This window comes from Bos grunniens, chromosome 6 (genome assembly GCF_055505025.1).
Source record: "Bos grunniens cultivar Pamir isolate PY7600 chromosome 6, Bosgru_T2T1.0, whole genome shotgun sequence".
NCBI classification, from domain to species: domain Eukaryota; kingdom Metazoa; phylum Chordata; class Mammalia; order Artiodactyla; family Bovidae; genus Bos; species Bos grunniens.
In genome coordinates, this window is record NC_141170.1 from 5,505,618 (window position 1) to 6,082,333 (window position 576,716).

The following is a 576,716-nucleotide window of genomic DNA, read 5'->3' on the forward strand; positions in this document are numbered from 1 at the left end:
CTTTGACATTTGACCACATGGTCTGGCGTGGGTCAGTAGTAGATTACAGAAGCCTCAACAGCAGCTCTGAGGTCTTTTGGACAATTTAAGATGATGACAGAGAACCTTATGGGGTAGAGGCTTCTGAAAATAGAGTTTCTTCAGTTATCAAATTTGCCCATTTTTGTTTGGCTGGGACCTAGCATAGTAACTGACTTGTAATAAATGCCCACTAGATGCTTTCTGAGTGAGTAAATGAATGAATGAATAATAGCTTTTACACATCCGTCTATAATAGCCTTTTATCTATATATTATGGACAGACTGGCCTAGAATTAAGGGATGTAAATTGCTAGGATAGCTCCTCGAATTCATTCTGATAAGTGTTTACCTATTTATTTTACAAAAATATACTGAGCACCCACACGTGCCAGGCAGCATGCTAAATTCTGAGTGCACATGCGTGGCTAAAACCAACATATCAGCAGCATTCATGGAATTTATGATTTCATGGCAGACACAAGCAAGAGGAAAGGAAATAGCCAATACAGACATGATTACAAATAATGACAGAGACCAGACCAACAGAATTCAGTGATAGAAAGTGATGACCCATGGATAGGACATTTCGATAATTGGTCATGGATGTCATTCCATGGACTTACGGAATGACGAAATGAATACTGGGTGGTCGATGCTGTGGGGCTGGGTTTTACCATTGAGCTGTTCTCAGCAGCTACAGCCTTCTTGCGCTATGTTCTGCTGTGCTTAGCAGCTCAGTCCTGTCCAACTCTTCCTGACCCCATGAACTGTAGCCCACCAGGCTCCTCTGGCTATGGGATTCTCCAGGCAAGAATACTGGAGTGGGTTGCTATTTCCTTCTGCAGGGGATCTTCCCAACCCAGGGATCAAACCCAGGTCTCCTGTATTGCAGGCAGATTCTTTACTGTCTGAGGCACCAGGGAAGCCCAAGCTACCAGGGAAGCCTTCTTGGCCACGACAAATACTTAGTGAATTTAGTTTAGGCAAGAGAACGGTAGAGAATGACTGTAGACATCACTAAAAAAGGAAATTCAAGATGTCTCCAAAGTTTCGAGGTTGAGACAGATTTCCAAGTTCTTTGGAACCATCAGCAAGGCTCTCCTGAGCTGCAGACTGACTCCACTTATAAATTTTAAATGCCTGAATCAGGACAACTGATCCAGATGAGAAGTCAGCCTTTAGGAGTTCTAGAAAGTCATCAATCATCTTATTTTCAGGTGATAGCCAAAAGCAAGGAGAGAAGTTTTCAGCATCCCCTTGGGGTCTTGTTTCCTCTGTTCCAGAGAGAAGTTACTTAGTAACTGTTTTAGGGATTCCTGGGGCTGAAATTAGCCTCCCAGAGCCTCCTTCCAGTCTCTGGTCTGTCTGATTCCCAGCCACCCTCTTCATATCTGTATGTCCTCTCGCTCAAACCAAGGGCTTATCTTGTCATTGACTGGCTCCCCAGGATCCATGCAACAGACTGCAAACTTCTTAAAATGGTACCTAAGGCCTTCTAGAGGCATCAACAATTTTTACTATTTCTACTTTTGCAAAGTTTCTTGACTTTTCTTGATGTCAAATATCTTTATTTCTTTAGTGTCCCCTCTGCCTGTCATGACTTTCTGCAGACTCTCACCTTTGTCTCTCTGATACATCCTTCAAGGATAAACACAGATGCCAACTTCTCTATGAAGCCTTCTTTAACTTTACTAGTTTGAATACATTCCTCCTTCCTTGAAGGCTCTTTGTACATTATTTAGCTTTCCTTTGATAGAGTTTGAAGATACCTACCTTAAGATGCCTTAGATTTATTTCTGCCTTATCTCTAGTGTTAATGCCTACTTCCTATCTGAGCCTGTCCTTCACACTCCACAGTGTCATTTTACATGTATTTCTGAGGTTGAGTAATCCCTGGTACTTTTTCTAATAGTAGCAGTAGCAACTATGAATACTTACCAAGTGCAAGCACTGTTCCAGTCAATTTATTGCATCCTCAATGTCTGTTCAGAGAACTTTTAGGGGTGATTCAATACTCAACCTGCAAAATTATATGCAAACTAGTATGGTTTAATTTTGCACTTTTATTGACTTATTTAATTCTCATAAAAAACATAGGATTGCTATTAGCCCATTTCACAGTTTAGGAAACTGAGGCACAGAGAAGTTAAGTGACTAGGATCACACAGCTAAATGCAAGATTCAAGCCAAGTCACTGAAGTTCCAAAGTGCATCCTCTAAGAGAATATTCATGTCTGTTTATTTTATCTGCCCGTCACATTTCAGCTGTATCTTGCATGTATATGTTAGCTAAATGCTTATGGAATGAAGAGACAGAAAGAAAAAATAAAAGGCACAGATATAGGCAAGGAAAGGCAGAGAGACAACAAAAGAGTGGTAAGAAAGCCAGCTTTCTAAAGCAAACACAGCTTAGCAGAAGGAACTGAAGCCCTTGCAATTGGATGACTCCAATATCTAGACGAGTCAGACAGGCAAATGGAAATTAGGGACACAAGCTGGTGAAGACTGTGGTGATGGAAACCACGGAGGACGGACAGGTACTAACGGGTCCTACTGCATGCTGCCGTGCCGGCAGAGATGGCGCCAAGGGGTGCCAGAGCTTCTTTTCAAGAGAAGAGGAAAATCTGGATTTTACATGAAAGTCTTTGTTTTTGTAAGCTGTTGGCAAGTATTTCAAGTGAAGGGAAAAACAAACTCTCTGTGGGTTAGACCCAGGGTGATTATAGTAAGATGCAGCCGCCAACTCAAAGGTCAGACCAGGTTTTAGGGCATCTTGAATGTCTGTGGAGAGGACTTTGGGGGCATATTCAACACAGCGTGCAAAATTATATGCAAACTAGCATGGTTCAATTTGGGGGGTAATAGAAGTGTTGCACCGGGGTTAGACGTGTTCACTCTTACGGTATACAAACATTGCTTCTTGAATTTCTTTATGGTTTCCCAAAAGAGTTGATTTACAGGCTTCAAATGAGCACATTTCTTTCACTTCTCAGGCTTAACGCTGTGATAGAATAAGATGAGTCATAGCTGGTCCCTTAGTGGTGGGGGAGGGATAAGGAGGTTGGGATTAACATAGACACACAAATATATTCATATATGTATAACAGATACTCAATGAGGACCTACTGGACAACACGTGGAACTCTGCTCAGTACTCTGTAATAACCTATATGGAAAAAGATTCTGAAAAAGAATAGAGATATGCACATGTGGGAACCCCTGGCGGCTCAGTGGTAAAGAACCTGCTTGCCAAGCAGGAGATGAGGGTTCAATCCTTGTGTAGAACCACTTGCAGTATTCTTGCCTGGGAAATCCCATGGACAGAGGAGCCTGGCGGGCTGCAGTCCTTGGGGTTGCAAAAAGAGTTGGACGCAACTTAGTAACTAAACAATGACAACATATGCATATGTATAGCTAAATCCCTCTGCTGTACATCTGAAACTAACACCACATTGTAAATCAAATATACCCCAATATCAAATAAAAATTTTAAGAAAAGAGTAAGAAAAGCCAGAAAAACAAAAGAAGCAGGGAAGTGGTAAAACCAAGTAGGTAACTTGATCATGCAAAGGATTAAATATCTAACGGTGTGACTTTGAGAGTACGTGCTGGAAGATTCGGACGATGAAAAAAGCAGAAGTAGTTTGGCAAGGCTTCAGGGTAGAAGTGGGGACAATGGGTGTCTGACACTGAGCAGGACGAAAACTAAAATCCAGGTGATGAGAGCCATTTCATGCTCTTGCCTTTTTTTCTAATTAATTCTGTACACATGGCTTGGGTACCTACCCAAGGGCTCAGTACCCTGCTGGCTACCGGGGATAAAGAACAGCGAGGCTCTAAAGATGAGCAGGATGGACCTAGGTTCAAAGTAGCAAAATGCTTAAGACTCAGGCAGATGGATATGAATCTTGTCACTGTCCTTATTTGATCTTGAAGGTATTTCTTAGCCTCTCCAAGTCCTAGTCTCCATATCTGTAAAATAGGGACAGTAATTCCATCAATCACAGGTTTGTTGTGAGATTAGTAAAGAATGTTTGCGTAAACCAGTCAGCACAGTGCCTGCCACATAGTAAGGACTTCATAAAAAAATAGCAATTACTACATCTATGTATAAATTCTCCAATAGAAGAATATAGAAAATACCGTTTATGCAAAGGGGGACATTATTGAATATTTCTTATCTCTTTCATTTTTTTTCTTTCATAGCATACACTACAATTTGAAATTATGTTTCCTAGCACCTACCTATGCATATATTAGGTACCTAATAGTAACATTTTTGAGCAGTCATATGTGTGGGCTCTAATCCATTCTGGTGCATCATCTCATCTAATCCATTGCAGCAGTCTTATGGATTGTTACGATTATTTTTCCCAATTTAAAAATAAGGTTCCCAAGGCATACAGAGATGAAGGCACTTGGTCAAGTTCACAAGACAGGTAAGTGGTGGAACCGGGGTTGAGATGTTCTCTGGCCAGTGTTCCAGTTGTGCCGTCTTCCAATGCCAATGAAGTATGTGTGGAATGAACGCATCCGTGAATGGGTAATGAAAAAAGAAACAAGGTTCACAGAGCAGGAGCCACTTTAATTGGAGAGGAGGGTGAGTAGGGGGTTGTAGGTAAGCAAGGGACCAAAGGGCCAATGCTTGCCAGCATGAAATGAGATTGTAACTACAGGCAGATTGAGAATAGCAAACGAACAAACAAATTGTGTGTGTGTGTGTGAGTGTGTGTGTGTGTGTGTGTGACAGAGACACAGAGACAGACAGAAGGAGATGGAGAGGCAGAGAGAGGAAAGTTTTAATGAGCTTGGGCATTACCCTGCTGACAGTGGAGAAAACACTGAAGGGAAAACGTGGGCAAGCTTACTTCCCTTTCTATAATCAACCTTCGGCTTGTAATAAGGATGAACCCCAAGTCAGAAGAGAATTGTGGATGTGTGAACAGTATCAGATATTTCCGAACTTGGAATCTTTAGGTATCAAAAGGAAGAAATATTTGCAATAACCGTTTGGAACGGTCTATAAGAAATAATGACAGCAAAACTCCACCTTATTCAGAAAGGGATTCCCTAAATGGATTGTTGAGCTTTTCCCAGTTTTGATCAGTATGGGACTGCACCGGCCTGCTCGGTGTTACTTTAATTCTCCAACGTAAACACAAACTTGGGCGGCACTGAACTCTTGGGCCGCGTTGAGTTGGGGAATTTAAACACAGGCAACGGCTAGGTTTTGCAGTGGCCATCATTCCAAAACATAAATCAAGCCAAATTTGTTTGAAATCCTGTCTTTAGAAGGTTGTGTGTTTTGACAAACCTTGCAGCAAATTTGGTCCAGCTTTTGGATTTGTAATGAAACCTGAAACCCAGTGTGCTGGCCTGCCCTGGGGTCCTCTGGAAGGAAGCCTTCCAACCAGCCTTAGTGTATGTAAGGCCTTCCCTAATCTCATCCTGGCAAGAGACAGTTACTGTATTGGGTTGCATTGTAAGTTTGAGGTGGACTCTGCAAAAATTTCATGCAGTTATGGAGGACAAATCAAGACCACAATTTGGAGGCATTTTGATGCCTGAGTATTCTTAACAGTGTAAATTGCAGAATTAGCAATACCTTATCCCCTGTTGGCTAGTGACTTGCAGATACCCCAAGCCATGGTTGGGGCAGAAAGTTAATTAACCTGCTTATTAAAAAGAAGAAATGTCTCATTTGCATACATTTACATTCAAGTCTTACATGCATCAAGCTTTTTGGTAGTCTCTGCTTTCTTTCTTTAATACCACTGACCTAGCTAGATACTGGCTCAAAACATTTACACTTTCTGTGCTTTTATACCTGGGCTTTGTTTAAGGGGTAGATGTCTGGTTATCATTGGTTCCAGCAGAATTTGATTGTCATATAGATCATTTCATCACTATAGACATTCTCTCCCCTCTCCTGGGTGGTGCAGGCTTTCTTCCAGCTATCATGTACCATGATTGAGAAAAGATTCATGGACATAACCCATCTTAGAAAATAAAGGCCTTGTCTCCATCAGAGTTGGGCATGTAATTTGGGGATAAACCATTCAATTATTCGCAATTTCCTACTCAACTGAATTTTCCATGGACATGTTTTGCAGGAGTTTTCTCTGTCTTGCTTTTCCCATCTTACTTGGAGGTCTGCTTTGGGAAATTTTATTTCCTTTATTCTGTCTCCTAGGGAAAGAAGACCATTGCACCATGGGTGTTTCTTGGGCATTCCACATTCCAAATAATCATTATTTTTAACCTGGAAATGTTTCAGTGACCTGAATCTAGGCCCCCTTAAAGCAGCCTGAGTGAAGCTTTGGGAGAAGGAGAGGGAGTGGGCTGGGAAGAAAGTGCCAGACAGGGGAGGAAGGGGCTCCAAGGGAGGGACTGAAATGCAAAGACTCCACCAAGCTCTCAAACTGCAAGGAAAACCAAAACTACAGAGGGAGCTTAGTGCAGAGGGAAGCCTGCTTGGGAGTGAACCACCAGCTCAGCTTTGGGGGACCCGGACACCCACTGTTCTGTGTTTTATAGCCCTCACCTCTCTGATCCATGACAATGGCTGTGGTTGTCTGGGGCTGAGGGCTCAGCTGGGAGCGGTTAAACCACCTATATGCTAACAAGCTCTGCCATCAGGTCGTGAAGGGTCCTGGCTGGAGGGGAAAGCAAAAAATAAAACCCCACCAAACCTTAGACCTCTGTCAGACTGCGAGGGGAAGGATATTTTTTGAACTAGTCTACGGTGCGGACAGGAAATGACCTCTCCACAAACTGCTTCTTTAAAAACAAGCAGTGATGCCTAAAGCCATCCAACTCCCCTCTCCCTCCCTCCCTTCCTCTCTCCCAGCCTCCCTCCCTCTCTGAAGCTCCAGCTCTCCGGCTTTCCCTCTCCTCCCTCTTCCCCCCACCCTCCTCCCCCCTCCCTCCTCCCTGCCGCCCGCTCTCCGGTCTCTCTCGCTATAGAGGCTCCCACGGCAGTTCCCAGCCACTGTGTTCAGCCTGCCTGCCTGCCTCTGTGTGTGAGAGAGAGTGTGTGTGTGTGTGCGTGCGTGTGTGTATGCGCGCGCGCGCGTGTGTGCGAGCGTGTGCGTGCGGCTACTTTGTAGTGGGAAGAACACAGCCCATGTGCTCTGCATGGACGTTACTGATACTCTGTTTGGCTTGATTTTCGACAAGCAGGCAAGATGTCCAGCACACCACATGACCCCTTCTATTCTTCTCCTTTCGGACCGTTCTATAGGAGACACACACCCTATATGGTACAACCAGAGTACCGAATCTATGAGATGAACAAGAGGCTGCAGTCCCGCACAGAGGTAAGGACTTCAACCTTGGGTGTGTGTTGCTGTCTTTTTTTTTTTTTTCCTGCCCCCAAACTGTGCCCGAGCTTTTCCTGCGTGGCTGGCTGCATCCTGCGGGAAGTGTCCCACTAGACCCTACCGCGTACGTGGAAATGAGCGCCAGGATGAAGCCACGAGTTTGAACGCTGGGTTTCTTGCACAGCAACTCTTGGAAGGTGGGGACAGTTTCTGGTGGAATCTTGAGATAGACAACCCAGCACTTGATTCGCCTGTCGGGTCTCCAGAAATGCTGCTTTCCCAGAACTCTGGCGTCTTGCAGGCTCCGCGTCGGTCCCCTCTTAGTGTTTCTTGAGATAGAGTTCTAAGAGATTCCATGCTCATTGGCATCCAGCAAAATCATTTTTTTTTTTTAAAAAGCAAATCCCAGAGGAAGTCTGCTTTGACCTGCATTTGCTTTTCAAAGTCATCAGGATCGAGGTGAAAAGGGCAGTAGAGCTACCCGTGGTACTTTTCAGAACTGGCCCTGGAGGGACGTGATCGTCTATTTCCCTGTTAGATTCAGAAACCACTTGCTGGGGGCGAGGGGTTCTTGACTCTCTCCCATGGAGGGTAGGGATGTCTCCTGGGCTCTCCCTTCCACCAGAGCTGGCTCAGAAATCAAATCAGCTTGAGTTTTTGGCAAATTTTGTGATCTGGTGCCTGAGAGAGGAGCTTCACCTTGCAAGCAACTCTGGGAGCCAGGGGAGACAGGACTTTGAGAACTTTGTAAATGCAAAAACTCCAGGCTGCCTCCTGCAATTTAAATATTTAACGCCCGCTGACTTCTCCTCAGTGCTGACTGAGCTGACAGGTCCTACAGCTGGGCCGCCCCTTTGCCTATAAGTTGGGGCTTTGTGTTGAAGTGTTCTGAGAAGGAGTTTGTCACAGAGTCACTTTAGAAAGTAGAAATCACTGGGAATTTTGTCCTTTCTGCAGAGTATGGATACCTGGAGGGTCGCTGGCAAAGAGCTTTTGGGGACTGGCATTGGTAGACTTTTAGGTAGAAGACTGACTCTCAGTTCCAAAGAGGGACTCAGTTAAGGTTGTATGATTAGATGGGAGCCCAAAATACACTTGCTTGAATTGTCAATAGAGCCATGGAGAACTCCTGATGTTTAATGTATTTAATGTAGCTAACAAGATGTGACCCGCTTTCTGACTGGCTAACTGCTGGACTAGGACTGATTTAAGAAAAAAAAAAAAGTAGCTGAGCTGTCTTTATCACTGCTGTTTTCTTTATGTGTTAATACATCATAGGTGTTACATATACTTGATACTATTGCTCTTCCCAAGAGCCAGTAGCTTTGACACAAGTGTAAACTCTTGTGCAAAGGGTGGTGAGCCTTTGGATATAAATGATATATGTGTGTTGTTGAAATTGTATGTTACAGTTTGTATATTTCAATGTCATTCTGATCTTTGCAACTGTGTATTGGAATCTTCGACTCTTACCCAAACTGTTGGTTGTCACAGCCTGCTTTCTAAATTAGGAGGATAGAGAATGTCTTCTAGTTCAGGCACACATAATTGCAACACAGATTTGGGGTAAAAAAATGTCTTGAAATATGATTAGTTTTTTTAAAAAAAGAGACCAGGGGCCTTGATGGATTGATTGTTGAAGAGTAGCAGGATTTAAAAACAAACCGTGTTCACCTTATATCTTAGAAAGTTTTTGTGGAGTTGTAGGAGGAGGTTTTCCTCCCAACAACCTTCTCTGTTAGGGGAGCAGGCAAATTTCTCAGACATGTGTGTTCTCCTGTGTCCCTTAATTATCACCTGGCCAGTTCTGAGCTAGCATACTCATCTGGAAGACTTCTCTACGCTGGTCCTCATAAAAATCTGTAGGATGCAATAAGGTGCCTACATTTGTTTCACATGTGAGAGAAAACCTTTGAAAGCCCCTCATTCATGGCATGTTTCTTAAAAATGGCACATTATCTTTTGTGAGAGATAAAGTCAGGAATTCCTAACTTTTGGATCCTGGGGTATTACTTTTAAGTAGAAAAGCTGCTTCGTAGCTCGAGAAACTAGAAAAGAAAATCTTCCTATGACAGATCTTAAAGATGTTTTAAAACCTCTCTGGCTGACAAAAAAGCATGGAAAACTGTTTCTAGAACTGAATGTTCTAGAGCCTACCTTAAACATTTCTTCCCTTAGTTAGATTTTTAAAGTAATTATCCAAATAATTACTCTGACACTTCCGTTTTGCTTTGCCAAGCAGTAAAGGATGTCATGAACCCGAGGCCATAAGTTTGCTTTCATTTCATAATGAAAAAAAGGAGAGAACCAAATAAGTACTCCTAAGATACATAAATCTTAACATTCAGTATTAGACTGGTCAAAGTTTATAACGGAAAAAAAGGATTTAGAAAAGACTAACTTTTCTTGAAATAGTTGCATTGTGCCTTTAACCAAGGATGATTATTTATGATGAAGTTATTCTGAACCCTAGGGAGAGATGGGCTGGAATAAAGTACAGTAATATCCAGAAAGAGTTATCAGTTTATAATCACACACAAAAATCAAATAGATGGTTGCCAGATCACTTTTAGAATGTAACCTGTGCATCCATCCATTTTGGGCAAGAGAGGCCGACCCTCTTTCTTTCTCTCTTCTGGTTCCTGCTTCTATATTACTTGGTGTTTTTCATCGAGTCCTTACACATGTACACACGCACTTGCACACTCACACACACACCCCTGGAAACACGCTTGACTCTCCATTCCTTTTTGAATGTACACTTGCCTAGAAAGAAATTGTAGCACATCCCATTTGCGATGAAAAAAGTTGTAACCAAGTTTGCAGAAATTTCCTGGAAACATCCTTCTTTATGGAAAGGAAAGAAAGTCGTGAAGAAGAAGCATGGCGCCCACCTACCTTCCTGCTTTTTTCTACCCCCCCAGAACATTCTCTTCTGGGATTGATGCATTTCTTCCAGTTAAATCCAGTCAGAGCCCTTCAGGAGCTGGGTAGTCTTAAAGAACCCAGGATTGGGAGTTAATCCTGTTTCAAACTTGTTTCTTCACTTACTAACTTGTTGGCATGGATCTTGTTTCCTCATCAGCAAATCCCCTGCAAGGCCCCTTTAATTTGAAAATCCAGATTTCTTTCGAAGTCCAGGGTTTGGTTTCCTTCAGTATGAACAAAGTGTCATGAACCAGAGTAATGAGCAAAGACATTATTTCTTGGCTCACGGTATTTAGTTCAGAATTGCAAATGGTAATGTGAAAACAGAGTCATAGTGGAGAAAATATTGCAGAGAGAAACCCTGGCAGTCTTGTTTAAGGCCAGCGCTGGAAGCAAGCAATTGCTGGGACAAAGTAGGTGTACAAGAAACGTCTGTGAACACGCGATCATGAATCTGTAAATGACAGAGCAGAGAGAGTTCAGCTGTGTCATTAATTCTTTACCTTCTGAGCCACCAGGGAAGCCCGGTGTCACTGAAATTGGCGTCATTCCTGAGAAGTACAATTCTGATGCCTTTGGGGGTGCTGGTACCTGCCTTTGGGGGTGCTGGTCTCCTTTAGGGACCAACTTCCCAGTGCCCTAAAACTGCTCATCTCCACCTCTCCACATTTATTTCATCATGAGGCAATTTAGATCCCTAATCTCTGTGGCCAGGGAACGCAAGTGTCTAAGAAATTATGGGATCTCATTTCTTTTTAAAGGAATATGAACGCTTTACAAAGCAAACCAATACAACATAAATATGTTTTCAATGCTGCCAGCTATTCTGGGAAATAAAAATTTCTTTGCAACACCAGAATCTCAGTGGAATTTCATAAAGAAACGCATGGATGTCCCCCCCCCCTTTTTAGTTGAAATTAAGAGAAACTCTTGGAGTTTTTCCTCAGTGTTGATCTGTATCCTAGCCAGTACGAAGAGGGCTACGGCTTTCCATTGTGTATGTTACCATGAATTGACCTGAGGTCTTCGCAAATTCATTTACTATTTGAACGATCTTGCTGTCTCACATGTATTTTGGGAGAACAGAACTGCATAATTTTTTGTTTAACGCTGCACACAGAGTATAATCAGATAGGACATAAAACTATGTCCTAAAGATTTCAGAATTTGTTCTGTAACATGCTTCAATAATAATAGAAGAAGCAGTGTTATTTTCACTTCCTGAGGTCTGTGCTACAAGATAAAAAAAAATATAGGTAAAATATAAGATCATCATAGTGACCTTCATTTTTAGTGAAAGGATTTCAGTAATGTCGGATTTTTATAGAATCTAAGGAACTTTAATCAAGTTATAAAAATTTTGGTGACTGTAGGTAACTTTTCTATACCTTATTTCCTCATTCAAAGACCAAAAATATCTCTGTTGCAATGAAGAGGTTTGTAAGTATATAGTTTTTTTTCATGTTGGCAGTCTGTTGATTTTGATGAAATGCCACAACCATCGGGAAAGTGTGGGTACCATGATGTGTTTCTTTTGTTTTGAGGGCTTTTCCCCTTGTATCAGTATTATACATTCCACTCCCAAAGAGAAGACGGTGATTACAATGGGAAGCCACCGCGGACACAAGGGTTTTCTCAGAATTACGGTGTTTAGTTTTACAGGATTTAATATGAACGTCGAAAATATTTGAAGACCTTGAAATTTAAAACTGCTGCTTTAGCCCCGCCTCAGTTCAACTCTCCAGCTCCCCGGGGAGGGGGTGGAAGGGGGTGGAGGGCTCTCAGGCTTTTCTTTCAGCTGCATTTTTATATACTTTAGTCACAGGGTTTCCCTTGTAACATCATGTTTATTCATGGGCTAGCTGAGTATCATTGATGTTCAGATGGAGCCTAGTTAAAATGAGATTAGGTATTTTGGATAGGTGGGGGAAAAAAAAAAGAAAACTGCTTTGTGATAAACTTGGATTTTTTTCCTTTTTTTCCCCTTAGAAATTTAGAAAGAAAAATGGTGCTGTTACTCTGAGGCATATGAATGATTTTCAGTGTTAAGCACAGAACTTTCCAAGTTTTTCGAAGTGGGGTGGTAAGGAGTGGGGAGCGGAGGGTGGGTTAGTAGTGGTAAGGAAAGCTATTTTGAAAATGTTAAATGAAACCAAAACTGAAGTTTTTTTAAAAAATGAGAACTCCCAACCTCTCTTATTTTTCAAGATCTCTACAAGGCCTCAGAAAACAAATTGCAGGACTCTTGTACTGATTTTATTTTCCTGAAGTCTTTTTTTTTTTTTTTTTCCATTTTCTTACTATGGGAACTGTTTTTAATTAAAAATTGCTGCAAACTAACTGTTCGTAGGAGGCCAAGAAGAAAAAAAGAAACCTCTCAACACCATTCTACACAGATTCTTATCAGCCTAAAATCAATGCATACTTAAATCTCCCCCCTTTTGGTGTGTAAATTATGATATAGGATTTAAACAGTATGCATCCTTTACGCATTTAGCTTTTTGTTTGGGTTTCAGAAAGAAATTAATTTAAATTGTATGGAGATAGGGCTATAAATCTCCTTTTATTACGTTTGTCCACATGAACTCATTTTCGTGTGGGACACAGAACACCCCCTTTCCGAGCGAGCAAACACAGCATAAAACAAACAACGCCAGATATTCTCAAGAACGAGATTCATAAACTTACTTATTTGGATTCAGTTGGTGGGTCGCGGAATATAATTGATCTGGAAAAACAATCTCTTTTTGAAGGTAGCAGAAAACGGGGCTTTAAAAACATTTTCAGCTAAGGTAGGTATTACATATATCTTTGTGATTTCCTAAACAAGCTATTTTCCTCTTTCCTTTTTCTTCTTCCTTCCTCTTTCTTTCTTCTCTTTCCTCCCTCCCTCCCTCTCTTCCTTTCTTTCTTTTTCTTTCCTTTTTTCTTATCAATCTGAGCTTAGGTTTTCTTTTTACATTTAAATTCTGGCCACGTGCATCTGAACACAGGCAACTATTAATACTTGAGACAAACTTCAGCCATTCCTTCAAGAATTTTCCTACTTCAGGCAATGACAGTATCAATGTCTGGACATGCAAAGACTATTAAGACATTTTCTGTGTTTAGAAGCTTACCATTTGGTAACCAAGGGCAGAATACAACACCAACTCTTACAGTGAAGCCCCCTGTGAGATGGTTGGAGGGCACCACCGACACGATGGACATGAGTTTGCGAAAGCTCCAGGAGTTGGTGATGGACAGGGAAGCCTGGCGTGCTGCAGTCCATGGAGTCACAAAGAGTCGGACTGAGCGACTGAACTGCACTGTTGGGTTAATACACTGTGCTTTTGACTATTGAAAGATGCACACCTTTCTGAAAAGTAGTCATGATGATAGTCACTAATATCTATGGAGGGTTCCCAAGGTGCTCAGTACGTTCTGCAGATCAACTCACGTCACGCTCATAATCACCACCTCAAATTGGTACTTCTAACCTGTGCAGCCTTACTGATGAGGGAAAACTAAGGGTTATGTAGATTGTCTAAGGTCGCACGGATGGTAGTTCAGTTTTAGGAGTTATCCTCTTAACTGCAGCACTTCTCTGAGATAAGAAATACTAGAGAGGATTCTAGTTTTGCCTGTGGAAATGTATTGGTTGAATACATTTTTTCCTTGGATAGATTGACTTTGGCAGTGGCTGGAAAGTTGACCCCATCTACCTCACCTGGTTGGACTATTTGCCTCTCAAATGTCTGACTCATTTCAAAAGGGCCCATGTGAAATTCCAAAGGATGGCATCAGAGCTGCAGCATATACCCCGGTTATCAAAAAAGAGACTGCAATTACATCTATCTACTGAAGAATGGATAGTTTCAGTATTCATTGACGTGATCTTATCTGAAGAGCCACTGGAATTGTTGTGGAATACTATGTATAGTTATCTAAGAGTTTAATTTTTTTTCAACTTAAAATATTTACGTTTCCATTCAGCGCTTGACTTGTCTCAGGTCTGCTCTGTGGGAGACGGTGGTTTAATTATTTTAAACATCAGTGGGATGAGTAGAAAAACTAACCCAACTTTGGTGGGATACGAGATTAGGAGAGTAAATTAGAATCTGGCATGATGTTGGCTTCCTTTGCAGGGAATCAATTAAGAATCGTAGGAAAACGAAACACAAAGAGGGAAGAGCCCTTCCAACTTGTATTGGTTTCTCTTTGTTCTAGTTTGATGCTAAGAGACAGTCTGTCCACATCAGTTTTCCTCGTGGTCCTAACCCTGCAGCCTCCTTTAGCCCCCTACAAGGCTACCGTCTTTACAGTAAATGCCTGCCCATGACTAGAGATAAAATGATCTCTTCCTGTGATGCACTCGCCAGCCCCAGATGCCTGTGTTCTGGTTCTTCTTTAACGAATAAGGAAGCTGAGGCTTAGAGAGGTGAAGACCAAGTCTATACGTGGGTGTCTCCAGGGTCTGGATGTTTTGACTACCCAAAGTCTGCTGGCGAAGGCTTCCTACTCCCTGATGGAACCCTGACAGCCACCCCTTGCCCTCACTTCACTGACAGTTTTTGTACTTATTATTGTTTTATCACTCGGTCATGTCTGACTCTTTGTGACCCCATGGACTGCAGCACGCCAGGCCTCCCTGTCCTTCACCATCTCCCGGAGTTTACTCAAACTCATGTCCATTGAGTCAATGATGCCATCCAACCATCTCATCCTCTGTCGTCCCCTTCTCCTCCTGCCCTCAATCTTTCCCAGCATCAGGGTCTCTTCCAGTAAGTCAGCTCTTCACAGAAGGTGGTCATGGTATTGGAGCTTCAGCGTCAGCATCAGTCTTTCCAATGAATATTCCAGGTCCGTTTCCTTTAGGATTGACTGGTTTAGTCTCCTTGCAGTCCAAGGGACTCTCAAACATCTTCTCCAGCACCACTATGAACCAATCTAGTTTGAAGTTTCAGCCTTCCAATTAAAAACAACGCTGAGCATTAATGATGTGGTTGTTGTTCAGCCGCTCAGTCATGTCCGACTTTTTGCCACCCCATGGACTGCAGCACACCAGGCTTCCCAGTCCTTCACTATCTCTCAGAGTCCGTTCAAAATCATGTCCATTGAATCATGATGCTTTCCAACCATCTCATCCACAGTTGTAGATTCCACTGAAGAAGGGGAACCACCCTTGTTCTGGGGACACCATAGGTCCCCACGCTCTTTTTTGAATTTGAATGATCTCCTAACTATCCTCTCTGCTCCCTCTTCCTAATACATGATCTGTTTTCCCATAAGCAGCCAAGGTGATATTTTTGAAGCAGAAATCAGAGCACATCACTCTCCAGCTCCCCTCCCACTGGAATAAGCTCTAAAATCCACACTCTTGGTTGAAGACTGTTGATCTCCTGCTTCCTGATGGATGTTCAGCAAATTCCAGCCAAAAGAGACTTAGTTGGATCCATTAACATGCCAAGCTTGTCTGTACCTCAACACTCTTGCTCTTAGCAGGAGAATGCATATACAGATTCCTTTTTGATAGCACTTATAAGTATTGTTGTCGTTGTTGTTTTGAGTCATTCAGTTGTGTCCAACTCTTCGCAACCCCACGGACTGCAGCATGCCAGGCTTCCTGGTCCGTCACCAATTCCTGGAGCTTCCTCAAACTCATGTCCATCCAGTTGGTGATGCCACCCAATCATCTCATCCTCTGCTGCCCCTTCTCCCCCTGCCTTCAATCTTTCCCAGCATCAGAATCTTTTCCAGTGAGTCAACTCTTCTCATCAGGAGGCCAAAGTACTGGAGCTTCAGCTTCAGCATCAGTCCTTCCAATAAATATTGAGGGTTGATTTCCTTTAGGATGGACTGGTTTGATCCTCTTGCAGTCCAAGGGACTCTCAAGAGTCTTCTCTAGCACCACAATTCAAAAGCATCAATTCTTTGGCACTCAGCCTTCTTTATGGTCCAACTCTCACATCCATACATGACTACTGGAAAAACCATAGCTTTGACTAGATGGAACTTTGTAAGCAAAGTGATGTCTCTGCTTTTTAATACGCTGTCTAGATTTGTCATAGCTTTTTTCCTAAGGAGCAAGCATCTTTTAATTCCATCTGCAGTGATTTTGGAGCCCAAGAAAATAAAGTCTGTCACTGCTTCCATTTTTTCCCATCTATTTGCCATGAAGTGATGGGACCAGATGTCATGATCTAGTTTTTTGAATGTGTGAGTATTGGGAAATCTAAATGAATTGGAATTTGGCATGGTGTTGGCCTGATTTGCAGGTAATTGATTCAATGTCCCAAAGAAAGTAATAACCATGAAAGAGGAGATTCCTAGCACTTAGTAGGGCCTCTTCGGATCAACCCCTGTCACAGAGAGACTCCCTTAATCACCTCAGTTAAAATTGCCTCTTGCCAGACATACATCCTCACTCACTTTCTATCCCATGCCCTGATCACTTTTTATGAAGGAATTATAGCAAGCTGGTATTTTCTTGCTTGTAGTTTATTTAAGTGTCTGCTTATCCTCAATAGAATGTGTACCATGTGAGGACAAAAGGCTCAGCCATCTCCTTTATAATTGTCTGCCCAGTGCCTCATTGCACATAGTTGATATGCAAAATTCATCTGTTGAATAAAGGAAGTTATGTTGTGCTTTTGAATTGTGGTGCTGGAGAAGACTCTTGAGAATCCCCTGGACAGCAAACAGATCAAACCAGTCAATCCTAAAGGAAATCAACCCTGCATAGTCATTGGCTAGACGAATGCTGAAGCTCCAATACTTTGGCCACCTGATGCAAAGAGCTGACTCATTGGAAAAGACCCTGATGCTGGGAAAGATTGAAGGCAGGAGAAGGGGACTACAGAGGACGAGATGGTTGGATGGCACTGACTCATTGGACGTGAATTTGAGCAAGCTCTGGGAGATGGTGAAGGACGGGGAAGCCTGGCAGGCTGCAGTCCATGTGGTCACAAAAAGTTGGACACAACTGAGTGACTGGACACTGACAACAAGGACTTTCTACACTGACACTGGATTTTACCTTGAATCTTCCCAACAATCATCTGTAGCTCCAGTTGGAAAAGAATCTATGAACCTAATAGCTGAGTGAAAATTCACAGAATGTTCTGCTATATCTACCAGGTGGGAAAAAAAAGGAGCCTGAAAAGAATTTCTTCTGTGAAGGCAGGCAGTGTTGAACTGAGAACTTTGCCCTCTGGGTGGTATGAATCTGTTGGGAATCTCCCGACTTCTGATGAAAAACATTTATACTTTTCTCATTTGTTCTTTCTACCACTTCCTCTCCTTGGATCTACCGGAGGGCTCACAGCCATGAATTATGATGTGAATTGTGATAATACCTTACATTTCCTGGAGCACTTTGTGTCTTGAGAAAGTGCTTTCAGGGCCATGAATTAGCTTTTTTCAAGTGTTTAGCGTAACAGAAAATATGGGAACATACTAGTATATGTTGTGCGTGTGTTCAGTAACGTCCAACTCTTTGTGACCCCACGGACTGTAGCCCGCCAGGCCCCTCTGTCCATGGGATTTTCTAGGCAAGAATCCTGGAGCGGGTTGCCGTTTCCTCCTCCAGGAAGCTGACCCAGGGATTGAACCTGTGTCACTTGCGTTTCCTGCTTGGCGGGCAGAGTCTTTACCACTGAGCCTAACTAGGACCTGGTGATATGTTTGGGTGTGTTTGTGTGCAATGCGGGCATGTACATATGACAGAGTCAAAGAGAGAGACCGAGACGAGAAACATCCTGAACCCAGTCAGACTGTGTGTACGTATGAAACTTCTGGTCAGGAAACATACACAACTTTTTTGTTTTTTCCCTTTTGGTGTGAAAAAAGTAGCATGCATGGAATGTAAAGATCTGTACTGAAATGGCTTACAATAAATCAGATTTTGAGCCAAACCCTGGCTCTCCCTCTTGTTTGCTGTGTCATCTTAGGGAGGTCATTTAACTGTTCTGAACCCTTGTTTTCTTAGCCTGAGTTTTAAGTTGGCAGGTGAATGGCTAACATGTAAAAATGCCTGGTATACAGTAAGTGCTCAATAAGTGGGAACTGTGATGATGATGGTAGAAAGGGGGATGGTGATGATGATTATGCTGCCCTGATTCTCTGTCCCATTTGCAAAATAAGTCATATAAGTCATGCAAAATGTTGATTTCCTAATCAGATCAGATCAGTCGCTCAGTCATGTCCGACTCTTTGCGACACCATGAATCGCAGCACGCCAGGCCTCCTTGTCCATCACCAACTCCTGGAATTCACTGAGACTCACATCCATCGACTCAGTGATGCCATCCAGCCATCTCATCCTCTGTTGTCCCCTTCTCCTCCTGCCCCCAATCCCTCCCAGCATCAGAATCTTTTCCAATGAGTCAACTCTTCCCATGAGGTGGCCAAAGTACTGGAGTTTCAGCCTTAGCATCATTCCTTCCAAAGAAATCCCAGGACTGACCTCCTTCAGAATGGACTGGTTGGATCTCCTTGCGATCCAAGGGACTCTCAAGAGTCTTCTCTAACACCACAGTTCAAAAGCATCAATTCTTTGGTGCTCAGCCTTCTTCACAGTCCAACTCTCACATCCATACATGACCACAGGAAAAGCCATAGCCTTGACTAGACGAACCTTTGTTGGCAAAGTAATGTCTCTGCTTTTGAATATGCTATCTAGGTTGGTCATAACTTTCCTTCCAAGGAGTAAGCGTCTTTTAATTTCATGGCTGCAGTCACCATCTGCAGTGATTTTGGAGCCCAGAAAAATAAAGTCTGACACTGTTTCCACTGTTTCCCCATCTATTTCCCATGAAGTGGTGGGACCGGATGCCATGATCTTCGTTTTCTGAATGTTGAGTTTTAAGCCAACTTTTTCACTCTCCACTTTCACTTTCATCAAGAGGCTTTTGAGTTCCTCTTCACTTTCTGCCATAAGGGTGATGTCATCTGCATATCTGAGGTTATTGATATTTCTCCCAGCAATCTTGATTCCAGCTTGTGTTTCTTCCAGTCCAGCGTTTCTCATGATGTACTCTGCATAGAAGTTAAATAAACGGGGTGACAGTATATAGCCTTGACGTACTCCTTTTCGTATTTGGAACCAGTCTGTTGTTCCATGTCCAGTTCTAACTGTTGCTTCCTGACCTGCATACAAATTTCTCAAGAGGCAGATCAGGTGGTCTGGTATTCCCATCTCTTTAAGAATTTTCCACAGTTTATTGTGATCCACACAGTCAAAGGCTTTGGCATAGTCAATAGAGCAGAAATAGATGTTTTTCTGGAACTCTCTTGCTTTTTCCATGATCCAGCGGATGTTGGCAGTTTGATCTCTGGTTCCTCTGCCTTTTCTAAAACCAGCTTGAACATCAGGAAGTTCACGGTTCACATATTGCTGAAGCCTGGCTTGGAGAATTTTGAGCATTACTTTACTAGCGTGTGAGATGAGTGCAATTGTGCGATAGTTTGAGCATTCTTTGGCATTGCCTTTCTTTGGGATTGGAATGAAAACTGACCTTTTCCAGTCCTGTGGCCACTGCTGAGTTTTCCAAATTTGCTGGCATATTGAGTGCAGCACTTCCACAGCATCATATTTCAGGATTTGGAATAGCTCAAATGGAATTCTATCACCTCCACTAGCTTTGTTCGTAGTGATGCTTTCTAAGGCCCACTTGACTTCACATTCCAAGATGTCTGGCTCTAGGTCAGTGATTACACTATTGTGATTATCTGGGTCGTGAAGATCTTTTTTGTACAGTTCTTCTGTGTATTCTTGCCATCTCTTCTTAATATCTTCTGTTTCTGTTAGGTCCATACCATTTCTGTCCTTATTGAGCGCATCTTTGCATGAAATGTTCCTCTGATATCTCTGATTTTCTTGAAGAGATCTCTAGTCTGTCTCATTCTGTTGTTTTCCTCTATTTCTTTGCATTGATTGCTGAGGAAGGCTTTCTTATCTCTTCTTGCTATTCTTTGGAACTCTGCATTCAGATGCTTATATCTTTCCTTTTCTCCTTTGCTTTTCGCTTCTCTTCTTTTCACAGCTATTTGTAAGGCCTCCCCAGACAGTCCTTTTGCTTTTTTGCATTTCTTTTCCATGGGGATGGTCTTAATCCCTGTCTCCTGTACAATGTCATGAACCTGATTCCATAGTTCATCAGGCACTCTATCTATCAGATCTAGGCCCTTAAATCTATTTCTCACTTCCACTGTATAATCATAAGGGATTTGATTTAGGTCATACCTGAATGGTCTAGTGGTTTTCCCTACTGTCTTCAATTTAAGTCTGAATTTGGCAATAAGGAGTTCATGGTCTGAGGCACAGTCAGCTCCTGGTCTTGTTTTTGCTGACTGTATAGAGCTTCTCCATCTTTGGCTGCAAAGAATATAATCAATCTGATTTCGGTGTTGATCATCTGGTTACGTCCATGTGCAAAGTCTTCTCTTGTGTTGTTGGAAGAGGGTGTTTGTTATGACCAGTGCATTTTCTTGGCAAAACTCTATTAGTCTTTGCCCTGCTTCATTCCATATTCCAAGGCCAAATTTGCCTGTTACTCCAAGTGTTTCTTGACTTCCTACTTTTGCATTCCAGTCCCCTATTAGGAAAAATGATTTCCTAATAGTATTTACTTATATTTTATTAATGTATAGTTGATTTACAGACTGTGTTAGTTTCAGGTATACAGCAGAGTGATTCAGTTATATCTGTATATCTATATCTATCTGTGCTCATGCTCAGTCACTAAATCATGTCTGGCTCTTTTGTTACCCCATGGAGTCTAACCACTCCACTCCCCACCACCCCACAAGGCTCCTCCATCCATGGGATTTCCCAGGCAAGAACACGAGTGAGTTGTCATTTCCTTCTCCAGGAGATCTTCCCAACTTAGGGACTGAACCCGGGTCTCCTGTGTTGGCAGGCAGGTTGTTTACCACTGAGCCACCTAGGAAGCATCTATATCTATTATCTATTTATCTATCATTTTTCATATTCTTTTCCTTTATAAGTTATAACAAGATATTGAATGTAGTTCACTGTGAAAGTGAAGGTTGCTCAGTCGTGTCTGACTCTGTGCAACCCCATGGTCTGCACAGTCCATGGAATTCTCCAGGCCAGAATATTGCTATCATTCACTGTGCTATATGGTAAATCTCTGTTGTTAATCTTTTTTATGTATAATGGTATGTATCTGTTAATCCCATACTCCTTGCCCTCCCCTGTCTCCTCTGGTGGCCATAAAGGTATCTTTAAAAATATGTCTTATGTGGTTTACATAAGCATATTTTAATTTGAAAAGTGAAACTTCAGTGATATGTTGTAGGATCTGTGGGCTTGGGGTTCTTACAACATGTAATGGTACCATCAGGACGCTCTATCATCATTGACTAGTGAGAATTATCACACAGTTTCTGGTGGCCATGGATCCCTCAAAGTCTGAGTTATAAGTATTTCTTAGACATACCAAGGGCTTCCCTGGTGGCTCAGAGGGTAAAGCGTCTGCCCGCAATGCGGGAGATACGGGTTCGACATACCAAGTGTCAAGATTAAGAAATGACCATTGTATGGAACACATATGCAGTCCTTTCTGTTGGAAAACAATCTGTGTTCAGGGTTTGCTCTAGCTAGGGACTCGGGGGGTCAACAGGACACTGAAATATTCCCCTTCAGCAGTGCCTCTGCAGGGCCATCTCAGCAGGGGCCCCGAGGAGGGCTGGAGAGTGCACATCTGCTGGCCTTGACTGGTCATTTTGTCTAAAGAGGCACACTTTCTCCAAATGCAGCCTGGCCCAGACTTCTGCGAGGGAGCTATGTCAGGCGCTGGGCGAAGCCTACAGCCCCACCTGTGTGTCTGGACTGGTAACAGCCCAGCCAGCTGATCCACCAGGATACCTTACGGCTTCCTCCTTAACACGGGGTGATATACACAGGTGGAAATGGTGATGCTCTAAACAGTATCTAAAAGATAGCACGTGCGGGTATCTTTCTGGCCAGAGGGGTCATGGTGATGGGAAGTTAAGCTGCCTGCCTCCACTTTCCTTGTGCGTGTGACCACACGTTGTCATGTGTAGATTTGTCTCATCAATTTCAGTGTCCAATCTCTCTGACTTTTCCTAGTGAATTCCTTAATGTACGCATGCATACCTTCCTACTTTTCATTTCACTGACTAGGCCGCCTGTGATTTTTATGTAGAATTCCACATTAGTAATCATTTGTAATTAACTTTCGAGAGAAATAGATTGCGTAGCTCGAACATTAGTGAGTGGAACTGGCTCAGTTGTGTCCAACCCTTTGCTACCCCATGGACTGTTGCCCGCTCCTCTATCCATGGGAATCTCCAGTTAAGAATACTGGAGTGGGTAGCCATTCCCTTCTCCAAGGGATCTTCCTGACCCAGGGATCAAATCCGGGTCTCCCTGCATTGCAGGCAGATTCTTTACCATCTGAGCCACCAGGGATGCCCAGCTTAAACATTACATTGTTTTGTATTCTAGTTTTATATATATGAAATAAAATGTAATTTGAATTTATTTGTTTTATATTTTTTATAGATCTTCAATTTTTTGTTCCGATTTCTGTTGGTTATCTATTGACCTTGTTTATTGTAGGAAGGGCAAATTTTTATTTTATTTATTTTTATTTTATTTTTGGCTGTACCATGCAGCATGCAGGATGATCTTTGTTCCCATACCAGGAATCTAACTCCTGCAATGGAAAAGTGGGTTCTTAACTACTGAACCTCTCTTTAGGGAAGTCCCTATATGTTATTTTTTCTAAGAGAGTAGTGCTTGTTAAATTTTACTTCCAAATATGGTTCATTTCGTAGGACTGATAGGATTTGATATTGAGACTCAAAATCTGTGTAGATAAGCAAAAGTCAGACTAATAAACAAGGCTAACTATTTGGCAGTACACACACACACACCTCTATGCCTTATAACATTGGCCATGATTATCCTACTGAAGTTGGCTGAAACTTCTGCTTGAAATTAAAACTAAGCAGTTGGTGCATATCACCTGCCATTAAAAGGTTCTTAAACAGAACAGTAGATAGAGACTATGACTTCTCCGTTGGCTGAATCCCAGAATTGCAGGGCTGGAATTAGATCCGAGTGATCATCTAGACTAAACGTCTGATTGTGGAGATTGTGGATTTTCTGAAACCAGACACAGGTTGTGCTTAGCTGAACGATGATGTGCTGAGGATTCAGAAGTGCTCTCAGTTTTCTAAAGCATGACACTGGCTACCCAGGTACCACTCCGAAAGTGACCTTATCAAACACCCCGACTGATCACGAAGTTGCACTTCAACTCTATAAACACTTCTGCTTTTCAAATCCCTTTCTTCTTTTCCAGTTTTCCAATTTGTCCAAAAGCATGACGCTATTGATGTTGAAAGATACATGACTAAGCTTTATTGCTTTGAAATTAATGACTGTTTTCCTTGCCAATTTATTTAAAGTTGAATATGTTTTAAGATAAAGATCTACTTTTTCTGATTTTAAGAACTTGGTGTGTGCGGAACAGAATATCTGTAAACTATAACAATGTACAAAGAGGTAGATAAAAATTGTCTTTAGTTATACCACGCAAAAATTGCTGTTAACATTATAGCATATCAGTCTAGTGTAGATACATATATGCATCAGTCTTTATATGCTTAGGGACATACTGAGCACCCTTTTGAATCCAGCTCTTTTAATTAAAATTATGAGTGTTTCACTGTGTTCTTAAATCATAAAATATGATTTTGAGTTGTCTGAATTATTTACACAAATGTTTCTGTTTTTAAACTGAACATGAAGACATATTTTAAAAAATTTTCTGGCTTCTTTGCACCTTGATTTGAACTCAAGGAAATAGTATTCTTAATCAATCTTGACCCTAGTAAGATGGAGGGCTTCTGATGTAAGGAAGTTAGCCATAATGTCTATGGCGATTACCATGGTGATTTAATACTAGTTAGAAAGCTTGCACCCAGGGCTCCCTGTCTCCTATTAAGAAAGCTTTTTCCTCTTAGCTTGAGAGCAGATCCTTTTCCCTGTGTTTTTCTTTCTCTTGTATTGAGTCCAAAGGCAGTCAGCACAACCCTGTGCAATATCTGTAAATCAAAAGACTTTTGCAAAATTCCTACTGGGAAGAGGGAGGTTGAATTCATGTTAAGAGCTAGTGCTGATCTAGAACCAGCAGTTTGGCATACAGCCAGTTAATTTATGATACCGTTTGAAGGACAAATGTTCAATTCAAGGACAAAAGTGATATTTCATAAAGTGGGCTATGTTATGAGATGTATGTAATGTTACCTTATTTTCCTCACTGGATCGAAGAGATCCTTGGGGTCAGGTACAACCTTATTCGTGTTTTATCCATCTTGGCAATTGACAGACTTGGTGACCAGTAGCAGTCATTTTTTAAAGGCAGATTTCACAGTGGTCATCATTTTGTAACTAGGTTCTGAGTTATCACTGTTTTCACGTGGGTGATATGCCTTTTACGGGCTTCCCAGGTGGCTCAGACGATAGAGAATCTGCCTGCAATGCAGATCAAACCTGGGTTTGATCCCTGGTTTGGGAAGATCCCCTGGAGAAGGAAATGCCTACCCACTCCAGTGTTCATGCCTGGAGAATCCCATGGACAGAGGAGCCTGGCGGGCTACACTCCACGGGGTCACAAAGAGTAGGACATGACTGGCAACTAACACACCTGCATTTTACAAATAAGCTTTGCAGGCATATGCTCTAGGACAGAGCAGTCATGGCCTGCCACTAGACTATGTCCCCTACCACAGCATGAACATTGAATGATTCACTTCTGGAGTCCAACAGACTTGTTTCCCTCCTTACTGTTTGTGTGACCTGGAGTGAGTTAATTCACCCCTCTGTGCTCACGGGTAAGGCGGGATGGTGATACAATCTACGTCATAGGGTTTTTATGAGACTCGGGTGAGCTAACTCTTATTAGTGATGCTCATGGTGCCTGTGGTCTCTCGGTGTTTGTCACCACGATCGTGCTGATTTGTCTGCTGGATATTGAAGTCTACCGTATGTGGTATTACTGGTCAGGAGGTGAAGAGGGCAACATGCCTGACTTGAAAGGGCTGAGCGAGGCCACAGTAGGGATTTGTGGGGCAGGAGGGTCTTGGGAGGGATAAATGGGAATTTCGCTAATTTGAGAATAGTGGTGAGAAGGCTGCTTTTGGCTGAAAGAAAGGCACAGGCATAGAAAGCAAGTCTCCAGAGGCGATGGTCTGTTTGAGGAAGGGTGTGGATGTGAGCACAGCTAGGGACTAAGGTCTAGGGTATATGTGCTGTGTTCAGTCCCTAGGTCGTGTCTGACTCTTTGTGACCCCGTGGATTGCAGCACGCCAGGCTCCTCTGTCCATGAAATTTTACAGGCAAGAATACTGGAGTGGGTTGCCATTTCCTTCTGCAGAGGATCTTCCTGACCCAGGGATCAGACCTACGTCTGCTTTATCTCCTGCACTGGCAGGCGGGTTCTTTCCCACCTGGGAAGCCCCAGGGTGTGTGTATGAGTACATACGTATGTGTAGGGTGGGGTTGGACTATGGTAGGAAATAGACCTGGAGAGGAAGTGAGGGCCCATTGTGGAGCTTTGTTATGTCCAGTGAGGCCACTGGTCTCTATGCTTTGGAGACTGTCTGTTGGACTTCAGCATGGTGATATGAGCAGGACCCCGGCATGATCATTTAATTTTTCAGTGCTTTGATTTCCTCATCTGGAAAAGGATGCAAGAGTAGTCCTCCCCTGATAGGTTTTGTTTTAGGGAATTTCACGGGATGTGAGAGCTTTAGGCTATTAAACCTGCTGGTCCATCACATCACTACTGTGTAGGAAGGACTCCACCAATCCTGGCTTCTACCACCGGGCAAAGGGAACTGATCACAGGTACCTTTTGGCCTGGGCAGTGTACCTGTGTGCTGTGCCCTTCAGCAGGATCCCTCTGGCCGCTTTGTGCAGGGTGGACTGGTGGTCTGTCTGGGAACATGTTTGTCCGCTGAGGGGCGTGGATCAGTGGATGGGGAGAAATGACACACACTTACTGGCCGGCTGAGCTATTTTTAGCCTAGCGTGTCTGAAGTAAAGGATAGAGTCTCATGGCATTTTTTAAGACGCAAAATTACTGTAAGCCAAGATTATGTAACTTGCCTGGGGACACTTGATTGTCCACCAGTGAGGCTGTGGTGGGTCTACTAAACTTTCAGCAGCTGGTGGGCCCCCAAGGTCGCCAGCCTTGGCTTTTCTTCCTGCCTTGACAGAATTGGAAAATCGGAAGTGATGAGCTGTGGCCCCTGGGAAAGGCACCCCCCGGCACACACACATAGATCTTACCTGGCAGCCAGCTTGGCACCAGGACGCCAGAGGGAGGCGGCAGGGAGTCCAGTGAAGAGCCTGCCTGGGGAGAGAGAAGGTGCAGAAGGTTGAAATCCTTCCCTCACCCCACCCCCCAGGCCTTGTCACATGAGTCTCTGAGCCTCAGTTTCCTTAGTGTAGGATGCGCAGAGCCAGAGGTCAACATCAAAGGAGCATCTTGGAACCTCGGGGAGACAGAGGAGGGACACGGCCAGGACCAGGTGGTCCCGGGAGGGGGTGTGGCCGCCCTGCCCTTCCCTACCTGGGACTTCATGCCACAGAGGGCCAAAGATTGCTCGTTTCCAGATGCTTTTTTTTTAAGCCTCTTCTCACGTTGTCTTTCCTCCCTAAACTTGAGCCTGTGACCTCAGATGAATCTTCCCCTTTCCGGAGCCTGTTTCCTCTTCTGACAGTTCCGGATTCCAGGAGATATGAACTGCAAGGCATTCTTTCCCCGCTGTTCTTGCTCGGATTCCCATTAGATGGACTCTTTGCTTCTGTGTTTAATCTCCCCCATGAAACATACAAAGGAGGTGAATCGCATGTTGCTGACACTTCCCACTGAGCCTCCCACCCTCTGCTCCCCGCCTCCCTCACTGGGGGGAGCTTGCTGAGTCACTGCAAGACTTTTCTTGCTTTTCTGCACACACAGACTTGAGCTGAGCTCCACTCTGCCCTCCTCACCCCCTGGACACCACTGTCTTAAAACCTGCACACGAAAGAAGGTCCAGGGATTGTTTTTTTCCAGTCATCATAAAAGAACCTCAGAATACAAATGCAGGATGTCTCCAAATTACCGAGTTCACTGGGGCTCTCAGTACCCGTTAGTTTTTTGGTGTCTTTTTTTTTTTTTTTAAAGAAAGGTTAAAATTCATCTGAATCAAGGCTGGAAAATAAAGCTTGAGGTGTTAGGTTATTCTGAAAAGACTGTTAACACCTGTTGGCTAAGTGCATTAAACTGCTTTGAAATGAGTACTTGTGTGTACTATTTTAAAAATCGCTTGCTATGAGGGTGATTTAAACCTATTTTTTTCTGGACTCAAAACTTCACATTTGTCTGTTGAAAAATATACTGTACTTGAAACAAATAAACATTAAAGTATAGTTTATTTTATTTCTAGGCGTTCATCTGAAGGGAAAATATGTCAAGACATTTATAGTCAGACACTGAAAACTTCGCCTTAATTTGCCCCATTGTATTTCCAGGGAGCCCAGCCATATATAATATCATCAGGCCTCCCAAGGCCTCCTTGAAGGGCCACCAGATACTCCTGGCACAACAGGAGATCGGGGGAGGTGGGGAGAGAAGGCTGGGGAATGGTTTCCAGTCCTAATTCTATAGTTCCTGTGATTTTTTTTTTTAACAGTGTCAGGGGAAAAAGAGAGAAGAAAGGACTCTGCTGTTACTTTTAGTTTTGCTTTGATTTTAAAACTATTTGGGCTTCCTTGTTGGCTCAGCTGGTAAAGAAACTGCCTGCAATGCAGGAGACCTGGGTTCTGTCCCTGGGTTGGGAAGATCCCCTGGAGAAGGAAGGAGCTACCCACTCCAGTATTCTGGCCTTGGAGAATTCCATGGACTGTATAGTCCATGGAGTGGCAAAGAGTTGGACGCTGTTTCACTTTTAAAACCATTTAAAAAGGAACATTCATGACACCCTGGGTGTGTAAGATGGGACTGCATTGGCTCATTCCACCCTCTATCAACTATTGAGTTATTATGGGCTCAGTGGCAGAGGTCTACCAGAAAGCCCTGCCCTCAGGAGGCACACAGCCTAGTAGGGAAGCCAGTCAGCTGAACGTCTACTTAGGAGAGGCAAGCCTGGTCTGTTGAGAGCAGCGAGGAGGAAGTTATCCTAGCAGAGACTGAGGTGCTGAGACACACATGGCCATTCACACGCCAAGTTGCTTATGTTATATTGTCAATGGTGACCTAAATATTCATATGTTTCATTGTTGTTTGGAGGTAAGTGTGTATTTGTGAAACCAGCACTATAATCTATTCCAGAAGCACATCTTTTGCTATTGTTATGTTAGTTGCTCAGTCGGGTTCAACTCTTTGCGACCCCATGGCCTATCCATGGAATTCTGCAGGCAAGAATGCTGGAGTGGGTTGCCATAAACATACCTATCGCCTCCAAAAGCTTCCTTTTTATTTTTTTCTTTTTGCGTTAAGAACACTTATGGTCTTCATATTTATGGTTTAATCTAGGGCACTGCTAACTTTAAGACGACACTCTATATCTGATGATCTTTAGAAGAGCTAAGCTGCTTTGCTGTTGTTCAGTTGCTCGGTTGTATCCGTCTTTTGTGACCCCATGGACTGCAGCATGGCAGGCTTCCCTGTCCTTCAGTATCTCCTGGAGTTTGCTCAAACTCACGTCCGTTGAGTTCGTGATGCTGACTAAGCTGCTTAAACATCCCCAGACAGGGAGGTCATTCATGCAGCATTCATGCCCCTGTGATGGCTGCAACCAGGTCCTTTAATCTACTATAACCTAGACCTTGGGTGAGGAGGAAAGAAAAGGGAACTCCTCTGAGACTACTTAGAAGTCAAGATGTGCAAAAATAATCCTTTTTGGGGGCCCTCGGCCATGAGAAATTGTGTATAGGGTAAAAAATTTCATCCTTACCAAGGAGTTCACCGTATTAATGTTTGTAATTTTTTTTCTCATTTAATGAATCTTAGTTAAATAAAAATCCCCCTCCTCCCACTCTGAGCTAGACAATATTAAGAGACATTTAGGAAGAAAACAGGTCACACAAAGCCTCGAGTGATTAGGAATTCATAAAACTGAAGGCAGGGAGCTGGGTGAGAAAAAAGCAGTATCTCAGAAACTCAAGATCAGGAACAGTGATGATCACAACACGTGTTTGCTGAGTGTCTCTGCCTGTCAGCCTCCCAGCTGAGTGCTTTAACCTTACTGCCTCAATTAAGCTGCACAGCAGTGTAGTCAGTAGGGTTATTACCCCCATTTTCCAGATGAGCGAACTGAGGCTGAGAGGGGCTTTGTAATTAGCCCAGGGTTTCACAGCAGGCAAGAGTCACACTATGGCTTGATCACCCAAACCCAGAGGTGATCTTTACCCTCAATTCTAACTCTGCAGGTGGTGCCCCACTTTATAGGTGGGAAAACTGAGGCCTGGGCAAATTCAAGCAAGCCTCAGGTCATAAGATGAGGCACAACCAAAACCTTTTCATTGGTGATGACTTTGTCTGGGTCTTCAGTGGGAACCAGCGTATGTACAAAGAGAATCTACCATGAGTTTACATGATCCTGGCCTTCTTGAGATCAGGGACCATGCATGGCTCATCATTGTATCAGCAACATGGAACACAGGACCCCGTGCAGAAGTGGTGCCGGAGAGCTTTCTTGACTGGATAAAGGCTATGAGAAAAGAAGCGGGCCCAGAAGTTTAAACACAACTGTTAATAACTGGGGGCTTCCCTGGTGGCTCAGATGGTAAAGAATCTGCCTGCAATGTGGGAGACTTGGGTTCGATCCCTGGGTCAGGAAGATCCCCTGGAGAAAGGAAAGGCTACCCACTCCAGTATTCTTCCCTGGAGAGTTACATGGACAGAGGACCCTGATGGGCTACACCCATGGGGTCGCAAAGAGTCGGATATGACTGAGCAACTAACACTTTCACTTTTTATTAATAACTGAGCTCCACACGGATGAGCACAGGGCCTGTCCTCCTAGGCCTCGTGGCCTATACTTTATGTGAATTATTAAAAAGGTCTTCTCCCTGGGTAAGCCTCTGTGCAAAAGGAAAACTTTCTGGTCTTCCTGGCAGACACGTGCCCCTAAGGTCTTGGCAAAGGGTTTGGAATTTCAGACCCTCCTCCTATTTCCCTGGCAAATTGCCTTTTCTGCAGTGTGGAAATTGCCCAGATGTACAAATAAGACTATTTTTTAAAAAAAATTTAGTCACCGAGTGTCTAACATAGGACCTAAAATCTGATAGATACTCACGATACATCAACTGAACACATAAATAATTTTTTTTTAATTTGTAATTGCTTTATTTTTTCTTTCTTTTTTATTTTTTAAATTACGAATGTATGATAACACATTTACAGGGGACTTGGAAAATACAGAGCAAGATTACATATAGTTCCACGATATACTACAATTACTTTTCAAGTAGATAAATTAAGATTTCTAGTTGGAGTTTCAATATCTAAAACAAAAATTCATAGATCAGATCAGTCACTCAGTCATGTCCGACTCTTTGCGACCCCATGAATCGCAGCACGCCAGGCCTCCCTGTCCATCAAAGGGATATACAAAAAAGTAAGATATAGTAGACCTGAAAATCACCATGAACCAATTCAACATAGTTAAGGTTAATACAGTTTTCACACAACAGCAGGTTCTATTCCATTCAAGTTCCCATAGACTATAAACCAGAAGACACCGAAACATAGCCAGTGACTAAAACAAGGTACAAAAACTTCATGGTCTAAAGGTATTGAAATCATACAGAGCCTGTTCTCTTATCACTGTAGAATTAGAATTTTAAAGGTAGTGCTAAAATGGTCTACTGTGATTAGAATATAATGAATACAGTAGAAAGTTTGAGCATGTATCATGGAAAAGGTTGGATTTGAACTGGTCTCATAAGGGATTCGAGGATGTGGATGTGTTGAGGAAGAAAAAGAGCATTCCAGTTGGAGGGAACAGAGGTGTCGGTCTGGGGCAGGGATGGGATGTGATCGGCTGCGCTCCGCTCAGGGAAGTCTCTGCAGGCGTGCAGAGAGTTGCCTGCTTTTATTTTTAGATTTGTTTATTTGTTGCTTTTGGCGGCACTGGGTCTCATTGCTGTGCTCATGGGCCTTCTCTAGTTGCGGCGAGCGGGGGTTACTGTTCACGTGGTACTCGGGCCTCTCAGTGGCAGCTCCTCCGCTGTGAAGCACAGGAGTGTGTGTGGGAGGGGCTTCAGTAGATGCGGCACACGGTGTACTTGTCCCGAGGCAAGTGGGATCTTCCCCGACCAGGGATTGAACCCGGGCCCCCTGCCTTGGCAGGCGGAGTCTTTACCACTGGACTACCAGGGAAGCCTGAGAGTTGCATCCTTAAAAGAGGCACCATTCTAGTCTCACGGTGTTCCATGCTTGCGCCCCATGCCCACAGAATACAGTCATTTTAATGGTATTTTGAAAACATCACTCAGGTTGCTGAATGCAGAATGATTTGGGGGGATTTCATAGCAGCTGCAAGAAAACAAGTTATAGAAGGATATTTACAGGTTTTCAGGTAAATAGTAATAACGAATTGGATCACCTTGGAGCCCATAAAGGGGTCAGATGAATGTGGAGGGACAGTGGTTGGTGATGCATTGCCGATGGAAGGCTTTAGGTAGGGGAGGTCTTGAACCTAACTCTGAGGTCCTGGGAATAAGAGTAGGGACCCTTTCCAGACGTTATCTCTGCTCATTCTTGCCAATAGCACACATCTGTGCCTTCAAGCCCCAAATAAGTGTGCAGTTCAATGATGTTCACTCTCTGCTTTCCAGAATCCACGTGAAATAGCAGTAGCAGCATCTGTCATGTCCATCAATTTTGTTGAATTCCTCCGTAGCCTTCTCTGCCTCCCCTGAGGTGTGCATTTCCCAAACCCCTTCCCTTTGCCTACTTTTGATGAGCGTCTAATTTCATAGCATCTTCATCACTTATCAGTTTGTTCAACATTCTTTTTTTTTTTTTTAAGCAAGGATTGATTAAGGGTTTCTTCTCATCCCCATTTCTGAGTCTCATTACTTCCCTGTTTCTTCTTGGTTATTAGTGGCCCTGTTTTCTCTCAAGTGCCTCTTATCTTTGAAAAGCCCTTGTGATTCTCTTAAGCCCGTTTGCCATTTTGCCGGCCTGTCTTCCTTTTCCCCATCAGCCTTAATTACGGTGTCACAGTTTTCTTTCATTCCCTCTTCCCTTCGCCAGGTACAACTGTAGAAACTTGACTGCCCTGAGTTTGCCAAGCCGTGTTTGACTCAACACGAAAGCTCAATAAATATTAGTTAAATCTGTTCCTTTTCTTGAATGTGCAGACTTTCACAAAACCATTTATAATGCTTCCGATATATGCTCTCTTTTATATTTCTAGAGGGCTTCCCTGTGGCTCAGTGGTAAAGAATCCGCCTGCCAGGCAGGAGACACGGGTTTGATCCCTGGGTCAGGAAAATCCCCTGGAGGAGGAAATGGCAACCCACTCCAGTACTCTTGCCTGGAGAATTCCATGGACAGAGAAGCCTGGTGGGCTACAGTCCATGGGGTTGCAAAAGAGTTGGACACAACTTAGCAACTAAACAACAACACAACCTGATTCCAGACATTCCCTGGGTAAACTCACAAAATATTTATTTCTCTATGAGTCGATAGCAGTGAGGTGGATTTTCACCCATGACTATGGGAATACCTCAAAAGTATTGAATATCCATCTTGAATGTTGTCAGTTCTTATGTACGTATTTAATTTTTAAATTAGTTGCTAGATGACTTTTGACTTTTTTGCATAATGATTATGGATCTCAGTTTCTATACCTGGTAAGTGGCAATAATCAAAGAATCAAAAAAATTTAGGGTCATTTACAGAGTATGCGTTTATTCCACATACGGGAACTATACTAGGTTTCAAAGATGAAAAATGGTTAAGGCTAGGAAGGAGAACGAAAATAGGATGTTTGTTGGAATGATCCCTTGAATGTCCAGGTGGAAGTCAAAGAATTGTTTGCCCTGAATTGAAACTGTCCCCTGAAGCAAGGTCATTTCTTTAAACTATATCTGGCCTGTCTCTTGTTAAAGGTAAAATGAGGTAACATTTGAAAATGTTTTCAATAAACAGAATTACTTTATTCATTCCACACTGGGAAATTATCATTAAAATCAGTGGTTAGAAGATTTATACAACGGATGGGGCATTTGGTGACTGAAAGGAGATTTTCGAGGATCGATGCAAATAGTTATTTCTGGAAATAGCCTGTTGTTTGCTGATTACTGCTAGTTGGCATCCGTTTCATGCTTTTCCCCTTAAAGTAGCTAGAGATTTGTGATGGAATTACCTATGCAAATTGAATACTTCGAAAAAACCCTTTGCAAACCTGTATGTTATATTTATAAACTTTACATTGTACTAAAGTCAGCAAATGTCACAGAATTAAAATCAGTAAATGCAAAAGTGAAGGTTTCCATAGCAACAGTAACTAACCCACATTGCATGTAAAATAGAATGTACATTAGGATTTACATTTAATCGTCTATTAGTAGAGACAAATACTATACAGAGCAGGTGCAATATGGTGACGTTCAGGTGACCCTAGCAGCTCTTTATCTTTTCAACTTCAGGCTTTAGCTAGTGTAGCTCTCTTGTATCTGCCTAATTTTGACTCCTTCAAGGAAAATGAGGTATGGAAAATTAGAGGTGGTGTTAGGGCAGAGGTATGCACCCTAGATTTAAATGTAGCAGAACATCATCCTTGCATAAATTATCAATCAACTCGGTAGGTGTTTCAGAGAAAGAAATAGATCTCGAATACTAAATGTTTATAAAGTTGTTGCAGGAAGCATACTTAAGAATTTCTGTCTCCATAGTCAGTTTACCCAAATGTTCAGTGCCTCTAAAGCACAGTCATGCAAGGTGATTTTGTGGCTTTGAACTGGTTGTGCAAAGGCCCGTTAGGAGGGTGGCAGGACCACAGCAAAGATATTGATCATAGCTCCAGCCCACTGCTTCTGGGCATCTGGCTTCCCTCATTGAACTGCGTAGTCCTCCTATAATGCAACCTTTATCTACCACTAAGGGTTCTCAGTGTTTCAAATTGGAATGAGAGGAGGATGTGAGGTATTTTGGGGACTTGTAGTCATGCATGGATGTGGGAGCAGAACCTTAAAGAAGGCTGAACACCAAAGAATTGATGCTTTTGAAAATTGTGGTGCTGGGGAAGACTCTTGAGAGTCCCTTGGAGAGCAAGGAGCTCAAACAAGTCAATCCTAAAGGAAGTCAACCCTGAATATTCATTGTAAGGATGATGAATCTGAAGCTCCAATACTTTGGCCACCTGATGTGAAGAGCTGACTCATTGGAAGCGACCCTGTAGCTGGGAAAGATGGAAGGCAAAAGGAGAAGAGAGCTGCAGAGGATGAGATGGTTATGTAGCATCACCAACTCACTGGACATGAGTTTGAAACTCAGGGAGATAGTGAAGGACAGGGAAGCCTGGCATGCTGCAATTCATGGGGTCACAAAGAGTTGGACAGGACTTAGTGACGGAACAGAACAAAGAGCTCTTTATGTGGATGAGGGCGTGGCTACAGGTGGCTGCTTTCATAAGGAAGCATCACTCCAAAAGCTAGACTCTGCCTTTGACTGTCTTCCCTGGAGATGGCCTGTGCTGAGCTGTGGGCTTTCACGGCAGGATGTCTCCCCTCTCTAAGGCCTCCCTGATCCTTGTGGTGAGTTCTGAGTCACCACCAAGAACACAGGCCTCCCCCGTCTCAGTCTAGATTAGGAGGTGGCTCTAGATGGAGACACTTATTGAACAAAATTTTCTTTTATAAAATTTGAAGAGATATTAGTACTGACTAAACATCTGATTCTCTCTAAAATGCAGTCAGTTTTCAAAAATAACTTAAAATGAATCATAAGGTTTTCCTCCATATACTTGCACAGTCTTTAGTATTTCTCGGCTTTGGTTTCCAGTTCTTTGATACGGCAGATCTGGAGGAAGGCACGGAGTCTGCTTTTATCAAGTAACCATGGTAATTTCTAAAAATTTCTTTTAAAATCAGTCCATTAATTTTGTAAAGCATAAGGTGTTAAAATGAGATTATTTGGCTAGAAGGTCAGAATTTTGCCACCAGCCTGGAAACCCTGACTTTACTCACAACCCTCTTCCTTGCATAGTGTTAATAGACATTTTTGCTTTCAATGTTCTGGTGTTTTCCCTATCATTTCCAGTGGGTATTTTCAAACGGGTCTGCCTCACTTTCCAGTGAATACCTGTTGGGTATTTTGGGGGCACATTTTCTGGGCCATCAGATGAGTCCTGGCTTTCTTCTGCTTTTCCTTGCCCTGATTTTGAAAACACCAATGTCCTGAGGTTGCCCATGGTCTGTTCTACCTGCTGTGTCTTGGAGTGCATGTCACCTTTTCTTATCACATAAAACTTTTATTATATGCTTATTGAGAAAGCTCTTTCAGACTTTGCCTTGTTAAATCCAACCTCACTCGTGCGTACATAAACGGGAATATAAATGAAATACATCGGTTATATGTTCCTAAGAGTGTTCATATTCAGAGCCTGGCATTTTGTTCTTTGACTCATAGCTGTTCATGGGTTTCCATGTTGTATCGTCTCTGGGCCATCAGGAACGCTGGTGAGACAGCACACTTCAAAATAACCCGTTTAAAAAAGGCCATTGGTGCTGAGCTCCGAGCAGACTTTCAGTACATTGTTGTTATTGTTTAGTCACTAATCTTGTCTGATTCTTTGTGACCCCATGGACTGCAACATACCAGGCTTCCCTGTCCATCACCATCTCCTGGAGCTTGCTTAAATGCATGTCCATTGAGTCGGTGATGCCATCCAACCTTTGCCGTCTCATCCTTGGTCGCCTCCTTTCTCCTCCTGCCCTTCGTCTTTCTCAGCATCAAGTCTTTTCCAGTGAGTCAGGTCTTCCCATCAAGCGGCCCAAGTATTGGAGCTTCAGCTTCAGCATCAGTCCCAGTGACACAGAGCTCACCTAATTTTGAACTCAGTGTTCAGAAACCTAGCTCACCTTACTGGGTGCACAATCTCCCTGATTCTGATCTTGAACCATTTGATTCTGAGAGGTTCAAAATTGATCCTTTTTGGCTTTCATTTTCTCCCAAGTCATTCACACCCAATCTGAAAATCCTGATGTTTCTGTTTTTGATATTGGCACATGCACAATGACAGTGATGGCTTGACAGAAATGATCAAATCTTATTCTAAAACACGCACTGAGACTTCAGAGCCCAGGGCCACTGATACTAGAAAAAAGTGAGCACTCTAGAATTAATGGAATTATATACAGAGATAGAAATATTTGGGATTTTACGGCAAGCATTATTTTGCAATCTGCTTTTTCAGCTTAAAATATGTTCTAAACATTTTTTCATTAAATAGGATATAAAATTGGACTTTGAGACCTTCGTATTCTCCAACCTATGCTTTACCATGATACATAACCAAAGTGCTTTTGGTCTTGTTGTTTAATTTTGTGGTGTTTTCCATGGGTTTTTGGTATTGCCCAACTCTGTCTGGTTTATGTGGGGAGTTGGAGATATTTTAAAATGATGCTATCATTGTTTGTAAGACTCAAAAAACATAAAAAACCCAAATGTCTGTGAACTGGTGAATGGATAAATGAAATGTGATATATTCATACAATGGAATATTTTGAAGCCATAAAAAGGAATGGAATCTAATAAATCTAATATATACTATTGGCAAGGATGAACCTCAAAAATATTATGCTGAATAAGTCTGTCACCAAAGACCATGTATTATATGATTATGTGGGTGGGATGGGGTGGAAACAGGAGTCTCTGCCATGGGCAGAAGGGAAGTAAGCTGGAAACGGTTATGAGGGTGAATGTCCAACTTGGTAAATATACTAAAAATGAAAACATGTGCATTTTTATGGCTTGTCGATTATACCTCAATAAAATCACTTAAAATTACCTTCCTGCCGCCACTGCTGTTTTCCCAGAATATTAAGTTTAAAGACTAAACATAGACTAAAGAATATGATATAAAATAATATTAAACTATCCTTTGATTTGCTTATTTTATTTTTAATTCTTTTTTTAGAAAACTTTTTTAGAACTAAAACAATTTGGTTTCTGTTTATCTTTTTAAGGCATGAGGTGAAGTACTAAAAGCAGAACAAAGACGGGGTTTCGTCACAAGGTCTCCCAGTGAAGAGACTATTGACATCACCAGGGTTAACTGGATGTCAGATTCTCTTTTCAATCAGCCGTACCCCATTCTGGTCCTCTGCTCTTGCACTTCCCATGTGGAGAAGCCCACCTCTTTTTGAGGCAATTCAACCTATTGTCTGAGGTTCCAAGTGTTGAGAGGAATAGAAAAGATTAAACTGAAGTCTTAGGCGCTTTCAATCATAAGTCATTTTCTAAGCTCTTAGAGACCAAGTTCAGTCTTTCCTAAGACAGTCCTCCACTCTCCAAATGTTGGGAGTTGAATTAGCCCACACTTCTAGGTGTTTCTCATTGTTGGGCTAAACATCCTCAGAGGCCTGAAGGCACCCTTTGGGCACATGTGCCAGCCTCCTTCACGACATTTTTACCAACCTACCTCTTGACTCATCTGACTCTCCCTAAACAGCGAGCAAGCGTCTCGCTGGCTGATTGCCCTCCTTGGCCATTTGTTCCACTGTTTGTGGAACACTTAGAATGTGACAAGTTACCCCACAGGTGATCTGGGCTATTTTGGTTCCAGTACGATGGGTCATCTGCTTCCTGTGCTTTGTTTATAGAAGTCATAAACATTTGTGTAGGTCATGTCATCTTTTGCTGAACAATACTGACAGTAAAGTAACAGAGGCTAGTTTCACAACGGTGATCAGAAGCTGTAAAATCTTTTTCTTTCCTTATACTGATTTCCAGTCTACTTGCAAATGTTCCTCTTGATTGTAACACAATGAGAGGGGTCTGGAGTGCTTATCTGCATCTGTGTGGGTGTGCTCAGTCACTCAGTCGTGTCCAACTCTTCTGTGGCTCCATGGTCTGTAGCCTGCCAGGCTGCTCTGTCTATGGAATTCTCCAAGCAAGAATACTGGAGTGGGTTGCCATTTCCTTCTCCAGGAGGTCTTCTCCACTCAGGGATCAAACCTGTGTCTCTTGTGTCTCCTACATTGGCAGGTGGATTCTTTACCATGATGCCATCTGAGGAGCCCTATCTACATTTACTTGTAACCAACGATGCCATGAATTTACTTAAGAATCTGAGAAGACCATTTGAATTCATTCATTTTTTTCAAAAATATTGGTTAAGTGCTTGCTGTATACTAGACATCTCTTCTCAGTGCATGGGGTGGGGGGGTGAAAGAATCTGCCTGCAATGCAGGAGACCTCGGTTTGACTCCTGGGTCAGGAAGATCCCCTGGAGAAGGACATGGCAACCCACTCCAGTATTCTTGCTTGGAGAACTCCATGGACAGAGGAGCCTGGTGGGCTGCAGTCCATAGGGTCACAAGAGTCGGACAAGACTGAGTGACTAAACCACCACCAGTGGGGGAAAGAAGCAATGTCCACAGAACAAAGTGCGTTTTGTTTGCTGTTTTATAACTCACAGTTCGGTGGGGAAACCAGATGGCAAGCAAGTAAGCAGATCCATGCATAATACAGTAGTAAGTAGTGATGAGATACTGTGGAGACAACGTGGAGCCCCTGGGGGTAGCTGTGGTGGGTACAGCTAATGTGATCAGTGAAGACCTCTTCTAGAAGACAGCATTTGAGCAGGACCCAGAGAACGTGTAGGAGTGACAGCCTGGTGTGTGGGTTACTTTTTAATGACTGGTTTTCTTCTTTTTAAAAAAACTCACTGACATATAGATGCTTTACAACGTTGTGTTAGTTTCTGCTTTATATAAATGTGAACCAGCTACAAATCTGCCCTCTGTTTTGGATTTCCTTCCCATTTAGGTCACTCAGAGCACTGAGCTCTGTGCTGTACAGTGGGTTCTCATTAGTTATTTATACACACATAGTGGTGTGTATCGGAGAAGGCGATGGCGCCCCACTCCAGTACTCTCGCCTGGAAGATCCCATGGATGGAGGAGCCTGGTGGGCTACAGTCCTTGGGGTCTCGAAGAGTGGAACAGGACTGAGCGACTTAACTTTCATGCATTGGAGAAGGCAATGGCAACCCACTCCGGTGTTCTTGCCTGGAGAATCCCAGGGACCGGGGAGCCTGGTGGGCTGCCGTCTATGGGGTCACACAGAGTCGGACACGACTGAAGTGACTTAGCAGCAGCAGTAATGTATATATGTCAATCCCCATCTCCCAATTCATCCCCCACTTTTCCCCCTTGGTATCCATATGCTTGTTCTCTATGTCTGTGTCTTTATTTATGCTTTGTAAATAAGGTCGTCTATACCAGTTTTTTCAGATACACTTTAATATATGTTGTTTGTTTTTCTCTTTCTGACTTATTTCACTCTGTATAACGGTCTCTGCTAAGCTGCTTCAGTTGTGTCCACTCTGTGCGACCCCAGAGACAGCAGCCCACTAGGCTGCCCCGTCCCTGGGATTCTCCAGGCAAGAACACTGGAGTGGGTTGCTATTTCCTTCTCCAATGCATGAAAGTGAAAAGTGAAAGTGAAGTCGCTCAGTCGTGTCCGACTCTTTGCGACCCCATGGATAGCACCCCACCAGGCTCCTCCATCCATGGGATTTTCCAGGCAAGAGTACTGGAGTGGGGTGCCATTGCCTTCTCCAATAACAGTCTCTAGTTCTCTACAAATGACCCAACTTCATTTCTTTTTATGGCTGAGTAATAGTCCATCCTAAAGGAGATCAGTTCTGGGTGTTCATTGGAAGGACTGATGCTAAAGCTGAAACTCCAATACTTTGGCCACCTCATGCGAAGAGTTGACTCATTGGAAAAGACCCTGATGCTGGGAGGCATTGGGGGCAGGAGGAGAAGGGGACAACAGAGGATGAGATGGCTGGATGGCATCACCGACTTGATGGACATGAGTTTGAGTGAACTCCAGGAGTTGGTTATGGACAGGGAGGCCTGGCATGCTGCGATTCATGGGGTCAAGAAGAGTCGGACACGACTGAGTGACTGAACTGAACTGAATATTCCATTGTACGTATGTACCACATCTTTGTGCATTACACTGCTGATGGACATTTAGTTTGTTTCCAATGACTAGTTTTCTTTAAAAAAAAAAAGAAGGAAGCATATGTATATATACGTATGTTTATTATAAATTTAACTGAGAGAAATATTTATAGTTCCGAGTTTATGAATAATAATAAAATATACAATACTCTTTGTCATAGATTCCAGAGAACCAATCGGTTCTCCCAAATGCTTTCACTGTTTTGTGCTGGACTCTTGTATTCATAGCCAAACTATAATTTGAATTGACAAGAGTGGTTTTGATATGAAAGTTGACTGATACTTTCTTTCACATTAATGGATAAGAAGAAAGTGAAACAACAGAGATGAATATCTGAATTTCTCTTTCCTCAATGGCATGAGTTACTTCTCTTCTGAATAAGAGTGAGTGAAAGTCAATCAGTCATGCCCGACTCTTTGTGACCCCATGGACTATACAGTTCATGGAATTCTCCAGGCCAGAATACTGGAGTGGGTAGCCTTTCCCTTCTCCAGGGGATCTTCCCAACCCAGGGATCAAACCCAGGTCTCCCACACTGCAGGCAGAATCCTTACCAGCTGAACCACCAGGGAAGAGGGGTTTTTAAATTCTGGAAGGATATTTCCTCAAATGTGCTATTCACAGTGTGATGGCTACCAATAAGAAACGCATGCTTAATCTTCACTGTCAGTGATTTATCGATCACTTTTGTAAGTCTAGACAATCAACAAAGCAAAAAAAAAACCAAGTCCTGATTTATAACACGGACTGATTTCTGTGGTGTAAATACTCCCACTGTGGCCAATTTAAAGTTACCGATGTGCGGTCATTAAATGTGGCATCGGGAAGAGCTGCCCACATGATGGGGGGTATCCATCATATAGGAACAGTAGACATGAATAATCCCAAAAGCTCAGTAACAGCAACATGGAAAGAAATAACTTGGAAGTTGAGAGCATTCAGTACGGTCGTTTTTAATATAACTTATTTAACTGGAAATGAACCACTCTTTCACGAAATTCCTGAAGATGTTACACCAAGATCACTGATCTGTGCTGCCTTCACCCACTTCGTAGTGAAGTGTGTGGATGCTTGAGTGAAGGCTGGGAAAGTGGGGTGTGGGAAGGCCCTCAGTTGGGAAACCCAGGGGGTCAGGGTTGTGGATACAAAGTGGACTCAAGGAGGGAGGTGGGCAGCAGAGGTAGTGTGGCCAGAACAGAAGGCGTCTTTGTGCCTGGTGGAGGAGTCATTTTAAGGGGAGTAGGAGTGACCCATGGATGTGAGAGTTGGACTGTGAAAAAGGTAGAGCACCGAAGACTTGATGCCTTCAAATTGCGCTGTTGGAGAAGGCTCTTGAGAGTCCCTTGGACTGCAAGATCCAACCAGTCCATCCTAAAGGAAATCAACCCTTATACTCACTGGAAGGCCTGATGCTGAAGCTGAAGCTCCAATACTTTGGTCACCTGATGCAAAGAACGGACTCATTGGAAAAGACCCTGATGCTGGGAAGGATTGAAGGTAGGAGATGAGGGCAACAGAGGTTGAAATGGTTCGATGGCATCATGACTCAGTGGACATGAACTTGGGCAAACTCTGGGAGATGGTGAAGGACAGGGAAGCCTGGCGTGCTGCAGTCCACGGGGTCACAGAATGGGACATGGCTTGGCAACTGAACAACCAGAAGAAGAAGTAGTGGCCCACTGGGAACCATGCCCTTATGTGTGCCCACCTTCCACTGGCACACACCATCCTTAACATCCTTAAGATGTCAAGCCCCCAACCAACTATGTGATTTTGCAGGAGCTACTCATCTCCCAGGTCACTTTTCTTACCCAAGATTAGAAAGTTGGACTAATGTGACATGTGGGCTTCCTTCTAATTCTGACTATCTCTGAATCTGGTTGTGAGACTTCCAGTCCTTTTCCTATGGTGAATGCGTGATGCCTGTCTGTGTGGAGCCTGGTCTTTCTCAGCATGTCCTTCATACTGATACGGGCATGGTTCATTTTCTCAACACCTTGAATCCACCTCATCTTCTGCATCTCCTACTTTCCTCTGAATGTAGGGGCCTGCCCCAACAGCTGTCTTGTAAGAAATCCAGTGACTTGCTTTTTTCAGCTAAGCCTCTAGGGATGATGGGGGAGCAGCCACTCATTTCCAGTCTTGTTGCTGGTCAGCATTCCAGCTCACATCAGCTCCTGTCACTGTCTGAATGGACGAGTCCCTAAGACTGAGATGTATGGTTGAGAAAAGGTTGCAGGTAGGGAAACAGACTCAAAGAACTTCCTGAGTGCTGTTCTAGAATCTCCACATTAATCTTCTAGACCCCTTCTAAATTTGGAACCAAAAAGCTGTGTCTTCTTCAGATTGCTAAGATGGAGGGTGATCGAAGGTATCACTGGGGAAGTGAACGCCTGTGTATCAGTTGTGACAAGCTCCACACTCAAGGGACGAAGTGCTTGGACTGTACCCGTGTGACTTACACTTCCGGCCTCAGTAAGAATGATGTTTTATTAATAGAAACACTCACAGTGTAGTGGTTAAGATTCAGCCTTCGACCAGACTGTCTGCATTTGGATTTCAGGTCAACCATCCCATGGTCAGGTTACCCAACAGTCTGTTTCTTCATTTCGAGATGCAAAGTGATAACGATAATGAGCTTCCCAGGTGGTGCTAGTGGTAAAGTGAAAGTGAAGGTGAAGTCCCTCCGTCGTGTCCGACTCTTTGTGACCCTGTAGACTGTAGCCCACCAGGCTCCTCTGTCCATGGGATTCTCCAAGCAGCAATACTGGAGTGGGTTTGCCATTTCCTTCTCCAGGAGATCTTCCCAACCCAGGGATCGAACCCAGGTCTCCCATCTATCACTGCAGGAGACGTAAGAGATGTGGATTCTATCCCTGGGTTGAGAAGATCCCCCTGGAGGAGGGCATGGCAACCCGCTCTAGTATTGTTGCCTGGAGAGTCCCATGGGCAGAGAAGCCTGGTGGGCTATAGTCCCTAAGTCGCAAAAGGTTGGACACAAATGAAGTGACTTAGCACGCATGCACAATGACAATAGCTACCTTATCAGGCCTTTGTTAGAATTAGGAGGATTTTTACTGTTACACAGTGTTCATATAACATGGTAGTTTTATTTTTCTATTTATTTTTCAAAATATTTATTCTTCTGGCCATGTCGGAACTTAGCTGCAGCATGAGGGATCTTTTGTTGTGGCACGCGAGCATGGTTGTCCCAAGGCATGTGGAATCTTAGTTCCCTGTCCAGGGATTGAACCAGAGTCTCCTGCGTTGGAAGGTGGATTCTTAACCACTGGATCACCAGGGAAGTCCCCCATGGTAGTTTTAGAAGCCCCATCATACCTAAGATTTCACTTTCTCTTTATAGTTGGGGCTGCTATGACAAAAATACCACAGAGTGTGTGATTTCAGCAACACATTTATTTTTCCCAGATCTGGAGTCTGGGCGGTCCAGCATCAAGACACTGGCAGGCCTGGGGTCTGATGAGACACTCTTCCCGACTGTGGTTAGCCGCCTTGTTGTGTAGCTTCACTCAACTGGTAGAGCAGGCTCTACTTTGGTCTCTTTCTTCCAGTGAGGTGGCGGTGCTGGTTTAGTTGCTAAGTTGTGTCCGACTCTTGTGACCACATGGACGTAACCTGCCAGGCTCCTCTGTCCATGGAATTCTCCAGGCAAGAATACTGGAGTGAGTTGCCATTTCCTTCTCCACAGGATCTTCCCGACCCAGGAATTGAACCCAGGTCTCCTGCATTTCAGGCAGATTCTTTACCAGCTGAGCTACAAGGGAAGCCAGTGAGGACACTAATCCTATTGTGGGAGCTCCGCCCTCTTGACCTAATCACCTTCCCAAAGTCTCTATCTCCAAATACCACCACATTGTGTGGTGAAGATGTCAACACACGGGTTTTGAGGGGATAAGGCATGAAGCCCCCAGCAGCCCTCCTCTCTGAAGAAGCTTGGTCGATATCAGCACCTCCATTTCAGAGGAGTCAGCAGAGCATGATCCACCTCTTCCCAAACTTCAGTCATTTGTGAATTACTTTTTAGGATTTTTGCCATCTGTGTACTGGAATTCTATCTCTGGAGCTGGCTTGCCTGAGATTAATTTCCAGTTAAGATCATATTAATACTTATGAGTGTCTTTGGGGAAGTTCATTAACCTCTCCAGGCCTCAGCTTCCTCACCTAATGAAAGTATAACAATAACAACAACAACAATAACAATATAATGATGGCTATGCCCACGTCATAGTGTGGTTAAGAATTAAATGAAACAATGAGGCACGGAGCACGGTGCCCGATCAATGGTGGTACCAGTTGTCATTGCCAACATCGGCATCAGCCGTAACATCACCATCCTCTTCTTCATCCTTACTCTTATCACCATCATGACCATCGTCATCCCATGAGAGGAAACAGGGCTTCAGAGAGGTGAAGGGACCAGGCTAAAGACAAGCATGGAGGTGGAAGGTCTTGGGCAGGCAGTGCCCCGTGTGAACAAGAAATGGTTCTGCGTTAGACTCTGCACGCTTATGACATCCGACAAAGGATGTGTTCCTTCTTAAAAGACTCCTTTGAAACTGTGGCTATGAAACATAGTCCAGTGAAGAAGGCATTGGGCCTAGAGTCCAAGTTCTGTGTTGAATTCTGTCTCCTCATTGACTAACCTTGAGTATGACCTTGAGCAATTCACTTCCCTTTGAAGCTCAGTTTCTTCATCTGCAAATCAGAGTATTAGACTAGACAGCCTCTATGGTCTCTCCAAATGTTGCAGTGATCTTTATTTATTAGATTTAATTGATTTATGTATTTATTTATTTTCAAATGTATTCTTAAGCCTGATAAAATAATACGAAGTAGTGCACAGAATTTTGAAAAGTGAAAGAGAGCTATCGCTTATTACTGCATCCCCTAAAAGTTTCGTGCTGGCCTATTATACCCCAATCCTTGTGTCGTAGTAAAGTGTGCTACTTTATCATCTGTGTTTTCATTAACCTTGCTTCAAGTGTATTTTCCATATTGATGCCGTTTTGTGTATTGATTGTTTTTAAATGGCACTTAGGAAAAAAAATAAAAAATTCTGCACAGTCACCTTCCTTTCTCTGCAGCTCTTATCACCCGGTCCCTGGTAGATATCCTGTTTGGCTAGAACAACAATTATCATACTTCCATGTGGTGATAAGGCCTTTGGAGGAAAATAAAATTGGACTAGTGGTTGGAGAGACCGGGGTGGGGCAGCTGACTTGGGAAGGGTGAATAGGGGAAGTCTCTGAGCAGAGGCCACCTGCAGGAAGCAGGGGCCCGGACCCCGGGGAGGTCTGGGGGAAGAATACTCCAGGCGGAGAGCAGCCGGCACAAAGGTGGGGATGAGTCTGGAGTGTTGGGGGGCGGGGGCAGTGAGAAGGCCAGTGTGGCTGGAAGCGTGAGTGGAAGATTCCATCCTTCAGCTCTCTGGGATGCATGCCCCGGCCCTTCCCTTTTCCAAACTCAAACTGGATCACCTCCAGTGTGACTGGAGACTGCCACGTGGTGCAATGCTGACGCACGAGTCCTTAGTCAACTGCTTTTTTGGTGTGAGGCTGACTTGGGCCAAAGGGGCAGAGGGGAGTTGGAGGTATTCTTCCTCCATCTGAAGTCTTAGTTTCATAGTTGTCGTTCAGTTGCTTGTGTCCGACTCTTTGCCACCCCATGGACTGCAACACACAAGGCTTCCCTGTCCTTCACCATCTCCCAGAGTTTGCTCACACTCATGTCCATCAAGTCAGTGATGCCATCCAACCATCTCATCCTCTGTCGTCCCCTTCTCCTCCTGCCTTCAATCTTTCCCAGCATCAGGGTCTTTTCCAATGAGTCAATTCTAAGCGTCAGTCAGCCAAAGTATTGGCGTGTCAGCTTCAGTCCTTCCAATGAATATTCAGGGTTGATTTCCTTTAGAATTGACTGGTTTGATGGGTGAGGAGGACACATTTCCTAGATGGGAACAGCCCTTCTCTTGGAGGCTGCAGTCTCTTCACCACCCTGGGGGCTGGCGGCGGAGACTCCCCGGCCGCATATCTAGCAGGGCGTGTGGAGCTGAGCCCACCTCCAGGCCAGTCCCAGGTCCCTAAACATCAGAATAATCAATGCAGTCGCTGTGCGAAACTCCTGCAACTGGGCTGGCAGCAGCAGTTTCTAAATACTGCTCAGGGTGGCAGGGTGGGAGGCAGTAGGGAAGGCAAAGGGGTCTCAAGATGGCCAAGTGAACTCAAGGTATGGGCCATTTTTATTTTTTTAAGATTTTTTTTTTTGATGTGGACTATTTTGAGTCTTTATTGAATTTGTTACAATACTGTTTCTGTTTTGTTTTTTTGGTGTTGGATCTTAGCTCCCTGATCAGCGATTGAACCCACACCCCCTGCACTGGAAGGCAAAGTCTTAACCACTGGACCACAGGGAAGTCCCGTAGGCATGGGCCATTTTTAAAGAGATGGTTATGGTTCCTCAGTTTCTGTCTTTGCGGCAGATTTCTTTGTATTCCTGTGTGCTTTGTATCTCCTGAGAGGGGCCTTTAATCCTTTCTGCATAATTACCTACCTTAGTCTTTAGTCCATACATTTTGCTTGAGTCTAACATTTGCTGTATTAGTTTGGCTCCAACACGAGTAAAGGTTTAAGGCATAGTCTTGGATGTGCAGTGAAAGTCCAAGAGACCTGTTATATTTGAAGGAGTGTCCATTCTCATATCTGAGGATGGAATTGGATTTTAATGGGATGAATCACTCCTTGACTTTCTTCTGGGTTTACCAGTTTTGCCCTTAAAACCTGTAACTCGGATCTTTAGAATGAAAACCTAATAAAATTGTAGAATAAGGACTTCCCTAGTGTGGCTAAAATTCTACGCTCTCAATACATGGGGCCCGGGTTCAATCCCTAGTCGGGGAACTAGACCCTGCATGCCATAACTAAGCCTTGGTGCCTCCAAATAAATAAAAACAAGTAATTTTTTAAAATGTAGAATAGAAAAGAGTAGCGTAGATTCATAAAGTGAGACTAACTATTCTAAGAAAAACTTCAAAATTCAGCACCTTCATAAAAAAAAAAAAATTTTAACCTCTCTTCCTCTCTCTCACTCCTGTGACAGTCCCCGTGGCTGGTGGGAAGAGGGATGGGAATCTGATCCACTTGATGGTTCCAGGACCCCCTCTTTGAGCAGCTCTACTGCCTTCCCTGCCCAAGGCTTCCCTTGAGTCCTCTGCATCCAACCAGCCAACAACCATGGGGTGTGCAGATGGTGCGAGGGGTGTGAGAGCCAGGGCTGGGGTGGGACACGTCACTTCTGTTACCCCATTGGGCAGAACACGGTCATGTGACCAGATGTGGTGGGTGATCAGGAAGAATGAAGCTTCTCTGGCCCAAACCGAGACCTCAGGAGGCAGAACAGCTGATCAGGGGGCCAGGGGATCTGCATGGTAATAAGCTGCTGAGCCTGCACTTTCAGAATGCCCTGATGTTTCAGATCCACCGGCTAAGAAAGTAGGGGCTGAAGTTACACAGGCGCAAACATGACATGCTCCCTGGGTCCTTCCTTCTCTCCCTTTGGCACCTTTTCAAAGAGGAGTTAAATTAATAACTTGTTGATGTGTAACTCTTGCCCTTTAAGCATGTAAGCTCTCAGCGCGCTGAATGTTGGAATCGTTAGTCCGTACATCAATACTCTGAAGGCATCTGTTCACTTAACGAATGAAGCAAAGCCAAGGTTGTTTTTCTTCCCCCACTGCACTGTCCTTGGCCAGCCAGGGCTGGTGCCCTCTGTGACTGGAAGCATGCATGCTGCCTGGGAAGGGCTGGTGATGAATGGCCCCTCGGCTCAGCTGCCCGTGACCCTGTGTATCCTCTTCCCTTTCCCGGTCCTCTTCCTTTTGCTGGTCACCAATCTCTGCTGGGCTTGGCATCCTTCTGAGTGTTAACACAAAGAACTTCGAGTTTGCTGGACTTGGGGGCGGAGGACTGGGGCATTGTTCCTGTCTCTCCTGTTATCGTTTGCTTTAATAATTCCCATTTCCTTATATTCCCGTGGGAAACGGGAAGCCTTTGGAAAAAAACTCCTGTTGGTGGCAAAGAGTGTGGGCTGCAGATAGCACTGTTTGGAGAGAACTCACCCAGGACCAGAGCTGGAGGCTCTCTGATTCACACAAGATAGGGCTGTTTCTATAGTTACCCTGGAATCCAACTTGTATTCCTAGCTCCAAGTACTTAAAGAAAAAATATAATAATCCAAAGTGGGGAAAATGGAATTTCTCACCAAAAAAAAAAAATGACTTGAAGGTTTGCAGGTCCACTTCTGTATATTAAATGTGTGAAGATTGTATAGTCCAGACAGTGGGTCCCTTCTTGTCAAGCCATTTTCAAAGATTGGTAAGAACAGCCAGATAAAGGAACTTTTCATTGAGGACTTGTTAGGTGGCAGGCACCTGACGTCCTTTACTTCTCATAGCGGACATGAGAGTGAGGCTTCAATGTGCCCAGCCTACAGATGAGGAAACTGAGGTCTCAGGAGGTGGGGGAGCTCGATGGAGTCCGTTGCTGTGGTAATTGAACAGGGAGTCAGTTCAGTTCTTTTGTTTTTTTTTAATTGGAGAATGATTGTGATAGTTTCTGCTGTACAACAACATGAATCGGCCATATGTATACATCCCCCCCACCCCAACCCCATCCCACCCTGGTCAGCACAGAGCAACAGGCTGAGCTCCCTGTGTCCTGTAGCAGCATCCCAGATATAGTTCTCAGGAATGTGTATTCACAACAGGTGTATGGGTTTAGAAGGATGCACTCTGTCCGGGAAGACAAGAACAGCATTGTAGGCAGAGGGAACAGGTATGTTCAAGGGAGGCGAGGCATTGCATGGTGAGCCTGGTAAGTGTCTGCTGCTACCATGTGGCAGAAATATCAGGCTTGGGGCTGAAGTCCCATCTGGAAGCCACGCAAAGCTGTCTGCTACTTTATAACCTATGAGGAAAAGACTTGAGAGTATTAAAACAGAGGTTCAGCGTGATAATACTTGTGATTAGAAGGAGAAAAAGACCCTGATGCTGGGAGGGATTTGGGGCAGGAGGAGAAGGGGACGACAGAGGATGAGATGGCTGGATGGCATCACCGACTTGATAGACATGAGCTTGGGTAAACTCCGGGACTTGGTGATGGACAGGGAGGCCTGGCGTGCTGTGATTCATGGGGTTGCAAAGAGTTGGACACGACTGAGTGACTGAACTGAACTGAACTCAACTGAGTACCCAGAAAGTTAGAAGTGGCGTCATCGGAGCCTGAGCTCGACCTCAGTCCTGAGGGCAGCTGAAGAGTCATCACCCACCCTGAATTCTTTGAACATCTGTGGCTCTGGCTTTCACTGGAGGCCAAGTTTGCCTCACCAAGAACACTTTGAGGTGTCACAGCTAGAGTGGGGAGCTATCAACATCTAATGGGTAGAGACCAGGGAGGCTGCTGAGCATCAGACTATGTCCAAGACAGTGCCCACAACAGAGAATCATCAAGCCCCAAGTATCAGTGGTGCTGAGGATGAGAAACTGCCTCATGTGATTCAGGGTATAGTTGGCGGAGTGTTGACTCACTTCAGTCTCCATGATTCACAGTCTCCACATTTTTTCTCTCTTTTGGTCAACTTAGTGAGTCAGTGCTTGAGTTTCCTTATCTGTAGAAAAAGATAACAGTAAGAATTCAGTTGCAGGACAAGCAATTTTATGAACAGTCCAGCAGTTATTTTTAATATGTATGTTCTTTATAGACTGGTACTCACATAAGGGAGAAACCTCCTTGCCCTAATGAAGGTGATTACATGGGGTGGGTGGTTCTTTTTGGTTAACATGCTTATTACCTTTAAGCTAAAAACTCTTGTTTCAAGACTAATGCCTGCTTTTTTGGGGAAAATTATTTTACACTGATTTTTTTTATAGCTTCAGTTATGCCATATCCTGGGGTATCCAGTTTTCTCCACTGGCAAGATATGGATCCAAGTGGTAAAGAACATCCGTGTTGCCAAGGTCAATATATTGCTGGATATGAAATAAATTCACCAAGAGTGATTTGGTCTACAGATGTGGGATCACTGCCAATATTGCTTCAGCATTATAAAGCCTCTCACTGGATAGGCTATTCATGAAACCAGTGCCCTTTTCAATGAGCTCATTTTAGAATATTCTGTCAAGGAACCATAGAGCATTTGGATGGAAGGGACCAATGATTTTGTTCAGTCCACGTGTGCTTTTCCAGATGAACAAATGGGATCAGAGACATTTAGTGACTTGCTTGAGGTCACATAGCTGATGAATGATGACCTTTAGGTCCTGTTTATGAGGATGTAGGTGTTTAAAAACCACTGCACCACACCAGCCATCTGTATTCAGGGATGAATAGGTGTTGTTTCCTTTAGGGTTGAGCAGAGATAGATCATTTTGATTGAGATTTTGCGGTCTCTATGTAATAGATGGGCTTCCCTGGTGGCTCAGCCGGTAAAGAATCCGCTTGCAATGCAGGAGACCCTGGTTCTATTCTGGGTTGGGAAGATGCCCTGGAGACGGGAAAGGCTACCTACTCCAGTATTCTGGCCTGGAGAATTCCATGGACTGTATAGTCCATGGGGTCACAAAGAGATGGACACGACTGAGCGACTTTCACTTTCATCTAATAGATGGGCTTCCTAGGTGCCTGGTACCTCAGCTAGTAAAGAATCCACCTGCAATGCAGGAGACCCTGGTTTGATTCCTGGGTCAGGAAGATCTGCTGGAGAAGGGATAGGCTACCCATTCCAGTATTCTTGGCCTTCCCTGATGGCTCAGCTGGTAAAGAATCTGCCTACAATGCGGGAGGCCTGGATTTGATTCCTGGGTTGGGAAGATCTCCTGAAGAAGGGAAAGGCTACCCACGCCAGTATTCTGGCCTGGAGAATTCCATGACCCATCTAATAGATATGCTTCCTAGGTGGCGCTAGAGATAAAGAACCTGCCTGCCAATGCAAGAGATATAAGTGACTCAGGTTCCATCCCTGGATTGGGAGGATGCCCTGGAGGAGGGCATGGCAATGTACTCAGTATTCTTGCCTGGAGAATCTCATGGACAGAGGAGCCTGGCAGGCTGCAGTCCATCGTGTTGCACAGAGTCGGACACGACTAAAGAGACTTAGCATGCATGCACATCCAATAGATATCCTCTGAGCTGTGAGAATCACATATCTGCTCATAGGAGAGGGTTTTCTGTGTAACAGTGGGTCTCCTTGTGCTTAAATGATCAAGGCTCCAAACTTAGTTGAAAAGGCTTTCATGGTCCCCCCCCCACTTTTTTTTAAATTAATAAGTCCCATTTGTATTAAAAAAAATTTTTTTTTCACCATGTCACCTGGCATGTGGGATCTTAGTTCCCTGACCAGGAGTTGAACCCATACCCCCTGCATTGGAAACTCTGAGTCTTAACCACTGAGCCATCAAGGAGGTTCCCCCTACCCACCACCATTTCTATTTAAATGTTACAGGAAAGAGCAGGGAAAGGAAAGTCCCTGTGGGGATGGTGAAAAATGTTATTTCTTGGGCTCCCCAAACCCATCTCTCTTTCTCAGTGTTTGTCTCAGAAAAAAATCCATAGTTAAGAAGGTCCTTTGTGGCTCAGTTAGGGTTTGGAGAGTTTCATTCCGTGTGGATTCCCCCATGTTTATAGCCCAGCAAGGACCATGTTGCCAGACAGGCCTGGGCCTTTGAATCTTATCTCCATGACTGAGTGGTCTCTCTCAGAGGTTTTCTCACCTGCCTAGTGGGGATAATTAGAGTACTTGTCTCCAAGGTGGAGAGGACTACATTTTTTTTTTAATTGCATTAAGCATTTTGCATGCTGCTGCTGCTGCTAAGTCGCTTCAGTCGTGTCCTACTCTGTGTGACCCCATAGACGGTGGCCCACCAGGCTCCCCGGTCCCTGGGATTCTCCAGGCAAGAACACTGGAGTGGGTTGCCATTTCCTTCTCCAATGCATGAAAGGGAAAAGTGAAAGTGAAGTCGTTCAGTCGTGTCCGACTCTTCGAGACCCCATGGACTGCAGCCTACCAGGCTCCTCCGTCCATGGGATTTTCCAGGCAAGAGTACTGGAGTGGGGTGCCATCGCCTTCTCCAAAGGATTTTGCATAGTACTTGACAAATGGTAAGAGCTTGATGTACTTGCGTGTGTGCTGTGGCTTCAGTTGTGTCCAACTGTTTGCGACTCCATGGACTGTGACCTGCCAGGCTCCTCTGTCCTTGGGATTGTCCACGAAAGAATTCTAAAGTGGGTGGTCATGCCCTCCTCCAGGAGATCTTCCCTAAGAATCAAACCTGTGTTTCTTACGTCTCCTGCGTTGCCAGGTGGGTTCTTTACCACTAGTGCCACCTGGGAAGCCCAAGAACTGGATACATATTCACTATTGTTATTTTTAATATTGCTATGATTATTGTTATTTTATTATGCAACGTGTCTAACACAAGGCAGGTTTTCAACAAAGGTAACTCGAGTAACTTCTCTGCCACCAAGTCACTATGTGGCCCAGAAACAGGCACCCTCTCCTCTGGACCTCAGTTTCCTATTTTGAATGAAATGAAGACGGCGCCTCCCAGCTCTGCACACTCTCTATACTTAGTCTCTAGAGTCTATGATTCTGCACAGCTCAAGAATCCAAAGGGACAGTCGTAGGGAAAAGGGATGTGAACGTATTGAGGATGCAAAGAACAGTTCTCACGATGCTGATTTGCTTGTGAAGGCTCACTCCGTAATCAAATCAAAATAATCAGGAGGAGAAGAAAGAAATGAAGCATTGTGGCAGCTTCAATGTTGCCATACTGCTCATGGCTTTCAAAACACGGTTTCATTTCTGGTTAATTGGTTCTGGTACCTGGGTGAGTCACCCACACATACAACCAGTGTAGACAGGGAGAATAGGGTCCTTGCTCTGTGTAGCCCTCACTCCTAGAACCCCATTGATCTCAAATTAACGTGGCAAAATATTTCAAGGGCAAGTCACTTCTCTGAAGCATAGAGTCTGTAGTCAGATCTCCAGGGATCACAGGACACATCTGTGACTTAGTGAGGGGGCCAGCCCATCTCTTTTCTTAACTCAGTGTCCTCATCTGTAAAATGGGAAATATTCATGGTTGCGGGGTGTGACAGGACTTTCATAAGATGACACATAGCCTTGTGTCTGACACATTGGAATCTCAAAAAATGCCGTTTTCTTTGTTTAAAAAAATATATAGTAGGTTAGCAAGGCTGTACTGGAGGCCTCTTTAAAAAATGTATGATTTCAAGTTTGAAGGGTTGGTTGATCACAGGGCAATTAGCAAAATCTTTTAATGGATTTTGAAAAAGGAAAAACGTGGGCAATGATACAGAAAGAATTGTCTATTGACGCAGTTTGTAGAATTCAATAAATATTGTATCAGGTCCAGGATGGAAAAAGGATGTTGCCGAAATCACTGTGATGTGATAGTCTAAAAAAATAAACCCAACAATAGGCCAGAGTGCTGGCCAGCAGGAAGTCCCAACAATACCCCCACCTTTTTCCTGTACCTTACCCGGAGTTCCTTCCAGGCCACACAGATAACCGATGGGTGATGAAAAGTCACGGACTGGGTCTGGTGCCAGCAGAGAATGGAAGATTGAGTGTCAAATTGTTATCTGATCAGAGAACGGACTCAGCAAACACCCTTCCTAGGCTGTGCTTAAGAAAGTCCCTGGTGGGGGAAGTCCTTTCTTCACCTGAGCAGTCCCTCTGAGTCACGCTGACCCACTGAGACTCAGCTCCCCCAGAAGAGGACCACCGCCGTCCCCGGGGCCCTTTTAGCATCCTGCCCACTGCCCTCGTTGCCCTCGGTGATGTGAACGGTAATTTCTCGCATTTATAGAGAGCACCGAGCTCTCAGCCTGTTGCCTTCCCACATTCCACTTAGCTCTGGAGGCAGCTCCTTCCTGGCTTTGACTATTCCCTCCGTGGTTCGTGCAGAGCTGGGAACCTGGCACGTGACTCATGCCCTCTGTGCCCCAGTTTCCTCGCCTGCAAAGTGGGCGATAATGACAATATCAGTCTCAGTGACTTGTTGTCAGGATTATGTGAGATAATGCAGGCAGGCTGTTTAGCAGCGTGCCTGGCATCACTTGCCATATTTTCATGATGAAATAAGCAATAATTGCTATTAATAACAGTCCTGTAAGGGACAGTAGTATCTCCATTTTAGAAGTAAGGAAGTTGAGGCTCATTCTGTCAATGTAAGTATTGAGCAGCATGTCCCATGCACTATTTTAGACTGGGCTGAAGAGAGAGCAGTTGTAAACAAGCATAAAAACTAGACGTGTTAGGTTCTGATAGGTGATTTGAAGAAGACAAAACTGAGGACAGGAAGAGAGGATGAAGGAGCTGGTGGAGGCCGTCTGTTTGATTAGGTAGGATGAGCAGGGACCTTTGCAGCAGAGACTCCTGTGAGACAGAAGAATGGGCCTTGCCAACATTGTGGGGAAGAGCATCCAGGCAGAGGGAGCAGCCTGTACAAAGGGTCTACAGAGGAAATTTCTTTGTCAGGGGAATGGCAAGGGGACGACAGAGGATGAGACGGCTGGATGGCATCACTGACTCGATGGACGTGAGTCTGAGTGAACTCTGGGAGTTTGTGATGGACAGGGAGGCCTGGCGTGCTGCGATTCATGGGGTCGCAAAGAATCGGATACAACTGAGCGACTGAACTGAGCTGAACTGGGTGCCCAGAGTTAGCCAGGACCTCAATAGGAGATGAATTCAGGAAGTCAAGCTTTGAAGGCCCTGGTGAGGATTTGCAATTCTATGCAGTGACTAGCTGCTGGAAGCTGCTGAGTGGAGGTTTTGATCTGAATTGAACTTTGTATAAAGCTTACGCTGGACCCTGTGGAGGAAACAAGGCTGCAGGTGGGTAAGATAGGCTCCAGTACTTTGGCCACCTGATGTGAAAAGCCAGCTCATTGGAAAAGACCCTGATGCTGGAAAAGATGGAGGGCAGGAGGAGAATGGGACCACAGAGGATTAGAATGTTAGATAGCATCACTGACTCAATGGACAGAGATTTGAGCAAACTCTGAGATAGTGAAGGACAGAGGAGCCTGGCATGCTGTAGTTCATGAGGTCTGCAGAGTCAGACACGACTTGGTGACTGAAAAGATAGGATCAGGTACATCAACCTGGAGACTTTTCAGCTCAGAAAAGCAATGATGGTGTCTTGGGCAAGACTGGTAACAGTTTCAATGTTATAAATCATCTACACCTCAATAAAATTACAAAAAGAGGAATAGTAACAGTGGAGTTGACAGAGATGGTGACAGATGCTAAGAGGAATGAGAGTGGTTCATTCTTTTAAGATTTGAGGATGTGGACCATTCTTAAAGGCTTTATTCAGTGCGTTACCATATTGTTTCTGATTTCTGATTTGGTCTTTCTGGCCACAAGGCATATGGGATCTTAGCCCCCTGACCAGGGATTGAACCTGTACCCCCTACATTGGGAGGCAAAGCCTCAACTACTAGACCACCAGGGAGGTCCCCAAGAGCCATTCATTCTTAATCCTTAAAGAACTGCTGGTCGACCAGGATATAGAAGCTAGGCTGCTGCTGCTGCTAAGTTGCTTCAGTCATGTCCGACTCTGTGTGACCCCATAGACGGCAGCCCACCAGGCTCCCCTGTCCCAGGGATTTTCCAGGCAAGAGTACTGGAGTGGGTTGCCATTGCCTTCTCCGAGAACCTAGGCTAGGAAAGAGTAAATGCCATAAATTCCAGAGATAATGTTTCCCTCGGATTAAGAAGAACCAGGATTATCATGGCCTGGCAGTCAGTACAATGTTTAAGGAGAACTTGGGACTTCAAATGTACTCAGAAAATTTGAATAAACCAAGAAATGAAATGAGAAATTTCATTCCACTCAATTTTGGAAGGTCTATTAAGGGGAGACACCAACCAGAACAGACATAATTTTTAATGTCTGTAAATATTTAGGTCATTTCGTTTTTTGCTTTGCAAAGTAATGTTGCGGCAAACATCCCTGGATTAGCTGTGCAGTCTTAGGTGTTACATAACCATTCTGGGCCTCATTTTCCTCATCTAGAAAATAAAGAAACCAACAGGATTTACTTTATAGAACTGTTGTGTGAATTAAATGGGCTAAATGTGTAAAGTGATTAGGGCAGTATTTAGCATGTAAGAGATCCAACCAGTCCATTCTAAAGATCAGTCCTGGGTATTCTTTGGAAGGAATGATGCTAAAACTGAAACTCCTGTACTTTGGCCACCTGATGCAAAGAGTTGACTCATTAGAAAAGACTCTGATGCTGGGAGGGGTTGGGGACAGGAGGAGAAGGGGACGACAGAGGATGAGATGGCTGGATGGCATCACTGACTCGATGGACGTGAGTCTGAGTGAACTCCGGGAGTTGGTGATGGACAGGGAGGCCTGGCGTGCTGCGATTCATGGGGTGGAAAAGAGTCGGACACGACTGAGCGACTGAACTGAACTGAACTGAAACGGTACAAAGATGTGAGCATTTCTTTAAAGGTACTGAAGAGCAGAGTAACTGAAGCATGAGTATATACATTTTAAATATAAAAAAATCTTTAATGAGTCTACAAATGGCAAATGCTGGGAAGCGTATGGAGAAAAGGGAACCCGTCTACACTCTTGGTGGAATGTAAACTGGTTCAGCCACTATGAAAAACAGTATGGAGAGTCCTCAAATAACTAAAAAGAGTTGCCATATAATGCTGCAGTCCTACTCCTGGGCCTATATGTGGGGGGGGGGGAACTATAATTTGAAAAGATACATGTGCCTTATCTTCATTGCAGCACTATTTACAATAGCCAGGATATGGAAGCAACCTAAATGTCCTTTGACAGATGAACGGATAAGAACTGTGGTATATGATATATATATATATATATCAAGCCAGTCAGTCCTAAAGGAAATCAACCCTGGATATTCTTTGGAAGGATTGGTGCTGAACCTGATACTTTGGCCACCTGATGTGAAGAGCCAACTCATTGGAAAAGACCCTGATGCTGGGAAAGATTGAAGGCAGGAGGAAAAGGGGACGACAGAGGATGCGATGGTTGGATGGCATCATTGTATCAGTGGACAGGAGTTTGAGTCACAAAGAGTTGGATGTGACTGGGTAACTGAATGACTATGTGTATATATGCTACACACACGGAATATTACTCAGCTGTGGGAGATGGAATAATGCCATTTGCAGCAACATGGATGGACCTAGCGGTTATCACACTAAGTGAAGTCAGAAGGAGACATGCCGTGTGACATCACTTAGATGGGGGATCTAAACTATGACACCAGTGAACTTTGCCAGGAAACAGAAGCAGACTCACAGCCACGGAGAACGGGGCTGTGACTGCCAAGTGCCAAGGCGGGAAGGCGGGGGAGCAGTGCATTAGGAGGGAAACAGTGGAAACAGTATCAGACTTTATTTTTGGGGGCTCCAAAATCACTGCAGATGGTGACTGCAGCCATGAAATTAAGAGACACTCCTTGGAAGGAAAGTTATGACCAACCTAGATAGCATATTCAAAAGCAGAGACATTACTTTGCCAACAAAGGTTCGTCTAGTCAAGGCTATGGTTTTTCCTGTGGTCATGTATGGATGTGAAAGTTGGACTGTGAAGAAAGCTGAGCGCCGAAGAATTGATGCTTTTGAACTGTGGTGTTGGAGAAGACTCTTGAGAGCCCCTTGGACTGCAAGGAGATCCAACCAGTCCATTCTGAAGGAGATCAGCCCTGGGATTTCTTTGGAAGGAATGATGCTAAAGCTGAAACTCCAGTACTTTGGCCACCTCATGCGAAGAGTTGACTCATTGGAAAAGACTCTGACACTGGGAGGGATTGGGGGCAGGAGGAGAAGGGGACGACAGAGGATGAGATGGCTGGATGGCATCACTGACTCGATGGACGTGAGTCTCAGTGAACTCTGGGAGTTGGTGATGGACAGGGAGGCCTGGCGTGCTGTGGTTCATAGGTGACAAAGAGTCGGACATGACTGAGCGACTGATCTGATCTGCTCTGATACCTAGGACAGAAAAACAACCAAATTCTACCATATAGAACATGGAAATATATTCACTCTCCTGTGATAAACCATAATGGAAAAGAAAAAGAAAATGAGTGTGTGCGTATATATATAGAATATGCATCACTGAATTACTTTGCTGTATAGTAGATATTAGCACAACACTGTAAATCAACTATACTTCAATAAAATAAATTTAAAAATAAAAATAAGCTGTTAAATATAAATAAGGCTCCCCCTGCTTTTTGCTCCTCATAGAAAAAGTTTGCCAACCTCTAAAACAGACCTGGCCTAATTGACCTTTAAAGTAACTGCACCAGTTTATAATCCGTTTAGCAATCAGAGTATAAGAATATTCACTTTCTCTACCCTTACTGATGTTTATTATTATTCATTTTGACAATTTTAGCTAAGCTGATGGGTCAAAAACTTGTTTCTAAATTTAACCTTCATCTTCTTGATCAGAAGTTCTCCAAGTTTTTGTTCTCAGGGCTTCCTGACACTCTTCAAAATGTTTGAGGGCCCCTAGGAGATTTTGTATTTGCGGGTGATAGCTATCAAGATTTTACCATGTGATAAATTAAAGCTGAGGAATTAAAAGAATATTTTTTATCTAGAAGTGGCAGTCGTAGACCTATTACATGTTAACATGATGACATTTTTTAAATTAATGTGAGAAATGTTGGTCGCTCAGTCATGTCCAACTTTGTGCAACCCCATGGACTGTAGCCTGCCAGGCTCCTCTGTCCATGGAATTGTCCAGGCAAGAATGTTAGTGTGGGTAGCCATTCCCTCCTCTAGAGGACTTTCCCAACCCAGGGATAGAAACCTGGTCTCCTGCATTGCAGGCAATTTCTTTACAGTCTGAGTCACCAGAAAAGCCCTTTATTATTATTATTATTTTTTCAACCAAGAGGCATATGAAATCTTAGCTCCCTAACCACAGACTGAACTCATGTCCCCCGCACTGAAAGTGCAGAGTCTCAACCACGGGACCACGAGGGAAGTTAACATGGATGACAGCTTTTAAATAGAATTACACTTTCTCGAACAAATTAGAAGTGAGAAGACGGGCATCTCTTTGCATCTTTGCAAATCTTTTGATGTTTGCTTAATGGAAGAGGTGATTTCTTACATCAGCTGCTGTGTTCAGTCTGCTGATAGGTTGTTTTAGTTGAAGGAAATATGGAAAAGATCAGCGTCACATAAATTTGTGGCTGGGAAAGGGGGGATATTCTCATAGCCTTTTGAAATAATTCTTTGTTCCCATACCAAAACTCTACAAGTGGTTTTGGGTTGGCCAAGCAGTTTGTTTGGGTTCGTCCATACTACCCTATGGAAAAACCTGAAAGAACTTTTTGGCCAACCTAATAGTTTTGCAACCTAATAGTTTCTTTAAAGATAGATTTCAATGTAGAATCTGAAACGATATCATTGAACTTTGCATCTTTTAAATATTAAAAGTCATCATTCTGTTTTGCACTATGAATGGTGTACCCAGTCGTGAATTTATGTCATGCACTGGTTATTTGGAAAATATTGGTTCACTGAATTTTGCAAATCTTCCACATTGGTTCACTTCTCATTATGCAATAGCAAAAGAAATCACGTTTGTTAATATCACCATCAGTCTCATCAGAAGAGTCTTTAATAATGGAAAGCTATCAAGCTCACAGTGGCAGATGTTTACTGTAATTTAATTTTTGCTCAAAAGTTCAAAGTTTGTCATTGGCAACAAATATCAATGGTTTTGTTTAAAGTGATCAGTTCGCTTTGTTCATTGAGAAAATGTCTGCCAAATAGGCTTCTAAATAACTAGTTTTCAGTTGTTCTTTCACCTGAAATAGAATTGAATGAAATAAGCCACTAGTTAAGCTTACCACAATCACACAAGTGTTCTTCCTAGAGATAGTATTCATCTGTCTCATTCTGTCACACAGAAAAATAGAGAGGCTGGTGTTCAATGGTAGAGATATAATATAATTTATAATTTTTATTCCTTCTTCAAAAAATATATATTTTTTAACTCCAAAGGCAAGGTGGTAAAGGATACAGTTCCTCCTGTATAGTTTGATGCTGTGCTTTGATTTTGTGCGAAGGTTCCAAGTTTTTTCCAACATTGCTATACAGTATCACTGCAAATATCAGCACAAGGAAAAAGACAAATAAGGTAAAATATGACAAAAAGAGTTTTGATCTCATGTTTCCCCTGAAATGATCTTGGGGACTTTTTCAGGAGTGCTACCCTAGATAATATTGAGAAGGAGCATATTTTTATCTGTATTTTCTTCTGCAAACTGGCTACTCCCTATGCCAATTTGTCTAGTGGGTTTTCTTTTTCTTATTGATTTTAGAAGTGAGATGTATACATATGTGTATATATACACATACATGTATATACACATATACATGCATATACATACATATACATGCATATACATACATATACATGCATATACATACACATACATGCATATACATGCATATACGTGCATATACACATATGTTTACGTTTGGGTTTCTCAGGTGGTGCCAGTGGTAAAGAATATGCCTGCCAGTGCAGAAGATACAAGGGACGTGGGTTCGGTCCCTGGGTTGGGAAGATTCTCTGGAGGAGGAAATGGCAACTCCAGTATTCTTGCCTGGAAAATTCCATGGACACAGGAGCCTGGTGGGCTGCAGTCCCTGGTGTTGCAGAGTTGGACATGACTGAGGCGACTGAGCACACACAGCACATTTATGTTTATACAGCGAATAGTGATTATGCAGTGAAAGGCGCTCAGTGTGTCTGACTCTTTGCGACCCCATGGACTGTGACTCCTCCAGGCCAGAGCACTGGAGTGGGTAGCCTTTCCCTTCTCCAGGGGATCTTCCCAAATGAGGAATCGAACCCAGGTCCCCCACATTGCAGGCGGATTCTTTACCAGCTGAGCCTCCAGAGAAGCCCTATAAACCAATATATATATATTACTATATATATATATATATATGTTGCAAATATTTCTTCAGGAATAGGGAAAAACCTAAAAAATTATGTGCCTCTGTACATAGTAAAATATGACATTTCATGGAATGATATATTAATAGAATGCATTGACAGAAAGTCCTGAAAGATAATAGTTTATTGTAAAAAAAATGGCACATTTCAGAAAACATAGAGTGTATTATGGATAAATTACTGTACCCAATCAAAAACAGTTTTTTAAATATATATATATAATTGTATAACATATATATATATACACTTATATGTAATGCATAACTATTTTGAATATAAATCATATACATAGATGTAAAATATATTTAAAGGTGCAGGAAAATCAACAATATCTGGAAGGATTAACTCCAAAATTATATCACCAAATGATAATAATCATTATTTTAGATGGATGGAAGGACCCACAACAGCAAGTTATATCAATTGTGACTTTTGATTTATTTGACATTACATCTTTTTACAAATAGGATATAGTTATGAATTCATTAACAAAATTTTGACAACTTTTAAAAATTACGGAAATTTGGCTTCTTAAACCTTACAGAATCATTCACAAGAGGAAATCTTCCCATTCCACGTGCCGCAGGAAGAATAACAGTGCATACGTACTTGAAAAAACAACGACTGTGTTTTCTGGAAGCTCCAAGTGCTTGCTTTTGGTTTCCCCCTACTGAGAAATGATGCCTACCTATCCTGTTATGGAACTCTGGGCCCAAGTTTTCACTAAACTTAAAGTGACCTTTCCGTTTTCCATTTTCCAAATTCTGACTAACTAATATAAATAAGCCTAATTCAATATTTATATGAAATCCAGGGTGCAGTAACCACTGTTACTTAAAATATTTGGATCAACTTGTTTGATTTAAATATTAGTGACTGACTTTTACACTTTTGTAACTGCCTAACTTTCTTATATTTACTGTAGGAAAATAAATATGGTTAAGTTTTCAGCCCCCAGGGAACTATTTAAGGGGTTTAAAGCAAATATTACTCTAGTATTGAGTTCGTATAAGAAATGAGATCATAAAAGCTAATGTCAAAGCAGGAAAAGCTGGAGCAAGTTAATTTCCTAGGTATGATCTTCTGAAGTTATACCGACTTCATAACCTCTCGTGATTCATACCAATAGAACATGTACTTGGTAACGACCACAGACGTTCATGTAACATCTTTTGTCCAGATGACCCTCAAGTGTTTTATGAATGGATTTGCCTCCATGCGGCTGTGTCTGGCTCAGCCCACGTGTGTGAATGTCCCCGCCTCACTACACTGTCGTTGTGTGTGAGGGGGGAGGCAAGCCCATCCTGTTTATCCCTTATGCCCTGGAAACTGCATGATTTACCCAGCAGAAGGCACATTTCCTTCCTCCCTGATGAGGAAAGAGCACAGGATATCTTTGTAATATTAGTTTAAATGTCTTACTGCCCGTGGAAAGGGATGAAGTAAACTAAAATGGATCTGGGGTCCACCCTAGTCTGGGTACTTTGATAGGTCCTTTACACGTTCTAGATAATTGCATCTTCATAACAACCCCGTGAGATGAGGTTATTATCATCTGCATTTTAAAGCTGTGGAGGTGAGTCTTGCCTGAGAACTCGTGATAGAGTCAGGGCTTCTCCCAACTGTCTCTGATCTCAGCAGCCAAGCCTGGTCATCCCGATTTCCTTCCTGCTGGAGATGATAACAACAGAGCAGATAGAACATTCCCCGAAGTCTCTTTCTCTCTCTAGCATATGGTGGTGCTCTTTACCACCCTACCTGCTCCTTGGCCAGTCGACATGGGTGGCGATTGTCCTCAACCATTTTCTGACTGCCATACTCTCTCTAGGAGCTCATACCTCTTAGGTTGCACTCAGATAGACCCTGCGCCCGCCGTCAGCATCACTTTATGTCTCCCCTGCCTTTCCTAAGCCAGAATCTTGAAAGGTTTTTCTAGACTTGTCTCCAATCCCTTTCTATTTGTTCCCTGCCAAGCCACTGAAGCTGGGCTTCTTCCCCTTTCCCCCTTTGCTGAATGTACCTCTCAGGGATATGCCTCACCCACATATTGGCAAAAGGATACTTTTGTGTTTATTTCCTGGATCTTTCTGTTGTGATTGCAGTAGTCCCTACTGAGAGACTCAAGACCCTTGACTTTCATGGTACAGTCATCCTAGTTTTTCTTCTACTCCCCTGGGCATTTTCATGTTCAGTCCTTTTTATCCTCCCCCTCCTGCCTTATATGGCTCATACTTGTTTGTGAAAGTCAGTGGTTAATTCTTCAGGAACTTTGTGAGCCCCTCCATGTCATATTGATAGCTCGGAAATGACTATCTAGAGTATTCACACCATGGAGATTGGCAACTGTTAAATATCAGCTCCCCTCCAACTCCAAGAATATTAGACATTCCTCAGTCCCCACTGCTTCCACTCCTGCATAATGAGGGTATTTCTTAGAATAGTCATTCTGAAATTTTCTTCTCACTTGACACATATTTTCTCCAACACACACACACACACACACATACACACAATCTTATGCTTTTAACAGACACCTGTACCATCGCACCTATCTGCAGACGTGAACTCACTCCAGAATTTGAGACCTGCATATCCCCCCAATCACTTCCTGAAAATGTCTGTTTGGATGTTGAACAGACACCCTAAGTTTTCCACATCCCAACCTGAACTCACCATCTGGCGCTTCTCCTATAATGGCTCCATCATCTTACTTCCATCTATTCCAGAAATTTGCTGGGACCTCTCTCTCATCTTTTCATGATGAGACCAAGAAGGCATTGTCAAAAGGAGTTCTCATTCTAGAAATAGTTCTTGGAGTGGGAACATGAAGGAAATGGTCAGTTGGGGTGACAGGGTGGTTTTCGTTTGGATACTTAGACTTTTGAAATTTCTGCAGTGTGGGAAATTTGACATCTGAAATCTATGCAGTGAAAACAGCATCCTCCTCTGCTCAAGGAAGGAGGAAATAAGCTCATGTAAATTAAGCATCCACTGGATGCTTTTAGAAGCTTTTTCTTACATCAGTTGACTTAATCTTCTGGATATTCCTGTGATTTAGGTATTACCATAATATTTTTGCACACAGGAGAAGTTGAACCTCAGCTAAAATAAATAGCTTGTCCATAGAGCCCAGTTAGTAGGTGTACAGCCATGATTCAGACAGGCCAATGGGGCTTCAAAGGCTGTGATCTTTTCATTACTACCCGGTGCCTGTGGCAGGTGGTTTTCTGTGCATGAAACTGGCCACTGGCAACTGAAATGACCTCTTGCGCTTACCCCAGGCAGAGCTCCAAAGGTCTTCATCCTTTCTGGCACTGCCTTCGTGTTTCCCCACCTGTAAAACCTTGCCTGCCGTCCAAGGTCCTAGGTAGTTCAGTCAGTTAAGCTCAGTCACTCCACCATGTCTGACTCTTTGCGACCCCATGGAATGCAGCATGCCAAGCTTCCCTGTCCTGCACCAACTCCCGGAGCTTGCTCAAACTCATGTCCATTGAGTCCGTGGTGCCATCCCAACCATTTCATCCTCTGTCGTCCCCTTCTCCTCCTGTCTTCAATCTTTCCCAGCATCAGGGTCTTTTCAGTGATTTTGGAACCCCCCCCCCCAAATAAAGTCTCTCACTGTTTCCATTGTTTCCCCGTCTGTTTGCCATGGAGTGATGGGACTGGATGCCATGATCTTTGTTTTCCGAATGTTGAGTTTTAAGCCAACTTTTTCACTCTCCTTTTTCACTTTTATCAAGAGGCTCTATAGTTCCTCTTTGCTTTCTGCCATAAGGGTGTTGTCATCTGCATATCTAAAGTTATTGATATTTCTCCCAGCAATCTTGATTCCAGCTTATGCTTCATCCAGCCCAGCATTTTGCAGAATGTACTCTGCATATCAGTTAAATAAGCATGGTGACAGTATACAGCCTTGAAGTACTCCTTTCCCGATTTGGAGCCAGTTTGTTGTTCCATTTCTAGTTCTAACTGTTGCTTCTTGATCTGCACACAGATTTCTCAGTAGGCAGGTAAGATGGTCTGGTATTCCCATCTCTTTCAGAATTTTCCACAGTTTGTTGTGATCCACACAGTCACAGGCTTTGGCATAGTCAATAAAGCAGAAGTAGATGTTTTTCTGGAATTCTGTTGTTAAAGCTTAACATTCAGAAAACTAAGATCATAGCATCTGGTCCAAACACTTCATGGGAAATAGATGGGGAAACAGTGGAAACAGTGTCAGACTTTATTTGGGGGGGGCTCCAAAATCACTGCAGATCATGATTGCAGCCATGAAATTAAAAGAGGCTTACTCCTTGGAAGGAAAGTTATGACCAACCTAGACAGCATATTCAAAAGCAGAGACATTACTTTGCCAACAAAGGTCTGTCTAGTCAAGGCTATGGTTTTTCCAGTGGTCATGTATGGATGTGAGAGTTGGACTGTGAAGAAGGCTGAGTGCCGAAGAATTGATGCTTTTGAACTGTGGTGTTGGAGAAGACTCTTGAGAGTCCCTTGGACTGCAAGGAGATCCAACTAGTTCATTCTAAAGGAGATCAGCCCTGGGTGTTCTTTGGAAGGAATGATGCTAAAGCTGAAACTCCAATACTTTGACCGCCTCATGCGAAGAGTTGACTCATTGGAAAAGTCTCTGACGCTGGGAGGGATTGGGGGCAGGAGGAGAAGGGGACAACGGAGGATGAGATGGCTGGATGGCATCACCGACTAGATGGACATGAGTTTGAGTGAACTCCGGGAGTTGATGATGGACAGGGAGGCCTGGTGTGCTGCAATTCATGGGGTCACAAAGAGTTGGACACAACTGAGTGACTGAACTGAACTGAACGGAATGGATGTTGACAATTTGATCTCTGGTTCCTGTGCCTTTTCGAAATCCAGGTTGAACACTTGGAAGTTCACAGTTCATGTTCTGTTGAAGCCTGGCTTGGAGAATTTTGAGCATTACTTTGCTAGAGTGTGAGGTGAGTGCAACTGTGCAGTTGTTTGAACATTCTTTGGTCCTAGGTAACCTCGTGCCTAATGGAACAGCTGGGTGAGTGGAATCAAAGTTCATTCATATTTCTTGTGTTTTTAGGCTGAAAGGGCCCTATACTCTTGGAGAACATTGTTACAAGGATGGTTTTCACACTTTTTGAAGATCACTCACCCATCTGCACATGCCCACTATGTGACTGGCTTGCTTATTAGGTGGGACCAAATATAACATGCAGCAGTATGGGGCTGAGAGCTAGTGCCTACTTTCAGGATGCTGCCTCTCCAGTAGGAAATAGGATCCATGAAATAGTCAAAGAATGAGAAGAAGGAAATTAGGGACAAGTGTCCTCACATTCTTGATAGCTCTGCTTCAATAGCTACACTTCAAGAATGTGTTATTTTTGACAATCAGGAAATATTTGTGTCATCAAATGTCACTTAAGTCTCCATCAGTCACTCTAATGTTAAATGGCTCCATTTCGTGGAGTTAAAAATGCATCAATACATCATCAGTAGGGCCAGAAGGGCTTGCAGGAGGTCACACAACTCTCTGAGAAGGCTTCACAGTGAGCCACTAGGGTCCTTAGAACCTCTGTGTTGCTTTTCCTGTTGTGGAATTCTTGGTAAAGTGTATCTGCTTCCCTGGTGGCTCAGACATAAAGAATCCACCTGCAATGCAGAATAATCAGGTTTGATCTTTGAGCTGGGGAGAGAGATCCCCTGGAGAAGAAAATGGCAACCCACTCCAATATTCTTGTCTGGGAAATCCCATGGATGGAGGAGCCTGGCGGGCTACAGTCCATGGGATGGCAAGAGTCAGACATGACTTTGTGACTAAATAACAATGACAAAAATGATATCAAACAGTCATTCCATCTGTATTAGCTAGACACTTGCTTTATATGAAGCATTTTGAATAAAACAAAATGAATACAATTGACAAGGTCCCTCTCTTATGGAGCTTGCATTGGGTGAAATCAATAAGAAAATATCAAGTAGTGATCTCAGTAATAAGAAGAAGAAAGAAAAGAGGCTGATGGGAGAAAATATATTAGGGACAACTTAAGATGCGGTGGTCAGGGAAGTCCTTCCTGGCAAGCTGATACTGAAATTTAGGCAAAGATGTATGTGCAAGTGTAAGCCAGCCCTGTGAACGTCTGGCAGGGAGCATTCTAAGTGGTGGTCAAGGGCAAACACAGAAGGAAAGGGAGAGAAAGACAGTGAGCCAGATAAGACAGCTGAAGCACATGGCCCAAGATTAGACTGAAGAGATACTTGGGGGCCAGATTTCATTAGGCCTCGTAGACTGGGGAAGGGAGTTTCGATTTGGGATTTAACTGTGGTGTGGGAAGCCTTCGGAAAGCTACAAGTGGGAGGGGTTTAAACCCACTTACTCGATAGATATATCATTCTGGCAGTTGTACCAAGAGTGAATTTCAGGGAATAGGGAAAGAGTGTAGATAGTTAGGGGGCTCCTGCATTCTCGAAAGTAAGATGCTGGCTTGGACCAGAGTGTGGCAGTGGGGTTGGGAGAAGTGGCTGAATTTGAGATGGATTTTGCTAATGGACTGGATGTGGTTGGCACAGGGAAGAGAAGATCTCAGTATGTATCTTCAGCACCCACGTGTGTATTGGTGCATTTACTGAGCGGGGATTAGTGAGATGGAGGAAGGAGAAGGCTTAGGAAGGAAATGATTTTTCCTACATTCTAGCACATGGCCCTGCAGCCTCTGTTACAAACCTGTTCAAGTTAAGGAGGATTAGGCCACCCGCTCCTTGGTGGGGTGTCTCTAAAGGTGAACAGTTCTTTCCCATGGTAATCTGGACTCTGCCTTCTAGCGACTTCCACCCATGTGTACATTTTTACTTTTCTGGAAACACATGGAATACATCTGCTGTCTGCAGAAAGTCTTGCCAAATATTTGAATACCAAGATTCTTGACATTGTTTTAGCATATTAAAATTTCAAATTAGCTCGGGTAAAAAAGCCATTCATGTGATTGTCTTGTATATACATGGGCTTCTCCAGACTGGGTAATCTCTGTGTGTGGAGCCATGTTCTGGAGCCTTAGTTTTGAGTGAAATGCTAAGCTTTTAGTGGTGACTTGTCACTCAGACCCTTTACATAATTCTTTTCCATCTCTTCTGCTTTCTATAATTTACTTTGTACTTCATTTTAGTGTAGTATCTTCTTGTAGAGTATAAGAAAGGAGAGACAAGTGCCTAGATTTAAAATATAAGTACCATCCAGCATCTCATCACTCAAAGACCTTGACAGCTGAGTATTTGGCTTATTTTTTTCCCAGCATTTTTCTTCTAGTTTTTCTCAAGGGGACGGTGCTTGTGCTATACACTTATGTTTTGCTTTCTTCACTTGCGTTTGTTATAACAAATGTTTTAAAATACGGCGTTTAAAGAATTTCTCAGAGAATGTTTCTCACATTTGCTGAGTAGTTTTTTCAGTCATTAAGATGATTCCATTTATTGCTAATTTTTCTTTTTTTGCAACCAATTGTATTTATTTTATTTAGAGTAATTGTATGTGGGTCTGATTCCAAGTTCCAATTACCTCCAAAAAAAAAAAAAAAAAAAGCCTCTCTTGAAAAATCAGCTGAACCTCCAAAGACTTAAAGTTCATAGCAGCTGGAGTGAAAGGGATAGAGGATATTCTTCCTTGTCAATGTTTTTGTTTTTTTAACTTTTTATTTTATATTGGAGTATAGCCCTTTAACAATGTTGTGATAGCTTCAGGTGGACAGCGAAGGAATGTGTATGGCTGAGTCCCCTTGTTAGAGTTTTAACAATTGCTGTTATTTTAATGGCACTATAGTGAACAGCTTCAGTTAAAAGGGTTTTTTTTTTCCCATAATTTGGATCACATCCTCAAGGGAGTTACAGTCAGTGTGGACATTCCTGAAACTCTTCATAAGGTGTGACAATACCGAGTTCCCCATGAGGTCATGTAATTAGCTCATTACAGATGGGCTTGGCCATTTGACCACACCCAGGCCTCTGTTAAATATCATTAAAAGAAAGCTTTGCTGACTTAATTGACAAAACCCATTTGGCATTAACAGTCTCATCTGCATTATGAGAGTTACTAATGAGGGTAATATTTTTTGTGTATGTCGCTAATCTTCACATTTTCTTGCTTCTGAATTGTGTTTTTGCTTTTGCCCATGTATCAGTTGAATCTGTTATTTTTAAAACACTTCCCTGCCTGTCATATTCCTTCCCTTATCTTATAAAAACATTTGTAAGAGCTTTTTGTAAACTGGGATTCAACAATTAATAGAATGTTAACTATTCAAATTTGGGGTGAGAGGCGAATTGAAACAAGAAAGACGTGACATGGACTACACAAGTAGAAAAATTCAAATAGAGTACAATCTTTCTCCAGCTCTCAGTGTAAAACTCATCAAAGCAAAAACTGTTTTATTTAGACATCTGGGGAAGGTACTTTGACAAACATCCGCTTGATGACTGTCAGCGTCATAAAGACACTTTGATATCAAAAACTCACAGAAACTGCTGAAATAAATTATATATTTTTATGACAAAGCACTGTTCACTGACTCATTTGCATTGTCCATGCAGTGTGGCTTTAGCATCTTAATACAGAGAAGGGCTCCATTGTCATGTAAATAGCACGGTGGAATTAGTAAAGAGCTCTGAGGATCTACCAACTGCAAAAGCAGGATCGCCTTCTACCTGCTCTGAGCAAGGCTTACACGTGGTGGCTCTTCAGTATTTTTAACATAAGTGTTTCCAAAATTTACATATTCAGTGCTTTTATAGCTCTAGAAACACTCTCTCAAACTACTGCAGAAGGTAACAAAACATCCTTCAAAAAGTCTGATTTCTATGCATGTCAGGCCATACAAAACATAGAGAATCTTTAGCCCTACTGCCAATAAGTTAAAATGCAACCAGTTCTGTTAGAGAGTTTGATCTTTTGTATATCCACAGCACAAGGAAGAACATACTTCACCTTCTGTTTATAAAACCTTCAACTACTGGGCTACTAGCTGTTTGAAACTTAAAACTGATGAGCCATCCTGATGGACTTACCTGTTACATGAGGAGATTTCTCATCAAACTAACTTGGCAAACTGTGTGTATTAGACAATAGGCAGAATGTCAGGAGTGGGCCAAAGTCTTAGGGACAGTGCAATGTTGTAGAAAAAGTATGAGTGTTGAGACCAGAAAGACAAGCCTTAAAAGCCAGTCTTGTTGCTTAGTATTGGCTCATCTCTTCTGGGGCAAACGGACTCCTCTGGCTCTCAGTTGCCTTGTCAGTGACCTCATAAACTAGAATTAACAATACCTACCTGGCCTGAAAGTTAAGGACTGAAAGAGACAAGTATATAGAAGTCACCTAGCTGAGCGCTTGGCCCATGGTAAATTTACATAAATTCTTAAGCTAATACTATTGATTTCCTTGTTTCTACCTATAACTATTGCTATAGTTATATATCTATAGCAATATAGAATGTTGCTGGAAGAAGAAACAGTGAATGCAGAATAACAGGTAATCGTGTATTTTGCAAATAGCCTATATGATCTGGAATATTGACAACCACAGCAAATATTCACTGAGCACTTGACATGTCTCAGGCCCTTGTGCTTGTGCTAAAGGAACACAAGGGAGAAAAGTGGCCCCGACTCGCTGCTGTCTGGGCTCCTTAGATAGGGAAAGCTGTTGCTGACAAGGCTTACCCAGCCACCCATGCTCAGAGGAAACACGTGTGGCCGTAGCATCCTCACATGCAGTCAGGGGCCTGAGCTCAGTGTGGCTGTGGTTCACGAAGCTGCTCTTTCTTGTGGAGGCTCGACATGTGAACTCGAAACCAGGGGATCTGCTCATCCCAGGTACCCCACTTTCCTCCCACGAGGCCCTCTAGAGCTTCAAGAACAAATACCACTGGCCTGATACCAACTCAGCTCTCGGACTTTACAGCATGGTTCAGTTGAGACCCCAAATCTTAGGAAAGCACCTCTCAGCTGGGGCTGGCCAGAAACATTCACTGGATGGGTCTATTGTATAGCCTCTATTTTTTTAAATTTATTTTTAATTGGAGGACCATTGCTTTACAATGTTATGTTGGTTTCTGCCATACGACAACGTGAATCAGCCATAAATATACAACTATTTCCTTCCTCTTGAGCCTCCCTCTCCCCGCCGCACCCCATCCCACTCCTCTAGGTTGTCACAGAACACCGGGTTGAGGTCCCTGTATTTATACAGCAAATTCCCACTAGCTATCTGTTTTATACACGGTGATGTCTGTATTTCAGTGTTACTCTCTCAATTGTCCCACCCTGTCCTTTCCCTGCTGTGTTCACAAGTTTCTCTGTATCTGCGTCTCTATTCTTGCCTTGCAAATAAGTTCAACAGTACCATTTTTCTAAATTCCATATATCTGCGCTAAGAGACTGTATTTGTTTCTCTTTCTGACTTACTTCACTCCGTGTAACAGGCTGTAGGTTCATCTACCTCCCTGACTCAAATACAGATGGTCAACAAACACGTGAGAAGATGCTCAACGTCGCTCATTATTAGAGAAATGCAAATCAGACCTACAATGAGGTATCACCTTACACCGGTTAGAATGGCCACCATCCAAAGTCTGCCCTAGAAACTCTTAAAGAGCCAGAGTGAACTGACCCCTGGTGGCCCACGGATTCCCCTGCATCTGCTTATAGGTATTTGCTCTTGACCCACCATTAGCAGACACATGATGTGACATAGTTTTCCCCCTTGTACCTTTAGCCACAGGCCACATTCCATTTGCTTTGAATGTTTAATCCAGTATCAAGTCTGAAATTAAAGGAATGCAGGCGGAGAAGACATTAGGCAGTAGACGTCAGGGAAAAGCAATGTTTTCAGAGGTTCTGGAGGATGAGAAGAGACGCTCGGTAATAAGATTAGGGAAGGAGCATTTTGAATCACTGTCAGGAAGTCCTCGCCATCAAGATTCAAGTGTAGGAAGACCGGAGAAATGCTTTCTTTTCTTTCTTAAATTTTGTTTTCTGAGTGTAATTGCTTTACAATGTTGTGTTAGTGTCTGCTGTACAACAACATGAATCAGCTGTGTGAGTGTGTGTGTGTGTGTGCTTAGCCATGTCCAGTTCTTTGCAACTCCATGGACTGTAGTCAGGTCCTCTGTCCATGGAACTTTTCAGGCACACATACTGGAGTGGGTTGCCATTTCCTCCTCCAGGGCATCTTCCCGACCCAGGATAGAACCTGTATCTCTTGCACCTCCTGCATTGGCAGGCAGATTCTCAACCACTGTGCCACCTGGGAAGGTGGGTGAAAGCACCTACCTCATTGGATAAAGGTAGTTTATAGAGGATCACCTATATGTATACATATATCCCCTCCCTCTTGGACCTCCCCCCACCCTCGACCTCCCCATCCCATCCCTCTAGGTCATCACAGAGCACTGAGCTAAGCTCCCTGTGCCATACAGCAGCTTCCCACTAGCCATCGATTTTACACACTGTAACATGTATGGCAACCCGCTCCAGTGTTCTTGCCTGGAGAATCCCGGGGATGGGGGAGCCTGGTGGGCTGCCGTCTATGGGGTCACACAGAGTCGGACACGCCTGAAGCGACTTAGCAGCAGCAGCAGCAGCAGCAGCAGCATGTATATGTCAGTCCTACTCTGCCAGTTCATCCCACTCTCTCCCTCCCCCCATGCCTTGCTCATGTCTGTTCTCTATGTCTGTGTTCCTATTCCAAGGCAGGAGGAATATTTTCTTGAATGCAAAGAGTCAATCAGTTTGATTTCTTAAAAATTAAAAACTTCTGTGCCTTGAGGACTTATCCCAATTACACAATAAAAAAGCAGAATTAGGAAAAAAAAAATACGAGAAAAGTAAAAGACAAACTCTTAATATCTTTATTGTATAAAGGGCTAGGAGGGAGCCACACGCGTCCTTGTGAAGTCAAGTTTTAAAGTCTCTTTTCCAGATGTGGAACTGCAGAAATGTAAATAAAGCCTGAGCAAAAGGATGTCCTTATAGTGAAAGGATGTCATTGGCCAAGGAATTTGAAATGAGGCAGCCAGGGAAACGGAGAGGAGGAAAGGATTTACTTTATCTCTAGACCTGTTGCTAGCTTACGCACTATTAACTGGTCCTCATAGAAGAGGCCAGCACCTTGGTTTCTGAAGAAATAAAATATTGGGCATTGGGTAGGAGGGTGGGGGGCAGAATTCCCTGGTGGTCTAGTGGTTAGTCCTTGGTGCTTTTTACTTCTGGGGCCTGAGTTCAATCCCTAGTCAGGGAAATAAGATTCCACAAGCTGTACGGTGGGGCCAAAAATTAATAATAAAAAAATTTTAAACAAAATTTTATCGGGCTTCCCTGGTGGCTTAGTGGTAAAGAATCTGCCTGCCAGTGCAAGAGACACAGGTTCCATCCCTGGTCTGGGAAGTTCCCACACGTTGCAGATCAGCGAAGCTTGCTTGCCACAACCACTGGGCCTGTGTTCTAGAGCCTGTGAACTCCAATTGCTAAGTCGCTTCAGTCGTGTCCCACTCTGTGTGACCCCATAGATGGCAGCCCACCAGGCTCCCCCGTCACTGGGATTCTCCAGGCAAGAGCACTGGAGTGGGTTGCCATTTCCTTCTCCAATGCATGAAAGTGAAAGGGAAGTCATTCAGTTGTGTCTGACTCTTCACGACCCCAGGGACTGCAGCCTACCAGGCTCCTCCACCCATGGGATTTTCCAGGCAAGAGTACTGGAGTGGGGTGCCATCGCCTTCTGGAGCACCGCCTCTAGGGTGTTTAGGCGTCAGAACTCCAACTACTGACACCTAAACACCCTAGAGGCCATGCTCCATAGATAGCAAGAGAAGCCAGTCAACCAAGAGCAGCTGCCCACTAGCTGCCACTAGAGAAAGGACCACACGGCAACGAGGACCCAGCAAAGCCCAGAATAAAAAAAAAATGATAAGATTATAAAAAAGTTTTTTCTAAGATTTTGATAAAAAAGTATGCCATTTGATAATGCCTTCAGTAATGTATGGAATGAAAACATTCTACAGTTGTTAATACTTGGCATTTACATTTTCATGGGCGATATTCTACATTTACACCCCATGTTTAATGTATAACGTGTTGAAGTCATTCATTCATTCGTCAACTCGTTCTTGAGCCAGACTCTCTGCTAGTCTCTGGGGACTTAACAATAAAGAGGAAAGACATGATTCGAACTCTGAAGAAGCACACATATGAAACATCCCTTCTTAGGAAATAGCCCAGTGTGTGGAAATGCTAAATTCAGGAAGACATTTATTACACCATTATTTTTAAAGCTAAAATTGGAAACAATCTCGGTGTTTAAAAACTAAGGAAATGATCACTTATAAGTTTACTGGATGTAGATATTGAGCATGGCGTTTGTGAGAAAAGTGTTTATGCTCTATTGAGAAATAGAGTACAGATTTGTATATACTGAATGGTTGCAAATATGCTAACAATGAGGAAAGGGAAAAGTACAGCAAACGAAAAAAAAAAACGATGGTGGTGTGATGTAATTATGGTAGACTTTCTTTTTTTCTTTGCAATGTTTCCTTTTTGTTGAAGTGTAATGATAACTGTTTCCTTTTATAGTAAACTTACTCCGCTAGGTTTCATGAACTTGATATACGTCTGTTCACATACTCCTCACCACAGCTGTACAGCAGGTAAGGAAAACTGGGTGCTGAGAGCTGAGAGCTTAGATTCCAGCCTGGGAGTCTAACTCCATGCCCAGTTGTCCTTCGCAGAGAGAAATTGGTATGGTTTTAAAAATATGAATCCAGGGCCTTCCTTGGTGGCTCGGTGGTAAGGAATTCCCCTGCCAGTGCAGGAGGCACAGGGCAATCCCTGGTCTGGGAAGATCTCACATGCCACAGCGTGACTAAGCCCATGCACCACAATTACTGAACCTGAGCTCTAGAGCCTGGTGTATAGAACTACTGAACCTACGTGCTGCAGCTACTGAAGCCTTCAACCCCTGGAGCCCACACTCCACCGCAGGAGAAGCCACCGCAGTGAGGTTACTGCACACCGCAATTCTAGAGTAGCCCCCAGTGTCCCCACCTGGAGAAAGCACACTTACAGCAGCAAAGACCCAGCACAGCCAAAAATAAAAAACAAAACAAAAAGAATCCAAGCCATGGTCTCCAGAGTTCAAGCTCCGTGTCTTGTTACTAAGATGGGGATTTTTTATTTTTAAGATATTTTGCTGTTGTTGTGGACAATCTTTTAAAAGTCCTTATTGAATTTGTTACAGTATTTCTTTTCTGTTTTTGTGTTTGGGGCTGCAAGGCATGTGGAATCTTAACTCCCTAATCAGGGATTGAACCCACACCTCCTGCATTGAAAGATGAAGTCTCAACCACTGACCACCAGGGAAGTCCCCAGATGGATGTCTTAACAATATTCACTACCCAAGGGCTGCTGTGTGGAGTGTCAAACATGAGGATGTTTGCGAAGGTTTTTTTTTTTTTTGTAAATTTTAAATTTCCACTCAAAAGTCAGTGATGTGCATATTCAGAATATTTTTGAGTATTCTAGTCAATGTGTATATGGGAGGGATTGGGGGCAGGAGGAGAAGGGGACGACAGAGGATGAGATGGCTGGATGGCATCACTGACTCGATGGACGTGAGTCTGAGTGAACTCCGGGAGTTGGTGATGGACAGGGAGGCCTGGCGTGCTGCGATTCATGGGGTCGCAAAGAGTCGGACGTGACTGAGTGACTGATCTGATCTGATCTGATATTACACAACTTTAAATATGCTTTAGTGGAAGTGTACAAATATAGGTCAACTTGTTTATATATTTTAAATAGCTATTTAGAACATAATTTTTTTAATTAATGAAAAGCTGCACTGGATAAGACCTATTTTGTAAGTTAGTTTTTTTTTTTTTTTTTTTGCTGCTGGGTCAGCTCCTTTTTGCTGTTTCTCTCTTTATCTTTCTGACATTCTCTGTCCCACCCATTGTGTGATTTTTTTTTTCTTTTTTCTTTCATTGAACATGCCTCTTCAAGGTCAAGAAACCACTCTAATTTGCGCTTTGGAGGTATCTGGCAGCCAAAGGTTTAAATTCTCAACCAGCAATTGGAATTCTGGGCTTAGATTGCTTTATTATGCTTTATATCTGTTGACCAGGAGTAAAAAATAATATGTGGAGTAGAATTACAAAGGTGACTCTTCAAAAGCACGTGGAAAGATTATAGCCTTAAACGTGCTCACCAAAGCCATGAAAATAGATGAGTTCCCCAAGAGGTACCCAGCGGTCCCCTTTTATAGACTTCCAGGATGCGTATATGAATTCCATGTGGTCCTTGATGGCCTCTTGGAGAAAATGGGGAAGAGCTTTGTGTTCTAAAAGTTTATGATGTTTTGAGTTGCATCGTATGCAGCTGACATTTAATTTGAAAGTGGTCTGTTGAAAATGTCATCTGGTTTTCATTTGTGGGGGCCCACTTGAAAACAGGAGGTTGGATTCTGTGACCTCCTAGTTTCCTCTTAACTCTGAATTTTTTTTTGAGATTGTTTGATTCAAGGATAAATATAGAGTTGATTTTCTAGCCCAACAACTGATATTTGTGCAGGGCTTCAGAACTGACGAAACATTTTTCACATATTCCATCCTGTCTTCAAGAAGGGTAAAGGGAGAGGGAAAAAAAAAAGCCCTTGTTAAATCTAGATTAGAATATGTAATATACAACACAGTGGGTATTTTCAGTGGGTGTTGTTTGTGGTCAGAATGGAAAGGTATTATTCAAAGGTAACCACGTGAGAATTAGAATCTTACTCCCGGGCAACGTGTTCTAAAGGATTATCAGCACCTGTGAGGTGGGTGCACACTGGTGGATAATGCCACTGAAAAAGGAGTTGCAGCAGGTGGGAGAGTTTGAATAAATCATGTCATCATCTAATTTAATATTTGGTTCATCTGCTTTAGATATTGAGGGGGAAATAATGATTTTTTTTTTCCTGGGGTATTAGGACTCTACTCACATTTTCTATGTTCTAAAACAGACTTCAGTATACTGGTTGTGTTAGCTAGGCTTTCCCTGGAAATTCAGGGCTGTTCAGAAATGTCAGGGCTAGAGCTATGGTTATGCCTGCCCTGAATTTTAAAAAATGTAATAACAGAATCTTTTTCTATGAGAGCTAAGAAAAAAAAATGGTATTCTATAATTTTCCTTAGGGACTCGGGTAGATAAGACAGGGCATATGTGGTGTACCCAATCAAAACACAATTTCACAGGTTTATGAGTTTGCATGGGATGCGGTCTGTCTCATGGAGCCTGGGTTTGAGTGTGCGTGCCGAAACCAGGGAACACTGCTGCACCCCAGCATACCTCTGGATCCTCTTCACTGAGGCTGTATTCCTGGTACCAGTTCCTTCCTGGCTGGGTCTTTTAGGGGTTGGTCAGGGAGCTGTGAGCTGAAAAATGAGCTAACATACCACTTCCTCAAGTGGAAGAGAAGGAGATGTCTTTGTCCATTTTTAGACAATAAGAATGGACATATCAAGAGCTTCACATATTTTTTTTTGTGTGTGTGTGTGTGTATGTGTGTGTGTATCATTTATACTCTGCCAAGTGCTATAATCCATTTGGTAGTCTTTGTGAGTTGGGCACCTTTGTCTGAGATGGAGGTCAGGGGTCATGGTCTAACCACTGTTCTATGCTGCTGCTGCTGCTGCTGCTGCTAAGTCACTGTAGTTGTGTCCGACTCTGTGCAACCACATAGATGGCAGCCCACCAGGCTCCCCCGTCCCTGGGATTCTCCAGGCAAGAACACTGGAGTGGGTTGCCATTTCCTCCTCCAATGCATGAAAGTGAAAAGTGAAAGTGAAGTCATTCAGTCGTGTCCGACTCTTTGCAACCCCATGGACTGCAGCCTACCAGGCTACTCCGTCCATGGGATTTTCCAGGCAAGAGTACTGGAGTGGGGTGCCATTGCCTTCTCTGAACCACTGTTCTATCCTATCACTCAAAATCCCAAACTACCTTCCTGCAGGATTAATAGATGTGCGACTCAAGCCACATGGTAGGTGGGGTTCGCTCTTTGACCCTTTTCTCTCCCCAGTGTGGACCTTCTATGAATTTTGCTCTCTTACATGTTATGTGCTTAGTTGGTCTGTTGTGTCTGACTTTTTGTGACCCCATGTACTGTAGCCCGCCAGGCTCCTCTGTCCATGGAGATTTTCCTAGAAACATTCAATGGCTGGGAAAGATGAGAATTGCATTTTTTGCATTAACTTGTACTCAGTCTCATTCATAACAGAATGTGTGGTGTGCGTATATTTACATCACTGCGATCATACACAGTACATGTATAAACTTAGGTTACATTTTGTCACTTAAAGTCATGTCCCTTTCAAGTTTACCACTCAGTGCTGAGGATTCACTGGGTCCAGTGCCTAACTTCTCCATTATCATTGGTTGATGAGTTGCAGCAAGTTGCTTAACTTCTTAAATCCTTAACTCCTCAAATTTGAAGTAATTCTATTCTCTTTCTTTTTTAAAAAAAAAAATTATTGAAGTATAGTTGAGTTACAATGTTGTGTTAATTTCTGCATGTAGCAGAGTGACTCAGTTATGCATATACATATTTTTCATAATCGTTTCCATAACGATTTAACCACAGGATACTGAATATAGTTCCCTGTGCTATGCAGTAGGACCTTGTTGCTTATCCATTCTATATATAGCTTGCATCTGCTAATCCCAGCCTCCTAATCCTTATCTACCCTACCTCCTCCCCCTTGGCAACCACGAGTCTGTTCTCTCTGGTGTGAGTCCGTTTCTGTTTCATAAACAGGTTCACTTGTGTCCTAGTTTAGATTTCACATAAAAGATACGGCATTTGTCTTCCTTTTCACTAAGTATGGTAATCGCAAAATCCATCCATGTTGCTGCAAGTGGCATTATTTTATTATTTTTTATGGCTGAGAAATGGCACCCCACTCCAGTACTCTTGCCTGGAAAATCCCATGGATGGAGGAGCCTGGTGGGCTGCAGTCCATGGGGTCGCTAAGAGTCGGACGCGACTGAGAGACTTCACTTTCACTTTTCACTTTCATGCATTGGAGAAGGAAATGGCAACCCACTCCAGTGTTCTTGCCTGGAGAATCTCAGGGACGGGGGGGCCTGGTGGGCTGCCGTCTGTGGGGTCGCACAGAGTCGGACATGACTGAAGTGACTTAGCAGCAGCAGTAGCAGTAGCAGCATTATTTTTTATGGCTGAGAAATGGAAACCCACTCCAGTACTCTTGCCTGGAAAATTCCATGGACTGAGGAGCCTGATAAACTTACAGTATATGCGGTCAAAAAGAGTTGGACACGACTGAGCGACTTCACTTTCTTTCAATATTCCATTATATATACATACCATATCTTTCTTATCCATTCATCTGTTGACAGACATTTAAGTTGTTTCCATGACTCGGCTTTTGTAAATAGTGCCTCTATGAGCATAAGAGTGTGTGTATCTTTTCCTGTTATAGTTTTGTTGGGATATATGCCCGGTAATAGGATTGTTGGATCTATAATATTTCCTTTATGATAGGATTGCTGGAAAGATAAAAGAGATGATTTTGCAAGTACTTTTTAAATTGAAAAGGTAATAGAAAGTATTAAATATACAAAGATTTAGGGGACCTTTAATATCCCTTTCAATCCAGAGACTTAGTGAGCTCCAAGAAATGTTTGATCGTTGTTTAGTCACTAAGTCATGTCTAACTCTTTGTGACCCCATGGACTGCAGCACGCCAGGCTTCCCTGTCCTTCGTGATCTCCTGGAGTTTGCTCAAAGTAATTTCTATTGAATCAGTGATGCCATCCAACCATCTTGTCCTCTGTTGTTCCTTTCTCCTCCTGCTCTCAATCTTTCCCAGCATCAGGGTCAGACTCATTTCAGAGTCTGAGGTCAGACTCAGCATCAGACTCATTTCTAATGAGTCAGCCCTTCACATCAGGTGGCCAAAGGACTGGACTTCAGCATCAGTCCTTCTGATGAATATTCAGTGTTGATTTCCTTTAGGATTGACTCGTTTTATCTCTTTGCTGTCCAAGGGACTCTCAAGAGTCTTCTTCAGCACCACAATTCAAAAACTCTTTGGCGCTCAGCATTCTTAATGGTCCAACGCTCACGTCCGTACATGACTACTGGAGAAACCATAGCTTTGGCTATACACGCTGTTGTCAGCAAAGCGATGTCTCTGCTTTTTAATAATCTGTCAGGGTTTGTCACAACTGTTCTTCCAAGAAAGCAAGCCTCTTTTAATTTTAATTAAATTAATTAATTAAAAGAAAATGTTGACCACTTTCAAAAAAGTGTGTGTGTCTACTATTAGTGGACCTGTTCATAAGGAGCTAGATTCAGAAAAGAGGTTTCCTTATCTACAAATCAAGTCTAATAACTTCTTCATATTTAAATAAGAAAATGGACATGAGGCTCATTGCACAGAGTCTGGGACATAGATAACTCTCAGAAACAGTCTCTTTTTCAGTTTGTAAATTTCATATAAAGAACAGAGGCTCAATTCATTTTAAATATCTGTTCAACCATTAATTAGCTGCCCACCCCCAACTAATCCTGACAAATTCCTTAACCTGGGCAAATCGTGACATGTCCCTTAACTCAGGAAAATGACTTCATCAACTCAGCCTCAGTTTCCCCTATGTATAGTGAAGGTTATTTCCAGCCCATGGAGGCATGGCCCAGCATCCACATAAGCGTGAGTTGGGTCCGTGTCTGGAACATAAGAAGCTCAAGAAGCTTGTAGTCCTCTCTGCCTTCCATCCGCACTCATGGTCAGCATGGCATTTCTGAGTCCTGCCTGCAGGACACACTTGGGAGTGTTACTTGGCTCCTGTGTGGGACTTTCTCACTCACAGCACAATTCCAACTCTACCGAATATCTTGTTATAACCTGCAATGGAAGTGAATGCAAAAACAGAATACATATTCTGAATCACGTTGCTGTACCCCTGAAACTAACACAACATTGTCAACCAACTGCATTTCAGTAAAAATGAAAGGGACTTCCCTGACAGTCTACTGGGTAAGACTTTACCTTCCAGTGCCAGGGGTGCGGGTTTGATCCCTGATTGGGGAACTAAGATCCTGTGTGCCTTGCAGGCAAAAACTCAAAACATAAAACAGGAGCAATACTGCAAGAGATTTGATAAAGACTTTTAAAAATAAATAAAATTTAAAAAAAATTAAAACAAAAAACGCACCAAGTTAAATGAAGCCTCTTGAGGCCAAGTCACTGATACGGCCATGCCTGTCGCTAAGTTCTTCCAAAGTGCATGAACTATGTTTTTGCTTTTTTTCTTCACTCAGTGCCCGGACAGCTGAACCATTTATTAGCATCATGGAGAACAGATTACAGTCCTCCCCCTGGAAGTTACCTGCTTGGTACAGCAGGGAGATGGTGGAGGCCAGGTGTGACTTGAGTGTGCATTGCGGGCTTTGCAGTGAGTGCCCTTCTGCAAATACTCACCAAGAAGTGCACTCACATTCCAAGCATGCTTCATAAGTCACGGTGCACATCTCAGACTGCAGGCTTCAGTGACATGGGTCTTGTATCTTTAACGGCCAAAGGGAGCCACTGGTGTGCTCGTGAAATCAGGTTACGGCACCAGAGAATCTTAAAATGTTATGTTACATGAAAGAAGCCAGGAAAAAAAAAAGTATGAATTAGAATCCCCTTTATATGAAATTCAAAATTAGAGGAGTCTATCTATGACAGTTGAGAAGAACACGGGCGACCTTTGGAGTGATGGTAAGATTGACTGATGAGAAGTTTCTAGGGTTATATAACGATTCACATTTCGATAGGATGGTGGCTACATACATAGGTAAATGAGTTTTCAAATCTCAAGTTGTAAACTTGCGATCTAGGTGTTTCATGGCTATATACGTGTGGCCTTGATTGTCAAAATCAAGGGTCATATTTTTAAACATGGTGGTGATGGTTTAGTAACTAGACTGTGTCAGACTCTTTGTGACTCCCTGGACTGTAGCCCGCCAGGGTCCTCTGTCCATGGGATTTCCCGGCAAGGATACTGGAGTGGGTGGCCATTTCGTGCTGCCATTGTTAAATGCAGGAGATGCTAGAAAGAAGTGCTTCTTTATTCATTGTCATTGTGATATAGAAGCCAAGCCAATGGGCCCAAGGTTTAAATTGCCTGGAAAATCCCATGGATGGAGGAGCCTGGTAGGCTGCAGTCCATGGGGTCACTACAAGTCGGACACGACTGAGTGACTTCACTTCACTGTGATTTTGGGTGAGTCACTTAGCCTTTCTGAATTTCAACTTCCTCTTCTGAAATTCAGGGAGACTATAAACCTACTCATTGAAAAAGACCCTGATGCTGGGAAAGACTGAAGGCAAAGAAAGAAGAGGGGGCAGAGGATGAGATGGTTAGATAGTGTCACTGACTCAATGGACATGAATTAGAGCAAACTCCAGGAGATAGGGAAGGGCAGGGATGCCTGGTGTGCTGCAGTCCATGGGGTCGCAAAGCGTCGGATACGACTTAGTAACTGAACACACACATATTCATTTATTCATTCAGTCAATAATCCCATTTGCCACTTGCTGTGTAGACCCTGGAAATAGGATGGTGGACAAGACAAACCTTTCTCTTAGGGATCTTACCTTCTAGAGTTGGTGCCTTTAGGGGTTAAGACAACAGTGGGCTGATAGCATTCTGTCCCAAACTGCCTACCACTGCCCTGTGTGAAGGGAACAATCCCTACTCTATTCTAATTAAGCCACATCATGTTGGCCTAATGGCCCAGTGGAGCTAGATCTAATTTTGCAGGAGAGTCTGGAAATCCTGGTGGTGAAAATTTGACATTTTGTTCATTTTTTCCCCCCAAAACACATTACAAGCTAAACATTTAGGTTTGTGACCTCTTGCAAAGTTTATTCATCCAGGCAGCATTTATTAATAAACCGCAGTCTGAGGTTTATCCCATCTGATCTTTCATCACTACTTCTACTTTCTTAGCCGTGAAATAAGAAACATTCAAGTTTGAAGTCGTACAGTAGGTGCTCAGTTAGGTAAGTTTTCCTGAGTCCCTCACCTTACAGGATTTTCCTAAATTCTTCCAATGGCCTTGAAGTTTGGCTTTCTAGGAAGGAGAGGGGTTCTCAACCTCGTTCCCACCCTATGTCACTCATGTTTCCTCTGTCAGCGGTATCCATGACACCGACAGAGACCCTCAGTTCTTATCATCTGCGTCCGGGCAGTAGTCTTTCTCAGAGCTTTGGAGTTAGATAATTAAAATGCTGCTCAAAAATTCAAAATCAGCTCCTTATTTCTATTCTAATCAATTTCAAGCCTTCAGGCATATTATTTTGTTTCACTATGAATTTTGACCTTACACGGTAAAAATGAGTTAGTGTCAGCATGCTTAGCAAAAGCCAAAGTTATAAACATTTTCTTTAAAGAATGGCATAGTTTAAAAACTAGTTTTTAATCTAGCTTAAGGAATATAACCTGAGTTCCTTTACATTTCAGTGTCATTAAAGATGTCAAAATGCAATGCCATCGGATCACATGCATTTTGACATCTTGTGACATCAAGTACTTTCCACATTACCTGGAACCGAGCAAGCATTCAACAAACATATTAAAAGTTGTCATTGGAAACTCCCTTCCCAGTGGTTAAGACTCCTCGCTCCCAATTCAGGAAGTGTAGATTTGATCCTTGGTCAAGGAACTGAGATCCTTACCACATGAAGTGTGGTGCAACCAAAAATAAATATATACATTAAAAAAATAAAATGATGGAGCATTTATGTGAAAAAGGTTCTCCTCTTATCAAAGAATAGCTGTTGTTATTTTAATTATCCTTTGATTCAGTTCGGATTAGGGCAACTGTGAGTGATAGAATAATCTGCCAAATTATAGTGTTTTAAACAAGTTGGAAGTTCAGTTATTGTCCATGTGAATTATTGTGAGTTATTGCCCACAGTCTGGGGCTGGTGTAGACCCACCAGGATAGGTGAGGACCCAGGCTTCTTTCCTGAGAGCTGCCAATTTCAACACGCAGGTCCTACTCCACCCGAGACGGCTGTTCTAGCTCTGGACATCCTTTATCAAGAGGCGGAGAGGAAGGCAAAAGGGGAGGGCATGCCCCCTTCTCTGAGGACCTCTGCCAAGGATGCACGATGGACTTTAACCCATTGGCCACACGGGCACACTTGTTGCGGCGAGACTGGAATATATGGACTGGTTTCCCGCCCCGCCCCTCCACCCCCCAACCCCCCGCCCCAGGCAGTCACTGGCCTCCTCCACCCCCCCGAGGAGGGGGCCAGTTACGGAGGAAGAAGGGGCAGCTAGCACGTTTGCTCTGTCACATCATTTATAGCAGAAGCCACGCTGTCTTGTGACGGTGTCCTCGGATACTAGGATTCCTTGGTTGTTTCTTTCCTTCTGGAACACTCAGGGACACGCTCTCCTGAGTCTGACTTTTCCTGGGTCGGGTACCACTCTCATCACTGCCTTCATCCCTGCCTCCGGCCTCTGGATGAGGATGACTGTAGGCACCAGCAAAGGATGCCACCTCAATCCTTTCCACACAATAGTCCGAGTGAGCTTTTGAAGACATAGGTCAGATCATGTCTTTTCTCTCTGGTACCTTCCAACAGCTTCTCATACTGCTTCGAGGCAGAGGCAGGCGTGTGTGCTCAGTCTGATTCTACATGACCCTGTGGATGTAGCCCACCGGGCTCCTCTCTCCTTGGGGTTCTCCAGGCAAGAATACTGGAGTGGGTGGCCATTTCCTTCTCCAGGGATTCTTCCCGACCCAGGGATCCAACTCGCATCTCTTGTGTCTCCTGCATTGGCAGGCAAATGCTTTACCACTGAGCCATATTAATTACTGTGAAGAAAATCTCCAGTCTTTGCCCTTCCCTCTGAAATCTGTGGGCTTCCCAGATGGTGCCAGTGGTAAAGAATCCGCCTGTCAAAGCAGGTTAGACATAAGACATGCTAGTTCAATCCCTGGGTTGGGAAGATCCCCCGGAGAAGGGAATGGCAATCCACTCCAGTATTCTTGCCTGGAGAATCCCACGGACAGAGGACCCTGGCAGGCCACAGTCCATAGGGTCGCACAGAGTTGGACATGGCTGAAGCAACTTCTCACAGCACAGCACAGCACTGAGATCTATAGGACCGGGCTCCTCTCTTGTTCAGTTGCTAAGTGTTGTCTGACTCTTTGCGACCCCTAGACTGCAGCATGCTGGGCTCCCCTGTCCTTCACTATCTCCCGGAGTTTGCTCAAATTCATGTCCATTGAGTGGGCGATGCCATCCAACCATCTCATCCTCTGTCATCCCCTTTTCCTCTTGCCCTCAATCTTTCCCAGCATCAGGGTCTTTTCCATTGAGTCAGCTCTTCGCATCGGGTGGCCAAAGTATTGGAGCTCTACACTCACTGTGACTTTCTCTCTCTCCCTCTCTGTGTACTCCAGCCATACCAGTCTCCTGGCTGCTTTTTCTCCTCCAGAGGAAGGTACAGTCTTTCCTTAAGGCCTTTAAAGCACTCAAAACAGAAAAACAAGCTCAGAGAGGCTAAGCTGCCCAAGGCCATCCTGCTTAGGACTAATGGAGCCAGGATCTAAAACCAGGTCAGGCAGCCCACACATTCTGTGTCTTTTTATTCAACCCCATTGCATAAATGCTTAATGACTGCTTGATTGCTCAGTAATAGATTCCATGAAGGCCATCAGTCCCTTCTGCGAAAGGACTGCTCAGCATTTCTGGGAGAGCCATGGGTCTTTCTGAGAGAGGAAACGAGGTCTTCTAGAATCTCGCTCTGCTAGAATCATTAGGAACCCCTACCCTAGGCCCTGTCGCTGAAGGAAATAATAAGCCTCGTCAGGTCTGAGGTCAGCAAAGGCTAATTGGATCAGCCATCTTCCTTTCATGGACAGAATGGAAGAATGGTCCTGGGAGTTCCGCTGGTTCTCCTCAGGTCCGTGGACCCTTCTCATGTTCTTTGTGCTGAATCGTTCCTGGTTGACACAGACACAATTAGATTCAGTTCTTACCCCATTCACTGAGTTGCCTCTTTTGCTGAGCATTGAAATTGATTTAAAAGAAATGAAAAGGAACATACATGCCCTTCAAGACTTCATTTAGATCAATTATTTAACCTGGGGAGAGGGTTTTTTTCTTTGAGCCTCAGAGAGTCTGAGAGGCCTCTGAAATTATGTGTAAACTCTTATCTGTACAGATAGATGTATTTGTTTTTCCACTGAGAGGAGGCAGAGCTTTTATCAAGTTCTCCGAGGGGGTTGGCGCTCCAAAAATGGTGAGAACTCGTGGAAATAAAAACTTCTCTCGGTGCCTATCATTTATTTTGCAGAGAGTACACTCTGTGTTTCATCGCTCCTGTTAATCCTCAGAACAACCCATAAGTTGGGATATTACCATAGTAATTTCATAGATACAAGAACTCAGGTCAGAGAGCCTCTATTATTTTTTAATGTCACACATAGATTTTAAACATGGAAATCATATTTTAAACCCATGTCTGTTATCCTCCCAAGAATGCATTCTATTTTCATCTTGACCCATATTTTATTCAAGCAGCCTATAGACACATGGTTTTAAAAATTAAACAGTACTTTTTAAAAAAGTTTTCTTCTGCTTCCTGCTTTGTCTCTTTCCTTTGCATTTCCTCTTCATTTTTTCGGTGTTCATTTCTGCTTCATGTTGGTAGCTTTGCTTAACTCTGTGACTCCTTGGTTAACCTTCGATATTCAAAATGTTCTGCCCCCAAAGCTCATTACAAGCTCTGTGGCGCTAAGTCACTTCAGTTGTGCCCAACTCTGTGACCCATGGACTGTAGCCCACCAGGTGGCTCTGTCCGTGGAGTTTTCCAGGCAAGAATACTGGAGTGCTGTGCCATGCCCTCCTCCAGGGGATCTTCCCTACCTGGTGATCAAACCTGCATCTCTTGTCTCCTGCATTGGTGGCAGATTCTTTACCACTGAGCCGCCTGGGAAGCCCACGAGCTCTGAGGGCAGGTAAATCTTTCTGCCTTGTGATCTCACCACGGAGGGACTGGGTAGCCAGCAGGCATTTTCATTGGTAACACCCACCTGAGTTTCTAGAGCTTGTTTTCCAGATCCTTTAAATTTCTCCAAACAGGAACTTTCCAGCTCCTTGCTTAGGTGTATGAGATCTGCTGTTAGTGGAAGGCAGTTAGCAGTTCTGAGTAGGTAGGAGGGAGGATGGAGGGGGACCTGATCTTGTAAGTGCTCTGTAAGCAGAGCCCTTGTTTCCAGTTCTAGGCTTCACCGCCTTTTTCGGGCACACATCCGACTTCTGAGCCTCTCTGAGGATCTGCACGATAGACAGTCTCAGTTCTCTTTGGTATCTCTCTCTGCAGGCTGCCATATCCCAGGTGTCCCCACTTTTAGTGAAGATCTTACTATGTCTCCATTCAATTTCTAGCTTCCAAAAATCTATTAAATGATCTCACCCGTCTCACCTCTTCTGCTTCCTTTCATCCCTGAAGTTGCACCTCTTTTATTCCTTCTCTGTCTCTTCAGATAGCCTTTTTAAGGGATGCACATGGTCCTGCCACACCCTAAAATGAAGTTTCTAGGTTTGTTTTTTTTTCCCACTGTCAATATATTGGGTTGACCAAAAAGTTTGAGTTTTTCCATAACATTTTATGAAAAAAAAAATTAGAACAAACTTTTTGTCCAACCCAGTATTACTACCTCTTGATACCTATCACGTTCTATCCAGAGTCTGAGATGCAGGAAAAGCCTTCAAGGGATTCTGAAGTGTTGTCTATTCTAACCCCCTGATGAAATCACGCACGTAGACTATGCACCCTTATCCAAGCACATGATTGTACATCAAGAGGCAGGTTACAGAGTAAGGGCTGCAAGTTTGCCTGCCCAGAGCGATCCAGAAAGGTACACCCAGTGAGCCAGAGAGTGGTGTATCTAAGACTAGGGGGAAAATAGGGGCAAAATCCTAAGGCAGGCAAGTGCAGGGGATGAGAAAAAAAAAGTGTGTCCATCAGCTTGGCTCGAGGAAAGGAATTTACAGAAGGAAGTATTAATATGCAGATCCTTGCAAGCCCAGGGTGCAGGCAGGCTGAACTGTTCGATTAGAAGTTTGGGAATGATTTTCTCTTAAGGTGATGTCTTGGGCTTCTGAGGTGGTGCAGGTAGTAAAGAACCCACCTGCCAATGCAGGAGACGTAAGAGATGTGGGTTTGATCCCTGGGTCAGGAAGATCCCCAGAAGGAGGACATGACAATCCACTCCAGTATTTTTGGCTCAGGGATCCCATGGACAGAAGAGCCTGTCAAGCTATATTAGTCCATGGGTCATGAAGAGTCACACAATTGAAGTTACTTAGCACATATAAAGCGGAGAAGGCAATGGCACCCCACTCCAGTATTCTTTCCTGGAGAATCCCATGGATGGAGGAGCCTGGTAGGCTGCAGTCCATGGGGTCGCTAAGAGTCGGACACGACTGAGCGACTTCACTTTCACTTTTCACTTTCATGCATTGGAGAAGGAAATGGCAACCCACTCCAGTGTTCTTGCCTGGAGAATCCCAGGGACGGGGGAGCCTGGTGGGCTGCCGTCTATGGGGTCGCACAGAGTCGGACACGACTGACGCGACTCAGCAGCACATATAAAGGGTGTCTATAAGGGGACTTCCCTGGTGGTCCAGTGGATAGGAATCCACCCTGCAATGCAGGAGACTCAGATTTGGAACCCAGGATTAGGAAGGTCCCTAGAGAAAGAAATGGCAACCCATTCCAATATTCTTGCCTGGAATATCCCATGGACAGAGGAGACCAGCGGGCTACATGGGGTTGCAAGAGTCGGTCATGACTTAGCAACTAAATCACCACCACCACCGCTGGGAATTAAGATCCCACATTCTGTAAAGCAAGTAAGCCTGAGAGTCACAACTGCTGAGCCCGCCGGCCACAACTAGAGAAGCCTGTGCGCTCCTAGAAAAGATCCGGCATGACTCAGTGAAGACCGCACTTGCTGCAACTAAGACCCAAGGCAGCCCAATAAATTGGAAAAAAAAGGAGATGGGTTTAAAAAGAAAAACTGCCTGTAAGAACGAAGGGGTGTGGAGGGATTCCTAGAAGGGAAAGATTGGAGAGCAGACAGAGAGCTGGAACCATCTTTGGAAAGAGGAGAAACTAAAATCTTGGGATGGGAAGGAAAGGAAATGATTTGGCCAAAGTGGGGACTGGGGCAACGGAAAGATTCCAGGAAGAGACTGCAAGTCAAGAGTCAAAGGGAAGAAACCCAGGCATTTCTGCCTGATGGGACAGTGTGTGTAACTTAGGACTTAAGAGACGGGAAAGTCACTGAAGGGTCTTGAGGTCTGGACCAACCATGGTGTGTCACATGGACAGGGTTACACCCCAGATGCTAATAAATCTGGGCTTTTGCCTGAATCTTTGTGATTTCTGTCTCCTCCTCCTCCTGTTATCAAAGGTAAGACATAGGTACACAATTTTAGAATAGGAACAAAATAATCTTGATTTTGCAATTCAGGTAAAATGTGAATATTGAATTGTGTGCAGACAAGGGCATTTTCATGATCTATTCATATTCCAGATTCTTTCTCTTTTTTTACCTTTTTCAAAATGAAGAATCTTCAGCATTAATCCTCTTAGCAAATCTTATGAACTAAATTGAAAGCCTTGCAGACCTGTTGCCAAGCATGTGACAACTGTAGACTTTTTTTAATCTATTATCCTGGTGTTCATTCTATTTTCTTTTTTCTTTTTTTTTTTCCTTCCCAAGTAGGGTAGAAAAATTCTGAATATGTTGAAGAGCAAAGAATTTTTGATTCATCTGTGTAATTATTTCTTGCACTTTTTATAACTCCAAATTCCCTTAGAAAACATCAGCCCCTACCCAGCCTCTCCTCATTGGCCATTTCTATGCTGCCCTCCATCTATTTGAAGGTTCCCTAGCTTGAACCCAGGTGGGATCCCTGGGTTGGGAAGATCCCCGGGAAAAGGGAATGCCTGCCCACTCCAGTATTCACGAGCAGAGGAGCTTGGTGGGTTGCAGTTCATGGGGTCGCAAAGCATCAGACAAGATTGAGGGGCAGACACTCTCATCCGGAGTGGAGCTGCCTTCTGTGTGGACCAGGGACATGGACCATTCCTCTAAGGAGATTCTTTAACCACATCTCCAGATCTGGATTCTGGTTCCTGGTGGTGGGGGTGCTGTTTTTATTTTATGAGCCCTCCTTTAAATATGGCACGATGTAAAAATGAATAGTAAATGAGAATTCTCTAAATGCCTTTTCTGTGGATGGGTTTGTGCTTTCTTGGGTGACCCCCACCCCCGAGAACCTTCCTGTAGGTCCCTTCTCCAGGTCAGGATTATGATTGAACCATTCCACCCATCAAGCCTAGTTCTGTATTTAATCAATCTTGAAACACCAGTCAAGTCCTTGCAGTTCAAATGTCAGGCTTCAAGCCTCCCTAACTTTTGCCATTGGCATTTAACGTAGTACTTTTTCCGTGTGTGTGTGTGTGTGTGTGTGTGTGTGTGTGTTTAACTTTTTCCGTGTGTGTGTGTGTGTGTGTGTGTGTGTGTTTATCCCTTCTCTTTTTCCTCCTATTGTCCTGACTCTTCCCAGAATGTTTATGCTTGTTGAAAAAAGCAGATTTTTCTCAAGCCTTTGCAGTCAAATGAATAAGCTCATGAATCAGAAACAGGCTTAGAGAGAGAATTTTCCTGTTTGAAGGTGTGCATTAGAGTTCAGTTTTGGCAGTTGTAGGAAAGGCTTCTTGAAGAACCCTCTGTGGGAGGAGCCCTGCTCACCAGATGGAGGCAGAAGGAATTGCTGCTCACCAGAAAGGTGATGGCCTTTGCATAAGAATGTAATCCATCCATTTGCTGCTGAATATTCATATTCTAGGGGTGGGGTGTAAGTTTCAAAATTCTCAGATTTGTGGAAGTAGTAATTGTAAATCAGTGTCATCTGTATTGTAATAGGGACTTGTGTGTTTTAAATGGCCAGGATCACCTGAACTGAGTTTAATTTTTATCCTTTTTCTTTTGTTTACGCTGAAATTAAGGCTGGAAGCCTATAGATACTGAACTATTGGTAATAGATGTGCTCTGATGACTTTTATTTCATCATAAATGTGATTTAAAGTCAATTTGCTCATTTCTGATCTGAGTATTGTTTTTCTCTTAATGTTATAGCTAGCTTGCTCTATCTTCTTTCTACATATTCCTTTATTAATTGATAATCCATAAATAGATTAGCTAGAACATTAGAGCTAAACTAACATTACAGATGTCAGTGATTTATATATAAATAATAATCATAATATATAATGAATATATATGTGAGCTTCATACATATACATGTCTAAAATCAGTTTTATGGGTGATTCATAAGTAAACTAAATTTGGAGTGCTTTAATTATATTAAGGCATTCTAGAGAAAATGAAAAGAAAATTGCTATTTATTAATCTCTGTGGGAAATAATTTGGCTATATAATGAAGCTCGTATATCATGTAATTCTCATGACAACTCCATGATGTAGATATGAAAAAAACAAATAACAGAGGGTGAAGGCCCTTGCCAAAAATCGTGGAGCTGGGCTCAGGGCGTTTTCCTATTTTCTTAGAGAAATGTGGTCCCTCCATCTCACTATGAGGACACAACTAGACCTGCCTGTGTATCATCCTCATCTCCTTCAGACATGAATACTTCTTTATCTCAAGGTCTTGCTTTGATGAACATTGCATCACCCTCAAGGTCTTACATTGGTCTTATTTTGGATACTATATGGTCACCCGAAGACCTAGGTGGATCACAGACAGGACACAGCCAATAGATGTTCAAGGTACCGCACTTGCCTTGGAGGTTTAAAGTCTCAGGGAAGATCAAGGTCTTTGAGTGCTCTTCACGCTTGGCATCACTAATCTGGAGAACCTTAGCTCCTATCTCAGAGCTAATTTTTTTTCACTATTATTTTTTCTTTCTGGTGTAAGTCTTCACTCAGTGAATGACCACGTATAGGATTCATACTTAAGAAAAATAACTGGAGTTGCGTACTTCAAGTCCTGACATCTCATTATGCCACAAACTTTTTTTTCTTTCTGTCTGGAGTGTCCTTCCCACACTATCTGCCTAGTGAACTTATCATTCTTCAAGGCTTGCCGGGGTCCAGCCCCGGTGGATCCAGGGAATTCGAAGCGGGGACGGCGTCGGCGAGGATCAGGAAACAATTGCTTAATTAAACATTAATTAAGGATATAAAGAGTGGTTAAATAAGGATAGCTCAGTGAGAAAATTCAGTGGAGAAAAGAGGCTAAATAATTCAGCCAGAAGGTGAGAGAAAGATCGACATGGGGAAACCAAGCTTCGGTGAACAAGGCCCGCACTTTATTTTCCAAAGTAGTTTTTATACCTTAAGTTATGCATAGAGGATAATGGGGGAAGGGGTAGAGTCATGCAGTAAGCCAGGCTTTCTTCCTGCAAACTTATCATATGCAAAAGCTTAGGTGATTTGCACCATCTTCTGGCCTGAAGGCCTGTTAACATTTTAAGACCCTTTCTTCAGAAAACTTATTTTTCTCTAAAGGTGATTAGTCAGGCGCCACCCTCCAAAAGCATTAGATAAAGTTGCATTCCTATAGGGCAAAGGTGTGGTGAGCTATAACAAGAAAAAGAATTAACTCAAGGGTCCAAGGTTACAATCATTAAAGCTACTACTTACACCAATTATATTAATCAATACACTGCCAGGGACACAGCAGGTAAGGGATATGGAAACTTAGCAGCAAACATTGGCCCAACAAGTGAAAAACCCTTCACCAATACAATTTCTAATCAATCTTTTAACTGCTCAAAGGAATCTGTATTCAGACAGTTTAGAACATCTCATGCCTCTCATGGTCGTGTACTAAAACACTCTTGTCACGCCCAGGAACTTTATTAACTGGAGCTGTAATTTAACTCTTTCAGAGAGAGGTGGTGGGGGACAGCCCCCCGTAAAGTCAGAGGTGTAGGTGAGAGCACAAAGCAGTAAAGTAGGCAGACTCTGGTTTTGAGGGTAGATGCTTGAGAATTTCCACAGGGACTCTTGAGGCTCTATCCTGCCTTTGTGTATGCCGAGCCTCCTTCCTCATGAGCTTTGCCATGGGTGGAATTCCTCACGCTGGCTCCCGGCAAAGCCTCTCTCTACAGCCACCTTCTCCAGGAAGCCTGCCCTCTCTGAACTTCCCAGACATAGTATCTCAGCTCCTACTGAGCTGCAAATACTTCTCTGGAGTGTGTGTCTGTGTGTGTTAGTCACTCAGTCATGTCCAACTCTTTGGGACCCAGTGGACCATAGCCTGCCAGGCTCCTCTGTCCATGGGATTCTCCAGGCAAGAATGCTGGAGTGGGTTGCCATTTCCTTCTCCAGGGGATCTTCCTGACCCAGGGATCGATCCAGGGCTCCTGCAGTGCAGGCAGAGTCTTTACCTTCTCAGCCACCAGGGGCGCCCTATCCCCCGTATATTGCAGTGCACCTAGTCTGCCCGGTGCCAGCGAGTTCCCATTGGCATGTGTTGCTCTGCAGTGTAACACTTGCTTTTCTGTCTCCCTCGTGTGGTTATCAGACTGAGATGCCCTCTGTCTGCTGAGGTAAGGAAATCCGCCTTCAGTCATATGAGCATGCTCTGGAATGCTTTAAGCATTGGATGGATTAAAGATGGCCAAACACTGGGCTGTGAGAGTATGGAGACGAAGAAGGGACTTAGATTTTGAGGCTCGGGCAAAGTTGAGATCACACAGGTTTCAGTTCACATTTCACATTGTGTCTTGGACAGAGACTCACTTCAGATTCCTCAAATTAAAAAAAATGATGATGATAATACCACACTTGGTTGTTTTCTGGATGAAATAAAACAATGTTATATGGATTAATTAAGACAGCTTCTGGGACAGGAACTCACCTCAACTTGCCCATGACGTAATGATGTGTGAGTGGCTTGTCAGTATTCTAACTAGTCTTCTATGCCCAGAAGCTGGCAGTGATTAGCTTGTACCCTTCTGCTTTGTAAGAAAGTACATGTGCTCGCGAGATAAGATTAATTCTCATTAGAAGGAAATGTAGTTGCTCAGTTGTGTCTGACTCTTTGTGACCCCGTGGACTGTGGAATTCTCCAGGCTGGAATACCAGAGTGGGTTCTATTTCTTTCTCCAGCTGGATCTTCCCAACCCAGGAATCGAACCCAGGTCTCCTGCGTTGCAGGTGGATTCTTTATCAGCTGAGCCACCAGGGAAGCCCTAATTCTCATTAGGCTTTCATTTGTGTCTAAAAACTGAAAGACAGTGGTCAGTCCTCCTTCAGATGTATGTGGTAAAGCAGTGAGGGATAGATAGCATCCTACTTCTTACATGGCGAGCAGTATGCTCATCTCTAAGTTTGGAACTCGAGTACAGCATCCCTTGACGGTGCCACCCAGTTACTGGTGTTGTGATGTGGTGTTTAAAAATAGATGTAAATAGTTAACACGTCTTTGAAAAGGAATCAAATCCTCACTTATAGCCTTTATCAACCAGCTGGTTCTTATAAGCGTCTTCCCGATCTGTGTGCAAACATTACTTTTAAGTGATCAGCTGGCATAATTAGGTAAGATTGTACACTGGAAGCACAATCCCGTTCTGTCTCCATCTCGGCTGGAAGAAGAAACAAACATCGCAGATGACGATGTGACGGTGCGTTAGGTGTGGGAGATTTTTCAGCAGCTGCAGTACCTTGCTCATCAGCGGAGCTAGTTATTTATTTATTTGTTTTTCTTTTCCAGTTCAAAGATGCATCTTTGCAGAACCTTAGTCAGAGAGATCATTAGGAAGCCAAGTACTGGGGTTAGGGGGTACAGATACCGGCTCAGCTGACCTGGGTTTCTGTATCGTGTCTTCTATCTGGATGCTTTTAGTATTCAGTTAAAAAAATTCTTAAAATTCTCATTGCATTATAGATTTAAATCAGATTCAGAGAAACTGATTTTAGACCTAATGGGGGATGGAGTTTGGGGCTGTGACTTCAGAGACAAGGTGTCAAATGAGTAGGAAGATGATATTAAACAGAGAAACCAGCGTGGCTTGATGAAATGGCTAGAAAGTGGTGGCAGAGAGAGGAGACCGCATTCTAACGTCCGCTGTGCCCATTAGGCAATTCACTAACCCTCTCTTGACCTCATTCTCTGATCCCTGGAAATAAGGGTTTGGAAATAGTCAGTCTCCAAATGGACTGAGTGCCTGTGGCGTATCAAAATCCGAGGTGATTCTCACCCTGTGGGGCTCAGCTGTCCAGGAAGACAGACCAGCTGGGTGCAGATCAGTGTATGAAGGATCCCGATGGAGAGAGTGCAGGGCCCGGGCGCTAGCAAGGCCACGTGGACTCTGGAGCTGGACTAGACAGTGTCACGGTCATCACTGAGGCTACCACCTGTGTGGTGTCCACAAGGACACCAACACCTGTTGAAATGGGCTGTTGTGAAACATGGAGAATATTGCCTGATAGACTGTATGTGCCCAAGAAATCTAGTTGTTCAGAGCACAGAGAACTAAGATTGCGTAGAGGATAAGAGAAGATCAGACCTGAAAAAAAACCCAGTTGGTGATTACAAGGCATCTCCCACTTGCCAAGGTTGGGTGACCTGCTTCTTTCCTTCTGAGAAACATATGGCTGATGCGCATGCTCAGTGCTGGCAGGCCATGCTCTCTCAGCTTCAACCAATGTTCCAATCACTTACCAACTACCAAGCCTTCTTATACCAGATAAAAAAGCATCTATGACCAGGGAAGACAGCCAGTATATTCAGTTCAGTCGCTCAGTCATGTCTGACTCTTTGCGACCCCATGGACCACAGCATGCCAGGCCTCCCTGTCCATCACCAACTCCCGGAGTTCACCCAAACCCATGTCCATTGAGTTGGTGATGCCATCCAGCCATCTCATCCTCTGTCATCCCCTTCTCCTCCTGCCCTCAATCTTTCCCAGCCTCAGGGTCTTTTCAAATGAGTCAGTTCTTCGCATCAGGTGGCCAAAGTATTGGAGTTTCAGCTTTAGCATCAGTCCTTCCAGTGAGTATTCAGGACTGATTTCCTTTAGGGTGGACTGGTTGGATCTCCTTGCAGTCCAAGGGACTCTCAAGAGTATATTATGAAAACTTTAAATGGAGAATAACCTTTAAAAATGGTAAATCAGTATATTGTATACTTGAAACTTATATAATATTGTACATCAACTGTACCTCAATAAAATTTTTTTGACAAGAGCATCTACTGTAAAAATAGTTCTTAATATTCATGGAACAGACTGGGCTTCCCTGGTGGCTCATATGGTAAAGAATCTGCCTGCAATTCAGAAGACCCAGCTTTGAACCTTGGATCAGGAAGATCCTGTGGAGAAGGGAATGGCAACCCACTCCAGTATTCTTGCCTGGAAAGTTCCATGGACAGAGGAGCCTGAAGGGCTGCAGCTCATGGGGTCACAAAGAGTGGGACAGGGCTTAGTGACTAACACTCTCACTTTCAGTAGGTCCTAGGCACAGATAGGGCTCAGGGGCACACGCACAGTACATCCAGGTGGCCTCGTTTAATCTTCGGTTTACAATCTTTTGACAAATGAGCTCTTGAAGTAGGAGAGCAGAGATTTCAGTCCCGGTCCCTTTGGGACTAAAACCACCTTATCTGAAGGCTCTTTACAGACTTATCAGATGGAGAAAGTGACTAGAACTTCCCAGAGAGTGAGAAGAACATGTCTGAAGCCTCAGAATGGACTCGAATTCTAGGATGCTTTCCTTCCAGCAGTTACATTTCATTATTTAATAAGAGCAGCCCTGAGTTTCACTGTAGAGAATGAGGTTTAAAGAGCTTAGGGGATTTGCTCAGTGATTTTTTTTTTTTTTTACATATAATTTCTTTATCATTATTTTTGTTTGTTTGTTTGAAACATTGGAATGGTTTCCATTCTCAGGTACCAAAGATAAAAATTTTTTCAAATAGTCCATGTAAAAGGCTGTGGTCTGTGTTCAGACTGTTTGAAAAGCCAGAACCAAAACAGCAGTCATGACCCTGAAACACTAAAACCCTCAGGATAGCTAGATCAGTGCCTTCTCCAGGAACAGCCCTGCGAGTGCGTCTTTAACTGCCTCCAGTCCTTTGCTGTCCCCCTAGTGCAGGGAGTGGTGAGGAAGGAGGAGGGATGAGGTGCCGAACTGCTAAAATATTCTGGAGAAAATCAGGTCTAGCCTCAGGCATCTTCTGTTAACAAAGGTGGCTCAGATGGTAAAGAATCTGCCTGCAAGGCAGGAGACCCAAGTTCAGTCCCTGGGTCAGGAAGATCCCCTGAATGACAGTGTAAAAACCTGCTTCAGTATTCTTGCCTGGAGAATCCCATGGACAGAGGAGCCTGGCACACTACAGTCCGTGGGGTCACAAAGAGTCAGACACGACTGAGCAACACTAACAACTCTCAGTTCCAGACTTGGGCATCCTCTTTTGACAAAAAGAGTTTTTTTGCTTTCTGTCTTTTTTTTCTTTTGCAGCTGTAAAGCATTTGGTGGTTAGTCAGTCCATTTTTAAATTATCAAATAACGATTAAGAAATTAAAACAAAACCTAAATATTTAGAGCATGACAAGATCATTGCTAATGGAAACTTGGCATCTGGAAAAATCAGGCTCAAGGGAAAGGAAAAAACAATTCCTTATACAAGCACACATAATCAGTCTGATCTTTGTCCTAAAGGGACTTTAAAAATCAGATTTCAGAACTATCAGACTAGCCGCCACACTGCAACTAGGGAGTAGCCCCTCTCCTCCACTCAGCAAAAAACCCAGCACAGCCAAAAAAAAAAAGCCTATCAGCTTATTTTAAGTATGTACTGTGCAGAAAAAATTTTTATTGTGTTTTTTTCTCAATTCTCTCTTCCCCACTCCTCAAAATATGGGACAAATAGGGCTTGAAGTTGGGCTTCCCTGGTGGCTCAGATTCTGGGAAAGAATCTGCCTGCCATGCAGGAGATCTAGGTTTGATCCCTGGGTTGGGAAGATCCCCTGGAGAGGGAACGGCTACCCACTCCAGAATTCTTGCCTGGAAAATTCTATGGACAGAGGAGCCTGGCAGGCTACAGTCCATGGGGTCGCATGAGTTGGACACGGCTGAGTGACTAAGCAAGCACACAGTGGGTGGAGTGGGAGGATTAAGAATGAGGTCTTTAAATGCACTATATCCGTGTGGAAAGGAAGTGCTGGGTATGTGAGAGTCTTTATTCTGTGCCTGTCCATCTCTCCTGGAGAACATGCTAGGCCTGTTTCCTCTTGGAGATCTTAGTCCCAGTAAATTCACTGCCAGGAAAACTCTGCCCTTGTGTTTGCTGGGGGTTCATTCCTTCCTGCCGTTCAGGTCTCGGGTCAAATGTCACTTCCTGAGAGAGTCCCTTGACCTGTGCATCTGAAGTCATCTCTGATCTTCACAACCTGTTCCCCCCACCCTCCCCCTTCATAACACTTATCACAGTCTGCAATGATCTGGTTCCATTCTGTCTTGTCACCCCCATCCACTAAGCTGTAAACTCCAGGGGGCCTTGTCTGGTTCTCTACTGCCCAGGGCAGAGCCTTGCACAAAGCAAGCACCCAATAAATATTTTTGAGGAAGTGAGTGAAAATAAGTGCTTTTATAAAAGTAAAGTGCCCTATAAATATATTATTATGTGAACGTTGAAATCAGAAAATTTTCCTGAAAAGAATCTAAAAAATATTTGTCACGTCATTTCTAGATTTTTTTGAGCCAACAGTGTGATACATTTCCCCTGAAAGCTCATTTTAACTTAACTCTTCATGGACTATTTGCCCAAATGCCAGTTTCTAGATGTTCATTGTTCTTGTTCAGTTGCTCAGTCATGCCCGACTCTTCCCGACCCCAGGGACTGCAGCCCACCAGGCTCTTCCATCCATGGGATTTTCCAGGCAAGAATACTGGAGTGGGGTGCCATAACCTTCTCCTAGATCTGATATGTGTGTCCCTAAATCATTTCTTTAATTCTGCAGGTTGTATCCTCTGCATTAATTAAGAATTGATGTAGGATTGCTCACACTTGTGTTTTAAGATATTCTCTTGAGGTTTAATTTCTAGACATCATTACATTGAATAAAAATTGAATTGTGCATGCTATATCCCAAATTGGAAGGATGGTTCTGATGCTTTTGAGGTAGTAAAATTTCATTTCAAAAATATTGCCTGAAATGAATACAGGATTTATGAGCTGGGGTTTGGGAATACTTGCTGTTGCAGAGATTTTTGTCCTGAGGGCAGGAAGGTTGGGTGCAGGAAAGTTTTGTTTGTTTTTTTTTCTGGACAAAAATTTAACCTAAGGTAGAGAATGTTCTTTGAGTTTGAATAACAATATATAAGATGATAAATATGTCAAGTGTGCTAGAACAAATAGTCATTTTATTCAAAGTCTTGTTCAAAGAAAGTGAGATATAGCCTCTGTTTCATACAAAATCATGGTTGAAATGATGTCTCCTAGAATCCTGTCTTTTTGATCTGGAAGGAATCATGAAGATCAGCTAGCCCAGTGGCTTTCAAACTTTTCTGTCTGCCGCCTACGGGAAGAAATATGTTTGGGGGGCAGCATTGCACACACACATCATGCAGACAGGCAACCGCAACTGAAGCTGAAGATCCAACACTCTGTCTCGTTGCATAAGATGCCCTCTGTTCTCTATTTTTATGCTGCATCATTTAAAAAAGTGTTGGTTGTGCCTTTACAAATCGAGTTCAAGAACATGAGTTTGTAGATTACACATATGTGCATTCAGTCAGTTCAATCACTCAGTCGTGTCCAACTCTTTGCAACCCCATGAACTGCAGCACACCAGGCCTCCCTGTCCATCACCAACTCCCGGAGTCCACCCAAACCCATGTCCATCGAGTCGGAGATGCCCTCCAACCATCTCATCCTTTGTTGTCCCCTTCTCCTCCTGCCCTCAATCTTTCCCAGCCTCAGGGTCTTTTCCAGTGAGTCAGCTCTTCTCATCAGGTGGCCAAAGTACTGGAGTTTCAGCTTCAACATGAGTCCTTCCAATGAATACCCAGGACTGATTTCCTTTAGGATGGACTGGTTGGATCTCCTTGCAGTCCAGGGGACTCAAGAGTCTTCTCCAATACCACAGTTCAAAAGCATCAATTCTTTGGCGCTCAACTTTCTTTATAGTCCAACTCTCATATCCATACATGACCACTGGAAAAACCATAGCCTTGACTAGACGGACCTTTGTTGGCAAAGTAATGTCTCTGCTTTTCAATATGCTATCTAGGTTGGTCATAACTTTCCTTCCAAGGAGTAAGCATCTTTTAATTTCATGGCTGCAGTCACTGTCTGCAGTGATTTTGGAGCCCAGAAAAATAAAGTCTGACACTGTTCCCACTGTTTCCCCATCTATTTGCCATGAAGTGATGGAACTGGATGCCATGATCTTAGTTTTCTGAATGTTGAGCTTTAAGCCAACTTTTTCACTCTCCTCTTTCACTTTCATCAACAGGCTCTTTAGTTCTTCTTCACTTTCTGCCATAAGGGTGGTATCATCTGCATAGCTGAGGTTATTGATATTTGTCCCAGCAATCTTGATTCCAGCTTGTGCTTCCTCCAGCCCAGAATTTCTCATTATGTACTCTGCATATAAGTTAAATAAGCAGGATGACAATATACAGCCTTGACATACTCCTGTTCGTATTTGGAACCAGTCTGTTGTTCCATGTCCAGTTCTAACTGTTGCTTCCTGACTTGCATACATGTTTCTCAAGAGAATACATGATATTTATTTTTCTCTGTCTGACTTACTTCACTGTGTCGGATTGTCTCTAGGTCCATCTGCATCCCTGAAAATGACAGTTGCCTTCCATGTTAGGGTTCAGTAATATTCTAGTGTATACATGTGTCTCATCTATTTTACCATTCCTCTGTTGATGAATGTTTAGGTTGCTTCCCTGTCCTGGCTATTGTAGACAGTGCTGCAATGAACACTGGGGTACATGTATCTTTTGGAATTGCGGTTTCTTCCTGGTTTATGCCCCAGAAGCAGAATTGCTGGGTCGTATGGTAGTTCTGTCTTTAGTTTCTTTAAGGAACCTCCATGCTGTTCTCCACAATGGCTTCACCAGTCTACATTCCTGCCAACAGTGTTAAGAGGGTGAAAAATGGTACAGATGAACCTGTTTGAAAAGCCGGTAGAGGACAAATATATGGACACCAAGGAAGGAGAGGGGAGACTGAGATGAACTGGGAGACTGAGATTGGCATATATACACTGCTATGCATAAAACAGATAACTAACGAGAATCTACCGGATAGCACGGAGAGCTCTACTCAGTACTCTGCTGTGACCTAAATGAGAAGGAAATCCCACCAGAGGGGTATATGTATATGGATGACTGATTCACTTTGCTGAACCACAGAAAGTAATACAACATCGTAAAGCAACTGTACTCCAATAAAAATTTAAAAAGCAAAAAGCGAACAGTTTGGAGAATACTAACCATTCACTTTACTACTGGGAAGACAAAGGCACCAAGGAGGGGGTGCTTCGTCCCCCAGCTCTTAGCAACTTCAAGGAGCCTCTTGCTAAATTGTGTGCGACACTCTGCGTCTTCTCTCTCACTCCCATCAGTGAGCCCATAAAACCAGAAGAAGTTACCGTTTGCTGTGCTATGCTTAGTTGCTCAGTCGTGTCTGACTCTTTGCAACCCCATGGACTGTAGCTCCCCAGGCTCCTCCATCCGTGAGAGTCTCCAGGCAAGAACACTGGAGTGGGTTGCCATTCCCTTCTCCAAGGGATTTTCCCAACCCAGAGATTGAACCCGGGTCTCCTGCATTATTGGCAGATTCTTTACTCTCTGAGCTACCAAGGAAGACCATTTAGTTTAGTTAAATCAAAAGAAAACACACATTTCTGCAGTTTAATCCCAAGTCCTCAGTGTCAAGTTTCCTAACCTCTGAGCACTGTGTACTTGTCCCTTGTAGCGGAACTTGAGCCCTCACCGTAATGAGCCAGCATTGCTCTCTAGGATGGGTATGAGAAAACGTGGAGAGAAAAGCCCGATTAAAGAACTCCTGGCTCTGGGTCTACCCTAATCCCTTTCCCTCCCATGAATAATAACTTTTTGAAAAAGTACAAAAATAAAGACCAAAATATACAATATTGTATTTTGGCTTAACCTTCTAAAAGCCAACCCTTTTGGGGATGCTATGTAAATGAAGGTGGCCACACATTTGCTGATGGTTCTCCTGTCAAGAGGCAAGGTCTGTTTCCCCTCTACTTGAATCCAGACTGGCCTGTGCCTGCCTTGAACAGGCACCCACAGCAGACGTGGTGCCAGCTAGACCTGGTCTGCAGGTGAATGATAGTTTTCACCTTGGTCCCTGTTCTGAGTCTCCCTGGAGACGTGTGACTACCCAGCTAAGGGACCCTGAGAGAGGCCCTGGCACTTCAAGGAGATGGAGAGGACTCAGCAGAGACCACCTTCCAGCCGTCCCCATCTGGGGGCCAGGCAGGTGATGAAGTCTCAAGGACCTTTCAGTACTGGTTCAAACAGGGTGATATTCAGGTGGATGGACCTGACTCCAGCCCAGTACCACCCTCTTTGGATCGTTTTGGTCCTCCATGGAACAGAGAATCACCCAGCTAAGTCACTGACCATAAAATCACGAAATTTCATAAAATGGCTGTTGTTTTAAGCCACCAAAATTTGGGGTAACTTTTGAATGCAGCAATGGAAAACAGAACTCTTGAGTTGCTGCAGATAGTTTAAGTAAGCAGTTTCCTAGAGGCAGTATTCCCAGGTGGCACAGTGATAAAGAATCTACTTGCCAATGTAGGAGATTCAAGAGACGCAGAGTTGATCCCTGGCTTGGGAAAATGGAAGAGGAAAATGGCAACCTGATCCAGTATTCTTGCCTGAAAAATTCCATGGACAGAGGAGCCTGGTCCATAGGGTCACAAAGAGTCAGACGCAGCTGAGCAGAGCACAGCACACAGGCAGTATAGCATGGTACAGATTCTGGAGCAGGAATATTTCCTTTGAATTTCCATGTGCCTCACTTTCCTCATCCATAAAATGGGCATAATAACCACCTCATAGGAGGATTACGTGAGGATTAAAAAAAGTAATACCAGTATATATAAAGTCCTTGGAACAGTGTCTTGTACACAGAAAGTGCTATGTAAATATGTGTTATTATTCTAGAGCAATAAATTACACGTTTGAATGCTGGTTTAGGTAACAACTCGAAGATCAGGCTTGACTGTTTTATTGTGACCAGGCCTTTGTGCTGGGTCTTCAGGTCTCCTAAAATCTGACTTGCAAAAATAATTCAGATTGGGCTTGGAAATGAATATCCCCATGGGACCTAAAAGAGATAAAGAATTGTAAACAAGAAGAGAGACATGACATTTGCTAGAGTGGCATTTAGTGACGGGTCCACTGTTCTTAAACGTTGTTATTAGCCATATGAACAAGAGGTTGAACAGCACATTATTCACACCTGTACCATCAAATCAAGTAGAAGACTTGAGAAAACAGGGATTACATCTCCATGTCAGAAAAGAGTAGGAAGCTGCGCTGGGGAGAAAATGAAACAGCAAGATTCACTTCTGTCAAGTTCAAGATTTTGAATTGAATCTGTCGATGTATCAGTCCTTTCCCCAAAGGACGATTTGCAGCATCTCGGTTGAACAAGTGTTTACAGAAGGTGTGCCAGGCACCATGCCCAAAAATGTAAACTCCAAGGTAGGTAAGGCCTGCCCCTTCTTCTAAGGAGCTCACAGTCTTGTAGACGATGCAGATAGAAACCAGTAAAAATTAGGGTGACAGGTGCCAGAAAAAGAATGTATGAACAGGAGTTTCCCTAAAAGACTAGAGTTATTGTGTGATCTAGCAATCTCGATCCTAAGCATGTCTCCAGAAAAGACTAATCTGAAAAGATACACACATTCTCAGTGTTCATAGTGCGAAAGCCAGGACTTGGAAGCAACCTAAATGCCATTGGCCAAGGAATGGGTGAAAAGATGCTGTGTATGTGCATGATGGAATACTGCTGTTGTTCAGTCAGTAGGTCGTGTCCAGCTCTTTGCCACCCCATGAACTGCAGCACACCAGGCTTCTCTTCACTATCTCCCAGAGTTTGCTCAGACTCATGTCCTTTGAGTCAATGATGTTATCCAACCATCTCATCCTCTGTCGTCCCCTTCTCCTCCTGCCCTCAATCTTTCCCAGCATCAGGGTCTTTTCTAAAGAGTCGGCTCTTCGTATCAGGTGGCCAAAGTATTAAAGCTTCAGCTTCGGCACAAGTCCTTCCAATGACTATTCACAGCTGATTTTCTTTAGGATTGGCTGGTTTGATCTTCTTGCTGTCCAGGGGATTCTTAAGAGTCTTCTCCAGCTCCACAGTTCAAAAGCATCAATTCTTCTGCACTCAACCCATGAACAGTATGAAAAGGCAAAATGATATGATGGAATACTACTCAGGCATAAAAAAGAATGAAATAATGCCATTTGTGGCGCCATGGACAGAACCTAGAGATTATCATACTAAATGAAGTAATTCAGGAGAAAGACAAATGCTATGTGACATCACTTACATGTCCAATCTAAAAAAAATAATAAAAATGAACTTAATTATAAAACAGAAATAGCTTCACAAGCATTGAAAACAAACTTATGCTTACCAAAGGGGGAAGGGGAAGGATAAATTAGGAGTTTGGAATGAATAGATACACACACTATGGGCTTCCCTGGTGGTTCAGTTGGTAAAGAATCTGCCTGCAATGCAGGAGACCTGGGTTCGATTCCTGGGTTGGGAAGATCCCCCAGAGAAGGGAAAGGCTACCCACTCCAGTATTCTGGCCTGGAGAGTTCAGTGGATAGAGGAGCCTGATGGACTACAGTCCATGGGGTCACAAAACAGTCAGACACTGCTTAACTACTAAACAAAGAAGAAGAAAGAACTGTGTTCACTTAGCCATTCATTCACTGAAGCTGACACCATGGAAATAACACTAGTCAGTGCTCTTCCGAAACCTGCAGGGAGAATCATTAATCAAATAATTGTCACACGCAACAGATCAACAGTGTGTAATCATAACTTTTTCACCTTATGAAGGAAAAGCAAAGTGGTCTATGGGAGGACAAGTGGTATCTAGGGCTGGAGGGCAGGGTAAAGCACTTCTTTACAAGAATGATGCCTGGGCTTGCGGCTTGAAGAATGGGCTACACAGTTAAGAAGAGAAGGGGAGGGAACTGGGTGGTTGGGACAGAAACTACAGCCTGTGCAAAGGTCCTGTGGAAGGAGGATCTTACAGTATAGCTTTGAGAAAACAGAAGATTTGCTGGAAGGGATACTAGATATCAGTAAGTACCATATGATCTTCAGTAGAAACATTTTGGATTTATTTAACCTAAATAAAAAAATCAAGGCTACTACAGACTTCAGTGAAATATATTGGATAGTGTAAATCTTTTTAAACTAGGAGAAACATCTAAAAGAGGCTAGTCTATGGCTCTTCACCCCTAATAATGTCACTAGTGTGAGGAATACTATAGACTTGCTTTTTCAATCTGAAGTCGTTATTCTGCTTATGATACTAACCAATATAGTGCTACTCTAGCTTTCAGTTGGAAACCTGGTTCAAAACCCAGGAGGATTTTGCACTCTCATCCTGAAGGCAATGAAAAACACAATACTTTGCTCTTTATTTACAATTAAAAATGTTTGTTAAAGTTCATGTTCTCCTGCTCTGTGGTAATTTTCAGGCTCGATATGAACAAATGTTAAGTAACACATTTGAATGATCTGAATATATAGAATCATATTTCCACAAATGCTCTGCTTTTCCATCAATCACTCATTGCCTCTTAAAAGGAAAATAAATTTGCTTTTGAATGGAGCACCGATGATTTTTTTTTTCTTCCTAATATAAGACTCTAAATATTTGAACGGGTTGCAAAATCTGTTCATTTTTCAGGACCTAGATGAAGCCCCTCCTTCTCCAGGAAGCCTTCTTTATCTCTCTACTTAGCTTGATCTGCATATTTTTCTGATGCCCTTCGCTTTGTATCCCTGACTGCGGTACTTCATTTTATCTTTTTTTTTTTTTAAACTCTCTCTTAGGTGCCTGCTTTTTTTCCCCATCCCAATTGTATTCCAAACCATTCCTAGCATGGCAGCCAGCACCTGATGATTGTCAGGATGTGTCTGTTGGTGGGATGGATGAGAGAAAGGGACAACAGTGTTGCATTAGCTTAGGCTCTTAAGTTGCAGAACATAGAACGTGACTCTTGTGAACCTAAGAAGACAATGTATTACAGGGGGTTCTCTGAGGATGGACAGGAAGTTTGGGGAATTTGGGAGAGTTGAGAACCAGAGGACACCACGGGATACAGCAGCAGAAGCGTCATGATCATAACTGCTTGCCGTCACTGGATTGAGATCATCCTTTCTGCCAACCCTGTGCCCTGCTCTTCAAGACTCAAAGTCATAGGAGAGAATCCAGAACTGAATCTAGGTTTCCCTGTTGACACATGACTGCACCGGGTCGGGACGAGGAAGACCTCAGAGAAGAGCCTACAGGACTCGCTTACTTTCTGTGGGTGGTGTGTTTACTATTCAACCGGGCCTGTGCACGTTGGCAAAAGTTAATCTTCCAGAAGAAAATCGATTAATGCTATTAGATCAGTATGGGTAGGAAGAAAAGCCTGTAGATATATCCATTGCATGTGGAAAGGACTCCACAGTAATGAAATTGGTTTTGCATTTGTCTTGAAAGAAATGGCAACCCACTCCAGTATTCTTACCTGGAGAATCCCATGGACAGAGGAGCCTGGCGGGCTGTAGTCTATATGGTCACAAAGAGTCAGACACGACTGAAGTGACTTAGCATGCACGCACTAACTGGCTGGTGACCTTGGGCATGTCATTTATCCTCTCTGGTTCTTTCCTTTCTCACTTATTACATATAATAACCTTGTCTTCCTGACCTGGTTGGTTGTAAGGGTCATAGAAGACAACGTATCTAAAATTACTTTGTGAATGAGAAGTGCTCTGTAAAATGTAGAGTACTCTCTTTATAGGTGTTTGGTATATTCTGCAGCAGCATTATTCAGTAGGTGCTGGTGAGTGAAATTGAGATGTTTATTTCTCTCTTGGGTGTGATGTGTCCAGAGGAAATGTGAAGGTGACTTTCTCTCACTTGCACTATGCATTCCAATAGCAGTATAAATATCACTCATATTTACTGAATGTTTACTATGTGTTGGGATCTCGTCTAAACCACTTTCTGTGTCCTAACTCACTTAATCTTCACAACCATCTCATATGTTAAATGATGCAAATATTATTATCTTACAAATGAGTAAACTGAGGTACATCTAGCCTCAGAAGTGTCTCATCAACATCCCCTTCTACACTGTAGATCCCACTGGCAGAATCTGAATATCAATTTTTACTTCTTGACCGCCTTGCTAGATTATAAAGAAAATTAATGAGGAAATGTTGGCATAACATTTAGTGTTCGTTGGAAGAAATCTTCTGGTGAAAGCTATTATTGTCGTGCATTTTCCTAATAATGAAATATGAAATATTGTAGTAGTTTTATGCTCTTCTTCTCTTGAATTAATCTTTCTAATCCTAGCTCACCATCAACTAAGTTTTCAAAGACTTCAGAATAGTTACTCTTTCTTAAGGGTTTTCTCTGTGATTTTACACAAATACACACATATATATGCATGTATGTAAATATATATATGTATGTATGTAGGTATCCATGTAAATATATAAATACATATATACCTATATGTAGGGACTTCCCTGGTGGCTCAGTGGTAAAGAATCTGCCTGCCAATGCAGGAGACACAGGTGCAATCCCTGGATAAGGAAGATCCTCTGGAGAAGGAAATGGCAATCTAACTTCAATATTCTTGCCTGGGAAATCTCATGGACAGAGGAGCCTTGCGGGCTATAGTCTATGGGGCTGCAAAAAGCATTGGATATGACTTGGCAACAAAACAACAAAGCTATATATATGTTCGACTCACTGTATTCAATAAAGTATATTCATTGTACATATTCATATACAATTCACTGGTTCCAGTCTCAACTATGTATTGTTTTTTCCTTGAGGGTCAGCACTCTTGAGTTTAAACCCTGCAAGAGTTTAAACCCTGGTTCCAAAAAAGGTTGTAGCCTCTCTGGTGAGCTGATGATCAGGTTTAGACTTGGGGGAACAAAGCAAGGAAGCCTATGTTAAAACTTTAGCTGCGGGTGCGGAATCAATGCCAATGCTTTTTCGAGTATAAAAAGGAGCCCTTCCTGTGTTCAGAGAAAAGGGAAAGGAGAGAGAGAATGAGTGTGATCTGGAAAACTTTCCCCTGATGTCCTGTCACTCATCCAAATGGTTGGTGATAATTGGCACTGGAGATGTTTGTAAGATCAGATGGGGTACCACGTCTGAAAGAGCTACATCTGACAGTGGAGTGTCAGTCACGGGGACTCTATGCCTCGCTAATGTCAATGTGCTAAACCTCCATTGTCAGGAAATATGGTGAGAAATTATAAAAGTTGGGATAGAAGACTTTATCCAAGGGATAGAGTTTAAGACTGGGTGTGATAATCCCAAATTTCCCCATGAGCGAAATAAAGATAGAGGCGTGTTGGGGCAGGATTGTTGGGGCAGGATTGGATGCCTAGAAGAAAAATAATTGGAAAGATTTCTATTAGCCCATGAATGAGTTCTGATAATTTTATTAACTAAAAAATTATAATATTTTTGTGATCATTAGCCAATCTTCCAAATTTAAGAAAAGCTCCTTTACAGATCAAATATGCATGTATATAGATAGCTTCGCTCTTTGTACCTGCTCTTCATAACTGCATTTTTATAGCATTCTTCCCCACTGGAGAACAAAATCTTTTACAGCAGGCCTAGATATACGTTGGTACATGTCTTTGTATTGTAATATAAATGAAATGGTTACTCTATTAAACTTAACTTGTATGTCTAAGGAAGAGAAGTATGCATTTAGGGATGGATTAGCTCTATTTAAAATGCGATGTAATTTTACAAAAATAACAGATTGTATCCAATTATCATTGCAGAAAATACGGTCTGATAAATGCCCTTTCTCTAAAGGACTTTTTCAAGTTTAATTAGTATATGATGAGTGAGTGAAGTTGCTCAGTCGTGTCTGACTCTTTGCGACCCTGTGGACTGTAGCCCCCCAGGCTCCTCCATCCATGGGATTCTCCAGGCAAGAATACTGGAGTGGATTGCCATTTCCTTCTCCAGGGGATCTTCCCAGCCCAGGGATCGAACCCAGGTCTCCCGCATTGCAGGCAGGCTGTCTGAACTGAAGGGTTTAGAGGCCGTCAAATGGACGTGACCTATAAAGGCCATTTTGATGGTTTTACCTAGAAATGACCTCTAATGGAAGAGAACACAAAAGGGAACTATTTGAAGTACATTTCTATGTAAAATGTAGCTTGCACGTAATTCAGCATTTTAAATGAGCACTCTGCAACCGAGACCAAACATCAGTCATCTCTTGAGGTTTTCTACTATGTACCAACATCAAATCTACATAGGAACAAGTGTTACTCCTGCTTTTCTCTTCTATATCAAATGTCCTGAAGCCTTTGTGTCTCTCTGGAGCAAGGCCGAGTTTCTGAAGGCACATTCCAGTATAAACATCATCGATGGGGTAGAGAAGGACCTGGTCATCACATTGTACAGTCTCAGGGCCAGGTGGCCGGGGTAGAGGAATCCGCCTCCTCCTATGACAAAGGCTTGTAATACACCATTGAAAAGTTTAGTCAACAGTACTATGTGAATACTTGAGTAAAATTAATACAGTGGAATAATTTAAAGGTTGTTTTATCCAGTGGTAAAAATCCCCATCAATCTATTAAAAACCATGAACTGAGCAACTGTCATAAATAAGGGGCTTGGCTTGGTATGGATGGATGAGCCCTGGGACATAGTAATGGGTCTATATGTGACTCCTGCTAAGGGCTCCATAGATGTTTGCAACATGAAAGAAGAAATGAACATAGGAAACTTAAATGACACCAATGACTTTTTGGAGTAGATATCCCATGCTCAGCATATTCCATGCATCAGTCCACTCAATCCTTACAACAAACCTCTGCTGTAATTGATTATTCTTGAGTTGAGGTTGGTTAGAATGACAGATTGAGACACTTACTTGAGGCCAGACCTCTGCAGTAGGGGTAGTACAACTGGGATTTGAACCTGAATTCATTTGTTTTGGGAGCTCATGGATTCCTTAGACCTTCAGTGAAACCCCTGGAAACCTTTCTCATTTGACTGTAAATTTTTCCCGAGCAACCATTAATAGCATTCATCACCTCAGTGAGATCTATCATGAGGTCCCATGTATTCTTTCCAAATTTAAAAGGCTCATACAGAATTGGAAAACCAAGATGTAGTCATAATAGAAAAATGTAGCATAGGTAGTAAAATTCACCCTGAATATTCACTGGAAGGACTGATGCTGAAGCTGAAACTCCAATACTTTGGCCACTTGATGAGAACAGCAGACTCACTAGAAAAGACCCTGATGCTGGGAAAAACTGAGGGCAAGAGGAGAAGGGGGTGGCAGAGGATGAGATGTTTGGATGGCATCACTGACTCAATGAACATGAGTTTGAGCGAACTCTGGGAGGTGGTAAAGGACAGGGGAGCCTGGTGTGCTGCAGGCCTTGGCGTCACAGAGTCAAACAGGACTGAGCAACGGAACAACAGCAATAAAGTTCAACACGGAAAATGTGTGATTAATTTCCTGGAACTGTCATGGGGCTGAAGCGGTAGAAACCCCTGTGGGCGGCATGATTTGGGAAGGTTTCCCTCAGGAAGGGGGCTTCCGAGGTGGCTCAGTAGTAAAGGATCTGCCTGCCAGTGCAGGATACATGGGTTTGATCCCTGGGTCAGGAAGATCCCCTGGAGAAGGAAATGGCAACCCTCTCCAATATTCTTGCCTGGGAAATCCTATGGACAGAGGAATCTGGTGGGCTTCAAAAAGTTGGACGTGATTTGGTGTCTTAAACAGCAACTTTTAAGAAGAGACATTTGAGATGAGCCTTGAAGGATAGTGCTGTGCATGCATCAGGGAACTGGGTTCCAGCCTGGTGTGCTGCCACCAGACTCTCCTCCCTCCCCTCTCCCTTGGGGACATTTGACAGCAAGGAAGAATTAATTACCACACATTTCCCTCTGCTTAGAGCCAATTACCTGCAAGGCTGCTCCATGAACGTTAGGCTGAGAATAGCAGGGAAAACGCCATTTGGAAATGTTCTGCTTGGAGCGGGTGTCCAGCTGCTCATTTAGATCATGAACTGTTTGTCAATACTGACAATTAGTGGGCTAAAGATTGCATTGACCACATGACAAGAATCGATACGTGCAATACTTGTTAGTTATTTACCGCCGAGTGTATTAAAGCCTCTAGATTTCTTATAAATCCTTCAAAGCCATCCTGCTATGATCCTCTCAGCAACACGCATTGACACATCAATAAATCCTTTTGACAAGGGTGATCTGTGAAAATCAATACCAGTTTATCAGCGATTCCCATGTAGTTCTTTTTCTTTTTTTTTTTGACAGGCCAATAGAGATTTAAGATCATTTCCCAAAGCTGAGAACCTACACGGTTCAGGTACAAGGCTTGTTGTCACTGTGCCTGCAAGGCACTGACCTTGATCACTGCTCTTTGCCCAGTCTTTGTAAATCCCAGTGGAGAGAGACAGAGACCCATTCCCTAATAATGGTGATGACTGCAGCCTCTTTGAGAAGTGGAGAGTTGAAGGTCTTAGCACATAGCTGTCTGCAGCTGTGCCTAACCCGCCTTCAACTCCTCTCTGTCTCAGAGAACGCTAGAGACCTTTCCAGCAGCTACTCACCCTGATTCTTCATCAGCCTTTAGCACTGGTGCTCAATTGTCTGCTTGTTGAATAGATTTGCCTTACGTTTTTTATTACATGAGCTGAGTTAAACCTTCACGCTAAACAAAAATGCAGTTCAAGTTTATATACACAAATAGTGCATTAGTTAGCGTAAGACGAGCTGCATAACAAAGTGAAAGAAAAGTGAAAGTCTCTTAGTTGTGTCCGACTCTTTGTGACACCGTGGACTGTTACCTACCAAGCTCCTCTGTCCGGGGAATTCTCCAGGCAAGGATACTGGCGTGGATTGCCATTTCCTTCTCCAGGTGATCTTCCTGACCCAGGCATCGAACCCAGGTCTCCTGCATTGCAGGCAGATTCTTTACCCATCTGAGCCACCAGGGAAGCCCAAGCGGCCTCAAAATGCCAATTTCTGGATTACATCTGGTTCAGTGTTGCTGCATTCTGGACATGAGGATTCAGAGACCCCAGGTCCTTCCATCTGTGGCTCTGCTGTCCTTTAGTATCTGAGTGATTTCAGCCTGAACAAGTAGAAACCCAAGAGAGAAAGAGAAACTCATCCATTAAAAAAAAAAAAAAAAAATCCTGACCTGGAAAAGACACGTTTCATGGGCTTATGTTCCATGGAGAAGAACTTGAAACAGGGTGACGTGATGCAAAAAGGGGTCCGTCAGTTTACTCTAAGATGGACAGTTACATCCGAGGGACAATCCCATACTGCAGAAAGAGCACGGATTTTCTGGGGAGAGCTGGCCAGAGATGCAAACTAGGACTGGCTACATCTGTGGCTTCAAGGGCCTGTGTTACAGACACGGAAAATACACCATTCAAATGCTTCACAAAGTATGCTGGCAACTAGGGGAGAGAGTCTGTCTTCCTGAAACTAGCAGATTGTACGCAAATATTCTTCTTTACCTTCTCGCTAATCTCCATGGTCAAAGCCTCCAAATACTGATGGCCTTTATTTTTCTGGGGTTCCATGGACCTTGGCTTCTGGCATAGAAGTTGCTACATCAAAACTGAATCTTAAGTCTCTTCTTTGAAAGTTCTGTTGGCAGCAGCTTTAAAAGACACAAAAAGATGAAGTGTTCATAATCATCTCATGTTCTGTCTCTGAAATATAATCTCAAAAGAGGCAACTGCACTAAAGTTTAGACTCCCAGGTGCCACTGGTTACTCGTAAAATCTGCCCCCAATCAGGACTTTCTTGCTTCTCTCTGCCTCTTTGCTGAACCACCATGTCTCTGTGTTGCTGAAACTAATAAAATTCTATCTATGACTCTTTTGTGGATCTCTAGCCAGAGTCATGTTTGAGATCCAAAGACAAAGAGAAGTTTCTGCTGGTATTTTGCTGTAATTAAAGACACAGGAGTTTTCTAGAGCAGCGTTTCTAAAGAAAGAGATGTCCACTAGCTTGGGGATCTTGAGGGTTTTTTTTTCCCCCTTCTCTTCTCTTTTCTTCCTTCCTTTTACTTCTCTTCCTCTTCTTCCTCTTCCTAAACCTTCTGATCTTTCTTCCTCTTCATTTTTCTTTTTAAATGACTATACCGACTACATTGGATATTTAGAGTTATCTGTTTTCTCACTTTTTTAAGCATAGAAACTCATTTGACATATGGAATTGGGAGAAGAAACATGCTTTGGAGAAAGCCTACCTTCCCTTTATATAGGTTCACTGAAATATCTAAATTCTGGAGGAAAGTTCCCCATTGATAAGGCCTATACTTTCTGAGTAGTCTTTAGTTTTTTGCTGTATATTCAATACTTCAGCAATTTCTTTTGTGCTAGGGTGACAGATAAGTGAATATTTGGATGGAAAGACGTGGGTGAAACAAGACTGGATGTGGGAGAAGAGAAAGCTGATCTTTGTGTCTTATATTTTTAACTGTCCGCATTTCTCTAAATGCAATATTTAAAGACTACAGCAGTGGAGGTTGGGGGCATTCTGTTCCTCTCTAGCTCGGTCCACCATGAGAATCAGAATGAAAGATTGGGTGGTTTTCTACAGTGTAGCAAATGAAATAGCTCATTAGCTGTAAGCAGCCAATAATCTGTCGTGATTCACCAATAGCTAGTATTCCTCAGGGAAATTTATGCGAGGCAAGGCAGGAATAGTGAGAGAGCAAGAAGAAAGAGGATGAAGGAAGCAAGGAAAGTATGAGCGAAAGCGTGCTTCCCATCCTTGCAGAAGGCTGTTTCTGATGCACTGAGAGATGTTTTTGCTGTATTTCATCTTTGTGTGGATACTATTTTTAGCATCCAGCTTTATTCCTGGTTAGAAGGATGACTTTGAGTATTATCCATGATTAATTAAGGCCATATGGCTCTTGAAATATTCTACTTGTGGATATAATAATGAATAAGACCATAACTATTTACCTTCTTTCAAGACATGATCACAATACATTTTAACCCCATGAAGTACACAGGCAGGAATTCACTCCTGGTCTGCAGATGGAATGATGAAATGACACACATATCTTAGGTTGACATTGCAGGGGTGAAAACTTAAAACAGGGCCACAGCCCCATGTTAGAGGGACTCGTCAATGCCATCCCAGGATGGGACAGATTCAGGCCCAAAACTAGTTTTTTGAACTGCCAATCCTTGTCTTGTTGCACTGAGGAAATTTGAAATAGTTATATGCTAGTGATGGTTAACTTGCATGAAGCATTTTGTTAAATGCTTTTCATATATTGACTCGTTTGTTCTTCAAAGAAGTACTGTGGTATAGTTCTGTTATTACCACTCTTTTTTGTCTCTTTTTTTCTTTTTAAAATTGTGATATCATTATTATTATGGTATTTTAATTTTTGAAATATGATAACACATTTACAGGAGACTTGGAAAATACAGAACAAAGTTACATATAGTTTCGCTATGTATTATAATTATTTTTTAAGTAGATATATTAGGCTTTTTAGTTGGAGTTTCAATATCAAACTCTCAAAAATTAATAGAATGAACAGACATAAAAGTGGAGGATATAGTAAACCTGAAAAGCACTATGAACCAATTCAACATAATTAAGATTTATCCAATTCTCATACAACAGCAGGATACAAACTCTATCCAAGTTCCCATAGACTGTAAACTAGGAGACATTGGAACGTATCCAGGGACATACAACAAGGCGCAAAAATTTCATTATCAAAAGGTGTTGAAATCATACAGAGTCTGTTCTCTTTTCGCTGTGGAATTATGTTAGAAATCAATATCAAAAGATATTTGAAAATAACCCACGTGTTTTCAAGATTAGCACTCTTATAGATGAGAACCTGGGGACCGGGAGGGGTGAAGCCGCTTATCCTCAGTGACTCAAGTCAGAGAGGAGGAGGCTGGGAGAACACTCCAGGCAGTTTGTCTGCTGACCCCAAGTTAGGAACCTCCACGCAGGGCTTCCTCTCGACACCAAAGAGCTGCACATTCCAACAGTTGTGCAAGGTTCTCGAAGGCTTCCAATGTCCTTGAGGATCCAGAGTTTGGATACAAGACGTAGCTGTCTTTTCTCCCGAATCCTGATGCACTGCTATAGAAAGAGTTTTCATATAAATTGGTGGGGGGGGGGGGGCATCACCCATAAAGTGGTCCCTCTGCCACAGTCCCTTCCCTTAAAGCAGGGGAAGCTGCACAGACCATCTGTGTCCTGAGATCCCTCTTGGTGTACAGAACTCAGACCAGTCTGATGACCATGTATTCACACCTTCTTCTGTTGCATACTGAGTGTGTGTTGTGAGCTACAGAAGACACAAAGATGGAGAAGCTCTGCTTTTGGTCCTCAAGGAGATCACAGTCTCCAGGGGAGAAAAGGATGTGGAATCAGATGGTTATTATATACAGTGAGTGCTACCAAGGATGTAGAGGCAACGTTCTCCTTGAGCCAGAGATGGGCAGGACATCTTTGGGCCAAAGAAACAGAGGGGGTCAAGGCAGAAGGGATTCACCTGCTGCTCAGGGACTAAAACCAGCCAGCTCTGGGTTCAAGTCATGGCTAGGCCAATGGGAAATATTAGGAAAGTTATTTTTCTTGCCTGTGGCTCAGTTTCTTATCCTGACAAGTCAAAATGGTAGTGTCCCTTGTGGGGTTACAATGAAGATTATGGAGAGGTCTATAGAAACAGGTCCCATAGTGTGTGTCTGGGGAAGGTGACGATAGCAATAGTAATCTTGAGAGCTTCACAGAGGCTGTGAGACCTGGTGACTGCATCATAGGTGATGTAAAGCAGGTTGTCGGGCAGGGAAGTGTCTGAGCAGCAGGAAGGCAGTCCCCATGCTGGAAATCAGCACACGTGAATGAAGCCTCAGAATAATTCCTCCCCATAGCACAGCCCTAAGAATACTGTCTGGCACAATATTCCTCCTGCCTTTTCTCTCTGTAGGCTTTTCTGATTCTAGTTGATCCTACATGTAGTTGAACATTGCCTTAATTGCTGTCACACCATTTTCCCTCTTGAGAATTAGGCAATGGTTCCCAATTGCCTCTTGAATCAGCCTGAATCAAAGTGAATGCGAATTTCCAGCCCACCTCACCCCCATCCCTCATCTCATCTCTCACCATACCTGGGTTTTCCCGCCACTCCAATCAAGGAAACTAGCTGGTCCTGAGTCTCCACATTATTTTCCATCCCTCTCTCTTCAGTAAAGGGTGGATTCCCTGCATATGCATTTGACAAAATTTCCAAAGTGGGTGGTGTATGACTTGTGGTGTGTGTGTGGTGTGTGTGTGTGTGTGTGCACACGCGCACATGTGTAAGTGTTGTTATTCCAGTGATACAACATGGAGAAGCTTGGATGGTGGAATTTTGTTGTTCAGTCACTAAGTCATGTCCAACTCTTCATAACCCCATGGACTGTAGCACACCAGGCTCCTCTGTCCTCAACTATCTCCTGGCGTTTGCTCAAATTCATGTCCATTGAGCCAGTGATGCCATCCAACCATCTCATCCTGTGTCGTCCCCTTCTCCTTCTGCCCTCAATCTTCCCCAGCATCAGGGTCTTTTCAAGTGAGTCAGCTCTTTGTATGCTGCTGCTGCTGCTAAGTAGCTTCAGTCGTGTCTGACTCTGTGCGACCCCAGAGACGGCAGGCCACCAGGCTTCCCCATCCCTGGGATTCTCCAGGCAAGAACACTGGAGTGGGTTGCCATTTCCTTCTCCAATGCATGAAAGTGAAAAGTGAAAGTGAAGGCTCTCAGTCGTATCCGACTCTAGCGACCCCATGGACTGCAGCCCACCAGGCTCCTCTGTCCATGGGATTTTCCAGACAAAAGTACTGGAGTGGGATGCCATTGCCTTCTCTGGCTCTTTGAGGCAGCCAAAATATTGGAGCTTCAGCTTCAGCATCAGTCCTTTTAAATGAATATTCAGGGTTGATTTCCTTTAGGATTGACTGGTTTAATCTCCTTGCAGTCCGAAGGACTCTCAAAAATCCAGTACTACAATTCAAAAGCATCAGTGGCTTTGAGTCAGACAGGCATTTGCTGATGTAGAATGAATTTTGTTGGTCTATCCAGTGTTTAGAAATATTCAAATAACAGTATTATGGACTAAATGTGTCTCCCCCTCTCCTAAATTAATATGTTGAAGTCTTAATGCCAGTGTGATGGTACTCAGAGATGGAACCTTGGGGAGGCAATTAGGCTTAGATGAGGTCGAAAAAGGGGCCCCTCATGATGAGATTAGTGTCCTTCTAGAAGACTCACCAGAGATTTCCCCTTTCATCTTCACCGTGTGAGGACACAGTAGGTGGTCATCGACAAGCCAGGAAAAGAGCCCTCATCTCAGCTGGACCACGCTGGTGCCCTGGCTTTGGAGTTTCAGCCTCCAGAACCATGAGAAAATCAATTTCTATGAAGCCTCCACATCAACCATACTTTGTTATGATAACCAGAGCTGACTGATAACGTCTAGGTTTATAGCTTCTAAACAAAAAGTAGAAAGAACAAAGAAAAACATGAACAACAAACAAAACAAAATAAAACAAAACAGAAAGACTCAACACAGACCTGAGTCTCCTCCCACATGGCAAGAATCTCGTGGAGGCCGCCTTCTTTCCATGGGAAGCTCCAGTTTCCCACAGTCCTCAGCGATTTCTATTGCTTCCCGCTGCTGCCCTGGCACAGGTGTGCTTCTACATTATTCTCAAGGTTAAGGGTCGTCATTGAGCTTTCTCTTCCTGCTTTAGAATCATCCTTTATTACTGGGAGCACGCCTCCTTGAAGACCAATCCCTGCTTTTATTGCGTAAGTGAAAGAATGAAGTAGCATTTGTGTGTTGCAGAATCAACCTCAATGAATCTGAGTCAGCAGTGAGGTGCAAAGGGTAACTTGGGAACTTGGTTCTCCTGTACTTGTTATTTTACATCTTGTCCACTCCTGGGTGGAGCCTTTGCAAAGGTCTGTTTATCTCTGTCTCTTTCCCTTTATTTCACCCTTTCTTTCTCTGTGGGCTTCCCAGGTGGCTCAGTGGGTAAAGAATCCACCTGCAATGCAAGAGATGCAGGAGGCGTGGGTTCCATCCCTGGGTCAGAAAGATCCCCTGGAGGAAGAAATGGCAACCCACTCCAGTAGTCTTGCCTGGACAGAGGAGACTGGAGCTACAGTCCATAGGGTCACAAAGAGCCAGGCACTACTGAAGTGACTGAGCACATGCACAGTCTTTCTCTGCATCTGTGTGTGTGCATGTACATACACGTACATATCTATATGTATGTATCCATGTAGGTATATTCTACATTATGTAAAATACGTAACATCTAATTCTATAAAAATATATATCATCTCAATTTTCACATTTAGATAGATCAATAAAAATTTGCCAACTGTCTCCAAGATGCAACTTATAATTATAGTCCAAGTGTACTCAATCAAGTGATGAAATCAGTTCAGTCTTCAGGAGTCTACTTGCTTCCTCCAGTAACCTCAACAATTCTCAAAGGTAAAACACACTGTCAATTCTGTGTGACTGATTCAAAAACTATTTCAGACCTGTATTACTTAGTAAGAAAAATCAAAATAACAGCAAGCATTGTATTTTAACTAAGTATTCCGTAAGCAACTGCCCTATGCCCAGCACTGTGCTAAAAAGTGAGTGCTCTCTCATTCAGGACACAAACAAACCTAGGTAAGCAGGGTTATTTCCTTTTGACAGATGAGGAAGTTGCAATGCAGCTGGGTCAAGGAACAATAAGACTTAACCATGGAGTCATAATCCCGACTTTCTTACTTCAGCCCAGTTCTTCTTCGTTTTTGCCCTCTTTGTCATGACCCTGGGGTTGAAGCATTATTAGTTATACGTGAGGGCTTCGGAACCATAGCAAGCTGGTAGATTTACACACCTAGCCAAGTGTGTACTGCTTTGATTTAATTTAAAAATAAGAAGGAACTTTGCCCTGAGGTCAAACCCTCTTTCATAATTTTAACTCTGAACTGTTTTTCTTAAATGATACAAATTTACACTTGCTCCAACTCTTCCCCCAAATCCTCCTTTCCTGGAAAGTCAGCTTTCTTCTAGATTATCAAGAGCCATCATATTCTTCTATCTGATTCCCGAGAAATTGATGATTTCAATTATCTGAGTCAATGACTTAATGTAGACTTGGGAACCTTCAAACCAAAAAGGGGATTGGAGATGGGTAATGAGTGAAAGGGTTCAGTGATTTTTGAATCAAGACTAAGTGATATTCCTCAGCACACAGTAGTTCCTGTTATTCTGGTGTGATCCAACAGGCAGGATCCCCAGACTGAGATACAACTGCTTCAAAGCTGATGTTTTGGGGCCGTGCTGCTGCGTGACTAGCAGGATCTTAGTTCCCTGACCAGGGATCAAACCCCAGTAGTGAAATTGCAGAGTCCTGACCACTGAGCTGCCAGGGAAATCCCTGAGATAGAACTGCTTCAAACCATCTCTCTAGGATACCAGTCTTACACAGCCTTTCCTTTAAGCCATGGGACACAAAATGTATTTTTTTTCAAGGCCATTGGTGAAGGGGACCTTTAGGCCAAGTGACTGCCTCCTGACTGTTTCATGACTCAGTTCCAGTTTCAGGAAAGCATGCAAAGATCTTCTTATTTAAGGTTCCTGAAGCTCAGAGGTTTTCCCCTTAAAACCTTGGCCTGAGCTGAATGCTCCTGGACATCAGGAGTTCACAGGAGCCCTGGACCCTCTTCCTTGGAGTCCTCGTCCACTCTTCCCATCCGTGCCCATTGCAGTTCCACCAGCAGCTGGCCACGGGCAAACCTTTATTCAAAGCCACTCCTTCATTTTCTGGCAGCCATGTGGCCTGGGGCAAGTTCCTTACATTCCTTATTCTTTTTGAGAAATTGACTACTTCAGAGTATTATCAGGAGATCAATGAGATGGCAGAAATAAAATCTGTGGCACCAAATTTCCAAACAAATACAACAGCTTAATTGTTAAGAGTTGGAAAGAAAGTGTGTCTGACTCTTTGCGACCCCACGGACTGTAACCCACCAGGCTCCCCTGTCCCTGGAATTCTCCAGGCCAGAATATTGGAGTGGGTAGCTGTTCCCTTCTCCAGAGTCAGGGGTCCCATCATTTGGTTTGATTGAACAGTGTTGCTGCCACCGTCTTGTTATAAGACCGTGGGGAAGTTTCAAAACATCCTCGTGACACTTTCTTCATTTCTCAAATGAGGATGACAGTTGTTCATGCCATATATGCCTGGCCAGGAGGGGATAAGAGGATGCAGAGAGAGCACTTAATAGGGTGCTGGGCATGTGATAAATGCTCAGGATCTTTTAACTCTTGTTCATTGATAGAATTCTTTCTGTACTTGAGTGTGCCTCTTGATACAGACCTGCCTTGTGTTCTGAAAGGTGTTAGAGTCAAGGGAGTGCAAGTCACTGGTGAGAGCCGTCAACGAGATGCACACCCATCCTTCAGTCTCCTGCTCCCCACAGCTGGGTGTCACCCCAAGTTCCCCCTCCAGAAGGACCAAACCCACCTCCTGACTGCAGCTTACCTGTTGCCTGTTTGGGGGAGAGGGTTCTTTGGCCAGCAGGTTTTGTTCATTGATACAAGGAACAGGGGATAGTAGCTGTTGAATGACCACTGATCATTAGGCATGTGTAGTGACTGCTGTCCCCTGGGACCTGCTGTGACTCGTCCAGAGAGAAGTACAGGTCGGAGAGAGCCTCCAACACCTGGTCGCAGCTCGATTTGTCCACAGGAAGGAATCAGCTTGTACCCACAGGGGAAATGGCATGGTTGGTGGTGGGGGTGGTGGGTGGTAGGGAAGGGCCATCCTTAATGCTCTCAGAGACTCAGATCTCTGCAGTAAACACCATCTAGCTAATTCACCGGCATGAGGCTGTCCAGGGAGGGACTCTTACAAATGGAATGCACAACCTCCAGGGAGGGCGCACTTTGGAAAGAGGGCTGGAAACCAGGTTATCTCTGGGGAACAGTTGCAGGAACCTGAGATTCTATGGAAGCTTTTAATTGGTAACTGAAGGCAGAGATGGGACGACACATTACACAGGATTGGGAGTTCGCCTTTTCCCTGGGAGCACCTTTCCTAAATGGATTGGCTTTTTTCCAGATCATGGCCAGTTGAGGTTCAGAAATGTATTTTTTCTTTCATCCTTTCAAATAGGGAACTGTTTTTTTTTTTAAAGAAATACTAGAAAACGCAGAAATTTTAGGTGCACAATTTTATAATTCAGTTTCATAGAAAGAGTAATAAAAATTGCTATGCTATGATATCGAATAATGTAATAATTAGTTCTGTGTAGTCAGATAGAAGGGAATCCTTGGGTAAGAGTGGATCAGTACCTGGGGTGGCAGGGGACAAGGGGATTAGTAATTTTTCTCCTAAAGTGTTTTTCTAGGGAAATAAAGTGGATGTGAATCTGCGTGCATTCGTCCTCTATTTTTCACTCCCTCGGCTTCCTTCTCTTCTGTGTGCCAGTGATTCTATTATGCTCTTGGCGCCGTTTATTCACTTAGCATTTTTTTTTTTTTTTTAGTGTCTCTGTGAGTCAAGCCCCTCTGCTTGGAGTTGGGAATGCACAAGTAAACCAACCAAAGCAGGTTCTGGACCCCACCCTCACCAAGTGCCATAGAATGCAGGCTGCAGACAATTGACTGAGAAAAGTGTGATGGTCGTGGAGCCCAAGGGGCTCTGAGGAGCCCCCAGGATGGGCATCCATCTAAAGTAGACTGACAGGGCTGGGGAGAACTGGAGGGAGCCTCATAATGGGGGTGGGAGAGAGTCCTGCTGCACACAAAGGTGAGGGGTGGGGGGACACGGAGCACTGCCCCCAGGATGGGGAGTTTTGGCTTCATCCTTGGGGCCATGTCTCCAAATCAGGAAAAAGTTTTCCGGGGAATGTTGCCATCAGATTTACCTTTCAAGATGCATTCTCTTCTGTTCCTCTCCATCCAGTCCGCTTGTAGGAATTATCATTTTTTTAAATTTAGTTTTAATTGGGGAAAAATTTCTTGATAATGTTATGTTGGTGTCTGCCATAGAACAATGCAGAGCAGCCATTGTTGTTGTTGTTCCGTCACTAAGTCGTGTCTGACTCTTTGCAACCGCATGGACTGCAGCACGCCAGGATCCCCTGTCCTTCACTATCTTGCCAAGTTTGCCCAAACTCAATGTCCATTGAGTCGGTGATGCCATCCAACCATCTCTTCCTCTGTCACCCCCTTCTCCTCCTGCCTTCAATCTTTCCCAGCATCAGGTCTTTTCCAATGAGTCAGCTCTTCGCATCAGGTGGCCAAAGTATTGGAGCTTCAGCTCCAACATCAGTCTTTCTGATGAATATTAAGAGTTGATCTCCTTTAGGATGGACTGGTTGATCTCCTTGCAGTCCAAGGGACTCTCAAGAGTCTTCTCCAGCACCACATTTTGAAGGACTCAGTTCTTTGGCGCTCAGCCTTTTTTATCATCCAGCTCTCACATCTGTACATGATCACTGGAAAAGCCATAGCTTTGACTAGATGGACCTTTGTAGGCAAAGTAATGTCTCTGCTTTTTAGTATGCTGTCTTGGTTTGTCATAGCTTCTCTTCCAAGGAGCAAGCATCTTTTAATTTCATGGCTGCAGTCACCATCCACAATGATTTTGGAGCCAAGAAAATAAAGTCTCTCACTGTTTTCATTGTTTTCCCATCTATTTTCCATGAAGTGATGGGATCGGATGCCACAATCTTCGTTTTTTGCATGTTGAGTTTTAAGCCAGCTTTTTCACTCTCCTCGTTCACCTTCATCAAGAGCCTCTTTAGCTCCTCTTTAAATCAGCCATAATTTTACATGTATCACCTCCCTCTTGAACCTCCCTCCCTTCGCACATCCCACCCCCTTAGGTCATCACAGAAGCCGGGCTCTGTGCCCCGCGTGTTACACTGCAGCTTCTCACCAGCTCTCTGTGTCACACCTGATGTTGCATATATGTCAGTGCTGCTACTTTCTGTTCTAGTGAGGCACATGAACCTCAAGCCTGTTACACAGAGTGAAGTAAGTCAGAAAGAGAAAAACAAATACCGTACATTAGCACAAGTATATGGAATCTGGAAAATGGTACTGTTGAACCTATATGCGGGGAAGGAATGGAGACACAGATGTGGAGAATGGAGGTGTGGACACAGGGTGGAAAGGAGAGGGTGTGACGCAAGGAATGACCATTTAAGCTTCTTTCCAAACTCACTGTCCAGAGAAGAATGTCACTGCAGAAGAGTACTTTTTTATAACAGGTAAAATAGTGAATCTTATAAATATGAAATATGCATGCCAAATAATAATGTTAAAGATTAATTTAACTCATTAGTAAATGAGGGAACTGGTAAGATGTTATGACCAGTTCGAAGAAGAATTGAAAGAACGACATGCTTAAGTGTCCTGAAGGAACACTGATGTCAGCTTATACATAGATGCTGAGATGGGCCTGTCCATAGCACAGTAATTAACCTCATGCAAGTGAAGCTGAAACTCCAGTGCTTTGGCTACCTGATGTGAAAAGCCAACTCACTGGAAAAGACCCTGATACTGGGGAAGATTGAGGATAGGAGAAGAGAATAGCAGAGGACAAAATGGTTAGGTAACAATCCTGACTCAGTGGACATGAGTCTGAGCAAACTCCTGGACATAGTGAAGGACAGGGGAGCCTGGCATACTGCTGTCCATGGGGTTGCAAAGAGTCTGACGCAACTTAGTTACTAAATAACAACAACAGAGCTAGAATAACTCAGAGATGGAGAGAACCCAGATGGATAGGAAACTCCTGAGTCCTTCTGGTCTGTTTCAAAGTTTTGCACAATTTTTTTTCTGACAGGTTCTGGAAGCCTGAATTCATTTCTGAGGTCTGCCATTCTAATTTGAACCCCAGAAGTCCAGCCACTTCCTCTTCTGGACCTCAATCTTTCTATTTTAATTTATTCATACACAGGGCATTTAATTTACTCATACACTATTGATACACTGTGTGTAATACTATTTAAACAAAGCGAGCCAGTGAAACACAATTTATATTCTTTGTAGGGCTGCCAGATTTCACAAATAAAAAATACCGAATGCCCAGTTAAAACTGAATTTCAGATAAACATCAAGTACTTTTTTAGCATATGCATATCTCAAATGTTGCATGGGATACTTAGACAAAAACAAATCTTAATTTGTCTGAAATTCCAGTTTAACCCAACATCCCATGTTTTATCTGATAACCCTACCTGTATGCCAAGGACTAAGCAAGGGGTGTACACCATAGTACTGAGTTCACAAGAGAACGTGGTCAATTCATACTGCTTATATGTGATACTGCTTATATGCAGAATCTGAAATATGGGACTAATGAATTTATTTACAAAACAGATGTAGAAAACAATCTTATGTTTACCAGGGAGGAAAGGGAGGGGTGGGATGAATTGGGAGACTGGGTTTGACATGTGCACACTACTATATGAAATAGATAAGGAATAAGAACCTGCTGTGTAGACTACAGTGTCCAGCATCCCAGGGCAGAAGCAGAGGAAGAAAAGTGTGCTGGGATCCTTCTATGTTCTAGGGGGAAACTGGACATTCAGGAGCAAATTCTGTCCTTACAGAGAATGCTGGACAGAGAAAGGTCTACTGGGCACTGGTCCCTAGGAGATGTGGGGAGAGAGCGGTATTTATGGTTTTATTAGAAGTGGCCTGTCTACCAAGTTTTCCTGGCAATTATTAATAACAACCAGGAAAGTGTTTATAAAATTGCAGAGTTTCAACCAAGGTCAGTTTTGATGCTATGTCCTCATGTTCTTAGATTCCTTCTCTTAGCCCCTGGACCTTCCTCCCTCACCCAAGATCTCATCACTCAGGGTCCTAGGAGTTGCTTCTTTCCAAGATCCTGAGTCTTGGACCTTCTCCCAGATGGTTCTGACTCTGTTGTCTTCTAACTGTGAGTTCCGGGCCAGTTATTCTATAAAATGATAGCAGTTACTACCACAAATGATCATATTTGCTATGGAGAGAAATAACGGCCGCAAAGCCTTCAAGAAGCCTCAAAGGTACGACGTTGAGCAGTTTACTTTGCACCAACCACAGAGTCATCTCTATACACACATTGAATTCTCATAATAACCCTGTGAGGAAGGAGCATAATTAATCCCACTTTACAACTAAGGAAACTAAGATACAATTAAATCAATTCGCCTAAGATTGGACAGCTTTTAAGTGCTGATGCTAATATGTGAATAGGAAGCCTGGCTCATGGGGCTGCAGTATTAACCAGGATGCTCAGAGGTTCTCTAAAATATTAGTAGTATTATTACTGTTATTATTATTATTCCCAACTATTCAAGAGAACACTAGAGCCCAAGAGAGTCTAACAGCTATTCAGTTTCCTAGTCACACTCACTGGGGAAGGTTCATAGTGTTTCCTAATATATTGAAGTATCTGATAAGTCAGATAGTAAAGGAACCAGTTAATTATTTTAAATAGACTTTAAACATTTGGGGGATACTTTTGTTGCTGTTCAGTTGCTCAGTCATGTCCAACTCTTTGCAACCCCATGGACTGCAGCATGCCAGGCTTCCCTGTTCTTCACCATCTCCCAGAATTTGCTTAAACTCATGTCCATTGAGTCAATGATGCCATCCAACCATCTGATCCTCTGTCAGCCCCTTCTCCTCCTGCCTTCAGTCTTTCCCAGTATCAGGGTCTTTTCCAATGTCTTGCTTGCCATCACATCAGTTGGCCAAAGTATTGTAGCTTCAGCTTCAGCATCAGACCTTCCAATGTATATTCAGGGTTGATTTCCTTTAGGATGGACTGGTTTGATCTAGCTAAGATGGTCGTACATTTAGTATGTGTTTTAAGTTCTTTACATATATTAACTCATTATTGATGCTGTCAAGCCAGTTAGGTAAATGCTCCTATTATTCACATTTGACCAATGAAACAATTGAGGCACAGAGAAGTTAAGTAACAGGCCTAGGGCCACATAGCCCAGTAGGAAACCTAGGACAGCCCAGAGTGTCTACTTTAGAACCCTGAACTCTTAGTCAATATCCTGAAAGCAAGGAGGACAAGGAATGTGGAGGGGCATTACAGAAGGTATGAGAAGATGAGATGTGCATTTTCCATAAAAGAGAGAGTCGGCTGAGCAGATTGGCGTCTATAAGGAGTGGCAGCCAACTTGGGATGGTCGTCCTGAAATTACCAGTTTCTTTTCACTTCTTCCTTTAAATAGGGCATCTCCCCACTCCCTCTTTTGGCCACCCAAGGTACCTTCAGCATGTGCAGACTTCACCTTGATATTTAAAGCCAAACCATGTCAGGTCTGCCCGGGGCATCAACATCACCCTGCCTAATCCACTGGAGGCCACACATTTGTTCTGCTTGCCATGGGCTTTAAGGTCTTTAGTGGGTTATAAAAGGGCTGTTTTCTGCTGCTGCTTTTTGCTAAGACTCTTCTCCCGAAAGTTTTCCAGTGGATTTTGGATATGGTCATATTTATTGAAGAGGCAGCTATGGTGTTTGGCTGTTGCAATGAAGAATTTATTGAGATTGTGAGGAAAGGAGACTCAGGTCCCAGACCAGTGCTTTTAGTGCCCTGATCATCCTGTGGAGCTTTTCAAGGCCTCAGTGAGCTTCCACATCTGTAAAATGCGAGTATGACTCGCCTCCTCCATTGAGTCCCACCCCTCTGCATTTCCAGTCCATGGTGGTCCTCCTCCACAGTGGTTCACACTGATGCTTCACACAGTCTTGCTCCAAAAGCGTGTTGTGTATCCTGTCTGCCCTGGCAGAGTGACCTAATCTGCAAACACAGGTCAAGAAGAGCAGCCGTTACAAATCTCTTCGTAATCATTTGTGAATTATTTACATGAAAGATTGAGATCTATTCAGATGTCTTTACTTCCATGAGTAAGACATGCTACATTTTGCATGCATTTATGAGTACTTACAAGCAAAAATCCCCTTAACCTGAAGAAAATCACATCCTAGGTGAAGACTCAAGTGATGAAAAGTAAGAAACTTGGAATGACAGACTGATGGCTTGGTGGTTTGGGCTTCAAATGGAATTCCACCCACAGAACCTTTACATATAATTAAGCACGGAACACCACCTGAAGGAACTCTGAGGATTTGATGTATGCCTGCAGAACCCAGAAGATTCAAAATTGAAGCTCTAAAGTCACCAGGCTCATCCTGCCCTGCCTGGTTAGAGGGCGCTTTGATACTGCTTTTGCTTTTGGGAGGGGGTGGGGGGCAGGAGTAGGGATGGCAGGGTAAGAGCAGCATTTAATCTCCTAAACCGCAAGGGCCAAGAAAAGGGGAACAAAAGCTCGAATTAAAGGCCAAGTGCATGCCAGTTTTCAGCTGCTTTCCTTTTGTCATCTGAAGGAAACCTAGAGATTCTATCGAGCACACTTAGAAATGAAGTTTCCTGATTTGGAAAATCAAACGCTTGAAATGTGCAGAGAAAATAGCCACCTCCACCCTCTACTCACATAACCCTAAAACCTGTCACAGCGACGCACGTTGGCCAAGGGGCGTTGTTGCTTTGGGGCCCAGCTCCTTCCATTTGGGGTGAGGAAGGCTTGCTTTCCAAGACCCCTCAGAGAGGTGGGTGCATCCCTCCTGCACTTATGGGAAGTATTTTACTCCCTAGCAAATAAATGAGAAGATAAATGTTAGCCCCCCTTGGAGGCAGCAGAATGGGACAGAATGGGTGTCCTGGCTGGGAATCACCCCAGCCTGGTAAACCCATAAAATAGGATCAGAGGACATATTGTGGCTGATTCATGTTGATATATGGCAGAAATCAAACCAATATTGTAAAGCTGATTCATGTTGATATATGGCAGAAATCAAACCAATATTGTAAAGCAATCATCCTTCCATTAAAAATAAATAAATAAAATAGGAACAGAACATCCCTCCTAGGACTTTGGAGAATGTCTTTTAAAAAAACAAAACAGGACACTTAACCCATTAATACATGAAACTTACAGTACCAAATTGTTCTGGAAAGACAAAATAGGTTAATACACATGGAAAGAGGAGGAAGAGAAGGGACACCCAATGTTTATGAAGTGGCCACGATGGATCATTATACTTACATTGTAACCCCATAATTTAATTTTACTTCATTTTGGTAAAAATCTATGGATTATGTTTTCTACAGATGAGGTGACAGCCCAGAGACATTAAGTAACTCACTCACATTCTCACAGCAAGTATGGGGCAGAGCTGAGATTTAAACCCTGAAAACCATGTTTATTTCTACCAGAGCAAGGGGAAAATGCCTTCAAAGTACAGTCATAGAATGTGCTATAGCATTCTTTCTTGCTTTTCTCTCAACAAAGCTTCTTGCAAGAGTTTTCATAAATCCTGCCTGCAGTGCTAAGCAGAGAGAACTTTTTTAAAAGACCGTTCTTCCTCTGCTGTATGTTTTTATATATAATTTTATGTATTTATTTATTTGGCTTCCCAGGTGGGTCAGTGGTAAAAAAAAAAAAAAGTCTGCCTGCCAAGCAGGAGATGGGGTGTTCAATCTCTGGGTGGGAAAAAAATCCCCTGAAGGAGGAAATAGCAACTCACTCCAGTATTCTTGCCTGGAGAATCCCATGGCCAGAGGAGCCTGGCAGGCTACCGTCCATGGGGTCACAAAAAATTGGACTTTTTTGTTGTTCAGTCGCTCAGTTGTTTCTGACTCTTTGCGACCCTGTGGACTGCAGCACAACAGACTTCCCTGTCCTTCACCATCTCCCAGAGCTTGCTCAAACTCATGTCTATTGAGTCGGTGATGCCATCCAACCATCTCATCCTCTGTCATCTCCTTCTCCTCCTGCCTTCAATCTTTCCCTGTGTCAGGGTCTTTGCTAATGAGTCAGCTAAAATAGTCAGACACTATTTGGTGACTGAACAACAACATTTATTTGTTTGTTGTTTTTGACTGTTCACTGGGTCTTCAGTGCCACACATGGGCTCTTCATAGCTGCATGGAGGCTTTCTCTAGCTGTAGTATGAGAACCCCAGAACTTGTAGGCTTTAGAAGTTGCAGTGGGTGGGCTTAGTTGCTCCATGACATGTGGGATCTTAATTTCCAGACCAGGGATCAAACCCATGTCCCCTGCATTGGCTGGTGTATTCTTAGCCACTGGACCACCAGGAAGCCCCCAAGCAGAGAGAGTTTTAAATTGAATTGATGGTCACAGTAAGCAAGAGGGAGCAGGGATATGATGACCAGGAGTAATGCTAGGTTTCCAGATTTCTCTGCCTAGATTGGCAGGGAATGTCTGGGGGCTCTGTCTTTCCCAGAATCACAATGCATCTTTTGAAAGGAAATGAGGTGTTGCTCAGAAAGAGTAATTATAATTGGTTCTGGGGAAAGGGACTTGCTAGACCAGGAGCAGTTTTCAACTCCATGACACTTTCGATCCACTTTAGAATGTGAAATAGTTCTGAGAAATTCATCCTGTGTGATGTTATGAATATTTCTTTCCTACATGTTAGAGTGAAATAGAAGGTCATGGCTGGGACTCAAGTCAGATCAGATTTAAAGGAAAAAAAAATGTAAGGTGCAAATCGGTACCTATGTCATAGGGCTGTTATGAGGATTAAATAGTGATAAAGCAGTTAGAGCCTGGCACACAGTAGGTATTTGCTAAGTAAAAGTCATCGGATCACCTTATTGTCCTTGCTAAGACGTGCGTTCCAAGGGTAGTATATGTTCCTGTTATTCAGTAAATACTCATTAAAGTTTAGTGGATGAAAAGCCCAGGATGACCATAATGGTCTTAAAATACGTGAAATTCTCAAAGCCATGCCTGTTTTGTTTCCTATTTAGCATGTATGTTTCTCATTAGTGTGGGAGTGTAAGAAATTATAGTATCAACACTGTTCAACTGACTTTCCTCCTCCAATACTGGGAATTCATCTACATACGTCTCTTAAGAGTCTTACACCCCAGTGTTCATCCAGCGCTATTTACCATGGCCTAGACATGCAAAGAAACTAAAGATTCATTGGCAGCTGAATGGATAAGGAAGATGTGCTGCTACTGCTAAGTCGCTTCAGTCGTGTCTGACTCTGTGCGACCCCATAGACGGCAGCCCACCAGGCTCCCCCGTCCCTGGGATTCTCCAGGCAAGAACACTGGAGTGGGTTGCCATTTCCTTCTCCAATGCGTGAAAGTGAAAAGTGAAAGTGAAGTCGCTCAGTCGTGTCCGACTCTTAGCGACCCCATGGACTGCAGCCTACCAGGCTCCTCCGTCCATGGGATTTTCCAGGCGAGAGTACTGGAGTGGGGTGCCATCGCCTTCTCCAAAGGAAGATGTGAGATATACATATATGAACAATGGAGTACTACTCAGCCACAAAAAGAATGAAGTAATGCCATTTGCAGCAACATGGGTGGGCCTAGAGACTGTCATACTTAGTGAAGTAAGCCAGACAGAGAAAGACAAACATCACATGGTACCATTTACATGTGGAATCTAAAAAGAAAAAGACACAAAAGAACTTATGTACAAAACGGAAATAGACCCAAGACATAGAAAACAAACATATGGTTACCAAAGGGGGAGAGTGGGGAGGGATAAATGAGAAGTTTGAGATGCACATATACACACTACTATATGTATTTTGTTGCCCAAAAAGTTTATTTGGGTTTTCCCAAAACATCTTACAAAAAACCCAAATGAATTTTTTGTCTAACTCAACAAAATAGATAAACAAGGACCTACTGTATAGCATAGGGAGCTATAATCAGTATTTTGTGATGCTTTTGAACTGTGGTGTTGGAGAAGACTCTTGAGAGTCCCTTGGACTGCAAGGAGATCCAACCAGTCCATTCTGAAGGAGATCAGCCCTGGGATTTCTTTGGAAGGAATGATGCTAAAGCTGAAACTCCAGTACTTTGGCCACCTCATGCAAAGAGTTGACTCATTGCAAAAGACTCTGATGCTGGGAGGGACTGGGGGCAGGAGGAGAAGGGGACGCCAGAGGAAGAGATGGCTGGATGGCATCACTGACTCGATGGATGTGAGTTTGAGTGAACTCCAGGAGTTGATGATGTTCAGGGAGGCCTGGCGTGCTGCGATTCATGGGGTCACAAAGAGTCGGACGGGACTGAGTGACTGAACTGAACTGAACTGATAAGGGGAAAGAATATGAAAAGAATATATATATATGTATTACTGAATCACTTTGCTGTACATCTGAAACTAAAACAATATTGTCAATCAGCTAAACTTCAATAAAAAACAAAAAACATAAATTAAAAACTTTTAAAAATGCCTCTTGTAATAAAAAAAATGAAAAAGACTCAAATGCCTGCAGCCTCAGCTTTTAGCCATGCAAGTGGACACCGCTCCATGTGACTGTCTGGAACGCTCACGTTAGTTGGTGAAATGAATGTACACAAGTTGTTACAGGTGAGCACCTCATGATACCTAAAGGGTCCATTTGTAATCTTCAATGAAGTGTCGGCTTATCCATATGCAACTCCCAACCCCCTCTGCAACAGCAAGAAGGAGGAAAGTGCTACAACAAATTACTTGATTAGCTATTTTTCAAAATTAAATTGGTTCTGATCTGGATGTTGTCAAAAAAAAAAAAAAAAAGAAAGAAAGGAAACCTAGGGCCCGGGGAAGATTACAGTGTTTATAAATCAAAACCAGCTGCTTCTATTTGTCATGGCATTCTGTTTAAAAAAGAATCTTGATTCGACAATCCCCCTCTCAGGTTTGCGTTCACTGCCAGTGTGAGAAACAGGCAAAATGTTAAAGCACAAAGAACAGGTTTTGTCATGAAAAGTCTGCAGTGCCCTTCCCTGTGGTGGTAAGTGGGGTGTCTGCTTGGCCATCCATCAGAGAGAGCTACCCCAGCAGCTGATGATGACAGGTAGCTATGTAAATGGATTTCAGGATCCGGGCAGTGGGGTTTCCACAGAGAAGAGAAATCCACTGAGCAGAAAGGATGCTGAGAAGAGGCTGGTGTGCAGGTGTGCACAGCTCTCATTTACACACAGTGCTAAGTGCTGAGTCGCCTGCCTGTGTCTACTAAGGATGTGCAGTTTAACAAGAGACCCCTTTCGTGATGGCCACATTGCTTTGGGTTCAAGGCATTTTTGTTTCTGGTTCATTCCTGAAAGTAACTTTGTAAGAGTGCTGAGTTTAGGTCTGGATTAGCTGGGACAGAAAGACAGCTCAAAGGGCCATCATCTCATGCGTTCAGTGAGTGAGTCAGTGGATGGGGACTCCAGGATGTTCTAACACCTGAAACTTTCCTCCTGGTTATCAAGGAAAATGCAGATTAGAGCCATCAGACTGCTTTGTGTTATGTTCTGGGGAGGCCAGAAGATTGCAGGGTCACACAGCAGTAAGTGCGAACCCTGCCTTCACTCCTTCCTAGTTATATCAGGCAGCAGGTAAGTTAAGTCAATGAGGCTCTCAGTCTGTAGGACATGGCTGGTAAGCGCTGACAGGAGAGACATGTGGCAAGAATTCTGTGTCTGCTCTTTAGTGGGGGCTTTAATCACTGGCTGTTATTCTTGATTGTAGATCTTTGAAAAGGACATCAGGGGGCAACATTGCATTTGAGGTCACACACTGATGTGTGTCTTCCAGCAGATAAGGTTTAGAACTCTCTGAGCCTCGGTTTCCTCATCTGTAAAACAGGAATAACTACACCCATCTCACTGGGGTTTTGTGAGGATTAAATGAAACTTTTGGTGAATGTCTTAGAGTAGGAAATGGCAACCCACTCCAATATTGTTGCCAGGAAAATTCCATGGACATAGGAGCCTGGCAGGCTACAGTCCATGGGGTCACAAAGACTGTCTAGACTGTAGTAAACATTGAGTAAACAGATTAATAGTAGTTGTTTATTAGTGTTTTATTGCTGGTTGAAACTGCTACTATAAATAAAAACAAAATAGGGCTGTCCTTCCCTATCACTTTACTTGTTATTAATACATTGATTTCCTAGAGTTGAAAAGGTTTGCTTAACTTTTTGCTGGTGTCTTGTCTCACTTCCCTTCTAGAATATAAGCTTAGGAGGTCAGGGAGTCTTGATTTGTCGAGTTCACTGCAGTTTCCTTCATCTCCTAGTTCGACGTCTGTCTGTCGTGGGCTCTTCGTAAATACTGGCAGGGTGAAGGAATGAATGAATGAATGGGGGCTCTAGGTGGAACACCACTTGCTCTGCCCCTTGGGGACCCCTGGGCCCCTGTGCAGTGGGGCTGGCTGCCTGGTGCCTGGTTGGTCGTCCCGTTGCTGTGAGTGAGCATCTTCCTCCAAGAAGATCCTCCCCGCCTCTTGGCATCTTCTCTGGCCACCTCCTTCCCCTGCCTGCTGCCCCTCCCCCCAGCCAGTGTACGCTCAGGAAATGCAAACTAATTTAACCAAAGCCAAGCATAATTAGGAGTGTAAATCTGCTGCTGCTGTGGCTGGAACAGCAGGAAAAAAAAAAAGAAAAAAATCTTACAGTACATTTCAAAATGAAATCCGGTCTGGCTGCTCTTTGGACCCCACCTCCTGTTGGCATAATGGTTCTGCCTCAGTGGGCTTCCCCTATCCCCTCCCCATCCCCGCTAGGCTGGGAGGGAAAGAGTTAATTGCACAGCGGCGCCCCTTTGCAGCCAGCAGTGTCAGGATGATATCCATCCTATGCATGTGCCTGGGCTTCAGGACGGACCGTTCTTGTCGTTTGATGCCAGACAGCGCCAGATCCCAGGTGCTTCTTCCCTTTGCTCGCACACTCATTCCTGTGCCCACTCAGCCATCCATCCACCAGTGCTTAGCCTGCATCTGCCATCGTGCCAGGCAGTGTGCTGAGCGTCTGAATTACAGAAGAGAGCGGAAGCTGACCCAGAGCCAGGGTGTGTGTGTGGGAGGGGGAGAGGCTGGGTTGGGGGGGGGGCTACAGATTTGGGAAGACTAGCCTAGGATCCAAGGTGTCCCTTGGGGTCTCCTGGTTTCTTGGACACTTGAGTAGAGCTCATTCTGTAGACCTCCCAGGGACAGGAAGGCTCAGCGTTTGAAGAATTAGCACAGGGATCTCCGTGGTGGTGCAGTGGCTAAGACTTGACACTCTCAAGACAGGCGACCCCGGTTCCATCCCCAGTCAGGGAGCTAGATCCCACACCCTGCAGCTAAAGATCCCACATGCCACCATGAAGATCCTGCAGGCTGCGGCTGAGACCTGTGTAGCCAAATAAGTAAATAAGTCTTTTAAAAAAATGTAGCATAGCAAGCACTTTCCTCTGACTTTGATTTTGCATCCATGTGGGTTGCTTGAGGTGGAGGAACCTGACTACACAGAGGACCCCTTTTCCATCCCCACGTCTGAAGTCTCTTTAGCCATTCCTTGGATCATGACCCCATGGAAATTATAAGCTCACGTTAACAGGATCGCACACAGCTCCTCAGGCACACTCAGCACAAGTGAAAGGCTGTTGGGGAACCTCTTGGGATGTCTTGAAGCCAGATGGCACACATCTATCTGGGTCTCCATTCCTGATCCCCACCCCAGTGTCCAAACCTCACCACCGAATGTGCATGTGCTCAGTCACTTCGGTCGTGTGCGACTCTTTGCAGCCCCATGAACTGTAGCCCAACAGGCTCCTCTGTTCATGGGATTCTCTGCAAGAATAACTGGAGTGGGTTACCATTTCCTTGTCCAGTAGATCTTCCGGACCCAGGGTTCGAACTACACATCCTGCATTAGCAGACGGGTCCTTTGCCCCTAGTGCCAACTGGGAAGCTCTCACTACAGGGAACTCCAGTCAGGAGCCGAGGAAGGCAGCACCCCAGGGCTAAGAAGGAGGATGAAACATCCGTATCTGAGCTTAGTTACACTCAGTCCCAAATGACCTTGACCTTGTACCTGTGTGCTCAGTCGTGGCCGACTCCTTGACCCCATGGACTGTAGCCCTCCAGGCTCCTCTGACCATAGAGTTTTCAGACAAGATTACTGGAGTCATTTGCCATTTCCTCCTCCAGTGGATCTTCCCAACTCAGGGATCAAACCCACGTCTCTTGCATCTCCTGCATTGGCAGGTGGATTCTTTACTACTTGCGCCATCTGGAAAGCCCTAAAGAGGGGTCACTGTGGCTGTGTGGACTGGCAAACAAACCGAGGCCTCCCGTGGGACAGGCTAGAATTCTACCACTGAGTCACCCACTCACCCAATCCTAAATGGCGGGAAGCAAATCTGAAGGCAGGTCCCGACACCTCCTTGTCTGATATAAATGTTTATGATGTCGTGAGTGCTTGCAGTAGGTCTTGAACTTCGCTGAGCACTTTATACCCAGAAGCACGCTGAACCCTCAAAGCAGTCTTGCACAGCGGTGAAAGGATTCCCCTTTTTGAGTTGTGAGATCACAGCTTGACGGTGGGTGATGGCCTGCCAGTGTCATGGGCCTCCTAAGTGGCGAAAGTAGGTTTGAAGGAAGGCTTGCCCTTGTTTGCTTCTGTGGCATCCTCTGCTTTGCTTATAATAAATTTTGTGGCACCCTAAGATTATTACCTATTTGCTCTTCTGTGTTCTCTGTTGACCAAACATTTTTTTCAAGTGTTTTATGTATACCTGTGGTGGATTCATTTTGATATTTGGCAAAACTAATACAATTATGTAAAGTTTAAAAATTAAATTAAAATTTAAAAAATAAAAAATAAAATTTTTTTTTTATTGCAAAATATTTGCTTTACAGTATTGGACCAGATACTTTCTGAGGCAGGGCTGTGTCTTTAGGTTCCCTCTGTGTCCCCAGCTCTTAGCACAGTCCCTCACATTGCATAGCTGCTCCATATGCATTTTTGGAATAAAAGAGGGAACACGTGAATGAATGCTGCTTCCCCACCTGGCACGTCTTCTGTCCTGAACAGCAGCCTTGAAAACAATCAAGCTGTCTTACACAGAAGATTTTCATTTCTGTCTTGTGACTTACTTGATTTAAATATCAACAATGGGTTCCCTCTCTTTCAGCACCTGTAAGACAAACCACCTCTGAGGCAAGAAAGCCGAGGCGGAGGGGTCCTGGGCATCAGTCCACATCCACCAGGGACAGGTTCATGCAGGACTTGGGGTCCAGTTGGTGTGGGAGGAGAGGCAGGTGCCTCTAGTTTTTCTGGTGTGTGTGTGTGCTTGCTCAGTTGCTAGCTGTGTCTCACTCATTTTGACCCTATGAGCTGTAGCCCAGCAGGCTCCTCTGTCCATGGGATTTCCCAGGCAAGAATACTGGAGTGGATTGCCATTTTCTTCTCCAGGGGATCTTCCCGACTCAGGGGTTGAACCCATGTCTCCTGCATTGGTGGGCAGATTCTTTACCACTGAGCCCCCAGGGAAGCCAAGTGAAGGTTAACAATATGCAAACCAAAAATATTCTCCCAAAGAGGCATGATCTTACACAGACAAACCCTAACAAAAGTACACACAGAATCTTTTACCCAGCCAAGCACATTCCTTCCCCATCTACACTTTATAAGCACTGCTAAGGATTCTTTCTCTGTTTGAGTGTGTGTTTATATGTATACAGTCACTTAGCCAGAGAGGCCAAAAATGTATTCCTGGTGTGACCTGTTTGCATCCCCAGGCTCCAGTTTCTCAGTACATGAGAGGGTCAGCCTGTAGGGGAGGAGAACTATATTTTTCCATTATTTATTTTAGGTTGTCAGGCAAAGGCCTTGTAAATTAGACTGATTCACTAGAGAAAGATTTACAAGGGAAAAGTAGGAGTTTATTCAGTGTGTACCACGCATACAAATAGGACCATTCAGGGATGACTAACTCAAAAAGGTGGTTAGAACTTGGGCTTATGTAGTATCTTAATATAGGAACATACATTTGTAGACAATTGACAAGACTAAGGAAAAGAACTGTGAATTTCTGGGAGCAGAAAACTATGGGAAGGTAAATATATGGAGATGGTGAGGGACAGGAAGGCCTGGCCTGCTGCAGTTCATGGGGTCCCAAAGAGTCAGACGCGAATGAGTGGCTGAACCACAGCAAATACATGGGAACTCGCGGAAGAGAAGAGCCAGATAGCAGTTTGTTACATAGGTTCCTCGAGTACTAATAAGGGTCTAGAGTTGTGTTTGGTGATTAACTTCTGTCCTTTCTGGAAGACAGGAGAGGGGGAAAACCTTCAGAAATGTATGTCCTTCCATGTATGTATTCATTTTTGGCCGTGTCGGGTCTTTGTTGCGGCATCTCTTTGTGGGATCTCTTGTTTCGGCACGTGGTCTCAGTGGTTACAGTGGAAGCTTAGTTGCCCCAAGGCGTGTGGGATCTTAGTTCCCCAAGCAGGGATCGAACCCATATCCCCTGCATTGGAAGGCAGATCTCATAGGAGGAGGGCAGAAAGCTTTCTTATATCCGCTTCTTCTCAGTTGCCTTCAGTTCTAAATAAGCCTTGTGCCGAAGTGTCGTATTTTGGGGTGCCATATTTGGTCCCCTTCAATAGTCAGCAGGTGTGTACTGGAAGCCCACAAGTGCTGGGCAGCTGAGGGGTACAGCATGCCAAATAAAAATGTCTGCTTTGTTGAGCTCGCATTCTAGGTGGGGGTAAGACAGACTGTAAACAAATAAATACATATAGGAGGGCAGATGCTCCAAACTTTCCTGGTGGATAATGATGCCAACGGCAGCATTTGCAGCTCCACTAATGAGTCTCCCTGGAAACCTGAGTGGTTGATAAGAGTATTAAGAACCTAGAAAAGTCCTGCTAGTAGACTGGCCGACTCACGAGTTGTAGAAGCCTGCGGGTCATGATAAAGTAGGCCTCTGTCAGTTGCATTCTGGCTGAGAAGAAATTCAATTAAAATGTATATGTTGAAACTTCCTTCTTAAGATATTTGTTCCAGAAATCAGAGCTCCCTTTTAGTGGTTGTTAATATCAGGAAATGAACATCTGATTACATTTTTCGAAGGCGAGTCCCTTAGCAGCAGGTGGAATCTCATTTTATCATAGCTTCTGCATAATTCATGTTGGGGAAAGTCCCTTGAGTTTTGCTTTCAAAACTTGAGGAGACAAATGAAGCTCCTTTAGGGGTAATTCAGAGTTTTTAACCTTTCAGGATAAGCAAAAAGTTCTAGTGTGGTTCTAGGAACAGACCCTGAAATGTAGACTCTTGAGAAACGACAGAGGAGCTGGGCCATTCTCTCTCTCATCTGGGGTGGGAGTGGAGGGCGAAGGCCAGGGAGTGTTCAAAAAAGCCAACCAGCAAGTGTATTTTCCACGCTGCCTCGTTTATCTATCCTGCATTTTGCAGGAACCGCTTCACGTGCTTGGCTAGTTCATTTTCATCGGAGGAACACTGCTGAAACTGTTGTCTTTGCCTTTTGCCTGGTCCGGGGGCAGCCCTGCCACCGGAACCAACGTAGGTGATGCTTGCACATCGCTTTCCGGCCTGTCTGTGGAGCTGGGGTGGGCCCCTGCTGCTGTGTATTCTGGTGACGTGTCCTCTCACCACACGGCCCTTCTGTGTCTCGGCAGAGCACGAGGGATTCTCCTGGGAGCTGACCCTGCCCCCTTCTGCTCTGTTGTGGCCCGTGGTGGGACTGAGACCCAGAAAGTGGCTGGAGGAAAGTTGCAATTGGTTTGCGCTTTCTTTGGTCCTGACATATTCTGAGCACCGGGGACAACTGTGGCCTGGGGTCCTCGGGAGTCTTGGATGGAGCTGTGTTTTTCATGCCAACAGACATTTTCTTGTGTTACCTTTATTTTAGCCACCCAGAGAATTTCTTCCAGGCTTTTAAAAAATAAATATATTTGTGCAAAATCAACATCATTACATATGTACATGTATAACTTTACATAATGCTTATTTCATTCACTATTGGGTCTTATGATCTTTCTATGATATTAACAACTGGATAATAACTCTTTCCTTCAGTTTTCCACTTGGGCAGCTGTAACAAAATACCGTAAGCCTTGTGGCCTAAAAACAAAAGAAGTTTACTTTTCATGACACTGGAGGCTGGAAGATCAAGATCAGGGTGCTAGCATGGCCAGGTCCTAGGGAGGGCTCTCTCCCAGTTGCAAAGTACGTCTTTTCATTTTGACTCCACATAGGAATCCCTTTTATAAGAGTGCTAAAGCCATTCACGAGGACTCCATCATCATGACCTAAGCAACTCCCAAAGGCCCTGCCTCCATCATATTGGGCATTAGGTTTTAATATATGAGTTTTGGGAGGACATTCAGATCACAGCACCCATTTACTGCAGAAAATTAGACAGCATGGGGGATTGGAGTGTATCTGAGGATGCCAGAGCAAAGGGACGTGGCAGTCTATGCCCAGGGAGCCAGATCTTCAACACTGCTTTAGTGTTAAAGTAAAGAAAGTTGTGGGGGGTGGAAATGGATGTTTCTGTCACTGCTTTGGGGAGAATAAAAACAAGTGCAGAAGTGTGTGAAGCATACAACAGACTGGGGATAGAGGCGTTGGGAGGAATCTGAAGGAAAGATTGATGGGCTTCCCTGGCAGGTTGAGATGAGACCCCAGAGAGCCTTGGAGAGCATACTGAGGAATTTGAACTTTGTTTTCTGAGTAGGGGTTCTGTTCAAGGCTTTGACCAATAGAGAGAAGGATCAGGCGTGGGCTTAAGGAAACACAGTGTTCTTGTTTCGCACAGCCTTTGGCCACCTGTGCCTCTGAAGCAGTTCCTGGGTCCTGAGCCACTCCTCGTCATGGAGGAAAGAAGGAAACATTCTGAGGTTGTTGTTGCTGCCGATTCGAAGGCAGGGATGAGCCTCTGGGACCCGAGAAAGAGAAATGCATCTTGTGTCCCTCTAAGGCTGGCTGAGGTCTGCAAGACTGGAAGGCTGGCATGATACGCTCCTTTGGAAATCACTTCTGCTGGTGCCAAACCCCACAATTCTCCAGGTCCAAAAACTGAGGTCCAGGCAGTGGAGCAAATTAGAGGGACACGGCAGGGGTTATCAGAGCAGGTCTCTATGGATGAGTTGTTGTCTCTCCAAGCCTCGGTGACTTCATCTGTAAAATGGGATGATAGAGGACGAGCCTCACATTGTTGTTGACTGGATTCAATGATACAAAGCATGTGAAGTATTTGGCAGTGGTGCTTGGCACCTGTTACAGTAACAGTAACCATTCAGTAACAGTAACTATATCATTGTCAGCGTCATGTCATCATCCCCGTTCCTGCCACTGTTCCTGAAGTGGAGGCAGTGTGGCATTCTGTTGTTCAGTTGCTAATTTGCGTCCGACTCTGTGACCCCATGAACTGCAGCATGCCAGGCTCTTTTGTCCTCCAGTATCTCCCAGAGTTTGCTCAAATTCATGTCCGTCGAGTCAGTGATGCCACACAACCATCTGCTGCCCCTTCTCCTCCTGCCTTCGGTCTTTCCCAGAATCAGGGTTTTTTCCAGTGAGTCGACTCTTCACATCGGGTGGCCAAATTATTGGAGCTTCTGTTTCAGCAGAAGTCCTTCCAGTGAATATTCAGGGTTGGTGTCCTTTAGGATTGACTCGATTGATCTCCTTGCTCTCCAAGGGACCCTCAAGAGTTTTCTCCAGCACCACAGTATACTTTAGTGACTGATAAACTTTATATTAATATACGATAATTGTTTTTTTCTTTCTGACTTTCTTCACTCTATATGACAGACTCTAGGTCCGTGCACATCTCTACAAATGACAAATTTTGTTCTTTTTTAAATGGCTGAGTACTATTCCTTTGTATATTTGTACCACATCTTCTTTATCCATTCAGCTATTTTTGGACATTTATGTTCTTTCCATGTCCTTGCTATTGTAAATGGAGAAGGCAATGGCACCCCACTCCAGTACTCTTGCCTGGAAAATCCCATGGACGGAGGGGCCTGGTAGGCTGCAGTCCATGGGGTCACCGAGGGTCGGACGTGACTGAGTGACTTCACTTTCACGTTTCACTTTCATGCATTGGAGAAGGAAATGGCAACCCACTCCAGTGTTCTTGCCTGGAGAATCCCAGGGACGGTAGAGCCTGGTGGGCTGCCGTCTCTGGGGTCGCACAGAGTCGGACACGACTGAAGCGACTTAGCAGCAGCAACAGCAGCTATTGTAAATAGTGCTGCAGTGAGCACTGGGGCACATGTGTCCTTGTGAATTATGATATTCTCAGGGTATTTGACCAAGACTGGGATTGCTGGGTAGTTCCACTTTTTAGTTTTTAAGGAACCTCCATAAATGGCACACATGGGTGTATTTCCAGGGCAGGAATAGAGACAAGATGTAGAAAAAGGACTTGCAGACATGAAGTGAAGAGCTTGGGGGGACGGGGAGGGTGGAACAAATCAAGAGAGTAGAACTCACATACGCACACTGCTGCTGCTGCTGCTGCTGCTAAATCGCTTCAGTCGTGTCCGACTCTGCGCGACCCCAGAGACAGCAGCCCACCAGGCTTCCCCGTTCCTGGGATTCTCCAGGCAAGAACACTGGAGTGGGTTGCCATTCTACCGTGTGTGAAATAGACAGCTAGTGGGAGACTGCTGCATGGCCAGGGAGCTCAGCTTGGAGCTCTGAGATAACCTTGAGTGGTGGGGTTTGGGGGTGGGGGTGGAGGTGGGAGGTCCAAGAGGGAGGGGATATATGTATACATAGAGCTGATTCGCTTCATAGTACAGCAGAAACTAGCACAGCATTGTAAAGCGATTGTCCTCCAATTGAAAAAAAAAGCACAACCTAATGTCAAGTGGCTGGCAAAAGGCAGATCTTAAGGCATGTTTGCTGCGAGCACTGGTCCATGCACAAGGCCTGAAAAGTATCTCGCTGTCTGCTGGTGATCTGCCTAGATTCACATTTTTAGTCACAAGGGCCTTGAAGACAAGTTAAAAAAAAAAATCTAGTTTCAGGTCCATGACCGTGAGGGCATGGGCATCCCCTGACTGAGTTCTGATGAAGAAGAGCTCTTGCATACTGTGCCCCCTTTGGTATTGAAGTGGATTTAACCTCTTGGTTTCCTTCAGCCCCACGTAGAAGCACATAGACGCTCTTTGCTGTGACTTTGTTTCAAGCCAAACTGGAATAGGGCTTTGTTTAGAGGCTTCCCATCCAGCTCTGGCTCTGTACCTTCCCCCGTTCTCCCAGCTGCTCCAGCGTGGGCAACAAAGCACGCCCCACGCAGAGCTTACCCGGACACCGGGCCCTGGTGCTTCCAGCAGCCTGGCCTTTCTGGTGAACACTTTCTGAGCCAGTGATTGGCACGCAGGTGCACAGGTGCAAGGCTCTCCCTCAGCTCCTGCCTGAATCACAGGCAGGAGGTGATGGACACTTGTCTGGGGAGGAAGGAAAAATATGAAGATTTAACACTGTCAGAGACGTGCTTTGCTCTTTTACTTTATTCATTCACTCATGTGTTGTGAGGTTGTTAAGTTCAGTTCCTCGCTCAGTCGTGTCCAACTCTTTGTAACCCCATGGACTGCACCACGCTAGGCCTCCCTGTCCATCACCAACTCCTGGAGTCCACCCAAACTCATGTCCATTGAGTTGGTGATGCCATCCAACTATCTCATCCTCCGTCGTCCCCTTCTCCTCCTGCCTTCAATCTTTCCCAGCTTCAGGGTTTTTTCCAATGAGTTAGCTCTTTGCATCAGGTGGCCAAAGTATTGGGGTTTCAGCTTCAACATCATCCTTCCAATGAACACCCAGGACTGATCTCCTTTAGGGTTAGGGTTGAGTGCTTGATAAATGTTTGGGGGCTTAAGTCACATGATAAGTGTTTTGGGGTCTCTACCCGACGTGTGTACGAGACAGCTGCTGCATTATGCAGGTCCCACAGGGGCCGAGTTCCTTCCTCTCTGGGTGGGGCTGCCCGCTTGACCTCTGCTGTGCAAGAGAGGAGAGGAGAGGAGAGGAGATGGTGTGTCTAGCTCACATGTGCCTTCTGGACAAGTGAAAGATGGAAAACCCAGGCCCAGAGGGACACTAGACAAATGTGTGTCCCTTGGAGAAGGCAATGGCACCCCACTCCAGTACTCTTGCCTGGAAAATCCCATGGGTGGAGGAGCCTGGTGGGCTGCAATCCATCGGGTCACTAAGAGTCAGACACGACTGAGCGACTTCACTTTCACTTTTCACTCTCATGCATTGGAGAAGGAAATGGCAACCCACTCCAGTGTTCTTACCTGGAGAATCCCAGGGATGTGGGAGCCTGGTGGGCTGCCATCTATGGGGTCGCACAGAGTCGGACATGACTGAAGTGACTTAGCAGTAGCATATTCTGGTGACTTTGGGATCTGAACCCATATCGAGAAAGTATGAACAAATTTGGCATTCCATGGAGTGTAGAACCCCAAATCTGCATGGAGAGTAGAACCTTCTGGAGCCAGCCAGGCTTGGATCTGAGTCCTGGATGTGCTTTAATGCTCTCGGCCTCAGTTTCCTTATGTGTAAAATGGGACGAGTGTTGCTTTGTCTTGAAATTTTATGAGGATTACATACGAAGTGTGCAGAGTGCTGATAGCATATATCAGCTAGGCAGACTAGCAGCTAGTAATTTTTTACTAATTTGCTTTTGTCATTTCTTCCTTGCCTGCAGAGAGAGGTTAATTTCCATGGGGTAGGTGGTGTTCTTATTTCCATTTTACGGGTGAAGGAGTTGAAACGCAGATGGCAGGTTAACTTGGCAACACTGAACACTAAGTGAGTGCCCAAGTTGGGATTCAAATCCAGGCTTCTGATCCTCAATCCCATATTCTAGATCACTGGGTTACTCTGCTTTTTACGGGAAGGCTGCTGGTTTGAAGGTACTGAGGTGGCCTGGTAGTGTGCCTAAGGCATGGGGCTGGCCTGAGTGGAGTGACTGCAGAAAGGAGTGTGGGGAGGCAGGACAGAGGGTGGCAGGCCGCTGGCTGTTTGGGGATTGTGGGCTATTCTAACGGCTGCCTTTTCCTCTGCATCGATTGAGAAGTTCCTGGGGGCATTTAAGCAGAGATGAGACATGATTTGTGTCTTGAACTCCTATATTTTAACTCCCTCTCTTCTTCTTAAGAATTGCTAGCATTTATGGAAAGCTTACTGCATGCATCCTTATGCTAAGTGCTTTATCTGTACTTTCTTATTTAATTCTCAAGCCAGATTTGCAAGGTGGAAATTACCAGCCCCAGTCTACAGATGAGGAAACTGAGGCTTAGAGAGTTTCACAACTCAATAAAAGGTTCCATGCTTGTCAAGAGTACAGTCCAGTTTGGGTTAAAACAGTATAATCCCTCTTGGTTCTGAAATCAGTATTTCTTTTTTTCTCTCTCATCTCCAAAGAGTTTATCTGCTTTTCCATGCTGGGCCACAGACTTAGTTCCAGATGATCCGTATCTTACTTAAAGGGAGGGCCTGGGAACTGAGACATGGAAGATAGTAATTATTCAATAAATTCCATTTGTTCTTATTTCTTTCTTGTGTACATAGAGAATTTAAGTTCTGTGAGATAGGTAATGTTATTGTCTCCATTCTATAGATGAGGAAGTTAAAACACAGATGTTAAGTTACTTGCCAACATCAGACACTAAGTAAGTGGCCAAGCTGAGTTAGGACTCCATTGCAGACTCATCAACACTTAGGAGAGGGAACTTTTCTTAACGCACCTGCTGTTATATCTCCTGGGCTTCCCAGGTGGCGCTAGTGGTAAAGAACCTGCCTGACAATGCAGGAGATGCAGGAGACCTGAGTTCCATCCCTAGATTGGGAAGATCATCTGGAGGAGGGCATGACAACCCACTCCAGTATTCTTGCCTGGAGAATCCCACGGACAGAGCAACCTGGCTGGCTTCAGTCCATGGGATCACAAGTGTCAGACATGACTGAAGGGACGGCTTAGCCTGCATGCATTATATCTCACAAAGCTTCCCTCGTGGTACAGCTGACAAGGGTGGGATGGTCACAGTGACACTCATGAAAATTAGAAATCTATGGGCTCTTTGACCTAAATTCTAATTTCATGTGAACCAGCAACTAGCTGTGTGATCTTAAGCCCCAGTGCTCATCTAACTATAATCAACAGTGTCTGTGAATTTGTGTTTTAATGTCTGCCTTCCCAGAAGCCTTCAGGAGGATAAAGTCAGGGATTATCTCATTTCTTGCTATATCCTCATTACTTGAAGCAGTGTTTGACACATAGCACAAAGCCAATCACTATTTGAATGAAAAATAATAATAGCTGGCTATTATGGAGTGCTTTCTCCCTATCAAGCACGTTACATACATTTTCCAATGTCACTGAATCATGACAACTATTTGTTTTTGCTGTTGTTCAGTCGCTAAGTCGTGTCTGACTCTTTGCAACCCCATGGTCTGCAGCACGCCAGGCTCCCCTGCCCTCTACTATCTCCTGGAGTTTGTTCAAATTCATATCCATTGAGTCAGTGATGCCCTCCAACCATCTCATCCTCTGTCACCCCCTTCTCCTCCTGCCCTCAGTCTTTTCCAGCATCAGGGTCTTTTCCAGTGAGTCAGCTCTTTGCATCAGGTGGCCGAGTTATTGGAGCTTCAGCTTCAGCATCAGTCCTTCCAGTGAATATTCAGGGTTGATTTCCTTTAGAATTGACTGGTTTGATCTCCTGCTCTCGAAGGAGCTCTCAAGAGTCTTTTCCTCCAGCACCACAACCCAAAAGCATTGATTCTTAAGTGATAATATGATCATCATCTCCACTTTACAGATTAGGAAACTGAGGCCAGCGAGTCTTAGCAACTCATTCAAGATCACATGAATCATTACATAATGAAGGTGGCTTCAGTGTCAATGACCTCAGATGGAAAACGAGAGACTTGAATTAGCTCACGGCTGTGGGTCCTTCCCCTTGTAAAATCAGACCTAAAGAACCTGACTCCCAGGCTAAAGCTTTTTCATCCCCATCTCATTGTGTCCCTGCTCAGAGGAGGGAACATTTAGGACAAATGTATGGCTTTCATAAAGCTCATTTTATATCTTTCTTTGTGTTCCATTTTTTCAGGGAAACACAACGGGATGGATGAGTTAGCCTGGCCATCTAGCTGTGGGGGGTAGTGAGCTGGAGAGGAGTCTCTTTGCAGAACTTGGCTTAGGTGGCCCAGGGATTTGAACCTGGGCCACTGCTGGCAGGACTCCTCACCGCTGCTCAGATGAGCCGCAGTTATGCAATGTGCTTTCCCTCCGCAAGTGCACCACAGGATGCCTGGGCTTCTTGAAATCACTCTCATTTAAGAATCTGTCGTTTTTAAAGCAAATGTGTCATCTGAAACCTTTTATGGCTTTATGGAAATCTAAACGCACTTTCGAAGCACAGATGGCCCGGGTTTACCTGCCTGTTTCTTTCACGCAGACTGTTACCACATAGGAAGGCGGCTGGGTGGCAAGTTAAATATCTCTTTGACTTCAGCCCCACCACCTTGGATGATGAGAGGAAACGAAGCTCTGTCCTTTGAGAAAGAGTTGGAAGTCTCAAGGTGATTAGTTTGGAGACGAGGAAGGGCCGTGGGGGCCATGACTGTGTCCTCAAATGTTTGAAGGCCATTTTTTTTTAAGAGACGTATTTAGGACATTCAGGTGTTGAGTAGCCAAGGAAAAGGGGTAACTGGGGTGAGTTAATTTTGCTGTCACTTCCTTCTCTCCCCCCACTTCAGTTCAATTACTAAACAAACAACCCGAAGTGTCTCAGAATTTCAGGCATCAGTTGAATATTTATTCTAGATTATATACTAATACAAGTTTCCTACTGTTCTTAACCTGCTGCGATAATCCCACAAGTAGAAATTAAATGTGAAATTCTTCTGCCTTCTTTCATTTTCTTCTGCAAATTCACAGTTCTCTCCCATGTCTTTTTAAAACAGTTAAAATGATGAAACTAAGGCAGGATCTCCATTTGCTGTCACAGGATTTAACTTTTTTCCTCGTTCATTCTTTTGACAAATGTCACTGGGCGTGTTGCCCTATGCGAGGCACTGGGATTAGGGAAAAGCTAGAGCCGGAGACAGACAATAGATACAGGAGCAAATAAAACAAACACAGATACCGTTACTTGTATGAAGGGGATGAGAAAGGTGGACTGAGTCTAGAGGAGAGACGTCCTCTTCCAGGTAAACCTGGTTTGCAAGGCCTCTCTGAGAAGGTAGCATTTAAGTTACCTGAAGAATGGGGAGGCACCAGCCGTGGAGGAAAACTGAATCTGTACATCAGTGAAAATACAGGTATTTCTTTCTAGACCTCAATCCAGTATATTTTCTCTCTCTCTTGCAACTTTATTAGCTCTATCAGATCTTTCGATTTTCTTTGTGCAATTCAAAAAACATTTATTGACCACATCCCATGTGTCTTAAAGAAAGTGAAGCTGCTCAGTCGTGTCCACTCTTTGCAACCCCGTGGACTGTAGCCCACCAGGCTCCTCTGTCCATGGGATTCTCTAGGCAAGAATACTGGCGTGGTTTGCCATTTCCTTCTCCAGGGGATCTTCCCGACCCAGGGATCGAACCCAGGTCTCCTGCATTGCAGGCAGACATTTTAACCTCTGAGCCACCAGGGAAGCCCCAGTGTGTCTTGAACTGTGCTGTATGCATCATTGTTTTAAAATGTAATATGTATTTTAACCCCCATTTGGTAGGAATTGGCATCCATGAGGCAATGGCCACTAAGAAGGTTAAGCCATTGCTCTAGAGTGAGACGCTAATGAAGATCAGGGCTCAGCTTTGGACTCTGGGCTGTGGGGTTCCTGTGAGCCAGCTCTCTACTGAGTCTCACTTCGGGGCTGTTCAGGGGCACATCTGGGACGCGGGTTGCCTGGAAGTGGCTGCGATCCTCTCCAATGAGGGAACCTGGAGTTAGCTGTCTCCAGACTGGGGCCTTCTCTTTGGGTTTCAGGGACCTCGGTCTCCATCCCTGAGAAGAGCTAAGGTGATGGCTTGGAAAGGAAATGGAGTAGGAAGACAGAAGCAACAGCTTGGGAGCCAGGCTATGTTTATACCAGAAGGGACAGCAGAGAGGCCAGGCTGGGATCTCAAGGGCCACACACTAATTAGTGGCATTTTCCTCGGCGTCCCCAAGGGCTTCACAATGACTCCTCCTGTCGAATGTCTTCCAAAAACCCCCGCCCCCTTGGCTGAACCCAGACCGAGAGATGAAGCAGAGGCAGAAGCGATGGAGCCCTCAGCTGAGGGAGGCTGCAAGGGGGACGGCATCGCCCAGGCGGCACGCAGCCCCTGACCTACTTCGCCCCTCTTCCCTCCGGTGGGTTGACTCCATCAGAGGCAGAAGAAGAATGTGGGTCACCCCTCACACTTTGGCAGACCCGTGTGCTCAGCGGAGAGTGAAATCCTGTCACACTAAATCCGTCAGACAAATGGTGCTCATGAAAGGCATTCTCTTGTCCAGAATCAAAGGCTAAGGAAGGTGTAGCCAACGGCCCTGGGTTGAAGACTGTGTTCTCCTTGAACCCGTCTTTCCCAAATCCCGGAGTCTCAGAACGTGAGCTTTTGGCAACAGGGTCTCTGAAGATGTATCTAGTTAAGACAAGGTCACACTGGATTCGGGTGGGTTTACATCCCAGTGTCTGGTGTCTTCATGAGACACAGAGACAGACACACAAGGAGATGGCCATGTGAAGGCAGAGGCAGAAATCAGTGACATGCCTGCAAACCAAGGATGCCAAGGGTTGCCGGCCACCTCGGGAATCTAGGAGAGAAACACGGAGCAGATGCTTCCTGATGGTTTGGAAGGAACCAAGTCTGCTGACACCTTGACTCAAGAATTCTGGACTTGAGAACTGTGGAGGAACAAGTTTCTGCGGTCTTAAGCCACCAACGTGTGGCCACGGGCTACAGCAGTCACAAGAAATTAACATGCCCACCTTCTTAATACGACTTAACACTTTTTCATTATTAAAAAGCAGAGACATGACTTTGCCGACATAGGTCCATATAGTCAAAACTATGGTTTTTCCAGTAGTCATGTATGGATGTGAGAGGTGGACCATAAAGTAGGCTGAGTGCCAAAGAATTGATGCTTTTGAACTGTGGTGTTGGAGGAGACTCTTGAGAGGCCCTTGGACTGCAGGGATATCCAACCAGTCACTTCCAAGGGAAATCAGTCCTGGGTGTTCATTGGAAGGACTGATGCTGAAGATGAAGCTCCAGTACTTTGGCCACCTGATGCAAAGAACTAACTCCTTGGAAAAGACCCTGATGCTGGGAGAGATTGAGGGCAGGAGGAGAAGGGGACAACAGAGGATGAAATGGTTGGATAAGTATCACCTATTCAAAGCATGTGAGTTTGAGCAAAGTTTGGGAGATGGTGAAGGACAGGAGAGCCTGAAGTGCTGCAGTCCATGGAGTTGCAAAGAGTTGGACACAACTGAAAAACAACCAACCTACTGAACAGTAAGGACCTCTGCAATTCCACTCCTCAGGCCAGGTGACATTACCACTGGTCAAGTGCCAGCCCCTTCTTGGTACCCTGACACGTTCTCCTCCTCACATCCTGCTGCAGTAGGCTGCCTCCTCTTCTCTTCATCTCCATTCCTAACTCCTTGTGGGCAAGGACCCAGATTTAATTCCTCGCTGTATCCCTAGTTCCTGGAACATACTTGTACTCAACAGATATTGAAAGAATGGATGCATATGAATGAATAAATTAGATGCTTCTTGGCTAAAGCCATGCTTCCCCAAATTCAGAAACTCCAAACAACACACCATTTTATGCATGCATTGTACTGATGTTATTAAGTGCCCGCTGTCTGCCAGGAACTGTGCTGGGAGTGGGGAACGTGGTGGCAAAGAGATAAATGATCAACACTTCTGCTTTCTCATGGTTTATGATGTAGAGGAGAGATTGGTCAAGGGGGGCAGGTTAAATCAGGAAGTACACGAGTTAATAGCAGAGGTTCTGGATGGTGATAAGTGCTCAAAAAAGAAAAAAATCAGACATGATAACATGTAGAGTAAGTGGAGGATTCAAGTCTTTGGAGAGCTGGAAGACCAGCCCCACAGGCAGAGGGAACATCAAGAAACAAGACCTGAAGCAGACATTAGCATAAGATGTTGGGAGCTGAGGGGAAAAGCCACAGAGCAAGGTCCAGGGGCTCCAGGAGAGGGGATGGTGTCAGTGAGATAAACTTGTCTCCTTTTTCATCACCTGAAGCCAAAAGAGTTCCAGTTCACAGGTAAGTGACTTATGTATGCTTCTGTGTGACGGCAATGGCTTAAAATCAAAATTACGTTGGGTGTTTATGGCTGGCAAAGGGGAGCCTCCAGGATGATCACATTCTGCTAAGGAATGGGGCCAGCTGAGCACCAAGGCCAGAGGTGGGGAGCCAGACCGCACAGGCATTTTCTCCTCCTGAGAGCCCTGGCCTCAAAGGCCACGCGCGGAGGAGGCTTGGCGCGGTCATGCTTGGTCTTTGTTTTGCCTAAAGCTCTGTTTCCTTTGCGTTCCAGCAAATGGCAGACTGGACTTTGGGGGACTGTGACGCGGGCTGATCTGAGGCTTGTGTCACTGGTATCGGCTTTTCAGCCATTCTCCGTCCTACAGTTTTGGGGGCAGGGGTTTGAGACATAGCCTCATGTTATGAAGTTGTTTTGTCCTCGGTTTTCGCATTTTCATTAAATCATAGATGTCTTTAATTGCTTCCATGTGGCCAAAATGCCCCTTGATTGGAATTCTATGGAAAGTAGAGTTTGCTTTATTAAATAGTGTTTCTTGAGGGATTTGAGTGCTCTTTGGTTTCCTTCCTCTCCCTCCCCTCTTTTTCTCCGAGTTTTTAATTTGTAGCAATGTGTAATCGCTTGCTTCAGTGCTGGAATTGCTCTCCAAGCTTCCACAACCGTGTATTATAATTCCCTTTATTACTGCAGAATCATTTTTAGCCTTCAGTTAAGATGACTGGACAAGAATCAGATGAAATGGAATTAGTATCTATTTTTCATGGTGCATTGCTCCTGAAGCCGGCAGTCCCCCTTGCTTGCTAACTTTTTTTGTGGTCTGGGGATGAATGAAAGAAATTAGAAATAATCAATTCCTGATCTGTTTTAAGCTTCACATGGGGGGCCTAGGTGTATATCATCCACGTTCTTCCTCCTTAGAGAGGTCATCTGACTTTTCCACAGTCATCCATGCGGGGTGTGTCAGAGCGCCAGTGCCCACCAAGCTCCTAGAAATCCAAAGTCATCTCTCAGATCCCTGCTACAGTGTGATTTTCTAAAATATAGGCGAGCAGGGGGAAAACCTGCTTCTGAGATGTTGGAACAAAGCAAATTACATCTAGTGAAATGTGTTAGTGAGTCCCTTGCTGCAGCCTATTGATAATTAATGCTTCTTTGCCACCTGGAGTAAAAGGAATTCTATTTCTACTTAATACAGAGAATGGAAACAGACCAGGGCTTAGGTGCATACCAACATATTAGTCAGGGGTCTCCAGAGAAACAGAACCAATAGGATATATGTATGCATAGAAAGAGATTTATTACAGGAAGTTGGCTCATGTGGTTACGGAGGCCGACAAGCCCCAAGATATGCATGGTGAATTGACAGGCGGAAGACCAAGGAAAGCTAAACCAGGAAAGCTCTTGTCTGAGTCTAAAGGCCTGAGAATCAGGGTAGCCAACAATTCAAGCTCCAGTCTGAGAGCAGGGGATGACTGATGGCCCAGCACAGGCTGGTGAAGTTCCCTCTTAGCCTTTCTGTTCCATTTACGTCTTCAACTGATTGGATAGGGCCCACCCATCAGGCGAGCAATCTGCTTTACTCAGTCTCATCCAGAATCACCTTTACAGAAACACCCAGAATAGAGTGTAGCCAAATATCTGGGCACCCAGTGCCCATTCAAACTGACACATAAAATTAATATCACAACTGCCTAGGTTTGAATTTTACCTTTATCATGTACTGATGAAGTGGGCTTGGTCAAAAGTCTTACTTTCTTCATCGGTCAGTTGGAAACAGTAATACCTATCTCATAGGAATGTTGTAAGAACTTAATGAGTTAGTTTTGTAGTAGTCATGTACAGATGTGAGAGTTGGACCATAAAGAAGGCTGAGTGCTGAAGAGTTGATTTTTTGAGAGTCCCTGGGACAGCAAGGAGATCAAAACAGTCAATCCTAAAGGAAATCAACCCTGAATATTCATTGGAAGGACTGATGATAAAGCTGAAGCTCTAATACTTTGACAATCTGATGCAAAGAGCTGATTCATTGGAAAACCCCCTGATCCTGGGAAAGATAAGGCTAAATGGAGGAGAGGGAAGCAGAGGATGAGACGGTTAGATGGCATCCCTGACTCAATGGACATATTTTGAGCAAACTCTGGAAGATACTGAAGGACAGAGGAGCCTGATGTGCTACAATCCACAGGGTCGCAAAGAGTCAGACATGACTTAGCGACTGAACAACAGCAGCAGTTTTGTAAAGCGCCCAGCACGCTGTCTGTCCAGATAAAGTGTTCAGCGATTGCTGGCTATTTATTCTTTTTGCTACTATTACCATGGTACTATTGATGACAACAAGCCCAGGAACACACAGGCAGTACTTTTGTGTATATACTTACGCTGCATCTTTTGAGTCCAAACATTTTAAAGTTTTGGCAAATAGCAATTTTATTTAAAATACAAGTCTAGCCACTGGAAGTTAGGAGATTCGTATGTAGCTAATGGTTTTGATATTTGGTTTCTGGGAAACTTGGAGCACATTTTAGCTTGCTCATATACAAAACACCTGTGTTATTAGTATTAATGTCTTGTGTGAGAATCACATGAGATACAGTATGTGACGTCACTGAGTTTGCGTCAGCCCCTCCAAAGGATGCTGACTGGGGTAGAGAGGAGTCACTCTCTGCTCAGTGTTGGGCTCTGTGCGGGTGCTGGTATCCAAGTTAAGAGGGATGGAATTACTGCTGCTGAAGATAGTGGGAGAGCGGAGGGGTTGGGGGCAGGAGGATTGGGAAGGACAACTCTTGCAGTTGTCAACTGGTGGAAATACTCTGGACCATGAACTGGGGAGAAATAATTTATAGGTAGAAGCATCATGTAAACACTATATGGCTGATGAGAAAGCAGGAAAGGGAATTCCCTGGTCATCCAGTGGTTAGTATGCTGTGCTTCCACTGCTGGGGGTGCAGGTTCGATCCCTGGTCAGGGAACAACGATTCTGCAAGTTGTGAAGTGCGGCCAGAAATGGAAAGACAGTAGTATATCGTCATTAGGTGGTGGTGAGGGGGGGGGTTGGATGACCCCCGGAGGTGACAGCTGATTGCTTTAGAACCCGTTCTCAAGGTAGAACTGAGAGTCATACATATAGGAGGCCTTGACGGTATTTACGGAAATAGAAGGTCTCTTTAACATTGTTTTCAAGTGGAAGTATTTGCCCCAATAAAAGCTGTTGATAGAAAATGTGCAGTCCAGGTGTGCAGAGAAGCTGGCAAGCAGGTGGTGCCATAGAAGCAGAACACAGGGTCCTGGGAGCAGAGGCCCGAGGTCAGGGGTGGGGGCCCAGGAAAGGCAGGGATGGGGTGGGTGGATGTGAAAGCTAAATCTGAGAATTCCCTGGTGGTCCAGTTGTTAAGACTGTGCTTCCAATGCAGAGGGCATGGGTTCAATCCCTGCTCTGGGAACTAAGATCCCACATGCCAAGCAGCATGGCCAAAAAAATTTAAAATAAAAGAAAGAAAGCTATACCTACAATAAATTTCACTGGGTCTTGGTAAGCTTCCAAGAGAAAGGGAAGCAAAGAAGAGCCGATATTTGCTTAAGGAGCGTGCTCTTTATCCAGGCTAAGGTTATGATCAAGTGTGCATTGCGTTCTAGACAGGGCTGTAAATGCTTTGCATAGATTCTCTCGCTTAATAATACCTCACAGCAAACCCGTGAAGCAGCTACTCATGTTGCCCCCATCCCCAATTTTACAGATGAGAAAACTGAGGCCCCGTGTAGCAAAGGAATTCACCCAGGGAGTGACAGTCTTTTCATAGGAGGTTCTTGGAATCTAAATTGATCGTGACTCTTTCCTGCTTAAAACTCTCCTAGGAGGTCTTGCTTGCAGGAGGAGAGCCTGGGCCCTCACCAGGCTCGTCTCTGGCCTCCCTTCTGCTCTCAGCACTTGGCTAAGAAGCCCCCCTTTCAGATTCTTGAATGCAGCACCTTCTTCTGACCTCATGGGTGGGGCCCTTCTGTTTCCTCACTTCTGTGGACCAAGACCTCTCTCTCTTTTTTTTTAATTATAATTTTTTATTGAAGTATAGTTGATATACAATATTGCATATTACAGGTGTACAGTATAGTGGTTTATAATTTTTAAAAGTTATACTACATTTGTGTGCGTGCATGCTTTGTTTCTAAATCGTGTCTCTTTTGAGACCCCCGTTACTGTAGCCCAGGCAAGAATACTGGAGAGGGCTGCTCTGCCCTCCTCCAGAGGATCTTCCCAATTCAGGGATGGAACCCATGTCTCCTGTGTCTGCTGCATTGGCAGGCGGGTTCTTTACCACTAGCATCTCCTAAGAAGTCCATACTCTGTTTGTAGTTATAAAATATTGGCTGTATTCCCTGTGTTGCATAATATATCTTTGTAGTTTATTTTAGTTTACTTTATCTTATCTTCTTTTACTTATTTATTTAAAAAAAGAGAGAACTCTCTTAAGAACAAGTATACTTGAGAAGATATTTGTTTGATGTAAGTGGGCTATGATGGGGGGAGAAGGGAGAATCAATCTTTTTCACTCCTCTGTCTCCGGTGCCTGACTCGGGATCCTTCTACACCTCTGCATGGCTCTTTCTTGCTCTTCCTTCAGGTTTTTACTCTAAACCAGTGGTATTGAACCTGGAGGACATCCGGCAACGTCTGGAGACATTGTTGGTTGTCACACTGAGGGGCATGTATGGCATCTCTTGGTAGGGACCAGGGATGCTGTCAAACACCCTCCAATGCTCAGGACAGCCCCCTCCTGCACCTAGGAGCTTCCAGCCCCGTGTCAGTGGCACCGAGGTTAATAAACCTGGCTCTCAAGAGACCTTCCTTAGTGACTGTATCTGTTTACATTCCCACCAACAGAACAAGAGGGTTCCCTTTTCTCCACACCTCTCCAGCATTTATCATTTGCAGATTTTTTGATGATGGCCATTCAGTGGAATATTACTCAGCCATGAAAAGGAATGAAGTTGGGTCATTAGTAGAGATGTGGGTGGACCTAGAGTCTCTCATATAGAGTGAAGTAAGTCAGAAAGAGAAATACAAATATTTGTATCTTAATGCAGAGGATGAGATGGTTGGATGGCATCATTAACTCAATGGACATAAGTTTGAGCAAACTCAGGGAGATAGTGAAGGACAGGGAAGCCTGGCGTGCTGCTGCAGTTCATGGAATCGCAAAGAGCTGGACACGACTTAGCGGCTGAACAACAATAATAAACGCATATATGTGGAATCTAGAAAACTGGTGCAGATGAACCTATCTGTAGGGCAGTAACAGAGATGCAGATGTAGAGAATGAAATGGGGGACACAGGCATGAAGAGGAGCGTGGGAAGAATTGGGAGAATGGCTAGTGGGAACCTGCTGTTTGGCACAGGGACCTCAGCTTGGTGCACTGTGATGACCCAGAGAGGGGGATAGGGGTGGGAAGGAGGTCCAAATGGGAGGGATATACACAGAATTGATTCACTTTGTGGTACCGCAGAAACTAACACAACACTGTAAAGCAACTATAATCCAATTTCATAGAAAGAGAGGGACATCCCAGCAAGGCTATCCATGATCGCCCCATCTAAGGTCTCACAGCCCCTTCTTACCCCCACACTCTGTCCCCATTTCCTGCTCTCTTATTTTCCTTCTGTGCACTAGTCAATCTGAGAAATGGTAAATGTCACTTATTTATCTTGCTTGTTATGTGTCATCCACTACTGGATATACACACACACACACACACATATATATATATACACATATACATATGTATGTACATATACATATACATGAGTTTGAACAAACTCTGGGAGATGGTGGAGGACAGGGGAGCCTGGCGTGCTGCAGCCCATGGGGTCTCAAAGAGTTGGATACGACTAAGCAACGAACAACAGCCACGGTTCATACTCTCCGAGGACAGAGATCTACGTCCTTTTTGTTCACTGCTTTCTCATGAATGCCTCGGACATTGTCTAGCCCATAGTAAGTTCTCAATAAATATCTGTTGCATGTGAGAATGGATTCAGAGTCCTAGTGAGCAATAACCCATTCATCAGAGGCCACTTGGGTTAAAATCCATTTGCCATCCTTATGGTGACTATTCTTGGACCCTGGGAGGCAGTGGAAATCTTCCCTTTATACGCCCTTTGGTGACAATGTTGCCTTTACTATAGCCCTGACCAAGATACCCCAAAAATGTTTTCCCTGAACGCAAGAGTAGGGAAGGTGGGCAGGTTCATTTGGTGAAAAACAAATCCCTGAGGAAGTGAGTGTTCTGGCAGGATGCCTTTGGAAGGATCCTTAGATCTTCATATTTGACAGATGGAAAAAGGGAGGTCCAAGCACATCCTCCAAGGACATTTGGAAGACTTAAACATTCTTTGATTTGTACTTGTGTGAAGTCACCCAATGAAGAATTACTGGCATCAGAATTAGAACCCAGTTTTCTGTCTTCCATGGAGATGGAAGGAAAAGATGAAAGATCCTGCAAGGCCCCAAATCAGGGTGCTGGGAGGCAAGCCAGCGTTCCCTAAAGCTCCCTTTTGCCTTGCAAGTTGTGATATCCAGTTGACAAGGAAGCAAACTGAGTAGCTAAATGCAGAGCCTTCTGAGATGCCGAGATGCAAATTAGCCTGAACCACGTGCAAGTGTGGATTTGAGGCTGGCGTGCAAAGCAGGAGCTGCTCTCCCTTCAATCTGCATTGAAAACTCAGTTTGGTGGGTAGCACACCCTTGCTCTTTCCCAGGCAGGCCCTGTGCAAGGCACAAGGGAGATAGTGAAAAACAAGGCATCGATCCCACCCTTGCGGACGTGGCAGGCTGAGGAGGGACACAGCCAGAGGAGGGCATCCTTGTGTGCATCTGCGGTCAGTGGCGATACTGGGACAGCTAGGCTATTGGATAATACATTTTCTGAGGCTGGAGATCTCTATCTTGGGTGTCTTTAATGCCCCCTAACACTGATGGCCGAAACAATAATGGTAGGTAAAAAATAACAAAACTAAAACACGTCTCGTGTGCCAGCACCTTGCTAAGCTCATCAGTGTGCGTGCCTCGGTCCCTCAGTCGTGTCCAACTCTTTGTGACCCCATGGACTACAGCCCGCCAGGCTCCTCTGTCCATGAGATTTCCCAGGCAAGAGTACTGGAGTCGGTTGTTATTTCCTTCTCCAGGGATCAAACCTGCATCTCCCACATCTCCTGCATTACAGGCAGATTCTTCACCACTGAGCCACTAGGGAAGCCCAAGCACATCAATGTATCAGTGTGTTTAATCTTCACAACAACACTGCTGCTGCTGCTAAGTCACTTCAGTCATGTCTGACTCTGTGTGACCCCATAGACAGCAGCCCACCAGGCTCCCCCGTCCCTGGGATTCTCCAGGCAAGAACACTGGAGTGGGTTGCCATTTCCTTCTCCAATGCATGAAAGTGAAAAGTGAAAGTGAAGTCACTCAGTCGTGTCCGACTCTTAGTGACCTCATGGACTGCAGCCCACCAGGCTCCTCCATCCATGGGTTTTTCCAGGCAAGAGTACTGGAGTGGCATGCCATTGCCTTCTCCTACAAGGTACCAAGACCATCATCATTCTCATCTTCACAGCAAAGGTAACTGAGATTGAATAACCTGCCTAGAATTATAGAGCATAGAAATGCTGGCCTTGGAATCCAGCCCCTGGAGGTCAGGTTGTAGTGTGTGGTCTGTTATGTAAGATGCACTGCTTTTATTTATTATTTAATATCCACCCAACCCTGACCTTGGGACTTTCTCTACCACTTAGTAATACTGCCCATTATTGGGCGTTACTCCAGTCATTGGTCCATGTATTATCTAGTGTAATCTTCACAATGAGAATGATAAATTATTACATCTGTTTTATACTCAATGAAGCAGAAGCACAGAGAGCTTATGTAATTTGCCTGAGATCACACAGCTGGTGAGTAGCAGAGCTGGGATTCTGGATATTTCATCCAAATGGAATCATTCAACATGTGGCATTTTGTGTCTGGCTTCTTTCTCTTTGTATGATGGTTTTGTGGTCCATATTTCAAGCACTTAGCAATATTTGAATCCTTTCATTGCTAAAAGTATTCCATTATATGGCGATACCACTCTGTGTATCCATTCATCAGTTGATGGACATTTGGATGGTTTCCATTTCTGGCTGATTGTGAATGGTGAAGCAATGAACATTCATGCACGAGTCTTACATGTGACTTATCACGGATATTTTCTGTCACATCAGTTGCAAGAAATGAGTTCTGGAACCGCAACATGGCTTTGATCACTGATATCAACATGTACCATTTGTGTGACTGGGAAAACTGAGTAACCTTTCTGAGCATTTTTGTTGTTGTTCATTTGTAAAAGGAGAATAATAGTAGCTACCTGATCGCGCTCTGAAGCCTGAAATAGACAATGCCCAGTGTTTGGGTCATAATTAAACATATAAATGTGCACCAGGTAAGCAACGGAAAGCAAAGAGCAACCCAAAGTATATGATGTCTCTATCCACGGACTTCCCTTGTGGCTCAGTTGGTAAAGAATCCACCTGCAATACAGGAGACCTGGGTTTGATCCCTGGGTTGGGAAGATCCCCTGGAGAAGGGAAAGGCTACCCACTCCAGTATTCTGGCCTGGAGAATTCCATGGAGTGTATAATCCATGGGGCCGCAAAGAATCGGACATGACTTTCACTTCACATCCATGACTTTACAGTCATTGAGACGTGACTGCCATAACTAGACATCATGTAAAATGAAATCAGGCACTGTCAGCATGAGGCTCGCAGTCATTGAACATTTTGTTTCTCAGCCTAGAAAACAGAGACTTTTCTAGAGTTCGGAAATCCTGGTGAGTCTCAGGATGGAGGCCAGCCTTGGTGGAGGTTGAACGAGTCGAGATAGTTGGGAAATGGTGGAGGAGTGTGGCGTGAGAAGCGTGTTGCGTGAAGGGCTGAAGGGCAAGTCTGTCCAGGAGGGCGGCGTGTGCTGAGCGGGCGGGGCTGCAGACGTCTGTCCACGTCGTGCGGCGGGCCTTTCAGACCCTGAGAAGTGATCTCAGCGTATGAGAATTCCCATTTCCACTGCTCTCGAGCGACGTGTGGTATCATTCAGGTTTAACTCTTTTTTTTTTGACAACCTCATGGATTTTCAAGGACTTAGATTTAATTTACCTTTTCTTGGCTATAAGCAAAATAGAACAGCCTTTCATTGCTTTATTTATTTTCTAGGAATGGTACTTCCATAACTTTTTTGCTCTTTTATATTTTATTGATTCTTGATTTCTGACAGTTTGTTGTGTATTCTAGTGGCTGATCTTCATCCAACTCATACTTACATTGTGGCCTGTTTATAACGTCTTCTGTCCCATGAAATGTTTGTCACAGGAAATGTTGATGGATTCACATGGATCCCCTGCTTCTCATATGGTTTGTCCTTGTGTTTGTTTACCGATTTCCCCCCGTGTTGTGAGGTCATACAAAATAATCTCTCTTTGCTTCTAATTGTTTGAAAACTTTGTTTTTCTTCATTATTTATGGTTGATCCATCTGGAATTTATATTTGATTATGTGTTGTTGTTGTTCAGTCACTAAATCATATCCAGCTCTTTGCAACCCCATGGACTGCAGCACACCAGGCTTCCCTGTCCTTCACTGTCTCCCGAAGTTTGCTCAAACTCGTGTCCGTTGATTTGGTGATGCCATCCAACCATCTCATCCTCTGTCACCCCTGTCTCTTCCTGCCCTCAGTCTTTCCCAGCATCAAGATCTTTCCCAGTGAGTCAGCTCTTCACATCAGGTGGCCAAATTATTGATAATGTGAAGTGGAATCAAATTTAATTTTACATATGAAAAATCAAGACTACTTCTCCAATGGTCACCCTTCCCCTTCTCCCCAGCAAGGCCATCTCTTTCACAGACTCAGGCCCCAGGCCTGCTTCTGCATCTTTGTCACCCTCCATTCGACCACACGGCTCTGTGTATCCATCGTCCTGTCTTTATTTTACATTATAACCTAAGCATGCCTTTGCGTTATTATAAACCATGAGCAAACATTAAGTTTAAAGATTCCTATTTTTTTTCTAGTGTCCAAATCATGATTTCTGGTATCATTTCTCCCTCGTAAGGCAGCATATTGTTCATAGTTTTTTGGTTTTCTTTCTATTATGAAGGCTCCTACGGTGAATATTTTTGCATATAAAGCATTTACATATTTTTGGATTATGTTCTTTGGATGGGTTCCCAGAAATAGAATTACCAAGTCAAAGGGCATGAATGCTTTTTAATGCTTTTAATTCATGGCATATATTTATTTTAAAAATTAAAGGGAATAAAGATTCTGGTAAGTTTCTAGGACTCTATTATGTTGTTGAAGCCAACTGGGTTGTGACAAGCCTGGGTCTGGGAATAGTTGCCCTGTGGAAGTTCAAGCAATTGATTTCTTTGATAGATTTTTCTCTTTTCTTGCTTAACACATTTTTTTTTTCGTATATTCATTTATTCAAGCTGTCTTCTATTAAGCACCTACTAGGTACCAGCGTTAGTTGCTCAGTCATGTCCAACTCTTTGCAAATCCATGGACTGTAGCCCACCAGGCTCCTCTGTCCATGGAATTCTGCAGGCAAGAATAGTGGAGTGGGTTGCCATTTCCTTCTCCAGGGAATCTTCCCAACCCAGGGATCAAACCCTGGTCTCCTGCATTGCAGAGAGATTCTTTACCATCTGAGCCCCCAGGCAGAGCACCAGGTATCACGGTCTACAGCAAAGTGGGCAGCAGGATTCCATTCTCCCAAGGAGCTTATATTTTCCAGTAGCTAGGAAGACAACAAACAAATAGACAAAAGCAAATGATAAGGACTTCCCAGAGAAAAAACATTGACAGATTTGGGTTTTTTGTTTTTTTTTTAAGGTTAGCTCCTATGGATTGTTGCTGTTGCTGTTTAGTTGCTCAGTTGTGTCCAACTCTTTTGCGGCCCCGTGGACTGTATCCCACCAGGCTCCTCTGTCCATGGGATTCTCCAGGCAAGAATCCTGGAGTGCCTTGCCATTTTCTTCTCCAGGGGATCTTCCCGACCCAGGAGTCGAACTTCCGTCTCCTGCATTGGCAGGCAGATTCATAAGTGACACAGGACTTGAGATTTGAATGACGAGGAAGAGAAAGACACGTCAAGTAGAGGAAACGTGTCCACTTGTGGATGGAAGAGCGATTGCTGAGGGCTCTGTGTTGGCCAAGAGTGTGGTCCCGGGTCAGAAGGAAGGTTTCTGTGGCAAGAGCAGATCTGTGAGCCGTGTTCAGTGAGGTGAACTGAGCCCAGGGAGGAGACCCAGTCCCAGCCATGAAGGGCAGGGTGCGCTATGGCGATAAGCAGCCACGGGACTCCACGAGAGGCTTTCAGCAGGAAGTGATGTAATCTAGTGGGTGTCTTTCAAATATCACGCTTCTTTGTAGAGCACAGGTCCAGTAAATCCCCTACATACAGACCTTCAAAGTTTGAACTTTCAAAGATACCAACGTGTGTTTGCGTCTCCAACCATGTAAGTTAGTTCTTGTGTCTGGCGTACATTGTCACGTGTGTGCATCCTCTGCAAGTGGGTGTACTTTTGTGCACTTCACTGTGCAGTTCAGTGTAGAGTACAGTAATCAGTGTCCTTATTCCAAGCCCAGGATGTCCGCAAGCAGGCATGACTGCGGCAGTGATGTAGCTGGTGCTCCCGTACTTTTCAGGGTACTGTACTGTAAGATTAACAATGTTTCCTTTATTTGCGTTTGTCTTTTGTGTGTTATTTATGTGAAAAGTACTGTAAACCTATTCCTGGACAGTACTATATAACCCATTGTGTTAGTTGGGTGCCTCGGCTAACTTTGTTGCACTTACAAAGTGGACTTAGGAACGCGCTCTCGGAATGGAACTCATTTGTATGTAGGGGACTTACTGTATAGGGAAACAGGCTTCTGGCAGAAAGGAGGATTAGGAAGCCAGTGCTGCTGTGCAGGCTGGAGGGACTGGAGATCCAGACGAGGAGCAGGGGTGGAGGAGGAGAACGGTGAATGGGCCCTGTTGTAGGCTGGAAATGGATGCGTGGGAACTGCTGATGGATTGGAGGTGTGGGCTTAGGAAAAGAGAGGGATCAAGCACATGTCCTCTTTTGTTTTGTTTGTCATTGACTTGTTAAATAAACTTCAATCAGAGTATCCTGGATGAAAGAGAGAGAGAAAAAAAGAACATGTCCTAAAAGTTTGGGCTAAAAGTAGATTGCTATTGAGAATAGCAATCTGGAGTGACGTTGCTGAGTTGGAAAAGAGTGGGGAGAATAGGTTTGGAGTGTGGAGAAATAGGGGCAGGTCTGGCTTTGGTCGTGTTCGGTCCTTGGTTAACAGATGGGGAAGTCTGTGAGGCAGGTGGACTTAGAGGAGCCCCAGGGAGAAGCTGGGAGCTGTGATCAGACACAGCCTCAGAGGGCTCTAAGACCCCAATAAACAGATGGGTAAACTGAGGACAGCAGGGAGGCCTTCGACCATGGTCCAGAGAAATCCAGTATTCTCCTTCTGAGTTTTGAGATTATGTTTATCTTTGTGAACAAAAATCCTCTTCCCTGTTCCCACGGAAGGAGAGAGGAAACACCAGTTTTCTTTCCTCGCTTCGGTCCCAGCACGAGCTTCCAGTTTTCAGTGGGGACTCCAGGAGTGATCCCTGTCATCTGATTCCGATGCAATTGGGCAGGTCACAAAAACAAGCTTTTGCATCTCACAGGCTTTTCCACAAATGTTCTCTTGCTGTCTGCTGTGTTTATGTTGGGACAGAAAATCTGGGCCTGATTTTATGGTGTGACTTTCTCAAGATACACGAGTCGCTGCCTCATCAGATGGCCCTGCCACTCAGGCCCTCTCACACCTAGAGGGTGTGATGTAACGTGAACTCACCGCCCAGTCTGTCCCCAGCGAGACCCAGGCTTCCAGAGTAATTCTTCATGACGTCATTGGCAAAATGAGCTTGCTCGGGGTCTCTAGTGTATGATTTTTGATATGTCTGAGTGCACGTTTCCAGGTTGGAGTCTAATAGAGGAAATTTAATTATGATGAAAATACTAGTCCTTCACACCAGAATAAGAGATGAGAACAAGGCAATGAAGCCCTGCAGATAGAAACACACATTTAAGAATCACAGTGTTCAGGCATTAAATCCCACGGTTGCCTCTTACTTAGTCTGTGGCCTTGGATGCATATCTTTTAAAATATTTGATTATTAATTTTTATTTACTTGACTGCAGCAGGTCTTAGTCGAGGCAGGCAAGATCTTTCGCTGCAGCAAGCAAACTTTTAGTTGGACCACGCGGACTCTAGTTCCCTGACCAGGGATCGAACCCAGGCCTCCAGCTTTGGGCGTTGGGAGTTCAGAGTCATAGACACGGGGTCATCAGAGAAGTCCATTGGGTATATATTTTAAGCTCCTGGGCCTTCAGTTTCCCCATTTAAATTGAGATAGTAAAAGTAGCAACTTGATAGGGATACTGTGAGGACTAGAATGTAATTCCTTGTGGAACTCTTAAGCCCTCACATTGTCACTCTGTGAAGATTTAAAACACCCCACTTATTAATATTAGACACGTGAACCAAAAAAGAGAATAGATGTGTCCAAGCATCGTGAAGATGCGATTGTGTTTCTTTAGGGTTTTGAGAATATGCTGGCTCTAAATTAAACAAGTATTTGTTTGTTAAAAGAAATAATTTAAATAATCAAGTAATCGAATACTTATCTGTTGCTTGCCTGCCAGATGTTAGCCAATGCACAGATACAGGTAGTGATCCTGCCTTCATAAAGCTGATAGGAATTTCGATGCATGAGATAGGGTGCTCGGGGCTGGTGCACTGGGATGACCCTGAGGGATGGGATGGGGAGGGAGAGGGGAGGGGGGTTAAGGATGGGGAAACACATGTACACCCACGGCTGATTCATGTCAATGTATGGCAAAAACCACTGCAATATTGTAAAGTAATTAGTCTCTAATTAAAATAAATTAATTAATCAAAAAAGACTATTAAAAACAATTCATGAAAAGTGAAGTGAAAATGTTAATTGCTCAGACATGTCCGACTCTTTGTGACCCCATGGACTGTAGCCTACCAAGGTTATCTGTCCATGGAATTTTCCAGGCAAAAATACTGGAGTAGGTAGCCATTCCCTTCTCCAAGGGATCTTCCTGAGTGAGGGACTGAATGAACCCCAGTCTCTGGCATTGCAGGCAGATTCTTTACCATCTGAGCTACCAGGATTTCATAATAATTGCAAGAAGTTCAAAGCTTATTTTTGGTACCTCAACTGTATACATTTTACTCATTATTTTTAGATTATTATAAGTAGCCTTTCTCTTTGGACTCTTTACGATTAATTAATGCTTTTGTAGGTCAAGGATGGAGATTGAAATACATGGATTTTCCAGGTGTTTGGGGCGAGGGGAGGCATTGACGTAGCTATGGCTGTAGAATCATTTCTGCCAGATGCCAAGTTCTGTCTCTCTGCCTGTTTTAATACATATCTTTCCCAAGGCAGCAGCCCAGGGGAGTGAAATGCAGGAGGTACTTTCTAAAAAGGAAGCCTTGAATTCTGAGTGAAACCCTGACATGCGATTTACTCTCTTGGTAACAGGCCGCTGTTTTAGAATTTCTCTGTTAAAATGGTAACTAATGTTTACTGGTAAATAAAATACAATTTAATTGAGAATAAACAAATCCTAGTTTACCATGAGAAAAAAAGCAAATCAAAACTACAACCCCAGGGACGTGAGACTTTTTAAAAATCCATAACATTAAATAAAAAAGAAGGATTTAAAATCCTGTGTGTCCATTACATGCTTGTGCAATTACCAGCTGGTGAGAGCAAGTGATCTTACCACTTTTATCTCTGCTTCAATGTAGAATTCCATCAATGTGGTGGAAAACCTTGCTTTGGGCTGTCTGTTCACAAGATGAAGCCTCAAACATTCAGTGCATTAATTGGATATTGAAACAACTAAGAAGACAGTGGAAATTTTGAAGAACAGTATTCTGGACAAAGGAATATCTGAGTAGCAGAATGGTTATATGAGCCTCAACTCAAGAGCCGGAGTTTGAAATCTCTCTGTTACTTGTCAGCTTTGCAATCTTGGAATGAATAGTAGGACTTATCTGCTAGGCTCCCTGTGAGGTTTCAAGGAATTTATGTTTTTCCGTTGGCTCAGAATGGTGGCCAGCTTGCAATAACTGCGCTGGAACTGTTTCTTATTATTTAAAATTTTTTTTATTGGAGTACAGTTGCTTCACAACGATGTGTTATTTTCTGCTGTACAGTCAAGTGAATCAGCTGTATGTACACATATGTCCCCTGATTTGGATTTCCTTCCCATTTAAGTCACCGCAGAGCACTGTATAGACTTCCCTGTGCTCTACAGAAGGTTCTTATTAGTTATCTACCTTATACATGGTATCAATAGTGTGTAAAGGTCAGTCCCAATCTCCCAGTTCATCCCACCCGCTACTTTCCCTCCTTAGCGTCCATACGTTTGTTCTCTATGGCTGTGTCTTTATTCCTGTCCTGAAAATAGGTTCATCTGTACCATTTTTCTAGATTCCATGTACATGTGTTAATATACAATGTTTGTTTTTGTTTTTTTCTTTCTGACTTACTTCACTCTGTATGACCATATTATTAAATGTAGCTAATTTGACATAAACATGGTTTGATACAAGACTCCTAGGCTTGGAGAAATTGGTGGAAGCAAGACCTTATTGATCGAGAAAATGAAAGACGTGCACCCCTCTTCAGTCTGAGAGGGGCCTCCTCTAAAAAGGGAAAGGCGGGAGATTTGGGATTGTCAAGGTCTTCTGTCTCAAAACATGCCTGTGATGGGCAGAGACATTTAGAGAAAGCAAGTCTGGCCAAGCGTGTGTCCGCTTCGGTCATGGAGTCACATGAGAGAAGCTGGCTGACATGTGTCCGATGGGAGTGACCGCAGTGGTCAGAGACAAGTGAATAGCGTGCTATCTGCATGTGCCTCTGTGCAAGATGGTAGGGCTGTGAGATGAGGTATCATCATTTTCTGAAGTCTCAAGGTACAGAAGAAAGCTGCTGCCCTCCTCATCCTCCTGTTTCCAGACCCCTTCATACCCCTTTCTCCACTCTGACCTGTTTAAGTTTATTTTCATAAAAAATAAAACGCAAAAAAAAAAAAAAAAACGTACAATTTTCAAACAACAGCTTTATGTATAGTTCATTCTTCGGAGGGGGTGTATGTGTGCCACGTGACAAGTGGTTGCCATGGTAATTTCTCATTATTGTAGAATTGAAAAATAATTACTCTGGCAAAAATCCCACATAACCTGTCAGTACTGAAGTTAGAGTTGCCCGGGGGGCAACCCTGGCACCCGGATCCTGTTTTTGGTGGAGAGAGACACGGACGGGAGTGGACGCGGATCCGGGATGGGAGCAAAATGTGTTGTGGATTTTTGAATCTAATTAAGACACTCTTCTGCTATTTGACCCGAGTGCATCTCTCTTCCCGGTATATGATCTGGCTGCCGGGGCTACGCGGGCTCACCTGTGAGATGAGACAGAAGGACCGGGGGCTTTCGTCGCAGAAATGCATATGGGGGATTATTTAGAGTGGAGAAGCGCCACTGGTATTTTTACCTAATTAAAATGTACAGGGATTGTCAGCACCAGGCTCCATGCCTGAGCTCAGGCTGAGTTAATTTCGTCTTTCTTTACCTGGAGGCTGCACTTTGCTATTGTGACTTTCCAGCTTAGGGAAAAGAATCCACTCTTTACTTATTAATATTCACTAACTAGTAAATAAGCGCTGCTCAGATACTAAGCAACAGCAAGGTTTGAAAGGACCTCTCTGTTTGGAAAAGGGAGGTGTGACCTCCATGAGAAGCCGGGTGGCAGGGCGTATGGAATTAGGTGCCCCCCATTCCCCACTTTTGTGCCCACATGTTGGGGCCTTTGGTCCTCACTCATCCTGTCTCATGAGGCACTTTGGAAGACCCTAGCAACCGTGCTTCCTTTCTTGTGTTGTGGCAAGAAACCCTCCTTTTGGCTAATGAAGCCCTGTGATACACTCTGCCTTTAAGAGAATGATAAGCAAAGTTTTATGAGTGCTGGTATTTGATCACTGCGTCTTCTTAGGACATTTGGATGCTCATCCTTTTCCTAGCAGAGCTGGACTCTGCTTTGTAATTATGTTGATACTGTTGTTAGATCCCGCTGAAATACATCACTTAGAAATGCTCTTTGCTTCAACTCTACCTGTGCAAGTTCAGACCACAAGTCTTCGACCTGGAAGTGCAGGGATCTGCTAATGGAAAAGCACACACTTTATGCCTCGGTGTGGCCACTTCACCCCGAGACGTTCTTGCGCGTTGGCACAGCAGGACACGCAAAAATACTGCCTGCAGCATTGTTGTGATGGCAAAATATGAGAAACTGTCTAGAGGTCATTAGTAGCAAAATGCTTAAATAAAATATATTCTGTTCATTCAGTTGCTACCATTAGCTTATATAAGGAAAGAAGAGACTCTAATATATAAAATAGAGAGGTCTCCAAAACACAGTGTTGAAAAAAAGTAAGTTTACAAAAGGAAACATAATGTATGACATCATTTAAATGAAATATTAAAAGCAGGAAACAGGACTGCATGTGAATGGAGTTATGTATGTGTGTGTGTGTGTGTATGCATATATATATACACAAAAGATGGGCTTCCCTGGTGGCTCAGCTGGTAAAGAACCCACCTGCAATGCAAGAGACCTGGGTTCGATCCCTGGGTTGGGAAGATTCTCTGGAGAAGGGAAAGGTTACCCACTCCAGTATTCTGACCTGGAGAATTTCATGGACTATATAGTCCATAGGGTTGCCAAGAGTCGGACATCACTGGGAGACTTTCACTTTCACATAAAAGATGGACTATGAAGGGCTATATGATTTTCATGAGATGGTTGTTTATGGGAGCCTGGGGGAAGGGAAAGAAAAACAGAGCTGGCTGTGGATACCTGGGACATCTTTTTTTATTTATAATTTTTCATTCCTTTTAAAAAGGAAAAAAGATATTATTTTAATAATGATTAATTATTAAACTATTATTTAAATTATCAAACCACCTGGATAATGGGCCCATGAGTCTTCATCATATTCTATGTTTTTTAAAAATTGATAAAATAAAAAGTCTCTTATTTGCGTTACAGTCAATGAAGTGTATTCACTTAACGAACATTCCACTGAAAAGAGCAAGAAAAATACCCACAGGCAGTTCAGTGGAACAGCGTGTAAGTGAGAAGTCCCTCCTGCAACCGTGTGGACTGGTCACGTGCGTGGCTGGTGCGTCCATGGATAACAAGGGAGGCAGCAGTGATGTGACACAGAAAGGCCCTCTTGTATGCTGTCCTGGGCCCCTAGCCACGGAGTTTAGGTTTAAGATTCCCTCCAGTCTTGGAGGAAGAATCTTACTCACTATGTGGGTATGGCCTCTCCATTTCTTCTACTGCTTAGCTGTAGATGGGAGACCTACTGAGGATGGAGAGACACTTAATACCAGGTCCTTTGGCTTCCCTGGTGGCTCAGACGGTAAAGCATCTGCCTGCAGTGCAGGAGACCTGGGTTCCATCCCTGGGTTGGGAAGATCCCCTGGAGAAGGAAATGGCAACCCACTCCAGTACTCTTGCCTGGAAAATTCCATGGACTGTTGAGCCTGGTGGGCTGCAGTCCATGGGGTCGCAAAGAGTCGGACACAGCTGAGCGACTTCACTTTCACGTTTCCTTAGGCACCTAGTATGGCAGGCACAAGGTTAGAGAAACATATTGGGCCCAAGAAGTACATTCTGGTTTTTCTGTACCATCCTAAGGAAAAACTCAAGCGAAATTTTTGGCCAAGCCAGTATATTTCAAGGCAGTGATTCAATTATAATTTGATCCGCACTCTAACTGGGTAGAGGTGTCGAGCTTTTCTAGCACAGAAGACAGGGAAAAAGGAATCCAAGGACTGAGACTTGGTCTTTGTTGGACATGCCCGTCCAAAAGAACAATATATGCAAAAATGAGGGGGCAGGAAATGGTTAATAAGGGACCCTTGGTTTGAAAAGCTAAGCTGCTGGGTCCTTTGACTCCACACAGGCCAACTCCTCACTATGCTGGCCCCCAGAAGGATAATAATGGCTTTTTTCTGGATTGCCTGATGGTTCGGCAATAAAGAATCTGCCTGCAATGCAGGAGATGCAGAAGATGTGGGTTCAATCCCTGGATCAGGAAGATCTCCTGAAGGAGGGGATGGCTACCCACTCCAGTGTTCTTGCCTGGATAATCCCATGGACAGAGAAACCTGGCAGGCTACGACTGAGTCTCAAAGAGTTGGACAGGTCTAAGGAACTGAACACACCTGGATAGGATGTGTTTTACAATATATCCACCAAATATTGTATCTATTGTATCTGGCAGTACCTGGTGTGCATGGCCACCCCCACATACCCCAGAACAAAACCTCCGGCTCTTGGTTTGTTTTTAAGGGTATTTGTCATAACCTTTACCACTGAATCTTGAGAGGTTGATCTTGACCCACTGGTGAGTCTCAAGGCCTTTCCTGGTTAATCTCCATGTTGGTTTGAATTGAGGGGTTGCCTTCATGGAGAGTTGGCAGCATCCTGCCTGCCCTCACCTCTTAGGGGAAACCAGGCTTTGCGAGTGCCTCTGTGGAATCCTTGCTGCTAAAAGGCCTTGGGAATTTTCCACATGCAGCCTCTTACTGGTCAGCTGACTGGACTTGGCCATGCAGCCTGCTCCAAATGGAACTTCCTGGGTCATTCATTTCTCTGCTGATGGAGGCAGCACGTTTGCAATCAGGAGGCGGAAGTGCTAGCCTGTGCATCAGCTCAGTTCAGTTCAGTCGCTCAGTCGTGTCCGACTCTGCGACCCCATGAATCACAGCACGCCAGGCCTCCCTGTCCATCACCAACTCCCGGAGTTCACTCAAACTCATGTCCATCGAGTCGGTAATGCCATCCAGCCATCTCATCCTCTGTCGTCCCCTTCTCCTCCTGCCCCCAATCCCTCCCAGCATCAGAGTCTTTTCCAATGAGTCAACTCTTCGCATGAGGTGGCTGAAGTACTGGAGTTTCAGTTTTAGCATCATTCCTTCCAAAGAACACCCAGGACTGATCTCCTTTAGAATGGACTGGTTGGATCTCCTTGCAGTCCAAGGGACTCTCAAGAGTCTTCTCCAACACCACAGTTCAAAAGCATCAATTCTTTGGCGCTCAGCTGTCTTCACAGTCCAACTCTCACATCCATACATGACCACTGGAAAAACCATAGCCTTGACTAGACAGACCTTTGTTGGCAAAGTAATGTCTCTGGTTTTCAATATGCTATCTAGCTTGGTCATAACTTTCCTTCCAAGAAGTAAGGGTCTTTTAATTTCATGGCTGAAATCACCATCTGCAGTGATTTTGGAGCCCCCCAAAGTAAAGTCTGACACTGTTTCCACTGTTTCCCCATCTATTTCCCATGAACTGATGGGACCAGATGCCATGATCTTCATTTTCTGAACGCTGAGCTTTTAGCCAACTTTTCACTCTTCTCTTTTACCTTCATTAAGAGGCTCTTTAGTTCCTCTTCACTTTCTTCCATAAGGGTGGTGTCATCTGCGTATCTGAGGTTATTGATATTTCTCCCGGCAATCTTGATTCCAGCTTGTGCTTCTTCCAGCCCAGCGTTTCTCATGATGTACTCTGCATATAAGTTAAATAAGCAGGGTGACAATATACAACCTTGATGTACTCCGTTTCCTCTTTGGAACCAGTCTGTTGTTCCATGTCCAGTTCTAAGTGTTGCTTCATGACCTGCATACAGATTTCTCAAGAGGCAGGTCAGGTGGTCTGGTATTCCCATCACTTTCAGAATTTTCCACAGCCTGTGCATAGAAAGGCAGAATCGTGCCCAGGCACTTTCTGTTACCTTTCCTTGGTCTCTTTCACATGTGGTCAAGCAGAGCCCTGTTGCCTTTGTCTGCAAGGGTCATGCCATCTAGATGACTGACATCTAGAAATCGAATATGGAAGCACTGATTTTTTACCATTGCCCACAGCTCATGAGGTTGTTGGCTCAGCTCCGTGGCTGAGAGCTGAGATTCCACCTGTCACATTGCTAGATTTTCTGCTAGAAACTTCACATTGGTTCGGCATGGGTTTTTATAGTATTTCTGCTGCTCCCTGGATTCCTGGCCTAGCTACTATGCAGATTTCTTCCATAAAATTGCCTCACTGATCCCAGGAACTATACTAACCGGTGAATGGCAGGAGGGGGTAAAGAGGAGGTTCATTTTCAGAGAAAAGCACATGAAGGTGAGAGAAGGGGGCAAAATCTGGAAGGACTGGAGGAGATCCACTCGAGCAAAATGTCCTGCAGCCAGTGCCAGCCTCTTCTACTCTTGCTTGTTGTCTTCAATCTAAGGTGAAAATCACTTTTTGAACAGAACTGTTTGGTAAAAAACATGGGCTGGTTTATCAATTATACAAATCCACTGCTATAGTGAGCGAGGCTCTGAATGTATGTGAGCAAGAAGGTGTGGGAGTCTTCTGTACTTTCCTCTTAATTTTGTTGTGAACTAAAACTACTCTAAAAAGATTAAATCCATTAAAAAAAATAGGCTAGAATTAGCAGACTTTCATCAGCTAGAAAGTGGTGAAGCTAAGTTCCCATGTTGTGTGTGTGTGTGTAGACTAAGGAAACCACAGCATGGGAACTTTCACTTCACCACTTTCTAGCTGATGATCTTGACTGAGAAGTTTAAGTTTTTTGAAATTCAGATTCTCTACTTACAGATATCTTAGCATCAAAGAAGACCATAATGAATAATAATAGCTGCCATTTATTGAGCAACAATTATGTGCCGGACAGTTACTCCCTAGGCTCCACAGTGCACTGCAATAACTGCTCCCAGTTTGCAAATGAATAAATACAGGCAAGGAAGTTGAGGTTTTGACTTAGGTCATCAGTGAATAAGAGGCAGAATTTATATGTTGAAGCCAATGTAACATAGAGGTCAAAGGTATAAATTCTCTCTAAAGACCGCTTGTTGTGCCCCTTGGGAACAACTAGGGCAGTTGTGAATATAAGATGGTTCAATTCATGGGGAAAAAAACTTAGAAAATATTGAGTTACGGGTGGTACTACTAACCCAGTGCCCCCGCCCCCCGCTGCTATGTACGTTCTTTCCATGATCTGCTTCCTTCAGAAAAAAAGCCAAGCGGAGCCTGGATTGTACTTGACATTCACTAATTTTTTCTTAAAAATACTACTTTTTAATCCCCTCTTTCCATCAGAATTTTTCTCTCGTAACTAAGGACTAATTTAAAAACTTTATATATGTGTGTTGGGGGGCAGTTGACAACTGGAGCTTAAAAATAGTGTCCCAAAATTTTTTTGTGCCCGTTTAAAAGTATTGACTGACAGATAAAGTAGGATCGACCATCTAGACCTCACAAAAACGTGAGTTTCTTGAGTTGGGTTGTCTTTGATGGCACAAAAGAGAAGTCCCGTTTCTCGTCTATTCCTTCATCCTCTCAGCCCACATGTGTGTGTGTTCTCTTATGTACCTATGATGTGTCTGGTCCTGTGAAACTATGTATTTTTTTTATTTTTGGAATGTTCTCCCAAGATCTGTGACCAAAGCCAATTGGTTTTGTGTGTGTGTGTATAGTCATTTGATGTAGCCTTCTCCTGCCAAACCTGCCCTGACATTTCCCGAGACACTGAGTCATCTCATGTTCCATTACAGTTGGTTTGAATCAAATGTCATCCCCCGCTCTGAGGTCTTTACCCACCCCTTGACTTCTGCCAGCACTCCCTTGTCTGGGTCCTGCGGAAACTGAATGGCTGCTTACGGACAATCCTCCCACCTCCTGACAGCCTGGACCCTTTCTTTTTTCCTAGTGACTTCAGATCAGCCTGTGTGCCCCCGGGGCTTTCACCTTCCACTGGTCCACTTTCTAGCAAAAGGGCTAGAAACCCAGAGTGAGATGACAGGAGGATGGAGCTGGAGGAACTGATTTAGTCCCTGGGTCTTTGAACAATTAGCAAGCAAAAGAGAGTTGGTTAACTTCTCTCTTTCTTTTTTTTTAATTGAAGGATAATTGTTTTGCAATATTGTATTGGCTTCTGCCATACAACGTTGTGAATCAGCCACCAGTACACAAGTGTATGTCCCCTCCCTCCTGAACCTCCCCGCCCCCCACTCCCCTGCATCCCACCCCTCTAGGTTGTCACAGAACACTGGGTTGAGTTCCCTCGGCCCATACAGCAGCTTCCCGCTGACCATCTATTTTAGGGACGGAGGAGCCTGGTTGGCTGCTGTCTATGGGGTCGCACAGAGTCGGACATGACTGAAGCGACTTAGCAGCAGCAGCAGCAGCAGTTATATGGGCTTCCAGGTGGCGCTAGTGATAAAGAACCTGCCTGTCAGTGGAAGAGACAAAAGAGACATGGGTTCGATCCTAAGGCTGGGAATGGGCATGGCAACCCACTCCAGTGCTCTTGCCTGGACAACCCCATGGACAGAGGAGCCTGGTGGGTTACAGCCCGTAGGGTTGCAAAGAGTTAGACACGACTGAAGCAACTTAGCATGCAGAAGTGTATGTATCTCAAGGCTACTCTCTCAATTCGTCCCATTGCGTCCAAAGTCTGTTCTCTATGTCTGTGTCTCTAGTCTTGCCCTGCAAATAGGTTCATCAGTCCCATTTTTCTAGATTCCTTATATTTGTGTTCATATATGAAATTTGTTTTTCTCTTTCTGACTTACTTAACTCTGTATAATAGGCTCTAGGTTCATCCACCTCACTAGAACTGACTCAAGTATGTTCCTTTTCATGGCTGAGTAATATTCCGTCATATCTATATATCTATATCTATCTCACAATGCTTTATCCATTCATAAGTTTCCACTATGTCACAGATAGGTATTGTTGCCAAGAAATGGGTTACAGACAGTCAAAGTGATTTGGAAACATACTCAATTTGGAAACAGTTTTGATGTAGAGTTCTTCAGAACATGAAATGCTTCATCCCTTAGAAGTGACATTAAAGATGGTAGATAAGCGAATGCAGCATTGCATTGATCTTCACTGTGTTCCCAGCACTCTGCTGGGCACATTACAGCCACTGACTTACTGAAATGCCACATCTTCTGTGCAAGATACTTATTAATGTAACTGTTGTTGTATCTTCTGGTTGAGATATGTATTATTGTTGGCATTATCATTATCCTTAATTTCCAAGTAAGGAAATAGGCTCACGGAGGTAAAATAAGCTGTTCAAGTTCACATAGCTGGGAAAAGGTGTCAGGATGTGCCTGCTCCGAGGGCTGTGCACAGGACAGATCCACCAATGAGGTATTAATAATACCACCTGCCCTACTGCATGGTTCGAGCCTCCTCCTGAGCATGAGTCCTGACAATGGAGCAGTAGAGTGAAGGGCTTGAAAAGAAACCAGACTGAGACAAAATATGAACCTTTCCATCACCCTTCCTTCTTCCTGAACCCTAGTCCTTGCCTCCCCAAAGATGTAGAAAAATGAGTTGGGCAGGGGGTGGGGTGGGAGGAATTGGGAGACTGGGATTGACACAGATTATTGTTCAGTTGCTCAGTCGTGTCCAGCTCTTTGCGGCCCCATGGACTGCAGCACGCCAGGCTTCTCTCTCCTCCACTATCGCCACTGAGTCAGTGATGCCATCCAACCGTCTCATCTCCTGTTGCCCCCTTCTCCTTTTGCCTTCGATCTTTTCCAGCATCAGGATCTTTTCCGGTGAGTTGGCTCTTCACACCAGGTGACAAAAGTACACATGCACACGCGTGTGTGTGTACACGTGAATGCACGCCATGTGTACACTCAGTCTTGTCCAACTATTTTCAGCCCCTCGGACCACAGCCCACCAGGCTCCTCTGTCCATGGGATTTTCCAGGCAAGAATACTGAAGGGGGTTGCTCTTTCCTCCTCCAGGGATCTTCCTGATCCAGTCATTGAACCCACATCTCCTGCATTGACAGGCAGATTCTTTACCGCTGAGCCACCTGGGCAGTCTCACGTTGCTGTTGGTGTTCAGGCACTAAATTGTGTCTGACTCTTTGTGAGCCCATGGACTAGAACATGACAGATTTCCCTCTCCTTCATTATCTCCTGAATTTGCTCAGACTCATGTCCATTGAGTCAGTGATGCCATCCAACTCTCTCATCTTCTGTCATCCCCTTCTCCTGCCTTCAATATTTCCCTGCATCAGTGTCTTTTCCAATGAGCCAGCCCTTTGCATCAAGTGACCAAAGTATTAGAGCTTCAGCTTCAGCATCAGTCTTTCCAATAAATATTCAGGGTTGATTTCCTTTAGGATTGACTGGTTTGATCTCCTTGCTGTCCAAGGGACTCTCAAGAGTCTTCTCCAGCAGCACAATTTGGAATTATCAACTATTGAGCACTCATATATGTCTATGTGCACATGTGTATATGTGCACATTATTCATACTGGGTGCAAAATGGATAACGAATGAGAACCTACGATATAGTACAGGGAACTTTACTCCATTCTCTGTGGTGACTCAAATGGGAAGGAAATCCTAAAAAGAGAAGGTATATCTATATGTGTAGCTGATTCACTTTGCTACTCAGCAGAAACTAACACAGTATTGTAAAGCAACTATACTTCAATAAAAATTGATGAACGAAAATTAAAATTAAAAAATAACTTGGGAGTAAATCGAGTACTATGCAGAGAATGAGGCACAGTTAGGACCCCCCCCCACCGTTTAAACACAACAATATGCATAATCCCCCCAAGTCCCTGTTGGGGAAGCCCTTCTCCTGCCCTTGAAGATTTGCAGTGACATTAACGGTCTTCAACTTGGTCAAGTTCAAAGTATTTTCTGGACGAACAAGGGAAACTCTCCACCCAAGACAAACGAGCAGAGCCCCTGTGGATGGCCTGCATTCTGCCGGACTGTTCTGTTGTTAATAACTGATTTAATAACGAGCTAGTGATTGCCTGTCATCTTAAACCAATCCTCGAGAATAGTCCTCATGTATGTGATGTTTGCTTGTGCACAAACTCATCTTTCTACATAAATCCAGGTAGCAACACCTGTGTCTTTCAGAGGGATATTTACATGGAGGAATGCCACAAGCCACACACAATCTTTTCTTTTTCTTTAAATAAATTATCTTTAAAAAATGTAGTCTCCTTAACCTGGTTGTAATATTGTGGTTTCTGTTTGTAAAGTCTGGCTCTTAAAAGAGCAAAGTGAAAGAAAGAGAAAAAAGGCTGAGTACATTTTACGTTAAATGCAAACCCTTTTCTTAAAAACTGTCACAGTATTCCAAACTACGTTTATTAAATCTCCCCAAATATGTCCCCCAGAATTAATTTTCATTCACTTTGCATTAGCTTGTTTATTGGATTGGAATTCCATCCCCATTTGAGGCAATTAATTTGAAGAGTGACCACACACCCGCCCACACTCCTTCCAGAACACCCACACACATATGCTGAGACCCAAGCCACCGGTGACTGGGTTTTTCGGCCTTTTTCCCTTTCTCAGCTCCTCTCTGAGCTATTTTCCGCTCTTGCCTGCTAAATAAATGATCTGTCTCTTTGCAGGACAGCGACAACCTCTGGTGGGACGCGTTTGCCACCGAGTTTTTTGAAGATGATGCCACATTAACCCTTTCATTTTGTTTGGAAGATGGACCAAAGCGATACAGTAAGAAAGCAGTTTATTTTCTCTAATATTTCCTTTTATTTTTTCCTGCGCCTGAAAGAAAACCACAGGGGTCTTCAGAGAATAGAATGCTGCTGACAGGCTGACAGTGTTCCCTGCCCTCCTGCCTCTGATCAAGGCATTGTCACCGGGCAGCAGCCTGACTCAGAGGCGGCGCGCTGTTTCCTTTGCAACTTAGGATGTCTAGGCATTTGCCTGTTTTGAGAGCAAGGCAGATGTGAACTAAGTTCCCCAATGACTGGTGGGAGCTGAATTGTGGACAGTTGTCACCCCTCACTTCCCTGCAAACCTTCTTTATCCTTGACAACTCATACTTCACATGCACCGTTTTGCTACTGAAGTTTCCTTAAAAAAAAAAAAAAAAAAAAGTCTTACAGTCACGGTATCAGCCACCTCCTTCTAATCCCCTCTTATCAATTATCTCAAGTATTTATTTGACAAGTGCTATGTTTTCTTGCGGGCGGGGGAGCCCACAGCTGCTTGGAACACACACTTTGGGATTCCTGTTGACAGAATTTATAGTTCTTTGTCTTTCCAGCGAGTGATAACTCTGTAAAGAACCACAAATTACAGCCCGTGGCACCTTGGGTAACAGCTGATCTGTCCTGATTAGGTTCAGCCAACTTGTCAGAGATGAGATTTGCTAGTTATGCTGGGAGACTGAGAGGCATAGATACATCAGCACAAAAGCAATTAATGTCCAGTTAGATCAGGAGAGATGCGTTTTCAGAAATCAGCGTTGCGCAGTAGGAAAGGATCTGTCTGTCAGAGGGTAAAGCATCCCAAATGTCACAAATACAGAGCTGATAATGGGAGCGGTCACAGTATGTACAAACGGGTCGGTTCAGAGCATTGGGTAATTGATAGGTAATAGCAGTCTTGATAAACACCATGAAAAGATCTGACGGCTTCTAAATGTATTGCAAAGCAATTAGCGTACAATAAGTGTGTTTTTTTTCTTGATGCTACAGGGCTTCAGATAACTTAGTATTTGGATCTATTGCAAGATGAGTTGATTAATTATGCCAATACATGCACGGTGATTTTGCAAAAGTGGCAAACTGGTGGGGAGCAGGACAGCTTGCTCGACGGAAGTTCAGAGCCAGGAGCATCTCTTTAGATTTGTATATTGCAGGCTTTTAGAGGTAGGGGACATGTTCAATACATGTTTTGTATGAGAGGGGCAGCTTCTCTGCCAGACAAGGGGCTGCTCCAGAATGTCTTTACACTCGACATAAGGACGCCTGTTGCAAGCACCAGCAGACCCACCTCACCGGGGTCCTAATGAGTTCCCTGGCTTTTCTGAGCGTGGGTGCTCCCAACCTCCTCACACCCGAGAGTGGGAGAGTCGAAGCTACTATCTCAGAATTCCCTGGGAGATGAATGAACTCAGCAATCTAACAGTTACTCTCTCCCCAAAAGCCTGCCTGATCAATGATGAATAATTGCGAACCAAGCAGTCATCCATCCTCCGAGCCTTATTTTTTTTCTGAGGCATAAGCTCAGATAACTTCAAGTTATCATTGTTTCATGTTCCTGTGCTTGTTTGTGTGTGTGTGAATCCATCAGGGTCTGCTCGGGGAACTAGAATTACTAATAAAACAGATTCTCAATCTTCCATCTGTCCACTCCTGACCCCAACATCATTTGGTGTGGGGAGGGCAGGGGGCGAGGCGGGCAGTGAGGCATGGTCAGGGCTCTTTGAAGATCTTATATTCACGTACAGGAGTGCCTGCCTGACAACGAGCCATTGTTGCCCAGGCTTCTTTGTTCCTCTGAGCCAAAATATTTCCCGAGCGGCAGAGAGAAACAAAGATGATTGACAGTCTGGAGCCGAGTCTCATCAGCTGCTTTGCTGACAGTCGGGTGATGTGCGCACGCTTGCTGATGTGCGGGCTAGTGACAGCTGATTGACAGCCGAGGACCGGGAGATAGGGAAGATGAAGGATGTTTGGAACGTCTGACACGCGCTGTTTATGCAGCGCTCCGAGCATCTTGAGGCTACCTTAACCCGTTGGCGGTCCAGGCACACTGTGCCGGCTGGGCAGGGAAAACGCACGCTGGCCCCGTGCTGGGGGCTGCAGCCTTTTCTTGACACCTTGCAGGGAGCTGAGAGCTGTGTATTTCTGAGGGAGAAAGTAGGACTTGGCTATTACATTTATATATGTAAGACATTTCTGCAAATTACTTTCATTCTAAGTACCAAGAAATATTCCAGGTGAGGTTTACTTAACCCTTACTAGAAAAAAACTTTTCCTTCTCCCTCCCTATCTCTGTGTTTTCAGAGGGTCTCTCAGCTCAAATAGATCGTATCTCAAAGCTACCGTAAATCCTGTAATATGTGCTACTTGTTTATTTGTTGCCTGTCATCCTGTATTAGAATGTTATCTCTCTGTGCACCAGGGCTTTGTTTTATTTATTACTGAATTATCAAGTTAATACAGAAACTGGCACAAGACAGGTGCCCAATAAATACTCATTGAATGACTCTATGAATGGACATTTTGGGGGAAAATTCTTTGCACTTCTTTAAATGGGGAGAACTCAAACCAACGTGCTCTGCTTGGTTTTCAAATAAGTTCTAGGGTGTGGTTGGATCTATTTTAAGTTGCACGGTTGGAACGGGGATGAGACGGTTGGGTGGCATCACCGACTGGATGGATATGAGTTTGAGCAAGCTCTGGGAGTTGGTGATGGACAGCCTGGTGTGTTGCAGTCCATGGGGTCTCAAAGTCGGTCACGACTGAACAACTGAACTGAACTGCATTGGGAGGGGGAAACCTAACCATATAATAATTCAGGAAGTAATTATGTTTGGGAAGACACACTACTCTTCCATTTATTATTTATATTTTGGCTGTGTGGCATCCAGGATCTTAGTTCTCTGACCAGGGATTAAAACCCTGTCTCCTGCATTGGAACTGAGGAGTCCTAACCACTGGCCTGCCGGCCAAATCCATTTGCTCTGCCTTTTAGAAAGCCCCTGTTGCTCCATCCACCCGGGTCCCTACTCTCCTGATGGGAGTGGCCTCCCTCCTCAGATCGGGTATGATCGGAACTGCCGATGGAGACTGCTGCTGTCTTCCTAGAAGGCTGGTGTATAGTTGATGAGGAGAGGACCCAGAGGAACAGAGTTACTGGAAAAGGTCTGCCATCGGGCTGTGCAGCGCCTAAGGTTATGTGCCTGCCGCTGCCTCGGGAGCCATCCTGAAGGTATCTTCCCAGCAGCTGGAGAAACCCACAGTCCAGGGAGGTGGTTTCTCTTTGGGTGTGGTGGACTCTCGAATGGGGAAGAGGGCCAGGCGGAAGAGATTCCTTCCTGGTCAGCAAGTCCAAGTTAAAGATCAGGAGAGCTGAAGAGTGCCTTTTCCGGAAGTGGACCCTTCCTCCGCCCCCAGAGCCCCAGCTGGTGAGTTGCGAGGCCTCAGGCTGACCACCTCCAAAGTCAGAGTCAGGGCACCCTACCCCATCCCATCCTACCCTTTCATCTCCCACTGCCAAGGGGGAAGAAATGTGTGTCAATTCACACATTTCTGAAAACACCAGTCGCAAATAATAATGTGTCTTATTTGACAGAGAAGACAAGTGAGAAGAGGAAGGGGATGGCAGAGCCCTCTGCACGCTCGTTTTGCAATTTTAAGGTGCTGCGTGATTTTCTCCTCCATCTTGTATGGAAGTGACCATTCTTAGGTTGCCTGCTCACTGTCAGCATCAAGCAAGGGTCAGTTTTCCTCTGCACCTTTTCTGGGCACAGAGCAGAACTGTGGGCACAGTCTCCCCAGCTCCTGGTGACCAGCACAGACACTTTTGGTGAAGACACTGGTTAACCCCCTAAAGAGACCTAGGCTAACGTCCAGGGCCACGATGGCTGTATTCTTCATCTATAGGAAATACGTGATTGCCAGTTCATTCAGGAAAGGGTTCTCTGCTGGGAGAGATGCATGGAGAAAGTTCTCCTGTGTTCCATGGAGACAGTGGAGAGGCTGGGAGGCCATTGGATATATTCAACAATAGAAAGCACACAAGGATTCAATGTGAACATTCTTGGGTCTTAACTTATGCCTTGATTATTAAAGAGAACCTCTATTTCCTCAAATGGACTCAATACTACCATCACTGGTTTATGGTAAAAATTAAAGGAGATAAGATGATCAGAGACCCTTGGAGCGTTTGAACAATGTAGCAGTCAGCTCTCGTATTCTTTTTAATATTTATTTATTTATTTAGGGCTTCATCTGTGGCTCAAAGGGTAGAAAATCTGCCTGCATTGCAGGAGACCTGGGTTCCATCCCTGGGTTGGGAAGATCACCTAGAGAAGGAATTGCTTACCCATGCCAGTTTTCTTGCCTACAGTCCTTGGGGTCGCAAAGAGTCAGACATGACTGAGCCACTAACACTTTCACTTTTTATTTCTTTGGGTGCATCAGGTCTTAATTGCGACATGCCGAATCTTTCACTGTGGCGTGCGGGCTTCTCTAGATGTGGCGCCTGAGCTCTGGAGGGGGATGGCTCAGTAGTTGTAGCTGGTGGGCCTAGTTGCCCTGTGACATGTGGGGTCGTAGTTCCCAGACCAGGGATCAAACCCTTGTCCCCTGCATTGGAAGGCGGATTCTTAATCACTGGACTGCTAGGGAAGTCCCCACTATTACTACTGATAACAATACGCAGCTTGGGCGTCAGTGCAGCTTCTGTGCATTGGAGAGGCTTGCCGTGGTCAAGTCCTTGTCAAGTACCTAGAGCTTGCTGGGCAGCAGGGAGCCCACAGACAGCTTTGCTGGGCAATTCCTACTGAAATGCAGCATTGAAGTGACCACCTCCTCCCAGGCTTTCCACTGCAGAAAACCCACAGTCATCACTGCTGAGTGAAGTGGGAGAGGAAGTGAAGAGTGACTGAGTGTGTGTGGGCTCTGGGCTTTGGGGCTGAAGACTCCAAACTCTACACTATGTCCAGGTTGGCCTTGTTCTGGAAATTTGGTGGGGAGGGCTGATACAAATACTAAAATGCCATCTTATCTGGGGGCACTTCTCATTGGCCCCCAGTTTTTTAAAAAAAATTTTATCTCCCTCATTATTTTTAGGGAGAGGTGCGTGGTTCAGGTGGAGAAGGAAATGGCAACCCACTCCAGTGTTCTTGCCTGGAGAATCTGGTGGGCTGCCGTCTATGGGGTCGCACAGAGTCGGACGCGACTGAAGCGACTTAGCAGCAGCAGCAGCAGCGTGGTTCAGGCAGGGGTTCTGGGTCTGATACCTGGATTCAGACCCACCTTTGTCTTTTACTTGATTACTATCAAACTACTTGATCCCAGCTTCAACTCATTTGGACAGAGATCATGCATGTATGCTCTGTCATGTCTGACTCTTTGGGACCCCATGGACTGCAGCCTGCCAGGCTCCCCTGTCCATGGAATTTTCCAGGCGAGAATACTGAAGTGGGTTGTCATTTCCTTTTCCAGGGGAATCTTCCCAATACAGGGATCAAACCCGCGTCCCTAGCGTCTCCTGCGTTGGCAGGCGGATTCTTTACCACTGAGCCACCCTGTCTTTTACTACCTGTGTGATTTGGTCCCAGTCACTTTTGAAGCATCAGCGGCCTCCTTTACAAAGCGAAGGTTTGACGAGATGACGCGTGTAAATTTCTTAGCAGAGTTTCCAGCACACAGAAAACAGCTCCATAAACAGCTGTTGTTTTTCAGTTGAATTCCAATGAGCGTACCTCGGCCTCTAGATTGAGATCGAGGGCAACTCAGATAACACAGTCGTCGCTAATCCTTTAAATATGGTTCGTAATTTGAGGGTGACGGGTCCCAGTAATTTGCCGTCTCACAACTCATATTATGCTGAGTCCCACGTTCCTTCCAGAGTAAAGTTTCTGGCAGGACCGCACACCTTTACAGTCACATGAGCCGAAGACTGTTTTGTTTCCTCTGTGGCTTCTGGGTTTATTTCACCGTCCAAAAGCAGAAAGTTGTTCGGGGACATGCCATCACTCTCCGTGCTCTTTCCTTAGTCGTCAGATCCCACTAGATGTTTGAAGACCTGCACGTCGGCCCCTCTCTGGAGCAGTTTCTACACATCTTACCTCTCTTTTACATTTTTTTTCCTGTTTCCCTTTTATTCTGAAAATTCTGATGGCAATATTGATGCAGTTCTTCAGTTTTGTCTTGTAATATGTGCTTTTATGTGAGGTGCATTTGGATGTGTGCCCTTAAGGTAGAGAAATTCTATAAGGCCCAAGTAGCTTGCCTATCTCTGGTTGCTATATTTTTTTCCCCTGGTTCATATTGGTTCACCTTGTCCAGCTGTGTTTTTATTGTGCTTGCTATATCGGAATTCTGAAAACATTTCCCCCTGCTTTCTTTTTCTCCCTGCAATATCACCTTACATGATTAAAAATATGTTTCTGGGAAAATGATTCCTTGAGTTAGCATTTTGACACAACACTTAATAACTATTAGGATATGAACATGAGTATGTTTTTTTAGTAGTACACCTATATATTTTCTTTCTTGTTTTTATTCTTCAACTAAAGAATATTTTATTTAAAAAAATTTTTTACAACGTTGTGTTGGCTTCTGCCATACAACAGTGTGAATCAGCCATAATCATACACACATCGCCTCCCTCCCTAACCTCCCTCACCTCCCTCCTCTCTCCCCATCCCATCCCTCCAGGTCATCAGAAAGTGCAAGATCGGGCTCCCTGCATTGCACAGCAGTTTCTCACTAGCTTCCGTCTTACCCCTGAGAGCGTACTTTGTCTGTTTGTCCCACGCTCTCCCTCCTGCACTGTATCCGCAAGTCCATTCTCTACATCTGTGTCTCCATTCCTTCCCTGCGAATAGGTTCATCAATACCGTTTTTCTAGATTCTATGTATTCCATCTCATCCTCTGTCACCCCGCTTCTCTTCCTGCCCTCAATCTTTCCCAGCAGCAGGGTCTTTTCCAAGGAGTCAACTCTTTGCATCAGGTGGCCAAACTATTGGAGTTTCAGCTTCAGCATCAGTCCTTCCAGTGAATATTCAGGGTTGATTTCCTTTAGGACTGACTAATTTGATCTCCTGGCTGTCCAAGGAACTCTCAAGAGTCTTCTCCAACACCACAATTTGAAAGCATCAATTCTTCTGTGCTCAGCCTTCTTTATGGTCCAACTCTAACATGCATAAATGACTACCGGAAACACCATAGCTTTGACTATATGGAGATTTGTCAGCAAAGTGACGTCTCTGCTTTTTAACACGCTGTCTAGGTTTGTCACACTTTTCTTCCAAGGAGCAAGCATCTTTTAATTTCGTGGCTGCAGTCACCATCTGCAATGATTTGGGAACCCAAGAAAACAAAATTTGTCATAGGATTGTGTAGCTAGCATTTAGAGACCCGTAGCTTCCTCGAGAGGCATATGCCAATTAGTCCAGGGGTTCTTCCTCTGTGAAGTAATTTTGTTTTTCTGAAAATTCTTCATTCCTTTTCTTTCTTTTTTTTTTTCCATTTAAGGAGGTAGAGTTCAAAATCCCTGATTCTGAGTCCTTTTTAGCCTCTGCTCCACCAGAGCTGTGTGAAATTAGGTGTGTGAGGTAATAAACCTCAGTTTCTTTATACATAACATCAAGGTGATCAGAATGCCAACATCATAAGATACTTGTGAAGGTTTAAAGTGAGGTGAAAGTGAGAATTGCTCAGTCATGGCCAACTCTTTGCAACCCCATAGACTATACAGTCCATGGAATTCTCCAGGCCAGAATACTGGAGTGGGTAGCCTATCCCTTCCCCAGGGGATCTTCCCAACCCGGGGATGGAACTATGTCTCCCACATTGCAGGTGGATTCTTTACCTGCTGAGCTATAAGGGAAGCCCAAGAATACTGGAGTGGGTAGCCTATCCCTTCTCCAGAGGATCTTCCCAACACGGGAATTGAACCAAGGCCTCCTGCACTGCAGGCAGATTGTTTACCAACTGAGCCACCAGGGATTAAATAAGGTTAAATAACACACACCTTAATCTTCAATCACTTCTCCCTGGTGATCTCCCCGGTGATGGACAGGGGGGCCTGGCATGCTGCATTTCATGGGGTCGAAAAGAGTCGGACACGGCTGAATGACTGAACTGAACCGAACTGAACAGATACCTTAGCTTAGTGCTGTCCATGAAAAACGCACAGCAAATGTTTATTGCTTGGATAAATGAATGGATGGATGAATAAGAGAATGAGTTGAACCTATGATATGCCAGTCACTTGGCATTAATACTACTTCCCTGGCAGCTCAGCTGGTAAAGAATCTGCCTGCAATGCAGGAGACCCCAGTTCAATTCCTGGGTTGGGAAGATTCCCTGGAGAAGGGAACGCCTACCCACTTGAGTATCCTGGCCTGGAGAATTCCACAGACTGTATAGTCCACGGGATTGCAAAAAGTTGGACACGACTGGGCAACTTTCACTTTCACTTTGACATACATATAAAGGATAGTTCCCTTTATTCTTTTCGTCGTTTAACACACAGTAGGAAAATCTCTGGCTCTGGGCAAAGCTTGATCAAATTTGTCTGCCATGGGGAAACCTTGAGAATTTAATGACTAACTGGGAGAAAAGTTCATACTAATGGAAGGTGATGACTTAAATAAACAAGTTCCAAACTATTACAATGATGACACTTGTCCAACAGAAGGTGACGTTGCCACCCTTATTTTGCTCCGAGACCAAGGAGTGCCATCCTCTGTTCTAGGCACTTTGGGGTTCTATATCTTGTTTGCTGAGGACCAGACAAAAGGAAGGGAACTGCGATTGCATTCAAAAACTAATCGGAGAGGAAGGAATGCACTTCTTCAGAGTGGTGCCTGATGGTTAGTTACTGGATGCTTGTGGCACTTCCATTACATAATGACATCATTGTCTTTGCCTCAGGTAACTCAGGAAAATGCTATTCTCTGATGGAGCTGCATTACAGGGTTTCTGGAAAGGTCTAGTATTTGAAATTGTAATTCTAGTGAGTTATCCTTTTCAACAGAAGTCTTTATTGGCTGGCAAGATTTGGAGTAAATTAAGTTCATTTACTTAAGCAGGCATTCATTTAAGCTCATTTTTCTCTTCACTCATTCATTGATTCATGCATTCAGAATGCACTGAATTCCTGCTTTCACCAGGTGTTGTCATCGTGGGGTAGATAGTCTTGAGAGGAAGGCAGTTCATCACTATTTTTTTCATTGACTTTTAATTTCATTTAATGAAAAACTCTTGCCTTAGATTAACACAATCTGCTAAGTAGCACAAAGAGAAAATATTCTTGCAATGTTAATGCAAAATCTAGGATTAGTTATATATTTTAAAGAAAGACCTCAGAGAAAGCCTACAACTGATAAAGGAACAAACAGACTTCTGAAGGGAAAGATGAGCCTGAATCTTTTCTCATCTGTGGTTTCAAATTGATGATATCAAGAAATGAAAATTGGTTATAGCAATAGATTCAGCATATCTCCCATTCACTCATCTGCTAATAAATCCCACACTAACAATCAAATGACATAATGGGCAGAAAAATGTGTTACATAAAGTGCTATTTGAGTTGAAAGCATAATTATCCTCATGTTTATAATTGACCTTTTGGGTTTGGTGACTTTATTTTCCTTTTATAAGTCAAGCAGTTAGGAAATCTGGGAGAAGTGTTGGATCTTTTCTCATGGGGCCAAAATCCATTGTCAATATTATACAGCTTAAGCAAGTCAGACTTATAACTATTCTCAAGAGCTTGGTTGAGAGGTCTAAAGGAGGTTCTAGCCAAGAAATGGACAAGGATGTCTCACTTTTGAGACTGTGTGACTGATATCTATGGAGTACTGGTATGTACATTTCTTGACTCTTGGTTTCATGGGTATATTCCCACTCTCATTTGCTTCCCTATGGTTCTCAAACCAATATGGCACTACCTCATGGTGGGTAGCAGGATGAATGTAGCCAACTTTTCACTATCACAGTGATAGGTGATGCTACTGGCATTTATTGTCAGGAGCTGGAGAAGATAAATGTTCTACTCAATAAAAAACTATGAAGAAACATCTTACGTGGCCCTCTCCACATCCAATTTACTCTTCATCTTGAAGGTAGTGTTGCTAGATAAAATCTAAAGTATACAAATGCAATAATGGGACATAATTAATACTACAAAATCGCTTGTTGTTTATCTAATAATCTGAGTTAACTAGATGCCCCTTGTCTTTCTTTCTTAAAGCTGGCAGCCCTACCAAAGGACCCCAGTTCATGCTCAAATATGAAATCTAGACAATTCCAGAGCAGTTCCAAAGGAGTGTGAACACTATACATTATATGGGAAGATCTCTAAGAGTGTTACTTGGCCCTGTTAGGCACAAGAGTCTTGCCTTTGCTTACATTCAGCAACTGTTCTCATGAGTCTTACCTAAAGAATAAAACACCTCAGCAGCAGGGGCATGGTATAGGGCAGTGGGGGTGGGGGGGCAGCAGGCTAAAGCCTGCCTGATTTTGAATCCAAAGTCCATATTGCAGACCTTCCACAGTTGACTACGCTGCACTTGGGCAGGTACTGAGCACACAGGAGTGAGAACTATCACCTGCCTGAAAGGAGCTTACAGTTTAACACGGGAGATGGAGATAAGCAACTAACTCCAGTGCAATAATATCCCCACAGTGAAAGCCTAAGGCTAACAAAGTCCTTGGGGCATAAAGAAGAAGGTAATCAAATCTGCTTCTAGGAGAAAAAGACTCAAATTGGTAAAGGGGTCTTTCCAACCTTCTAAAACCTTTGGTTCTTTGAAGCCATGACAGAAAACACGCTACCAGGATACCTTGCAAAGGTTAAGTTTTCAGTAAGTATTTGTGGATTAGACAGATAATAGAGCAAGGGTGTGTGCCTGCTCAGTTGCTCAGTTGTGTCTGATTCTTTGCAATCCCACGGACTATAGCTTGCCAGGCTCCTCTGTCCCTGGGATTTCCCAGGCAAGAATACTGGAGTGGGTTGCCATTTCCTTCTCTAGGGTACCTACCTAACTCAGGGATCAAACCCATGGGCTCCTGCATTGCAGTTGAATTTTTTACTGCTGAGCCACCAGAAAGTCCATAAATAGTATCAGTATGATCCATGGGAACTGATTACTTAACTCACAGGCACATTAACTGTACATACAGTTTTTCTCATGTTTTAATATATTTCTTTTTTTTTTAATTTTATTTTTAAACTTTACATAATTGTATTAGTTTTGCCAAATATCAAAATGAATCCGCCACAGGTATACATTTCTACAATCAAAATCTCTAGCTGTAGTGACTCATTTTGTATTGTAGAGTAACAGAAAAGTCACAGAGCAATTTGGAAGTTTGTCCATAAACAGATCTGAGACTTAGACTTAACATTTTAAACAACAAATGAAAATTATATCTACCCATAAAAAAGGTGCGGTACATATACCCAGTGGGATATTACGCAGCCACATAAAGGGACCTAACTGTGCCATGTGCAGACATCAGGATGGACCTAGAGACGGTCCTACAGAGTGAAAGAAGTCAGAATGAGAAAAACAAATATCATATAATAACACATGTATGTGGAATCCAGAACAATGGTGTAGATGATCTTATTTGCAAAAGAGAAGTAGAGACACAGATGTAGAGAATAGACATAACGGATACCAGCAGGGGGAAAGGGGGCATGGGATGAATTGGAAGATTGGGATTTCCATATACACACAACTGATACTTTGTATAAAATAAATAACTAATGAGAATACAGCTTAGGGAATCCTGCTCAGTGCTCTAAGGTGACCTATATGGAAAGGAAATCCAGAAAAGAGGGACATATGTATCAGCGTAGCTGATCCACTTTGCTGTAAGCAGAAACTAATGCAACATTATAACTACACTCCAATAAAAATTAATTAAGAAAATATCTAACCAACCTACAATACTAGGTTGTAGGTTGGTTAGATATTAATACAATACTCGCAAAGAGTTGGACACGACTGAGCGACTGATCTGATCTGATCTGACAATACTAGGATCAATTGCTTTTTTTCTTTTGCTTTAATGCTTCGGGCCATAGGTTAGTGGAGTATTTCAGTACACAGTCTGCCAGCCTTCCTGGTAAGTCCGATTGTGTCATCAAATTTCATAGAATATGTAGCCCTCAACAACCGTACCTAAATCTCCTTATTGAATGGATCTTTCTGGACACAGTTGCAGTTGAAATACCTATTTATTTAACTTTTCTCAAGGACTTTCCAGGTGTCATCTACCTGTGCCTTTGTGATAAGAAGATGGATGAGCAAAAGTTCTTGTCTGGGAGGAGCTGAAAGTCTAGTGAGCTGTTGCTTCTAGGATTTGACTATTGGCGGATCTTAGCTGGACTTTTTTCTTATTGCTGCCGTACGCCTCTGTTTATTAACCTGTTCTTTAAAAAGAAATTAATGAATGAATGTATGGCTACTGGGTCTTCACTGTTGCATGAGGGCATTTCTCTGGTTGTGGCACGTGGGCTTGGTTGCTCCATAGCATGTGGGATCTTCCCAGACCAGGGGCCGGACCAGTGTTCTCTGCATTGCAAGGTAGATTCGTAACCACTGCACCAGAGGGAAGCCCTATAAACCTGTTGTTCTTAATGCTCACCATCACGTTTTTAGATTCTACATCTAAACATCGCATTGATATTATTTTCAACATAAAACATTTTGAAAACTCAGTGTTAAGCTGGAATGTACGCGGTATTTCCTTGGTACTATACTGGTTTGTGAAGCTCTAATTTAGTGACATCAGCTGACTTGAAGCACCCTCCCCCACAAACCAGTGTATAGTTTCATCTTCACTATTGTGTTATCTTTGCAGGTTGTGAGGGCACCTTATTTATGCAAATGGGATAAAATAAACATTTGTTGAAATCAGGTTAAATTAGCATTCTCCTACAACTGTATTAAACAATGTTCATGTGTATTTTATTAAGAATATAGAGGTTCCAAGACAAAATCACCCATTGGGGTGTGTTTCATTATTTACTGTTTAATCAAGGTGGTTGTTTTGGAATATTTAAATTCGGGAGCTTACAGAACTTAGTGCCTACTTGTATTTTGCTTTTATTATTCATTCCAAGAGAATTCGCTTTGCATAACCATTATAATGTGCTTATTTATTTTTATTAAGTTGGTCCTTTCCCAGTTGGTGCTGCCTTTAATGTATTCTTTGATGAGAACTTCTCTCATGCAGCATTATCTTTGGGTTTTCAATAAGTCAGGAGGACTTGAAATTGACAGCAATCAACTTTAATAATCATTCTGAAGATCTGTAGAAGGAGGAAGAAGGTCACCTGGGAGCCTGGTCATAAAACCACTCCCTTTTCATGAGACAAAATTCCATATTATATACAGCAATCAGAGCATTATATTACTTTTTTAAAGACTTTTCTAAAAATATATGTGTCTTACTTAATCCTGCCTTTGAATAATCTGATTTGGATTTTGATTGTCTTTTTTTTTTTTTAACTTTGAAAAACACATCATTTGCTATGTGAGAATGGGTTACTTCTACTGAGGACCAATGGAAAGACAGAAGTTCTAAAATCAAATTATGAGGAAGCTTAGTCAGTAATGCTTGAGAGGATATTGCCTTACAGACGTATATGCTATCTCCATGTTGATCTCATATTCCAGATAAAAATCAACCACTTAAGATGTTTCTCAATAAAAGGCTATTTGTGTGTTGTTTCAGAATTAATGAAAACTTTGAATATATTCCAAAGATTAAAGTTAGTTACCTGAGAGATGTATTTGCCCAAGAAACACTTCCCTTGGAAATGTTTGTCACATCATATGTGTGAAGGACAGCTAGCATTTGATAAAGCCAATAGCACTTACTCAGTTTTCAACTGAGGTATTTAGGACACTTCAACTTTCAAGCTTTAAAATAATAATACTTATCAACTTTTTCCAGGTTGCCTGCATGGTAGTGATAATTGCTCAGTTGTGTCGGACTCTTTGCAACCCCACGGTCTGTAACCCACCAGGCTCCTCTGTCCTGGAATTCTCCAGGCAAGAATACTGGAGTGGGTAGCCATTTCCTTCTCCAAGGGAACTTCCCGACCTAACTTAATGCTCCCACGCTTATTTGCTTCTTTTCAATAGGACCATAAGAGAAATGATATAGGGTGTTTGACTGATTATGTAAATAAACTGCTAATTACATCTTTAATATTTCCCCATACTTCTAGACACTGTACCTGAATGTATTTCCTATAAAATGCTTTAGTACATAGTGCTCTATTATTTTTTTAAAAGATGGGCCCAAAATCAGTAATTATGAGCATTATTATTCAGGTTCACAGCAGTGCGGCTGCTATTCTTCACTTGATAATTACCTTGTTAAACTAATGTCAGACCAGCGCCATACCTTAGTTAAGAAAATGGCCCACCAGCTCCATGCCAGCAGGCCCAGCTGTGAAAATATTAAAAGATCTATTAAATCCAGACTCCTCTTCAACATTGCCTCATTGACATTAGTTACCGAAGTTCTGAGAAGTCACACATTTTTCAGTTCAATTCAGTTCAGTTCAGTTGCTCAGTCGTGTCCGACTCTTTTCGACCCCATGAATCACAGCACACCAGGCCTCCCTGTCCATCACCAACTCCCGGAGTTCACTCAAACTCACGTCCATCGAGTCAGTGATGCAGATGTTTGTAATTTGTTTCCTGAGGTCCCATTTCATCTGTTGACAGCTGATACTTCCAACTGTATTTTCTCTAGTCTCAGCTCTGGGCTTTGTTGTCAACCGTGTGTGTGTGTGTGTGTGTGTGCGTGCGTGTGTGTGCACACTCATGCATGCTGTAACATCCAATTCTTTGTGACCCCGTGGATTATAGCCCACTGGGTTCCTCTGTCCATGGGATTTCCCAGGCAAGAATACTGGAGCAGGTTGCCATTTCCTACTCCAAGGGATCTTCCTGACCTAGGGATGCAACCCACATCTCTTGCATCTCCTGCATTGGCAGGAGAATTCGTTACACGCACTGTGCCCCCTGAGAAGTCCGACTGGGCACTGTTTAATTGGCACCATCCCTGCTCAGAACCTCCAGGGAGCAAAGAGAAGACCCATCCCCAGGGAAAGGAGAAATGTGTATGAGACCATTTCTCTTCCTACCTTCCCTGGTTTTGCATTCCAGTTTTATTTATTACTTCTTTCCCTTTGGAAAAGGGAAAAAAATCAAGATCTTCCAATATTAACTGTGGTTTTGCCTAAAAAAGAAGACAGTTACAGATTCCAATTTTTAGGCCAAAGTAATTCTAGCTCTGATCTTTCTAATTTGCTAAAAAAGAAAGAGAGAGAGAGATACTTTGTGGATTCTTGCCTTGATGTTTTTCAAATGTGGCCAACAGTAACCTCCTGGGTTGGTGGATGAGTTCAAATGACAAGTATTCTGATCATGGTTTGCAGTTTATAAATGCTTTTCATAAATCAGGAGCATCTGAAAGCTCATGGAGGGAAAAGACTGGACCATGGTCTCCTCTGCACCCTCAGGGCCTCTGGCTGTAAGAGAGGAAGAGGGGGACCATGGCTCATATTTGCTGAGTGGGATTGGATGGTAGTACCTCATTCCATCCTTGCTATGAGCCCGGAAGAAGGTATTATGCTGATCGTTTGTACTGTAGAGATGAACTGAACTCACTTGCTGTCAGTGTCTATATTGAGGTCCATTTTTCTTCCCATTTCTCAGCATCTTTTTTAAATAGTAGAGAATTTTTAAATGCTGCTGCTGCTGTTGTTGTTGTTCAACTGCTCTGTTTTGTCCGATTCTTTGTGATCCCATGGACTGCAGCGTGCCAGGCTCCCCTGTCCTTCACCATCTCCCAGAGTTTGCTCAAACTTATGTCCATTGAGTTGGTGATACTATCCAACCATCTCATCCTCTGTTGCCCACTTCTCCTGCCCTCAATCTTTCCCAACATCAGGGTCTTTTCCAGTGAGTCAGCTCTTCGCATCAGGTGGTCAAAGTATTGGAGCTTCAGCTTCAGCATCAGCCCTTCACATGTGTATTCAGGGTTGATTTCCTTTAGTATTGGCAGGTTTGGTCTCCTTGCTGTCCAAGGGACTTTTGAGAGTCTTCTTCAACACCACAGTTTGAAAGCATCAATTCTTCAGTGCTCAGGCTTCTTTTTGGTCCAACTATCACATCCGAACATGACTACTGGAAAAACCATAGCTTTGACTGTATGGACCTTTGTCAGCAAAATGATGTCTCTTCTTTTTAATACAATGTCTAGGTTTATCCTAGCTTTTCTTCCAAGGTGAAGTGTCTTTTAATTTCATGGCTGCAGTCACCATCTATAGTGATTTTAGAGGCCAAGAAAATTAAATCTGTTAAATGTTACTTGTTTCGATTTAAAAACAAAAAAACTAACCTCTTGCTCTGAATTCTGGAGTCTTCTCTATCCTCATCGCTCCTCCCAGAAACAGCACAGGTTAAGAAGAATTCTTTCTTCATGGGAACACATACCCCCAGCATAATTTTGCCCATCAGAGTTAAATGCGGAGCACTTCAATCCTTCCAGCGTTGCTGCCTCAAAGCTGACATTTATAAATTTTCTTTTTCAGCACAGTATGGGATCCTCCATATGTCTTCCATAATAACTATCTATGTTTTCAGGGAATCTAAAGATTTATTTCCTTCCAACTCCGTGTTGCTGGCATTTTCTCCAAGCCTCCAAAACTGCCAAGAGATGAACTTCAATTTAGAGGAACTGTTACATTTGTCATTGTGAATTTGCTAAACTTTGGATAAATTTGAAGATTTATGCTTATTCCCAAATGGGCCCTGAGAATATCTTTGAAGCTCAGAAAGTTCATGCTTGACTTCCTTTCCGTTGTTCTCAGTAAACAGGTCCTTAAATCTGTGCAGCCTCCCTGCCTGGGCACTGGGTTTGTGTCATTGTCTAAACCTGGACATGTTTGCACTGCCAGGAACTCAGATGTGACTGATTTATAGGTGTGGGGGAGGAGTCTTCTCGGGGCCTTGTCTGTGGAAATCACGTTATGTCTGTATCTCTAGAATGATCCAAGTGGAGAAGTCGTTCGGTAGCTCAGTCGTGTCCGACTCTTTGTGACCACGTGGACTGTAGCCTACCAGGTCCCTCAATCCATGGGATTTTCCAGGCAAGAGTACTGGAGTGAGCTGCCATTTCCTTCTCCTGGGAATCTTTCCAACCCAGGGATCAAACCTGGGTCTCCCGCATTGCAGGCAGACACTTTACTGTCTGAGCCACAAGGGAAGCCCCTACTGGAGAGGGTAGCCTTTCCTTTCCAACCCAGGGATCGAACCTAAGTCTCCCACATTGCAGATTCTTTATCAGTTGAGCCACAAGGGAAGCCCAAAAATACTGGAGTGGGTAGCCTATCCCTTCTCCAGCGGATGTTCCTGACCCAGGAATTGAACTAGCATCTCCTGCATTGCAGGTGGATTCTTTACCAACTGAGCTATCAGGTAAGCCCCAAATGGAGAAGGTCTTATATTAACTCCTCACTTTAATAGCCCAGACCTGTGAGACAGAGAGCCTCCAAATTATGACCTTATCCTGCAGTAACCCATAACCTTGGTTATTATACCCAATCTCTCCAAACCTCACTATTTTCATCTATAAAATGAGCATAAAGTATATCTGGCTATGGCAGGGTGGTATTTGTAAATAGAATACATGCAGCCCCTGATGCATGAGATTTTACCAACAGTATCAGTTCAGTTCAGTCACCCCGTCATGTCTGACTCTTTGCGACCCCATGGACTGCAGCACGCCAGGCCTCCCTGTCCATCACCAGCTCCTGGAGCTTGCTCAAACTCAATGTCTATTGAGTCAGTGATGCTATCCGCCCATCTCGTCCTCTGTCGTCCCCTTCTCCTCCTGCCTTCAATCTTTCCTAGCATCAGGGTCTTTTCCAATTAAATAAGTCTTCACATCAGGTGGCCAAAGTATTGGAGCTTCAGCTTCAGCACCTCCAATGAATACAAGTAGCTATTTTAATATTGACAGATAACCTACCAAGAAGTTGACTTGGCTTGGACTTATTCAAGGCAATTGGCTATTTGGTGATAGAGCCAGGATCGAATTCACTTCTCTCGACTCTTTATAAAACACAAGATTCCACTTAGTGTCCAGCTAACAGTTCTTCATGGTTTATAAACATGGTTTATGGGGACCAGGTATAATTTAATGTTGTTCTTTGGATCATCTTCAAAATAGTTCAGAGCCAAGTACAATATAAAATGTCCCTAAATTCTTTGAATTCAATGGTGCGCCAAAAAGCAGAGATCATCTATCGAACGGGTGTTTCCGTTTTCTGCCGCGGCATATCACATGACCACAAACTTAGCAGCAGCAGCTTAAAATACACATTTGCTATTTCACGTTTTCTAAGGGTCAGGAGTCCAGGCACTGGCTAACCAGATCCTCTACCCAGGGTCTCATAGGGTTGAAACTGATGTCAGTTGGAACTGTGACCCCTTATGAGACTCAGGACTATTGATTGAACTCAGTTCTTTTGTGGCTGTAGGACTGAAGTTCCCCCGTTCTTGCTGGCTGTTATTAGAGAGTATTTAGAGGTCCTACGGAGAAGGCAATGGCAACCCACTCCAGTGTTCTTGCCTGGAGAATCCCAGGGACAGGGGAGCCTGGTGGGCTGCCGTCTATGGGGTTGTACAGAGTCGGACATGACTGAAGTGACTTAGCAGCAGCAGAGGTCCTAAATGTGTCCCCTGCACAACATGGAGACTTGGTCTTTCAGACCATCAGAAGACTCTCTCCCTTCTGACATGAGGGATTCACTTGAATAGGTCAGGCGCACCAAAAAGAGTCTCTTTCTTGATAACTTAATCTGTTTAAGGACTTTATTAACCTCTGCACAATCCCCCTGTGATCTCATGTATCATAATCATGGAGCAACATCTCATCACTGTCATAAGTGCTACTCACACACAGAGTGGCTGGGGGTGGGGAGGCTAAGATAATGGAGGGTGTGCCCACCAAGGGGGTGAGAATCTTGAGGGTTATCTTAGAAGTCTGCCCACCAGGGAAATGAGACAAGTTCATAGCTATGATACACCACTTTCTGGCCAATATCATCAAGGAAGTATTAAGTGCCAGGTGAAGCCCAAGAAGAGAGGTGATTTCCTGCTATGGAGCTTGAGAGGCATGACAGCAACAGAGGGCAGAGTTCATGTGGACAGAGGTCAAGGCGAGCAAGGACAGTGAGGAAGGAAGGGAGTAGAAGAATCACATCCTGACCCAGGCAAAGTAAGGGGTGGTGGTGTTTAACCACTAAGTCGTGTCCGACCCTTTAGCGACCCCACAGGTAGTAGCCCGCCAGGCTCCCCTTTCCATGGGATTTACAGACAAGAATACTGGAGTGGGTTGCTATTTCCTTCTCTTGGGGATCTTCCTGACCCAGGGATCCAGCCTTTCTCTCCTGCTTGGCAGATGGATTCTTTACCACTAAGGCACTTGGGAAGCCCACATGAACTGGGACTTGGCTCTAAGGAACTGCTCTGTGGTTTTTAAAAGACTATTAGGTTTTTGAGTAAATGAAAGAAAGAAAGAAGTTGCTCAGTCATGTCCGACTCTTTTCGACCCCATGGACTCCAGGCCCACCAGGCTCCTCTGTCCATGGAATTTTCCAGGCAAGAATACTAGAGTGGGTTGCCATTTCCTTCTCCAGGAGATCTTCCTGACCCAGGGATCGAACCTGGGTCTCCTGCATTACAGGCAGAAGCTTTCCTATACAAAATGTGATGAGAACTACCTGATTCCATTATTATCCTTTGCTGATTATTTTTTTTACAGTCTTTATTGAATTTGTTACAATATTACTTCTGTCTTATGTTTTAGCTTGTTGGCCATAATCCTTGTAGGATTTTTGTTCCCCGACTAGGGACTGAACCCGAACCCCCTGCATTGGAAGGCGGAGTCTTAGCCACTGGACCGCCAGGGAAGTCCCTATTCCTTGCTTCTTAATGCACTGGCTCATCGAGAAGGAAAAATTTTGGCCACATGTCCTTTGTCTGTAAGGTTCTGAATCCTCCTTCTGCTGACCCTTTAGGACCTGGGAGAAGTGATTTCTTCTGCAAGTTTAATCCTGTAAGCTATAGGTGACACCAGCTGGAGCCAAAAGAACCCAAGGCTGTGACATGTGACAATCAGTGCACTTACTCATCATGTGCTTGTTGACTAAGAATGTTACCCTGTTCCTTGGTGCCCCTCCTGCTTTGCTCCGGAGATGCAGTAAATGAGACTACCTGGGCTCCTGCCCTCATGAGGTTTATAATCTAGACCCAAGACAATTCTAGATCGTTAGGCTTTAGATTCTCGAGGTATAGAGAGCTAACAAAGAAACACTCATTATGAATTAATTTCAACTGTAATAAGTGCTGCAGGCAAAATATCTGGAATGCTGTGAGAGCAATATCGGAGGCTGAAACCAATCTCTGCAGGAGTGACATCAAATTAAACCTCTCTGAGCAAGTTAGAAAGGATGAATACAATCTCTCGGGAGAAGAGACAAATTAAAGTGAACACAGAGTTGTCATGTGTCTCTCAGGCAAACAGCAGGTACATCATTTTGCCAACAAAGATCTATCTAGTCAAAGTTATGATTTTTCCAGTAGTCATGTACGGATGTGAGAGTTGGACCATCAGGAAGGCTGAGTGCCAAAGAATTGATGGTTTTGAGCTGTAGTGTTGGAGAAGACTCTTGAGAGTCCCTTGGACAGCAAGGAGATCCAACCAGTCCATCCTAAAGGAGATCAGTCCTGAATATTCATTGGAAGGACTGATGTTGAAGCTGAATCTCCATTGGCTACCTGATGGGTAGAGCCAACTCACTGGAAAAGACCCTGATGCTGGGAAAGATTGAAGGCGGGAGGAGAAGGGGATGACAGAGGACGAGATGGTTGGATGGCATCACCAACTCAATGGACATGAGTTTGAACAAGCTCTGGGAGTTGGTGATGGACAGGGAAGTCTGGCGTGCTGCAGTCCATGGGGTGGCAAAGAGCTGGACACGACTGGGCGAGCGACTGGACAACAACAGAATGCACCAGCTTGGATGTGTTTCTTGTCTTCTCTGCCTGAGTACCAGTGCTCTCCCCTCGGAGCCTGCCTCTCTCCCTAGTTCCCTCCAGAGGCTCCATCGCCCCCTTCTGTACATGCTGGTGCCACGTGGCCCTTTCCTCCATCATGTGGCCTTCAGTCATCTGTTACACAAGGTTCGGCTAGAAGCTCACTGCCGACGTCCTCAGACGGTGATTGTGGCTGCTTTATCTTTTCATCACCGTTTCCCACTGCTTCATCTGATGACACAGTTCGTGCAGAATAGTATTTGTTGGGCTTCCCTGGTGGCTAGACAATAATGAATACACCTGCTGTGTGGTAGACCTGGGTTTGATCCCTGGGTTGGGTAGATCCCCTGGAGGAGGGCGTGGCAATCCACTCCAGTATTCTTGCCTGGAGAATCCCCATGGGCAGAGGAGCCTGGCGAGCTAAAGTCCATGGGGTCACAAAGAGCGGAACACGGCTGAATAACTAAGCACAGCACAGCATAGTATTTGTTGGGTGCATAAACCAGAACTAGTTGGATATAAACCAGAACTAGTTAAATGAATACTTTAGAACTAGTGATGAAAGTAACACACTGACAAGCCACCAGACTCTAAAAGGAAGATCTTGAAAAAGAAAAAAACTCAGTGTTCCAAAGTGAAAAGTTCTGTCTCAGAGTAGAGGTGGAACTCGCTTTCCCTGGAGGGGACAGAGATCCCATGACTTTGTGTATATGAATCCGAACTGAAATAGAATTTGAAAAACTTGGTTATGTCTACTATCAATTATCAAAGTATGCTTTTGATCTTGATAATTTGAGAAAGTTGATACTTTTTGCTTTTTACGTATGGGACTCCTTTTATTTTTCTCTCTCTCTTTTTTTGGCCATACCGCCTGGTTTGTGGGGTCCTAGTTCCTCAACCAGGTATTGAACCCAGCTCCACAGCAGCGAGAGTGCAGAGTCCTATCCTCTGGACTGCCAGGGAATTCCCATGATGCGTTTTTTAAAGGACCGAATTGAGGTCCAGCCCTTTCTGATAGGGAGAGTCTTCCATAACCGGGCATTTCTCAGATGTGCTGTGCATTTTAGACTTGTTACAGAATGTTACATTTAGGATTAGAAAGATAAGGTTTTTTTTTTTTTTTAAGTATAAATACAACACAGAGATAACATTAAAGAGATAGTCCAAGTCATCAATAGGACTGAAATGTCCATCAAACTATAAATGAAAATATGCCTCTAGGACAGATGGACAGATGACGACATCTTTCTATAGAGGAAAAAATGCCTGTTTGTATACATCAGTAAATGTCCTGCAGGATATAGTTCTCCAAAGGCAGAGACAAGCCCAAGGAGGGGTGGTGCCTGAGATGTCCCTGAGTGGTTTTAGACAAGCACAGCATTAGCATGAGACAAAAATCAGACTGATGCTGAAGGCTCGGGAGTCTGTCCCTAGCGTGCTGATTTGAGCAGCAGGAAAGGCAAAGGATACGGAAGGACAATCAAAAGAACAACTCACACTACTGGAGCCCTGGTGGGACTGATCCGTGGGCAAGGAGCAAAGGATGCGCGATGTAGCTAAGCGGCTGATAGCAGAGTACGCGTCGCTCGAGACACCTCCAAGCCTCCAGGGCTCACAAGTGACCTGTTTAGGGCAGTGTAAGAGGTAATATAACCAAAGGCAACAGAACAAAAGAGGAATTTAAACAGTTGGGTGTCTGCCAGCAGAAGAAACGCTGAAAACTGCTTTTTTAGAGACTCAAAAACAAAGCTGATTTCTTTCAAATGTTAGCTGTCCCGGTTTAGTGCTCATGAGACCAAACCAAGAAATATTTATTGAGACTGCACCGTGAAATCTTGGCCAGCCCTTTCCTGTCTCCAATTCCAACTTTAACATTTTAAACGTTTTGTTTCCACTAATCACACATGTTGAACCGTGTTATCCCATGAATCTTTAATTTCATGTTCCTCGTTTAATCCAAGTAATGAACACATCAGTTCATTTTAATTTTAATGTTTCAAGGTAGGAAAATTTGTATTCAGATATAAAATGCAATCAACTTAATTGAAAAATAGGTTTTTTTGTTTATTTTTGTTGTTGTTGAAGAATACTTGGCATGCAATAGTATATTCATAAAAAACAGAGCATATATGTTTCAGGTGTATAACATGGCGGATTAATAGCTATATATGTTACAAATAAATCACCATGCTAAGGATAGTAACCATCTGTCACCACACAAAGTTATAGCAATATTATTAATCATACTCCTTAGGCTGTATATGACATCGTCATTACATCACCGTGACTTACTTATTTTATAACTGGACGTTTATACCTTTTCACCACCTTCTCCTATTTCACCCATTCCTGCCCGGATCTAGTGACCACACGTTTGTTCTCTGTATCTGTGAATCTATTTCTGTTTTGTTTTGTTTGCTCGTTTGTTTTGTCTTTTAGATTCTATATATATGAAGTTATACAGTATTTGTCTTTTTCTGACTTTATTGTACTTACCATTAGTTCAGCTCAGTTCAGTCGCCCAGTCGTGTCCGACTCTTTGCGACCCCATGAACCGCAGCACGCCAGGCCTCCCTGTCCATCACCAACTCCCGGAGTCCATCCAAAGCCATGTCCATTGAGTCGGTGATGCCACCCAACCATCTCATCCTCTGTCACCCCCTTCTTCTCCTGCCTTCAATGTTTCCCAGCATCAGGGTCTTTTCCAATGAGTCAGCTCTTCGCATCAGGTGGCCAAAGTATTGGAGTTTCAGCTTCAACATCAGTCCTTCCAATGAACACCCAGGACTGATCTTTAGAATGGACTGGTTGGATCTCCTTGCAGTCCAAGGGACTCTCAAGAGTCTTCTCCAACGCCACAGTTCAAAAGGATCAATTCTTCTTCTCAGCTTTCTTTATAGTCCAACTCTCACATCCATACATGACCACTGGAAAAACCATAGCCTTGACAAGACGGACCTTTGTTGACAAAGTAATGTCTCTGCCTTTTAATATGCTGTCTAGGTTGGTCATAACTTTCCTTTCAAGGAGTAAGCCTCTTTTAATTTCATGGCTGCAATCACCATCTGCTGTGATTTTGGAGCCCAGAAAAATAAAGTCAGCCACTGTTTCCCCATCTATTTCCCATGAAGTGATGGGACCCGATGCCATGATCTTAGTTTTCTGAATGTCATGCTTTAAGCCAACTTTTTCACTCTCCTCTTTCACTTTCATCAAGAAGCTCTTTAGTTCTTCTTCACTTTCTGCCACTTACCATAATGCCCTCTATTTTCCTCCATCGTGTAGCCAATAGTAAGATTTCCTTTTTTTGTGGCTGAGTAGTATTCTTGTGAAAGTGTTAGTTGCTCGGTCATGTCCAGCTTTTTGTAACTCCATGGACTTTAGCCCGCCAGGTTCCTCTGTCCATAGAATTCTCCAGGCAAGAAGGATACTGGAATAGGTAGCCATTTCTTTCTTCAGATCTTGCCAACCCAGGGACTGAGCTCAGATCTCCTGCAGATTCTTCACCATCTGAACCAAGAGGGAAGTCTGTACATATATATGTATATATATACTAGTTTACTTATCCTTTCATCCACTGGTGGATGCTTGGGCGTGTTCCATATTTTCCCTGTTATGAACAGTGCTATGCTTTAGTGTATTTTCAAAAAGTAACAATTTCATTTCTGCTCTGCACTTGTTGAAAAAAAACTTCTTCAAAAAAATTACCTGTGATAGAAAATTTAAAATGTTTATATCCTCAAAGGAGTTTCAGAAACTGATAGAGTGGGCAAAATTCAACATTCTAAAGGATGATTACTTTGGTCGTCCCTTAGATTGGTTTAAGTAAAGAGACCCCACAGGAAAGTTTCATTTGGGAAAACTGGAAGGCAGTCTGAATCTTTCAGTCTATCTCTTTATCTTTCTTTCTCTCTCTCCTTTTAAAAATTAATTTTTAATTTCTTCTATCACAAAATTTTGGCGAGATGCCCCAAGTGATAAGGATTTTCCAGTTTAGAAGAATTGGATCCAGAATATATAATTACTCCCCTTCATCAAAGAACCCCAAATTACTAGAACTGTCCCAGCCTGCATGGAGAAGATTTGCATATCCTATGGGTAAACAATCCATGATAAGAATTTATTCAATATGGGACCACAAATGTTAACTTCATCTCTTCACATATTCATTCATTCTACACTTAACACTCCTAACATTTGTTCATTAATTTGCCAAATGTTCTGTGTCTCCTTGTACTTAATACATACAAGCCAGATTTTCAGTTTTCTCTGAGGACACTGGTAGCCATACAAAGTTTTCGTTGATAGTTTCTGAAAACGAAAGAGCCTTTCCATTTGATACAAGTAAGTGTGGGTTTGTGCAGCAATGTACAAATTAATTTTATGTCCTGCAGGAAAAAAATATCAAAAGTCATAAAGTCTGCCTGAGAGCTTCTAGTCTCGGGCAATGTGTCGTATGAAGGCTGAAGAAAATCATCTCCTGTGTCTGATGCTCCTTGTATGTTTCATCGTTAAGCGCCACCCCCTTGCCTGCCCCTCCACTCTGTGTCTTCTTCCTCTTCTTCATTTTTAACAATATGACAGCATTGTCATTACACTGGTCTGAGGATGATGAAAATTGAACCATTCCCTTTGGTGGTGAGAAGCTAGGTGAGGGGCAGTGGTGTATCCAGCGACACAGCTCATGAAATCCCTAATCTTTGTTTTCCCTGATACACATTCTGAGTGACAGGTCCCATTTGTAGATTCCTTCCAAACAATTTGCCACATCAGACCATTGATACCATGGGTAGGATATTCTAAAGGGAGCCCAAAATCCTCACTCTAGACCTCTGAACTTAATGACTAATCTTTCTTTTTAACTGGCATGTAGCTGATTTACAGTGCTCTGTTTCTGCTGTACAGCAAGGTGAATCAGTTACGTGTGTGTGTGCTGAGTTGCTTCAGTCATGTCTGACTCTTTGCAACCCACTCGACTACAGCCCACCAGGCTCCTCTGTCCATGGGCTTTCCCAGGCAAGAATACTGAAGTGGGTCGCCATTTCCTCCTCCAGGGGATCTTCCCAACCCAAGGGGTTGAAACCGTGTCTCTTATGTCTCCCACGTTAGCAGGTGGGTTCTTTAGCGCCACCTGGCAAGTCCTATATATGTGTGTATGTATATCCTCTAGTTTTTGGATTTCCTTCCCATTTAGGTCACAACAGATATGGAATAGCATTCCCTGTGCTACACAGTTAGTTCTCATTAGTTATTTACTCTATAAACAGTACAGCCTAGTGGGCTGCCGTCTATGGGGTCGCACAGAGTCGGACACGACTGAAGCGACGCGGCAGCAGCAGCAGCAGCGTATGTTTGGGGTTTCCCTGGTGGCTCAGTGGTAAAGAATCTTCCTGTCAATGCAGGAGACGTGCATTTGATCCCTGGTCTGGGAAGGTCCCCTGGAGAAGGGAATGGCAACCACTCCAGTATTCTTGCCTGGAGAACCTCTTGGACAGAGGAGCCTGGCAGGCTACAGTCCATGAGAGTGCAGACTCAACACGATTTGGCTGACTGAACAAAAACAACAAGTGTATATATGTTAACAACTAATCTTAACTATTAAATTAAACTGAATGTGAGCTGGGATAGAAATAAACTCATTTAAATGACTACAGGAACTAGCTGTCTATAAGCATTATCGAATCATGGTAAGAGATAAATCCTTACTCTAAAATCCTTTTCTGGGTAGTATAAATTGTTTAAAAAATAACCACAAGCAATATGTGCTTATTGATGACAATTCTGAAACACAGAAAAAGAAAAAGAAGAAAAAAGAAAGAAAAAATAGAAATTATCATAACTCAGAGGCAAATCACTTAATATTTAGCTTATGTTTCCAATCTTTGTCATCTATGTTCAAATGCTTTCTCTTTACAAAATTGGAATGGTAAGGGCATGGACTTTTTGTAAGTTGTCTTTCCCTTGGCTCAATATAAACAATCAGCATCTTTTTAACATAAAATTTTCTGTTATGATATCCCTTTTAATGCCTGTGTAATATTCTATTTTATATATGAGTTTCATATGATTAACTGATGTTCTGTTATTGACTATTTACCATGTTTTAATTTTTTGTACTGTTTTTTTTTTTTTTTGTATTGTTTTTTGCTGTGTCTTACCAAACATCTTGTCACTAAATCTTTGTGAATAAACCTAGATTTTTTCCCCTTGGAATTTATTCACAAAAGAAAAATTGCTGGATAGACATAATATAGACTTTTAAAAATATTTTTTTATAATTAAAGACTTTTAATAGATGTGGCCAAATTTGATCCTTAAAGTTGATATCAGTTTACACTCCTATCAGCAATAGATCAGGAAGTCCATGTTCTTGCACTTCTAGCTGTGCTAGTTATTACTGCAAAAATTACAGTTTAATTTCTACTTTTACTCTTATTAAAATATCTATATTGCTAATGTTTATATTTAAAATTGACTCCAAGCATAAATTGGTTGGGACTTCCCAGGTGGCACCAGTGGTAAAGAATCTGCCTGCCAATTCAGGAGACATAAGAGACAGAGATGTGGGTTTCATCCCTAGGTCAGGAATATCCCTTGGAGGAGGGTATGTAACCCACTCCAGTATTCTCGGCTGGAGAATCCCATGGACAGAGGACCATGGTCAGTTACAGTCCATGGGGTTGGAAAAAGTTGGGTCAGACAAGACTGAAGCAAATTAGCATCCATGCATGCATAAATTGGTTAGCAAATATTTTTTGTTATTCCAGTTTTAAGGGATTAAATCAAAATTAAGATCTCATGGAAACACCCAACAAATTTTTTTTTTAATTTAAATGTTTGATAGCAAATATTTTTGTGTAGAGGTCTCTGTTGATTTGAGTTTCTGACCTATTTTATATTACTTCCTAAAGACAAAAGGAGGCAAATTCTAGAGGTTTGGGTGCTTGTTAGTTCATTGGCTGGTTTTGTTTTCTTTAAAAAAAATAATAACTGAAGAACGCACTGTCCGTGTTTCAGAATTTAAAGGTAAAGTATAGATTAAGTTCCCAAACTTGCACAGTTGATATCTTGCTTGCTTCAGGAAGATTCTGTTTTCCCAGATCTTCTTATACTCAGTTCTGTGTGTTTCTTCGTATTTTCTACTAAAGGTATTAAATTCCCTCCTGTTCAGTGCCCTATTTATTCAATGCAAAGTGCTCCAGAAATGTTACATAAGATCAAGTATAGATACAAGCATCCAATCAAAGCTGAGGGTGGAGAGAGCCTTTAAAATATATAGGCAGATAGACGATGTCAAAGTCGGACTCTGGCTTTCTGTGTGGACAGACTCGGGAATACTGTGTGGGGAGTATTAACTTTTCCATCTGGAAGGATTTTATTTGATTGCCTTTGATCTGTGAAGTCCTCTGAGAAGGTTGGAATGTTCCAGAACAATGCATGTGAGAGGTGTGCGGGCCTGAGGCCAGAGAGGGCGGGTGGGTAGTGGGGACCCCTCCCGCCCAGAGCTGAGGTTCAGGGTGCCTGGTGGGAGGGAGAAGTTGGAAGTGGGGGCTGGCCTCCTGCTGTGGAGTCTCTGGCCCCTTGCCTGCACCTGCCTAGGTCCAGCTCCCTGGACACCCGCCCATCTCTAAAAGGAGGGAAGGAAGGTAGAGAGGAGGCGTGGCTCCCAGTATCTGGCCCCTGGGGTGGGGGACAGCAGCCGCTTCATCTGGGGATTCAGTTTGAGGCTGTCTTCTCACAGGTCCTCCAGGACCATTTAACTCCACGCCCCACCTTCCACCACATCAGAGCAGAGAAGAATGACCTGGAGCACACAGGACAGGAATGACTGCAAGCCGCATCGTTGTTTGCTCTCCCCCAAGTACATGCTGTTGTGGTCATTCAGTTGCTAAGTTGAGTCTGACTCTTTGCAACCCCATTGACTGTAGCACGCCAGGCTTCCCTGTCCTTCACCATCTCCTGGAGTTTATTCAGACTCATGCCCATTAGTCACTAATGCAGAGTCATTCTCTGCTGTCCCCTTCTCTTTTGCCTTCAGTCTTTACCAGATCAGCATCTTTTGTGATGAATCAGCTCTTTGCAGGTCTTCAGTTCAGTTCAGTTCAGTTGCTCAGCCGTATCCGACTCTTTGCGACCCCATGGACTGCAGCACGCCAGGCCTCCCTGTGCATCTCCAGTCCTTTAAGCTGGGCTTCAGCAGTGCGTGAACTGACAACGTCCAGAGGTACAAGCTGGGTTTAGAAACGGCAGAGGAGGCAGAGATCAAATTGCCAGTGTTTGCTGGATCATAGACAAAGCAAGAGAATTCCAGAAAAACATCTGCTTTTGCTTCATTGACTGCTGCTAAAGCCTTCACGTGGATCAAAACAAACCGGGTACCTGACCAGCCCTTAAGTTGGGGAAATGATGACTCATCTCATTCTTTTGTATCCATATGACAGCAGCTCACTGCACGGCCAAGTCCTTATAAAGAGAGACCAGCTCTTCCTTATCTTTGGTGCAAACTGAGAAGAGGGTGCATCGCAGTGTGGGCAGTACCAGAGGAAAGGCCCCTGATGACACACAGAAGTAGGGTGGGTGGTTAGGCAAGGGCTGCGTGTGGATAAATACTTCCACACACAGTGTGGAAAGTGAAGTCACTTATTCATGTCCAGCTTTTTGTGACCTCTGGACTACAGAGTCCATGGAGTTCTCCAGGCCAGAATACTGGAGTGGGTAGCTGTTCCCTTCTCCAGGGGATCTTCCCAACCCAGGGATCAAACCCAGGTCTCCCGCATTGCAGGCAGATTCTTTACCAGCTGAGCCACCAGGGAAGCCCATGTAGAATGAGGTAAGGGCAAATGGCCAGGAAAGGGTGCTCCGCAGTGTAACAATGTTCATTGGGAAATGGTTTTTGTTTTTATTTTTTTAATATCAATAATTTTATTGTTTTTAATTAATTTTTATTGGAGTATAGTTGCCCATTGTGGAATACTTTTTAATTTCTTTGTTTATAATTGAAGGATAATTGCTTTACAATAGTATATTGGTTTCTGCCATACATTAGCATAAATCAGCCATAGATATACATATGCCCCTCGCTCTTGAACCTCCCTCCCACCTCCCACCTCTAACCCCATCCTATTCCTCTAGTTTGACTCAGAGCCCTGGGTTGACTTCCCAGAGACATACAGCAAATTCCTTTGGGGAATATTTTTCAATGTTTTCTTTAACTCCCTCCAACAAATTCTGAGTGCCAGGCACTGTTTTTCGGGACCAGTGGTTCAAGGCTTGAATTGTTTAGTGATGAGCAATGTTGCTGTATTCCTTAAATCACCGTCTTCCTTGTATTCATTCATCTATTTGCTCACTCACTCCTTAATTGACTTAATCAGCCTGATTGAATATACTGTAGTTGGATGAATTACCCCAGTGTGTGAGTTTTCACACATCCTGCTTCAAAGATCTGACCTAACGAACCGCCTTTATTAGTCATCATCATTATCCTTACAGCCGTTTAAGGAGAGCCTCTGGGCCACAAACTTGGTTACAGTATCACATAAAGCATCTCATCTCTCTAATCCACCCAACAACTCTGTAAAGGTCAGTATCATTAGTCTCATTTATCAGATGAGAAAACAAAGGCCAAGTCAACATTTCAACTCAGGTTGTTTCTCCTGAATCTAATTCTGTTCTCCTCTCCCTGTGCCAGGCTGCCTCTGTAACATAACAAATTGTCTTCTGCAGCTTCATCTTGCCCAGACAGGGAGATTTTATCTGTTACCACTAATAATAATATTTTTTAAAAAATAAGCCAATATGTGATGAGAGTGTGAAGAATAAACATGGTAATTAGGCAACTTCAAAATGAAGTTAATTACTGCCTCGATGACTAGGGTGGTTTGCGTACAATAGATAAGACAGCGTAAGCGTCGTATCAGGACACGTCTGCCGCGTCACAAGCCACGCTTGTCGTAAGAGTGGATCGCTGGAAAACGAGCAGATTCTGGGTTCACTGGTGCCACACAAATAATTTTCGCCCATTGCTGCCGTCTCACATGGCTTTCTCCTCTGTTATTCCATTATATCCCAGAGCTTCCCTTTGAGGCAGATGCAGTAAACCCCGAGGTGTCTATGTTTGGTTTTATAATTCAGTGCCATTGCTTGATCTGTCAACAGCCAGATTCCCCATTCCAAGGCCAATTCCTAGATGGTATTTGTGCATCTCGTGTTTGCCGAGAACTTCCAGAACAGCTCAAGAATCAGACACCAAGTTTTCCTGTACAGTAATTGGAAATTTGTTCAGATTCATCTGAATTATGCTGCTCACATCATCTGCCCCAGGTTTAAAGTTTAAGCCACTCCAGGGCACCCGATGATTGTGAGGGACTAGATCACACCCCTCGTTATCCCTACCTGACTTTATTGTTGTTCTTGTTGTTTAGTCACTAAGTCAGGTCTGACTCTTTTGCAACCCTGTGGACGATAGCCCATCAGGCTCCTCTGTGCAAGGAGTTACCCAGGTAAAAATTGCTGCAGTGGGTTGTCAATTCCTTATCCAGGGGATCTTCACAACCCGGGGATCAACCTGTGTCTCCTGCATCACAGGTGGATTTTTTTTTTAAACCACTCAGCCACCAGGGAAGTCCAGCATTAATATTAGACACAGGAAATATGTACACACGTCCAGGGAAATTCATTTGGTTTGGACCATTTGTTGTTGTTGCCGCGCTGTTACATCGCATCTGAACACTGCACTGAGCGGTGGCCTGAGTCTGATGCTCGTCCTACTTCACAGTTTTACTTTTTTTGTTCCAGTGGTTTTTTAAAAATCTGGTGTATCTGGTTCCAATCAAGGCTGGTTTCCTTGACTGTGATTTTCTGTAACCTCAGCACCTAACCCAGAGGATTACAAACGTCCCCCTGTGCCTTTGTCCCCAGACTGAAAAGTTCGCCAGTGCAGAGAAGCAGGAGCTAGGTAAAAGTGGATGGATTTGCATAATTTGGTTTTCTAAGGGCAGAGTGTTCATTTTTAGCTTACATTGGTTTTGCTTTGTTGACAATCCCCTTTTCAGGGAAAAATGCATCCCTTATTCCTATCCCTTCCCCCCTGCCCCTGCTCCATTCTGGTCCCTAACAGCCGATTCTTCAGATGTGTATATTGGTTCATCCAAATAGATGAGAAAGCATCCTCCCGGTCTTCTTCTATCAAAATACAACTCTTGTGTTAGGCAGTTTCTCACATTTTCCAGTTTGACTTCTGTATAGAACTGTAGCTGCAGATGGTAATGACTTTGCCATAGCAGTTTCAGGCTTCTGAGCTCTACAAATCCTGTTCTGTCCATGCACAATAATTAAGGTTATTAATGAGGGGCCAGATTTAGTAGGAAAACAGTATACTGAGCCACTCCAATTTGCTTGATGTAGGTTAATAATTATATATTAAAAGCATTTGCAACCTCCTTGGGTTTCGGAATAGAAGCTGTGGTGGCAGAGAGCATTGTGATCAAATCCACACTAACGAAGTAACATTCGGAGCTCGGCGGGGCAGGAAAAGGGAGGCACTGTTATGTGAGTGCCGTGGTATTGTCCTTTACCATTTGGGGATGTATGGACATGCGTAAGTAATAATTGTATTTGCATTTATGTAAAAAGGCTCCAGCCAAGTCTCAATCTTTTGAAAAGGCATGACTGGGAGGTGACAATCGTAAATCCGGGTGTCCCGAAACAACATTCTCTGTGGAAGGAGACTTTTCTTCCCTCTGTGCAGCAGGTTCAAATCCATAATGAGAGAGAGAATCTGAGCAACTCAAGGTTGATAGCTTAAATCCGTGTGTGCTTGCTCTATGGTGTCTGACTCTTTGCGACCCCGTGGACTATAGCCCACCAGGCTCCTCTGTCCATGGACTTCTCCAGGCAAGAATTCTAGACTGGGTTGCCATTTCCCCCTCCAGGGGATCTTCCCAACCCAGGGATCAAACCTGTGTCTCCCTTTGGCTCCTGTATTGGCAGGCGGATTCTTTACCATTGTACCACGGGGTAGGCTGAATAGTTCAGACTAAATTGCTTTGAAGAATCGGATCTACCTTTCAAGGCAAGGCCTCTGAATTCCTGAATATTCTGCAAATTCCACCCACAGCTTGAAAGGCCACCTATGTGAGTGTTTGTTTTGTTTTTTTTTTTAATTAGAGGATAATTACTTAAGAGTATTGTGATGGTTTTTGCTATACATTAACATGAGTCGACCATAGGTATACATATGTCCCTCCCTCGGAAGCCCTCCCTCCGCAATTCTTCCTCATTCCACTCTTCTAGGTTTTCACAGAGCACCAGTTTGGGGTTGCCTCTGTCTCTTACATCATGTGAGTTTTAAAAAAGGAGTTTGAATTTGCCTCAGATTGGCAACCCACTCCGGTGTTCTTGCCTGGAGAATCCCAAGGATGGGGGAGCCTGGTGGGCTGACGTCTGTGGGGTCACACAGAGTTGGACACGACTGAAGTGACTTAGCAGCAACTTAGCAGCTTTGGATTTGTATTTTTTTAACTTTATCTTTTAATCGGAGGATAATTGCTTTATGATGTTGCATTCATTTCTGCTGTAAAATAACCTGATTCAGCTATAAATATGCACATATCCCTTCCCTCTTGTATTGGTTTGCTTTCCTGAGACCAACTGCTTTAGAATGGAAGCAAGCAGGCCCAATGGGCAAAAAAAGCCTTCTTGGAGAATGTTACAAGCTGAAGATAGCCTAGGCCAGGATGAGGGATTTGAAAATGGAAGCAGGCTGAGGAGGCTCACAAAGACTTTTAGGAAAATGTGAGTATTTTGGTCAACTTGGGGTACCACAGTGAAATATCGTGTTGGCCAAAATTTTCTTTTGGGTTTTACTGTGCTGTCTTATGGAAAAGTCCAAATGATGTTTTTGGCCAACCCAATACTACAGCCTGGGTGCCTTCAACAATAGAAATGAATGTTCTCACAGTTCTAGAGGCTAGCAAGTTCAAGATCAAAGTTCTAGCCAATCTGATTCCTGACTTCTGATTTCTGAGCTGTCTTCCTGGCTACCATCTTGCCTCATGGTCACATGACCTCTTTGCATGCACACAGCAGGGGGGAAAGGGCATGCAAGTTTTCTAATGCCTCTTCTAATAAGGGCACTAATCCTGTTACGAGGGCCCACCCTCTTGATCTCTTCTAATCCTAATTATCTCCTAAAGGTCTTCAAATATCATCACACCAAGTGTGATGAAGCCCTGGTTAGGGCTTCCACATATGAATTTGGGGGACACAATTCAGTTCACAGCAATGAGTAAACCTATGTGTCAAGGGCTTCCCAGGTGGCTTAGTGGTAAAGAATCTGTCTGCCAATGCAGGGGATGTGGGAAACACAGGTTCAATCCTTGGGTCAGGAAGATCTCTGGAGGAGGAAATGATGGCCCACTCCAGCATTCTTGCCTGGAAAATCCCATGGACAGAGGAGCCTGTTGGGTTACAGCCCACAGGGCTGCAAGAGTCGGACACAGCTGAGCAACTGCACACGCCCACAGACGTGCCAGGGGCAAAGCTGGTCATGTGTTTTAGTCTGTTTCAAACCGGTCTGTTTGGAATCCACCTCATTCTACCTCCACCCATTCTCTTCCAGGCTAACCCACTCTATTCCCTTCCATTCCACTCTGGTTCAACAAATGCCCACCTGAGTCCCGCCTGTGAACCCTGCAGCCTGCCTTATTTGACTCCCTCTACTTCCCTTCTGTCATTTCCCTCCCTGATTCCTTCTGATGACCAAGAGCAGCACCTGTTTTTGTTTTCTCCCTAATTTCCCTCCCTCCCTCCAATTCCAGCCCCGCTGGGGGAGCGTTGGGAAAGCTTTGCCCAACAGACAGGGCTTTAAGCTTGGCTTCTGACATTCCCTACTACCCCAGAGGACTCACTTGAACTCCAGGTTGCTGTGCTCCTGACAATCAGAGGGGATGAGGACAGTGACAATTCTTCATGAACAGGATAGTTGTGTCCCTGAAGGATGTCTCAGAACAAAGAGCTTAGTACCTGGAGCCAAGGTTTCAGTACCATTTACCCTGAAATGGAGACTTGACCCTCTTATGCTGAGGATTTCTTGGCCCAGGGTGGGAGTCTAGGGGGTCAGCCCTGGGGCTCTGAAGGCAACCTGTGTGAATTTAAATGCTGACTCTATCCCATGTGTCTGGGCAAATGACTTAGCCCCTCTAAGCCTCCATCTGAAAAACAAGATGATATTAGTCACTGCTTTATGGAGTTGGAGAGAGGAGTAAGTGGGATTAATGTATGTAAAGTGCTTGGTTTGGAGTGTACATACTCTGTCAAATATTAGCTAACATTATTATGAAAAAATCTATAATGGGGTAAGTGATACAGCTATTGAGTCTTTCTCACACCCAGCTCATGAGGCTGGGCACAGAGTATCAAAGATGAGTAAGAGTCTCTGCTTTCATGGAATTCAGTGTTACGGAGCAAAGATTAGACACTATACGCTTGTAACCGTGGTAATGACCGTGAAGCAGAGATTTCTGACACTATGGCGCTGTGTGAAGCAGGCACTGAGATTTGGGTAGGGGTCCCGGATTTAGAGCAGATCTACAAAAGAGACAGGCACTGAATACCCCCTCCACAATCCCCCAGCCCCTGCTCAATTTGCCAGCAATCAGGGGAAAAGCCAGGACCAAAAAAAAAAAAAGCCAAGAAGGATCTGTTACATTCCAATGTTGCTGTTCAGAAATTGGAATTCATTATAAATAGAAAAAAAAAAAAAAAACAAGCAAAAATAAAACAGCCTAGACCTCAAGTACTTGATGATACCTTGCCAGAGTGGTTTTCAGCCCAAGAGGAATTTGTTTCTCCAGGAAATTACTCGATCAGGAGAGCAAATATTAGAAGATAGTCTTGGTTATGCCCTGGTATTAAACAGTTACACTAACCACTGTTCACTTTCCTCCCAAGGTGTTAAAAATCGATGCTAATGATGAAACACTTTGTGCAGTGGTGATCTGAGAAAATCCCGATTGAAAACAAACGCAGAGGCAAAGTGTGCTCTGTGCCAGAGCTGTGTGTGCTCCTTAGAAAGATGATCTAGTCCCTGCAGAGAAGGGAAAGAATTAGAAATGATAACCACTTTTTAAATACATCAGCTTGCTCGTGTGTCAGTGGTAGTGTATTTTTTTTTATCAGCTTTTCAGCCAAAGCTTCATTTGATTTGTGCAGGGAGGTGTATAATAGGGGAGGCCAGTGAGCTGATTTTTATAGAGTCCGTTTGTAGCTTAAACAAAGATGGGGGATTTGGAGGATAAAGGCAGCCTGAAATATAGCAGATTATGCGGCTTTATTTTTCAGAGATTTGCTAATTCCCCTCCTCCCCCTCCTGCTCCCTGACTGAGCTGGTGGTTTTGTATTTTCTTCTTTCAGTTGCCATTCAAAGAGAAAATGGTAAGTTTTCAACTTGAATTGTGGACTGAATTCCATGTAACCCAGTTCTGTTACCTTGGCCGATCCTCTGTAAACACATACGTGTTACCTTTAAACAATGTAGCCTTATAATAAATGAGGAGATAAATCAAGGCTGGACTTATAAAAAAACCTCTTTTAACATGAGAAACAGAATTCACAGCATGAGCAGAGAGGGCTAGAGGGTTTGTGTTTGTGTTCTTAACGTGAAAGATGAAGTTGCTTTGAAAGCCGAAATCATCTGAAATATAGTACGAAAAGGAAAATGCTTTAATTTTCAGCAAGTTGATGACTTTTGCCTTTTTTGTGTAATTCAGGGAATTTTCTGCATTTTTAGGATCTGGCTACTGATGACATAGACCAGCTTTCACGCATTAACACACCATAGATCTAAATGCAAGTCTTTCCAATGAAAAAAGGATCTCATTTGATTTTTTTTTTTAATGTGGCTTTAATTTCTTGGTGGAGTTTAGTGCTTTATTTGCACGCATGCTGCTGAGGCAAAAAGTCCTGCAGAGCCTTGCTTGTGAATTCTTTCTTCTCTCCTCAACTTGTCCGTGAGATCATCACGGTCTCTCCTTTAGTTATTTAGCAAATATTTATTGTGCTCTCATCTTGCCCAAACCTTTGACTGTACCCATTGAGGGATACAGGGATGCCAGTGATCATGTGACCAGTGGCCCTCCAAAGGAGGCCATTCCAGTGGTTCCCCTCGGAGATTGAGGTACTGGGGTATTTTCATGTTGCGTCAGCTAGAAATTACATCAGTACGAGGGATAGGCATGTTATATTAGTTATCCTGCTGTGTGACAATGACACATTGTAAATACAGCATTGATTACTGATTATGTCATCAATGTATATACAGTCTATGTATACACTTCTAATTTTATATTTATCTATATTTGACTGACTTGAAGGTGTCATAATGTTTTTTTCCCTTCTTACCTTGCTAGGTTTTGAGTACTTAATCCTACTTGGTGTTGATACTCATGCTCTGTCTGACACTATCCTGAACTGTTTAATTCAGGCTCGATCCCTGGGTCAGGAAGATCCCCTGGAGGAGGGCATGACAACCCACTCCAGGATTCTTGCCCATGGACAGAGAAGCCTGGTGGGCTTCAGTCAGTGGAGTTGCAAAGAGCTGAACACGACTCAGCAACACGTACCTCTCTTCTTAACGTGAAACACCCCAATTTCCCCAGTGTGGGTGCACCTTCGTTTTTTACTTCTTTGTTTTGCTTTTCAAAGTGAGAGCAAATCCTATTTAGTAAACTGGATGAACATATAATAAGAGAATGTTAATGTGAGAAGGAGCCCCCACTATTATTATTATTATTATTACCAAGCCCAAATTTTACCGAGAAGTACATGACATGGGAGCTCAGGAAGGTTTATTTCTAAATAATCTCGGCCATAGAAGGGGCCACTGACAGGAAATGCCTGCCTTATGAAATCCCACTGGAGAAAGAGCGAAGATTTCCCCTGGGGGAGTCAAGCCCTCTGTGGACATCTGAAAGTCGTGTTTATTACTTACTTCTGCACATGAGATGAAAGGGGAAAAAAGATGGGATACGGGGGGAGAGAAGGAAAAGAAGCATGGCAAAATATGGGGGTGGGGTGGGTGGGGAGGAATAAACTATCAACTTTGAATGGGAAAGCCAGAGAAAACGCAGCAGTGGAGACAGCATCTTCGTGCAGGAAGACATGAGAAATGACACCTGCATTGCTAGATAGAAACTTAGCCTGCAGGAAATATAAGAAAAGAGACCCTGGCTATTGGAAGGGCAAAACAAAGACTTCATGAGATGGTGCACAGGTGTCTCTTCTTTAGGAGCAGAAAGGTATCTCTTGTGTTTGAAGAAGAATTGAGAATATTGGCAAGGAGTGCCTGGGGCAGAGGGGTCCTGAGCCCCTCCTGCCTGCTTTCCCACATCCTGGTGGTCCACGTTCGTGGAGAGGGACGTGGCGCGCATGCCGACCTGCATGCAGGCTGCATGGACCGAGACAGCCTCTGGCCTGGCTTTCTATCTGTATCACCCCGGGACGCCAGCTTCTTTCTTTGGAAATTGCCAGGGCGGTTTCTTTCTCTCTGTGGAATAGAACTTCTGCTCTTCCTCCCCCGGGGGCACTGTCTAAAGCACCACCCTTTTTTCCCTATTTCTGGTGGCCTGGCAGTCTTCTTTGACTCAATGAATTAGGAATCCGGGGGCACTGTCTATAGCACCACCCTTTTTTCCCTATTTCTGGTGGCCTGGCAGTCTTCTTTGACTCAATGAATTAGGAATCCGTGCCCCCGGGAGCACCTGTCTTCGTAGTTCTGCTTCTATGTTCCCCCAAGAGAAAACTGAGCAGCCGTGGCAGTCGTTTAAATGCATTTCGGTTGATTCATCAATCTGTGTGTTTACTTATGAAATAACGTACCAGCAAACTACCACAGGCTCAGTGGGAGAGAACCTGCCTGCTGATGCACGCGACACAAGAGACGTGGGTTTGATCCCTGGGCCGGGAAGATCCCCTAGAGAAGGGAATGGCTGTCCACTCCAGTATTCTTGCCTGGAGAATTCCATGGAGAGAGGAGCCTAGTGAGCTATAATCCATGGGGTCGCAAAGAGTTGGACAAGACAGAGCAACAGAGCACAGAGAAACTACCATAATTATGCTATTTTTCTAAAGCAAGCTGACCCACATTATCACGAACATTGTTAAAAAATAATTACACGTGTACACCTATAATATATGTATGCAATTTCTGTATTCCAGATTTCTTACTGTTAGCGGCTATCTAAGGCTTTTGAAAGAGATCCAGTCTTTTCTGGAAAATGTCCAAGGATGGATTTAGGACTGTTTTGTCATCTGATGAATATTTTTTCTTTACTTGCTTTAATTCTAAGCGACATTCAAAAACACCTTAAATAGGCATTGAACACATGTTACCAGTAATGACAGTTTGGTTGTAAATGACCCTCAGGCTGGTCCTCCTTCTGCTCAAAGCCTTCCTTGTACATAATATCATGTGATTCATCTGATGTAGTTTAAATAGCTTTTCATTGTCAGCACTTTACTTCATTTAAATGAACATTTCCTGGCTGCTGTGTAGTTGACCAATGGTGGACTCCACATACTAATTTAGCTTTGAACAAACTCAAGGAACCTCATTCTGATGCTGCAGTTTTTTTCATAACTTCCTGTTATTTTGTGTTTGTTAGAACATACATGTATTCATTGAGCATTAGCTTTTGCCTGGCATTTTCATAGGTACCCTAGAATGTCGTCTTCACCATCACCCTACTAGTTTGGAATTGTGGGAATTCAGCAGGTGAGAATCCAAGACTTAGAGAGGTTAGATCACTTGTCCTAGTCCACAGAGCAGGTAAGTGTTAGAACTGAATGCAAACACAAGGCTTTTTACCCCTGAACTCAGTGTTCACTCAGCTAAGCTGCATGCACTAAATAATGGGCAGGATGTGACATGTTTCCAGGCAGTAACTGAATCAAAAGATTTAACTTAACAAACATTTAGTACTGATTAGAAAATTACTAGTTTATCACTGTTTAAGATAGAAGTGTGAAAGTGCACTTTAAAAAGAAATTTAAAGTTTTCTAGAGAATATGTTTAAAGAAAAATATTAGACAAACTATAGTTCATTGGTTGTGTGGGATATATATCCACATATATATATATATATGAATAAAATTATATGTGTATACAGATATATGTGTGTGTTTACATATATGTATATATATATGGGCTTCCCTGGTGACTCAGTTGGTAAAGAATCCACCTGCAATGCAGGACACCCAGGTTCAATCCCTGGGTGGGGAAGACCCCCTGGAGAAAGGAATGGTAACCCACTCCAGTATTCCTGCCCGGAAAAGTCCCAAGGACAAAGGAGCCTGGTGGGCTACAGTCCATGGAGTTGCAAAAAGTTGGACACAACCTAATGACTGAAGCACCAGCGTATATCTCTATATGGTCAGCCCAAAAGTTGATTCAGGTTTTTCCATCCTTTGTTATGGACAAACCCAAATTAGCTTTTCAGCCAACCCAATATATCTATATATCAGCCAAACGAGAAAAGCAAAGGATGTTGATTCAAAGCCTGCTCCAGTAACAGAATCAGTCACCAGCACCTGAGTTCTGGTAGAGGAGTGAGAAAGCTTCCGAGTGGGAAACAGGAAGGTTTCCTGCCGGCCCTGGCTAGAGGTGCGTGCCCTGGGGAAGCTGGAGGCGGTCATCCCAAGTTGGTTGGGGGTGCTGTTTGGCTTTCTCATGCTGGATCCTAAGTTGGAAGTGGGGACAAAATGTAATCAGCAATCAAGTAGTCAGTTTTAATTGAGTCCTGGCTGGTTTAAACCGATTGTTCCAGAAGTTACTGTTTCGCTTTCTTGGATTGTCAAGAGAAAGAGCAATCAGGCTTCCTGCAAGCCTGGCTTGTAGCAGGCTGACTTCCTGGGTTGCTCTTGTAGAGAAGGGTTGGGCTCCCAGGCTGGTTGCTTCAGGGTGTGGGTGAGTTTTATACAGAGTCTGCCCATTGTTCATGTCTATACTGTTTCTCCCTCTCTGCCTCCCTTCCTCCCTCCTCCCTTCTCTATCTGTTAAGTGTTTTATGTAGTAGTTGCTTCCCATCACTAATAACTCAAGTGCATGCCAGTGACTAGGGAGTGGTAACCTTGAATTCTCCAAGAAGCCATTCTGCTTCTCCTACATGTGGACAAGTACTGGCAAAGGATAGAGCAGGACAAGTCCTTATCGAAATCGGAGTCTTTGATTTCTCAGGAGGAGGAAACAGACCTCAGACTTCTGATTCTTCCAAAGATACGCGGTGTTACCATCTGCTGATCATTTTAGATTTCTGGATTTCCCCTCCTGTTCCTCTAGAATAAAACTCCTAATGTCTATCAGCTCATGAAGTGACATGAACATGTATGTGCATTGAGCAGTCTTGATCTGGAAGAGTCAACAACCAAATAGGTAAGAAGGACAAGCTGGTGATAGTGTATGCCGTGTGATGAGAGCCAAAGCTGAGACTGAGAGCAGTGTTCATCTCACAGAGGCTATACTGTGCCATGCGCCTTGGGGCCAGAGGAGATAATATTCCATCTGGGTTTTGAAGGAGACATATTTCTGGAAATGGACATCCCCTCTGAGGATAGCCCTTTAAAATTGTTTATTTAATAGATAGTTTGCTCTGTTGTAGAATCACAGAATATAAGAGCTAAAGGATCCGGAGAGAACACCTAATTTAACTCTCACATTTTCTGACAGAGAGGCAGTGTAGTGTGATGGTTAAGCATGTGGGTTGGATTCTGATCTGACCCCACTCCATGCGCCTGCCTCGGGCACATTACTTTCTATGCCTTTCTTTTGTCATCTGTAAAATGGGGTTGCTCGTCCCACCTAACTTACAAGGTTGTTGAGTTAAATTGCAAAAGTGATTTTTAAAAAGTTACCAAGACATCATAAGATAGCTTTCCACAAGTAGTAGCTGTTGCTATGATACAGAAACTGGGAAACAGAGAAATCAAATGATTTGCCTACTGTCTCAGGTAATTACTGACAGACTCGGATGAGCATCTCTGCCTTCCACGTTCTAGTCCAGGACACAGCATTTCATTCTGTCTTGAACTGTTTTATGTTGTTTTAATTATTTATTGAAACATAAGGAAATGAAGGTAAGCTTTTTCTCTCTTTGCTGAGCCATGGTTTGCGATGCAGGAAATGGATGCAATGAATTCCTACTTTATCTTCAATTCCTCAAAATTCTTTGAAGCTACCTCTAAGATCACTGTGCCTTCACTCTCTAGTCTTCTGGCTTAGACCGTCTAGAAACTGACTGTCCTGCAGCCTAACCCTGTCAAGGGAACAAATGCAGAATTTCAGGGACAAGGTAGGATGAAAAGTCTTCCCCTGTGAATAGGTTTGGTGTGAGCTGTATTTAAGATGTAAGGTGTCTTATCTCTGACAAAGTAAGAAGCTGCACAATTTAGGTTTGCTAATCCATATACTGGGCTTCCCAGGCAGTGCTAATGGATAAAGAAGCTGTGGTATACATATGGAGTGGAATACTATGCAGCCATAAATAGGAATGTGTTTGAGTTGCTTCCAACAAAGTGAACGAACCTAGAGCCTATTACACAGAGTGAAGTAAGTCAGAAAGAGAAAGAAAAATATCGTATACTAATACATATATGTGGAATCTAGAAAGATGATACTGATGAAATTATTTGCAGGGCAGCAATGGAGAAACAGACATAGAGACCAGACCTATGGACACGGGGGGAGGGGCGGGGGAGAGGGTAACGTATACAGAGAGAGTAACGTGAAAATTTGCAATGCCACGTGTGAAATAGATAGCCAATGGGAATTTGCTGTGTGACTCAGGAACTTCAAACAGGGACTCTGTGACCATCTAGAAGGGCAGTATGTGTAGGGAGATGGAGGGCAGTTCGAGAGGGAGGGTGTACCCATGGCTGATTCTTGTTGATATATGACAGAACACCACAAAATACTGTAAAGCAGTGATCCTTCAATTAACAAAAAAGGAACCCGCCCGCCAATGCAGGAGACACAAAAGATGTGGGTTAGATGCCTAGGTCATAGCAATGCTGTTTTAAAATAGCCAAAACATGGCAATGACCTAAATGCTCATCAAGAGATGAATGGGTAGAGAAGATATGGTAGATATATGCAAGGGAATATTACTCAGCCACAGAAGAATGAAATAACGCCACTGGCAGTAACATGGATGCAGCCAGGGATTATCACACTGAGTGAGTCGGAAAGACAAAGAGATGATGTCCTTCACGTGTGGAATCTAAAATAGGGCACAAACGAACCCATCTACAAAATACAAACAGACTCATAGACGTAGTGGAGGAGGAGATGGCAACCCACTCCAGTCTCCCTGCTCAGAGATTCCCAGGGATAGAGGAGCAAGGTGGGAGACTCGGCCTGCGATGCAGGAGACTCAGGCTTGATCCCTGGGTCAGGAAGATCCCCTGGAGGAGGAAATAGCAACCCACTCCAGTATTCTTGCCTGGAGAATCCCGTGGACAGAGGAGCCTAGCGGAATATAGTCCATGGGGTCGCAAAGAGTCGGACTCGACTGAGCGACTGACACTCATTCACTCCACAGGCATAGAGAACAGCTTTGCGGTCTCCAGGGAGATCGAGGTGAGGGAGAGGGCTGGATCGGGGATTTAAAGCTGGTAGATGCAAACTGTTACATTTAGAACGGATAAAAAACAATGTCCTAATGTATAGCACAGGGAACTATATATAAGCCGTAAAGGAAAGGGATATACAAAAAGAATGTCTGTATGTCTATAACTGAATCACTTTGCTGTACAGCAGAGATTGGCACATTGTAAAGTAACAATATTTCAGTTCAAACATTAAAAAAATAAAAATAAGGGAAGCAAAATTCTACCAAGGCAGTGGATTTTTTTTTTCCCAGCAAAAGTCACCTCTTAATCATGGAGCAGTAGAGTGCAGGATTTAAAAATCAAATGTAAAAAAATTTGCCACTGATTGCTGATTTGGATTATCTGTCCATTTGCTCTATCTATCAATGTGGATAATTGAGAACTGACTCTGGTTTAATTTGCATTTTTGTTTAGTGCCTGTTTATGGATCTTTGCAGACACCCTTATTGGGGGAGGCCACAAAAGTAGAGATAAGGTTCACTGATTTAATTTTGCCAGAAATTCAAGTCTGCATGCACTCAGTCTTTGAGGACAGTTTTATCAGCAATTTAAAAATAATGTTATGCAGGCTTAGTATGTAAATGGCCAGAGGACAGAGTTTTTGGAATAAGGGAGCTTATGGTTTGTCATCTTTAGCTACCATTCAATGCCAGATTCCCTCCCTAACTTGCAAAATGCCTTGAATCTGAGTTTCCAGACCTTGACAGATGGAAGGCTTCCCACCTCTCAAATCAGCCCAGGTTGGTTTTATGCTTAGAAAATTCGTCCTTGTATTGAGTAGGATCCCACCTCTCTATCTCCATGAAATAAGATTATGACTTCAAAGATCTTGATCATTTGCTGGAAAGTGGTACTTCCTCAGTAAATGTTAATTTACTATTACTATTTGTGTACTATTACTAGTACAAGAAAGGTAGCGTTTCTACAGGTTAAAGAACAGTTGTATTATTTACTCCTGGTGGGTCTCATTAAAGCTGCTTAATTAAGCCAATAGGGTTCTGATAAAACCAAGACCTCTTTCACCAAAACGAGCTGAGTTTTAACGGTTGGCAGTGGTGTATGCGCTCAGTCATGTCTGACTTTGCAACATTATGGACTGAAGCTCACCAGGCTCCACTGTCCATGGAATTTTCCAGGCAAGAATACTGGAGTGGGTTGCCGTTTTCTTCTGTGGGGGATCTTCCTGGCCCAGGGATCAAACCCATGTCTCCTGCATTGGCAGGTGGATTCTTTACTACTGAGCCACCAGGGAAGCCCTCATAATTAAGTCAATAGGCCAAGACCTCTTTGACCGAGATAAGCTGAGTTTTGATGGTTACTGTGGTGCTAATAGTTCAGAGCTGAACTCTGTCTCTGGACACAGAGATTTGGGTCTTAATCCAAGTGTTTCAACTAGAGAAACTGAACCAGTAGGAGATACACATTAGGAGATTCATTGTAAGGAATTGTCTTATGTGATTGTGGGGGCTGGCTTGGCAATTCCAAAAATTACAGGGTGGGCCCCCTGGGAAGGGCAGGCTGGCACTGCCAGGTGTGAGCTGATGCTGTAGCCCTAAGTAGACTTTCTTCTTCCTTGAGGGCTATGATTTCTGCTCTTTGGGACTTTCAGCTAATACAATTCGGCCCATCCAGACTAGGACAGTCTCCCTTACTTGAAGTCAACTGATGAGGGCCTTTACTCACATCTAGGAAGTGAACTTCCCAAGGACCTTAACTTAGTGTTAGCTTGAATTACAAACCACATTAACACAGAAAACTGGCCATCACACCAGGCTCCACTTTTGACTCCACATGACCTTGAAGGAGCTGCTGAACTCCTCCGCTCTTAATTTTTCTCATTGTAACAGTTGGAGTTTAATGAGTTATAAGAAAATAAGTATTTAAATTGACCTTGGATCATGCATAAAGTAATTCTGAGGATCTGGTTGCTTTTTGCTTCAAGCTGTTTTGTGTCACTAATCTTCAGTTTCCTCATCCATAAAATGGGAAGAACAATACTGTCTACCTGATAATGTTGTGAGGCGTGAAAGAGGAATTGAATTTCAAATTGCTGGCAAATTATAACTACAGCCAACACTCAGGGGATCTTTACATGGGCCAGATGCTGTTACAAATGCATTACTTGTGTTACCATGTAAAACCACAGTAAACGCTACTCATAGTAACAATAACTGTAAACATGAACATCTTTTTAGTGGAGAGAATTTACTAAGTTTACTGAACTATGATAGGTCAGGGGCAGGAAGGGCAGAATTGGGAGACACACTGGCGTTTTCAAACAGATCAATTGTATGAGTAATGGAGAATGCACTTGTGCTCAGCTGCTAAGTTGAATCTGATTCTTTGTGATCTTATGGCCTATAGTCTGTCAGGCTCCTCTATCCATGGTATTTCCCAAGCGAAAATATTGGAGGGGTTGCCATTTCCTTCTCCCGGAGATCTCCCCAACCCAAGGATCAAACCTGCATCTCCTGTGTCTCCTGCATTGGCAGGCAGATTTTTAACCACTGAGCCACCTGGGAAGGCCAATGGCGAATATGTATATCCATAAAATTTACTTATTTTTATGTATAAAGATATGTATTTGGTGCATACCCTATCTTTTCGTGTCAGTCTATTTCCTTTTTTAAGCTGCTTTATTGAGATATGACTGATATCTAAAATGCTGTATGTAATTAATGTGTATGATTTGATGAATTTGGAGGAAAGGCTACACCCATGAAACCATCATTATAATCTATGCTATAAACGTATTTGTCACCTCCAAATGCTTTCTCCTGCCTCTTTATAGTTTATTATTTTTAGTCATTTGGGAGGATAAGAATGCTTCATATAAGATCCATCTTCTTAGCAAATGTTTAAATGTAGGACTCAGTATTGTTAACTGAAGATCCTGTGCTGTACAGGAGAGCTCTAGCACTTACTCATGTTGCAAAGCTGAAACCTAGGACCCTGTGAGAAGGAGATTTATTTTTAAGTGATTTTTCTTGTGCTACAGAAGGCCTTATCGAAGAACAAAAGGCCAAAGTTATACTCACTCTCTGTAGAAGTAACATCGTGGAAATAAAATTATTTTGACTTACTTTATTGATCTTATGAATATATTCTTATCAAGCTAAGGAACTGCCTGTGCTTCTCTGCGGGCACTTGTTTTGTGATTGAAAAGCATGGCTTCCTTTAGCTGACCATGTCTGCTGTTTTCTATGACAGAGTCATCTACAACTTGACGCTAACCAAGCTATCATGAAAGAATTGACTAGAACAATTGAACCATGTGTATGTCGAGAAGAAAAGAATAAGGAAAACCAAGCAGATCATAAAGCCTCTTTAACAACTGATTGGCTGCTGTATATAAAATCTTTTTTTTTTTCCTTGTGCATTTACTCATAACCTTTCATACTGCAGGTTATTCCCTCTTACATACCTACTTACTTTGAGGTTCAATCGTCACAGTTTTCTTCAATATATAAACATTAGTTTCTGCAAATGCACACGGCAGGATATGACGGTTTAATCTCTGGAAGGTGTCACTGGGATCAACAGTACAAGCAGGCTACAGATATTCTTTTAAGAGCAGTAGATACATGTTTGTTATCTATTACTGCAGTATTTCTGAGAGAATGTTCTGGAATGCCAATAAATAGGTGCTACACAAGGAATTCTATCCGTAGGAGGTAAGTTTGGGAAAGTCTGGTTTTCATAAATTATAGTAGGTTCTTTGATGCAATACCTCACCTAGTTTTTCATATGTGGATTTGTTATGAATCTCTAAGATGGAGAGAAAATTTTCAATGATTTCCCAGTTAAGTTGATCATACCTCCCTCCCCATCCTTATTTTTTTCCCCCCTCAAGGGATGATGAGCTATAGAATATACTTGGAGAAATTATAGCGCAGCCATTAGGTCAATGACTACACATATCCAGACTGGCTGCCTTGAATATGCAAATCTCAATGTTTGCCCATGTGTCTTGTGTCTAAAGATAGCAGTGAGAGTAAAAGTTGTCAGAATAGCATTTGGTTTAAAGCCATTTAAAATTCTTAGACTCAATCTTATCTTGAAATTTCTCTTAAACTTTTTTCATTTTTCCTTTTCATTGCACTAGACAGCTTATTAAGTGGACTGAAGAATATACACACATGTACATCTACATAAAATCGTATCTGTTACATATATACAAATAGTTACATAATAAAAAAATTTCCCGCCTCGATTGGCAACCCCTTGAGGACAGGATCCGTGTTCTGTGTTCCTCCATTTCTTCTGTTGCCTGGTAGCTGGGACAGTGCTCAGCACCAAAGCAGGCTGAATAAATAATTCTCCAGTGGGTGGACAGCCTGCACCATTACCACCAACTGCCCCCGCCCCACCCCAGTAAAACTCACATGCTCAGTGCTTTTTTTTTTTTCCTCACAGAAAGAATGATGTTGCTTAATTATTCGCATTTTTAAACTTACCTGGATGTCTTTATTAATCCCCCACTGGGTTCTACATTTCACATGATTTTTGTCTACCAAACTGCATTTATTACATAACAATGAACTTGTTTTCCCATTGTTTGCTGTTGAAAGATAGAGCTTCTGATTGCAGCAGATAAGCACTGTTATCACTGTTTCTAAATCCCTGCTTAAAGCAAAGGAACTTGATATTTTGGTTAATCTTGGCAGTCCTATCTGGGGGTAAAATAGAGCCTGGGATGCTGCAGCCTATGGGGTCGAAAAGAGTCAGGCAGGACTTAGGGACTGAATAACAGCAAAAAGGATCTTCTCAGTGCTTTGAGCCTTGGAGGCCCCCATTACTACTCTCAGGAATATTTAAAGGGGACAAATGTACATGCAGTGTCACTGGCAGAGTAATTTGGGCAAAGTATCAAGCAACACAATCCATTCATCAAAGGGGGAAGTGATTATCAAATAATATATTTGGTATAATAGACACGAGGTGGTAAATGAATGTAAGATGATCATATGTATTCTTTGTTCACTTGCAGGACTGCGGGGTAGCTAAACGCACAGACTTGGAAAAACACAGAAGTCTTTTTGATATGATTATTAAGATTCTTAAAGTATGAGTTTTAATCATACTTTGGAATCATTTTTCTTCCCCTGGGGAAACTTCCCTGCCAATGGAAGCTAGTCAGTGAGTAATGACAATAGGCAGCTATTTGCATCTCCTTACAGAATGCATTTCACGTGCACAGCGGGGTCAGGGTATGCTTGGTATTCAAGGTAGCAATCCAGTGTTCTCCATCAACACCCAGTTAACCAGGCCTGCATTTTCCGACTTGTAGAGTAAGCAGAGCTATTGTTTCTTGTGCTGAGTCATCATCCTTGATCACCTATTTCTAGTCCCAGTAGAAAGGGAAGTGGAAAAGAGAGAGAAATGAAGTTAGTCATCATCTCTATTGTTATCATTATTATTTACCACCAGTTCAGGCAAAAAATGAAGCAACTAAAGTTATTAACTATGATTTTGTCTTACCTTTAGCCTTTCTTTTTTTCAAACTAACCTAACCATCCATGACTTTGAATAGTTAAGAAACATCTAGTATATACTTGTAAGCAAAGAGGGGAAGAAAGAGAAATTTGCTTGGATCTGCTTCTTCTCACTTGCCTTTAGTTCAAATGAATCCGTATATTAGTATTAGCGAGTGTTAGTCACTCAGTTGTGTTTCGCTCTTTGCAATCCCATGGACGGTAGCCCGCCAGGCTCCTCTGTCCATGGGATCCTCCAGGCAAGAATACTGGAGTGGGTTGCCATGTCCTTCTCCCGGAGATCTTCCCAACCCAGGGGTCAAACACATGTCTTTGCGACCCCATGGTCTGCAGCACACCAGGCTTCCCTGTCCATCACCAACTCCTGGAGCTTGCTCAAACTCATGTCCATTGAGTCGGTGATGCCGTCAAACCATCTCATCCTCTGTCATGCCCTTCTCCTCCTGCCTTCAATCTTTCCCAGCATCAGGGTCTTTTCCTGTGAGTCAGTTCTTCACATCAGGTGGCCAAAGTATTGGAGCTTCAGCTTCAGTATCAGTCCTTCCAATGAATATTTAGGACTGATTCCTGAATTCCAGTTCCTTTAGGATTGACTGGTTTGATCTCCTTGCGATCCAGGGAACTCTCAAAGAATTAGGCCTAGCTCGAGTCATTTCTTTTTCCTTTTTTTTTTTTTAATTTATTTTTTATTGAAGTATAGTTGCTGTACAGTGGGCTTCTCTGGTAGCTCAGATGGTAAAGAATCTGCCTGTAATGCAGGAAACCTGGGTTTGATCCCTGGGTTGGGAAGATCCCCTGGGGAAGGAAATGGCAACCGACTCCAGTGTTCTTGCCTAGAATATAAGTTACAGGTGTATAGTATAATGATTCACAGTGTTTAAAGGTTACAGTCTTTATAGTTATTGTAAAATGTTGCTGCATTCCCCATGTTGTACCATATATCTTTTGTCTTATACCTAATAATTTGTATCTCTTAGTTCCCCACCCCTGTACTGCTCCCCACCTTCCTTCTCCCCACTGGTAACCACTAGCTTTTTCTCTGTATCTGTGAGTCTGCTCCTTTTGTGTTAAGGTCACTGGTTGTTGTGTGTTTTTAGATTCCACATGTAAGTGGTAGCATATGGCAATTGTCTTTCTCTCTCTGACTTACTTCACTTAGCATACCGCCCTCCAAGTCCACCCATGTTTCTGCAAATGGCAAAATGTCATTTCTTTTATGCCTGGAAAGACATTTCTGATTTTTCCAGATCCTACTGCAGTCTTGTTAACATCTCTACCCCAGTGTCCAATAAAAAGTCTGTGGCATTGCAGGCATTTATTTAATCAAGAAGTGTATATGAAGCGCCTCCTGTGTTGTTTGATAATAAACGAATGAAATCTGATGTTCCCTATAATCTACATGAACCTGGCACTCGGTCTTGTTGTGCCTCTGTGGGAGGCAGCGTCGAGACCTTGTTTGCAGGGGTGCTCTGGAAGCATTCTACATGCCTTGCTGAATAGTGGATGTAGGAGAGGAAAACTTTTTCCTTCTGTCCCTCTAGGCTCTTTGGCTGGTCTCATAGCTCAGACCAGTTTAATCTGCTATGCACAGAGGCCCCACGAAGACATGCGCTCCTCCTGGCACTCAGGTGACTGAGGCTTGTACACCACCCTGGGCTAAGGAGGAGGGGACAAGGGCCCAGGGTCTCAAAGGCGAGGCATAGATATCTCAGGAAGATGAGTGTTTGGTGAACCAATGTTTTCTATGCCATGTGGAAAAGACTTTCTGATATAAAAAATTATCTTTGGTATTAGCTCTCTTCCTGATGAAAGCCCTCAATCTAAATTTATTTTAGGCAGTTAAGGGAAGGTTAAAAATAAACACTTACCCTGAGTCTGCTAGGCCTTAACTTCCCTCAGGTTAAAACAACCCATATGACAAAGTGGCGGAGAAGGCAGTGGCAACCCACTCCAGTGTTCTTGCCTGGGGAATCCCAGGGACAGGGGAGCCTGGTGGACTGCCGTCTATGGGGTCACACAGAGTCAGACACGACTGAAGTGACTTAGAAGCAGCAGCATGACAAAGTGGCAGATTTTGGGGTGGTGTCTTTTGTCCCCCTCCTCACTGAGTGACAAGGGCCAGTTAGTCAATCTCTTGGTAACCTCATTTATAAGATGGGTGTAAGTTTTTATTGGCTTCCCAGGTAGATCAGTAATAAAGAATCTGCCTGTCAATCCAGGAGACTCTGGTTTGATCCCTGGGTCAGGAAATCCCCTGGAGAAGGAAATGGCAACCCACTCTAGTGCTCTTGCCGGGAGAATCCCATGGACAGAGGAGCCTGTCAGTCTATGGTCCATGGCGTCACAATGAGTCAGACTCAACTGAGCAGGAACCATCACCACCAAGTTTTGTGTCATATGGAATAAATGTGGTTATGCATCTGAAGCCCCTTGAGACACATAGGGTCCATATAAAATCTCACTAAGTGTTAGCTATTTGTTAGCAAAGTGATTCTGTACCCCTAAAAGATATGCTCAAGGCCTAAGCCCCAGTACTCGTGCGTGTGACCTGATTTGGAAATTAGGTCATTGCATGTGTGCATGCTCAGTTGTGTCCAGCTCTTTGCGACCCTGTGAACTGTAGCCCGCCAGGCTCCTCTATGGGAATCTCCAGGGAAGAATTCTGGAGTGGGTTGCCATTTCCTTCTCCAGGGGATCTTCCCCTCCCAGGGATCGACCCTGGGTCTCTTCCATCTCCTGAGTTGCAGGCAGATTCTTTACTGCTTGAGACACCAGGGAGGCCCCTTGAGGTTTTGCAGATGTAGTTAAAGATCTCAAGAGGGACTCCTGGATTTAGCGAGCATCCTAAATCCTATGACAGGTGTTCCCAGGAGCAAAAGGAGCAGGAGGTTTGAGACACAGAGGGGAGGACCACAGGGAAGCCCTGTGAAGACAGAGGCGAAGGTTCCAGTTATGTGCCTCTGAGCCAAGGAGCCCCAGGGTCTGCAGCAGCCCCAGAAGCTGGAGAAAGGCCTGAAACGCATTCTTCCCCAGAGTCCGCAGAAGGAACCAGCCCTGAGGAGGTCATGATTTTGGACTTGTGGCCTCTACGGCTGGGAATGAAAAAGTCTGTTTCCAGCCACCCAGTTGGTGGTAATATGTGACAGCAGCCAGCCACGGGAAACCAACACACTATTCTAACCATAAGGGGAAGAGCCAGGCTTATATTGTTATTTTTTCCTGCACTGGAGTATCGAGGACACCCCCCAGTTAACAGGCTGGTCTGTTTCAGACTCTACATTGGGAATAGAACTTTTGAGCTTGAAGAGATCTTGGCATCCATCTGCCGCAGTCTTCTTATTTTCTGCCCAGAAAGATGATCCTCACCCAAGGACACAGAGAAATATGGGCCAGCAGTGAAAGGGCCCCACGTGGACAAAAGGCCTCTGGGGAGTCAGCTGGTCTCTGAGCACTGCCCACACCACGATGCCCTCCCTGGAAAGATGTGCCTGGACCGAGTTTGAAGTCTGGCTACACGGCCGTCTCACACCTGCCTGGGGTGAGCAAGCAGGCAACGCTCGCTTGTTCATTCCTTGCAAAAGTAAAATTTCTGCTGAAGAAACATGGCAGCCTGGTATTTATTCCTCTCCAGTTCATCTTCTGGCAGCTTAGTACCCAGGTTGGACTAGTGACCAAAGAAAAACCAATTTCTCAAGGTGAAACCTCTTAGCACGTGACAGATAGGAGATGGCTTCCTGCTTCCTGTGCAGAGGAAGCTGTGTTCCACCCTGTGAACTTTTCCATGGCAATTTCTGGCTGCTTGTCAGGAGGAAGCTGTTAATTGCCTTTTAAATATCTTCTCAGTAGTGAATGGGTCCTAACTGCTGTTAATTTCTCTCTGGCTGTTGTCCTGGCCCTACCATTTGGCATTTCTGATGATCTCAGGCAGAGATCATCAATATGTAAATGAACATCCCTACAGAAGGCAATGGCAAAGCTGGGATAGAGTTGCTCCAGCCAGAATCTACAGCCAGAAAAGAAGAGATGTGCATGTTCCCTGCCATGTGGATCAAGATCACAGTGTGGATAACCTGTGGAAATAACGGATGACCTAGCATTATAAGGAATTCCCTGGGTGGCCTGTGAAGTTGATCCTTCTTCTGGTCACAGATAGTGTCACTGGATCACCACTTACTGTGTAACTGCCAGAAAATCTCTTAACCTTTCTGTGCCTCTGCAGGGTTTTTTCATATATAAAGCATGGATCATAATGGGTTCAGTGTTTAGTCATGTCTGTCTCTTTGCAACTCCTTATATTGTAGTTTGGCAGGCTCCACTGTCCTTGAGATTATCCTGTCAAGGTTACTAGAGTGGGTTGCCATTTCGTCCTCTAAGGGATCTTCCCTATCCAGGGATCAAACCCGCATCTTCAGGCAGGCAGATTCTTTACCACTGACCCACCTGGGAATCCCATGGGTAATAATAGTCCCAACCTAATAAGGTTTCTGGAGAAGGCAATGGCACCCTACTCCAGTACTCTTGCCTGGAAAATCCCATGGGTGGAGAAGCCTGGTAAGCTGCAATCCATGGGGTCACCAAGAGTCCGACACGACTGAGTGACTTCACTTTCACTTTTCACTTTCATGCACTGGAGAAGGAAATGGCAACCCACTCCAGTGTTCTTGCCTGGAGAATCCCAGGGACGGGGGAGCCTGGTGGGCTGCCTTCTATGGGGTCACACAGAATCGGACACGACTGAAGCGACTTAGCAGCAGTAGAAGCAGCAATAAGGTTTCTACAAAAACCATGCAGTAATTCATATTAGACACATAACAGTGTCTGGCACATAACAGTTGCTCAATTAAGTTGATCCATCAGTATTATCCTTGTTTTCAATCTTTCAGTGCTACAGTTTTTTTCTTCTGCCACACACTTTTATATCTCTTTTGTTTCCAAGTTCAAATTCTGCTGATGCTTTTTTTTTTTATTGTTGGTTCACATCACGTTCCTCCATTCTTCATCTTTTTTTTTAACGTCTTTACTGTTTATTTTATGCATACCATAAACTTGACCCATATTAAGTATACAACTCAATATTTCTAAAATTTTGCTTACATAGCTGTTTGAGCAGCACCACAATCCAATTTCAGAATATTTCCATCACCCCCAATAATACCACCGTTTAAGAAATGTGTACACTCTGCATTGCTGCCTCTCAGTTCAGTTCAGTTCAGTTCAGTCACTCAGTTGTGTCTGACTCTTTGTGATGCCATGAATCGCAGCACGCCAGGCCTCCCTGTCCATCACCAACTCCCGAAGTTCACTCAGACTCACGTCCATCAAGTCAGTGATGCCATCCAGCCATCTCTTCCTCTGTCGTCCCCTTCTCCTCCTGCCCCCAATCCCTCCCAGCATCAGAGTCTTTTCCAATGAGTCAACTCTTCGCATGAGGTGGCCAAAGGATTGGAGTTTCAGCTTCAGTATCAGTCCTTCCAATGAACACTCAGGACTGATCTCCTTCAGAATGGACTGGTTGGATCTCCTTGCAGTCCAAGGCACTCTCAAGAGTCTTCTCCAACACCACAGTCCAAAACCATCAATTCTTCGGCACTCAGCTTTCTTTACAGTCCAACTCTCACATCCATACATGACCACAGGAAAAACCATAGCCTTGACTAGACGGACCTTTGTTGGCAAAGTAATGTTTCTGCTTTTCAATATGCTATCTAGGTTGGTCATAACTTTCCTTCCAAGGAGTAAACGTCTTTTAATTTTATGGCTGCAATCACCATCTGCGGTGATTTTGGAGCCCAGAAAAATAAAGTCAGCCACTGTTTCCACTGTTTCCCCTCTATTTGCCATGAAGTGATGGGACTGGATGCCATGATCTTAGTTTTCTGAATGATGAGCTTTAAGCCAACTTTTTCACTCTCCACTTTCACTTTCATCAAGAGGCTCTTTAGCTCCTCTTCACTTTCTGCCATAAGGGTGGTGTCATCTGTATATTTGAGGTTATTGATATTTCTTCCAGCAATCTTGATTCCAGCTTATGCTTCTTCCAGCCCAGCGTTTCTCATGATGTACTCTGCATATAAGTTAAATAAGCAGGGTGACAATATACAGCCTTGACGTATTCCTTTCCTTTCTGTCTCTAAAGATATACTTTTTTTCCTGTACATTTTCTATAAATGGCATTGTGCTATATGTGGCCTTTTGTATCTAGCATCTTTCACTTAACAATATTTTTGGGATTCATTCATGTTGTAGAGTGTATTAATATCAGGACTTCATTCATTTCTGTTGCCAAACAGCATTCCATTGTATAAATTCACTGTATGGATACACTGCCATTTGTAAGTTAATTCATCAGTTGTAGACTTCGGGGTCATTTCCACTCTTTGACTATTATAAATAATGATGCTCTGAAGATGAGTGTATAAATCTTTGTGTAGAAATATATATATATATATATGTTTACATAGATGCATAAATGTAGAATTACTGGGTCATATGGTAATTTTATGTTTGACATTATGAGAAACTGCCAGACTGTTTTCGTGTCACTTTATGTTTCCGTTAGCAAAGCTTCAGGGTTCTGAGAGCTCTACGTTCTCTCCAGCATTTGTGATTTTCTTTCTGACTGTACTCATCCTAGTGGGTGTGGTGTGTGTATCCCTAGTGACTACTGATGCTGGACATTGTTTTCATCTGCTTACTGGCTACTGATAGGTTACAGTGAACGGTGTCAGATTCCTGATCTCTGAAGAAGATTTAGCTTTGGGACCAGGGAGCAGGCTTGATCACTCAAGAGATTTTGTGTAGCTGCTGCTTCTGCTGCTAAGTCGCTTCAGTCGTGTCTGACTCTGTGTGACCCCATAGACGGCAGCCCACTAGGCTCCCCTGTCCCTGGGATTCTCCAGGCAAGAACACCGGAGTGGGTTGCCATTTCCTTCTCCATGAAAGTGCATGAAAGTGAAAGTGAAGTCGCTCAGTCGTGTCGGACTCTTTGCACCCCATGGACTGCAGCCCACCAGGCTCCTCCGTCCATGGGATTTTCCAGGCAAGAGTACTAGAGTGCGGTGCCATTGGCTTGTGTAGCAGAGCTTTATTAAAGTATAAAAATGGACAGAGAAAGCTTCTGACACAGACATCAGAAGGGGAATGGAGAGTGCCCCCCTCACTAGTGTTAGCAAGGGAATTATATGCTTTTTAATTGGTTATTACAGTAAATCAAAAGACTATCTCAAGGTTGTAAAGATCTTACTAGACCCACTCAAATAATTTTAAGATAACAGGACTAACCAGAAGGTTTTCAGGAAGGAGAAACTGTCTTCAAGCAGGATACATTGTTGTTATATAATCCTTATTAGAGAGTTTAAACTGAGTTGTTTGTTGTGTAATCATCAGTTCCAGGCTTAAAGGAAAAAACATTTTATGTGACTAAGACTAAGGAACGTAAAGAAAAAAAAGACGTTTGTCCTTTTCTCCTCCTTGAGAATTCCAGACCCTTATCTCCTTTTTGAGAGCCCCAGACCCCCCTCTCCTCCTCGGGGACCCTGGACTTCCTATCAACCTACCTAGGAACTGACTCTTTCACTATTTACATATCTTCTTTGGAGAAGTGTGTACTCAATCTTTTGCCCATTATCAAATATGTTACTAGTCTTTTCTATTGTTGAGCTATAAGAGTTACTTACATATTCAGGGTAAAAGTCCTTTATTGAACATACAATTTAAGATACTTTCTTCATGTTTCTGGGTTGTCTTTTCACTTTTTAAATAATTTCTTTTGAAGTACAAAAATTTGTAATCCAATGAAGTGCACGTTATTGATTTATTATGGGATGTACTTTTGATGTTATATTTAAAGAATCTTTTTAAAAATTTTTCAAAACTTTTTATTGGAATGTAGTTGCTTTACAACTAGTTTCTGCTACACAGCAAAGTGAATCAGCCGTATGTGTGCACCTATCCCCTCTTTTCTGGATTTCCTTCCCATTTAGGTCAGCACAGAACACTGAGTAGAGTTGCCTGTGTATATAGTCCGCTCCCATTAGTGATCTTTTTATGCCTAGTAGTGTATATGTCAACTCCAATCTCCCAGTTCATCGTATCCCTCCTACCTTCTTGGTGTCTATATATCTTTTCTCTACGTCTGTGTCTCTATTTCTGCTTTGCAAATAAGTTCATCTGTACCATGGATTCCACATCTATGCATTCAGTTCAGTTCAGTTCAGTCACTCAGTTGTATCCGACTCTTTGTGACCCCATGAACCGCAGCACGCCAGGCCTCCCTGTCCATCACCAACTCCCGGAGTTCACTCAGAGTCATGTCCATTGAGTCAGTGATGCCATCCAGCCATCTCTTCCTCTGTCGTCCCCTTCTCCTCCTGCCCCCAATCCCTCCCAGCATCAGAGTCTTTTCCAATGAGTCAACTCTTCGCATGAGGTGGCCAAAGTACTGGAGTTTCAGCTTTAGCATCATTCCTTCCAAAGAAACCCCAGGACTGATCTCCTTCAGAATGGACTGGTTGGATCTCCTTGCAGTCCAAGGCACTCTCAAGAGTCTTCTCCAACACCACAGTTCAAAAGCATCAGTTCTTCGGTGCTCAGCCTTCTTCACAGTCCAACTCTCACATCCATACATGACCACAGGAAAAACCATAGCCTTGACTAGATGGACCTTTGTTGGCAAAGTAATGTCTCTGCTTTTGAATATGCTATCTAGGTTGGTCATAACTTTCCTTCCAAGGAGTAAGCGTCTTTTAATTTCATGGCTGCAATCACCATCTGCAGTGATTTTGGAGCCCCCCAAAATAAAGTCTGACACTGTTTCCACAGTTTCCCCATCTATTTGCCATGAAGTGATGGGACCAGATGCCATGATCTTAGTTTTCTGAATGTTGAGCTTTAAGCCAACTTTTTCACTCTCCACTTTCATTTCCATCAAGAGGCTTTTTAGTTCCTCTTCACTTTCTGCCGTAAGGGTGGTGTCATCTGCATATCTGAGGTTATTGATATTTCTCCCGGCAATCTTGATTCCAGCTTGTGCTTCTTCCAGCCCAGCATTTCTCATGATCTATGCATTAGTGTACTATATTTACTTTTCTCTGACTTACTTCATTCTGTATGACAGTCTCTAGGTCTATCCACTTCTCTACAAATGTCACAATTTGTTCCTTTTTTTCTTGACTGAGTAATATGCCATTGTATATATATGTACCACATCTTCTTTATCCATTCCTATGTTGATGTACATTTAGACTGCTTCTATGTCCAGGCTATTGTAAATAGTACTGCAATGAATATAGGGGTGTGTGTATCTTTTTGAATTATAGCTTTCTCAGGGTATATGCCCAATAGTTGCCTTGTTACTATTGGTAGCTCTATTTTTAATTTTTCAAGGAACTTTCCTATTGTTCTGCATAGTGGTTGTATCAATTTACATTTCCACCCACAATGTAAGAGAGTTTCCTTTTCTCTACATTCTCCCTGGCATTTATTGTTTGTAGACATTTTTATGATGGCTCTTCTGACTGGTATGAAGTGATACATCATTGTAGTTTTGATTTACAGTCCTCTAATAATTAGTGATCCTGAGCAACTTTTCATGTGTTTGTAGGCCATCTTTGGAGAAATGTCTATTTAGGTCTTTTGCCCAAGCTACGACAAAACTATTGAAACGCAGAGATATCATTTTGACAGCAAAGGTTCCTACAGTCAAAGCTATGGTTTTCCACTAGTCATGTACAGCTGTGAGAGTTGGACCATAAGGAAGGCTGAGTGCCAAAGAATTGATGCTTTTGAACTGTGGTGTTGGAGAAGACTCTGGAGAGTCCCTTGGACTGAAAGGAAATCCAATCAGTCCATCCTAAAGGAAATCAGTCCTGAATATTCATTGGAAGGACCGATGCTGAAGCTGAAGCTCCAATACTTTGGCCACCCGATGTGAAGAGCCGACTCACTGGAAAAGACCCTGATATGGGGAAAGAAGGCAAAGGAGAAGAGGGCGGCAGAGGATGAGATGGTTGGATTGCATCATTGCCTCAATGGACATGGATTTGAGCGAACTCTGGGAGACAGTGAAGGACAGGGAAGCCTGGCATGCTGCATCCATAGGGTCACACAGAGCCAGACATGACTTAGTGACTGAACAACCCATTTTTTTGACTGGGTTGTTTATTTGATATTGAACTGCATGATCTGTTCGTATATTTTGAACATTAATCCCTTGTCGGTTGCTTTGCTTGCAAATATTTTCTTCTATTCTGAGTTCTTTTAACTTTTAGTCTAGTTTATGGTTTTCTTTGCACAAGCTTTTAAGATTAATTGGGTCTCATTTGCTTATTTTTGTTTTTATTTTCATTACTTTAGGAAGTGGGTCAAAAAGATCTTGCTGCGATTTATATTTGCTTAAACCAAAGTCTTATGTTATCTTCTAAAAGTTTTCTGTTTTGGATCTATGATTCATTTTGAGCTCATTATTATGTTTGATATGATTTAAGGGTTCAAATTCATTCTTTTCTATGTGAATATCCAGTTAACCTAGCATCATTTGTTGGAAATACTTCTTTCCCTACTGAATTGTCTCTACTACTTCATTTAAAGTCTATTGACAGTAAATGTGAAGATTTATTTCTGTACTTTCAATTCTAGTCAGTTGATCTATATGTTTATCCTCATACCAGAACCATATTGTCTTTATTACTGTAGCCTTACAGTGAATTTTGAAATCAAATCCTTATCTGTTCTCACCTGAATGACTGGACCATCTTCCTAATTGGTCTCCTGCCCCTAGTCTGTGCCTTTTGCAGTCCATTCTCTATACAGCATTCAGAGAGATCTTTCTAAAACCCTATCTGGCTTGTCATCTTGTTATTTCTAATAAATAAAGTTATTTATTAAGGGAAGGTGCCCCTGCCTATCCATTCATCTTTGTCTCATCACATCATCCCTCAAGGTTGTCCACCCCAACTTCCCTGGGCTATTCAAACTGCCCAGTGAAGCTGTATGCTTTTAACACCTTCGGGCACCAGAGCCTAGAGCACTGGCAAGCACAGTGCCTGGAAAAAGTAGATATCTATTATGTAAGACGGGCTTCCCTGGTGGCTCAGATGGTAGAGAATGTGCCTGCAGTGAGGGAGACCTGGGTTGGATCCCTGGGTTGGGAAGATCCCCTGGAGGAGAGCATGGCAAACCACTCTAGTATTCATGCCTGGAAAATCCCCATGGACAGAGGAGCCTGGCGGGCTACAGTCTGTGGGGTCTCAAAGAGTCGGGTATGACTGAGCGACTAAGCACAACACATCATATAAGATGGACAAACCAGGAGTACCCATGATCGTTGCTTGGGCACCATTTTTTCTTTCGTTTTTACCTGGTACACTGCTCCTAGAAGTTTTACCCTGACCAAACACTCCCTTGTTGCCATGTACTTTAGGTGCCCTGGAAATAATTCTAGCATACCAGTTATCATGTAGCAATATAGGTATTGGTTTATACGTATATACCTTCTCCTAGATTGTAAGACCTTCAGTATTGACTTTCATGGGACCTGGTACCCAATAACATTGTTGAATGAATGGATAGGTAAATACATATTTTGAAATTTATTTTGTAGGGTTTTTCAGAAAGCACCTACATAGCCAGGGATACTTCACAAGATTGCTGGAGTCTAGATCCCTGGCTATGTGCAGTGAGATTGTTGCCCAGCCTCCGGCACTAAGGGCAGAGTCAGTTGCTTTTTTGGCCCTTTCTTGAGCCCACTGCTCTCTGCCCTCAGTTTTGCGTCTTTCCCTGTTGACTCAACCTATTATTTTGAGATGGTTCTGGGCCAATAAACAGTGGATTAGAAACAAAAAGAGGGAAAAAATTAAACAAGAACAACTCTTGGCATCATGATAAAGCTCAGCTTGAATATTGCTTAAGGATAAGTTGCTGAGACTTTTGTCCTAATTCAAATCCAATAAAATACCCTTGGAGACACGGTTTTGTTTTTTGTTTATTTTTTTTCTTATTTTCTTAAAAAAGCTTTCAAGAAAACCATCCTGTCAACTATTAGGGAATGGCTTTCTGAGCTTGCTTTCTACTTGGGTGTCTGTTTTTTTCCATCTGGATTGCGAGTATTTATCTTTCATGCCACCTTCTAGTGTTCTACCCACACATAAATGACTCCAGATTTCTCAGGAAGCCTGGATTCTCTTCAGACTCGCAATAATTTTCACTTCATTATGTTACTGACAGGTCTAACCCAAAGGAGAAGGATTTGACTGTCGGACGCCAGACTCTGAATGAAACCACTCCACTTTTGGAGGTGTCGGTGGATCTCACTGTCAAACCAGACGTCCTTCTAGCTTTTTCTAGACTGTCTGTAGTCATGGCTGTCCCTTCTCCCCACAGGCCAGCAGGGAGCACGTGGAGAACAAGTTAACGCACCCCACCCTGTTTTCAGCTTACTTGGCTGCTTGGAGAGTATTTTGAGTTTTATTTGTAAAGGCAGAGACTTTTTTAAAGTGGTTTTTCTTCCCATCCCATCACTCTCCATTTTAAACTCTGTTAGAAAATAGACAAAGGATTTCAACTATAAATTATTAAGAATCAAAGAGCACCTTAGGGCGCCTAACCACGAATGATCTCTCTTGCTTCTCCTCTAATATGCTTGTTTAGATCAGAGTCACAGAACCAAAAACCTCCCGGGTGTATGGATGCATGAGGCCAGCCAGGTGTGGACCTCCGTGAGGTGGAGAGTTCATGCCCCTCTCAAAGGAGATGGGCCCCGGAGCTTTCTAAACAAATGGCTCCTGGTTTTATTCCCACTAGCGCTATTTCTAGATTCTCTCTCATATTTTCTCAAAAATATAAAGGTTAAATTTTTTTAAATGTCAGATATTTTCCTATTGTCAAATTCTCCATGTTGGTTAAACAATTCAAATTTTAGAAAAACAAGCTTCAGATCCAACAGAACACGTCTGCAGGCCACTAGCTGATGCATTCCTGCACAGAAACCCTTAACAAACAAATATGTCTTATAAGTCCCAAGTTTATTTTAGCTCCTTCATTTAATATGTTCAACAAGTATTATGAGCACCTTTTGGTGCTAAGTAATAGGGACTCAGCAGTGGATAAGCTAGACCCCATGGAATGCTCATGAAATGAGCATTCTAGTCAGGTGTTTGGGACCCGAGGCCCCTTTATGATGGGCAGTTGGTTCTCAACTGGCAGATTGAGATCCCTTTGGCCTTGAAGCAGACTCATGATAAATTCAGAACTTCTTTCTGTTCTTATGCACTCCAGAATAGTTTCATGTGGTCACAAGTTTCTACTCAAACATCATCTACCACATTGGTAGATATCATAATGTTAAAAACAATTCATTAATTTAACACATTATTTATTCATTTAGTTTGTTCAAGAAATATTTACTGAGCATCTTTATGAAGGAGGCACCGATCAAGTAAATGAGAAATTGGTGATGGATTTAATAAGCTGCTTCTCATAGAATTGGTTTCCCAGGTGGTGCTGGTGATAAAGAACCCACCTGCCAGTACAGGAGACATAAGAGATGTGGGGTTGATCAGGAAGATCCCCCAGAGGAGGGCAGGGCAATCCACTCTAGTATTCTTGCCTGAACTGCATGGACAGAGGAGCCTGGTAGGCTACAGTCCATAGGGTCACACAGGGTCAGACAGGACTGAAGTGACTTAGCATACATATCACAGAATGCCTTCCGTACAAGGGCCTGGACCTGGACCAAGCATGCGTTCCAAGGAAGAGTTGCCATTGAATCCAGACCCGCAGTTTGGGAGCAAAGAAGAAATTGGCCAGCTCTTGCTTGCAAGGTGTTGGAGGTGCTAGGGCAGGAAGAGGTGGCTTGCAGAGTGAGGGTTTGTAGAGCACGTTGCTATTTTCACATGTGCCCTTCCCATGGAGACCAAGGTCATGCCTGTCTCACCCTCCCATTCAGGAGTAAAGCAAGTGTAATGGAGAGACGGAGCTTCCAGAGAGAACAAAGGAGACTTGAGGGGGGAGGAGAGGCCCTCCCCTCTTCTTACAATCTCTACTGTCCCGAGTGGAGTATGTTGATGGCTTTATCATATAGCAAGTCCACTAAATATGAATGAGCTCTGTCCCAAAAGCACATGCCTAAGTCCACTTTGTCTGGAAATCCAACAAAGTGAGCCTAGGTACCCAGCTAACACGATCAGCTATATAGTACGATACTTGCGTAGGTTTATAATACTTTTCACACAAATAATAGATAAAAAAACAAACTAAAAAATAAAGAGATCATTTGTCATCTTATAGCACAGTACCTTGAAAAGTCCAGCACAACAGCTGGCATGTAAGGGGCTGGCATGGAGTGAACAGACAAGAAGAGTTACTGAAAGGGGGAGGAGGGTAGGAGGTTGGAAATAGTGGAGCTGAAGGATTGTCAGCAACAGAAGACCAGGGCAAGTGGCAAGATTACTCCACTGGATGTTGATGGCACAGGTTCTGGTTCCTTGGTGGGTTCAGTCCTATCTACTGTCTTAGAAAAACGATCCAGTGACGCCTGGGTAGTCCTGCAGCAGCTGCATTGCTGCTGCTTTAATGCTTGTTTCTGGGCATCTTGTCTTGAAATAAAGACACAGTGCTCTACACAGCACAGTACAGTAAAGTACACAAAAGCACAGGTACTGGTTGAGGACGCACACACGTGTGACAGTGTGCACCAGACACGTCAGCTAACATCCATGATGGGCCATGTGAACACGTGTTCGGCTCTTTGAAAGTCCACAGCTTCAAGGTTCGTACGCAGGGGACTTACTGTAATTACCGTCTTTCCTGTCGACTTTACTCTTCGTGAAACAGACACCATTTCTATTTTGCCCAATAATGGGTCTCCAGCACAAGGCCCAGAATCTGGTACCTAATAGGCGCACAGTAAATGCTGTTGGCTGAGGAAGGAGATGGTAAGAAGAGGGTGAGAGTTGCAGAGGAGGAAAATGGTAGGTAATAAACAGTAGGTGAATTCCTGCAGGACAGAGGTAGAAAGGGGGAGCAGGAGGGTCCAAGGCAGGAAGGAAGTGTGGGCAGGAAATGTCAGTGGGGCAGAGGCTCAGCAGCCTTGGAGGAGTGTCATCCTGGTTACTGGTCAGGTAGACAATAAGAAGGTTGAGCAGTGGCTGACCATTCTGTAGAACTTTCTAAAGTTGACTGGAAGTCAAGGGGATCTGTGCTGAGGTTCTCAGTGAAAGATGGGTTACCACCAATAGGGCAGAGTTAAAGGAACCAGGTTTCTAAATTAGACAAAACTCACTTTGTTAAGCACAAAAGTTCCCGTAGCCCTCCAAGGTCACCACGTGTCGGTCTCAGCCCTGGAAATCGCTCTTTTGAGGCACACGCTTGAATCATTCTCATTCTACATTATCTAAGTTTGCATGTCGAGTTCCCCACTTTCCAGCCATGAGTCCTGTGGACCTCTGTGAAGGTCAGTGTATAATGATACAACATCTTGCGTGATGACATTTTTCACGATGTATTTTCCTACTCAAGATTTCTAAAAATCAATCATTCAGTTTTTAAGCATTTTTTTTTCTTCTTCATTCAGTTTTTAAGCATTTTTTTTTCTTCTTCTGAGCTGAACCTGAGCAGCTGGATGTTGGAATTTGCCATCAAACCATTCACCCATCCCTAACCTTTAAATGTTTGGAGAGGAAAATAAAAAAAGATGGGTATAAAATAATTTAGTAACCCACAGAATTCATTTAGTTTAATTTATGCTAATTACAGCATATTGGTGTACTGGCAGATAAAAATAAAGCTGGTGGAGAAGATTGCATTGAATAAACTGAGACAATTAACCCTCGAAATTATCACGTGAAATGATTTGAGCTTGCTACTGAAAATAACAGGGCCTACCAATTGTCTTAACTAGTGATGATTAAAAAGCTCATTAAATTCCGGGATTTATTTTACGTTATCCCCGCATCCATTGGTCATTTTGTATAATATTTTAATTATAGGGTTTTTTTTCCTTCCTCTAAATAGTTAGAGAACAAAATTAGAATTTTATTTTATTATCATGCTCAGTTATTTGGCGAAATGTAAATAATAGAAAGATAACGGTGCTCTTATATGTCACAGATGTTAAGTTGAAAATTCTCAGTGACATAAGATGACCCACAGCATTGTCTTTTGAGTTGTGAGATAATTCACAAAATATCAAATTTTTATCTCATCAAATTAGTTCCCAGACTTCCATGTACAGCTTCTGCCCCCTATATTAAGTACAATAGGATTATCATTAATTTTACAATAGAGGGCAAATAAATCAAAATTGTGAATATTTTGTCTAAACCCAAGTTGCTCAGTGGTAATATATCTGCCTGCCAATACAGAAGATGCTGGAGATTCAGTTTCAGTCCCTGGGTTGGGAAGATCCCCTGGAGAAGGAAATGGTACCCTATTCCAGTATTCTTGTGGAGAATCCCAAGGACAGAGAAGCCTGGTGGGCTCCAGTCCACAGGGTCACAAAGAGCAGGACACGACTGGGAAACTGCACACACACGCACACATTGCAGACTTTGCTTTCTCCCAGAGAACTTGCCAAAGTAAAAAGCATAATCATTTTCCCAGAGGGCTGGGGAATATGGAGAAGATAGAATCACAGCCACTGAAGGCAGACAGAACAGACCTTGTGCTCCAACTGCAAACTTTGGAGGAATAAGCTGGTTCCTAACCAAGCCATCCTTGTCACCCTGCCAGCCATGATGTCTCTGAGAAGAGATGCTGTCGATTTTATTTTATCTTTTCCAATTTTATTATTCACTCAGCTGTCTCTTTCTCATCATTTAAAATTCAACCAGCTCAACCTGCTTCAAGAAGTCTCCTGATTTCTCCGAGGTCCTAGTTAGATGCTTCTTCTTTTATACCCCACTGGAGAGAACCCTCTATCTAGCCAAATTCTTGATACACTAAAGTTTAGATGTCCAGGGAACTGTGTCTCCCAGGACAGTATAAAGGACTTCAGGCCAAGAACCACGAGCTTGCTCTTCCTACCTCAAGAAGATAATATGGTGCTTTGTTGCTGTTCAGTCTCTAACTCATGTCCTTTCAGACTCTTTGCGACACCATAAACTGTAGCATGCCGGGCTTCCCTGTCCGTCACCATCTCCCAGAGTTTGCTCAAACTCATATCCATTGAGTCTGTGATGCCATCCAACCATCTCATCCTCTGTTGTTCCCTTCTCCTGTCCTCAATCTTTCCCAGCATCAGGATCTTTGCAGAAAGTCAGGTTTCTGTCAAAAGACTTATTCCATGAACAAAGGAATACACAAATTCAGAATTATTTTGACCGGCCTGTTTGGACCCTCCACCATTCAAAAATGCAGTAAATATTTTCTCCAACAGCTTTGCTTTGTTTTGGTTTTCTGTCCACACCATGTGCCATGTGGCACGGGGAACTTCTCTGCCCAGAGACTGAACCTGCGCTCTCACTGCAGTGACAGTCTTAACTCCTGGACCACCAGGGAATTTCTCAAACAGTGTGTAAAGTGGCAGCAGAGCTTTGGTTCGTAAGATTTGCCTGTTTATTTGATTCACTAAAAACAATTGATTATGCAGTTACTGGGGAAAGTGGAAGATCACCCCATATGTACCGTGTCTACCCCTTTTAATGGGGGATCGCTTATTTCTCTTAAACTCACATCTTATTGGTGACAGAGGACCAGAGTAGTACATGCAATAGACTCACAGACCATTAAATATTATGTGTTACACACTGTCCTAAAGAGTGCAGGGAACAGCAGTGTACCAGACCCTGACATCCACTTTGGAGATGTATAGTCATTCAAGGAATCATGTAATGTGCGCTAAGGGCTAGTGATATATGGTTCAGCTATATCATCCTATTGTTGTGCAACAACAAAATCCAGTGACTTGAAGCACCAGCTGTTTACTTTTTGCTTCCTGGATCTGCAGTAGGGTAGGGCAGCCCTATGTCAGGCTCAGCTCAGCCAGGCTCGGCTGCAGGCCCACCTACTGGGCATTAATATGCCTCACCCTCCTTGGAACAGCAGCTTTGGGTCAGTGGTTCTCATAGCACATTATCAGAGGTCAAGGAGAGAGGGGAACTTGCTCTGTCCCTGAGATTTCACAATCACTATCTATTGGCCAAGGGTGTTACAGGGTCATGCCCAATCTCAAAGGGTGGGAAAATACACCCCACTCAACTCCAATAGGAGACCCAGCAAGTCAGATGCCACATGGATGTGTGATTCTAACACAGGGAGGATGTGAAGGATGTGGACGCTGATTCAGTCTGCTGTGGGGAGGCAGAAAAGTCACAAGACTGGTTCTAGTCTTTTTTTAAAAATTTTGTTTATTTACTTACTTTTGGCTGTGCTGGGTCTTCCTTGCTGCACGGGCTTTTTTCTAGTTGTGGCAAGAGGGGGCTACTCTCTAGGTGCAGAGCGTGGGTTTCTCATTGCAGTGACTTCTTCTGTTATGGAGCATGGGCTTTGGGCTCTCAGGCTTCAATAATTGTGGCAAAGGGACTTGCTTCCTCTGCGGCATGTGGAATTTTTCCAGACCAGGAACTGAACCCATGTCCCCTACGTTGGCAGGCGGATTCTTTACTGCTGAGCCACTGGAAAAGCCCATATATAGTTGCATGAATATGTGAAACCCAAATTCTTAATTAATCTCTCTCCCCCCACTAATATTTGATCAGAGATTTTTCTTTATGTGACTGTCATTGACTTTGAAGATAGACATTAAATCAGAAGCCCAGTATATTATTTGTAATTTTTTTCTTGCTTTGAACCTTATCCAGTCTTTACCTATAAATCATACAAGCTATGTAAACCTGTATATATATATATATATATATATATATATAGAGAGAGAGAGAGAGAGAGAGAGAGAGAGAGAGAGAGAGAGCAGGTGTGGGCATAAATGTGAAAGTGAATAGAGATGTATGAAGCTTGCCTTTGATTTAGTATCTACTGCCAATTTACACAGGAAATTTGTGGTCTGGTTATAGCATCAAAAATAATCATCATAATAATGTTAATTAAACCCTCCTTTCTAATAATCATAATAACAGTAGCAGTCATAATCATAATAACAGTAAATAGCTATATGGATAGGTTATAGTTTGGGGTTGCAAACAAAAGAAAATAACCCTGGTTAATTTAACCAAAAGGGAAATTTTCTTCCCTTTCATGGGAAAACTTTCTCATAAAGGTTCTCCTGTGCAACTGCTCTCTGCCCATCAGGTGACCAGAGAATGTAAACTAGCCATGACGGTCATTTTACTGACACACACACAGACCACTGATATTCTCGTCTAGGAAAATCTCTGTGCTTCCCACACATCACACCATTCTACCCTAGCATGTTTACATCGCACCTACACCTGGGCTTCCCCGAGAGCTCAGTGGTAAAGAATCCATCTGCCATTGCAGGAGACATTGGTTCGATCCCTGGGTTGGGAAGATCCCCTGGAGAAGGGAAAGGCTACTCCATTCTGGCCTGGGTAACAAAGAGTCGAACATGGCTGAGCTTAGCACACAGAAGATGCCCAATGAATGTGGGTTCACTGATACTCAGGATATAAAAATACACAGGAAGGAAAAGGAATCCAGAATGTTTTTGTGATTGAGAATGGCTTTCTAGAAGGTACCATGTTTAAACTTAACCATTCAGGATAAGTGGAGGGAAGGAGTTTTCCATATGGAAGAATTATTTGCATCAGACCATGGAGAAGGCACATTGGACATCCAAGGACTGGGAGAAATTGAGTATGGCACAGTGGGAGGGACAGGGCTTGGAAGGTCATCAAGGGCAGATGCAGCAAGCCTTTTAAGTCACAGGAAGGAAGGAAGCCATAGTCACATTGCTAGTGTTCCTTTGGGGGCGTGTGTGTGTGCAGAAACACCTCTGGGACTGGGTTCACACCTCAGTCCCTGGGCAGACCAAGAAGGCATCTAGACCTCATCAGCCATTCCTTTCATCTCCAGAATGAAGTAGAGAGATGCTAACCCACCTCCCAGGGTCTGCTGGCAGGGAAGCAGACCTTGCTTGGAGAGGAAGATAAAATCCAACAATGCCTAAAACACGATAGGAGCTTCTCTCACCTTCACTTTGTTCTTGCTTACCTCTTGAAAGTACCCTGAAAGAGAGGCCGTGGAGGAAGGGGAACAGGTGGAAGCTTTAGTGCTGTTAGAACCACGCATGCAGGCTTGTTCAGGCAATTCAGGGTGGTGTGTCACGTGGCTACTGCGCGAGTTTCAGCCATCTAATCCACTCTCCCCTCGTCATCCGCTTTGCTTCACGCCTGGGAGCATAATGGGTGGTGAGGCTGGTCCTCAGAGAAACGTGATGCTTGTCAGCTGACAGGCTGTCTACTGAGCAGTGAGGTCTTCACCGTGGAGGCTGAGGCTGCCAGGGGGGATTCTGATATAATCAGAATAAGACCTCTGGAGAGGCCATTAGATTTGCTCCATGTGGCTATTCTGGTTTGTCATTCTGTTTTGTCTTTCCCTTGTCAGATAATCTGAGGAACAAGCCACCTCATAGAAAGCAAGCATCCTATTGTCTGCCTTGCTTTGAATTTCATCTTGGCCACTTGCAGGTGGGCACAATGACCCTGGGGTCATGATTTAACTCTTCTGTGAGTTAGGCTCCTCTGCAGTAAAGTGGAAGTAATAAGAGCTCTTCCCTTACGGGACTGTTCTAAGTAACAAATGAGTTAATATATATAAAACACACTTCAGGCGAAATGAGAGCTATTTATATTAGTATTGTTCGACACTGACTGTGATTTTCTCACTCATTTGTGCCTTTACTTGGTGGAAGCTGATGAGGACATTTATTCATATCTATTCAGCAGGGGGCTTTAACTTTCTTTATGAAGGCATTATCTAGATTGCGTCTGTATTCAAACTGGTCCAGGGGAGGTCAGAAATGATTGCTGTAGTTAACAATTCAATGAGGTTTTGTTTTCACCTCAAGTCTTTCCACCTTGTATGGGCTTCCTAGGTGGCTCAGTGGTAAGGAATCTGCCTGCCAATGCAGGAGATGAAGGATTCTTGGGTTGGATCCCTGCGTCAGAAAGATCCCCTGAAATAGGAAATGGCAACCCACTCCAGTATTCTTGCCTGGGAAATCCTGTGGAACAGAGAAACCTGGAGTGCGACAGTCCATGGCGTTGGACACGATTTAGCGACTACACAACCACCACTTCCCACTTTGTTACTGATAAGAGGTTTCCACGGACTTCTCACTACATAGTCTGGCTTCTCCCCAGCATAGCGTGTTGCTCTCCAACTCATGACCAGCTTTGCATGCATGATGTGATTGAATACAAATTGCCACTAGAAACAGAACAAATACAGTGATCTTTTTTAATCCACTGAAAGTTTCTAGTGGGAAAGCACGTGGTAATTGTTCCTCAGATCAGAATATGTTTATATACAAATGAAATCTGTGGTTAGGTTTTTTCCCCTAAGACGTTTGGAACTTCTCAGGACAAGAATGTCTTCTTACACAGCAACCAAGTGTTTTTAACAGATAATATAAAGACCTTGTAAATTTGGAGTTACCCCAATGACCATCTTTATAGAATGTGGAGTTTACAAAATAAAAATAAGTTTCCCATTCATGAGGGTTGCCAGATCGAATTAGGGCATCTTTGCAATATTTGTGACATTTTTGCTCTAAAAATTAGTCCATTATTTTATCTGAAATTCTAATTTAACTGCATGTTTTGCATTTTTATTTGTTGACTCCTGCATACATACATGTATTATATATATATATATATATATGTACACATATATATGGCATGCTGCATAGCATGTGGTATTTTAGTTCCCTGAACAGGGATCAAACCAGTGCCCCCTGTACTGGAAGCACAGTCCTAACCACTGGACCGCAGGGCAAGTCCCCTTTACCTGCTGAATCTGGCACCCTTGCATCCATGTGTTATCAGGGGATGCAGCATCAGCCACCTTGGGAACAGAGTGCATCATGGGAATTCCAGCCTCTCAGGGATTTCTCCTGATTTTCCTCCCAGAGGAGAGAGAAGCGAGCAATGAAAGATTGAAGTTTTTCTTGGGAATAATGATCCTTTTAGGCTATAAGTCTGTCTTTGGCCTTTTCTTCATTGTTCTCTTCTCCATAGCTTTTATTTCTGAAGGTCGGAGTCATTCCCTTAGCTCTCTCACAGTTCTTAGTGCAGTGTCTATTTCTAGGTGTTCCATAGACTTCTCCATCTCAAACATTCTCCATGAGAATATAGATTCCTTTGCATAATGGATGTTGATACCAGGCCACCATATATCTAATTACATAAAGAAATTCAGTGGAAAGTGGTATTGATATTCAGAACTTAATCTTACAAGCAAACTCATACAAGTACATCCTATTCCCACGAACTGTAAAAAACAAAACAAAACAAAAAAACACCTGTTACTTGATAATATCACTGCAGAGTGAAATCTGTGTCAGGATTTACTACAAAATTAGTTCGTAACGATCCTTATCAGGGAGTGTTGGTTTGATTTTTGCAGCGTGGACCACAAAGATTGGCAGAATCTGTTATTTTGAATGGGTTCACGTTATTACAAAGCCATGATCAATCAGCAGGAGACAGCATTGGACTTCATATTAGGAGGAACTAGCTCACATCGAAGCTGAAGGATGAGCAGCCCCCAAAGATGCTGTTACCTCCTGTGCTTGACCTCTGTGCACCCTGTTCCGCTGCCTGGACCACGGTTCCTCTACCTCTTATTTGAACAAATGGATAAGAAGCTGTTTAACAATATAAAGGGCTGCCTCTTAAAATAGGAAATTTACCCTCTGAGCCACCATGATGGTTGAAGGAGAAACTGACCAATTTTTCATCAGAGACATCAAGAAAGAGATTTCATCATTGACTGGAAAGACTTCCTTAGTTTTCTGTAAGTGCCTTTAATTGCCAACTCTAGGAATTCTGTTTTTATCATAACTACTATAGACTGAAGGTTTGTGGCCTTCCAAATTCATGTGTTAAAAGCTAATCCCCAGTGTGATGGAATTAGGTGGTAGGGATTTCTTAGAGTTGGTTAGGTCACAAGCGTGCAGCCCTCATGGATTGAGTTAGTGCCCTTGTAAGAGGAATAAGAGAGAGTGCTCATGTCCTTCCCACCAAATGAAGACACAGAGAGAAGACTTCTGTCTACGAATTAGAAAGGGAGTTCTCACCAGACATTGAATCTGCTGGTGCCTTGATTTGGACTCCTAGGCTCCAGAACTGGAAGAAATAAGTTTCTGCCATTTAAAGCCACCCAGTCTGTGGCATTTTGTATACTAGGACTAGGACAATGACTTCATTCATGATGAGACACTAAGATCCTCACTAAACGAAAAACAATCATGGCCAAGGAACCATGAAGGAATATAGTGTGTTTGCATTTATACAAATAAAAAACTTTCTCATAGGGCAAATAAAAATACACTAATAAATAAATAAAAAATAAATGTGAAAGGAAAAATGACAAATGTGAAAGAAATATTTGTAATATGAATCATAAAGCAAATTAATTAACAAAGAATCCACAGAAAGGAATAATAAAAAGGTGAACAACTTAAGAATAAAGGGCAAAGGATATATGAAAAGACAGTTCAGAAAGGAGTGCAAATAGCCCATAAACATATGGAAAGATTCTCAGGCTCATTTATAATTCAGTTCAGTTCAGTCACACAGTCGTGTCTGACAATTTGTGACCCAATGGACTGGAGCGCTCCAGGCCTCCCTGTCCATCACCAATTCCCAGAGTTTACTCAAACTCATGTCCATTGAGTCGGTGATGCCATCCAACCATCTCACCCTCTGTCATGGCCTTCTCATCTTGCCTTCAATCTTTCCCAGCATCAGGGTCTTTTCAGATGAGTCAGCTCTTCACATCAGGTGGAGTTTCAGCTTCAGCATCAGTCTTTCCAATGAATACCCAGGACTGATTTCCTTTAAGATGGACTGGTTGGATCTCCTTGCAGTCCAAGGGACTCTCAAGAGTCTTCTCCAACACCACAGTTCAAAAGCATCAATTAATAATTAAAGACATGCAAATCAAATGGAACCAGCAGACATCTATCAGACTGACAAACCAAACGTTTGACAACAGAGGGACGTGTGAAGTACATGGAAGCAGCATTACTGTTGTGCACTGGGAGTGTATGGACATTCAAATGGCAATATTTTTGAGGATAATTTGGCAATATTTATCAAAATTATATGGCTTTTATTTTTTTGACTCAACAATTTTGCCCCCTAGGAATGTTCTTCACTAATGTGGTGCCCACTATATATATATATATATATATATTCATAATGTTCAGTGAAATGATGTTTCGAATTACCAAAAAAAGAGAAAAAAACAAGAAATGATCTATCACCAGGATTCAATTCTCATAAGCGTGAGCTTATGGGAAAAACTGTCTAAGATATATCATCAACAGAAAAAAGCAGAACATCGGACAGTGCATAAATTATAATCCTTTTTGTTTTAGCATTAAAAAAAGAGTACACATGATTATATCTAAAGTAGATAACCAACAACGACATACTGCAGAGCACAGGGAACTCTGCTCAGTGTTCTATAACCACCCACGTGGGAGAAGAATTTGAAAAAGAATAGATACTTGCGTATGTATAACTGAATCACTTTGCTGTACAATATCAACTATACTCCAAAATAAAATAATATTTAAAAAAAATGTGCATACACAAAGAGGAATCCAATTTTAACTAACATTTACGTAATACCTCCAGTGTTCCAAGGACTTTTATAGGCTGGCTCTACGATGGTGAGAGAATTTTGGTCACATCATTTTGTTTTATTTTCTTTACATTACGTGGCACTGCTTAGGTCAGTCTTACTTGTGTATTTCTTGTTTCCTCTCTGTCTGCTCCTATTAGAATGTCAGATGGATGAGAACAGGAGCACTGTCTCTCTCTCCCACCAGCCTATTCCCAGAACTGGGCTGAGGGCACCAGGAAGCCTCTCTGTGGAGGTCCTAGAGCCAGGAGGCAAATAAACCCAGTGCCAGTGCTGTCAGGGTTCAGGCAGAGGGAGGCGAGTGCAGGGCCCTATGGCAGGTGCACAGGTGGTGGGTTTGAGACGAGAGTGGAGGAGGCGAAGCAAAGTGATGCTGATAGCATCAGACGGGTGGGCAGAGGTTGGGTCTCATGAGGCTTCAGAGGCTATGGTGGGGCGTGGGTGTCATCATTTTAAGTTTAATAGAAAGTCATAGGAAGGTTTTAAGCAGAGGAGTAACTTGATTTGATTTATGTTTTTCCAAAGTCCTTCCAGCTGCTCTGAGGAACGCATAGGATGAGGCCGGAGAGAGCATGCAGAACCTCCTGCTCTGGTCCAGGGAGAGATGCTGGTGGGCCCAGGAGGCCTCCCCGAGCATCCAGTCGTCGAGCTGGTTTGGGAAGGTAGATAGAGGTTAGTTATTTGCACATGGAGGAGGCTGGATCAATCCAGGCTGAGGGAACCCCACAGATCTAGCCTTGGGGTGCAGAGCATCCCGGAAATGTAATTAGAAACTTCTGCTCAGTGGCCAAATGTGGGAAAAAGCACCTGTGAAGTCGCAGGTGGAGGCCACAGGTCACTATTAGCCACGCGTATAGTTTGTGCTCAGCAAAGGCTTTCTGGTGGTTGAACTGAAAGTGACATACCTGGGGGGAAAAGATGAATTCATGAATTATTTGGGGAGGGTAGCAATCTGCTGGGGCAAGCACATGGCGTGGTGCAAAGATTTTTGAAAGCTTGCAATTCAGTGTTACTAAAGATGGAGATGGAACACTCGGTAGTCTTTGAAGCTTGTTCTGGGCTTGGTTGCTGTGATGTCCATGGAGGCTGTAACGGCCTTTTCCACACCCCGTCCCCACTTCCTGAAGAAGCTGGCCTGTGGTTCACTGGAGAAGTGAGCTCAAACCTGACTGAGAGTTTGTACGTTTTAGGTGCTTGGGGAAAAAATATCAAAAGAAGAAAAGTATTTCATAACACTTGAAAGTCATATGAAACTCGCGGTTCAATGTCCATCCATGAAGCCTTATTGGCACACAGCCATGCCCAGTCATTCACGTTTGTCTGGGCCTGCTTTCCCCCTGCAAGGGCAGCCGTCTTCACAGAGACCCTATGGCCAGCCTGAAATATTTTCTGTTTGGCCCTTTGTAGAAAACATTTGCCGATCTCTGATCTAATTGTTTCCGATCGTGCATATACTAAAAACTCTCTTTGTTGTTCAGTCACTCAGTCATGTTCGAACTTGCGGCCCCATGGACTGCAGGATGCCAGGCTTCCCTGTCCGTCACCAACTCCAGGAGCTTGCTCACACTCATGTCCATCGAGTTGGTGATGCCATCCACCATCTCATCCTCTGTTGTCCCCTTCGCCTCCTGCCTTCAATCTTTCCCAGCATCAGGGTCTTTTTCAATGAGTCAACGTTCTAGATATACTTTAAAGCACTATGAATTTTTGGTCTGACTTTTCTTTTGGTGAGGCTTTTTTTGTTTTTGGGGTTTCTTTTTTTAAATTTATTTCTTTATTGAAGGATAATTGCTTTACGGAATTTTGTTGTTTTCTGTCAAACCTCAACGTGAGTCAGACGTAGGTATACATGTAACCCCTCCTTTTTAAACCTCCCTCCCATTTGGTGAGGTTTTATAAGACTGTCCACTATTTCAAAGGCTTTGACAACTGTTTTCTTACTAAATCTGTCACCTTTTCTGATGTGTCTCTAGTTCCATGAGGACCCCTGATCACTGTAGAGAGGTCCCTGGTGCCCCACCAGAACATGACTGCATCAGTTCCCATACAAGCATACGTATTTTCTATCTTTCTGCTGAGGTTCATGTTCCCATGCTGACACTAACCAGGGCAAGGTGCAATTTTAGGAGGTGACCTGACACACCAGCCTTTGCTCTCCCTCCCAAGGCAGCAGCCTGAGATGCAAATGGATGGGAATTACCTCAAGCCCCCCGCAATACGTACACAGAATGAATCATTCCAACTTTGAATCGTGTAAATTGCCTCTTAGCTGGTCACAGCACGCCACTGAATCAGCAAAAGCTGAAAAACTACAGCTCCATGGATCACTCCTGGGGCCAACCAGTCTAAGCTGTGATGCATTCTCTTTCATTCTGCCCCAAAGCTGCAGAGCTTAGCGCAGTGCCCACACTGCGAGGAAGCTTCTTTAGCCAGGATTTGGTCTGCACATTTGGGATAACCTACTGGAAGGATTTTAATGGATTTCTGACCCCGATAGTCACTTGTGAAAGCAGCGTTTCACAAACATGTTGCCATACTTACTCTCACGTTGACACTTTTGCTCCGATCTTGAGAAGAAACTCAGGAGAGATGTTCTCTGTATCCACTGCCTCCTTATCTCCAGCCTTTCTCCTCTCTGTTTTAAGAACATGGACCCATAGATGGACATGTACGCATGGCTATATTTGAAGTGGAAAACCAACAAGGACTTACTGTATGGCACAGGGGACTCTGCTATGTGGCAGCCTAGATGGGAAGGGAGTTTGGGGGAGAATGGATACATCAGTATGTATGGCTGAGTCCCTTTGCTGTCCACCTGAAACTAACAACATTGTTAATCAGCTGGCTATACCCCAATACAAAATAAAAAGTAAAAAAAAGAAAAAAAGAACATGGACCCATAACAGCTGGTGCTATAACCTGTGACTGAGAGAAGACTCACTGCATAAAAGAAAAGTATCGTTGTGGTTCATGTTTATTTTAATGAAGGGTGAAAGTGAAAGTGAAGTCACTCAGTCTTGTTGACTCTTTGCAACTGCATGGACTGTAGCGCACCAGGCTCCTCTGTCCATGGAATTCTCCAGGCAAGAGTACTGGAATGGGTTGCCATTTCCTTCTCCAAGGTTTCTTCCCAACCCACGGATCGAACCTGGGTTTCCCACACTGTAGGCAGATACCTTTACCGTCTGAGCCACCAGGGAAGTCCCTAATGAAGGGTGCTTTTTGTGAAAAAAGCAAAACACTAAATTAGACATCTGAGCTGTTCACACCTGGCGATGATCTACTGCAATGGCTTACACGCTACCTCCTGCAAGACATTTCTCCTGTTCGTCCAAAACTTAGGAGGACACACCTGGCTTAAAACTTCTAATGGGATATGTGTTATAAGCTCTGACCTGAAAACAAAACCCAGCACAAACACTAATAGCAGCTTATTTATCCTGGAGGATCTAACATCATACAGCCTAGAGGCATAGCCTTTTTCTGTCTGTTCTATACGGCTCACATGTATGAAGTACCCATACCCTGGGAAGATTTAGAGAACTGGTACAGCTAACACTCAGGACAATGACAGGAACATGATCATTATTTAACAAAGGTTGTTGTTTGTTGTTCAGTTGCTAAGTCGTGTTCGACCCCATGGACTGCAGCATGGCAGGCTCCCCTGCCCTCCACCATCTCCTGGAGCTTGCCCAGAATCACTCCTCTGAGTCAGTGGTACCATCCAACCATCTCATCCTCTGTCACCCGCTTCACTTCCTGCCCTCAATCTTTCCCAGCATCAGAGTCTTTCAATGAGTCAGCTCTTCACATCACTTGGTGGAAGTACTGGAGCTTCAGCTTCATGATTATAACTCTTATTTTTTATCAATGCATGAAATTCATAGCTTTTTGGTACTAATTTGGATGGGGGAACAAAAAACTCCCTGTTTAGGAATTTCTATACTTACTTTTTCCATTTTTTTCCCATAATCTCCTTCCCAACTCATTATTTTATTATTTTACAAGTAGTGCTTAGTAGTTAGCTTTGATTATTTCATAGATTTCTCTAGAATGGATTTATAACTTAAGGTCCAAAACTTATAACTTAGGAACCCATCAGTGGCTTGAACACATAATCAGTTCAGTTGAGTCACTCAGTCGTGTCCAACTCTTTGTGACCCCATGGACTGCAGCATGCCAGGCCTCCCTGTCCATCATTAACTAACAGAGCTTGCTCAAACTCATGTCCATTGAGTGGGTGATGCCATCCAACCATCTCATCCTCTGCTGTCCCCTTCTCGTGCCTTCAGTCTTTCCCAGCATCAGAGTCTTTTCCAATGAGTGAGTTCTTCACATCAGGTGGCCAAAGCATTGGAGTTTCAGCTTCAGCATCCGTCCTTTCAATGAATATTCAGGACCGATTTCCTTTAGGATTGACTGGTTTGATCTCCTTTCAGTCCAAGGGACTCTCAAGAGTCTTCTCCAACACCACAGTTCAAAAGCATCAATTCTTTGGTGCTCAGCTTACTTTATGGTCCATCTCTCACATCCATACATGACTACTGGAAAAACCACAGCTTTGATAGACGGACCTTTGTAGGCGAAGTGATATCTCTGCTTTTTAATGTGAAGTCTAGGTTTGTCACAGTTTTTCTCCCAAGGAGCAAGCGTCTTTTCATGGCTGCAGTCACAATCTGCAATGATTTTGGAGCCCAAGAAAATAAAGTCTCACTGTTTTCATTGTTTCCCATTTATTTGTCATGAAGTGATGAGACTGGATGCCGTGATCTTAGTTTTTTGAATAAGTTTTTAACCAGATTTTTCACTCTCCTCTTTCACTTTCATAAAGAGGCTTTTCAGTTCCTCTTCACTTTCTGCCATATGGGTGGTGTCATCTGCATATCTGAGGTTAATGATATTTCTCCCCGCATCTTGATTCCAGCTTGTGCTTCATCCAGCCTGGCATTTCACATGATGTACTCTGCATATAAGTTAAATAAGCAGGTTGACAATATACAGCCTTGATGTACTCCTTTCCTGATTTGGAACCAGTCTGTTGTTCCATGTCCAGTTCTAACAGGAAACAGGTTTCACTGGAGGCAGGTAAGGTGGTCTGGTATTCCCATCTCTTTAAAAGGTTTCCATAGTTTGTTGGGATACACACAGTCAAAGGCTTTAGTGTAATCAATGAAGCAGAAGTAGATGTTTTTCTGGAATTCACTTCCTTTTTCTATGATCCAACGGATGCTGGCAATTTGATCTCTGGTTTCTCTGACTTTTCTAAATCCAGCTTGAACATCTGGAAGTTCTCGGTTCATGTACTGTTGAAGCCTGGCTTGGAGAATTTTGAGCATTACTTTACTAGCATGTGAGATAAGTGCAATTGTGTGGTAGCTTGAACATTTTTTGGCATTGCCTTTTTTGGGGATTGAAATGAAAACTGACCTTTTCCAGTCCTGTGGCCACTGCTGAGTTTTCCAAATTTACTGGCATATTGAGTTCAGCACTTTCACAGCAGCATCTTTTAGGATTTCAAATAGCTCAGCTAATTCCATCACCTCCCCTAGCTTTGTTTGTAGTGATGCTTCCTAAGCCCCTCTTGACTTTGCACGCCAGGATGTCTGGCTCTAGGTGAGTGATCACACCACTGAGGTTATCTGGGTCATTAAGATCTTTTTTGTATAGTTCTTCTGTGTATTCTTGCCACCTCTTCTTAAAATCTTCTTCTTCTGTTAGGTCCTTACCATTTCTGTCCTTTATTGTACCCATCTTTGCATGAAATGTTCCCTTGGTATCTAATTTTCTTGAAGAAAGCTCTAGTATTTCCCATTCTATTGCTTTTCTCTATTTCTTTGCATTGATCGCTTAGGAAGGCTTTCTTATCTCTCCTTGCTGTTCTCTGGAACTCTGCATTCAGATGGCTACATCTTTCCTTTTCTCCTTTGCCATTTGTTTTTCTTCTTTTCTCAGCTATTTGTAAGGCCTCCTCAGGCAACCATTTTGCCTTTTTGCATTTCTTTTCCTTGGGGATGGTTTTGATCACTGCCTCCTGTACAGTGTCACAAGCCTCCATCCATAGTTCTTCAGGCACCCTGTCAGATCTAATCCCTTGAATCTATTTGTCACTTCCACTGTATAATTATAAGGGATTTGATTTAGTTCATACCTAAATGGTCTAGCATTTTTCCCTACTTCCTTCAATTTAAGTCTGAATTTTGCAATAAGGACTTCATGGTCAGAGCCACAGTCAGCTCCCAGTCTTGTTCTTGTGACTGTATAGAGCTTCTCCTTTTTTGGCTGCAAAGAATATAATCAATCTAATTTCAGTATTGACCATCTGGTGATGTCCATGCATAGATTTGTCTCTTGTGTTGTTGGAAGAGAGTGTTTGCTATGACCAGTGCGTTCTCTTGGCAAAACTGTTAGCCTTTGCCCTGCTTCATTTTATACTCCAAAGCAAAACTTGGCTGTTACTCTAGGTATCTCTTAACTTCCTACTTTTCAATTCCAGTCCCCTGTGATGAAAGGGCTATCTTTTTTTGGTGTTTCGTCTAGAAGGTCTTGTATGTCATCATAGAAGTGTTCAAATTCAGCTTCTTCAGCATTAGTGGTTGGGGCATAGGCTTGAATTACTGTGATATTGAATGGTTTGCCTTGGATGGGAACAGAGATCATTCTGTCATTTTTGAGATTGCATCCAAGTACTGCATTTCAGATTCTTCTGTTGACTCTGAGGGCTACTCCATTTCCTCTAAGGGATTCCTGCCCACAGTAGTAGATATAATGGTCATCTGAATTAAATTCTCCCATTCCGATCCATTTTAGTTTACTGATTCCTAGAATGTTGATGTTCACTCTTGCCATCTCCTGTTTGACCACTTCAAATTTACCTTGATTCATGGACCTGACATTCCAGGTTCCTGTACAGTATTGTCTTTACAGAATCGGACTTTACTTCCATCAACAGTCACATCCACAACTGGGTGTTGTTTCACTTTGGCTTCATCTCTTCATTCTTTCTAGAGTTACTTCTCCACTCTTTTCCAGTAGCATATTGGGCACCTACAAATCTGGGGAGTTCATCTTTCAATGTCATATCTTTTTTCCTTTTCATACTGTTCATGGGGTTCTCAAGGCAAGAATACTAAAGTGGTTTGCCATTCCCTTCTCCAGTGGACCATGTTTTGTCAGAACTCCCCACCATGACCTGTTCATGTTGGGTGGCCCTACATGGCATGGTTCATAGTTTCATTGAGTTAGACAAGGCTGTGGTTCATGTAATCAGTTTGGTCAGTTTTCTATGATTGTGGTTTTCATTCTGTCTGCCCTCTGATGGAGAAGGATGAGAGGCTTGTGGAATCTACCTGGTGGGAGGGACTAGGTGTGCGAGAATCTGGGTCTTATTGTGATGGTGAGGCCATATTCAGTAGATCTTTAATCCTATTTTCTGTTGACGGGCCGTGTTCCCTCCCTACTGTTTGGCCATGGCCAAACTATGGTAGGGGTAATGGCAACCTCCTTCAAAAGGACTTATGCCAGCACTGTTCTGTTCAGTGCCCCTGACCCTGCAGCAGGCCACTGTAAACCCACACCTCTGCCAGAGACTCCTGGACACTCCCAGGCAAGTCTGGCTCAGTCTCTTGTGGGGTCACTGCTACTTTCTCCCAGATTCTGGTGCATACAACGTTTTGTTTGTGCCCTCCAAGAGTCTGTTTCCCCAGTCCTGGGTAAGTTCTGCAATCAAATCACACTGGCCTCCAAAGTCAAATTCCCTGGGGTTTCTCAGTCCCTTTGTTGGATCCCAAGAGTTAGAAATCCATTGTGTGCACCCACAGCCCCTGTCCCCGCCGTGCCCACTACTGACCTGTGCCCACTGCTGACCCATGCCCACTGCTGACCCATGCCCACTGCTGACCTGTGCCCACTGCTGACCCGTGCCTCTGCAGGAGACATGCAAACAGTCACAGGCAGGTCTGACTCAGTCTCTGTGGAATCTCTGGGCCCTGGTGCACACAAGGGTTTTTTTGAGCCCTCTGAGAGGCTCTGGTGGATATGGGGTTTGATTCTAAACATGATTGCATCCCTCCTACCATCTTATTGGGGCTTCTCCTTTTCCCTTGGATGTGGGATGTCTTTTTTGGGGGGTGGGATCCAACAGTCTCCTGTTCAGCAGCAAGTTGCAAATTTGGAGTTCTCACCAAAGCAGATGAGCTCACATCCTTCTACTCCACCGTCTTACACTAACTGCTTTGTAATATGTATTACTAACGAGCTAAGATTTCTGTTATAAAAATATATACAAATGTTTAAATATTTGTATTAGTATGTCTGTGAACTTTTCTAAGTCCAGTGAGTATAGATTTTTGTCAGGGTGTCAAAGGGGTGCAGGCCACAAAAAGTGTAGCATCATTCCTCTAGGGAGTAAGTACCCCCAGTGCTAGGGCACAGGAGTTCTGGAAGATTCCAGGGCTGCAACAGGTCCCTGGTTCTCACTAAAGATTCCGTAGGTCCCCAGATTGATGAGTCTCAAATAAAATCATGTCAGGTCTTTGGTTCATCAACAGTCAGGTCTTTGGTTTCTCTCTGGGACTCATTCCCCGTGTGTCTCATGTTATGGCAGCCTCCCTGACAATGTCCTGCAATAAGCCAAGTCAAGGTCCCTGAAATCTATTTGTCCACTTTCCTTGAGAATTACAGGGGTCTGGCCCAGAGAATTACCTAATTCTCAGTGTAAAAATTAATGGGGCTTGGAGGTGAGGAGGAAATTTGGAGAGTAAATACTTTTATACTAATTCTACCCCAGGGAAGAGAAGAACTAATGCCCGTGCTCACAGTGAGGAACAGTTGTCTTTGATTTCTAGAGCAGACATCAGTCTCAGATTTTCATATGTCTGTGTAAGAACCCAGTGGCTCAGATGGTAAAGAATCTGCCTGAAATGCAGGGTTTGATCCCTGGATTGGGAGGATCCCCTGCAGCAGGGAATGGCTACTCACTCCTGTATTCTTGCCTGGAGAATTCCATGGACAGAAGAGCCTAGTGGGCTACACTCCATGGGGTCCCAAAGAGGCAGACATGACTGAGCAACTAACATGTCAGGACCGCTTTGTGTATCCATAAAGAATGCAAAAGGGACTCAGGCATGATCACCAGCTTAGCACAGGTTCAGCATCAGGCTTAAGAACCCTGAAACGTCTCTGAAATTCACCAACTGACAAATCTTCATCTCTGTGCCTCTTTCTGGCTCCATGTCCTCACTGTGCTCTCTAACTAGACTGATGGGGGCAGTGGAAAATCCCAAATGGCCTAGTACTTTTTTTCCCTTCCTCCTGCTGTGCTGAGCTTTACCGAAACAGAGAGAGAGAAAAAAAAAAAGTAGATTTCTGTCTTTCCACAGCAAAGAAGAAAAAAATTAAAGTTGTATGGCATTATAAATATTACATGCTCAGAGCACCAGTTCCTGCTTATCTCCACGTTCGGAGGCTGGGTTAGAGGTAACCCCTTTCCTTGGTGCTGTTGGATTTAGACTTGATAGATCCCTAAAGACAAGATTGTACCTAACTTTTCATTTACTTGTGTATTAGCGAGAGAATTGATAGGAAGACATCAACTGTGGTAATTCTGAGGGTCTCAGCAATTAACAGAAGATTGTTTTCTCCTTTATATCCCCCAGGCATGAGTCAGTGTATTTACATTCAACTTCTGCTTTATCAAATTAAGATGTGTAACTACAGAAGTTTATAGACACAGAGATGTTTTGATGTTTTGATAACACATAAGGCTTCTTTTCCTATAAGATTTCTCCCTCCAAATACATGTTTCTGGCTCTCATGATGAAGCAAAGGGTGCTTCTTTCACATAATATTTAGAATACTTAGATCCTGGGATTCTCAGAATGTCACCAAGGCCATGGTAAGGTCGCTGGAATATCAAAGAGAAAAGGTCAAGCAGTCAACTCTTCGTAACCACAACAGTGTTGATAACTAGTCGGCAGGGAAAAGAGACGAAGCTCAGGACAGGAAGCAGCTTCTCAAAGGATCATTAACTTAAAGAGAGAGGGGTTCCCTAACAGAAGGAATGGGAACCTGAATTTGTCAGACACCTAAACTCCTTTTGAGAGTTCATCATGAGAAGAAAATGGGTTAACTTCTCCCTTTCAGTTTAGAATGAGAAAATGGGAAGATCAGAGTATAGAAGGTGGTTGTCGTTCAGTCGCTCAGTTGTGTCCAACTCTTTGTGACCCCATGGACTGCAGCATGCCAGGCTTCCCTGTCCTTCACTATCTCCTGGAGTTTGCTCAAACTCATGTCCATCGAGTCAGTGATGCCATCCAGCCATCTCATCCTCTGTTGTCCCCTTCTCCTCCTGCCTTCAGTCTTTCCCAGAATCAGGGTCTTTTCTGATGAGTCCACACTTCGAATCAGGTGGCCATAGTACTGGAGCTTCAGCTTCAGTGTCAGTCCTTCTAATGAACATTCAGGGTTGATTTCCTTTAGGATTGACTGGTTTGATCTCCTAGTTGTCCAAGGGACTCTCAAGAGTCTTCTCTAGCACCACAGTTCAAAGCATCAATTCTTCTGCACTCAGCCTTCTTTATGGTCCAACTCTCACATCCGTGGAGAAGGCAATAGCAACCCACTCTAGTACTCTTTCCTGTAAAATTCCGTGGACAGAGGAGCCTGGTAGGCTGCAGTCCATGGTGTCACTGAGTCGAACACAGCTAAGCGACTGAACAACAAGAGCAAGCACACACAGTCCTTACTTGCAGAAGAGCCTCCTTCCCTTCAGGACAGAGAATTTGCACTTACTGCAGGTGACTTACATTTGCACAGCTGTTCCACCCCATGCTTATTCTTGATGTTTCAGAGCCCTGTACTGTTCCATATACATGGTTAGCCTTCATTAGCTATTTGCTTAATGATGAATGAATGATTGAATAATATTTTCTCACAAAAGAGACATAGCATTGTCCATTGGGAAAAGCATGCATGACCTGAAAGCTGAGAATTGTGTTTTATTCCTCAAAATTTCTGAGGGCATAAGCCCGAAAGAGGGCTTCCCTGGTGGCTCAGACAGTAAAGAATCTGCCTTCGATGCAGATGTGGGTCCGATCCCTGAATCAGGAAGATCCCCTGGAGACGGGGACAGCTACTGACTCCAGTATTCCTGCCTGGAGAATCCCATGGACAGAGGAGCCTGGTGGGCTGCAGTCCATGAGGTAGCAAAGAGTCAAACATGACTGACCCGAATACTAAGCCCAGATGACAGCCTCTTAGATTGCTCTGAGGGACTGCTCCAGAGAAGTAGAGGAGGAACCAGAATATATAGGTTTGCTTTTTTTTTTTTTCCAACAAAATACTAGATGGTTGAAACACCTAAAGCTAACTCTTAATTAAAGAAAATCAGATATCTCAAGTTAATGAATTTAGCCCTTTGCTATGTATGGGAAAATGTAAGAATCTGGGTTCACTGAAATCATCGCTCTGATATGCGCCTTCCGTATCTGGGGTCAGTATCCTGCTTTTCTCCATTCTGAATCCCCTCAGGGTGCGCAGCTGGGGGTGGCTGCAGTGGCTGCTGGCTTGACGGCAGCAATGTCCTTTGTTGCTGACTTGGCAGGTGACATTTTTCTTCTACACTTGGTCCAGCTGAAAGAGGAAGGACCTCAGAGCCTTAGAGATGAACAGCCTGGATTGGATTCACACTTCTGCTACATGGAAGCTGTTTGACCTTGGATGACTCACGTAAGGGAGAAGGCAATGACAACCTACTCCAGTACTCTTTCCTGGAAAATCCCATGGATGGAGGAGCCTGGTAGGCTGCAGTCCATGGGGTCGTGAAGAATTGGACACGACTGAGTGACTTCACTATCACTTTTCACTTTCATGCACTGGAGAAGGAAATGGCAACCCACTCCAGTGTTCTTGCCTGGAGAATCCCAGGGGTGGCGGAGCCTGGTGGGCTGCCATCTATGGGGTCGCACAGAGTTGGACATGACTGAAGTGACTTAGGGAGAAGGCAATGGCACCCCACTCCAGTACTCTTGCCTGGAAAATCCCATGGACGGAGGAGCCTGGTGGGCTGCAGTCCATGGGGTCGCTAAGAGTTGGACACGACTGAGAGACTTCACTTTCACTTTTCACTTTCATGCATTGGAGGAGGAAATGGCAACCCACTCCAGTGTTCTTGCTTGGAGAATCCCAGGGATGGCGGGGCCTGGTGGGCTGCCGTCTATGGGATCGCACAGAGTCGAACACGATTGAAGCGACTTAGCAGCAGTAGCAGAAGTGACTTAGCAGCAGAAACAGCAGCAGACCCACCTAAGTTCTCTCATCTTGGTGTTCTCATCTCTAAGATTTAGATAACAATGCCTATCCTTCAGTTATGCCTCAAGACTTGGAAATCCTTAATGGAAATGATTTGCCTATTGTATAGATTAATAAATAGCAGTGAAGGTGCTTATATTTAAGGGGCATAAGAGGAAATCTAAGATAACTGCTTTTCCACCTGGGGGAAACTGGCCATCTGACTCAAGCTTCTTTCTGGACAAGTAAGAAACTTGTTTTAAACTATAGTTAAAGCATCTCTAGAATCCCATTGTGTAAAACTTTAGGAAGTTTACCCCAATATGATCTCAGTTACTGAAGCAGTAACTGAGATCTCTCAGTGACTTTGTCTCTCTCCCGTAAGTTTCTCAGGCCTCAGTTCTCAGGTTGAAGTTTCTAATCAGCCTTCATTGCTAGCATCTACATTTGTTTGACCTTTTTTCCCCGAGCCTGAAGGCCGTCCTCACTTAGGAGGACCCGTCCCAGCTCCCAAGATGACCACAGCAGGTGCAAAAAACCATAGCTCTTCCAAGTACATTTTGATACTTGACGAGGAAATCTTGGCAGTAGCTGGTGTGGCATTGTTTATAACACCCATCCTGGTGATGAGTTAGAGAGTGAAGACAGCCTGTCCTTGTTTTAAGAGCACTTGGCCACGGAGGTTAGCCCAACCATCTTTGTTTATTTGGGTGGGTAACTGAAGTTGATGAATTGCACAGATGGGTTTCACCCAGTTTGGGCCAGCCCCTTCTGCACCCTCCTTCGGAAGCTGCTTTCTACTGTTAATTTCTCAGGAGGGATGGCTTTAAGGAAGATGAGCTCTGCAAATAGATTTTCATATTTACAACATCAAGGCTTAACTGCTCTTAGAACTTTCCCCCCAGACACAGTCCATTCCATTAGGTTGTACAATATACAGTGAGTGATTTAGGGAGATGAGCAAATAGAAACCATTAGCTCTCCGAATGCATCATAATTTATCTGCAACCCAGAGAAGACTGCACTACAGTAAGAAGCTAGTCATTTCCTGAGTGCAGGGAGGCTTAAGCCACGTTTCAGCGTTTCATCTTTGTGCTGTCCCTGGGTGGATGAGTTTTTTCCTCCCATACTGTAGATGAGAAAACTGAGCCAGACTTAGTAATTTAACAAGAATCAGAAATCTTATAAGTGGGAGAGCCAGGATTTGAACCCAGGTTGATCAAGCTTGCATCTATTACATCTAAGGCCTGGGGCAACCACCAGACTCCTGGCTGGTGCTTGCCTTTGAGGCTCACAGGCTATTCTGCATATGTGACTGTAATGTCTGGCTGATGCAGACATTGTCTCCGGCAGAGGCTGAATCTCTTCTATGAGTTGGTTCTTCTGGAATTTCCCTTTCCTCCATATCACAGATCACGAGTGGTTCCTGCTCCTACCAGGAGACCTTGCATCCAGAACTCCTGTCTTCCTCTGTGGCCTCAGAGCTCAGGTGGGCTGAAACCATCCATGCACCTCAGATGGGACCCAAACCCACATGCCAGGGCTTGAACTCAGCCAGAATCCAAACTGGGACTTGAACCCATGTCTTTTAATTAAGACCACGCACCAGGTCTTAGAATGTAGTGAAGCTTGAGTTCTTGATGTCTTGTCGCAGAAAGAATTTAGAGACAAAGTGATAGGTGAGAAGTGGTTTGATCTAGAGAGACACACACTTCACAGACAGTGTGGGTCATATCAGAAGGTGAGAGGTCTCGACATATGGTATGGTTAGTTCTTATGGGCTAGGTAATTCCAAAGGCTAATGGGTGGTGGGGGGGTGTGTGTATATTTAGTCATGTCTGATTCTTTGTGACCCCATGGACTGTAGTTCACTAGGCTCCTCTGTCCATGGGATTCTCCAGGCAAGGAGGGGATTGCCGTTTCCTTCTCCAGAGGATCTTCCTGATCCAGGGATCAAACCTAAGTCTCTTGGGTGTCCTGCATCAGTAGGCAGGTTCTTTACCACTGTGCCACCTGGCGCTTCCCTTGTGACTAAAGAATCTGCCTGCAATGTGGGAGACCTGGGTTCAATCCCTGGGTTGGGAAGATTCCCTGGAGAAGGGAACGGCTACCCACTCCAGTATTCTGTCCTGGAGAATTCCATGGACTATATAGTTCAAAGAGTTGGGTCACAAAGAGTTGGACACGACTGAGCAACTTTCACTTTCACCTGGGAAGACAGGTGGGAGGATTATTCCAATTTTTCCAGGGAAGGAGTGGTGATTTCCAGGAATTGGGCCACTGTCCAGTTTCTGACCTATTGTGGTTAACCTTGGGACTGTCATTTAGCCAATGTATTTCAGTGAGCCTATAAAGAGGCTCAAGGTCCACTGGAAGTCGAATCTTCCGCCGTCTCGGACCTAACTGGTTCTACCCAGCTTTTGTCATGTCCTATGGCTGTCATGCTTTTAAAGACTGTGCCGTGCCCTCTTCCCTCCTGTTTCACTCCTCCCTTAGAGATCTTACTCTTGTATTTTTACGGGAAGCAGACGGGCTATGGTCCTGCTATGGGTAATTTCTAGATCACTCTGCCCCTGAGTTGTTGTCTCGGCTCCTCTGTCATCTGTGAGAACAATGGCTGTGCTGTACCCCCTCTACTTGGGATTCCTAAAGTGGGTTTTGTTTCTGAGACTCGACCTTGCCTGATGCAGAATCCAAAGCTAGACATCTGATATATTGTTTCTCATTTTTGAAAAGCCACAAAAATAACATATCAAGACTTGAAGATGTGTCTGTTAGGAGGAAAAAAGGATTGCTAGGGGCAAGAAGAGGGGGCAGAGATTCTGAGTTTAGGCTCTGAGACCCTGTTGTTCTAACACTGTGCCTGCAGACTTGGAGCCGAGAACTTTACATAGAGCGCATACCTCATTGAAATGCAGCCCATTCTCTGTTTTGAACACAACCGGATTGAAAAGGCCCCACACTGTCTCCTGGGCAAATCACTCAAGATGCTGAGAGAAGCAAAGCTACGTTATCATTTTTTAAAATTATTATCAGATCTCGTATTCTAATCGAGTGCTGTAACAGTCATTATAGCTACAGAGCAAAATGCCGGTCTGTGCTTTTTTAAGAAAATGGAATAAAAGGAAAAAAAAAACCTACAATTTCCTACCCGTCCAGCGTGGGGGCAGCAGCGGCCCGAGGCCTCTGCCACTCTCTGCGTTTAAGCCGCCTTAACTCTCACGTGGTCCTTCAAGTCTGGTGCGGTTTCCTCCGTGGCGCCAAGGTGATTCGCCTTCCCACCATCCCTGGGGGTAATGGGGAAACCTCTCTCCAGCCTTGCTCAAAAGGGATGCGATTTTCCTTGATTCCCTCTTATAGATCTAAAGCAAGGCTTCTCCTTTCTTCATAATTTCCCCAGGAATTACTCACCCATCATCCTTGCATTGAGTCCCTCCTTGGTCTGCCTCTCCTTCTCTTCCCCAAAGAAATCTGTGAAACAGGGCAATCCAGCCCCCATACATGGAGTCCATAGTGAGCAGCCTGTGCAGTTGGAAAAGGCCCCATGTGGACTCTCAGCAAACAAGTTCATGGGCTGCTCAACTTGCTTCTCCTGGCCTTGGGAAGGTGCCCGCACCTGTTGGCTGGTCTGCCCTCGCCCATGCACCTCTCCTTGTCAATGTCTGAATGGACTCTTCCAACTCAGAACTTCATAGACACAAATATTAGTAAAGAGAAATTGTATCTACAGCCTACTGCAGTGTGTATGTGTGTGTGTGTACACAGACAAAGCCACAGCTGCCATTCAGTTGCCAAGCCATGTCCAACTCTTTGTGACCTTGTAGACTGCAGCACACCAGGCCTCCCTGTCTCTCCCGATCTCCCGGAGTTTGCCCAAGTTCATGTCCATTGAGTCAAGGATGCCATCCAACCATCTCATCCTCCACAAAAGTAGCATATGCATTAACTCCAATCCTTCCCTAAACATTTTTATGAATTCCTTCTGGTCCCATCTGGACCCTCTTTGGCTTCTCCTGTTCTCGGTGGGTTCCATTCTGCTCCCTGTCCCAGGTCACGTCCCACCTGGAATTCTGCTCCCCAAAGCCACAGAGACCATTTGTGAACATCTGGGTTGGTGTGTCAGTTGCATGTAGTTATCAGGTTTAGAGATTAAGGATTAAGAATGCAGGTTTTACTTCTGGACACAGTGGGGGAAGGAGCGGATGGGATGAATTGGAAGAGCAGCACTGAAACATATACAGCCCCATTTGTAAAATAGATAGCCAGTGGGAGTTCGCTGTTTGATGCAGGGAGCTCAAACTGGTGCTCTGTGACAAGCTAGAAGGGTGGCACAGGGTGGGAGGTGGAAGGGAGGTTCACGAGGGAGGGGACACGTGTACGCCTATGACGGACTCATGGGCAAGTATGGCAGGACCCAGCATAGTATTGTAAAGCGCTCATCTTCCAGTTTAAAATAATAATAATAGTAAAAATGAGTGCCGATTTTGGTAGGAGGCAAAGCCAGGCTCGCCTCCGAACTTCACTATCAATCAAATTGTGGACCTTGGAAAGCACACTCCTCAGCAACCCTTTCCTCATTTACTAACAATAAACTCAAAATGAGAATGGTAGTGCCTCCTCCAAGGGTTAAGGGGTGAAACAAAACCCTGTAGGCAGAGAGCTTATGGAAGCTCCGCGTGACTGGCCCATGCTCGACGCTCACTAAAGGCAGGTGCCGTCCTCATACGCAGTGACAGCGAGGGGTGCACTACCCTTCAGCCAGCTGGGCGATTCCTGCAGCCCCAGGATTCCGCGAGCCCCGCAGTGATGCAGGGCTGCCTAGGGCTGTGGGGCCTGAGGCAGCTGCCCTGCAGAGCTGGCGGCTGCATAAACACCTGCCTGAATTTGGTGGGGTGGGGGATCTCTGAGCCAATACCTAGTTGATGGAAAAGACGGTCCTCTCACCAAGTTCCCGTGTCCAGCTCCCGGGGAACCGCTCTTGTTTTTCTGCTGCACAGAGATCACTCCTGGATGCAGAGGGGTTGCGGTAGCAACAAGGGGTTTCGGGGCCCCAAGGACCGGAGTTCAAATCCCCTTTCTTGCCCTTCCACACCTTGTAACTTGGAATAATTCAGTTTAGTCTTGATGACTCATTTTTACGATCTGTCTCATAAAGTCTGAGTCTGCAGCTAAAATTTAATATAAACACATCCAGCCCAGTGCCTGACACTTACTGGATGCTGAACAAGCATGAGACTCTTTCCAGTATTTATATCTGCAATATGAGTTGAATTGAAGAAGGTCTCCCACTCAACTGTTTACTCCTCACGTTTTTGTTTATGATGAACAAGGTTAATTCCACGCTTAACTTGCCTATCCTGAAAACGCCTGAGTCAGTTCCTAGAGTCACATATTCTCACATTTTAACTTTTTCCCCAGTCTCCTTTTCGATCCAGGCTCAGTATAGCTCCCTGAACAAAGGAAATAATGGGGGAAAAAAAGAAACTCCTTGAATGAATGAGTGAGCATTTTTTGGTATGGGTGGATATATTTCCCAATAGGGTCTGCTATTGTTTGATTTCTAAAGAAATCCAGACTTAGTTTATGTATGTCTTAAGTCACCATCTTCCTTATTATTATTATTCCCACAACTGAAAATACGACCCTTAATAAGAAGCACATGGTGTTACATTAATGAACTCATGTTTCTTTTTAAGTTTATAAAGTCATAGGATTTAAATGTATATAAAAACAAAAAGTCCTTCCTCTCACCCAATATTCTACCGGTGGAGGGAAAAAAAGAGAAGAAAATCTGAGGCTTTCTTCCTGAAAGCATTTGGGATGAAGATGAAGGGCAGTGGGGAAGAAAGGTAGGAAGCCAAAGAAAATAGAAGGTCAGGCTTCCAAAGGCTGAAATCTGGATGAATAAGGACAGAAAAATGTGATTTGTGGCAAAGAGCTAGGACATGTGCTAAAAACACAAACAGAAAAGGCAGCACAAGATTTATCTTATCCGTGGACCAGTATGGTCCTGGCAACTCAAATATAAACCAATCCTTCATCGAGTCATTTGTTCATTCAAAAACATGTAGGGTTCAGGTGCAGTGTGCGTGGCTCTGCTCCAAGGTCAAGAACAACCTGATCCTCCTGACTTGCATTCTGACTGTCTTCCTGTCTTATCCATCTTCTAGAAGAGAGTCCCGTGGTTTGGGGAAGCAGATCTGATTTTCAGGTTCACTGGGAAGTTTGATTTCAGACATCCTGCCTCACTTATTCATATCCACCCAAAGATTTTTAACTTCTCTTGAGATTTGAACAGAAGCACAGTCTCTGTGGAATCGAACAATCCTCCCTGCAGGCTTTGTTTTAGGAAAGTTACTTAGGCCCATGCCTCCTCAGCCCCTCAGCATCAGTGAGAATGAGAAGTGTCATGCCAACTGCCGAGAAAGGCTGTAAATGTACAGTGAGAAAAATGCCCTCGGAGGCTAGCACAGTGCCTGGCACGAGGGAGGTAATCAGCTTTCACCCGTGCGCGGCTCAGTGCTCTCTGAGGCTGTGGGATTTGGGCTCGGGCTCTGATGAAGGAACAGCCACAAGGAAGGGAGAAGCTAGACTCTAGGTCTCCAAGCATCTAGCGAAAGGACCGGGGGAATCCCCATTCATGGCTGCTCCTCCGTTAGAACTTTCTGCCCCATGGAAATTCCATCCTTGAGAGCTTGTGTTTAGCCTTGATCAGCCACATTTACATTTTTTAATTACTTGATTTTGATGATCACTTCCAGGAAAAAGCTTCTAGATTCTAAGGGGTTGGGGCAGCTTTAATGGTCACATTAGGATAACTGAAGTGAAGGAAATTTCCTTAAATTAGCCATGGATTTGGATTCGACTCACATTGCAGTCATGAAATTAAAAGACACTTGCTCCTTGGGAGGAAAGCTATGACAAACCTAGAGAGTGGATTAAAAAATTGAGACATCGCTTTGGCTACAAAGGTCCACATTAGTCAAAACTATGGTTTTTCCAGTAGTCACATATAAATGTGAGAGTTGGACCATAAAGAAAGCTGAGCGGTGAAGAATTGATGCTTTCAAACTGTGGTGCTGGAGAAGTCTCTTGAGAGTCTCTTGGACTAAAAGTAGGTCAAACCAGTCCATCCTAAAGGAAATCAGTCCTGAATATTCATTGGAAGGACTGATGCTGAAGCTGAAGCTCCAATACTCTGGCCACCTGATGTGAAGAGCCGAGTCATCGGAAAAGACCCTGATGCTGGGAAAGACTGAAGGCTCTCCTGCCTTCAAAAAGGGCACAACAGAGGACGAGATGGTTAGATAGCTTCACCGACTCAATGGACGTGAACCTGAGCAAACTCAGGGAGATAGTGAAGGACAGGGGAGCCTGGCATGCTTTCCATGGGGTTGCAAAAGGTCAGACACGACTTAGGGACTGAACACCAGCACCACACTGGAACATCAAGATCCGGGGGTGGCCCTGCCACTCATCTTCACATCCTGTATCCCACTTCATCCTGTCAGATAAAGTGTATTAGGCTCATCGAACAGTTGGAGAAGCTAGACTTAGAGAATTTAAGTAACTCATCCCAGATGGCATACCTGGCAAGACGTAGGGCTGTGCCCTCTGGGTCCAAGTCTGACGTTTTCTCCAGCAGTTAGCTTTTCAGTCTGAAAAGAACCTGAGAGATGTAAAGGGTATTCGAGGTAATCTTGCCCGACTCCCTCATTTTAGGGAAGCAGAAACAAAGGCCTATTGAAGTTAAATGAGGCAAGTGAGATCACATCCATACCAGCACAACCAAAATTAGAACTTGGTCTCCTGGGTGTCAAACTTTGTTCATTAGCAGTTGGCAAATATCCTTCCCTTTCATTACCTGTTTACCACAGAAACAGTATCTGTTTTATTTTTTATCTTTTGTCTATTGAAATATAATTGCTGTACAATATTATGTAAGTTATAGGTGTACAATATAGTAACTCCTAATGTTTAAAGATTATACTCCACTTATGCTAAATCACTTCAGTCATGTCTGACTCTGTGCGACCCCATAGACGGCAGCCCACCAGGCTCCCCCGTCCCTGGGATTCTCCAGGCAAGAACACTGGAGTGGGTTGCCATTTCCTTCTCCAGTGCATGAAAGTGAAAAGTGAAAGTGAAGTCACTCAGTCGTGTCCGACTCTTAGCGACCCCATGGACTGCAGCCTACCAGGCTTCTCTGTCCATTGGATTTTACAGGCAAGAGCACTGGAGTGGGGTGTCATTGCCTTCTCCAAGTATAAACTAATAGATCACAAAGATATACTATGGTGAGGTTAAAAAAAAAACAACACTGAATTCTGGGGGCATGAGGACACTGAACACTAAAGTTAGGTCTGCCACTGACGAACAATGGGACCTTGACTGAATTGCTCTATGTCATTTATAAACTTCAGTTAACTAAACTGTAAAGGCAGTTGGTTGGACTGTAATCTCCCAAGTGCCTCCTGGCTCTAATTAACAAAGAACACACGAGTAGAATTAATCAGAAAGGTGGGGAAGGGTCCCCTGGAGAAGAAGGTGACTATCACAGTCACTGGGAATTGTTCACATTAGGGAGGTGGCATGATAGAATAAAGTAGAATTACGGATGAGTGTATTAATTAACGTTAGCCACTGTAACCGAGAAAACCCCAGATTTCAGTGGTTTAGCACAACAGAAATGTTTCTTGCTCACTGAGGACTCCAACTCCTGTCTTGTTGCCCCATCACCCTCAGGCCTCTAGGTCATCAATTCCTTCCAGGGTTGAAGTGAAGTACAGTGAAGAAGGTACATCCCTTCCTACCATTGAGCTTGGAGAGAACACACATCACTTCTCTCACATTCTGCTGGCAGCAATGGGTCATAAGGCCTTGCCTGCTAAGTAGCTTCAGCCCTGTTGCAACCCCATGGACTGTGGCCTGCCAGGCTCCTCTGTCCATAGGATTTCCCAGGCAAGAATACTGGAGAGAGTTGCCACTTCCTTCTCCAGGGGGTCTTCCTGACCCAGAGATGAAAGTCCCATCTCCTGCAGCTCCTGCATTGCAGCCGGGTTCTTTACCACTGAGCCACCAGGAAGGCCTTGCCTAGACATAAAGAAAGGGAGTAAGGAATTCTAGTCCTGGTGGGGTCAGCACTTAGCAGCAGGAACGCTCTTCCACAGAAACTGAGAGTCCGTCTTTGGGAAACAGTGGCCGTGTCTTTCACAGTTAATGTGATGTGCTCGTCACAGATATAAACTTTCTATTCTCTATGGCAGCTTGCCTGTTAGCAACTGATCTCTGCTTTATCTGGTTTTAATTATGTAACACAAATGCGCCAAATAAAACAGCACCGTTCATGATGAAAAGCAAGCTCAGCTCAGCTGAGATGGAGTGTGTGTTTTGCTCTGTGTATCGTTTTCGTTTTCAATGCGTGTGAGCAGAAATCCAAGTCAGATGACTATGAGGAGAGAAAACGTGACTGCTGTTATTTCTGTCCAACTGTAATAAGAACAAACACATGAAGAATGGCTGGATTCAGGTAGAATTCAACTCATCAAGAATATTCTACAAAATATGTATATATTCCTTGATTGCCCATTCATCATAGTTTGGCTTATTGAGCTGCTGACAGAGTTATATTTCTTGTTTGTGTGGGGGAAAAAAACACTTTGAAAAAGTGTCATGTTATTATTTAAGGTAGCTGAACTTTCTTTTAAATTTGCTCTCCAAGGCAAAGAAAAGTGGAAATTGGGTCAATGCTGGTTTGAGTCCAGTAGAGACAACTGAACCCTTGGGTTTGGCGTTTAATAACATCTCCACCATACATTATCACTGATAATTGAGAAAAACTTATTAAAAATATGATTTCAGACGTCTAGGCCAACAACAAATATTAACTGAAGCTGATTGAAATTTTTTTTCTTTCTGTAATGGGCCAAACAGCAAATACTTTGGGTTTCAACGGCCATTTACTTTCTGTCTCAACTCCTGGGACAGGAAAAAGAAAAGAAAAAACAACCTTGCTATTGTAGCAGGGAGGCAGAAAGCAGCCCTTGATGAGATGGAAATAAATAGACATGGCTGTGTTCCAATAAAACTTTATTTACAAAAACAGATGATGAACTGCCTCTGACTCCCCAGGCTATAACTTACTGGCCCCTAAAATAAAGACGTGATGGTAGAAAGTCCAAAGTGGAAAACATCCTCACCCGTGGCTGGGAGACGGCCTGTCTTCCTCTTCTACTTTGGACTTAAATGTTCCTAGTTTGTTTGGAACTTCCTATATAAAATAGATAATGCTTTTCCATCAGCAGATAAACGGGTAAAGAAGATGTGGTGTATATGCACAATGGAATATTACTTAGCCATAAAAAAGAACAAACTCTTGCCTCTTGTGGCAACATGTGAGAACATGGAGAGCATTGTACAAGGTGAAATAAGTCAGAGAGACAAAGAAAGATACTATTTCTTTGATATTTGAAAAGAAAGATGATATTTCTTCTATTAAGAGCCTAAAAAATACAACAAACCAGTAAATATAACAAAAAAGAAGCAGACTCAGATACAGAGGACAAAGTAGTGGTTACCAGTAGGGAGAGGAAGGAGTGTTACAGGTGCGGAGGACTAAGGGGGCTTCTCAGATTGTGCAAAGAACCGACCTGCCAACACAGGAGACATAAGAGACTCGGGTTCAATCCCTGGGTTGAGAAGGTCCCCTGGAGGAGGGAATGGCAACCCACTCCAGTATTTTGCCTGGAGAATCCTGTGGACAGAGGAGCCTGGCGGGCTACAGTCATGGAGTTTCAAAGAGTAAGACAAGACTGAAGCGACTTAGCACACATGCATGCACAGAGGATTAAGAGATACAAATTATTAGACATAAAATAAGCTACAAAGATATATTGTACAACACAGGGAATACAGTCAGTATTTCATAATAACCATAAGTGGAGAAGGCAATGGCACCCCACTCCAGTACTCTTGCCTGGAAAATCCCATGGACAGAGAAGCCTGGTAGGCTGCAGTCCATGGGGTCTCGATGAGTTGGACACGACTGAGCAACTTCACTTTCACTTTTCACTTTCATGCATTGGAGAAGAAAATGGCAACCCACTCCAGTGTTCTTGCCTGGAGAATCCCAGGGATGAGGGAGCCTGGTGGGCTGCTGTCTACGGGGTCGCACAGAGTCAGACACGACTGAAGCGACTTAGCAGCAGCAGCAGCAGCGGTTTATACTTGAAACTACTTACGTTCGCTCTTAGGGCTGGGGAAAGCATAATATTAGTATTGAGGCAGGAAGTAGCCCTATGTGACACTGTCCAGCTGTACAGTTATCTCAAGTGGAATTTTCCAAAAGAGAAATATTTGGAGATAAATGCATTGTTGCTTTTGTAATGGATTATTTAAAGTGACATATTATTATCTTCTGGACCCTGTAAGCATTTATTTAAGTTTACTTCTCATTTATCTTTGGAATGTAGAGCTTCCAGGTTGGGTGAGTTTGTTAGATAGAAAAAACAAAGACAAAAACTTATTAATGTAATTTATTAGAGAGATTTGCAACTAAAGCTGAACACCCACTAAGGCGAATGGTCTAGAAGCATAGTTGCTCAATCACGAACCTCAGAATAAAACAGAGATGAGTTTCAGTTTTTGGGGTTGTGATTGGGAGTTCAGAACAGAAAATCCAATAACAAGCGTCCTATTTCCCATCTTGGTTCTAAACAAGTAAGAAAATAGAGCATTGAAGAATAGGCTGAAATATCACCTTTCTGATTAAGAGGTCAGATCGGAGGGCTTGTCGTGAGGTACACTGTCCAAGTGGGCTCCTTATTCTGAGCCCTAGAACCAGGTGCAGTAAGGCTGGATTTTTGCAAACCTCCTATAGAAGCTGAGTTGGTCCTGGAGGATCAGCTGACTTCCTTTTGCTTGTTTGTTATTTGTTTTTTCATTGAGGCATGGTTGATTTACAAAGTCGTGTTAATTACTGGGGCGCAGCAAAGTGATTCAGTTTTACGTAAATACGCGTTCACTTTTTATGGTCTTTAACACTATGGCTTCTCGTGGGATATTGAACGTAGTTCAGGGTGCCGTACAGTAGGACTTCGTTTATCCATTCTACACATAAAAGCTTACATCCGCCAGTGCCAACTCCCACTCCATCCCGTCCCCAACCCCTCCCCCTCCCCGCCTTTGGCAACCATCTCTTTGCTCTGCATGTCCGTAATTCTGGTTCTGTGTCAGACAGGCTTATCTGTGCCATGTTCCGCGTATAAGTGACATCATATGGTATCTGTCTTTCTCTTTCTGACTGACTTCAGTTAGTACGATGATCTCTAGGTTCATCCATGTTGCTGCAAATGGCATATGCCATTCTTTTTATTGGCCAAGTAATATTCCATTGTGTGTATGTACCACATGTTTTTTATCCATTGATCTGACCATGGACATTTAGATTGTTTCCGTGTCCTGGCTACTGTGAGTAGTGCTGCTATGAACGTAGGAGTACGTGTATCTTTTCATATTAGAGTTTGCCTGGATACATGCTCAGGAATGAGATTGCTGGATCGTACAGTGATTATGGTTTTAGTTTCCCAAGGAACCTCCTTACTGTGTCCCACAGTGGCTGAGCCAACTTACATTCCCACCAACAGTGTAAGAGGGTTTCCTTTTCTCCATACCCTCTCCAGCATTTGCTATTTGTAGACTTTTCAATGATGACTGTTCTGACCAGTGTTGACTTCTTGAAGGAGGAGAAAGCTCAGATGAACTGAGCATGCCCAGAGTCTTGAGCTAATTGAGCTGCTGCCACAGGAAAGAAACATCAGGAGTGGGGAAGCAGCATCTCCAGCTAACCAGGACCCAGGGACGGGGGAGCCTGGTGGGCTGCCCTCTATGGGGTCACACAGAGTCGGACACGACTGAAGTGACTTAGCAGCAGCAGCAGCAGTCCAGAGGGGCAGGAATTGACATTACCTGAGCATCTGCCCACGGCTGTTACTGTTCTAAGTGCTTTATAAAATATTGGTTGTCCTGATAGTCATCTCGTGATGAGGCTCAGTGGTCAGTGAGAAGGTGGAGCTTCAGGTGGTCAATGAGGGAGGAGCCACTGGGTGATCTTGGTCCTCCCCTCCCTCTACATCATTGCACCCATTTCCCCATCTCTGACTCTCATCCTCAGAGGCACGAAATAGCCAGATTTGAAGGCTGACAGAACCTAAACTGGGATCTCATTTCTTGTTACTTTTTAACTTGTTTCTAAGGCCTTTTTTTTTTTTTCCCTGACAGATTAAAAAACATTGTGGTATAGGAACAAACACTTTTTACTTCTTTAAGACTCAAATCCCATCAACTGTCCTACACAACTGTTTCCTTGCTCTCTATATAAAATAAACATGTTGACAAGCAATGTTCAAAATGACATTAAAACTTTTTTGAAAAGATACCGTCTGGGAAATAAATTAGTCTGCATGTTACTGTACGTCTTCATTTACAAACAGGCAGCTGTCTCCTATGTTTCTAGATGGTTAAACTTAATGCGGCTAAAAGTAGAAAAGGTTTCCCCATTTCTCAGGTTTGCAGAAGGTTTGCACACATTTTATTAAAATGAGGAACAGAGTGCATTTCAATAATGAATATTATCACAGTGAAATTCTTATATTCTTTTACTTATTTATATTTTTGCTGTATAACAAATTACAACAAACAATGGTTTAATGTAGAAGTGAAGTCACTCAGTCATGTCCAACTCTTTTCGACCCCATAGGCTGTAGCCTACCAGGCTCCTCCGTCCATGGGATTTTCCAGGCAAGTGTACTGAAGTGGGTTGCTATTTCCTTCACATCTGTTATGCCTTGGTTTTATAAGACACCCATCAGATGGGTTCAGCTTAGGCTGTCACAAGACCCAAGTCAAGGTATCAGCTGGGTTAGGCTCCTAGCTCGTTCAGGTTATTAGAAGAATTTGACTTCTTGTGGCTTTAGGGTTTTGGCTGTTCAGTTGCTCAGTTGTGTCTGACTCTGCAACGCAGTGCACTGCAGCACACCAGGCTTTCCTGTCCTTCACTGTCTCCTGGAGTTTGCTCAACCTCGTATCCATTGAGTCGGTGATGCCATCCAACCATCTCATCCTCTGTTGCCCCCTTCTCCTCCTGCCTTCAATCTTTCCCAGCATCAGGATCGTTTCCAATGAGTTGGCTCTCGCATCAGGTGGCCAAAGTATTGGAGCTTTCACTTCAGCATCAGTCCTTCCAATGAATATTCAGGGTTGATTTCATTTAGGATTGACTGGTATGATCTCCTTGCTGTCCCAGGGACTCTCTCAGCTTTTTCCTCTTCTGTGACCAGCCAGAAAATATTCTGTTTTTAACAGGCTCATGAGATTGGGTCAAGCCCACTTGGATACCCTCCATATCTTAGGCTAATTAACGGGGACTTCAGTTACATCTGCAGAATCTCTTTGCAGCTGCACCTGGATTAGTACTGTATTGATAAGCAAGGACCAGAGTCCTGTGGCGCATCTGAGAATTCTGCCCACCAAAGTTCTATTGTCTTGTGACTTTTCATCTTAATGGTAAGTTCTCAGGTTTACCACATAACTGGACTGTGAGTGGCTGTTTCTGCCCTCTTTGGCTGTATAATAGTCAGGGACTGTTGATTCTAAGGAATAAAATAGGATATGGCCAGTACGTTGGATCGCATGAGGGTCTTTCTCTCTCTCTTTTTCTCCCTTTGCATTTGCCCTCCCCCCACTCTTCTATATCCTCTGCCACCTGTGGAAACAGTGGCGAAAAGCTAAGTGTTCAATAAGGGACAAGAGCATGGCTTTGGAGAAGGAGTGACCAGGATTCCGATCCATGCCTCTCTACCTACTTGCGTGCGGCACTGGGCATGCTCCCTAGCCTTTCTGAGTCTCATCTCCTACCTCTAAACTAGAAACAAACGTTCCCAAGTGCTCTCTGTTGTCAGCAATAAGTCCTCTGTGTAGCCTCCCAGCATGTTGTATGGATCCTGCAAATGGTGACTTAGTTGTCTACACAGTAAAGTGTTTGTTTTTTTTTTTTTAATTTGGCCCAACTATGTGGCATGTAGGACTCAGTTCCCCACCCAGGGATGGAACCTGTGCCCCCTGCATTGGAAGTGCAGAGTCTGAACCATGGACCACCAGGGAAGTCCCCCACAGTAAAGTTCTAAGAAGCTGAATATCGGCCCTCATTCCTAGAGGTGAATTTTGAACACACTTAGCAAAAGAAAGATAAACCAGGAGCAGATATGGTGTTTCCCTGCCTCCACGTCACTGAGTCTAGAAGAAGGTGGAAGTTAAGATCAGCTTTGATTGAAGGAAAGGGACAAGAAAGAGAGCATGCAAGTAGAGAAGGGATGGTCTGTGTCCTTAGAAGATGTTGGGCTGTGCTCAGTGGCTCAGTGGTGTCTGACTCTTTGCCACCCTGTGGACTGTAGCCTGCCAGGCTCAGAGTGGCAGGGGCCGACCTTCCACTCTGGTCAGGCTGGTTGGCAGGTATCCTGGGGAAGGATCTTTGCCTGCCCCACCTCCGGTCCTTTATCCCCATCAGCTATTTCTTCTGGATCACTTTCATGCCCCTCCTCCCTCTCGCACTTCCTTGCCTGACCACCCTGCTCCATGGCCGCAGAGTGTAAAGGTTTAGAAGCACATGGCTGGACTGAAGGCAGCCCAGGGACGCTCATTTCTTGCCCCTTGAAGGTCACGTGGACTGCCAAAAGGTCGCTTAACTTCTGTCTGCCTCATTTGGCTCCTCTTTGAAATTGACATGAAAGATAATAGTATCGACCTTACAGCATTGTTGTGAGGATTAAATGAGTTCATAAAGGTAGAAGATTAGTGCCTGGCCATAGCAAATGCTTGAGAAGTGTTATGCTCAGCATTATTAATTGTCATCATCATTATTCTCTCTCAACCTAGAAAAGTTCCCTTCTCTCTCCCCCGCCTTCATTCCCAACTCTCTCCTTTTTCTCTGTTATTTCCTTTCTTTACTACACAACATCACAGCATCCACAATTAAAAGAAGCATTCAGTCGCAGTCACTCCCCTAAAATCACTTTGTTTTTTGCATTGTTTTGCAGTTCTTGACCATATGAATGAAAAAGGATGAAAGAGGAAAGGTCTAAAAAATTCACCTTAATGCCATTTACATTACCGCAAGGCACTGAAATAATGCAATGTTTTATTTCATATCTTTTCAATTTTCTAAGTTTGTGTGTATGTATGTGTGTGTGTATATGTTTTCCTGCCCCAACCTGGTGATAAGCTCAGAGACCCTGTTTTATATTTCTTATATTTGCCACCACTGAGATTTGGGAAAGCCTAATAAACATCATGTTCATCTCTGTACTTGTTTGACAATAAAGAGAACTCAAGGAGATGGATGATAAAGAATCCACCTGCAAAACAGGAGACCCAGGTTCAACCCCTGGGTCAGAGAGATCCCCTGGAGAATGGAATGGCAACCCACTCCAGTATTCTTGCCTGGAGAATCCCATGGACAGAGGACCTGGCGGGCTACAGTCCAAGGGGATACCAAAGACTCAGACATGACTAAGCGACTTTCATTTTCAAGAAGATGGAAATTAAAAATTGCTAGTATTAATACCTTAAAAGATGAAGTCTAGTTTAGAAAATGGGACTTCAGGCCGATGAATCAACTGGACTTTCTCCTAGGATCCTCAGAGAAGACGCTTACCCATCCCATGTGAGCAGGGCTAACATTTCCTAATTCTTCTATCCATCTCTCTCCCAGGCCCTGCCCTGAAAGCAGACAGCAGAGGAGCAGGGAATGGGTCCTTTCTGCAGGTCTATTCCATAGAAGAGAGGCTGAGGCCAAGCTGGATTTTCTCAAAATCTCCTGCAGAGTTTACCAAATAACTCATTCCACATTTCCTGAGACAGGGTGAGAAGGGGGCCCGAGAGAGACACAGGGCATTACTCTAAAGAGGCTCACTCCACTTGGAAACCTGAAGGCCAGGACAAGGTGCCCCCCTGAACCCCCCTGAAACCCTACCAGTACCCAACATTGCATGTCACACACTATACATTTGAGGCACATCAATTCGACACTTGATGGCCACATGGGGTGAAGAATCCCTCCAAGTCAGTAACGTGTCCAGTTTGTTGTATGTCAGTTACACTTCAGCGCAGCTGTGAAAAAAGTACGGAATTTACCAGCAGGCCTGGCGCAAAATAATTGCTCAACAAATGTTAACTCTTGAGTTGACCTTTGCTGCATTCCCGTGGTGAAGACAAAGGCCACGAAGATGTCATCCTTCACTGTGGCCTGTAGAGCGATAGAATCAATTTTACAGAGATCCACGTTCTGATTCACATGGTCCCCAATATACCCACCAAACACGGTGAAAATATTTCCAGCCATTTCCCAGTGTTTCTATAATAGAATAAAAAATAGAAATGTAATATCATTTATTAAGTTATTTACGTGGGTTGTATGAAATTGGAACACACGCTCTGGTTTTGCTGGATATTTCAGTTTCTCTCCATTTTCCTGGCATCCCAGCTGTTTTCACATTTGCCAGAACAAAGGCCTCTCAGTTTGGATAATAAACTTTGTGGGTGTATGTTTGCCGCTCAGTCATGCCTGACTCTTTGCGCCCCCGTGGACTGTAGCCCGCCAGGCTCTTCTGTCTGTGGGATTCTCCAGGCAAGAATACTGGAGTGGGTTGCCATTAATCATGTAATAAATATAAAAATATAAAAACATAGTTGGAGTTGGCACTCCAATAATAAACTATTGGAGTACGTAATTATAGAAAACGAGATATTTGATCTAAAAACAAGTCATATTCTGGAGCTATATGGAATCAACTAGAAACTCAGATTGCCCAGTTCTCAGATCCTTTCCCAAGGAGGGGTCCTGCCTGACAGGGACCAGCGTCACCAGGCTGCTAGGCTGAAGCTCTGAATGTGGGGCGTGTGGATTGCATTCCCTTTCTCTCCCCAGCGAGTATCTCTCGGCTTCACTCACTTTTCCTGCCGGATCCAGCCTTCCCTCCTGCCATCTATCTTGTGCAATTCTCTCCCACAGACTTCAGTGCTTTTCTCCATTCTGTTCAGTTGGTTGTCAATAATGTTTGTGACCACACTTTATGCACATGTGCTCATTTGTTTCCATGTAACTGGATGAGGACAAACGACCCTTCACAGCCTGGGGAAGAAGTTCAGGTCCACAGCCCCATGTCAGGCCCCCTGAACTCTGTCCGTCCTTCTGACCCTCGTGCATACTCTACCTCCTCTCCCCGCAACCTCACACCTAGTGACGATCTTCCTCCAGAGCTGATTAAACATGCCAAGCGCATCACAGGTATTAACACATGCAGACCTCACCATGACCTTACCCCATGCCCACTACCCTGTCCCCACTTACAGATGAAAACTGAGTCTCCAAGAGGTTAAGGAATTCTCTCGCTGCTAAGAGAGGAGCCAAGAAGCGGAGTTCAGCTTCTCGGATTCAAACCCCAGAGGCAGGTCTCTGTCCTGCTTTCCGTCTCGCTCCCAGCTCTGGGCACCCCATCGCCAAACACGGAGACACCACCACGTGCAAGAACCCTTTCCTGACTTGGCTCTCAAGTTCCTCCTTTCTTTGTGGTTTCCTGAAACTGTCACGGCTTAGACCGCATGCTTCTATAAAACCAGGACTTATATCATTCTTGTACCTGCCTTGAAATGCTTCTCATTTCTGGCTTGTTATTTATTTTTTACTATTAAGATTTTGTTGTTGTTGTTGTATTTCCTTTCATTAGCAGTTGTTTACATATCTTTTTTCATTGCCTTTTTTCCGACTGTCTTCTGTCCTCTAACCAGTATACAACTGTATTGGTTCCTTTAAATCCTATCTAACAGTTGTAATAGATGAGCTTAATCATATTTATTATAATTGTTGATATTTAAACTTTATTCCTGACATTTTATTTTGGGGTTCTTGTTTAACCTATTTCCAAGTTTTAAGTTTTTTTTTTTTTTTATGTAGACCATTTTAAATTATTTATTGAATTTGTTACAATATTGTTTCTGTTTTATGTTTTGTTTTTTTCTGAGGCACGTGGAATCTTAGCTCCCCAACCAAGAGTCGAACACACACCCACTGTACTGGAAGGCAACGTCTTAACTACTAGACCACCAGGGAAGTCGCTGGCTTGCTAGTTAGACTGTGTAGTTTTCGAAGCTACTGATAAATCCTTAGGGCTATTTGCATCTCTGGAACTTAGCAGAGTGCTGCATCTGCCGTGTTTGTGTGTGTGTTTGTGTGTGTGTGTGCACATGTTCAGTCATGTCCAATTCTTTGTGACCCCATGGACTGTGACCCACCATGTTCCTCTGTCCTTGGAAGTTTCCAGGCAAGAATATTGGTTGCCGTTCAGTCCCTCAGTCATATCTGACTCTCTGCGATCTGATGGACTGCAGCACACCAGGCTTCCCTGTCCTTCCCCATCTCCTGGAGTTTTCCCAAACTCATGTCGATTGAGTCAATGATGCCATGCAACCATCTCATCCTCTGTCACCCCCTTCTCCTCCTGTTCTCAATCTTTCCTCATCAGGGTCTTTTCCAATGAGTCAGATCTTCACCAGGTGGCCAAAGTATTAGAGCTTCGACTTCAGCATCAGTCCTTCCAATGAATATTCAGGACTGATTTTCTTTAGGATGGACTGGTTGGATCTCCTTGCTGTCCAAGGGGCACTCAAGTCTTCACCAGCACCACAGTTTGAGAGCATCAGTTCTTTGGTGTTCAGCCTTCTTTATGGTCCAACTCTCACATCTGTACATATCTACTGGGAAAACCATAGCTTAGACTATACGGACCTTTGTAGGCAAAGTGTTATCTCTACTTTTTAATATGCTGTCTAGATTTATCATAGCTTTTCTTCCAAGGAGCAAGCATCTTTTAATTTCATGGCTGCAGTCACTATCCACAGCGATTTTGGAGCCCAAGAAAATAAAGTCTGTCACTGTTTCCATTTTTTCCCCATCTATTTGGCATGAAGTGTTAGGACTGGATGACATATCTTAGTTTTTTGAATGCTGTGTTTTAGGCCAGCTTTTTCACTCTCCTTTTTCACCTTCATCAAGAGACTCTTAGGTTCCTCTTCACTTTCTGCCATTAGGGTGATATTATTTGCATATCTGAGGTTGTTGATATTTCTCCTGGCAATCTTGATTCCAGCTTGTGTTTCATTCAGCCCAACATATTGCATGATGAACTCTGCATAGAAGTTAAATAATATACAGCCTTGACATACTCCTTTCACAATTTGAAACCAATATGTTGTTCCATGTCCAGTTCTAACTGTTGCTTCTTGACCTACGTGCAGGTTTCTCAGGAAGCAGGTAAGATGGTCTGGTATTCCCATCTCTTGAAGAGTTTTCTACAGTTTATTGTGATTCACACAGTCAAAGGCTTTAGCGTAGTCAATGAAACAGAAGTAAATGTTTTTTTTTTTTAATTATCTTGCTTTTTCTATGATCCGATGAATGTTGGCAATATGATCTCTGGTTCCTCTGCCTTTTCTAAATCCAGCTTGTACATCTGGAAGCTCTCAGTTCACGTACTGTTGAAGCCTAGCTTGAAGGATTTAGAGCATTAAGTTGCTAGCGCGAGAGATGAGTGCAGTAGTTTGAGCATTCTTTGGCTTTGCCCTTCTTTGGGATTGGAGTGGAAACTGTCCTTTTCCTGTCTTGTGGCCACTGGTGAGTTTTCCAAATTTGCTGGCATATTGAGTGCAGCAGTTTAACAGCATCATCTTACTGGAGTGGGTTGCCATTTCCTTCTCCAGGGTATCTTCCCGACCCAGGATCAAACTGTGTATCTTGTGTCTCTGGCATTGGCAGGTGGATTCTTTACCACTGCGCCACCTGAGAAACCCATCTATGTCATAGGAGGTGAATGAGGCTCACTAGTTAATAGAAGTTTCCTCTTCTGTGTGGTCCCGACAGCACTTGCCATGGTGTCTAGCCTGTGTCACCAGTGTGTGTGTGATCCACACCTGGGGGTTTGCCTTCTTGTACTTCAGTCCTTCCCAGGTGAAACCATTTCAACTTCCTCTCCACTCTCTAGGGATAGAGGGATGTGATACAGAAAGAGACGAAATACTCTCCAGTCTGACTTTGCAATCCCATGGACTACAGCTCGCCAGGCTCCTCTGTCCATGGGATTCTCCAGGCAAGAACACTGGGTGGGTTGCATGCCCTCCTCCAGGGAATCTTTCCAACTCAGGGATGGAACCACATCTCTTAAGTCTCCTGCGTTGGCAGGCGGGTTCATTACCACTAGCGCTACCTGGGAAGTCCCAGGATGTGATGATACTCAGTTATCAACACTGACTTCTCCCAACAGAGGTGTTCGTGCGGGTATGAAATATACCGTTCATCTTCCTATCATTAATAAAAGCTTAATGAGCATCTGCCAATATGCCAAATAGTCCTTCCTAATCTGACGAACATCTTTGTTTAATTAAGCACAGACAGATACGTGTATTTGATGGGATTCTAAATAATCTTGTACTAAAGAAATGGGGAAATCTCTGTATAAATAAGTCAAGTCTGGCTTTGATTTATTTTTATGTTTTAACATATTGAATTAAATTGTTGCAATGGGAAAAGATACACAGATATCATCTTGATAGATCATTAGAGCTCATATTTTTAAATGTTCAACATATGTTGCATGGGCACTATTAATATATTAAGATGTATATAGTGTTAAGGGTTTAAGTGACTTTGGGCTCAGGGCCAACATTTTAATAATAACTACCAAGATATATAATTTTATTCATCTTGATTATTTTTGCAGCAACAGTTGACCGTGAACAACATGGGGTTGGACTGTATGGGTCCACTTACACGTGGACTTTTCAGCAAATATGCATAGCAGTACTACATGACCCCGGCTGGCTGAATCCGCCAGGGCAGAACTGCATACACAGAAGGCTGACCATAAAGTTCTCTGTGGGTTTTCAACTGCACTGGGAGTCAGTGCACCGATCCCCCGTGTTGTTCAGGGTCAACTGCAGTTGAAAGACTTGTTTTGCACTTGCTGGGTTCTATAATTATCTATATTCCTGCCTTTCCCATGAGACCAGAAGTGCCAGGACAGCAGGAGCTGGGTTTTTCTTTTCTCTTCCTGTCTAATATTTTTTATTTTATGAAAGTGCCTGGCAGAGAACATCTTCAGTGAATCTTTTGAACTACTGTGTCTATTTTAGGAATGTGACTCATCATTGTTTTTGCACTATTTGACTTTTATGGAAGTTGCATAGAGTACTTACCATATTACAAAATTTAAAAAGTATGCATGTGATAAAATTGCATAAGATTAAGGTCACACTCAGTGGTAAAGAATCTGCCTGCCAATGCAGGAGACTCAGGAGATGGAGGCTCAGTCCCTGGGTTGGGAAGGTCTCCTGGAGGAGGGTATGGCAACCCACTCCAGCATTCTTGCCTGGGAAATCCCATGGACAGAGGAGCCTGGTGGGCTACAGTCCATGGGGTTTCGAAGAGTGGGACATGACCGAGTGACTGAACATAAGCATGCACACACACACACATGTGTGTGAATGTTTGTACAAGTGGTGAGCCCTGACTCAGGTGGGGCTGAGGTATCAAAGCCAATGTCAGTTCCCTGGATGCAGTCATTCCTATACTTGGGCTCTGCCAGGGAGACCAGTGGGGAGAAAGGAGGGAAGACTATTCTGGATCTCTCTGTTTCTTACAATGGCAGATGAACCAACAATTATTTCAAAATGAAGAGTTTTAAAAACGAGTACATCCACGGTACAGAGGAAATGCTACGACAATCTCAGAATTGTAGGCACAAGTTAGCAGAAATCCAGCCATCTCATGGTTCACGGAGCTTCCTTACATGTAGACGTGAATGCCAGTGAGGTCTTCATTTTGGGGTTCCTTGTTCATAAATTAGGTATTTTGCGATCATAGTGCTGAATGAAAACAAAAGCCCCCCACCATTCCTTTACTGTTGACAAAGAACAAGATGTGTGTGTGTGTGCTATCAAAAGATGAGACTTGTATTTCTTCTATAATTTTATCCAGAAAAATGACAGCAACAACAAATACTAATTCAATCCCTCCTGTGTACAAGGTACCACACATTTGCAGTTCCCAAGAAATGCAGTTCTTTATTACAGGCGATGAGGGCGTGGGGGGCCGGGGGCAGGCCATGGGGATGGCGTGGCGGGCAGACCAAGGTGCAAAGCCTGCGTCATGGTTGTTACCATTTGTGTGTCTGCATTGTTTACTCGTGTGAGGCAATTGCTCAGCTTCTCGGTTTCCTCATCCATATGTACATGAGTGAGTGGCAATCCCTACCTTGCAAAAAGTACAGCCCAGAAATGAAATTATTGGGTTGGCCAGACACTTTGTTCAGATTTTTCATAAGATGGTATAGAAAAACCTGATTGAACTTTTTGGCCAAAGCAATAATACAGTATGTACGGATAAAATATAAACCAAGTCCCAGTCTAGCCCATTACCTGGGAACACAACAAAAGATAGGTGCTTCTAACTTACTGCTTTGCCGACAAAGGTCTATACAGTCAGAGCTATGGTTTTTCCAGTGGTCAGGTATGGATGTGGGAGTAGGACTATAAACAAAGCTGAGCACTGCAGAATTGGTGCTTTCAAACTGTGGTGCTGGAGAAGACCCTTGAGAGTCCCTTGAACTGCAAGGAGATCATACCAGTCAATCCTAAAGGAAAAAAACCTGCATATTCACTGGAAGGACTAATGCTGAAGCTCCAATACTTTGGCTGTCTGATGTGAAGACCTGACTCATTAGAAAAGACCCTGATGGGGAAAGACTGAAGGCAAGAGAAGGGGATGACAGAGGATGAGATGGTTGGATGACATCACCAACTTGATGGACATGAGTTTGAGCAAACTCCTGGAGATGGTGAAGGACAGGGAAGCCTGGTGTGCTGCAGTTCATGGGGTTGCAAAGAGTCGAACACGACTTAGCGACTGAACAACAACTTACCACTGGGAACACCTCGGTACCCTCCTCCAATCACCTCCCTGCGGTGACTGCTCTCATCTTTGGCATTTCAAAGACCAAATACAACCTCCATGGCTGGGTATCAGCAGAGATGCCAGCAAGAACTGCAACCAGCATGAGATTCGGAAGAAGACGCCTAGGATGGATTATTACAATTTCCTATCATGTAATATCATGTAATTGCTTTCCTGTTTGACCAAAAGTATTTCATTTAAGCTATTTCTAATTTGCTTTAAACTGTTAACTCTGGAAATGCATAAAATGGGAAATCTTCTTAGGGCAACCTTCCCAGCTTCCTCAGCAGTGCAGCTGCAGTTGAGTTAACCTATGGGCACGTGCTCTGTAGACAGTAAAGTGATGTACAAATGTGGGTCTTTACCGTTATTACTGTTACTGATCTTTGCTCTAATTTTCCTGTGTGCTCTTTCTGTGCTCTGGGCAGAGATCCCATGGAATTTAACAGGCCTCTCTGCAAGGAGGGGAGGCATGCAGAAGAGGAAGAGGTGTCCTCATTTTGATATTCAGGGTTCCCTTCCTCTTCAACAAGACCTCTTGTTAGGGTAATTTGGTTTTTCAGCCTCGGCACTGTGGGCTTTCTGGTGTGGATAGTTTTATATTTTGAGGTGAAGGAGGGGATGATAATGCATGCTCAGTGACTTCAGTCATGTTAAACTCTTTGCACTCCCATGGACTGTAGCCCGCCAGGCTCCTCTGTCCATGAGATTCCCCAGGCAAGAAAACTAGAGTGGGTTACCATCCCCTCCTCCAGGAGATCTTCCCAACCCAGAGATCGAACTCATGTCTGCCTGCATCTCCTGCATTGCAGGTGGATTCTTTACGCATTGAAGCACCCGGGAAGCCGGAAGAAAGAGGAGGTCCTATGAAATGTAGGTTGTTTGGCAGCATCCCTGGCTTCTAGACGCCAATTACCCCATCACTTGTGCAACCACAGTGTGTCCAGATATGGTCAGATGTTCCCGTATAACAGTTTACTCATGCCAGGACTTACTCGCCAACAGCAAAGAAAAATAGAACACTCAGCAGCATAAGGAAACCACCTCTGCAAAATTCTGATGACTTCACAAAACCTACTGCAACAAATTTCAGAGCTACCTAAAATGAATTCTTAAACAGAGGGCGTGTGTGAAAAGAAGGTTTTTAGAAGACCTTAGGTTTTGAAATGGCTACCCACTTCAGTATTCTTGCCTGGAAAATCCCATGAACAGAGGAGTCTGGTGGGCTACAGTCCGTGGGTTAGCAAAGAATCAGACAGGACCGAGCATCTGAGCACAGGTTTTGAGAAGACCTGAGTGTTTCTTATTGCTACCCAATCTAAAAGTGACGCACAACAACAGCCCCAAATCCAGCGGGGGTAGTGGGGGAGGTGCTGCAGAAATAACCTTGACTTTGGCCGTCTACTTCTGATATTCATGTATTCATTCACTCACTGATTAGTTGATAAGTATCCACTCACTGATTAGTTTATAAGTAACCACAAGGGTTTTCAACACAGTCTTTGAGCAGATTATACCCATGCTGAAGACGTTGGACTGGTATTGTAGGAAGAGCGTATCACATAAAAAGTTTGTATTTATAGATTGTAAGCAAAGATATTAACTGTGAAACAGATTCATGTCCTTAACCCTGAAAAGGAACATCATGGTAATTACCACCATCCTTCAAAATCACGGCTTCCCTGGTGGCTCAGACGAGTAAAGAATCTGCCTGCAATGCAGAAGACCTGGGTTCGATCCCTGAGTTGGGAAGATCCCCTGGAGAAAGGAATGGCTACCTGCTCTGGTATTCTTGCCTAGAGAATCCCATGGACAGAGGAGCCTGGTAGGCTACAGTCCATGGGGTCTTAAAGAGTCAGACAGGACTGAGTGACTAACATTTTCACTTCAGAATCAAAACCCTGTTAGTCACAAATCAGAATTTTCAGTGATGAGTTGGAAGAAGAAGGAAGGGAAAGAAAGAAGGCAGTGGTTGGTTTTGTTTTTTTTTTTTCCTCCCCTTGAAGGACTCATTCTCTCCTTGTTACTGTAGAGAATGAAATGTGCTATTGTTTCTCCACTGTTTCTTATTTTCCTAACCCTGCCAGAGGCAGGGGGTTTAACTGGAGATCCTCAGCCTGTTGACTGGCTGATGCAAACCCCACCTCCACAGATGCTGGCTGCCTGTAGCCTGGCTCCTTTTTGCTCCTGTGTATCTATCTATCTGTCTTTGTTCTGTAGCTGCTGCCTAAACAGATTTTCTGTTTTTAATAAGGAGCGGGAAAGGCTTACAGTCCTTCCCAGTAGGATAGTTGAAAAAAGAAACTGGAACACAAGTCAACAGGGGCACAGTTGCCCTTCTGTTAACTCTTGCCTGTCTGGCAGTGAGCCTGGAGTGCTGTCCGCCAGCCTTAGCATCTTCTTAGACGACATTGCCAGACTTCAAGCAACTTCCACCAGGCTCCCTTCCCTTCTGCTCTTCTCCTGCTCTGACTTGGCCACTAGAGAATGTTGGTTTTGGGGGGCATGCTTATCCTGGGAATCACTAGAGATAGAGGCTAGGATTGCTGGTTCTGAACTCGAATTGATTTCTAACTGGGTTCTGTCACTTACAGGCTGTGTGATCACAGGCCAGTTGGTTAACATCTCTGAGTTATTTTATTTATTTCTTTTTTTGCTGTAAAACAGGGATGGTAGTGACACCTTCCTCATAAGGGGTAGCTCTGAGTAATGAATGAGGAAGCGTCTTTAAGGCACCGGGTAACTGCCAAACAGTCACTGCTGTCTTTGTCACTGTCACTGAAGTCCTGGTCCTCTCCACGCACCCGGGCAGGGAGCTGGGAGGCAGCTCTGGAAGTGCATCCCAGGCATCATTTTTCCTGCAGAAACTAAGAAAATGGTGAGTCATTAAAACAACAGCAAGCCGGCTGCAGCCCACTTTTGCCCTGTGTGAAAAGCAACTGACTTCTTGAACCTGGCTCTGTGTGCGTGTGTGTGTGTGTGTGTGTGTATGTATGTGAAAGTCACTCAGTCGTGTCCAACTCTTTACCACCCCATGGACTATACAGTCCATGGCATTCTCCAGGCCGGAATACTGAAGTGGGTAACCTTTCCCTTCTCCAGGGGATCTTCCCAACCCAGGGATTGAACCCGGGTCTCCCACACTGCAGGCGGATTCTTTACCAGCTGAGCCATAAGGGAAGCCCAAGAATACGGGAATGGGTAGCCTATCCATTCTCCAGTAGATCTTCCCAACCCAGGAATTGAACTGGGGTCTGCTGCATTGCAGGCAGATTCTTTACCAACGGCGCTACCAGGGAGGCCCCTGGACCTGGCTGGTGTCATCTAACCACGGCTCCAGACACCCGCCTGCTCTCCGAGTCACTCTGTGCTGATGGCCTCTGGCACGCAGGAGGACCTCTGGGCTCCACGGTGTCCCCTGAGCTCTTGGGCGCTTCTCAGTGGTGTGGACCCTGCCTGCCGTGGGACAGGGACTGGGCTCCAGGAGTCACTCACCCGGCCCCTCCGTCTGGGCTGCTGGACACTTGGGCTCCCAGAGTCAGGACAGGATGTTCATCCGTTCGCACATGTTAAGCCCAAGGTTCTGATTGTAGGTTGGTCTCCATCTCTGGGGGCTTGACTGACCTCTGCCCAGAATAGGCTTGGGTTCCGGCTGCTGAGGGAATCCAGACGCCTAGGGACAGCAACAGGGGAGCTGAGGGCTCTCGGGGTGCCAGGAGCCCCCATTTTGGGCAGTGGGTTGTACACGGAGGATCTCATTTCTCTCTCACTACAAACCTGGAGCCTGGCTCTGTGCAGATGAAGAAACTCATGATCGACTGAAAGGGAGTGTGAGTCTAAATTCCCAAGATAGCAATTTGCCAGAATTTTCCTCCCGACATCCATTTGACAGGTGATGTTCTCATGGTTGACGTGCTCTCAGGGGGTAAATCTATGATTTGGATAAGCCCTCCTCCAAATTTTTTAGAGAAAGTTGAGAAAATTGGGTTTAAACTCAAAGTTCTTATTTCTGTGTGTGTGCTACTTAAAAAAAATTTTTTTTGTGTGTATTTGAGTAATGATATCATCCAGTGAAAGATCTATTTCTGAATATCACAGAGATAACACAGGCTGTGGGTTCTGCACCATCCCCCACACACCAGCTGTGACTAACTCCTCCTTCTCGGAAAGGAGCCCACACACTGCAATTCAGGGTCACAGGTTCAAGGTAATCCGTGCACAGCTCTTAGAATACAATTGCATATTCAACACACTCAATAAATAACAATAGCAAATCTGCGTATAGCCTTTCCTACAGGCCAAGCATTCTGGCTTCCCTGGTGGCTCAGATGGTAAAAAAAAAAAAAAAAAAAAAAAACAACCCATGGGCAATGCGGGAGATCTGGGTTCAATCCCTGGTTCGGGAAGATCCCCTGGAGGAGAGCATGGCAACCCACTCCAGTATTCTTGCCTGGAGAATTCACATGGACAGAGGAGCCTGGCGGGCTGCACTCCGTGTGGTCGCACAGAGTCGGACACGACTGAGCATCTTTCATTTTTCAAGCATTCTCTCACTGTTGTCCAGCTTCTAAGTCACCTCTGACTCTGTGACCCCATGGTCTGCAGCACACCAGGCTCCTCTATCCTCCACCATCTCCTGGGGTTTGCTCAAATTCATGTCCATTGAGTCGGTGATACTATCTAACCATCTCATCCTCTGCTGCCCCCTTCTCCTTTTGCCTTCAATTTTTCCCAGCATCAGGGTCTTTTCCGAAGAGTTGCCTCTTCGCATCAAGTGGCCAAAATATTGGAGCTTCAGCAACAGTCCTTCCAATATGTATTCAGGGTTCATTTCCTTTTAGAATTGACTGGTTTGATCTCTTACTGAGTGACATATTTTAACAAATTTAATTGCCACAAAAACCTTTTTAGGTGAGTATTATCATTACCTGCATTTTATAGATAAGACTCCTGTTGCCTAGGGTAGAGTATTTGCCTAAGGTCTGCAGATGGAAAGCAGTGGACCTGGGAGGTCCACTGAGAGGAGCTTCCTTTGATCAGAGTCTGCAGTCTTTAATTGCACTGGGTGATGTTTTACCATGAACTTGAACTGGCTTGTTTTTTATTTAATAGTCAATGAGCCGTGAGAGTCAGGATTTGAACTGTTGTTATTGGCGAGTTACTGTAGCAGTCTCACAGATCCCAGGGAGGCCACTGTCTGTGACTCCACCTTGAGAACCACCCTGGAAGGTGGTCAGCAGAGAGTATATTGGCAAAGACTCACAATTTTTGTGTGTGGAGTCACAGGGCAGTCCACCCCTGAAATTAGAGATTTGCAAAAAAATGCCATTTGAGGTCATGTGGCTTACGTCAGTGGAGAATAGCCTCTTGACTCATGGGGCTGCCATTTTTCTTGCACTGGCATATATTGGAGCTTCCCCATGGCTCAGCCATAAAGAATCTACCTGCATTGCAGGAGACTCAGGTTCAATCCGTGGGTCAGGAAGATATCCTGGAGAAGGGAATGGCTACCCATTCCAATATTGTTGCTGGAAAAATCCCCTAGACAGAGGATGCTGGTGGGTGTATATCACTAAATTGTGTCTTGACTCTGGACAAGCTCTGACTCTAAGGAGTGCTGATCACAAGCCATCTGCAAAGGTTTCCAGTGGTGGGCACAGGGCAGATCTCAGGCTGCTTCTGTTCAGCTTCATCAATGAGTTAGATCAGAAGGTGCAAAACTTTTCATGAAGAGTCAGAGAGGAAATACTTCCGGCTTTACAGACTGTTAGGTCTCTGTCATACCTACTCATGTCTGGTATCATTGCATGTAAGTAGGCTTAGAAGATCCTTTAATAAATGTACACGGCTATATTCCAATAAAACATTATAAACACAGGTGATGAGCCAGTATGTGACATGAACCTTAGGCCCTAGTTTGCTGACCTCTGATCAAGACTCAGAAGGCAGGGACTTCCCTGGAAGTCCAGTGGTAAAGAATCTGCCTTCCAGTGCAGGGAACACAGGTTCCAGCCCTGGTCAGGGAACTAAGATCCCACATACTTCAAGGCAACTAAACCTGTGCCATAATGGAGACCCATCACAGCCAAAAACAAACAAACAAACAAAAAGCTATATCTGAAGACACAGAGACAGATTTATCACACTAGTAATGACAGAAACCTGGGAAAGAGGGCTGCCTGAAATGTGGGTGCTGAAAATGAAGATTCACAAAGCTCTCAGCGGTCCAGGCCAATGGCAGGTAGTAAACATTAGGACTTCTGTGAATAGCTGGGTTGGAATTCTGGTTCTGTCACTCATCAGGTTTGTCTGCCTTTGACAACTGATGCAATGCACTTCATCTTTCTGAATCTCACATGTGTTTTCTGTAAAGGAGAGAACATTATGAACCTTCCTCTGCTCAGTCGTGTCCAATTCTATGTGACCCCATGAACTGTAGCCCACCAGGCTCCTCTGTCCCTGGGATTTCTCCAGGCAAGAATGCTGCAATGGGTAGCCATTGCCTTCTCCAAACCTTCCTCTGTGGATCCATGTAAAGATCAAATATAGAGCTATATTTATCAATAGACATAAAAATGCATTTTTAATTACAAAAGGATAAAGGTAGATACTTTCATTTATCTTTTAGGGCATAATCAGCAGGAGTCTACACTGCAAGAACTTGGTTAAGAATCAGGGTCCAGATTTTAGGTGACTGAAAGCCTAGGATGAGCCAGGCAGGTGGCCTGGCTCCCCCGAAGGCAGCTGCCACCATGCCTGCATATTTGGGGGTGGGCAGCGGATATGAAGGAAACTGGTATCCATAGGCTGGACCAACCTGGGAGGCAGGGTCATTGCTGTCAGAGAAGCATGGCAGAGGGCAAAGGACCAGAGCTGGGAATTCTGGGCTAGCGTCCCAGTGCTGTCACCTCTTGGCCATGAGATCCTAGTCCAGTCACACAGTTAGCCTGACCTTCAGTTCTGTGTCCAAGAACAGCATCTTGCTTCCAGAATTGTGGGGACCGTGATAGATGACTTTCCCTCCAGTTGGTCAACATTCACCCTCTTTTTTCTGAGATGGCCACCTTCTCCCCATGTCCTCACATGGCAGAGGGAAAGGTTCAGTCTTCCTTTCTCGCTCTTTTTGTTTCTTTGTTTTGGTTTTTTATAGCATGTGGGATCTTCGTTCCCTGACCAGGGATCGAACAAGCACCCCCTGCACTGGAAGTTCGGAGTCCTAACCATGGACTGCCGGGGAAGTCCCCAAAGCTTCGGTCTTTTCGTCCCCTTACAAAGCACTCTCTCCATTCATGAGGGTACCATTCTCATCATTTGATTACCTCCCAAAGGCCCCACATCCTCATACCATCAAGCCCAAGGGTAGGATTTCAACATATGAATTTTTTGGTGTGGGGACACCAACATTCAGTGCATAACACCTTTTATAAAGAGGGTTTTTTTTTTTTTAAGGATTAAAGCTCACAATGGGCAACATACTGTATTCTGGTGATGATACAGGATCAGGAGAGAAGAAGGGAAAATAGACGTGGATGCGTGAGCTTGGGGCTCATGGGCCACAGAGAGCCCTGGGGCCGGGAGGAGCGTGCCCAGGGCAAGTCCAGAGGCGTGGATGGGGCTCATGGGCCACAGAGAGCCCTGGGGCCGGGAGGAGTGTGCCCAGGGCAAGTCCAGAGGCGTGGATGGGGCTCATGGGCCACAGAGAGCCCTGGGGCCGGGAGGAGCGTGCCCAGGGCAAGTCCAGAGGCGTGGATGGGGCTCATGGGCCACAGAGAGCCCTGGGGCCGGGAGGAGCGTGCCCAGGGCAAGTCCAGAGGCGCGGAGACGCCTGGGCGGGCCTCAGTCTCAGTCTCCGTGCTGGCGCTCACACTTCTGATTGCGGCGTGACACCGAACCCGTCACCCGCTCTGAATCTCAGCCTGTCCTCCTTTATAAACTGGGTGGGTTGGACAAGTGACATGGTGACTAGCTGGTGCTTCTTGATCTGAACCATACGTCACAGCCAGGGCTGGACAATGTGTCTGGGCGTCTCCTGAAGCAGTTCTTCCAACCTGAGCCTGAGCTTTTCACATTCTTGGCATTTGCTGCTTAGTTACCAATTGCTTTCGTTCGATATTTTACTCATTGAAAGACAGTCATCCCAATGACACCTAACATTTATGGAGCACTTAATATGTGTCTTATCTAAGAGCTTTCCTTGTATTAACTCATTTAGTCTTTATAACAATTCTGTAAAGTAAGTACTATTATTATGCCTACTGTGTAGATAAGGACCCAAAGATTGAATATCTTGGGATGGAGGAGCCCAAATTCAAACTCAGGGTATTTGTCTCCAGAATTTGGTCATGAGTGGTCACAGAACCACAGCGCCAGAGAGTAAAATAATCCCTGAAAAATGTTTAGCCCGGATCCTAGCCTAGAGTGTGGACTTGATGCTTATTATACTTTTCAGCTGCAAAATGGATATTAAAAAATATTACACCTCCCAGGTTACAGGGTATTGTGAGAGTAAATGTAAGAGCAGGTATGCAGTTTTTAAGACAGCATTAGGTTCCCTGTAGAGAATTGCAAAGTGCTGGCTATTAATACCTTTAAATTAGTGTTCATCTTCAGTCATGTCCGAGTCTTTGTGGCCCCATGGACTGTAAACTTCCAGGCTCCTCTGTCTATGGGATTCTCCAGGCAAGGATACTGGAGTGAGCTGCCATGGCCTCCTTCAGAGGATCTCCCTGACCCAGGGATCAAACCCACACCTCTCATGTCTCCTGAACTGGCAGGTGAACTTCTTTACCACTAGCACCACCTGGGAAGTCCTTGTAAATAAATAAATGTACTGAATTAGTGTTTAATCAACAGAAGCACATGTTTCCATTTCTTACTATATTCCAATCGTAAATCTACTAAGAAAAGAGAAGATCAGATGGACAAGAAGACATCTCAAAGCTCTTACTCAACTGTGTCCAGAATTTGCTTTCCACTCAAAACTTGCAGGACAAAGTATCTCATTCGAAGGAGACAAGACAAATCTTGTGATCATCACTGTAGAGATGAGAAAACTGAGGCTTCCTTAGCAAAGTCAATCATCCGGGAGAGAGCCTGAAAAATCAGCCACATTTGTAGCTTTAACTTACCAGCCTTGACTCTGTTCCAGATGCTAAGTGTGATTTCTCCCATGTGATTAGTTCGGGCCTCCCTGACGTGGGTGCTGTCATCCTCATTTTCCAGGTACTGAAATTAAGGTTAAAGAAGATGAGTCTTGCCAGTCTGATCCTTCAGTCTCAGAACCAGAGTCCAGGCCTTGTGTCCTCGCCATCCCAGCATTCGAGGAATCCTCATGGGTTTCATGACCTCAGTTCTTTATTTTTCTTTAATTTTTTAAAATACTGATTTATGTCGCCGTGCTGGGTCTTCATTGTGGCATGGGAGATCTTCGTTACAGCACGTGGGTTCTCTCCAGTTTTGGCTGGAGGGCTTAGTTATCCCTTGGCATGTGGGATCCCACTTCCCCAGCCAGGGATCGAACTCGCGTCTCCTGCATTGGGAGGCGGATTCTCAACCACTGGGCCATCAGGGAAGTCCCTGATCTCATTCCTTTAAATGACTTGAACCTTCTTTGCCCTGAATAGTTTACTCGTCTGCCAATATCCGATGTGAATCTGATACTGTCATGAGTTTCACTGCCAGTATTTTTGTTGTTTTTGCAATTTTCAATGTATAGTGGAATCACCCAGGTGCGTCATGCAGATACATCATTACTGAAGACCATTTCTGAGCACCTAGTCTGTGCTAGGTGAGGCTCTTTGCATCTGAAACTCTGCCCAGTCCTCTGGAGAACCTAACACAGCAGATATCACCACCCCGTTCATAGGGGAGGAGAGCAAGCACCCAGAGGCTATGACACATGCCCCTTGGTTGCAGAGCTCAAAAATTGAACAGGGCAATATTCTTGCCCAGGACTTCCCTGGTGGCGCAGTGATTAATAACCTATCTGCCAATGCAGGGGGCACGGGTTCAGTTCCTGGTTTGAGAAGATTCCCCAAATTTGCAGGGAAGCTGCGGGGAACCTAAGCCGGTGTGTCACAACGACTGAAGTCCTTGCACCCTAGAGACTGTGCTCTGCCAGGAGAGAGGCCACGGCAATGAGATGCCCACACTCCACAATGAAAGAGTGACCCCAGCTCACCACATCTTGAGAAAAACCCGCGTGGCAATGAAAACCCAGTGCAGCCAAAAATAAACAGATAAATAATTTTTAAGAAGATGCATGCCCAAATCTCTCTGAGTACAAAGTTCCTTCTGCCACATCATTTACATAAACCCATATGGAGGGAGCCCGAAATAACCAGAAACACAAGACGTGTCATATGGTTGCATGTGATGGATCGTCAGGCACCGGGACTAGGGCAGAACTTCAGAGGAGAACAACGGTGGGATGGCCTTGAAAGGTTCCACCAAGTACCAAAACCCTTTGAAGCGAAGTGAAGTGAAATTGTTAGTCGCTCAGTCCTGTGCGACTCTTTGCGGCCCTGTAGACTGTAGCCCACCAGGCTCCTCTGTCCATGGGATTCTCCAGGCAAGAACACTGGAGTGCGTTGCCATTTCCCTCTCCGATGCCATCCATGAGTTAGCCTTATAGCTGAGAGACAACAAAGCTCTGGGAGTTGTCTGAGCCCACAGTCCAGCCTGACACCAGCTCTGCCTGATTGCAAAGCCCTCATTAATTCTTCTGCCTCTGACCTGCTCTGTGGGGGGTCGGAGTGGCAAGTGTACCAGAAAGAACACCAAATGGAGCAGCTTCCCTGGTGGTCCAGTGGTTAAGACTCCTCTCTTCCAATGCGGGGGACATGGGTTCCATTCCTGGTAGGGGAACTAAGATCCCACGTGTCACATGAGACAGCCTAAAAATAAAAATAAAGCAACAACAACAAAAAAATAAAGGGGGCAGAAAATGCAAGTAGTTACTTAAGTAAACATTAAAAGAAAAAAATGGAGATCCCAGGTCTGCTGGAAACTAGCCAAATCCTGCCTCCTCTTTCGACTTCGGACTTTCCCAATGGTTCAACGGTTAAAGGATCCTCCTGCAATGCAGGAGACACAGGTTTGATCCCTGGGTGGGGAAGATCCCCTGGAAGAGGAAATGGCAAAGTACTCCAGGATTCTTACCTGGGGAGTCCCATGGACAGAGGAGTCTGGCAGGCTATACAGGCCAAAGGATCGGAAAGAATCAGACCAGACTAAGCCCATGCTCACACTCGACTTCAGCTCCCTGAACCCTAAGATGGAAGTGATACCTGGGGGTTGTCAGGAGGGCAGTAGGGAAAAACCCAGGAAAAGCATGGAGCCCAGGGCTTGCACACTGCAGAGCCCAAGAAATACCCGACCTCCCATCGCTGCTCAGCCACAGTTGGAAGCCCCCATGGTATGATGGAAATGCCTTTGTACTGTCAGATGCTAAACAAGGGTCACCCCCAGATCACGGAGACCAAGCCTAGAGATGGAGGAGTTCTGGGCTGAGATGCAGGTGCCATCTCTTCCTACCTCTGTGTGTCGTTTGACAAATCACTCACCCTCTCTGTGCTTCACTTTCCGAACAAAACTGAGGAGAGATTGAGTGATCTTAGTCCGACAGACAGACAGAGTGTTCAGGATCTAACTAACCGGCCTGTGCCCATGCCCACCCCTCCAGCCGCCGCCCCCGCCGCCCCCAACTCAAAGGGAAAAGCCCCCACCCAACCCTTGTGGATGGAATAAGGTCCCTTTCTTTGCCCCTTTCTCCTATTTAAAAAAAAACACAATGAGGCTCTGTGAGAAAACAACCACCGCCTGTTTTTCAAATCGAGTCAAGGGGGAGAGAGTGCAGCATTGCTTTGGATGGGCGCGTTTCCAGGTTGCTGTTGTGTGAAGACCCACGGGTCTTTCTACTTCGGAGGCTTTGTGAAATATTGTGGATTTTCTCTGTAAGAGCCTGACTCCATAAAAGGGTCGTCTACCAGGAGGGTGCTCGGTAAAGCCACAGTAAAGCCCGAAACCTGAGCTTCAGCAGACATCTCTGCCGTAGAAAGGAAATGCGACCCACCCAGAGGACCAGCGGAGGAGGGACTCCCGCTGCTGGCAGGGAGCTGCCTTGCTTGTGTGGATTCCAGCCTCAGCAGAGCTGCCTGGTTTCCTCCAGGGCTAGAAAGGGAGCCTCAGCGAGGCGGCAAGACCCCCTTGTGAGGTTGCAAACTGGGGGGCAGCTCCAGGCTCCGGGAGGCCTTCTTTCCTTCTCAGCCCTGCCCCTTGGCCAGCTGATTGCCTTGGGCAGCAATCTGCGGCCGTGACTGGTTTTGGAGAGCCTTTTTCTCTTCATTACTGCACTCCCTGAGCCAGAGCTAGGCAGGTAACTATCCCCCCGCCCATAACTCCTGTGTGGCCCAAGCTTGTCACGTGGATTATGATAAAACACGCCCTTCCCGGTGTCTCTTCAAATTTACCCCGGGGCGTCTTTGTTTCCTGTGGCTTCCATACAAAAGCACCCCAAACCTGGCTGCTTGAAAACAATGGAAACTTACTCTCCCAATTTTAGAGGCTTGAAGCCGAAATCAAGGCGTCTGCTGGGTTGAGGCTCTGAGATTCTTCTAGGTGTCCCTTCTCGATCCTGGTGGCTCCTGGCAAGCTTTGGCTTGTAGACGCATCGCTCCTCTGTCTGCCCCTGTCTTCACATGGACCCCTCCCCAGTGTCTCTGAGTCCATTTTCCCTTCTTAACCTTTCATAAGGACTTATCATTGGATTTAGGATACACCCTAATCCAAGATGGCTTCCCTAGTGGCTCAGAGGTTAAAGCATCTGCCTGCAATGCAGGAGACCAGGGTTCAATCCCTGGGTCAGGAAGATCCCCTGGAGAAGGAAGTGGCAACCCACTCCAGTATTCTTGCCTGGAGAATCACATGGTGGGAGGAGCCTGGTAGGCTACAGTCCACGGGGTTGCAGAGTCGGACACGACTGAGCTACTTCACTTTCTTTCACTTTCTAATCCAAGATAATCTTGCGTCTTCAACTAGATTACATCTGCAAACACCACCTTTTTTCCATGTTGCTGTTGCTCAGTCACTAAGTCACGTCTGACTCTTTGCGACCCCATGGACTGCAGCACGCCACGCCTCCCCATCCTTCACTATTCTCCCAAAGTTTACTCAAACTCATGTCTATTGAGTCGGTGATGCCATCCAACCATCTCATCCTCTGTCGCCCCCTTCTCCTCCTGCCCTCAGTCTTTGCCAGCATCAGGGTCTTTTCCGATGAGTCGGCTCTTCACATCAGAGGTCCAAAGTATTGGAGTTTCAGTTTCAGCATTAGTCCTTCCAATGAATATTCGGGGTTGATTTCCTTTAGGATTGACTGGTTTGATCTCCTTATAGTCCAAGGGATTCTCAAGAGGCTTTTCCAGCACCACAGTTTGGAAACATCAGTTCTTTGGTGCTCAGCCTTCTTGACGGTCCAGCTCTCACATCTGTACATGACAGGTTCCAAGTGGACCTAACTTTTGAGTGGGGTGGGGCTGCTATTCAACCCACTGCAGGTTTTTTCCTCCTTCTGTCCCTGGAGAAATCTAGCCTCATCTGGTCTGCTCCCTCTCAGGTATGACTCAGCTACTTTGAGTTTCAGTTCACCTGCGGGAACATCTAGTGTTGAGTAACAGCCAAATCCTGAGCTCCAGTTAGATCTTCTCTGCTGTGCAGCTCAGACTTGGTTCAGACTGAAAGATGCACTGGGCAAGGAAAGCACTGTCCTCTCTTTTCTCCTCACCTCCATCTGTCCCCCACCCACAGCTGCTGCTTTACTCTCCTTCAGAGTCTGTGGATGAGGTGAGGGTGCTGGGAGGGTTCACATTCTGGGCTTGGCAAATATTCCAAGCAGAGATCCTGGGTTGGCCTGGCCAATGTGGACAGAGGTTTGTTCCCTCACGGCCCTGACCCTCCTGCAGTCCCCACGCACGGGGTCCTAAGTCCTGGTGTAGCAGAGAAGTTCTGACTCCGTGTTGGAAACTGTTTCTTTGACTTCCTTTTTGTTGCTTTTGTTATTATCATCATACATAATGGCCTGCCTCAGAGGACACTGCCCCCCTGCCCGACTGTAAACTAAAGTGCCTTATTCAGCTCATAGAGAGATGATCTGACCCTATTCAGCTGGGAAGAGCCAACTCCTTGGAAAAGACCCTGATGCTGGCAAAGACTGAGGGCTGGAGGAGAAGGGGGCGACAGAGGATGAGATGGTTGGATGGCATCACCGACTCAATGGACATGAGTTTGAGTAAACTTTGGGAGAATAGTGAAGGATGGGGAGGCGTGGCGTGCTGCAGTCCATGGGGTCACAAAGAGTCGGACACGACTGAGCGACTGAACAACAACACACCCCTTGCAAAGGCTGGCCCTTCCCTTGGAGATGTTTTGCAAGCCTGGAGACCCTTTCACTTTACTTTCCCACTGCCTCTCCCTCTCTATTCCGCCTTTTGACTTCAGTTCCTCATTGCTTCTTTCTCTCTGACTTCACAAAGGAACCTGGGATCCAGACCCCGACAAATGGTTTTTTTGAGGCTCTAGCCTGCCATCTTCTTGGTCAGCCAGCTCCCCGAATAAAGTCTCTTCCTTGCCTTAACCCCTCATCTCTCGGATTTATCGGTCTGTTGAGTGGCTCAATAACACTGGCATTAAGCCAGCACCTGTAGAGACATTATTTTGCCAACAAAGGTCCGTCTAGTCAAGGCTATGGGTTTCCCAGTGGTTATGTATGGATGTGAGAGGTGGACTATAAAGAAAGCTGAGCGCCAAAGAATTGATGCTTTTGAACTGTGGTGTTGGAGAAGACTCTTGAGAGTCCCTTGGACTGCAAGGAGATCCAACCAGTCCATCCTAAAGGAGATCAGTCCTGGGTGTTCATTGGAAGGACTGATGTTGAAGCTGAAACTCCAATACTTTGGCCACCTGATGTGAAGAGCTGACTCATTTGAAAAGACCCTGATTTGGGGAAAGATTGAGGGCAGCAGGAGAAGCAACTGAACTGAACTGTAGAACTGTTTTACTTGCCTGCCTTCATCCCCGCTTTGATTATCTGGCACACAGGCACAGCATCAGGGTCTTTTCCAAGAAGTTAGCTCTTCACATCAGGTGGCCCGAGTATTGGAGTTTTTCTCCAAGCAGTCCTTTCCTGGCTGGTCACCCAGAAGGAAGGCACTCAGCCTCCCCTGCCCTTTCTTAGGGCTCGAACTCCCACACCTGATCCTCTCTCACTCTTTCAGGTGTGGGTCGGTCTCAAGACTTCTGTTTTTCAACTGTCAGAAATGTCAATAGAAATAGACTTCAAAACTCTCCGCATCCCTGAAGCTTCGCTCTGGAGCGTGTGTGTGTTAGTCACTCACTTGTGTCCCGCTTTTTGTGACCCTGTGACTGTAGCCCGCCAGGTTCCTCTGTCCATGGGATTCTCCAGGCAAGAATACTGGAGTGTGTTGCCATTCCCTTCTCCAGGGGATCTTCCCCATCCAAGGACTGAACCCTGGTCTCCCGCATTGCAGGCAGATTCTTTACCATCTGAGCCACCAGCGTCTAAGGTCGTAAATGCCCCATGCCCTGGGGAAAGGGTGAGACTCCTATGAACAACAGACCCTCCAAGAACTCCCTTCCCCTGGGTTCTGTGCCCACACCCAAGGCTCCTTTATCTCCTTGTTCTGCTGGCTCTGTCTGTCTGCACACACAGGCATCCTGCTGTCTCCCACTTATTTTGCTCTGTGATTATTGCATTAGCTCCTTAGTTGCAATGGAAAAAGCCAGCACCTTTTCTAGTTATGTGGATTATCTTAGGGCGTCCTTTTGATGAGGGCATTCTCACTATTTTAGCTCTCACTGCTGTAAAAAAAGAAAAGAAAAAAAAAAAAAAGGCAGGCGCAGCACAGTAGACTGGGAATCTCTGCAAAGAAGCCAGTCGGAAGTTTCTGGAATCATGCAGAGAGTACAAGTGTGCCTCCACTCTGCATCTATTGTCACGAAGACCCTTGAAAGATGGGGAAAGGTAGAAAAGAATTAAATATGGGCCATTGTTTTACGCCTTGTGGAAAGGACCGTCACCACAGGAATGCACATTTGAATAGCAGACTTTTTTTTTTTTTTTATCTCTTCTGTGAAAGTGGTGAGGTATTGGGTGGTCTTTTTTGATTGAAAAAAAAAAAGAAAAAGAAAACTCATTGGTAACAGATGAAATGGAAACCCGAGAGCACTTAGTTAGTTCAGATCAGCCACGGGGGTCTTTGTTCCCACCTTCACTTCCATGTTCCTGGCCTCATCAAATGACCCACCACCCCTGGCATGCTGCTCTGCCCTAATTTCATGTCCCAAATCTTTTTGAATTCTCATTTCTCTCTCACTTTTATATAAGCCTCATGTCACTTTGTCCTTCCAGCCCCTACCTGTCTGCCAAGAATGTTGTTTTCAGTCTCCAAGTTGTGTCCAACTCTTTGCGCCCCACTCTGGTATTCCTGCCTGGAAATGCCTTGGACAGAGGAACCAGGTGGGCTAGGGCCCATGGGATTGCAAACCAGTGGGCCATGACTTAGTGACTAAATGACAATGAAAATGCTAACACCAAACATCGGGCTTCCGTGTTGTTCTGCATCTGTAACTGTTTCTGTTTCGCATGAAGTGAAAGTGAAAGTTGCTCAGTCGTACCCGACTCTTTGCCAACCCTTGGACTGTATAGTCCATGGAATTCTCCAGGCCAGAACACTGGAGTGGGCAGCCTTTCCCTTCTCCAGGGGATCTTCGCAAGCCAGGGACAGAACCCAGGTCTCCCGCATTGCAGGAGGATTCTTTACCAGCTGAGCCACCAGGGAAGACCAAGAATATTGGAGTGGGTAGCCTATCCCTTCTGCAGGGGATCTTCCCAACCCAGGAATCAAACCAGGCTCTCCTGCATTGCAGGCAGATTCTTTACCAACTGAGCCATGAGGGATTCTGTTTCACAGATAAATTCACATGTAAGCAATATCATAGGATATTCGCCTTTCTCTCTTTTAAGAGAAAGTATGAGAATCAAGGAAGACATACAAAAGGAAGCACTTTGGGCTTCCAAGAAGAAAAGCTTTCTTTTCTTTATTCCTTGGCTCCAAGAGACGAAGGCTTGGGGTAATTCAAGTTCTCTTCTGGGGTCCAGCTAGTTAGTAGCAGATCCTGGTGGGAGAGGCCCTCTTCTCTGTTTGTTATTGTAATGTTTTGAATCATCCTCTTGTTCAACAAAAATAGAAGTCTGTAACATAAAGTCTAAACATCTTCCTCACTGTTTGCTATGTATTCTCACCAGATATTAATTGATGCAAGACATGGTGTGGGGCTTATAACAATCAGGGATAGGGGTTTTAGAAGTTTATGGCCAATGCTTATTTTTTAAAATAATTTTTAAAATTTATTTTGATTTTTGACTGCACTGAGTCTTCATTGCTGGGCAGGCTTTCTCTAGTTAGAGTGAGAAGGGGTTACTCTCTAGTTGCAGTGCACACTTTCCACTACGGTGCTTCCTCTTGTTGCAGAGCGTGGGCTCTTGGGTGCAAGGGCCTCAGTAGTCGCCGCACCTGGGCTCACTAGCTGTGGCTCAGGCTCTAGACCATTGGCTCAGTAGTTGAGGTGCATGGGCTTAGCTGCTCTGTGGCACGTGGAATTTTCCTGACCCAGGATTCGAGCTCACGTCTCCTGTGGCTCTTGCATTGGCAGGGGGATTCTTACCCACTGAGCCCCATGGGAAGTCCCAATACTTATTATGGAGCCAAGATCCATACTCTGTTTTGCTTGGATTGTTTTCATCTTTCAACAGAGATTGCTGAGCATCTTCTGTGCTGTATTTGGGGCAAAGATCAAGAAGAATCTAATCCCCCTGTGGCATGTGCTGAAGGTCCAGAGTCAGTGTGTTTATGGGATGGGCAGACTTAGTGGTTAGGAAAGGCCTGGGTTGGGGTGCCAACCAAACTCTTCCAGAGTGAAGTGGACCCAGAAAGATAGTCACAACAAGAACTTGCACAGAACGAATCTCGAGTTTTCTAGCCATCAGGTACCTTCTCCCCTTCTACCTCTTCCTTAGAAAAAGGAGAAATAAATAATTGAAAGGCTGGAAGGAGACCAAGAGTTCATCAGGGGCTTCCCTTGGCTGAAGGCTAGAATCTATGTGGACAGTTTCCAAGAATGAGCGTCACCTGCCACATTAATTAAAGTTCGAAGGGAAGACGTTTCCTTGAGCCCTTCTGCCAACATCCTGCAGGGTCAGTCTTCCAGCTGCCAAGGGATCTCTCTGGCCCTCACTCTGTCTTGACTCAGTTTCTACTCTGGATCTCTTCCATGGCACTTGGATGTATTTCATTCCATCATTTATTTATTTTTCAATCGCTATGGAAAACCAACTGCATACTAAGTCAGTGATTTTTCAAACGGGTGGAGCTTTTGGAAAAAAATACTGATGCCTGGTCCCTCATTCCTTAAAAGTGATGGAATGCTTTTGGGCTAGAACCCAGGGCCTCTTGTAATGATGATGGTGATGACGACGACGATGATGATAATGTTAAAAATGGTAGCAGCACAGTAAGAGCAGCTATACATAAACACTTACTGGGTGCCAGCACTGTTCTGTTCTGTTCTGTGTAAATTATCTCATTGAATCCTCCCAACAGCCCTATGGATGGGCAATATTATCCCCATAAAAGATGCAGAAACTGCAGCATGGAGAAGCTAAACAACCTGCCCCCAGGTCCATACAAGGTCAGTGGCAGTTGGCGTTTGAGCCCGTTCACTCTGTTTTCTAACCACTGTGCTTTGCCTCCATATTTCCATAAAGTTTCCCCAAAGGTTCTGATGTGTTTTTGAAGTTGAAAACCGTTGCCATGGTGATGGTACTTGGCACAAGTAGGCTGTTTCTCCAGACTGTTTTCTCCTTTCCTTTTGCTCCTTGATTCACTGTCTGGCATGACACAATGGACATGAACTTGAGCAAACTCCAGGAGATAGTGAAGGACAGAGGAGCCTGGCATGCTGCAGTCCATGGGGTCGCAAAGAGTCAGACATGACTTAGCGACTGAGCAGCAACAGCAGTCACTGTCTCGCAGTGGGAACAGACACACTAAATGCACAAATGCACACGCACACGAACACACCTCATGTTCCACGTTGGGAGGTAAAGCTTCCCGGGTGTTGGAGGGAAGGTTGGGAAGGATAGGGTGTCAGTTCAGTTCAGTTCAGTTTCTCAGTCATGTCCAACTCTTTGCAACCCCATGAACTGCAGTATGCCAGGCTTCCCTGTCCATCACCAACTCCCGAAGCTTACTCAAACTCATGTCCACCAAGTTGTTAATGCCATCCAACCATCTCATCCTCTGTCATTCCCTTCTCGTCTTTTCAAATGAGTCAATTCTTCATGTCAGGTGGCCAAAGTATTGGAGTTTCAACTTCAGCATCAGTCCTTCCAATAAATATTCAGGACTGATTTCCTTTAGTATGGACTGGTTGGATAGGGTGTCATTTGGCTTTAAAATCAGAAGTCTATTCTCAGATGTTCAGGAGAATTAAATTTGCATCCACGGGAGCCCTGCTGTCCTGTGGAAGTGTTCTCTATAATCCTTTCTAGGACAATGATTGTCTTCCTGGTTCTTCTGGAAAAGTGAGCCTGTGCCTGAATCTGATTGGGCCAAACTCCAAATAATTGATGCAACCTGTTTCCTAAGCCAGTCCCATACATCTCTCCAGCCATTCCTGAACTCAGTTACATCTTTCTCTGAGGCTCGCCGATTATGAAAGGGACCATGTGATAAGGCATCAGGACTCTTCTACATACATTCCCATATTTATTTCTCTTGTTCTGTCCAGTGATCATAAGATCATGGAGAACAGGAATTGATGCAGCAAGGGAATAAGGTTTGAACGTCTTGCTCATATTTATAATCCCTGAATTTAGCAGGATGCCCAGCATGTAGCAGGTGCTACATAAATAATTCAGTAAATAATTGCTGAATAAATAAATGAAAAAGAAAGAATGAATGAAAAAGGAAGCTGTTACTTTAATATGGACATTTGTGGTCCATCTGGATGTTGAAGATGATAAAGATGGTGTTGATGGTGGTGGTGGTGGTGACATCTGATCATGCCTGATAGGCATCATCTCATTGAATTTTCTCCAGTATCTCGTGAGATCAGATGGGCAGCTCTTATTATCATCTGCAGCCCCATTGATACATAAACAAGCTAAGTTTCAAAGAGCTAAAAGGCTTCGCCTAAGACCACTCGATGGCCTGTGCAAAATATGGGTCTTGTGCTCAGGCTTCTGGAATTCCATGCCTTCTCTGAAACTGCAAGAGGCATTGCCCGTATCAGCTACAAAATAAGATTTCTTCACCAGAGGAACTGGAGAAACAAGTGCTTTATTTTCCCTGTGAGATGAAAGATACCTCCATAATCTCTTTCTCTTCAGGGCAAACTCTCGTATCACACTTTCTCGGTTTTGTGGTATGATCTGCCCACTGGAGGCCAGTGGCAACACCGACAAATCTTGACCACCAAAAATGTCTTCAGACATCACTAATTGTACCCCGGGGAGCAAAACTCTCACTTGTTGAGGTCCATTCGTCTAATGATTCTGTCCGAAAGGTGCGTTTCCAATTAGTTGAGTTCTGGTCATGTGTGTGCTTAGTCACTCAGTCATGTCCGACTCTTTGCAGCCCCATGGACGGTAGCCCACCAGACTCCTCTGTCCTTGGAATTCTCTGGGCAAGAATCCTGGAGTGGGTTGCCATGCCCTCCTCCAGGGGATCTTCCCAACCCAAGGATCACACCCAGGTCTCCCACATTGCAGGCAGATTCTTTATCAACTGAGCCACCAGGGAAGCCTAGTTTTGGTCATACTATTTCCTTTTCTCCTTAAATGAAAACTCTGACCTACATAGTTATTAAAAGTCTGGTTTAAAAAAAGAGGTCAGAAGTCAGAAGACAAAGTTAGTCAAATATAATCACCAGAGTCATGAAATCACATGGCACAGGTGAAGTGAAAGTGAAAGTCGCTCAGTCGTGTCTGCTCCTTGCGACCCCATGGACTATACAGTCCATGGAATTCTCCAGGCCAGAGTACTGGAGTGGGTAGCCTTTCCCTTCTCCAGGGGATCTTCCCAACCCAGGGGTTGAACTCAGGTCTTCCGCATTGCAGGCAGATTCTCTACCAGCCACAAGGGAAGCCTAAGAATATAATCACAGTAAAATGATCCTATTTTATTTTTAAAATTTTTTTAGATTTTTAATTACTTTACAGTATTGTAATGGTTTCTGCCATGCATCAACATGGATCAGCCATAGGTATGCATATGTCCCCTCCCTCTTGAAACCCCCTCCTGCCTCCCACCTCCCAGCCCAGTCTTATTTTTCACATTGAACTTTAAACTTCTGTCCATTTACTCATCTCAGAAGTTTGATTATATTGTCACCTTCTAAATACATGTATGTATGTGTGTATGAATATTATATAATATATATATGATTTTTCTCTTTAGAAGTGTTCATAACTCTCTCCCTCCTGACTACTCCAAATTAACCAAAGAAATTAATTAATAACAAAGCTAGAAAACTTCGGTCTTTGAGTCGCGAGTAGCATTTCTTTTCTAACTAACAGACGAACATTGAAATTCAGGAAAAGTATGGAATTAAAGCCTAATAAAATGTTATATAAACTCTTAAGTCATGTTGACTTAAGTGGTGAGATCATGCCAGGAAAGTTAATGGAGCTGGCTCCAGAGACGCCAATCCAGTGATTTATCCACCTCTGTGCATTTCTAAGCAGAAACACATGTCTGCAAAATGAACTCTGCAAAAACCAAAGAGAGAAAGATCAAACTGCCAAGTGTATCTCAGACCTTTTCTGTACAGTTTAGGTCTTTCTGTTGACCCTTTGGCTGTACTTGAGAAAGGTACAGCAGAACCTTGACATAGTTAAGGACGTGTCTTTCTTTGGAGGGTGTCTGGGTGGTGCTCCTGGTCATGTTTAAAATATGACCCCATCCTAAAATTCAAGCCAACATGGTGGGCCTTTTAGAAAGAGAGTTTTATTTTTCCTCTCTTTGTTTAAGAACCAGTCTGGTATCTATAATTAGAAAGTTAGAAGGAAAATCAGTGTATTAGAAAGATCAATGGCTTTGATTTTCAGCCCCTGCCACACCAACTTACTGGCTGTGTGACCTTGGATGAATTACTGCGTTGGCCAAAAAGATTCGTTTGGGAAATCTGAACAAGTTTTTTCTTTTTTTAATTTTCTTTATCTTGTATTGGGGTGTAGCTAATTCAGAACAGTGCTCCAGGTGCACAGCAAAGGGACTTAGCCAGCCATCCATATGCAGGCATCCATTCTCCCCCAAACTCTCTCCCGATCCAGTCTGCCACAAAGCGTTGAGCAGAGTTCCTTATGCTGTTCAGTAGGTCCTTGTTGGTTATCCATTTTGAATATGGCAGAGTGTACTTGTCCATCCCAAACTCCCTAACCGTCACCCCCGCCACAGCCTTCCCCCTTCCAAGCATAAGCGAATGAACTTTGGGGCCAACACAATGCTTAACACTTCTGTGTCCTACTCTTCTCTGCTGTAAAGAGAGCTAATGAGATGCGCTTTTCAGGCAGCTGGGAGACAGAAGGAGAAAAGGAAAAGAAAGGTCCCAGGGCAGGACTTGCTACATGGATGGATGCTAGGGAGTGTTTATTCCTGTCCCCTTTTTTCATAACACCAGGATCACAATCGGACCACCCAAGGAGCCCAGAGTGGCCTGCCTATGTGTCCACTGGCGAAGTCCTTTCAGACATTCTGAAATAATTGCCAATATTTAGAAATTGGAGGTTTCAAGTAAAAACCTAAATTGCAGGCTTTTGAAAGAAACACAGAATCAGAAGATCTGGTAACACTGGGTCCCTGAAGATGGGGCACCTTGCCCCAGTCTCCTGATTTCCATCACTCTGTGATGTCTCACACCTGGCTTGCTTTTCACACTTTCTGTCACCTGCCTGATAGGTTCAAGACTTGAGGTTTTCACCACAATGCAGATAAACAATTGCAGAGACTCTGGGTACCTAAAAGGAAGGCCTCCAGGATGCAGAGACCGACCACCACAGTTCCTGCCTTCAAGGAATTCACAGTCTTATTAAGGGCTTATTGTAAGTGATGATTTCAATTTAGCAGGAATTTATTGAATTCCTACTGCAGATCTGGCATGGAGGACACAAAACTTAGTAAGACACGGCCCCTGCCCAAGAGGAAACTGCCCTGCTGACATCTTCCATCCGTTGCCCAGATTGCAGTTTCTGTTTTCTGTTTTCATCCTGGGTTGAGACTCATAACATCATTAACTTTTCATATTCTGCTTACGAGCCCTAGTTTTTGTTTTGTCTTTTTTGTTCCATGTACTGATAACATAACATCATTGGAAGAACTTTGCTGTAGATAAATTTAGTCTTCCTAAAATTTAGGAAAACAGAAGACACAAACAGAAGCCATTTCCCCCCTTTTTTTTTTCCCTATAGAGAGACATTTTTCTAAGAAAAACATCTGGTTTCCCAACTCCTAACTAGTGCCTGGCAAAGTGCGGGAATTAAGTAGTTTGTTTGTTGAAATAATGCATGAATGCCTATGACAAGAAATGGATGGAGGAAATTCCGATGTCTAACCCAATTCACTCTTCCCCTGACATCCCTTTTATTTACTTAATCAGCGATGTATATACAGAGCTGAGGAAAGAGGGCTTCAGACAAAGGGACAGTGGGTCCGAAGGCCTTGAAATGGGGACAAGCTGGGATACCTTCCAAGAAGCAGAAGGAAGGCCAGTGTGGTTGGAGGATGCAGGGAGAAAGGCAGTTAGAAGTGACATTGGCCATTTATGCAGGGCCTGTAGGCTTTGTCGTGGGTCTTGTGTGTTTTCTGAGTGTGGTGGGAATGAGAAAACTGATTTCCATTTTTAAAAGATCTCATTGATCACGATGTGGAGAATGGGTTACAAGGAGGCAAGAGAGAAGCCAGAAGGCCAGTGAGGTGGTGTCCAGCTTAGGGCAAGTGAGAGGTGATGCGGGACAGTGCCACCAAGTCTGAGCTCACCCTGCTTGCTGTGTGCACGCCTGCGTGCTCAGTGGCTTCAGTTGTGTCCAACTCTTTGGGACCATATGGACTGAAGCCCACCAGGCTCCTCTGTCCATGGGATTCTCTAGGCAAGAATACTGGAGTGGGTTTCCATGCCATCCTCCAGGGGATCTTCCCCACCCAGGGATGTAACCCAAGTCTCCTGCACTGCAGGGGAATTCTTGGCAGTTTCTTTACCTTTTGGCCAGTTAACTGAGAGACAAGGGGTTGAGGCAAGGAATACGACCTTATTCGGAGAGCCAGGAGACCGAGAAGAGGTCAGACTAATGTCTCAAAATAACCATCTTGTCATCACTCTCTGGATGCCACTTTCTTTTATAGAACAGAGAGGGAGAGAAGGGGAGGGAGTAAAGTAAAAAGGCCATTAGTCTTACAAATATCTCCTGAAATGGCCAACATCAGGGAAGGGGTGTGTTTATCTCTTCCTTCCTGTAGCCACTCACAGGTGGACAGGGTCTTGAACAAAGGCAGTTTGGTTTTAACATTCAGGCAGTTGGTTAAGGCTCCCCAAGGCAGGCCATATGTGTGGACATTATCCTTCTGGTGAACAAAAGATTCCAGAAGCAAAAGTAAAAGAAACAGACCCAACATGGAGTCAGTTCTTCCCTGTAACAACACCTGTAGGATGACAATGGCTATGGAAGCAGATTCAGGACAGACTTTGAAGACTGAGTGTGTGCTGGCCCGTGACACCATCTAACTGATATAGCACACCGATTATATGTGTAATTTAAAATTTTCTAGGAACCATCTTTTCTAGTAGCAACGTTTTTGGTTCACGTTTTGCGGCAGGGGCTCTTTTCAAATCTACTGATATTTGCTGAAAATGTCTTTTTATATTGTCCATTTTATTACATTTAACTTTTATACAACAATCAGCTTTGTTCTTTTCTGCTGCAGTAAATCGCAGTCAACATACCTCTTGAAACTTGTGGTATTCCTTCTTTTAGTCTAAAGGGGGGGATTTTTTTTTTTTTAGTCCATTTTGTCTTAACTTTTCTGGTTGTAGAAGGGGCTTGTAATTTGCCCCTAGATTTTGCATCAGCTTATACACTTTAAAATCTGTCTCTACTTATTTGTTTTAACTGGAAATTAATGTAATGATTTACAACTAGTACCATTATTTTAATTCTCAATTATGATTTATGTAGAAACCCCTGTTATTTATGCTGTCTGCATAAAATATTTAAATAAACATATTATAATGCTGTCTGTTGCAAAGGAAAGCCATTCAAGCTGAATCGATGTGTTGACAGGAACGAACACACAGTGTGTGGTAGTATCATAGAAATGACACATGTTCCCCACTCTCTCAACTACAAAATGACTATATTATCTTGTGTGATACAATAGCTACATGGATGGAAATGGATCATTCCAGCATCATAGCCATGCTTGATGGAAAGGTATTTTGCACTGCTTAAAATTTTAAATTTGACTCTGCATCAGTTAAATTTAAACAAAAATTTTCAGTTCCCTGGTCTCTCCAGCCACATTTCAAGTCCTCAACAGCCACCTGTGACAACTCACTGGTGCCTGCCGTGGTGGACATGCAACCCCAGTGAAATTCTAAGCTCAGAGGCCCTGCCCTTACCTCTCCTGGCCGTTCCCCTCTGACTAGAGAAGGCATTGGCTGATAGGGGCTCTAAATGCCACACTCAAATGCCACGGGGCTCAAAACTGAACTCTTGGGGCTCCATTAACAAATAAGCCAAGGCCATGTGATGCCAAGCACGTAAGCACCAGGTTACATTTAAGAGATGTTTTACACACAGACCGATGAGTGTCTTCTTTACGAGAAGGAAATGGTCCATTTGACATAGAAAAATTGTCTCGTGCACACAAATGTGACTTTCTTTTACCTGTTCCATTTTAAACATACATGTTCATAAGCCTGGCAGCCTTGAGTGGGCCGGGACTGGCTACCAGCCCTGATGGCTGATGTCCACATCACAGCTTTGAGGAGTGGCTGCCGAAAGTTGGCAGAATATGTGCATTTTTGTTAAATGCCAACTAGGGGGCTGTTGGAAGGCTGTCATGCTCCATCGAACAAATCATGCCAGTAAACACCATCAGTATTCAGTAGACCGTCACATTTCTGAAGTCTGTTGAGCAAATTATACTCATTTTAAAATTTGTGTAACTGGGAATTGACACTTATTCTTGTGTTTGCTTGATAGGCAGAGTCATTGGCTGTCGCTCACACACACACACACACACACACACCCATGCAAACTCTCACTCATCTACATCCGTCACATTTTTGTTCTGCAGAAGCACTATCCTGCTTAAACTTTGATCCCACCGTAGCCCTCCTAATGGTTCTCTGGACCTGCCAACACTATGCCTTGTCCTTGGGGAGCACTTTAAAGCAAGAACAAACCCCTTAATGTCTGCGAGACTTGGGTTTCAAGAAGGATCCACTTTGACTTCCTGCTGCTGAGGCAAGACCCTCTTTGCAACCCCGTCCCCCATGGCTAGTGTCACAAATATTAATGCCACATTTCCACATGCTGGGCTCAGAACGGCCCCTTTTAATTAAAATATGGATCTATTTTTTTCAAATGCGTTTTCTGATATCTGCACATGGGGAGAAGCGCTTCTCCTGCCGAGCGCAATTTCAGATTGGGCAAAATAGGTGCAGATTTCATTCGAATCTCTTTGAAGTTTCTGAACGTCCTTAAACCCTAGGATGATTTTTGCTGCTTTTATATTCTCAATGGTTTCCTGGACATTAGGGAACAACTTTCATGTATTCACTTCTTTGGGATTCTGAAACATTATTGGATAAATATTAAAGAGAACCAAATTGAATCGAGGTTAAAGTGAATCAAATAGGCCCTAAATAAAATTTAAAAAGCAACACTTAAAATATGTTGTTATTAATCAAGACTTTGGGAGAAGTTATAGATTAAATGTGGTTCTCATACCAATGAATCGAGGGTTTCTCATGGGGAAAAATACCCTCTATTTTTACATATCCATGTGTCCACATGGAAATAAAGCTCAGAATGCATCTCTTTAGGCAGCAGGGGTGAAATATCAAGAAAGGAACTTTCTCTGAGCTAAATGTCTCTAACTTTCGGAGTGGATCATGGCTTCCTTTGGGTCCCACAATACATTTTTGAGCCTCATTTTTTACACTTATAGCATATTGGGCTACCCAAAAATTTCATATGAATTTTTCCATTACATCTTATGGAAAAACCTGAATGAATTTTTTTTGCCAACCCAGTATCTTACTGGCATTAAAATTATATAATATATATATTTTAAGGAACACATCTGCTTCTCCCGCTAGATTATTAAACTCCCTGAGGACCAGAATGATGCTGAGTGCTATTAATAACAGCTTACATGCCTCTTCATTAGCCCTCTAGATGCTCCATCATTTTGTCGCTGACTTGCTCTCAATTTCTTGCTGTTTCAATGAAGTAAGGCAGCTTACAGTGACCTATTCTGCAACTAAGGAGATAAAGCAGGGATTTAGAGAGCAGGCATCATGTTGACCTTGTTTTCACTAACATACAGTGTTTCAAGAGAGCTTCCTGGATTCCTGTTCCTTCTCTTGTCCATAATGTTCACATATTGGTCAGTATTCTTACATTCAAATGCTTGTCTGCATTAAATTTCCATAAAGTTCTTTGTGCTCATATTTGGACCTTGGGAGTATAACTCAATCACAGAATTTTAGTATTGCTGCGCGTCATTCATTTAGAATCATCAGCCCTTTAGGGATCACCCCAAACAGAGGACGTTCCAAGGCTTATCTGGGGCTTTCCAGAATTAATACTGTGAAGTTCAAGGAAGAGTTCCAAATTCCATCTCCTTTTATCAGTTTAGTTCCCCCAATGAAATCAACCTTAGATACAATCACCAGTGGAGTCACTGATAAGAACGGCCAGATCTGAGAAGGAGCAATCATGACATGCTTCAAAGACCCCTGAATCATGTCAGACCAGCCACGTTAGGAAGCTGCCTTACTCCCACCAGGACTCGGCCCCGGAAATGAGCCCAATCCCCTCCTGTCCTTCGGCACTATTTCCTTGACTTGATCTTATTGTTTGGTGTGTTCGTGTTTCCTACCTTATTTGCACTCCGTTTGCAAAATTTTACAAAATCTGTTTTGTTTAAACCTTCCTTTTTCATTCCTCAGCTGACTGTAGCCCTCTTACTCCCTGGATTTTAAGCCCTTTGAGGAGAGTGGGGTCTGATCTTTGTGAGGGGGGAGGTGTTTCAAAGACAGGTGAAGACTTTACAGGGATGCCCCTTTATTTGGAATATTAACACTTTGCTTTTGCCAGGCCACAGTCTCAGAGCGTGTGTTTACAGGACGTAATTCCGGGTTTGTTTTGCGCTGATGTTTTCATCACCAAGCCCCAGTGGTGGGCAGAACATCACCACGTGGAAGACTCACCGGGGGGCTTGCTGAGTCCCACCTGTGTGTCCCTGCCGGTGGTTTTGTTTTTGTTTTTGATGGTGGGGACGGGGGGCAGTCACCCACAATCAGCAGAAACCTAAGAATGAAAAAGAAGGTGTGAGTCAGGAAAGGTGAGAGGGCACCCGCAGGACTGAGTTTTCACGAGGCAGGGCGACCGAAAGGCAGTTCATTTCCGATCCGCTGCAGGGCCCCGGGCACTAGCAGCTCAAGCTGTGTCTCACAGCCACTCCCAAGCGTTAACTTCAAGCACATTTCCACACGGTTTGGCTCAAGCTCCTGGCAGCGTTCCTAAACACTCTGAGGAAATAATTCCACAAAGTGGCATAAATTAATGTGACTAATTAACATGATGTTAATTATTTGTAAATTGTATGTTTGGATACACATTACTTGAGAGGCATATGTTACATCCAATGTTTACTGAAACAAGTGACTGCTAATGGCGCCTCCTGAGTGTTCCCTGCACGGCAGTCAGCAAACGGAGGCTCCTCTAAAAATAAAAACCGTGTCCTCGGGGGAGCCGTGTGAACGCCTGAATATCAAGTGCCACAGGAGTTGCCCGCTCCCTTGAAAAGTGGGGCTTCCTGAGGCTGTCTGCTCCACACCTGGAGTGTTGGAGTAGGGCTTTCTTAGACCTGTTTCTTCTTTCGCAAAGCCCAGACAGCAGAGCTTTGGGGACACTCCCGAAGTGGTACCCGGGTCTGGCAGCTCAGCATCTCTGCCAGATATGTGCCTGTGAGGTCCGCTCCACCCTCAGCAGCTCCCTGGGGGAAGTGATTGGGGTGTGTGGGGTAAAAATTTTACCAGCCTGGCCATTATACATTGAGTTGTGCACGGCTTCTCACTCAGCAACATAGCAATATCTTTGGGCTCAAACTTGATGTTCTTATTCTTGGTCCTGGGATCAACCAGTCTACGGGGCTTTTAAGTTCCGACCAGGGTGTTTTATTTCTTCAGGGTTCATTAGTTTCAGATGCTTTGGGTATGTATTGTTGTTGTTCAGTCACTAAGTCCTGTTCGACTCTTTGAAATCCCATGGACTGCAGCCTGCCAGGCTCCTCTGTTCTCCATTATCTCCCAGAATTTGCTCAAATTCATGTCCATTGAGTCAGGGATGCTCTCTAACCATCACACCCACTGCCACCCCCTCTCCTCCTGCCTTCAATCTTTCCCAGCATCAGGGTCTTTTCCAATGTCAGCTCTTTGCATCAGGTGGCCAAAGCATTGGAGCTTCAGCTTCAACATCACCTTCCAATGAATATTCAGGGTTGAAAAAAATCAACCTAAGCAATCAGGGTGATTTTCTTCAACCCTGAATATTGTTTTTCTTCAATCAGAGTTGACTGATTTGACCTCCTCACTATCCAAGGGACTCTTAAGAGTCTTCTCCAGCACCACGATTTGAAGACATCAATTCTTCAACAGTCAAGAGAGTTATGGAAACCTTAAAACATTTTGATTTACTCATGAGAGCTATTGACTTAAGTAATAGCAAACAATTGTGCTTAAAATACACAACTGATTAGCACCCATATTGAGGTTGGGACAAAGTCCCAGTGAAGTTGGCACCTGTCTTAGGAGCCGTCACATCTAATGCTAATCTTACCTTTCCCATCACCACCACCATGAGGCAAGTGCCTGGCACAGAGTGGAATCTAAAGTCATGGGAGGGATGAATGTCTGAGGCCTGGTGGGGAATTAAAAAGAAAGTGTGTATCCTAAGAACGTGATAACATGTGGGTACATGTTCGGTCGCTTCAGTCATGTCAAACTCTTTGAGACCCAATGGCCTGTAGCCCACCAGGCTCCTCTGTCCGTGGGACTCTCCAGGCAAGAATACTGGAGTGGGTTGCCATGCCCACCTCCAGGGGATCTTCCCGACCCAGGGATCAAACCCACATCTCCTACATCTCCTGCATTGCAGGTGGATTCTTTACCACTGAGCCATCAGGGAACCCCCCCAGATAACATAGTCATTCTCAAAACTTTGTAACAACACAGGAAGAAAAATTATCCCAAAGTCTCCAGAGAAAATGTGAGCTGATTTCAACTAAGTTGACAGAGTGAATTTATGACACTTGGAAGGTATAAGGGCACAGGAAAATCGTGGGAGGAAAGTTGGCAAAAATGAATTACCCATGAATGTGGTGGCCCATAAATAGGAATGAAGGAATTAGAACTTCCAGGAGGGATTTATATATTGATTTGGGGAGCACAACTTTGAATTGAGTGGAAAGTGTTATGTCTTGTAGGAATAAAGAGAGTGGACATTTACATGACAATGTTGTAGGAACATATGCATTCAGATATTAGGAGGCACCACCTTTGAGATGACTCTGAAAACCTTGGGATCTTTCGGCGTGTCCACTTGCAAAGACATGTCATAACTCAATGCTAAAAGGAAGATAGCAACTGTTGCTATACATCGCAGGTTTAGTATTTTAAGTGAAAGTCTCTTAGTCGTGTCCGACTCTTTGTGACCCCGTGGACTATACAGTCCATGGAATTCTCCAGGACAGATACTGGAGTGGGTAGCCTTTCCCTTCTCCAGGGGATCTTCCCAACCCAGGGATCGAGCCCAGGTCTCCGGCATTGCAGGTGGATTCTTTCCCAGCTGAGCCACCAGGGAAGCCCATTGGTACTTTAGAACATGGTTTTTGTGTTCTTTTTGTTTGTTTGTTTGTATTTTAAAACATAGACAAACATTTACAGCAACTAAATGTTATCAGTAGAGTTCTAGAACATATTACTTTTAAATTGTGCTAATGACTAATTGTATTAGTGAAAGAATTGGGAAATATTTTTCACTTTCCGAACATAATCTTAGAGAAATTGTCCTGAATTTAGATTCTCTGTCACCCTGGCACACAGCATGAACCCCAACATACGGTTAGCCTTCAATGAATGTTTACTGGATGAGTGAAAAAATTCCACCAAGCAGACTGTCAAGATGTGAAGGTTTATGATAATAATAACAGCAAATGTGCTGCTGAGAGTCGACTCTATCGCAGGCCCAGTTCTGACTGCTTAGTGCGTATCATCTCTCTGAAGCTTCCCGTTTCTTCACCGGGATGTTCCGCCATCATCTCTATCGTACAGAAAGGGGAATCTGACACAGAGAGATCAGCAAATTTGCCTAGGGCCACACAGCGTACGAGAGTAGTGGGCCCAGGATTGGAAATTAGGCGTGTTGGTTCCAGAGATTGTGCTTCTATTTTTTTTTTAATTTAAATTTATTTATTTTAATTGGAGGCTAATTACTTTACAATATTGTATTGGTTTTGCCATACATCAACATGGAGATCGTGCTTCTAAACATTCCTTCATTTGATTAAAGAGAAGAAAAACTTTCACTCGGGGGAAGCGTGCTTTTGCCTCTGTTAACAAGTAATTTCAGAAAGAACCAGGACAAGAGTCACACTTGGGAGCAGAAATGGGGACAAAGTGAGACACCCCCACACACACATTCCCAGTCAGGCATCTACAGGATAAAGGGAAAAGATAAGTATTCTTTACCACAGATATTTTCTCTGTTACAGCCACTAGCTTTATAAATCCCTTAAAGTACTGTTCCAAATAACCCTCACCTCCCAGGTACTTTGATGGCACAGCGTTCATTAATTAGTTTAATTTTCTGCGTCTTATGCTACTCTCTAAGTCCTAGTAGCTATGATGAGAAAAAGAAGAGGTGAATTCTGATTCGGTGTTTTCTATATGCAAAGCACCATTCTAAGCCCCTTGCAGCAAGTGCAATTATTAGCATCCCATTTTACAGATGAGGAAACTGAGGCACAGAATTTAAAAGTGTTAGTGAGTGGTAGAGCTGAGACCTGGGCAGTCCGGGTCTGCAGCTGCTCCCGTGATTCCTTCCTAGGTCTTAATGCACATACAATAAAAGCAGAGTGAAGGAGGCACGCTTTAGACTGACTTACTCTGGCAAATGCAGATGCGTTATGCTTTGTCTGCCCTTTGTATAAGGGGAATCTGTTAAACACCTGTTTCTAAAGTTATTTGTTTTTGGCTGTGCTGGGTCTTCACTGCTGCACAAAGGCTTCCTCTAGAAAAGACCACAGGTTTTTCATTGTGGTCAGTTGCTTCTCTCGTTGCAGAGCATGGACTTGGTCTTGCGGTATACCAGCTCAGTTGCCCCAAAATATGTGGGATCTCGGTTTCTGGACCAGGAATTGAACCCATGTCCCTTACATTAGCAAGTGGATTCTTAGCCACTAGACTCCCAGGGAAGTCCCTAAACATTTTCTTTTCTTCTTCTTTTTTTAAAATTTATGCCAACCTGTCTGTGTCATCAGAAACCTAAGGAAAGTAAAAAATTTATAACACATTAACCCAATTAGTCTTTGGTCATATATTTTACCTAAACATGTTCTTCTTTTTTTTTTCTTCTTCTTCTTCTTTTTTTTTAAATTTATGCCAACCTTTCCGTGTCTTCAGAAACCTAAGGAAAGTGAAAAGTTCATAATATGTGAGTGCGATTAGTCTTTGGTCGTATATTTTACAGGGAACATTTTGGTCAAACGCATACTTCATCATGAGGAATGGGAGTCTTTCATTCCCAGTATAAACCTAGCTAGACCTGTAGTTCTCATATCAGTTCACTCTGAAGGCCAAATATTATAGTCATCTGACAGCAGAGGGTTCTGGGTAACATTCCCACTAGGGTAATGCCAAGGGAAGATACAAAGAAAGAAAGTCTGAAGCTGAGACTTGGCTTCTTGCCATCGCCTAGTTAACATAAGATTAATATTTTCCTTTTCTACATAAAAAAGTAGTTTTCTAAGGGATCATAAATTTTTAAACCAGAGACTGTCTGTGATTTCTGAATTTTTTTTTTTATAAATTCAAATTATTGGCTTCAGCTCCCATTTTTAAACTCTGCCCTGCTTTGTACTTACTGAGAACGTTCAAACTTCAGAGCCCTTCATCTGTGAATTAATCATGTGTGGAGTATATGCAGTTGGAACTTAGCTATAAATATAAATGAAATGGCTCCAGCCATGGCTGGGTTCAGAAAAACTAAAGTGATTTGGAGGAGTTCTCAGTTAAAAAAATAGAGAAGTTCTAAGGAAGAAAAAAAAGGAGGAAAATTGAAAGGAGTGATTAAATATGATACAGTCTCTTTGCATTAAAATGTTGGGCTTGTGTGGGTTCTGTACTTTATTCCTAAGAGTCTGCAAATCAGCTTATAAGCTCCAGTGTCAAGGTGAAAGGCATTGCATAGTGTATACCAGACTCTGGAGTATCTTTCTCACTTGCCTGGCAGACACATGAAAGGAAGCCGTGTACATTAATCACTCTGAAAGATGACCACATGAGGGGTTCTACGGTTTTTCTGGGTACCAGTTGGCAAGAAGGCTTGCCAAGCTGGACAACTGAGACAGATGAGACAGGCCAGGAACCGTGCCTGCTAACCTAAGGTTATGCATCGCATGCATCTGAGATGCTCCTTTCCTCCCAGAAAAGTCTGGGGTATAAATAGCTGGGAAGCACTCTCATCTACTCAAGTTTCTCATCAGATCTAGTTGAAATGTCTGCACTGCTGATGAGGGAGGAAAAGGAGCTGGAATCTGAGGCTGGGGCTCTGAACTTCAGTCCTGATTGGCACACTTACTAGCCAGGGGCCTCCAGCAATTACCTAGTCCTCTCGGAGACCGAACTTCACCATTCGTAAAACAAGGGCCTCTGCCTTTTAAGGTCCCCGTGTGTCCACAGTTGAGATCAGCTGCTTGAATTGCGGAGCTATATTGAATGTCTGTTGTGTGCGGTTACGCTATGTGAAGGGCTAAGGATACGAGAAACAGTTACTTCTCTCAAGAAAGTTACCTCTTAGGAAGACAGACTAGTGAAGAATAATGAAGTAACACTGTGATAAATAAAATAGTACAAATAGATTTAGGGTGTAGATCTAGACAGCATATTGAAAACCAGAGACATTACTTTGCCAAAGGTCCATCTAGTCAAAGCTGTGTTTTTCCAGTAATTGTGTATGGATGTGAAAATTGGACCATAAAGAAAGCTAAGGGCTGAAGAATTGATGCTTTTAAACTGTGGTGTCAGAGAAGACTCTTGAGAGTCCCTTGGCCAACAAGGAGATCCAACCAGTCCATCCTAAAGGAAATCTGTCCTGAATATTCATTGGAAGGACTGATGCTGAAGCTGAAACTCCAATACTTTGGCCACCTGATACAAAAGAGCTGACTCAGTTGAAAAGACCCTGATGCTGGCAAAGATCGAAGGCAGGAGGAGAAGGGGACGACAGGATGAGATGGTTGGATGGCATCATTGACTCTATGGACATGAGTTTGAGCAAGCTTTGGGAGTTGGTGATGGACCAAGAGGCCTGGCGTGCTACAGTCCATGGGGTCACAAAGAGTCGGACACGACTGAGGGATTCAGCACAGCACAGCACATATAACTTGCTGTCAGTCACATAGTCACGTCTGACTCTGCGACCCCATGGACTATAGCCTGCCAGGCTCTTCTGTCCATGGGTTTTCTCAGGCAAGGATACTGCAGTGGGTTGCCATTTCCTTCTCCAGTGATTTTCTAGACCCAGGGATCGAACCCAAGACTTGTGCATCTCCTGCATTGGCAGGCGAATTCTTTACCACTGAGCCACCAGGGAAGCCCTAACCATGTCATACAATTTGCCTATTTAAAATACACAATTCAGTGGTTATTACTATATCCATTGAGCTGTGCAACCATAATCACAATCAATTTTAGAACATTTCTTCACACCCCAACACCCTATACCCATTGACTGTCATATTCCTTTCTCCCTTCTCTCAGCCCCTGGCAACCACTAACCTCCTTTCTGTCCCAATGGATTCTGGACATTTCATTCGTGGAGGCACACAGCATGTGGTCCTGGGAACTGACTTCTTTGTTTGCCTGAGCTTGTCTTCAAGGTTTACCCGTGTTAGAGTGCCTATCAGTTATTCATTCTTTTTGATGACCAGATCTTTTTCCACTGGGTGGACAGGCCACATTTTATTTGTCCACTCCTCAGCTGACGGCTATTTGGGTTGTTTTCTTTGGGGCTGTGATGAATAACGCTGCTCTGAGTACCCGTGTTCAAGTTCATGTGTGGACGTCAGGTGCTTTTGTGTCTCTTGAGTAGGTACCTAGTGGTGGTGGTGTTGAATCATGTTTAACCTTTTGAGGAACTGTCATACTCTTCCAAAGCAGCTGCACCATTTCCCCCTTCTTCTCTTAATGCCTGAAGTACTGTCTATTGTACAAACAATACCTCCCCCATGTGTGAACTGGGGAAGAACCCGAACAGGGAGATGCAAGTCGGTTCAGTCTGTTTTCACTTGATAAAAATCCAGGGAAGGGTTAGCTATCATTGTGATAACGGTGCATAGAAAGCCCAGATCTCAGTGGCTTAAAAGAGCAAATATTTATTTCTTGCTCTTGGGTTGGCTGTAACTCTGCCATCCCTGCTAGGAGAGGCAGGGCTTGACTACAGTATGTAGGTCAAGTTCATTCAGGGGCCAGGGGCTACCCAGACCCAGTTCTCCTTACGGCAATGACAGACATGCCTGAGGCCATGTCAAACCAGCAACATTCCTTTGGTCAAAGCAAGTCACACGGCCTGGCCCACAAGTCACGGTGGGGGAAGTTTGCTCTGCCTACTTTTTTGGAAGATTCTGCAGTGTCCCATGGCACAGTATGTGTTTGTATAAATGGGGTAAAGATCTGGGAAGAATGACCTCATACAGAATTTACAGGTCTCTAAATCAAGGTGAGAACCAGGGAAATAGACAAAAAAAGAGAAAGGGTAGAGAGATTTCCAAAGTATAACTTATTGTTTGAAAATTAAGAGGTGAGAAGGTCATAGTAATTTAGAAGCCATTCTTTGAACAGGCACGGTGATGAAAAGGTGAAGGCATTTGGTAATTAACCTATTGATTTTTTAAACATTTATTTATTTATTTGGCTGTTTTCAGTCTCAGTTGTGGCACTCGGGGTCACCAGTTGCCGCAGGCATGTAGGATATTGTTCCCTGACCGGGGATCGAATCCAGGCCCCGTGTGTTGGGAGCTCAGAGTCTTAGCTACTGGATCACCAAGGAAGTCCCTAACCTACTGATTTTACATATTCTGTTTTGATGCTCCTAGAGTCCTCAGATGCTTGCTTACTTCACAGAATAGCAAAATTCAGGGATGGAAAGAGCCTTCAGAGACACCTCCTTCTGTCTGTAGAATCGCTAATAAAGGGTTCAAAGATGTGAGCCCTGGCTCCAGCCTGAATGGGGCCCCCTTCTTAATGCAGCTGGGTTCTCTGGCAGTCGCCCTGTTTGGTTCTCATGGTAATTACTCGGGTACTCGTGCATATGCATAGTCGTTCCGTCATGTCTGACTCTTTGCGACCCCATGGACTCCACCAGGCTCCATGGAATTTTCTAGACAAGAATACCTGAGTAGGTTGACCTTTCCTACTCCAGTGGATCTTCCCAGCCCAGGGACCGCGCCTGCGTCTCCTGTGCCTCCTGCACTGGCAGGCATGTTCTTTACCCCTGTGCAAACTGGGAAGCCCTGCTTATACTTTGGAGCTGCCCAAATGATCCTCTTTTATAACTATTATAAAAGGAAACCTTGACCACCCCTGTGAATTCACTTAGGTTCTGAATTGGTGGGGTCTGAATCACTGGGGTTTAATATGTTGCCTAAAAGATGCTCTACTTTCTACATGGCCTTCAGTTGTCCACCCTTCTCCCTTTGGTCACAGCCTAAATGGAACACAACTGATGCATAGAATGGAAAGTTGCTTTATTTCAACGCTAGTAAGATTTTTTTTTTTCTCAAATTAAGTGTTTGTACTTATGCCTTTATATCAAGCAAGCCACTGGAAGCAAATTAGATTTTTGGAAGGTACTTAGAATGGTAACAGAGTGATGGTGAGAATGAAAAACGGGGAAAAAAAAAAGTGTCAGGAAGGTTAATTGGTCTGAATATCTGATATGGAAGGTGAATGGAAAAGATGTAGTTTATCAAGAGAACGTTATGGGGATCTGAAATGTAGGATTATGAAAGAGAGAAGCTTTATCAGAAAGTATAAAACAAAAACCGGCTCCTGGGAAATGCTGATGATGAGGTTGGTGGTGAGAACGGGTACCTTGCTGGCAGGAGGGGCCAAAGGCATTTGACCAACCTGTCCTTAAGGAAACACCTGGAGCTTGAAATGAAATACTGAAGCACAGGCCCCATCCATTTGTGTCTCTGCACTGGTCGGCATTCTGTATTCAAAGAAATTCTGTCAAAATCTGAATCTGCCAAAAGAGTGGCAATAAATCTCCCATGGAATCTCTCTCTATCATCCTGGACATGAACAGAACTCACTCAAACAGGGCTACCATCCCAAAGGGATGCGCTTCTCCATCAGACCGTAGACAGCTGCGCTGTGTGAAGGCTCGTAAACTGTGCGCAAGCAATTGACAAGTTGACAAAACATTGACAAAAAACAATTACTCAAGAAGCAGCACTTGGAAAGGTTGCTTGTTGTTGAGGAGATATCAGAGAAAGAACAGGGGAAGATGCTGTTTATGCCAAGGCGCTAAAACGTAATTTCTCGGACGGCATCACAGAGCTATCTGTAAGGAAAGAGTCAACAGATGAAATGATATACTCTAATACAGTAAATGGGCTCTGCGGGTGGTGACTGTGGTAAAGAATCCTCCTGCCAATGCAGGAGATGTAAGAGACGCCAATTTGATCCCTGGGTCTGGAAAATCCCCTGGAGGAGGAAATGGCACACCACTCCAGAATTCTTGCCTGGAAAATTCCATGGACAGAGGAACCCAGTGGGCTACAGTCCATGGGGCTGCAAAGAGCTGGACACGACTGAGTGACTGAGCACACAATACAGTAAATAAATTCCTTACATTTTATTTGTGAGATGCGCTTAATCACTGGGCAGCTTTAAAAAAAAAAAAATCACTAATCACTTTCCACCTAAGACCAAAATGCAGAAGTTATTTTAAGATGCCTGTATTCAAATACTTGAAATACACAACACACTTTGAAGTGCTTAAAATACAAAATATATCTTATCAGTTTGAAATAATTGCTGTATTTTTAGGCATGATCTGCATACTCTACTTATTTTGAGACTGATTTACCTTCTTGGGTTGAAAAATACAAAGGAAGCAGGTTTTAAAACAATTTAACGACAGTAATAATAATTTGGTGAGGATGATGTAAAATACCATTTAGGTCTTATTTTGTGCCAGTTAGTCATGCTTAATTTTTTACTTGTATTGTTTAATAACTCCTCGATCCCTCTCTATGAAATAGGAACTTCTATTAAGCCTTTTTACAGATAGGAAGTTTGAACCTTGAAGCAGTTATATTACTTTTCCACGATCATACAGCTAGCAATCAGAGGAGTGAGGTTTTGAACATAGGTATGTTGAGTTCCTGCCCTGGGCACTGCAGGTATACACATGGAGTCTCCATGGGAATCAGGAAGCAGTGTCTCTCCCTCAAGATACTTTTATCTCCATCTGTTTGAAAATTGAAGTAATAAACTGACTGTGTAGACCAAGACAGCTTACTGCCATCTACCGGAAAATTGTTGTAATAAGTATAAAAATCTATGATACCCTTGATCTGAAAGGTATTCCCTTGGAGGTGGCTCTGTCTTCAGTTCGAGCAGGAGAATATCCTTGGTTTCTAGGAAAGCTAAAGAAGATAAAGTTCTCCCACCTTGCCCCCTCCAAGTTTTCCTTTTTATTCAGACTTAAGCCTTAATGAAACACTGTGTTGATCTTGATACCATTTATCTCTTTGTGTGTGTGTGCGTGCTCAGCCCTGTCCGACTGTTTGGGACCCCAAGGTCTGTGGCCCACCAGGCTTCTCTCCAGGCAAGAATACTAGAAAAGGAAAGGGAAGTGAAAGTCGCTCAGTAGTGTCCAACTCTTTGCAACCCCATGGACTATACAGACTATACAGTCCATGGGATTCTCCAGGCCAGAATACTAGAGTGGGGTAGCCTTTCCATTCTCCAGGGGATCTTCCCAACCCAGGGATTGAACCCAGGTCTCCTGCATTGCAGGCGGATTCTTTACCAGCTGAGCCACAAGAATACTAGAATAGGTTGCTATTTCCTTCTCCAGGGGAATCTTGCCAGCCCAGGGATCAACCCCAGGTCTCCTGCTTTGGCAGGTAGATTCTTTACCACTAGCACCACTTGGGAAGAAGCCTGAGCGCCTACTAAGTGTTTGTACTCTTCCAAGGGGATGCAAAGAAGAGTGAGAAAGTCTGCTTCTCAGGAGCCCACAGTCTAGGTGGGGCAATGGTTAAACACATGATTACACTATGGAGTAAAGGCTCCTGGGTTTCCTTGCAGAAACTACTCCAACTGGTTGTTCATGGCCATGTGGGGGGGGATCACTGACCTCGAGGAGGAAATGGACCACATTTATGTAGATACATCCATTCTTTTTCAGATTCTTTCCCCATATCGGCTATTATAGAACACTGAGTAGAGTTCCCTGTGCTATGCAGTAGGTCCTTCCTGTTCATCTATTTTATATATAGTAGTTATTGTATGTTAATCTCAAACTCTTACTTTCTCTCTCCCCTGAACCTTTCCCCTTTGGTAATCATAAACTTGTTTTCCAAGTCTGAGTCTGTTTTCATTTTGAAAATAAGCTCATTTGTATCATTTTTTTTTTAGATTCCACATATAAGTGATATCATATGATACTTGCCTTTGTCTGTCTGACTTATTTCATCTAGTATGATAACCTCCAAGTCCATTCATGTTGCTGCAAATGGCATCATTTCATTCTTTTTTTTGACTGAGTAGTATTCTGTTATGTATGTGTACCAAATCTTCTTTACCCATGCACCTGTTGATGGACATTTAGGTTGGTTCCATGTCTTGGCTACTGTACATAGTGCTGCTATGAAAGTTAAAGTGCACATATCTTGTCAAAGATATATTCCCAGGGGTGTGATTGCACGATCATGTGGTAGTTATATTTTTAGTTTTTCAAGAAACCTCTGATACTACGTTTTTGGGGAGAATCTATCACCCGATCAGTTCAGTTGTTCAGTCGTGTCCCACTCTTTTTTGACCCCATGGACTGTAGCACGCCAGGCTTCCCTGTCTATCACCAACTCCTGGAGCTTGCTCAAATTCACATCCATCAAGTCGGTGATGTCATCCAACCATCTCATCCTCTGTCGTCCCCTTCTCCTCCTGCCTTCAATCTTTCCCAGCATCAGGGTCTTTTCCAATGAGTCAGCTCTTTGCATCAGGTGGCCAAACTATTGGAGTTTCAGTTTCAGCATCAGTCCTTTCAATGAATATTCAGGACTGTTTTCCTTTAGAATTGACTGGTTGGATTTCCTTGCAGTCCAGAGAAATTTCAAGAGTCTTCAACACCAAAATTCAAAACCATCAATTCTTCAGTGCTCAGCTTTCTTTATAGCCCAACTCTCCCATCTATACGTGACTACTGGAAAAACAAAAGCTTTGACTAGATGGCCCTTTGTCAGCAAAGTAATGTCTCTTCTTTTTAATATGCTGTCTAGGTTGGTCATAACTTTTCTTCCAAGGAACAAGCGTCTTTTAATTTCATGACTGCAGTCACCATCTGCAGTGGTTTTGGAGCCCAAGAAAATAAAGTCTGTCACTGTTTCCATTGTTTCCCCATCTATTTGCCATGAAGTGAGGGGACTGGATGTCATGATCTTCATTTTTTGAATGTTGAGTTTTAAGCCAACTTTTTCACTCTCCTCTTTCACTTTCATCAAAAAGCTTTTTAGTTCTTCTTGGCTTTCTGCCATAAGGGTGGTGTCATCTGCATATATGAGGTTATTGATATTTCTACCGGCAATCTTGATTCCAGCTTGTGCTTCCTCCAGCCCAGCGTTTCTCATGATGTACTCTGCATATAAGTTAAATAAGCAGGGTGACAATATACAGCCTTGATATACCCCTTTTCCAAATTGGGACCAGTCTGTTGTTCCATGTCCAGTTCTAACTGTTGCTTCTTGACCTGCATACAGATTTCTCAAGAGGCAGGTCAGGTGGTCTGGTATTCCCATCTCTTGAAGAATTTTCCACAGTTTATTGTGATCCACACAGTCAAAGGCTTTGGCATAGTCAATAAAGCATAGAAATAGATGTTTTTCTGAAACTCTCTTCCTTTTTCAATGATCCAACAGATGTTGGCAATTTGATTTCTTGTTCCTCTGCCTTTTCTAAATCTACCTTAAACATCTGGAAGTTCACTGTTGACATATTGCTGAAGCCTGGCTTGGAGAATTTTGAACATTACTTTGCTAGTGTGTGAGATGACTGCAATTGTGTGGTAGTTTGAGCATTCTTTGGCATTGCCTTTCTTTGGGATGGAATGAAAACTGACCTTTTCCAGTCCTGTGGCCACTGCTGAGTTTTCCAAATTTGCTAACATATTGAGTGCAGCATTTTCACAGAATCATCTTTTATGATTTGCAATATCTCAACTGGAATTCCATCACCTCCACTAGCTTTGTTTGTAGTGATGCTTCCTAAGGCCCACTTGACTTCACATTCCAGGATGTCTGGCTCTCAGTGAATGATCACACCGTTGTGATTATCTGGGTCATGAAGATCTTTTTTGTACAGTTCTTCTGTATATTTTTGCCACCTCTTCTTAATATCTTCTGCATGTGTTAGGTCCATACCATTTCTGTCCTTTATTGTGCCCATCTTTGCATGAAATGTTCCCTTGGTATCTCTAATTTTCTTAAAGAGATCTCTAGTCTTTCCCATTCTATTGTTTTCCTCTATCTCTTTGCACTGATCACTGAGGAAGGCTGTTTAAATCTCTCCTTGCTATTCTTTGGAACTCTCCATTCAGATGGGTATATCTTTCCTTTTCTCCTTTGCCTTTGCTTCTCTTCTTTTCTCAGCTATTTTTAAGGACCCCTCAGACAACCATTTTGCCTTTTTTGCTTTTCTTTTTCTTGGAGATGGTCTTGATCCATGCCTCCTGTACAATGTCATGAACCTCCATCCATAGTTCTTCAGGCACTCTGTCTGTCAGATCTAATCCCTTGAATCTATTTTGTTTTGTTGTGTTTTCTTTTTAATTTTTAATTTATCTCCATCTGACATTTTTTCATCTTGCTTCTGAAATTTTAATTTGCTAAATTCATAATCTTATCAAGCTGTTGTAATTCATGAATTTTTATGGGACATTTTCTCCTTCTTATTTACTTTTTCTTAGAAGTGCATTTTTCTTTCATCTTTTACCTTCTTTGCTCTCTTTTTTTCCTCTTCTTTTTTTTGGGGGGGTGTTTAAGGGCATTTTTTTTTAATTTTATTTTTAAACTTTACATAATTGTATTAGTTTTGCCAAATATCAAAATGAATCCGCCACAGGTATACATGTGTTACAAATATTCTTTTTCTATGGTTTATCTCCAAGGTTACTGTGTAGTTCATGGTCATATCGATCTTGCTGGGCAATGCAGACTTTCCAGGTGTCCTGATGGAGTAGGGACGACCTCTTTGCTCTCCTCTGTACTGAAACTGCTAAGATTTTCCATCTAAGAGACTCTCTTTTCTGAGGCCATTTGATCTCTGGGGCTGAGACCAGCTCTGGCAGTCAGCTTGTGAAGCAAGTCTTCCTTTATACCACTTGAGAATCGCCTGTTCGTAAATTTCATCACATCAGGTCCCTTCCCTCTCTGGTCACTCTTAGTCTTAACCCCAAGAAAGTTCTTAATCTCTAGTTACATTCTATCAGTTTTCTGTGTTCCCTCACCTGCACTACCCATTCACATATCTACATTCACACACATGCTCTGGTATAAGAATTTTTCATTACTTTAATCTATATCTTCTTTTCTCTAGATTTATCATGATCTGCATCATAATTTTGATTTCTTTGTCATGTGGGACTGGTATTCTGTCTGTCCTAAATATGCAGTGCTGGGATAGGAACAACCCGTGTGTACACGTGCATGCACACACACGCACACACACACACAGCACACACATTTCAAGACAATGGTGTAGACTATGCTCTGTGTTAACTTCCTGATATTGAGAACTAGAGCTGGACTCTGCCAGGTGGAACAGTGGTGTAGTGTGGGCTGGCTTCATTGCATAGACCGCTCTGAGCCTCAAGTGGAAAGAGACTCAACTTAAATGAAAGCAATATTATCATCTAGACATCATGGCTGAATTTTAACTAAAATGGCAGTATTTCCTAAGAAGAACCAGTTCCAAATGCGAATCTTGGGTACAAAATATGAGATAAGCCACTCATCAGGAGCCCTTTAAAGTAGAATCTGCATTGTCCGGAGAAACATTGGAAGCAAGACCATTTGGATTTGAGTCCTGTGTCTGTTACTTGCAGCTGTAAGATCTGAGCCAAGTTACTACAGCTCTTCATTGGTTAGTTTCAATATATGTAGCCTGAGATCATGGTAATATCATTTTCATAGACTCTGAGAATTAAATTAATTCACAAATAACAAGTGGTTTTAATAACACCTGACTGGTATAAAATAATCCAAAAATATTACTAATATCTTCCTTTATCCCATGGGATCTGGGAAACAATAGGGAAGAAAAGGGGATGAGTGCACATCCCTAGCTTTGTCCTTGTGGCGTCTTCCTTCTCCTTAAAGAGTCAGGACCATCTCTGAAGCCTTTCTAACAACTCGGCACACTTAGGAGATTTTTATTGTTTCCGTTAACTATTTAAAATCCCTTAGCCATCTAGAGTTTCCATTACTGCATTTACTTGGCCATATTACTGTTCTCTGTGGGTTTTCTTCACTATTCTGTTTCTTCATGTCTTTGTTTATTCTGCATGTTTTTGCAGACCCACAAGGTGAGATGCTAAACTCTCATATTCCTTATAGAAGAAAAGAGTGATAAGATACCAAATGGCTGATTATACTAGTAGTTAGTATATTCCAATTGTGATAAGTACTCATAAAAGAGAAATTTGTTGTTGTTCAGTCACTAAGTTGTGTCCAGCTCTTTGCAACCCCATGGACTGCAGCATGCCAGGCTTCCCTGTCCTTCCCTATCTCCTGGAGTTTGTTCAAACTCATGTCCATTGAGTTGGTGATGCCATCCAACCGTCTCATCCTCTGTCGCTTCCTTCTCCTCCTGCCCTCAGTCTTTCCCAGCATCAGGGTCTTTCCCAGTGAGCTGGCTTTTCACGTTAGGTGGCCGAAGTATAGGGTGCTACAAAGCAAATAAAATAGGCTGGCACATAGTGGCTGTTAACAGATAATTAATGACTATACAGGTAGATACATAGATAAAAATTAGAGGTTTAACTAACTATACAAAGTGAGGCGACTGTAACGTCCTTTGGAGATGGATGGATAATGGATACTTTTAGTCATCTTTGCGTCTACAGTATTTTAACAGACTGTGTGTGCCTTGAAAACACCTTTCTGTGTGCTTTCTGTGCTACTTCCTCTGAGTCTCCAGCTACATATTAATTGAAAGGATGAATTTAATGTAAAATGTAAGCTAAATTCAATATTTGAAAAAAAATTATTTGGTTCAAACTTTCTGTATATTTCTTTTTTTTTTCATCATAATAGCTGTCTTGTTCTCATTAAAAGCTTTGTTTTGCCAGGGTTGTATTTAGAATGTTACACTTCCCCTTGAGTTTTGTCTTATAGTTCTCTCTGAAGCCAAGGCATGCCTACGCCAAATTTCTATTTAGCCCAATTTAGCACAATTAACTTTTTAACCTCTAAACTATTTCACATGGCAACAGAAATTTGGGAGGTGGTTCGTGTTGTTGTTATTTTTCTTTGGTTTGTTTTGCCAGACAATGTTAGAAACCTTTTCCCTAGAACTAATTCTGCGTGGAATTATTCAGGGTGAGAACTGTGAAACTAAGTGAGGATTATAATTCTTCTTTAGTCTCTTTTCCTCCTTCTGCAAACTTTTTCAAGTTTTTCTCAAACTCTTCTCTGAAACATTCCAAAGTTGAAGAATCCAAGCTTGAGCTTACTACTGTCTTTTGCATCACAAGGGAATAAGGCATTTAAATAGTCATCTTACAAATTCCAAATAGGAGATTGTCTCTTTGCTCCCATAAAATCCTGTGCTGGCTTCTATCACAGAGCACACATTCTTGTCTTCTTGAAACAGTCTTCCCTTACGTGTGTGGAGCATCAAATAATGGGCTTGCGTGCAGAAAGTGTAAAATGCCTGCCTCTGTGCTCTGATGCCCAGCGCGGTGCTTGGCCACAGAAGGAGCTCAGCGGATTAATGTTGCCAGATAGATGAAGGAACATGCAAACTTTCAAAGTGCAGTGTGCACGGGCTTCACAAAACACAGAAACAATGAAAGTTAATTTGAAAATCAAGGAAAGACAAATACCATATGATATCACTTATATGAATTTATTTACAAACCAGACTCACAGACATAGAAAACACGCTTATGGTTCCCAAAGAGGAAAGCGGGAGATAAATTAGGAGTCTGGGATTTACACATGTACACTACTATATATAAAGTAGATAACCAACAAGGACCTACTGTATAGCACAGGGAATTCTACTCAATATTCTGTAATAACCTATAATAGAAAAGAATCTTAAAAAGGATATGTGTGTGTGTGTGTGCATACATGTGATGCATGTGTGAGTGTATTAGAACATAAGAAAGTATTAGTTGTGTCCAACTCTTTGTGAGCTCATGGACTGTAGCCCACCAAGCTCCTCTGTTTATGGAATTCTCCAGGCAAGAATACTGGGGTGGGTTGCCATGACTTCCTCCAGAGGATCTTCCTGACCCAGGGATCAAACTTGGGTTTCCTGCATTGTAGGCAGATTCTTTGCCATCTGAGCCTTCAGGGAAGCCCAGAATATAAGAATATATATATATATATATATAGTCAGACACGACTTGACGACTGAGCAAATATATATACACATTCACATATATATACAGCTGAATCTCTTTGTTGTACATCTGAAACTAACACAACATTGTAAATCACCTACATTTCAAACAAAAATATCCAAATGTATCTGGAATTCTTTTAAAGTCACAAAAAAGAAACAAAAGGAAAGGCTGCCCTGTTGGCTATCATTAAAGTTGCACCCACTTCCTTTTCATTCAGGAAGTTCTTTAAGTTTTGTTTAAAACAGGACCCCGTCCTTCTCAGGTACTCCCTGAGCTCTGAGCAAGCCAGAGCTGGCTCTAGCAGAGCTGGGCGAGGTGGCTTCCTCCCCTTCTTGTGTGATCCTCCAACAAAGATCTGTGGAGCGATTCGTCCAGACACCTCGTGCAGCTGCATAGGGAACCTCACTCTGATGACATGCTTCAGCTACAGCCTCCGAAGAGGTCATGACACCCATCACACAGATGAAGAAAACGAAGCCAGAAGATGGTAAACCAAAGAACAGAGCTCTCTTTGCATGCGTGGCATAATGGGTTTCTTTCCTGCAACACTGAGCCTTTTTAGACATGTTTTCTAGCAAAATCCACTGTTCCCTTCTTTGCACTTGGATGATGCTTCACTTATAAAGCCTTTTCCCTCAGTGAATGATTTATGTAATCATCCACATCCCCACATACCTCCCCCACCCTTGTTGTTCAGTCGCTCAGTCGTGTCCAACTCTTTGCGATCCCATGAACTGCAGCACACGAGGATTCCTTGTCCTCCACTATCTTTATGAGCTTGCTCAAACTCATGTCCATCCAGTCAGTGATATCATCCAACCATCTCATCCTCTGTCGCCCCCTTCTGCTCCTGCCTTCAATCTCTCCCAGCATCAGAGTCTTTTCCAAAGAGTCTGCAAACTCCATGTATGTCTGCAGACACAAAACCTTTCATAAACGCCAAGGACTGTTTCCAAGCCTTTTATGTATATTCATTCATTTCATCCTTATAATCCTATGACCCCATGGGGTGAGTGCCGTAACATTCTTTTAAAAAGAGGAAAAGAAGCAGGGATTGGTGAAGTCACTCACCCAAGGTGTCCAGGCTGGCACATAACAGAGTCCTGATTTCAACCCTGGCACCTGGCTGCAGAGTATAAAATGCCCGGCCCCTCTCCTTTGATGGAGGGCAGGTCTTGTTCAACTTTCACCTCAAGCGTCTGCCGTGCTTGCTGCATCTTGGCTGGCTCTCAGTAGGCAAATGGAAGAGGAGGGCTGAACAGCTAAGATGTGGAAGAATAATTCATCCTCATGCTGTTGTTCCTGCCATCTTATTCCCAGACAGGAGGCTTGTCCAGCACCCCCATCTTTTTCTTTTCTTTTTTAACTCGTTGACTGCACTGCAGGGCATGTGGGATCTTAGTCCCCTGACCAGGTGTTGAACCTGAGCCTCCTGCATTGGAAGGTGGAATCTTCACCACCGGACCACAGGGAAGTCCCCCAACACTCCCGTCTTCCTGAAATCTCATCATTATTCTCCCAGTGAGGGTCCAGGCTTCCCCCGGTAATTTTTATAACAATCTGTGACTCTACACTCATGAGTGTCATCACCTGCTCATTGTCCTGTAGATTTCTACTCCATGAGGGTAGATGGGGAACACTGGTTGATCATCTAACCAGCCCTGCATCTGACTCAGAGGGGGCACTCCATACATATTTGTGAGATTAAAGAATAAGGTGTAGTTAACTTTGTAGAGTGATCTACATCTTTGCTTAAAAGCAAGATATGGCAGCCTTTGTCAATCAAAACCCATCCTCTCTGACTTGGTCTTAGAGAATGAACTTACAGTTGCCAGGGGAAAGGATGGAGGAAACTTAGGGAGTTTGGGATGGACATGTACACATCACTATGTTTAAAAAAGATAACCAACAAGGACCTGCTGAATAGCACAGGGGACTCTGCTCAGTGTCATGTGGCAGCCTGGATGGGAGGCGAGTTTGGGGGAGAATGGATACATGTGTACGTGTAGTTCAGTCCCTTTGCTGTTCCCCTGAAATTACCACAACATTGTTTGTTTACCAGCTATGTCCCAGTACAAAATAAAAAGTTAAAAAAAAAATTTAATGGAAACAAACAAACAAACAAACTTCCTCTCTGTAATGGCAGGGGATGCTGAAAAAGGAATTACTCAGGAAAGAATTTCCATGGAGCATTCAGATCTTTCTCACAGAGAACTGGGATTCCTTATGTGAGGTTGAGAAACAACTCAGGTTTTGTGACTGAAACTTCCTTCATTTAAGCTCCACCAATGTAGAGTCTGGGAATATTTTACCTGGCCTCGGCTGGGCTGCGGAAGTGTTTCTAAACCCAGTGATTTACAGCAACAAGCAGAAGGCACTTTCGTTTATCCCAGAGCAAAGTGGTTTTGAGGAATCTCAGCACCCAAACTGCTGGTAATCAGTTGGGGGTTTCTGATTTCAATTAAAGCAGATCCAACCGGACTTCTATCTGGAAATTCTTTGTTATCAGGGAGTGCAAACTGCAGAATAAACTTGACTGCAGCGAGATAGTGCTTCCTAAATTCTTAGTGCAATTACATCGCTTTTCCTTCTAAAAGGCTTCTCCACTCTCCTTTGTGCAAATCCTGTTTAAACCGCTTTGACATATATGAGCTGTAATACTCCAAGCTACTTGAGAGCCTTTTGTTCTTGTTTGAGCTGGCAGATAATTTATAAATTAATTAAAGAAAAATGTCATCTCTCTCTAAAATCACTGTAGGGTCTAGGCTTCTCCCCAATTCAAACTCCCGCTCTTGTCCGCTTCCCCCCACCCCCACTCTGCACTCCCCTTGTCAAAATGTAAGAGGATTTGCTGTAATAAAGTGATTCATCTTATTAATCTCCAAGAATAAAGATGCAGAGTTGAAAACAAAATACACAAATAGAAGTTGTCATACAGCAGGAAGCATCATCAGATGAATTACAGCATCTTATTGTCCAGGGATGGAGAAGGCAGTGGCACCCCACTCCAGTACTCTTGCCTGGAAAATCCCATGGACGGAGGAGGCCTGGTGGGCTGCAGTCCATGGGGTCGTTAAGAGTTGGACACGACTGAGAGACTTCACTTTGACTTGTCACTTTCATGCATTGGAGAAGGAAATGGCAACCCACTCCAGTATTCTTGCCTAGAGAATCCCAGGGACAGCGGAGCCTGGTGGGCTGCCATCTGTGGGGTCGCACAGAGTCAGATACGACTGAAGTGACTTAGCAGCAGCAGCATTGTCCAGGGATCAGCTTATCCCCTAAATAATCAGAGCCCCACCAGAAACGTAACACTGGTGGGCTGGCCACAGTCTCTCCCATGGGCTGGCTACCATGGGCCTCTTGGCTGCTAAGCATGATCTCTGTGTCTCTCCACTTGCAATTTCTCTGATCTGGTAACTTTGGGAGAAAAGAAGCAAATGCAGGATGGCTGGGGCAGCAGGTAATGACAGAGGATTGTCTACATTGCTGTGGACCCAGGCAGACTGGAATCTCAGCTCTGTCTTTGATATGCTAGTATGATCCTAAACACTCCCTGAGACTCAGTATTCTCATCTGTGAAATGGGAATAACATGCTCGTGATGTTCAGGATTTCACCCTCAGTGTAAGTCAATGGGAACTTTAGTAATTCATAATGGCTTTTTATGATACGTCTGCTCCTATATAAAACAACCCTCAACCCTGCAAAAGTTCTGGATGACTAAGCACCTTCATGCTTCTTCCAGTCTTAAGGAGCCACTTCTTAGTAAGAGCATCTGTTTATCTGGAACATATCTGCGAAGTGAAGACATGACAAATGATAATCAGAATCCCATATATGGGAATGATAAATCCCATGCAGCAAGGCTCTTGAATTTCACTCATACCAGAACCCGTAAGCCCAGATTTGAAATCATATTTCCTTTTGGAAAACACATTTCCGAAAGGCTTTCTTGGTTTTCTAATTGATGGGAGAGTAGGAACAACAATTAAAACAGAAGTGTTGCTACAAAGTTGAATGAGCAGAGCAGAGTCAGGCGATAATACAGCAAAGACAAGGCAGAATTTCTTTTTTTCTTTTAATTGTATCCAGCTTTATTACAGTTACTTTTCATAAACAATCATGGTATTTTAAGCAGGACATGAACATTTAATTCTAAAACGGTCCCTGCAAAGAAGGAAGAGAAGTTACCCGAAGGGAAAAGGGGGAAAGCTGATGCTGGCAAGGATGGGTGTAACCTGGCAGAAAATGGAGATGCCCAAACAGTCTCGGCACGGCAAGCTGAAGGGGCTGGGCACGCCAAGTGGAGTGTGTGCCTGTGTGATAACTGTGCTTCTGCTGACTATACAGAAATAGGTTTTTATCATTCAGTCAGTCCATTCAGTCGCTCAGTCGTGTCTGGCTCTTGGCAAACCCATGGACTGCAGCACGCCAGGCTTCCCTGTCCATCACCAACTCCCAGAGCTTGCTAAAACTCATGTCCATCCAGTCAGTGATGCCATCCAACCATCTCATCCTCTGTCATCCCCTTCTTCTCCAGCCTTCAATCTTTCCCATCATCAGAATCTTCTCCAATGAATTGGCTCTTCACATCAGGTGGACAAAGTATTGGAGCTTCAGCTTCAGCATCAGTCCTTCCAATGAATCTTCAGAACTGATTTCCTTTAAGATGGACTGGTTGGATCTCCTTGATCTCCAAGGGACTCTCAAGAGTCTTCTCCAACACCACAGTTCAAAAGCATCAATTCTTTGGTGCTCAGCCTTCTTACGGTCCAACTCTCACATCCATACATGACTACTGGAAAAACCATAGCTTTGACTAGATGGAACTTTGTCAGCAAAGTAATATCTCTGCTTTTTAATATGCTGTGTAGGTTGGTCAGAGCATTTCTTTCAAGAAGCAAGCATCTTTTCATTTCATGACTGCAGTCACCATCTGCAGTGATTTTGGAGTCCAAGAAAAGAAACTCTATCACTGTCTCCATTGTTTCCCCTTCTATTTGTCATGAAGTGATGAGACCAGATGCCATGATCTTAGTTTTTTGAATGTTAAGTTTTAAGCTGACTTTTTCACTCTCCTCTTTCACTTTCATCAGTTCAGTCGCTCAGTCGTGTCCGACTCTTTGCGACCCCATGAATCGCAGCACACCAGGCCTCCCTGTCTATCACTAATTCCCGGAGTTCACTCAAACTCATGTCCATCGAGTCTGTGATGCCGTCCAGCCATCTCATCCTGTCATCTCCTTCTCCTCCTGACCCCAATCCCTCCCAGCATCAGAGTCTTTTCCAATGAGTCAACTCTTCAAGAGGATCTTTAGTTCTTCTTCACTTTCTGCCATAAGGGTGGTGTCATCTGCATATCTGAGATTAATGATATTTCTCCCAGCAATCCTGATTACAGCTTGTGCTTCATCCAGCCTGGCAATTCACAAGATGTACTCTGCATGTAAGTTAAATAAGCAGGGTGACAATATACAGCCTTGACCTATTCCTTTCCCAATTTGGAACCATCTGTTGTTTCATGTCCAGTTCTAACTGTTGCTCCTTGACCTACATACAGATTTCTCAGGAGGCAGGTAAGGTGGTCTGGTATTCCCATCTCTTAAAGAATTTTCCACAGTTTACTGTGATCCATACAGTCAAAGGCTTTAGTGTAATCAGTGAAGCAGAAGTAGATGTTTTCTGAAAGTCTCTTGCTTTTTCTATGATCCAGCGGATGTTGGCAATTTGATCTCTGGCTCCTCTGCCTTTTCTAAATCCAGTTTGACCATCTGGAAGTTCACAGTTCACATACTGCTGAAGCCTGGCTTGGAGAATTTTGAGCATTACTTTGTTAGTGTGTGCTGCTGCTGCTAAGTTGCTTCATTCATGTCTGACTCTCTGTGACCCCATAGACAGTGGCCCACCAGGCTCCGCTGTCCCTGGGATCCTCCAGGCAAGAACAGTGGAGTGGGTTGCCATTTCCTTCTCCAATGCATGAAAGTGAAAAGTGAAAGTGAAGTTGCTCAGTTGTGTCTGACTCTCAGTGACCCCATGGATTGCAGCCTACCAGGCTCTTCCGCCCATGGGATTTTTCAGGCAAGAGTACCGGCGTGGGTGTGCCATTGCGTTCTCCATGCTAGTGTGTGAGATGACTGCAATTGTGCGGTAGTTTGAACATTCTTTAGCATTGCCTTTTTGGGGGGTTGGAATGAAAACTGACCTTTTCCAGTCCTGTGGCCACTGCTGAGTTTTCCAAATTTGCTGGCATATTGAGTGCAGCACTCTCACAGCATCATCTTTTAGGATTTGAAATAGCTCAGCTAGAATTCCATCACGTCCACTAGCTTTGTTCATAGTGATGCTTCCTAAGGCCCACTTGACTTCACATTCCAGGATGTCAGGCTCTAGGTGAGTGATCACACCATCGTGATTATCTGGGTCATGAAGACCTTTTTTGTATAGTTCTCCTGTGTATTTTTGCCACCTCTTCTTAATATCTTCTGCTTCTGTTACATCCATACCTTTTCTGTCCTTTATTTTTTATCAAGCTTTATGCAAATGCAGACTTTGGTTTTACTCTTTTAAAAGCCACATTGTTGGCACACAGAACACGTCGTCGTTGTGTTCTGGGCAAGGGCACGTGTCTCTAAAAGAATGGCTTCTCGTCCCACCTTCCTTCTCCTCCAACACAAGAGCTGGAAAGCGTGGCTGATGCAGATACAAATATTCCCACGTGTTTTCGGTACCATTTCAGGGCATGACTGCGTTGCAGCACTAACCAGTACATTCACGGCAAGCTTCCCATCACTCCATCCACCTGCATCCAGAGCGAACATCACAAGTCAGTCTCATGCTCTCAACTAAAGCTAGCACATGACATCCTACATTAGCTCCAGAACCTTTTCTCAGCCTTACCCAGGCACTGCCTACAAGCCTCTGAATGAAGTCCACGAGCTGACATTTATTCGCGCTCCATGTGATGGCCATTTGAAAGGATGGGAACATGAGCAGCCACATTTGAGAGAGGGTTTTTTTTTTTTTCCCCTGATGTTGGGGGAGAGGGTAAAAAAGGATTGACTCATTGCAGGATGTGTAGAATTTTGTCAAGCGAGAAAGTTGAGAAAGGCCTCCCCTGAAGTTATTTTTCTCTTCCTATGATTATTAGGAAGATGGAGCTTGGCAAATCAATCTGAACCAAATTCGCTGGCTGTTAATTTGAGTCAGAATCAATTACTTTGGGCCAGGGCTCCCATTGTCGCTAAAGCCGTGGCGAACCGCCCCGAGACATTCTAAGTCAGATAACACTCTCCCCTGCTGTAAGGATCCTATTTGGAGTTTTGGGGGCATGAGATAAAGAAATGCTTTTCTTTAAGGTTCTCTGGAATTCACATAATCCTTACAATACAATATTTTGATGACTTGAATCAGAGGAATGCAACCGTCTGTTTCTGATTCTTGTGAAGTTTACGAGGGTTTAGAAGTTGGAGAGGGTGCCAGGCAAGCCGTATCGTCCAATTTCACTAAACCCCAAACACTGTGAACAGAGCCTCCTCTTCCTTTCCTTGTGTTTAACCCAAAGCTCGGGGACTTTTTGGCCAGTTTAGGAACCTTTCTAAGCTACCCTGGGCTTTTATGACCCACCTGGGGACCAAGGTGTGTTTCTTCAGTGATACATGCACAGACCACAGCGAAGGGACATTATCCAAATAGTAAATCACTGGCACGTGTTCATTTCACATCGGTTGCTTGGGCCTCCTGTCTGCAGGGCCTGGGTGACCAGGCCAGTCCTCAGACCCCAGTTCTCTGAACCTTCAGTGGAATGTATAGAGATGTTGAAACTCAGCCTCTGTTCACCAGGTTCCAAATAGAAACATGGAGACAGAGTTTTGGATGAAGTGGAAAAGAGTAGCTTCTATCGCTTTGCCAGGCAAAGGAGACCATAGTGGGCTAATGCCATTAAGACTGTGTGACCCACCCCAAAGGCTGTAGTGAGGAGTGTTATAGTGTTGAGAGAGCAGGGTGGAATCGGCTTGTGGACAGTTCTCTGATTGGTTGACATCAAGGTGGAATTTCAAGCATCACTAACCTTCTAGTTTTAACCAGTCAGTCTGTGTTCCTGTGGTCAACAGTTTTCTTCGGGAGGGGTCTGCATTCTGTAAAACCAACTTAGGGATGTGTGTCCGGCCTTTATCTGTGTCCTTCAGGAAACCGGGAGTCCAGTGATTCTGCTGCGTGGCAGAAGTAGTCTAAATTGTTGCCAGTTCCCCAGCCCAACACTGATTCTTTGTTTCTCCATCTTCATATTTCCTAATTATTAACTCTGGAGGCAGCACATTACTTCAAAAGACAAGGACACGGGGGCTTGTACACGGTTTCAGGAGCAATTCATTAAAAAGTGCAGAGCGCCATGCCTCTACATGCGGGCACATTTCAGGGACAAACCATTTAGACCTTCTTCATGGGGTTGCTCTTCCTCCCATGCTTTCCCGTTACATGTATATATTCATTTAAAGAATATTTTTGACCCCCTGGAGTGTGCATTTGGGATACTGAAATGCCTGCTCTCAGCTATAATTCTCAGTGAATAGGAAAGAGCGATCATAAATACAGATCCTTATAATACAGCACAATGCATGTTGTGTGAGAGGAAATACCTGCTGTTATGGGAGGACACAGTGGCTCTTCTGACAGAGCCTGGGATACTGGGATGAGGGTGGGTCACCAGATGTCAGGAAAAATGTCCTGCAAGAAATGGTCTGTGAATTGGGTTTTGAAGTATGTGTAGGAGTTTGCCAGAACGATAAATAACTGTGAGGAGGATAAAAGGGAGATGGAAGAGGAGCAGTCCTGGTGGGAGGTGCAGCATGGGTATACAACTGAGGCCTGAGGAAACATGGGAGGATGCTTGGCAGTGCTGCTAAGCAGGCGATGTTGCTCAGGTCACAAGGCATCTGTCAATGGTCACCCCCGGGCAGTGAAATGGAGACCCCTCGAGTCCCATGTGTCCGGTGAGGTCCATTATGTGAGAGCCCCTAAAGGCTGAGAGCCAAAGTGGGTCTTGAATATAGATTCAGGATGTAGAGAAAAGAACTTGGACAGAGGATATAGGCGCGCCCAAGTGGCTCAGTAGTAAGGAATCTGCTTGCAACGCAGGAGACATAAGTTCAATCCCCAGGTTGGGAAGATCCCCTGGACAAGAGAATGGCAATCTGCTCCAGCATTCTTGCCTAGAGAGCCCCATGGACAGAGGAGCCTGGTAGGCTACAGCCCATGGGGTCTCAAAGAGTCAGACGCGACTGAGCAACTGAACAGCAGCTGCAGATATCCAACGCTTTTCAGTCTTCCAGTGTCTACCCACTGCCCCCATGTTTTCCTAAGACCCTGCAATGGGCCTGCCTCCTCTGGCTTATGTCCAAATGCACAACCCAACTTGCCCTGCACCCCAAGCCAGTGCACCAGAGGAAGCGCCTCACACATTTCCTGCACCTGGATCCTCTCTGCCCCTGAAGGAAACAAGGCATGACCTTCTTCTTAGAAGGACAGAGTCGTCAGGACTCTGGCCCTGGAGGTGGAGTCTGCAGGTGCTGGAAAGACATACTGTGCAGGGAGCTCTGAAAGCGGTCCCCTTTGTCACTCTCGAGTACTTTCAGTGGGTCTCTCTCGTTGACTCCCACCTATTATCAGGCTCCCCAAAGGAATGCTACCCACTTCCCCCTTTGAAGCTTCAGATCAAGTAAAGCTTCTGAAACACCACCACCAATAACAAAAGTTACCTCTGTCTTGCCTCTGGTTAGATCATTACCATCTTTGACATTGCCTGGGATGTTCACAAAGACTTTAACACAAAGGGAAAATAAACCAGGAGAAGCCCTGTTGAGTGACACCATGCAGCTTCCTGGGGCTATTCCTAGGTTCCACAAGTCCTGTCCTAGTCCACTTGTTATTAATAAGACAAAGTAATGACCACAGCCAATGGAAGCCCGCGTATGAGTTGGAAGGTAATCCCCTTCAGGAGGATATAGCCAATTTCGGTTCACCCTTGCCGACTGTAGTACCTATGGGTTTCCCTGGTGGCTCAGATGCTAAAGAGTCTGCCTGCAATGTGGGAGACCCCGGTTCCATCCCTGGGTCAGGAAGATCCCCTGGAGAAGGGAATGACAGCCTACTCCAGTATTCTTGTCTGGAGAATTCCATGGACAGAGCAGCCTGGCAGGCTACAGTCTATGGGATAAAAAAAAGTTGGACACGACTGGGTGACTAACACATCATTTTCACTTTTTTCCCCCTCTGAGCAGTGCCCATATACTACAACTGTATATGATGCCCTGTCTACAATCTAGCCCCCAAAGTGAAAGAAATGGCAACCCACTCCAGTGTTCTTGCCTGGAGAATCCCAGGGATGGGGGAGCCTGATGGGCTGCCTTCTATGGGGTCGCTCAGAGTCGGACACGACTGAAGTGACTTAGCAGCAGCAGCAGACTCAGCATATCTCAATTCTTGAACTGTGCACATCTGGGCTCCTTCTTAGAGCCCAGCAATGGTGGAGCATAAGAAGGTCAGACTTTGGGATTTCTTAACCAACTTCCCTCTACTCTTTCTTTTCTCCTTCTCAACTCCCAGTCTTTTTGTGTTTTGCCCCATTGCGGGTCATCCTTGGGATGAGGTCCCCAGAGCAATGACTTGCAACATTACAACGCAAAGACAGGTGTCCTAAGGACACAATGACACAGAGGAAGAGCCCAGCGCTTTAGCTTTGAGGTCAACCAAGCTAGCTTCCCTTGTGGCTCAGAGGGTAAAGCATCTGCCTTCAATGTGGGAGACCTGAGTTGGATCCCTGGGTCAGGAAGATCCCCTGGAGAAGGAAATTGCAGCCCACTCCAGTACTCTTGCAGTTGCAAAGAGTCAGACACAACTGAGGGACTTCACTTTCCTTTCCAACCAAACTAAGTTGGTGTAAGAGTTTGATTTTTGCTGCTGCTGCTGCTGCTGCTAAGTCGCTTCAGTCGTGTCCAACTCTGTGCGACCCCATAGACGGCAGCCCACCAGGCTCCCCCGTCCCTGGGATTCTCCAGGCAAGAACACTGGAGTGGGTTGCTATTTCCTTCTCCAATGCATGAAAGTGAAAAGTGAAAGTGAAGTCACTCAGTCGTGTCTGACTCCTAGCGACCCCATGGACTGCAGCCTACCAGGCTCCTCTGTCCATGGGATTTTCCAGGCAAGAGTACTGGAGTAGGGTGCCATTGCTAAGGTGATGCTAATGGTAAAGAACCCACCCATCAATGCAGGAGGCATAAGAGATGTGGGTTCAGTCCCTGGGTTGGAGGAGGGCATGGCAACCCACTCCAGTATTCTTGCCTGGCGAATCCCATGGACAGAGGAGCCTGGCGGGCTATGGTCCATAGGATCATGAAGGGCCAGACAAGATTAAAGTGACTTAGCACGTAGCACACGTGTAGTCCATTAGCACAAAACAGAGCAGTTGAAAGAGCGAACATTTATTATCCCACAGTCTCTGTAGTTTAGGGATCCCCGTGTGTCTTTGCTGGGTGCCTCTGGACCAGTGTTCCTCACAAAGCTTGAATCCAGATGTCAGCTGGGCCTGCATTCATCTCAGCACTCAACTGGGGGGAATTTGCTTCCAGGCTCACTCTCATGACTGCTAGCAGATTTATGTCCTTGGTGTCTGCAAACCAGAAACATCCTCCCATAGTGCAGCTCACACCTGGCAACTGGCTTCCTCGGGGTGAGCAGGCAATACAGGCCAGCCATGATGAAAGTCACAGTCCTTTAGTCACCTAACCTCGGAAGTGATGTCCCGTCCCCTCGGCCACAGTCTGGTGTATTGCCAGAAGCAAGCCACTAAATCCAGCCCACACTAGAGGGAAGAGGATTGCCCACAGGTATGAATACCAGAAGGCAAGGACAGCTGGGTGCCACCTTGGAGGCACCCTGTGCAAAAGTGTGTTAGTTGCTCAGTCATGTACGACTCTTTGGGACCCCACCAGACTCCTCTGTGGGATTCTCCGGCAAGAAAACTGGAGTGGATTGCCATTCTCTTCTCCAGGGGATCTTCCCCACCCAGGGATCAAACCTGGGTCTCCTGTGCTGTGGGCAGATTCTTCACTGTCTGAGCCACCTGGGAAGCAGCCTACTGCACTGGGCATCCTAACTCCTGGGCACTTAGTATCTGTGTGACCTTGAACAGTTCATCTAATCTTTCTCCATCAGAAGTCTGTACTGATTTCTCCATCAATCAAATGGAGATAATTAAGGTAAATGACTTGATGTGTAATAATAAGAAGCAGCTAAAAATAATCATGATAGTGATAACGGTAGTGATGATGATGACGATGAATGTTAGTTTTTGTGTTTTTTTTCCCTTGTTTCCAGAAGGTAGAGGAAGGTCCCAGGGAGCTCCTAGTGGAGCAGTCATTTGTGTGGAAGGATGGGCTGGATGGATGAGCCTAATACTTTCAACATTCACCACCCATATTCTACTAGGCTGGAGGAGAACAGAAGCACATTGCCCTAGTAATAGGAACCGCACCCATGACATCCATATCCATTTCTAGACCTCTCAATGATTATTTATTTTCCAGAAGCTTTAAAAACATGAAGTAGCAAATGGAACACGGAATTATGGTGGTGTGGGCATGACACTGAGGGGAATAATCCTTTAGGCACTGGGCTCTCAACGTGACTCATGGGCTTGTCTCGCTGCCAAGAAGCCCTCATGACTACAGATACGCAGCCATCGGGGAGGGAGACATTGAGGAGAGTGGGTGTTTTTTTTTCTTCAGAGAGCCTCCCAGGAGAGTTTCTTTAAAAAGCGTGTGCTCAGCGGCTCAGTTGTGTCCAACTCTTTGCAAACCCATGGACTGTAGCCTGGAAGGCTCCTCTGTCCATGGGGTTCTCCAGGCAAGAACACTGGAGTGGGTTGCCATGCCCTCCTCCAGGGGATCTTCCCGACCCAGGGATGGAACTCGTGTCTCTTAGTTCTCCTGCATTGGCAGGTGGGTTCTTTACCACTAGCGCCACCCGGGAAGCTCTCTTTAAACAGCAGCAGCAGCCTTTAACAAGGCTAAGACTCAGCTCTCTGTGCCCAGCCTCCTTGCTGTTCTTGGTGAGTCCTGTCTGTAATCCGGTTCTCCCTTTGCGGCCATCCAAGCGGATCTGTTTTCTGCGGTGTTTTCTTCCAGGTATAGGCATCTGTTCAGAGTAGGAGGCAGGAGAGGTCTTGCACTGAAGCTCCTGTGTGTTAAACACGTGGTTAACTGACCTCCACTGATGATCTGTCTTCCAAATACCTCATCGAAAACTCACTACACTCGAGAGGAGGGCTGTTACCACTCCCATTTTATAGATGGGGAAACTGGCCCAGTGAGGGAAAGCAGCCTGTCCAAGGTCACACAGCTCGTACATGAAGAGATGTTTGTGATAATCTGCAACCCAGTGCAGTTTTGCCCCGAGTGCCCTGGAAAAGGGTACGAGTTCTACTTGCTTGATCTTTCCCTGAGAATCTGCCTTGGTTCCAAGTACTGGATTGGGGCACAGAGCAAGCAGGATTTTGAAATCAGGGCTTCTGAAAGCTGTCAACATAAGCTGGTCACTCCTGACCAACTTCATACTTTAGGCTTTACGGTGACATGTCTCCCAAGGCAGTGCACTGAGAGGAAGTTCAGTGACACTGTTATAATGCAAAACAGAGAAAGAATGAGACGGGGCAAATGAAACCCAGGGGCTTAGATTGCTGCTGAGGTTTAAATCTCGCATTCTCTGGGTGGTCCGGTAACTGATGTGTGTTCTGATTGGAAGGCAGTGGTTTGGAGTAGGGGATGGAGACCGGGCACTAGATGTTCTAGCCGGTGTGGAACTTTAGACCAGCCACTTAGCATCTTTAAGCCTTACCGCCTTCATTTGTACAAATGGGTTAATAACAGACACCATCCCATACAGCTGTTCTGTCAATAATTTAAGATAATGCACAAAACCTGGGTACACATATGCAGGGTCCTGCCCACTATCGTGCGATGTTGAGGGATTCCAGCTCCTGGCCTACATCAGCCTACATCAGAATCAGGGTGCTGAGCGAGACGGTCTGCACAGACCCTTCCAACTGGGCCATGCTGTGATCCTGGGACAAAGCAGAAGGGAATGAGGATCCCATGTAGATGTGGGGAGCCCGAGAGATGTGCCTTCCTAAGAAGCTTTCGGACATTCTTTACAATCATTCATTCATGCGTGCATGCTCAGTTGTGTCCAACTTTTGTGACCCCATGGACTGTAACCCACTAGTCTCCTCTGTCCATGGAATTCTCCAGGCAAGAATACTGGAGTAGGTTGCCATTTCCTTCTCCAAGGGATCTTCCCAGCCCAGAGATCGAATCCACATCTCTTGCATTGGCAAGTGGATTCTTTACCACTGAGCCACCTGGGAAGCCCATTCTTTACAACAGAAGATGCTAACACAGGTGAAGCTGCATGCCCACATCAAGACTGGCTTCCTGTGGCTCAGAGAAGCCACAGAACTGAGTCGTCTTGGGACTGTGGTTAAGCCTCCGTGAGTTTTCAGGGCAGCTTAGACTGTGACCCAGGTGGACACCATTCCCAGAAGTCAGAAGACTATACTGCACAAAGACTTAATTGCTTCTACATTTTCCCCACTTGATACGCTGATGTATCCATGGACAAGAACCCAGCAAGCATTGAAATCCTGGCTGTTGGGTCCAACTCATTCATTCACCAAGAGCTCATTCAGCTGGCTCTGTCCCTGGTCCTGCAGCGACAGAGCATCAGAACAGCTGTAGTTCCAGCCTTCAAAGAGGATCAGGTGGGGACCAAGGAAACTGTCCAGTGCAACGCGAGCTGTGGTCTCTTACTGGAGAGCAGAAGAAATGGCAGAAGCACTGCTAAGAGATGCCTTCTCCAAATGTCCTGGAGGTGGTTTTTAGGAAGAAATTAGCCAGAGAAAGGTAATGACATTCCAGGCAGATGGAATCTCATGAGCTAAAAATGCAGAAGCAAGGGAGAGTTGTCAGACTTAGAAGAGCAGGAAAACATTCTGTTAGTGCCAAGACTGTGCATCTTTCTGTGATGGGGGTGTGAATGGTAGGGACAAGGAGGAGGAAGGAGAGGATGAGGAGGAACAGGGGGTGCAGGGAACTTGTAAGAAACAAGATCAAAGAGATAAGCAGGGACCCCGTCATGAAAGACCCTTGGAAATCATATTAAAGAGTCTGCACTTCACCTTAATGTGAAGAGCCGACTCACTGGAAAAGACCCTGACGTGGGGTAAGATTGAAGGCGAAGGGAGAAGGAGGCAGCAGAGGATGAGAGGGTTAGATAGCATCACCCACCCAGTGGACATGAATTTGAGCAAAGTCCAGGAGATAGTGAAGGACAAAACCTGGCATGCTACAGTCCACGGAGTTGCAAAGAGTTGGACATGATCTAGCGACTGAACAACAACAGCATCACCTTGAAAACAATGGGAGAGCCACTGAAAGATTTTAAAGACGATTGAACTTGGCCAGACACTTTTGGCAAATGGTTAGACTAGGTGATCTTTAAGATCCCTGTAGACTTGTGCCATCTCCAAAAGATATTATTGTATTCTCTTTGAGATGCTTTCTGAATAAATAGATTCTTTAATATTTAAAAAATAGTCAACTATACTAAAGGTTCGTCTAGTCAAGGCTATGGTTTTTCCTGTGGTCATGTATGGATGTGAGAGTTGGACTGTGAAGAAGGCTGAGTGCCGAAGAATTGATGCTTTTGAACTGTGGTGTTGGAGAAGACTCTTGAGAATCCCTTGCACTGCAAGGAGATCCAACCAGTCCATTCTGAAGGAGATCAGCCCTGGGATTTCTTTGGAAGGAATGATGCTAAAGCTGAAACTCCAGTACTTTGGCCACCTCATGCGAAGAGTTGACTCATTGGAAAAGACTCTGATGCTGGGAGGGATTGGGGGCAGGAGGAGAAGGGGATGCCAGAGGATGAGATGGCTGGATGGTATCACTGACTCAATGGATGTGAGTCTGAGTGAACTCCGGGAGTTGGTGATAGACAGGGAGGCCTGGCGTGCTGCGGTTCATGGGGTCGCAGAGAGTCGGACACGACTGAGCGACTGATCTGATCTGCTCTGATACTATCATACCGTTTATTCACACAGTGGCATCAATCTAGCAAAACTTTGACTATTCATCCGTTATGTGGCTGACACCATTCTGGGTGTGCTTGGAGGTTTGTTTGTGCATAAAGTTAAATAAAAACTCGAGGGACATATAACCTTCCTACACAATAAAAGAGGCGGCATGAGATGGATTAATATTATTGATTGGTCGATTTGGGGGTCAGACATTCTAGGTACTCATTCCTCTCTGAGCCTGGGCCCCTTTATGTATAACATTCAGATAATAGTAGTAACTACTATGTAATGTCATTGAGACTATTAGAGGAAATAATAGAGTTAAAACAAACAAACTTAATCCAATGACCAGCACCTGAGAAGAACTTAAATTTAGTTAGCTATTAACAGCTTTCTAATAGCAGTAGGACTGATACTTTTGGGAAGCTAAAACTGGCAGAAAGGGTTTGGATAACAACAGTTACGTTACTACCATCACATTACCAGCTGCAATATAATCTATTTAAACACCTCAAATTCAGGATCCTGTTAATTTGATGTAGTGTGAAGTTCTTTTCTCCACGAGACTAAAACCCGTTTGCTTTAAAATAAAGGAAAGTCTGGCAACTGTAGAGAAGACTGTTATCATTCAGTCACTAAATCATGTCTATCTCTTTATGACCCCATGGACTACATCACACCAGGCTCTCTGTCCTCTGCTATCTCCTGGAGTTTGCTCAGATTCATATCCATTGAGTCAATGAAGCTATCTAACCATCTCATCTTCTGCCATCTCCTTCTCCTCTTGCCTTCAATCTTACCCAGCATAAGGGTCTTTTCCAATGAGTCAGCTCTTTGCACCAGGTGGCCAAAGTATTGGAGCTTCAGTATTATTCTTTCTAATAAATATTCAAGTTTGATTTCCTTTAGGATTAACTGGTTTGATCTCCTTGCAGTTCAAGGGACTCTCAAGAGTCTTCTTCAACACATTCAAAAGCATCAGTTCTTCAGCACTCAGCCTTCTTTATGGTCCAACTCTCACATCCACACATGACTACTGGAAAGATCATAGCTTTGACTATATGGACTTTTGTTGGCAAAGTAACGTCTCTGCTTTTTAATATGCTGCCTAGGTTTGTCATAGCTTTCCTTCCAAGGAGCAAGCATCTTTTAATTTCATAGCTGAAGTGACCATCCACTGCAGTGATTTTGGAGCCCAAGAAAATAAACTTTGTCACTATTTCCAATTTTGCCTTTCTGTATGCCATGGTAGAGGAGATTGGGGTGTTTGGTTCAGTTCAGTCGCTCAGTCATGTCCAACTCTTTGCAACCCATGGACTGCAGCATGCCAGGTCTCCCTGTCCATCACCAGCTCCCAGAGCTTGCTCAAACTCATGTCCATCCAGTCAGTGATGCAATCCAATCATCTCATGTTCTGTCATCCCCTTCTCCTTCAGCCTTCAGTCTTTCCCAGCATGAGGGTCTTTTCAAATGAGTCAGTCCTTCACATCAGGTGGCCCAAATATTGGAGTTTCAGCTTCAGCATCAGTCCTTCCAATGAATATTCAGGGCTGATTTCCTTTAGGATGGACTGGTTAGATCTCCTTGCAGTCCAAGGGACTCTCAAGAGTCTTCTCCAACACCACAGTTCAAAAGCATCAATTCTTTGGCACTCAGCCTTCTTTATAGTCCACCTCTCACATCCATAAATGACTACTTGAAAAACCATAGCTTTGACTTGATGGACCTTTGTTGGCAAAGTAATGTCTCTGCTTTTTTAAAATGCTTTCTAGATCGGCCATAGCTTTTCTTCCAAGCAGCAAGTGTCTTTTAATTTCATGGCTGCAGGTACCATCTGCAGTGATTTTGGAGCCACCCCCCAAAAATAAAGTCTGTCACTGTTTCCATTGTTTCCCCATCTATTTGCCATGAAGTGATGAGACTGGATGCCATGATCTTAGTTTTTTGAATGTTGAATTTTAAGCTAACTTTTTCACTTTCTTTCATTTTCATCAAGAGACTCTTTAGATTGGGGTGTTAAACTCTTAAAAAAATATTTCCAGTACTTTAAGCCACTTCTAGATATATATGCCACATGATAATTATAAATGTGGCCTTACTGATCTATGCAAGTATTAATATCTCTAAGTATCACGTAAATTGGTAGCACTTGATAGCCATTGATTTTAAAGAGCATGTTTAGAAGCAATAAAATGGCATTTCTTTGCAGAACATTTTGTCCTTTTTATTATTTGGCATGGCTTTCTCCCCCTTGCTTTCCTCTGGTTACTTTCAGTGAGTGTTGTTTTTGCTAAATTCATAGCTATCATCATTTATTTATTTATTCAACAAATATTTATTGAGTCCCTGCTCTGTGCCAGGAAATAGTCTGGGCCCTAGAGATACAGAAGGAACAAGAGGTAAAAAGTCTTCCCTCTTGGAACTTGCATTCCGGTCATATATTTGGCTTGGAAATGGAGCAGTTACCATCTTTGGGAGGTGGTTAGAACTGTCTAGAGGTAGGCGTAGAAAAATAAACGTGGTAAAATGGGAGATTGGTAGAATGATAGGTTATCAGAATTTAGATCATTATACAGGGTTATAGACTCAGGACAATAGCTTTTATATGACCTTGTTTTTGGAGAGGTTTTCATTAAGTCTCAAAAATTATACAAATGACTCCTTTTGCACACAGAGATGTGTGCATTCTCCCCACTAACTAACACATGCTTTCACCCCGTACCAGATCCATTAAAATTCCTTCTTAGTTCCTCCGTGATTTGATGCATGTATTAACAGAGAAAATTAAGCATTACTGGGCTGTTACCAAAAGCAGTCATGGAAATTTAAAGCTGGGAAATATTTAAATCCAGATCCATTCCAAGGTTCAAAACCCTTCATAACTTCTGTCTGCAGAGCAAAAGCTGAACTCGAAAGCTTTCATTCAAAACTGCCATAGGAAGTTAGCCAACAGCTGTTGTTCTTCTTGCTATTTTGTCTTTAATTCCCAAGGCTTCCTGAAGACGCCGGGACTTTGGGTGTGCAGGAAAAGATACCCCAAAGCTATTGCCTGTAACTTGAACCACTGCCTCATCTCAGTGTTTTGCGATTTCTACTTGTCTGGGCTTTCTTTTTCTAAGCATGTGTCTATTTCACTTATGTCATTCAAGCAAGAGATATCAAAGGCACACTATATGCCAGATAGTCATTGTTTTTGTTTTTTCTCTTTATTTGTTCCCCTTGAGACATACAATTCAATCTGTGGTTTCTCTGAATTTAAATAAGCACTCACTGTTGGCATTCTCCTACTCATACCTGACTCAGTCATTTAGAGAATCAAAAATAATCTTCCCCATCAAAAAGCAAATGTCATGGTTCCACTAATTCTTCCCTAACCATCTGACCAGAAGAAAAGACTCACGGAAGGAAGAAGCAGGAGATCTTTGCATACATTTTTTATCCACCTACCTAGCAGCCTTCATTTTTGTTTCAAAGCATCCTACTGTTGAAACATGATTCTTTATCTAGAAAGAATCTCTACTATTTTTGAAAACATCTAAATGTGCATGATCTATTTAGAGTGCAACTGTTAGAAGAGCTCAAACTCTCTCTCTCTCTCTCTGACTTGTCCCTCTGATCACTTGAGGTGGAGGGGATTTTTACCTTCTTCACAACACAAGTCTTCCCATATCCAGTAGAACGTATCCATCCATCCATCTAGCCAACAACTCCATTATGATGTTCTAGGTTAATCCATGTTCCAGACACTGAGAGCAAGGTGAAGACTAAGGCAGAGTTCTTGATTTCAAGGGCTTCACATTACAAGACACTCTTGGAGCTGCAAGTGCGCCTTGTAATGTGAAACGTAGGTCAACCAAAGCGCTTGCGTATCTAATCATGGGTACTGGGCAGTGGGTTTTGCCATTAAGTCAGCGGTGATGACATCTGCTCCCCGCCTCAAGTCTAGAATGTTGTATGGTACCCTGGCCTGAAATCTTGTCTTGGTTACTGCTGCAAACATTCCAAAAGGCAACATGGAGCTGTACACATAGTGGGCATGTGGAAAGCAATTGTGAAATCAAATTGGGTTGAAATGTTTGCTACCTGCCAACTCTTTGTCCAGTGAATTGAGATTCCAGTAAATGACACATTTTTTTTTAACACTTAAAAGTTCTAAACCAATTGAGAAGTAAGACAAAGGAGATGCCAGATGCAGATGACTTTATAATTCTGGTACAGATATTCTTTGGAGAACATACCGTATATCCCCAGGCAAATGGATTTCATAAAATTAAGTCCAAGAACAAGTAGACTTACTCATGCCATCACCAGCATTGCTTGTCACCCTGGAGGGAAGATTCTGCGCTACAAGAGCTGAGTGGAACACACATTCGCTGTAGAGCTTGTATCCAAGAGAAGGAAGCAGAATGAAGAGGGCTACACATGCCTAACTTTGCCTTCTGAACTTTCAACTCTTTGGTAAGATTTCTTATGCCCCTGCTTCACCCAGGTGGAGTAAGCAAAGAGGCAAAGAGAGGTGAGGCATATCACTTTAATGGAGATTCCTCCACAAAGAAGAACCCTCAAGAGTCTAGAACATTCCCTGGCAATGCCAATTCCCTGTTTATTCAGAAAACCCTCCTTACCTATTCCCTGCCTGTATTTTTGTATTAGTCTTAGGCAGCTATTGGTTTCCTCTTCCACAGCATTCAAGTCTTTTAATTCCAACCCAGACCTTCTTTTTAAAAAATTTTTTATTTTATATCGGAGTATAGCCAATTAGCAATGTTGCAGCAGTTTTGAGTGGAGAGCAGAGGGACTCATCCATACATATTTGTTGTTGTTATTCAGTTGCTATGTCACGTCCAACTCTTTGTGACCCCATAGAGTATAGCACACCAGGCTTCCATGTCCTTCACTATCTCTTGAAGTTTACACAGATTCATGCCTGTTGAGTCAGTGATGCCATCCAGCCATCTCATCCTCTGTCATACCCTTTTCCTCCTGCCCTCAATCTTTCCTAGCATCAGGGTCTTTTCCAATGAGTCAGCTCTTCACACCGGGTGGCCAAAAAGTTGGAGCTTCAGCTTCAGAATCAGTCCTTCCAATGAAGATTCACCATTGATTCCCTTTAGAGTTGACTGGTTGGGTCTCCTTGCAGTCCAAGGGACTCTCAAGAGTCTTCTCCAGGACTACAGTTTGAAAGCATCAATTCTTCAGCACTCAGACTTCCTCATGGTCCAACTCTCACATCCATACATGACTACTGGAAAAGCCATAGCTTTGATGATATGCACCTTTGTCATCAAAGTGATGTCTCTGCTTTTCAATATCCTGTCTAGGTTTGTGTATCCATTCTACCCCAAACTCCCCTCCATCCAGGCTGCCACATGGCATTAAGCAGAGTTCCCTGTGTTGTACAGCAGGACTTTGTTAGTTATTCATTTTAAATATAGCAGTGTGTACATGTCCACCCCCAACTCCCTAGCTATCCTGCCCCCTGATTCTTCCCTCCTGGTAACCATATGGTCATTCTCTAAGTTTTTATTTTATATTTTATTCTCCAAGTCTTTTATATATAAAGCAGAAACAGAAGCACAGACTTAAGAGAACTTCCTTCCTTCTTGCTTCATGTCACTCACCTTCACCTTCCCCAGAGACTCACCCCTTTTCCTGGGTCATATCTGCCTGGGTTGGTTCCTAATCCCAGTCTACCTGATCAGTTCCTGTCTTCCAACTCTTAGAAACCCAAGGTGATGCCGAGGAAACCAAAATTGAAAGAGACACGTGTACCCCAATGTTCATCGCAGCACTGTTTACAATAGCCAGGACATGGAAGCAACCTAGATGTCCATCGGCAGATGAATGGATAAGAAAGCTGTGGTACATATATACAATGGAATATTACTCAGCTATTAAAAATATTGTGTTTGAATCAGTTCTAATGAGGTGGATGAAACTGGAGCCTATTATACAGAGTGAAGTAAGCCAGAAAGAAAAACACCAATACAGTATACTAACACATATATATGGAATTTAGAAAGATGGTAACAATGACTCTATATGCAAGACAGCAAAAGAGACACAGATGTAAAGAACAGTCTTTTGGACTCTGTGGGAGGAGGCGAGGGTGGGATGATTTGAGAGAATAGCATTGAAACATTTATATTATCATATGTGAAACAAATCACCAGTCCAGGTTTGATGCATGAGACAGGGTGCTCAGGGCTGGTGTACTGGGATGACCCTGAGGGATGGGATGGGGAGGGAGGAGGAAATGGGGTTCAGAATGGGGAACACATGTACACCCATGGCTGATTCATGTCAATATATGGCAAAACCACCACAATATTGTAAAGTAATTAGCCTCCAATTAAAATAAATAAATTTAAAAAAAAAAGAAACCCAAGGTGATGAATGAACACAAATTATTTAGCAACTGTGCAGGGTGCTGGTTTGGGCATTCAAGATGTGGAGGTGAACAGACATGGTTCCTTTCTTACAGAACCCTGAGACACCAGGGCTAAAAGATGTCGTGACAATTAAATCTCACCCTCATAATCTTTCAGGCAGGGAAAGCAGTGCCTCTGACGTATGCAGGTTTCTTGTCACATTGACTACAGATACTAAAATACCCATTTGAAATGTTTTCAGTGGTGTTTACAGGGCTGATGAAATGGTTCTTCATAATTTTTTTTCTGTCTTCACTTCTTTTTTCTGCTTACATTTTCTTTACTATTAACCTCTCTGGTCAAAAAAAAAGGGAAAAAAAAAAAAAGAAATCTAACCTTTCCAAAGTCTTATGCAGCTAGGAAAAAAAAAATCGAAGATATCCACCAGCAGCTTGCAAAAACAAGAGGGAGTCCTGGGGGTTATAAAACATATGCTTGACAACTGATATTATCCACTAGCGAGATATTGTTCGTATCTCCACAGCCTGAAATTGCACGAGTGATCACTCTGGTTATCAATTCATACATGCTCGCAATGGCCTGTTGGCTCTGGGAATTGCCTTCTTGGATTACTGCAAGCCCCTCATCTCCAACACATTCATCATGCAAAGTCCCCACTATAATGAACCTGGAGTAAAGCTCAGCACTCAATTGTATTCTAACATGTTAAGTGGAGTGTGGGCAGTCCCAGATTTATAACAGTTTGGGGATGTGACTGATAGAAAAGAGACCTCGTCTTTCAAATCTGTTTCCCAGAATTATCTCAACACGTGGCCCCACCGCAGTCTTGATTGTTTGGAACTGAAGTATTTGTTTTCTCAGCAGAAGTGCCACCAGGGGACACTCCCACCGGGTGGAGCTGAGGTTCCTTAAGTAGGGTCTGCACCCAGGGAGACTCAGCAGGGGGAGCCTAGTGGAGTATCTGGCAGGATAGAGCCGGCCACTTCTTACCTAGTCAGCAGTAAGTGGAAGGTTTTGCTTTCTGAGAATTCGTCCATTCTCTTGGCAATACATGATGGAAGAATCAGTGATGACAACCAGAGGCTATGAGATACTGCTCCTCAGTACTCCATGCCACGATCATTCTCATCTCTGTGAAACACAGGACTGCCAAATACAGCTCCATACCTACCAAACACACGTAGGTATGGTAACCTACCTACCTACCCTACCAAACACAGCTCCATACCTACCAAACACATGTAGGTATGGTAACCTACCTACCTACCCTACCAAACACAGCTCCATACCATATTCACTCTGTGGCTATATGTGTGTGTGTGTGTGTGTGTGGACGTATGCACATACCTATGTATACATGTACATATGCAGATACACAGCCATCTACATGCCTACATACATAGATAGGGAGTATACCTATGGCAAACCTACTTAAAAGCAGAGACATCACTTTGCTGACAAAGGTCCATATAGTCAAAGCTATGGTTTTTCCAATAGTCATGTATAGTTGTGAGAGATGGAACATAAAGAGGGCTGAGAGCCGAAGAACCGATGCTTTCGAACTGTGGTGCTGGAGAAGACTCTTGAGAGTCCCTGGGACTGCAAGGAAATCAAAAAAAGTGAATCCTAAAGGAAATCAACCCTGAATATTCATTGGAAGGACTAGTACTGAAGCTGAAGCTCCAATACTGTAGTCACCTGATGCAAACAGCCGACTTATTGGAAAAGACTCTGATGCGGGGAAGGATTGAAGGCAGGAGGAGAAGGGGACGGCAGAGGATGAGATGGTTGGAGGGCATCACCAACTCGATGGACATGAGTTTCCGCAAGCTCCGGGAGTTGGTGATGAACAGAGAAGCCTGCATGCTGCAGCGCGTGGGGTCGCAAAGAGTCAGACACTACTTAGCTACTGAACAGCAACCAAACAGAGTGGCTGTTACTGAAAGCTGATTGCTCAGATCAACCCTATGGACACAAGTGTGACACTTGGCAGATCTGGTTTCTGTTCTCATGGACCCGACATAGTAAGAGGACTCAGAGAGAAGTCAGATAAACCAGAGTCTCTGAATATGCTCTAGGGATTATCTGTGACCAAAGCATCTGGAATACTTGTTAAAAAATACCAGACCCTGGCCGCATCCCACTCCTGCTGAAACAGATGCTTTTGGAGGTGAAGTTTGGGAATCTTTATCTCAACAAGCTCCCCAAGTTGCAGTCTGTTGGAGAACCACTGTGATATGATAAATCCTATGACAGAGAAGGAGAGGCTGTCAAAAGAATTTGCAAGAAACAGACCTAACCAGCTTGACCTGCGGAAATCAGAGAAGTAGTTCCTCCTTGGAAGAAACAGTTCCCAAGTCAGAAGCTAAAGAAGAGGAAGAGTTACCCAGAAAAATCAATAAATAAAGGAAGGAAGAAGGGTCAGCAAGAATGTCCAGCAAAGGAAAACCAGAGAGACTATGGGGAGATTTTTTTCAAAACATACATGCCTTGATGACTAAGGGACTTCTGGTAATAGGGGTCATTGTGGTGCCTCCTCCATGGTAATGCTTCCAGTTTAACAGGAGACAGAACTTTCCTTGGAGCCTTGGGATGCTGCATCCATTAGCTTCACTTCCCCTTCCTGTGCTCAATTCTTTCCAATGATGACAGCACCATGGAAACCTGAACTGATATTTGATGGCTGGAGCAGACCTCAACTCTGAACCTCCCACGGGCGCTCTCAGGAACACTGAGTCAACCTCACACTGGGCGCTGTGGCCACCACCCCCCACAGAGTGAATGAGTTCATGTTTCTGTACAGAACCAAGAAAGTCCTGAGACAGTGAAACTTCAAGTGTCTACACATGGATGGTCCGTTTCTACCCCTGGGTGCTACTGACTTCTTAATTTTATGTTTGTTTAGGATCCAGGTTACTGAGGTCAATTAAAGTCAGGAAGAGATGTCGGTTTGATTTAGTAAAATTGGATTCTTTCTGCCTTGGGTTTATCTCCTTGGGCTGGGCTGTCATTTGAATTTTATGTTTTTGTCCTTATTTCTTCAGACCTTTTTTTTTCCAGGAAGGGTTTTTTCAGTGTTATGCCTGCTCTGTCTGTTTGCGAGGAAGGTGTTTGTTTCTATAAAGTGCTTGTCCCATCTGATCTCCATCATCTTTATGGTCTTGCATTCTGTCATCGTGGCTCATGTCTGGCTGTGGTTTTCTGTTATGTTTTGACAGGAGTTTGTTATAAAGCTTGGGGAATCACGTCTCTGACTTTGCCTTTCAAACTTTCTTCTTTACAGTAGTCATAAACCCATGCTGCTAAAATGTTCCCTCTGGGGGAGGGGGTGAAGTTCTGAAAACACAAACCTTGGAGGAAAGGAAAGAAAGAGAGAGGAGGAAGAGGGGAAGGAGAGAAGGGGAGATGGAAAGAGGAAGAATTTTGTAGAGATGCTATTAAAGTAGCCAGGTACATTCTGTCATTCCGGCCAGCTGTCATTCCAACGTAAACCATGAAAAGAATACAAAGAGTTGCCAAAGACTGAGACAATAATGGTAGACAGGCAAGAAAAATGTACCCATGTTACTGTGCTCTGCTGTTTTCAATCTTTGGGATCTTGGACAAGTTTGGAAGTGCAGACCAGTGAATACAGTTAGCTCTGCATTTGCTAGAAAAGGAGAGAGCAAGGTGGGAACAGACCCTGAGCCCCTCTGTCCTTAAAAGCAGCCATCTTGCAAGTTCCTTTCATGAAAACACTTAGAATCATCTTTTGTGTGTGTGTAGATGGTTATGGTTCTGGTTGTTGCTGTTGTCTTTCAGTCTCTAAGCCGTGTCTGCCTCTCTGTGACTCCACAGACTGCAGCACACCACACTCCCTGTTCTCCCGGAGTGTGCTCAAATTCATGTGCATTGAATCAGTGATGCTACCTAACCTTCTCATCCTCTGCTGCCCCCTTCTCTTTTTGCCTTCAATCTTTCATAGCATCAGGGTCTTTTCCAATGAGTTGGCTCTTTGCATCCGGTGACCAAAGTATTATGTTGATGGTGAGAGATTTATATGATTTTTGATGAGTTATCTGGATTTCAACCTTTGTTCTCATCTTCAGTAAGTCCTGAGGACTTGCTGAGTGTGAGGTCCCAACTCTGTACCCCTACCTGTCGGAGTCTATTGAGTCCTGGGAGCTCAGCTAGATATTCAGTGCCTTTTTCTACTTCAGTTAATCCTCAAGGTCATCTAGAAAGTAAGTAATAGTATCTCCATGGAACTAGCTTATGACCAGCCACCAAGGTACATAACACATGTGTAGGGACATGGACTGATACTGAAGCTGAAGCTCCAGTACTTTGGCCACATGATGCAAAGAGCCAACTCATTGGAAAAGACCTTGATTATGTGAACAACTGAAGGCAAAAGGAGAAGGGCATGGCAGAGGATGAGATAGTTAGATAGCATCGCGGACTCAATGGACATGAATTTGAGCAAACTCGGGGAAATAGTGGAGGACAATGGAGCCTGGCAGTCTGCATGCAGTCCATGGGGTCGCAAAGAGTCAGACACAACTTAGCAATTGAACAACTACAGTGATGTGGAGGGGCAGGGGTCTACAGAGACGAGGAGCAAGTGGATCCATTCTTGTTAACTGTCTTACGCCGTGGCTGCCTGTAGCCACAGAAGTAGGTTTGGCCCTGTTCTGTCTGGCTTCACAGCTGGGTCTCTCATCTACCCCAAGCTGATTCTTCTCTAACCACCTGCGAGGGAGAGGATGAGGTGAGCGCCAGCTCACTTTATGGGAAGGTCTGGGCACCTTTTACTAAGCAGGCAGTTGCACCCCTGATTCCCTAGCCTGGGAAAGAGCTCAGGAGATGCCTCGAGATCCCAAACGCCGCCAACCTGCTGCCACTCCTGTGCAGCCGGAGTAACTCCCACCCAACACAAGTTCTCCTTGTCTCCCTGGTCCTCAAGCACCGCTCACATGTGGGTGTTTGGCCAAGGATTTCAATGCCATTGGCCCACCCACCCATTCCCCTAATGCTGGCCTCACATTTGCCTCATTGCCTCCCATGCAGAAGTTGTTCGGGAACGTGTCTGCTCTTCTTCCTTGCATTTGTCCACCATCTCCTCCCTATTTTCTTTCTAGCCTTTATTCGCTGTGTGTTGAACACAACCTCAATACTCAGGCACACTCCATGCTATTTAATCTGTATGGCATGCTAATAATAGTACTAATAATAGTAATGTCTTAACGTGTGCGCATGCTAAGTTGCTTCAGTCAAGTCCAACTCCTTGTGACCCCATGCACTATAGCCCTCCAGGCTCCTCTGTCTATGGGTTTCTCCAGGCAAGAATACTGGAGTGGGTTGCCATGCCCTCTTCCAGGGGTTCTTCCCAACTCAGGGATCAAACATGTGTCTCTTATGTCTCCTGCATTAGCAGGCAGGTTTTTTTTTTTTTTTTTACCACTAGCACAACCTAGGAAGCCTGATGTCTTTTTATTCGCCCATGCAAAATTCAGCCATTCTATAAATAGTAAGTACCTACTCTTTATTCCATATTGCTCTGGGTTCTGAGACAATACAGCCAGGAGCAAACAGACACAGCTTCTCCCTTCTTGGAGCTTGTATTCCAGCGAAGGAGCAGATAATACACAAATATAATACGTGATCAATGCTATGAAGAAAAATTAATTAGGATATGATGAATAATTACTTAATAGCCAGAGGGGAGAGCATTCTGTGGTTGCTTTTACTTGCTCTGCACAGCATCCCTGTGGGGCTGGCCCTGTCCGCATCCTTATCTGACAAATAAGGAACCTGAGTTCAGGGTGACTGAGTCACTTGCCCAAGGTCACACAGCAGCGGAGCTGGGATTCAAGTTCAGGCCAGGTGGCTACAAGTGCACACTCTTGACCCCATGGCCCACTCCTCGGAAGAGCTCAGGGCTAGTGAGACCTTGGAGCAACAGCTCCAGGAGCATCCCTGCGCCTTTTTGTCAGTTCTTGATAGTGACAGAGGAGAAAGGGAGGAGTAAGAGAGAGGAGAGACCCATGTGCCTGTCAGGGCTCAGTGGCCCAGCTCCAGACCCTGCGGTCCAAGGACCCTCGTCTCCCTGTGAGGTGGGACCTCTCCTCGCAGGGGCAATGGAGTGCAGACGCCAAAAGTGTCCTTTCAGCCTGGGGAAAGGGGAGGCGAGTCACAGTCTGTTTACTGAGAGGAGCTGAGCAGCCAGGGAGGGGCTATTGGATGATGGTGGGTAGTGAGGGGATTTTTTTTTTTTAATGCTGTTTAACGCACAAGAGATGTTAGCATCATGCTGGTAACTGGGTACCAAGGCTCAGGCAAATCAGACCCATCCCAGAACCCACAGAGCACTCAAAAGCTGACTTCTCTTGCCTAAATCCTCGGGTTTCTCTGAAACCTGCACTCAGCGTGTCAGACTCCAACAGCTGGCGCCCACGCGGTTTCACCAGACGCGGGTGGGTGCAGTGGGGCTGTTAAGCGCTGCTGCCAGAGAGCCTACACAGCATTGAATTCACTGTCGGAATCGCTGTTCCTTTGCTTGTAGACACCGTCTAAGGGTCAGAAGCACAGCCCCCAGTGGACTTCTGTGGAATGCGAAGCTGACCCTCTTTCACTGCTTCTCATTTCCAAGGATTTTTACATCCCTGTAAAATGCCCCTGGAATGCTGACTTGGCCTGCAGATGGTGCCTTTTTTTCTTTCTTTCCTTCTTTCCTTCTTTCTCTCTCTCTCTCTGCCTTCCTGACTTCGTTCCATTCTTTCCTTCCTTTCCTTCTCTTTCTTTCCCTTTGCATGCATGCATGCTAAGTCGCTTCAGTCATGTCCGACTCTTTGCAACCCTATGGACCATAGCCCACCAGACTCGTCTGTCCATGGCATTGTGTCCAGGCAAGAAGACTGGAATGAGTTGTCGTTCCCATTCTCCAGGGTTCTTTCCCTTTAGTTTCCTTTTTAAAGAGGCCTGCTTTTGTTTATGGAGCTTGGATGTTTATAAATCAGTCCCACAGATACGGTAAGGGTGAAGCCCCTTCAGACTGAGGAGTCTCAATTGAGACACTTTTTTACTTATAAAATGCAAAATTAGCTTTAATCCCAAGATGAATCTCTCAAAATGACTAATCTTTGATCCTTAATTATCTGGACCAGAACATTCAGATATGAAAATTCCAGACATGAGACCTTAAAACCTTCCTTTCTTCTCCTTGTGATTTTGGTTCTCCAGCCCTGAACTCTAAAAGTGGCTTTACTTCTGCATTAAAACCCCACGTGTACATGTAACCAGGCTGGGGCTGGCAGCCTCTCTATGCAGACATGCCAAGTCTACCTTCATCCACTTGCCAAACGTCTCTTAAGTAGCTATTCACATCCCGAATGTGCTGCGATTCTAAGATGATGGAGGAATGTTCTCTGCCTTCAGGGAACCTCAGTCACTGATGGAAAGACAATAAAGTGGAGGATTCCAGGGCTGCAGGGTAAGCCTCAAGGTCTGTGCACACGCGGAGCATTGTGGGAACAATGACATGCATTAAACGCTTTCAGAGTCCAACTCTGTGCCAAATACTTTACATGCATGATGCTAGTAATCCCTGTAACTGCTCAATGAATGTGTAGATCTTCTATTCCCATTTCTACAGATAAAGAAACTGGGCTGTGAAGGGCATAAATGGTTTGTTCAAGGTCACCAAGGGAGTCAATGAATTCAGAACTTTGACTACAGCATCCAAGCTTAAATCACTTTAAGGGTGCCAAGGAGAAGGGCTCCCCTGGGGAGCCAGTGGTTGGGACTCTGCCCTTTCACCGCAGGGGGCACAGGTTTGATCCCTGATCTGAGAAATAAGATCTCACTTGCCTCGGGCACAGCAAAATAATAGTAATAATTTTAAAGAAGAGTATTAAGGACAGAAGAGGAAAATTAGAAGGGAAAAAGGGATGCTCCACTATAGGATGTGGTCCTTGAGCTGAGAATTAAGGTTGCTTAGGACTTAGGATGAAGCAGAAGAGGGAAGATTAGGGTGTCGCAGGCAAAGGACGCTGCGTGAATGATGGTTTCAAGGTGTGCTGAGCCTGGAAACACTAAGGGAATGGGTGAGACTGAAATGGAGTTGGGAGAACGGTGGGGACAGCCAGTTTATTATTTTAATTCTACCACCTTTCCCGTGACTTCAAAATCCACTTTAAAGGGTCATGTTTTATTAGCTTCTATTTTAGTGACCACTTAACACCTTACAGGGAACGTCTTGTGTAATATCCAGTCCTGGGGACGGGCCCAGTTTCCCTGTGTCTGCCTGTCTCTACAGAGAGGAAATGGTCTCTTTCGCCACTCTTGGCGTTGCTAAAGGTTGCCGAGTCCTGGTTTCGATTAAGTTTGAAATCACACACATATGTCTGTTTCTCTGGCAGCCTTTCTCTAACTCAGTTGAACTGTGCTGATATTAAAATACAGAACTGAATGACTTATGGTGTCCCCATGGGTTTGAGTTTGAGCAGTTCCAATAAATCATCATATTGAAATAATTTCATAAGAATTCTTGATGTTTGGCACCTTTGAAAAATCAAGGGATGGAATTTTTTTTTTTCTTTTCTAGCCTAGAGGAGTTATTTTTTCTTTTAGTAAAGTGAAGGGGTTTGGGGTAAAAAAAAAAAAATTTCCAGAAAATGGCAAACCATCTGAAAATGTCAGATATGGATAACTCACTTGGAACATTAACCCCGTGAGTTGGAAGTCTGTGGTTAATTACTTAATTTCATCATCTACACATACATAAAACTTTGCATACTTGAGGGTCGTCACATTGTAAGGGAAATGCTTTGTGATCTAAATGGCAGAAAAAATGCAGAAGATGACAATATTCAGTGCTGGTGAAGTTGTGGATAAAGTGTGTACTATCAGGGGTCCATGGAATCCCCTCCTGGGTCTTCAACACCTCGTTGTTAGAGATGGGAAAGAGCTTATCAGTTACACATAGAATGATTTCATCCATTATTTCTGAAAGTTGAATAGTCTTCCTTGATGTCTGCTTGGTGGGAAAAAATGAAAAGAATAGAAACATCCATTGGACATTGGTTACAACACCGTCATAAGGCAGCCTCTCAGCTGTAAGAGAGTTTAGGAAATGAGGTCTACTCTATGCCTAGAAAAAGAAATCAGATCTAGTGAACAGTTAGTGACTCTCTGCAACCACACTGTATTAATTTTTTGCATGTAGATCACTTATGTAACTAAAAAATTAATAAAAGTTAAATTCAGGCATAGAAACAAACAAAGTTTGGTCGATTAAAAAGAATAAGCATTCTACTTTATATTACCCTGGCTCCAAGTAGCTATGCAGTTTTCTTCTCTAGCCATCAGATTTTTCTGCTATAAAGTGGGGGTGTGAAATATAATCATGGATAATCTTATATTTATTAAATAATTGTTAGTATACTGTATCATATTTTTCCCACATATGTTAAGTGTTATTCATAATCATTAATCAGAAGCTAATCAGTATCACCATGAGTTGAGTTCACTTTACTCAAATCAGAGAAACATGCTAAACATATTCTTTTTTAATAGTATTTTTGAAGTATGGAACTAGCTAGGGGGCGCTTCTTAAGATCTTCAGAAACCCACTGGAATTAGAAAATGCTGGAGTCACTGGACTAAAGGTGAGGTCTTCTCTTGCTCCATCATTCTAATTTAGTACCTAGGCGAGTGCCTCATATAAAGCCCTGCTTTCATGGGTCTTTGTTAAAGAAATTAATAAAATCATGAATTTATGCAAAACTTTATTTAAAATATGTGTGTGCACAAGAGAAAGGTTTATATCAAGTACAAAAATTATTTAATAACTGCAAATATATTAATAGGTAATTTTCTAAAGGAACTTAAACAACCAACTCAATAATAAGCAAGGAAGCACTTGATCAAATTAGACATTCATCAGGATTAAAAAGGACAAAATCATAAACACAAGAGTTATAAAAATAATTTGTTTCTCTTTCCATAATAAGTTAAATGATCAGATCTCAAATCAACAAAAAGTACTTCCCTTCTTAGAGGAAATGCTCAAAAAAATTAGGGGAAAAAAAGACAGCCTACTACTTGCCTCATTATTTATCCTTTTGTCCTGGAAGAGCTATTCCAACTATTGTAGTAAAATGAGAAATTAATGATATAAATATATTAGAAAGAAGGAAATACATAGATTTCTTCACCTAGAAAAATCAAAGCAACCTTCCAAAAGACTATTAAAATAGTGAGAGCATTGAAGTAAATGTCTGTGTTCCAGACAGAAAAATAATGAAAAAACATTAACCATTCAGCATAACTAAAATATTCAAGCACTGTTAGATATCTACTTATAGAAAGCTACAGAATTATTGTGAGGTGGAAATAAAGATTTAAACAAATGAACATTTTATCTTCTTATACGGGATGATTGGGTATTCTAAAGAAGTCAGTTCTTTTTTAGCAAATTCAATTTAAACAAACCTCCTTCCAATTTTTCTTGGTAGGGGGGCAGGACTTGCAAAATTATCTTAAAGTTTATCTAGAAAAATAAACAGTATCAGTATCAGTTATGAAAATGTTGAAATAAAATAATAGAGCAGAAATAAATCTGCCAGATGTAAACTACATTATAAAGTTTGGATAACTAAAAGACTATCATACTGTCCTGAGGAAAGAGTGAGAAAATGTCATGGTTATGTAATAGTTCATCCAGACAAACTCTTCTGAAGTATAAACATATAAGATCTGGTTGCCACTTCCTTGATGGCGCAATAGTTAAGACTTCACCTTCCAGTGCAGAAGGTGCCAGTCCAGTTCCTGGTGGGGGAACTAAGACCCCATATGCCTCACAGCCACAAAATGTACAACAGAAGCAAAATCAATGAGTATTTTTAAAACAGTTTACATTAAAAAGAAAACTTTAATTTTTTTTTTTAATTTTTAAAGATTAAAAAAAGGCAGCAGCCCAAATCCTGGGAAATGCACACGCTCCTTACACGCATGCAGTCTCCTCGGCCAGGACTGCTCTCTTCCCTCTGGTTCCCCGTGTCTGATTTGTGTCCATGCTTCCCTGATGGCTCAGTTGGTAAAGAATACACCTGCAATGCAGGAGACCCCGGTTCGATTCCTGGGTCAGGAAGATCTGCTGGAGAAGGAATAAGCTACTTCAGTATTCTTGGGTTTCCTTTGTGGCTCAGCTGATAAAGAATCCACCTGCAATGTGGGAGAGCTGGGTTCGATTCCTGGGTTGGGAAGATCCCCTGGAGAAGGGAAAGGCTACCCACTCCAGTATTCTGGCCTGGAGAATTCCATGGACTGTATAGTCCATGGGGTCGCAAAGAGTCAGATACAGCTGAGTGACTTTCACTTTCACCCTTCAGCTCGGGTGTTTCTCTGACGCCTCACTCTTCCCATCAACACTGGCCTGTGTCCATGAGGCACAGTAACTAGGACATGGATTTAATCTGGAAGTTATTCAAGGGTTTCAATTTCATACCTATAGGGTACTGGTTCGTGGTAAGAGGTGCCGCAGTGGCTGTGGACTTCCCTTGCACAATGTCATTATCAAAACTGTGGGACAAAGAGATAAAGAATTTTGCCCATCATGAAAGGCACATAAGTGAGAAAAAACACTCTGTGGTATAGCTGAAAAAAATCATGAACCAAAGTTATCTGATTACCCTCAATCACTGGTTGAATTAAATGAGGTGAAATGAGGCAAGTGTTACACGTAGATTCTTGGAACTTTTAAACTGTAAGTCCATTCATGGGTTGCACTCACTCATTCAGCAAATATGTATGGGTTCCATTTGCGTGTCTGGAATGAATAAACAACGGAGAACAAGAACGAGCCGTGAGTTGCATCCTATTATATTTGTCCTTAATTAATGAACTCATAGCTCTAAGAATCACTTGACCAAAAGCTCCCTAAGAGCGGGATGAGATTTATCACAGTCTGCACTGTTCCTCCAGCATCTCTGCTAGGTGGTGTCGTATAGAAGTCTTCTGGTAGAAAATGGAAGAAAAATGCCTATTAGATTTCTGGGAGGAACAAAAAATTTTGTGGCACTTTGAAACTGTGTTGACAGGTGGATGACACATTTAAAAGCAGCAACTTCATCAGATCATAATATAATATAATACGTTGAAAAACAGAGTAAGTCCGTCTGATCACATCATTGGCTAAAGCCTGAAACTGCTGTTTCAGTCAGTCAGTCAGTCAGTCAGTTCAGTCGCTCAGTCATGTCCAGCTCTTTGCGACACCATGAATCGCAGCACGCCGGGCCTCCCTGTCCATCACCAACTCCCGGAGTTCACTCAAACTCACGTCCATCTAGTCAGTGATGCCATCCAGCCATCTCATCCTGTCATCCCCTTCTCCTCCTGTCCCCAATCCCTCCCAGCATCAGAGTCTTTTCCAATGAGTCAACTCTTCACATGAAGTGGCCAAAGTACTGAAGTTTCAGCTTTAGCATCATTCCTTCCAAAGAAATCCCAGGGCTGATCTCCTTCAGAATGGACTGCTTGGATCTCCTTGCAGTCCAAGGGACTCTCAAGAGTCTTCTCCAACACCACAGTTCAAAAGCATCAATTCTTCGGCGCTCAGCTTTCTTCACAGTCCAACTCTCACATCCATACATGACCACTGGAAAACCCATAGCCTTGACTAGACGGACCTTTGTTGGCAAAGTAATGTCTCTGCTTTTGAATATGCTATCTAGTTTGGTCATAACTTTCCTTCCAAGGAGTAAGCGTCTTTTAATTTCATGGCTGCAGTCACCATCTGCAGTGATTTTGGAGCCTAAGAAAATAAAGTCTGACAGTGTTTCCCCATCTATTTCCCATGAAGTAATGGGACCAGATGCCATGATCTTAGTTTTCTGAATGTTGAGCTTTAAGCCAACTTTTTCACTCTCCTCTTTCACTTTCATCAAGAGGCTTTTGAGTTCCTCTTCACTTTCTGCCATAAGGGTGGTGTCATCTGGATATCTGAGGTTATTGATATTTCTCCCGGCAATCTTGATTCCAGCTTGTGCTTCTTCCAGCCCAGCGTTTCTCATGATGTACTCTGCATATGAGTTAAATAAGCAGGGTGACAATATACAGCCTTGATGTACTCCTTTTCCTATTTGGAACCAGTCTGTTGTTCCATGTCCAGTTCTAACTGTTGCATCCTGACCTGCATACAGGTTTCTCAAGAGGCAGGTCAGGTGAACTGCACTGAGATTGAGCTGCCAGTCTTTGCAGCAGCCAAGAAGGTTCTGGATAGTCTGGCCCCACCTCCTTTTCTGAGCTCTCCTGTCATCTCACTCTCCGTGACTATGGTCCCACCACACTTCCTTCCTTCTGACCCTGGGACACACCAGGCTCGTTCAGTTCCAGCTCGTTTCTGTCTTAGGGCTTTTGCCTTATAGGACCTTTTCATTCCCAGATGCTCACATGACCTGTCCAGCCTAGACTCAGTCCATCAACACCTCGCCACTGCAGCCTTGCAGACCAGCCAACCTAAACCAGCCTGCCTTCCTTCCCTACCAATTTTATTCTCTGTCTTCCCACTGTCTGCTATTTATCCCCAACACCTAGAACAATGTCAGGCCCATTGCAGGTACTTAATAAACATATATTGAATGAAAGAATCTTTGAAATAGCAAGAAAGAAGAATGTTTAAATCAGATTGCTTTGTTTACAAAAAGTAGTTAAAGGTACATGACAATGAAAATAATTCATGAAAGTCAAGTGATTTGGGCTTGCTTTACCTTCATCAAGACAAAGGAATCTGCCTTAATCCTGTATCACCCCCATCAAAGTTCAAGTATGTTTTAATTCCATTGTTTTGGTTATATAGTTATATTTGGTGGCTCAGTAGTAAAGAATCTTCCTGTCAATGCAGAAGCCGCAGGAGATGCGAGTTCAATCCCAGGGTCAGGAAGATCCCCTGGAGGAGGAACCAGCAACCCACTGCAGCATTCTTGCCTGGAGAATTCCAAGGACAAAGGCTCCAGTGGGCCACAGTTCATGGGGCTGCAGAGTCGGACACAACTGAGCTACTATGTATGAAGTCACAAGTACCATAAATAAAAACATCAGTGTTGTTTACTTCAGAACTAGGAGCACTCCCGTTCTGTTAGCATAATGCATTTACTAATATCTGAATTCAGAGAAGTCTAAAGTTGACCGAATCTTCACGTGTATTATGTAGTAGAATTTTGCACTTATGATGTAGTGGTATCTCTAGTAGAATTTCCTTTTGAATTTTTGAGGTATTGCAGCTTTAGAACAACTCTATAAAAACTACTCAGATTTAGGCCATCAGTTTATCCATTGTCATGTTTATGAAAAAATGTTTAAAAATCATAGTTCTCAATTGCTTAATAATAATTAACTATGCCTAATTAAAAGCACTAATGTGCAGTATGGTAGCATGATTTCCTTTTCCAATGAGGTAGAAAATCACTAGTTAAATAATTGTCAAGGGTGAGGTGGTCCTAATATATTGTTAGTTATATGCATCGCTCTTATTCCCCATTTTCACTGGGATCCTCAACCTTTTACATTTTTTGGAGTGATTTTTCTTTGAAAGGTGAAGTTATAGACATTTAGAATATAAGGGATGGCCCCAAACCAAAAGGTCTTCACATTGGACAATGGTTTTCAGAGCACTTAAGATCTGAACATTAGAACCTCAGTTTAGCCAGGATCTTTACCAAGAGCTTAGCATCACATCTCATAAACTATCTGAGAGTTAGACACTCCCCAGACTAGGAGTAATTGTTACATTGATTTCCCTAGAAGTATCTGAGTATGCTCATTTCACCACAACCTCATCAGGTTGATGTTTTAATCTTTTTAATTTTATTTTAATATGTGTTTTGGTTACTAGTTTGAACGTTTTCTCATGTGATTATTTTTTTCTTACAGTTTCTTTCATGTGAATTCCTTCTAAACATCCTCAAGAGTTTAAGAAAAACATTTCATAATTATTAGTAGAGACAAACTGCTCCAAAAGGCAGATGCTTATATCTTCTCAGTGATTAAGAGCTACCAATGTGTACCATTTGGTTTCTAAATAGGGGGAAATCAGCTAATATCTACGGGTATCAGCTTAATGTCTACAAGTAACCCCTACGAGAAAAAAAGAGAAGCTAGATCCTGCCTCCACAGCTCCATCAGCCCTCCAATTTTCACAGCAAGAATTTCTGGGGAAGAAGGGCCAATGCTTGGGGACAAACAGAACAACAAGGAAAAACTTCCCAAGGAACTGGAATTCAGAGCTCAGCACCCAAATTACCTTAGGATAATGGGCTTCCCTGGTGGCTCAGATGGTAAAGAATCGGCCTGCAGTGCAGGAGACCGGGGTTCAATCCCTGGGTTGGGAAGATTCCCTGAGGAAGGAAATGGCAACCCACTCCAGTATTCTTGCCTGAGAATTCCCATGGACTGAGGAACTGATGGGCTACAGTCCGCGTGATCACAGAGTCAGACACGACTGAGCAAATAGCGCTCGTGCACACACACACACACACACACAAATTGTTAGCTATTCTGAACTAATCATGTTTACCTACAAGGTAGAGCCTTGTTTAAACATTCTTTATACACATTTCAGACTCCTGAATAATTTAATCTGTGATCTTCTTTTCTGTTTCATAGACACATGGATAAATAACATATACAGTATTCCACTCACATGTCACAGAAAATCTTCTCATGCTATCTGACTCTCCATACTTTCTCTTTCCAGTTTTTTGGAGCTTTGACCTAAATGTATTAGAAAAATAGAATCACTTTTATAATTATTAGAATCTTAATCTCTTTTCAAGTATATTTGAAAGATACAATCCCTTTCATGGAGGCACAAATGTAGATTTATCATATCAATATTTAAATTATTTTCTATTCCAAGGATTAATGTATCAATGTAAAGCATAGGTATAGCTTATGAGTGGGACAGTACACAACTTAAATAGATTCCGAATTGGTGCGGCTGATGAATTAGGGGACCACGGGGTCTAAATCTGAAATGTTCACTTTAAAGCCATTTATATTAGGCTGTGCAATGTGGATGCACCATTTATTAAATTAAAAGGACATTTTAATCTTAGTGCCTCAAAAGTAATAAAATTGTACATCAAATTCAGGATTCAGAAGAAAACGGCAAAGTTCAAAATCACAAATCTATTTTTTAACTTTATTTTTACATTATGTTACAGATACTTAGATATTTGTTATTAGAAATGAGGTGTTAAGACAAGGAAAAAAATCTATCTTTGTGTTTCCAGCACCTGCCAAGGAGCTCTGCACCTACTCTGGGTTCAGTAAAGGTTTATAGAGGAGATCAATGAATGTGTTATAGAGCCAGTTCCTCAAACACATGCAATTCTTTCTTCTGGTTTCTTTTCCCATTCATTGTACACTAAATGTTGTATCTAGTGTGCATGCGTGTCTTGTGTTTTTGACTCCACTCCCTGGTAGAACAGAAGCTCTTTGATGGCAGACAGAATAACAGCCTCCCAGAAAAGTTCAGTCCTAACCCCTGGAACCTATGAAGACGTTACCTTTTGGCAAAATGAACTTTGCAGATTCGATTACATGAAGGATCTTGAGGTGGGCAATGATCTTGGATTATTTGGGTGGGCCCAGTGCACTCAGGGGGCTTCCCAGGTGACTCAGTGGGTAAAGAATCTGCCTGCAGTGAAGGAGATGCAGGAGACCTGGGTTCGATCCCTGGCTCAGGAAGATCCCCATGGAGGAGGCCATGGCAACCCACTTCAGTATTTGTGCCTGGAGAATCCCATGGGCAGAGGAGCCTGGAGGGCTGCAGTCTATGGGGTTGCAAAGAGTCAGCGACTGAAGTGACTGAGCACACACACGTGCACACAGCACTCATGAGGGTCCTCAGAAGTGGGAGAGGGAGGCAGAGGAGGAGGCGAGGATGAGACCATGTAGAGGCCGTCCACCGTTGCTGACTCTGAAGATGGAGGAAGTGGCCACAGTCAGGCAGTAAGAGAGAGCTGTGGATGCTGGAAAAGCAGGAAAAGTGAATCTTACCTAGAGCCTCTAGAAAGGAGCACAGCCCTGCTGACACCTTAATTTGGGCCCAGCAAGACCCACGTCAGACTGTCAGAACTATAAGATAAGTAATAGATGATAGATAAATAATAGAGGATAGATAGACAGATGGATTTTAAGGCATTAAGTTTGTTGCTGTTGTTTAGTTGCTAAGTCACGTCCAACTCTGCAGCCCCATGGACTGTAGCCCCCCGGGCTCCTCTGTCCAAGGGATTTCCCAGGCAAGAAAATTAGATTAGCTTGTCATCTCCTTCTCCAGGGGATCTTCCCAACCCAAAGATCGAACCTGTGTCTCCAGCATTGGCTGGTGGATTGTTTACCACCGAGCCATCAGGGAAGCCCAAGTTTGTAACAGCAACAATTAAAATACAGATACAGTCTTTGACAACTTTTCTTATCACTTCCTCTTTATTTTGTGTGTCCCCTCCTTTATTCCATGCTGAAACAGGACAACATTAATCAAGATATCTCTGTTTACTAATCACAGAAATCTAACACAAACTCGAGCAAAAAAGTGGGGGTCCATATTTCACATAAGTGGGACCTCCAAGAGATGGAGCTGGCTTCTGTCTCAGCTAAGATGAGCCCCACATCAGTCCACAGAGTCAGTCTCTCTTATCTGCTTCCTCTGTACAGAATTCAGCATCTCTACAATTCACATGCTTTTAGGGGCAAAACTATCCTCTTCCAGGGAAGAATTCTAATGTGTCCATCTTTGTAGCCTAAGAGATTGAAAGTCTGCTGTGATTATCCATTACTGACTTAGGAATGCCCCAAGACGCTTGTTTTATTCACTCATGATTCTGCAGTTTGGGCAAAGTCTCTGGAAGGCAGCTCGCTTCTGATCCATGTGAGACACACTCAAGGCAGCTCTTTGGGGGCTCAAGTGTCCAGAACATCCTTCCTCGTGCAAGCTACTGCTGGCTGTTGGCTGGATGCTCAACTGGGGATGTTGTCCTTTGTTCTCCCCTTCATGCGACTGTTCCACGCGGCTAGGTTGGGCTTCTTGCAGGATGGCAGTTTTAAAGAGTAGTTGGACTTTGCACATAGCAACCAGTTTTTCCCTTAAGCTCAAAGTGGAAGTGTCTAGGCCTTCTCAAGTTTGGGCCCCAACAGACACAAGGTTACTCGTGCCACCTTCTATATATTTTTTAATTTATTTTTTTTTTAATTGGAAGATAATAGCTTTACAATACTGTGTTGGTTTCTACCATATATCAACATGAATCAGTCACAGATATAGGCATGTCTCCTCCCCCTTGAACCTCCCTCCCTCCCCCGACTCCATGCCACCGCTCTGTTGTTGTTCAGTCACTCACTCGTGTCCGACACTTTGCGACCCCACGGACTGCTGCACGCCAGGCTTCCCTGTCCTTCACCATCTCCCACAGCTTGCTCAAACTCATGTCCGTTGAGACAGTGATTTCCATCCAGCAATCTCAGTCCTCTGTCATTCCCTTCTCCTCCTGCCTTCAATCTTTCCCAGCATCAGGGCCTTTTCTAATGAGTCAGCTCTTTGCATCAGGTGACCAAAGTAGTGGAGCTTCAGCTTCAGCATCAGTCCTTCCAGTGAGTATTCAGGACTGATTTCCTTTAGGATGGATTTGTTGGATCTCCTTGCAGTCCAAGGGACTCTCAAGCGTCTTGTCCAACACCACAGTTCAAAAGCGTCAATTCTTCGGTGCTCAGCTTTCTTTATGGTCCAACTCTCACATCCATACTTGACTACCGGAAAAACCATAGCTTTGACTAGATAGACCTTTGTCAACAAAGTAATGTCTTAGCTTTTTAGTATGCTGTCTAGGTTGGTTATAGCTTTTCCTCCAAGGAGCAAACACCTTTTAATTCCGCCCCCCCGCCCAGGTTGTCACAGAATTCAGGGTTTGAGCTCCCGGCATCATGCAGCAAGTTCTCACTGTCTGTCTTATACATGGTACTGCACATATGTCAGTGCTCCCTCCATCCGTCCCCCCCTCCTTCCCCCACTGTGTCCACAAGTCAGTCCTCTGTGTCTGCCTCTCCAGACAGATAGGTTCAACAATACCCTCTTTCTAGACTCCATATAAATACATTAATATAGGATATTTGTCTTTCTCTTCTGGACTTACTTCACTCTGTGTAATCTTCAAAAACCAGATGCTGTAGAAGGTGCTAAGAAAAGGGATCCCTCTTGCCCTGTTGGTGGGACTACAAATTGATACAACCACTATGGAGAATGGTGCAGAGATTCCTTGAAAAACTAGGAATAAAACTACACTATGACCCAGCATTCCCAATACTGGGCATATATCCTGAGAAAACTGTAGTTGAAAAAGACACATGTACCCCAGTGTTCACTGCAGCATGGTTTACAATAGCTAGGACATGGAAGCAACCTAGGCGTCCATCAACAGATAAATGGATGAAGAAGTTGTGATACATATACACAGTGGGATATCGCATGCGTGCTTACTAAGTTGCTTCAGTCATGTCCCACTGTTTGCAACCCTGTGGACTGAAGTCACCAGGCTCCTCTGTCCATGGGGATTCTCCAGACAAGGATACTGAAGTGGGTTGCCATGCCCTCCTCCAGGAAATTGTCCCGATCCAGGAATTGAACCTGAATCTCTTATGTGTTCTTGCATTGGCAGCCAGATTCTTTACCACTAGCCACCTAGGAAGCCCCAGTGGAATATTACTCAGCCATAAAAAAGTTCTAATGAGGTAGATGAACCTAGAGCTTATACAGAGTGAAGTAAGCCACCTTCTATTTATGAAAGCAGAACACAGGATCCAGGCCTGATCTGAAAAGAGGAGGCTACATACGTAAGGTTGTGAATCCCACTGCTGTGATTCACTGGGGTCATCAGAGTAGCTAGTCTACCACGGAGGATACCAGAGCCTTGTGCGTGACGGTCCAAGTCAGACAGTGGGAAAATGGTAGAGCTAGTCCCACAAAGGACTCCGGACTGAAAACAACCCTCAGGTATCCCTAACAATCATTTCCTTCAGTGACAGAAAGGATTCAGTGAAGCAAAGTCGACACCCTCTATGTCTATTGAGTATAGAGCTTGTGCATTATCTAGAGTCAGAGAGAATATACTAGATGCAGACAAATACTCTATAATTCCACTTATATACGTCACCTAGAGTAGTCAAATTCATAGAGTCAGAAAGTATATTAGATGCCAGGGAACAAGGGGTCAGGAGGCGGGGAGGGGAGCCAGTATTTAAAGGGGACAGAGTTTCAGTTTAGGAAGGTGAAAACTTGAGGAGGTGGGTGATGGTGAGAGCTGCCCAGCAAAGTGAACATACTTTTAAAATAGTATGCTGTGTTTTATGTGACTTTTATCACAAAAAAAAAGATTGAAAAATTTCAATTGAAAGTTAAGGAATTTTGAACTTTTTTCCCATTTGAATTTCCTTAAACTATGAATGAAAATAATGCTTACATATAGCAAACACTACTACAGAGAAATTAAATTGTGCATGATTCATGAATAAATGATAATGTGGCTAATCCAGTGATGTTTATTTGCATAACCTTTTTAATGTGACAATTCCTTGGATATTGTAGTGAAATATTTTCACCCTACATCTATATTTTTATGGTGTGTGTTTACTTTCCACAGTACATATCCCAAAATGTCAAAATTGCTAGAGCTGATTTATGGTAATTAGTTTTAACTTGGAATATTTGAAATGCATTTAATTAATTTTAGCTGTTTAGCAAAGTACAATAAGGTTTTTCATATTAGCAAAGTTTTCTTTATGACATATCAGCTATGCATATGTTTAAGGATATGACGGACTCAAATGACTCTTATTTGAATTTTATATTTAGCAAATAAGCATGCACTATTGGGGATTAGGCAGTATTTAGGAAGTGTATGTATAAGGATTACTTAGGATGAAATTGCCAAAGATCCTGGAATATTCAGCACACACTTGTTGATTGATTTCACTGCAGTAAATATGAAGCAATAACAACTATATAAATTATTCAGAGACTAGGCATTCACATTGGGATTCTTTAGCGATCACTTCAGAAAACATTTGGCAGAGTATTCTTTTCATAGTATTTTTCCAAATCCGTGTACAAAAGAGATATAGATTCATACGAAATGGATTAATACTGATTCTTTTAAAATGAAATTAAACATTTTTAAGCATTCAAGTGATGATTGCATGATCTTTCCTACTAAAGCACTCTTTGGTAATGTATTTATCTTAAATATTATTTTTGTCTTTCAGGAAGCCTTATATAGTGAATGTAAGAGATTTATTAAAACCTTGAATCACTTGAGAGTGCTTTAGTACTTTGCCTCAAAATCTGCACATAGGCAAAATTCCTGATATTATGAGTTGGGATTTTCAGGGTAAGAGGATTTGAAATCTCTGCTAAAGCAAGGGCTTGTTAGCTGTTTCTAAGCATCATATATCAGAGAGACCCAGCTACTTACGAACCGCTCAAACTAAAATGGGACAGGACAGGACATGCAGAATGAAAGAGACCAATCTAGACCAAGTAGAAGGTATCAGGTTTTCTTAAGATGGCCCTTTGATCCTGGAAAGAGATTTTCTTTCAACTCCAGAAGCAGATAGAGCAATGCACATTCACGTAGGTATGGATTTCTTTGTATACAGATAGGGATCACTTGTTAAAGATATCCATTCATTAAAGCAGTTTGAGACGTGGTGATGGAAAGTGTTTCAATGTATGCAGATTTTTTTAAAGTTTTTATTTTATATTGGAATGTATCTGATTAACAATATTGTGATAGTTTCGGGTGAACTGCAAAGGGACTCAACCATACATATACATAATATCCATTCACCCCCAAATTCCCTTCCCATCGAGGCTGCCACACAAAGTTGAGCAGAGTTCCCTGTGCCATACAGTAGGGCCTTGCTGGTCACTCATTTTAAATATCACAGCGTGTACATGTCCATCCCAAACTCCTACGGGCATTTGCAGATTTGACGTTAGACACCCCAGTTATCTACTCATAAGTCACGTGTCTTTCAAACATTCCTAATAACTTTTTCTTTTGTAATAATCTTTGTGTTTCTTATAGTTCCTTATTCTCTTGACTTTGTGCTGAAGATCCAATGAGTGAGTGAAGCCCAAAAATAATTCATAGCCCACAAAGCATTACATTATCAAAACTTATATTACTATGACTACTACTAATAATAATAAAACATGATTGAGTAACCGGTGTGCAATCCATTGAAAAGTCCAAGTGAATTGGATATGTTTTATTTTTTGAAAATATGTTAACTTAAAGAATATCTATGTGGTCAAAAGTCATCAGCATTTCCCCCTTTATGTTTTAAGTACTAACTCTTAAATTATTGATGAATGCCAAATCTGGAAAGATGGTTGCATAAATTTTTTGTGAATACTTAGAGATTTTATTTTATTACCTGTAAGCCATAAAGGATATGGCAGTTGGTAACGAGAAAAAATTTGCCTCTTGGTATGATCTGTATCCAGTTGGAGGTCTGGCCATGGTGTGGGATATATGGGACCATCCGGATATTATTGTTAATGGTTTGTTTCTCTGCATGTCTCTTCCAGCTATCGGCAGGACCCTCATCCCTCGTTATTTTAGCACTGTGTTTGAAGGAGGGGTGACCGACCTGTATTACGTTCTCAAACACTCGAAAGAGTCCTACCACAACTCGTCCATCACCGTGGACTGTGACCAGTGTGCGATGGTCACCCAGCATGGGAAGCCCATGTTTACCAAGGTACGGGCTGGGCTCGGCGACACGGCTTGCTCTTCTCTGGGTGTGCTGCAGGATACTGATTAGGGTTTTCTTCTGGAACTTTAAGCTGACCTCTCACATGTCAGATGCGAACAGCCCTGTGAGGTCATCTCTTTGGTTTGTAACCTGGCAAGACTCTTTGGGGGAGCCCTGTGCATTTGATACAGACCCCAAGAAAGTCAAACAGGATAAACCTTCAAGAAAGAGAAGAGAGTTTTGGCTGCCTATCAAACGTAGTCTACTAAATTACAATTTTGGTGGGTTTTTTCTTTTTTTTTTTTTAATTGAGATATAATTGACATTTAACAGGTTTCTCTGGTAAAGACTCTACCTGTTAGGTGGGAGACACAGGTTTTTCCCTGGGTTGGGAAGATCCCCTGGAGAAGGGAATGGCAACCCACTCCATTATTCTTGCCTGGAGAATTCTGGGGACTGAGGGGTCTGGCGGACTACAGTCCATGGATTCACAGAGTGTCAGACACCACTGAGCAACTAACACTTACACCATTTATACGTAACAGTGTATTAGTCTTACATTTACAGCACGTTGATTTGATATATGTATATATTGTGAGGTGATTACTCATAAGTTTAGTTAACAACCATCACTGTGCTTAGTCACTCAGTCATATCCAACTCTTTGCAACCCCATGGACTGTAGCCCCCCAAGCTCCTCTGTCCATGGGATTTCCCAGGCAAAAATACTGGAGCGGGTTGCAATCCCTCCTCCAGGGGATCTTCCTGACCTGGGGATCGAACCCAGCTCTCCCACATTGCAGGCAAATTCTTTACTGTCTGAGCCACCAGGGAAGACCCCCATCCATCACCCAGTTCAGTTCAGTTCAGTCGCTCAGTCGTGTCTGACTCTGCGGCCCCATGAATCACAGCACGCCAGGCCTCCCTGTCCATCACCAACTCCCGGAGTTCACCTAAACTCATGTGCATTGAGTCAGTGATGCCATCCAGCCACTACTCATGCTTAAAATGTCTTGCTTGTGATGAAGCCCTTTAACATATTATTGACTGGGGGATTTTTTTTTAGAAACTAATGCCTGTGGTGTTAATATGTCTCTGGTCAGTAATGTGTTAAAGACTATTAGTAACTTTCAAATATACAACACTCGAAAGATACTGTGTATTATTCACTATAGCCCATGATGATATACATTACATAGAATTTCGGTTTTGATACTCAGGGATATCCTACAACTAAAAGAACATTCTTCTATTATTGTGCAGTCAGTATTTGTGCTGTGTTACTGAAATTAAAGTTTTTAAGGCTAAATTCAAATATTAAGAAGCAGGGGGAAAATCAACAAACCACAATTCAACTAGTCATAATCTTTAAGGAATACAAAAGTATAAAAATATAAATGGAAAGCTATAGACAATCCCTTTATATCATCTCCCAAGCAGAAAAATTAGTAAGAATAAATATTTAGTCAAAGAAGCTGGAAAACGGAAGTTTATTTTAATGAACACTAGTTCATTGCATTTTGACTAAGACTCAGTGTGAAACCAGTTTGTAACATCAACAAAACCAGTTCTTTCTTTTAGCTGAAAACACAAATGACAACCTTCTCTTTATAGTTAAGAGAAGCTGAATTATCAGGGTTAATTGCGGAAGCCTAAATTATAAAACTGAAGATGTGTCTCCTACTTACACACTATTTTGCTGAAAGAGTAGATATAAAACATTTATTATTTAAAGTATTCTTTGATCTTGGTGCAATTTCACCTTTCTGGTGCCCACAGGGGTGTTAAAAACGACAGGCAAAGAAATGCTTATATAAATGCAAAAACGAATCATCCAGTGCCGTTGAGTCTATGGTATCTTGATTATCATCCACAGACATTTTAAATGTGGAATAGGAGGAGGGTTTTTCCCATTTTCCCTTTTTAACCATTGAGCGGAGAGAAAAGCTGTCAGTCTGGGCTAAGGAAGATTCCCACTGCGTGTGATGGAGCGTGCTGGTCTTGAGAGTTTTGCTGTGTGCAAAGGAATGGTCACCTGGGTGATGGTTTACTCTGTCCATGACTCACTTATTTTTGAAGACACCAAACATTTACATCACCTGTGGATACAGGAGCCATTTCTAGAATTACAAAGCCCGAGCACTGCAGGGAAAGCCTTTTTCTGTTGCTTCCGTATCCATTGTGTAAGCTTAGCATTACTTTCCCTGGAAAAGGGAACGGCAACCCACTCCAGTATTCTGTGACTGAGCAACTCACACACACATACATGGTGTTACAGCTTCCCACGTGGCGCTCGGGGTAGAGAATCCGCCTGCCAAGGCAGGAGACATAGGAGACACGGGTTCAATCCCTGGGTCAGGAGGATCCCCTGGAGAAGGAAATGGCACCTCATTCCAGTATTCTTGCCTGGAAAATCCCATGGACAAAGGAGCCTGGCGGGCTACAGTCAGTGGGGCCACAAAGAGTCGGACACGACTGAGCCACTCAACACACTAACACTAGTGGACTTTTATGTCATTCAAGAAAAACACACCAGTTCCTTATGCCTTCAGAGAAAAAAGAAATCCGTGATAATTAAACTTGGCTGTAATGAAGGAGCTACTTCCAAAGCCTGTAGCCACTGAAAATAAAAATGCATATTGCAATGAGCCTTTCGTATATTTCCTCCATGTCTTTCTCAGACCAAAACTTTTTCAGAAATGAACATAGTTGCTCTGAAGATATCGTGCTGTACATGCCAGATTGGTTTTAAATCAAAAAGAATCCCATTCTTCCTATGACTTGATAAGGTGGTTTTTTTTACCATTCAAATTAAGAAACCAAGGTTCTCCTCTGTTGCTTCCTCCTCCCTGCTGGAGCGCTCCCTCTCGCATGGCACCCCCTCCCACATGGGGACATTCTCCTGAACTCAGCTCTCTGGGTTTCAAGCTTTAATTATTTAGATCACCCATCTGACTCTACTCCGTGGCAATACTTTTGCCAGCCCCAGTAATGAATATTTCTATGCTGTGATGAAAAAGATCACTTTCTGGGAAATGTAGCTTAGCTGTGTGGCCTTCGTCCAGATGCTAATTATGCACATTTATTTTTAGAATATTCCAAAGCGTTTCATTTTTTCTCTTTTTTTTTTTTTTTTTTGCTCCTTGGGTGATTATTATACTACCCAAAGAATCTTTCCAATTTTTCTTTTGTTCTTATATTAATTAAAAATAACTCATCTTTGTGTAATAAAATAATATGGTGATTTAGTAGAAATCAGAAATCTAATGACCTTTCAGTACCACAAAGAAAAATAGTTTGGTAGCTGATGCTTTTTTTTTTTTAAAGGGGAGCCTGCTATTAGTACATGGTATCACTTAGCACATTATGTGCAGGCATTTTCGCATTGTTCTAATTTAGACTATCAATAAACTCTAATTCTCCAAATAGCGTTTGACTCTGCATTTCTGAGTTGCTTTTATGAAAATGTGGTCAACTGCTGAATCAAAAATCAGCCACAGCCCTAATCAACAGTAATATTTAATATTCCTCAGGACCACAAAGCATGTTTTGCAATTTCCTGACCCTAGGAACACTATACATGCTGTAATGAGAGTTTTTACACATATATTCTGAAAGCTTTCTTTTCTGTATTCAACTTTGAATCAAATTGGAAGCAAAGCTTAATAATCAGAAGAGAAATCCCCAAGGCTTTCAGAATTAAAGACCCTTGAATTATATTTGAGGATGTGAATTCTGGCCAATACTGAAGGGACCCTCTCTGGGGTACATGTTGCATCATTTTGGGGTTCACAAACTGGAACCATAATTACAGCCATTATTGGACTCCTTATCATTTCTATAAACATAGGCTACGGTCTTTTCTTATCTCAATTATTTACTGTGAAATGATTTAATACTGTGGAAAAGTACCATGGAAATACCAACCAGTGTGGGCCTCCCTGGCAGCTCAGCTGGTAAAGAATCCGCCTGCAATGCAGGAAACCCCAGTTCAATTCCTGGGTTGGAAAGATCCACTGGAGAAGGAATAGGCTACCCTCTCCAGTATTCCTGGACTCCCCTGGTGGCTCAGATGGCAAAGAATCCACCCAAAATGCAGGAGACCTGGGTTCAGTCCCTGGGTTAGGAGGATCCACTGCAGAAGAGAATGGATACCCACTCCAGTATTCTTACCTGGAGAATCCCATGGACAGAGGAGCCTGGCAGGCTACAGCCCATGGGGTCACAAAGAGTCAAACATGAGTAACTTTCACCTTTTTTCCAGTATGAATCCTCACTGATGTCTTTGACAGTTAGTTCACCATTCTTATTATGTTATACTCTTGTGTACGTGCTCAGTCGTGTCTGACTCTGCGACCCCATGGAATGTAGCTCGCCAGGCTCCTCTGTCCATGGGATTTTCCAGACAGGAATACTGGAGTGGGTTGCCATGCCCTACTCCAGGGGATCTTTCCAACCCAGGGATTGAACCTATGCCTCCTAAATCCAGCTACATTGGTAGCCGAGTTCTTTATCATTAGCGCCACCTGGAAAGCCCTTTATGCTCTCATCCTGACTCTAATGGAATTACTATATCAATGAGTATATCACTCTAATAAATGTATATATATGTATTTACACATGGGCTTCCTTGGTGGCTAAGTAGGTAAAGAATCTTCCTGCAATGCAGGAGACCCGGGTTCAATCCCTGAGTCAGGAAGATCCCCGGGAAAAGTAAATAGTAACCCACTCCAATATTCTTGCCTGGGAAATTCCATGGACAGTGGAGCCTGAGGGGCAAAGGTGTCCATGGGATCACAAAGAGTTGGACACAACTTAGCAATTAAACCACTATGGATTGACATGTGCAGCATTTCCAAGTAAGATACACTGAGCTTTATGCAACTGTTAATCTAAAAGCCTTAGTCCATGCAAACTGTTCTAAGCATAAAGACGAAGAAAAATTAAATGAACACTCCCATCTAACAAGCATATTGTATTTCGTAAAAGCTGCATGAGAATCATTTTGTTATACAACGACATGGTCAGTATTGCCTTACGATTAGGCAAAGAAAGAAAAGGGTTAAAAAGCTACGGGTTAGTTTGAGAAATGTTCTTTTTTAGTTCTCTTGTTCCTGGCCTAGTCTCAAGCCAACACGTGATGCACTGAATGCCTGCCAGCCTCTTTCTTGTTGATCCTCCAGAGACCATCTGTGCTGGGGGCATTGATTAGAGTGTGTCTGCTGGGATTACATCTTTTCTGTTGCCATGCCAACTAATCAGCTGATTTTGGTTACCACAGAAACAAAATGTCAGAGCTCACAGTAACATGAATTCAGCACAACAGAAAATGTTTTCTTAATTGGGGACCCTTTTGAATTTGGATTCCAAGTGAAAGGCAGCTTTTTTTTTTTTAAAGGCCAACTTTAGATAAAAGCTACATTAATTGTATTGATTACGAGGAATGCACAGAGTTTTTCTGAAAAGAGGAAACATTAATTCCTCTTCGTAAGCTATGCTCATTTTTTTAACTATTCCAAACAAGGAATATATATATATATATATGTATATTTTTTTTTCTTAAGCATCTCTATTTCATTTTCTGATTGTTGCATGTAAAATAAAATAAATCACAAAACCTTCAGTTTCCTTTGACCTCCATGAGGAGGACAGGGCGTGGAGAGGATGGGCAGGGCTTGGGAGGAGGCTGTGGGAAGAATTGCTTGGGGAAGGTCAGCATTGATCAAATTGTCTCCCATCCTTTCATTCAAAGAAGTCACCAGGGCTCCTCAGATGCTAAAGAATCCGCCTGCAATGCCAGAGACCTGGGTTCAGTCCCTGGGTCAGGAAGATCCCCTGGAGAAGGGAATGGATACCTACTCCAGTGTTCTTTCCTGGAGAATTCCATGGACAGAGGAGCCTGGCGGGCTACAGTCCATGGGGTCACAAAGAGTCGGACACGACTGAGTGACTTTCACCCACTTCAGTCATTTAGTTTCCCTTAAAGAAAACACTCAACACAGCCACTTAGATTCAGTTCTCAGAATTCCTCTCTTGCACATGCTATGTCCCGGATAAACCTGAGTCCTTGGTTTTAGCTGAGAAAGGAGGAATCCAAGGTTGTTGCAATGTTTCTTTTCGGAGGCCCTTAGCAGTTTGATGGCAAGAAGAGTTCTCAGCTGGTTTGCTGCATCACAATAAACAAAGAACACAGTTGAACATGGCCTTAGAGATTCTCCAGCTGAGTAATTCATCAGAAGAACTGCACCCAGGCCTCCCCTTATGAAATTCTATTCCTGTGGAAGTAAACCAGAACCTGTCTCTGCCTTAGGTTTTTGTCTCATAAACACAAAACAAATAGATTAGATAATAAAAAAAAAAAGCATGACATTTAACTGGGCTAATATTTGCTTAAACATCCAATAACCCCCTCTCTTTAAAAGAAAAGGATTATGGCATCCAAATATCCCTGTCCTGTATTGTCAAGACATTTCTCTGCCCATGTCTGGCCATAGTCACCTCTCTTCTGGGAAAGCCTCCCCTGCTGGTGGCTTCTGTCCTGTTAACACTCAGGGAAGAATTGTGTGGCTTAATCTCCCTGCAACTCTTTGGAAAACCTTGGTAAATTAAGTCTGATGCTGGCGGGCAAGGCTCTGGAGGAGTGGTGTGGGGACACTGAAGTCTTCCCCCATTTCACTGTGCTCTACTCTCATGGCGAAGATCCAGAAATGAGGCTCTGAAGACCACTCAGTCGAGGAGTTTGAGGGCAAGCAGCCCAAACACCTGGAATTACCCACAGCTTGTGCTAATCGGATCTGAGTCAGAGGCCTTCACCCAGATTATCAATAATTATCTGACAGTGCTTCTGAGACCTTTGATGAAATGAAAATGGGAGGTGTTATTAGCATCTTTCTTTTTTTTTTTTCAAAGCATCTTTCTTAAGTCATGCTCTATCAACAGGTTACTACTAATTCTCCTGCACTTGGTGTTCTGCTTGTTTAAAGAAAATAGTTCTTTAAATTAGAGAGACTAGGAAGCACCTAACCCAGTGCCTAGGACATAGTTGCAATTCAGTAATTGATGGTTTTTGGTATAAAATTCCCAAAGAAGGAAGTGATTATTCAGTTCAGTTCAGTTGCTCAGTCCTGTCCGACTCTTTGAGACCCCATGGACTGCAGCACGCCAGGCCTCCCTGTCCATTGCCAACTCCCAGAGTTTACTCAAACTCATGTCCATTGAGTCGTTGATGCCATCCAACCATCTCATCCTCTGTTGTCCCCTTCTCCTCCCACCTTCAATCTTTCCCAGCATCAGGGTCTTTTCAAATGAGTCCCTTGGACTGCAAGGAGATCCAACCAGTCCATCCTAAAAGAAATCAGTCCTGGGTGTTCATTGGAAGGACTGATACTGAAGCTGAAACTGTAATACTTTGGCCACCTGATGCGAAGAACTGACTCATTTGAAAAGAAATTTGAAGTGATTATTAAGATTTCATAAAAGGTTGACGTGCTGTACTATGTCACTTCAGTAATGTCCAACTCTTTTTGACCCTATGGACTGTAGCCCGCCAGGCTCCTCTGTCCATGGGATTATCCAGGCAAGAATACTGAAGAGGGTTGCTGTGCCCTGCTCCAGGGGATCTTCCTGACTCGGGGATTGAACCCATGTCTCTTATGTCTCCTGCATTGGCAGGCGGGTGGTTAACCAATACCGCTGCCTTGGGAAGCCCAAAAGAATGATTTACATTGCTAATTATCTTCATGGACTATAGTTTAGACTATTTCTAAAATGATCATATTCCCTATTCAGTTGATTGTTATTTTTTCTTTAAGTATAAGTGCAATGATTTCCAAAGTTTTGTACTTTTTTTAGCCTAAGAAATCTTTCTCCAGCCAGGCTTGATCAGAGGTCCACTACTTAAAACAGATAAAACTGAAGCTGTTCTGGTTGAATCAAGAAAGTGAGTGGGAATCTCAGTGTTAGGTGGAGGCTTAGCTCTTCCCAGAAGAGCCCCAGATACACTGCTCATAACTGCCCAGGTCTCAGATAGGACATTACAACAACCCCTGGTCTAAGGCTCTGTGTTCTTTGGTTGCATGTCTTTCATCTTTAAACTATCATTTACTGTCAAGTACAATATCAGGCAGGCTTCCATGGTGTCTCAGCTGTAAAGAATCCACCTGCCAATGCAGGAGACATGGGTTCAATCCCAGGGTCAAGAAGATCCCCTGGAGAAGGAAATGGCAACCCACTCCAGGATCCTTGCCTGGAGAATCCCATGGACAGAGGAGCCTGACAGGCTACAGTCCATGGGGTCACAAAGAGTTGGACATGACTTAGCAACTAAACAACACCAACAATACTAGGCAACCTATATACAAAATTTCACTTAATATACTTTCCCAATATCCCTATCTAGCGGTATTCTGATCCTTATTCTGCAGATGAGGAAACTGAAACTTATGGAATCTGTTTGATTTTCTGAAAGTTGCAAAATAAGTGGAAAACAGAGTCAAGATTTGAATCTAGGACTTTCTGGTGCCAAAGCCTCCTATTTTTGTACTGCTTCTCTAGGCAAACGTGGGCTGAATAACGAGCTACAATTATTTAAACTGGACCAATATACTGTCACTGCTTCCCATCTTAGAGGTGAGATAGGATGAGTGGCGTAAGACTTCCCCACATTTTCTTTCATTTCAAAGTCATTAACAGTGAAAAAAAGGCTTCACCAACGGCATAGTAGGTAAAAAATCTGCCTGCAGTACAGGAGACACTGGAGATGCAAGTTCAGTCCCTGGGTCGGAAAGATCCCCTGCAGAAGGAAATGGCAACCCACTTCAGTATTCTTGCCTGAAAAATCCCATGGACAGAGGAGCCTGGCGGGCTACAGTCCAAAGGGTTGCACAAGAGTTGGACATGACTGAGCAACACAGCACACAGCACACCAGTGAGAAGAAATGTGAATAAAATAGGAACTAGGGAATTTTCTGACAGTCCAGTGGTTAGGACTTGGCCATTTCACGGCCATGAGTCCAGGTTCAATCCCTGATCAGGGAACTAAGATACTGTAAGCTGCCAAAAAAAAAAAAAGAAAGAAAAATGAACTGCATGCCAAAAATCATCTGACTTTCAAAAGCAGATAAAAATGCTACCTTGTCTCTGATCACTCTATAAGACTCACTATATTTCATTAATAATATACATTTATCTTAGGTTAATTTGGCTCCCCAAAGCCTGGCCCTTTATACAAGCAGAATTCGTCATGTCTAATAGAATGTGATTCAAGGAATTTACTCTAAAATGTCTTTCTTTCCAAACATCCGTAATTGATAACCCACAGCCTTGGGTTAAGCACCACCCTCTGACATTTCTCTTTGGAAATGAAAACTTCTTCTGCTTCAGTTCAGCTCAGTTCAGTCACTCAGTCCTGTCCGACTCCTTGTGACCCCATGGCCTGCAGCATGCCAGGCTTCCCTGTCCATCACCAACTCCCAGAGCTTGCTCAAACTCATGTCCATCAAGTTGGTGATGCCATCCAACCATCTCATCCTCTGTCGTCCCCTTCTCCTCCTGCCTGGGTGAGCTTGAAGTAACTCATATTTACACGGAATACTTGTATTAGGTACTTTCTCCCAGAGTAGGATAACCAAGATTAGAACAGAGCTCAAACTCTTATTCTAGAAGGATGATGAAAGTGGAGGAGAAAGGAGATGAAAGCATGCTAATGTTATGGGGGACACATGTACCAGGAGTGTTTGACACAGCATCGCTATAAGATGGGTTTTGTCTGCATATTTACAAATGAAGAAATAGGGGCTCATGGAGTTTCTGCCAAAACTAGTTGAGTTACCAGTAGCTCATGGCTGGTGAGCTGCTGTGCTGACCTTTGACCCCATTAATTTCAGAGCTGAGACCTTGCTCCATGGATGCATCACCTGTGCCACGTTTCTGCCAAGATCGAGCACCTGCTAAGAGGAGTCAGGGAGACCGCGTTGAGTGGCTGACATGTGAATTACAAAAACGTCACGATCACCAAGTGCACAACCATTGATCCTCCTGTTTGTCCCTTCCAGGTGTGTACAGAAGGCAGACTGATTTTGGAGTTCACCTTTGACGACCTCATGAGAATAAAAACGTGGCACTTTACCATTAGACAATACAGAGAGTTAGTCCCAAGAAGCATTCTAGCCATGCACGTAAGTACTTAATTTCTATTTCACTTTCTTCCCTTTCATCCCCTCGTCTTACCCAGAAAAGAGAAGCCCTGTTTTCTCACTGTGAAAGGGCTCCCAGAAACTTCACACTTTAGGCAATTAACTCTAAATTTTGAGTTTTCCCATCAACCATTTTCATCCATAGGCCCCTTTTGCCCTCCTTTATTTCTGAGTTTGGTAAATTGTGAGACTATTTCCTTTCCTACTTTATTATTTTAAACTCCAAATGGAGGTTACCTCAATAAACAGTCTGTACTTTTCTTAAATTCCACGCATTTGTTATCAAGTACCACTCAGCCTGGGCTAATAAACCTGTTATGTATAAATGAGAGAAATAAAACAAGGAGTAGGAAAACAGTTTCCAGTTTTTATTGGAACCATCTGACAAGATGTGGGGTTCACACACCGCCGATGTGTGTGCACACATTTCCTAACCACGGCATTGGAAACCCGAGGAAGACCTGGGTTCCTCTTGATTGCATTTGGCTGTAAATCATATCAAATTGCTTGGACATCAAGAAGGTCCAAGGGTGGATTCGATGCCAATCTAGAGAGATGTTTTAATGGTAAGACCTGACAGAAACTCATCAGGTCAGTCCCGTGAGAAGGAATAACCAGGCACTGACTTAATGAATGCTTCTTCCAGAATGCACGATGCAGCAGCTTCTGAGAAAATGCTCTGGAGCAAAATCAGATTTGAGCCTGATTTTTAAGACCCAATGTGGTGAAAAGAGAATACAATCACAGTTGTAATTGCAACCCACTCCAGTACTGAATGACAACCCGCTCCAGTATTCTTGCCTAGAGAATCCCATGGGCAGAGGAGCCTGGTGGGCTACAGTCTGTAGAGCCTCAGAGTCAGACACAACTGAAGTGACTTAGGATGCACGCACGCATGTCTACAGAGGACCCTCTTTTCAGAAATTGAGATGAAAAATGGCAAGCTATTTTCACCTACATTAGTTTTTTTTTTTTTTAATTTATCTACACAAAGCCAATTGGTTGCATTACTCTGAGGGAAATTAAGTACAGAAAACGAATAAATTAAGATGTTGGTATAACCTAGATGGTCTCAGGAATGCAGACCCGGAGGCAAGAAGATGTTTACTTAAGACTTCCTCTGTTTAGCAAGAGTTTATATCTATCAAGAGTTTATATCTATCAAGAAAGAAGGGAAAACAAACAGAAAGAAAGAGCAGTGACTAAGAGACTCACCTTACAACGGAATCCAGAAAGAATCTGTTTTCTTTTCTCGCCAAACAGAACACTGGGGGTGGCCCATGAAACATGACATCTTGATATTTTTAATGTGGCTGATATTTCTGAAAATAGAATGCATACCTTTACGGTCCTTCAGGATTAAAGTTGTTGAGGACATCTATTTGTAGCCTCAGCTTAACGGAGAGGAGAGTTAGACATTTTTAATATATATGTATTAATATATTTCATGGCAGTTCCAAAATTTTCAAATACAGGACTCAACTCCCAGCTGCTACAAACACTGTCATGAGATTTCCTTGGTGGCCCAGTGGTTAAGAATCCACGTTTCCATTGCAGGGGTCTCAGGTTCGATCCCTGGTCTAGGAACAAAGATCCCCCATGCCTCATGATGTGGTCAAAAATAAAACAGAAATGTGTCCTCCCCCCATAAATAACATCAGTAGATAATTAACAGAGATTAGAAAAAAAAATTTGAAGATCTTAAAAAAAAAAAACTATTATCATAACCCACAGCAAAGGCCAGTCCTAAAGCATGTGTGCGTGTGTGCTAAGTCACTTCAGTCATGTCCAACTCTTTGCGACCCCATGGACTGTAGCCTGGCCAGGCTCCTCTATCCATGGTAATTTCCAGGCAAGAATACTGGAGTAGGTTGCCATTTCCTTCTCCAGGGAATCTGCTCCACCCAGGGATCGAACCCAAGTCTCTTACATCTTCTGCATTAGCATTGGCAGGAAGGTTCTTTACCGCTAGCACCATCTGGGAAGCCCTAAAACATGGTTCTGCCAAACCAAGACCCCACCTCCCCTCAGAGTTAAGGGGGCGCCAGGGACCTGGAGATGTCCTGATCGGGCTTAATAACCCTCCTCTGGAAGACACAAGGCCTCTCACAGAGGAAATAAAGTCCTTTCTCCCATCTGACTCAGTTCAGTTCTCCCTGGCAATGAGTCTTGCACCATTGATCCAAAGGTGACCTTGAGCGTTATATGCAAGTATCTTCAAAATGTAAAACAAATTATCTCCAGCAACCTACCCTCTGAGAAAAACTGGCAAGATGCACGTCTTAGCAGCAGTAGCACAGTCGGGACTTTCTTGATACCGTCTTGAGGGGATAAAATATTTGATTTTCTTTTTCCTGTTTAGGCACAAGATCCTCAGGTCTTGGATCAGCTGTCCAAAAACATCACCAGGATGGGGCTGACAAATTTCACCCTCAACTACCTCAGGGTAAGACCAATGGGCTGAGGTATTTCCCGTTGAGTTTGAAAAGTGTTTTAGAGATTTATGCGTATCTTGAACCAAGGAATTAAAATGAGGTAATCTAGCACAATACATATGTCTTTTTAAAATGTATCTTATTCAAGTATAGTTAATTTACAATGTTGTGTTAATTTCTACTGCACAGCAAAGTGATTCAGTTATACATATATATACATTCTCTTTCATTTCGTATTCTTTCCCATTATAGTTATCACAGGATATTGATACAGTTCCCTGTGCTGTACAGTAGGAGTTTGTCATTTATCCATTCTGTGTATGGCGGTTTGCATCTGCAGACCCAGAACTCCCACTTCATGTCTCCCTTGGCAATCCCAAGGCTGTTCTCTATAGCTGTCAGGCTGTTTTGCAAATAAGTTCATTGTGTCTTATTTTAGATGCCACATGGATGTGATTCTCTATTCTAAGAAGTATTTGTCTTTCTTCTAACATACTTCACTTAGTATGATCGTCTCTAGCTCCATCCATGTTGCTGCAAATGACGCTATTTCATTCCCTTCTGTGGCTGAGCAATATTCCACTGTATGCGTGTACCACATCTTACTTATCCATTCATCCACTGATAGGCATTTAGGTTGTACCCAGGCCCTGGCGACTGTGAATAGCAGCACAATGTGTATGTCTTACACCACTCTGTGTGCCTGTGTGTGTGTGTGATCAATGGATGATTGGATTTAACTAACAAAAAGCATTGAGCCTAGACTTTGTCAGGGTGGGGCATCTTCGCTATGTTTGTATGACTCCCAGAATGAATTATTCAAAGGCTGGCAATGTCTCTCTCATCAAATGCTTCGGTGCTGTGTCCCTTCTGATTGTCTCAAGTCGCCAATGTACTGTTGCCAAGTTCATAGTCTCTGTGTCTGTGTCCAGGGACTCCTCACGTGTAAGGAGGCTCAGTGTGCCTTCCAGAGAGTGTCCCCTGAAGAAACTCACCTCGGTGCTGGAACACAGACATTTATTTCTAAGGCTTGTTGGGGACTCTCTGTGTAACGTGCAATTGGTTTTCTGGTTTAGATATAGAGTGAATTTTTATTAAAAAAAAATTAAATGTTAGGCAAAAATTCTCTGCCCACATAATACAGCCTCCAGAGTTGGCCTCTGGAAACAAACATCTTTATATAGTTTTTATATTTATAAAAACTACAGTAAAGTTGGTCAGGGTAACAAACATCATACTGTTTCTTTTTTAAATATTCTATACTCATTTTTATAAATCAGTGTTATTTATATTTTTAAATTTACTTTTGATCAGAGTATAATTGCTTTACAATGTTGCATTGATTTCTGCTGTACAACAAAGTGAATCAGCTGCATGTGTATATATACCCGCTCCTTCTTGAGCTCCCCTCCCACCCACCCCCACCCCTCTAGGTCATTACTGAGCACTGAAGTACTGCACAGTAGATGGCCACTAACTGTCTGTTTTACACGGGGTGGTGTATATATGATCCCCTGGAGGAGGGCACGGCAACCCACTCCAGTATTCTTGCCTGGAGAATCCAATGGACAGAGGAGCCTGGCGGGCTGCAGTCCACAGGGTTGCACAGAGTCAGACACAACTGAAGCAACTTTGCACACACACACGTGCACAGTGTATATATGTCAATGCTGTTTTCAGTGTGGAGTGGCAGTCACCACGTTGCAAGTAGAGGATACGGTTTCCTTCATAAAGCCAGCATTGCCTTCCAGAACGAACAGGAAGGCAGTGGCCATGGTCCACATCCCTTTGCCTCTGAGTTGCTGGCTTCCACATCGCCCTGCTTCTCCAGGGGCCCACCCCATTGGAGTGTCTGTGCCTTGTTTCTTTTCCTTTTTATCTACCTGAAAACTTATATTTACTATTAGATGAAAGCATTGGAACGTGGTCATTTATTTGGCAGTTGATTCTGAGAGGTGGAAAGAATCAGATTCATAGTAAATTCACCTTTAAGCTTTTAAAAATGTCAATTAAACAAGAAGGAAAACCGCAGTGCTGTAGGATTTAGTCAGCTCAAAAATAGTAAAATGGTTGATATTATCAAATTCAAAGGCTAGAAAAAATATACGGATAATTTCTTTATCCTTAAGGGCAGGCTTGTGAATCTTATTTTGAATTCACAGTCCTCTAAGTTCAATCACGTTTGCATACTTCTACATGTTGAAATGCTTTGGCAGGACTTTCTGTTATGTAAATGAAGAATGATTTTCACAAATGTTTCCAAATTGTGCCCTCATTGGAATGTGACGGGCCCTGCACTAGATGCTGAAGATTCAAAGACAAAAGTCATGGCACCCGTTATGAAGAAACTCTCCCCTATGAGGGTTTATAAAGAGAGATCATTGTATATGAAAGGGTGAATATCATGATAGAAGTTTCCAGACTGAGTTAAGGGAGTACAAGATAGATATCTCTGGTGAATCAACCAGAGAAGGTTTCATGGAGGAGGTGATGCCTGAGCAGAGTGTGAAAGAATGAACAAAGAAAAGCCAAAGGAGGAGGAAGGCCTTTTCCATCAGAGGGAGCGGAAGGAGCACAGGTTAGGGAATGGGAAGCCGAGCAGTTGGTGATGCTGAGATGTGAAGGGAGAGGCTGAGGAGAGGAGGGAGAGAGAGTTAGCTGGGAGCCAGGTCTTGGAGCAACTGGCTGGCCGGGGTACCGGGGCCAGGAACCCCCGAAAGGATTAAACATGAGGATAGCAGGGTCTCCGTCCTAAGTAAAGGAAGAAGAGTCTTCTATTCGGTTTAGATGCCCCAGAACCAAACCCAGCTGTTGTGGCAAGACCCAGAGTCAGCCTCACTCCCCGCCACTTCACGCCAACGCGCCCGCCATCTTGGACGCCCTCAGCCAGGGCACTCCCCACTAAACGGCCCCCTGGTTCCTGCTCAGAGGGAAACCAGGGTCTGCCCAGGAGGCGGGGTCTGAGGAGAGAGCTCTCAGCGGGATAGATGAGGCTGTGTTCTCCCCAACCTCCAGGCTCTGCGTTCAGCACTGGCTCCCGTAAGGGCTGCTGGCACAGAGCCGGTAGGACATGGGGGTCTTCGGTGCTGTTCCAGCCACAGGAATTCAGAAGGCGGCCCCACAGCACCTGGCATTGCGTCTTGTCAGGGGCCAGGAGAGATTTCCTTTGAACCATCTAATGATGCCTCTCATTAAGCAGATAGAGAAGTCCCACACTACATGTCCTCAGCTGACACCTCCAAGGAATCTGGGACTTTGGCGTCCATCCTAGACTCGGTCGCTCAGTCTCTGCTGAGATCTTAAACAGACTATTACATATTTCAGCTGCATTTAACACAGTGATAAATGCTGAATTTCCCTCCTCCCTACATGCCCCACCCACCCAGCTCTGTTGTCATCAGTAAAATGGTGACCTTCACCGTGGGATCAGCAGGGTTCACTGGTCCCCACGTCTGCAGTCTTTTGATTGCAGCCTGCAAAGAGTAAGGACATCATACCAGCAGAGAGGGAATGGCATCAGGCCCTCTGCTGATAATGACATGGGGAACCATGTATGGTTTGGGGCAACAGAGAGATGCATTTCCAAGGCTACCACCTAAAGTGAAGTACTGCAGGCTGTCCCGATGTAGCTGGACTCCACAGTGGCCCATGTGAAACAGTGCACACTTTCACTTTCCCGTAAAAGAGCTGGCACAGGGGATAGAAATAAAATCAGTCACCCAGCTTTATGCCCCCAAATGACAGACCGGAACTTGAACTCTAGAACCTATGTGCTCCATGGCAAAATACTGCCTTTCTAGTAAGAATGTACAATGATGATTTAAAAATTATTTTTGTAATGACGATGGCACCCCATTCCAGTACTTTTGCCTAGAGAATCCCATGGATGGAGGAGCCTGGTAGTCCATGGGGTCGCTAGAGTCGGACACGACTGAGCGACTTCACTTTCACTTTTCACTTTCATGCATTGGAGAAGGAAATGGCAACCCACTCCAGTGTTCTTGCCTGGAGAATCCCAGGGACGGGGGAGCCTGGTGGGCTGCCGCCTATGGGGTCGCACAGAGTCGGACACGACTGAAGCGACGCAGCAGCAGCAGCATAGTTGATTTACAATTTGTGTTAGTTTCAAGTGTACAGCTAAGTGATTCATAAATATATGTGATACATGCATATATATATATATATATATATTCTTTTTCAGATTCTTTTCCATTCTAGGTTATTGCAAGATATTGAATACAGTCCTGTGTGCTATGCAATGCATTCTTGTTGTTTATCTATTTTATATACAGTAGTGTGGGTCTGCTCATCTCAAACCTGCCCCCTTTGGCAATTGTAAGTTTGTGTTCTATGTCTGTGAGTCAGTTTCTATTTTGTAAGTAAGTTCATTTGCATCATTTTTTTTTAGATTCCACAAATAAGTGGCAGCCTATGATATTTAGTTTGTCTGTCTGACCTCCTTCACTTAGTATGACACTCTCTAGGTCAATCCCTGTTGCTGCAAACAGTATTCTCATAGAATGATGATATTGATAGGAATTGGATCATGTCTTTCCTGCCTTGACAGAGAAGTCAGTGTTTCTCACTGGATCCTTAATCTCCTTCACCAAAAGTTATGTCAGCTCCTTGTAGGGTTTAGTGTAAGGATTTGTTGTTGTTGTTTAGTTGCTAAGTCATGTCCAGCTCTTTCTGACCTCATGGACTGTAGCCCACCAAGCTCCTCTGTCCATGGGACTTCCCAGGCAAGGATACTGGAGTGGGTTGCCATTTCTTCCTCCAGGGGATCTTCCCAAATCAGGGATCGAACCCGTGTCTCTGGCCTCTCCTGCACTGCAGGTGAATTCTTCACCACTGAGCCACCTGGGAAGCCCAATGTGAGGATTAAGAGAGAGAACCCACACAGAGGCCATAGCCCAAGGTCTCGGCCAGAAAGTGCCCACTTAGTGTTTGTCGCCACAGTTTACCCAGCGCCTGTTATGTGTCGTCTTTGTCCTCCAGCCGGGAACTCCTTGGAGCAACATGGCCTCTGGCTCTCTCCTCTCACTCACAGTCCTCCCAACACCACTTGGCTTCCCAGGCTCATGCATCCTGGTTCAGTGGCCATTTGCTTTTCTTGCCTCCACTCACCCGACCCCTTACTCACCTATTGATTGGTTCAGGACACTTTCTGAGCCCACTCTGTCTTCCTGGCAGTGTGCCAGGGGATGGACCTCCATCATGGAGCTGTGGCCTCCTTCCTAGGGTAGTCGTCACGGGCTGGTGGGCGAAGCTGGCAGGGAGAGGTGTGCTGGCTTGGAAGGCCCATGAGAAGAGCCTGGGGAGGGACCTGTGGGTCTCGCGGGGAAGGTGGTCAGCGTAGAAGCCAACCTCCCATCCACAACCCCTCAGGGCAGCTGAGGACCACTTGGCAGGTCATGGCTGAGCAGAATCTCAAACTCAGAGCCCAAAACCAGTGCACAGGGCTTCCATGACGAGACCTGGCCTGGTCAGTGGTCACCAAGAATGAGAAATAAAGCTTAATTTCTTCATTTTAGAACCAGGATCTAACATTTTCCTAGTACTCTTATCATCTAATATTTGCAAAACAGTTGAGCAGTAAGAAAATACATTTATTGGGATTTCCTTGATGGTCCAGAGTGGTTACGATTTCACACTTTCAGTGCAAACCTTACGGGCTCAATCCCTGGTCAAGGAACTAGATTCCACATGCTGAGCAGCGAAAAAAAAGAGGAAAGAAAATAATTTTATTTATAAAAACTACTTTAAAAGCTCTCCCATCCTTCTGAGGAAATGGGCTTTTGGCTCCAGCCTCAGAAAGTCACCTGAAGAGTTGTTTCAACAGAGTTAGCCAGGAATTTCACTAGCCACACGCAGCATTGGAAGAAGAAGTCAGACATTTTATCTGGGCAAATACTAATCCAGGGCCTTCTGAATCACAGGAAGAATTTTAAACATCAATGCGCCCTGCTTTGGAAAGGTGGGATAGGAGATTTTTAAATACTTCAGACATCTGAAATTTCAATAAGCTTTGTCTTTCAGGAACCAAAATTAAGCAATACAGGAGGTAAGCAGTTATGATCACCCAGCTTTGCCTGAAATTCCCAATCGCTCTCCCGGCAGCCTGTAGGAGGGTTTACAAGGAGGCGGCTCCCCCAGTTAGAGGAAGGAGCTGGGGAAGCACATAGCCCAGCTCCGGAGATGTGAACACGGATGACGTTGCTGGAGCAGCTGGCAGCGAGCTGCTGGGGACTCTGTGGACCTGATGTTTCTGAAGTGGTCACAGTCCGGCTGTTGTCCTTTAATTTGAGTTCTCAGGTTGCCTGCGTTCCCTCGGCCACTCCAGCACATCAAGGCCGGAGGGGCGTGGTGCCCGGGGGTGTGCCGGCCGGCTCGCTGGTCCCGGCAGAGCAGAGCGGAGGCTTGAGGAGGCAGAGCAGGGATGGCGTCCTGACCACGTGCGGCCTCGCTTCCCCTGGATGCCGTCTTATGACCTCCGAGGGGCCAGGGCTTACTGACCTTGTGTCCCTGGGGTAGTTCTCCTGGCTGCGGCCGGGCTGGGAACGGGCATGCAGAGTGAGCAGTTGTTAGGAGTCCCAGAAACTGGGTGGTGTGTTTCACGAACGTGTCCACCGTCTCCTGGAGGTGAAGGAATTTACTATCATGGGGGTGATGGCGCCCCTCAATCAGTGTGTTCTGGGGAGGGAACGCTAGATCTAGAATGGGGAGAAGCAGGTGGGATTTCAGGCGTGTTTTCTGTGCCATGTTTGCTGGGCACAGCAGCAGACAGGCTGTCCCTCCAGTCTTCTGAAGAGCTTGGTCTACGGGAAGGCCAGGTGTCCTTGGAGAAGCATGGGGGGTCCAGGTCAATGAGACCTGCCTGTGGAGTTCATCAGTACCCCGCCCCGCCCCACCCCTCCCAGCCCCCCGCCCCTCACCACGCCACATCCTCCTTCCGCCATTATTCATGGTTCATCCCACAAGCATCTATGAGACACCACTTATCCATCATCCTTAAGGAGATCACTGTCTAGTAGGGGAGAAAGAAAAAAGACTGCTGGGAGAGACATCTGCGTGGTTACAGCAATGCACAAAATGCTAGCTAACATCACTGAGTGTTTCCTGCATGCCAGGCATGCTGCTGTGCTCTGGGCAAAGAGTTATTTTATTTTTTTTAATGCTCACAACTTTATGGGACTCTTGTTGGCCCTTTTTTGCAGGTGAGGAAACTGAGGCTTAGGGAGGTACTTCCCCAAGGTCGCAGGGCCGGTGAATGGCTGAGAAGGGATTAGAACCCACAGTCTGACTCCAGGCACAAAGACCAGAGAGACTGTTGGACGATGGGGGTGGGAGGCCAAGTCTCCAAGGAGGAACTGGCTCTTGAATTGATTCTGAAAGATGAGTATGTGGTCCCATCCAGGAGTAGCATCAGAGAAGGATGGATAAAACTGGGGGTATGGTTGAATTCTAGGCAGTTTCACTTGTTCAGTTGCTAAGTCGTGTCCAACTCTTTGAGACCCCCTGGACTGCAGCACGCCACCAGGTCTCCCTGTCCTCCACTATCTCCCGGAGTTTGCTCAAGTTCATGTCCATTGTCTGGGTGATCCATCCAACCACCTCATCCTCTGCTGCCCCCTTCCCCTCCTGCCCCCAGTCTTTTCCAGCATCAGGGTATTTTCCAATAAGTTGGCTTCATATGACTGGAATGTAAATTTTAAGCTTGTTTAACTTGGGTGTAAGGGTCAGACAGACAAGAGTATATATCTGAGGACTGCCGCTTGCTAGCTGTGTGACCTTGGAGAAGTTACTTGACCTTTCTGAGCCTGTTTCCCTATTTAGGAAATGGGGTGTAACACCCCCTTAACTGATTTCCAGTGAGATACATTCATGTGGAGCTCCCTTCTCTTTGCAAGCACGCTCTTGTAGGGTCTCTGGTCCTTTCTTCTCGGTGGGATCAAGTCATTCATCAGATTCCCCTGTGTTCAGAGCTTATGAAAAGAGTTCCAGTTGGTCAGAACACCCAGAAGTCCTATCCTTCTTTATTTCCATTTCATGAAAGTGAAAACCCTTTCTAACTCAGGGTTTGAAATTGCCACCATCCCAGATTTCTTATATGCAGTTCTTATATGTGAATGTTTACTGTGTGGAGGATTTATTTTCTTTAAATAGCTTCAAAGATAAGACTTTAAAATTGAAACTGAAATAACTGACGTCTGTTTCATTTCCTATCCCATAAAAAGAATGAAGGTTGGTAATGCAGAAACCCTGTCCGTAAGCATTTAAAGGAAACCCCCGCGAATTTCTGCCTTGGCCGTAAGTGGGATGTGCCATTTTCACTCATCTGCTGTCAACAGTAGAAACAGACAATCTCTGCCCACTGGATACCGCAGGATAACAGCACTTTATCCCTTGACAGTGTGGGGTAGTTTGGCTTTGTGTTTAAATTTTAAGTCAATCATCTGGCCAAGAGACATTTTGGGTGGCATCTACTAGGCCCCGGGCACAAAAGGAACAAGGTGTGGTGTTGATAAGGATGGATAAGGCACATTCCCTTTTGTGAGGAGCTGAAGACACTGTGAGAGGTAGGTCTGTTCACGGTTCACACTGCCCAGCCTCAGCTGGGGACCTCAGATCACCCCAGAATGTTCCTCTGCTCCTAATACGCACTCATGTCGGTCTCCGCAGATGACTTAGGCTGCCCCTATGTACTTTCTAGTGTGCCCATCGAGTGCTCTGCTCCCGACTTTGGCTCTCAAAGCCCTCGACGGTGGGGCCTCTGTGCTTCCCAGCCTTGGTCCACTCCCCTTCCCCACTTATGTGTCATCCTGTAGCCACCGGACCACCTGCCCGTCCCCAAACTGGCCATGCTCTTTTGCCTACATGCCTTGGCACAGTGTGGCTCACTGCCTGGACTGCGGTTCCTACCCTTCCCTTCCATCCGATTTCCCCAGTCTAGCTCCTCATCCATCAGGACCCATTGTCCATCCCCTCTTCTGAGCATCTCTCTCTGACTCTCAGTGGGGGCACCTGCCCCTGTGATATGGGCTTACATCTTGGCAGATCCTGCATAGGAATCGTCTCTCCATGCGCCTGTTTGTCTCCATGTTTAGTCTCTCCTTGTTTCCTGTGTGAGACTCAGAGGAACCTGAGGACAAGTTGACTGTCTTATATTTCTAGGGCCTAACAAGGTCTAGATCACGATAAGTGATTCGCTCAGTCATGTCCAACTCTTTGCAACCCCATGGACCATAGCCCACCAGGCTCCTTTATCCATGGGATTCTCCAGGCAAGAATACTGGAGTGGGTATCCATTCCCTTTTCCAGGGGATCTTCCTGACCCAAGGAATCGAACTCAGGTCTCCTGCATTGCAGGGGGATTCTTTACTGTCTGAGCCATCAGGGAAACTGGTAGGCACCCAGTAAATGCCTCTTGAATGGATGATTGGTAGATGGGAGTTTGGTGAATGGAAGGCTGGATTTTGAATGACACGCACACACAAAGTAATAGAACTCAGATGAATTCACTTGCCCTGCAGCATCTAAAAAACAATGTGTGATTCATTTTCAAAGTCACTACCTAGAACTTTACCATGAAATCTAAAAAGAAGCAGAGTTGAATGCATTGAGGAAATGAAAGAAACGTGGCACGGGGCCTTTGGATCACTCCAGTATGCAGAATCTCCACTTAAAGCACTCAGACTTCCCAAAGCTTTTACTCTAAAACTGCTCTGAATCAGTATGTAATTTTTGCCCTAAGTGCCATTATGGCCATCTCATCATTTTGGAAATATCTTCTTTAAATTCTTGAGGACACATTTCTTAGTGGGTGATTATTTTTGCCTATTTTCTTTGGCCAGCTTTTCCTGGTGCCTGAATGCACACACTTCTTTAAGTATTTTGTTTTGTTTAATGCAACTTTAAAACATCTTAGGCTTCTCTGGTGGCTCAAATGGTAAAGAATCCGCCTGCAATGCAGGAGACACAGGTTCAATCCATGGGTCAGGAAAATCCCCTGGAGAAGAGAATGGCTACACACTCCAGAATTCTTGCCTGGAGAATTCCATGGACAGAGGAGCCTGGCAGGCTATAGTCCATGGAGTCACAAAGAGTTGGACATGACTGAGGAACTAAAAATGCTAAAGCATCTTATTGTCCTGTATCCCAGCCAAAAGCTATTTTCTTTGTGGATCTTACTTTTTATCCATCTATATGCATAATTTTTGCATTAATGTAATCAGTACACATACGATTTCTTAATGTTATTTGGTAAACACTTTGGCCTGTTTCTACATAGTCATCATATAAACCATTTATAATAGCTGCAAATACCAGTGTGAGGGTAATTTAATCATTTCTCTAAATGTTGAAACTGAGTCATATGCAAGTTGTTGCTGTCATTAATACCATTCCTCTAAATGCCCTAGCCATGTCTTGCTCTCAGTGGTGTTCTCTGCAGAGGCTGAACTGTTGAGGCCACGTAGTGAGTAAAACAGATGTGCTTCAGAATCAGAGCAATGTGGGTCCAGATCCTAGCCCCCTTATGACCTATATCAGTCTTGAACAAGTTTAAATTCTCTGAACCCCACCCTCGTCATCTGAAAATCAGGAAGAATAATGTCTCACAGGTTGGCACAAATTACAATTTATAAGATTAGATCAGCTACAAACTATAAGATCCTGGCACAGGTGGCTCAGTGGGTAAAGAATCAGCCTACAGTATGGCAGACACAGGAGATGTGGGTTCGATCCTTGGGTTAGGAAGATACCCTGGAGGAAGTAAGAGTGGCAACCCACTCCAGGATCCTTGCCTGGAGCATCCCATGGGCAGAGGAGCCTGGCGGTCTATAGTCCATGGGGTCACAAAGAGTCAGGCATGACTACAGTGACTGAGCACACATGCACACAGCATACAGAAGGAGCATAATAAACCCTAGTCCCCTCCTGTGTTGTCCAGAGCAGTGGGTCAGGACTCCAAGGTCACTACTGATTGACCGCCTTAATTTCTCAGATCTCCAGTTTTTTCACATGTGAGTGATTACGTACACTGTGAATAGCAAGAATCACGCTGCCGGCGAGGGTTAAAACGATAATGCATGTGAAGAGCACATGTTATTCGAAATGACTACACCAGGAAGCCAAATAACTCCCATTCCATTTATCATCTTCTGTACATCGGTCATGGCCTTGAATTCTACACTGACATTCTGAACCCAGATGATAGGGAAAAAAAAAAAGAGAAGGGATTTGCAAATGACAGCTGCCAAGAACGGGGGCAGGAAAGAGTTTGAGGCACGTGCCAAATTTTGAAACTCCCTTTTCAATAGAAATGTTATTACAAACATCTCACCATCATCACTGGGTGTTTTCAATGCTATTTATAACCTTTTGTTGTTGTTAAGTCTGTCCCTTCAAAAATGCAGTATCCTCAACTGGCCTTGAAAGCTTGAGTTTTCACAGTTAATGTTTTCTGACCCTGTACCTTTAATTTCCCAAGTGAATGAAGATATTTTTGTGATTGTTAGGCCCTAAAGAGCACTGGTCCCTGCATGTAGCTTGTACTGATACCAAAGGAGTATCGTCCAGTGCCTGGAAGAACTAGGCAATTTGCTTTGGAAAATGACCCTCAACTGAATGACCCCAAGTGGCCTTTTGCGGGGAGAGTGACCGTGGCAGGAGTCAGCCCTTGGAAATCCTGCCAAAAGTTTCTGTTGTTGCTGCTGTTTTTTGAGGCTTGACTGCCAGCCAGGATGTTTTCCTTGGTTTTATGGCACGAGAAAGGATGGCAATCCAACCCCCTTTCCTGTCTACATGCCAGGCCAAACGTGAGGGTGGAAGAGGATCCTTGCTCAGAGACCGAGATGAACTATGGCAGTCACCATGGTGATGGGCTGGCACCTGGGCAGACCGTTCACTGTTCTTGCAGGCAGACCAGCAGCACAGGCTTCCTAAGCACTGAAGTGTGGGGCTGTGGTGAGGGGACGACCATCCCAGCAGATCTCCTGGGCTTCTCACAGCACCTGCTCCATAGGATCCTCCAATGGCTCACAGCCTAAAGCATGGATCGCCGCAGGCTTGCAGTTCATTATCAGTTTGTGATAAGTTCAGAAAACGAGAATTAAAAGCCTTAAAATGACTACAGCAGTTGGACATCACCAGGACATCCAAGTTCATCCAAGTTCACGCAGTGGACTCAACCCACTGACCAGGCTATGAAGGGGTTCGGGTGTTGTCCGACTCACGGAGCGTGTGGTCACTAGTCAAGGGCATGTGACCCACAGTTGGAGAAGCACTGGCTTAGAGCGTCAGACGTGGAACGGATTCAGAGACCATTTAGCACCATTGGGACCATCATAACACCGTTAGTGAGGCAGGAACTTCTCTGTGCTCTCAGCAAAAGGATGAGACAGCAATTATTATCCACGTTTTACAGATGAAAGTCAGTCCGTGCCTAAGGTTGCTAAGCTGGTCCTGGCGGCAACGCTTCCTGGCTCGGCCCCAAGCCTGCGTCCCACCCCACCCACTGCTGCTGGGGACTGGCTTCTGGCCCCTGCAGGAGAGACGGTGCCTTAAGACTGAGGGGCCTGGCCTCCACCTCATTCTGACTTTCCGCCGCTCCGCCTTCCCCTCCTTGGAGAAAAGCTCCATCCAAGAGGAGGCCGAGAAAGGCCTTCTGAGCCCAGGAACGCTGCACACATAGAATGATTAAAACTTGGAACACCCAAAAGGCACTTTTAATTGCGTTTGGAGATGGAAAAGTAGCTCACGTGACGGCGTGATCAGGGGATTAAAGCAGTTCACTCTTAAAGAGCTAAAATAATCATAACATAGAGATAGCCCAGTGTCCAGAAAACACGGATTCCTAAAGTCAGGCAGAAGCAATGGCTACCAGTACACTAAAGGAAAACACACACACACACACAGTATTCTAACAGGGCAGTCTTAACTGAAAACAATTTTAGAGCCATGCGTGCTTCTAAAATGCTTGGCCTTAAAGGTACAAATAGGGCTGGATTAAAGAAAGTAATTTCCAAGTCTCAGGTACTAGAGAAAGAGAAAGAAATTGTCATTTAACAAGACACTGAAAATCAGGGGAGATGGGAAGGTGGGCAGTGAGATTCTAGGCGGAAATGGATAAGGGATTGCAAAGTGAAATGCAGGACGGAGCCCAGAGTTCCGGGTCCTGAGAAACAACCTTCCTAATTGTTTCAGTCAGTCAGTTCAGTCACTCAGTCGTGTCTGAACACTTTGCGACCCCATGGGCACCAGCACGCCAGGCCTCCCTGTCCATCACCAACTCCCAGAGTTCACTCAAACTCACGTCCATTGAGTCGGTGACGCCATCCAACCATCTCATCCTCTGTCGCCCCCTTCTCCTCCTACTTTCCATCTTTCCCAGCATCAGGGTCTTTTCCAGTGAGTCAGTTCTTCGCATCAGGTGGCCAAAGTATTGGAGTTTCAGCCTCTAATTGTCTAGAATGGGTCACAAACACGTCAGGAAAATGCAGACCAGGAAGCAAGAGGAGAGCTGTTTGAATTTATTTTAAGAGCACAGCCAGGGCCGACTTCCCAGGTGGCTCAGTGGTAAAGAACCCGCTTGCCAGTTCAAGAGATGAAGGAGATGTGGGTTTGATCCCTGGGTCGGGAAGATCCTCTGGAGGAGGGCATGGCACCCACTCCAATGTTCTTTCGAGGAGAATCCCATGGACAGAGGAGCCTGGCGGGCTACAGTCCATGGAGTCGCAAAGAGTCAGACACGACTGAGCAACTGAGAACATGCACACATCCAGGAAAGTAGCCTGAACATGAAGAGGGGCCGGTTTCTCGGCATCGCTCTGAGGCTCGAGACCTTTCTCCGTGCCTGGTCTCCGTTGTTGTCCAACTTTGCATGGGCACCGTGTCACTGCCCACAGGAAACTCCCATTCCTTAGAGGGAGCAGTTGTTAGGCTGCAGGACCTCACTGTCTGTCCCTAGCAGAGTTCAGGGAGCAGAGGAGGCAGGTAATAAACAAGCATGTGGGAAAGGAGGGAAGGCAGGTGAGGTTAAACCCCCCAGTCCTGATCTTCATCAGCAGCTTGGGAATGGATGGAGGGTGTGCACCATAATTAAGGAGAAAGGGAAGGCAGAAAACTAAGATTGTTGAGTGCCTACAGTGGGCACTAGACAGAAACTTGCCCTGGTGGCTCAAATGGTAGAGAATCTGCCTGCAATGCGGGAGACCGCAGTTCAATCCCTGGGTTGGGAAGATCCCCTGGAGAAGGGAATGGCTACTCACTCCAGTATTCTTGCCTGGAGAATTCCATGGACAGAGGAGCCTGGTGGGCTATAGTCCGTAGGGTCTCAATGAACCAGACACGACTGAGTGACTAACACTTTCACCTTTTCGTTCTTCTCTCTCTGCTTTTATTTAATCCTCACAACTGGTTTGGGAGGTGGGTGTGCATGGCCTCATTTTGCAGAAGAAACTGAGACTCATCCCGTTCTGGGGCTCATCTGAGGTCATTCAGTGGGTAAACTGCCAGGCTGGGTGGGATCCTGTGTGGGTCTGGTACCCCACCCACTCTCATGTTGCAGAAGTATCACCTGCTAATATGAGCTGGGTTGAAGATTTGGTCAGCCACTTCTGCTGAGATGTCCAGGCTGTTTTGCCAGACTGTCAACAGATAATTGTCAACAGATGCCTTGGATGGCAAACACTTTCATAGAATAGACACTGGCCTGCAAGGCCCTATGGGATCTGACCTCCTCAAGTTCATCTCAGAGCTGGCTCCAGTGCCCCGGCCTGACTTTTGCTTTTCCAACCTACTAAGTTCCTTCCCACATAGCAGGGGCTCTAACTTGCTCTATCAGATCATTTAGCTATAGAACCACAGGCAACTCTCTGTCCTTTCTGTGCCTAGATTTTCCCATCAAGAAAATGGGAATAATAATAGTCCCTTACCTCAAAGAGTCATGGAGAAGGTTGAATAAAATGGCGCTGGTGCTCAGAATAAAGCCTGGAATGTAGTGAGTCCTCAGTAAATACCGTTGTCGTCAATGTCATCATCGTCAACCCCACTGCCTGGGATACTTCAGCCAGATTTTTGCATGGGCTTCCCTGGTGGCTCAGATGGTAAAGAATCTGCCTGCAATGTAGGAGACCTGGGTTTGATCCCTGAGTCGGGAAGATCCCCTGGAGAAGGGAATGGCTACCCACTCCAGTATTCTTGCCTGGAGAATTCCATGGACAGAGGAAACTGGCAGGCTGCAATCCATGGGGTCTCAAAGATTTGGATATAACTGAGCAACTAACACTTTCACTTCTCCCTATTAGTCAGGTCTCAGGACTTGTCTGCTCCTCCAAAAGGTCTCACCTGGTCAGCCAGTCTAAAGAGGACTCCCCACCCTAGTTATCTTCTGTCGCCTCTTACCTGGCTTCTTTTCCCCGTAGCAGTTTTCATCAGTTGAATTGTCCTGCGTAATCATCAGTTTCCATTTTCTGTTGTTTATCCCCCCTCATACCTGTTACTGAAATGCAGGTGTTTTGAGAGTGGCTATCTTGTCTCTTCGCCCCTGAATAGAGAGCTAGTAATGGTTAGTCTCCTCAACTTGAGGTGTGCTCCTTGATCAGCTGGAAGTTTTAAAGAGGAAACCATTTATAAAATCCCAAATCCAAGTGTTGCCTTGGAATATCAAGGACACTTGTGTGAAGGCTGTTAACCATCCTTACACTACAGACTGAGCACCTGCAGCATTTTTCTCTAAGGATCTGATTTTCTTATTTGCAATTATAAACAATCCTGTCGGGGACGGGAGGGGAGGGATGTCATTAACGTTATCTGATGACTGTGCCTCATCTATAAAACACAGGAGATGTGCGTGACTTCTAAGGACTTCTACTCAAGCCTTCTAAAAAGGAGGAGCACAAAGTAGAAATATTAACACATACAACAAATAAAATACTAAAGAATCTATGCTAGAAATGAGGAAGCTACACTCAAAAGGTTCCAGGTTGGCCGAGGTCTGCCAACTTATTAGTATAGCATGGTTTATGGTTTGCTTTCTGTCTTGATTCCCCATTTTCAGGACTCATTCACATCCATTCAGTTCACAAACATATACGGAGCCCCTACTGTATCCCTGGGTTTACTCTGGTCCTATTCAGTCTACAAATGTTTACTGAGCCCCTATTGTATTGGAGAAGGAAATGGCAACCCACTCCAGTACTCTTGCCTGGAGAATCCCATGGATGGAGGAGCCTGGTGGGCTACAGTCCATGGGGTCGCAAAGAGTCGGACATAAATGAGCAACCTCACTTTCACTTTCTATTGTATACCTGGGTCTACTCTGGTCCTACTCAGTCTACAAGTGTTTACTGAGCACCTACTGTATACCAGGGTCTACTCTGGACTGAGCACCTATTGTATACCAGGGTCTACTGTGGTCTCTAGCCAACAGATTCCCTATTTGATACTGAATTTTTCTGTGCTCGTGAGAATCTCATATATGTTGCTTCTGATTTCCTAGGTCAGTCATAACCTAAGACTGGAAGTCTACCTGAGAAGGCAACTCATTTCCCCCTCCTGTCTTCCTGCGTGTTCCCAAGATTTGGGAGGGATGAACTGACCCCTTTTGGGTTCAGTACAGCCTTAGATCAGTATGGAAACTTGGGCATAAGAGCAGCCTCACCTCCAGAAGCTTCACAATGTGGCTTTTGTAGAATAAATGTCTGTAGCCTTAGAAATTGATCAAAGTGGTTGTCTTCCTTCTTCCCTTTTTGATGTCCCTTTGGGATTCTGCCTGTTTTACCTACAGAAGGAGTTTTCTGTCACCTATCTATTCTTCAATGGTTTTACCATGAGGGGGAAACTTAGGTAGAAAAATTAGAGTTTTCTTGTTGTTGATTAACAGAATTTACAAACATATGCAAAACACCCTGACCAGTGCTGTTACTCTTTCCTGTGGGCTTCCCTGGTGGCTCAGGTGGTACAGAATCTGCCTGCAAGGCAGGAAACCCAGGTTCGATCCCTGGGTCAGGAAGATCCCCTGGAGAAGGGAATGGCACCCCACACCAGTATTTTTGCCTGGAGAATTCCATAGACAGAGGAGCCTGGCAGGCTACAGTCTATAGGGCCACGAAGACTCAGACACAACTGAGCCGTTAGTTCTGTTACTACCATTGACACGTAACTTCTGAGCTTCCGGACTTTTGATATCTCACTAACGGAAGGCAGGAAGGACAAGTGTTTGCGTTAGAAGAGACGTGACCTGTAGTCTTACCACTGAACAGGTGCCCTGTCCTACAGGAGGTCTAGTCTTTTGTCAGGTCCCTCCACACCAGTTGTGTTGCATTGTTAGCACGGGATTGCAATTGAAAGCAGAAACAGTTCCCCTTTTGTTAAATGGGATGGGCATTGGAATAACACCTCCATAGATTAAGAAATATGTGAGGTCACTTATAATAAAATGCTTTGAAAGCTGTAAGGTTCTTCTGCAAAACAGATACCCCTCATTGACTATCCAAACTCTCAGCGTCCAAACTTGTTATCTTAATTCAGGAATCAATGAGTTTTCAGAAAAGACAATGGCACCCCACTCCAGTACTCTTGCCTGGAAACTCCCATGGACAGAGGAGCCTGGTAGGCTGCAGCCCATGGGGTCACTAAGAGTCGGACATGACTGAGCGACTTCACTTTCACTTTTCACTTTCATGCATTGGAGAAGGAAATGGCAACCCACTCCAGTGTTCTTGCCTGGAGAATCCCAGGGATGGGGGAGCCTGGTGGGCTGCTGTCTATGGGGTAGCACAGGGTCGGACACAGCTGAAGCAACTTAGCAGCAGCAACAGCAATGAGTTTTGGGGGAAAAAAAATTTAAATAAATTCTTCCTTATCCAATTCAAGCTACTCACTATCCAAAATGCAGGAACCAAATTAATCCATGTAGTTCAGTATTCCTATTATTCTAACTCTCCAAATTGAAAACTGGGTAAGTTTCAATGATGAGGAATAATTGAACTAATGGTCACCATGATTCTCATGATCACCTACAGTCTAATTTACAAAGAATAAAGCAATTTGGGGTTGAATTATATGAACTTGCTATTTTTGCAGGTCAAATGCTGTTAAATATTGGCTATTTCATATGGCTCATTCTAATACTTAGGGACTGCTGCTGCTGCTAAATTGCTTCAGTCGTGTCCAACTCCATAGATGGCAGCCCACCAGGCTCCCCCATCCCTGGGATTTTCCAGGCAAGAACACTGGAGTGGGTTGCCATTTCCTTCTCCAATGCATGAAAGTGAAAAGCGAAAGTGAAGTCATTCAGTCGTGTCCAACTCTTAGCGACCCCATGGACCGCAGCCTACCAGGCTCCTCCGTCCATGGGATTTTCCAGGCAAGGGTACTGGAGTGGGGTGCCGTTGCTTTCTCCAAATACTTGGGGACAGGGCACCCCATATCCAAGACAGACAATCACTTGACTCCATGATTTTTCCATTTTCCACCGTCATCTTCCAATTGCTATTTAACATAATAATAGCAAATGTAACAGCCATGTATTGCCTGCTGACCCTGTGTCAGGCATTGTAGGTCTTTTAACTAGCCCTCATTACATCATTAAAAACTAATTATTTATATTTTGAATAGATAATGTATTTATATATATTGTAAAATTTTTAAAATGTAAAAATATTTTAAAAATATATACCTTTTACACCTAGTTTCAACCTCTCTGTTCACCTCCCTAGAGGCAACCAACATTGTCAGTTTCTTGCATTTTCTTCCTGGAATATTCTCTGCATATACTTTAAATATATACTGTTTTAAACACACAGAGACACACACATGCATGTATGCACAAATGGTAATATAGTGTTCGTACTGTTTTAAAAGCTGAGCAGTGATCCTGTTTATAAAAGCAACAGAGATATATTCTAAAGAGGTATATCACTCTAGAGATATAATTTATTTTCCAAGTACTTTGTTGATGGACATTTGGGTTATTTCTAATCTTTTTCTATTATTAACAATGATGTGCAAATGTCTTCTCATATTTGATTTTACTCAAGAGCAACTAAAAGACTAAATTCATAGAAGAAATTCCTGGAAGTAAAATTTCCAGGTCAAAAGACACATACATTGCAATTTTGATAGATATTGTCAAGCTGTTCAACATAGAGGTTGTACCAAGATTCCATTTTCCCCAGCAGCACATAAAATGACTATTTTCCACACTTTTCAACAACTAAAGGTTATCAAATTTTTCTATGTTCCAATATTGTAGGTGAAAAATGGTATCTCATTTTCATTGTAATATGCCTTTCTCTTATTACAAGAGAGATTTATTATCTTCTCCTATACTTAAGAGCCATTTGTATTGCCTTTCTTGTGAATTATTTGTTCATATAATTTACCCATTTTTCTTTTGGCTTATTCTTTTCTTATAATTTAAAGAAGTATACCCTTTTTTATGATATAATTGAAATTACAAGTTTTTGAGATTTTTAAAATTTTCTATAAAGTTGTTTTATCCAAATGTTTTTGACGTGTCACATGAAGCAGTATTTCCCGTATGTCTTTTGTTTTGTGTTTCATATTTAGCATTAGTCCTCTGAGCTAGTAATAATTAAAATATATTCTATGCTTTCTAATGCCACTTTTAAAATTTGGGGGACTTTTTCATGTTTAAATAATTGATCCACATGGAATTTGGGGGGTATAAAACGTGAAAGTGAAAATATTAATCATTTAGTCGTGTCTGACTCTTGGCAACTCCATGGACTATAACCCACTAGGCTCCTCTGTCCTTGGAGTTCTCCAGGCAAGAATACTGGAATGGATAGCCATTCCCTTTTCCAAGGGATCTTACTGACCCAGGGATTGAACCTGGGTATCCTGGATTGTAGGCAGATTTCTTTACCATCTGGCCTGAAGATCCTATTTAATTAGTCAGTTGTCTAAACACTCTCTGTTAGTTAATGCATATTTTCTCCACTGATTTGAAATTTCAATTTGGCATTTTCTTCTTTGCCCTACTGGAGAAGGAAATGGCAACCCACTCCAGTACTCTTGCCTGGAAAATCCCATGGACAGAGGAGCCTGGTAGGCTATAGTCTCTGGGGTCGCAAAGAATCGGACACAACTGAGCGACTTCACTCACTCACTCTTTGCCCTAACTATTTGAGCCTACTTATAAACTCTAATTTCTGTTCTGTTAACCTGTCTTTATCTTCTTTATCCCAAACCACATTTATTCATTTATTTAAGCTGTGCCACACAGTATGTGGGGTCTTAATTACCCCCACTAGGGATCGAAAATTCACCCCATGCAGTGAAAGCAGAGTCTTAACCCCTGGATCACCAGGAAGTCCCCAAAAGCAAGCTTTAAAAATTACCTTTCCATTACAATATACTTTAGCATCTAGTAGAATTAAGATTATATCATTATTCTTCTTTATAGAATTCTTAAAGTTGTTTTTTTTTTTTCATCTAAACTTTAAAAGTGTATTTGTTGTTGTTCAGTCGCTCATTCATGTCCAACTCTTTGTGACCCCATGGACTACAGCACACCAGGCTTCCCTGTCCTTCACCATCTCCTGGAGCTTGCTCAAACTCATGTCCATTGTGTTGTTGATGCCATCCAACCATCTCATCCTCTGTCGTCCCCTTCTCCTCCTGCCTTCAATCCTTCCCAGCATCAGGGTCTTTTCCAAGGAGTCGGCTCTTCGAATCACGTGGCCAAAGTATTGGAGCTTCAGTTTCAGGATGAGTCTTCCCATTGAATATTCAGGGTTGATTTCTTTTAGGATTGACTTCTTTTTAATATGCTCTCTAGGTTGGTCATAGCTTTTCTTCCAAGGAGCAAGTAGTGTCTTTAAATTTCATGGCTGCAGTCACCATCTGCAGTGATTTTGGAGCCCAAGAAAATAATCTGTCACTGTTTGCATTGTTTCCCCATCTATTTGCCATGAAGTGATGGGACCAGATGCCATGATCTTAGTTTTCTGAATGTGGAGTTTTAAACCAGCTTTTTCATTCTCCTCTTTCGCCTTCATTAATAGATTCTTTAGTTCCTCTTTGCTTTCGGCCATAAGGAAGGCTGTTGATATTTCTCCCAGCAGTCTTGATTCCAGCTTGTGTTTCACCCAGCCCAGCATTTCACATAATGTACACTGAATATAAGTTAAATAAGCAGGGTGACAATATAGAGCATTGACGTACTGCTTTGCCAATTTTAAACCAGTCCATTGTTCCCTGCCTGTTTCTAACTATTGTTTCTTGACCTACATACAGGCCACGAATTAGCCTATCTAATTAAAACTAAATTTATTGATATTCTATTGGAATGCTATTAAATATACACTGGAGAAGCTAAATTTCGGTTCAGTTCAGTCGCTCAGTCGTGTCTGAATTTTTGCGACCCCATGGACTGTAGCACACCAGGCCTCCCTGTCCATCACCAATTCCCAGAGTTTACTCAAACTCATATCCATTGAGTCGGTGATGCCATCCAGCCATCTCATCCTCTGTCATCCCCTTCTCCTCCTGCCTTCAGTCTTTTCCAGCATCTGGGTCTTTTCCAATGAGTCAGTTCTTCACATCAGGAGGCCAAAATATTGGAGTTTCAGCTTCAACATCAGTCCTTCCAATGAACACCTAGGACTGGACTGGTTGGATCTCCTTGCAGTCCAAGGGCTCTCAAGAGTCTTCTCCAGCACCACAGTTCAAAAGCATCAATTCTTCTGTGCTCAGCTTTCTTTATAATCCAACTCTCACATCCATACATGGCTGCTGGAAAAAACACAGCTTTGACTAGACGGAAACTAAATTTACATTGGAGTTAATTAAATTAACATTGGAGAAATTGTTGTCCTTATGACCTTTGGTCTTTCTACCCATAATTTTGGATAGCCTTTCCAATATTAACGTCCTTTTTGTGTCCCCTGGTAAAGTGTTGAGGGTTTTTTTTTTTTTTTTTTGCATGTATGTGCACCTGTATTTTATTTTGTATATAGATACAGACATGTATTTTATTTTACATCTCTTGATAACTTTGCATCTACATCTGTTTTTGGTTCTGTCTGTTTTGGGTTCATTATCATAAATATGGTCTTTTCATTTATAGTTTAATTGGTTTCACTGTATTTATAAAAGTTATTGAGTTCTGTATATTAATTTTATTCCTAGGCATCATAGAGAATCTTCTTAATAGTTTCAGGAACTTTTTTTTCAGTTTGTCTTCTTGGGTGGGTGTTCCAGCTAAGTTATGTCATTTGCAGATTATGGTGATTTTACAAAGCCTTGTCCAATTTTTATATTTTCTTTTCTTCTTTTTTCTAATTATATTGGCTAGTACCATCAGAAAAGTATTAAATAATAGGATAATTGACACCCTTATCTTGTGTCTGACTTTAATGGGAACACTTCTAGATTTTTTTCATTAAGCAGGATGATGGCTTATGATTTGAGATAGACATATTTCTTATGTTAGAGTAATATCTATCTATTCTTATTTTATTAAGAGCTCTTTAAAGAAACAGAAGGATATTGAATTTTATCTAATGTATTTATAGTGTCCAAGGAGATGATATTATTTTTCTTTTTATTATTGTGATTAGATATATTAATAAAAGTAATTGGTGCTTACTTGGTGCAGTTGTTATCCAAAGTGGTATTCTAAGATCTTTACATGTATCAACTCACTTAATCCTTACCCAGTCTAGAACTCAGTATTATTAGTACTTTCACTCTAAAGTGGAAAAAAAAAAAACACTCACATTTACAGAGGTTAAATAACTTGAATAAGATCAGACAAGCAATAACTGGCAGAGCTGAGAGTGGATTCAGGGCAATTCTTCTGTGTGCAAACCTATTTTACCTTGATAAGTTTTTTGGTAAATTATCATTTCATTCTTGGAACAAATTCTACTTGGGACAAATACTTTTGGTGTGTCATAGGTTCCATTTGTTAATATTTACTTACAATTTCTGCATCAGTCTTAAAAAAATCCAACTAAAGTTCTCCTTTTATGATGTTTGTTCTCAGTGCCAAGGCTTGTTGGTAACCTGGCCTCATAAATGTTTTAGAAATATTTCTCTTTTTTCTTTTTTTTTTTTTCCAGGAATATCTAAGTGGCATTGAAGTTACTTGTCTTTTAAAGCTATTGCAGAAGTTCTGTATGAAATTACCTTGGACAAATTCCCCCGTGAAAAAATCTGGGCTTGGGACTTTTTTTTTTTTGGAGGGGTAGTGTCTTGATAAATTTTTAAATTTGTTCTAGGTAATTGGTCTATTTAGTTGGTCCTGAGGTCAGTACAGTTTAACATATGGGAAAGATACACACTGAATGAATAACACTCATGAATGTAAAATTATAATCACACTAAGGTCTAGGAAAGAAAAGCACATGTCGGAAGAGAGAAAGTAGAAGTCATGGAGGTTGGAGGTAGAAGGGGAATGGAGGGGAAACTCTCCCAAAATGAATAAAGACCCAGTATGGGCAGGGGGCTTTTATAGAGTGATATTTCAGGGACTAAAAAATTTGAATGTGGCTGGAACCCAAACAGCCAAATAGAGAGCATGGTTCAACTTGAGGCTGGAGGCAGGAGCTGGACCCCTATGATGTTCAAAATTTTACCCTAAATCAGTGCAAAGCTGTTGAAGGTGAAGAACACAGAGAAATGAGTGCATCTGAAAGATCTGAGGAAAGAAAAGTTAGTGATTAGATTGGATAAAAGGTGTGAGGGAGAAGGAGGTATCTGCTGTCTCTGGTTGTCAAAACAGGCTGGGTGCTGGACACCTTTACTGAGCAGGGACTGGACGAAGATTTTGTGTAGGGTGGGTGTCAGGGTGGGGGACTGAGTGCAGAGGGTCACTGAGTTGGTTTTTTGTTTTCATGTTTGTTTTTTGATGTGTTGGATTAGAAGGTATTTGAGACAGGTAGATTGGCAAACGGAGAAGGCAATGGTACCCCACTCCAGTACTCTTGCCTGGAAAATCCCATGGACGGAGGAGCCTGGTATGCTGCAGTCCATGGGGTCGCTAGGAGTCGGACACGACTGAGTGACTTCACTTTCACTTTTTACTTTCATGCATTGGAGGAGGAAATGGCAACCCACCCCAGTGTTCTTGCCTGGAGAATCCCAGGGACGGGGGAGCCTGATGGGCTGCCATCTCTGGGGTCGCACAGAGTCGGACATGACTGACGCGACTTAGCAGTAGCAGCAGCAGATTGGCAAAAAGGGATTGAATATAAGTTGGGAGTCTTCTTAACATCTGACTACCTGGCAATTACAACCTTGAAGATCACTGTGAAGGATGAAGCCCAGGAAGAAACAGGGAGCCTGGAGCCAAAGCCGAAACACTCACAGGTGTTAATTCTTGGACCATCTCGTCCATTGAGCATTCAGTCCATTTTGCTACCCACCGAGATTCATTGTCAGGGAGTCTGTGAATTCTAGGAGGAAGAAATCTGGAGAGCTGCCAAAAGAACATCACTGACTCAGGGTCCTCAGGGAATACATAGGTGCCTGTCCTTAAGGAGATCTTTGGTTTCATACTTCACAAGATCAGGTCTAAGGTGCTGTGACTGCCTTCTAGTCTTTCTGTTGTGTTGTTTTAGACTCTCTGAGCAGATGTTTTTAAATGTTTTTAATAACACTGTGGTTTGTAGTTCAGTACATACACGCAAAGAGCCTCTTAAAACATGGCATAGAGGTTTTTAATACAAAAATATTCTAATGTTCAGAGGCACACATAGAAACCAATGTCTGGAATCCTGAGGGAGATTTGTCTACTAATGAAAATTCTGTAAATTCTTTAGGAAAAGGAAGTATTTTCACAGTTTTAATGTGACTCTCTGGAATAATCTAGGATATGATAATATTAGCACATAGAGTTACTTTTTAAAAATTTAATAAAGGTTAACTTTGGTTTTTCTAGATGTAGAATTTTCTAGAAAACTCTAGAGTTTGCCTTCCCCCCAACTTGAGACTAAGGAATATTCTTATGTTATTCCTTCTTTCTTAAAAGTATCAGGCATCTTACTTCATTAGGCATAGCTATAAATTGATAAGGGGATCAATTTAAATCAAAAAAATGACTGCCTCATTTTTTTAAAAGTAGTTATAACCATGCTTTTGATAACTATATTTACATACAGTTGATTCAACTTTTAACTACATGTGCTCACTTAGCTTTTTCTTATTAAAGGTCTTTCACCCCTCTGAAAACTATTATTTCCTTATTAATTTCCCAGTGGCTTTAGGCAATCTCTAGCTGTGGCAATGACTGTGTGTATAAACAGTCTTTATTGTCTATGGTTTTATGATAGAGAAAAATACCTTTGATATACTTAAAATGCTGATTATTGGATGGAGTCAAAAGAATAGTCATTACCTTTGATAATACACAAGATAATCTCTTATTCTCTCTGTATTCCAAAGCCTGGGGATTATAAAAATGAAGGTGTGTTGCTGCTCTCGCCAAGCTTAGCATTAATGACCAGAATATCCTGATCACTTATTATGTGCTGAGCATTCCTCGACTCTGGTAGCAAATGTTTAGGATGCCTGCTAGGTGCCAGGCATGATGTGGGGTGCTGGAATTACAGAGGTGAGCAGGGAAAGTGGTATTCAAGCTTTCATATACTTATGGTGGAGTGGAGAGACATTTATTGTTGTTGTTCAGTCACTAAGCTCTGTCTCTTTGTGACCCCATGGACTCCAGCATGCAAGGCGCCTTTGTCCTCCACTATCTCCCAGAAAGTGAAAGTGAAGTCATTCAGTCATGTCCGACTCTTTGCGACCCCATGGACTGAGAAGCCTGGTAGGTAGATGGTAGCCTACCAGGCTTCTCAGTCCATGGAATATTCCAGGCAAGAGTACTGAAGTGGGTTGCCATTTCCTTCTCCAGGGGATCTTCTCAACCCAGGGATCAAATCTGGGTCTCCTGCATTGCAGGCAGATGCTTTACCATCTGAGCCAACAGGGAAGCCCCGATCTCCTAGAGTTTGCTCAGATTCATGTCTGTTGAATCTCACACAAATGTGTGTGTATTAATATTTCATTTTAAAAAACTGAAGTATAGTTGATTTACAATGTGTTGAGTTCTGCTGTACAACCAAGTGTTTCAGTCATACATACACATACATCCTTTTTCACATTATCTTCCATTACAGTTCATCATGGGATATTGAGCTGTAGAGGAGGGCCTTGCTGTCTAGCCATTCTACATAGAAGAGTTTGCAGTTGCTAACTCCAGGCTCCCAATCCATCCCTCTCCAGCCCCCTGCCCTGTGGCAACCGCAAGTCTGTTCTCTGTGTCTGTGAGTCTGTTGCTGTTTCATAGACAAGTTCATTTGTATCATATTTTAGATCCCACGTATAAGTGATATCATATGGTATTCATCTCTCTCTGACTCACTTAGTATGATAAGCTCTAGGTTCATCCATGTTGCTGAAAATGGCATTGCTTCATTTCCTTTTGATGACCAATATTCCATTGTATATATATACACCACATCTTCTTTATCCATTCATCTGTCGATGGACATAAAAGTTACTTCCATGTGTTAGCTATTATAAATAGTGCTGCGATGCGCATTGGGATGCATGTATCTTTTTGAATTATAGTTTTTTCTAGGTATGTATGCCCAGGAGTGGGATTTCTGGATCATATGCTAGTTCTAGTTTCAGTTTTTTAAGGACTCTCCACACTGTTTTCCATAGTGGCTGCAGTAACTTACATTCCCTTGGTGGACATTATCCAACCCACTCCAGTGGGAAGGTCTTGAGCAAGGAGGCAGGTAGACCTGGAGCAGAAAAGTTGGAGAAGGACCGACACTGGAGGGAGAGAACCCTGAAAGGTGACCCAAGAGAAGTCATCAGAGATGGAGGGAGGCAATCGGGAGAAAGACCTAGAAACCCAAAGGAAGTATATCATGTATAAGAAGGATGGCACGGCAGCAGTGTCAGACAGCCCTGAAGTGTGGCACACATACAGTGGGTTAGCGGTGGGGGTGGGGCTGGTGACCTTGACATGGACCATTTGGGAATTTATTTTTTCAATCAGCAGTGTTGGTGGGAAAGACAGCAGTGTGAAGCTGAGATTCCTGGTAGCCAGCACTATCACACGACTTGGCAAGCTGTTCAATGACATTCTATGCATCAGCAGCCTAGCAGGGTCCAGACGAGGATACTCTCATATTCGAATCCTCCCCCACCCCTTATGTAGACATAAGAGTGTGTTTTACACTAACACTCACTTCTACAATTACACTGAAGTACAGATAAATGAATGACTTCGTCTATATAAGGTAATTATGTTAGCTGACAATATTTTGACTCTCCATTTCCTTTAAATTAGTTTTACATGGTAGGGGGCCAATTCACATTTTCAAGTTGGTTCGGAAGCTGTTTTAATTGCGCCTTCAAACACAGGCACCCGGGCTCCTGAAATGTCAAAATTTGACTGCATTTTTGGTAGCAATAATGATATTTCTTGTATTTTGAATTTCACTGGTACGATCACGCGAGTGTCCATTGTGAAACACCAGGGCATGGAGCTGACCCCAAGTGGAAACTGGACGCTTAAAAGATTACCTTCTTGTATCGGCTAGTCTAAAATAAGAATGTAACTTTTCTTACAGTTACCAGAGTTCATTTCAATTAAATCTTAATGAGGAAAAATGTGACAAATGGGTCCATGAGCATCACCTCGCAGACCTTTTAATTTTTATAAATTCACTTGCCGAGTTAGACTTCCCTGTTGCAATTATTTCATTTGGCACTTGGAAATTTCACCCAAATTGCATATGGTGGGTGCTAGAGCAGTCATTTGCTTCGGGGAGTTTAACTCTTGTGGTCATGCTATCCATCTATATCTGTAATCGGAGAAGGGGCGTGCTAAAAAGGTGAAAAGTACCATTTGTCACAGCACTCTTGCATAAAGATGGCTGGGGATTAGGAAATAAGACGGTAGGGGCAGTTTTTCTTCTCATTAGCTGCTTTATTTGTAACTGCAGGGGCTGTCAGAAGCATGGACTTAATAACCTTCAAGTTCTTCTGCATTAATATAAGAAAGGTTGCATGAATTTTGGAAAATCCTTGTCCCCATGAGCTTATCAGAAATACTTTGGCAGGTGAATACAGAATAACCCTTCTTTGGGGAGTGCTCAGCTGAATTAAATATATAATTGAAGTGGATTCATCTAGAATGAGACGTTTATGCTGATCGTGTATGCCTTCTGATGCTGCTGAACCTTCACGTGGCGTGCCTTTTCAATTCTCCACGGGGAGAAGTTGGGAAGAAAGTACCAGCCATGTTATTATTGTAATAACAGAGTGCAAGGGATGCTTTTTGTACTTGGATATGATTTTATCTATTTTGTACTGAGATATCTTTATCCACTAGGTCTTTGCATGCCTTGGGAGGTATCAGGAAAAAACAAGAGTCCTCAGTTCTATGACGAGGCCCAGAGAATATAAAGCCTGCCCGGATCTCAGACTAACTGGGGAAGGAAGGAAGAGAGGAAAGGAGGGTGGGTTCCTTCTTGTTCTTTTTTTAAATTGAAGGATAATTGCTTTACAGTATTTTGCGGTATTCTGCCATACATTAACACGAGTCAGCCATAGGTATCCGCACATCCTATCCCATCCCACCCCTCTAGATGGTCACAGAGTGCCAGGCTGAGGTCCCTGTGTTGTACAGTAACTTCTCTTTAGCTATCTGTTTTACAAATAGTAATATCTATATTTCAATGCTACTCTCTCAGTTCATCCCACTCTCTCTTCCCCTACTACCACCATTCCATAAGTAAGCCTGTTCTCTATATCTGAGTCTGTACTCCTGCCCTGCAAATAGGTTCATCAGTACCTAAATGACATCATTTTTAAAATCAGCTAGACTGCTTTGGGAGTCTAAACGTGTCCCAAGCAAAGTGGTCCTTTCTCACAGATTCATTTTTCCAAGGCATTCAGTCTCATGCACATTCCTTTTGTACCAAGTTCTTCCTGGGAAGAGTTTCTTTTTCCAAACAATTGCCACAGCTCTGCTTTCAAGGAACTTACAATCCAGTAGGAGAAGGAGGACTATAAATAATTCTTGAAGGACATATGCAGGGACTCTATGTGGTGCACTGAGGCAGGAAATTAAATTGGGGAGGAAATTCTGGTGGGAAATAAAATACAAAGATGAGTAGATCACAAAATATCTTACCTGCCAGGCTCAGGAATTCAGACGTCAGCTGGAGCAGTGGAAAATCTTTGAAGACTTTTGAGCAAGAAAGAGAAGTGAGCTCAGCCAACCCTATTGTGAGATTAGCAATAGCATGCTTTCTCAAATACTTCTATTTGTCTCTGTTCTCTAGAAGATATGTGTCAGCCTGAGATAAAGACTAATAGAAGGTAAGGAATAAATGCCAACATTGGAAAACTGTTGTAGGAAGGACAGGTTAGGCTATGTCAGAGTAAAGATAAGACCCAAAATTGCAGCTGGCTTGACCCAATAAAGACTTATTTCCAGCTTGAGCTGGCCACCCTCTGCCATCTTGAAGCTATCGCATCTAGAAGATAAGATGTCCTTATGTCAGGTGAAAAGCAATTAAAAGAAAGGAAGTAACTACTTTAACCTGAAATGACACCTCACTTCTAGTCCCAGCCCATTGGTCAGAATTAGTCATGTGACTTTGGCTCAACTGGAAGTTGGGGTGGTGGGGGGAGGGGGCAGGGATTAGGAGATTCAAGGGAGCACATGGTTATTTGGTGAACATTAACTCCAAACTTTTAGTGGATCTGATTGATTTTTTTTTTTTTTTCTCTTACTGGATAAGAGAAGTAACAGTAGACTCCTAGACTTCAAATGCAAAGCAAACAAATAAAAAACACTGCCTTTGGGGGTGGCTGAGTACATTTGAGACAAACTCTTGTAAGCAACTGGGGGTTAAACTATTTTTGTGGAACAGGGGGATTAAAACTACTCCCTGTGTTGCCTTCCTCGTGGGATCAAATGCTACACTGTAATGTATGTGGTGGTGTTTCATAAACTGCTAGGTGTCGTGTAAATCTAATCTATTATCATCATCACCACCGTCATCACCATGGTTACCGGCATGGAGGAGGGCGGCAACTGCTCCGGTCTGTGTATGTGACCAGAGAAAATTAAAGCCCCTGCTCATCCTTTTAGCTTCACGTCCCTCCTCTTTCTTGTAAATATCCCGCATTCCAACCCTGCTGAACCCCTGACGGTTTCCCAAACGCGTCTGATCTTTTCTGTGCTTTGTACCCCTTTCTCTCTCTACCTGAAATGCCTTGCCCCTCCTTCCCTCCCTTCCTTCATCGAGAAAGTACACACGTCCTTCAAGATTTCACTTGAAATCCCCTATCTGTTAAGGTTTCCTTGACCTCCACCTCTAAGACGGGTTGAGTTCCCCCCATATGTCATAGCTCTGTCGTGAACCCGTGCCTACATATCACAATCACTTTCACGCCTGTCTCGCTACTAAGCTGTGAGCATCTTCAGATTAGGGACCGAGTGGTGTGCTTTATTCTCCAGGCCCGGCACAGGACGACTGAGTGTGAATTCCCATCCCAGTTCAAGCACTCACTGGTGATGTGACCCTGAATTATTTCAACTGTCTTTGCTCCCATTTCATCATCTGTAACATGAAGATAATGAAAGGAACTGCCACAGGGTTGTCTTGATGGTCAAATGAAAAATAAACCCCGTAGTGTTTAATAATAATAATGCTTGGCATGTAGTAGGTGCCCAGTAAACAGAGTAGGTAGCTCAGTAAATGATTAATGAGCAAAGAAATAACAAATGTCTGGCGCACGGCAGGTATTCAGTACACATGTAGTGAGTGAAGGAATAAATGAATGAGTGAGTGATTAACTGACTCAATCTCACAAGCTGGTATTTCTCAGATGAGGAAACTGAGACTGAGGCTTCAAGAAGGTTTTGTGCTCAAGGTCACACAGCTGGTTTGAGCGGGCTGACTCTAGAAAATCCACTTTTGATGCTGTATGTGTACATGGCTGGTGCTTCACAAATGGGTGGAATAAACATCTGTACTGACCTGGATGAGAATGGTGGGAAGGGAAAAGGAAAAGGCACGTTGAACGAAGCTTCAGGATAAGCATTCCTCCTCTCCCATTGAATCTTTGCTATTATGATAGCTTTTCCTTCTCAGGCTTGCCTGATTTCATTCTAGTGAATAGAAGAGAGAAACAGTCCAGGCAGCAGGATTGGAAGGCTCTGGGTGCAGAGCAGGGATTTTTCATTTCTTAGTCATATGCAGTGCTCAGCAGCCCAGCTCACAAAGTCAGTCTTTTGTCATTTCTTTTTAATTGGAATATAGTTGATTTTCAATGTTGTGTTCATTTCTGCTGTACAGAAAAGTAAGCCAGTTATATAGATACATGTGTTCTTTAGAAGATTCTTTTCTATTCTGGTTTATTAGAGGATATACAGTAGCACTTTGCTGTTTATCTACTTTATGTATAGTTGTTTTTATCTGTTTGGCTTCCCTGGTGGCTCAGCTGGTAAAGAATCTGCCAGCAATGTAGGAGACCTGGGTTCGATCGCTGGGTCAGGAAGATCCCCTGGAAAAAGGAAAGGCTACCCACTCCAGTATTCTGGCCTAGAGAATTCTGGACTGTATAGTCCATGGGGTTGCAAAGAGTCAGTCACGACTGAGCGACGTTCTCTTTCACTTTTGTTTGTATGTGTTAACCCCAAATCCTAATTTATCCCTGTGAATTATATATTCTTTTTCACATTTTACATGACATTATAGCATAACTGATTAAAAATGTGTTTCAGTTATACAATAAAGTGATTCAGTTTTATATATATATGTATCTCTTCTTTTTTCAAATTATTTTTCCAATTAGGTTGTTACATAATATTGAGCAGAGTTCCTTGTGCTATACAGTAGGTCCTTGTCTATTATCTTTTCTTTTTGATTATCCATTTTAAATACAGCAGTGTGCACATGTCCATCCCAAACTCCCTAACTGTCCCTCCCCCGACCCTTCCCCCCAGCAACATAAGTTTATTCTCTAAGTCTGTGAGTGTTTCTGTTTTGTAAGGAAGTTCATTTGTATAATTTCTTTTATTTATTTTGTTTTCTTTTCTTTTCTTTTTTTTTCTTTTCTTTTATAATTTCTTTTAGATTCCACATATAAGTGACATGATGGTTGTCCTTCTCTGATTTGCTTCACCCAGTATGACCATCTCTAGGGTCATCCATGTTGCTTCAAATGGCATTACTTCATTCCTTATAGTGGCTGAGTAATATTCCATTTACACATCTTCTTTATCCACTCACATCTTTATTCTTAATGCCTCCTTGATGCTGGGAGAAAGCAGAACGGAGTTTGTTGCTTAGAAATGCAGTCCAGGCCCATCAGAGAATAACCCCTCTTTCTTCTGCTGCTGTGTTAAGAAAGCAGATGAGACATCCCAGGACTTTAGCCCAGCAAGTGCGAGGTTTGGGGGTGACTCATGGGGAGGTGCTCACCAAGTCACATTCACAACCCGCCTCCTCGGTTACCAAGATGCAGTATCACCCATGCCCGTGTCCCTTGTCCCCAGCCCTGATGTTAAAGGGACCAGGTGACATGATATAAATGAAAGGGGGCTTCCTCCCTCAACAGTCGGGGTGACCCCTGTAATAAGGAACTCCCTGCAGTATGCTGCAGGCAACTCAGTGGAGCAGGGGCTTCAGAAACCAGGGCAGCCAGGGACAGACAGGAAAAGACCCGGACTCGAATCCCACTCCAGTCCTGATCACCGCTGGTCAGGGCAGCACGTAACATCATCGTCTCGCTTTGACTGCATGTAAAAGGAGGAGGGATCTTCATTGCCCCTCCCCTCTGGGTGGTTAGGGGAACATTAGGAACAGTAATCCACCCTCCACGAAAGCTCTTTGCAAACTGCTGTGATCTGTAATCACATAAGGGCTTCCCTGGTGGCTGAGTTAGTAAAGAATCCACCTGCAGTGTGGGAGACCTGGGTTCAATTCCTGGATTGGGAAGATCCCCTGGGGAAGGGAACTGGCTACCCAGTCCAGTATTCTTGCCTGGAGAATCCTCACGGATAGAGGAGCCTGGCGGGCTATAGTCTGTGATTTCGCAAAGAGCTGGACAGGACAGAGCAGCTACGCACAGCACAATAACCACAGAAAACAGTAAGAGGGACTAGAGATTTTTTGTTTTATTCTTAAAAAAAAAAAATTTATTTGGCTGCACTCAGTCTTAATTGTGGCACACGGGATCTTTTTCTTGTTCCAGTCATGGCTTGTGTGGTTCCCCGACCAGTGATGGAACCCAGGCCCCCTGCATTGGGCACATGGAGTATTAGCCACTGGACCACCAGGAAATCCCAAGAATGGCTAGTGTTGGCCTCAGACACTGATATGCCGAATTCCCAACACCCTCTGTGCTGTCAGCCACAGACTCAGTTTTCTCAGTAAAGAAGCGAAGAAGGAAAAACAGACCAGGCTGTCATGGATTTAAGAGAATTTTTCCTTGAAATATATTTTCCCCCTGGAATTATGACTTCTCGGGTTGCAGTGTGTCTATATCGAGGTCTTCACGCAGGAAGAAGAAACTAAGGAAATCCACGCTTTTCCTTCTAAAAGAAGGAAGATCAAGAGAAACTAGTTGTTAGTGAAAAGTAAACTGTTTTGTCCCTGACAAAGTCTCCTGGGGTTTTCTTATATTGTCATTTAGGTGGAAAAAAAATTTTTTTAAACTGATGTTTCTAGGAATCAAAAGGAAGATAGTCTCTCTATCCTTAAAAAAAAAAGAAAAAATAGACCCATAGTCATGCAAACATGATTTTTGATGTCATATAACAATAAAAAAAATCAACTTTTTAAAAATCTCCAAAAAGGCAATGTATAAATATGCCTTCAGAAGAAAAACCAAAACAAACCTGGAGTAACAGGATTGGTGACACAGCACTGGCGACGCGTCAGCTCAGGGCTGGGCCTGGTGCCTTACATGCATCATCTTGTTTAAGCTGCAGAGCATCCCTGAGAAGGAGGCTGCATTTTGAGCACAGAGAGACTGAGTAACTGGCCTAAGGCCACACATCGATAAGGCGGGGCACAGGATTAACGAGCAGACATGTCTGACTCCTGACCTGTGCTCCCCGTCTAGGCCTTCCTCCCACCCCCTCAAGTCCCCGGGAGGGTATTCAGCTGCCTTGCCACCCCGTCCTCTAGCCACGCTCCATCACCCGAGCCATCGGTGGCCTGTGATTCCGGAGGCTGGCAGATAGGAGCCCCTCCACCCTTGGACGGGCTCCTTTTCCATGAGGACACATGTCCTTACCCAGGCCAGTCTGGGGTCACACGGGTGCCTGTGCTTCACATCACTGCTCCGCCTTCTCACCCAGGGGGCAGGGACTTTTGTGTCACTGGAGGCAAAAGCATCTTAAAGAGGTTCTGTCTTCTGGCCAGTGGTGGAGGCCACCTGGGCATTTGAGCAGCAGCCCAGCTCCCCTGAGTGCCCAGCTCGTGTGGTCCAGGTGGATCACACAGTTTCGGAGTCTGTTACTTGGCTCTGGTCTTCAGGATGGGGTGAGGCCTTTCTTGTGGCTGTTCCATCCTGAGTCATGTCTGACTCTTTGTGACCCCATGGACGGTAGCCTGCCAGACTCCTCTGTCCTTCACTATCTCCCAGGGTTTGCTTAAACTCACGTCCATTGAGTCGGTGATACTATCTACTTCTCATCCTCTGTTGCGCTCTTCTCCCTCCTTCAGTCTTTCCCAGCATCAGGGTCTTTTCTAATGAGTCAGCTCTTCGCATCAGGTGGCCAGAGTATTGGAGCTTCCACATCAGCATCAGTTCTTCCAACGAATATTCAGGGGTGAGGCCTGTGATATGGCAAACACTGAGTCCAGTCTGTTGATCTTGGGCTGTCTGTTGATCCGATTCTCCTTTTTGCATATTATGCCCTCAAATACCTAAGGGGTGACTTGGAAACATTTCTGCTATTTGTAGGTAGATCTTGTCCTGGAGAAAAGTCCATCAGACAGCCTGATTTCAAAAGTTTTTATTAAACAGCAATTAGTCTAGAAGTAGGGACAGTATGCAAGGAAAATATGACATATTCCATTTTCACGAGGGGTTCTGCTCTGGATGGGAAAACACTTCTATTCGTATTTTACAAATTGTTCTCCAAAACAGAAGTCCCTGATTAAAGAGCCTGGTGGTAAAATGCTAGGCTGAATCATATAAAATTGCCACTATTTGACTGTTTCTTATCTACAAAAATGGCAAATTTGATTTTTGTTTTAAAGGATTCAACCTAGTAATAAATTTGGGAAAGCCTGTCACTTTCTCTTGGGAATTCAGCTGATGGCTCTGAGAATTCCTGCAGAGAATTTGCTTCAGGAGATCCAACCAGTCCATTCTGAAGGAGATCAGCCCTGGGATTTCTTTGGAAGGAATGATGCTAAAGCTGAAACTCCAGTACTTTGGCCACCTCATGCGAAGAGTTGACTCATTGGAAAAGACTCTGATGCCGGGAAGGATTGGGGGCAGGAGGAGAAGGGGACAACAGAGGATGAGATGGCTGGATGGCATCACTGATTCGATGGACATGAGTCTGAGTGAACTCTGGGAGTTGGTGATGGACAGGGAGGCCTGGCGTGCTGCGATTCATGGGGCCGCAAGGAGTCGGACATGACTGAGCGACTGAACTGAACTGAACTGAACTGAATTCATTCAATATTTTATTCCAAACTACTTCAACCTGGGATATTTTTTATTCTTTTGCCAAATACTTGTTAATATCTGCAAAATATATAATAGGAAATATTGATAATACACATGTTATAGGCCCTGGGCTTCATTTTCTGTCAGTCTTGCTCCCCCCACTCCCCACCACTAAGTCATGTCAGACACTCTTCAAATATGCCATTAATATTATAGCCTGATGTTCTACATGTCTGCATGTGATTTTCCCTCTTTTCTGTCTGGAAAATTCCTTTTCACATTCAAAACCTAGCTCAATGGACCTTCCTCTTTGGGGTCTCCTTTATTTTTGTTAATTGGAGGATAATTGCTTTGCAATGTTGTGTTGGTTTCTGCTATCCAACAACGTGAATTAGCTCTGTGACACGTGTCCCCTCCTTTGTGAGCCTCCCTCCCGCCCCCCACATCCCAACCCTCTAGGCCATCACAGAGCACTGAGCTGAGCTCCCACTAGCCATCTATTTCACATGTGAATGCGTGCAGGTGTGCTCAGTCGTGTCCAACTCTTTGGGACCCCATGGACTGTAGCCCATCAGGCTCCTCCGTCCATGGGATTTTGCAGGCAACCATACTGGACTGGGTTGCCATTTCCTCCTCCAGGGGCTCTTCCCGACCCAGGGATGGAATCTATGTCTTTTGAGTCTCCTGCATTGGCTGGCAGATTCTTTACTACTGAGCCACCTGGAAAGCTCCCAACAATTCTACACCCTAAACCTATTTCTGTTTTATTTCTCACAGTGTAACTTCATTATTGTTCGCTAGTCTGTCTTCCTGAGAGCTAACTTCCTTGAGAGAAGTAACTGTTTCTCGTATCCTTAGCCTTCGCATAGCATCACCGCACACAACAGACCTTCTGGTTTTGAAATCTGAGGTTCTCCCAGGTGAAAAAGTTATATCATCGGTTTATCCCCAAGAGGGGGTTGGAGACAATTAACCAGCTGGTACTCAGTGCTCAGTCATGTCTGACTCTTTCGAGACCCTGTGGACTGTAGCCCTCCAGGCTCCTCTGTCCACGGGATTCTCCAAGCGAGAATACTGGAGTGGTTGCCATGCCCTCCTCCAGGGGATCTTTCCTGACCCAGGGATCGAACCTTGCCTTTTCTGTCTCTTACGTCGGCAGGCAGCTTCTTTGCCCCTGAGGCCCCAGAAGCCCCAATTTACACGTGGCAGTGTACAGACGTCAGTGCTACACTCAGTTCAGTGCAGCCTTTCCTTCCCCTGCCGTGCCCACAAGTCCATTCCGCAGCTCCATTCCTGTGGGCACTCCTTTCTGACCCTCACACAGAAAAGAGAGCAAGGCGTCTCAGCCACGCCCATCCTGAGTGTTAAGGGGACCGAAGTGCTGGGAGTCAGGTCACTGTGGTTTCACCCATTGAGTAAGACCCAGATCCAGACCAGAAGCGCCTCTTCATACTGCGTGGGAACATAAAGTTACAGTGGGAGACACTGCTTTTTCTTAACCTGCTTGTGCATTGTCAGGTGGGAGCGGGTTAGTGAATAAGCCCTTTATGACGTATACAGAGGTCTCATTTATGTTTTTGCTTTTCACAGTGAATTATATTCAGTGGTTTTGTTTTCACTTGTCCATCTTCCTCACTGGGCTTTGAGCTCCTCTGAGTTAGGGAACAGGGCTTATTTATTTCAGCATCCTCAGAAGCTAGCCTAATGTCCATCTAATCTCTGGTAGATCCTTGGAGAAGTCTTTTTAAATAATTACAGCCTTTTTAATGGAACACAAAGAGAAAGAAAACACCAAAGGGCTAGATTCTGGTGGAGAAATGCCTACTCTGGGCATTCTGAGCAGAGAGATCTCACAGTAAAGGGCAGTGTGGGGAAGGTGCTGATGAGGGCGGCCAGGTACCTTGCAGACAGGTGGAGCCAGGGCACCCCTCAGAAGCATCCTCTGATCCTGCCCTAGTTCATTCTGGGTCTAACATCCTCCTCCTTGTTGCCATCTCAGCTGAGCTGTGCTGTTCGTAATCCATGATAGCAAATGAAAATAACAATTTCCTATCATTTTGTATCTATCCAATTGGCAAACATTTTTTCGAGGGTAAGACTTCTGTGAAGATATACAGAAATGGGTGCCCTTATAAGCTGCACAAGGAATATAAGTTAGAGCTGCTCTGTTTCAATGGGCTTCCCTGGTGGCTCAGTGGTAAAGAATCCACCTGCAACACAGGACACCCGGGTTCAATCCCTAAGTCGGAAAGATCCCCTGGAGGAGGAAATGGCAACGCACTCCAGTGCTCTTGCCTGGAGAATCCCAGGGACAGAGGAGCCTGGTGGGCTACAGTCCATGGAATCACAAAAGAGATACGGCGTAGCAACTAAACAACTAAACAACAGTTTCAGCATTGTATTTCCTTTCTCAGGACTAGCACAGGCCTTTAGCAAAACCAGAGATGACAAAATACGCATCTTCCTTACCCGAGTGCTTCTGGTACCAGAGGCAAGAGTCTAACAAAGTCACCCGGAGTGTTGAAGGAGGCACTAGAAATAGTGGGCCAAGCCCACCAGGGTAAGACTTGGTCTCTAAGACCCTCAGGAAGGCCTTCCTGCTCAGCTCATCCATCGACAAGTATCACGATGTCCTGTGGATTTAAAAATGGAGCCTTAGATAGAATAAGCACTGCTTGGATATTCATCATATTTTCCCGTGTACAAAACTTGGGAGTGCAGCCAAATTCACTCAAGCTTGGACTCTGAAACCTATGTCATTCCCCGAGGCACTGTGGACAGGGCATTCGTTATTATTTAGTGGTCACCAGAGAGACGGGAGCTGTGCGCCGGGCACCCTGCTCTGCGGGGCTCCCCCGACCCCCACGTTTAGGTTCGTTTACCTTGAAAGCTAAAATTAGAGCTTGGCTCTCTGTGCGAAGGCTCTGTTGGTGTAATTAATAATGCAGAGTCCTCACGTGCGATATGATAGGAACTGTGTTGCTAATTATATTGTTATGAATGTGGTTTTGAGTATTATTAATGCAGGAAATAGCAATTCTTAAAAGCTCCACTGCTAGGGAGATTTTTGCTTCAGCAGGCATGAGCTGGCCTCTGAGCATTAAATACTCTCTTGGTTAGAGGCATTAATCTGTACTCTCTCTGAATACATTTAATTAAAAATGGTGACTTCCCAGTCATCGTCATTTTTATGTAGCCCCAAAATAGAATTTTTTAGTGGAGGGCAGGGTCTTTTATATAAGCACCATCTGTCCAGCCAGGAGATGGTGAATGAGGCGGACTTGTCGGTTGAAGTCTTGCTTTCCTGGGGAAATCGCCTGGGAGTTAAGAGGAGGGGACCACCATGGACCACATGATTTGACTGTGTCGTTTGCCATCACATTTCTAGAACCCACTTCCGAGAGCCCATCACAAACCACCTAAGAGCGCCCCAACCCCGGCTCTAAAGTTCGTTATTTCTCTCTGTGTGTATGTTAGTTTCAGGTGTTCACTAAAGTGAACTGGCTATACATATACAGATATTCACTCTTTTTTAGATTCTTTTCCCATATAGATCATTGCAGAATACTGAGTAGAGTCCCTTGTGTTAGACAGCAGGTCCTTATTAGCTATCTGTTTTAGATAGATACAGTTCATTATTCCCTATATGTGCAGATTTGACCTTGTCTCATCCAACAGATGAGGTAGCAGTTATTTTTATTTTTGCCGACATGATACTTTTATAACTTCAGAAATGATTGTGGCAGTGGGAATGGGCCAGGGCATGGGGTTCTACAACTTAAATATCTTACGTTACTTAAACCTCACAGCACCCTAAGACTAGGCTTTCACCCCATTTTGATAACACAGCGGCTTGAAGAGGTTAACGGGTCACCCAGGGTCACAGAGCTGACAGGGGCCACTGGAATTTGGAACTGGGTCTGACCCCACACCCCAGCCCCTCCAGGTTTCCTTTACTCAAGCTGGTGACTCTACCATCTGGGGTAACCAACACCCAACTTTGAGTGGGACTGAGCAGTTTCCTGGGATGCGGGACTTGTGGTTTGAAATCTGAGGCAGTCCCAGGTGAAGAAGTTGATCACTGTCATTCCATCCCATAATTTTACATTACATCATTTTACATCATCTTCCCTGATGACTAATATCATCGGTTTATCCCAAAGAGGGGCTTGGGAACCATTAACCAGCTGGTCTCAGTGCTCAGTCGTGTCCGACTCTTTTGCGACCTCGTGGACTGTAGCTCTCCAGGCTCCTCTGTGCATGGGACTCTCCAGGCAAGAATACTGGAGTGGGGTGCCATGCCCTCCTCCAGGGGATCTTCCGACCCAGGGATCGACCCTTGTCCCTTACATCTCCTGCACTGGCACTACCGCCGCCTGGGAAGCCCCCAGAAGTGGCTGACCTCCAAAGACGGTCCAAGTGCCCACAGAGGGGCAGATGCCATGGAGGACAGAGCTTCCCTGAAACAGACGTGACCCAGGAACAGACTGCACTCACTGGCCGGGGGTCAGTTACCAGCAGACGCTAATCCCTCTGTTGGAAAAGATTTCCGCTCGTGTCAAGTTTGGGAAAACGTAAGGGTATTGTTCAATGCCACCTGTCATGGAGTCAGAGAAACACACAAGTTCTGTTAGGGTGACAGAGAAAAAGGAATGTTTATCAAATGTTCACCTCTCCAAATAATTTGCAGCAGATTTAAGAAGCCCTCCATGAACATGCCAAGGCGCATCAGGCTGGGAGATTTTACTAATAAAGTTGAAAACATGCTACTGTGAATATTGCTGGCACTAAAGAATAGGAAATAAATGCCTGGAATTTGTCAGCTTATTAATCATTCCTTTGTAAGCGGTGTTCTTACTTCCATTGCTACAGCATCTAAGCACAGTTCACTGGCTGAAGGCCAGGCTAGCTTTCACGCTGGTGTGTTACGATGCGCTGGGGTTCTGTGCTTCTTGTCCATTTATTACAGCTGCAGACTCCCTACAATTTAGCCTAAAAATAGCACCAGTTCTGTGAAAAACACTGCGTTTGTGCTTTAGCCGTGGCATAGAAACCTAAAAGAATGTGTACGTGTGTATATCACATATATGTGTACACGTGTGTGCACGTGTATATGCATGTACATGTGTCTTGTATGTGTGTATATTCCACACTGCAGTGTGTGCATGTGTGTGCGTGTGTGTAAGTGTGCATTGCGTGTGTGTATGTGTGTGCACCTGGAGAAAATATTGTGATGCCTGAAATCCATAATTTGTTATGCTCCTGAAAACCTTATTTTTGGCATACTGAAAATTAAAAGAAACAAATTAAAAAGGAAAGTTGGGAGGATAAAAAGGAGGGTAGTAAAGGAAGCTGAATTTTTTCCCCCAGAATCCTATCTCTGTATAATCTGTTTATTTTTAGTGCCCAAGAGGATCATGCTAAGCCAGCATGAAACCTTAAAAACAACCTTTTACTAGAGCCTGTCATCCCTAAATGAAAACTGTGCCGGGTTCACCTTTAGGCGCGCTTCTGCTCATCATAGTTTGAGCTGCCAACTGTCCACAGGAAAAACGATCCGTTGGCATGTTTCCTTAAGTGATGTAAAACCGCATCTCTTTGGGGTACTTTGGGACAGAAGGCTCCCAGATAAAAGGTATTCCAATAGTATGGCTTTCCTAAACCACATCCCTGGTTTGCCTACGTCCATCTGTCTACTCAGCTGCACGCCAGCGGGGCACGTGCAAGTCTGGGCGACAGGGCGATGATTTATTTTGGACCCTGAAGAACTTGAACAAGAGGAATAGTGTTTGAGAAGCCACGTGAACCTGAGGAAGCTGCCAAGGACACAGGTGAAGAGTGATGGAGATGCATTTCATAATGGAAACTCGAGGTGCAGGAGGAGCGATAAGATGTCTCCGCTGCACAAACAGAAGAAGCGAGCGGCTTTCCTATCAGATGCATCGGGTGTTAGGATTGGACGCAGGACTCCTCAATAATGTGTTGTTGGCCTTTTGGAGAAATTAAGAGGAAGGAAATGTCATTCTGAAACTTCACGCCAGATAGCGAAGAGAGACGGGAGACCAGGAAATCGTCACTTCCCAGGCTGCTTCCGAAAGATACCACTGGGAGCCACGGGTTCCAGGGAGGTCACAGAGGCACTGGGAGCCCAGTGCTGGCCTCAGGAGAATGGTCTTGGCAGGATTCTTTTTAAATCAATTTTGATTTCAAAACCGGTGTGCTCAAGGAAGGCATAACTTCGCCACAGCAGAGGAAGGTGGTAGAAGGAATTTGGACTTTGGAATAATCCCTATCTTCAATTAGATGTTTATCAAGCGCCTGCTATTGGCTGCGATCTGCGATTGTCAGAGTCTAGGATGAAAAGGAGTGAGAAAGAGAAAAACCAACGTCGTATATTAATGCATATATGTGGAATCGAGAAAAGTGTACAGATGAGCCTATCTGCAGGGCAGGAACAGAGATGCAAATGAAGAGAACGGGTGGCGGGGGTTTAGTCAGTCAGTCGTGTCAGACTCTTTGGGACCCACGGACTGCAGCCCGCCAGGCTCCTCTGTCCATGGGATTCTCCAGGCAAGAACACTGGAGCGGGTTGCCATTTCCTTCTCCAGGAGATCTTCCCAGGGGAGTTGAACCCACATCTCTTATGTCTCCTGCATTGGCAGGTGGGTTCTTTCTCTAGGGCCACCTGGGAAGCCCAAAGCAACTATACTCCAATAAATCAAAAAAAAAATTTTTTTTTAATAAATTGTACCCATCTAGATAATCCAGACTACTCTCTCCATCTCAACGTCAGCTGATTAGTGATTTTAATTCCCTCTGCCATAACCTGATATATTCACACACCCAAGAGTTTAAACCTTGAGACTCTGCAGAGCTATGAATCTTCTAAGCACAGTGACTTTAGCCAAAATGTCCAAATTTTCCACCCTCCTTGATTTTTTTCTCCCTCTTTGGTACTCCTCACTAACATATATCTTTTGCTTTTAAAATATATCCGTCTCCTTCACTAGAATGTAGTTCCTTAAGAGGAGTGGGCTCCAAAATCACTGCAGATGGTGATTGCAGCCATGAAATTAAAAGACGCTTACTCCTTGGAAGGAAAGTTATGACCAACCTAGATAGCATATTTAAAAGCAGAGACATTACTTTGCCAACAAAGGTCTGTCTAGTCAAGGCTATGTTTTTTCCAGTAGTCATGTATGGATGTGAGAGTTGGACTATAAAGAAAGCTGAGTGCTGAAGAACCAATGCTTTTGAACTGTGGTGTTGGAGAAGACTCTTGTCTTGAGAGTCCCTTGGACTGCAAGGAGATCCAAGCAGTCCATCCTAAAGGAGATCAGTCCTGGGTGTTCATTGGAAGGACTGATGTTGAAGCTGAAACTCCAATATTTTGGCCACCTGATGAGAAGAGCTGACTCATTTGAAAAGACCCTGATGCTGGGAAAGATTGAAGCCAGGAGGAGAAGGGGATGACAGAGCATGAGATTGTTGGATGGCATCACTGACTCAATGGACATGAGTTTGAGTAAACCCCGAGAGTTGGTGATGGACAGGGAGGCCTGGCGTGCTACAGTCCTTGGGGTTGCAGAGTCAGACACGACTGAGCGACTGACTTAAGGGGAGTGATTTTCTTTATTTCTGTTTACTGCATTCCCAATGCCTAGTGCAACGTGCGGTACACAGTATGCATTCAACACCTAAGTGCTGAGTGAGTGGACTCCAGCCTCTTCCAGCTCCATTTTCATAGACCACTGCCACTGTCAACATGAATGTTGGTTTCCACCCACCCCTCTTCACCCTTGGGCAGGGAAATGCCTGCTGATTCAAGGTTCCACAGGTGTGATGAAGGCGGTGCCTGAGGAGCAGTCAGGCAGCTAAGAAATCACTCCTCCCCTGTGCGTCAGGGCGGAGCGGCCGGGAGGTTCTGTTGCCCGGCAGAAGGTCCCAGGCAGGCAGGCAGGCACCGCACAGACAGCTGTGCTCTGGGTGCCGAGGACCGAGACAGACAAGTCCACATGCCCAACCCGACCAGAGGGAGCCCAGCCATTCTCCCAGACAGTGGCCGTAGGAGTGCTACCCCAAACCCCATGATGCAACGCTGTCTTTAACAGCCTCTGGGGTATTTGCAGCAGGGCAGGAGGGAAGGGTACACACGCAGTTAATGCTCAAGCGGGGTTTTAACTGCACAAGCAGATGGCCGTGTTCCTTGCAACCTGTGACTGACAACTCCCAAGGACCAAATCTGAATTCCCCCACCCACAGAATTGAGATTATAAGGACTCATTCATAAATGCCAGTGCGTAAACATTGCTTCAGCACAATTACACAGTCTCTCAGTTCCCAGGGGAAAATAACCAACATGTGACAAAAACTACGTCCTTCCAATGAGGGACCGCGTCAGTCAGTTCAGTCTCTCAGTCGTGTCTGACTCTTTGCGACCCCATGGACTGCAGCACGCCAGGCCTCCCTGTCCATCACCAACCCCTGGAGCTTGCTCAAACTCATGTCCATCGAGTTGGTGATGCCATCCAACCATCTCATCCTCTATCGTCCCCTTCTCCTCCTGCCTTCAATCTTTCCCAGCATCAGGGACTTGTGCAGTGAGTCAGTTCTTCGCATCAGGTGGTCAAAGTATTGGAGCTTCAGCTTCAGCATCAGTCCTTCCAATGAGGAACCGCATGGACCGGTGCAAATGCTCCCAGTGCGGCAATCAACACGGATCGGCTTGGTGGGGCGGGGTTGGGGCGGGCAGTCTCCACTGCCTGGAGCCCGAGCAGCTAGTGATCCCCTTTGGGGACATTTGGTGCTTTTGTTTTACCAGCCACATCCCAATGTCGATGAGGCCCTCCTCAGGCTCAGGAAGTGCGGGTGAAAGAACAGCGTGATATTTACCGTATCGTGGTTCAGGGTTCAGCCAGGTGGCATTTGTGGAGGCCACACTGGTTGCCCCTCCCGACTTGTCTGTGGGGTGGAAACTGGGGCCTTGGCGAGCCTGGCCCCTGCCTGCCTGTCCACTGTAGCCCACACGTGTCAGCCCAGACACCCTCATGCTGCAGTTTCTAATTCTGTGTTCCCTCTTGCATACCCATGTGTATTTCCTCAGCCCGAGATGCTCACCTTAACCTTTGTCCTAGCTGCATTCTCTCACCTGGCTGGCTGCTGACTCATCTCAACTTAAATATTAGTGCCTCCTGGCGACCTTTCCTGGTGTCACTTGCCCCTCTCCTCCATAATATGCAGCCTGTTTGGGATTCCTGTTAATCATCTGTCTCCCATCTAGACAGTAAGCTTCAAGGGAGAGAGGCTGTATGTGCTGTTTCACCCCCACATCCCTGGTACCCCGGTTACTATAAATACCAAGTGGATGAAGCAAGATCTGACCCATAGATACACTGCTGACACTATGTATAAAATAGATAACTGATGAGAACCTACTGGATCGCCCAGGGAACTCAGTGCTCTGTGGAGACATAAATGGGAAGGAAATCCAAAAAAGAGGGGATATCGGTTTGCATGTAGCTGATTCGCTTTGCTGTACAGCAGAAACTGACACATTGTGGGGCTTCTGTACTCTGATAAAAAATAAACTAAAAAATTATCTGACTCATTTTCTGATGTCTGATTGCCTTTTTGTTTTTCATTCGATGGTATTCATGGACTCAAGGAATCATTCCACCCACAGATATTACACTCGTTGCTCGGTACTGGGTATTATTTTTAAAAATAAAATGATTTTTATTTTATCTTTTCCCAGGTCTCCGCTTCCTTGCAGTGTAGTGGGGAGGCTGTGATAGTTCTGTGTCTTTCAGGCAGACCTAAGACAGTCATGCTGCCTTAACAAAATACCGCAGACTACGTGGTTTAAACAATAGAAATCTATTTTCTTACAGTTCTAGAAACTGGAAAGCCCAAGATCAAGGTCTGGCAGGGTTCCCTTTCTGCTGAGAGCTCTTTTCCTGGTTTGCAGAGGCCTTCCCTCTTGCTTTGTTGTCCATGGTGGACGTGGAGAGAGAAAGATATCTGTGATGTCTCTTCCTCCTCTTACAAGGCCACCAGTCTGTCAGTTTTGAACCCCACTCTTATGAGCTCATTTAACCTTATTGACCTCCTAAAGCCCTATCTCCAAATATAGTCACAATGGGGGTTAAGACATCAATGTAGGAATTTGAGGGGGTCACATTTCAGCTCAGATTAGCTAAGGTACCAGTTTTTAATCAAAGGCTAATCTAGGGTTTGCTGTAAAGTTATTCGCATCTGGTTGGCATTGGTGATCATCCAGCCCTCAGACTGAAGGCAGGAGGAGAAGGGGGCAACAGAGGATGAGATGGTTGGATGGCATCACTGTCTCAATCGACATGAGTTTGAGCAAACTCCAGGAGATAGTGAAGGACGGGGAAGCCTGGCGTGCTACAGTCCACGGGGTCACAAAGAGTCTAACACGGCTTAGCGACTGAACAACAACAGCCCTCAGTTGACTTTAAGTGAAATAGATTACTGTTGGGTGAGCTTCATCCAATCAGTCGAAGTTCTTAAAAACAAAACTGCGGTTTCCTGGAGAAGAGGGAATTCCATCTCGAGACTGAAGCTTTAACTCCTGCCTAAGACTTCAGCTCTGGAAACTATGGATTTCAGACTTGCTAACCACCACAGTCACGTGAGCCAGTTCCTTAAAATACATGCGTACGCTCACCCTTATCCCCTCTTAGTTCTGTGTATTTTTCTGGAGAACCCTAACACAGTAACAGACAATAAAGAGACTCTTAGAGATTCTGAGCCACTGACCTTTACTTTCAGTGCTTATGTATATGTGTACATGTTCAGTTACTCAGTCGTGTCCAACTCTTTGTGACCCCGTCCGTAGACAGTAGCCCACCAGGCTCCTGTGTCCATGGAATTCTCCTGACAAGAATATTGGAGTGGGTTGCCATTTCCTTCTCCAGGGCATCTTTCTGACGCAGGGATCAAACCCACGTCTCCTGCATTGGCAGGTGATTCTACTGAGCCACCTGGGGGGCCCCCTGGTTCATCTGAGGGCACAATAATTGCACAATAAGAGTTTTTTAAAATGTACCTAGAATTTGCTCAGAGCCCTCTAGGTAACCGACACCACTCATTAGGTATTTATTAATGATGGTGGGGTAGTTCCAGGCAGATGTCATGTTTCTCCTTTGGAAACATTCCAGCTCCTGTGCTCTCAGATTTAGAGCTGCTAGTGGAGCACATGAATATGATATGTGTGGCAAAGCCTCAGTGGTCAAAGCAAGTTACTTATAGGAAAGGCATGTGGACTGAACGTTTTAAACATCCGTTGTATCACCAAGATCTAATAATTAACCGGCGTGTATATATGTGTATACATTGGGCTGGCCAAAAAGTCTGTTCAAGTTTTTCTGTAAGACAGTACAGAGAAACCCAAACAGACTTTCCAGCCAGCCTAATACACTGAGCAGGGAACGCCTATTAAATTTTATTAGGTATGTTCTGACGAGTTTCCAGATGTCTTCCATGAAGCCCCTGCCTCACGGATTGATGATTAGCCCCATCATAATAAACATGTATAGAGAACACTTTCCACATGTTAGAACCTAGGGACACAATTTATGTGGATTTTCTTGTTTCTCCTAACATCCTAATCAGATACCATTAGATACCATTGTTACCCTGACTTGGCCGATGGAGAAGTTCAAACACTCAGAGTTTAAGTAACCCACCCAAGGTCATCCAACTACTAAGTAGCTGCCATTTGAACCAGAGACACAGCTGCATGCTTAACCCCTAACCCAGGATGCTTCCACACACCTTTCTGTGCTCAATCACTCAGCCATGTCCGACTCAGGGGCCCCACGGACTGCAGCCCACCAGGCTCCTCTGTCCATGGAATTTTCCAGGAAAGAACACACCTTTTAGATATGGCCTAATATCTGATAAACCATGAATGCCAATGAGAATCTATCCTAGAAAACAAAACTCACAGCTGGCAATTTAATAGAGATATAATACGGCAAGCTATTGATAGAAGTATTAGAGCTAGAAAAGCCACCAGGGGAAGATGAAGCAGCCATGAGTCTATTTACTGCCCTCCTGGGAAGAAAGGCAAGAGGGCTTCCTGTCAGGCCATGTGGTAGAAGTTGGGACCATCATGGACCTTGGTGACAGCTGTTGGAGAGGCCATCTGAACCTCAGAAAGGACAAGAAACACCCTTACTTACCTTTACCCATGCCGTACCATGAGTGATGTTCCTCCAATATCCATGTTTATCTCCAACCTCAGGATGTGACTGTTTGGAAATCCTACAACTACTGCCTTTGCAAGGAGAGGAAAGAACACAGAGACACGGGGCGGGGGAAGGCGAGGCGAAGACAGAAGCAGAGGTTGCAGTGATGCAACCTGAAGCCGAAGAGCACCAAGGCTAGCCAGGGCCAACGGAAGATGGAAGATGCAAGGAGAACTTCTTCCCTAGAAAATTCAGAGGGAGCACAGCCCTGCTAGCACCTTGATTTCAGACTTCCGCCCTCCACAACTAAGAAGGAATAAGTTTCAGTTGTTTTAAGCCACCCGGTTTGCCTTCCTTGGTTATGGCAGCCCCACTCAAATAGCTCAACCCACGTCCCCCCCAGTCTGCCCTGGTTCCTTCAACGGGCCCAACCTCACCCGAGGCCAGTTGGCAAAAGCAGCTGGGAAATAGTATGCAGGGTTCTGTCCTCTGCAGGAGAGCAGGGAGGAAGGGGTGGATCTAAGGACAAGAAAACAAATGACCAGAGCAGCGTGGAAGGGGTGCCCGTGCCAAATGATGGGGTGGAGGGATTCAGTCCACGGTCCGAAGGAAAGAGAATAAACATTCGAAATCTTGGCCCATCTCATCATGGGCCCGACTGGTACAGCAGAAACCAGCCCTGAGCTTGGCTCTGCAGCTCAGGAAAATAACCGAGCGCTTCTCCCCTGGGGGTGGGTCAGAGAAGCAGCCAGTGGCCTCCGTGGTCACCTTCTTCATGGCCTCAAAATTGAGGTCAAGGCACAGATTCTGAAATGCACATGCGTGAGTCCTTGCTCCGGCAGAGGACCGTCCCTCCCATCCCTCCAAGACTGGAGGGGGTCCTCTGCACCCCCTCCGCTGACTGAGCAGAGCGTGCAGACATGCAGAGAGGTGCCCATATCTGGCAGATGTGATAACTTCCCTGAGTAATCAATTTGCAAAACAATTGAGAAAAGGCAAAGCCTCCCCTGGTTGAATCTTCAGATTAAAAAAAAAAAGAGGATGTTTTGAATTTGACAGTCAATCTACCTTTAATCCTATCAGGAAATAAACCCGAATCATAATCTGATGTTTTGGAATTGCACAGCTTCTCAGGGAAAGCCTTTCCCCCCTCCCCTGGTTTTCATCCTTGAAGGCAGAGTGGGTTTTACTCCTGTGGGTGCCTGTTATTCATTCTTATCTGTTTCTAGGGGAATTATCTGCTTGTTTTGTTTCCTTCTAGATTCTGTAAGTTATATTTTTTTCTATTGTTTTATATGAGATCTCTTTTTGTGCTGTGTTTCTTAATTAGGAGAGGCTCCTTCACCCTTAGATAAGAACTTGTTCTTAACCAGCCCTCCCCTATCCGCTGATATTTTTCTAATTCAGAGTTACCCAGAAGAGTAAGTTACTGGGGGAAACAGAAAAGAAAAAAAGGACTCTGGTCTGTGGATTTGAACATTTTGTATTTATCGCTAAAAATGCGTTATTATCAGAGACCTGGGTCTCCTGCACTGCAGGCAGATTCTTTACCATCTGAGTCACCAGGGAAGCCCTAAGCATCCTGGAGTGGGTAGCCATTCCCTTCTCCAGGGGATCTTCCAGACCCAGGAATCAAACCCAAGTCTCCTGCATTGCAGATGGATTCTTTACTGTCTAAGCCACCAGGGAAGCCCAATTATCAGAGACATTAGCTACTAAATTTCCATGTACCATTGGCCTGATTACCATCCCTTGGAGCATCTGGAGCCCCTAAGTCTCAGGGAAATAAGGTGATTTACTTCCCCAACTAGCTAACCAATCACATCACACATTGATCTATGGGCTCAGTGGGACTGCACCATAAAGGCAGCCAGTATTTATCATAATGTGAATTTCCATCTTTTGAGTACCCACCTCAGTCCAGGCATTGCATTAAGGATTTACATGTATTCTTACAAATCTTCAGAGATAAGCATCAGTGTCCCCATTTTACAGATGAGGAAACTGCAGTTCAGAGAGGCTGAAATTCTTGGCCAAGAACACACAGCTAGTAGTAAATGGCAGACATGTGGGTTTGAATCCATATGGATCTGGCACCAAAGCCTGCACCCCTCTGTCACCCTTGTCTCCGTATAGACACACCTCTCTGTGCATTATTCCTTGCACAATAACAAGGAACAATATAAAAGACAGAGAAAGCCTTGGAACTTGGTATCTTGGCAGAGACTTAGGCCATTCGTAGTCAGAGAGGTAGACAGCAGAGCAGTAATGAGTTAAGAGCGCAGGGCTAGAGTCAGGCAAACTTGACTATGAGCCTCTTCTCTGCTCTTCAGATGGTTATATAAGCTTCGATACATTATAAGAATCACACTCTTTAATATCAACTCTGGGTGACTTAATGGCTTTGAGTCTTTGAGTTTTCTCACCTGTTAAAAGTGAAGCAGGAAGTGGTGAGGGTTAATGATATAATATATGGCAGGTACATACTCCAGAGACAGACATAGGTTAGATACACCACAGTGATTATTAAGGTATGACTCAACAAATATTTGAGTATGCCTCATACCGTGTTAAATAAAAGAGAGAGAAAAGTGGAGTAGGGCTTGCCATAGATAAGGCGATGAAACAAATCCACAAGAAAGGAAAATTCCCAATGCAAATATAAACTCTGGGATGTACATAGATTAGTAATAAGTGCTGCAGATATAAGAGTCCTTTGCAAATGAAGATGGTCAGAGACAGATATTAGCTCTGGGCTGGACCTTGGAGAACCTTAATAGTCAATCTGTGTTAATCAAATATGGTTTGCCGACCAGGGCCAGACTGCAAACTCTTAGTGATCCACACCAGAGGAAGGAGCTCGCTCTAGAATGTGAATCGACCACCTTATTGAATACATTGTTTAGTTCATCTGACTTACTTTTTGACACAAGACTTTCTTAATGAAGGAAGCAATGAACTGAGTTATGCTCTGCCTCGAGCTCCTTATCCCTTCAAGGACACATAGCGAATGGTTTGCACAACACCTCCTTTGAGTAGCACTGATTTAGGACAGAAGTTAGCAACCTTTCTGTGAATGGCCAGATAGTACATATTTTGGGAGTTTATGGGTCACACAGACTCTGTTGTACTTATTCAACTGTGGTGTTGCAACACAGAAGCAGCTCAGGACAATACAAAGGCTTGGTCACAGTAAACCCACTGGCTGTAGCTTGCCAATATCCCATTAAGATGACTGAGAAGGAGGGAAGAAGGTCTTTAAGGCAAGAACAACATGAAAATGGCCTGAGCTGCTGTGATCACCATGACCCTATACGAAGAGTGGGTGGTTCAAGCTCAGAGCATGTCACCCATCATCCAGAAAGACTGAATTAAAATGTTGGTGGTCAGAACCCATCTTTGGGAGTTAGCCAAAGGCCAATCCCAAGGCATCAGCTTTGTAATCCAGCACCAACTCACCAGGGCTTCCCTGGTGGCTCAGACGGTAAAGAATCTCCCTGCAATGCAGGAGACCATGGTTCAGTCCCTGGGTCAGGAAGATCCCCCTGGAGAAGGGAATGGCAACCCACTCCAGTATTCTTGCCTGGAGAATCCCATGGATGGAGGAGCCTGGCGGGCTACAGTATTGGGGTTGCAAAGAGTCCAACATGACTGAGCGACTAATATTTCATTTCATTTTCAACTCTACTAAGCACCACCCATTCCCAGGTTCAGATCAGGAGATAAGCAAAAAGAAAGAGTATGGGTGTATAGTTATGTACGGCTAAAGAGAATCAAATTTCTCTGGGAGAACTGTTATATTTAAATAAAACAAAAGGACATGCTGTCCAGATTTGCTAAGCTCTTTGTTACTATGAAAAGGCAGGAGTCTGGGGCTGAGCTAAGGTCGCTTGGCTCAGCCAGGACATGTAGTGATTGCATATATGTATGTATACATGTGCAAAGCATTCTGCACAGACAGGGCAATCAGTCAGCTATTAAACGGACAAATTCATCACCTCTAAGCCCAGAGGACAATGCCTAATTTGTCTGGCACTAGCAAATGACTCTTCGCTATAAATCTGGCCACGATATCTGTTCAACATGCATTCATCCATCCACCCGTTCATTCATTCCCTCAGCAAGTCATCACTGTGGTTATAGGTTTGGGTTTTGTAACAGAGGGTCAGTGCTGGGCCATAATCCCAGAAAATGAAATTGGAAGCATCAAGGGCACAAGCCCAGCCTAAAACTCTAAGTCTGCCCAAGCATCCTCAGAACTTTGCCAGGCTGGCCAGTGGTTTTCTTTGGGATCTTAACTGGACCAGGCAATGAATACCAGTTTGGGGGCTTCCTGTTCAGAGAGATCTCAGGCCTTGCTGACTCCTGTTCCCTCACACAACGTCCTGGGTTTCCCCTAGTGTCCTCGAGAAACCTTAAAACAACAAAAAAGAGGTCAACTGAGGCAAGCTCAAAAGACCAGAAATTGAGCGTATTCAGGAATAGCGGAGAAACTGCAACTAGGGAACGGTATGCTGTGGCCAGCTCCCGCAAGTTGGTTAAGGGTTTGAGGCGGGCTGTGTTTGTGGACAAGGAGTGCAAAGCAGGCAGGAGTGTAGCCAGCATCCCAGGCACAAGTTCATTGGCTCAAGGATGGAGGCAGATTCTGGGTGGCTGTTCTTTGGTCAGGAAGTCAGTTTATGTCATCTCTGTAGGGGAAACTAGTTTCTCTGTTCTTAAGTTGCCTTCTTCTGAGCGCCAGGGTCGAGTCTCAGTTTCCTAGCCTCTGCTTCTATTTTAGATCCTTTCACCCCTCCAGCAGCCCCGCAGGTGGAGACCAGACTCAGGCAGGCTAATGCAGTGTTGCAAATGTCATGGTCTGAATCTTTTCTTTCCGAGCAGGGGGACCGGGACTGGGAACTTTATAGCAGACACAACTTTGCAGATAACATTGTTCTCTAAAATCAGAGAACTCTTTGCTAGTCTGCTCAGTTCCATTAATATGCATTTGAGGCTGGAGTGGTGTGTGTGTGTGTGTGTGTGTGTGTGTGTGTGGAAGGTGGGGGCAAAGGCACCTCTGAAATCTGTCTCTTCTTGTATAATCTCTTACATAGTCTGTACATGTATGTTACAAACAGGGGACTCTTTACCTACAGTCACTGGATGGGAATGTAAGAGGGTTTATAAACCTCCAAATATTTTGTGCAAAATTCGGAAGACGGGCTGCATAGCCTTCAAGGGGATCTCAGATCCTCTTCAAGGTCTGTGAAGATCCCCCTCCTCAAGGGGATCTGAGACCTCAAGGAGAATAGGAATCCTGGCTCCAAAAGGATTTAGCGAGTGACTGCCGGAACCTACTCAACGAACCATCTTCCCGATCACATTCCATAAGGCCTCAGGCTTCTGCTATTGCCAAGATGCACTGGCTTGCTGCCTGAGAAGGAGGCTTTTGTCTGAGTTAGTTCTGCCACCTACAGCACGCAGCCGGGCAGAGGCGCCCGCTTGGCTCCCAGAGCGGGGAGACTCATTTGCATACATGAATAAGGGGCGGTGCGCGCTGCCTCTCCAGCCTGGTACCCCTCCGCTAGAAGAAAAATGGCTTTGGGGATTCCTCATTAGTATTCAGAGATGCAAATTCCTTTGGGGTGAGTTACAGCGATGGGAAGATATTTTTACATGAAAGGGGAAGGGATAAATCCTGAGGATTAGCATCTGAAAGAAGCGTTGCCCAAAAACCCAGGAGGAAAGGGGGGGAAAGGAAGAGAAAACGAGCTCCTGAGTTCTCACGATAAATACAACTCTTCCAGTTCTTAGCATGCTCAATGCTGACAACCCGTTCTAGGTCCAGATAGGTAACTTGTCATATAATAAAAGTATTTGCCATCTAACTTGCAATCATGAAACTATCTGCTTCAGGAAGATGTGATTTTCTAAGCAGCTGAGTGCAAGCATAGGATAGTGTTCTTAATATACTTAAAATCATTTTTAAGGGACTGAATTTTGGGGACCAAGACTGTATTATTCTCATGCTGCTGCTGTTGCTAAGTCGCTTCAGTCATGTCCGACGCTTAACGACCCCATGGACTGCAGCCTACTCGGCTCCTATGTCCATGGGATTTTCCAGGCAAGAGTACTGGAGTGGGGTGCCATTGCCTTCTCCGATCATTCTCATAGTTCCTAAGCAGAGTGCCTGAAACTTAGGAGGAAACTCAATAAATGCTTGTTGATTTAACGTAATAGAAATGTGCTTTGTTTTGCAATCTGTGCTGTGCTTGTTAATATATGATCGTAATATCTACTGTTTGTTGAACTTACGTGTCAAGGCATATCATCTCAACTTTTTCAAATGTCCAAGATATGTCTGGTTGTACAGATGAAGCCGAGTGCCAGCATTATTAGTGTTTCAGCCAAAGATAAGATTATACCTAGACTTCTCAGTTTAAGTCCATGTTTCTTCCACTCCATCCATGAAATTTTATATCCACTGTAAATCAATTTCTCAAGAATGGGAATTGACCACAAGGAAATGGTTTTAAAACCTTTACAACATTTCCTAATTAAAAGAAAAAGTTTTCCCCATCCTTAGAATTTCTCTGAAAGCTTTTCTTACTGTTCTAACTTAATAATTGATCCAAATATCTTCTGACCCTGTCTGAAGCTAATAGTAGTTCTTTGATGGATAATGCAGTCTTATCTGCATGTGGAGAGAGGATGTGGAACCTTTCACTCTGTTTGCTTAGAGTGACAAGGGAAGACCTGAGAGTGTCTATAATTTGCACACATATTTTGATTTCCAATAAAGAATTCTTAGTGGAGGAAAACACAGCAGAATATGGACTTAAATGTATAGGAACCCTCCCTCTTTCACAGGTTTTTCTTTATTAACATTTTAGGTTTCAAGTTCAGTTCAGTTCAGTCACTCAGTCATGTCTGACTCTTTGTGACCCTATGGACTGCAGCACACCAGGCCTCCCTGTCCATCACCAGCTCTTGGGGCTTGCTCAAATTCATGTCCATCGAGTCGGTGATGCCATCTAAACATCTCATCCTCTGTCGTCCCCTTCTCTTCGTCCCCTTCTCCTCCCTCCAATCTTTCCCAGCATCAGGGTTTTCTCCAATGAGTCAGTTCTTTGCATCAGGTGGTCAAAGTGTTGGAGTTTCAGCCTCAGCATCAGTCCCTCCAATGAATATTCAGAACTGATTTCCTTTAGGATGGACTGGTTTGACCTCCTTGCAGCCCAAGGGACTCTCAAGAGTCTCCAACACCACAGTTCAAAAGTATCAGTTCTTCAGCACTCAGCTTTCTTTATAGTCCAACTCTCAAATCCATACATGACTACTGGACAAACCATACCTTTGACTAGACAGACCTTTGTTGGCAAAGTAATGTCTCTGTTGGTCATAACTTTTCTTCCAAGGAGCAAGCGTCTTTTAATTTCACGGCTGCAGTCACCATCTGCAGTGATTTTGGAGCCCAAGAAAATAAAGTCTCTCACGGTTTCCATTGTTTTCCCATCTATTTGCCATGAAGTGATGGGACCAGATGCCATGATCTCGGTTTTAATGTTGTGTTTTAAGTCAACTTTTTCACTCTCCTGTTTCACTTTCATCAAGAGGCTCTTTAGTTCTTCTTCACTTTCTGCCATAAGTGTGGTGTGATCTACATATCTGAGGTCATTGATATTTCTCCTGGCAATCTTGATTCCAGCTTGTGCTTCATCCAGCCCGGCATTTCTCATGATGCACCCTGCATATAAGTTAAATAAGCAGGGTGACAATATACAGCCTTGATGTACTCCTGTCCCAGTTTGGAACCAGTCTGTTGTTTCTAAAAGGTTTCAGAAAGGACTCTCAAGTCAACAGGAAGACAGGCAAACTGAAGACGGATGGGAACTGACCCAGACCTCACTACTTTGCAGCCTCATGCACTAGTGACTTTGTCTCTGAATCACACTGTACCTGTGTCGCTCAAGCTGTGAAATCTTAGTCTCTTTTCCCGAAGAAACTGCAAATGAAAGGAGATTACAGTTGGCCCTTAAGTGGGGTTAATGGTTTTGGCTTAGATCATTGATAGCTAGGAAGGGCTAAGGTATTTTTCTAGATGACGACAATTTTGATTATCATGCTTAGACTTGAGAAGAGGGAAAGTGGGGTGGGGGCAGTGAAAAGAGAAGGAAATTTGAGCAGAAAACCCTTGGAGATCTGTGCGTGGCTTGCTTCTGTATTTCTCTCTGCTAAAACCCAGCATTTGCAGGGCAGTGGCTCTCAGCTTTGGGTAATACTTATCAGAATTAGATGAGGGAATGCTCTTTTTAAATGCAGATTCAGGGCCCCACCTCCAGATTCAGTAAAACAGAAAGGGCAGAGCCCAGAAGTCTGCATTTTTAACAAATCAACTCATCTGATTTTGATAAAAGTGTGCCTTAGACTTTGAGGAACATTGGCATAGAAAGGTTTTCCAGTCTTCCTGAGAAACACTCTTTCAATGCATCCATTCATTTGAGCCAAGTCTAGGAACACAGAGATAAAAGGCATAGTCTCATTTCAGCATTCAAAGAGTTCAAAGTCAAGTAGAGAAGAGACTTGGAAGCTGATGGTTACAAAATGTAAATAAGTTCATAGAGCAGAAGGAGCTATGTGCTGTGGAGAACTGGAGAGGTATTCGGCTCAGCCCACATGGGAAGAAGTGCACAGTCCTGGGGAGGAAGGGATAACAGAAGAAGGGACTCTGCCTTCAAGGATGAGTGGGCATAAACCAGGAAGAGAGGAGGGAAGAATTCCAGGTTGAGGGAACCCAGTGGACAATAAGAAGTGTGGCCTCTAGGGAAATACTCAGATGAGACAGGGCAGAAGGGAAAGGGTGGTAAAAAAGATGGGCGGATGAAGGCGGAGATTGAAAGTCTGTCTTTCATAATAAAATAATGTCTTTTCACATGGGTAGGTGCATTGCCAGGGCTTTCTGGTTGGCACTAGAAGTAAAGAACCCGCCTGCCAGTGCAGGAGATGTAAGAGCTGCAGGTTCAATCCCTGGGTGGGAAAGATCCCCTGGAGGAGGGCATGGCAACCCACTCCAGTATTCTTGCCTGGAGAATCCCATGGACAGAGGAGCCTGGCGGGCCACAGTCCATGGAGTCACAAAGAGTTGAACACCACCAAAGCGACTTAGCATGCGTGCACAGGTGCGTTGCCAATGTTCGTATTGCTGTTGTTGCAACAGCAACGGATGCGTTGTTCCAAGTTGTAGTCTTTGCCCTCTTAGCAACAGCTCTCTCAACGCAGCAGTGTTCTGATAAGCTTCCAACTGAGAAGGGATTCAGAAAAGTCCAGGGCAGTCCTAACTGGATTTACCTTCTTATTTCATTCATTAATCTTTGTCGTCAGATGTCTTGGACTGCAGTAGAGCTGAAAGGTCTAACTAAAGGAAGCAAGAAGCGTGACTACGTACAGAACCAGGGCAAAAACTCCACACTGAATATATGTGGGAGTATACATTACCATCCATTACCAATTTGCACATCTTGTGTAAAATACAAATGAGCCCATGGATAAAAATGAAGTCGTGTTCATCATGGTTTTTTATAAGGATTAGGATCAAAAAACGTACCTGAAGTTACCACTTTGTTCTCAAAAGCTTGAATGATACCTTCACTGCCACAAAATCTACATAAACTGCCATTGTAACTCACAGTGTGTGGTTATGCAAACAGGAAAAACAACAGAAGCTAGAGTAGAAATCTGAGCATGCTGTGCTAATATGAAAGAGCTTTTTTCTTTAACCAGAGAGAATCACGTCATTTCATAATAGAACTACGTATATCCACCCAACCATCAGTTTAGAATATGTGGGGAAATATGTGTGTGTGTGTGTGTAAATCACACTCAGCTGTAATATGATATTATAAATAATAGTAAAGAGAGTGAGCATTATCAAATGTTGGTAATATTTCTTTTCCTCCACACTTATACAGAAAAAAATAAAAAATGGTGGGGGTGGGCAGGAGGGAAGAAAAGTGTCTTTAAGCTTCGAAATGGATTCCAGCTGTTAATATTATTTATTGCAAATAATATTATCAAGTAGTGAAGCCCCTGTCTTTGAACCCCTTGCAGTTGTGTGTAATACTGGAGCCAATGCAAGAACTGATGTCCAGACATAAAACCTACAATCTCAGTCCACGGGACTGCCTGAAGACCTGCTTGTTTCAGAAGTGGCAGCGGATGGTGGCCCCGCCAGGTACGGCCTCGCTCTTCACTCTCCACCTACATGCTTTTTCCGAGGCTGCTTCTGGACATGAAGGGATAGGAAAAGGGAGTGATTATAAACGTATCAGGCAAAGTAGTTTATAAGGGATGTTCTGACCGTGATGTTGGATCCAAAGACACTGAGTTGGTGAAGGGCAAACATCCTTCTTCGACGTGGTGACCATGCTCCACAGTCTTCTCACTTGCTAGATTTAGGAGGACAGAAACTCACAGAAGGAAATTGATGTCTTTAATGTTACTGAGATGTTGATAAAGCCGAGATGAGAACCAAGGTTCACTGTCTCCCGGGCCAGTGGTCGTTCCACTGGACAAGACTTTGGTGACCGCAGATGGCTGACTTTAGTTTTCTTTGTCCTTTGAAGAATGGTAGAAATTACGAAAAGAAAGGGGGAGAAGGAAGAAGAAAGGAAGAATGGGGGGATGGGCAGAAGAGAAAAAGAAGGAAGGTGGGGGGGAAGGAATAGATGGAAGAGAAAAGGGAAGGAAGGAGGAGAAAGTTTTGCCCTATTTTTAAAGATACATAATATCAAAGGGTATTCTGATCATGAAAAGAATACATAAAAGACCCCATTTCTCCACTTTCCTAGGATGCAGTTTAGATACTGTAGTCTCCTGCTGGGGTTCTGAAATTACTGCTTCGAGTCATCATTAATTGTCTTTCTATCTAATACATTTTCACTCCCAGGCGTGTGCCGAGCCTCATTGATCATAAAAGCAAAATGTATCCATTCGCTAAAAATTGTTTTTATGAAGAGTAATTATTAACATGAGGCACATAGCTTTCTGAATCATGAAATATAATGGTCACCTTCCACTGGTAATTGGCCAGGGGTTTTAAATAAAGAGGATATAGTCAATATAATCAAGCACATGTTTAGAAAGCTGGGAAAATGAGCATTACTTTACATAGAATAGCTGCATCCCCATCTTAGGGGAATTTTCGACATTTAGAACATTATTTTTCAAAGATATTAAATGTGTTTAAATTGGTCTTATTTTCTCTTTCAATATCAATAAGGTTTTATGGGGAAAAAATTTCACTCACTCCAGGTCTTGAAAACTTCTATTTCCTGATGCATGCACATGTAATTCTTATGACGTGTATGTGTGTGTGTGTGTGTGTGTATTAGTCATTCAGTCATCTCTAACTCTTTGTGCCCCTTGGACTGTCACCCACCAGGCTTCTCCATCCATGGAATTCTCCAGGCAAGAACACTGGAGTGGGTTGCCTTTCCCTTCTCCAGGGGATCTTCCTGACCCAGGGATTGAACAGGGGTCTTCTGCATTGCAGGCAGATTCTTTACCATCTGAGCCACCAGGGAAGCCCCATAATTCATATATTATTCATTAATTCAGTCATTAACTCAACAACTATTTATTGAGCCCCTACAAGATGCCAGGCACTGGCCAAGCCACTCTGCTTACAGCACTGCATGAAAACAGTCATAGATCACAGTCTCTCAGACCTTTATTTTTTTATTGAATCTTCACTAGCATTATTGTGAGGTATGAGATATTTCTTGTTATTCCCATTCAATATAATAGGCCTGAGATTTAAAGTAGAGCTTGCCAAAGTTAGCGCAAGACTAATCAATAGAGACCTATGTCACAATAAGTCTTTGTGTCTTCAGTTCATGACTCTAATCCTACAGCTACGTACAGCCAGTAGGAGCAACACAGAGCAAACATTTGAGACATATTTTCCCAAAATTCCATTAAAAAATACAATTTTTTTAAATAAAAGCAGCAGATTTCAAGTCAAAGGAAGAAGACGCTGGTCAGGGAAAACTGGAGTATTCGCTTAACTTTAGACTGTACCACTCAGCTCACCTCCAGCTGCCTAAGTTGGAACAATTCTGTTTCCTGTTTCGATAGCCTTCAGAATAAGCATCCATACTCTCCATGGATAGGGACGGTAGATACCCTCGGTCAATGAGTATCTTCAGACATTAAGACAAAAATATTTATGAAAGAAAAAATAGTGTATAAATAGAAACCTTCTACTTCTTCATCAAGTCAGGAATAACATGATGGACCCAGTAGTCTTTGAAATGAGCCTTAAAACAAACTCACCCCATTGTCCAATAGAAGCAGCAAAGATGTCTCAAGAAAATGCCAAAGGTCCGCTCACTTAATTCCAATATGGCCCTAGCTTACCTTCTTCCCATCAGGGCTGGACCTAGAATAGGGTTAGCTCTTACATACCATTTCCAATTCATTTAGTAAGTGCCTGGAACAGGCTTCTGAAAGTTTCTCATTCTCAAAACAAAGATTATATAGCACCTAACTAATAGAGTTGCTATGAATATAAAATAATGACAGAAAATGTCAGGAATATGAAAACATTGAGTCATGCTCACAATGCATAATAAATAAATGAAATTCTTCTTACTACACATTTCCATAAGTCTGTACGCTTCCAATAAAATCTTGCCTCATCCTTCAGTTTCAAAAATATATATATATTTTTTTCTATTTCTAAACCTTCTGGAAGAGGTCTAGTTTCTTTTCATTAATATATTGATTATAGCATATTAAAACATTTTCCCCCCAGGAATTTTCAAGTTAGTTGCATCCTTTAAACACCAGGGTGCAAACCATGGGCATTTCTCCTGAGCTTGGGAATCCCCAAGTTCTACATCAATGGCTGGTTGGATGGACACTTCTTTTTACTTCATCATTTCAAGGTGTAATAGAGCTTGGCTGCAATATAACACTTGGCCAGTAGGTGCTGCTGTTACTCACTGGGTCCCTAATTTAATAAATTCATATAGGTGGCGCTAGTGGTAAAGAATCCACCTGCCAGTGCAAGAGTTACAAGTTTCATCTCTGGGTCGGGAAGATCCCCAGAGTAGGAAATAGCAACCCACTCCAGTACTCTTGCCTGGAAAATTCCATGGACAGAGGAGCCTGGTGGGCTGCAGTCCATGGGGTCACAAAGACTCAGATACAACTGAATGCACACATGTGCGTGCGTATGCACATACACACACACACACACACACACACACACTTTTCTCAGGCCTTGGAGGCTCCCTAGGAATCTCAGTGTGAATAGCGTGACAGTCTCTCAGTTGTGTCCAACTCTTTGCAACTCCATGGACTGTACATTCCATGGAATTCTCCAGGCCAGAATACTGGAGTGGGTAGCCTGTCCCTTCTCCAGAGGATGTTCCCAACCCAAGGATCGAACCCAGGTCTCCTGCACTGCAGGTGGATTCTCAGAGCCCTCCTTTTATTATAAAAATAAGGTAGGCCATAAAAATTTTTTCTCAAAATTCATAATGGTAATAATATTTTAAGTTCAAATTGTGATAGGGGTATAACTCACCCCTAAGATTTATTCATAGATTCCAGACATATAGATGGGCTTCCAAGGCGGCGCTAGTGGTAAAGAATCCACCTGCCAATGCAGAAGAGGGAGACTTGGGTTCAATCCCTGGGTTAGAAAGATCCCCTGGAGTAGGAAATGGCAACTCACTTTAGTGTTCTTGCCTGAAGAATCCCAGGGACAGAGGAGCCTGGTGAGCTACAGTCTATGGGGTCACAAAGAATCGGACATGACTGAGCACAAGACATATAGATGAAATCAGAAAGAACAATTAAAGGCAAATCATTTTATAGACATGGTAAAGAAAAGAGTTTCCATCATTTTGTACTAAAACTAGATCATCAGATTTCTCCTTTTGGGTTTTGTCAAGTTAAAAAAAACACGGGGAAAAAAATGTCAATAGTCTACTCTTTTCAGTTTACAAAAATGGCGTCACTGGAGGGACCGTGGTGGTCGCTCGGGAACTGATCCCCCTTCCATTTTCCATATTGCAGCAGAACCCACAAGGCAACCGACAACCAAACGGAGGAAAAGGAAAAACTCCACGAGCAGCACCTCCAACAGCAGCGCGGGGAACGCCGCCAACAGCACCGGCAGCAAGAAGAAGACCACGGCCGCCAACCTGAGTCTGTCCAGTCAGGTACCTGTAAGTCTCGCTTTCCTTTTAGGCTGCAATTCCTGCCTTTACCATCTCCCAATTCCAGGGGGCCCGCGGAAAAGACTCTTAGCTGCAAAGACCTTCTGGGCCGGGCGGGCGAGAGGCGGGGTTGGGGAAAGGGAAGGCAGGACAGGAGTTGGGAGGAAGGGGGAGGACTCTGTCCTGAAAACCAGCCCCTGCAAACTGGGAACTAGAAAGCAATACGCAGAGTCTGTGCTGCAGCGGGACAGGAATGAAAATGCCGTCAGAGTCGCAGACAGGAGATATGTCACCTAAGGTTTAATTAAAATATCACTGAGCGATGTGCCTGGTGGCAGATAAGGGGCTCTGGGCACCATTGCTGGGACCCTGTGTTCCACTGGAAAGCTAGCTCCTGGCACTCAGACTCCAGGTTGTCATTTGACTGTCCCCAGCCCTGCCCACCCCACCCCAGACATGGGCATCTCCTCTTATCTTAAGACTCAGGTAATTAACTCAAGGCCAGTGCAGCTCAGTGGATTTCGTTTTCCCTGTTTCATTAGCTTAGAGGGAGGTTCAGCCGCAGGTTTGGTCTGAACTGTCTTGACCTCTTGACCCTTTTCTTTCAGTTCCGGGTCTTGACGAAGGAAATGGGCCGCTCAGAAGGGGGCTTCTTTGAACTCTGAGACTCATAGCCGAGGGTGTCCCCAGAAGGGCAAACCAGGCAGATGGGACCTTTCTTGCTCTCCTCTTGATTTCTTCCCCAGTCCTCTCCCTTCTTCCTGATTCCTTCTAGACTCTGAATTCTTCATCCCAGAATTAGACCACTTACCGCTTTTACTGACAAGTTCTCACGTTCCCTGAAGCCCATCTTGCCTCTTCAGTGACCTGCGGGTGTTCCTTCTCTGTGCCCTTGGTACATTACCTCACCAGGCTTTCAACTGTCCTTTCTTCCAACCCAGGGATTCTCATGGTGCATCAGAAATGCCCTCTGGATCCTGTGTCTTTGAGAGTGTGCCCTTTCTTGTAGCTGCCCTCCACCTCCAATGCAGTTTTTTTTTTTTTAACCTTTCCCCTCTTTCTCACTCGTCTCCCCTCTTGGATTTGGTTGTGGTCCTCTTCCTTCAGGTTCTGATCCTGCTGTGTCTCCTGTCCATGTGAGAGTGGACCATCCTTTCCAGAAGGTTCTCCACTTACTTTTAAGTGTGGCTTTCAAATCTGACCCCCCACCCACTTGCCCCCACGTCCCATTGGTCACTTCTCTTCGGCTAAACCCAACCCCACCAGTGTATCGGAGAATTATCTGGCCTCTCCTCCTGTCCTCCATAGACAGAGGGTACGGTTGCCATTCCCCAGTACATTAAAAAGAAAGGGTCATGAGAGAGTGGCCAGTCTATGAGGTAGGTGTCATTTTAATTTTAAGAGCGTTAGGAATTTCAGTCTTTAGATAAAACCAGAGTCACCTCTGTTTTTAACTGGGCTATCATCCCTGAAGAGTGAGGGGGCTGGAAATCAAAGGAGAAAAGCAGCCTTCTTATTAAGGTGCCAGTAAGTTATACCCACTGCTGGTTAAATGGAAAATGAATAGGAAAAAAAATGGCCAGGTGTAAATAAATCAGCCCCCAAAGCATACACAAGTAGCCTATTCATTCATTTAATCTGAGAGTTTTAGAAACTAAAGGTTGTTAGTTTCCACAAACAATTGAAAGAACATTCCAGGGACTTCTGGAACTCTGACATAGCTACTTAAAGGCACAGGGACTGCAAGAATTCAGAGCGGTTCACCAAGCGTTTTCTGAGCTCCTTTTGTGTGCCCTACACTACAGCAGGTGTTGGTAATCCAACGCCTGGTTGGATTTAAATTTAAAAAAAAAAAAAAGACACCCAAGCTCCATCATTGAAGAGCTGACTATCTAAAGGAGGGACGATGAAGAGGTTTCTTCTCTCCTGCCAACTCAGTCTCCTGGGGTCAACTCACAGGGTAGAGTGTCCAGAAAGGTTCTGAGCCTGAACTGGACGTGGTAGGCCATCCATTAGTGATGTCTGCCATGGGTACAGAATAGCAGCTACCTGTCCATGTATTTTCACATACCTGGCCCAGTCAGAAGCATTGCAATTTTTTTTAAAGAGCACCTAACTTTTTCCACTCCATTACATTCTTGTCCTTCCAACCAACCATTGCATTTTGCTGGAAGATGCCTGTGTTGAGAGGGTCTTTAGTGAGTTAAGACCCTTCGGACAAGAGCAAGGCACCGTGAGAAAGTGCAAGAAGAATGTTAGCAGTATCCTCACCATGCAGTGAAGGGTGTTTTCATTAAGTGAAACTTAGAGATGGCTGAGAGAAACAGGGAAGTCATCCAGGTTAGGCAAACGTGTCCATTTCTGTAGGTCCCCCGGCTGGTTGGATGTCAGATGATAAGCACCGACTGGCTCGTAAGGATAACATCTTTTGTGTGTCCTGAATCACTCACACCCCGTTCCTGTTTAACTAGAAATGCCACTTGCTGGCCTTAGCTGCCCTATCTGAAGACACGGACAGGGGGTCGTGTTACCACGGCCATGGCTGTGGTCCACCCAGTGGCTGGACGGCAGTGTGTGTGTCCGGCAAGGGCTCGGGTTTAATCCTTGGCTTCTGCGTCTCACTCCATCCAAGAGCAGGGGCTAGGAGCGACCCCGAACCGCAGCCTCAACCCTGGGAGGGATGGAGACCCGTGTCAGTCCACAGCAGTGACCCCTGCTGGCCAGTTTAAGCAGAAGCATTGAGGGGCCCTGAAAGGAGTCCCTCCCTGTCCTCAGAGGTTGGTGGTCCTCGCTCAGGGGCTTAGTGAGAAGAGGTACATGGGCACCAGCTGGTGGCATCCCAGGGTCTCCAGCAAGGAGCAGAGGGGTCTGCCTTGTGGGGAGTTGAGACCACATGGGTTACTCTCAGGTGGACCAATATCGCCTCCTGGCGGGGGGGGTCCCACAAGACAGGGCAGGAAGTTCAGCTCTCACTGTGGATGTTGAATGATGTGGGGGGATTTTTAAAGACTGGGGGGGTGTGGGGAAAACGATGCCAACACCCCCAGTTGGAAGGAGCCCCAAATGTGCACTGGGCTTCCAAGGTGGTGCTAGTGGTAAAGAACTTGGCTGACAATGCAGGAGACAAGAGACATGAAGGTTTGATCCCTGGGTTGGGAAGATCCCCTGGAAGTGGGCATGGCAACCCATTCCAGTATTCTTGCCTGGAGAATCCCATGGACAGAGGAGCCTGGTGGGCTGTAGTCCATGGGGTCGCAAAGAATCAGATATAAGTGAAGCGACTGAGCATGCACACAAAATGTGTCTTATGTCTCCACTCATTTTGTGAAGATAGCAAGTCAAGCCCACCTGAGTGGAGAACACACATCCTAGCCTGGAGGTTTAGCAGAGCCAGCTAGAGTCCTGTGCATAACTGTGTAACTGTCCTCAAGCCTCTAGGTGCATACAAAGTCCTTAGCACACGTCTGTTTTATTATAACTTGCCATTTATTCATCACTCACACATGCACACGTGTGCACACACACTCATACGTAGACCCACGATTATGCATCTGGCTAAGGATATGTTTTATAATCAGTAAGGCAAACATGGCATCTCTCTGAAATTTCAGATGCTCCAAAATATCTATGCCTGGGCATCTTTTCCAGTTGTTCCTGGAACAAAGATACACCAAACATACTATGAGCCTGCATGAGCCCCATTTGAAGAGATTCAAGCCACTATTTTCGGAGGACTTTTCTGGAATGGCTGTTGTTTGCTGATACAGTGAAGGCATCTGGAGTGTTGGGAACTTCTTGGCTAATATCACGTTTAAGTCGGCTTCTTCTGTTTCCAAATTATGCTTACTTCCTCCCATTCCCGCAGCCTCTCTCGCTGACCGTGGGCTCACAATACTAGCGCAGACCCCACGCGTCAGTTCTAACATTCTTCTCCTGCCCTGTGACACCTAAGGCTTGTGTTTTCCCAGCCCTTCAAAGGGTGCCGCACACAGGTCACGAGCTGGGGTTCACCCTCGTGTGGCGCTCTGCCGCATCTTAACCTGGTCTTGCCTCCGGCCTTTGCTCCTGACTGTAGGCACAGTGTCCTGAGGGCCTGCAATGAAGGGCGCTTTTTGAATCCCCAACACCCCAAGGGGTCAGGTGAAAGCCCTGTTCCATTTAACGTCCCATCGGCTTTCTTGACACTCGAACTCTGTGTCTGTTTTACATCTCATTTCAGGAGTCCTTGTGAGTCTCTTATAAGTCAGTGTCACGTCTAGCTCCTGGTGGCATCATAAGGATGTTCGTAGGGACTCATAGTTGAACACCCTGCCGGCACGTCGATGGCTGACTCTACTCAGGTCACTTTGAGCCATTTACTTCATCTGGGACATTTCTCTTTAACATCCTTGTTATCAATTCGCAAGAGTGATTAGTCTGAAAACACAGTGTGAAACCTATTGATTATCTTCCCTCTAATTCGAGGGGAATCGATCTACCAGACAAACAAGGTTTTCCATTCCAAAACAAACCAGATGGTCACAAAGGGATTAGTTCGATGGGCACCTTCAAAATTTGAGAAGGGCCCTGGAGGGACAGCTGGACCTTTCTCCTGACCACAGGCAGTGTTCCACTCATAGACTGCCCCAGGCAGCCTCTCTTGCCCCAGTAGAAAGAACGTTTGCCCAGTTGTCAAGGCAAATTCACGCCCGTATCAGCAAATGCTTACTTATATCTCCAAAAGCATCTGGCTGGCCTTGATGTTTCAGCTTCAGCCGAGGCCAAGGGCAGTCGGGCACTCTTAAGTAGATTGTTGCTCAGAGTTGGCAGAGCAGGATCCACCTGACAGATGCCCTGTGCTGTGCCCAGGTCAGCCATTGGGCCCATAGGGCCCCCTTGGAACACGGAGGCCAGAGCAATGCCTTGGGTAGGCTTTCTTCTCCCCTGTCCTCGAGCCTCTGCAGCGGTGGCCTCTGCCAAGCTCCCAGCCCTAGGATGTGCCTTCCTTGTTTGCATGGAAGGACAGTTTGTACTTAAAGGAGTAATTAGATAGATTCTTCTTGCACGCTTCCATCTCTGATGACGACCAGCTTCATCGATATAATTATCATTAGTTCTCTTCATCTTTCTTTAATGGCACCAGCTGGACAGACTGCTTCTCTTTACTGCCCAGATTGGTGGTGGGGTTGCCTTTGTGGGGATAGGTGACAGGCACCATGGAATAACAGATGGTAAATTCAGGGCTTGTTGGCAATCAGCAGGTTTTTGCTAATGACTTAATTAGCTATGCAAATTGTCAAATCAGTGTGAACATTGTTTTTATCGAAAACTTTACCTAAATTAATTACCATAATTAAGTAGCAGAATGTCAAGGATGTTGGCTGCTTAAAAGGGCCTGGCTGAGTAGGAAAAAAGAGAGATCTGTCTTCAATTAAAACATATACCGTCCTTGGGACAGAGAAAATGCCGTTTAGAATGAGTTGCGTGAAGACGGCAGAACCGCCTCCTCCCCGGCGTTGGCTGCTATTCTCAGTAGTTTGCAAAGCCGTCCCGAGACCCTCAGTAAAGGTGGTGGCGTTTCCGAGGTCTCGCACAGCGCCCACTGCCCTCTCAAAAGTCCCCAGTGTCGGCAAGTTGCAAAGCGTGGATTTTTTTAATTTTGAAAAATCCATTTTTTTATTTCTGCAGATTGCTAGCATTGCTCGTTCTCCGGTGTCAGGCTGCACACTAAGGACATAAACTCGCGTGGTTGTTTCCCGTCAGGAGGCGATGTTTATTTCCTGTAGAAATCCAATATGCGTCTTGGCCCCCCCGACACTGAGACTTGGCCCCGGTGTACAGGACACGGTGTGTCTGACCCAGGTCCCCCAGCGCCTCCTCCCGCTAGTGTTTTAAGTGGGCTTCTCTCTCCCAAGGTTCCCTGTAATAATGTCAGCTGCTGTTCACAGGATGTGATGGTGGTAGGAGAGCCAACTCTGATGGGAGGTGAGTTTGGGGACGAGGACGAAAGGCTAATCACTAGATTAGAAAACACGCAGTATGATGCGGCCAACGGCATGGACGACGAGGAAGACTTCACCAATTCACCCGCCCTGGGGAACAGCAGCCCATGGAACAGTAAACCTCCGGCCACTCAGGAGACCAAATCAGAGAACCCCCCGCCCCAGGCTTCCCAGTAAGAGTGACCGGCTCCAGAATCCACTGTCCATAGCCCCGTGGGTCACGCTCACTATTTCAGATCCTTACTTACAGGAGAGGAAGGAGCAAGACGTTAAAACTTTGCCACGCAAATACCGATTTCTAAACCACAATGATCTGAGTTTCTTTCTTCCTTTTTTTTTTTTTTAAATTGAGAGGACCATTCCGAATAAACTTCCATGACCCCTCCCTGGAGGCCTTCGCAGGTAACAGAGATACTGGCACTGATGATAATTAAAACAAGAGCAAATGCTAACGCTTCTCCTGGCTCAGTTTGAACCATGTCTGTTAATTTCCCTTCGCCAACCCCGCATCCAACCATCCAACGAAGGCCATATTGTCAGTAAACCCTCAGTGCTCAGGATCCCATTCTATGCCGAATCCAACTACAGATGACTTTTTAATATTGTAAAATATTTTCTGCTTTTTGACTTGCATCTGAGAGTTTCTTGTTTCAGTAAAAAAAGAAAAGGAAAAAAAATCCGCTTTTGAAAAGTAATTTAAACGTACCTTTATTTTTTTTTCTCTCTCTCTTTCACCTTTTCTTTCTTTGGGTAACAGCGAAGAGGGCCCAGCAGGGTAATTTATGGCCAAGCTAATGTCAATTGGTCCTCGAGCCCGAGTTGGTTCAATCGAGCCTGAGTGCAGAAACAAGAAATGACCTTTTGTCATCAGAGACACCAAGGCAGATTTTTACGTAAAGAAAGGCACCTGGCCCCTTGAGAATGTATTTGTTTGTATAATTGCTGTTGATCCAAATATTTTCAAGCCATGTAATCCATTAATTTTGTGGGCAGTTTAATAAATCTGAAACTTCTGGGTTTCTTTTTTTTTATTGTATCTGAGTTGACTGTTGTTTCTCTTCATAGTATATTTCCTGTATAATATTTTGTAAAGCCCTCACCTGGTTCTTTTATGGGGACTTTCCCTTGGGGGCAATCCCAGTGTATTTATGTGAAACTTTATAAAAGAACTAATTTTTCCATTCGCATATTAATATGTTCCTCTATACATGTAAAGACTCAGTGGCTCGTGTGTTATAAAACAGCTGTATTTTATGTATGCTTTACTGATAAGTGTGCCAATAATAAACTGTGTTAACGACCAAAGCAAAGGAGTCTGCATATCTGTGACCCTGGCAGAGAAATCTGCCCACGATGATGAGAAGTACTTAGCGTGGATTTATGACCCAAATCCCACACGGAGTGGCACTGTGAAAAAGGCTCATCTTTATAAACTACAGTTTCTTCCACACTCACTGCAGTTTACTTGGGCAAACACAGGGGTGTCTTCTCTGTGCTGGGCACTCTGCTGGCCGCAGACACAGGGATTGGAAAGCAAGGATTGACCTCGCTCCCTGTGGCTGGTCAAATACAAGGGCAGCGGCTTCCACTCACTGAGTACTTACTCTGTACCAAGCATCTCAATTTAAGGTCCATAGACATTTCTTCCGGCTTCCCTGAGAGCTCAGACAGTGAAGAATCTGTCTGTAATGCAGGATACCCAGATTCTATCCCTGGGTCGAGAAGATCCCCTGGAGAAGGGAATGGCAACCCACTCCAGTATTCTTGCCTGGAGAATTCCATGGACAGAGGAGCCTTTATTTCAACTAATCCTCACAGCTCCACCAACTAGGCCTTCATCTCCCCATTTTTTATAAATCAGTGCTCCCACTTGCCTATTTTTCTAAAAAGCTTATTATACAAAGATTATGGAAAATTCATTTGAGGACTTTGGGTTTCAAGAACTTTCGCCGCATTTGTCTACTCTGTTCAAATGAGGAAGAGGAGAGAAGAAATCTGTTAGCATTAACTAGGTGTATATAAAATGCCAGGCCATAGTAATAGATCATCTCAGCCAGTTCTGGAAAAGAGGGGCTTGAAAAAGAGAAGAGAAGGGAGAGTGTGTCTCTTAGGTTGAGATTCCCAGAAGCAGAACCTGAGACCAAAATTCGGAGCACAGAGTTACTGAGGGGATCTTTTTCAGTTAAAAAAAAAAAATCTGTAAGGGAGTGGAGGGGGTAAGATGCAGAAGAGGAAAGAGCTAGGAAAGCTGCGAACTCAGGAAGCCTACTTCCTGAGCCTGGTCCATGGTGCAGGGGAAGGCTTGGGGCACAGAGTTATCTAACCCTCGAAACTCAGCTGCCAGATTTCTGTACACCTGTACTGGTTAGTCATTGGCTGGGGCCACTCCCAGGGGGTGTGGGAGGCAGTAACTTCAGAATAAGATCAGCCCCCATCGGCCAAGGGCTGTCCTGCAGAGGAGAGATCAACTGGAAGGCAACAGTCTTAGCATCTCGGCATGGGTAGGTTAGTCCCAGAAAGGGCGTCTGGGCAGGGGACCAACTGTCTGCTTCAGTAAGCTACTTGCTCCATCTCAGACTTCACGGGAGACATCGGTGGAATTTGTTACTGCATCTCCCTTGACTACAAAGCCTAGCTTCTCTCTCAGCATCACATTGTTTCCTTATGACATTAGCATGGGGAGGGAAATGTGTGGTACAATAGCAACAGAGCCAAAGGAAATTGAGGGAAACAGCTACTGTAATTGAAACTCCCCCACTAGAGCAGGAGAACTGCCAGCTTATCCTCTGCCCACCTCATCATTTCAGGGTTCCTTTCATCAGTTCTTTAAAGTCACCAACCTGCAGTCATCACAGATGATTTCTGGGACAATTTGTTTGACGTCTGTTCCACTTATCTATTGCTACACAGCTGATCGACCCCAAACTCAGAGACTCAAGAGGCAATTTATTATTATCAGTTAACATTCTGAGAGCTCAATGGTCAGGCGGTCTGCACTTAGGGGAACAGATGTTGGTTGGGGATGGTGTCATCAGAGGTTTGGCTGGGCTGGACATTCAAGATGGCACAATCATATGGCTGGCGATTAGAATGGAATGTAGGGCTGTTGAATACAGCCTCTCCACCAGGCTTTCACAGAATGATGGTTGGGTTCCCAGGGGAGAAGAAGCAAACTGCCAGTGCCTGGAACTGAAACACCATCACTTATCTGCGCTGCACATCAAAGCAGCCCAGATTCAAGGTGCAGAGACCCAGACTTCCTCTGGGATGGGTAAGTAGCACGTGCCTCCAACAAGGGGATTGACTGCAGGTGGCCGTGTTTGAAAACAAACCTCTACGGCATCCAACACAGTCCACAGGCTGGACCTGGCTTCCCTGACACTGTGTCCTTAGCCCCTTCCCACTGGTGCCTGGCCACCATCTGCCTCCACTCCTTTTCGTTGTCTGAATACACTAAGGGCCACGTTGACACGTCTTTGCATATGTTTCTCCTTCTTAGAATGCCACCCCCACCTTTTTACATAACCTACTCAATCCTTTTTTTTTTTTAATTAATCAATTTAGTTTTGGCTGCACTGGGCCTCTGTCATGCTGCGTGGGCTTTTCACTGTAGTGGTTTCTCTTCTTGCAGAGTGAGGGCTCTAGGCGTGCAGGCTCAGTAGTTGAGGTGCTTGGGCTTAGTTGCTCCCTGGCATGTGAGATCTTCCCAGATCAGGGATCAAACCCATGTTCTCTGCCTTGGCAGGTGGATTCTTAACCACTGGACCACCAGGGAAGTCCCCAAAGCTGTTCACCCTTAAAGGCCTAGTTTGATTCTCCTGGCCCCTGAGATGACTCCCCAGCTCAGGTCAGCATCCGTAGTCCCCTCTGGGATCCAAGAGCCCTTGGTTCTTGCTTCCGCCTTGGCTCTGTCCTGACAACTTCTTGTTTCTGTTGTTAAATTCCTTTCACTGTCCTGCTGGACTTTTCTAGGGCTGAGCGGTTTAATCGTTTCCATCTGAATCCTTAATATCTAAACTCTATCACATGTATCAAAATAGACAGAGTTAAAAACTCCCAAGCAAGAAATCATGACACCACCGCTTACCGTGCATTTCCCCTTCATGTTACAATCTGTCATTCTATGGCACAACAGAAAGTGACGTTTACCCTTGTGGGTACATAAGAGATGAGAGGTAGCAGAGACGGGCGTGTTCAAGGTTCTCAGAGGGCAAGTCGGCACAAAACAAACATTCTACAAAACACTGGCTTAAGCCGAACTTAAATGATTTGTTAGGCCCTGGAGATTTGTCAGGCCCAGAATAATTCCAAGGGCAACCATTTCTCAAGTACACACTACGTGTCAGACGCTTGCTGGGTCCTTTGCCTGAGTGGTTTCACAATGATGGGAACCCAATGGTGGTGCATAGTTGGGTTTTGCTCTGTAATAACCTCCAAATCTCAGCAGCTGATGACCAGAAAGATTTTATCTTTCTCCCTGATGGGACTGTGGATCACCTGGAACAAATGTATCTCAGGTCTGCGCCTCGGGTCTCTACCTAGAACAGGCAATCTTCAGAGCACACACTTTCTTGGCAGATTCTGAAAGAAATGAAAGAAGACAAGCCAAATCACACAGACACACACTTCCTCACACTGCATCCATGGACCAACACAAGTCTCAAGGACAATCCAGCATCAGTGGAGTGGGGAAATAAACTACATCTTGCAGACTCAAGGGTATGAACAAACAACTGGGAATCCAACCTACCCCTGGCAGCCTACACAAAGATGTCTGAACAACTTCTAGTTATTTGTTAACATTTAAAAACTGATGAGTTTTCAAAATATCGTATTGATACATATATATGGAATCTAGAAAGATGGTACTGATGAATCTACCCGCAGGGCAGCTTTGAAGACACAGACGTGGAGGACACATTTGTGGATATGAGGGGTGGATAGGAAGGAGAGGGTGGCAGATGGAAAGAATCGCATGGAAACATATACACTGCCATATGTAAACAGTCAATGGTAAATAGTTAAAAAATATAGTTAACATTTTAAAAAAAGAAAATATAGTCCAAACTAAAATCACACCTTTATGTGACTTATTGATTTTAATGAGACCATGAAGTCCCCTCTGGAGGAAACCTTCAAATTGCAAGTGCTATCAATACGCCACTTCACAGACCCTTGTCCTCAGAGACATCAGATATTCCTTAATTCTCATCCTGAAGTTTGCTTTTAGATAAGGGTATTTTTTGGTTGTTTATTTTTAAATTGGGCACAGATTGATCAATAAAAGCATGATAACACTGAAAAAAAAAATAGTCAATGGGAATTTGCTGTATGACCCAGGGAACTCAAACTGGGGCTCTGTGACAACCTAGATGGGTGGGTTGGGGTGGGAAGTGAGAGGGAGGTTCAAGAGGGAGGGGACGTATGTATGGATACGGCTGATTCATGTTGTGTGGCAGAAACCAACACAATATTGTAATTATCCTTCAGTTAAAAATAAAGGAAAAAAATGGATGAATTTTCAATAAAAATTAAAATGTTTTGGCTTTTAATATTTTTTATTATTTTTTAATATAAATTTATTTATTTTAATTGGAGGCTAATTACTTTACAATATTGTATTGGTTTTGCCATACATCAACATGAATCCGCCACGGGTATACACGTGTTCCCCATCCTGAACCCCCCTCCCACCTACCTCCCCGTACCATCCCTCTGGGTCATTCCAGTGCACCGGCCCCGAGCATCCTGTATCATGCATCTAACCTGGACTGGCGATTTGTTTCACATATGATATTATACATGTTTCAATGCCATTCTCCCAAATCATCCCACCCTCTCCCTCTCCCACAGAGTCCAAAAGACTGTTCTATACATCTGTGTCTCTTTTGCTGTCTCACATACAGGGTTATTGTTACCACCTTTCTAAATTCCATACATATGCGTTAGTATGCTGTATTGGTGTTTTTCTTTCTGGCTTACTTCACTCTGTATAATAAGCTTCAGTTTTATCCACCTCATTAGAACTGATTCAAATGTATTCTTTTTAATGACTGAGTAATACTCCATTGTGTATATGTACCACAGCTTTCTTATCCATTCGTCTGCCGATGGACACCTAGGTTGCTTCCAGGTCCTGGCTATTATAAACAGTGCTGCGATGAACATTGGGGTACATGCGTCTCTTTCAATTCTGGTTTCCTTGGTATGTATGCACAGCAGTGGGATTGCTGGGTCTTATGGCAGTTCTATTTCCAGTTTTTTAAGGATTAATATTTTTTTTAAACTGGAGGATAATTGTTTTATAATATTGTTTCTGCTGTACAACAGTGTGAATTAGCCTGTGTACGTATCTCCCCTGCCTTCTGGACTTCCCACTTCCCACCCTCCTCTCCCCATCCCTCACCGTCATCCCAGAACACCAGGCTGAGCTCCCTGTGCTGTACAGCAGCTTTCCACTAACTGTCTATTTTATATATAGTGTTAGTCCCTCAGTCGTGTCTGACTCTTTGTGATCCCATGGACTGTAGCCTGTCAGGCTCCTCCGTCCATGGGATTTCACAGGCAAGAATACTGGAGTGGGTTGCCATTCCCTTCTCCAGGGGATCTTCCCTACCCAGGGATTGAACTCAGGTCTCCTGCATTGTAGGCAGGTTCTTTTCCTGTCTGAGCCACCAGGGAAACCCCATTTTACATAAGGTAGTGTATATATGGGCTTCCCTGGTGGCTCAGAGGTTAAAGTGTCTGCCTGCACTGCGGGAGACCTGGGTTCGATCCCTGGGTCAGGAAGATCCCCTGGAGAAGGAAATGGCAACCCACTCCAGTATTCTTGCCTGGAGAATCCCGAGAACGGAGGAGCCTGGTGAGGTATAGTCCACAGGGTCGCAAAGAGTCGGACACAACTGAGCAACTTCACTTTCACTTTCGCTTTCAATGTATATATGTGGAGTAGGAAATAGCAACCCACTCCAATATTCTTGCCTGGACAATTCCATGAACAGAGGAGTTGGCTGTGGGATCACAGAAGAGTTGGCATGAGCGAGTGGCTGAGCATGTGCGCATACGCAGTGTGTATCTATCAACGCTAGGCTCTCAATTCATCCCACCCCCTCCCCTTCTTATGTCCCAAAATCCATTCTCTAGGTCTGCATCTCTTTTCCTGCCCTGTACATAGGCTCATCAGTACCATTTTTCTAGATTCCATGTATATGTGCTAATATATAATGATAAAAATTAAAATTTCTTGCTTCTCTTAACCAACAGGATCTAACAACCATAGACTCACACTTCTGAATTCCTGGATGGTGACACTTGGCTGGTGTCCGGTCATGGATGCCATTCTTAGATGCTCCAGCCTGTCACCCTTACACCATTTTTCTGACTCCCTCGACCTGCCCAGCTTTAGTCATTAGCTGCTCTACCTGTTTTCCCCATTCTCTCTACTCCTTAAATCCTCATTTGGAAGTTGGCATTAGGGGCCCATTTTACAGATGTGAAGATTGATGTGCGAGCAGTTTAGTTAATGCTGTTGATTGCACAGCTCATAAATGGTAAGACAGGCTTTGAACCTGGGTCCTCGGTGTCAAAGCCTGGGCTCCACCAAACCAGGCTGGTTTAGAAACCACAGTGGTAGTTTTACCTTCGGTGGATTACGTTAGAAATGAGATAAGCATGATCTCACTGAGTCTTTGCAATATCTCTGGCGGTGAGATGAGGTTATTTCCCCCCTATTTTGCAGATGGAGTGTAGAGCACTTAAACAGTTTGCCCACGGTCACAGAGCTCACGAAGGACACCATCATGTCACCTTGACTCTGACCCACTCTGTTAGACTCATTGTCAAGTGTACAGTCCACAGATGGGGGGTTTGGAGAGAGAAGGGTCTAGCCTGGGAGAGGGGTCCTGGCATCCACCTTCTGACACTGACTTTATTTTTCAGGGGGTGTCAGAGAGTTTGACCAGAAGCCACAAATTGTCACTCACCTGATAATTAAGCAAAGCAGATCCTTTGAGGGCCATGAAATCACAGAGACATCTGACAAGGGATTTATAAATAAGTGGCCCAGTCCCTTTGGAAAATCCTCTCTCTTTCTCCATCTCCCTTTTACCTTGAGATAGACATTTAGTGCAATAGGAAAACACAACTCACACTGATACAACTTGGGGACGGGCACCGTGAGAGCCAGGCCTACAAGGTCAATTTCTCTTAAGCAGGATTGGCAGCCTCCTTGAGAAATTCATTGTATAGTGGGATACCCCCTCCATTTGCCTTAAAAAATTACTAGGCTTTTTTTTCTGATGGTTAAACAACACATGCTCTTGTAGACCATTTGAGAAAACGGGGACAAGAAGAAAATAGAGTCATCCCCCTGTCCTGATATAACCAATGCTAATATTCTGATGCAAATCCATCTGTTTTTTTTTTCTAGGTTCATCTACACTACAGTGTTGGTCATATACAGAATAGATAATTACCTATCCCGCCCTTTTCATATAATATTATATCATGAGCTACCTCATTAATTATTCTTTAAAAACATGATTTTAATTTCCATATATGACCCACTAATGGAATATTACCATAATGCATTAAGCCAATTATTTATGACCGGTCAACTCCCTTTTTCCATCCCATTAGAATTCCATAATCATGAAGAATAAGCTGGTTGAAGGTTGATGAGCGTGTATTGAGTTGAAATTTACTTATTGGCTATTTGCCCAGCATCATGCTGGGCATTATACGGGATTCCTTCACCTGGTCCTGCCTTCAAGGCGCTTACAGTTGGGATAGAAGACAAGTGTGTGAAATGCTACCCAACCACGTGGGTCTGAGTATACACAAAGTGTCCACAAGCATCAGGAATAAAACTCCGAGAGGTTATAAGAAGCACTCATGTTCATTCCCCCCTTCCTACGTTGCGCCCTGCATCTCATAAGCAGGCGTTTTGTACAAGATCAGAGAGGTTGAATCACTTGCCCAAGGTCACACAGGCCAAAAACAACAAGGTCACATTTGAATCAGCGCCTGCCCCCAAGGTCTGTTCTTTCTCTGGTGAGCCACAGGAAATCCCCGGGGAGACACAAGTGCCCTGACTGTGTGTTGGTGGCAATGGCTCCACCCAGAGGGGTGATGCTTTTATGCACGCGTGCACATCTGAGTGTCTGGCGGCTGCTCTGAAACTGCTCTCCGGCTTCGCCTCCTTTGATCCATCACCGCTGTCAGCACAGCGCCTCTGATCATCGGGAATGCCGGGGACTAAACAAAGCCTACCGATCAGCACTGTTGGTGTGTATATAAAGGTGTTTTTTTGCACTTGAAGCCACTGAGCTAGGAAAGTCAGGGAAAGATAATTAAAACTATAAATTAAGGAAACTGGTGAAGCAATGGCTATGGCCTTGCCCATTCCTGTTTTATTTTCAGTTCCTATTCATTCCAGAACGTTACCATCCTTGGAGAAAGAAATATTTTCTTGTTTTCCAATGGCCTTCAATGAAACTCCATAAAATACAGTCACCCCTAGTCATCTGTAGGTGACTGGTTCCAGAACTGCCCCGCCACTTTCCTTTAACCTCCCACCCCAACTCCCTCAACCTTCCCTTACCAAAATCCTGGATGCTCAAGCCCCTTACATTAAACAGCATGGTATTTTCATACAATCTTCGCACATCCTCCTGCATACTTTAAAGCATTTCTAGATTACTTACAATACCTAATACGATGTAAATGCTACGTTAAATTGTTGCCAGTGGGAAAATTCAAATTTTGCTTTTTGGAACTTTCTGGAACTTTTTCTCAAATATTTTTGATCTGCAATTCATTGAATTTGCAGAAAAGGAAATCCTGGCTATTCAGGGCTGACTGTGTTTATTCCTGAGTTAGAGAAACCTGTTTGGGAGGAAGTTCTTGGTAGGAAATCTCTTTCAGAGCTGACTTGCTAAATCTTGAGCCCTTTTCCAAAGATAAGTCATTCTCTCCTTTTTCATTCTTAACTTGTCGGGAGAGTTAAGTTCACTTTGGGGGGGGCTGCAAATTCTTCTGTTATGTTCTAATGAAGGTGTTAATGCTTTAAGTGAAAACTGTAAGAATTCACAAATGAGTGTGAAATTAATAGAACTCCTGAGACCTAGCTGAAGTCGACTGTCACAAAAATGAAATTTTAAAAATAAAAACTTATACTTGGTTACTACTGTTTTTCAGTCGCTAAGTCATATCTGACCAACTCTTTGTGACCCATTGGACTGCAGCACAACAGGCTCTTCTGTCCTCCACTATCTCCCGGAGTTTGCTCAAATTCATGTCCACTGAGTCTGTGATGCAATCCAACCATCTTATCCTCTGCTGCCCCCTTCTTCTCCTGCCTTCAGTCTTTCCCAGCATCAGGGTCTTTTCCAATGAGTCGCCTCTTTGCATCAGGTGGCCAAAGTATTGGAGCTTCACCTTCAGCATCAGTCCTTCCAACGAGTATTCAGGACTGATTTCCTTTAGGACTGACAGGTTTGATCTCCTTGCAGTCCAAGGTAAAGAGGGGGAAATGTTATCATTTTACGGGTAAGAAAGCTGAAGTGAAGAAACATGAAGGAAGATGCCCAAGGTATTCCAGCTAAAAAGCAACAGAGCCAAGATCCAGCCCTCAAGGTGACTGACTTCCAGCTTGTGCTTTCTCCTCTATGTCCTTGGCTTTGAACTTTTTTTTTTGCCCACGCCTGCTTGCAGGATCTCAGTTCTCCGACAGGAATTGAACCAGGGCCATGGCAGTGAAAGCCCAGAATCTCAACCACTGTGCCACCAGGAACTCCCGGAAGTTTTATTCTAAATAAGACCAAGATAAGTGCAATATGTAAGCTGACTAAGAGGAACAATCAAACATCAGAGACTGTGAGATGCAAAAAAATTCCCCAGGAACCAGAGTCCTGGCCGTGCAAGCCAGGAAAACAGCTGCCTCTCACACCATCCCCTCCTCCTTCAGTTACAGAAGAACTCCCTTGGTTCACAAAAAAGTCCATCATGCACTATTATTTTTACTGGAGTACAATTGCTTTGCAGCGTTGTGTTGGTCTCTGCTGTAGAGCAGAGGGAATCTGCTGCATGTTCACATATGCCCTCTTGAGCCTTTGGAGCCTCCCTCCCACCCCTCTGGTTATCACAGAGCACTGAGCTGAGCTCCCTGCAGTATAGAGCAGCCTCCCACTGGCATCTAATTCAACACGATGGCGTATCTACGTCATTGCTCCCCTCTCGGTCCACCCCGCCCTCCTTCCACAAGCCCATTCTCTAGGTCTGTGTCTCTATTCCTGCCCTGAAAAGAGGTTCATCAGTATCATTTTTCTAGATTCCACATGTAGGCATTAATATTCAATATTTGTTTTTCTCTTTCTTACTTCACTCTAGGGCAGACTCTAGGTTGAATCTGGCCAATTAGAAAGCATTCAGACAAATGACATCAAGAACATACAGCAGGCAGGCCAAGAATGATCCCATTTGGCCCACTGAACACCTCCCTTTCTGTGTAAATGAGGCCAACCTAGCCTGTCTTCAGGACTCACCGGTGGTTTTGCTCAAGGCATGAGAACAGCTAGAAACATCTGTAGCTACTTTGCACATCCGTTCAGTTACCTCTGCAGCTGGGTCTGGGGAGTTTGCCTTTGCCAGGGGCACCCTGGGAGATCCTTGGCAAAAATTCAAAGGTGGAAGCTGTTGTCTGGAATGAGGAGAGAAATCTCCCGGGTGGACACTTGTGTAAGTCAGCCATGGAGTATACCCTTCTGCTGCCACCCAGGAGGCTCAGTGTGCTTACCTGTCACTGCTGAACTCAGATAATGAGGGTACAGAGTCCCCAGGTGGTATGTTTTTATATAACTTAATTTTTTTATTTTTGGCTGCGCTGGGTCTTCACTGCTGCTCATGGGCTTTTCCCTAGCTGCAGTGAGCGAAGGCTGCTCTCTAGCGGTGGTGCATGTGACTCTCATTCCGGTGGCTTCTCTTGTTGCAGAGCATAGGCTCTATGGAGCCTGGGCTTCAGCAGCTGTGGCTCCCGGGCTCTAGAGCACAGGCTCAGTAGCTGTGTCACATGGGCTCAGCAGTTGCAGCACACGGGCTTAGTTGCTCCATGGCACGTGGGATCTTCCTGGACCAGGGATCGAACCCCTGTCTCCTGCACTGGCAGCAGGATTCTTTACCACTGAGCCATCAGGGAAGCCCCTCAGTCTGTAATTTTGAATGGAAGGACACAGTACCTTTTAAAAGATAGAAAATTGTCTCTGTTAGCAAATTTAATCTCAATAGTGGCAAAGCCCAAGCATCCTTTATTCTCTCCTTTCTTTCAAATAGGTGCACAAAGTTGACATCACTTTTAAAGATCCAGATGAATTATTTTTTTCTCTCCAGCAAGATTGCTTATTTGTTTATTTTGTTTCAAGGAATGTTTTAAATATATTTCTATTATTTTATTAGCTTGATCCTTGTAGAAAATTTTAGAAAGTACTGATAAGCAGTAATTATAATTATTATTGTAACAATAATAATAAAATAAAGTTGGAACCACCTATATTACCACAACCAAGAGATAGCTATGTCTCACACTTTGGTTTGTTGCTTTGCTTTTGTTTTAATTTTTTTATTGAAGTATAGTCAATTTACAATGTTGTGATAATTTCTGCTGCACAGCACAGTGGCTCAGTTATGCACATGCGTATATTATTTTCCATTGTGGTTCATCCCAGGATCTTGAATAGAGTTCCCTGTGCTTTACACTGCAGAAGGTAATGACACCCCACTCCAGTACTCTTGCCTGGAAAATCCCATGGACGGAGGAGCCTGGTAGGCTGCAGTCCATGGGGTCGCTAAGAGTCAAACACGACTGAGCGACTTCACTTTCACTTTTCACTTTCATGCATTGGAGAAGGAAATGGCAACCCACTCCGGTGTTCTTGCCTGGAGAATCCCAGGGACGGGGGAGCCTGGTGGGCTTCGGTCTATGGGGTCGCACAGTCGGACACGACTGAAGCGACGCAGCAGCAGTGCTTCACATGAGGACCTTGTTGCTTATCCATTCTGAATATAAGAGTCTGCATCTACTAACCCCAAACTTTCATTCCATCCTTCTCACTTCTCCGCCCCGTTGGCAGCCACCAGTCCGTTCCATATGTCTATGAGGCTGTTTCTGTTCTGTAGATAGGTTCATTATTTATATTCCTAGGAAAGAGGTTCGTGGATAACTTCTGATTTAAAATGAGACCCAGTTAAAAATTGCCCCTAGCTGTTGCCCTTAAAACAGAAGACAACTGATGTTACTCTCGTCAAAAACAAATACTGGAAGGTACAGCCTAAAACGTTTTTGAACATGAAGATCAATGAGGGGAACCTGACCCCCAGAGACATCAGAGCAGAGTATAAGATGGTGAAGCATCGGCCCCGAAGCAGGCACACCAGGGCAAGGGTTTAGATACACACCAACGTCTGAATCTCCATTTACGGCATGTTGTATCTATGAGCAAAGGATGAAATAAACTAATATTTAAACTGTTGGCTATACATTTTGAAATCATTATTTTACATCCTTACCTTAGCCTGCAAATAAAATTTTCAGATGGATTAGAGACTCAAGCTAAAACTACAAAGCACTAGAAGAAACCAAGAAATAGTACTGATATTGGGAGCTGAAAAACAATCTCTCCTCTCTAAACACCAAGACTAGATTTTTTTTTAATCCATGTATTTAGAAGGACATGTGTATAAATGTGGTGAAATGTCTGAACTCTGGAGGGTCAGACCTAGGTGCAAACCCTGACTTTGGCATACTCTTGCTAGCTGACCTTACAAATGCCTTAAGCTCCTCTGATTTCTGTTGTCTTATCTATAAAACAAACATGTCAGTAGTTTCCACTCAAAAAGTTGTGTCACAAATTAAATAAAATATCATACGTAAAACATTTGGCACAACTAACATTATAAATTACTTGTATTAGTATTTTACATATAAGAACATATAAAACTTAGAAAATGCAATACGAATAAGGTCAAACCAAGGGCTATGATAATAAGCCTAACTGACTTAAACTCCCCTGTTAAAAGGCAAAACACAAAACAGAGACAGACGCAGAAAGAATCAGTGTTCAGCCATTAAGAAAACACAGAGAAGATGAAAATGACATAGAATGATTACAATTAAGCAGATGGGAAACCATCAACTATACATAAACAAAAGGAAATCAAGATACATGTTAATTTTAGACAAGTTAAAATTTATGGTAAAAAAAAAATTAAATTTTATATTAACTAAAAGTGCCATTATGTTCCAAGCAATAAAGCATCAAAATATAAAGCAAAAGACTATTCGAACTCAAGAATTTCATTAAAGCACAATGGCAACATATCACTTTAGTTTTTCAGAGATTAAACAAGAAAAAAATGGAAACAGAAAATTAATGTAATTAGATTGGAATAATACATACATTTTTATCTTTAGACAGATTAATTACATTTTCTTGGGCTCCAGGAGATCGTAAAGGACAGGGAATCCTGGAGTGTTGCATTCCATGGGGTTGAAAAGAATTGGACAGGACTTAGATTCTAAACAACAACAGCATACACAAAATTGTTCCAAATAACAGATCCAAAAAAAAAAAAATTATTAATGCAGTAATTTGTATGGGATGCTTGCTTTAATTGCAATATAATAATACAAAAAAAGTTTAACAGAAACCTAGACAAATATTCTTAACTACTTAAATTTTTTTTAAGTTTTCTTAAATAAATATTGGGTCAAAGAGAAAATATAGTTAACATGCACACACTATTTTGAACTAAAGAAATTAAACCATTGCTCCTAAAACCAGTTGTGGAATTCTTGGGCTCCAAAACCACTGAGGATGGGGACTGCAGCCATGAAGTTAAAAGACGCTTGCTCCCTGGAAGAAAAGCTATGACAAACCTAGACAGCGTATTAAAAACCAGAGACGTTACTTTGCCTACAAAGGTCCAATAATCATGTACGGATGGAGAGCTGGACAATAAAAAAGGCTAAGCACCGAAGAATTGATGCTTGTGAGCTGTGGTGCTGGAGAAGACTCTTGAGAGTCCCTTGGACAGCAAGGAGATCCAACCAGTCCATCCTAAAGGAAATCAGTCCTGAATATTCATTGGAAGGACTGATGCTGAAGCTGAAACTCCAACACTTTGGCCACCTGATGCGAAGAACTGACTCATTGGAAAAGACCCTGATGCTGGAAAAGACTGAAGGCAGGAGGAGAAGGGAACGACAGAGGATGAGATGGTTGAATGGCATCACTGACTCGATGGACATGAGTTTGAGCAAAGTCTCAGAGACAGTGAAGCGCAGGGAAGCCTGGCGTGCTGCAGTCCATGGGGTCGCAGAGAGTCAGACACGACTGAGCGACTGAACAACAATGGCTGCTCTACAGTGTTGTGTTAGTTTCTGCTGAGCAGCATGTGAATCAGCTATGTGGATACATATATCCCTTCTTTGGAGATCTCTTTCCCATGTAGGGCACCACGGGGACTTTAATTGAGTTCCCTGTGCTCTACAGTAGGTTCTCATTACTTATGTATTTTATACGTAGTAGTGTGTGTATATGTCAATCCCAAGCTCCTAATTTATCCCACCTTCTCTTTCTCCCTCTTGGTTTCCATACATTTTTTTCTCTACTTCTGTGTCTGTATTTCTGCTTTGCAAATAATATCATCTCTGCAACTTTTTCTAGATTCCACATACATGCATTAATGTATGACATTTGTTCTTCTCTTTCTGATTCACTTCACTCTGTATGGACCTTTAATTCTTCTTAACTGGGTGAAATATTGGTAGGACTGCAAATCAAGCTGTTCTGCTCTTCTCTAGCCAAGGGTGTGGCTTCCGGGTAGACCATTCAGAGTATTGCTCCCAGGGAATCAAGTTGAGGGAGAAAGAAAATGACTAAATAATCTTAGATGACCATGGGGGCCATGAGAAACACGAAATGAGTGGGCTAGGACCTACCTTCAGCTTCCTTAGCTAGGGAGTGAGGTCACACGCAGTCGGACAGGCTTGGCCTGAGTCACTTCTATCATAAAAATATGAACAGCACCTCCATTCCACTGAAGTCCAGCAGGACCCAGTTCTAGGAGAAATTCACCAGTGCTCATGAGAGTTGATGCTCCCTTGTACGATAAATGCATTACCTCAGTCATTCCATGAGTTTTACATTTAAATGCTCAAGAAAATGTTTACGGGGTGGCTTCTTCCCTTCCAATTCTATTCTGCAACTGGCCCTCATAATTTGTGATAAGAATTCAGATGGTACCTAACACAACCTTTCTTCCTCTTGTATTGTTCAGAGAGAAATGAATGATTGTCTATTTTGAGTATTAATCTTCCGTTGTCTCCATGGATACCTGATTCACCTAGAAATGAGAGGCTCAGAACCCAGAGGACCTATATTTGGTTCCTCATGGATGGAGAGTCTGAGGCTCAGGGAGGGGCAACTGTAAACCCCATCACGGTGGGCACGGATTGGCTAAGCAATAAAACACCATCTACAGCGTTTGAGAAAGAGGGAAACATATTCAATCATTTTTACAGCTGATGTAATAGCATCTGAGTTTCTGCTCAAAGAAGGAATCCATTTTCAGATCACACCCCAGTCAAAGGGATTCTCTCACTGCTGAGAAGAGGGAACTATAAACCCACTGCCATCAGACTCGGAAGAAAGGCGACTATAGATGCTCTCAGAGACTGAGATGGGCAGGGCCATGTGGACGCACGGGGCAACCCCTCCTGGGATGAAGCTTTTGCAGAAATGTTTTCCATTAAGTGCCTGTATTTAAAATCTTATTTTGTAATCACAGTATGCAGAAGCTAAGAGTTTGGACTGCAGTCTCACCTTATGTAAGTACTCAAGGGAAAGCACGCACCCTGGCAACTGACCTAAGTCAAAAGGCGCAGAGGGCAAACTGCTGAGAACCAAGAGAACCTGAGTAAAGAGAAAGTGGGACCAGAACAAATGCAGATGATTCTTTGATTCACAACTGGTCCAGGGACTTCACCGGTTCTCTGTACAAGAAAAGAAGAGAAAACATACCAAAATCCCTCTGTATTTTTTTTTGCATTTTAATGTGTATTGTTACACTTAAGTTGACCACTTTAGTACTTGAGAGTCTGAATATCCTGATGGTTAAGACAAAGAGAGAATTATGAATGATGACTCTTATATGCTGGAGCAGGAGGGTCTTAATCCGTAAAGGAGTCTCATTTCTGACCAGGTTTGGAATCAATTCAGAGTTGGATGCAGATTATAGTACATGTATATCAGACTATTACGTCATTACGGACTATACCGATGTGGAGAATGTGGCTTATATCTGCATGCACACTGGCTTCCAAGACTTAATTAGAGAGACATAGCCAGCTAATCACAGGTAGCCCTGTGGTCCTGCAGGCTTCCTGGCAAGGCCTGCTTCCATGCCACAGCGAACTGAGTCAGCAAAATATGTGTTCCCTTCATAAAAGCAAGGAGAGGGTTTCCTTGCCCCTGGTTTCACTTCTCAAAACCATCCAACCAGTAAGACTGTCCATTGCCCAGGCAGGAGGGTTGAGAGGGGTCAACAGCATTAAGCTGGTAGATTTCCTTCCACAAGGGGTGGGACAGACAAATCCACTAGCCCCCACTCAAATACTGGGGTCCAAAGATGAAAAAAAACAGTTTCTTAGAAAAGCCAATTTCCCTGGCACTAAGGCTTGAATTCCCAATATTATGATCTGAACCTCCTTTTCAAAGCACTGTGCCCCTTCCATGTCCTTCAAGACCAACACCCTCCTACTGATAATAGCAACCAAAATGATCTCTGAGATTCATTCACAGAATTTGAAAGGTTACTCCCCACAGTCAAGGGAATATATCTTTTAATACAGGACTGTGTTGGTTACAGAGAAATGAACTATTAATGGTGGAGTGTGGAAGGTCACAGAATTGGGGAAGGATGGAGAAGAAGGAGAAAACCTCAAAGCCATGCTGTGTTCTGCCATTTGAGTTCACTTGTGAGAATCCAGTTTTTCAGATTTGATAAGAACTTAACTACCATTTATTGAGGGCATCAGTCTCTCCAGTGTCCATTATGATAGCCTTTGCTTTCGTCTTATAAAAGTCAGGTAAGACACTGACCCAGGAAAGCAGCCCTTGGGACAGCGTCATGGCAGGAGATGCGTGCTCAGTCGTTTCGGTTGTGTCCGACTCTTTGCGACCCCACAGGCCTCAGCCAGCCAGACTCCTCTGTCCATGGGATTCTCCAGGCAAGAGATAGGAGTGGGTTAATGTGCCCTCCTTGTAGCAGGAAACACAGGTCACAGAACAGAGTTTAATTCTCCGAAGTCCAGGTTCTTTGCAGTCACATAAGCCCTTCAGAAGAGTTTAAGGGGTCAAGTGTCTTGAACCCTTCTAATATCAAATTCCCTCCAACATTTTCTGCATCTGTGGAAACCTCCCTAAACAAACACCAGTAACCATGAAAACTATTCCTAAATCAGATCATCTGTCAAGAAGACGGTGGCTATGTTTTAAGTCAAATTCAACTCAACAATTCATTTCAGAAATTATTTTGGAAACTCCTATTATGTACTTTTGTTGTTTCATCTCTAAGTCGTGTCTGACTCTTTGCAACCCTGTGGACTGTAGCCCACCAGGCTTCTCTGTCCATGGGATTTCCCAGGCAAGGATACTGGAGTAGTTGGCCATCCTATTATGTGTAAGGCTTGATAAAAGTGGGTCTTGCCTTCCAGGAGTGCTCAGTCTTCTCAGGGTTTCAGAGACATCCATAGACCATCCCCAACAACCCCTCAACAGAAGGCAAGCTGAGGGCTATGATGTTGGAGACGAGAGTGGGTGGGCTGTGGAAACACTTAGGGACAGAAGCATTTTTTTCTACCTGGAGAAGAGATGAGTTCCAAACGAAGCCTTGCTGTAAGAACAGGAATTGAATGGAGTCGAGGCTATGGTTCATCTTGTACATAGGCACGCAGCTAGTCGAATCTATGGTTCATCTTGTACATACACACATGGCTAGTGGAGACAGGGTTAATTTAGAGAATGTTGAGCTTCTGAGGCCGTGTCACTTTGTTTCCTATGCTCTATGATCTGATCCTGCCTGGAACTTCTAGGCCTTTCAAGGGTCAGTAACCAACCTGTGACCTTCCTAGGGCCAGTAAGAAGGAGCCCAAGCTATCCACCATCTTCCTCTGACTTCTCTATGGTGAATGCCTGTGGATACTCCCAACACATCTCCCAGTCACATCCAGCATATGAGCTAGAGGCAGGATGGAAAGCCTGGATCAGAGTTTCTCAAGGTCAAGGATTTATCTCCTAAGGCAGGGGTCCCCAGTCTCTAGGATCTAGTGCCTGATGATCTGAGGTGGAGTAATAATAACAGAAATAACATGCACAACAAATATGTGTGCACGCTAAGTCGCTTCAGCTGTGTCCAACTCTTTGCAATGTCATAGACCCCCCGTCAGGCTCCTGGGACTCTCCAGGCAAGAATACTAGAGTGGGTTGCTATGCTCTCCTCCAGGAGGATCTCCCCGACCCAGAGATCAAACCTGCATATCTCACGTCTCTTGCATTGCCAGGCGAGTTATTTACAACTAGTGCCACCTGGGAAGCCCTGATAGGTCAATTTCACCCTAAATCCCCCTGGAGGTGGCCAGCCATCCCAAGGTCACTCTTTATGGTCAGTCACCTTTCACTTGTGCGTTCAGGCAGTGTCCACAGCTGGGGTCCAGGGAATAGATTTCATCCACAAGTCACAAGTCTTAGCAGTTTATTCAAAAGAGAAATGTTCAGAAGCATTTTCCTGAGCAAGGTCCCATGAACACAGAGGTTTTATGACTCTACCGTCAACTGATCCCAGCCAGATTCAAAAGCTGCCTCCAATCGATTACATGGACACAAGACACAAACTGAAACACATACGCACAGAAGCTTGACAAGTTCCAATGCTTTTGGGGATGCAGGGATTCCTGAAGCTGTAGCCTCCAGCTGGCTCCACAGGAGAAGGTTGAAATGACCATCTGGAGCAGTAGGGCTCCTGCAAGCCTCGAGGAGAGCCTCAACCAGACAGTGTCTCCCTGAAAGGATTTTTTTTTTCCTGCAGGTAATGAAATGCACATTGTTTCCCCTTAGAAAAAAGCATGGCCTGGACAGCATTGTGATCCAGGCTGTAATTTTCAGAATTTTAGAATGCTAATCATCACTCTGCATTAGATTTGCATAAGTATACTTAAAGGGTCTTCCTTATTAAACTTTTAAGATGAGCATTAGCATTTTAATTTCTGAAAGATTTAGTACATGATATTATGCCTCCCTTATCAGTAAACAAACACAAACAGTTGGAAATGGAAACACTCGTATGTTTGAGATTCACCCCTTTTGATATGAACAACAAAGAAGCTCAACAGAGAAGAGACTCTGTTTCTAGGCGGTTTCAAGATGCCCCACTTTCCCACCTGAAAGTTGTTACTTGGCTCTAAGGGATTCTGGGAGTGTTTGTCATGGACCCTACCTTGTCTGGGCCTGGATCAGAAGCTCAGTGCATGGCCCAAGTAAATCTCACCCTCAGGTATAAACAATGCTAGGACCAGTATTTGCAGTCCCAAGAGAACAAGCAGATGAAAAGCTGCAAATAATTGACCAGGAACATTGTATGAGGGTCTTTGTACAAGAAAAACTATCCAAGGCCTGGGTCCAGGTCTCTGCTCCCTAGGAAGACTTCCTGGAACACAGTCCCTCATGTTCTCTCTCCAGGGAACTTTGATCATCTTTGCTGTTGTTGTTGAGTCGCGCAATCTTGTCCAACTCTTTGTGACCCCATGGACTGCAACACGCCAGACTCCTCTGTCCTCCGCTATCTCCCAGAGTTTGCTCAAATTCACATCCATTGAGTTGGTAATCTAACCATCTCATCCTCTGCCACTCCCTTCTCCTTTTGCCTTCAATCTTTTCCATCATCAAGCTCTTTTCCAATGAGTCAGTTCTTCACATCAGGTGGCCAAAGTATTGGAGCTTTAGCTTCAGCATCAGTTCTTCCAATGAATATTTAGGGTTGATTTCCTCTAGGATTGACTGGTTTGGTTGGTTTGGTTGTCTTTATGACACACAGTCAATTGCTCACTGAACCACAGATAGTCAGAGCTGGAGAGGATCTCAGGATATCTATCTAGACCGTGGTCCCCCAGTCACTGCCCACAGACAAAGTGACCTGCAGATGTACTTGGTTTGGGTATGTAACATTTTGGGAGATACGTAATCACTCAACAGCATTTAGAACTAGGAAAATTTTTAGTTTTTTTTTTTTTCTTTAGAACTAGATTTCTTGCTTCTCTTGAAAAATAAGAAGGTCTTACAAGGCATTTTTTATTTTCCTTTGTTTACTTTTGGTTGCGCTGAGTCTTCACTGCGGTGTGTGGGCTTTCTCTAGTGTGGCGAGTGGGGTCTACTCTTTGCTGGGCTGCACAGGCTTCTCATTGCCGCGGCCTCTCTTATTGTAGAACATGGGCTCTAGAGCACAGGCTCAGTAATTGTGGGTACATGGGCTTAACTGCCCCACGGCATGTGAGATCTTCTCAGACCAGAGATCAGACATGTGTGCCCTGCAGTCGTGGGCAGATTCTTAACCACTGTACCACCAGGGAAGTCCAAATGCCAGGCATTTTGATTATTTTTTTAATTAATTTATTTTAATTGAAAGCTAATTACTTTACAACATTGTACTGGTTTTTGCCATACATTGACATGAATCAGCCATGGGTGTACATGTGTCCCCCATCCTGAAGCCCCTCCCACCTCCCTCCCCATTCCATCCCTCAGGGTCATCCCAGTGCACCAGCTTTGTGCCCTGTTTCACACATAGAACTTGGAAAGTGAAAAGTGAAAGTGAAGTTGCTAGGCTGTGTCCGACTCTTTGTGACTTCATGGACTGTAGCCTGCTAGTCTCCTCTGTCCATGGGATTCTCCAGGCAAGAATCCTGGAGTGGGTTGCCATTCCCTTCTCCAGGGGATCTTCCCAACACAGGGATCAAACCCAGGTCTCCCACATTGCAGGCAGACTCTTTACCATCTGAGCCACCAGGGGTTCCTGCATTGAACTTGGACTAGCGATCTGTTTGACATATGATAATACACGTTTCAATGCTATTCTCTCAAATCATCCCACCCTTGCCTTCTCCCACAGAGTCCAAAAGTCTGTTGTTTACATCTGTGTCTCTTCTGCTGTCTCACATATAGGGTCATCGTTACCATCTTTCTAAATTCCATGTATATGTCTTCATATACTGTATTGGTGTTTTTCTTTCTGACTTACTTCGCTCTGTATAATAGGCTCCAGTTTCATCCACCTCATTAGAGCTGATTCAAATGCTTTCTTTTCAATAGCTGAGTGGCATTTTGGTTATTAAACTGCAGGCTCTCCCGTGCTCTAGAGCCCACACTCTAGAGGGCATGCTCCTCACCAGGAGAGTCACCACAGTGAGAAACCCAAGCTCAGTAACCAAAAATACTCCCACTCAAGTAACTATAGAAAGCCCGTGTGCAGCAGCAGCAAAGGCCCAGTGCAACCAAAACAGAAATAAATAATTAAAACCAAATAAATAAATGATAGGCTCTCCGCTCCAAGCCCATTCTATCCTAATCTGATCTGTGATGCTGGCACTGGGGCTCTGCAAACAATTCTCTTTTGCCAGCTGGTTCCCTGTTAGACTTGGCCAGTAACAGCTGTTAGAAAAAGAGGGGGTCTGGACGGCGAGACACATGCCTTCCTAGGTGCTTCCTCTTCCTGTCTTTGTCACAACAGCAGTCGGGTTTCTTGCTCTGGCAGAGCAGGTGGTCACAGTCGTGGTTTCTTCTCCCTCCAAAGCAGTGCAATTGGACCCCTCACTGAGATGCAAGCTCCAGCCAGCCCACACCCCCTCCTTGCACATCTGGGTCCCCATGCTATGGGGCTTCTGCTCCTCGCTTCTAGGTTAGCACAGTAACAGGAGGATAATGAGAGCCACAAATGTGAGTCACACACGTAATTAAAACTTCTCTAGTCACTACTGTAAAAATGATAAAAAGAAACAGGAGAAATTTATTTTTACTAATCACTTTTACTCATCTCAGTTTACCCAAAATGCTATCACAATATAGCATCAATATTAAAAGCATCATTAGTGACATAATTTGCATCCTTTTTAATGTAATGGAGACTTTGAATCCGGGATGCACTTTATACGTAGAGGAATTCATCATTCAGATTGGCTACATTTCAAGCACTCGAAAGACACTCAGAACTGGTGGCCACCATGTTGGATGTTGCAGCCCTAGGCTGTAAGAACCCAGTCCTCTCTGCCCAGCCTCCAGGGTAGCAGCTTCCTGCAGTTATTAAGTCAGCACTGTCTCAATGTGCTCCTTAGGCCTTTACAGTCCCCTAGTCTTGCCTGGTGTCTCAGACAGTAAATAATCAGCTTGCAATGCAGGAGACCTGGATTCTATCCCCGGGTTGGGAAGATACCCAGGAGAAGTGCATGGCAAAACCACTCCAGTATTCTTGACTGGAGAATCCCATGGACAGAGGAACCTTGTGGACTACAGTCCATGGGGTCACAAAGAGCCGGGATACGACTGAGTGACTAAGCACAGTATCTGTTTCAGTTCAGTTCACTTCAGTTCAGCCGCTCAGTCCAGTCCAACTCTTTGTGACCCCATGGACTGCAGCACGCCAGGTTTCCCTGTCCATCACCAACACCCGGAGCTTGCTCAAATTCATGTCCGAGTTGGTGATATCATCCAACCATCTCATCCTCTGTCATCCCCTTCTCCTCCTTCCGTCAGTCTTTCCCAGCATCAGGGTCTTTTCCAAGAGTCAGTTCTTTGCATCAGGTGGCCAAGTATTGAAGCTTCAGCTTTAGCATCAGTTCTTCCAATGAATATTCTTCCAATGAATATTCAGGACTGATTTTCTTTAGGATCGACTGGTTTGATCTTCTTGCAATCCAAGGGAGTCTCAAGAGTCCTCTCCAACACCACAGTTTGAAAGCATCAATTCTTCAGCACTCAGCTTTCTTTATGGCCCAAGTCTCACATCCATACATGACTACTGGTAAAACCATAGCTTTGACTAGACAGACCTTTGTAGGAAAATTGATGTCTCTGCTTTTTAATATGCTGTCTAGGTTGGTCATAGCTTTCCTTCCAAGGAGCAAACGTCTTTTAATTTCATGGCTGCAGTCACCATCTGCAGTGATTTTGGAGCCCAAGAAAATAAAATCTATCGCTGTTTTCATTGTTTCCCCATCTATTTGCCATGAAGTGATGGGGCCAGATGCCATGATCTTTGTTTTCTGAATGTTGAGCTTTAAGTCAACTTTTTCACTCTCCTCTTTCACTTTCATCAAGAGGCTCTTTAGTTCCTCTTCACTTTCTGCCATAAGGGTGGTGTCATGTGCATATCTGAGGTTATTGATATTTCTCCCAGCAATCTTGATTCCAGCTTGTGCTTCATCCAGTCTGACATTTCACATGAAGTACTCTGCATATAAGTTAAATAAGCAGGGTGACAATATACAGCCTTAACATACTCCTTTTCCTATTTGGAACCAGTCTGTTCCATGTCTGGTTCTAACTGTTGCCTCCTGACCTGCATACAGATTTCTCAAGAGGCAGGTCAGGTGGTCTGGTATTCCCATCTCTTGAAGAATTTTCCACAGTTTATTATGATCCACACAGTCAAAGGCTTTGGCATAGTCAATAAAGCAGAAATAGATGTTTTTCTGGAACTCTCTTGCTTTTTTGATGATCCAGCGGATGTTGGCAATTTGATCTCTGGTTCCTCTGCCTTTTCTAAAACCAGCTTGAACATCTGTAATTTCACAGTTAGTGTATTGCTGAAGCCTGGCCTGGAGAATTTTGAGCATTACTTTACTTGAATCTGAGATGAGTGCAATTGTGCGGTAGTTTGAGCATTCTTTGGCATTGCCTTTCTTTGGGACTGAAATGAAAACCGACCTTTTCCAGTCCTGTGGCCACTACTGAGTTTTCCAAATTTGCTGGCATACTGAGTGCAACACTTTCACAGCATCATCTTTCAGGATTTGAAATAGCTCTACTGGAATTCCACCACCTCCACTGGCTTTGTTCATCGTGATGCTTCCTAAGTCCCACTTGACTTCACATTCCAGGATGTCTGGCTCTAGGTGAGTGATCACACCATTGTGGTTGTCTAGGACATGAAGATCTTTTTTTTATAGTTCTTCTGTGTATTCTTGCCACCTCTTCTTAATATCTTCTGCTTCTGTTAGTTCTATACTGTTTCTGCTCTTAATTGTACCCATCTTTGCATGAAATCTTCCCTTGGTATCTCTAATTTTCTTGAAGAGATCTCTAGTCTTTCCCATTCTATTGTTTTCCTCTATTTCTTTACATTGATCACTGAAGAAGGCTTTCTTATCTCTCTTTGCTATTCTTTGGAACACTACATTCAAATTGGGTATATCTTTCCTTTTCTCCTTTGCCTTTTGCTTCTCTTTCACTTTAAAACGAGTGATATGTTTGAAGTTTCCTGAGCGATCCTGACCCATGTGGTACTTGAAACAAGTGCTGAGCAGCATCTGCCCTTCTGGTGAGTCCAGGACTCAGTCTTTTAACCCAGAGTCCTTGCGTGCCAAGTCACTTGAGTTGTGTCCAACTCTTTGAGACCCTATGGACTGTAGCCAGCCAGGCTCCTCTGTCTGTGGGATTCTCCAGGCAAGAATATTGGAGTGCATAGCCATGCCCTACTCCAGGGGATATTCCCAACCCAGAGATCAAACCCACGTCTCTTACATCCCCTGCATTGGCAGTTGGGTTTTTTTTTTACCACTAGCAACACCGTGGAAACCCCCAAGCCCACCTCTCCTGAACTCTGAGGCTGACTAGCAAATGGGTTGTGATTTATCATTCCATTGTTGGTAAAATTATGATGAAAATGATGTTTCCAATAAATAGTTTCTCTTCCAAATTTGGAAAATAAGTGAAGAAACTGATTTGTGTGCCAAGTAAAATGTGAATGGCTTTGCCCCCCACCCCCAGAAGTATAGACTCTTCCTATAGGTTTAATCTGTAAACAGTGGCAGTGTTCCTTACCCAGCTCCTTCACTTTTCACACCATTCCCCAGGGCCCTCTGGGCATGTGGGACTGCAGCCCAGTTCTGGATTGTTCTGGGTATGAGCTCTCAGAGAATGGATTATGCATCCTGGGGGAAGCCAAGGACCTCCTCACTGATGAGCAACTTGGCAGCTGATCATGTCACAGGCGAGGCTGAGAATGAGTAATGGTAACTATGATGATGCTTTAGCACTCACAAAGTATTGGGTTCACCAAAAAAAAAAATTGTTCAAGGTTTTCCATAAGATGTAACAGAAAAACTCCAATAAACTTTATGGCCAAACTAGTACCTTCATTTGTATTATCTCATTAGCCAGATACATACCCATTGCCCTCCTACAGCCTTGCTTCTCAGTCTACTCCCAAGCCTACAAGACTCCTGGCCTTTGCAAAATAGGCTGCAGTTGTTGGGAGTGGGGATGAAACCAGAATGCCTGGGCTGGGATTCTGGTCTAACTTTCCAGGGACAAGTTCCTTAACTTCCCTCTTTGTGCCTTGACAGCCACATCTAAATATCAAGGATAATAATGGCGTTGACCTCATTGGGTTGGTGTGAGGACTAAATGTGTTAGAGCACGCTCACAAGAATACCATGTGCTTGGCATCTAGTAAATGCTCAATAAGCATTTGGAGGGAGCAGCAGCAACAACACCACTTTCTGGCCTGATGAGATCAGTAGGAGGAGATTAAAACTATGAATTTGAATTCAGACAAATCCATGTTCAAATCTTGGCTACTACACTTGCCAGCTGTGTTGCCGTCAGCAAATTATTTAACCTCTTTAAGCCTCAGTTTTCTCATCTATAAAACTGTAATATATGCTTCAAAGGGTTTTGTTGGGATGTTCAAGCTGGATTTAGAAAAGGCAGAGGAACCAGAGATCACTTTGCCAATATCCATTGGATCATCAAAACAGCAGTCCCTTGGACTGCAAGGAGATCCAACCAGTCCATCCTAAAGGAAATCAGTCCTGAATATTCACTGGAAGGACTGATGCTGAAGCTGAAACTCCAATACTTTGGCCACCTGATGTGAAGAACTGACTCATTGGAAAAGACCCTGATGCTGGGAAAGATTGAAGGCGGGAGGAGAATGGAGAAGGAGTCTTTGGACCTAGAAAAGAAAACAACAGTCTCATACACCCTTGCTGAATCATCTAACTTTGGAGAAAACAAAACAGAATTTTAGGTCCTGCCCTGATGCTCCAGGCCGGTTTCATTTATCTGGGACTTATCACCCCCTGTCCAGAAACCTTCTACCCCCTACACCTACCCGGAAGACTTAACACCCCCTGCCCAACTACAAATGCCATCTCAACTAAAAAAATACCCAAGACATCCCACCTGATTAACGTTTCCCTTATCACTTCCACAAACCTCCCTATAAATATGGAGCCTCCCTGATCCCTCTCAGGGCTCAGCCTGCTCGTTAGGCCGACTGTCTTCCCTCCTTGCCTGAATAAAGGTAACCTACTTCCATTGAGGTCATCTCTCCTTTTCTGCCTCGTCCCGAACTATACCTTACAAAGGGGACAACAGAGGATGAGATGGTTGGATGACATCACCAGCTCGATGGACTTGAGTTTGAGTAAGCTCTGGGAGTTGGTGATGGACAGGGAAGCCTGGAGTGCTACAGTCCATGGGATCACAAAGAGTCAGACATGACTGAGCTACTGAACTGACTGACTGACTGAAAGTGAAGTAATACATGGTGCACAGTATTAAGTATAAGACAAGGGCTAAAAAGAAATCACGACTCAGCGACTGAAATGAGAAAGAAAGCTTATTATTATCATCATCTTCACCACTTTTATCATTATCTTTCTTTCTAGTAAAAGACAAACATGGAAAAACACTCATTTTGTTTAGATTCCCTATATTCAAGGTCAAGGGAACCTATACAAATTAAGTGTTTCCACTAGACCATGAAGCATCTTCCACTTCTCTCAACCTCTCTTCATAAGTAAATTAAGAGATATGGGCTAAAACCCCCAAGATCTCTCAGGCTTTGAAATATTTTATTGTCTAAGTCGATAAACATTCCCATGAATAGGATTTTACAATAAATTTCAGGTGCCCAGAGAGCCTCAGGGACAGAATACAGAAAGAGTAATTTGGGGATTATAGAAAAAGGAAAGATGAAGTGATTAAAATATGGATGGATGGAGAAAGAGAGAGAGATTGATAGACTAACAGATTACTAAACGCGGCAGGTTCGAAGTTTCATCTGGTTCAGCAGAATCTTAGAAGGAAGATTCAGTAAATGGAAAGAATAACCAAAAATTTACTGGACAACTACTATACAGGTCAACTTGCACTTTCTACTTTATTTCATTGCCCACATCTTACAGTTGAATCTCAGAGACGAAGTGTCAAAAGTCACAGGACTTATAAGCGGTAGAGCATGAACTTCAACCAAGGACTATTGAACTCCAAAGCTCAAGTTCTGTTTCCAAAGAGTTGAGTCTTCCAGTTTGGAGTAAAGCTGGAAGGGCAACCACAAACTTGAATCCTTAATTAGAAAAGCAAAGGCAGGATAAGAAATGGTGCGTGGTTAATTTTATAGGAAATTCCTTCCCCTTCCAAGTGTGGGGGAATGGACTAAAATGAAACTGTCATCATGGAAATAAAATCTGTGCAGCCAGCTGAGTCTAAGTGTAATATACTTTGCAATTGGCTCTTTGGAAATTTAAGCTGGATTGCTCTGTGCTGACCTCCTTAACCAATTTTAAATCTAGGCAATATTTAAAACATTTTACTCTGGGGGAAAAAAATCTTTCTCATAAAGCAATTAAAGGAGCTGAACAAGAAATAGGATGCCTTTGCTAGGAATAAAGGATGAAATTGCTTGTCCTGCATTTTCATCACTTGTTCACTCAAAATTTTTCCACCAAGGAGTTCACACAGCACAGAATTCCCCAGCATCCAACTTAATCAACTCCTGGGCCCCACAGAAACCAGCTCAGCTCAAGCTAATCCTCTCATCAGTTAGATACATAATATCTTAGACCTTTCTCAGAGTGGTCCAATTGGCTTTATTATTGTTACAAGCTTGTTACTTTCATTTCCACCATTGTACATTTTAATACTCGGATCTGATACTCAGAGTCCACCAGGCAAAGGTCACGGCTTAAAGGTCAGAAAGCTTTGGAGAAGGAAAAGTTTCCATGAAAGTACAAAGGATGAGGGGTTGCCCAGAACATCCAACAATTTCAAAGAGCTAGGCAGAGGCGGACGAGTTGAGATTGTTTATTTTATGGCTGTGGAAACTGAGCTGGAATCAGGGAAGTGAGTTGCCCAGACACAGCCTAGTGAGTGACAGCATCCTGACTCGTGGCTTAATGTTCCATCACTCTTTGCTTTTTTAGTCTGTGTGCCTTCTTTCATCGCTGAACCTGAAGACATACAATTCCCCTCTCAGCCTCTGATTTTCCAACCTGTACCAATGCATGACATGTGAGAGAACAACTCAAAGAGATGGACGCTGTGATGGATTGAATCGTGTCCTCCAAAAGGATGCTGAAGTCCTAAACCCCAGTACCTGTTTCCTTCAGCACTTGGTATACACCTGTATCCTCCTTTGCCTCCTTGTATCAGTCAGCTCTGTCTGCAATAACGCTGCATAACAAACAACCTCCAAACTCAAAGGTTTACAAGCACAAGTACTTCTTCCTTGCTCATGTTGCATTTAGCAGCAGGTCAAATGCGGTGGTTCTACCAGCTTGCGATCAAGTCTGGGTCTGGTCCTCATTTTTTTCTCATTCAAGTACCCAGGCTGAGAAGCAATCCCCCAGTCAGAACCATAAAGTCTTCAGGGTTGAGGGTGGGAACACAAAAGAAAGCTAAAGAGAAAATGTTCAATAACTCTCTGTTGGGATATGGCGAATGACCACCCCACCCCCACACACAAAAAGCAAGTTCACACAGCCAAGTCTAACATCAAGCAGACTGCCCTTCTGAGGGAGTAAGAGTGAGTCTTTGCTGATAATAATACAGCCTTCCACGCTCCTGATGTTGTAATAATGTATTTATCTTTCTGACATTGGTACTAGATTGAGTTCTTACATAATGGATGTTCACGGTGGCTTTTAGAAACTCACATTACCAGATTTCCTCACAGCTGAGGCAGCTAAGCATGTGATGACTAAGGCTTCTCCCATTAGAAGGACTCACTGAAGACTTCACTTCAGGCACAGTATCCTGAAGAAGGCAGGACCATGAGGAAGCCTTTTCAGCAAGAAGGACATTTGATCCCCGGCACTGGCTCCAGGCTGAGAAGCTTTCTTCCAGTAACAAGACCAGAGGATCCGCTGGTTCATTCCCATGGAAGAACTTGGCATTCGGACTGCCAGTGTTGGCCAGTAGCTAGGCCTCCCAGAGATACTGTGTGTGCTGTGCCAAGTCCCTTCAGTCATGTCCGACTTTGTAACCCCATGGACTATGTCCTGCCAGGCTCCTCTGTCCATGAGATTTCCCAGGCATGGAGTGGGTTTCCATGCCCTCCCCCAGGGGATCTTCCTGACCCAGGGATCGAACCTGAGTTTCTTAGGTGATGCATTGGCAGGCATTGGCAGGTAGGTTCTTTACTACTAGCACCACTTCCCCCAGAGAATCTATGAGCAACCAAATATCCTTTGATAAGCAGGATCCTCTTCCGCCTAGAGTAGCTAAAATAGATTCTGCTGTTTTGCAGCTCTAAGCCTAACTAATACCCTGTCTCTTACCATTGTGCCCATTATGTGTTAGGTGCTTCAGGTTTGATGTGGAAAGAGCAATTACCAAAATTAGGAAGAGCCAGTTTATTGAGCTGTTATTATATACTGGGAACCATTCTAAGACATCTTAGTCAATTTTCTCACTGAATCTCTATAATTTCCCTTTAAAGTGAACCCATTGTAGAGAGCACAGCACTGAGGTTAAGAATGAATAATGATCACATTATCAGATAACTAGCAAACACTTCTCTGGAGACAGGATTTCTCTTGCACTGCTTTAATTAAAAAACACGGTCTCCTAAACTCTGCATGTATCTTATCCCGTCAGGAACTTCTCTCTTAAAAAAAAAATTATGGGAGTATAGTTGCTTTGCAATGTTGTGTTAGTTTCTGCTGTACAGCAAAGTGAATCAGCTATGTGTTCACACATATCTCGTCTTTTTTGGATTTCCTTCCCATTTAGGTCCCCACGGAGCACTGAGTAGAGTCTGTGTTATACAGTAAGTTCTCACTAGTTATCCGTTTTATACATAGCAGTGTATATATGCAGAGAAGGCGATGGCACCCCACTCCAGTACTCTCGCCTGGAAAATCCCATGGAAGGAGGAGCCTGGTGGGCTGCAGTCCATGGGGTCGCTAAGAGTCGGACACGGCTGAGCAACTTCACTTTCACTTTTCACTTTCATGCGTTGGAGCAGGAAATGGCAACCCACTCCAGTGTTCTTGCCTGGAGAATCCCAGGGACGGGGGAGCCTGGTGGGCTGCCGTCTATGGGGTCGCACAGAGTCGGACACGACTGAGGCGACTTAGCAGCAGCAGCTGCAGCAGTGTATATACGTCAATTCCAATCTCCCAAGGCATCCCCCCCACCTTCCGCCCTTGGTATCCATACGCCTCTCTCTATGTCCGTGTCTCTATTTCCGCTTTGCAAACAGGTTCATCTGTACCATTGTTCTGGACTCCACACATATGTGTTCACATATGATATTTGTTTTTCTCTTTCTGACTTAGTTCACTCTCCGGGTGACAGTCCCTAGGTCCAGGGAACCCCTCTCTTGAATGACCCTGTGGACTTGCCTGGCGTCTTTTGTCCGTGCATTTAGATAACGTTTAGTGAGCACTCGATTCGGAGCAGTTGTTTAGCTCTTACCATATCCTCCTTCAGTGCTCATTTCCTCACATAAAGTTTTATTCTTCTCCTTAAATGATCTCTGGGGGGTTGAAGGACCGAAAAAGCTTTTAACAATGATTGTTTGAGTAACTCCACTAGCCTCTTTAGGAAAATGGCTCTGAAATAATTCAGGTGTTATTTTTAAATCTCTACTTAGTGAATTTAACCCTTCAGCTCCTTTCAGAGATGAGAGGCATTATCAATTCTGCTTTGCTAACTTTATGCTTCAAGATTAGACACCCAAAGATGTTGTTCTGCAACATCCTGGAAGATTATCATTTAGGGCTGCATCATCTTAAAAATTTTATCTTAGCTGATTCTATTGATGTGGGTAGCTTTTGGCAGGAAAAAAGAAAATGAAAGACAAAGCAGTTTATAATCTGTAGGATTGTATTGAGAGATCTCAGTGCAGAGTTCTTCCTCCCAAAAACCGTCCAGATGAAGAAAATTTACTCTCTCACATTTACTGCAGACCCCTTCTTCTCCTGTCTGTTCTGGTTTGGGTCTCCCCCTATTTTTGTTCATTAGGAAGGAAGGAAGGTAACAATGCTAAGGGCAAGATGAGTAGGTGCTGAGTAGAAAACACATAATCTCATTCCATTTTCACAACCACCACTATGGATCCCGGTGAAAACAGGCAGAGCTGAAGTCTGGAGGAGCAGGGAGACCAGCTAATGAGCAGCAGACTTGAACTTCGAGTGCCGTTTTCATTGTATTAGATCATGTGACGTAATCGTATCATCCTGAGAGATATTTGCATTTTAAAATTCAAGGATGAACATTCCCGAAAGCACAAAGAAGGGAAACAAAAAGCTGGACCACAAATAGAGGGGCTTCCATCACGCGTGTTGACCTGCAGACAAGGTGGAGGAAGCCTGCTTCCTACGTGAAACCTAAGCTGATCCGGCGCGGTCTGCTTTGTGAAGTGCTCACAGGGCACGTTTATTCTCACACAGTTTCACTTAAGGAATGATTTATCCAGAGACTGACCACTCCCAGGGAACACCACCTGGCGTGCCTGTGGCAGGAGTTCTCTCTTGGGCTGGGTGGAGCAGTGACCTTTTGTCGTTGCTGTCGTAGTTCAGTCGCTAACTCATGTCTGACTCTTTGCCACCCCGTGGACTAGGAGCACACCAGGATCCTCGGTCCCTCACTGTCTCCCGGAGTTTGCTCAGATTCATGGCCATTGAGTCAGTGATGCTGTCTAACCATCTCATTCTCTGCCATCCCATTCTCCTTTGCCTTCAACCTTTCCCAGCATCAGGATCTTTTCCAATGAGTCTTCTCTTCGCATCGGGTGGCCAAAGTATTGAAGCTTCAGTTTCAGCGTCAGTCCTTCCAATGAATACTCAGGGTTGATTTCCTTTTGGATTGACTGGTTTCATCTCCTTGCAGTTCAAGGGACTTTCAAGAGTCTTCTCCACCACCACAATTCAAAAGTATCAATTCTTTAGCACTCAGCCTCCTTTATGGTTCAACTTTCACATCCTTACATAACTATTGGAAAAACCACCATAGCTTTGACTATATGGAACTTTGTCAGCAAAGTGATGTCTCTGCTTTTTTAAAAAAAATATGATGTCTAGGTTTGTCATAGCTTTTCTTCCAGGGAGCAAGTGTCTTTTTAATTTCATTACTGTAGTTGCCATCCACAGGGATTTTGGAACCTAAGAAGTATAATAAAATACAAGATCTGAAATCTCATCTGGTTTTCCAGCTCCAGCATAAATGGCCTCCCCCTCAAGCCTTCTCTTCAAGAAAGAAAGATCTTTGAACATCAGGGAATACTGGAACTTGGTGCTCAGTGAACCCATGTATCTATTCTGGGTGAGTCCACAGCACCAGTCCACCCAGTGACATGGCGACACATTCTGATGACCGCCAAATATGGACCAGCGTGGTATAGACCAAGAAGGGCTCTAGAACTGGATCCTGCCTCTCCATCTCGGTTTGGTTGTCAAAACAACATCCTCGTTGATTTTCTGTCTTACGTCTTCTATTAGTCATTGAAAGAGAGGTATTAAAATCTCCAGCTCTTTTGGGTCACTTCTATCATTTGTTGCTCCATGTATTTTAATGCTCTATTATCAGTGACACAGAAGTTTCAAATTGTCATGTGCTCCTGTTGAATTTACCCTTTCAGTTGAGTTCAGTTCAGTGGCTCAGTTGTGTCCGACTCTTTGGGACCCCATGAACCGCAGCACACCAGGCCTCCCTGTCCATCACCAACTCCCGGAGTCCACCCGAACCCATGTCCATCGAGTCGGTGATGCCATCCAATCATCTCATCCTCTGTCGTCCCCTTCTCCTCCTGCCTTCAATCTTTCCCAGAATTAGGGTCTTTTCAAATGAGTCAGCTCTTCGCATCCAAAATATTGGAATTTCAGCTTCAACATCAGTGCTTCCAATGAACACCCAGGACTGATCTCCTTTAGGATGGACTGGTTGTATCTCCTTGCAGTCCAAGGGACTCTCAAGAGTCTTCTCCAACACTACAGTTCAAAAGCATCAATTCTTCGGTGCTCAGCTTTCTTTATAGTCCAACTCTCACATCCATACATGACCACTGGAAAAACCATAGCTTTGACTAGACAGACCTTTGTTGACAAAGTAATATCTCTGCTTTTTAATATGCTGTCTAGGTTGGTCATAACTTTCCTTCCAAGGAGTAAGCATCTTTTAATTTCATGGCTGCAATCACCATCTGCCGTGATTTTGGAGCCCAGAAAAATAAACTCAGCCACTGTTTCCACTGTTTCCCCATCTATTTGCCATGAAGTGATGGAATCAGATGCCATATCTTAGTTTTCTGAATGTTGAGCTTTAAGCCAACTTTTTCACGCTCCTCTTTCACTTTCATCAAGAGGCTCTTTAGTTCTTCTTCGCTTTCTGCCATAAGGGTGGTGTCATCTGCATATCTGAGGTTATTGATATTTGTCCCAGCAATCTTGATTCCAGCTTGTGCTTCCTCCAGCCCAGCGTTTCTCATGATGGACTCTGAATTTACCCTTTAACCATTATGAAATGGCCTTCTTCAAAGGTGGGGTTCTTTGCTCTGAAATCTAATTTGTCTAATGTTGATACAGACACTGCAGCTTTCTCTTGCTTGGTGTTAGTTTCTGTGTCTTTTTCCGTTGTTTTTCTTTAAAACTATGTGTTCCTTTTCATTTAAATGTGCTTATTGTACTAAGAATATTGGTGAATCTTACTTTTTAATTCAATTTGACAGTCTCTGCTAAAATGATTCTTAATATGGCTAGGTTTGTTTTAAAATTCAAAGCAATGTTTTAATAAACCAAATACAACTATATATAAAAGGCTAACACACAGTGATCAAGAGAGTTTATCCCAAGAATGAAAGATGGGCTTAACATTCAAAAATCAGTGTAAGTCATCATATCAACAAATTTTCTAAAACTGATACAATTCTTTTTTATTTTATTAATATGACCAAGTTTAAATCTTTCACCTTTATATTTGCTTTCTACTTGCCCCTCCTTCTGTCTACTCTATTTTTCTTCTTTTCATTTCTTGTTTTCATTAAAAACATTAAGAGTAAATGTTTTTATTATTCCATATCTCCTCTTTGGCTTAACTATTGCTTTTGCTGTGTTGATATAGTGGTTGCTTTAGGTTTATAATATACAGCTTCAGCTTATAGCAGTCTGATGCTGCTGCTGCTAAGTCGCTTCAGTCATGTCCGACTCTCTGCGACCCCATAGACGGCAGCCCACCAGGCTCCCCGGTCCCTGGGATTCTCCAGACAGGAACACTGGAGTGTGTTGCCATTTCCTTCTCCAGTGCATGCATGCATGCTAAGTCGCTAAGTAGCAATCTACGTTCTAGTGATAGTTCACAATTGTATAAATTGTATAAGAGATTTTCAATAATAATTCTGTGCTTTCTCTTTCACATGGGTGTCATCACTTTGAAACATCTTATTTTTAAACAGCTATAAATCAAACAGTACTTTGTTACTACTTTTGTTTAAATAGTAAATTGTCTTTTGTTAATTAAACTTTTTTTTTTGAGATAACTATAGACTGCAAGAAATGACACAGAAATCCCATGTACTGCTTACCTAATTTCCTTGCATAGTGATATCCTGCTGAACTGCAGTTCAATATCACAGTCAGGATACAGACATTTATGTTGTTGTTGTTCAGTCCCTAAGTCATGTCTGACTTTTTGTAACCCCATGAACTGCAGAATGCCAGTTTTCCATGTCCTTCACTCTCTCCTGGAGTTTGCTCAAATTCATGTCCATTGAGTCAGTGATGCTATCTAACCATCTCATCGTCTGCCACCCTCTTCTCCTTTTGCCTTCAATCTTTCCCAGCATCAGGGTCTTTTCCAGTGAGTCAGCTCTTTGCATTAGGTGGCCAGCATTTTGGAACTTCAGCATCAGTCCAGTGAATATTCAGGGTTGATTTCCTTTAGGACTGACTTGTTTAATCTGGTTGTTCAAGGGATTCTTCAGCACCACAATTTAAAAGCATCAGTCCTTTGGCACTCAGCCCTCTTTATGATCTAATTCTCACCTACATACATGACTACTAGAAAAACCATATCTTTGACTAAATGAAACTTTATTGGCCAAGTGATGTATTATATACACAACCAATCATACTCAAACTTCCACAGGTTTTTTTGTACTGATATGTGTGTATGTTTATTTAGATCAGTATGGTTTTATTACACATGTAGGTTCATGTATCTGCCACCACAATCAATTATCTTTAAACAAATTGCAATGGACTGAATTGCTGGAGGCTTAATCCCAGTGTGATGATATTTTGGGGATAATTAGATTTAGATGCAGTTGCAAGGGCTGGGCCCAAATGATGGGATGAGTGTCCTTGCAAGAGACACCAGAGAGCTCTCTTGGCTCTCTCTCTCTCTAACTCCCTCTCCCTGAATCCTTTCTCCCTCTACCATGCAAGGTCACAGTTAGAAGGCAGCCATCAACAAGATGTGCTGCAGACTGAATTGTATCCCTTCCTCCTCCTCTCATTACCAATCCATATGTTGAAAGGCTAACCTCTAATTCCTCACAATGTGACTGTGTTTGGAGATGGGGTCTTTAAAGAGAGTGTTGTTGTTCAGTCGCGCTGTCGTGTCTGACTCTTTGTGACCACATGGACTGCAGCACGCCAGGCTTCCCTGTCCTTCACCATCTCCCAGAGCTTGCTCAAACTCATGTCCATTGAGTCGGTGTTGCCATCCAACCATCTCATCTTCTGTTGCCCCTTCTTCTCCTGCCTTCAATCTTTCCCAGCATCGGGGTCTTTTCTTAATGAGTCAGTTCTTTGCATCAGGTGGCCAAAGTATTGGAGTATTAAAGAAAGAATTGAGTTAAAAGGAAATCATCTGGGTGGGCCTTAAACCAGTGGCCTTAGATGAAGAGGAGATTAGGACATAGACACAGAAGGAAGACCATAGAGAAAAGACAAGGAGAGAGGCCTCAAAAGACTCTGATCTACAGAGATCTTGTTCTTGTACTTCTAACCTCCAGAATTGGCAGAAAATAAATTTGTGATATGTAAACCATCTACTCTATGGTGTTTTGTTATGGAAGCCCTGACAAATTTAGGCATCATGAGGCTAAGATTGGACCCTACTCACTTCATTGTACAGCTGTTATTAGGTATTTAATATCTAATAAACAGATAGCAGGGGCTTCCCATTTGGCGCTAGTGGTAAAGAACCCTCCAGCCAATGAAGGAGAAGCCAATTCGATCCCTGGGTTGGGAAGATACCCTGGAGGAGGAAATGCCAACCCACTCCAGTATTCTTGCCTGGAGAATTCCATGGACAGAGGAGCCTGGTGGGCTACAGTCCATGGGGTCACAAAGAGTCAGACATGATTGAAGTGACTTAGCATGCACGCATGCAGGCAGACAGGCAAACAGATAGCCACATATTAGATATCTCTTTGGCACTATCAAATGTCTAGTTCTTCATCAAGCTTTCATCTAATGATTTTACTGCCAATAGAAAATCTTTTCTTCATCAACATTTCCAAGAGACTTTGAGGATTTGAAAAATGAGATATTTTATTTCTATTATTCCATTCCTATTTATTAGCTGATGTTCTCTTATAAAACATCATTTCTGTCATCAACTAGGGCTCTTTGTTAACACAAAAGCATGAATTCTATTGGATAGATAAGATAAATGGTTAAATCTGTTCATATAATTACCAATTTTCTGAGTAATCTGTTGTTATTTTCTGAATTGCCTCAAATGATAACAAATGAGATTTTTCTTTATGTTAACTTTATTACAGACTCATGGATTTTTATTGATTAAATGCTTTGTTAGTGTCAGTTGCTCAGTTGTGCCCGACTCTTTACAATCCCATGGACTGTAACCTGCCAGGCTCCTCTGTCCATGGGATTCTCCAGGCAAGAATACTGGAGTGGGTAACTATTCCCTTTTCCAGGGGATCTTACTGACCCAGGGATCAAACCTGGGTCTCCTGCATTGCAGGAAGATTCTTTACCATCTGAGCCACAAGTAGTGAAATTTGCTCAGTCGTGTCTGACTCTTTGTGACCCCATGGACTATACAGTCCATGGAATTCTCCAGGCCAGAATACTGGAGTGGGCAGCCTTTCCCTTCTCCAGGGGATCTTCCCAACCCAGGGATCAAACCCAGGTCTCCCGCATTGCAGGCGGATTCTTTACCAGATAAACCACCAAGGAAGCCCTCTGAGCCAAGATGGAAGCCCCAAGTGTTTTAGCTTATTGTAATAATTACAGCTTTAATGTTCAAATTCTCATAACATTTTATAACCATTTTTAAGCTGACTCCTGGGTCTTTTTTACATTACACTATTAAACTTTGAAAGTTTCTTTGCTTTTTGGCATAAGATGTTTCTAGTTCATCTTGGCCCCAGTCCTAGAATTTCTCATTTTTCTAAGAATCTCCAGTTCCCTTTAATGGATAATTGAATGAGAGGTCATAATCTGGATGTCAGGGGGTGCACTTTGTTACCATTTCTATGGATAGAGCTAGGGAAAACAGCGTGAGCACGAGAGTGTGTGTGTGTGTGTGTGTGTGTGTGTGTATGAATGCGTATGTGTACATAAGTATATATGAAGTGAAGTGAAAGTCATTCAGTCGTATCTGACTCGGCGACCTTGTGGACTATACAATCCATGGAATTCTCCAGGTCAGAGTACTGGAGAGGGTAGCCATTCCCTTCTCCAGGGGATCTTCCCAACCCAGGAATCGAAACAGGGTCTTCTGCATTGCAGGCAGATTCTTTACCATCTGAGCCACCAGGGAATCCCTGGTGGGAGATATATATATATATATATATATATATATATAATTCTGTGTCCTTATTGACATTTCAATTCAATAACATTTCCTTTAACCATATAATTGTGTCTTACCTGAAAATGATGACTTTTGAGAGCATTAACATGATTATTCATTTGTTCTAACCAACATTATAAAAGTTTAGTTTCAGAGTATCAATGCTGAAGTTACTATAACCAACAAAATTGTTTGCGGAAGTTGAAAATGTCTTTATTCCTCTTCTCATCCTTAGAATATGTTCCACTGAGGATCACAGTATTCTAAAGCACATGAAATAAATGTGTGCTTTGTGCCTGTGATGCCAATTTGACATATGGTTAGAGTCTTTTGCATATTACTTTCAATTTAAGAAGTTTTTTTTTTTTTAAATAGCAGCATATTTGCATGATCTAAAGGCCAAAACTATACAGAAAGTTCCATCCAGAAAAAAACATGTTTCTACTCTTTACCCCTCCCTCCTCTCCCTTCCATCATAGCTGATCTATTCGCATTAGCTTTTATCTTTTCAGGGTGTTAGCCAGTTTCCATGGTGTAAATATTCTAACCATGCCAATTTCGAGCTTCCATGGGGATGTCCGTTGGCTGGCAAAATGCCTGAAAATTCAACAGTCAGCCTCAGAAGCTGGTGCAAGCCGCCTCTAGCACACCTTACCGCTCTGCCCACATCCCACTTGTACAGGCAGTAAGCTGCTCTGAGCCTTGGCTTTTTGTTTTGTTTTGTATTCCCCCCACTTAATAACACCTTAGATGCTATGAAGTTATGGCCATAAAAGTCATTAGAACTTCTTCCTTCCTATTTCATTTCATGTGACCTGATTTTTCACTTTTTCCCTAAGTATGGACTTGTGGGAGAGTATAATTTGGAATTTAAAAAGATTTAATATGTGTGAACTTTGGCTGGTTTCCTCACCTCTCTGAACCTCAATTTCCTAATTTATGAAATGGAAATCATAACAAAAGATTCTGGATTCATAACTGGTGATAAAATGTCCAAATATAATATTAATGATTATTTCAATAGCCAGCACTTACTGAGTGTTGAGTGTTTTCCAGACCTGATTCTTAACACTTAACCTAGATGCACTCACTTCATCAAACATGGGGTGTATCCTCTTCACAGCATCAAAATGACGTGTGTACTATTATCCTCACTGCTTTACACACAGAGAAAGTGAGTCACACAGAGGCTAGGAAATTTTCCCATGCTCATACAGCAAGTGAGTGATGAACTAGGATTATACTAGGGCTATCTACCTCCAGAGACTGCCCGGGGTTTAACTACTGCCTTCCAGCAAGTGCTGGCTTAGAGTAGCCATTCGGAGTTCATTTCCCACCTCATCATCTTCTGGTTCTTTGATTCAACAGGAACGCTCTCTTGGTTATTCACGGAAGGTTCTTCTCAATGATTGGATATTCTGAGGTTCTCTTACCAACTACCCATCTTCCTTATCTTCCCCCACCCTCCCAATCACCCCCTACCCACTCCAGGTTCATGGCCACAGTCCCTCTGTGGGGAAACTGAGAAACGGATAGGAAGGTCTCGGCAGTCAGCACTGCCCCGACCTCTCCCTAGTTCAGAGACCCCTGAAACTGCTTCCTGCAGTTACCCACCAAAGAGGGTGTCCATATGGATAGATCGGTGTCTTTGCTGGACTAATTGTAAATATTTAAAATATTTAGCAAGTCTCCATTGTATAGATTCTCATTGTTCAAATGGGGAGACTGGTTCAAAGAGATTAAATAATTTACCTGAATCCCAGGGAAACCAACCCTAAGATTCAAGCCCAGGTCAACGAAACTACCAAGCTCTTTTTCTTAAGCTATAGAAAGAAAAGAAAGTGAAGTTGCTTAGTCATGTTTGACTTTTTCTGACCCCATGGACTGTAGCCTACCAGGCTCCTCCATCCATGGGATTTTCCAGGCAAGAGTACTGGAGTGGGTTGCCGTTTCCTTCTCTAGGACATCTTCCCGATAGCTTATTATAGCTAATATATATAATTACATAATTGCAATAACTATTTATAGCTTAAAAATTCTTTTCATTTTTTACTTGTTCATTTTTTTAACATGAGTATAGTTGTGTTAATGTCTGCTGTATGACAAAGTGATTCAGTTATGCACATATAATATACTCTTTTTTTTGTATTGTTTTCCATTATGGTTGATCACAAGATACTTCATATAGTCCCCTGGGCTATACAGTGGGACCTTATTGTTTATCCACCCTATATACATCAGTTCGCATCTGCTAACCCCAAACTCTCACAGCATCCCTCACCCACCAGCCTCCCTCGGCCACCACAAGTCTATGCTCTCTGTCTGTGAATCTGTCTTTGCTTCTTCCTTAAGTTCATTTGTGAGTGCCAAACTCTTAACCTTTGAACTTGGCACGGTCATTTTGGAAGGAGATGCAAGTCATCATTTCCAAGACTATTTAGGGGAGACATTGGTTTCTCTCAGTGAGGGCTTAACTATCCAATTAAAAAACTTTAACCTCAACACTGTCCTAAATGAGAGGTAGGATCTCAATCACCAGTGTTTGACTGGGGCTCAAAATCCCAGGACTTCCTGGTGGCTCAGATGGTAAAGCATCTGCTTACAACGTGGGAGACCCACATTCAATCCCTGGGTTGGGAAAATCTCCTGCAAAAGGAAATGGCAACCCACTCCAGTATTCTTGCCTGGAAAATCCTATGGACGGAGGAGCCTGTTAGGCTTCAGTCCATGGGGTTGCAAAGAGTTGGAAACATTACTTTGCCAACAAAGTTCCGTCTAATCAAGGCTATGGTTTTTCCAGTAGTCATGTATGGATGTGAGAGTTGGACTATAAAAAAAGCTGAGCACTGAAAAATTGATGCTTTTGAACTGTAGTATTGGAGAAGACTCTTGAGAGTCCCTTGGACTGCAAGGAGATCCAACCAGTCCATCCTAAAGGAGATCAGTCTTGGCTGTTCATTGGAAAGACTGATGTTGAAACTGAAACTCCAATACTTTGGCCATCTGATGTGAAGAACTGACTCATTTGAAAAGACCCTGATGCTGGGAAAGATTGAGGGTGGGAGGAGAAGGGGAAGACAGAGGATGAGATGGTTGGATGGCATCACTGACTCGATGGACATGTGTTTGCGTGGACTCAGGGAGTTGGTGATGAACAGGGAGGCCTGCTGCTGCTGCTGCTGCTAAGTCGCTTCACTCGTGTCCGACTCTGTGCGACCCCATAGACGGCAGCCCACCAGGCTCCCCTGTCCCTGGGATTCTCCAGGCAAGAACACTGGAGTAGGTTGCCATTTCCTTCTCCAATGCATGAAAGTGAAAAGTGAAAGTGAGGTCACTCAGTCGTGTCCAACTTTGCAACCCCATGGACTGCAGCCTACTAGGCTCCTCCATCCATGGGATTTTCCAGGCAAGAGTATTGGAGTGTGGTGCCAAGGCCTGGCATGCTGCAATTCATGGAGTCACAAAGAGTCGCACACGACTGAGTGACTGAACTGAACTGAACTGATAGTATATGAGATGAAAATACAAAGACAGAGACATTCGTGGGACAAACTACTTTTGACAAGTTAGTGAAACTGTTAGTCGATCAGTCATATACAACTCTTTGAGACCCCATGGACTGTAACCCGCCAGGCTCCTCTGTCCATGGAATTCTCCAGGCAAGAGAACTGGAATGGTTGCCATTTCCTTCTCCAGGGGATCTTCCCAACTCAGGGGTTGAACCCAGATCTCCTGTATTGCGCATTCTTTACCATCTGAGCCAACAAGGACAAGTTAATTGAACCTCAAATGTTAATAATTATTGTTATAACAGGTGGCAGAATTATAAAGAATTATTCCACTTCTTATGAGCCACATTTAACATCACATTTATTTTATTTTTATGTTAACCATGAAAGTTGCTCAGCCCTGTCTGACTCTTTGCAACCTCATGGACTATATAGTCCACGGAATTCTCTAGGCCAGAACACTGGAGTGGGTAGTCATTCCCTTCTCCAGAGGATCTTCCCAACCCAGGGGTCAAACCCAGGTCTCCCGAATTGCATAGAAGAAGATATAGATTTACTCCTGCCAACATACATTTTGAACAATGATTTTTGTTGTTCAGTCACTGTCATGTTTGACTCTGTGACCCCATGGACTGCAGCTTCCTACCCCAAGGAAGCCAGGCTTTCTTGTCCTCCACTATCTCCAGGAGTTTGCTAGGATTCATGTCCATTGAGTTGGTGATGCTGTCTAACTATCTCATCCTCTGCCTCCCTCTTCTCATTTTGCCATCAGTCTTTCCCAGCATCAAGGTCTTTAACATCACTTGGCCAAAGTATTAGAGCTTCAGCTTCTGCATAAGTCCTTCCAATCAATATTCAGGACAATAGTAATGCTCTACAATGTGAAATTATTTATTAGAATTTATTTTTTCAATTAAAGAATCATAGACTTTCAAGGTCAAAAGCATTTTTAGAGCGTGTCTTGTCCATCCATCCTTGACCTCTGCAATACCTCTATCTATAACCGCTTCTTTGGTCCTTCTGCCTCTTGACAGGGAGTGGGTAGGGAGGGTTGTTCCTCTCTGGTGAAACAGAGAGGCTCACGGAGAAAGCCAATGGCCAGCTGTCACGGTGGATAGTGCAAGGAAAGGCACACTTTCCCAGTATCAGGCACTTTCTCAGTATCCCTTTCCACTGAAGCAACTCTTCACATCAAGTGCCAAAGTATCAGAACTTCAGCTTCAGCATCAGTCTTTCCAATGGATATTCGGGGTTGATTTCCCTTAGGATTGGCTAGTTTGATTTCTTTGCTGTTCAAGGGACTCTCAAGAGTCTTCTCCAACAACACAATTGAAAGCATCAGTTCAGCAGTCAGCCTTCTCTATGGTCCAACTCTCACAACGGTACATGACTGCTGGAAAAACCGTAGCCTTGACTCCATAGACCTGCTATCGCGTTAATTCACAAAAATATCTCAGCCATGTTACCAGTTTTAATCTGTATATTTTCTAATGTTTTCTAACATTTTTACCAGTTTCTATCTATATATTTTTTCCAGTTCAGTGAAATTCCTGATACACGTGGAAGTGGAGCTCTGGTCTGCCTGCACTGATGCTTTCAGTGAGCTCTTGTAGGGGAAGGGAGGGAAGGAAACTCACATTTATCTAGTCCTTGTTACACACCATTTGGTTTCCATGTCTTATTACTTCGCTTTGACTATGAACTGCAGAAAGTTATAATTATCTGTATTTAATAGATAAAAAGGGTTTCCCTGTGGCTTAGTGGTAAAGAATCTGCCTACCAATGCAGGAGAGTTGGTCTTCAATCCCTGTGTGAGGAAGATCCCCTGGAGGAGGGAATGGCAACCCACCCCAGTATTCTTGTCTGGGAAATCCCATGGACAGAGGAGCATGGTGGTCTTCCTTACATGGGGTCTCAAAAGAGTCGAACACAATGGAGGGAGTAAGTATCAACAAATGATAGATAAAGAAACAGAAGGTCAGAAAGGTTAAGGAACTTAACTAAGACGACATAAAGACACACAGCATTGTACCCACGTCTGTGAAGTTCGCTTGCTTCCCTCCAGCCCTGTGTCTGCCATTTGCAGTCACATCCCTGACTATGGAGTGAAGCTGGGGGGACCCGATAGTTAGAAAGATGGGGATCCCCAGTCACATGTGATCTGTCTGTGGCTACACACGCCTCCTTGCAGTGAACCAGCCAAGTGAACAAGAGATCACCTCAGAACGAGCAGACGGCCCCTTCCGAAGCTCTGCACGTTATGCTTTCCAAATCGAAACATGAAATATCCCACAGGCACAGTGGACCTCAGACCCTTGCATGTGGAGAAAGATCGCTGTGAGCCCCTGGCAGATGTGACCCACCCAACTCGAGGAAAGTGCTTTGGAGTGCTAACAACCTTCCCCAAGAAAGCAGGGGCTTTATCTATGTTCAAGAGAAAACTTCTCCCGACATGTCTGGGTGTCTGCCTGCACTTCCAGGACAGACCACCAACATGATGGAAATGCCCGAGACACGTCCAGGGCCCTGGCCATCCTTCTTCTGCTTCAAGGCTGCAGGCACGTGCCCATGGCCTCTTGTTCCTCTGTCATCCCCTCTGAAGCTCTGAGCCGTTTCTGCAGACACCCCACCCACCACCCAAACCTGCTTCCAGATGCTTCCTCAGGCTTTCACTTTCAAGCTGTCAGGAGGTCTCAGTGATGCTTTTCCATTCTTTCCAGGTGGTCTCATTTCATAGTCCTTCCTGTTCATTTCAATTTTAGGGTTAAATATAGCACTGTGTTCTACTTACCCATGAAATGGAACTTACAAGACTGCATTTCCAGAACAAGCAATGTCGTTTTACACTTATAAGCAGAACACGTGGAACTACGCCTTGTCCTGTAGACAAGCCTTAGAGCCTCTAGACCCAACTTCAGCATATAGAACCTACGGGGGAATCAGCCACCTGAGCGAAACCCTACTGGTGCCATTTATAGGAGCCGCATCTGGTGCTGCCACACCTCCTCCATTCTCCATCCTTCTTTTCCTTTGGGGCACTTAGCACATGGTTTTGGTGCTGACGGATGCCCACCTGTATACCCAACAGCATCCTGGTGGCTCAGGGGTGAAGAATCCACCTGCCAGTGCAGGAGACATGGGTTTGATCCCTGGGTTGGGAAGATCCCCTGGAGGAGGAAATGGCAACCCACTCCAGTAGTCTTGCTTGGAGAATCCCATGGACAAAGGAGCCTGGGGGCTACAGTACCCGGGGTCACAGAGTCAGACACGACTGAAGCAACTGAGCAGACCTGGAAACACTGCTTTTTGAAGGCTGAAACCTCTGTGTTTCCAGTATCGAGGAACTAATAAACCTTCATTAAAAAAAAAAATGTCTGTGGAAAGAATGACTAGGTAAGGAGCTGCCCCTGAGTTAAATGTTTATAAATTGTAATCTCTTTCAAGTGTATACTCATCGGGCACTTTTGAACTAACTTAGGGCAAATTGATTTTTAAAGCAGTTCCTTCAGGTCATGTCAATAGATGAGAGAGTGAGTAGGGCCAAGAGAAGAAAGACCAGCTCTGAGGAAGGAAGGCCAGGCGTGGACCAGGTAGGAGCTGCTTCAGTGAGGGTTCCTGGCGTCACAGAGTGCGTGTGTGCCAAGTCACCTCAGTTGTGTCTGACCCTTTGCACCCCTATGGACTGTAGCCCGCCAGGCTCCTCTGTCCGTGGGATTCTCCAGGCAAGAGTACTGGAGTGGGTTGCCGTGTCTTCCTCTAGGGGATCTTCCTGACCCCGAGATCGAACCTGCATCTCTTACGTCTCCTGCATTGGCAGGTGGGTTCTTTATCACTGGGAAGCACAGACAGAGACCAAAGGCCAATACAGAAATCTGCCATGTGGTCTGGACCAGCACAGAAGGTGGTCCTGCTGCGACTCAGTGTTAGGATCAAAGGGTCCCCAAAACTGATCGTGGGCAAAGAGACCCATGAAGAACACGTGGGAACCCAGGGGTGGTTTTCAAGGTGGGATGCCCTCAGGTCACTGCATCCGTTGGCCCAGCAAAGGGAGATGAGAAGAGGAGCTGCTTGTTTGCAGTGGGGCACGTGCCAACAACTCCACAGCTGGGGCTAGCTCTTAAAGAACAGAAATGTAAAGAAAGTGATGCAGACAGAAAGGGAGCCAGTGAGAGGCTGGGACATCACCCCCAAGGGCACAGGCTGGGGGCATTGCAGGATTCAGGAGGGGCAGCAGGGAGTGTCTGCAAAGTGTTCTAGTGGCTCACCTATTTTTAATGTCACCACAGAGAGTCCATCTTTAATATGCATCATGCAGGTTAACAGATCAATTTCACTAGTAAAAAACCATTTCAGACATTCACCGAGTTACTCAGCATAGCCTAAGCCATTGATCCAGGATGGTTAGCAGACATTTGGGTCTCTGCCTGTCCGTGTGGGCACTCCTGATTAGAAAGTAAGCGATGTGTAGGTGATACATTAACACACACACACACACACACACACAAAATCACACTTTGTATACTGAAGTATGTTCAGGTGCCTTCCAGATGTCACAAATTAACAGTGGCAAAACTTCAGGTTGGCTTGGGGATTTCCCTGGTGGTCCAGTGGTTAAGACGCTGCACTGGCAGTTCAGAGGGCTCAGGTTCGATCCCTGGTCAGAGAACTAGATCCCACATGCAGTGTAGCAAAAAAAAAATATATATATATATATAAAATGGACTTCCCTGGCAGTCCAGTGGTTAGGACTCTGCTCTTCTACTCTGTGGGGCACAGGTTTGATCTCTAGTCAGGGAACTAAGAGTCCACACGCCATGCAGCACAGCCCAAAAAAAAAAAAAAAAAAAAATTCCAAAACTTCAGGTTAGCTTGATTGCTCAAGATCTTGCCCTCATTTCCACATCTTCGGGAGCTGAGGCTCTGCCGCTCAGAGCGTCCATGAGAAGGTGCGGTCGGCCACTCAGACCACACAGTCCTCGGCAAGACCGAGACCCAGAAAGGCGTCCTCAGCCCGAGAAATTCCTGTAGCTCTTCCTCCAACAGCTGGAACCACCTAGGAAGGAGTCACTAAAAAGTCGGGTGCTTTTTCCTTCAACTCTGCGTTTGTTGGTTGAGCCATATTCGGTTTGATTTAGAAACAAAGTCAAGCAGTGTTCCTGACACCATGACTGGGAAGGAGCACAAGCGTATTCGTGACACACCCGTTATCTAATTTAATTCCCAAAGCCAGACTATGGGCTTGGGAGTAAGTTTCCCCACTCTGAAGAGGGGGAAACTGAAGCCCTGAGCAGGTAAGAGTTCTGCTTAAGGCCACATAGCTAATAAACCAGGACTTGCGTCTGCCCAATTCTACTGGGAGTGTGTTTTCTCTCCTTCCCAAGCTGGCTTTTCTATCGAGCAGCAAAAAGCTGTTTAAATGTGAGAATAGACATATACTTAGGCCATGAAGAGTTACTAAGACACAGGAAAGAGTCAAGGGAGCATATTTCCATTTTATTGCCACTTCTGTCCATTTAAAATCTCTTTTCTTTTGCATTCTAGGGTTTTGACCCCTAGTCCTACTGAAGTAATAACTGGTGAGTCTTCATTGTTTAATTAGAAATATGGCACCATTATTCAAAGAGTTGTCATTACCTAAGCTGTATCAGTCGGAGAACAGTCTAAATACACTGAGAAAAAATTCATGACCCATCTCTTTAATTTAATTGTATTTATTTTCACATTTCTAAAAATACTCACTCTACAAACAGCTTCTGGGCACAAATTCAAAGCCATAAATCCACCAAGCCAATGGCGCACTCCTCTGCTTTCTTATTTAAGTAATACCCCAAAGTCACTGTGGCTTCTATTGTTTCTAAATACTGTGCTCAAAGCCAGTTGTGGATGGCTCTGGCTCTGACTCTGGTAGCCACCTGGCTAGGCTTTCAGAAACCCTGGTCTAGACGAAGGGGAAAGAAAATTTCCAGACCACCCATCAGGAAGTTGAAATGTTTGCAAAAATAACACTTAACACTTATTCAACATTTTGTGTCCGTGAACTTAACTCATTTATTCTCTATAACACTTCTAATCAACCCAATCCACAGATGAGGACACTGAGGCCCAGAGTTACTAAGGAAACAGAAGAAAGGATTCCTGGGGTGACTACACAGGTCAGAAAAGGGTTCTGGAGAAGATTTCCTGAGCTGAGTCCTAAGGAAGGAGTAAGCGTTGCCAGGCAACCAGAGGGAGGGAGAGTTTACAAGAAGAAACAAAGGAATCGTAAGGAGAAAAAGCTGCCTGCCAGTAAATCTATTGGAAGTTGCTTTTATTAACCCACAGGGTAGGGGATGAAAACCCAGAGTGGCTAAGTGCACTGAAAAAAAGAGAGGAGAAACAGAGAGACAGGGAATATTTTGAAAGGAAAAAAGTCAGCCGTACTAGCTGGATTAGATTCAGAAGCAGAAGATGAAGAGGAGCTGAAAGGCTGGATGGACAAGGGAGACAGGATGAGGAATTAGATGGGGCACAGTAAGTGGCCATGCCCACGGACATCGTGGAGATGCCCGGGGGCAGCTACCCACAGGAGTGGAAGTTGGTAGAAGGTTGGACTCTGGAGGTAAAAGAGATTGACAAGTGGGCAGCAGCAGTGGGAGCCGACATCCACAGACCACGCTTCCTGCACTTTCAGGGGCCCACAGAGCACCTGAGGATCTCGTGAGAAATCAAGACAGCAATTCAGTGCCTCTAGGGTGAGACCCGAGATACGGCGTTTCTTAAAAGCTCCCAGCTACTGCTAATGCTGCTGGTCCACAGACCACGTTGTAAGCAGCAAGGTCCTAGACCGTCCCAGCCCCCGAGGAAGACTATTCAGAGGAAAAAGCAGCCTATTGCCAGTATATACCTACAGGAACATCAATATTGACAGGGGGTTTTTGTCTCAGAAGTCAACCACGCAAGAGTTTTCACAAAAGCTGTGGCCTGCATCGCTGAAAGGAGCCAAAGGGCAAAGTCGGCCCCTCGGGTTTAGTGGATGACACAGCACAGAGATCCCCCTCTGACTTTCGGCAGGTGGTCTTACCAGCCGACTGAGACCGAGGCCCCAGGGTGATAATCGGGTCTGGTCTGTATCACACGCCAAGTGCTAACACAGGGCCTGACACATAACAGGCAGAACAGGCTATGTCGTGCCCCCAGTCTCACAGACTGAAGTCCTAACCCTCAGCACCCCAGGATGGGACTATGTGTGGAGACAGATTCTTTCGAGAAGTCTTCAAGATAAAATGAATTGGGCCTCATCCTGTAAGACCCATGTCCTTATAAGAAGGGGGAACTTGAACAGAGGGATGCAACACACAGGCTTCCTGAGTGGCACAGTGGTTAAGAATCTGCCTGCCAATGCAGGAGTTGTGGGTTGATCCCTGGGTCAGGAAGATTCCCTTCAGAAGGAAAGGGCTACCCACTGCACTCCAATATTCTTGCCTGGAAAATCCCACAGGCAGAGGAGCCCAGTGTGCTGAAGTCCATGGGATCACAAAGAATCGGATGCGAACAAAAAACAATGATGCAACATGCAGAGGAGGACTGTGTGAGCACCCAGCAAGAAGGTGGCCATCTACAAGCCGAGCAGAGAGGTCTCAGAAGAAACCGACTCCCCCCACCCCACCACCACCTCCATCTCAGGCTTCTAGCTTCCAGAAGAGTGAACAAATGCATTTCCATTGTTGAAGTGCCCCGTCTGTGGTATTTTGTGACGGCAGCCCAGCTAATACAGTTGGTGTTGAGTAATGACTCAGTGAGATGACCTGAAGTAGTGTGCCCTGGTGTCCTTAAACACTTGGAAATCCCACAGCTTGTTTCACCAGCTTCCGCTGGTTCCCGTGTAGCAGGGAGTTTTTGGTATCTCCTCCACACAGGACCACCTGCCCCAGGCTTCCACGACCCCTCCATGAAATAGCACTGGCCATGGCACAGAAATACAAGCGGCCAGAAGTGGAGCCACAGACCCCTAAAAGAAGAGGAAAGGCAGCTGACGGGACTGCTCTTCAGACGGTGTTTCCTCCCGAGGCGCCAAGGGTCTGACAAGTCTCAAGGCAGAGGAGATGCTGGGCCTTTGCCTTGTTGCCCAAGGTGACTGGCTTGCTTATTCAAGACCGATGTCTCTTTTGCAGTGACTATCAGATCCCAGTGACTTTTCCCTACGTTTCAGTCAGATGGTAATTGACTAGTATCGGGAGGTCATGCCCCGTAATCTGACCAAATCACACACCCCAGATTCACAACCAACAGGATCTGAACACCACAAACACTGCATACTCCCGACTCAGCCAGTATCTCTAAAGCTGACTACCAGTAGTTAAACGGTTCCCCCACGTGGCAGAACCCCCTGGAGCCACCCAAAAGGGCAAATACTTTAAACAAATGGAATTCTTGCATTTAAATGTTCAAACAAGCTCCATCAGAATACAGTTCAAAAATATCACTTTGAAATAATTTACTTGGAAAAACCAAGTATTCTATGAAGGTGACAGCTGCATGCTGAGAAGGCATTCCAAAGCATCCTCCGGGTAAACAAGGATACAATGGGAAGATTATAAAGGCCAACTTAGGACACCAAGGCATTTTCTTCTTTTCCCAAATGCTTGGCATCTAGCAGGGCTCCTTTCTCAAAAAGCACATCACTAAACCATAAAAATGACCACGGAAGCATTTACATGCAATTTGTACAGATAAAGATACTTGGTGCAGAACAGCTTAAGCAATGAACCCCCATAACCACACATAATGAATGGAGAGGGAAGAATTTTTCTAAAGCCAAATTACCCATTTTATTTCATTCCATCAGCTGAGAATCATCGCTCTATTGCCAAGTTTCCCTGGTGGCTCAGACTGTAAGGAATCTGCCTGCAGTGTGGGAGACCTGGGTTCGATCCCTGGGTTGGGAAGATCCCTGGAGAAGGAAATGGCTACCCACTCCATATTCTTGCCTGGAGAATCCCATGAACTGAAGAGCCTGGCAAGCTACAGCCCATGGGATCTCAAAAGAGTCGGACACAACTTAGTGACTAAATAGCAAGAAGGACAACAAATACAGTATTTTATTTAAAAAAATTCACAAAGTGTTACAAAATTAAAAAAGAACAAATGGTATTACATAATGAGTTGTGCTGTGTGCAGTCTGTCCAACTCTGCGACCCCATGGACTGTGGCCCACCAGGCTCCTCTGTCCATGGGATTCTCCAGGCAAGAATACTGGAGACGGTTGCCATGACCCAGGAAACGAACCTGGGTCTCCCGCATTGCAGGCAGATTCTTTACTGTCTGAGTCACCAAGGAAGTCCATATTACTTAATAAATACGATTAAAATTAAAGTGAAAATGAGATAAATTTTAAGTTAGAAACACTGTTTGACCCAGGAAGCTATACAAGCTCTATATACAGACATTTTTATCCGTGTGTGTGTGTGTATGTGTGTGTGCTAGTCATTCAGTCGTGTCCAACTCTTTGCGACCCCATGGACTGCAGCTGTCCAGGCTCCTCTATCCATGGGATTCTCCAGGCAAAAATTCTGGAGTGAGTAGCCATTCCCTTCTCCAGGGGATCTTCCCAACCCTGGGATCGAATCCAGGGATCAAACCCAGGGATCTTTCCAAACCAGGGATCAAACCTGGGCATTGCAGGCAGATTCTTTTCCATCTGAGCCATCAGGGAAGCCCACAAGCTCTGTAGACAGACATTTTTATTGGTACATAATACAGGGCAATCCTATCTTGGAGAAGCAAGAATTTTATCTCAGTTTCTCCTGCATCCAAAGCCTGCAAGTTTTCTACTATCAGCACCCTCTCTTAAGGAGTTCTTCTTCCTTCTGAGGTTACTTGTGTTGTTCATTTCATATCAATTCGCTTGAACACTGTACAGGCACCAGATTAGACCCAGAAATCTAACCCCAGAGCATCAAGCTGGTGACCTCTCAATGCACCTTCCCTGGGGACTAAAGCCACCTATTTTTTAATCCATCCAGTCCCCTGTGCTGTGTTAATCAACAGCCCCTAAATCCAGTTCAAAGAAGACCATTGTCTGGGATCTGAATTGCTCATTGCATAATCATTTCAAACCTCTGTTTACCTGCAAATTTCAGGAAGAGACCAGCCTCTTTTATGAACTGTTGTCTCTATGATCAAAGCAAATCATTCAGCCTCATCATCAAAGAGCTGCAAACTCCCATCTGGCCTCCTTTCCCAACCTGTAACAACTTCTACTACGAAGTCATAATTAAAAAATAGTTCACTCAAGAATTCTGATTATAATAAATGAACGACCTTGTTGCCGGCAGGCAGTGAACAAAGCCACAAAGAGGGCCAGTATAAGCTTCCATATTATGAGAAATTTTGGTGACTGTAAATGCCATGATTGTGCAGGTCAATATGCTTTAGCCTGCTAATTGGCCCTAGAAATCTTGGGGTCACCCAGCATAACCCAGAGAGAAAGGGGAAGGAGAAGGCAAGATGGGGAGGGACCAAGGAGCTGAGAAATACGCCGCAAGCCTTTGAAATCTCCCCAGCAGTGTTTGCCAATAGGAGAACTGAGACCTCGTAAATAGAAGCATCACTTGGTGACACCCCCACGTCTGGGATAGTTTAGTGAATTATGTCTGCAGCTGACACAATATGCAAAGCAAACCCCAGTGTCTCAGGCTGATATCATTCAGCAGCTGGAGAGATCTCGATTCCCATGGGACTTCTGAAATGTGACTTGTTATAAAGGGTTGGGGCAGAGGACAGGGACACAAGAGCGCTTAGCTCAGCTTCTCCAGAGGGGGAGAGGTCAAACACTAAGACATTTTGGCAAAACACAGTAAATCATCCGGCTCACCAGGAAAATAATAGCCAGCCATCCTTGGAGATACTGATGGAGCTCGCGGTGTGCAGAAGGCGCTTGCTTAAAGGCAGTCGAGGCCAAGACCTCTGAAGCTTAGCTTGTGCAAGGGGACGTGGGGACGGCTCTGGAGAAAGTGCAGCCATCTGAATGTTCTGAGTCTTCTCTGCAGCTTGGAGCTACTGATGCATGCTTGAAAACGTCAGGTGGGAGCTTCAGCTGGGAGGTGAGCATTCAGGGTACTGTCCTGCGATGACATCTTGTAGAAACATATTCACTGCAACCTCCCCAACCAAGAGCTCTTCAGGTGTCATGGCACAGATGACCTGCCTATCAGGCTCATGCTTCTCTGTTAATCTTCAAACTGGTCCAGTTCTTACCCAGCAGACTAGGTGTGGGGTATAAGAGTGGTGGGGGATAGGGAATGTATGTGGCAATTAGAGGAATACAGATATGGACTAGGAGGAACAGGGAAATGCACTCCCATTGTGCAAGTTGGGAAAGTGGAGGCCTGGGAAGCACTAGATGATCAGCCGTTAGCACATTAGTAAGAGCATCCTAACAGATGTAGTAAGAGCATCCTAATAACCTGTATTGAAGATTGCATATGCAGACACTGGAAAGGCTTTACAAATGCTATTTTCATATGTACCTTCAAGTGGTGGAGGATGTGTAGGGTGTAGTGTTTAGTTGCTAAGTCGTGTCTGATTCTTTGTGACCCCATGGACTGTAGCTCACCAGGCTCCTCTGTCCATGGGATTACTCCAGGCAAGAATACTGGAGTGGGTTGTCACACCCTCCTCCAGGGGATCTTTCCAACCCAGAGATCAAATCTATGTCTCCTTCATTGGCAAGTGTATTCTTTACCACTGAGCCACCAGGGAAGCCCAATGTACCCTCAGTTCAGTTCAGTTCAGTCGCTCAGTCATGTCCAACTCTTTGTGATCCCATGAATCGCAGCACACTAGGCCTCCCTGTCCATCACCAACTCCCAGAGTTCACGCAAACTCACGTCCATCATGATCCACATACTGTAGATCCACATATTGTAGATCCACATATGTAGAACACATATTGTGATCCACACAGTCAAAGGCTTTGACATAGTCAATAAAGCAGAAATAGATGTTCTCTCAAGTAGGTGCTATTTATTTAGTAATAAATATTTCATTTTTCAGATGAGAAAACTTGTTGTCGGTGATGCCATCCAGCCATCTCATCCTCTGTTTTCCCCTTCTCCTGCCCCCAATCCCTCCCCGCATCAGAGTCTTTTCCAATGAGTCAGTTTCAGCTTTAACATCATTCCTTCCAAAGAACACCCAGGGCTGATCTCCTTCAGAATGGACTTGTTGGATCTCCTTGCAGCCCAAGGGACTCTCAAGAGTCTTCTCCAACACCACAGTTCAAAAGCATCAATTCCTCAGTGCTCAGTTTTCTTCACCGTCCAACTCTCACATCCATACATGACCACTGGAAAAACCATAGCCTTGACTAGACAGACCTTTGTTGGCAAAGTAATGTCTCTGCTTTTGAATATGCTATCTAGGTTGGTCATAACTTTCCTTCCAAGGAGTAAGCGTCTTTTAATTGCATGGCTGCAATCACCATCTGCAGTGATTTTGGAGCCCAAGAAAAGAAAGTCAGCCACTGTTTCCACTGTTTCCCCATCTATTTGCCATGAAGTGATGGGACCAGATGCCATGATCTTAGTTTTCTGAATGTTGAGCTTTAAGCCAACTTTTTCACTCTCCTCTTTCACTTTCATCAAGAGGCTCTTTAGTTCCTCTTCACTTTCTGCCATAAGGGTGGTGTCATCTGCATATCTGAGGTTATTGATATTTCTCCTGGCAATCTTGATTCCAGCTTGTGCTTCCTCCAGCCCAGCATTTCTCATGATGTACTCTGCATATAAGTTAAATAAGCAGGGTGACAATACACAGCCTTGATGTACTCCTTTTCCTATTTGGAACCAGTCTGTTGTTCCATGTCCAGTTCTAACTGTTGATTCCTGACCTGCATATAGGCTTCTCAAGAGGCAGGTAAGGTGGTCTGGTATTCCCATCTCTTGAAGAATTTTCCACAGTTTGTTGTGATCCACACAGTCAAAGGCTTTGACATAGTCAATAAAGCAGAAATAGATGTTCTCTCAAGTAGGTGTTATTTATTTAGTAATAAATATTTCATTTTTCAGATGAGAAAACTTGAGGCTTTTCACGATTAGGTAACTGGCTGAAGTTCACATACCAGTAAATAACAGAGCCAGGATGCGAACTCAAGCCTTTTGTGGCAGCAGATACTAAGCTTAGAACTTCCACTCTTGTTCAGCCTAGAAACAGCTCAGAAAGTACTTGCAAATTTACATCAAACATATAAATGGTGCCCAGATTGATGAATAAATAAATGAGTAATAGCTTCACTTTGGAGAAGCCCCAGGCTCTTTTATTACTGCTGTTGTTCAGTTGCTAAGTCACACCTGACTCCTTGAGACCCCGTGGCCTGGAGCACACCAGGCTTCCGTGTGCTCCACCACCTCCCGGAGTTAGCTCAAATTCATCCATTGAGGCGATGATGCGATCTAATCATTTCTTCCCCTGCCATCGTCTTCTCCTTTTCCTTCAATCCTTCCCAGACCTTCAGTTCTTTTCCAGACCAATGCTCTGAGCCATGTAATTCTTTCTTTTATATGAAGTAAAGTCTATGTGACAAAAAATAAACCATTGCTGCTCTTCTATTAGTAATTAATGATAAATAAGCTCATTGTTTGGAGAAGGCGATGGCACCCCACTCCAGGACTCTTGCCTGGAAAATCCCATGGACAGAGGAGCCTGGTAGGCTGCAGACCATGGGGTCTCGAAGTTTGCCCAAGTTCATGTCCATTGCATCAGTGATGCCATCCAGCCATCTCATCCTCTGATGCCCTCTTTGCCTTCTGCCCTCAGTCTCTCCCAGCATCAGGGACTTTTCCAGTGAGTTGGCTGTTCACATCAGATGACCAAAATACTGGAGCTTCAGCTTCAGCATCAGTCTTTCCAGTAAATATTCAAGGTTGATCTCCCTTAAGATCGATTGGTTTGATCTCCTTGCTGTCCAAGAGACTTTCAGGAGTCTCCTCCAGCACCACAGTTCAAAGGCATCAATTCTTTGGCATTCTGCCTTCTTTATGGTCCACAGATGTACATGACCGCTGGGAAGATCATAGCCTTGACTATATGGACTTTTGTCAGTAGAGTGATGTCTCTGCTTTTCAACACACTGTCTAGGTTTATCATAGCTTTCCTGCCAAGAAGCAATTGCCTTTTGATTTCATGGCTGCAGTCACCATCTGCAGTGATTTTAGAGTTCAAGAAGAGGAAACCTGTCACTACTTCCACCTTTTCCCCTTCTATTTGCTGTGAAGTGATGGGGCCAGATGCCATGATATTAGTTTTTTTTTTTTTTTTTCAGTACTTAGTTTTAAGCCAGTTCTTTCACTCTCCTCCTTCACCCTTGTCAGGAGGCTCTAATTCTTCTTTGCTTTTTGACATTAAAGTGGTACCATCCTCATATCTGAGGTTGTTGGTGTTTCTCGTGCCTATGTTGATTCCAGCTTGTAACTCATCCAGCCCGGCATTTCTCATGATGTGCTCAGCATACAGGTTAAATAAAAGAGCCACAGCAGACAGCCCTGTCATACTCTTTTCTCAATCTTGAACCAAACAGGTGTTCCATACAGGGTTCTAACTGTTGCTTACTGACCTGCATACAGGTTTCTTTGGAGACAAGATGGTCTGGTATTCCCACCTCTTTAAGAGCTTTCCACAGTTTGCTATGATCCACACAGTCAAAGACTTTAGCATAGTCAATGAAATAGAGGTAGAAGTTTTTCTGGAATTCCCTTGCTTTATCAACAGTCCAGCAAATGTTGGCAATTTGATCTCTGGCTCCTCTCCCTTTTCTAAACCCAGCTTGGACATCTGGAAGTTCATGGTTCACATAATACTGAAGCTTAGAATGCAAGATTTTAATTGTGACCCTACTAACATGGGAGATGAGAACACATACTACCATCTGATAGCTTTCATTGAACAATGTCAGATTCAAGGTCTCTGAAGAAGATTTAGCTTCAGGATCAGGGACCAGACTTAATTACTTAGAGCTTTTGTGGCAGAAGTATATTACAGTGAAAAATGTCAGAGAAAGATTACATAAACATAGACATCAGAAGGGGGACGGAGAGTGCCCCCCTTGCTAGTCTTATCAAGGCCTTATATACTTTTACCAGGCCTGACTCCTACAAACAGACATCTTAAATTAACACGATTAGAACTAACAATAGAAAGGTCTTCCCAGACCTAGTGATCAGTGCAAAGAAATAGAGGAAAACAATAGAATGGGAAAGACTAGAGATCTCATCAAGAAAATTAGAGATCCCAAGGGAACATTTTCTGCAAAGATGGGCTCAATAAAGGACAGAAATGGTAGGGACCTAACAGAAGCAGAAGATATTAAGAAGAGGTGTCAAGAATACACAGAAGAACTGTACAAAAAAGATCTTCACGACCCAGATAATCACGATGGTGTGATCAATCACCTACAGCCAGACATCCTGGAAAATCAGTGGAGGTGATGGAATTCCAGTTGAGCTATTCCAAATCCTGAAAGATGATGCTGTGAAAGTGCTGCACTCAATATACCAGCAAATTTGGAAAACTCAGCAGTGGCCACAGGACTGGAAACGGTCAGTTTTCTTTCCAATCCCAAAGAAAGGCAATGTAAAAGAATGCTCAAACTACCGCACAATTGCACTCATCTCACATGCCAGTAGATAATGCTTAAAATTTTCCAAGCCAGGCTTCAGCAATAAATGAACCGTGAACTTGCAGATGTTCAAGCCAGTTTTAGAAAAGGCAGAGGAACCAGAGATCAAATTGCCAACATCCGCTGGACCATGGAAAAAGCAAGAGAGTTCCAGAAAAACATCTATTTCTGCCTTATTGACTATGCCAAAGCCTTTGACTGTGTGGATCACAACAAACTGTGGAAAATTATGAAAGAGATGGGCATACCAGACCACCTGACCTGCCTCTTGAGAAACCTATATGCAGGTCAGGAATCAACAATTAGAACTGGACATGGAACAACAGACTGGTTCCAAATCAGGAAAGGAGTATGTCAGGGCTGAATATTGTCACCCTGCTTATTTAACTTATATGCAGAGTACATCATGAGAAATGATGGACTGGAAGAAACACAAGCTGGAATCAAGATTGCCTGGAGAAATATCAATAACCTCAGATATGCAGATGACACCACCCTTATGGCAGAAAGTGAAGAAGAACTAAAGAGCCTCTTGATGAAAGTGAAAGAGGAGAGTGAAAAAATTGGCTTAAAGCTCAACATTCAGAAAATTAAGATTATGGCATCTGGTCCCATCACTTCATGGCAAATAGATGGGGAAACAGTGGAAACAGTGGCTGACTTTCTTTTCTTGGGCTCCAAAATCACTGCAGATGGTGACTGCAGCCATGCAATTAAAAGACGCTTACTCCTTGGAAAGAAAGTTATGACCAACCTAAATAGCATATTAAAAAGCAAAGACATTACTTTGCCAACAAAGGTCCGTCTAGTCAAGGCTGTGGTTTTTCCAGTGGTCATGTATGGATGTGAGAGTTGGACTGTGAAGAAAGCTGAGCGCTGAAGAATTGATGCTTTTGAACTGTGGTGTTGGAGGAGACTCTTGAGAGTCCCTTGGACTACAAGGAGATTTAACCAGTCCACCCTAAAGGAGATCAGTCCTGGGTGTTCATTGGAAAGACTGATGTTGAAGCTGAGACTCCAATACTTTGGCCACCTGATGAGAAGAGCTGACTCATCTGAAAAGACCCTGATGCTGGAAAAGATTGAGGGCAGGAGGAGAAGGGGACAACAGAGGATGAAATGGTTGGATGGCAACACAGACTCAATGGACATGGGTTTGGGTGGACTCTGGGAGGTGGTGATGGACAGGGAGGCCTGGCGTGCTGCAATTCATGGGGTCACAAAGAGTCAGACACGACTGAGCTACTGAACTGAACTGAATACATCATATACTAATACATGGTAAATAATTCATCATCAGTCAACTCCCATAAAAGGTAGGATTTTTCAGTGAATGGAGCTAGGACAATCAGCTAACAATTTGATACACTATATATTTAGATTATTATATAATTTAAAGGCTATTTCTGGTGAAGTAGAGTATATAACATTTATAAGTAAAAATGAGTATTCCATTTAATTCCCTTTTTTGGAGGGAGAAAGTTTTTGATTCTCAGGAATGATAAAATAATTCATAGAGAGAAAGATGGACAGACGGACGCTGGTACAGTATACAGACAGCACCCAGCCTGATGGATTCGTACTTGCATTACACCCCGTATTTACATTTTGAAAATCACTGTGCAAACAATTGTGTGGCAATTGAAATTTTTGTGGGATAAAAACAAAAATATAATGATAACCAGAAGACTAATAATAAGAATAAAATAACTGAACATATATGAGAAACAAATAAGCAAAGCATGATGACTCTTATAGGTAAGTTAGCAAAGGAAAGAAAAATTTACCAAAAAGGGAAATGTAATCAGCAAGTAAATCATAAGAAAATGTTCAACCTCAATACACATTATAAGATACTATTTTTGCTGATAGGCCATTTTATATGTGTTTGCCTTTAAAAGAAAAAAAAAAAAGTAAAAAGTCCTCATGCAAGAGTGAGGTAAAACAGACACCCTCATATATTATTAATGGGAATTTAAATCTATAACTTTAGAAAGGAACATAGCAATTTGTAGAACTTTTAAATGCTTATTTGCATACTTTGACCCAGGAATTCCTCTTCTGAGAATCTGTCTTAATAATTCTAGATGTAGAAAATGCTCTGTGAATGAAGATGTTAAGTGCTGTGGTATACATTGTCATTGTCTTAGTTGCTCTGTTGTGTCCAGCTTTTTGCACCCCGTGGACTGTAGCCCACCAGGCTCCTCTGTCCATGGGATTTTCCAGGCAACGATAATGGAGTGGGTTGCCATTTTTTTCTCCAGTGAAAAATAATAACAGTTCTTCAAGTTCAGAAGAATGTGTACTGGGTTGAATTATACCTCCAAAAAAGTTATGTTCCAGTGCTCACTTCCACTGCCTATGAACCATACCTCCTTTCACTTTATTTTACAATAAGGTCTTTACAGATGTAATCAAGTTAAGATCTTGTTTAGTCGCTGATATCCAAGTCTTTGCAACCCCATGGACTGCAGCATGCCAGGCTCCTCTGGAGTTTGTTTAAATTCATGTCCATTGAGTAGGTGATGCTATCGAACCATCTCATTCTATTCTGCCCCCTTCTCTCTTTGCCTTCAATTTTTCTCAGCATCAGAGTCTTTTCCAATGACTCAGCTTTTTGCATCAGACAGCCAAACTATTGGAGCTTCAGCATCAGTCATTCCAATGAAGATTCAAGGTTGATTTCCTCTAGGATGGACTGGTTTGATCTCCTTGCAGTCCAAGGGACTCTCAAGAGTCTTCAGCACCACAATGCAAAGGCATCAATTCTCCAGCATCATCAAGTTACAACGAGGTGAAACTAAGTTGGGATAGATCTTAATCCAATATGCCTGGTGTCCCTATGAGCAGAAGAGATACAGAGCCACACTGGAAGAATGTCCTGTGAAGATACAGAGATTGGAGTAAGGTATGTACAAGCCAAGGGATGCCAAGAATTGCTGACAATACCAAAAGCTAGGAGGGAGCCATGGACCAGATTCCCCCCAACTAGAGACTTCATAGACGCATGGCCCTGTTGACACCTTGATCTTGGACTTGAACAGTCAAATAGCAATATGTTTTGTACTTTTCTAGAGTTTTTATTTTTGTTTATTGAAAACACGGCCATAATTAATTATCATAGGTGGCTGAGACTAATCAAGAAACCCTAGGATTTGGGCTTGAACTGTCTTTTATAGGGTCCTTGGCCCTGGAGTTGAAAACCTGAACAAAATTGGATTTCTGTTTACAAAGAGGGTGGAATGTTAGATAGACAACTAAAAACTGTTTGCTATCATATTCCTGGCGGCACTCCAAACTTCAAAGAAGCTGTGAAGAGGAGGGGTGGAAAAGGTACTTTAATTAATGTGGAGAAGAAATGATGTATTTCCTGAATAATACCACTGAAATGCTTTACTGGTAAAGCTCAACATTAGTATGATACAAGTTGATCACCTAAGAGTGAATCTTAGAATAACCAACAGACTAATTTTCTTCTTCTTGGTAAGCCAAATACTAGAAAAGTTCTTACAGTTCTTCCTTATACAGACAGATTTAATCAATCACAAAGATCACAAAAAGGTCACAAGGCCCAGTAGTATACATTCACAATTCAGTTGGGTAAACTATGATATACCTGTTATTTAAACATGCAATCATTCATATTTCTTGCTCAATATTGGGTTGGGAGTTCATGTTACAGCACTGAACAAAAAAAAATGTCATAATCCCAACCCTTAAATATCCTGTAGTCATGTTGGAGAAAGTGAAAGCGTTAGTCCTTCAGTTGTGTCTGACTCTTTGAGACCCCATGGACTGTAGACCACCAGGCTCCTCTGTTCATGAAATTCTCCAGGCAAGAATACTGAAGTGGGTAGCCATTCCCTTCTCCAGGAGATCTTCCTGACCCAGGGATTGAACCCGGGTCTCCCGCGTTGCAGGTAGATTCTTTACCGTCTGAGATAGTACTTGCTCCTTATCGGGGAAACCAACTTTAAACAAAGCATAGTACATAATACATAATTATGATTGTGACTGCAGGCACACAAGGAAGACAGCAGGTGCTGTGAGAGCACATAATGAGGAAAAGTAGTCTAGCGTGGGGAGCCTGGGAAGTGATATTTGAGTTGCCCTATTTAAGATGATGTTAAAACTGATTCAACAGAAAGGAGGAACTTGCCAAGCCAACTGGAGAATGGAAGTGATTAGACTTTCCTGAATAGAGGGGCACCTTGGGCAGAGTTTACAAGTCTAGACCTGTTCTGGCTGATTTGACTGATAAGAGGAGGCCAGTGTAATTGGCGTGCAATAAGCAATGTGGAAAGAGGGTGAGAGATGAGGCTGGAAGCGCACGTTAATGTCAGTGTTGGTCGCTCAGCTGTGTCCGACTCTTTGTGACTCCATGGACTGTAACACACCAGGATCCTCTGTCCGTGGAATTCTCCAGGCAAGAATATTGAAATGGGTAGCCATTCCCCACCTCCAAAGGGTCTTCCCAACCCAGGGGTCAAACCCAAGTCTCCTGTTGCTGGCAGATTCTTTACCATCTGAGCCACCAGGGAGTCTTTTAGACAATGCTGCAGATATAGGGCTTGATCCTGAGTACAACAGGAGCCAATGAAGGAGTCTAAAAAATGGAAAAGATAGTGATGGACGCTCTATATAGATCAGGACAGGGCAAGAGTAGATGATAGGAGATCGGGAAGCAAGTGATGTCACCAGTTCTGGCCAAAGGTAATGGTGGCTTTCCTCACTAGGAAGTCAGAATGTAGAACAGATTCAAGATATTTATGTATAACTAAGTAAATTTGGCCACACTGGAATACTGACACATGTTGAACACCAGGAAACATTGGACTACAATGATCTAATAAGGTTCTCCTTTGATCTCCTCATTCATGAATTCATTCAACATTCATTTGCTATATGCAAATACTGTATTCAAACTCACCAATTCATTATCCAGCTGCATCCGTCTGTCAGTTGAGTTTTCTATTCTAATGGTTATATTTAAAAAATTTAAGATCTCTGATATTTGTCATCTGCTTAGTCTGTCCACATAACAACCCCCTGAGATTTAATTTCTCTTCTTTATCTCTCAAATAATATTGAGTACACTTTTAAAAGTTTTTTCCCTCCTATTCTGAATTAGTCACTCTATTTTCTCATATAAAGACTCTTGCAGTTTTTAGGTTTGTGGTCTCTTTCATAATCTGGGCCTTGTTCAGATATTTGGTGAGGCTCCCTTTTGTGAACTGGGCTGGGTGATAACCTTCACTAATAGCTTTGGTGTCCTGTGGTATCATACATCTTGTTACAGCAAATATTCACTCTCCCCACATTCAGCCCCCATGGAATGCATACATACCCCTGAACCTTGGATGTTAGGCTTGACCATGTGACTTTTCCTGGCCAATGAGATGTTGCTAGCATATACCTAATAAAAGTAAAGACCTTCTTTAATGATTAACCTTGCTTTCTTAAACTTTTGTCATCCCCTTGAGAAACACATGCCCTAAACAGCTGCTGGTCCCAGAAGAAAATGGGAGGAAAGGTGTAAATTAAGCCTGTGGCCAGGAGCCAAGAAAAACTGAACCTAGCTAGATCAGCTTTATGCCAGCCAATTCTCATCCCATCACTTGAAAAAATATCACCCAGATGACTCCTCTCAGGCTAATGAACGAGGTTGTTGTTCTGCCGCTAAGCCATGTCTGATTCTTTGAGACCCCATGAACTGCAGCACACCAGGCTTCCCTGTCCTTCACCATCTCCCAGAGTTTGCTCAAACTCACGTTCATTGAGTCAGTGATGCACTCCAACCATCTCATCCTATGTCGTCCCCTTCTCCTCCTGCCTTCAATCTTTCCTGGCATCAGGGTCTTTTCCAATGAGTCAGCTCTTCACATCAGGCCACAGTATTGGAGCTTCAACTTCAGCATCAGTCCTTCCAATGAATATTTAGGGTTGATTTCCTTTAGGATTGACTGGTTTAATCTCCTTGCTGCCCAAGGGACTCTCAAAAGTCTTCTCCAGCTCCACAGTTCAAAAGCAGCATTTCTTCAGTGCTCAGAGCTTTTTATGATCCAACTCTCACTTCCATATATGAACAAGGAGTAAATATTCATTATTCTATGTCATTGTTATTTTTGTGGTGGTTTATTATACAGCAATATCTGGTTAACACATCTTATCCCTTCTACTAAGAATTTTTCACAGCTTCTGGCCATAAAGAATCTTCTGTTTTCAAGTGCTAGTATCATTTATTTATTAATATTGTATACTCACTGATGTTTATTTACAAGGTTATTTTTTATCATTTATAGGTCTTTGCTGTGAAAGAGGGACATTTCAAAGAATTCTCAGGCCACCATCTTGACTTTAGAAATCTGATCACAAGATTGAATCTCTTATAGGATTATTCTAACTGATTTAATCAGATAAGCTCTAGGAACTTTGGAGAAGTTCAGAAACTAGCAAGATCACACCAGTCAATTCTAAAGGAAATCAATCCTGAATATTCATTGGAAGGACTGATGCTGACGCTGAAGCTCCAATACTTTGGCCACCTGATGTGAAGAGCCGACTCATTGGAAAAGATCTTGATGCTAGAAAGATTGAGGGCAGGAGGAGAAGGGAATGACAGAGGATGAGATGGTTAGATAGCATCCCTGACTCAAAAGATGTGAGTTTGAGCAAATTCCAGGAGATAGTGAAAGACAGGGAAGCCTAGCATGCTGCAGTCAGTGGGGTCACCAAGAGTCAGACACAACTTAGAGACTGAAACACCAGGAGAATAGCACTTGGAGGGGACCCTCATCCCAGGGGGCTCAGTGGTCACGAACCCACCTGCCAATGCAGGAGATGCTGCTTCAATCCCTGGGTCAGGAAGGAACACAACTGCTCTAGTATTCTTGCCTGATAAAGTCCCAAGGACAGAGGAGCAAGGCGAGCTATAGTCCCTGGGGCTTCAAGAGTCGGACACAACTGAGCACGCGTGCACACACTCAACTGTAATAAAGTCCACATTATAGCAAAGGGCTGCTCCCCTGGTGACACCAGGGCTACCACTTCTGGGCTCAGACACCATGATGACATGTCTGCTGCTGGGTGGCACCACTAGAAACTCTGCTTCGGGCATCTCTGCCCACTGGTTGGTCCTGACCCTGGCTTCACCAGGATGGATTTTGCCCATCATATGAGTCTTCACTTCGTCAGCTTCTGAACTGAAAATTATCTATCCAGAACTGAAGTCACATTCCAGCAAGAAAAGCATGGAAGGTGAATTTCTGGCTTCATCTAGGCAAGAACTAAACCTATAATGTAGGACATGTCTCACACTTAGAAAGGCAGTTAAGGATGTCCACAAGCATGCCTTACAATCACTGCTTGATTATATTAGATATGAGGAAAAAAAAGAAAAGAAAACAAGTTTATACAGTTAAGAAGGTCACAGACTACAACTCTCAATTACAATTAATTGATATAATATTCACAGATGTCCCTGGCAGAGTCCCCATCACATAGAAGACACTCAACTAACGAGAAATTAGCCAATTTATAAATGAAACTACAAACTACTCCTATAATATAAAGCACAAATACCATTATTCTAGATTTGTAGTCTTGTCTCTAATTCTCCAGCGAGCTGCCTTTTCTCCCCTGTTCAAATCTCCATATTTCACTTTCTGTTTTTCACCTTTCATTTTCTGGGGGGAAGATTTCATTTCACAGGACACATTTGTCGAAGCCTTACCAGCTGGACCTACTTAAGCCTTGCCATCTCCTAGTCCACTGGCTAACAGTCTCTTCCTGCAAATGTTCGTTCCTGGTCTGCATCAAGAATTTAAAGAGAGAGAAATGTCGGTGGACCAGTGATCCTAAAAATTGTAATTTGAGTAAAAAACAAAAACAGAAAAACCTTTCCGACATGCCAAAATTGATATACAATAATACGTAATGGGGACTTCCCAGGTGACTCAGTGGTAAAAGATCCACCTGCCTATGCAGGAGATACAGGTTTGATCCCTGGGTTGGGAAGATCCTCTGGAGGAGGAAATGGCAACTGTCTCCAGTATTCTTGCCTAGAGAATCCCATGGACAGAGGAGCATGGGGGGCTATAGTCCATGGGGTCGCAAAGACTCAGACACGATTAAGCAACTGAGCACACAATATGTAATAAAGTGTTTCCCCTCCCTTTCTTGTCTCCTTGAACTAGTGAAATTCCACATGTGATGAAGTAAGACCCAGAGGACAGCAAATGTAAATTAATAAAGAAAAATGAAAACATAACTTTACAGCTTTGTTAATGTAAAAATATACTTTACACTTTAGGTATTTGGAGGATTGGGCAACTTCAGAAAAAAAAATTCAACATTTATTGAAACCCCGTTGTATGCCAGGCTGTTGGCCTCTGAGGTACGGAGGTGAGGAGTACCAATGGGGTGGAAAATGGTGAAAGCATTAGTCACTCAGATATGCCTACCCTTTGCAACCCCGTAGACTGTAGGCTATGCCTCTGTCCGTGGGATTTTCCAGTTAAGAATACTGGGGTGTGTTGCTATGCCCTCCTCCAGGAGACCTTCCTGACCCAGGGATTGAACTGGAGTCTCCCACATTGCAGGCAGATTCGTTACCATCTGAGCCACGACCAGCTCCAAATCTGCTATATTTGCACTTGGGCTTCTCAACCAGGTATCCTTCTAATAAGCTCAAAATATTTCTTTATCCAATAAAACAAATCAATATCACTCTGAAAAAGAAAAAAGAATTAGGAGAGAAGGAAGATAGGGAGGGTGGAAGAGAGAAATAAAATCTTAGCCTGGGTTCCTCATAAATCAAAGTCTGAGACAATGGTTTATGGGGAGGACGTTTACTTGAGAGTGTGGGCTTTGGAGGAAGAATTGAGAGAAGAAGGACTAAAACAGGAAAGGAAAACATCATCTTCCTTCCTTCCTCCCTGCCTGCCTTCCATTCCCTGTGGACTATCAGGCGACTGGATTCTTGGTCCCATTCAGGAGCCTTTTAACACGTTATTGACCAGAGACCTATTAATACATCTCTTTTTACCCAAACGTTATTGACTGGAGATATATCAATATGTTTTTAGAGAGTGATACAATTAACATCATAGTGGGAAGTTGTTAAAGCTTAAAATTGATCAAAGGTTCATTATACAACTTACGACGGTTGTTATCCTTCACATTGTGCTTCAATTACATTTTTGTTCCAACTTTATGTATATTATAAATGCAAGCTTATTACCATAAAATTTTCAAAAATGATGCATCCTGAAATTTTGGATGAAGATGAATTTTTTAGTGAATTTTATGCAGATACTGTCTCCAATTGTCTGAATGACATATGCTAATGTTTCAGAAGGTGATAGTTCTTCAGAATAATTCTGATTCAGATGATGTGACTTTACAATAAAAAAAGACAAAAATCTTTAAGGATTGATTCTGAAAAGGAAAGTGAAAATGAAATTCAGGGTGCTGGGGAAGACTTTACAGGTGTGTGAGGTGTACTGATTGAATGTAATAACCTTCAAAGTGTTAGTGACATAACAGATTTTTTGGCCAGCCAAAATAAAACTCGCCAGCCACAGGCGTTAGTTTTTGCCAAAAATCCCCTGGTTAGTAACGAATTAAAAATGCAAGGAAGGAAAGAAGAGAGGAAGGAAGGAAGACAAGCTCTTGACATTTTGATTTTGGAGTCAGAAGCATTAACAGAAGCAACACTCAAATATTTGACAGAGGCGCAGCAGTAAAAAATCCACCTACCAATGTGGGAGGCACAAGAGACGTAGGTTCGATCTCTGTATTGGAAAGATCCCCTGGAGGAGGAAACGGCAACCCACTCCAGTATTCTTGCCTGGGAGATCCCACGGACAGAAGAGCCTGGTGGGCCACAATTCGTGGGGTCGCTAAGAGTTGGACACAACCGAGCACACGTCACCATGTCTTTAGTTATTGTGGCTTACCCTTACTGATGACTTCATTCGCTCTCGAGAACAACCCTTGGAAGTAGGGATCATTGCTCATAGAGTAGTGAGCTTCAAAGTGTGGGCTCTGGAGTCAGACAGCTTGGAAAGAAACACTGGCTCCATCGCTTATTAGTTATGTGACCTCAGGCAAACTGCTTACAGTTTTTCTCATCTGTGAAAATGGAGATGATAAAGGCACATACCTCCAAGGGCTGTTTGTTGTGAGGATTAAATGAGTTAATATTTTTAAAGTACTCAAAACGGTTCTGGCAAACCGTAAGTTAGCTATTATAAAAGCCTATCTTTTTTTTTTTTTTTCTGATGCTCTTAACTGGGCTAAAGGACAGATTTCAAATGCTTTCTGATCCATAAAATAGGAACAGCTCTTGCATTAGCAGAATTACTTTGAAACTCTTCAAAGTGAAATGTGCAAGAAACTGTCCTCAACAAGGCTACTGGGCAGCCGGGAAGCTCTGGAACGGGGGGGTGGGGCTCAGCTGGGAAAGGGCATTTGGAACAAACCCACGCTTCACTCATCAACAGCTTCTTGTGGGATGTCTTCCCTCCATCGTTTCTCTAAAATGTAAGATCGTCATTCTGGGCAGGGTGCCAGGTTTCTCTCTCCGGGACCCAGTGAGCCAGTGTTCCCTTCTCCCCGGCCATTTGGAGCGAAAGAGAAGCCAAGATCTTGTTTCAGTCCAAATGTTCAATGTTTATGGAAATGGGTTTGGATGGTTTACAAAAGCTAACCACTCTCCCCCTTTCCACTCCAGTGGACTGATTTTAGCAATTCCGGGGTTCTCTTCCCTGTTTCCTATCCCGCTTCTTGGCAAACTGGCAAAGAAGTCTCCTCTCCCTCACGTCTCAACATCCCACAGATTCTACACGATCTGTGAGGCCATCAGCACGTTGACAAAAAAAAAGTACCCCTAGCTGAAGCCTGGGAGGCCACACTTAGCACAATCAGGAGTAGGGAATATTTAGAGAGCAGGTCTATGGTTTGACAATGGGGGATGCCATGTCCCAGCTGACTCACAAAGCCTTCAGCCTTGACCGAGAGAGAAACTGGGAAAACAGTGGGAGCAGGCAAGACGGTGAGAGACGCTAAGCCATTTCCCCCACTTGGGAGGTGTATTAAATATTGGCAGACAGCAATCATTGCAAAATGTGTATTTATTTATTTATTGGAATGGATGTACTCAGCCATTGCCTCTTCCCTCTGGGGGCAGCCGGGAGAGACAGAAAATGAGCCTGACTCATATCTTGCCTTTACAGCTTAAACGACTCCTCTCAGAGTCCATAAACACAAGTCATCTCTTATAGTCTCACCCGTGCTCACACCCACCCTCGGATCTCAACCCAAATTCCATTTAGATTCTAGAATCTCCAAACCAAAATGGACCAGTGTGTTTCATAGCAGTGGTAAAAGGGAAACTAGAGGCTTGCTCTCTGACTCCTTCCTGCTTATAAATTGTGTCCATCTACACACACATTCTGAAGGAGATCGGCCCTGGGATTTCTTTGGAAGGAATGATGCTAAAGCTGAGACTTCAGTACTTTGGCCACCTCATGCGAAGGGTTGACTCATTGGAAAAGACTCTGATGCTGGGAGGGATTGGGGGCAGGAGGAGAAGGGGACGACAGAGGATGAGATGGCTGGATGGCATCACTGACTGGATGGACGTGAGTCTGAGTGAACTCCGGGAGTTGGTGATGGACAGGGAGGCCTGGCGTGCTGCGATTCATGGGGTCGCAAAGAGTCAGACATGACTGAGTGACTGAACTGAACACACACACACACATGCACACACACAAGTATCCTGTACACAATTCTGAGTCAAATAATTGCACGCTTCACTGAAAAATCGTTTAAGCTTTCTGAGAATTGTGGAAATCTTCTATAGTCCCCAACCACCCCAGATCCCTCTCATTTCCCCTTCATGCTGAACTTTCTCTTCCACCCTATCCACATTATTTACAGTTACTCAACTATCAAGCAGGCTTCCCTTGTAGCTTACTTGGTAAAGAGTCTGCCGGCAATGCAGAAGACTTGGGTTCGATCCCTGGGTCAGGAAGATCCCCTGGAGAAGGAAATGGCAACCCACTCTAATATTCTTGCCTGGAGAATCCAATGGACAGAGGAGCCTGACAGGCTACAGTCCATGGGGTTGCAAAGAGTCAGACACGACTGAGCGACTTTCACTCCATTTCAGCTCTAGTTGTTTTCCTGATCCTGTCTTTGTCTTTACTGATTCACACAAGATTTTTTTTTCCCTCAATAGAATATCTCTGTCTTTTGTGTTCCATTAAATGTTAGAGCCAAGAGGTTACCCTTCAGAGTTCAACTGTCTTCATTTCCAGGTGAGATATTAAAAAAGCCTGGAGAGAAAAGTGATGTGTCTGCTCTAAGACGACTCTCCAAGTACTTACGGGATTTTGAACCCAGAGTGGAACACTCCTAAAGGAATTCAGAGATATCTCTTAAACTCTTGTGCGTGTCTCCACCATTTTGGAAGGGAGTGGCCACAATGTTTGTGCAGGTTGTACAAAACAATTTACTAATAGTCACAGTTACCCACATGAGTTAGCGAAGTCAGTCACTGGACGGGGGATATGAGTTCAAAATTCACCTCAGCCTCTCTGTGGCCATGGGCAATTTGGTTATGCTCACCAACACTTTAAGGGCTTGGCTTCCTCATCTATAAAATGGAGGCATGGATACAGCACTCATAAGGTGGTCATAGGACCAAATGAGATCCAGAGTTACTGTAATAATTAAAACAGTTAATATTAATTGAGGACTGGACCAAGCGTTTTAAAAGCCATTTTTCAAGGCATGAGGAGTTGCCAGAGCTTAGGCATGATGGGGGTGAGAGTGGCGGTTGTGTCTATGAAGGGGTAGAGAAATCTCTGTGGTGACAGAAAAACGCTGTGGGGGATTAGATGGATCTCACAAGATAAAATGCCACAGAATTACACCCACATTGTCCCAATGTCAATTTTCTTGTTTGATACTGTATTCGAATCATGTAAGATACAACCACTGAGGGGAAATTGAGGTAAGAATACACAAGACCTCTGTAATATTTATGCAATTTTTGTCAATATATAATTGTGCTTCTCTGGTGACTCAGACAGTAAAGAATCCATCTGCAATGCAGGACACCTGAGTTTGATCCCTGGGCTGGGAAGATCCCCTGCAGGAGGGCATGGCAACCCACTCCAGTATTCTTGTCTGGAGAATCCCATGGACAAAGGAGCCTGATGGGCAACAGTCCAGGGGGTTGCAAAGAGTCAGACACAACTGAGTGACTAAGCACACACACATATAATTAATTAAAAAAAAAAAACATGAAATGAATAAAATCCATTTCCAATGAAAACACTAGACTTTAGAAAGGTTAAATAACTTGCCCGAGGTAACACAAGCATTACATGACAGAGACAAGCTTCCGGCCCCACATGCTGACAGCAAAGACCGTGTTTTCCCACTCTGCGATGGCACTGAACATGGCACCAAGTATTGCCCCCTATCCTCCATGTCCAGGCCATAATACGTAAAAACTGATCATCTGCTTCTGTTTCTGAGACAAGCAAGGGACAGCTAAGTACTTGCTCTTCTACCCCATTCCTTTAGGCATTTACAATGTGAACAAACCCTCTAGATTTCACAAAAGCCACAGAGATGTGAAAATGGTCATCACTAATGATCCTAATTCAAAGGTTTAAGGACACATCAACCTCAGAACATAAGGTGTCACCTGATATATATTTGAACTCCGTTTACCTCACCCTGGAATAATCAGCACGTTCAGTTTTGATCACACAGACTCAAGCAAACCTTACCTCTAGAGCAGGCACAGTCGCTTTGGGATTTCCTCCACGCTCAGCCAGCACTCAGCTACTGAGTGCTCCGTAAATGTCCCCTTGGAGCTAGCTGGACACATTCGTCTCCAGAGCTGTTTGTGTGACCACGTGGCTCTTCCCTGCTGAACTGAGTACCATCTCTGCGCTTCTTCCCTTTTCTTCAACCCATTTCCATTTTTCTGGTTTGCTCTTTTACACAAAGCACTGAGCTAGGCTTTGTGCAGAGTGAAGAAAAGAAGTGGATTAAGCCAAAACTCAATTAGCAGTGTTCTTCCCTGGAAGAGTGGTCCAGATGAAAAGATACAGAACATCAAAGAACAATGAAAAGGGTAATATATGATAGGGAAGACTTCATGGAGGAGGTAATACCAAGATGGACTTAAAAGTTCATTGATTCAACTCTTTTTCCCCTGAGGGCATAACCTTGGCAGAGAGGAGGTTCTAGGTACCAGCTGTTGTTCAGTTGCTCAGCCGTGTCCGACTCTTTGCGACCTCACGGACTGCAGCACCCCAGGCTTCTCAGTCTTTTCCAGCACCACGGTTCAAAAGGATCACTTCTTCAGCAGCTCAGCCTTCTTTATCAATATCAGCGGGAGTTTGAACTAATCCACTCCATATTCGTCTGTTTTTATCGAGTGTGAAGAGGAACTAAAAAGCCTCTTGATGAAAGTGAAAGAGGAGAATGAAAAAGTTGGCTTAAAGCTCAACATTCAGAAGACGAAGATCATGGCATCCGGTCCCATCACTTCATGGGAAATAGATGGGGAAACAGTGGAAACAGTGGCTGACTTTCTTTTCTTGGGCTCCAAAATCACTGCAGATGGTGACTGCAGCCATGAAATTAAAAGACACTTACTCCTTGGAAGGAAAGTTATGATCAACCTAGATAGCATATTCAAAAGCAGAGACATTACTTTGCTAACAAAGGTCCGTCTAGTCAAGGCTATGGTTTTTCCTGTGGTCATGTATGGATGTGAGAGTTGGACTGTGAAGAAGGCTGAGTGCCGAAGAATTGATGCTTTTGAACTGTGGTGTTGGAGAAGACTCTTGAGAGTCCCTTGGACTGTAAGGAGATCCAACCAGTCCATTCTGAAGGAGATCAGCCCTGGGATTTCTTTGGAAGGAATGATGCTAAAGCTGAAACTCCAGTACTTTGACCACCTCATGTGAAGAGTTGACTCATTGGAAAAGACTCTGATGCTGGGAGAGATTGGGGGCAAGAGGAGAAGGGGACAATAGGGGATGAGATGGCTGGATGGCATCACTGACTCGATGGATGTGAGTCTGAGTGAACTCCAGGAGTCGGTGATGGACAGGGAGGCCTGGCGTGCTGCGATTCATGGGGTCGCAAAGAGTTGGACACGACTGAGCGACTGAACTGAACTGAACTGAAGGACAGAATCCGTGTTCGAGTCAAAACAAGTGCAACAGTCCACGGTACGTTTTTAAAAGTCTGAAGAACACCATGGTAGCTCTTGTTGCATTTAGTCACTCAGTTGTGTCCAACTCTTTGCGACCCCGTGAACTGTAGCCCACCAGGCTCCTCTGTCCTTGGGATTTCCCAGGCATGAATACTGGAGTGGGTTGCCATTTCCTTCTCCAAACACCATGGGGAGGATGCCAAATATTCAGTGTAGATTCACTCCTTAACAATAAAAAATCCTTCCCATTTTCTTCAAAGGCATGGTTCAGATAAAAACATAACCAACCTACATTCATGAACAGAACTTGAGTATGGCCGCAGGCAGTTGACAGATGGCCAGGCCAACATTTCTCTTTTTCCTTGACCTGCAGGAAGCACTGGGCCACCTGCAGTCAGTCCCTACAGTCATCCACCCAAACCTGGACACACCCAGTGCAGAAAGCCCCCACAGGGCTTCCTCTAGGATCCTTGCCTGCTCTTCTATTTCCCCAAGGTACTGGAGAAGTGGGACTTCCCGGGTGGCACTAGTGGTAAAGAGCCCGCCTACCCGTGCAGGAGAACGAAGAGATGCAGGTTCGATCCCTGGGTCAGGATGATCCCCTGAAGGCAGAAATGGCAACCCACTCCAGTATTTATGCCTGGGAAATCCCAAGGACCAAGGAGCCTGGCAGACTACAGGCTACAGTCCATGGGGTTTGAAAAGGTCAGACATGACTAAAGCAACTTAGCACGTTGGAGAAGTAGCTCCAAAGGAAGTAACTCATCCTCAGTGTGGTGATGAGATCTGAGTCTCAAGTTTGTGTTTTATGTAGGCAAGCAGAGAAAATGGGCTGGTGAATTCCCTTTGAGAATAGCATATCAGGCTGATCAAACTTAAGGAAAAGCATTTGCTCTTCTAAAGCCCAACCTCTCCACCGACTTCCCCTGCACTCCCAAGTTACCTCTTTCCCTCAGGGGCAGAAGCTGGGTGTCCATCTGCTGAGATCATAGTACAGATGTTCAGGGATGCTATTTCACCTGGATAGAATCATCTCCCAAATAGTTCAGGCTCTTGGTTATATTCATGTGTTATTTTGCATTATTTTCTCAGCATCTTTTAATTGACTGTAAATAGTTGCATAGTCCCAAGCAGTCATAGCTACACAATTACAACTTAATGTTCCAATTCTGTGTTCTCATACTCGTTAAAATACACATACAGCTGTTAAAATGAGGATAGGTAATTACCTCCTGTCACCTACGGTCATCTGCTTTACCATTGGCGGATGTGCAGACCCACTTTGGGAACTGTCTTCCGATGCTACAATTCTGATTATCACAGACCCGGTTTGAATCTGTAAGAAGGAAGGGGTATATTGTAGTACAGGCTCAACAAGGAAAATACAGTGTACCAAGATGTATGCAATTCAAACCTGCCAGAGAACAGCAGGAAGCACACATTCACAGGTTTTTAAATAGACATAAAAGAGCTAAGCTGATCCCTGGGGAGGCAAGTGTGTCCATTCTGGACTTGTCTTGTTCTGAGCCGCTGAGTAAATTTCTGTTTGTATTTGAAGAGGTGTATTGGTTTTTCCTCTCACTTGAAAAAAGAAGATGAAAAGAATTCTGCATGCCTCTTCTGTTTCAACAGGGTGGATGGAGTGGGCATTCTCCTTGAATCTCCATCCGTGTGTTTTGTTTTGTTTCATTTGTTGGTTTTGGGTTGTCTGTTGAAAACCTCAATGGCGTTTTGCTGTACGTATCAGAATGTATCCAAGTGTCACAAGTTTAAGACCTCTTGAATCAACTCTTAAAGAAACAGCCATGCAATTCTACTAATTCATGAAGTCCCAAATGCAACCTTTCCTGTATTAGAGAACCAACATTTTAACTAAAGTTTGCAAAATATGCTTGAAGTCATAAATGGTATTTTCTCAAAGCATTTCTTGGAGCACTATCCTTTCCCTAGAAGAGCATCTAGGTCATAACTCTTTTTTTTTTTTAATACTTACTTTTTATTTATCAGGGCTTCCCTGATAGCTCAGTTGGTAAAGAATACACCTGCAATGCAGGAGACCCTGGTTTAATTCCTGGGTCAGGAAGATCCGCTGAAGAAGGGATAGGCCACCCACTCCAGTATTCTTGGGCTTCCCTAGTGGCTCAGCTGGTAAAGAATCTGCCTGCAATGCACGAGACCTGGGTTTGATCTCTGGGTCGGGAAGATCCCCTGGAAAAGGGAAAGGCTACCCACCCCCGTATTCTGGCTTGGAGAATTCCATGGACTCTATAGTACATGAGGTTGCAAAGAGTCGGACACGACTGAGCGACTTTCACTTTCCCTTCATTTTTATTTATTCGTTTGTTGCACTGGGTTCTAGGTGTGGCATGTGTAGTCTAGTTCCCTGGCCAGGGATGGAACTTGGCCTCCTTCTCTGGGAGCACAGAGTCTTAGCCACTGGACCACCAGGGAAGCCCCAGATCATAAGTCTTAATGTTTTCCCCCTTATAAAGGGGACATTACAATGCCGTCTAGGGCATTCCCCTAGAGGGGTAATGAGAGACATTGGCAACACACTTTGGTGACCCAACAGCCTTTTGAAATCCTGAGCACAACCCTCATGATTCATATTCCAATTCTCAAAGTTGTTGGAAAATTGCTTCATCATCTTGACAAACATTTTCACAAGAAAGCCTTTGACATTTCTTACCTCTTGGAAGATAGTGTGTCAGAGTCCCTTTGGGGGGCAGGTTTGCAGGCTCTGCCCTCGAAGAAAAGATGGAGCGTGTGGACAAGAGTGTGGAATGTTAGAAAAAATGTTTTGTTTTTTTTTTTGGAGGGAAGAGAAATGAGTTCAAATCCTAAGTCATACACTAAGCTGTCTGTCTTAGGGGAAACCAACTCTCCTTCCCAATAGAGATGACCTGCCTGGTATTGAAAGCCTAAGCATTGAAATACTTGGCATCCACTAAACATAGAGCTTCCCTGAAGCCAACGGACAGAAAAGCTTGGGAGGGAGCTCAAGGGTGCTTTTCTCACCTGTGGGGATATCCTCCTAACACACTCTGCATCAGCATACGTTTTGTTTACACAATGAGGAGCATAGATCCCCATACATTTTGAGGAAAGAATACAAGCAGAGGGACTTCCCTTTCAAACACACACAGGCACACACACACATGCTCAGAGTAACTAAAGACGGGTGGTGTACCAGTTTGTGAGTCTATGCTTGTTTTGGGCTGAAAGTGTGTATAGAGAAAGACAGTGTCTTTCTCATATCCCTTACATTTCAGGTAGAAGAACCACCGATGGATGCTGAATAAAAGTGTGCATGCTCAGTCACTCAGCTGTGTCTGGCTCTTTGTGGTCTCATGGACGGTAGCCCACCAGGCTCCTCTGTCCATGGGATTTCCCAGGCAAGAATACTGGAGAGGGTTGTCATTTCCTCCTCCAAGGGATTTTCCTGACCCAGGGATCAAACTTGTGTCTCCTGAGTCTCCTACATTGGCAGGTGGATTCTTTACCACTGAGCCACCTAGAAAGTCATGAAAAAAACTGTAGGATCATAGGCAGTAAACAAATAAATAAAGTTCAATGATCCCTTCATCTCTACTTCTGTTAAAATATTTTAAAATCCAAGTAAAATAAAACTGACTACTTTTAAAATTTTTAAAAATTAAAGATAAAACGTACCTGCTTCAAGCTTCCTGAGGGCACCTCCAAGCTGGAGCTGCCTTCCTAAATTTTTCTGGGACTGGCTCTTCTAAATGGTCATTGCCTGTGCCTTTCTGGTGGTTAAATATTTTGAATATCCCTGTTGCTCTCAAGCCTCTGTGTCTGACTCTTTGTGACCTATGGACTGTTGCCCTCCAGGCTCCCCTGTCCATGGAATTCTCCAGGCAAGAATACTGGAGTGGGTTGCCATTTCCTCTTCCAGGAGACCTTCCCGGCCCAGGGATCGAACCCAGGTCTCCTGACTCTCCTGCACTGAGAGGCGTTTTTTTTGTTTGTTTGTTTTTGTTTTTTTTTTGTTTTTTTTTTACCATTGCTGGGACATGACTGAGTGACTGAACAACAAGGATTATCATAGGGACTGAAAGAAACAACTGAATGTGTCCAACAATTCAGCAAACGATCAACAGATGTTAACCGATTTTACTCTTCATATCAAAGGGATTTAGTCTTCAATCTGAAAGACCTTTCTTCTCCACTAATTTGAATAAATGTTTCCAAGCCCAGGACTCAAAAGACATCCTCATATACACAAACAAAAACTTACACACACACACATACACACACTGTAACATTCTTGTCACAACTAGTTTGTAGCTGAAAGATCAGAGGCCCCTTCTCCTGTCTCAGCCCTTGACATTAGGCAAACATGGTGATATCCTTGAAAATACAGAATTTCACGTTACCGCATCTCAGCCCTCCCTGGAGCCTCCCCTCCGTGCCTCCAAACTCCCTTTCATGGGCTGTCAGATCGATTTTGCAGCCTGTTTGAGCAAGTTGATTAGGGCCTGAGGGAGCTGCCCTGGCTCTCCTGCAGACCGATGAGGAGGGGGCCGGGCTGCTGAAGGCTGGGAAATCCACCTCCTTTTTTCTCCTCAAAATATGTTCTGGGGGGGCGGGGTGGAAAGTGATTTTGCCTAGTTTTGCAGCTTCCTAATGTCCCCCAGTCATTTGAGCTGGAACATATAAATTTAAGCTTCTGCCAGACATGGATTTTTTTCAGTCAGTCTGTTTTAATTGCATAAACGTTCCTCTTTGTCTTGAAGGGAAAACATGATGCAGAGTTCATTGTAAAAGGATTTTGCCTTGATTGGCATAATGAAGACTTTCTGTGCAAATGCACCATATAAAGACCAGATAAAAATCCTCTGTCCATGGGATTTCCCGGGCAAGAATACTGGAAATGGTTGTCATTTCCTTCTCCAGGGGCTTTTTCCAACCCAGGGATTGAACTCAGATACCCCGAATTGCAGGCAGATTCTTTACTGTCTGAACCACCAAAAAAGTCTTTCTTTTCAAATTGACTCCAAAAATCAAGGAGCTCTTATCTGTAACCTTTTAATTAAAAAAAAAAAAAAAAGCATTCATGCATGCTAAGTCGATTCAGTCATGTCCAGCTCTTTCGGACACTGTGGATTGTAGCCCACCAGGCTCCCCTGTCCATAGGATTCTCCAGGCAAGAATTCTGGAGAGGGTTGCCATTTCCTTCTCCACTGTAAAACATAAAGAGAGGAAAAATAAATAAATAACCTTCCTCTCTCCTAAACTACTGTTTTCAAATTCTAAGGCAAGTTTTTGTAGAATTTGTCTGTATTGAAACATTGACAGTATCAAGGAGGAGGTTTGGTGGGTGGGAAGGGGTGGTGGGAGTCTCCTCTCTTGAGAAGGGACCAGCATTGTCAGGATCCTGGAAGTGTACTTTGAGCTCTCTCACACGTTCAAAGTTGCCATTGTTTTATAAAGTGTAAGATAGAGGGCAGGAGGAGAAGGGGTCAGCAGAGGATGAGATGGTTAGATCGCATCACTGACTCAGTGGACAAGAGTCTGAGCAAGCTCTGGGAGATAGTGGAGGCCAGAGGAGCCTGGCATGCTACAGTCCATGGGGCCACAAAGAGTCAGACACCATTGGCGACTGAACAACAATAAATTTATTCTAAGAAAATATGATTTAGCTTTCACCCATTAAAGCTACTGTTTAGGAATTCCCTAGCTGTCCAGGGGTTATGACTTCACATTTCACTATAGGGGGACAGGTTCAATTCCTGGTGGGGGGATCTAAGATCCCACCTGATGCAAAATGCAACCAAAAATTTTTTTTAATTAAAAATATATACATTGTTTAGAACATGTTGTGTGTTGAATTTTGTCCCCAACAAAGATACATTTGAGTGCTAACTCAGGACATGAGTGAATGTGACCTTCTTTGGAAGTCAGGTCAGATGAAATCCAGTTAGGATGAGGTCCTACTGGGTTATGGTGAGCCATAGTCTGATGACTGGCCATGAGGAAGATGGAGACAGGGAGGCCAGACATGCAGGGAAGAAGGCCACGTGAAGTCAGAAGCAGGAGCAGAGTTATGCTGCCACCAGCCATGGGATGCCAAGGATTGCTGGAATCTACCAGAAGCTAGGAGCATTCTTCCCTAGAGACTTCAGAGGGAGCATGGCACTGACGATGCCTTGATTCCAGACTCCTGCCCTCCAGAATTGTGAGAGGACACATTCATGTTAAGTCACCAAGTTTGTGGTAATTTTTTATAGTTTTTGTTGTTGTTCAGTAGCTAAGTCATGTCCAAGTTTTTGTGACCCCATGGACTGCAGCACCCCAGGCTCCTCTGTCCTCTATTATCTCCTGGCATGTTCATTGAGTCGGTGATGCCATCCAGTCAGCTCATCCTCTGTCATCCCCTTCTCCTCCTGCCTTCAAGCTTTCCCAGCATCAGGGTCTTTTCCAGTGAGTCACCTCTTTGAATCATGTGGCCAAAGTATTGGAGCTTCAGCTTCAACAGTATTCTTCCAATGAATACCCAGGACTGGTCTCCTTTAGGATGGACTAGTTGGATCTCCTTGCAGTCCAAGGGATTCACAAGAGTCTTCTCCAACACCACAGTTCAAAAGCATCAATTCTTCTGTGCTCAGCTTTCTTTATGGTCCAACTCTCACATCCATACATGACTACTGGAAAAACTACACCTTTGACTATACAGAGTTTGTTGGCAAAGTGATGTCTCTGCTTTTCGATACATTGTCTAGGCTTGTCTTTGTTATAATAACCCTAGGAAATAAACACAAACCCCAATCCCTGGGATTCAACAATGAAAAAAAAGACAAGCCTGCCCGCCATTTTGTGGGAACAAGACAACATGGCCGAGCCTCCTGAATAAGCTGAAGTAAAAGCTGCCTTTGAAAACCCCATCTAAGGTGAGTGGGGGGTCTGTGCGTCAGGCTCCCTGCCCTCTCATATCTGCATCTTATTTCATATCCATCTCTCCTGATTTCCACCCTGAGCATTTTAGCTCTTCAGATTCCCTCTAAGCCTTTCCACATCACAGGGCTGCTGCTGCTGCTGCTAAGTCACGTCAGTTGTGTCTGACTCTGTGCAACCCCATAGACTGCAGCCCACCAGGCTCCCCCGTCCCTGGGATTCTCCAGGCAAGAACACTGGAGTGGGTTGCCATTTCCTTCTCCAATGCATGAAAGGGAAAAGTGAAAGTGAAGTCACTCAGTCGTGTCCGACTCTTCGAGACCCCATGGACTGCAGCCTACCAGGCTCCCCCGTCCATGGGATTTTCCAGGCAAGAGTACTGGAGTGGGGTGCCATTGCCTTCACAATCTTCACCCTCCCGCTGATAAACTCCTCTTTCCTGAGGGTGTCACCTTGAACACACTGGCCCGTTTGCAAATCAGAGACAGGAATATGAACCCCACACAGTTTTGGAGAGCTTTCCATGAGGTGATTTACGTTTAATAAAATCTTGGCGTCTAATTGTTCTTTGATAAAATTTAATGTGTCTCATTTCCCTTCCCAGAGAAGGCAATGGCACCCCACTCCAGTGCTCTGGCTTGGAAAATCCCATGGATGGAGGAGCCTGGTAGGCTGCAGTCCGTGGGGTCGCTAAGAGTCGGACACGACTGAGTGACTTCATTTTCACTTTTCAGTTTCACGCAGTGGAGAAGGAAATGGCAACCCACTCCAGTGTTCTTGCCTGGAGAATCCCAGGGATGGGGGAGCCTGGTGGGCTGCCATCTATGGGGTCGCACAGAGTTGGACACAACTGAGGCAACTTAGCAGCAGCAGCAGCAGCATTTCCCTTCCCAAGAGACATCCATACTATGAGTTAAAAATGGTGAGATGGTAAGTCTAGAGAAGTCGGGCAGAGAAGAGAAGATTAGGAATTCCTGAGCAAGAAGGAGGACCTCTCCAAGGGCCAGGCATTCCGTAGAGCCTTTATAAGAGCCAGTGAATCTTTACCCACAGTCCATGAAGCACATACTGCTGTCTCCCCAGTTTTCTGGAAAGAACCTAAGTTTAGAACAGGGCTTATCACTCAGGGATATTTTGGAACAGATAACTCTTTACAGAGAAGGTCTGTCCTGTGTGTTTTAGGATGTTCACCAGACCCCTAGTCTCCTCCCACTACATGTCAGTAATACCCCTTCCCCCAACTGGGACAACCAAAAATGTCCCAGACACTTCCAGATGTCCCCTAGGGGGGGGGGAAATTATGCTGGTTGAGAACCACTGGTTTAGAGAGATTCAGTTACTGCTCCAACATCATAAAGCCAGTACCACTGAGGGTTTCAAAACCCAAGTGGGTTTCATTAATGAAGAATAACAGAGAAAGTGAGAAATGAGTGTTTACTCCAAGACATAGACAACTGGCTTCTTCCCTATTCCAGTGTTGCCCCAGTAACACTGACTTTTGATGAAAGCAGTAAGGGATGCTCTTTATACTTAAAACACATCCTAGGACACAATGAGACAAGGACAGAGGGCTTGAATTAGGAAGATTTCTCACAAGGGTCAAATTAGGTGATGAAGATACACAAATCCCTCCTTGTACAGAAATCAAATTTTTAGATCATCTCAAAGTCAACTACAATAAAGACATCCTCACCCAGCCTTCCTTGCAGCCACGTGACTCAGATCTGGCCAATGGATGTGAAGTGCTAGAAATACAAGCATCTTCTGGGACACGTGCTCCAAAGAATGGCATATGCTCCCCTCTTAATCACTCCTTCTTCAAGGAGGAGCTTGGCAGCTGGGTATACAGTGAGTCATCAGAGACTATGACAAGAAAGACAGCGTCTTAGACATGGCAGAGACATGAGACAGAAGCACCTGCCTGGGTGCTGACAGCCTTGCAGAGCAGAGCTATCTGGCCACCTTGGACTTCACCCAAGACAGAACTAAATTTCCATGTTTCTTTCAGGCACTTTCTCTTTGGGTCTCTGCCATAGACAACTGAGACAATAGTTATGTCTCTCTGTACAGGGTATAAACACCTTCAGAATGATACATTAGACCTTCTGACATTAGCATTTAATAGGGCTCATACCTTAACCCAAGCAATTATTCAGCAGCTGAAGCCCGACCACTGATCCAAAGGGCTGCACATAGAGTTGGCAGAGCAGTGGTGTGAAGTATGTGAAGACATAGGCTTTGACCTTCAGTTGGCCAAGTTCAAATTTCTGCCTTCTGTTCAAAGCTGTGTGACTTCAGGGGAGTAATTTATAATCTTTTCATGCTTCAGTTCCTGTTGTTACCAAATGGGGAGTAAAATTGTACCTCTTTCAGGAACTTTTTTTGTGTGGATTAAATAAGTTAGTACATATAAAGCACTTGGAGAAGGAAATGGCAACCCGCTTTTTGTATTCGTGCCTGGAAAATCCCACGGACAGAGGAACCTGGCAAGGCTACAGTCCATGGGGTTCAAAGAGTAGAACACAACTGAGTGACTAACCAATACACAACACTATGAAGCACTGCAACAGTTCATGGCATATGCAAAACCAGCCAACAAATATTACCCACCTTTACTTCTTATATATTGCAATTTAGCTCTCATTCTCCCTACGTGTGTGTACACACACACACACACACACACACACACACTGACCTTCCCCTCTGTTTATCTCTCCAACATAGTTATTTGATCTACTCTGTATTTGGTATTTATCAGACTGATTTGTGTAAATCTATTCATAGCTAATTAGGTTTCCCTTCTGAAATGTTTTCTCTTGAGTTAATAATGGCCTTGCATTTAATCTGCTTAATGTTCTACCAACTCATCACAAATTCCTCTCCAAACCCTATGAGAATCTCCACACACCCCTCAGCTGTTTCTCTGTTGGAAACCCTCTTCCGCAGCTTTCTAGCACTCTCTGGATGCGGTTTCTTCTGAGTCTGCTGCCAGACAGTCCCCCCCAGACACTTCTTCTCATCATCTGGGGACCCCTTCCCTGCTCTGCTGGGTGGGATTCACTCTTCCCAGAGTCCCACCTCTCCCAACCTCTTCTCCTATGCCTTTTTTCTTGTGAATCACATCCTTCTCAGAAAGGGACTGCAAAGAGGGGTTTTTTTGAGATTTTCAGTGGCTACAAATGTCTTTATTCTAACACCACATTTGAACAATCCTGAGTTGGATATAGAACCCTGGAATAGAGGGAACTTTCCCTCTGAATCTTAAGTTGCTCCTCCATCTCCAGGCTCCCAAGACTGCTACCAAGAGGTGTGGCGTCATTCTGATTCCTAATATTTTGTAGGTGCACTAGTTTCTCTCTTTGGAAGATTTTTGATCCTTTTTTTTTTTCAGTGTTCTGAAATTTCCTTCTAATATGCCTTAATCAAGGTCTTTTAAAAAATTCTTAATATTGTTTTTAAAATATGGGGAATTTTCTTATGTTATTTTCATGGTTTCTGTCCCTCATTCTCCTGCTTTGTCTACTTTCTTTGTCTCTTTTTCTACTTTCTGTAGGATGCTTCAACTTTACCTTGCAACTATTTTATTGACTTTTTAATCTTTCTAATAGTAGTATGTATTTTCTAAATTTTCAAGAGTTCTTTTTTCACTTCTGAATACTCCTTTACAGTCCTTTCATGGGTATACTATCTAGCCTTACCTTCCTAAGGAATTATTGTTAATTGTTGTGTAATTTTAAATTTTCTTCTTTTTACCACGTTACTTCTTATTCCTCTGGGATTCTTTCTGTTAATGGCTTGTTGAGGTACCTATTTTTCATACTAGATGTTTTTTGCAAATATCAGATGATCTTCAGTTGTCTGTTAATATTTGGAGCGAGACATTTAGAAGCAGCCCAGGACCCCTGTGTATGGACAAGATTTACCAAGTAATGGACTTCACCATAAAATGACAAGACTTGGACCCGGCCATTATGAGGGACCTCTCCCCTAAACTGTCAGTATCTGCAGATATTTTTCTTTGTGCTTGACTGTTTCTACTCAGAGAATCCTCCAAGCTCCCATCAAGGGCTATAAGTTTGCCTATGAGAATTTCACAGTTGAATTTGTAGATTCCCACTCAATCTACATTTATTATTATTATTATTAAGCTCCTGTGTTTCTCTATCTTATGTCTCAGGTCCCAGAGTCCAGAGTCCATTTGGTTTAACTTCTGCTCAGGGCCAACCTCCAGTTTTCTACCAGGTGGGACAGGACAGTTCCTACTTAGAGAAAAAACCTGGGCCCTTCCTGCTTCCATGAAGACTTTCAACCATCCATCCTGCTCTCAGTTCCTTGTATCCCCTACCTTCAATTCTTCCTGATGCTGTGAATCCCTCTGCAGGATTTTGTAACATACATATGTTTTCTTCTTATGTTTAGGGCTTCCTTGGTAGTTCAGCTGGTAAAGAATACACCCGCAATGTGGGAGACCCTGGCTCAACTCCTGGGTCGGGAAGATCCCCTGGAGAAAGGATAGGCTACCGACTCCAGTATTCTTGGGTTTCCCTTGTGGCTCAGATGGTTAAGAATCCACCTGCAATGTGGGAGACCTGGGTTCGATCCCTGAGTTTGGAAGATCCCCTGGAGAAGGGAAAGAATACCCACTCCAGTATTCTGGCCTGAAGAATTATCCATGGATGGTATAGTCCAGAGTTGGACATGACTGAGTGACTTTCACTTATGTTTACCCCCATGAGCAATTAAAGTTCAACTTATTCAGTCACACAGCCCAGTTACCAAAATTAAGTCTGCTTTTCAGCTTTTAAAAATGAATTGATATCTCCCATCCACTTTAGTCACCTTCCCTGATAGCACAGATGGTAAGGAATCTGCCTGCAATGCAGGATACCCCAGTTCGATCCCTGGATTGGGAAGATCCTCTGGCAAAGGGAATGGCTACCCACTCCAATATTATTCGACTTCCCTGGTGGCTCAGTCAGTGAAGAAACCACCTGCAATGCAGAAGACCTGGATTCGATCCCTGGGTGGGGAAGATCCCCTGGAGAAGGAAACAGCAACTCACTCCAGTATTCTTGCCTGGAGAATCCCATGGACATAAAAGCCTGGTGGGCTATACAGTCCACAGTGTCGCAAAGAGGTGGACATGACTCAGCAACTGAACACACATCCTGAAATCAACAATATACTGAAAACAAATGCTGTCCTGGATAGATCAGGCTAGTTTCACTTTACTTCCTAATGAAGGTACACAGCTTGCAGAGCTATTACAGGGTTTCCTGTCCAGAGGAGCCTAAAAAGGCAGAAGCCTAAGTACCAGGGAAGCACAGGGTGAGGTGGGCAGTGCAGCAGGATGACGGACTTGGGAGTCAGAGAGATGCAGATGAGTGACAGTATGTTCCACCTCTGCCTCCTGGACCTCAGTTTCCTCATCTGTGCAATGGGAACACTGACACTGCACAGGACTGTTTTCAGACAAAAGAGAATGTCACAAATGACTTCTTGCTCACATTTCACTTGTAAACCTGAACGATGGCTTTAGCTCCTTCCCTTTCCCTCTGAAAAAGCTGCTTAGATCTTACTTTTTTTTTGCCAAAATAAAAAAAAAAATGCCAGAAGACCCATTTATCTTTTACATTAGAGTTCAGAAAATAAGTATCATTGGTTCAGTGACTTTTATTTTCAATTTTTTAAAACCACAAACTATTAATATTTTAAAGGGTTTGTGTTTTCTGTCCCCTCTTTCACTAAGAATGTGACTCCTACACTCTACCTATAAACTCATGCCCCTGGGTTTAAATGATTTCAGGTTATCATGTATCGACGAGTTTATTACATGGCTACTGCAGCTTGTTTTTTGTTTGGTATAGTTTTGATATATTTTATTGTTTTTGTTTAGACCAAATCATGTCCGAATCTTTTGTGACCCGTTGGACCATAACCCATCAGATTCCTCTGTCCATGGGATTTTTCAGGCAATAATACTGGAGTGGGTTGCCATTTCTTTCTCCAGGGTATTGTCCCAATCCAGGGATCGAACCCAATTTTCTTAACATCTCCTGCATTGGCAGGTGAGTTTGTTACCACTGAGCCACCAGGGAAGCCCTTAGATATATGTAGTGAATAAATTAACAAGGCACCACACAATGGCAAGCTGAGGTTTCCTCTCAGTCACTCAGAAAACCCCAAGGTTGACGAGCCAAGAGTGTTGGTAAAAGTTAGAATTTACATGGCTGAAATCAGATGTGGCCTTAAAACCTCCTATTAAATTTCAAGTGAGTTATTTTTAAAGTAAACTGTAAGTCTACTGCAGCAAAGAAGAGAGTATTTTATCAGGAAGCTTCTGGTAAACACCCAGATTACTCACACACATCGAGGAAACACTGAAATATATCTGGCCAGATTAGACACTAACACAACCATAAAGAAAGCAGTGTATTTCCAAGACTAGCCACACGCCATGGGCATCCAGGGGTTAACAGAGCTGGATGTGAAGCAAGCTATTAAGAAAGACAATTTATATGAGCAGTAAAAGACACTGAATAACTCCTGGTGTGTGATGTGATAGATGAGCTTGTTGGACGATTTATATGACTAGTCCTGAGTGGAGGTATAAGATTCAACGGCTTCACCCGCTACAGTCTACTCCACGGTAGATTTTTGCAAAATTAAGATTATATGCGTGTGCATGTCATATACATACTAATTCTATGGTAGTGTATCTTGTATAGTGGCTTCTTATAGGCAAAGTTAACAGAACGTTTGGGAGTCTTTTTCACATTAAAGCCTTAACTAGAGTAAGTGATCTGTGGCGTGTTGTCATTGCTTTATCTCTTAGTCACGTCTGACACTTTGCGACCTCATGGACGCTAGTCCTCCAGGACTGTCCGTGAGATTCCCCAGGCAAGAATACTGAACTGGGTTGCCATGCCCTCCCCCGGGGGATCTTCCCAACCCAGGGACTGAGCCTGTATCTTCTGCATCTCATGCATTGTCAGGTAGGTTCTTTACCACTAAGCCACCCGGGAAGCCCCAGAGTAAGTGATCTTTCCAAATATCCTGCATCCTCTTGTGGGACAAAACCCCAGGAAAGAGATTTGTGTTACTTAATTAATTTTTTGATGGAAATATAGCTGATTTACAGCGTTGTTAGTGTACAACAAAGTGATTCAGTTATACAAATACACATATACATGTGTACATGCGGATATACATTTATTCATTCTCAGATTCTTTGCCCATTTAGGTTATTACAAAATATTGAGTGGTTCCCTATACTATACACTGGGTGCTTGCTGTTTAGCTATTTTATATATAGCAGTGTGTATATCGGAGAAGGCGATGGCACCCCACTCCAGTACTCTTGCCTGGAAAATTCCATGGATGGAGGAGCCTGGTAGACTGCAGTCCATGGGGTCACAACTGAGCGACTTCACTTTCACTTTTCACTTTCATGCATTGGAGAAGGCAATGGCAACCCACTCCAGTGTTCTTGCCTGGAGTATCCCAGGGACGGGGGAACCTGGTGGGCTGCCATCTATGGGGTCGCACAGAGTCAGACACGACTGAAGCGAATTGGCGGCAGCAGCAGCAGTGTGTATATCTGAATCCCAAACTTCTAATTTATCCCCCCACACTTTCCCCTTGTGTGTGTGTGTGCATGCGCGCATGAGCACCCGCGCATGTGTGCTAAATCACTTCAGTCATATCCGACTTTTTGTGACTCTATGGACTATATAGCCCACCAGGCTCCTCTGTCCATGGGATTCTTCAGGAAAGAATACTGGGTTGCCATGCCCTTCTCCAGGGGGACATCTTCCCCTCCCAGGCCCTTGAAATCTTACTAAGATTAGAACTTTTATTTTATAATCTATGAAAATCTCAATGTTTTCAGCCAATATTTCAAACAATTGGGAGACCAGCTCCATTCTTGTGGTCTTCTCTGCCTTGAAAACCTTGCTTCTGCGTCTTCATTCATAGGAGAAAAGAGAATCCTTGCTCCACTGCAGCAACACCGACCCCAACAGAGAGCTCACATGGAATCTCCGAGGGCTCGTGGACCGTACACGTTATTGCATATTTGGGGGGAAACCAGGGGAGATGGAGAACGGGTTTGCATCATGGAAAAATGAAGAATTTCAAACTGAACGTTAGGACAATTCTCTTCGTAAAATCTCTTTTGGCCGTCTCTGCACCCTGGAATTGCCACCGCTCACCCACCCCTGCCTCCGGCACTCACTTTCTTGTTTCCTCCCCTCTCACCATTCTTCTGCCCACGTTGAGATGCTCACTCTTGGGTGTGACAAGCCTGTCCTCCCCATCCCCGGCTTCCAAAAGCAACTCCAGGCCAGGTTGACACATCCAGACCCGGCATAGCAGACACAATCCTGGCTTTCCTGGAGGCAGCTGCCCCACAAAATAGTACACTTTTCCCAGCCCCGTGAGATGTCTGACCTGGTCGACTGACATTCAATCTCAGCAAAGCCAGTAAGCCGCACGGAATGGCCTTACTCCACCCAAAAAGGCAGACTGGCAGCTGTCTACTCTGCCTCCTGGCTGGTCTGTTGCCCAAGTTTTCTCGTCCTGCCTCACTCCTCAGCCCCAGGGCACTAGTCTCTTTCACATGCAGGGACCATCTTTCACCCATGACTTCTGTAGACCCCATGACCCCAGTCCGTCTGGTCCATCTCCGTGTCCCACGTATTAATAGACATATTCCACTTCGAAAATTGACTATGCTGAATTCTAATCATGCAGCTCTTAAAGAACTTTAAGGATGAGCAGATTCACAGTCTATTCCAGTGTTTCTGTGCTGCTGCTGCTGCTGCTAAGTCGCTTCAGTCGTGTCCCACTCTCTGCGACCCCATAGACGGCCTCCTACCAGGCTCCCCTGTCCCTGGGATTCTCCAGGCAAGAACACTGGAGCAGGTTGCCATTTCCTTCTCCAATGCATGAGAGTGAAAAGTGAAAGGGAAGTCGCTCAGTTGTGTCCGACTCAGTGACCTCATGGACTATAGCCCACCCGGCTCCTCCGTCCATGGGATTCTCCAGGCAAGAGTACTGGAGTGGGGTGCCACTGCCTTCTCCAAGTGTTTCTCTAGTGTTTCTTAAAATTATTTTTCCTTCTTTTTTCTCCCCTCCAGGACTCACCCACTCTACTTTACCTGCATGTGTATGCTCAGTCGCTCAGCTACGTCTGACTCTTTGAGACCCCATGGACTGTAGCCCACAGGAGAGTAGGTTGCCATTGCCTTCTCCAGGGGATCTTCCTGACCCAAGGATTGAACCTGAGTATCCTGAGTCTCCTGCATTGGGTAGGTGGATTCTTTAGCACTTACACCACCTGGGAAATCCTATATCTGTATTTAAAACCTTCAAAGTCACCTCTCTGTCAGGCACCCTCAAAGTTCACGGAGCCAGAGCCCTTTTCTTTACTTTACTGCCCTCCTCGCTCTCAGATTGGTTTCTAGACATTTTTCCTCATGTGCCCTCCCAAATCCTGACAACTCAGAAGGCAGCAAGATCTCTTCCAAAAAGGTAGAGTGGGGAGGAAAAGGATGGTTGCACAACTCAATGGTCATGAGATCGTGAAGGACAGAGGAGCCTGGCATGCTACAGTCCATGGGTCACAGAGTCAGACACGACTTAGTGATGGAACACCAGCAACTTTCTTTCTTAGTCTCAGAGACTTGCCTCTTCTCTCAGCCCAGCGTCAATGCTCTATGCCTTTCACAGAAGCTGTTGAGCTAAGGTTTAAATCATTAACATAATACCATTTGCCTTTCGTTTCCTGAATTTAGAAAAGAGTCGTCATTTTGAAATATAATACCCTAGCTTGTGCAAAAGGAATGAGGTGGGCAACTGAGGAAGAAGCAAGTGACTTGTTTCTACACTTTTCCACTGATGAAGGTCCTCACATTTGGCAGAAGATGGGGGCCTGTCACAGGCCCTCTGAATCCTTGGACAAGGACTTCCTAACAACTGCCGACTGCTCTGCTGGGTGTGTCCGCTCCAGAAATAAAGAGCAGGCTGTGCAAGCTTGGCAATGGAATGACAAAGCCTTCCTAGCATGGTGAAGGGATGAAAGGGAGACAAAAAGGACATTTTAGACAAAGGTATTGCTGAGCTGGTTCTTGAAGGATGAAATTACCAGGTAATGAAACCTGGAATCAAGCTATTGCATAGAAAGGTAATTTGGGAGAGGAAGGTATATAGGGTAGCTCACAGGTTCCCTGGGTACCATTTAGGCCTGTCATTGGCTTTTGTGGGCTTAGAATGCCCCTGGACGTTTGTCTGTTCCGTTAATAGAGCCCTTGTGAAAGGCAGTGCAGGAGTCAGCCTCATCCGGCCCCTTCTCTCTGCCTATCTTTAGCAAACATGTGCCTATTTGATGAAAATATGGAGAACTTTGATGGTCTACTGTGTCAGCTGAATGTGGCCCATCAGGTTTGCTTCAGTGAATCATATTTGAATCAGTAGTATTGATTTTAGAACTGGAAGGGGAATTGGCATGCATCTAGTCTATCTCTCTGTCCTAATCTGGCTTTGAAGATGGATAGAACTTGTTTGAAACTCTCACCTCCCTCCTTGGGCCATGAGACCAAGTTAAGTCCTCACCTCCCTAAGCTTCAGTTTCATCTGTACAATAAGAACAATAACACACAATCCACAGAGTACCATCAGGATTCAATAAAACAATGGTTATCAACAGCAAAGCACAGTGCCCTGCACAAAAATATATGCCCACAAAAAATGGCTCACGTGACCATGTGCTACAGTCTTTCAAAGGTAAGACAGCTGAGTCAGTCCGCAGTGGGCTTCCCACATGGCTCAGGTGGTAAAGAATCTGCCTGCCAAGAAGGACATCTGGGTTTGATCCCTGGGTTGGGAAGATCCCCTGCAGAAGGAAATGGCAACCCACTCCAGTATTCTTGCCTGGGAAATCCCATGGACAGAGGAGCCTGGTGGGTCACAGTCCATGGGATCTCAGAGAGTTGAATACAACTGAGTGACTGAACAGCAGCGGCAACTGAGTCCCCATGAGGTACCTGTTTGATCCATTCTTCCTAGAAGTGATTTTTTTTTTTTTAATGTGTTCTTTAAAGGAAGAGCTGACCGGGTGGAAGTCAGCTGTCTGTAATCAGATCTTTCTGTGATGTGGTTCTCTACTCCAGCTAGCAGAAGCAAGATGGTCTTGGGGTCCCAGACTTTTCCCCCAACTCCAGAACTGGGATGGTATTAAGGAAATCATGAGTAAAGCTGGAACGTCCCAGGATTTTTATTACAGTCTAAAAAGACATCCTGATTTGCCTGCAAAATCTCTACTGTTGCTTGCAGATAAGGACAAGGGTAAAGTTAGACTCGAGTCCTCGTGAAACTCCACCAAGAAATATGATCCTCTTCTCCTAGAGTTTCTCATGCAGAAAAGCACTGTGTGCCCCCAAAGTGTGGGAAAGGGGGAAAGAAACTGATGTTGTAACAGGATCTTGGAGGGAATTGAACCTGATCCTGTGTCTTTCAGCATCTCTCCGGGTCCACCCAGAGTTCTCACAACCTTTCAACCCCAGGCTGGGCTGTATTTGATTAAATGAAATGTATCCATCCCACCATCACCCCCACTCCTACCCAGGGCTCTACACAGCTGTGTGCCGTGTGACAGAGGGAACCCCTCCTTCAGCCTTCTTCCCAGGGAGACCCAGAAATCCTTGTGATCTGTGTTTATTGGGTTATTTGCACCCTGCCTTGTTTCATAAGGGGTTTAAAGCAGGTTTCAGCCAAAATTAAAGAGTTAATCGCTCAGTCATGTCCAACTCTTTGAGACCCCGTAGAATAGACCGTGGCCCACCAGGCTCCTCTGTCCGTGAGACTCTCCAGGCAAGAATACTAGAGTGGGTTGCCATTTCCTCCTCCAGGGGATCTTCCAAGACCCAGGGATTGAACCCGGGTCTCCTGCATAATAGGCAAATTCGTTACCCTCTGAGCCTCCAGGGAAGCCAAAATAAATAATGAATGAGTAAACAAACCAAGAACACACTATCACAGCCAAACTAAGAATTGAAAACTGAGGCCAGCGGACTTGCCTGGTGGTCCAGTGGCTAAGAATCCGCCTTGCAATGCAGGGGGCTAGGGTTCCACGCCTGGTCTGGGAACTAAGATCCCACCTGTGGGCAATCAAGCCTGCCCACTGCAGCAAGGGAAGCCTGTGTGACGCAGCTAGAGAAAGCCCACCCGATGCAAGGAAGACCCAGCTCGGCTCTAAACAAAGAAGAAAGAGGACCGAGGCCAGCAAAAATGTAAATGCGAGCTCAGGATGAGGCGCGGAGGGGTGCTCACAGGACACCCGCAGCACCGCAGTCGCCCCAGAAGCACCTTCAGAAGTCAGGGTGCGTGGTCACCCCTTCCGGTGAGCGTCCCCTTTCCTCTCCCACCCCTCCTTTGCCTTTGTGAGGTGGCAGCAGGCACTGTGGTGTGGACAGGGGCTGTGGGGGCCCTGCTCTCTTATACCTCACTGTGTGGCTTCGGGTAAGTTGCTTCCCCTCTCTGGACTTCAGCCTCCTCATCTGTAAAATGAGAGAGAAGGGGAACATTAGTAACCCTTTCCCCCACCTCCCAACAGACAGATGAGAGAGAGAACGAAACGGCCTTGCCCTCCTCCTCCAGCCCTCACAGGACACTGGGGCAGCAGGTGCTGTGTGCGGAATTCCAGGCTCCCCGGGGCAGCAACAGGGTGGGCCGGCAGAGTTAAGAGCCCACTTGGGTTTCAGGCCCCAACTTTTTAATTCTAAGAAGGAGGGTGTTCAACAGAAATAATGTGAAAGTGAGGGTGCTTAGTCGTGTCCGACTCTTTGTGACCCCATGGACTGTAGCCCACCAGGCTCCTCCATCCATGGAATTTTCTAGGCAAGAGTACTGGAGTGGGTTGCCATTTCCGTCTCCAGGGGATCTTCCTGACCCAGGGATCAAACCCGGGTCTCCCGCATTGCAGGCAGACGCTTTACTGTCTGAGCCACTAGGGAAGCCCATTTCATAATGTGAACCATGTAGGAATTTCAACCTTTCTGTTAAACACTTAAAATGAGTAAGAAGAAACTGGTGAAATTAATTTTAATAGTGTTTACTTAACCCCATATATCCAAAATATTATTTCATCATGTGTGTGTTAGTCGCTCAGTCGTGTCCGACTCTTTAGGACCCCTTGGACTGTAGCCCACCAGGCTCCTCTGTCCATGGGGTTCTCCAGAATACTGGAGTGGGTTGCCATTTCCTCCTCCAGGGGACCAACCCGGGTTTCCTGCCTTGCAGGCAGATTCTTTACCGTCTGAGCCACCAGGGGAGCCTCATCCCAGGACAAAAATAAAAATTACTACCAATGTGTTGTACATCTCTCTCGTACCAAGTATTCAAAATTCGGTGTGTATTTTACACTTAGAGCATGTGGCAACCTGAACTGGCTGCATTTCTGGGGTAGACAGAGCTGCCACATATGCTGGTGGCTGCCATACTGGTCGGAGGCGCCTTTGCTCTGAGGGGAAAGGAGGAACAGGGTCTCATTGTTGGGGGTTGGGGGCCCCCAGGACAAGAGAAAGACACAGACCTTGAGGATGCAAGGGGCAGAGGCTGGGGCCCACTCCAGAGACCACAGGATGGACATTACGAGGGGGCTCAGAGGAGGCGATCAGACACTAAGCATGGTGATTCCAGGGGACCAAGTGGGGGTCCCTGAAGCATGAAATCAGTCCAGTTGAGGCATCTCTGAGACCCACTAGGAGCAGAGATGCTCAAAAGGATATTGAAGGGGCAGCTTCTGACTCCTGCATTACCTAGCAAAGGAGCATGGCCAGCGCGGCTGGGGACCAACCCCCTCAAAACAATATCACAGTGAGCAGGGCGCCCTGAGCAAGCCCCATCCAGTGGCTGTTACTGGGCTTCTCGGGGATCTTGGTGTGCAGTGATTCTGAGCCAGAGTTGATTCCATTTAGATAAATCTAGAAACGTGACATTTGCTAAATGCTAAGTTGCTTCAGTCGTGTCCAACTCTTAGCGACCCTATGGACAGTAGCCTGTCAGGCTCCTCTGTCCATGGGATTCTCCAGTCAAGAATACTGGAGTGGGTTGCCATTTCCTTCTCGAGGGGATCTTCCTGACCCAGGGATCAAACTCACAGCTCTCATGTCTCCTGCATTGGCAGGCGGGTTCAGTACCACTAGCACCAGCTGGGAAGCCCCATGTGTGACATTTGGTCCACCCCGAATCTTTTCAAGAAATTTATATCTGTGGGGAAGGAAATGGCAGCCCACTCCACTGTTCTTGCCTGGAGAATCCCATGGCCAGTAGAGCCTGGTGGGCTACAGTCCATGGTGTCGCAAAGAGTTGGACACAACTGAGCAACAAGCACTCACACTCACACTCACAGGTCCTAAAGTCCCTGGCCCACATCTTTTTTTTTTTCTTTTCATCCTCAAAACAGAAAGCTGGACATGATCACAGATCCAGGAATCATATTCACAGAGGCTCATTTCCACCTGACACGGACATCTAGTCCTGCCCTGCCTTCCCTTGGGAATTCTCCATCTAGGGTTTGTCTAGGCACCAAAAGCATTACAGACACTTCCCACTCAGAGGCCTGCCCTCTGCTGGCTCTGTCTTCTTTCTGCTGTTTTTTCTCAAACAAGATGAAATGAGTGGAGCCAGATGCAGAGCAGGTGGTCCTCAAAGACCCACAGAGAAACCGTCATGACCCCAAATTCCCTCACCTGCACCAGCCACCTACCGCGGTGGCCACCATCTCCCTAGAGGGAGCACTTCAGGCAAAACCATCCCTCCCTTGTAGCCAGAGATGCAGTCCTAAAGCTCTGTAGAGAATTCTTCCCCGGGGACGTGAAGAACCTCCAAGAAACACTGGAATCCTGGACCTTGACCCCTTTAGCTTCCCACCAGAGGCTTAGTCAATAAAGAATCCAAATGTCAATGAGGAAGACCCAGGTGTGGTCCCTGGGTGGGGAAGATCCTCTGGAGAAGAAAATGGCAACCTACTCAAGTATTCTTGCCTGGGAAATCCCATGGACAGAGGAGGCTTGTGGGCTACAGTCCATGGGGTCACAAGAGTCAGACACAACTTAGCAACTAAACCACCACTAAGCTAAACCATGTTTAGCTTAGGGCTTAGATTAGTGGTTTTTTAGATCTGGAGTCCTAGATCACTGTGCATCAGGGTCCAAGATGCCTACAAGTGAGAGCAGGGCTGCTCAAACTGGAGTGTCCGTACAGATCTCCTGGTACCTTAACATGCAGCAGGCCCGGGGTGGATGCATGATTCTGCACTTACGACAGCATCCTAGCAATTCTGATGCCGCCGAGCCACACTCTGAGTAACAAGGCAGCCCAGTGCATTCCGCAGAATGAAGAACTTGTTACCTCATCTCTCTTTCTGACCCAAACTCCACTACTGCACACTGTGACCCAGTCGAGTTTTTGGCCTTGAATGTGTCAGAGCGATTCTGCCCAGGGATGGGGTGGAAGAAGGTTACCAAGTTTACTAGCTTTACTGCAGAGCTCAGTGGGTCACAGCTAGAGGTGACATCACAGGACATGGCATTTGCCACCCGACTGGGTCCACCCAAGTGTCTTTTCCATCATCTCTTTGCCCCAACTCCCCCAAGACTCCTGGGTCACGGCTGAGGTCTTCTCTCTGAGGTCTTCATTGTTGTTTAGTACCTAAGCCGTGTCTGATCTTTTTGCGACCCCATGGTCTGCCAGGCTCCTCCGTCCATGGGAGTCTCCAGGCAAGAATACTGGAGTGGGTAGCCATTCCTTTCTCCACGGGATCTTCCAGACCCAGGGACTGAACCTGGGAATCCTGCATTGGTAGACAGATTCTTTACTACTGAGCCCCTGGGAAGCCTGATACTTTCTCTAGCTTGTTGCATGTAAAGCAGAGAGATTCTTAGGGAAAGAGGAAATGTGGAAGAAATGTGTGAGTGTGCAGAGCCTCCAGTGACTCTGATTTGACTGTGCAGAGCCCCCTAGAGGTTGCTGCTGCTCAGTGGCTCAGTCGTGTCTGACTCTTCTGAGACCCCATGAACTGCAGCACACCAGGCTTCCCTGTCCTTCACCATCTCCCAGAGTTGGTGCCAAACTCATGTCCATTGAGACAGTGACGTGGAGACAGCTTAACAGGTACCCAGGATGGTGTCTCTGGTCTAAATACTCCCTACCAAGGCCACATTTAGCCCCCATGAATTCTAGACATTTTATCTTCATGGATCCTTTCCTTCATGAAAAATAACAATAGTAATAATAATACAAACTTTTATTTTATGATTGTATTCACATAAACATGAATACATTAATGTTATGTATTAAATACTTACTTCCCCTTAAAAGTTCATTTTTTTTCCTTCTGATTTTACCAGAAATTAAAACATTATGCTGGACCCCTAAAATTTAAGGATTTGTCCCCAGTCTGGTGCCTACAATGTCTGATGGTAAAGCTGGCCTCACTTTAGACATACACATCCGTTTAACACTCCTAAAGACACATTTCCAGGTGAGGAAGCAGAGCAGAGAGAGACTACTACCTGACCTGTCACACATATAGTGATGGAGCTGTTTTCAAACCCAGACCCAGCACCCTAGTCATAACCACTGTACCACACCACCTCTCTCCTTCAAATGTTTCGGGACAGCGCCCATGTCCTCATGCCCTTTTCTCCAGCAAACTCTCCCAATTCTCTCAAACAGGACAGGATAGTGTAGTGGACACAGAACAGAAATAGGGACTAAACTTGGGGGGTTGTTCTATTTTTGCCCCAATCAGCTATTTTAATTTTCCTGCCTCACCAACTCTCAATGGGTCTTGATTGCTCAGTCTGACAAATTGGCACAGTGATGCTTGCCACAGTAACAATACTCGCAGGGTCATGGTGAGGATCATGGTTGATGAAGAATGCTGGCAAATCAGTGTAGCTGTTATCACTGCTAATCAGTGTTAGCTGAATTGAATGTCATGCTAGCTGATTTGCGAGACATACTACTAAGTGCACTAGTGGAAACTATCACTGAGCCACACATAGTACTGTTCATATGACCAACATTCTCTCTTTAAATCTGTGCACCTGCCCAATCAGGGGTACACATCACCTTTATTCCCCAAGGTTAGGACGTGGAGGTCCCAAGAGGTTAAGGAAAGCTTATTCAAGGACACACAGGGGGACTTCCCTGGTGGCCCAGTGGTTAAAAATCCACCCTGCAATGCAGGGGACATGGGTTCAATCCCTGGTCAGGGAGCTAAGATCCCACATGATGCGGAGCAAGTAAGCTAATATGCCACAACCAGAGAGTCTGTGTGGCTGCAATGAAAGATCCCACATGACACAGTGAAGATGTCACAGGCTACAATTAAGACCCAACACAGCCAAATAAATACATAAAAAGACATGTGGTCAGCAGTCAAATTTTAAACACAAACCTGCCCCCTCTGATCTCTTCACTAAACCCCACACTGTACTGAGCCAGTATTTATATGTTATAAAGTGAATATGAAAATACTACTAATATCTAACTTCCACATAAGGCGTACAAGACACAACTCTGTGTGCTTTCCATGAAACAAACTCACAGCAACCCAGGAGCAAAGTCCTACTATGACGCCCAAAGGAAAGTGAAACAGACACAGAGGAGACTCACTGCCTGTGTCACTCCCAGCAAGAGACTGTGGGCCAAGTGCAGGTGTTTCTGAAGGACTGTCTTTCAGATAGCCTGAACAGGGCGGGGAAAGTAGGGCGGGGCAGGAAAGGAAGGCCAGCAAAGGGTAAGAAATAGGGCAAATTCTAGAGGGAGCTTCATCCCCCGCCCCCCACTCCGATTTTGAGCTTACACTCTGGGACGCAAGCAATATCAAAATTGTGCCAACCCAAACCAAGAGACCCAGCCCTGCACACTCCTGTGTTCCTCGGTCATGAGCTGAGGCTCATCCCAGGGCATCTACAATGAAGGGACTCAAGGGAGTTAAGATAGAGCACCGACCTTGCCCCTGCACTTGGCTGAATCACAGCTCTGAGTACGGAGGTAGGATCAGAACCCAGCCAGCCTAGCTTCAGCACCCATTATCTTAGTCACTGTTAAATTTCCCTTTAAAGAATAAGGAGGGATTCACAGATGTAGAGAAGAAGTATTTAAATACCTAGGGGGAAAGAGGGTAGGATGAACTGGGAGATTGGGATTGACATGGACACCCTATTAATACTATGGATAAAATGATGACTCCTGAGAGCCTCGTGCACAGCCACTCCGTGCACTGCGGTGATCTAACCGGGAAGGAAACCCAGTATGGAGGGGACACACGCATATGTACAACTGACCGACTTTGCATACAGCAGAAACCAACACAGCATGGAAAAGCAACCATACTCCCATAAAAATTTGTAAATAAATAAAAGCACATAATAAATTTTAAAAAAGAAGAAAGGATACCAAACTATATAAACAGCAAGGTCCTATTGCATACGGAATCATATTGAATATAGGAAAAGAATGTGAAAAAGAATGCATCTATGTTTAGCTGAGTTACTTTGCTGCACAGCGGAAGTTAACACAACATTATAAATTGACTAGCACACTCGTGCTCAGTCACTCAGTTGTGTTCGACTCTTTTTTCAGCCTCATGGCCTATAGCCCACCAGTCTCCTCTGTCCAAGGGGTTTTCCAGGCAAGAATACTGGAGTGGGTTGCTGTTGGCTTCTCCAGGGGATCTCCCCAACCCAGGGATCGAACCTTACTCTCCTTCTCCTGTGTCTCCCAAATTGGCAGGCAGATTCTTTACTGAGCCATCAGAGAAACCCAAATCAACTATACTTTAATAAATTAATTGTTTAAAAAATGGTAAAGAGGGGTTTAAAAAGAAGTAACACCAAATCCCAGGGACGGGGGAGCCTGGTGGGCTGCCGTCTATAGGGTCCCACAGAGTCGAACATGACTGAAGCGACTTAGCAGCAGCAGCAACACCAACAACTCTTTACCACAGGCTGTCCTGTCTCAGTGTACCATTGCTTGGCCTGGTATTCTGAGCTCATTAAATTAAAAAAAAAAAAGAGAAAAGAAAAGATTGCACTAATTGAATCTCACAAAACTAAAAGGCTATGAAGGGGAAAAATAGACTTCTAATTTATTTATGCAGATTATATGTTTCGACATCTGCCAGCATAGAGCCAGCAGACATTAAGTGTTTATTCAAATGGGCACACATTTTAGAGTTGTTACAATACCTGCGACTTACAAGATGAACATAATTATCCTATTTTTACAAACTCTAATGTGATCTCAATTGGTGTCAGTAAGTTTTGATTGAATTTACTGCTGATTAGAGCTGATCGTCTCTTTGAACAACAAGAAATTATGTCTCATTCAGTTCGTTAGCAAGACTAGCGCTCAGCTTACGAGCCATAGCACCAGTGGTAATTATCAAGGATAATTGATTTCTAATGTGGACATATTAATTACATAGCTATAGGAAAATTAAAATATTTCACCCTGCCAATTATTATTATGAAAAATAAACAAACCGTAGACCATGGACAAGAAAGTTTAGATCACTCTACCAACTCCCCTCCCCTTTTTCTCCCTGCTGCTGCTAAATCGCATCAGTTGTGTCCAACTCTGTGCGACCCCATAGACAGCAGCCCACCAGGCTCCCCCGTCCCTGGGATTCTCCAGGCAAGAACACTGGAGTGGGTTGCCATTTCCTTCTCCAATCATGAAAGTGAAAAGTGAAAGTGAAGTCGCTCAGTCGTGTCCGACTCTTCGAGACCCCATGGAGTGCAGCCCACCAGGCTCCTCCGTCCATGGGATTTTCCAGGCGAGAGTACTGGAGTGGGGTGCCATTGCCTTCTCGGTTTTCTCCCTGGGAAACTGCATCCCAATAATGTAGTTATGGCACAGATACACCAGAGAGAGAAGCATGTCCTAACAGACTGGCTTGGAGGCTTGAACTCCAAGGGAATCTGAAGACGACCCTCTGCAGAACAAGAGGAGGAAGAAGATGAACATGGGAAGAGAAAATTAAAGTCTCCCACGTCATCTGGAAACAAAAGAACATGCTGGAGATGGCACAGGAGAAGTCACTCAGCCAGGCATTCATTCAACAAACATTTCTTAAGTGTCTACCATGTGTCTGACACGGGTTAAGGTATCAATTCGTGACTGCTCTCAAGAGCCTACAGCTTAGGGGACTTCCCTGGCAGTCCAGTAGTTAGAATTTCACCTTCCAATGCAGGGGTTGGAGGTTCGATCCCCAGTTGGGGAGCTAACATCCCACCTGCCCTGGGTCCAAAAAACAGAAACACAGAGCAGAAGCGATATAGTAACAAAGTTCTTAATGATCTACATCAAGAACATATAGCTTAATGGGAAAGTTAGGCATTACCTATAAAACAAAATCTAAAACCTACATAAATCTAAGTACTATGAAAGGAAAAGGCAGGCCACTAGGAGAGAGACTGAGAGTGGCACATTGCTGAGGTTGGGGGTAGGGATCATGGAAGAACGCTTGAAGGAAGTGGCATTTACCAGGACACCTGACGTCACAGAGAGGTGAAGAGGGGAGAGGTGCGATTGATCATGGAGAAGAGTTGGGTGCACTGGAGAAAATAAAAAATGTTCTGAAATGAAAGAAGGTATCCCATGGTGATGTTGTGAGATAGTATGGGCTAGCCTGTACAGAGCAGGGACATCCAATCGAACTTTCTGAGATGACGGCAACCTTCTGTCTCTGCATTAACAGTACAGATGTGGCTATTCAGCAGCTGGAATGAGGCCAGTGCCACTGAGGAACTCAGTTTATAATTTTCATTAATTTCATTAAATGAGGCCACCATGTTGAAAAAATTGAGAGCCTTATAGGCTCTGATAAGGACAGCAAATTTTGTTCAAAGAGCCATGAGAGCTGTTGAAGAATTTGTTGTTTTTATTTTTCACTCAAGTTATGTCTGACTCTTTGCAACCCCATGGACTGCAGAATGCTAAGCTTCCCTGTCCTTCCACATCTCCCAGATTTTGCTCAAACTCATATCCGTTGAGTCAGTGATGCCATCCATCTCATCCTCTGTTGTTCCCTTCTCCTCCTGCCTTCAATCTTTCCCAGCATCAGGTTCTTTTCCAATGAACGGGCTCTTTGCATCAGGTGGCCGAAATATTAGAGCTTCAGCATCAGACCTTCCAATGAATATTCAAGGTTGATTTCCTTTAGGACTGACTGGTTTGATCTCCTTGCAGTCCAAGGGATTCTCAGGAGTCTTCTCCAGCACCCCAATTCAACAGCATCAATTCGTCAACCCTCAACCTTCTTTATGGTCCAGCGCTCACATCCGTACTTGAGTGCCCCGCATGCATGCTTACTTGCTCAGTCGTGTCTGACTTTTTGTGACCACATGGACTGTAGTCTGCCAGGCTCCTCTGTCCATGGGACTCTCCAGGCAAGAATACTGGAGTGAGTTGCCATGCCTCCTCCAGGGGATCTTCCCAACCCAGGGATTGAGCCCAGGTCTCCTGCATTGCAGGCAGATTCTTTACTGTGTGAGCCACCGGGGAAGCCTGTACATGACTACTGGAAAAACCATAGTTTTGACTATACAGACCTTTGTCAGCAAAGTGATGTCTTTGCTTTTTAATTCACTATGTTTGTCATAGGTATTCTTCCAAATAGCAAGTGTCTTTTAATTTCATGGCTGTAGTCACCATCTGCAGTGATTTTAAAGCCCAAGAAAATAAAATCCACCACTGTTTCCACTTTGCGCCCATCTATTTGCCAGGAATGTCTGTGGATGCCATGATCTTAGTTTTTTGAATGTTAAAGAAGAATTTTGAAGAACTTTGTACACTCAAGAATGCCGTAGTTGGAGCCAGAAAACTCATTCACAAGGCACTCACTGGCAAAATAGAAACGGGATTTATCAGATGCCTCTGTCAACTGAAGTGAAGTTGCTCAGTCGTGTCCAACTCTTTGCGACCGCATGGACTGTAGTCTACCAGGCTTCTCCATCCATGGGATTCTCCAGGCAAGAATACTGGAGTGGGTTACCATTTCCTTCTCCAGGGGATCTTCCCGACCCAGGGATTGAACTCGGGTCTCCCACATTGGAGGCAGATGCTTTAACCTCTGAGCCACCAGGGAAGCCCCTATCAACTGAGGGTAGCATGTTATATCATGTGGTTATTGATTCAACCTGTTCTTTCAAAAACGTTCAGAGTAGGAGTGAATATGGCTTAATGCTATCTATCTTGATACTACATATAATGATTTCCAAGTCTAACAAACTATACAAAGCAAGATGTTTTATGGTGTCCATAACTTTGACCTAGAGTTGCATTCCTGAATTGACATGCCAATGGCCCATGGAGGAGAAAGGGGATAGTTGACTTTCCATGCTGGTGCAGACCCACAAACCAAGCTTGACTTTAGTCAGAAGAACTGAAGATGCCCTTGGAGAGTAGGCTTCCCTGATAGCTCAATTGGTAAGGAATCCGCCTGCAATGCAGGAGACCTGGGTTCGATCCTTGGGTTGGGAAGATCCCCTGGAGAAGGGAAATGCTGCCCACTCCAGTATTCTGGCCTGGAGAACTCCATGGACTGTACAGTCCATGGGGTTGCAAAGAGTCGGACACGACTCAGTGACTTTCACTTCACTTCACTTCTGAGAGTGGTTCAGAATTGCTTCAGATGACCCAGAATCAAGTCCTCCTGGATTCGTATCCAGCCAGTGTCAGTGGATCCAAGTAGCAGTCAACTGAGTCCAAGAGACAGGGCCCCACGTGGGCCACGATTCCAATACTGCCATTAGGATGTTGCATAACCTTTCCTATGTGTCAGACATTGTTCTAAGCAATGGGGATGATAATCGTATGGACACTGTGACCATGTGAGAACAAATGAATATTCTACACATATGCACACATTCAAATAAATATATCCAGGGATACATAGAAAGTGCTTAGTGCTTACATATATATTTTCATTTATTCTACATATGTTTATATTTAGTTCTCATGATATATATTATTATTATCCCTTTTTTATCTCAATTATCTTCATTACCCCAATAATAATACTGATATTGAAATATTGTGAAAATAAATATTATACACACACACACATAGTTTAGTCCTCAAATGTATGTGTATATATGCGTGTGCTAAGCCACTTTAGTCGTGTCCAACTCTCTGTGACCCCATCGACTGTAGACTGTAACCCACCAGGCTCCTCTGTCCATGAGATTCTCCATGCAATTATACTGGAGTAGGTTGCCATGCCCTCCTCCAGGGGATCTTCCCAACCCAGGAATCAAACTCATGTCTCAGGTCTCTTGCATTGGCATACTGGTTCTTCCCCTCTAGTGCTACCTGGGAAGCCCTTGTGTATGTATGTTTGTATATATATGTGTGTGTGTGTGTGTATAAAACATGTATTATACATTGTGCTGTGCTGTGTTTAGTCACTGAGTCATGTCTGATTCTTTGCCACACCAAGGACTGTAGCCCTCCAGGCTCCTCTGTCCATGGGATTCTCCAGGCAAGAATACTGGAGTGGGTTGCCATGCATTTCTCCAGGGGATCTTCCCAACCCAGGGATTGAACCTAGGACTCCCACATTGCAGGCATATTCTTTACTGTCTGAGCCACCAGGGAAGCCCATTAACACTGGAGTGGGTAGCCTATCCCTTCTCCAGGGGAATCTTTCCAACCCAGGAATCAAACTAGGGTCTCCTGCATTGCAGGGGGATTCGTTACCACCCTGAGCTACCAGGGAAGCCCATGTTTATGTATAACATATATATATATATATATGTGTGTATATATATATATATATATCTCATTATTAACATCTCCATTTACAATCCAGTAGCAGATTGCAGACTGCTACAATCCAGTAGCAGATTGCTACAATCCAGTAACAGACTGCTACAATCCAGTAGCAGATTGGGCACAAGGGGTTAAATAACTAGTCCAAGGTTGTGCAGCTAAAAAGGAGCTTCAGAGTCTATGCTCACCTCTTCACGTGGCATTCCCAACAGATGCAGAAGGAGGTGCATGAAGTCAGCTCACTGACACAGTAACTGGCTGGAGGCTGGATCTCTAACTCAAGCTGGTCCAGTCACTGAGCCATGGCCCACGGCCTCTAATGGGTCCAGACCTTATGGATATCGTTCAAGTTTGGTCCAATCAGATTATTTCCTGAGGGTTTTTTTTCTCTCTAAGAAGAAGCAAAGCAAGGAGCTGCAGATGCAATGAGCCCAGTTTTATATACCAAACAAGGGGAGGAGAGATGCCCAAAACCAGAGAGAGGGAAGAGCAAGAGGGAGAGGGAGTAAATCTCAGTGGAGTTCAGATTCCTCCATCCGGTTCCCCCTGTGCCATCTGTCCTTCTTTCCCAAGGCTTGGCTTTCAGCTCTTCCTTTTGTTGTTGTTGTTGTTGTTGTTTAATTTAAATGTATTTATTTTAATTACTTTACAATATTGTATTGGTTTTGCCATACATCAACAAGAATCTGCCATGGGTGTACACGTGTTCCCCATCCTGAACCCCCTCCCACCTCCCTCCCCGTACCATCCCTCTGGGTCAGCTCTTCCTTTAACTCTTTCTTTTTTTCAATTTGGCTGTGCCATGCAGCATGTGGGATCTTAGTTTCTTGAAAGTGAAAGTGTTAGACGCTCAATCATGTCTCACTCTTTGCAACTCCATGGACTATAGACTGCCAGGCTCCTCTGTCCATGGAATTCTCCAGGCAAGACTCCTGGAGTGGGTTGCCATTTCCTCCACCAGAGGATCTTCCTGACCCAGGGATTGAACCCATGGCTCCTGTGTCTCCTGAATTGGCAGGCAGATTCTTTACCGTCTGAACCACTAAGGAAGACCCATAAATTACATATGGAAGTGGAAGTTGCTCAGTCATGTCTGACTCTTTGAGACCCCATGGACTGTAGCCCACCAAGCTCCTCTGTCCATGGAATTCTCCAGGCAAGAATACTTAAGTGGGTTGCCATTCCCTTCTCCAGGAGACCTTCCCTACCCAGGGGTAAAACATGGATCTCTTACATTGCAGGTAGATTCTTTACCATTTGAGTCACTAGGGAAGCCCCACCAGGGATCAAACCCATGGCCCCTGCTTTGGAAGCGTGGAGTCTTAACCACTGACGACCAAGGAATGTCTCTCTTCCTTAGACTCTGAGAGCAACTTGGGAATCTCAGACTGGTTCCAGTTGGGTTCATGTCCCTCATAACCAAAAGTTGTTCATCCAGGAAGGTTACTGACTAGCAGAGATCAGCACAGCTTTCCACCACCATCTTGCAGACCCAGGGTGAGGTGCTGAGTGCCAAAAGTAGTATTAATTAAGTCTAAATGCTTCTGTCCCCTGAGGGACTCTGAAAACAGTGATTAAAGTTCCTAGGAATCATTCACTCAACAGCTTCAGCACATTTGGGTAGTATCTGAACTCGGTGACTTTCTGCTTTTATTAAGTGACCACCACCAACAGCACCCAGCAGAAGGTGGGAGCCATAGCTCGGAGGGCTTTTCCTTCGCTGCTCATCAGTCTGTGTTAATGGCATTCCCTGTTCTTTGAATCTTCATCCACTAGGCACCTACTTAATTTTAATCATTGATAATGACATCTATAATTAAGAGGACACAAATCATCTGGAATAATGAAGGCCAAGGTTGGCTGTGCAGGTAGGGAATAAAATGGTGTGAAGTATATTTTCTGCATTTGGCCCAAGTGTGGCTTTTCTCTGAAGGTTGTCTTTCTCCTAACTAAATTGTTTCTAATGTTATTATAATTCAGTCCTTCATCACAGCTTTCCTGAGTGTCTACCACATACCAAGCACTGGGCCCAGTGTTAGGCTGTAAATATGAAACAGGAAACATCACTGTCTTCAAGGAGATTCCTCTAATGGTGGATACAGAAAGCACCTGTCTGACTCTTTTCAGTCCCATGGGCTGTAGCCCGCCAGGCTCCCCTACCCATGGAATTCTCCAGGCAAGAAAACTGGAGTGTGTTGCCATTCTCTACTCCAGGAGATCTCCTCAACCCAGGGATCAAACCCACATGTCCTGCATTAGCAGGCCAATCCTTTACTGCTAGCACCACTGGGAAGCCCTTCTGGTCACAGGATGTAATGAAACCATTAACCAGCATGCATTCGACGTGGAGAGGAAGACAGAACCTGGAGGAGAATAGGGCCAAAACAGAGAGACTGAACCAAAGCCTCAAGATCAAGCAATCCGGGAACTCAACCAGCCCCCACCTTCCCATCAGCAAGGGTCTGTGTTCAAGTTCCTCCTCACTTAAGGAAGTCTGAGTTAGTTTCTCTCTAATGGATGGAGACAGATGAAGAGAAACTCGGGAGGCAATACAAATGTGTACACAGAGTGTTACAGGAAGTCAGAGGATAGGGTGTACCTCCATATCCAAGTAGGGGCGGGGGTTGCATAGAGAGGTCAGAGGAAGAGACATCTGAGAGGAGCCTTCAAGGATAAATAGGAGACAAACTAGTGATGGAAGGGGCTAGGCAAGGAGAGCATTCAGGTAGAGGGAACAGTCAGACAGAAACCCAGAAGGAAAGTAGAGTGAGATTCAATACGCCCAAGTCATTGCTTATAGTGTGGAAAGTAGAAGGTGAGGCTGGAGGCAGATGGTGAAACATTTGGATGTTTGTTTCACAAGCTTTTTATTTCCTCCATGAAAAGGAGCTTGGACTTAGCCTGTAGAGGATGGAGAACCAGTGATACAAGGGAGGCAGGCCTGGCATCGTCAGATTCACACTGTAGGCAGATCCATCTGGTGCTTGTGTAGAGGATGGACGGGCAAGTCTGTCCCAACTTCTCAAGTCTATCTTGGCAGTGCAAAAGCAGCCAGAAGCTGCATGTAAATTAATGGATATGGCTGTGTTCCAATACAACTTTATTTATAAAGATAGGCTCTGGGGCCTCCCTGGTGAGTCAGTGGTAAAGAATTCACCTGGCAATGCAGGAGACCCAGGTTCGATCCCTTGTCCACGAGGACTCAACGTGCCGCAGAGCATCTAAGCCTGGGAGCCGCAACCACTGCCTAGAGCCTGTGCTCGGCAACAAGAGAAGCCACCACGATGAGAAGCCCTCTCACTACAAATAGGGAGTAGCCTCCAATCTCCAAAACTAGAAAAAAGCCTGTGCAGCCCAGCACAGCCAAAGATAAATCTAAGATTAAAAAAAAGAAAAATAGGCTGTGGCCTGACTTTCAGATTCCCAGCGCTTCGTAAGCTCATAAAAATCACGCGTCGAGAGGATCCGTCTCCTGCTCACAGCCGTCCTGGGATCTCCAAAACTCAAGTTCTCCAAAGCCACCCAGGCTCTGAGCAGCCCCTGCCTCCCTTACTGACTTCGCCTCCTGTCACTTCTGCCCCTGCTGACGTCCTCGGCCCCTGTGGGCGTCTGCTGTCTCCCGGATACTCCTGGGTGATTTCCGCATGAGGACCCCACCACCAGCTTCTCCTCCTGCATGGAATGTCCCCACCTCCAGAGCTCTGCACACCTTGCTCCTCTATATGACTTGCCATGGGTTGCCATGCTCTCCTCCAAGGGATCTTCCAGACCCAGGAATCAAACCTGCATCTCCTGCATTGCAGGCAGATTCTTAACCTTTGAGCCACTGGAGAAGCCCTATGTGTGACTCATCTCTACTCAAATGTCCCTCCCCAGCAACATCTTTACCAACTACTCTGTCTAAAATTGCTCCCCCTCCTCTGCCAGCAAGTTCCATTCCCTAAACCTGACAAATTATTTTTTTTCAAAGCACTTATTACTGCCTGACATTATGTTATGAATTTGCTTGTTTGCCGATTTCTTATCTGATTCTCTTGCTGAAATGCAGCTCCATTAGAGCAAGCAATTTTTTGTCTTGCTGGCTGCTACGTCCCCAGCACCTAGAATATTGCCTGGCATATCAGAGACAAAGAGTATTTGTCAAATGGCTGGATGAATAAATTTCTGCCCTGTATCTCCACAGCAATCCATATGGGGATCTTATCAGAAGAGACCAAAAGCCTAAGTTTGAAAATGACCCTCAGTTCCTGTAGAGAGATCATCACATTTCCCATTTAGGGAGCTCAAGTCTTCTTGTGGGTTCTTAGCACCCTATGATACCTCCCGTTTGCTCATCCTGGAAAAATTCGGGATGCTCTCGTATCAGGATGTATCATTTGCAGTATCTGGCAAGGTCAAGCATCCAAAAATCACCAAATAAGCCTATAATTAAAGTCAAAGGGAAGTCAAGATGTTGGCTTGATAGAGGCATGACGCAGAAGGATGCAGGTCAAAGTGGGTAAGAGTCTGGGGGGAGGATGGCCAAATGAGTTTAAGAATCCCAACAACATCACTGAATGTTCACAATGAAGGGGACCTGCTTTTGAGATCACCTACCCTTCGTGCTGCTTTAGCTATGGCCCCTGGATCAGCGAGAGCTTCCCTGGTGGCTCAGAGGTAAAGAATCTGCCTGTCAATGCGGGAGATGTGGGTTCTATCCCTGGGTCAGAAAGATGCCCTGGAGAAGGGAATGGCCGCCAGTGTTCTTGCCTGGAGAACTCCATGGACAGAGGAGCCTGGTGGGCTACAATCCGTGGGGTCACAAAGAGTCAGACACACTTGAGCAACTCAGCAAAAACACTGGACCAGTAGCTGGTATGTGTAAAAATCAACTGTTACTTCAATTTAAAGGATAATAAAAACAAAACAAAAAGAAATAGTTTGTACTTAAAAAGACCGGAGTTCAAGCCCCAGCTCTGCCACCAATCAGCTGTGTGTACTTTCACATATTACTTAATCTCTCTGGCTTGGGTTCTTCATGGATTAAATAAGGTTAATAACAGCACTCACCTTATTCTGAGAGTCAAACAAAATAATGTGTGTAGAAATGCTTAGCCTGCTGCCTAGGGCAGCAGTAAATATTCAATAAATGAGAGCAATTATTATACATCAGCCCAGAAAGAAAGATATCTCAATACAACACTTAGAAACACCTTAGAGGTTTGTAAACCAAAAATGCAGGTATAGGAAAGAAATGGAGAGAGAGAAATCTTATTCCTCTAATCTAGGAAGAAAGGAGACTCCAGGGGAAGCAGAAACTGTGATGTATAAACAGCTTTGAGATTACAATATAAATTAATCAAGGGAATTATTCTCCCTTTCAGAGGATTTAAACTAAGGAGCACTGGCCTGAAGCTACAGAAGGGGAAATTTGGGTTAGATACAGCAAGACAAGAATGTTCTCAGCAGGGAAAGTCATTAGGAAATGAAGTGGGCTCCCTGGGGTGGGGATGGAAGACTCTTCCAAGGCAGTGATCAAGGAGAAATGAGAGGAGGAGGACAGAGCAGGCAACAATTGCAACATATCCATCCTTTGGGAGAAGGAGCGGGTGCTTCTAAACCTTGTAATGTGTCCGTCAAGTAGCCAGTGATTGGACTTCCCAGGTAGCTCAAGTCGATAAAATATTTGCCCGCCAATCCAGGAGATGCAGGAGACATGGGTTCCATCCCTGGGTCAGGAAGATCCCTGAAGAAGGGAATGGCTACCCACTCCAGTATTCTTGCCTGGAGAATCCCAGGAATGGAAAATCCTTGTGGGCTCCAGTGCACGGGGTCACAAAGAGTCAGGCACACCCAAGTAGTCCCCCAGCAGTCATCTATGGTGGCCTCTTTCTTGGTGCCCTGTAAGGTCTCAAGAAAGACATGAAAGTGAGACGAGAAGGATGCTGCCCTCAGGAAGCTTGCCATCTCTTCTGGAGAAACAGAGTTCCAGACACAGTGGAGGAGGGGGAGGGCAGGGGGTTGGGAACTAGCGCCATCTAACCTGGGGACTTCTTCCCTGCTTGGAAAACACTCAAGCATTTTGTCTGCTTGGTTTTGCTTTTTGTTTTTAAATAGCAATCTATTTATTTGGCTGCACTGGGTCTTAGTAGTGGCATGTAGGATCTTTAATTGCAGCATGTGAGATCTGGTTTCCTGACCAGGTTTGATAACCCCGACCCGGCGCATTGGGAGCAAAGAGTCTTAGGCACTGGACTGCCAGGGAAATCTCTCATGTGCTTTCTTTGCTTTTTGTTTCTCTCTTGACAAACATTTGTCATGGAACAACATGCATGAGGCAAGTTTAAGAATTAATATTATTGATTTTATGTGGATGGTTAAAAGTTCTTTTTTCCCTGCAGTGGTGATGATCTTACATCATGAGTTGCTGAAATGGGACACAGTTTTGGTGGGGGCAGTGTGGCAAGGTCACAGAATGAAGGGGAACAGAATATGCCACCCCTGAATATGTCACTTTGGCACATTGATTACTTTGAATTAAAGTTATCTGAGAAACAGCCAGGACAAGAAGGACATTCTGACCCTCCCTTGTCCCTCTGAAAGCAGGAGATAAATCTCCCCTGTGGAAGGTCCACTCCCTGTCCCAGGAGGGTAGAAGGCATCCTTACCACCAGAAATAGGGAATTTAGGTCTGAGAAGGCTGAACAAACTAATCTTGCTATTTCTTCACTAATTTACTACCCCAAGGCCAAACTCCTCTGTCTTGTCAAGTCGCTACAAATTTACTGTTTCTTTGTCTAAAAGGTATGAAAGCTTGGTCATTTCTTTGAGTCTCATATTTTGAGGGGGTCTCCTGTACACATGAAATGAAATTTGATTTTTTTCCTATTAATCCATGCTATGTCCATTTAATTATTAGGCCAACCAAAGAACCTAGAAGGGAAGGAGGGAAAATTTCCCTGCCTCAATAGTGAGCCTCTTCTGTACAAGAGGAAAATGGGAAAAGTCACAAGACAGAAATAAGATTGATGCCTAATCTATGCTAAGGAAATGCGGCTGAGTGGACAATCGTGTGGTAGGTTGACGTGGGCAAAGATACCTCCTTAGGATTAGGTGAGGTAGAGGCTAGACTTTAACCTGGATCGAGATGCACTTAAGGCGGTGGACAGTCCCCATTGCCTATCTATGGCCACAGTACTGCGTCATAACAAAAATTCACAGCAAAACTCAATGGCCTATAACAATAGCTCTGAATTGACACTCACAATTCTGGGGGGCAGCTGGGTGGTTCTGTTGATCTGGACTAGGCTTGGCTGGTCTCTCCTGGGCTTGCCCACAGCTGTGGTCATCTGGTGTGTACGTGGGGGCCTGGGTGGTCAAGGATGCCCTCATCGGCCCCATCTCCTGTGCACCTCCCACAGTCTTAGCCTCCCACAGGCTTCTTGGCTTGCTCTTGTGACCAGAACAGAGGCAGAGAGGCCTCCGAGGCCCGGGTTCAGAACTCAGAATTCTTCCTGACTTCTCCAACACTCTGTTGTTGTGGGAAGAAGATTCTGGTGACCGTCATTCCCGGCTCGTCTTTGTCTGGTTGGATCCAGATAATGAAGGCTGAGGGGATGACGTTGATTTGAGAAGATAAAGACTTGGACTAAACAAGGAAAAGGAAGAGACCAAAGAGTGAGACCTTTAGAGAGAGTTTTATGGCTTCCTTGGTAGCTTCCCTGATAGCTCAGTTGGTAAAGAGTCTGCCTGCAATGCAGGAGACCCTGAATCGATACCTGGGCCAGGAAGATCCACTGGAGAAGGGATAGGCTACCCACTCCAATATTCTTGGGCTTCCCTGGTGGCTCAGCTGATAAAGAATCCACCTGCAATGTGGGAGACCTGGGTTCGATCCCTGGGCTGGGGAGATCTGGAGATGGAAAAGGCTACTCACTCCAGTATTCTGGCCTGGACTCACAGAGTGACTTTCACTTTCACTTTAGAGAGAAGCAGAATTTGGGACTGGAATATGCCAGCAAAGATGGAAACTCTATGTTTCAAAATGTTTCACTGGGAACAAGACTGAGATCCTCTTTGGAGCTCTTGGAAAGGCGTTGGTAGAGGTTTGATCGCCTTGTACTTATTCTACAACTGGGACTGGCATTGCTTTGAGCGTGAGTGTGTGCAGCCTGGCAGTGGCTTGTGGGGGGACAGGACAGTGGTGCCACCGAGCCAGGCACACCACCAGCCTCAGGCCACAGTCTAATAAACATCTCAAAAACACCTCAGTTCAAGTACCAGGTGGCACTTAACCAAGGGGATAAATCAATCTCAACTCTAAATGAAAGCTGGAAATGAAATGGCCTTTCCTAGAAAGAGACGGCCAATTCACCCGACCGCACATAAATTTTGCCTTCATTTGAAATTGGAAGAAATCTTGCAGATCCTTCTTCCTGATTAAAAATGTCATAAATCCCGGGGATCAGAGGGAGAACCAAACCCTCTCTGGCCTCTGAAGTCTAATGCATTCCAGAACAGGGTCCACTCAACTCGTAAAAGTCCCCTAATATGTGGTTCTGAGCCCACAGAAAATATTTGCAGAAAATCATGAGTTGCTCACTCAAGAATGTGTCTAAGGGACTTCTGAAAACACATCCTTATTGTGAGATTCTACTTTCTGTGTCTTTTCTGTCTTTGTATGCTAAGTCGCTTCAGTTGTGTCTGACTCTTTGTGACCCTATGGGCTATAGCCCACCAGACTTCTCCATTCTTGGAATTCTCCAGGCAAAAATACTGGAGTGGGTTGCCATGCCCTTCTCCAGGGGATCTTCTGTCTTTAAGTAAGTGTTTACAGACACTCAGGCACTATACACTTGTTTTATAACCACGAGAGGAAAATGCAATTCCAAGAGTCTTTTGGTCGTGTCAATGTCTGAAGAACAAGTACACGAGTTAGCAGGTATCCTTATCTCAGCAGTGACACTTGATGACCTCTGTGCGTGGGAAAGAGATGAACAAGGACACGGAGTGGCCTCAGGGGAATGCCCTTCTAGCAAGGCAGCCAGCTTCAAACAGAAAGCAGAGCCTGCTACCTGGGGTCAGACTCAGAAACCTGGATTGCTCCTTAAGTCTCACAACCCGGGGGCTGTCTTTACAGATCAGGTCATGTTGCACCTCTGCTTAAAATCCTCCAGTGGATTTTTTTCATGAGTTGCCATATGAAATTTCTCTAATTTCATATCTATTACGATCTAGCCCTTATATGTTTATCTTTCTTTTTTTTACTAAAGGCCATACCTTATTCAGATAGCTTCAATTTTCCCCTAATATCTTTTTATTTTTCCAGAATCCCATCTGGGAGACCACATTACAATCATGTCTCCTTAGGCTCCTCTTTTATATATGCATATATACATTTTTTTTTAATTGGAGGATAATTACTTTACAATATTGTGGTGGTTTTGCCATACATTGACATGAATCGCCCACAGGTGCACATGTGTCCCCCCATCCTGAATCCCCCTCCCACCTCCCTCCCCACCCCATCCCTCTGGGTTGCCGCGAGCACTGGCTTTGGGTGTCCTGCTTCATGCATCGAACTTGCACTGATCATCTAATTTACATATGGTAATATATATGTTTCAATGCTATTCCCTCACATCATCCCACCCTCACCTTCTCCTACATAGGCCAATAGTCTGTTCTTTACATCTGTGCCAAGTTCAAACTTGCCAGGATCTTGCAGCTAAGAAGAGAAATTATGAAAAGATGAAGTTTTTGATGATAAAATGAGAATAACATAGGTCCTGTGTCAGGTTGGGGGTCATGTCTGAAGTCTTTTCCAAAGTGGAATAAACAGGTTCAGACTTAGGATTTAGATGCCAGGGAATTTGTTGGTTTGAAAAAGACTTGGAAAGAACTTCTGGGCTAGAAACCACTTTTTCTCTACATTAATATTTCAATCTTATCTTCCTGGGCCACAAATAAACAGAAGGAGCTGAAGGAATAGTAGAGAATCTTGAAAGACAGCTTTGCATTCACTTTATTGTATGTTTATTGAACACCTACTATGTGCCAGGCACCTGGAAATCGAGGGGCCACATAGATACACACCCAGACTACGACCTGACTGAGCAGCGCGCAGTTCATGCGACTGTTCCTGACGGCCTGCAGCGAGCACAAAGGCAGTGAGGTGTACGCCATCGTAAATTAGTCCGCAGGATATACATCAAGAGTGACCCAACACAAACGGTAGAATTTGGAGAACTAGGGTGTGTCGGTGGAGGCTCATCATTTGTGTCCCTCTGGTGTGGGATGTTGATAACGAGGGAGGCTGTGCATACGTGAGGGCGGGGTGTATATGGGAAAGTTCTGTATCTTCTCTTCAATACTGCTGAGAATCTAAAATTACTCTAAAAAAATAAGGCCTATCAAACATAAAAAAAAAAAAAATCCTCCAGTGGTTGCCGGTGTCCTGAGGGAAAGCTTCTACTTCTGCAGACCACAAGGACTGCCCAAACTCAGATTCCAGCTCACCTCCTTGGCATTTCCTCCGTCAGCCACCAGCCCCCCGCCATCCACCACTCCCTCAGGTACACGTGGAATCTTAAAACCATCGGTAAGTTCTGGTGAAACAAAACAGTCCTGGAAGTGGCTCGTGGGTCTCTGCCTGCTGTGAAACGTCTCCAGCTTCTGTGTCTTTGCACATTTAGTTTCCACTGCTTTCAAGGCTCTCTCTGCTGCTCCAGACGGTGGAGGAAACCCCCTCATCTCAGAAGTCACCCCCTCAGAAGCCTTACTCCACCGCCCTAAGCAGCCATATGTCCCTCCAACCCACCTCTCTGAAGCCCTGTGTCACTCCGTCCGTGGCACTCACTTCCGCGTCCCGTAAAGCAGGACATCTTCCAGACAGCCACCAGGGAGAGCTGGTATAAGATAATCGACACAGTAAATTTGATAGCAGTATTTATTTAACCCTACATACTCAGATGAGTGGTTAACAAGTATATACTGATCGACCTGACATTCCTCAGAGATAATCTGCATCTCTTTAGTGAGGAGAGCAGGTTAGCTTCACTCGTTTATTCATTCACCAATACATGTCTGTTAAGTGTCATCTATCTGCCGTCGTATCAAATAATCTGTTGCTCTTAAAATTTAGTGGATTGCAACTTAAAACGTAGAGGCTTCCTATTTCCACACACCTTCATCTGATCAGCATTCTGAGATTCGGGCAGGTCTGGGTTGGAACAGCCTGTGTCTGTTTCACGTGGTGTT

At 44.0% G+C, this 576,716-nt stretch overlaps 1 protein-coding gene across 10 annotated transcripts; it reads left to right on the forward strand.

The window, feature by feature from the left end:
* Positions 1 to 7,107: 7,107 nt before the first annotated feature.
* Positions 7,108 to 462,236, forward strand: LDB2 (LIM domain binding 2). 10 transcript variants are annotated; one of them, XM_086407461.1, is made up of 8 exons: positions 7,108 to 7,340; positions 177,875 to 177,977; positions 380,031 to 380,203; positions 390,250 to 390,372; positions 392,753 to 392,836; positions 450,830 to 450,953; positions 454,808 to 454,959; positions 460,618 to 462,236. In XM_086407461.1, exons 1-8 carry the CDS (start codon positions 7,209 to 7,211, stop codon positions 460,666 to 460,668), a joined length of 942 nt encoding a protein of 313 aa, XP_086263587.1. In that variant the 5' UTR covers positions 7,108 to 7,208; the 3' UTR covers positions 460,669 to 462,236. The 10 variants fall into 10 exon arrangements, with proteins under 10 accessions (XP_086263587.1, XP_086263582.1, XP_086263590.1 ...); XM_086407456.1 differs by having other exon boundaries at positions 460,878 to 462,236; XM_086407464.1 differs by having other exon boundaries at positions 454,808 to 454,953.
* Positions 462,237 to 576,716: the final 114,480 nt, after the last annotated feature.

Bases quoted from the DNA above. Each gene is read 5' to 3' on its own strand.
- LDB2 (XM_086407456.1), top strand. From the start codon at position 7,209: ATGTCCAGCACACCACATGACCCCTTCTATTCTTCTCCTTTCGGACCG. The intron at 7,341-177,874 runs GTAAGGACTTCA...GTCTCTTTGCAG, and splicing joins GGCTGCAGTCCCGCACAGAG to GACAGCGACAACCTCTGGTG. The intron at 450,954-454,807 runs GTACGGCCTCGC...TCCATATTGCAG, and splicing joins GCGGATGGTGGCCCCGCCAG to CAGAACCCACAAGGCAACCG.